The sequence below is a fragment of the Gymnogyps californianus genome, chromosome 6 (assembly GCF_018139145.2).
Source record: "Gymnogyps californianus isolate 813 chromosome 6, ASM1813914v2, whole genome shotgun sequence".
Taxonomy (NCBI): domain Eukaryota; kingdom Metazoa; phylum Chordata; class Aves; order Accipitriformes; family Cathartidae; genus Gymnogyps; species Gymnogyps californianus.
Window position 1 is genome coordinate 31,176,147 of NC_059476.1, and position 433,808 is coordinate 31,609,954.

The 433,808-nt window shown below is 39.4% G+C and overlaps 10 protein-coding genes and 1 long non-coding RNA gene across 14 annotated transcripts; 3 read left to right on the top strand and 8 right to left on the bottom strand.

Annotated features, from left to right (window-relative positions):
• Positions 1-10,033: 10,033 nt before the first annotated feature.
• GPRIN2 (G protein regulated inducer of neurite outgrowth 2) lies at positions 10,034-12,136 on the bottom strand. The gene has a single exon (XM_050899384.1). The coding sequence runs from the start codon at positions 12,134-12,136 to the stop codon at positions 10,331-10,333; it is 1,806 nt and encodes a 601-aa protein (XP_050755341.1). The 3' UTR covers positions 10,034-10,330.
• A 32,309-nt stretch (positions 12,137-44,445) lies between these two features.
• On the top strand, positions 44,446-57,637 carry LOC127017676 (synaptotagmin-15-like). Its single transcript, XM_050898895.1, has 8 exons — positions 44,446-44,519; positions 48,002-48,200; positions 48,894-49,036; positions 49,557-49,852; positions 50,676-50,846; positions 51,360-51,480; positions 54,133-54,312; positions 55,628-57,637. Exons 1-8 carry the CDS (start codon positions 44,513-44,515, stop codon positions 55,762-55,764), a joined length of 1,254 nt encoding a protein of 417 aa, XP_050754852.1. The 5' UTR covers positions 44,446-44,512; the 3' UTR covers positions 55,765-57,637.
• A 3,042-nt stretch (positions 57,638-60,679) lies between these two features.
• Positions 60,680-79,766, bottom strand: SHLD2 (shieldin complex subunit 2). Of its 3 annotated transcripts, XR_007766632.1 has the most exons (9): positions 78,085-79,766; positions 76,697-76,804; positions 75,666-75,860; positions 73,104-73,238; positions 68,310-68,516; positions 67,178-67,412; positions 62,200-62,315; positions 61,238-61,564; positions 60,680-61,108 (listed from the first exon to the last, which is right to left on the bottom strand). XR_007766632.1 is itself a non-coding variant. In XM_050898866.1 (8 exons), the coding sequence occupies exons 1-8, from the start codon at positions 79,604-79,606 to the stop codon at positions 61,392-61,394; spliced, it is 2,691 nt and encodes an 896-aa protein (XP_050754823.1). In that variant the 5' UTR covers positions 79,607-79,766; the 3' UTR covers positions 60,680-61,391. The 3 variants fall into 3 exon arrangements, 2 of the variants coding, with proteins under 2 accessions (XP_050754823.1, XP_050754824.1); XM_050898866.1 differs by having other exon boundaries at positions 60,680-61,564; XM_050898867.1 differs by lacking the exon at positions 60,680-61,108 and having other exon boundaries at positions 61,492-61,564; positions 62,204-62,315.
• Positions 79,767-80,285: 519 nt separating this feature from the next.
• On the bottom strand, positions 80,286-105,726 carry LOC127017661 (uncharacterized). The gene is made up of 4 exons (XR_007766633.1): positions 104,051-105,726; positions 103,790-103,938; positions 82,232-82,342; positions 80,286-81,652 (listed from the first exon to the last, which is right to left on the bottom strand). It is a non-coding gene; the product is annotated as an uncharacterized LOC127017661 (long non-coding RNA).
• Positions 105,727-106,536: 810 nt separating this feature from the next.
• GLUD1 (glutamate dehydrogenase 1) lies at positions 106,537-137,554 on the top strand. The gene is given in 14 exon segments (XM_050898827.1): positions 106,537-106,657; positions 106,660-107,004; positions 119,063-119,143; positions 119,986-120,041; positions 120,909-120,972; positions 122,645-122,739; positions 127,256-127,435; positions 129,213-129,350; positions 130,444-130,581; positions 130,707-130,787; positions 131,671-131,794; positions 133,077-133,168; positions 135,491-135,553; positions 136,198-137,554. Coding segments are annotated over 14 exon segments (1,662 nt in total). The 5' UTR covers positions 106,537-106,572; the 3' UTR covers positions 136,318-137,554.
• A 3,023-nt stretch (positions 137,555-140,577) lies between these two features.
• On the bottom strand, positions 140,578-144,091 carry LOC127018012 (adipogenesis regulatory factor-like). The gene is made up of 3 exons (XM_050899356.1): positions 143,880-144,091; positions 140,913-140,975; positions 140,578-140,758 (listed from the first exon to the last, which is right to left on the bottom strand). The coding sequence occupies exons 1-3, from the start codon at positions 143,947-143,949 to the stop codon at positions 140,661-140,663; spliced, it is 231 nt and encodes a 76-aa protein (XP_050755313.1). The 5' UTR covers positions 143,950-144,091; the 3' UTR covers positions 140,578-140,660.
• Positions 144,092-151,662: 7,571 nt separating this feature from the next.
• Positions 151,663-155,329, bottom strand: LOC127018079 (adipogenesis regulatory factor-like). The gene is made up of 3 exons (XM_050899428.1): positions 155,269-155,329; positions 153,533-153,595; positions 151,663-152,215 (listed from the first exon to the last, which is right to left on the bottom strand). Exons 1-3 carry the CDS (start codon positions 155,327-155,329, stop codon positions 152,109-152,111), a joined length of 231 nt encoding a protein of 76 aa, XP_050755385.1. The 3' UTR covers positions 151,663-152,108.
• Positions 155,330-163,352: 8,023 nt separating this feature from the next.
• On the bottom strand, positions 163,353-180,049 carry SNCG (synuclein gamma). The gene is made up of 5 exons (XM_050899295.1): positions 179,746-180,049; positions 174,647-174,688; positions 173,666-173,793; positions 164,899-164,985; positions 163,353-163,711 (listed from the first exon to the last, which is right to left on the bottom strand). Exons 1-5 carry the CDS (start codon positions 179,864-179,866, stop codon positions 163,691-163,693), a joined length of 399 nt encoding a protein of 132 aa, XP_050755252.1. The 5' UTR covers positions 179,867-180,049; the 3' UTR covers positions 163,353-163,690.
• A 7,806-nt stretch (positions 180,050-187,855) lies between these two features.
• MMRN2 (multimerin 2) lies at positions 187,856-209,491 on the top strand. The gene is made up of 7 exons (XM_050899385.1): positions 187,856-188,139; positions 200,642-200,764; positions 202,018-202,124; positions 203,564-203,632; positions 204,899-205,072; positions 206,157-208,067; positions 208,994-209,491. The coding sequence occupies exons 1-7, from the start codon at positions 187,856-187,858 to the stop codon at positions 209,380-209,382; spliced, it is 3,057 nt and encodes a 1,018-aa protein (XP_050755342.1). The 3' UTR covers positions 209,383-209,491.
• A 4,887-nt stretch (positions 209,492-214,378) lies between these two features.
• Positions 214,379-296,695, bottom strand: BMPR1A (bone morphogenetic protein receptor type 1A). Its single transcript, XM_050898687.1, has 13 exons — positions 296,643-296,695; positions 256,491-256,612; positions 239,821-240,028; positions 229,500-229,662; positions 227,493-227,595; positions 225,915-226,014; positions 224,628-224,727; positions 223,560-223,704; positions 222,567-222,759; positions 221,880-222,177; positions 220,909-221,084; positions 220,003-220,133; positions 214,379-218,962 (listed from the first exon to the last, which is right to left on the bottom strand). Exons 3-13 carry the CDS (start codon positions 239,885-239,887, stop codon positions 218,837-218,839), a joined length of 1,602 nt encoding a protein of 533 aa, XP_050754644.1. The 5' UTR covers positions 239,888-240,028; positions 256,491-256,612; positions 296,643-296,695; the 3' UTR covers positions 214,379-218,836.
• Positions 296,696-310,381: 13,686 nt separating this feature from the next.
• On the bottom strand, positions 310,382-430,005 carry LDB3 (LIM domain binding 3). Of its 2 annotated transcripts, XM_050899395.1 has the most exons (17): positions 429,905-430,005; positions 396,228-396,379; positions 381,446-381,521; positions 368,777-368,799; positions 365,061-365,264; positions 358,403-358,572; positions 357,388-357,424; positions 342,539-342,574; positions 336,082-336,246; positions 334,319-334,426; positions 328,496-328,543; positions 325,650-325,777; positions 319,049-319,349; positions 317,646-317,826; positions 315,277-315,397; positions 313,706-313,821; positions 310,382-311,672 (listed from the first exon to the last, which is right to left on the bottom strand). In XM_050899395.1, exons 1-17 carry the CDS (start codon positions 429,995-429,997, stop codon positions 311,583-311,585), a joined length of 2,049 nt encoding a protein of 682 aa, XP_050755352.1. In that variant the 5' UTR covers positions 429,998-430,005; the 3' UTR covers positions 310,382-311,582. The 2 variants fall into 2 exon arrangements, with proteins under 2 accessions (XP_050755352.1, XP_050755353.1); XM_050899396.1 differs by lacking the exons at positions 310,382-311,672; positions 313,706-313,821; positions 315,277-315,397; ... (5 more) ...; positions 336,082-336,246; positions 342,539-342,574 and adding an exon at positions 352,528-353,491.
• Between the last annotated feature and the right edge of the window lie 3,803 nt (positions 430,006-433,808).

The following is a 433,808-nucleotide window of genomic DNA, read 5'->3' on the forward strand; positions in this document are numbered from 1 at the left end:
TTAACTTCTGTTTAACGTCCCATAATGTAATTTCCCTGTTCTGTGCAACTCTACCGCACAGTTAAGCAGCACATTGCTGCCTTCTTTTAAAAGGGAAATAAAGAAGTGCAGCGCACTGACAGTGGCGCAGCAAGCACGGCACAGCTGGAGGTGAAGCCAGATGCCAAGGCAGACTAACAAGCTGACAGTGGCTCCTCTCAGAGACAGCAACGGTCCCAAAGCAGAGTATGAAATTACAGAAGAGTCATCATTGTAGGGGTCAGGGAAATTCCCGCAGCTCCCAGAGGAATCGCCAGTTGCTTCAAGCTCTGCCACTGGAAGCAGGCTATTTTCTCTTTGTCCCTGCCAGCCCAGGTGCGTGGCCCTCCCTCCCATGTATCCTCTCTGACGTCCGTCCTTGGTCCCCTTCCAGGCAGGCCATGACCTGGCACTCGGTCCCACAGCTGCGCACCAGATCCATCCCCAGCCTTCCCCCTGCGCTCGTCCTGCCCGTGGCTGGAGACCGACCTCGCAGCCACCAACCCACCCAAGGAGCCAAGTGGGGCAGCAGTCAGTTGTGCTTAAGTCCAAGGCTTTTCTTCCCTGCAGGGGATTTTCAAAACTCTCTGCGCTGTATTTACTCGCCTTGAATCTTTGCTTTTTGTGCCGAGCTACCTCAATGCCAGAGATAAACTAAATATTTTTGAACTCCCACACAAACGGTTTCATATATAGACTGTAAACAGATGTCTTAATAACCTTTTTCTGCACCTCACACTTGGCCTTTTTCCTTCCTCTAGTTCAAGGATTTCTCATTTCTGCAAACTTTTTTTAATTACTGTCTGTTCATCTATCCCACATATAGTCTATCCCACTTCACATGAAACAGAACTACAGACTACACCTAACTCCACGTGCATCTTTCATTTAAAGAGATTTAGAAAGGTTTAAGAAAGGTTTTCTGTAGCTTCTCCAGAAGTCTAATGGAAGGCAGAACTTACTTCTGGAAGCAATGGGCTGCAGTGAGAACCCAGCGTTTGTGAATAAGGGACCTGCCACAGACATGAACAAATCTCTTACTTGTGGTGGTCCAAACCTGTCAATGGAAAAAATAACAACAGAAGTTTTAACCAAAGAAGTGTCATCCCTGAGTAGAGGGACAGAGAAAACAAACGGATTATCTTGTGATGACAGAAGTTATTTCTCTTGTGCAATAGGGGTTACTAGCAATTGTAGAGGGAAACTAGCAATTGTAGAGGGAAATACCTTTATTTATGTACTACTACATCATATATGCAATGAAGGTATGAGGACTCCATACCCTATGCACAGACATGTTGGCAAGCACATACCCACACATTCAGACGTTTGTCAACACAGCATCTTTTGTGTGATAGATGCCTAGGCAAGTAGGGTTTCCTGAGGGTCCCACACATTCTCTAAAACAAAACCTGGGTATGGCCATTTTAATCCTCACCCATTTTTTTCTGCCTTTTTTTGTTACTCATTTTTCCCTCCTGAAGCCCTCCAAAGCTTCAGCTGGTAGACACATCTCAAACACCAACCACTTCATATACACATATCCTTTTGCAGAAACAGGAGATTCTCTGATGGCCAGAAATTAAATGTCTTCCCACCTATCAAGGGGAAAGCACACTCAGTTCAGGTATGATGGACAGGTACTGCAACTCATACGTGCTTTACAAACAAGAGGAATGTCCATGTATGTTTTGTGGGTTACAATAGGCTTGACCACATCTTCAATGACAGCAGGAATGGCCCAATAGCTACGCAAAAATGTGCCACAGTGTTATTTGTCAGCAAGTATGTTACTGACTTCATCAGCAACCTCTTCCAAGACAGTGATGTTCATGTCACTGAAAAGTTATCATAAAGGCTGTGCGTACCTGTAATGAGACTTGCCAAGGCCAGGAGTGTGGCTTCGCTTCAGTGCCTGATATAATTCTCCCTGTGGTGTTTGGCTGAAAACACCCTCTGCCACAGTTTGCTGGCTAGTCTACAATACACCGGGAAATACATTCAATAAGCAAAGTCACATCCCAACAGTGGTTCATTGATCCTAGGCTCGGTGGCTCCTACAACTTGAAATATTGAGGAAGGAGATAAATATTAAACAAATCTTTAGTCATGTTCCGCATATACCACACAGTCATTTTTTGAATAACTGCCTGGCACACTTGGGATGTTAAAAATGCTGTAAATTTAAGAAATCAGAACATCAATGGAAAAGTTTCCCATGCAAGTGTAGAGCTCACTGTTAAAATTTCAGAGACCTATCGTTTCCCAACGAGCTGGGTTTTGTGGTTGAAACCCCCATGCCTCTCAGCCTGCAAGTGACTGGCTTGTGGGACAGGGCAGCTGCTTTGCGTTTGGCTGCTTGGAGGATAGCTCAAATGCAGGCTAATGGAGAGCAGTTAGTGTTCAACAACTGGGCATGAAACTAAGTTTGAGTTGGTTTCAAGACATTATCTGTGAAAAACTATTTATTCCCAGGGACTCACTTTGCATTTTAATTAGAAAACAAACAAACAAACAAACAGCACTTGATCCTGCACAATGTATTTCTCTAGATCGTTCGTTACCTCCTGCTTGTTACGGCAGGGTTCAGCAGATGAGCTTAGCTTAACTAACTAGGCGAGGTTATAGTTAATCATCTTCAGCAAAAGACAGGTGGCCTCTGCGATGCTAGAAAGGCGGGAAAGTGATATGGGAAAGAGCTGGTGTCTGGCACAGGGTAGGAACGTCCGAATTTAATATCCCCAATAGAGAGGTACTTTATTTCGTATGAAGGCATATAATACCAGATATTCTATTTTTCTATGAGAGAAATAACAAAAAACTTAAATAAGAACCTAATGAGGAGAAAATGCGTGGGGAAGGCGCAGACCTGGTGACCCAAGTGGGGCGCTGGCCCCACCACAAACACCTGTATTCGAACACGAGGGAAGGGCCTCCAGGGAGGCGAAAGCAGAGGAGATGCATGTCCCCGCTTTCTGCAGCCCCAGGCAAGGTCTCTGCATCAGCGCTCAGGCGCAGCACCAAAGGGCTCATGCTAGGAGGGAGGCATGTACGCAGCGTGTAATTTCAAACAATTTTAACTAACCTAACACCGTTTTTACAAAGCTTCAACCTACTTCAGAAAACTTGTTCTAGCACAAATATAGATTCAGCCTGTAGTGAAAGAGCTGTGTGATTTTGGTCACTAAACATTGTAAACTTTTTTCCCCCCCATATATATATACACACACGCATATTCCAGTCAAAATCAGAGCAGGAAAGGACTCTCAGTGCAGACTTAAAGCACAAGGGCTGTTTTATCTGACAACTATGCTATGTTACAGCTCTAGGGATTGCTCTCATTTAAGCGAAGTGGGTTGTTGAACAACAGGTATCACACAATCAAAACAAGTCTCTTCTGCTTTCTCAGTAACACTTGTGTCATCTTTTTCCAAGATCCTTTTTAAGAAAGCAGCTACAGCAGCATGGCACTACATTAACCCCTAATTCTACTGTTAGAGTGAGGTTGATGCTGAAAAAAGCATGAAATTTAGCAAACAGATCACTATGAAAACAAGGAAGAAATTACAACATAACCCCTCACACCATGAATTCAAAGCAACGTACAGAGAATCCAACTTTAGGAAAGCCTAAGGCAATGGCATTTGTAGGGTTTTCCAGATGACGTGAATACAAGACAGCATTTAATTTACCTACGTGCAGGAATTTCTGCTCAGTCCCAATCTGGGGTGAAGCAGTTTGCACTTCAGCCAGCGCCAGAGGCAAAGTAAGCAAATTATCTACAACCATTGCAAAGAGCAATCAGAGAAGAAGAAAGGACTGACTTTTTATGCATGTGTCATTACTGAGGGTGTTGTGTCTGTGGCAGGGGAAGGACCAGAAATGCCAGCTCCTGCCATTGCTGTCAGGGCAGTACAGTGCAGATCAGATAGTTTTGTGTGCTTCATGCACTGCGAAGAGCTGCCCGTCAGCAGTTGTGCGCTGGAAAGCACAAGCAAAAGGGTGTTTCAGCAAGGTTCACCGCGCAGGGAGCTGTGACCTCATCGCTGCTTTACAGTAAAAATTGTAGGAGGTGAGCAGGGACCAGAAAATGCAGGGGAGAAAGAGTGGGTCTGTAGTGCCAGGCTGCGTGCCAGCCGCTGAGCGCCGGGTGGAGCTAGGAGATGTAATCCTGGCCAGCAGCAGTTCACGGAAGCTCTTGACCCAGATTCCTTATGTTACACTACCTTTAACACCGTGGGGGACAAAATCTCTCCTTCATTACACCGCTGAGCCACCTGCGACACCGTTGTTGCTGGAGTTGTCTTTCCTGCCCGTAGGCGAGCAGGAGGCGGCTGGAACAGGATGGAGGTCTGCAGTGTCATTTCCTTGCTTGTGTTTCCCCCCTTTGTTTTCTAAGCTTCCTTCACATGTTGTCTGAGTCGCGTAGCCCATAGTATATTGAAAGGCTGATAATAAGATAGATGACATCTGTTTAGGTCACATATTAGATAGGATTAATGCTTCTGAAGACTTACAAGCTACAGCTTAGTACTCTGCTATCTGAACACATTGGCCCTTGTACATGTGATGGCTGTCAGCTCAAGACCCAGCACTTCTACAGCTTGAGAAAGATGGAAGCCGGACATCCAAGTGACCATGGCAAAGGATATGCACCATTCCCTTCACTGATGCAGACCGCCAGTAAAAGCCACAAGCGGCCGTGTGCTTAGTCTTGTGAAGGAGCTCCAGGAGGAAGAAACGATGCTGCAGCACTGGTTTTGCCTGGGGTAGGGGTGCTGCCCCACAGAAAATGGATACACTCATTCCAGCTTGCAGAGGTAAAAAAGGAGCACACCCATTTTTATACTGGGCAGAATTTTTGGCTGCAAGTTTCTTTTTGAGCGAGAAAAGGAACAAAATTCTCAGTAACCCACACGTCACTCACAAAACTTACCTGTCTCTTCCCCTTTATAAACCACGTGGCTCTGTAGAGCTACCCCCTGTAGAAGGGCAGGGGAGTGGGATGCCCCGGACTATAACATCAGCAGAAAGCACCACGGCTCCCTCCCTCAGCAGGCACGCAGTACGTGCAGACACAAGCAGCCCAGGGCTCCAGGCACAGGCTCACAGGCATTAGATGCTCCTTATTTGCAGAGGGTCAGCTGGATCTTGTGACCTGTGTAAATAACAAGGCTTTGGAACGAAGCTCAATAGGCACATTGTGTTCTTCATTTCAGATCCATAGTTCTGAATGGAGGGAAAAGAAATAAAACTTAGAAATAAAAACTCACTTCACTCTTAGAGTCCTAAAGTCCCCTGAAAGGGAAAGACGCAAGTGACTGACACAGCAAGTCCCACCAAGTTTTTTAACTGGTGGTGTAGGAGTTTATTATTTATTTCCAACTCATAAACCCACATGCTGCCTCTTTCTCTCTTGCCAATTAACAGTATTACTTAGCGCTAATAGACTGGTTTCATTTTCAAGGGGCTTAAGACGACAAATTAATCACCTCAACATGTCTGAAAGGAACAGATGGTAATGGGGTATTAACATTGCAATTTCACAGTTGGAAAAGCTCCTGAGAGAGGGGGCTATAGCAGCATCTGCAGGGCACCTGGCCCCGCTCCCTGTTTGGAGCCAGGGTTCCTGGGAATTGTCTCCGCTCCGAGATTCTGCTTTATCCCAACCTCACCACACATTACCTTTCATAAGCAAAGCTACACAGTTTTTCTTATTCCATCTTTAACAGGGAGTAACATCCTTCCAGGAGGCCTCTTACCTCAGCATGTCTCCAGACAGGTCGTTACTGCTTTGGATTTAAAAGACTAAATGTCTATCCAATAATGCAATTAGTCCAGCTTGCCATCATTTCTTACTGGCTATAAGCAGAGAAGTGATCAGGAAGAAATACATTCCCCTGTCCGTACAGTTGAGATGCTTTTTTTCCCCTGAAACATCTTTGGTTACATCTGGGTACAGAACAGCTGATTGCATTTTCCTCCCTCCTCACTCCTGTCTCAGAGGACCATGGGCACGGAGCCGTGTCGCTCTGTGCGGCCTTTTGGCTCAGCTGTACAACACACAATTTCTTAAGCTACATCTAGAAGGAAGATAAGCTTACTCTAGAGCAGGGGTTCCTACAGCAAAACTTGTGGATGCAGGGTGAGATCTGTGGCCATCCTTAGCAGAACCAGCTCAGGATCCAGGCTGTAGCAACTACAAGGTCTCTTCCAGCAGCATGAGGCCAAAGGCAAGTGGTCTGCAAACACCATAGATTGAACCGGGGGTAAGAGAGAGCCCACAGCAGCCCTGTCACGGGGCTGCCAGCTTCGGAGAGCCCCTCAGCTGCACACCCCCATCCCTGCTGCTGTCTCCTCATCGCCCTGGGGGCAGCAGGAATCACTGGGAAATTTGTTATGGGGGCACCCTTGTTACTGGGCCCAAAGTGAATTTGGTTAGGTGGCCCTCCCACCTGATCCCCAGCCATTAAGCAACCTGTCACAAACACACAACTCTAGAAAGCTGTTTCTCAGAACAAATTGTCATTTTCAGGAGAAGACCAAACAAATAAATACAATGATTTTAAAACTAACTCATATAACATTGCCTAAGGAACTTTTTAGTTGTTTGTTTTTTTTTTTTAAAGAATGGACTTAACTATGGAAGGTTTTTATTTAAAACATTGAGAGAATATCCTCTATTTCAGTATTTAACCCTACAGTCAAAGATTATCTCAAATTACAACTGTGCAATGATAAAAAAGTCAGTCAGTGTCAAATGTGTGACAGGTTTTGGCCTCTCCTCCAGGAATGGTAACACTAAATATGGTGATACATCTCCTTTGTTACTAGAGCAAGATAATAATTCAGAGTGAAATGAATTATTATAACTCTTTTTCAGAGCTATTTCGTCAGCGTACTGATACTAGTATCAGTTCCCTTCAGTCTGTGCTTAACCACTGACCTAAGCATCTCAGCCCATTATCAATCCCATAGCCATCAAGTACCATATACAGTTCAATCCTTCTAGAGGCATTAGTTAGTGTCTAGGGATGACATAACATATTCAAAATACTGCAATTACCAGGTGGCTGTTCCCATATTCTGAAGGAAAGAAGGAGCACTGAGGCAAAAGGGTTAAGCTCCTAGTGTGCCAGTGCAGCCCTCACTGAGGATTTGTGCGAAAGGCAAGGCCAATTTGATCAGCTGTAAATGGTACTTGAGCATTCAGGCTGGGGAGCAGAGGCAACATGATGCAGTGCAAACTGGTTTTCAAAAGGGCTCAAGAAAATAATACACCCTGATCTCACCCCAGCTTGACAAGCATCTGTGTTCAGCACTGACCCGCTCAGTTATAAATCTAGTGTAACTTTTCCTTCTACTTTATTTATATCTAAAAGTAGACTGTAATGGATTTTGATTTTCCTAAGTTAGAAAACATTAAAAAACAGAGATAGAGTTCTCACATCTACAAGAGTAACACTTGAACAGAGCACTAATATGAAGAATACTTAATACACAACCTGACTGCATTTAAATTAAAAAAAAAAAAATTGAACCCACATGCAAAGTGAATCCAAATTCCCTTTTTTTTTTTTTTAAGAGGCATCCATCATACAAGTGAAACAACTTATTTTATCCATGTAGCTAATATTCAGATGAGTATTTGTTTGTTTGGTTGTTTTTTTTCCCAGAACTCCATTAATATACCTTGCATTTTAATCCTTTCCAAAAGAATAGGAAATCCTCAAACACAAACACTGTTTTTGTTACCAACAGCGACTCCAATTAGTATCCTAAAGACTCTCAATGCCTGTAATGAGCGAGTATCTGTTTTTCTTGATTAGCAAATCATTGGTGTCCTTTCTCCTTGCTTGTCATTTATTTTTATCATCCAGGAATGATCATCAGTGTTTGGTACTGTAATAGCAGATCCATACCAATGCATAAACCATAGGTAATTCACACCAGAGCCCTATGAAATCTAAGAGTTGTTCCAGCTTTTATAGTATACAACAGCCAAAGCACTCAAGGGACTTTGTGATATTGTTCCAGTCCCTTCTGCAAACTATCTGTTTCTGACCAGTTTGATACTGGTCCTATTTTATCATCTTCCTAGAGTTGGGGGCTTTATTGTGGAGGGATGCTTGAGATGGCGGGGGTGGGAAGGAGAATCGAGATTATTCCACATGTCAAATAGCTTAAAAGTATGGATTATGATGGTCACAGGAGCAAGGTACACTTGCTATTTTAAAGCTTTAGTTTGACTGTTCAAATCTTTAATTCTCCTGTACACCTGAGGACAAGCTAGCAGACAAAACAAGGTTTTATGCCATTATAGTGCTTAAAATTCTCCAAGTGTAATATTTGAAGAAAGGAAGAAATCAATGTTTGGTACTGCTTATGATAGTCTGGACCATAAAATAAGCCTGTATAGAAACTGTTTAGCTAAACGCTAAATAACAGCGGCAGTGACTTTTTTTAGTTACTCATTACTTCTAGTAAAGCTTTAATAAAAGCAACTTTAACATCTAGGATCATTATCAAAACTTGGATGTTCACAGCTATAGAGGCATCCTGAGTAAGGCGTCATATTCCAGTGTTTTCAGACTTGGTTTGTATAAAACTCATTTTGATTTCAGACTTTAATGAGGCCAAAGTCCCAGGGCCTGAATGAAGCCTCCTGAACTCAAAGTGAGTTCCACAGGGGCCAGCTCTGTTTAACTCCACTTTGTCCAGGAATGAAAATTTGATCTTGAACTACTCTACATTATTAAGTTAATGCATCACAGCACATTCCAGCTAGCAGGTCCTATATTTAAGGATTTTCTAGATGAAATTTGAAAGCTGTCCTAAGCACCAGGGGCTCCTGTTCATATACAAATGTCAGGTGAATATTATGTAGACAGCCTGCTAACTTACTGGAATAAAAGCCAAACCAAAACAAAAGCACAACCACACACATTTAAAGAAAGAATGGATAATTCCACAGCAGTAAGTTCTCTGCAAATTTTCCTTTGAGACAGAAATGAATGTTCCTCCTCTCTCTTCATCAAAAAATATTGCACATTCCTAGTTTCATGAAGAATCTTAGACATTGACCAAAGGCCACATATGACTCTGGAAATAATAGTCTCAGCTTCCTTGACAAACTTTTCACTTCAAACAGGCCCTGCACTACAGCTGCATTACAGTATCATAAAAGGTTTCTCGCTGGGAAATTGTTTGCAAAGTTGTTTTGGGGAGAAAAGACATCTTTAAGCTGCCCATATGACCAAGGCACTCGGAACAAATAACCTTAGAGCTGTACTTTGGTGAAGACACAAAGTCTCACTTTCAGGAGATGCCTGACGTCAGACCAGACAGGGAACACAAGATGAGCAAAGGTTACATGCAAACTGTTGCCTGTGGTTTATGCAACAACAAAATAACCACTGTTCAGGATAGATGCACATAAAAAGATCTCACTGGAAATCACTTTTAATATAAGCAAAACAAAACTCCTTATGATTTGTTGGGTATGGTAGTGTGACAGACTAATCTGAACAGCTTTTGTTTCATGTCTCTAAAACAAGCATTCAGTAAGTAATTCACATTACATGAGTCATCTTTGGTAATACTGTACATTTGTGTCAATCACTTGGTAAACATCAGTTCTGGATATTTAGAGTGTAATTCATCATAACTACAAACTAATTTGAAAGTTGCAGAAGCATCCTCCAACTGTACATCAGCTTGCAGAGGGAAGAGTTCGGACTAGCAATACTGAAATTACTTCACAGAGTTATGTAGCAAAAGTTACAATTCTTTGTCATATAGCATTACACTAGTTTGTCATTTTGTCTACAGTTAAAGTGGGCTTATAGTCAGCATTATTATAAATTAACAGCAAAATAGCTCCCAAAACAATTTAAGGGAGTAGGATTGAAAGCTAAGAACTTTGATTAAAGCATCATTTTCTAACTTTGTTTTCTAACCCTAAATTATTAAAATACAGAAAAAATTCATCATTATTTTAAAAAGATGCATCATTTAGAAAAGAAGTCTCAATCCTTACAATATGATTTAAAACTAACATAGAAGAATAAAACAGTGCTACATTAAATACAGTCAAGAGCATTCAGATGGCGTGATGTAGGTACAACCTTACGTCTTCTGTTGTATGGCCCAACCACGGGTTTTTCCGTGCTTTGATGTGTATTTGATGGTCACTGAACTTTTCCCACTTATCTGGAAGTGGATTGTCCACACGTACTGTGTTAACACTTAAGACTCAGCATTTATTTAAAATTTAAAAGCAGCACAGCTGTCCTGCATCCTACAGCTGTGCTCACTCCACTGCAGTACTGGAACGAGCACAACAGCTTGGATATCTCAGGGAATGCATCATTGTTCTGAATGGCCTTTTTTTCCCCATTTTATCAGAAGATGGCTCCTCATTACTTTTCCCAGCCAGCTGAGCAGGCTCTGTCTGGAATTGTTCTATTTGAATCTCGAGATGTTTTTGAATGGCTAACCCAAGGACTTCTGGATCCACAGACGCCCCATACACTTCCCATGTCATTCCTTCATCATCCCATCTCACTTCACGTACTGGAGATTTGGGGGCGTCCAAGTCTTGCTCCAGGTTCACCTCTGGGAACACATGCGAGTGGCCTTCTGCTGCAGCTGCTGGGCTTGTTGCCACAGATTTGCATTCCATGGTTGGAAGAGTTTGTACCTCAGCATCTCTACGCTCAAGAGCTGGTTTCAGTCCTTTGGTTAAATCATTCATAGAGGTCATAGTCCACATATCCTTAGTTGTCATTACCATGTCTGCACCTTGCTGGCTACTAAAGGCAACACAGGCAGCCTTTGTTTCTGGAGGAGCTCTCTCGCGCTGAGCACAGTGTTGAGCATGTTGCAGTTTTTCGCCAGGAATGCTGCAGCACTTCAGGACTCTCTTGGCATCCAGGCCTGATTCACTTACTGAAGACACCAGCTTAGGATATGTCAGAATGTCTGAAGTAGAAAAGGAATGAAAACAGCCAGGTGCTGCCTGCTCTTTTCCCGACTCACTAACTGAGCATACCAACTGCGGAACAAGTTGTATAGACGGTATGGGCAAAGAATGGCAGTAGGCAGCAATGGTGGCATCTACCTTCATACAAGAGTCCTGCCTTATATTACAGGGCCCTGCAGAATTGTTATGAACTGTCATCACCATGGGGGAGTACGCAGAGTTTGGAATATTTCTGTAAGTCAGACCACCATGAATAATCTCAGTGGCTTGACTGAACATTGTCCTGTTTGAGAAACCATTTCCAGGCATGTGGGGTCCTAGAACAGCAGTGTGAAATGTTCCAGGATCTGTGTAGACAGTAGTGTTACGTGGAATACCACCGCTGTCAAAGCTGTTTGTGGGCACTTTTTGGTCTCTAGGTAGAACTGGAAGATGAGTCACAAGGTTTTGATAGTGAGATGTATTTTCATTTGTTTCTGATCCATATCTCTGTGTTTGGAAAGACATCCTAGCCACTGGTGGACCATGACTGCAGCCAGAAGAGCTTAGGCTGGAGTGAGTAGCACTGGTTTCTATGTGAGTGACATAACTCTGCTGTTTGCAACTGCAAGTTAGGTCTGAGTGGCTTCTCTGAAGGGCAGTTCCTGGTTCTTCCATTTTACACATGCTTTGCTGGTGGACAATGCAGGCTGAAGAAACATTCTCAACAGTGCTGCTCTTTACACACATCTTAGTATCCCCCACTTCCCAGGATGCTGGGGACTGTTCAGCGATAAGAAAATGGTTTGTAGTCTTAGTTCTGCTCTGTGAATTGTCATTGGCTGACTGGTCGCTTATGGTTTGGACCACTGATCCAAGTCCCATCATCCCAGGCTGCGAGAAGGACAATCCAAGACTTGGCACACTCCTTGCATCGCTCTCGTTTCCCAGGGTATGGCAGATGGTGCTGCTATGGCTTTTTTTCAGCTCCTGTTTGTTGCTTTGCCCTTCCTCTAAACTTGATTGCCCAGTACAGGCCAGACTTGAGGAGCTCTTTGACAGTGGGTGACTGTTGACATTCAAGAGACCATGACAAGTAGAACTCAGTGAATCCTGGTAGGAATGAGTGTGGAGCTGGTGGCTGTCAGCTGACATGGCAAAAAAAGAGAGATCTGCAAGAAATGGTGGAGAAGAAAAAGAAGCAATTTAAGAAGGAAATATATGCACTGGAAACTATAATCTCTATTGACCTTCTGCCTGGGCTTCTTGCTTTTCACAGTTCACAAATACTTTTTAAAAAGCATTATACTGTAGTGTCTGTGTACTCAGACTAGCCAGTTTCCATTTTCAGTTTCCACAAAGGGCTTTTCCCTGAATTAGATTCGGGATTTATTGAAATTCTGTTTTTTTCCATTTCATAAAACACAAAGGGAAAAAAGTTCTTCTTAGTTTCTACCTTTTAACAATAACAATTTCAACATTGCCAAGTATCATCTCCCCTCAACTTACCGGAGCCATTTTTGGGACATCCAGAGATGTCATATAACTTAAGCAAAGACACAAGTATTTTTAAACAAGATAGCTTTTTGCCATGGTATTCACTAAGCCAACGATGTTAACTGTATTGTCAAAACAAAAAACTGTTCAGTTTTAAGTCTCTTGACATTGTCATTTCAGAATTTTTCCAGTCACTGCTGGAGCTTTCAAACATTAACAAAGCCTTAACAACTGAACAAGTTCTCTCTTTTCCCCCTACCCTTCCTAACAAGCTTCTTCGGATTTCGTTTCACAAGAAGGTCACTATTTTGGTCAACTGTTTTCCCAGAGTCCGCACAGGTGTACAGTAGATGTGGTCGAAACTGTTTTGACTACCTGTGGCAGAGGAGACATGACAGGAAACCCAAGGAAATGAGCTCTGCCAGGCCTGTGTGGAGGCAGTGCCAGTGCTCCCAGAACAAATAATGCTGGGCAGCACGGGGCGAAGATACCCAGCTGGCCCATGACAGGGTCAGTGGGCTTTCTAGCTTGTGCTTACCACTGGCACGATAGGAAGTGGCAGCAAAGAGAGATCCAGTGAAAGGTGGGAGGTGAAACTCCCCTAGGAACCACTGAGCTGTATGGAAAGCCTGCATCTCAGCACAGAGGCTGTTAAGGGTACACGCTTCAGTGCGTGGTTTGCGCTTCTTGTGCCAATCACCTTTGGGAATCCACAAGTTCATGCTGGCTGTGGAAGGTACGTACTCACTGCACCATAGGCAGGGTAAAAACAAACCAAGACAATCTTTAACCAAAGTACTGTGGTGGTTCTGTCCTTTTTTTAGTGCACTCAGTCACTTCTATTGTTAGAAAACACTTGTTTTTACTGGTTGGTATAGTATCCTATATGTTGTTAACATTTATGTTAGCACTTCCACATCTAAGAGAAGTTGTAATTGAAGATTTTGAATCTAACCAGATTTAGTGATCCATTTTTGTTGATTGAATCAGATCTTCCACTGATTGACTACACACATTCCCTTGGTGTCACAGAGGTCTTGCAACATTTGTTTAACTAAGCTATTTTAATATGCTCGTATATCTGTATCTATCTACACACATACATATAAATATATCTCTTTCCTAAAAGAACCCATTCTGTTGAACAGAAAGATCTAGAGCGTTTATTCATTGCTTCCAGGTCAAGTACTACTGGATATTTTGTTGTGCAGAAGTATAGTGGAAGCTACAAGTTGTCATTTTAGAGAATTTTCCCTCAGATGCACTCTATACACTCTGCCTCCCTAGCAGGACTCCTACAGAAACCTTCCCAATTTCTTGTGAACTGTATCACTGAAATAAAAATAAATGTGTGGAACAAGAAAGGTACATACATGCATACACGTGGTGGACAAAAGCACTCTGTAAATGTAACAGGAAAGTTCTCTCATAACACCAAGAGACCAGTGGCTGCAAGGGCTCACATTCAAACCTCTCAGTGAGAAGCTTTTAACATGTGATCCTTTTAATATGATATTTACAGGCTCAGAGAGTCATCTACCAACATAACTGATAAAGAGCACGCCTTTCGCTCCATCCATAAACCAAGAGCTCTACTGCTGATCCAGACAGCTATCAGTGCTTACGCTTGTAATTCCATTTGCGTTGTTAACTTTGGCAAGCTAATAGTTCAGGTTGCAATTTTCCCATCACCTGAAATCCACTTGCATTAGCTGTTTTCCATAATGAAATTAAATTGAGCAAGACTACATTAAACAATAACAATATTTGCAATCACTTCTTTGAGAAGCTTCTCATTGTGGGCTGCGTAGTAGGGACTTGCGATTGGCAGCAATACCCTCTAGCATTAGGGTTCGCTCAAATTTGGACTGTATGCAGGAAAAAAGGCAGCTTCCCCTCCTTCATACGTGCTTGTTCAGTTAGAAGTTAAACTCATTACAGACTCCACCCGCACCATGCCTGCTCTGTGCGCCACGCAGCCTCTCTGGCCTGTGGGACTCCACAGGCTGGTGGCATCTAAGGACAACACAAAAGCATCTTTTCTTCCAGGAACGGAATTTCAGATTCCTGGGTTAGACTGCTGAGTGCAGCTGCAGTCAAAAGCAACCACTGCTTGCCAGGCTGGCCATCAATGTATTTCTGCATGTTTTTCAAAAGCCCTCACAAAATCTCACTCAACACTTAGAAGAGAAGCGAGAACTGGGAAAGTGACAGTTTTAAAACACTTCACTCATCTCCTCCAGCATGTTATCTATCCTGCAGCCACTTACACATATGGGTATAGTCTGCCACATAGAGTTCAAAGGAGTCAATAGGATTAAACACCAGAGCATAGCTGTCTGCAAGGTGAAGACCTTACATTTAATCTCTTTAGAAGATAACACCTGCAAAGGCTGTCACACACACACTGGGATGAAACAACATTTACTAATGGAAATCCTTGGTCACAAATATTGAGTCTTAGGTGAAAAGAAGCTTCAAACATAACCTGTTACAGATGATATAAGGCTGTGCAAACTTTGAAGAGCTCTCTCACAAAGTTTACAAGGTTCAAATATGTATATATATATACACACACATACAGATACCAAGAACTCTATTGTCTTTCTTTATGCAGCATTGCTGCAGAAACTTCTGTAACTGGAAGAAGTCATGCAATTTGAGATTGATTCATCCCCTGAATGTGAAGAAACACATTCAGATGAATGAAACAGTCCAAATATATTGACATCACTGAAAACAACAGCCAGTGTGATGTTTGCAATGAAACCTTCAAAGAGAACTCTGAAGAGATTTATGTTTGCCCTACCCACATAGACTCCAACTGCAGCTGAAATCAAGAGCAAACATGGGCCAATGCTACATATATTACACAGGTACAAATACATATATAACATTATAACCAGCAACTATCAACAGCATCTGAACATCTTTGCTCAGATAGACCCGTGTTCCATGTTAGCACAATTGTAACAATTATCCTATGACTTTTGGACCTTAAAAACAATGGGAACAACTACCAGTTAAGTAAAACAGCATCTCACCTGATACTTTAGGACATAGTTAAGGATGGGGAAAAAAAAAACAGTAAAAAAGAGAACAAAGCCCCATTGAAACAAGATGAATCAGCTTCCTTTAGAATAATGCACTTTGCTATCGTGTTGAAATCCAAAGTTACGTTTTCCCAGACAGCCTGAACGCTTCCCCATTTACAGGCCACCTATTGCTTTCCCCCTCCATTCCCTGCTCCTTTTCCCCACTCTGGAAAGACCTATGAGCTCTTACACAACCAGCACGTTTTGCCCACCTGGCAGAGGCAGGGCCCTGAGCCCGACTTGCCCACGTGGAGCTCTGCACGGCGGGTGACGGCTGCAGAACAAATCAATGTCTGGTAGACACGGCCTTTCCTCACCTCTGCTGCTGCCAAATGTTGCCACAGCATTTCACAGTAGCATAAGTGAGCATGCAGGTGTGCCACAAACTACATCAGGTTGCTGACCCTGATTTTTATTTTATTTTTTTTTTCCCCCCCAAACTGGCTTAGCTCTTACTAGATCAAATCATCAATCCTGCCACACCAATCACTAACGTCAGCACAGGGAGGAAACAGAAGACCACTCCCCTCTGCAGAAACACAAACTTACTGGTGGCATAAACCCAGAGCAAACCTGCACAAGCGGTGCCCTTCCTCCTAAGACTTTGGAAATGGCACGTAATCCCATACCCACCTTCCCAAACTCTACATTTCACATGTGCAATGCTGGCACTGATTCCCCAGGGTACACAAAAATTCTTACTTGTACATATACATCCCTACAGAAGAGTCACAGCACTGCATGTACACACACTAGAGGTGCTGTACTTCCTACATGAGCTCATGCAGACTGCATCCAGCTGATGACTCCTGAGAAGGGGCAGGAAGCAGAAGTATCTGGATGGTTATACCAACACGTATACCAGGGAGGGGCTGGGGGCAGGTACCGAGAATGGTGTGACAAACTTTTTAAAAACACAACCAAAAAAACCCCCAAACCCAAAACATGGAACCTCTCTAAATTCAGTGTCATGCAATGCCATTGTATTTTGTGAATCAGCTAATCAGGAATGGATTAACCATGTGAAACATGGATATAAACACAGCTGACTTAGTGGGTACTTAGCGACCTGAAACAACTTTTTTGCGCATGTTGGGCGGAGAAGACCACTTTGCTTAACTTTGCTTTTTAAAAAGTAAATACATAATTTATAGGAAAGTAATTTTATTCAAAAATACCTATTGTAGATTCTGAGTTGACCTGAGAGATTTTCGTTTGGAAATTCAAAGGAAATCTGCACCTGAATACACAAAGAAGAAAGCATGAACTTTGAGGCAGATACCTTGCTATGAATATATAGAAAATTGTTAGACAAGCAGAGAAAGGATTAAGATAGAAATGGAATTAACATCCACTATTTTTGGCTTAGCTTCAGATAGCTTATGAGGGGATCTAGGCCGCTTTCACTAATTCCACTGAACTACTTTAAAGTAACAAATGTGTATTTTGCTATGACTTATGATTAAAGTTGCGACCTATTTAATGCACTAGTAAATTTAATCTCAGAATATTAAATACGATGTAAGTTATCAATTGAAAGACATTCACTGGTAAATTAACTATGACTCCAAAATTCTTCAGTATTTTTGTATTCCATGCATGTACTTTTAATTAAAATTTTGACAACAAACACAAGTGGATATAAAGTGGAATAATTCCTTACAATCATGTCAATATATAGAGCAAGCTTTCATGTAATATAATAATACCACATGATATTTCAGTATGATCATGTTTAGCTCCTGCATTCTGTATTTGCTAGTGATTGCTTTCTTCCTGCATTGGCAGGCTTCAAAAGAGTGATATGATAAACAAGACATCCACAAAACAAATCATAGTTTTCCTAACGAGGAGAGTAACATGGGATATTAACATAGGATGATGTGTTAATAACAAAAGAAATCCAGCCGTGCTTGCATTTCCTCCAACAAGCAAAGAAAGAAACTACAAAATGCCATAAAAGTAACACAGCTGCTGGATCCTTTATCCCAGGAAAGGACTTTTTATTTTGAGTACTGTCTCAAGCAAAAATCTGCACCAGAACTTAGCAAGTTACATGACATTGACTATGCTCTTTCATAAGTACTCTGTTACTACAGTAACACACTGTGATGCAGTATGAATCACCTAACACATTAAACAATACAAGTTAGTTGCAGAATTTGGAAAGAGACAGAGAGAAATTTCATTTAAAATTTAATACTATTTACTAGAAAAATACATGCAATGCCAGAGACTTATTTCTCTAAGTTTTCCACAGTTTATTTTTGCTTTATATAACTGTGATGGTCAACCCACAAATCAGCAAGACTTGTAATAGTGACCGCAGGCTCTTTCACCCTTCTTCACTTTGCTGATCATACAGTCAAAAAAAAAAATTTTTTTTTCTTCATATATTTCATTTTATGCTTTCAAAACCAGCATCTGACTGCAAAATAAGTGATAAAATCAGAGCCAGTTTCAGAGGTGAGAGCATTAATATGCAAGTGTGGAATTTGGAAGAGTTAGGTGATTTGATCCATGCCAAAATTTTTGGATGATAACTGTTAATTTCGGGTACTGACCAGGACCCTCCATGGCAAGCACTAGCACTAGCACTTTTTGAGATGACATGCAACGTTAGGGGGTTGCAAGGTCTTTGCCCAGAATTTGCTCCTTCATTTGCATCATTCTGGCCCCCCTGTGCATCAGCACTTGGTAACCTGTACAATAATCAGCTTCATAAGACAAACACAGAATTCCTGCAATAGCACTAAACTCCAAGACAAACACATGTATGTTTTATACAAGGAGAACAGTGTGATTTTAATTAACTTATGAGATTTACTTGAATAGAAGGCTGCTATATGTAGGTTCTTAACTCTATTTAATCTTATTACAAACACCATGGTTATAAATTTGAAGAGGCAAGAGCCGTTTATAGTTAAAATGACAGAACTTCAGTTACAACCTAAGGGGCAGCTGTGACTTAGCCATAAACACTGCTGACACCTGCCTGGGACACAAGACAGCACACAGAGAAATAACTAAATTTCTGCCTGAACAGCCAAGTTACCTTGGGTACCAGAAGCAATGCAGCATATTCACGCTGTGTTCTCTTCAGGCCTGGTATTTTAAGCAATGTGTCTTCCTTATTGGCATCTACAACTGAATTTCTAAGACAGATGTTTACCATGGTAAAATGACATAAAAAGGAACATCATCTAAGATGACATTAATTTCTTTTAGAGCTGTACTCATTTTAAAGAGGCTCATACTACCAAAATTAAAAAAATAGAGTATGGTCATGTCTAAAAATTTGTCCCTGCTTGCCCACATTGAGAATTACCGGTAACTTGCACAAGATAAGAAAGATCTGTTTTGCACTTACTTACACAAAGATTGACAGCTAGTATTATAAGACCTGATGGCCTCTCCCTAACTACACTCCCCTGAAAGAAATAGTCCATTAACAGTAATTGCTAACATCTACTGTTGGGTGGGGGGAGTCAAACCACTTGAAAGGCATTGGCAGAACAGGATTAGCCATGGTTAAAAGCTTAGAGATTCAAGTGTCTGGGATTAGGGTTTTTTTGGTGTTTTTAAGTGTTATTTTATTTTGGTGAGGTATAAGGGAAAGGAAGAAATAGAGGAGTTACAATAGGGGAAAAGGTATCACTCATCAGGGAACTTCAAGGAATTTCTCTCAATTCTGTAAATACAGCTATATCAATGCACCTAGATTAATATAGAATCAGGCTGAGACCCCAATTACTTAACCTTTAAACCATCATCTTCCTTTAGGCTTTCCTTTTTGGAATAGCATTATAAATTAACTATGCCTTGTTCAGTTCAATCTGCTAATGCCCTCTTGTAAATATTTTGGATCATCTTATATTTCCAAGTATCAGACAGATCTACAGGACAGACTGATCTGGGCATCTACAAATACTATCAGATGCACACAACAGACAAGTGCATACTGTGTATGTGAATGAATGGGATTATTTTTCAGTTCTGCACCACTAGAAGCACCGGTGACAGTGGTGCATGTCACCAGGACCATAATTCAGTTGTAGGAAGACGAGTACATTTGACAGGCTAGAAAATATGAGAGCAGAAGTGTTATCACACTCAGTGCGCAGCACAGCAAAAGCATAGATCGTGTGTGTTTTACGTACATATAGGCTGACTATTCACAGCTTTTCTTTCATTTCTGTTAATTATCACTTTGTCTATCAGGCTTTTCTGAAAGACTTTGTCTTTTCCCCATCTGAAGCTGAGCACACTTGACAGACATCTCTCTGCATTGACTGACAAGATGAAAAGAAGAGAGTCCCCTTTTTACTGAGTATTAATGAACCTCAGCTATCTCCTTACTGAGGACCCAAGCAGAGACCTCTTCCCCCAAACGCTGAAGTTATCATGGTGTGGTGGGTTGACCCTGGCTGGATGCCAGGTGCCCACCAAAGCCGCTCTGTCACTCCCCTCCTCAACTGGACAGGGGAGAGAAAATATAATGAAAGGCTCATGGGTTGAGATAAGGACAGGGAGAGATCACTCAGCAATTACCGTCACGGGCAAAACAGACTCGACTTGGGGGGGGGAATTATTACCAGTCAAATCAGAGTAGGATAATGAGAAATAAAACCAAATCTTAAAAACACCTTCCCCCCACCACTCCCTTCTTCCCGGGCTTAACTTTACTCTTGAATTCTCTACCTCCTCCCCCTGAGCAGCACAGGGGGATGGGGAATGGGGGTTTCGGTCAGTTCATCACATGTTGTTTCTGCCGCTCCTTCCTCCTCAGGGGGAGGACTCCTCATACTCTTCCCCTGCTCCAGCGTGGGGTCCCTCCCACGGGAGACAGTCCTCCATGAACTTCTCCAGCGTGAGTCCTTCCCACGGGCTGCAGTTCTTCATGAACTGCTCCAGCATGGGTCCCTTCCATGGGGTGCAGTCCTTCAGGAACAGACTGCTCCAGCCTGGGTCCCCCGTGGGGTCACAAGCCCTGCCAGCAAACCTGCTCCAGTGTGGGCTCCTCTCTCCATGGGTCCACAGGTCCTGCCAGGAGCCTGCTCCAGCACGGGCTTCCCACGGGGTCACAGCCTCCTTCGGGCATCCACCTGCTCCAGCGTGGGGTCCTCCACGGGCTGCAGGTGGATATCTGCTCCACCGTGGACCTCCATGGGCTGCAGGGGGACAGCCTGCCTCACCATGGTCTTCCCCATGGGCTGCAGGGGAATCTCTGCTCCGGCACCTGGAGCACCTCCTCCCCCTCCTTCTTCCCTGACCTTGGTGTCTGCAGAGTTGTTCCTCTCACATATTCTCACTCCTCTCTCCGGCTGCAATTGCTGCTGCGCAGTAACTTCTTCCCTTTCTTAAATGTGTTATCCCAGAGGCACTACCACCATCACTGATGGGCTCGGCCTTGGCCAGCAGCGGGTCCATCTTGGAGCCGGCTGGCATTGGCTCTGTCGGACATAGGGGAAGCTTCTAGCAGCTTCTCACAGAAGCCACCCCTGTAGCCCCTCCGCTACCAAAACCTTGCCACGCAAACCTAATACACATGGGTAGCCTGGTTACCAGTGACCTCACCAGGGAATAATAAAATAGTTGCCATGTGAGAAAGTGAATAGATTCAAACATTGGCTGATACATTCACCTCAAGGCAGAATGACAAGGCCATTCTGTCCACAATTATCCCAACAGCATAAGAAAATTAATGAGCATTCACTTTTAAGAAACAGCAGGGGCAGCCCACAGCCCTGGTAGAGTCTGAGCCAGGAAAGAATTGCTAGGAACTCTAAATTCTAAAATGGAAAAGGCTAAAATAAGAGTGCCATGAGAGAAGAGCCTGAGAAGGACAAGCCAAAGGAGACTATTTTAATGACAACTTTAATTGAATTCCCAAGAAGAAGAATTCACATGGGGCTGTAAATAAATTATTGGGAAACCAGAGAGGGGTGCACTCTATCACAAGGGAGGCATGTGTTGTGGTGGTGTCAGGACTACATCCCATGATGCACTGTACAACTACGTGTCCTCTTTGCCACCTTTCTTTATTTAATCATCTGTCCCAGAAACAACTTCAAAGATCTCTTAGGATTTTGATCTTTTTTTAGAAGAAATCTATAAGCAAAACATTACTCCCACTATGTCTCCATGTACACATAGACCTACCTCAGTGTACAAGCTGCCCTACAATATACCCGATAGAGCTAAAATATGAGATATTGTACAGTCATATTTGATGCTCACTGTTAGTATTTGACAGCTCACTTCTTTAAAGCTTGTCTCTTCAGCCAGAAGACTTTTTCATTACAAATGAAATATGCTGATATGGTCATGTAATCAGCTGTTTTCAGCAGCTGGGGCTTTAAAAAAAAAACCACCACCCATCAAATATTATGACAGCAGGCAACACTGACCTAGGATCATGCTTACAGTGAACAGTGTGTGCCTACAGAAGTGATACATTAATATAATTGCCTTTCTGGTTTAAGCAGAACAGAATTATGCAAAATGAAACTGTTAATTCAGCTGCCAGGTTTATGCTGTTCAGAATTGCTGGCTACTGATATCCACTGGTAGTACAGAAGTCCTGTGAGAAAAACATTTCATAATTTCTTTAGGAATTAATCTTCAATGCACAAAATTTACAGTGATCTATCTACATTTGGATTTATTTCAGAGACAGACGCTAGTGAACCTTTTCCTCTTCACAGCAGAGGATCAAATCCTATTCCCCCACATGTACCAGTTTGGAGGGGACAGGGTCAGCCTGGTATTGAACAACTCATCCTCCTCAGAGCTCCCTTTTTGGGTCCATTCTTCAGTCCTGAACAGAGTACCCCCAAAGCAAACCCACTGATCTGGAACTCTGCAAAAACATGGCCATAGCTTACTCAGCAAGCCTCTACCCATCAGAGGCCCAAGCCTGCAAACTGTGTGAATCACAGTTGCCTGTGAAGCATCACGAACTTAAAAATTGTACAGAAAACCAAAAGCCCGCTTACAGCCTGCTTCCAATCTCACAGCAAGGGAGCACAGCTACAGATTAATGCAATCTTCACAAGAGGCCAGCAGTTTGCACATCCAACAAAGTCCACCCAAACTGGCTAAGTGATTAAAATACCTACTTGCAAATTCATGTGTTTTAGTAGAAAATATTCAAATCATCATTTTTGCTGTTTGCTTGAAAGCTTAATAGCAGCAGTTAGAGGGAAGATATGAACTCAGCTTGGCTTAGCTTCCCTGCCGTATGGATATCCTAGCTTTATCTTCAGGATTCAGCACTGTAGGTAGTTACTTTTGAACATGAGGGCAATGAGATACTCCACCTTAACAAGTGAACGTGCATCTGACACCTAAAGCTCTGTCGCACAATCTGTGCACGTCGATGGACTCGCGTGTGCTCTGTGCTGACTGGAAGGAGGTAGCCAAAAGCGCAGAGCTAAGCCTCTGTCTAACATGCCCAGCCTCCCAGAAAAACTCACTCACTTGGGCCCAGTGTTATGCCGACAGAGATCAAAGCTTTATAACTAGTTATGGTAGCAGACAAAGCAAGCTCAAATCTGCCTAAAAAATACTGACTAGATATACCCGCTAGTACAGCGGCTTTTCATATTCACATATCATCCTTAATAGAAGGATGGCAATTCCTATAGCGGCATCAAACAGGAATAACGGTGACATAAACAAAAGTAGCAGTGATGTGAAGCTCTCCAAACATCTCTGTTAGGATAAAGGAAGACAATATTTACGGACTGAAAGATGCCCCACCAAAACAATCAAAGATGGTTCATTCTTCTTCTACATGTAATAGTTAAATCTCTTTCCTGCCTAAAAAAACCTGGCAACTTATCTAGCAAGACCTAGTAATTTACCCTCATTTCTTGCTCCCTCATTTTGCCCTGTGATTGAGCACAAAACCCCCTTTAATTCTTTATTTAAATGACAGTGTTTATGAACTGTAGAGACAGTTCAAAACATTGGAGAAAAGAAAGATTCAAAACGGCAATGCATCTACCTCCAGAAGTTGCTCTCAGCAGTGGTAGGGAAAAGACTGACTTCTAGACTGTAGACTGACAGAAAACTGACTTCTGGATTATAAAAAACTATTGCTCAGTAATTAGAAAGAGGAAACAATTGCCTTCTAATTCTGTCTGTGCTCACTGACATACTGTATGACCTTGAGTAAATCATTCACTTTGTGACTCAGTTTACTCATCTGTGACTCAGGGATTAGATGCAGAAGCCCCTGATGTAGGTATGTAAAGGCTTAATTAATGATTGCAGAGCACTCTGAAATCCCAAAATGAAAGATATTAAATATAAGACATTGAGAAGAATGTATTCTGGCCCTTCTTTTGTAATATTTGGTTTGAAAGAAATAAATAGAGCATGTCTACGTGAAATTCTTGTTGCACTTGCAGAAAACTCATCTTACTGGTAAAGTTCAGACCCTATCCATGCCTCAGAAGCATCTGTTTAAAGCACTCCCTCCTCCAGCTTCCCAGCATCAAGTGAGGATGAGTAATCTTAAGTATTTCAAATATATAAAACCAGTATTAAGAGAATTTCTCAAATTAGGTGTCTTATGTATATATTGTATATATAATATGCATGCTAATAACATGCATATTATATATCCATGGTATATTAAGTAGCAATGATTTATTATAAATAGATTCATTATACTTTTATAAGCAGAGCTGCCACAACTGCAGACCATGTTGTCCTGCAGTGTTGCCTTCACTTACAAGCTTTTATGTACTATGATGAATTTCTTATGAAAATCTCTCTGGCAGAGAGATTCTGTGACAAATTTAAGTCTTTGGTCACACTGCAAGCTGTCTTTTATATATCTTTAAGCTGGAAAAGAACTGGCAATCTCTATCCAGAGGGATAAGTGGTGCTACACACATATAGTCAAGTGAGTATTGAAAAGGACTAAAAAGACTATCTAATCATGTTTCATGTTGCTAAAAGTTCCCATTGTCCAACTGTAGTATAAGCTAGCTTTGAAACTATATAAACAAAGAATATCGGAGGAACTAGGAAGAATAAGTTTCCTTTTCAAACTTGATATTTCATCATAAATAACAGTTATTATGTCAAAGTGTGGTGTCTGTCTCTCAAAAAAGCAACTGTTGGAATTACTCTGTGGTCTAATCAGACCTATGGGGGAAACGATTATCTACAGTTTTCAGAAAACATCTGAAAGGGATGTAAGGGAGCATCTCTCTACTCTCTCAGCACTGAGAGAAGAAAAACATTAGAGCTTGGCTAGAGGAGAGCCCATGCTCACAAGATGCTATTCCAAAGTTTGTTTGACACCAGAGACCTTAAGGAGAGAAAAACCAAGACACAGTAAAGCAGCAGACTAAAGCTTGCAAATGCTTTGTTAAATCCGAGTATGTGAAGAACTTCCTCAAGAACTTATGTTTACACCCTGCTCTATGTAAACAAGCAAGTTCCCCCTCCTCTTGGTTAATCTCAACCACAAAATGAACTGCAGAAGTCTCTACTTCCTTATGAACATTTAATAATGTCAGAAACACAAAATATTGAGGTATAAATTCAGAACAACTCAAGAGCTGCAAGACAATGCAGGTTCCTGTCATCACCAGGGTAGAGGAAGATCCCACCTGTACGACATGGACAGCTAGAGGATAACTCTTTAGGCATCTGCTGTTAACTGCTAGCAACAAGATACTGATTATAAAGAATTACGTCTCTGTTACAGGAATTCTTTGCTTTTCAAACATTGGTTTGACCATATTCAAGACCCAAGTGGACAAAACCCTAAGAAATCTGATCTGATCTCATAGCTGTCTCTGCTTTGAGCAGGAGGTTGGAATAGATGAGTTCCCAAGGTCTCTTCCAAACTGAATGATTCAATGATTTTTTTTTTTTAATTGTTTTCATAATTTTGTGCTTTTATCTGTCATTGCCAATGAGAAGTTTTCATATAGCTTCTCATCCTGAGCCTCAAAAGAAGCTGGAATGCGCAACCATTTTGCAATATTAAATAATTTGTTTAATCGATTAGTGGAACCTGCACCTTTTACTGAAAAAAGGTAAAACAGGAATGACTTTAAGGGAACCACAAAAGTGATCCCTGTATTCTACAAGCCAAGTGATACATATGAAGGAGGCAGTGAACTCCAAAAGTTTCTTTCTGATCTGTTAGCACCTTTCTTGTTACTAAATCAACAAAAGCACTCCACCCCTTCCACAGTTTAGAGGCCATTGAGAATCAAATAAAACTGCTAAAACAAGATGTATCTTTTTTCTTGACAATGTTTCAAGACGTACTTGTCCACCCTGTTCAGTCATAAACACTGAACTTTCCCAGCAGATTCTTTATAGAAAGCAACAAAATAATTTTAGAAGTCTAAAAAAATCCACTTTGGAAGAGTTAGGGTGGCTTTGTGCATTCATCATCTCTCCAATTTCCATGTCAGGTTTGCTTAGTTTGAGCTGAAAACAAAGTGGGATCTTTCAATTCAGCTCAGATGAACTGGGTTCTGTCAGTCTTATGCACTGTTAACTAGAGTAAAGCTCTGCAAGTCAAATGAAGGTATTACAACTGCTCAATCCCATTAACCTTCATTTGCACACTCACGTGTGCCCTTGCTAAAGTTTAATTAGCAAATATTCTGCAGATGGAGAAATACTCCTGCTCCTTTCTCCGTTTTGTATTAAATCCACACTGCGCAAGAGTTAAGCCATAATTTTGGAAGACATACTACTTTAAAGATGCACACAGGGACAGGCCAGTTTAAAGGTGATCTTTCTTACGATGCTTTTTTGGTGCAGAATGACGCTTGGATATAACTCATGTGCTTAATGCTCACACTCAACACCACGCTAGCAAAGACCTGGCTGATGTCAACTTCATTTAGTTAGCCTGTCCCTATTCCCATGCTCTGAGTACATATACCTAAGCAGCCCCAAAGTGATTTTTTGTGGTTCCTGTTGCTAAAGATGATTTCTCCGAGTGGAACTTTATTCTGAAGAACTTTAACAGCTTTTGTAAAGGGAAGAGACCACCTTCTTCCCCACCATCCACTAAGGAATCGGAGGATACTCATAAAGGACAGTCCTTAATGTACATATGAACTATCAGCTGCATAGCTTTAGATTAATTCAATAGTTACAATGGATCCATAAGAAATATCACATCAAATGATCTTAACCAGAGAATGGCTCATTTAGTATCTCTCAGTTCACTGCCTTCTCATTGTATCCCTCATGCAGATATTCCTGACCACTGTACTCCAACATTTATTTTCATTCTCCCCCTCTTTTTGCTTTTACAGAAAAGATCTCTCTCTCACCACTGAAACACCTCCCACCCTCTCCCCAAGGAAAAAAAAGACTACTAAGAGTTTGGGTGATTCAGATCTTCCAGAATTTTAATAGCCCAAAGAGAAGTGTTTTCACATATGATACTGTATATGCATACAGCTTTACAGTTTATACCAGTTAAAAAATTCTTATTACTGTACAATGAAACTGCAAGAATTAACCAAAAGGCCAGTGCCCACAAACCCTATGGTGCTGCTCACAGTCACGGGAAATGGGAAGGAGGGGGAAGGGGGGGAAAAAAAAAAGTGCAAGGCGACAAGGAAAGTAAAGTGTAACATCATTTGCAGCCTATGATTCATGCTATACTGTTGTTCTTGGGCCAGAATTGTTTGGGACTACACGCAATGAAATATCACATACATCTGCCAAAGATACTTCCTAAAAGAAACAAAAGTTTGTAAGAGAATTGCCCAATGAGTTGAGGGTCACTTGCAACAATAAAACTATGGGATACGATAACAAAAATAAGATTTTTAATTTTTCTGATTCATTGAAAAAAATACTTACAGAAAACAGAAAATGAATAAATCCCATTAACAGCTCTCTGTCTAGTTCCTTAGCCTTTGAAAGTAGCTTTCCTAGGCTGCATTCTCCTGCAAATTGTGTAACAGTTTGCAATATCCAAATACAAGGGAGCAGTCAAGTACGCTCCATCCTCATTTAAAACATTAACTATAGGGGAAAGGAATGGAGAATTCAGCCTCTTTAATCTCCAGAAGAGTTGCTGAAGAAGGCAGAGGATTTTGCTGCTGTTCTGCACAGAGCTAGCCAGCCTGCAGACATGTGTAACATTATCTCACTGGTACAGCAAATACCTCTGCTCATCTGAAGTGTTTTAAAGCTACCTCCAATTTACCCTTTGTCATTGCCCTTAACAGAAATAAAATTAAACTTCAGAAGTATAATGATCATCAATAACAATTTTCGTCTGTTCCACCCTCCCTCACACACTCTTATTTTTCAAGTGTATTTTGAATATGTATAGTTTACAGTGGAAGCAAAAATGTGGATTTGGTATGGCTATCTAATGTGGAATTATCACATTTGGTATTATAACCAGCTCAGACATCACAAAGCTATATGCAGTTTACTGCTCTTGTTGTTTATGCAGCCCTAGATAATTGTCAGATAAACTAAACTGCAATTGCAGCTCTCTCTAGAGTACAGTTAAGATAAAATGTCTGGATGGTAAAAATCAACAAAACCCTATAATCAGAGAAGAGTGTTTTACAGAGTAACTGAGCCACGACATGAAAACGTGAAGCCTTCATCTAATCCACCCTCATAAATGAAACCTTCCCCAAGCCTAATTCTTTTACACAAAGAGTCCATGCAGAGGTCTTTGAACTCGGATCTTACTGCAATCTAGGTCCTGCAAACATTCAGACAGATGCTTAACCTTAAACATGCAAACAACTATTTGCAAGCTTTAATCAATGTCTTGGTGCAAGGAAGTCACCAATATTTTTGTATCAATGATTACTTTGAAGCATGAGTCACTGGACAAGAGGTAGATTTTGATCTTTATATGGTCCATCTTATTTATGCATAAGATCAACATCTTCCAAAATATATTTATCCAATGGTTATCTTTCCAGTCACCTTTCAGGATTAGAGTTCTCTAAACAGAAATAACTGCTTGCTCTCCTCCTCCCTTTTAAACCTCTTCCCCTAAAATCCAGAAGTGCATCAGCACAAATTCTTACTTTTAATCATAGGAGGTTATAAACTATAACACGCGCACAAAACACTCTTCTACTGCGGTTTCTGATTTAAAACATTTACTCTAGTGACAATAAAAAGCCAAACCAAATCAAATCTTTGACTTTGGAAAAGACATGTTTTGGTTTAAGAGAAAATTTTATCTGTCATTCTAAATAGTGATTGATCATTTATCTAGGAAAGAACAGTATAAAACAAAGCCAATATGCAGAAGGCACTGAAATATTCCTCAGTTTTTCTCTAGGGTTGGATATTAACTTCTTGGGAATTTCAAAAACATGTGGTACACATGGTGGAAAAAAAAAAGGGAAACTATTCTCTGGCAGATTAGTACTAAAAGGTAACAATTTAAAGCAATACAATTTACTTTTTTTTTTTAGTGTCAAAAACCCAACATACACACAAAAGATAATCAAAAAGCATCTTCATAAACTTGCAGATGTGCAGAGGAATAAGATGAATGGGATTATGGAGGTTTTCTCCCCAAAGAAACAATGACAAGTATATTCTAGAAACACTTGCTAAAAGACAAATACATACGCATCTAAGTGAAAGACACCAGCACAAAAAAACCACCTTCTGCAGAAGTACATTAAATTCAATTAAAGCTCAGAGCCATAGTTGCCACCATTTTAGTAAAAGAGAAAACTGCAATTTCCTGGGCTTTTCAGTCCAGCTATCAACCCCCTGCTGCCAACACAGCACTTACAGAAGCCTGGGTCTGCCTCTGTACAGCTCCTCTCCCTTCCCCTCATCTGCTTTGTTACTGTCAAAGACCTGCTGGCAAAACGGAGAGGACTCAGTGTCCTTACAGGAGACGAGAGAACAGGCAATACATGACTTCCGTGGTCCTTACCTTCCCCCTACTCAGAGATTGCACATCCAGCTTCCCTGTCCAAGTTACTTGGAGGGTATTTAAAATAGATGCTCAGAAATCTGAGGAGAACGAAAGCCAAAAGAGTTCAGATTTCCGTTAGAAACTGGGCTCCTTGATCCGCCTGATGCTGTTGACACTAAGGTAAGCATATGATAAGGGAAAGGAGGAGGGATTGTTAGAGAGCATCAAAGGCAGGAGCCTGGGAGATGGGGTTTCCCCTGCCTAGGCGTGACGCCCCTTCCTGCCTCCCCCCTTGGCTGGAGAGGAAATAAAATGGAGCCTAGGAGGGAGGGAGAGAGATAATCCTGCGGCTTCATCTGATTAGAGAAACTGGGCCTGTGCAGAGCCGGCAATGCCGCCAGAGAAGCACAGGGAGGGGAGGCAAAGAGGGGCAGGAAGAGGAGGAGCAGAGGAGGAGGAATAGAAATCATAAGGGAAAAAGGAAAATTATAAAAGGTATACAAAGGAACTGGCGCCTGGGCCAAGCCACCCTGGATGCGTTCAGTTTCTATCCTCAGGTAAATGTGAAATCACCAGTAGGAAACACGCATTGCTTCTGGTAATCTGGAGTGATCAAAAAAAAAAAACCAAACCAACCCCAGTCAAACCCAAAACCCAGAATGCATCAGCTGTATAGGCATGGACTGGGAACAAGGACGTCCCAATAGATTGAAGAGAGTGAGATTGTTTGTGCTGAGTAGGGAGAAATGGAAAAAGCAGTATGCTACAGATAGTTATCTGGTTTGTCACAGACAGGACACAATATATTCTATTGCGTCATTTTCCAGAACCTGTTTCTGCTTACTAAAACAAATCTTAGTTGAACCAAAATGACTTTAAAAAAGCACGTATCGGCACACACATCAGGGTGCTTGCAGCTGCGGCCTCGGTTGCCCTCCCACAAGTCCCATGCCCTGGCAGCTACACTCCCAGTCATGCCCTCCCTCCCGCGCCTGGCGCAGGCACTTCTGGGCTCAGGGCTGCCCACCCACACACGGCCACCTGCACCACCGTGCTACTGCGCCCCATGGGGGACCCCCAACTTGCAGGAGGCTGTGGCCAGTCTGGCCCTCACCGCACGCAGGTGTGAGGGCAGCACCATGCCCTTGCACTCAGCCTGACACAGGGGCTCACCCAAGGGCACTGGCAGGGTCCCGAGAGTGCTGCTGCTGAGCATCCCCTGTCCCATCCTCCTCCAGCAGGGAAACCCTGCCTTGAGGACACAGGCATCCAGGTCCCTCCAAGCTGCCAGGTGTGACCCATGGTGCGCTGGGGAACGTCAAGGACAGATGTGGCCAGCGGAGTCTTGTCCCCATCCATGGTGGCCCATTTCTGTAAAGAATCTCCTGTTTCACTCACCTTTATCAGCTGCTACACTTGGTCCTTTCCCAAGCACCACTCCTTGTCTCAGCCACTTTTTCTGTCACCACTGCGAGCCACTTTTATTTCTTTCTGGCCTATTCTCCTCCATTTAAAGCTTCACACAAGGCAGGCTAGTTGGATCTCTGATGGGGCAAGGAGAAGGATGCCAAAACATCAGAAAATAACCCTTTCAAGTCCTCTTTCTTTCTGTTCAGGAAGGAGTTAATACCTTTCCTATAACACTTATAGCACATTCTCATGTTGCTCCTAAGTCTTCAACCCAGTACCCTCCCATCACGCCTAGCTCAGCTGGGAGAGGGGGACCAAGACCCCCCTCCCGATGCTTTTAGGAACACAAGATTGCTCCCTGAGTCTTCAAAATGGGCTGCAAAACCAGTCATTTTCCATGTGCTTCCAGGCTTTGTTCCTAAGACACACCCCCCCCCCCCCCCCCACTCACTGAGTGATTACTCCCTCGGGCTACAGGTCAGGAAGCATTTCAGGGGTTAACAGCCATGCACGGGTCAGCAGCAGCTTTCCGGCTGCTTTATTTTACTTGCCATGTTCATTACAGCAATGAAGCAGAGTAGGCACTTGAAGTCAGCTGTTTGTGCTGACCTTGTGCATCCTTCCTGCAAGGCCGGAAACAGAAGTTTCTTGAACCTGTCCCTTCCAGAGCATTCTTATCAGTGTTCCTGGCGGCCCAGGATCATGCCCAGGCGACTCTCCCCCCAGTGGTATAGGACTGCAACGGTGCTGCAGGGAGAGGACAACTCTACAGCATTTTGCTTCCTTTCTTATTCCAGCAAAAGACCTTTGGCTGACATGATGAGACACACCCCTGGCACTCGTACCTATTCCAACACTGTTCCATGAGTGCCAGTGGCCAGCTGCAGAACAACTCAGTGTTTGACCCTTCCAGTCAAATGCATCTTCCAAACTTGTCCCAAGTTGTCCAAATGATGTCCCAAGAACATATAAAGGATACAATGTGAAGATAATATTGCATTTCTCTTTTTTTTTTAAACCCTCTACAGGAGGAAGTTGCATATCTCTCTTGTCCTGGATTTGGTATGTCCAGCAAGGTTGACTATTTCCATCAAAATGTGCTTACTGAAACACACTGGTGACCAACTTTTACCTCAACAGGTTACACATCTGGGCATCCATAACGATGTGATTGGCATACAACTTTTTCATTTTACATTTAATGAGAAAAGGTGTAAAGATGTCTCAAATTCAAATTTGGAGCATTTATTCCATATCTTTCTTTAACAAAGTTGACAGTTAAAGGAAACTGAGAAGTCAATAGCCCACAGATACATTAGGCTAAATCCAGGCAATATTGATTAATTTCTTTTGGGAAGAAGGGAAACACTGTTTTTCAACAGGATTTTTGCAGAACAGTTCTGCCACTGTTGCTCAGCCTGACTAGCATTCGTGTTTCCCCGAGAACTCCACCCAGGGTTTAAACATGTGAGAATGTGTTTAATTTCATGAAATTAAAGTCCTACGCCCAGCCATGGAAAAGAGCTTTCAAAATTACTGTTTACTGATTTGGGTGCTTGAAGATCAGAAGAAAGCAAGCCACAAGCCCCATGACTTTGAGTCACCTCATGTAAGGAAAGGCAGTTAGCTCTACTTGCCTGCTGAAGAAGGGCACCACTGGGCAGAGCTGTCAGACCCACAGGCCAGTTTTTGTCACCCCAGTCCCCATCCAGGCAATCAGGGCTTCCACATTCAAGACAGAAGCAGCCCAGTCCTAGCCCAGAAGCCCTTTGTCTAACCTAAAATTCACTAACCACACTTTGGCCAGCTACTTCTCTTCAGAAGAGCGTATGGGGTGGGAAAACGATCCTGATCTCTTGGTTCTGCCATACGAGACCTAAAAACTTGTACTGAAGCCCTCCTCTCATCCCTTCCCGTTTATAACCCTACAGCCTTTTCTTGCCCTGCCTGGACTGCTGTCATTTGTAGTAACTTTTTCATGCCAGGTGGGGCGATTTGGACCTGCCCAGACTGCGGTTGCTGAACTCCTCCATCAGCCTTGAACCTCCTGAGCTCTGCTGCTGGCAGAGCTGCTCCTTGAGGAGGCAGGTTCAAGTGCCCCCGGTGGGAGAGTGCCCTGCTGGAAGTGCCTTTCTGAGCTGACTCACAAAAACGCTGCTTGCAATTTGTGCATATATCTCTGTCTGGGGGCTCTGTATGCAAAGCCTGGAAGGCTGATATTTGCTGTCTGTTGATTCAAAGCCACTTAAGCCAGTGAACCTGCACCTGCCACCAGGCTGATTTTAGCTTAATGCATTTCTGAAATATGTTCTAGTCTACAACAATAATGCAGCCCTCCAGGAACAATATGCTGTCTTGTGGGTAACACTGCTCGTTTGCCTGAATGTCATCTGCCACAGTCAATTTGGATCAGGTCTTGGATATCTCCGTTGTGAAGTATTTTTGAGTGTTTCTGAACAGTAACAGCACTTTAGCGCAGTCTGAGAGAGCCTTCAAGATAATAACTAATGCACCATAGCCACGCTTAACTTTTACTATGCCTATAACCAGTCAGAAGCTCTCCACTCTAGATACTGCTAGCCCCTTATTGAAATCAGCATTCTGTATGCAGTGCCAGGTTTTCAGTTTTTGTTTATGCTTGGATACCCAAAATAATTCCACTCATTCCAGTATAGGAACTAGCATAGCAAGTGTTTTCACACACGCTTGAGGCAAGTGAAATGCATCTGAGACTGTCTGAAAACATAAAACTGACCATCACCTTCCATTTGACATAAGAAGCACAATTATTTCTAACATAGAATTTTAAAAAGGAAGCAATTCTGTCAGATAAGCCATATCACAAAAACTTCAAATTAAAAATTTAGATAAACATGCAACAGCTGTAATTCAAAGATAATTTACAGATAGAATCCATTTGATCACATTAATGTTCTACTTAAGAAAGCAATACCATTTATATATAAATGCTTAACTTATTAAAAATATCTGCAGCTCTAGACCATCTTCTTCTGGATGAGCTCTTCTCAAATTCTCAGACTTCCCAGTACTGACTAAGAACTAGACCCAGAAAGTAGTGTTTAGGTATCTATGTCCAAATAGTCCTCGGAATCACGACCTACCTCTATTGCCGTTTCCCCAAAGTGTAAACCAGTCTGTGTTATTTCTGCATTCCTTGCCCTTCTCCTGCCACTCATCAGACTCCACAGTGAAAACCTGACACTGCAGGGTTAGATGAGCACTAGCGCTAAGGCAGAGTGTGAATACATGGGGGGTGCGGGGGTAAAACCACACCAACTTTGACTGGCCTTGACTACTGTAGAACAGTCTGCTTGGGCTAGTGTGCATGAATACTTTTAGCCTGCATAAAGCCACACTTGGCATTAGTTGATCCACTGAGATCCACTGAGAATCAGGGAAAAAGTGAGAATGAACATGACAACCTTTTCTAGTGATTAGTCAATATGGGGACAGGAGACTGGGGTCCAGTCTCTATTCTAAATGGTTTATTCATTTAATCCAAAGAGCATTTTGTGTTACAAAAACTGAGACTGAACCCTTCCCCTAGAGATCATTATTGCCTGAGTTGCACCAGAATGCATATGATAGCCTAATAAAAAGCCACTGTTAACGAGCAGTAACAGCCCTACTCTTTAAGGACTCCACTATTATATATTGAAGATAGATAGATCAATAGAAAAAAGCCATTTTTATACATCTAATTAAGGATATGCCAGGTTGGGGGGGCTGTATATCTATTCTTAGAAAAGAATAGCTGTCAGACATTTAGAGTGTTTATATCTAGTGAGCAGCATGATGACTTCAGCTTCTTCTGCCTGGGAGAAGATAACTGCTGGTTAGACAGCCCAATTATAGCAAGTATGGTCTATGAATAAGACTCTATTCTGCAATTTTATTTTTCTGTAAAAAGGAAGATGATTTGTGTGGGTTTATCTCATCTGTTGTTTTCATAAAGTCATTATGAAATCTGCCAGGTCATCTACATTCATCCTTCTTGGGAATAATGCTGTAACACTACCGACATGACTTTTTTCAAGGAGCAACATAGATGTAGTAGTCGTCTTTGTGGGATTAATCGTTTTGAAAGCTGCCAGGCTTTTTAGTACTGTGAAAACTGTGGTGGTTTTGAGCCATGTCATCTCCTTTCTTTTTCATCTTGGATTTAAGAGCAGCTTTCTCAACAAAGCAGACCAGTTCTTTTGCCATTATTTTGCCTTGGCAGTTTGCAAGGCAGCCTGCTGATACAAGCAATCTGATATATTTCAAAGACTTAGCAAATCTCTACACAGTACTATTTTTTTGTTTGGTTATCAAATGAATAGAACAACAGCTGATTATGGAGAATGCAAACAAGATCCCTCTTTTAAGCATGTTTTGTTATAAACCAAAGATTCCATGACTTGAAACCTTAAATCTCATCTTAAATCAAGGGACTATCACATGGGCACTCTGCTCTCACTTCTCCTTTTCCCAGATCTCACTTCCTCCCATGCACAACCACCACCAGAATGTCTCCTCTATTCTCTACAGTTGCTTAATATCCAGTAGCAAAAAGCAATAAATAATTGTACAAAAAATAACCCTTCAAGCCAGTTTTGGGGTAGCTTTAAGCTGCCTTTCATGCAATAAGGGCTTTGGCCTTTTTGAGAATTCAATCACATGTTTAGCTTCGCTCTGCATTTCATTGCTAGTCTTCCATCTGTTCTGTTACTCTCAACTGGAAAGGAGGCAAGCCAGCACCACATAAGCCAGCAGGGCTCCCAGGGCCTGCTCCCAGAAAAAAACCAGTACAAAACACTGCACTCTGAGAAGTCACTGATAATTCTGTCCTATGTAACTTGTTCACCAAGACACTCTTGCAAATCTCTTCAAAAACACATTCATGTATATACTAAACCTCTTTAGTTTACTTTTGCAAATGGTGTGATTCAAAAAACCGATTTGGTCTTTGGACAACAAATAGAAACAAAAGTATCGGAGTCTTTTCTAGATCTTATCTGATGCCCAGGGCTGAGCGCTATGAACAAAGCCTGCTGTAGAGACAGTTAGCTCTACTGTCAAGCATCAAGCATCTAAATAAAGACTTGAACTTTGATACCTCAGTTCCCAGATGTAAAATGAGGAAATGGTATCAGCGAGAAGCTGGGGAAAGCACCAAGGAAAACACTGTACAAGAGGAAAGTACTGCAGCCTGGGAGCATAATTTCTGACCCTGATGCACTTTGAAAAAACATAGCTCTGCAGCTCCAAGAAAGGCTTTCTTTTCCCATATGGCCTGGAATATTCCCAAACAATTTAGACCACAGTCATCATAATGTAGATGTCCATTGGCCCCATGGCCTGTGGATTGACTCCAGCCCACTCAACACTCCTAATCCAGCCTCCCTTTCCCTGGACAATATGCTTGGGCAGCATATCCATCCCCATTTCTGCCCCATGCAGCAGGAGCCTCCTATACTGGTCTCCCTGACTTCTCTCAGATGAGCTGAGAGGCTCGTCCAGGATATTCTGGGGAAGGAGTATGATGGAAGGAAGAGAGATGGAGGACAGGGGCTTCAGGAAAGTTGGGGGAATCTGAATGTTTGAATCTAGTCCCTGTGGCTGCCTATATCGGACCACTCTCATAAGAGGCATGACCCTTGGTTAAATGAAACAGAGACAAAATTATTATGCAACCAATATACCAGGGTGACATTCTAAATTAGACACAAGCTGAGAGTAACAGCACTGAATATTAAATAAGGCTTGCACAAATAAGACCTATAAAGTAGTACACACAGATTTCAGAGCAGCCCCACAGCAAGGGAATAATGCTATTTCAAGCGTATCCAGTGCCAGAGGCAGTCCAGCGAGAGGGACTGTAAGCCCTAGGCTAGCTCTGCCTGCAATAATCGGCAGAGTTGACTCTGTGACAGATTGAAATGCAGTAACAGTGTTTATGCAACTAAATCTTGTTCTAATCTATTAGTTTATGTAACCTTTGCTCATGGACATACTGACTCATAGGTCTCGGGAATCTGAAGAAAATCTCCTCTTTTAACTCTCTCCCATCCTTCAACCCCTGGTTGCCAAATAAAGAAATAGATTGTCAGAGATCTTGTTCATTTCTCTTTGAGGAAAAATTACATTAGTAGGGGGAAAAAAAAGTATCAACTGAAGTCCTAAAAATCAGTGTACTTGTCCATACATACAACCAAAGTTATACAGTAAGAATAGCTGGCTAATGGTAGGCAGGTGTCCTTCAGGTTAGCATTTCCAACCACAGAATGTTCCATTTGAGCCCCAGGCTGGGAAAGGGACAGAAATTGCTTACTTAGCTCCTAGGGAAAAAAAATACTGCTTTCTAGCATTGAGACGTTACTTTTCTGAGTAAAACAAGGCAACAATATCTGTGGGAATGACACTGATTCTTCTTAGCTTGAAAGACGTACTTTCATCCTTCTCGTATTTCTTGCATTTCCTAGAACATTTTCACACATATTTTAAGTGAGGAGCTAACAACAGGAACAGCGGGTGGCATTCTTGCTGCAGCAGTCATAGTTCTAGCGGTTACTACATGAAGCGTGCTCACATCAGCTTATTTTGGCCTTTCCTGGCTAGGCTCTAACCTAGATTTGTGAAAGGATTTGAGTTAAGATGAACCCTTTTTGGTTTTTTGGGATTGTGGGGTTTTTTGTTCTGTTTTTTGCTGCCAATTGAATAGTTCACATAGCTGCTGCAATGTCGCCCATGTGACACTTGTTATCTACACTATACCTGATCTCATTTCTAACCCTTTGTATTGAGGATTCATGCCCAGGCCAAAGCCAATCGATATCACTTGGAATTAAATGTATTTGGATCCAAATCCCATTGCATTAGGTGTATTTAGGAGAGGTCATTATGTATTTTTGAAGCATACTAGACACTATCAGTACTAGACAAATATTCTGTAAATGGATCAGGTATTCCTTAGTATTAGCTGCAAAAGCAGTATAAGAACAGGCACAGTGCTTTTTTCTGCTAAGTCCCTTTACATATTAGGATGGTCTCCTAGCAGATCCTGCGACCCTATTGAACCATTTATTCTGGCAGAGCCAGAAGCTGGGTCCAGGTAACGGCAGTCCCATTCTAGCTCTGCCCTGTGCAGCGGTTTGCAAAGGAAAGCCAGCAGTGGGAGCCCAAAGATGGCACCCGCCCTGCCATCTCCCTGCCGCTTTGCAAAGAGAAAGGGATCACTTATGCAGATGAAATAAGGACTTAATTATACGAAAAGTTTATTCTTTCTTCCCCTACACTCAGGATTTTTTAAATTTTTTTCTTACGTCCTTGACCCTCAAGATCTCACTACAGTCTTGCCCAGGCTTTTGGGTACCTTTTTTTTAAAAAAAAAAAAACCACAAAAATGTACAGGATGACATCTGTAAATCTGTTGTTGCTACACGTGGAGCAGTTTTAGGTGCATGTGCCTGCAGAAACAACCATATAAAGCAAACAGATCTTCAGCTTTCAGTATCTCATTCCAGTTGTACATGCTCCCAAAAACAAACATCAAATTTTGCTCTCAGTTAAAAGTTTGCATCCCATAAAGCTGTATCAATTAGGGCTATATTACATATGGTATAATTGCTATGCCATATATATGATTTTGTGCTTTCTTGCACTTCACCCAAATCTTAAGATGCATTCCTGTCTACAGATTCATCTGCCTGCTCAGCAATCCCTCCCCATTTGTCTTAGAGTACTCATACCTTATTTACATTATGTCTGGCCTAAATCCATTATCTGTTCCAGAGGGAGTGAGAGTTAGGAAATACTGCCTAAAATAAAAGTTAGTCTTGTCTTAGAGCACTATTTGTTGTTCATCACTACAGCTGTGTGAACAGTTCATTTTGCATGTGTACATAAGTAATCTTGCAAGGCCTTGTCAAAGTTACAAAGTTTAGATTACTATTACCAAGGCTAGGTGGTGTACAAAACCAGAACAAAAAGCCAGATATTGGCCCCAAAAAGCTTTAAAGCCATGCAAGCCAGAGCTTCGCAAGTAATTTCTTCTGCAAAAATCTCTACAGGCCTTGTGCACATCATCTGTAAACTTAGAGCTTATTAATAGAAGTCATTTTAAAGGAACATTTTGTACTGTTTTTTCTTAAAACAGCAACAGCTGCTAACTTTCTTAATGCAATTTACACTATCAAAAAAACCCTACAACTGTGAGAACATGTTCCAGTAAAAGCAGACTTCTGAAATTCCTATTGTAAAACACAGGAAGGAAAAGTCAATTGAAGGGAATGAAAGTTCACATTTTCTGCATTCTGTTTCATACAGCAAAAAAAAAAAGTCACCTTTAAGAGAACTTTTTGATTTGCTCTATCGATTCACACCAAAGCCCAACTTTGGACAGGAGGTGGTGCTATAGCTTACATAAATTTTATTATTAGGCAACACCAACAGTTAAAGCATACTAGAAGCAAAAGGAAAAGGTACAAAAAGGGAAACATTCTGAGTTCTGTAGAAGTGCTGATATGCAGACTTTACGTATGTATACTTTCGTATCAGTAGGTATACTATAACACTGCTGAAAAGATTTGTAAGAAGGCCCTAAAGAGAAAGCAAATGCATTGTGTGTTCATGTCGGTCAGGGACTTGAAACACCTAGCAGAAGATGAGTATCAAAGCATGGGAAAAAAAAAAAAAAAAATCTGTCTTGCACAGCATGCTCTGTGTAAGCTGTAGCGGTTTTTCATGTGCCCAAGGCTCCACTGACCAGTTCTGTGCCAGAAGGAAACTGATGGGACAGGTACTCTCAGGTGGAAGGTTTGCGCAGGTCCAGAAAGCATTCTGCCTGCCTCTCCCTGAAGAATATCAAGGTTAGCTGCAGTGTCAGGGGCTTACTGGGCTAGGATGAAAACCAAAGCAGGAACCCCAACCCCTTAACTAGGTTAATGCTATCTCCCCCCCCCCCCCCCCCCTTTCTTCTTTTGCTGTCTTTCTCCCTAGGCCCTTCTAGAGGCACCAAACATGGCAGCTTTTGAAGATTTTTTCCTGTTGTCCATGTTGGCCCTGTCTCTATCCCCATTTCATACCTGTAATTTTACTGGGAGAGCTTTTCTGGATTGTAGCCTGAAACACTCAGAGTTAGCGTGCTTAAAGGCAACTACTGTCAACAGCAAAGCTGAGAGAAAACAATTCTGGCAGACTCATTCCCTTCTGGATGCACTTACTCTCCCATTCCCATCTTTTCTTTTGAAAGGAAACTAACAAATGACTCCCAGAATGAATCCAAAGGATATTTTATGACAGAGTAGATCTTTCTTTCACATTTTCTTTTCTGAGACAGTCAATTATCCATAGCCTGCTAAAGCTAAGAACTAGATGTTAGTCCAAGGCCAACAGTAGATTGTGGGAGAAATTCTTATCTCAGTTACACAAGGGTGAATCTGGAGGAACTCCAGTTATTAAACAATCTATAAAATAAGGATAACAATAACTATTATTTCACAAAGCTTTTGTGATGGTTAACTACCAGTAATTAATGCTGGTGCAGAAATCAGGAGCCTGGGAATGAAAGGCACTATAGAAATTGTAAGTATTCATTATTTCTGCCATTCACAATTATACTTCTCAGTGTGATCTATTTGTTGTAGTTAGGGTGCCCATCAATGCTCCCTGCAGACCCTAATCTATTATGTCCCTGACTGATTCACCAGCCTCAATAAAATCAGTCATATTTTAATTGGAAAAAAAAGTCTACCTCTTTCTAAATGCCATTCTAGCTGAAGGTACCACCAATGTGAAAGTCAAAATTCACAAATACAAGGAAGTGGGTGCGAAGGCAGAACAACTTGAACACATTTCACTTAAAATGCCTGGATTTAAAGATCATTCTAGGGCTGCCAAATGGGATTAAAATTAAAAAAAAAAAAAAAAAAAAAAAGAGATGAAATTTTAAAAAATCCTTTCATTGAAAGGGATCTGTTGTAACTGTATGATTATTAATAAATTACAGTAGGGATTAGACTTTAGAGGGAAACTGTCAACTGACATGCTAGAATTACTTATCATTAGAAGGATCTACTGATGCTTGTGATTCTACACCTGTATCTTCTTTAAGTATTTCTCTATCCTCTGTCATGGGATGTTCCTACAAACAGCATGAAGTAATTACATGCAGTCAACTTGATTTTAAACAGAATAGTATAAAAGGTGCCGAGCAAATATTTCACAAAGATATCCAATTTAAAAAATACTTACATTTCAATTTCACCCACTCTAGTGGAAATTATAAGAATATCATTGATAAATGATGCAAACGTGTTACTTAAGTTGGTGTCTCACCAGCAATGTGACAACACTGTTTTTAAATTAACACAGTTTAGAAAACTGTTTTGTGACAGAATATTCTTTAGCTTGAGTGTTCTGACTTTTTAAATCAATTCCTTAAGAGACTATAAACCATTTCCAACTTCTCTTTCTACTTTTCAGAGGGTTTAAGAGCAACATTACAGCAGATTTTCAGGCTTACCTTTTCTACACATCTCTCCCAGTGGCCACATCTGCCTTTTCAGCATCAGTTTCAGCTTTGCCAAAGCAAGAAGAAAGCCTCCACCTAAGCAGCCATAAAAATGGTATCATCATTTCAGCATTCAAAACAAGACTAACTAACTACCACTGAAGCAAGGAAATCACCTATAAGCAAAGTGCTGTCAGACATACACAGTAAAAACTACAGTATTTGGTATCTCCCCAAATGATAAGCTACGCAGTTTCATGAGAATGTATATTTTCAAAAACATGAGAGGAATGTGCCACCAGAGTTAGAAAAACAGAACACGGAGGAAAACGTACTTAAGAAATATGTATTACTATTTGGAGGCCTGACTCCTTACTTTTGTTGCTAATACTACAAAAATCATTAAAAAGTAGGGAGAATGCAGCATCCTTTACCCTGTATTCTAAACTAGGATGTCTTGGTGATTATCCTTAAGTATAGTAAATATAATTCTGTAGTTACAGACGGAATTTATGGACTTTTAAAGGCCAAGGTTTTACTGTAAGAAGCGAGACCTGAATATGCACACTGAAAAATGTATACATTATGTTACAAAAAATGCACCAGAAACTTAGAATATTTATAGTACAATATCTAGTTCCACAAAACATTAGACTCTCAGCTTGCTCTCAGCTGTTCCAGAGATAAACTTTCTCTGAGAAAACAAAATTATTTTTCAAATCCAGCAGGTGAGAAACACAACTGAATAAATATTCACAGCATCAACTGAGAAGCAGAGAGTGTGCATCAATCCTGGTCAAGGCTGGAATGTGCCGGATATGTATTTGTTAAGGCAATACTATATACTTGAAATGAACAGACTTGTTAAAATGTCCAAACTTTGGCAGGCAGTCTCTTAGGACATTTCCAGAATTCTCTCTGATACAATAGTGAAGTTACAGTATTTGAATGTGGGCAGATCAGCATTATCTTACACATGAACTTAGAGCCGGGCTTTTAAAACAATGAAAGAAATCATACCAGCTTCCGGCTGGAAGCCATCAGGACCATAATCAGACACACAGTGGATGCAGAGAAACATCCTTCATCTGTTGCTCCTGGGCTCTCCTATACTACATGCTGGAAGCAGACACATTCAGACATGTGGCAAGCAATATTTATATGTTTGGTTTATATTAATTAATTTTAGTTCCTTCAAGTGTAGTAATGTATAGGATGAAACAGGGAACCTGTAAAGAATTAGGGCTAGGAAGGAGGTTAGTAATCAGAGATAAAGGAGGGTATAATTGTGTTCCTCACGTCCTGTATTTATTTTGATTTCCAACTGGTCCAAGAACTCAGCACAGAAAGACTAGAGAACAGGAAGTTTGTGGTGCAGCACAGAATCAAAATTAAAGCTCCCTGCTTAGCAACTTTACCATTAATTCCTTCCACAGGAACTTGGAGAGAGTGAGATCTGCTCCTCCAAGCTCACCCCATCCCATCCACTGAGTCGCTGAAACAAGAGCTTAATCAGCAGATGGTTATTGCTTCCCAGATGTACACACTTCACAACCCTCTACACAAGCAGCACAGTTTGTATGGGAGACAGTGCATCTGGCTAGGATCATTTTAACTGTTCAGTAGCGTTCTGTAAAGCAGTCAGATGTTTAAAGCAACTTTACCACTCCTCACACAGACTTAAAAGTGAGCTCAAGCGAGAACGCTGTAATAGAAAGCAGACAGTTGTTGGTCTTGCCATACAACTCAAAACTTTCAGTTGTCTCAAACTTGCTTATAGACATTATCCCGACAAATGCAAAACTGCTGAGCAAAAAAATCTACGCTTCAATATTACTACTAATTCAATGTAGAAATAAGAATAGCAAAAGCATTGCCTATGCAATATTTATTTAATAGCTAACTATGTTAAAAGTGCAAAACTGAAATATATGGAGCTTTTTCTTTTTAGAGTAAAAATGATCTAAATACTTTCTTACTTATGGAGGACTCAAAAATTAATAGAAAAAGCAAAACCAAACAACATCCACAGCAGGACATTTTAAATGCAATTAAAAGAATTCTGAGATTCCACAGAAACAGAGAATATTTCCTTAGAATCCTACTGGTTTAATTCCTACTCATTTCTTTGGCTTTTAGATTAAATGGCACTATGCAAATACCTGCAATAGTTGTGAACAGAACAAGCATGTATAATACAAACAGTTGTTAAATTTAAGGTATAGATTCTTGTCATACCGGCTGAGAAAGAAGCAAACATTAGCAGGCAAGATGAAGTGAAGGTGAATAATTTTGTTTCTGAACTATGCACGAGTAATTTTGTTAGTTAAGATCTGTTTGGTTATATTTATTACACACACAGAGATTAAAGATCATGACATTTGTAAATACAAATAGGAAAAGCTGTAATTGCAATTGTCTAAGTAGACTTTCTCTGTTCCTTTGTGCGTATGCATTTTTTTAAAAGTTTGAAACAAGTGCATGCTAATTTCTTGCCCACTCGAGTTTTCAGAATTAAGCTACTAATATCAAAGTCTTTTTCTGAGCATAATTGTAGTTTCCGAAGTTATCTCACATAGCCAATGTCGCACAGGTTTTTTGAGGGCTGACAGACGATTTACCTAGCACAACGGCTGCTCCTGTGCATATTTGCGTACCTCCCTCCCCAGCCATGGCAGCTGAAGAGCTATTGAAAATCGGTGATGGCTGTCCCCCCCAACCCGCACTCCTGGGGCTGACAGCGTAGGCTGGCTCGGCACGACGAGCCTAGGTAGGGTTGGAACTTCTTCGAGTATGTCCCTTCCCGATTTTCTGACCGGAACCAGAGATGTCTCTATTTTAACTGGTGTTTCCAGTCTCCCCCGTGTGCGACCCGTGAGGCGGCGGGGGCGGGCCGGGGAAGGGCTGCCCCAGGGCGCTGCCGGCCCTTAAATAGCGGGGACCAGCGGCTGGCACATCGCCGGCAACCCCGCACCCGGAGCGGGGGAGCGGGTAGCCGCCGCCTGCGAGCGAGCGAGCGGGGCGGGCTCGGCCCGGCGCTGCCGGCGGGCCCGGGAGGAGATGGCACCGAGGCCGTGACTGCAGGAGCCCGAGCGCCCATGCCCGGTGAGTGCCGGGGGAGGGGGGGGGGGGCAGCCCCGCTGCGGCTCTGCCGGGGCCGGGCGCGGGCAGGAGGGAGGGGAGGGCTCTGCTCCGCCCGCACCCCCCCTTCGCCGCCAGCCCCCCGGGCCGGGCACCTGCCGGGCCGCTAGCTTTTGCCCCCCTCGGAAAACACGCAGCCGCCCCCGCCGTGCGCAGCCTTGCCCTGCCGAGCCGGACCCCTCCCCGCCGCCGCGCCAGCACTTCGGGAAAGTTTGGGTTAGAAGTGAACTCCAACCTGCCGCTGAACTTAAAGGGCTGTAAACCCGTCCGACCTTCTTCTGGAGCTGCTAAGGAAACAGCAGCCGGTAACCTGCAGGTCTGTCAGGCACCCCCGATCTTTATTCCATGCCCGGAGCGCTTTGCTGTCAGAGGACAACTTGGCTCAGTGAGACAGACACAGCAAGTGCAAAGAGTTTACCCCCCACCCCAATTAATTCGGTTTATACTGTACATATGCTTATACTGTAAACGTTAATAAATCTGAGTATTTATATAGGGATTAAACCTTGTGATGGAGAATTGGCTGGTCACAACTCCAAAAGGCTTACTGCAAAGTTTAAGAAAAACTATACTGAAAGCATAGTGTCATCAGACGCTAAGCAAAAAGGGATCCAATCCTAAAGACGACAGATGATGACCATCAACGTTTCTCTGTCTTAGGATAAACCTGGTACCTATTAACAGTGGACAGTCCCCCAGCACAGGCCACTTGGAGATGAAGGGGTCCAACAGATCTCTTCCATCTCCCGCTCCCATGATCCTGTACCACAGCAGAACACAATACATCAGTTTCTCATGATGACAGGCAGTTATTTAAAAAGACACATATTTTCTCCCTGCACACAATGGATTCAACTAATTTCAATGGTTGATTTTGTGCCTAGTGCTACATTGTGCCCTAAGCTACTGGTTCTCTTGCTGATCTAATCAGGTAAGATGAACTAAAAGTGAGCCAAATTCTCCTTACTCTCATTAAATCATAGGTAGCTTTACTGAAATGGGTAAAACTACCTTGTATCTACCACTGTGTAAAAATAAAAAAGCAGAATTTGAGCCAATGGCAGTGGGTGGGTCATAAATACTTAACATCATTCTGCAGTGAACAAATTCAGTACATTAAACTCATTAACAAAGAGACTGGAAACTCATTCTCTTATTCCAAAATCAATGCACAGCTGCTGTACTATATAGTGCATCACAGCACACCTCAGCTTACTGTCCTTAATGGTAAATGGTGGTAACTGGTTATGGGGGAACACAGGACTGCTGCTGACAGCATTAAAGACTTGGGAATGGAGAGGACAAGTTAAACAGACAAAGTCCTGTTGAGCTTGCTTGAAATGTTTACCTTTAAGATACCCATGTCAGTAAAACCACCAGCCATATAGACATTTGTGTTGTTGATAGTACACCTGTATGAAGTGAACCATTAATTTCTATTATGTTCATGGGCATTGAACTAAAGCATTTTTTCTGCATCTGACCCTCTAAGCTGTAATAAAATGGCAATCTGACTGAAGACATACTCGAGCATGCTCTACAAAACTAAGAGGAACACACACACAGAATTTCCATGCTCAGGACTGCATTTGTTACGCGTTTCCTCATGCTGTGCATTCTTAAGAAAGAAAACTAAGTTACCAGTGTAGTACAACCAGACTTGTCTCCGTATTAATATTAACCCATACCAAATAGGTACTTGTTTCCTGTTCCTCAGAATAAGTCTTGTACTAATACTATTGTACTAATAGCCTGGCTAAATGCTGAAACGTATTCAGCCCACCTACCGATTGCAAGGACAGTGAAGTGCCTGTTGCTGTGGTATAGCCATGAGCAGGGTAGTTGCTCCATGGTGCTGGGAGACATGAGGGATTATATGACTCATGGCGAAGCAGCCAGCCAATTCCTGCAGAGAGCTAAGGCAACACACCTGGAGGGGAGCTGCAAAAGTAAGTTGGCTCCTATGACTGTACCAAATGCAGGAAAATGAGATAGGATCAGATTAAAGGCCTTTAAGGCACTATGGCCAGGTTAATTTTATAGCACAAGGTATTTACATAAGTGTTCTTTAGCTGAAGGACATTTCATATCATTTACTGCAACATGGCAACTGTGAAAAAGATCAGTAATACATGTAATTGCAACTCACTTCCTATACTCTTTATAGCTCTAATCAATAACTAAACCATATCAAATTAGTTTTGAATTCTCATTCAAAACTACTACCAGTGTTGACTGATTATTTTGTGCTTGTATTGTCTTTATTTACTTGTACCATCGTATAGAGGTGGCTAACTGCAAGGTATCTACCAAGCACAGACAGATAAAAAGAAGAAAGGAATAAAGCATAACCACAGTTATCTCTACCTAAAAGCAGAGAAGAGGAAAAAAAGTCAGTACCAGTTGTGAGAGAACACCAGGTCACTTTGTTGCTTCAATTTCAGGGGAGACCCTGAGAACTGGCAGTACACAGTACGCAGCTGATCCTGAGCTGCCTCCCGTGGCTGCAGAGTGGAAGATAATTCTGCAGTTTGGGCTCCTTTTCAGACAGAGGATATTCTGGTAGGATCAATTATCAGTTGAGACCTAGTCATGTCTCAGTGCACCAGTACTAGTTTAGTGGTAGGCCGAGACAGGCTGGGTATAAGGTACAGTGCCAAAGTGGTCTTTCCAGCCTTTTACTCTAGCATACTCAGCAAACATGAGAAAACAATGAACTGAGCCCATTATCAATTGTCTACCCTTGGTCTAGTGAGAAATTCTCACAACAGAATTCCTCATATTCATATTAAAGACATTTATTAAGTTTTATTAGTGTGGAAAAAACAAAACTCAAATTATACAAGATTTGGTTTTATCTGAAGTAATCAAGATGCAGGAAACAGTGTTTAACGGATACTTAAGTTTGACTTTACAGATCAGGAAACACATGCATCCTTAGAAGGAAAACAACCCAGAGCTTTGCTTTGTTCCTTGTGCCAGAATCTAGTCTCAATTCAACACAGAAGAATAGTTGGAAGAACAAACCAAACCAAAATAATGGTACCTTTTGTATTAGGTGCTCCTGGGTTTTCTTTTTCTTCTGTTATGAAAGCTCTAGGACTTCTGCCACGCTAAGGTAAATGCTGATGCTAATGTAAAATAAGAGCCCAAATAACTCCTTGGGTTTTAGGTTTTTTTCCCTGTCTATAGTCTCTTACATTGCAGTCATTGCCAGCATATCTGACCATTTTCTAATCTCTCACTGCTGATGTCATACATCTTCAGGTGTTGCATCATGCTATAACCAAAGACAAAAATGTGCATGTGAGCGGAACGTTTCATTTAAAAATCATTTTGGAATGTAAATCAAATAAATTTGTCAGATTTAATACTCCTGTCTACCCCCAAAACGTACATAACTTTGATCCTCCTATGATGCTTTATGTGCTTTTATGTTTGAACAGAACATGCAGTTGCTGTTGCTGGAGGTATAACAGGAGGGATCCTTTTATTTGTTCTCATTGGAATAACTGCATACCTGCTCTGGAAGAAATTTTGCTGCCTCCTTTCTTATGAAAAGCTCACCAGTCCTATCAAAGTGACAAATGCAAGTGCCATTTTTCAGGATCAGTCAACTTCCGCAATTCAACTAAAAAGCACAAGGTACATATTTTTGTTTTGTTTTTAAAGCACACACTGTTGGTAATTTATTTCAACTTGTAAAATCTCAAATGAGGGGGTGATCTAAATATATGCATGTACAGAAATAAATGAGACCCCTAAATTATATGAAAACAGTCACGTTCTGTTTTGTTCCTTTATGAAAATGATACTTTAACCATAAATGCAATGATTATCTCTGATTTATGTAAAAGAGATAATACATTCAAGTGTAATTGTTGCATGGATAGCTCTATCTGTTACCTAGACAAATTTGGCCTATGTTCCAGAGTAATTCCTGGTGGTCTCGTAATGAAGCATCCGAGAACCAAACAATAGGACTTCAGTTCAGAAAGGAGACTCTTAGAAAGTTAGTTACTGCAGGGGTTTGGGGCTCTAAAACAAGCAGCTGCAGTTAATTCTTCCTTTCCTTTGAAAGACCAATTCTAAAGGAGAGGAAAGGGAAGAAGTGCGGGATCTGTCTGAAGAATTAAGATCTGATGTCCCTCGCTGGACCTTTAGGCATTATACAAATAAAATCAATTACAAAACAATGGGTATTTATCTTTTCTACCTATGCATCTCCTTCGAATTTTTATGAAATTGTAAGATAAGAACAGTAAACTTATTACTGTTAACAAGTTTGGTTTCCATATTTAAACCAGAAGAGTCAGTAGCTGTTGTTGTCTCGAGCAGATCCAGAAGCATTCCATTTATCATTCCACCAACACTGCACGGGCGAGACTGGATTAACCTGACGAACGAAGAACACGTTCAGGAAGGCAGCGACCCCTACGCGATTCCTCAGTCCGGGCCACGGTCATCATTTCATTCTTTGGGTATGGCATTGCAAAAACAGGACTCTTTTTAAGGGTACTCTTTTAAAGGGTAACTTTATTATGAAGCATGTTTATTGGGGGCATACCAGACAGTGTTACACAGTACAAGCCCTAAACACTGTATGTATATATGTTTTTTATATATACAGGAACTGCTGTGGGACCTTGTGCACATGGCAGACAAAGCAATCTCTCCTTCTCTGTTTTGTAAAGGCACGACATGAGTGTAACTCAGGAAGTGTCTGATTGTTGTCCCCAGAGTGACCAGTTGCAGATTGCAACAACAAATACCTAAAACTATCGAGGTACAGTCACAGGAATAAGAGAAAGAAAAGAAGAGTGGTGCAGCCTACAACTACTCCAAATTTGAGGGAAAAGGAATTAAAATACCAAGTTTATGCAAAAATGGATTGTTAATAAAGAGATTAATGTGATTTCCCCTAATACAGCAGTGGTTATAAAAATGCCTGTGACAGTCTTGAGACTAATCTGAGGGTGCTTGTTTTTTTATCTCATGAAGCTGGAGCTTATGTTGTAGGGATCATTAACCCAGAGCTGTACAAGTGTCCTGAAGACAAAAGTGAGACGGATTTTCCTGAAGGCAACATTGGCCGCCTCTGGTTCTCCATAGAATATGAGCAAGAGTCAGAAAGGCTCCTTGTCTCCTTGATCAAAGTCAGAAAGCTGCAGCTTCCTGCTGATTCCTGTAGTCCGTTTGTGAAAATCTACTTGCTGCCTGACGAAAGAAGCTACTTGCAGTCCAAAACAAAACGCAAAACCCTTAACCCACAGTTTGATGAAAACTTCATTTTTCAGGTACTTTTCCCTTTGATGAACCAGATTTTTGTTTGCAAATATTGACTTGTCAAACTACAGTACATGTTTTGTGAAAATTAATTTTCTACAAACTTCTACCAAGATACAAGTCTTTTCCACTGGAGATAGGACTTATTAGTGGGGCTTCTGGAGATCCTGGGCTACTGAAGTCTGTGGCTCCAGAACTGATCTTACTTGTGGTCTGCACCAAAGTTGAGGATTCCAGAACTCGCCCTGGGAATGATGAAAACTCCAGTTTGAACTATGGCTGAGCAGTTCAGCCCAGCAGCTCTACAAGTCCAGAAGCAACCAATACTGAACTAATGCTTTCATTGCTTTTAGTTTCTTTGCTGTGGAAGTAGGCTAGAAACTAGAACCTGTGAGATGTCTGGTGTGATATTTGTATAGTGCTGTAAAGCTAGGAGCTTGGCTGCCTACGCCAAGAGGCTTTCAGCAGGTGTCACAAGACAAAAGCTTTAAAACCAAAAACGTTTGTGTTTCAGACAACTGAAAAATGAATGTTTGCAGATTTCTAAACATTTGTGCCTGGAAGCAAATGCATCATATAACACTAGATCTGTATGAGCTGAAAAACCGCCAGCTAACTTCACATTTTTCAAATGAAATTCTATTTTAGCTTGGATCTTTAGACTTCTGCATAGCTAAAACTTCAGGCAAATTAAGAAAGTGGACTTCAAATAATTAAGGAAATCTCTACCTACCTTTAACACACTTTGAAAAATTCTTCCTTTGAAGTCATGCTAGAGTAGAAAAGTGTCAGATGTTTTATAATTATTAATATATTCTTCCTTTTCCTCTACAGGTTTCCAGTAAAACGTTGCTCCAAAGGACTCTGAAGTTTTTGGTTTATCATGTCGATAAACAGAAGCGGCATCATCTCCTAGGCCAAGTTATCTTCCCACTGAAAAATGCAACATTAACTGATGACAACAAACTAGTCATATGGAGAGATCTGGAGAAAGAAAACTTGGAGGTATGTGATACCAGGCTGCTTGGCATTGTGGAATTTCTGTCATCTTACAAGTATTGGAGGGGTACAGCTGAAGTAGAAGGATGTTGTATCGAATACATCAAGTGCAAAAGTATTTGATAAACATTTGGAATCAAAATTCCCATCTTACCGACCTGCAGATCCGTAGCTGTTGTATAGGGATTATCCAACTGCTCAGAACAGTCACATGAGTTAGGAGATAGTTACATAAGAAAGCACCTTCTATTATTTGCTTCTGTTTTGAATTAGTAAGAGCAGAAAAAAGCAGAAGAGGCAAGGAAATAGGCATCACCTGGAAGAGAGAGTAATTCAAAGGTTCAGGCAGGCTGATTAATTGGTTCTATCAAATGTCACAACAGCATAAAGCTATTAAAATTCACTCACATGCCTTAGTGTGGCAGAAACCACTAGTATGAACAACTTTTTTTCCCCTCATTTGTCTGTGTGAAGAGAGTTTTTCCGATATATTTGACAAGCGTTCTTCTGCTTCCAAAGCCTCCTTCAGAGTATGGTGATATCCAGTTCTCCCTCAGCTACAATGACTACCTGGGCCGCCTCACTGTAGTGGTTCTGAGGGCAAGGGGATTAAAGCTCCATGAGGAGAGCTATGCTGTCAGTAAGTGTCATTTCCTCTCTGCTATCAGCTCCAGAATTCCTGTTTTAATTTGCTCCTTCCTCATCTGTCCACCCAGGCTTGTGCTGAGTGACTTTGAAAAGAACAAATAAACATCCAGTGATTTAATTTGAGTGGAAAAAAGCCATACTTTGTTACTGGGGTAATTAGATTTTGATAGCTCAGTTCTGCTATGTTGTGGTTTTGTTTCATAATAAATGGTTTGTCTCACGTCATCAGTAGCAATTTTTTTTCCTGCTTTAATATAGCGAGCAACATCCCTCTGTGGCACTCCAATCCAGAGAAGGTAGCATTTCAGGGGATATTGACATTAACAGAGTTGCCTCAAGGCAAAAGCCCAGAGGTAACAGCTACAGGACAACTGCTGACGCTGAACAGCTGTCCTGGGGAGAACTGAACTGGGAAAAAATTCCCATTTTAGGTCAGCCTGGCCGTTGTTCAAAGGACCATGGCACGAAGTCACAATTTCTCTCCCTTACTGCAGGGGGAGTTTTCCTGGTACATCATGCTCATGTGTCCTTGGCCTCAGAGACGTTGAGTGTAGAGATTATCTCAAAATGCTGTTGAAGATCTAAACACTCAAAGCAAAAATAGATGGAAGAACCAAACTTCTGTTTGAATCTGTAGTGATTTTTTTTGAAGGGCTTTGAAACCAAACAATATAAACGCAAAATACACCCAGCAGTTAAAAAGAAAAGAGGTTTAGTTCTCTATATACACACATCAACTATGAAGTTTTTTTGAGGTTTCAGTGGGCTGTTACCAGGATGTTTAACTTTAGAAATGATGCCCTCTAAATGAGTAAATCTACATTCATAATGTTAAAGACAGATTTGCTCTGTTTAGGGTAAAACTCATAAATGAAGAAATGCACAGTAAAATAACGAGAATATAGAGGTTTCCAACAAGCAGAATCATCCCCTGTGCACTTGCTGAAAGATAAATATATTACAGAACATAGTAGTTTTAGAAAACAAATAACTAAGATAAGGATGGCCAGAAAAAATATGACTGGTTCGTGGCAGATGAAAAAAGTGGCATCACAAACTAAGAGAAAGTGTTCTAATTTTGTATCATTTCAGTAGCTTTACAAGAGATGAAGAACACACTTCTTAATACATCATGTCTCTGCCTGCAGGTTGTTGTGAAGTTCTGTAGCACGGAGAGCCAGAAGTCTGTGTTTCTTTCTACAAATCTAACATTAATCTGCCATGTTATTTTAGTGCTGGTATACTTGAGGTTATCATAAGCAAGAGTCATGGGCACGCTCTGGAGGGAAGAGCTGCCAGAAGGCGATTCTCCAGAATATATTACTAAGAAAAAAAAGGAAGATTAAATAAATTGGGTGTTATTTCCTTTGATAATGCCCTTCAAGTATGATTTAGGGTCCACAGATTCTCTGGTAAATCCTAAAGAAACTGGAATAAAAAGGTTTCTATATTAACAGGGCTTCGTGCAACACTAATCTTTGATGGAAGATATGCAGTATAGGACAGTAAGGAGACATTTACTTTTAGATTCAAATTACTGAATTAAATGTATTAAGAAGTAGTAAGTAATGAAAAGTCAGACTTTGTCAGCTTACATAGTAACACTTTCCACATATAGCACTCAGGTAGCAGCTCTGTCATAAAAAATCTGGTCTGGTAATCCTGCACCCTCTGAAACAGTGATGAGAGTCTACTGGATCTGTGGAAATAAGAAGGAGACATTAGGAGGCCACCAACGCTGTCTCAGTCCTGACGTTTCTAATAATTTTTGCTATACCGATGAACCTTAATGAACTGAATAGCAGGGAGTAATAAACACAGTAGCAGCATGGAATCTGTTACTGCTTCACTGGAAAAGAACAAATCTTTAGCCATCAATTAAGAAGAAATTTCTACATGCTTGTCACTAAATTTTGTAGAAGGGTAGGGAAGAATGGAAAATTTCAGGCTGCTTTGGATCTCATTGTCAAAGATCTACTGAGTAAGACCACAATGCAATACAGGTCCCCTTCAGGAAGCAAAGCAAATTTTTTTTGTTGTTCTTGTTCCCACACTGACACACAATTTTTGTAATATCTTCTAGAAGAAAGAGAAGAGATCATTGACCTTTTCCTCAAATTTTCTACAGAATCCCTTACCACAGGGCTAGAAGTCATTAGTAAAACCTTTTGTTTAAGGATTCTTCTTTGACTAGGAGAATCTGTTCCCCTGAAACATATCCTATCCAAGCGCAGGCTGCAGCTCTACAACATGGCTCCTCCCTCATGGCCTCCCTTGTGTTGGATCAAATGATCATGTTGATCAAATACATGAAATTAACTACTGACCCAACAAACTAAGCCTTCAAAAAAGTCTCCATCAGATGAAGGGAAGGTACAGGAATATAAGATCAAGGATGCAGGGTAAGAATATGACTGCTCCTTTTAACAGCTCTTAAATTGGAAAGCGCACTGCAAAACTGCACCCTAAGTACTTTGCGTACTCCCTTCTTAATGTTACGCATTGCCATGCTGCCATGTATGTTTCATGAATCGTTCATGATCTAATTTTATACTTAATGTTCGCTCCTGAAAGCAAGAAATTCTTTAAGCCTTCTCCCAACTGCCTCTGATGTATTTTCTTCTTGAATTTCTTTTTCTCCAAGGTGTGTATGTCAAAGTCTCACTAATGAACCATAATAAATTCATCAAAAGTAAAAAGACAGCAGCTGTTCTGGGATCTCCCAATCCAGTGTATAATGAAACCTTCCGTTTCAAGGCAGATCAGACAGAGCTGGATACAGCAAGCCTGAGTCTATCTGTGCTCCAGAGTATCAAGGGAGAAAGTAAGCTATATAAATTATTACAGTTAAGATGTCTTAAATCTCTCGCATATTGCAGAGATACTTAAAACTGGGAGGAACTAATTCCTTTTCAGCAGTAATCATAAAACATATAAAAGGTTTGGGGTATTTCACAGGCTGTTTCTTTAAAAAGCAGAACAACTTATATGCAGTAAGTGTATGTCTCTATTTCAGAGGCTAAAGATAAATTTAAGACATGAGTAAAATAACTGTAGGCTAGTCACTGTCAGTACAAAGTGCTGTACTTTTGTTTCATTCTGGTATCCTACGAAAACAAGCTTATGCAATTACGTTCTGTGAACACCTGTGTGTATAATCACCAACCTCCAAAATCTTGAAGCCATTCACTGTTCCTAACCAAATCTGAAAGAGGAATAGGAATTTTAATTATCACAGCAGTTCAAGCAGTGAGGAAGAAGAAAGACTACAAACATATCCATTCCCTGGCAGAAAACCTGGTGCTTGAGGTCACCTCTTGCTAATTGTCAGAGAATACATTAAGGAGTTCTGCTTAGAGAAGCAAATCAGAATTCAATATTTGCACTGCTCACAAGAAAAACATCTTCCCTGCAGTGCAAATATGATCTCAATAATGAAACATTAATACCTTCATTTGGATTCATATGCTCCTAAAAAAAATTCCTTTAGGTGAGATTTTGGGCAGGTGCTTTGGTTTTGAGGATTGACAAGAACTAGGATTAGTACTCGAGTCTTTCATCATTTTCACTTGCGGACAGATAAACGCTTTACAAACATTCTGAAGTTCATGTAAGGCAGGTTCGAATTATTTTCCCCATCCACAGCTGAAAAGTTCAGGCATGAAGAAACAATCTGCTCACTGGCAGCGGGTGGTCAGTGGCAACCCACATATTGCGACTCCCAGCTGTCTCAGTAACTAAATGTATTCTTTCCCAAGCTAGAGCATCATATGAATCCGACTAAGGTTGCTGATGCCCAAAACTAGGGCACGCTTCCACAGTACACTTGAGGTAGAGGGGCTGGGCAGAAACAGATCTGTGTACCTTAAACTGATTCTAGTTTAGAGTGCAGCCAATAGGGTAGGCCTGAACTGACTAAATACCCACTTACTGCAGTACCTTGTAATGGTGAATCTTAGCATGTAGAAACTACGGAACTTGAAATCAAGAGTGAATTCCTTGATGAAAATTTTTGTTTAAAAATAACTTTCAGAACATGCATTACTTGAAGAAATACAAGTTAATATTCTAATTTAGGTAAGGATTTCAGAGAAGGTCTCACAGGTGTTAATCACTAACTGCTTTCTTTTCTTCCCCAGAAACACATCTGCTAGGACGTGTAGTAGTTGGGCCTTTCATGTACACCCGCGGCAAAGAACTAGAACACTGGAATGAAATGATCAGCAAGCCCAAGGAGTTGGTTAAACGATGGCATGCTCTCTGCCACAGCATGTAAACAGCACAGTTAAAAAAAAAACCAACCTTAAAATGGAAAACCTCTTACTATCTTTCATAATCTAATGATAAAGGGTACAAAATCTTTGACCATTTTACACTCCTAAGTAGACAAGAATAGAACAAGTAAATTCTTTCCTTGCCCAAATGCAAAGAGAAGACTTGGTCCCTGGTAGGCTGGATCTCTATCTTTCCTCTCTTCAAAGTATATTTCCAATTTAATTAATATGCAGCAGAGTAAACAAAACAGGAAGACAATCATGATCTCCCAGTATTAGTTATTTTGACTAGTAAATTCCAATTCTTGGTCATGAATTCTGAGCACAAATGATCATCCGTCATGTGGATAGAACCCAAAATGACCTAAGAATTGTCAGTGATGATACCAGGCCTAACTGTCTGCTGCATTGCATCGCCACGGACAGAGTAGCTTCACCAAAAGGGATGGAAGCCCAGTAAGCATGCCAAAAGAGACAAAGCCCAAAAGATGTTGACTGACTACTAAATTTACAATTTATTTAAAATAGCAGCATTATATTTCAAACCTCTTTTGAATAGGAATGGTGGAAAGCACCGAGTGTTTTTTGATCAAAAACCTAGAAGCACCTGTTCACGTCCCTCAGCACAGTGTATTTCTTGCAGTAATTCAGTTAGATGTTTTCAGCTGACCCCAATGTACACCACTTTATGTTGACACCAAGGGAGAAGCATAAAACAAGTCCTGAAGTTACAAATAATTGGAGGCTTGCAGGAGTACTGGAGTACTCTAAGTAATACAAGGGACCTGTCCTGTCCTTATATTTTTCTCCCTAAACACGTCTCTGCTGGAGACAGAGCACTGATTACAAGAACCTTGGGTTTGACCTAGTATGACCATTCTTACGTTGGAAATCCAATTAGCTTAAGCTCCCAAGACATATGTCTGTTTTAGTGGTAGAGTTTTCTTCGTTAAGTAAATTACTGTTCTGTAAAATAATTCAGAGCAATTATTTTTAATCAAAATAAAATAAAATAGGAAATTCTTCTCTTCTTGATTGTTCACTGGGGACCTGAACTCTGTACCTTTCACGCCATACAGTCATAAACCAGACACACAGACTATTGCAGCAAAACATTTTGTACAATTATGTTCTAAGAGAACCATAATCTCTGCAGCTGAAATAAAGCCAACTTCCTTTCAAACAGGATACAATATTAATTGATTCAATGTATTAAAAAAATGAGGCTTCTCTAGAGAGATGAGAACAGTTTCCATTTTGATAATATTGTTACTATCTAAAGGAAACATTAATGAGAATATATCTGAGAGGAATTGTAAGATAATAGACTCCACTTCACCTGATCCCCCATTTGAAATGTTACATGGTACCCTCAGTCCGTCTTGCTAACTGCACCACTGGATATAAGATAAGCCTAGACTCATTACATTTAATTGAATTTTACAAAATGTTCAGCCCTTGTTATATCTGTTAAATGAGTAATGCCAGCACCCCCAACCCCAAAGAGCTATTTTCAAATTTTACTCCTACAAAACCACTGAAAACCAATCTAATAGGCAACATGGTCGATTTGGGAAGGAAAACTATATATAAACTCTATGATAACTATATTACTATGATAAAGCAATTTAACCAAATACATTATGTCCCTCTATGATTTAAATCACGCCAATAAACATTAAAGATCTTAAAAGTAAACTGTTAAGAATGTTTCAGACAGTTTGGTTTACTAGCTTGTGCAGGAAGATGCATGTAACGTACAATGTCTAGTAACATAAATACCTCTAAAATGGGAAGTCAGTCACCTGTCTGACTTGATGTACAGTATGGTCCAAGTAATAAAACAATGCATTGTACTATTGTGGTCTCTGTTCTTCACGCTTCTTATACATTAAAGTACCAACAGTTCCAGTTTGTGTGTTCAATAGTTCCAGCTAAAATAATGAAGAAAGATTTAAACGCACTTACCAATGTACTTGACTTTGCTCAAGGTCATCCAAGTGAAGTAAATGAGAACGGTCCTTTTTGACTCTTCCTGAACAAGAGAGTTATTTAATAATGTTTCTTGCTTTACGGGAATAAGGAGTTACAATACCGTGTTATCAATTGTCACATAATACAGCAATTTTTTTACCTACTGCCTTTTAGAGATCATCCATCTGGTCTTGTGCTTGAGACTTATATTGAGATGAAGGAGGAGGAATGATTACAAGACCTCTCAGTGCCTAACAGTGCTTCTTTTCCTCTAAAAAAATTTAAAATTTTACCAAGATGCACAGCACAGAAAACCCCCATCCAAGAAATACAGAAGAAATAGATACAAGATCATATAAAATGTGACACCTTCCTCAATACTTCCCATTACTATTGACAAATACAGGAATTTCTAAAGCTCTGCAATACATCTAGCATGTAACTTAATGAAAGTACAACCCCATCAAATGACAGTGAGCAGCAATTTACCACCATTTTAGAACAGACATGTATAATGGTTACATTCTTGTTCTAGAGAACAGGATCTCGGAGAAGAAGCCCTACCACTACTCAAACAGAGTATTTATTTATATTTGCTTGTGGATCACTCTCTACCTTACCTTTTCTCCCAATTAAAATTATACCTATACTAGTCTAATGATCACTGCCAGGTATACTACTCTATCCTTCCTCTAAGTGAGGAAATAAGAGACCAGATGGATTTATTTGATAATTGCTTGCTCCTAATATAACAGGACATTCTAAAAGCAGCAGTGTGATGAAACTGAAAGGGAGCAAGATGCATTACAGGTGATAAAGGATCAGAAAGCTCCTTCAGAGGAAATCTCTATGCCAGATGGAGGCACAGAAAGTGAAATGGCTTCCTGTTTGAAAGGCAGGGAGAAAAGTCTGAAGTAGTAAACACAAGGCAGCAGGACCTAGAAATTTTACACAGAATTACTAAAGTGAAGATAGGAACCAAAGAAACTATAGAACTATAGTAAATTTATTAAAGTTAACATTGAACTATGGTGTCATGTTTATAACTTGGATTTCAAGAAGGAATACTGTTAAACAAGAGTCAGAGTGGTGATCTGAAAAATCATGAGAAATGAATGAGGCAGTTGGGTCCAAGTCAGCTGGAGAGACCTAACCACAGTACGTAGAACTTGGTGGTTAGCCACACACAGCTCACCAATCCAGATGGCATGACTTCTGCCCAAAGTTATCAAATCATCCTAATGAGACCACATGTTGACAGGATGTAAAACAATCTTTAGGATTTCTCTAATGTAGTCGATGTCTGGTTTTCAAGGGTCTTACTAAACTCAAAATGCTCCTGGAATGTTTTCACTCATACAGGATCAGCATTGGTGCTAATACCTCATTTAAATCCAAACACTGAAATTGCTCTTCCCTTCAACAGTTTTCCCTGGCATTAAGAAATTCACATTCTAGAACCAGACACTACTGAGTAAAGCATAGTTAGAATAACGTATAAAAGGCACAGCTGCTTAGGACTTTCCCCAAGGTGATGGGTTAGAACAATGTCATCCTGTTTTTGCCAAGTCACATGAAACTAAAGATAAAAAGCGCTTTTACAGTGAGGTGAAATTCAATCATTGCAAGTCTCTTGAATTCTCCTTTTACAAAGCTGTGATGTTCCATATGATCATTAGCACAATTTATTAACAGTAGCAAAAGTAAGTTTTCATTCTTGATCATCAGATGATGACACTACAATTAGTCTCTTCTGTGACTGGTTCCTCCCTTGCCCTAGGCTCGACATCGTGGAAGTTATCATTCCTCTACAGAGACTCTGCAGTGTTTCCTTTGTATAAGGGGCTACCTAGTTTCTTCTGGAGATTTTGTCCTGCCATTTGCACAGCAGTGGTGCTAGTGTTGAGCATAGTTTTTGCTGTCACGGTGCTGTCTGTCTTATACTAGTCTCAGGTATCTTGGCACAGCAGGCAATTGATTTTGCTGGCATAAGATCAGCATTTCTATGCTTGCTGACAAAACTGTCAGAGACTATTTCAAAGACAGACAAAAATACTGGGGAATTATTTTATCACAAGATGGCTAGGGCTTAAACCAGAAGACTAAGTTTGCTATGAGAAGCAGAGCTGCACAAACTTCTTTGATCAATAGAATCTGACCAGATTGGTCAGTACTCAAGTAGTTAAACACAGAAGATAAGTGACCTTGTGAAACTTCAGCTGAGAATTCATTTCTTCAAAGTCATCCAATAATCCTCAGGATTCTCTCTTGCTGCCAGACTGATCAGAAACATTACTACCTTCCCTTTATCGGTAGACAAGAAAACACGTGGCTTACACATAGCTCTAATCAACATCATTAAAAACCCAACAGCCCCAAACTGGTTTCACATGAGATACAACAGAATCCAAACTAGCACCAAGAAACATGGTTATTCAATTGTAAGTAGCCACTTCCAAGAAACAGCACATGAAAGCTGTTCAACAGTCATATTACTTGCATTATAATACATTTGACAACTTGATTTATCAAATTCAGTTTTGAGAACAGTTCTGTGTTTGAAGCCTGACAATAGCTTAAACAGTGTATGTGGAAACGGATTTCCTAAATGAGAACAGTGCAGGTAAAGATCTGCAAGGATCTAGCCAGACAGCAAATATGATTCATGCCCTACAGCTTCTACCAGCCTCTGTAAGAGGCACAATTTATATCAGAGAAAGATATTTACATCAGAGAAAAATACTGATCTATATATTTAATCGCTTTCGCAGAGTAATAGTTATGAGATTGTTACTTCATGAAGTCAGGTGCAGTCATCATTTGCTCAGTCTTTTACTGATAAAAATCACTATCAGAATACACTAAGAATTAAATTAATTTCTATATCTGATCAAGTTGGGAGAAAATTTTGCAGACCATACTGACCAGACCAACTGATAAAATTGGCATACGGTGATTAAGTTTATTTGCCAGCTTATGCCGGATAAATACTACAACAATAAATATTACAACAATAAAATCATTTAAAGGGTCCATGAAAGAGTGAGCCAGTTAAACAGTTTAAAACCTCTTAATTAAATTGGTGCAGTAACTTCTAGATACACAAAATTAGGTTCAGTGAGACAGTTCTGTTTTACAAGAGAAAACAATGGCAGCAAAATTGCTGAGGGTAAATGGCAGAAATTCTACAGTTAAAAGAAGGAAAGCAACCACAACAGCAAAGCAAGCAAAGACATAACCAAGTTACAGATAGTGTATAGGATAAGACAAACAAAAATCTTATAACTAAAATAATATTACTGAATTGTGGCTGTCTTCATCTAATCTGCCATATCTGAGAAAAACTCAGTCTCTCAATACTAGTGAACTTTTCTGTGGAGAAAAGGAAAAGAGATACCCAGTAAGAGTTTATTAAGATAAAAATATATGTATAAAAATACACTTTATGACAATTTATCGGTATTACAGCAGCAGTATATACTATTAGCAGATATTCCATACCAGTCCTTTTGGGGTTTTTTGTATAAGTTAAAAACAAAATCCTTTCTTGTATTTTTAAAGAGATGCGCTTCCTCGAGCTAATTCATTTTTCTTCTGTTTGCCATCTGTGTGTTCCTGTGGTCTCTGTTACTCAGTTATTACAGAGGTCAATGCTTCAAAGATCAGGATGAAAATTTAGCAGATAGAAATCCTTTTGCAAAGGATAGCTGTTTTCATCTAGCACAAAATGGCTCCTAATTTCCAACAAATAGGATGCTTCCGTATCTGCTAGCAGCAAATGACACAGATCTGCTACTATTGTGCTGTACGTTATATCTGAAGAGGGCACTGCAAAAGACAGAACAAGCCAATTTACTCTTTATTTTCACAATAGCATGTAACATTCAAGTTCCACCTCCATGAAAGCTACACTGAATTACTGGAAGCGTAGCTCAACATCTGAATAGAAAATTAGCTTTTGTTTTTAATAATTTTTTAAAAACAATGTGCTAAGACTGTTTCTCATTAAACTAACACCTGTGAATCATGTAAAACACCTCTCAAGAAGTCAAACAGGATGTATCAAGGGAAGCCTGTCTGATACACCGCTCGGTTATTTACATCATGAAAGCATGTCAGCTATTTCTAAAAACTGCTAAGAGATTCTATTTTGCACATAAGGAATGCATTTAGTTACTGAATACTTATTCATACTTATTATATGAATATATAACATACAATAAATGTTCATGCCATCTCACCTCTTGTTGTTGCTACCTCAACTCTGAACTTCTGAGTTTGTTGGACAGCAACTGACGTGTTCTCTTTGAAGCTGTTTTTTTTCTAAGTCTCATACAATATGAGCAATCATCATATTTCCAGAACAATCTCATCCCAATTCTAAATGGTCAGTAATTAAAAATTTTGCTTCCATTGTGAACTTTGCTGCTTGTTTCTATCACAAGTAATTCATGAAACAGTACCTACTAATCTGTTCAGCCAGTCTGCAGGAATATTGAGGAAGATTTTTTCCATCAACTCAGACACCACATGAACATAAATTTCATATCCTCCATCTTCTACTGTCATCAAAGCAGGTCTAGAACAGAAAACAAAAGACTCTTGAAAGTTAGCTGCTATGGGTTTTTTTGATTGAAGCAAAATTTCTGAATGAAAGTAATACAATGTAATATCCTTCAACATAACAGCAAGAACTAGAAAAACTAGAAAATCTCTATGCACCATCTCTGTCAAATCTGTAGAGTTGGAATGAATTTGAGATATATATACTGAATTTACTACTTAATGTTAAAATAATTTCTAAAGCTATCAAGTAAGCCTTATTTTCAGACAACTGCAGAAAACAATGCTTTAGCAGTGGTCTTTTCCTGGAAGACAATGAGAACTGCACTGTTATTAAATTAGTGTTATGTCATTTATGGCTTTGAACTTTATATATTTAAAGTATAAATGTTAATATGTAAGTATATGTACCTACAAATATACAAGGGGTACATAAAGATTTGAAATGCAAAGTAGGGAGACAAGCTTAGGTGTATCACTTGGAGTTGTATCATCTGTATCAATATCACCTAATATTGTCTGTCTTAATACAACACTTCATAGCCACTACATAATACCAAGATAGTATCTCTTGTACTATAACAAATACCAAATGGTTTCACATGCTGCTAAACAAGTAAGAATCCCTCCTCTTCCTGGAAACCATTTTCTACATAGGATGTGGTCAATAGTATTCCTATTAGGTCTGAAATGAACCTGGTTAGGGACTGCTGTCCCACAAGCACTGGTCTTTCCAAATTTTGCTGTTTCAGATGATTCAAAAGTGATATTGGATGACAAGCAACCGGTAAGAAGTGATCCTTTTTTTAGTACAGGTATTCCCTATATTTCAAGTGTTTGTCTTCTTTCCAACCTGTCATCATTGATGCCACACCTTTTTTATTGTTCCCCCAAAAAAGTTGCTTTGATTTTTGCTATGCTTCTATGAGATACCACCTTAGTGGTCCTCTATAGTGATGTTCAACAAGTAGTTTCTGCTTGCTTTCAAGCTTCTGAGTGATTTTACTAAGCCTAATCGCTTATACAGCTGATGCAGCTTCTACCCAACATATGCTCTTTGACTGCCCTGAGACTATTTACAATTTGACCTGCAACATTTGCACCACCACAATCCTCATACTTCTTAGGAAATCTGCACTGCTCTGATCAAAGCGGGATGCAATGCTCGTATCCTGACCATCCCACAGAACAAACTAAAATAGTAAACATCAGGAAATATCACAATAATGTAAATCCTCGTTATAGCAATATTGGAACAGCACCAAAACAGTGTATGTTAAATAAAGTAATAAAATAAGGCACAACCACCTTCAGTGCAGAACTTTTCATTGGGAGATGCTCCCAACAGGATAAAATGCGCTCACGGCAGAGATGGCAGAAATGAAAGAAGGGCAGTCACTTCAAGAGACTAGCAGAGCTGCACTGTCAAATAGGACAGTCAGCCAGTACTTCAGTATATTGACAATTGGAGAGTGTTATTAATAGATTAATTCAGTTAGCATGATGCAGAATATACTGAACAGCACTAATTTGAATGCCTGTGAGGCACAAAGGCAAATGACTGCAAATATGCCACTTTCCCAGTAGGCAAATCATTTGACTTGCCATCTGTTAATCTAAAAGCTACTGCTAAATTTCATAATCTTAAGTGAAGTGATCAAAAGAGATAAGAGAACTCCATGTCTGATTATCTGTGGGATTATTTCAAATCTGTTGGTTTAAACAGAAACCAAGGCCCAGACCATTTGTAGTCATTAAAGACTGCTGGCTCCCTTCATGAGAGAAAGCTTAACAACAGTACACTTATATGTTCAGCTTCCCAAATAATTGTGGGCAATTGCTATTTTATCTCTGAAGAAATGTATTTTGGTTTAGACAATTTATGCTGAAGCACTTGAAAATTATTATGACTTCCAGAAATACTAAATTAACATTTTGGAAACAGTATAATTAACTTAAATAGGTTTGCAGAGAAATGTACTAAGGGATGTTGCAAAATTTAAAGCTTTCAAAACCACAGGCAAATGTGGTCTATAGATGTAACTGACAAACCAAGCGATGCACTAGGAAAGATTAATTTTGCTTCATTCCTGGTTATTATATGCTGACTACCTGTTTCTCAGTTCATACTCTGTTCTCAAGGTCATCTAAGTCTTCTTTCAGATAATCTTATTTACTTCAACAAGAGTGAGCTGTCATGGTGAGAAAGGAAATTCAACACAGCCTTCAAAACAGAGCCTAGCACTGTTAATTTTCTTTCACTAGGGTGACAGAAAATGCAATTTTGTGATTAACTTAATTCCTTCAGTATTGCTGTTTTTAATATGGTGAATTTAAATCATTGTAAAACAGTTAGAAACATATTTAAGGATACAACTAAATTTCACTAAAGGCATACATAATTCCACTAAAATATTCCTTAGAGGCTACTGAGTAAATAGTCTTTAGTAGCTATATACAAAGCTGGTGAAGCGTGCCAGTGAAATGGCCTTTTCCACTAGTACAGAAGGGTTAGATTCAATCCCCACTGAGCGTAAGTACCTAGGAATCTCTTATCTCATTACTGCTACTGTTAAAATGTTCATCTTTTTAAGTGACAAACACTCATTGGTATAGACTGAAAAATGAATTATCTGAAGAGAATGTTACCATCATACCAAATTCCAGGGAAAAGACGCTAGGAAGCTGAAAGTTTGGGCAAAAACAGATACAAGAAACAAGGACCTATATCTGAAGCCTAGGAGGTGAGCTCTGAAATATAAAATATTTTTCCTTGTCTTAGTTTTCATGATTTCTTCTAGCTTGATATTCATATTGTTCTAGCTCAAAAAGAATATGGAAATATGTACACACATTATATGACAGCACTTATGTAAAGTATAAGTTTCTAGGATCTTCTGCCTCATTATTACTGCTACTGTTAAAGAGTTCAGTGTTCTGGGTATCTAACTTAGAAAAAAAGAAAGCTATCTAAGCATATACACGTACATCTATCTTAAGCTTCTGTCTTCAGCATCTGAAGGAAAAGATGAGCTTCGTTACAATCACAGCAGATTAACAAAACTGGGCTCCTACATTTCAAAGGAAAAAGATGATAGGGGACGGCTTCACTGACCTACAGTATTGAAATCCGAGATTTTAAGGCTCTGTAAGTCTCTTAAATACCAAGATCCTGTCATAATATCTATTTTCCTATCATAGTGTCTATTTCATGTCTTAAATATTCACACTTTTAAAATAAAAAAATTTCTATGTTAGGTTAATAAGTTACTACATTCCCTAAATCACAAAGAAGCAAATCAAATTACAGACTAATCCTATGTTTTAAGAAGTCTGCAGCGTTTAGTATTATTACATTTACTCATAGTAAGTAGAAACCAATATGCAGATTTTACTTCCAAGGAGATGCTGGTAGCTATCGCATTGCTAGAAATAGAGCATACTGAACTTACTACCTCCTTATATTGAGGGATTAAAAACAATCTGAGATAAGGCGACATGAATTAGCAAACTACAGAAAAAAAAAAATCTAATTTTCTACTAGTTGTGCATACAGTTTTATAAACAAGACTAACACTAACCACTGACATATCAAGCTGTTGAGTAGCACAATAATGCTAGGACAGCATATTTAGTTAATAAGTTCATTTCATTTTAACAAGATATTTCTTTAGCAAGAGAGATTTTTCTCCTGTTAAGATGTAAATGTACTAAGTTATTCTACAGTACAGAATTTGGAAATACTACCAAGGAGATGCATTGTTACTGAACTAATCGGAGCAAAATTTCAGTGCAAAAATTGTTGACAGACTTTTCTTTGAAAAGTTGTGCATTTAAGTTCCACATCAAGATGTGTTCACATGCTGAGAATACAAACATTGGAAATCTTTATAATTTTTCTATCACCTTTTGTGCAAGAGAGTAAATTGAAGTCCTTCAGGACCACATGAGAGGTCATAAGATTATGAGAGAGGGGGAACCTTTTCAGTTAAGAAAAAACTCTTTGCACTTAATCCTTCCTCACAGGAAAATAAATAGCATATAAACTTAAAGATGCATGACTATTTTGCATAGAGGAAAAAGACTAAGTCACTACCTTGTTAGACAAATGGGATGCTAGTATTTAAATCAAAGCCAAGTGAGAAACTATTGAGTATGCAATGATTCATTAAACTCACTATGAAATATTTTAGAAAGAATTTTTATAGAAAATTTACATATTCTAGAATTATTACATCTATGATTGTCTCAATTAACCTTTTCTACCTACATGTCTTTCAAGTCACTATGATACTTACATTTCAAAAGCCCAAGATAAATTAAGAATTGAACAATTAGTTAATAATGTTCCTACATCAGCTAAATCTGTTTAGTTTATTTTCTCTAAGTGAATGTGCATATACATCTTGTCTCACAGTGCCATCTGCTGATAACTTAGTATCTCTGCTCTCTGAGAGTGTTTATTGAAAACATTTGCTAATATTATTTCTGCAAGGCTAAAATTGATTAATCAGTTTAAAAATATGGTTGTGCATTCACACAATTTCAAACTTAGGCCAAAACAAGACGCTCAAGAAGTTTTCCTTTGGTCCTCAAGCTTCTACTCAGCTTACTCACACAGTACTGGGTAAACCTTGTTACTGTATGACGTAGTATTTAAAGAAATTAAAAAGTTAGATTTAAACAAAGAATATCACCTATAAATAATAGCAATATAATACAGCAATTCAAGAACAGCTCCCCAAAAATTCATTAGAAAAACAGGAATTGCTAACCACACCTTAAATATAGAATTTTCTATATGGGGGAACTTAAAATGGAGAAAGTTGTAGTTTACCTCCCTAATAGTACACATTATTTTACTTTTACTTTATTTACCTGTAGAATGTTTTTACTTTGTTGTATGGCAAACATCTAATACATTGCTTGTAGATCATGTTCTCATCTGCCTGTAGTTCCAAACCACATTTAGCACAACCTGAATACGTAATCATCGGCAGAGAAGCCAAAACACACTCCAGTGAAGTGTCAGCACGGAAGGCGAGTTGCTTGTAATGACCAGTTGAAATTGTAAACTTCAGTTCTAAGACATGGGCTTTCACTTGAATCACTCCTACAAAAACAATAATTTCAATCAATTTTGCATTCAGTTTTGTTTATAACTGAAAGCAAAAGCAAGGGTTACAGCTGATTAAAAACCAAAATCATTATCAATAAAACTTTCTGAATTTTTTTTTCCTTTAGTAGCACATGCTCATATTTTTAGAGATGATTTATGCAGTGAAAAATCATTGTGGTTAAATATTATTTAAAAATGTGTAAAAATACTACATTTTCAGGTACTGTTGTGGTAGATGCCACTACAGAAGAGCCTGAATAATAGATCAAGAGATTAGAATTGTGCATATAATTTCCAATTGCTTTTATTCCACGCTAATTCAGAGACACTGAAAAGCATAGTTTTAACAACTTAGCTTTCCACTATTTATACATAAACTAGAGTTAAATGCTGCAATACCAACTTTATTTAGTTACTTCTTGACGTTTAACACCAACCTTAGAAATCTTCTAGGTTTATCTGGGAGGAGGTGACTGTTTGCGTAAAACGCATTCTTTGTTCTTTTGTAAGAAGTTTTCAATAGCAGTAGCTATTTTACTCTTGCTTTAGAGATTTCCAATTTTGGAGAAATACTATTTGACAAACTTTCAGTGATTAATCACATCATTACTAGACTGGTTGGCGTGGACAACAAAAGGCAGCATTTCTCCCTGTGTTCCAAAGCTATCTTTGTATGGTAACATATACCACACCTGTCTCACCTCTGGGCGCACTGAATGAAGGCTGCATTCACAGTTCGGCTGGGTACTGAGCAGCAGCCTCCAGAATAAATTCAGACTCCCAGAACTACGCTAACTTAAAAAAGTATTTTTACTTGATCAACAGAGCATCTATTTTGCCTAGTTATGCACTGCACAACAGACATTACAGAGCTATGGATAATAACTTTACCTGAGCGTTTTTCCTCCAAATGTGCTGAGAGCTTTGTCATCTGCATGAGGGACGTTTTGCTTTTCTGAAACTTTTCTTTAAATTCAATTGCCCTTTTGTCATCATGAAACAAGCACTCACAGGATGACCATGGAGTTGTGTGCAGTTCAAAGTCACCCGAGACAGAACTATGTTGGACCAGAAGGTATTTAAAGTCCCAAATGTGATCTAAAGAACAAAAAAGCAAACAGAAGAATTTACTTTCTATACCTTGGTTAATTTATAGAAAGCCAAGGTCACTTACAAGATTGAGAAACAAATCAGCAAGACATTCTCATATGCTCAGCTCTAGCAACTTTATTTCAAGCCTGATGACATGCAGGGTTTTTCCTTTCCTTTCCCTATAAACTTTGCATGAGTCCTCCTGTAACAGAATGATGCTTTCATTTCACTTGTACTAAATTCAGCTTTCAAGACAACTCAACTTTTTGAAAAAGAAACCAGTTCTGAAATTTCTTGTCAGCTCTAATAAGGAAAAGTTGGCAGTGCCTAGAAGAAAAAAAACCCTTCATGTTATTAATCAACTTCCATCTTTAATACGTCCCTGTTATCTTCTATCTCCATAATGCTCTGATTTAAAAATATTAATTCATTTTCCTTCTTCCAATTGACTCTGTAATAACAAAAAATACTTAAAAAATGGAGATTACAGAAGAGTAATACATCTTGGGTGGCCCTTCACTTTGTTATAAGAATCTAGTATTCACCTACTAATCAAGTCTGATAACCATTTAGGCTGTTATTTTTTCCTGTGTTTGCTCAAGCTGAAAGTTGTAGCAAAACAATAATTTTTGGAAATAAGGTTAGAAAAATACAGATTCTTTAAAATGTATTCAAGTGTCTGTATAAGCATTTTATTAGCATGTTTTAGTATTTTCATATTTTGGATTAGTTTGATTTTTGGTGGTAACTTGCTAAAATTGCAAGCTCCTGAAAAGTCTGCTGTCAGATGCAGTGTTTTACAGTAAAATACTCCAAAAAAACTTCTCCTCTGAGCATCAGTCTAGTTTCATGACCCTCATATCTGACTAGAGATCTTGAAGCCCCCTAGAACTGAGTATGCTCCAGTCCAAAGCAAGATTCAGGCAGTAACACTACAGCAACAGAGGGAAAATCTAAACAGGAGGAAACAAACAGGCACTTGGCAAGAGGGAATATATGGAAGTAGAGGACGTAGTCTAACTAGGGTCCAAGATTTGGTTGATACCTGAATTTAACCTATTATTCAGATCTTCAACATTCCCCTGTTGATTAGAAAACTGACCACAAAACATGAGTAAACTATAAGTAATAAAGTTTACAGAAGTGTATTTAATGAAATAAATCTTTCTTTTTTGGTAATCTAAACCAGATGAGCGTAAAGCATGAATTGAATGTCTGATGACTGTATACTGAAAGCTTAGATGTTTTTTAGCAAGAGATGAAAAATAAATTTAACTTTTACTGGCACCAATTTTTAAATGCTCTAGAACTGTATAGTCTTATGTACTTTAAGTATGAAGACAGTTTAAAAATTACAAGTCTCCATACCTTCCTCTACAAGACTATGAGGTTTCTAATCTGCTAGTACAACCAGTACACACATACCACAGCTGTGCTATGACTCCTAGCAAGGATGGACATCATGCTCTTCCTGTAACCTACTCACACTATTTAGCTGTTGTGTTGTGTATGCTTTAGTATCATGTGAATTTATCTTTTGGCTATCTTACTGGGATCAAATGTTCATGGTTTGTCTGTGATTAAGTATTTGAACAGTTGAGAAATCACTCTTGAATTTTAGATGATCATTAAATCATTAAAATGCCAACTGCTAGATGCACAGAACACTAGCTGAAGAATAAGACACAAGCTTTACATCAAGTACAAACACTTAATACTAGAGATCTACATCCTATATTTTTCTGCTTTAAGCATCAGAGAATGATATATTATTGTGTTTTAGAAATTACCTTTGGTATCTTCTTTTTGCAGCTACAAAAAATTTTTAAATGCTATATTTTGAAAAGTGTAATATTCTACCATACTTAATTCTGTAAGGTTTCTAAGCATCTAACAAACAGTATATACCTGCTCACACTGCAGTATGCATAAAAATAAGAGCCATGTAGGTATTATGTAGTAAAGTTAATTGGTTAATGCTTAAATTGGACCATCTTCTTCAAGTAGTTTAAGAGGCAGGTCTTGCAGTTAAATGATTTCTAGGAGTAGAGATTACTTATAAATTGAAGTGGAACTGGCAGAATTCAGAGTGTCTACATTTAATAGGTAAAGATTCACTATGAGGTTGTTTAACCCTTCTGGGCTTTATTTTGTGCTATATGAAAACTGGCTTTTTAGGCAGACATATTGAGCACTTCAAGTTTCTGTGCTGCTGTACTGGACAGGCTGGAACTCCAATGTGAACTCGAGTCGAAGGGACTGTGACCTGTGGATGAGTCCATGCAGGAGCAGGATACCCCGAAGCATCTGTGGCCATGAATAAGTCCACACCAGAGCAGGTACATCTCCAAGCATCTGTGGCCATGGTTATGTCTGTGCCCGTGGTTATGTCTGTGCTGCCACATGTGTACCTCTGAAGGGATTGTGGCCCAAGGGTAAGTCCACACTGGAGAACGTACACCTCAGAGTATCTGTGGCTGTGGCTAAGTCCATGCTGCAGCAGGTACACCTTGAAGCATCAGTGGCTGTGCATGAGGTCATGCCGGAGCACCTCAAAGCGCGTGGCCATGGATAAGCTCACGACAGAGCAGGTACACCCCTGCTCTATGACTGCAGCCATAGGTAAGGCCACGTTGAAGCAGGTTTACTTCTGAAGGGACTGTGGCTGTGGGTAAGGCCACAGTGGAGCAGGTATATCTCTGAAGGCATTGTGGCCCATGGAGAAGGCCATGCTGGAACAGATGCACCTCAAAGCAACTGTGGCTGTGGATAAGTCTATGCCGCAGCAGGTATACCCCTGAAGAGACTGTGGCTCATAGATAAGGCTCCACTTGGAGCAGGTACACCCCTAAGGGACTGCAGTCTGTGGATAAATCCAAGCCAGAGCAGGGGCAAGGGGAGGAGTTCACTGCAATGATAAACCCGATGGTCTGGTCCAAAGGGATCAGGGTGGAGATTGTAATGGAAATACCTTTAAATTGTTGTAACCCATGATTTGAGTTGCATGTTATGGGAATTGCTATAGCAGGAACCACCCGAACCCAATGGAGGACAAGCCTTACAAGAAGCAGTGCAAGTGCAGCAGTGACCTGACCTGAGCTGGCTTTGGTGCCCAATAACTCCACGCAACACACCACCTCTCCTGTCCTGAGTGACCACCATAACAGATGGACCCCAAAGTCATGGACTAAATGAACAAAATGGGCATTTTACAGACATTTCACAGGGGTGGTCCATAGACTAAGGGAATGATATCTATTATATCAAAGGATGGGAAGGGGGGGGGTGGGTGATGAGAATGTATTGGATAGTGCGAGACCTGAGCATGACATAAGTGGTATGGAATAAGGGGTGGAGAATGCGCTGGTTTTGGCTGAAGTAGAGTTAATTTTCTTCACAGTAGCTAGTATGGGGCTATGTTTTGGATTTGTGCTGGAAACAGTGTTGATAACACAGGGATGTTTTCGTTATTGCTGAGCAGTGCTTACACAGAGTCAAGGCCTTTGCTGCTCCTCACCCCACCCCACCAGCGAGGAGGCTGGGGGTGCACAAGAAGCTGGGAGGGGACGCAGCCGGGACAGCTGACCCCAGCTGACCAAAGGGGTATTCCATACCATATGACCTCATGCCTAGCATATAAAGCTGGGGGAAGAAGGAAGGGGGGGGACATTCAGAGTGATGACATTTTTCTTCCCAAGTGACCGTTACACATGGTGGAGCCCTGCTTTGCTGGAGATGGCTGCACACCTGCCTGCCGATGGGAAGCAGTGAATGAATTCCTTGTTCTGCTTTGCTTGCACGTGTGGCTTTTGCTTTACCTATTGAACTGTCTTTATCTCAACCCACGAGTTTTCTCACTTTTACTCTTCCGATTCTCTCCCCCATCCCACTGGGGGGGAGTGAGCGAGCAGCTGTGTGGTGCTCAGTTGCTGGCTGGGGTTAAACCATGACAAGCATTTACTTCTTAAGTGTATCCATTGATCAGAAATACAAACTCTTAAGTTATCAATTTAACAAAAACCTAGTTTCACTTATTTTAAAAGAACAAAGCCAGGAATAAAACAGAATTCGGTACTAGCCACTGCTAAAACACAGGCTATGTAATTCTTGCAAGAGATGCTTTTAATCAGTTACAGCTAGACTTGATATCAAGACCATTAGGATATAAAACCTGACACTGTAGTAAGGTGGAAAGCAGAGAATGAAAATCAGAAGTAGAAAGAAAACCCCAGCAATCCATGCTAAACCAGATGATAAAGAAGACTCGGCAAAACTGATAACATAATTAACACCCAAGGGTGTTGGTTTTTTTTTTATAGTTACAGAACTAGGCACCAGTGCATCTTGTATCTAGAATAAGTTTCTAAATACTCATGCTTTCTCAGTCTTCTAAAATGAGTGCATTCCAATTCTGTTGCTGATGGCACTGCTTCTAAACAGAGGAGACATGTTAAAATTGGTATCAAATACGTTACCCTTCCAAGGGGAGTATTTAAAGCTTGAATGGAAAAATGTTACCAGCTGAGCATTTTAAAGATATTAATAGCATCACAAAAATCCTTTTACAGCTACCTATAGGTACAAGGACTTTACCTTTTTTCCTTTGAAGTTGAGGGCACCAGGCAGCCCCTGCTCCCCACAGCACCATCCTATAGTGTTGATCTCTGTTCTGTTCTACTGTTAGAATAATTTTTCTTTGGTTGCCACCTCTGTAGCTATACACAGATTCTGAAAAAGTTTGAAATTATATGACTTCTACAGTAAAAAGCATATAAACACACAAAACCCACATGCCTCAAGATTAAGATGAAATCATACTGCTATCATATTTTACGGTGCAATTATAAGCAAACAAGAATACACCTACAATTTCTTCAGGACAGAATGAAAGCAATCCGACTTCTTCAGCAACATGAATCTAGTTTGAAGGAATGCATGAAGTATATTAGTTTACCTTTGTTTTAATTTATATTAAATATTACCTTTACCTAATTTACCTAAATACTCAGCAACTGGACACCTCCCTTTGAAACAGCAGGTATCTGAGCATCTTTCGGCTCCCACTCATCCTGACTTGTATAAGTGGAAAGAAATTGTACTCAATCTCTCAGCAACAGACTGTCATAATTGGAAGTTTAAGTTCCTGTAACTTCTGTAGAATACACTGAAAGAAACATTTCTCTAGAAGTTCACATAAAAAAACTATAGTCATATACAAGCACACTATGAGGATTAGTAACAGTACATATAAATTGAAACAATTAAGATCTCTACAGCACTCTTACCCAGGATACTGCCTGTAAGTTTCAGTTCCACACTAAAACTACTATATTTTTCATAAACAAATAATTTTTGAACAAGAACTCTTGCTTTAAACATCTAACAGTTCTGAGATTTATGTACAATAATAAATTATGAAGATTTCTATCTTCAAAATTCTCCATTTATAATGAATAAACATGATATTGACTGTGGGTAAAAATTTGACTCTTACTAATACAAGACGATAGTGCAATATGATCAAATTTATGTGCAAACCTTGAAGTCAAGCACTGAGAAACAGTGGTACTGTAAAGAAAAGATAATTAGAACAGTTATGCAGGGAAAAGAGAGGAAGACTCCTTTTCCAGGTGGGAACAGTGGTCTTTAACTGCCCAAAGCATGTTAAAAAACCATGGCAAGACACTGCATGAAATACTGAGAATGCCCCAAGATAATTTGGTTTTGTTCATTTCAGAAGGTGGAGAAGATGCTAGGAAACAGCTGTAAGGCCTGATTATGAAGAAATGGAAACAAATTAGCAATTAACATGGCAAATTGCTTCAGCAAAAGGAATCCTGAAATAACTGCATTCCCTATTAGAAGAAAAAGGAATGTGTGACAGAAGAATAAACTCAAAAAATCAGTACATGGACTGCTGACCATGATTCTTTGGGGGGAGGAGTCTTTACAATAAAAATATACAGGAAACTCAGATTTCCAAAACAAATTATATTAATGAGGTAGTTCTCTGTTGTGCCTATGCGGAAGAAATAGGAGTATCACAGTAAGACACCTTAGTAGTTTCACACTGTGCATTTTCCAGTGTTGAAAATCCAAAAGAACTTGTATAAAAAGGCACACAAGTAAGGATTATTATAAAGAAATATTGCACGTATTTAAGAAACCAGGAATGCTTAGCTTTAAAAATCTATTCTAAGTAGGAAAAAATAGAAAGAAATAAACAAGAAATGTTCCAAATAAAACATTAGAAAAGAGAAACACAGTTCCATTATAAAGTAAGAAAGGCAAGCAAATCCTAAAACATTAGATTAAAAGAATCAGTAACTTCTCTCATTCTGAAAAATACATGATTTATAGTGCAATCAAATTTCCCTTAAATGACAGGATGCTTACATGGAAGCTAGCTGGCAGGTGAGCTTTGAATTAGTAAAGCTTGACTGTCTCACATGACATTTTCATAAACCAGCCCCCTTTCTCAAGCAGTGGTCTACAGCAAGAACGTACCTCTCTAATTTCAAGAGCCATTAAAAAACATATTTATGTTCCTCCACCGTAACTGCAGTATCTCCCTTTTTTCAGCACTCCTGCTATAGACACTTATCTTCCCTGCAAGGGATTTCGAGCCCACACTCCTCATACCTAAGATATTCCTGCTGCCATTCCACCTCCCAACACTATACTTCGTACCTGCATTTCTCTTCAATCCTCCATCTTATTGAGTATCAGGTACCACACTACTTGGAGCTGTGGAGATGCTCAAGCCATCTCACTGACACATTAGTAGCCACAGTCTGGTAAGTGCTCATTTCTTAGTGAAAACACACCAATGCCTCAGTGCGTGGGGACACTGATCATTAGTGCCCACTACCTGCATGCTTCTCCCACGGATGTGTATGCTATTGATCAGCGCTAGTGTGCAGTAACCTCCTTTCAGGAGCTGACTACAGTCATTATTTCCTTCCTGTCTCTAACTCCATTTCTCTAACTGCTATGCCCCCCATGAGTGGATCATTACAAAGGTTTTACTTGTGACTCCTATGTCAAACACTGGTGTATGGAATAGGAAACAACCAGAATTGCCTTGCAAAATTACTATTTAAGTTTTACCTATTGTTGAAGCTTTGGAAGTTGAAGTCCAGTGCATGAACTTACCTGTTAATACGACAATGTTGATAATTTTCAAGATTGAGTGAACCAATGTATTTGGCTGGAGCTGGTCTAGCTGCATATACTGAACACTATCCAGTCTCTGAACTTGTCTTCGTGGAATGTCTCCAAAGTGCGGAAATTCTGATGATATGTACGCCAATAAGCCATGGAGAACACCACCATCCACTATAGGATAAACTTAGATGAAAAAACAAAGTTAAAGGGACATGCTTTTTTTTTTTTTTTAAGCTTAGAAGTATAAAATTTATCGGTTGGTACATATTTACACTGACAAAACCAAAACCATTTCACAATTCTAAGGCAAGAAATTCTTGAGATGTATAACACTTGGTCCAAAAATCAAACCGTACTTCATCTGCCTCCTTTTGATAACATCCCAAAGTTAAGCTAAATACAGTATTTTAAATTCCACCAAAAATAGGAAAGAAATCTCATATCATAGCTTAGTAAGAACAGCCGTTCTTGATCATTTACCCCAGAACCTGCCTTAAATAGCTGGCAATAATAGACATCAGTAAGAACAATGCAAGTTCATGGTGATACTTCCGCTGTATTTTCCCCTTAGTCTCCAACCCTCCATGGCTCAGGTATCTTTAAAGACTTTGTGCTTAATAGCCTGCAATGAATTACTTTCCCTGAATGGATCTACTTACTCTATAAGCCTCTAAAATTTTTGCAAAAAGTTTAATCCTCATGACATGTCAGACATCTTATGGTTGAGTCCTGGGATAACTGCTGTTTCTTAAACTAAGCACAAAGAATTCAGTTTTTCAGAGTTCAGAGTCTTGAATGGTAACCACCCAACATTACCATACACTCCACGTGCCTATCTGATGTCATCGTGTCTACATCTTGTCCACAGGTGTTCCTGTCATACATTCCTATAGTATTTTGTACCTCTCAGTTGCTCACATTTGCATTTTATCCTGTGTATGAGGCATTGCCAACAAAATGGAATACTTTAAATAGCTGTATTACTGTGATTTTTGTGGAAACATGCACTATAACCTTACATTCTTCTGGATTGAGAGCTGAGCAGTTCCCCAGATTCAGTAACTGACTGGTAAACGTAGATTGCAGCATGATTTCTCCACACCAAAGATTCTCATACATTATTACATCTGCAAGAAAAAAGCAACCTTATCAACTCATGTATCAAAAATATTGAAGTGTATCATACTTTTCTTGACCATAGAACCATCACACATACAGGTGTGAAAGACAGTTTGAAAGAGATCACTTGGAAACAAAATGATTTTTTTTAATCTACCAACACCATTTACAATGAGTTAATCAAGTTCTCAGTAGTTTGATGTAATTCTTCAATTCATATAAAATATTCAATAGCCTCATAGCAGGTACTGTATAAATGAAGTGGGTGACTGTATTGGGTAAATTATTACTGTGCAACATTTCAGAATGAGTAAAGTACTAGGCTTACCCGGAAACACTTTTGACGTATTTTGAGATAAGAATATCTAAGCAGAAAAGAAAAAGCCCAACTTATCTTCAATCTCTTAAAAATATCTACCTTTGCACCTCCCTATAAGCACTTAAAGAACTCTTAACAAGGAGAAATAGGCATCTTAAACTGTAGAAGTAGTCAAACAATTTTATGTTGTGTAATTTTTTGCATATTGCAAAATGTAAATGGCTAGATCGCTATCAAGTTCTGGTCAACGCCAGCCCCAAATTAAGTGCAATATTGTTTTTCTAGTACTGCATTCTCTTACACATGATGTGTTCTCTTAAAAAGAGAAGGTTTTGCTCCTGCTAGGTATTAAATAGTACAAAGGATTTATCAGAAGGAATCTTCATTATTGGCTGACGTTATGAAAAAGGTGAACTGCAAACAGCATTTTATATTTCTGCAGTCTATGTCAGTTACTAGTTTACAACATGATCCATCTCAAGATGCTACTGCTAAGCTACAAAGTTCTTCACAGGAGGAAAAGTATTTCTCATCCTGAGACTGAACATAACATCACAATTTTCTGGTCCATCCGCTGGTCCAACAGTGGAGAATTACAAAAAGTCTATAAATCAAATAACTAGCACATCTGGCTTGCAGTAGCGCTTGTACCTTTCAGGAACAACTGTTTTAAAACACTGACAGGTTACAGAATACACCTGATACCTACGGCACTGCTTAGTGTCAATGCACTGCTGTGTCTCAGACCAAAGACTATACATAAGAGATGGGCAAACTTCTACGGGACAGTCAATGTTCCACTGGCAGAATAACTGAGAATTCAAAGTGATGTTGAGCGATGTAAGTGATGTAAGAAAGACACTTACAAATGCTTAGCCATAGTTTCAAGTTACTGGTTACATATTGCTCTACTTTAAACAGGTATTTTAAAGATCCACATTTTAAAAAGGCAAATAAAGGAATTCTCACCTATAAGCAGTACAATATCCCCAGGAAACACAGTGAGTGACCAAAATGCAGCACCACGCCACAACACCACCTTTCTTTCAATTTCTGACTGGTCAATAACTACAATTGTTGCTACAGGAACTTTACATGAAGATTTTGGTTTACTCTTCACCTGTATTTCTTTGATATGACAAGGATGTACTACTGTGACCAAAACATTGTACTTTTTATTTTTGCAGCAGCAATTCTTAAGTGGTGATAGTTTCTTTTGAAGTTTCTTGAACTCTGCCATCCTCTCTTGATCCACTCTCATCCCAGGACCAACTGGAGAAGAATTCAGTTTAGCTCTCTTTGATTTCAGCTGTCTTTTAAATACTGAGTGAAAAATATGAAAGGAATCTTCACATTTGCGGGCGCTTTCAGAAGAGCTCTTATGACAACTGTCTACTTGAGAGCACAATATTCCTGAGCTCAATGGTTCAATATGGATTTCATCTACAAATTGCTCAGCAGGAACATTAAGTTCTTGAGACTTCTCTGTATTTTCCTGAGCATTTTCTTCTTGTTTTGTAGCTTCAAAGCAAACATTTTTCCCATCACCCTCAGAGCTGAAAAGTTCAAGGGAACTTGTATACGTTTCCTTATATTCATTTTCAGCCATGTTAAGACATGTTCCAACATCAGAATCAAATTGGAAGTGACCATAGTGCCTTTCTTCAGATTTTTTGCCTGCTTCTGTTTCTGATAGTTTTATGATTCTTTTCTGCATCTCATTCCAATCCTGTGCAAAAACAGCCATCTGACTTGAAGTCATTATACTACGAAATTCAGTATCTGTTGACACTGCAAAGTCTGGACAATCACTTGGTTCTCTTTTTGGTTTTGACTCTTGATTTTGGGGGAAAAACATATCCAGATATTGACTTAGATGTTCATGGTGATCACTTCTACAATCTGATTGAACACCTTGTCCCACAGACCTTAGATGTATGGTAATCTGCTTAGTACTAGCAACCAAATCAGAAATGTCAGAGCTGTTAACTTCTAAATGACTGGCTTTTCTTTCAGTGAGGTCTGAACAACAGCCATGTGATTGTTTATCTTGTCTAGCTGATTCTGCAAATTTTTGCGGAAGGTGTTGATCGGCAGCCTGATTCACATTTGCATGTGTGCATCTATCTTTAGATACTTGGCAATCAGAATAAATTAAACTTTCAGTCTTTTTAGGTGTGCTGGTACAAGTTACTGCCACAGGTATAAGAGATGTCAAATATTCTTCTGTGACCATTAATCTCCCCTGTTCAGACTGCTGAGAGCTGTCATCATTTGTAGGAACTGCTGTGACTATCGAGCTTTCTGCCTGAAACACTAAGTGGTCAGCACCTTTGACTTTTTCAGAAAAAAGACTATGTGTATCACACAAACAGCGGAGTTCTCTCCATTTTTCAGCAGCAGGTGCTGAACTACTTTGCTCTGACACCTCCAGCAGGCTTGGAATACTGGGTGCTCCCACAAAAATATGAATTTGAGGTCTTTTTGACATTTTTGATTGCTGTGTAAGTTTGACTTTAAACAGTGTGATTTATGCAATTAGCACACTAAATACTAGTAAAAGCAAAAAATTACATTTGGCCTTTTCTTAACAATTTAAAATGCCTAAAATTCAAAGGAGTATTTAATAATTTAACTGGTAAAACCACTACTTTACTACTTAAAGCCTATAAAATTAAATGTACAAAAAAATGGAAGTTATTTATTGTGTCAAACTTGCATAGAAAAATAAATTTACATAGGGCTTAATTTCTGATTCTGATACTTGGAAAAACATAGCAGATGCACAATTATAATGAAGTTCAATTTAAGTTTAATTATTGAGCAGACTTATCTTCATTTATTATTGCTAATTAAACAGTCAAATGTGAATTCACTATTCAGTACTTCATTTTAATTCATGTGAAATAAATGCCTGTAAGAAACTTTCACAGCATGGTTAGGAGATAATTTCATCTCCCAGAAAATTACAATTTCAACTAAATGATTAAAAATACTAGAGCTATTTAAAATTAGTTTCAAAGTTTGCTAGAAATGCAATATTTTACATGCTGTTTTAGCATGAAAATACTGTATTAAGTGATTATTTTATGAAATTAAAGGTTTCAGGATATTACCGATAAGTTATAATTATTTAATAAGCACTAAGAGGTCAGTGAAACTTGAGCAGATGATTTAGAATTTGCTTTAATTCATTTATATAGTATCATACTACCCAAGAAGTTACTAGCTTTTCTAGCTAATTAAAAATAAGCCCACCTTACACAGCACAAAACAAAAGACCCTTTATTTTTTTTAAATTTCTGCTACACTATAATTTTAAAATACTCAGCTACAGCTACAAGTGTTCATTAAAATGCAGACACCTAGCTACATGTTTTGGGAGTGTTGCGAATAGAAGTTGCTGCAATAGGCAATTCTGCAGAGATAGGAAACAGAACACCAGAAATGAAATTCAGGAGCTAATCCAGCTGCAAATAGAAGGAAAAGAGCATTGAAACAGATACAGTATTGAAAAAGATTTACATTTTTCATTTAGCTCTTACTAAATTAGCCATTTTCCTAACAACCCACTAGGGGTCGATAAATCTGCACATTCATAAAGCTCAGTAACATGGAAAAACTATAAACATCCTGGAACAGTGATCTCTGGTATATTATAGGTGTAACTGGAAAAAACAATATACAACCACTAAAATTAGATATATCATGTCATAATACAAAGAGGCTGCAAAACACAGTAGCTGGTATCGCTCAGTTTTATGCTCATTGCAAAACAAATAATACTGAAAAGATTGGAGTATCCAAACTTCTGCAGTTTTACATTTAAATTTAGGCTCATAAGAATGCAACTTTTAAGGGACAATTCCCATACTTGTGAAAGTTTTAAATTATATAATTAAAGAATGGTAATACACAAATAACCAAAAAGACAGAATTTACGGTTCAACACTAAAATAATGGATCAGGTAAGAAGGGAAAGACAAAGCAAAGTGATAGTGAGGTCGAATCCCTAAAGAAGTGATGTTAAGTTTTGTAGATAAAAGGCTGCCCAATACATGATGTAAAAACAACCTCAGTAACAGATCCCCTATGACAAACAGAAAATGTTACCACTACTTAAATGACCTTTAAAAGTGTAGCCTAACTGATGAGATTAAATAATCTCTTCCATTTCAAAATGTGTAAGTCTACTGGTAGCTTTTTTCATTTGTTACTACCTTGGTTACAACCGTTACAGATGAGTAGCTTTCTTAATTAGGTACTCTATACTATAACAAAATAAATGTCTCTTAATAAGGAGGTTCAAGTGAATAAAAGGTTCAAATGAATTACCAAAGATTTCTTCCACATATGTGCTATAGTACAAAAGAGGTTGAACAGCAGAATTCTGACACAAGTCCATGCCATTTCTAAAGAACTTGCATACCATGCAGAGATTAATGAAATAATCAGTCATTTCCAAACTGGGCTTTGGTAGAGTGAGAAGCTCGTTCACTTCAATCTTCACCTTCTTCTACAAGGGCTGAACACCGACCTGTCACAGGTATAACATACCATCTTATTACAGTCTATCTTGTTGCAAAAATTCTCAAGCATTTGTGCATCAAGCTTCAGGGAGACAGAAATCTTAATTTAAGTGAACTAAAATATGTCCAGGACAAAATAATGTGCTTACCTGCTTTCTATACCCTCAGAGTAAGCTTATAACAAACAGTTCTTCTAAGTTTTCTTACAAGGAAAAACTGTGATTCAACTACACTGTAAATGAGTCCACTGAATACTTCAGTTCTTGATGAGTTCTGAGGACACTGGAAGGGCAATTTGGTTGCTAAATAGATGAGATCATTAGAACAGTACATTTAGAGGCCAGCTTACAACCTGGAGTGGCAAGACCTTTCAGAGATTTTGTATTCATAGAAAAGTTGGTGCTTAAGATGCCATAAAGTACTCAAAATTAAAAAGCTGTCAAGTGTCCTAGATTACTTCACATAAATATAATGCAGGGCTTCACATACAGTATTAGAGCAAATTTTTGCACTTTATAGCTTAAAACCAGAAAACAGTAACAAAGGAAAGCTTTTAGATAATTACATATTTCATAGGCTAAACATACCTTTTCAATACTTGAAGTTCATGATAAAAGTAAGTTTAAGATCCTAGAAATGCAGTTTTATTTCACTCCACTTCCAGAGATATCCTGTATCATATTTGAAATGTATTCTTCCTATAATCAGGGTTGAACAATGAATTAGTCAGTTAACACTTGAAGGAAAAATACCACTGAAGAATCATACTCAAGCATGGGGGTTTTTGTTTGTACTTCTGCCTACTCCTCATATTAAAACTAGCTTTGTTTTTAATTCCCAAGCGCTACTATATTATTTGTAATGGAAAGCTTTACCCATCTATGAAAACAACAAAATGTAAATCTAAATGCATCCCAATAACCCCAAACTTTCTTCTCAGTATACATACACAAACTCTTTATGCAGAGTCTGAATTAGACAAAGCTGTTATCTTGGCATACTTGTGGTCTTCATAAAATCTGTTTAGTACTTTTATTTTTATCCTTGAGGTTCAACTGGATGAATTCTTCTTACATTAAGATAAGATCCTTGTGGCAAAACAAGAGTTTTAGATTTAAATAAGAAAAAATAGAAGAAATGGGGAGATAAAGATTACAGCAGAGTTATGTTTAACGATTTTCATTTGTTATGGATTAAATAGTTTTGTGGTTTGCTTTAAGTAGTTTTGCGGTTTGCTTTAAGTAGTTTTGCTTGCACTACAATATTAACTAGTATGTGTGTAAGGATTAGAATATAGCAAAAAAGCAGTTATATCTCTCTCTCTCTGGTTAAAGAAAGTAAGGGTACGTTGCAGCATGAGAAGATTAACGAAAGAACAAACTATTAAAAAATAAAGGAACAAATAACTGGAAGGTTTATGAAGATGAGGTTAGGAACAGGGAAGGCTGCATTCCAGAGTCTCAATGTAAGCCACTCTTGGATCAGAAATGCATCCCACTAGCCCTCATCTTCTATGAAGAAGTAAACTACCTATTTGGACATGTATTGAAATATTATAAATAGGAAAGAAAAAGACAACTACTGTGCCCTTCCACCTTTTTTTCCTTGAGGATTTTATTTTTTGGACCTGGAAGATCTTGGTATAGTCTCACAGTATACTCTAAAAAAAGCTAATTCCTCTTGCAACTGCAGTATTTTGGACTCAAGTTACAGTAGGCATGACACTGCCAAATGTAACTGAAAAATTTCTGCGTTTTCTTCCAGAATGACTCATCTTTTTACATCTAAATTTATAAACATACATTAAGATCTGTGACTAATATTAAGGAGTACTTTGAAAATACTTTTTTTAGACAACTACTTGAGTATTTGCTTTTATAAGCACACCTTATACCTAGGTAGCATTGACATGACAAAAATGTATGAATAATAAATGGTGACTTATTTACTACAGTACTAAAACCCCATGAATGACAAAAATCTGTGAGCTACTGATCACAAAGTGAACACTGCCAAGATCTACTACTGTATACATATAGGGACAATTGATGTCATTAAGCAACTGAATTTCCCTGAAATAGATTAAATTGAATTTACAATAGTATGACAGCTATGCCAACTTCTAGTACAAAAATGAGTTTAGTAAAGATGTGAGCCTCTACACAAACGTGTTCTGAATAAATACCTGGTATATAAGAACACAGCTGAAACAGTATTGCATACAAAACATGTGAAATCATATTAATAGCACCAATTAAGATGCCAACAATACTTTAACAGGAAAACACTTTTCAAAACAAAAATAACTTCCATACCTTGGTAAACTTCAGAAGTTTGGTTCAGAAGAAACAAGAAGTTATATAGTATTTTATCAGCCTCTCATTTTAACTATCACTTCTCTTTTGGTTTTTGTCATGTTTAAAGATTAATAGGAGTTATACATAAATTCAGAATGTTTTCCTTAACTTCCCAGTTCCATAACTTCTCTAAACTTAGAGTTTTCTTTCCTGATTCATATTTTGCAGTGCAAGTATATTATATCAAAGCAATTGAATTTTGATGTCATTTAATTAATTTTTGCAACTAAAATATCACTTATATTTTCAAAACCTAAAATTTCAATTTTTCTTAAGATATTTAGAGCTTAGGAATGGTAAGTGACCTCTGCCTAATTCCTAGTTCACCTAATGAGTCCACTATCAAATGACCTACTTTGGCAATTTCCAAGCAACTTTTCAGGTCAAAGATACCAAAATCCAGTACCAGGAATCATCAGTACTTATAATCATTTAAGTCTGTGAATCAGAAAAAAAATTAAAGTTTGGGTAAATTCTCTGTATGCAAAATTGTTTAAAGAATCTTTGCTATGCTTCTTTAGAACAGTACTATTACTTATTTAATGAGTTTTGTTAGTGAAGTTCTGTGCCTTGTTTTAAAGAAAAAGTCTGAAAGAACAACTCTTATTACAGATCTTCAAAAACGAGCAAAAAATATCAAGCATATTAGCAAAATGCCACTGCCACAGAACAAATCCATTTTTATACTGCATTTAAATTACCTGTGGGTAGACAGGGGGTTAACTACACCAAAGACAACAGGAGCTAAAGCTCATAAAGATATAACTGCAACCTGAATGCACATATCCATTGTACCTGTTAATTATTACACCATTTCTTAATTTGTGGAAAGGTGCTCTATTCATAATAGCCAATGAAAGCCTAGCTTTTTATCTCTGAAATGGTCAGAGTCTGATTGACGGGTCAATGATCTATTAAAAAACAGTAACTACATCAGCAAGTTTTACATTCGCAAGACACTGCAACTAAAGTTTAATATACCTATTACAAGAAATACGCTATGTACCATAAAGTATTTCCCCTGACCTAAACAGTAAGACAGGAATTCTAAATTTAAAGGTTTTTAAAATTAACAACCACGTCATTAACAGTTTGTTAATCTCTAGTGATTTGCTACACATAGGACAAAATTAAAAATAGCTTTAAAAATCCTCTTCCAATAGTTAAATACTCTAGGAACATTGTGTGATGCTACATACAAGGCCTTAAATTACCCCTAAAATACCTTAGAAGTATTCATTACTTTTATTCCATATTTCACTATTCATTAATAGTATCCACTCACCATGATAATCACTTAAGCCTTATGCCAAGGTATTCTAAAGAGGGTGACACAGCTTCAGCTTCCTATCACTCCTGAATATTAATGGAAGGAAGATGCCTAAATCCCTGTTTTTAAAAGTTACATCCAAATATAGTTTCATCAAGTCTTTACTTAAGCCCTATACACTGAAAGTAAACCACACTAACTCCACCTCTGGGTAACAGTTTCTTTATGTCTGTTATACACTACAGCTTCAAGGTATAAATAAAATTACAGAAATAACAGACAGCAATGCATCAGAAGACAAAGGATTAGAGCAATATAATGCAAAAGTGTAACTTCATTTCCCCTCTGGAATTCTCATACAACCCCAACACTGAAGTTTTTTGGGGTAAAAACAGTATATGCTTTTAACTTGCAGCTTTGATTTGGTACAGCTTGATGATGAACATCCTAACCTGTAAGTAGTTAATAACTTGATTCTTAAAATACGCAAAAGCAATGATATTGTCCTTTACCTGCTGAAAAGCTGGCCCTGTAGATAACAAATACATAAAGTAGGATATTTTTTAAATTCTAAATTTTAACTTCTACTACGAGCTTTCCCCTCTCTCATTTGCACACTTGATTTTACATTTCACCTATCTGTAGTATAAACAAAATTAAAGGACTGTTTCACTGACCTTACAACAGAAGAAACTGAGTTATTAATAGCCATCTTCAGAGTATTTACTTTCAGTTCAATTCAAGCTGTAGGGTTGTTTGGTTGGTTTGGTTTTTTTTTTTTATGACAGTTCATTCCATATAATGCTGGAGTAGAAAATCTACTAAGACACTTGCCAACCAAAGGAAAAATAGAAATAAACCTCTGGGTGCAGAATTCTGATTACACCACAGGAAACTCTTCTGGCACTTTTACCATGCTGCTCAAATCCTCCTCCAAAATTCAACTTTGTCCTTTTAAAAGTCAGGTACTGTAGCTGTACAATAACCTTGAAAAACTGAAGAAACAGCAAGCAGTGTAGTAACAGCTTCATACACTTAGAATCTGAAACAACACTGGGACAAAGTGATGAACACATTACATGTTTGCTTGCAACTTGTGCAAGAAAAGAGAAGGATGATCTTTATGCCAACAACTCATGCTGGCACTGCAAGTGAATCAATATACCAGCAACAGCACCTATCCACTGAATCAGTAAGAAGCTTGGCCCAAATATATGTATGTATTAAGAGGAACCCAATGGACAATAAAAACCTGCCAGAAGAAATCAAGCTAAGCAACTTGTAGCTGAAGCAATCTTATACTCTACATAAAAGTGAGGCATGTATCATATGGGCTTAAAAGAAGATTATACCTTTAAGTGAATGGCAGCTCAAGGAGATTTAAGTAGATTGCTTTAGACTAGGCTAGTGGGACCTAACAAGAAGTCAAGAGAACACACATGTGGGAGAAAGTACATGTACATGTGGGGAAATGGATAGGACAGGTAATTACAGGTCTTATTTTTGTCATCCTTTCTTTGGTGATGGTAACAATCATCAAATACCTTTTGCCTAAATTTTAATACAAGGTTTCAGGCAAAGACTGCAGTCCTACCTATAACTGACCTGTTTAACCAAATGTAATTTTACTCCAAGATTGTTATTTGGCTCACATAATAAACTAATCTTTATGGAATACTGTGCACAGAGGCAGCTATCGACCAGACACAGTGGTATAGCAAGAATCCTCCTAGTCAATATCTAAATTTATGAAAGTCACAAGCTTTCATTTGCTTACAGCAGTACCTGTAATAATTAGTATCAAGTTACCTCTAAATGCTATCTGAATATAGATTATTATTGACCATAATTTCTTTTAGTACTTATTATTTATATTAAATAGCAGCAATACTAATCTATTCAGTATTTAGTTCTTGTCACTGGCTATTACCAGAGGACAACACCACCATTTGGCCTCAAGACAGGTACAGCTGGTTTACAAATACATAAAAGCTGTATTCAGCAATATATAGCCATAAAACAACATGTATCCAAACTTTCCTCCTTATCTGCAGCTTTCTGCAACAAAACACTTTTTTGAATATGAAACACCTATGATTTAGGCACTGCAATAGAAGCCTTCCTAAATACTCCTGCAGCATAAGTAGGGAGATCGGTAATTTAAACCAAAATCAGTGTTTTGAGAAGTTCCATACAGTCTAACACTTTTAAAATGTTAAATCAAAATACTGAATAAAAGGCCAGAAACACTAAGTTGTTCTTCATAACTATTACTGAACTATTAAAATAAATAAGGCAAGCAATCAAATGGCATCGCTAATATTTAATGTGTACCTACTTGTCTGCAGGATCAAGGCCTGTGGTTTCTACAGTTGTGCTCTAAAAGGAAAATAGTTTCCTTGATCTGAAATAAGGACATTTCTTCCATAAATACAAGCTTGGATCATATGGAGGCATCTACTTAGCAGGTGCATCAGCCATTTTACTTTAAAAGGATTATTTTTTGGAACCAAAAGATGCAAAAATCTGAACACTGATAATACATTTTCAATTCAGCCACTGAGATGGTCTTCATTGTGTTTGAAAACTAGAGTAAAGGTAGAGGCTTTTGTGATTAACTGGATAATTCTTTCCTCACTGCCTTTGTGACTTGCGAGATCTCCTTTTAAGTAAATGCTATTTATTGATTTTTGTTTTGCAATACATAAAACCACATAATTAAGGAGATATGAACATACAGCGGCTGTTACAAACAAAAGAAGTTAAAAGTCCTGAAGAACAGTGACCTTTTGTGTAGGAAAGAAAGATAAAGGTAAAAGGTCAAAGATACACAAAGTGCTGTGCATGTTTTGTTGAAGAACACTCATTCCCCAAACCCTTGTTTAAGAACTACTTAAACAACTAAACTGCTATACCTTCTGTCAAGATACTTCTTCCAGATATTTCGGCATATTCAAAAAACTCACAATATTAGAGTGACATCATCACAGCTTTTTTTAGAAAAATGGTTAAGCCTGCAGAAAATTATCCACAGGTATCATTACCAATGAAAATCTATTTTAGGACTTAAATCTTCTGATAAACTGAGGCTGATAAAACAATACAGGACCTAAGATGAAAGTGAGGCAATTGGTCAAAGAAACATAATCTTAACAGCCCTATTTCCATCAGATTAACTGCTTGTAGATTTGATTTATTAGGATCAGAAGATGAAAGAAACCAAGATATCAGGCTAGCATCAGCTTTTATTTTCTTCTTGTAAAAGTCCTTTCTGTTTTCTTAAACTGAATTTTTTGACCAATCAGGAAAACAGAACTTTTTTCTAAACTGAGAAACAATTCACTGGGCTTTGATTTAAGGGATTTCTGCAAAATCTATTTCTAGAACAGCAAATACCTTTCAGCTTGACTTAGTAATACAAATGCCAGAACATCACTATGATATTGTGCAACAGGCATTATAATATTAATCAAGTACATCCTCCTGCATAAATCCAGTGTATTTCTCAAAAAAAATTTCTTATTTAGGCTCAAATCATGTGAGCTGGTATTTCACGTTATGAAAGTTATTAGAATCCATCTTCCACAACAATTACATACATCACTGGGATTAACTGGTTATAGCACAGATAGCCACAATCAAAGGCTGCTCCTTTCTCAGTTGCAGTTGCTTTAGTGGCTTGGGAAAGACAATTTACTCTCCCATATTTTATGTGGCTTCCACGCTATGGCAGAAAAAAATTATTTAAAATACAAAACCAGCACTATTATTTTCTCACCTTCACAAAAGCCTCACTCAAAAAAGATGAAGTTTTCTAACAAAAAACTGGATGCTGACTGCACATTCATAGACAAAAATGGGATATCATCAATGTTTTGGACAACAGCTGTAGGTAAGACTGTGTTGTGCTTTCGTACTGTGGAAGACAGGGTGTTGAAAAGGTATCGTTCTTAAGTCTGCTTAGGTGGGACAAATCAGTAATCTACTAGCATTAGTAAAATGCCTTTCACTCTCCACCACAAGTGGATATGTTAGCAGTAGACTTTAACAAAAGCTGCACTTCCTCTTGCATTTAAGGCAAGTGGGGTATTTTTTCATTCATCAGCATCACTAAACAATTCAAGTTAGACGTCTTAACTAAAAAAACCAGCCACCCACTCAAAGAAGTCATACTAGGAGCACACAAGTCATCACTAGATCAAGATATCCTCCAAGGCTGTGCAAAACTAGAAACTACACAAGCAGCTCCAGAGGAAGCCAGATGGAAGACAAGACCTCTTTAGACCAATAGCTCAATCAGGACTTCATTTACCTCCTCACTGTTTATGCAGGATCTCTCCAGAAGAGCAAATATTTAACCTTCCTGTAAACAGAAAAAACAGCAAGTATTTTTTGACAGGCCTGAACCTATGGCACCAGACCTCTTCTATTCTTTCCCCACACTGAGCCACATTCTGCACATTTTACCTGTTTCTGTAGTATGCAACTACATCCTTCATGTGGTATTATTAGTGTATTTTTGTGAGGTTCAAAGTAACTGGTAATCTGATATACTAAATAGCTGGCTTCACACAAAATTTCTATAAATCTAAAGTCTCAAAAGGAAAGTTCATAACACATGCTTCTGATGTGAGCATTGTATTTTAAATAAACCCCTTGACCCCAGATGTTAACTACATGACAGTACTGACTTTTATATCCAAATCCCTAGTATTTCTGTTCTTGAAAATGCAAAGCAGTTTCCAGGTTATTTCAGGATCTTCCTATTGCAGACACTACACACACACCCCAAGAATACACTTCAGCCTTAACAACTGAAAAAGATATGCTCTTCTGTCTAGAAGTTGAGAGGTTTAAGATTTTTTCAGAGAAAAGGCTCCCTTAAGGAAATACCACCTTCAGACTTGGGCCAAGCTGGCTCCATACAGTAGTGAATAGCACCACAAAGATCACAGATGGTTCACTGCACACACTTGTTCCTTATTGTGGCTACAGAAGCAACATACCAACCAACTTCTTTATAGAACTGTATGAATGTCAGCCAAACAAATGCTCTTTCACAGATATTATGGCTAAGGAGTAAAGTTGTTAATTTACTAGCGCACTGCAGAAAAGTCAAGATAAACATTTCAGAGTATTTCAAGTTAGTGAAAACTACAGTGAAGCTTCTGGAAACAGAAAGAAAGTTTTAAGTCCTTTAGCATTTACCTAGCAAAAAATTAAGATATGATACATAAAGGAAAGTAGCATTACCTTTTTAATATATAAGCCTTTACATTTCAATGGTTTAGATGTTAGTTTAGCAAACTGGTTAAGCTTTAACAGAGAACAGGTGACACTGAGTAACTATCAACACAGCTGACTGAGCCAAAGGTGCCTTTTAGATGCAAATTTCCCTATTTCAAAGAGGTAACTCACAGACTTTAAGGCAGCAATGGACTTAGATTAGTTATTCAAAATAATTTGATTGATTACACTTCAAAAAAAACTGTAGATCACAATTTCTATCCTACTATGCCCATAAAAGTTAAATGAAATCATCACAATTGAACAGAGTCTGTGAATAAAATGCTCGAAACATTGATTTATATGACCCATACATCTATCTACCCTTTTCCATGGTAATTCAACTGTCTGAAAACACCTCAAGCAAAATCAAAAAACTCAAGGTATGGTGTTACAAATCATCTTGGGTCTCCCTCTACTGTTGTAAGTCATAGTGCATAGCAGCATAACCAATGATAAAAACCTTCTTGTACCTATGTTCTCAGTAAAGATCCATCATTTTCTTCACCATTTTTACGTTAGAGGCAATACCTCAATTATTTTCTGTACCATGCTAATGTGACTATTGCTGTGTACCTTCACTCAGTTGGTTTAATTCAATAACTTTTACAAATTATTTTATTACTTGCAGTACTACGTAGTCCTCATTTTAGAGGTGTATTACACTAAGGGGTTGAGACCAGCCCTGTCTGCCTGACTCACAGCTAATTTGAAAAGTCTTCAACATCATTTATTTCCCCCTCACCCTTTTAATACTTGGGAATATTCTGCCCACTCTAACTCTTCCATCATGTGCTTTGGGAGAAAGTCCAGTCAAGTATATGCAGACTTAACATGTTCACACACACCAGCAACCCACTTAGAGGAAAGCACCTTTCTTCAGAGAGAAGCTTGTACGCTAGATGATCAATCTTACCACTAAACTATGTTGACAAAATCAACAGCACAAAAATGTTAAGGAACCATGAAATTTTAAGTTGAGTAACTTTCGAATCTCCTGAAGTATGAAGAGTTAAGGATGGAAACTAAAGAGTTCTATCTATTTATCCATTTGTCTTCATGCAGAAGCTGCTCCAAGCTGAAGTAAAAATATAAATTGCCTCCAAGTATAATTCAATATAATGAGGAAAGACTAGATTTAACAAATGCTCAGCTCAGTTTACTTAATCCTTTGTGTACTGGAACTGTAATCCTGTTTGCAGATACATTTTTTTTCTGTCTGCCAAATGTTGCAAGTTCTATACTTGATCTTTACTAGGACAGAAACAATATGGCTGACAGCGTACACAAGGCCAATGTGGCTACTAGTGTACTTTTTATCCACACAACCATGTGAGCTGCTATACAAAGCTAAAATCACAGTAGTCTTCAGAAAAATATTTTTAAAACACTAGTAGGAAGTTTTCATATAGAACAGAAATGGCAGTATCAATGTTAGAAATTTATCTTTTTAAGAGTTCTGTTTAATGCCCCAATACACAAATGAGTTTGGTACCAAAGTAGCTCTGAATAGTCTTTTGTAACCTGCCCTTATTCTTTGTCAACTGACATACTTTTACAGAAAGACAGTTACAACTATGTATGACTCATGGTACTTCAGCTTCATGTGCACACAGGTGAATTTTACCTTCTGTAAAGACCTGAAAGAGGAAAATGAGAGGTAAAATAAACCATGATTACTGCAGGGAGCTGAAGAAATACAGGGAACTTGCTATCCGTTCCATATCAAACTATTCTACGTATTTAGCTAATGATTTGAGTAACTCCAGATTTTACTTGCTTGCATTAGGAAGCACATGGAATATAAATAATCAGCTATTGTAGTATTAAGCGTGTAACAGGTAATGAGTAAATACACATTGATTTTGTCCTTCCCATAAATTTCACATTAAGACCTGTTTATACGAGCTTACTTGAAAAGATTTTAAAATTAGCAGATAAAGCAGAAAAAACAAAAAGCCATTACATTAAACATGTGACCTATTACCTTTCTCCAGAGATTAGTAACCTTTACAACTGACGAGAAAGGAATTCGAAAAGCAGTAGTTTGTTCTGAGTTACCTGACATCTCATTGCAAGAACTATACTAATGTTTACACTATATATATAAAGCTTTATCTTGCAGCTAAAACTGATATACCATCCAAATTAATGGCGGTTTAGGAGCCATGAGCTCGTAACAACAAACATTAAATGAAGTATGGCAACATTTCTTGGTAACCATTACGAAACACTGGAGCAGAAGAAAAATCTGAGATAAGTAAAAACACATAAAAACAAACTGCTAAGCTATCACATTTGTCAGCACAATGCTAAAGCAACAAACGGAGATTCAGTTTATGGTACGGAAATCAGGTTAAAAAATAACTGAAGGCATCTTCCCCAAAATAAAGACAATATTCATTCATTAAATACAAGGTATTCAGTGACAAGTGAGAACCAAAATATTAACATGTTAACTAAAAGCTTTTCTCAACAAGAACTTGTATGACATTACAATATATTATACAATGTATTACGAACTGCAGCTGCCAACAGGAAAACCACGCAGAAAACTGAATAGTCAGATCACAGTGAGAAAAAATCAGTAAGTGACAGGGTATGGATGGAAGGCTTTAATCTTCACAAAATAAGCAAGTGCAAGTACTTGATTTGATGAAGCTGGGAAGAAAACCATCCAAAGCAGTGTCCACTTAAATTGTATTCCTCGTTAAAAAAAGGCAAATATAGAAGGAAGAGGTAACATCATAATGTATAAAAGAATTAAGAACTACACAATATGATTACACAGTTCTCAATTCTTTTATACATTATGGTGTTACTTGATGCTCCTTTCTCAGTTTGGCAAACAAACAAGTTTTACTCTACCAGCTCTCAAGGAAGTTAAAATTCTAATCCCAAATGGGAACCAGCTGTCAAGTCCCTTTACCTACGCCTATCCCTTTAACTTGGGAAACCCAGTGTTCAGAATACAAGTACTTACATTTTAAATCCAGGTAATTTTTAAGTCTGAAGCCCTGATCTTGAAAGCTACTCTATGCAGATACCATTCTCCAAGTACCCCTGAAATGACACCCTGTTTAGTGGGCATCCCAGATTTAATCTGGGCATGTAAAAATGGAGAGAGGGAGGCTGTCCATCAGTAGGATCCTCCACTGCTGAGCAATGCAAAGCCACTTGTACTGTACTGCTGTATAGAATGGTGGTGTTATGCAAAGTTTTTCGCTCCCCAATCAGAGCCCAGCTTCTTAAGACTGTAAACATCATAAAATGAAAGACCATAAAAAAATGTCTTGATTCAAACTTATCTTTCAAAAAGAGAAAATCTCACTCTTGCAGGCAACATTAGTATCTTAGAAAGGGGTGGGGAAACCTTATTGAGACTTTGAAAGAATAGGTTTTGACCTATTCAACTGCTCATCTTGTATGAATCAAAACACAGTTAAGCGGGGACTGAAGCTGCTCCCATTTAAAAGTTATCTAGGGTTTTCCACATTACATTAGATTTCCAGCCTTGTTCCAGGCTCCATGATAGAAATTTGCCACCACGCTTCATACTAATAACAGTACTCATGGTAATTCAAGAGTAGTCTAATTGCATTATCCTAAGAAGGAAATAGTGACTTCTCAGGTCAAGAACTAGATGTCAAGAGCAGCACTACTGGAAGAAAGCTTGTCATTGATCTTCAGGATTAGTAGTGCTTTACAAGCATTGATGCAATAAGAGGTTTGATCTTGTCCTGATTTCGGCTGGGATAGAGTTAACTCTCTTCTTAGTAGCTGGTACAGTGCTGTGTTTTGGATTTAGTGTGAGAATAATGTTGATAACATGCTGATGTTTTAGTTGTTGCTAAGTAGCGCTTATTCTAAGCCAAGGACTTTTCAGTTTCCCATGCTCTGCCAGCAAGGAGGTGTGCAAGAAGCTGGGAGGGAGCACGGCCGGGGCAGCTGACCCGAACTAGCCAAAGGGATATTCCATACCATGGAACGTCATGCCCAGTATATAAACAGGGGGGAGTTGGCCGGGAGGCGCGGATCGGGAACTAACTGGGCATTGGTCAGCGGGTGGTGAGCAATTGCATTGTGCATCACTTGTTTCTCCTTCCCCCCCCCCTTGCTTTTTTTGTTGTATTTCTTTTCATTACTATTATATTTCATTATTACTATTGTTAGTATCATACTTTACTTTAGTTATTAAACTGTTCTTATCTCAACCCACGAGTTTTACTTTTTTTTTTTCTTTCCTTACCCCACTGGGAGGGGGGAGGGGGAAGCAGCTGCGTGGTGCTTAGTTGCTGACTGCGGTTAAACCACGACAGATCTTAACTGATTATCCTAGTGTAGGAATGAAAGCCTCATGCCTGAGAAGTCAGAGCTCTGCCCACTGGGGTTACATTGCTGTACACAAGAAGACTGGGGAATAGCTAAACTGCAATGTCTGTACTCCCAACAGGTCAAACGGAATTAGCAGTCCATGCAGTTAAAGGTCTGATAAAGTCACCTTGGTCCATCTCATCTCCAGATTTTATATTATCTTATGATCTATGATGGGAAAACAAAATAGAAAAAGCAAGCGCAAAGCTCAAGGAATTACACTGCTTCAAAGAAGCTGATCTGACATTCTCAGCAAAAAGGCACAATCATACCTACACTGGCACATTCCCAAAGAACTCATGCCAATTCCAGTATCTATTCCCTTTGTTTGTTGAGTAATTTCACCTTACTTGGCTTTTTAGAAAGTTTTATAACCAAATATAGTCACAGGTCAAGTTATATTACCTTCTCTTCACCTGTCATCATCCAACTTGCTGGATGAAGACTTGCCAAAAAACTGATTTTCAGACACGTTAAGCACATGGTGTGGAAATAATTGAAATAAAATCTGCTGGAAAAACACATATGTAATGTATTTGACAATCACTCCTTTTATCCAAACTGACACATTAAAGTAGGTTATGGAGGCAGCTATAGAGAGTATTTGTTATTCCAAGAGAACTTCTGCTTATTTCTCTAACACTAATTTCTATGGATTCTTTTAATCCAACAGAACCTGGAAAATCCGACATAACTTACATTTTTCATTAACCTCAACATAAAGTGAATGAACTGTAGTTCCATTAGAGCTCACTGTTTCTGTTCCTAACAAGGAAAACAACTGAGTAAATTTAGTATGCTCTGATAAAGGATAAACACTCAAGACAAGAAGTATTTTACTTATCACTTAGAAAACAATCTAAGACTTTCCTGTATTTCTTGAGAAAACCTAAGTTTGACAGGAAAGAAAAACTGTATCAGTTTATTAGAAAAGCAAATTCCATGAGTTTCTCATTGAGAATAAATACTGTTCATGCTCTGCAATTTCTGGCTTATATTCATGCAGATATTAGGACCATACAAGTTTGCATAATCAGCTCAGTTGCAAGTGATATTTAATGTATTTGTCCTCCCGATACCTTTAAGAAGTAGGGAATAAATTATCATCTGTTTTTCTTATGGGAACTGAGGCTAGGAAAGATTAAGTAATTCACTTTGGCTCACACAGTAAACTGAAACAAGTGGAGAACTCACTCTGTGTGAATCTTTCATACTTCAAACATTGCACTATCATTCCTCAATGCATAATCCTTTGCCTTTTTGATAAGTCACAAAACTATCCTTTTCATCTCAACTTTTCAGCTTACCTATTGAGATTTTAACATTCATCATCTCTAGTTATCCCATTTCTATATCTGTGATTTTTCTCTCTTCTTGCAATATAAAATTTATTGTCCTCCTCAGTCAAATGCTTTTATTCCCTACTTGAGGCCTCAGGTGCTGACTTACACTAGTATAAAATAATCAAATGATTCAAAGTTGGCATTAACACAGGGCACCTGGTGTCACTTTTTTTTGTTTAGTTCTTGAACCTCATACACTATTTGAAAGAGGTTTTCTCTTACCTTATGTATTGTGCAGAACCTACACACACAACTAAGCCTTAATTTTCAAAACATTAAGAATTATTTTAATATTTAAGTCCTGAGGCAGTGCTCTATATTCTGATTCTCTGCTCTGGAAGAAAAAAGGTGATGGGAGTACAATGTTTTGCCAAATAAGAGATCTTTTTTCTTTTAGTTAACAGGCCCATTAATTTCTTTGACTTAAAATAACCTTCAGTGAATTAGCCATGTAATAAACAAGAATAAATTAAACCTAAAACTAAATAACACTAATGGACTTGCACTACAAATATGGGTTCACTGGTAGGTGAGGCGTAAAGTATAGAGGGGGAACAGAACAGTGAAGGAGACTGGCTTCTTTTTCCTTCCTTCTCCTCTGTTACCTTCATGAGGTATTTGTCATGTGAGGAAGAAGCTCAATTTCTGCTTATACAGCGCAATGTTACATTTATTTATGTAACTGCCACAGTGCTAATGTAGATTATAAACCTGAGATGAACATAGAGCATACACTCTGTTCAAGAAAGCTGATGTCTAATGACAATTGAACAATCTAAAAACGTACATTATTTAGATTAATTTAGTAAAGGAAAACTAACTGGCAAAGACAAACACCAGCTTATCTGAAAAACTGATAAGACAAAACAAAAGAAACACAGATAAGCTCTTACAAATTCCATGACGATTTTAACTGATTGAGTCAGAGGACAGCAATATAATACTCCTTCTGAAATCAGAAAATCTGTTACCAATGATGTGCAGAGGCTCTACCTTACAAGTATTTCAAAATAAGCTTACCTTCAACCTACTGACTTTCAAAAGAAAAAACAGAAGAGATAAAGTAGAACAGATGAATTTGGCATTACCTTGCCAACATTGACAAGATTAGACAATGAATAATAATCAAGAAAAACTTAAACAGCACAAAATCTTCAGCTTGTTAATTAAAATAAATGTTTATCTAAATCAGATTCTACAGCAGTGCTGGGGGTTTATGGCAGCAATTCCAAACTGTTCTCACATCAACTGCCAATAACCCTTGGATGCTGCTCACATCTCTGGACACCACTGGGCCCATCCCACCCTTGCTCCTTAAGGTGCCCACTGCTCCCACACCAGCACCAAGTAACAATGACAGCAACAATGCCTCCAGAAGATATTCCAGGATACACAGACTTTTGTCTGTGCAGGTTTTGCCACAAGTCCATGAGCTGGCACTTATGTCTGGCACTGCATGGCTATACACTTAACACGATTGCCGTATGGGCATCTCAACACCATATATAACGTGTGATTTTAATGAACTCCAGCATTTCCACAGAAGGACGTTATTAATAAACCAAGTCATTTAACTAGAAGGCAGATATTTTTCTAGTCCTTCTGGTCTAACTTTTTTTAAATACAGTGTTTTCAAAAATTGTTCAAATGTGCTCAAGATGGGACAATTTAATTAAAACAGAAGTATTTCTTATTCTGACCTATTTTCCCATTCTGAGATTCCTCTGGATTGAGCTATGTAACAGTGTCTTTTTGCACTACATCTCTACATCCAGTGGGTACCATGAACAATCTTGAGGTCTGTGAAAGATGACTAAGAAAAGATATCACACACACATTTTCTAGCATTAAGCATAATCAGTGATTTTTTTAATTTTTTTTTTTTTTGGAAATCCATGAGTTGAAAAATACCAGCCAATGTACTCCTGGACTTTTCTGATGAACAACGCCAATTTCAATTGTACCAACAAACCTGAGAGGCAATTCTTAATTCCTTTGGAACTGGGCTTCATCCACCAACATCCTTCACAAAGGATTAAGCATTCAAACGTATTTTCACAATATGGATTTCCATAACCAGTCTTCCAAAGTGAAAGATGACAAAGTTGACTTTGTTAACAGAAATGCAAACAAAAGCATTCCAGGAGACCAGGATTCTCTAGTTTGTAAGAGCTTTAATGTTTGTTATTTAAACAATATGCACTTTATGTCAACAACTTCTGATTGTCAATTGAGTATTAAAGCAAGAAAAAACTGGTTTGCAGTCTCTGATGCTGTGATTCCAGGCTGTTAAGATTTCAGGTATAGTTTTCAGTCAGACAGCCAAGGCCACCAAGAGTTGCAAAAAACCAATTTCAATTGTAAATACTACTTTCAAACAATTCTAGTTCACTCCTGGCAACCCATACATTCTGCCATCTGTTGTTTGCTGTGTTGACTAAAATAGAGACCAATTCTCTAAAAAATAGTATAATTTCCAGAAAATAAACTGACTAAAGTACTTTCGATCCTAACCCTATTTAAGAGAACAAAGCTCGCATGCTCACAGTGCATCTGTGAAGGTTTTTATGCCTGTATACCTGTCAGCTTTCCCATAACTAGCTTTTTACATCAGCTAATCTCAAACACATTTAACAGTTAGATAGGAATCTCCAATATATTGGATTTGGTAACTGTATCATCTCCTCTTTTCTCTTTTAAACTAGAAGTGAGGAAAAACCAAGCAAAAGCTAAAGATTATTCCACAAAGACACAAAACAGCTGCTTTAGCAGATTCTCACCAATACAGGAACTGAGAAAGGAAAAGCCTTCATATTGACCTGCAAAAGCCTCTATCACTTCATGACGGGCCATGATGACTGAAAGGTCACTGAAATCAGATTAATTTGTTACCGACTTCAGTAAGCTTCGGATCAGATCTGCAAGCTCCAGAGAAAGTTACTTTTTGTCCCACCCATCTGAAAACTAGAAGTGAAATTACAGGAAATAAATGTTATAAAAAGCATATTTTATATTTCTCAGTTATATTATGTGGAAATGCCTATTAGTAATATATTGACAGCACCAGTACCAAAAAATGGCACAGAAAATTTCTGCATATCTACAGACTATCTAAACAAGAGATGAGGACATTTATCTCCTGTATACATGAAGAGCTTTTTATATCTCTTCTGTCACGGAGCTGAAGTAACCAGTTGGCAACCTCAGTCATCATGCACAGCAGCAATATAAACAGATGGAGACAGACGGTCTTTAAAGCTGATAAACATAAGCACCACCACTTTTCATGGCAATCAAAACTGTATTTACTCATGAGGCAGTTATCAGAATTTATTCAATATTTTCTGACTTCTGCAGCAGAATTATTAACATTTTTAAAAGCTCAGGAAACTGCCCTCTGACACTCTGAAATGTTGGTAGATTAGTCCACTTACTGAGGGTTTTTCAAGTACCTTTCACTGAGAGAATTAGGAATCCCTGTCAAACTTACATTCTGGAAAACAGCCTATACAATTCTATTGCCAGAACTGTAAAATAAGAACAGTATCTTGTTGCAGAAGGTCTGGAAAAGTAAAAAAATCTTATGATTGCTTAAATAATAAATTTAATCATTATTTTGCTCAGCTACTGATTATTTTTGTAGCAGTGCCTCAAGTATAGAAAACAAGACTCTCACTTTACGCTAGCATTTCCTAAAGAAAGTCCTTACCAGGCTAAACCTACCAACTTCCTGCTTGTACACTTATTAGTTTCAGTCCCTACTTTTACAGTGCTACAGACGGGCAAAAAAGTTACTATTTATATATGAACAAGATGTTAGTGGCTTATACTTCAATTTAACAATCATGAAAATGCTTAATTTTAATGCAAAAATAATATATAAAAATAATGTTAAATAATCAGACGACAGGTACCTAAGCATCTCACTAATAACATGAAGTATTGGAAGCTTTAAAGTCTTTATCTCAACCAGAAATAATCCGTATACCTCTTCTCCAACTCTGCAGCATTACAGAAAGCATATCTCAGATTTGGAGCATGCGCAAATCTAACTTCTGCAGCCTGCCTGGAAAACCACCAAATTCAGGTTCTTTTGTATCAAGGCAAAGGGAGCAAATAAAGAAAACCTGCCAGTCTGCTCTCCAGCTTTGGTATGGCTGAACACAGCCGAAGCTATTTATAAAGGAAAGAAAAATTCTCTCTCAGACCTCAGTTAAGGGATTCATAGGTTTTTACCAGAATTTTAAATTGAGCTGGCTCCTCCTTAGTCTCCAAACCAATAGATCTAAGTATTGATACCTTATGCTGCCGGTGAAATGCCTTTTTGTCAGCTTTAGTCTCCAGCTGGTTGTAAAGAGATGACTGAAATGAAGATATCTAGTCAAGTGTTCATTTTGTAGAACTGCTTACATAGACAGGTCACAATTTAAAGTAATCTTCTGGGATTCACCTAATTCATGTGTTGCCTGTAATAGCACCTAACATAGCCAGCCCTCTAGCAACATGTAAACCTAGACAACTGCGCCACACTTCTCATTTCATCCCTGTTATATCATGTACTGGCTTGGCATAAAAAGGGAAGAATATAACCAAGAAGTGTGGCACTTAGATTCAGATCTAAGTGATAAATAGAGTATAACAACTTAGTCACAAATTTGAAATGAAAATTCGGCTCAAATTACATTAATCATTCCTTAGATTCTTTAAACTATAGTGTATTTATTTTATAAAAATATACATATTTAAAAGATCACATGCTTTATCAACATTTCCCCCCATTATTCTGAAGACTCAATGCTGGTACAACATTTTCCTGCAGATAAAGAAACAGCCAACTCCTCTGTACTTTCACATCCCATGCCAGAAATAATTATACATGAAGTTTTACTTCAAAGCATTGTGAAGGTGGAAAATACAATCCATAAAACTTGAGAATATCTTGAGCTAAAGACCTGCAAAAGAATTAGATTGCTATTTGATAGTATTTTAACATACTTTGCCACAATATGCAGGCAGCTCCAATCCAGTAGGATTACTGTAAAGTCCTACATACTTGCTGCCTACCTGCATACCCTCTATTTAACAGAGACATGCACAGGATTTCAACCGAGACGAATATGAATAGGACTACAGTTAGTATTCCTGACAGATTCATACTCTCCCATTCTCCCAGTAACTATTATTCAACCACCCACAGATCTGTTAACTCAGAGGCTGAACAGTTTTTTCTTTAGCAACAGTTTGGGATAAGACAATAACCCCAGTGCTCACCTATTTAGTTAGGCTACCAAGGTCTACATAAAGCAATACAGCATAACACTAAAGTCCAAGAAAAATAAGCTTTTTTTTGCAACTTCTGGTGAAATGAGGAAGGGAAACATAGTTACTCATGTAGGCAATTCAAAGAGGAACAAGAACTTGCTTCAACTTGTATAATATTCTAAGTTATCACACTGGGCTAGAACCTCAGTTTTACAACTTGCTACATTATTTCTCGAATCACTAGAAAAAAATGTCTTCATATGTAAGTGTTACCAGTATTTAGACTTTATCTCAATCAATTATTTAAGCAAAGGGTAAGAACTGCCAAATGCTTCATGTGATATGGCTGACAGCTTAAAACGAAGCTTGCTGAAACAACTGTAATTCCATTTGCAGAGTATTTCAAAATCCATTTCTGTTCCCAGAAGAAAGTTGGTTTACCACAAAGGCATTACTTCTCTGCCCACTTGTCCTGGTTTCAGCTGGGATAGAGTTAATTTTCTTCTTAGTAGCTGGTACAGTGCTGTGTTTTGGATTTAGTGTGAGAATAATGTTGATAACATGCTGATGTTTTAGTTGTTGCTAAGTAGCGCTTATCCCAAGTTCAGGATTTTTCAGTTTCCCATGCTCTGCCAGCAAGCAGGTGTGCAAGAAGCTGGGAGGGAGCATGGCCAGGACAGCTGACCCGAACTAGCCAAAGGGATATTCCATACCATAGAATGTCATGCCCAGTATATAAACGGAGGGGAGCTGGCCAGGAGGGGCAGATCGCTGCTCAGGCATCCGTCAGTGGGTGGTGAGCAATTGCATTGTGCATCACCTTGTTTCTTCCCCTCCCCCCCCCCCCCCCTTTTTTGTTATATTCCTTTTCATTACAATTATTTCATTATTATTATTGTTAGTATTATATTTTACTTTAGTTATTAAACTGTTCTTATCTCAACCCACAAGTTTTACCTTTTTTCCCCCCGATTGTCCTCCCCATACCACTGGGAGTGGAGGGGGGAGTGAAGGAGCAGCTGTGTGGTGCTTAGCTGCTGGCTGGGGTTAAACCACGACACCACTGCACGGATCAGCTTTCCTCCTGAGCATGTTGTCTAATGGATGTTCAGACTCCGAAGTCTCTGAACTGGAGGCAATCCCAGGGTTACCCTGGATTCAAAGGGGCTTAGCCAGACAAGGGGCAGAGTTATTCAGAGCCCTGTGGGGACCCCTAATTTCCAGCTTCTCTGCTCTCTCTCACCTACTTTGGTGAGCTGGTAAGGAGACTGGGATGCAAACTGGGGATAGCTATCCCAGCTTCTGAGAGAATTCAGTACCAGTACATCCTCCGAACATTTTACCCAAATCGACAAACTTTGACAGAGAACACTAAGCTGAACCTAACAGACCTTTTAATTTTAATAAAAATATATTTTCCATTTATGATACCACTATTAATGATGTCAGACATCGGAAAAAGATCATCCTAGTCACCTACATATTCTCAAATAGCTAATACTTCAAATATCATGGATTAAAGCAGAAAGTACTGGATTCCTGTCTTGGATCACTTTTTTCAATAAAACTTTAAAATTTCACACATAATAAATTTGACTCCACTTGCTATGAAACTGATAATTTACACCTTAAAATAAATTTGACTCCACTTGCTATGAAATTGATAATTTACACCTTAAAATTGTGGATTGCTTCAAGAAGGCACAATACAGTGTTTCTTATTGTTCTTATATATAATAAAAAAATCTGTTAAAAAAAATATAAAGATGTTTTAGAAGAAGCTTAGGAAATTAAATCAACTTGTTTGTCTCCCTCACCTATACTTCACAGATTTTAAGTAAAAACTTATACCTATCATGCACACACAGTTGAATATGACCTTGTTGCAAAGTCCATGAATCCTACAGACAGTTCCTACCACACAGGTATTAAGTTTTCTCTATGTATCTCTCTCTTCAGATGCAGGCCTAAGACCAACTTTCAATATGAAACTAACAAAAAGTTAGTGAAACTTCTGGTTGTGAAGACAAAAAGTTGCCTTTGAATCCATCCAAGAGATTTTTTTTTTTTACTGATGCTACTCAAATGTGAATCTTCTGATGGCACCCCATATGCTATACAGGAACAAAGAAGATACAGTTAATCTTTTATTATTGCAATTACCATTTTCATACCTGCTAGAACTCATTCTAAAGCATGTGAATTCTAATCTCCTCTGACAAACAGATTTTGCTTCAACTGCTCACCACTTACCACATAAGAATACTGGAATGGGGCATAGGACTCCGGTTCTTACTCTTCTTGAATACCCTCAGGCAGTGTGGTTACTCTTGCCTCCAGAAGGGATTTGGAGCAAACAAAATGTGGTAGGGTCCTGCTGAGATTGGTAAAGTGCCTGTAAACTGTACACACGATTTCATTCATAAAAACATGCAAGCAAAAATCCCTAGTTATCTTTTCTTTTACAATATCTAAAGATTAAGAAATTTAACATACTGATTTAGTTATTCTTACCATTCAGCACACAGCTTGTTGAATATTTTGCTGAAATCCAGTCTTGTTTAGAAAAGAGGACAGCTACAGTGCTGCCATTACTCCAAATACAATTGTGTGACTGAACCCATGGAGAGATCCACTTTGTTCTCACACTGTCATGTCCCATACTCAGTCTCAAATACATTCACAAAGGTGTACTGCAAACATAGCCTGATACTGCAAGCAGCTGATAATTGAGTAAAGCTCATAAACGAGATGCCACAGCTGAAGGCAGGATAGGAGCTAAGCATGTTAACCTCACTTTGATCTAAGTCTACACACTTGAGCAAACTGGTTAATCGTATTTTTCATTTGACCTTTGTGTCTGTGAAATAGTATTCTAAATAACCTACAGGACCAGATGAAAATAATTTAGCTGATAAGGACTAATTGCCACAATACATTTCACCACCTTCTTTCCTACACATTTACAAAAGGTAAGAGCTTGTACAGAAGTTGAGCTTTAGCTAATGAGAACCTGGAGATGATGGAAATCAAATAGTAGCTCAAAACTGATACAGCCACTGAGAAGACTGCAATTCTGTGAACTGAAAATGAACACCACAACAGAAGTTGTCTATGAACCACCTACAGCATGGCCAGAAAAACATAAATCAGTAAGTTTGCTTCTGAAGCCCTGTGGGAACATCCATATAACAAACTGGCCTAAGAACAAGCTCCTTTCTTGCTTTTGTTTCCATATCACTCGCTATCAAGGATCTTTGTTCTCTAGACTACAGTTATAAACCATCCTCATTACAGATAAAAGGCAACCATTCTCCTTATTACTGGTCCTTACAACTTCTCCGGGAATCTCAGGAGAGAGAAACAACATGAAATCAACATAAAATTTGAATATCAGTTGCCTGAAAAGTTTATGTTTATTGAAAGAGTCTGTGACTAAGCTTCCTGCTGACAAATACACACACAAGTTATAATACTTTCCCACAAGCCTTGCGGCACAGCCCCTGGATGTCCACATTAGTTAGAGAGATTCCCATAGAGATAAACCAACTTCCTGGTTATTCCTGCCCTAACGGCATTGGTCTCCCACATTCCTAAACAGAAAAAAACCCCTGTATTTTCCAATTAGCAGCCCAATCCTACAGAAAGTGAACAAATCGCTTATTTCTTCTAAAACGAACCTGGTAAAAATGCTGCAACACACTGTCTCCCATGCCCTGAAAGCAGACCTCACACAGTTTAAAACAACTTTCTTTTAGAGATGTACTCAAAAGTCTGAGCTACATAACAAACAACTCCCTTTAATAGACCAAGACCATGTAAAAGGCGGCATGCTACCAATATAATGCCCGAGTAGACGAAGCAGCTGTGTTAGCAGTTTGACTTGAAGCCTCTGTTCCCTCTTGACAGGGTAGTCACTTAAACACATGTGCATAAGCTGGGTTTTCCTAACAGGCTCCCTTCAAAAGGCATCTTCGCACGAACTGTACTCTCCCTCAAGAATTTTGTACACTGCACTGTGTGGAAGTACCCTCACTTGTATTTGTACTCGCGCTAAAAGAGACCACGTTTTCTACTCGGCTAAAGGGCAGCACCCAGCAGCCAGCACAGGCCTCCACCACCCAGAGCACTCCAGTATCCCTGCTCGGAGCAGAGCAGGGGAGGCGGCGTTGGAAGCCGGCTAGAGGCCCACGCTTGTGCTTTAGTGAAGGCTACTTGCCCCGGGTTCTTCACCAGCAACGGCGCTTTCCCACCGCAGGGCAAGGGAGCGGAGCACAAGCTGACGAGCACCTCGCCAGCGAGGGACGGCGGAGCCCCAGCAGACCCCAGCCCTCCACCCGGCAGCGGCCGTTAACGGTCACCCGGCGGGAGAGGCGGCCCGCAACCGCGCGCGTGAGGCGCAAGGGCGCAGGAACCCGCAGCTCCGCAAGAGGAAAGGGAAGCGATCCGGGCGGGAAGCGGCGGCGAGGCGGGGCCGCGCGGTACACGCCTGCCTGCCTGCCTGCCTGCCTCTTCCCGCCGCCGACCTACCGAAGCCCGTGTGGGAGCGGCCGGGAGCGCCCGCGCCCTCGCCCTCCTCCTCCTCCGCCCTCGCCCTCAAGCCCCACGCGCAGGGCCCCAACCGCCCGGAGCTCTGGGCAGCAGCAGCCTCGTAAAGAGGGGGGCCGCGGGTCGGGTGGGGTGGGGCCGCGCAGCGCCCCCAGCGCGCATGCTCGCCACACCCCCTCCGTCCCGCCCATAGCGAGACTCCCGCGCGCCGCGCCCCCTTCCCCTCCGCGAATCCCGCCGGGGGCGGGGCGGAGGGGAAGGGGGCGCAGGCGCAGTCGGGAGGCGCGGCGTGTTCCTGTCGTCCCCCCGCGCCCCCCCCCCCCCGCGCCCCCTCTGCCCCCCGCCCCCCTCCCCCACCCCGAGGCCGTTTAAAGGCGGCGGCGGCGGCGCCCCGCGCCTGTTGTGGCAGCAGCGCCGCGCCGCGATCCGCCACCGCCGTCCCGCTCCTCGCGTCTGCGCGCGTAGCGGAAGCGCCGGCGGCCGCCGCCATGTACCGCTACTTGGGGGAGCTGCTGGCGTCCCGCCTGGCCGCCGGCTCGGTGCTGGCGGGCGCGGAGCCGGGCGGGCCGGCAGCGGCAGCCGGGGGGCAGCGGCGGCGGCGGCATGGGGTGGGGGCCGGTGCCCGCGGCGGCACTACTGCGAGGCGGCGAAGAAGGAGGACGACCCCAACTTCTTCAAGATGGTGGAGGGGTTCTTCGACCGCGGCGCCAGCATCGTGGAGGACAAGCTGGTGGAGGGGCTGCGCACCCGCGAGAGCATGGAGGACCGGCGCCACCGCGTCCGCGGCATCCTCCGCATCATCAAGCCCTGCAACCATGTGCTCAGCGTCTCCTTCCCCATCAAGCGCGACAACGGCGAGTGGGAGGTGATCGAGGGCTACCGGGCGCAGCACAGCCAGCACCGCACCCCCTGCAAGGGAGGTGAGACCCGCTGCCCCCCCCGCCCCCCACCCGGTGCCCGGGCCCGCGGAGGGCCGTGCGGCCGGGCCCGCAGCGCCCCTACCCTGCCCTGCCCTTCCCCTGCCCAGCAGTCACTCTCCCGCCGCGGGGCGGGCGCTGCCCGCGCCCTGCTCCCTGAGGTACCGGGCAGGGGAAGACGCTTGGCTCCCCGCTGCCCGCCCGGCCAGCAGCCGTTAACAGCCGTTCCGGCGAGGACAGGCAGCAGCCGCCCTCTGTCACCTGCGGTATCTGACATCTGACGGGAAGGCAGGGGCAGAGCAGTTCTTACGCAGCCCTTCAGTGATCTGCTGCCCGGGCTCCCCAGGAGTGACCTCCTGGTTAGCCTAGGTGCGAGGTCTCACGGCAGCCGGTTGCGTGGCCTTCGCTGCAGACACCGCTGGTCTGGCGGCATCAGGCGAGGCGAAGGGTGCGAGGGCAGCCCGTGTAGTTACTCGGTGTGACTCAAACCTCGGTAGTGTTTATTGGAAAACATGTGGAAACTCCATGCTTGAAGTGTCTGCTCTTGGGCCGGGAGCTGGAGAAGCCATCCATTTACACGCTGCCTGCTGCGTTTGCGAAACCCGAGTGCTCGCGCAGAAAACGTCAGTAGAGAAAAATAACAAGTTTTCCCAGTTAACTGGCTGGATACACAGGAAGACCCAAAAGTGATTTTTCTAGGGAAGCTGACTTGGCATAGGTGAGGCCAACGGCATGCCTGTGCAAAGGGACCAGGAGGGTGAATCCCACTGGAGCTGAGCAGAGCTGAGCTCATGTGGGATCAGCTCTGATCTCAGAGGAATTAAACTCCCTTTTAGTCCAGGGTAGATGGCGTTTCCTTGAAAAACAAATACAGATGTCCTTCAGCATAACTTATTCAGGAGCTCTGATCTTTGTGGACAGTTAAGTATTGGAGAACATTTCAGGACTGTGTCTCAAACCAGAGCTTCTATAGTCTGTAAATACATTTCTTTTTCTTCAGTGTAGACCAGCTTTATGGTAAATAATGATGGTTGCAGAAAGCAAGGTTTTCTCTGTGATTTCTTACCAATGAAGACCTCTGACTTCGAGAATAGAGTAGGAAGGGTGTTCTTAGGTAAATGTGTTCCTGATAATCAGTTCAGCTGGTGTGTATATATGACATGGGGATTTTTCTCTTTGCAGCACAAATAGTCTGTCCTGTTAATGTGGTTTCTAACTTTTCAAAATCAAACATGTGGTGAGTGTCCTGCAACATGCTTAATTCTTACCCAAAAGAGGCTAACTCAACTTCTGGTGATGACTTGGAACAAGAGTTACCGGCAACAGACTTAGTTGTAGCTGAAGTTGGGTATGGCTGAAGCTTACTCTGTGTGTAGCTACTGTTTCTCTGCCATTGCTATAATTTCCTTTAAAACACCAATGGTTATTACACTGCTGTTTTCTCACTGCTTAGGTTGGGTTACCTTTTGCTGCTGCTTACAAAAAGTCCTTTTCTGTACAGCCTGTTACTCGTAAGATCCCCCGCTTGCATAACAAAATACAGATCAGTGGCAAATGAAGTAACAAGATAGTATTTAATGTATGATGACTTCTAATATTTCACATTAGTATTGCTCAGAACTGAAGGAATTAATGTTTTCACAGCAAAGAATTATAAAATACTCTGCATATGAACAAAAAACACCAATTGGGTGATTGATTACCTTCTGTTCTGATACCTACATTTCTAAATCCTCAACAGAGTTTCTTGATTTACAGTAGCATTTGTTATGCCTGTCTGCACTGACATTGGGGCAAACATTGGAGCATCTGTGGAAAGTTAACAACTTTACATTTCAAGGCAGTTGGAAATGACAGCTAAAGAAAATACGAAGTCTCAGTAGTTTGTCCTTTTCTTCATGTGCCACTCCCCCCGCCTCCGTGGATTTAGGGAAGGAATTGCAAATGATATTTCCTTTCCATTCTTTTCAGCATCGTGATCATAAATGGATTTCACCTTCTAATGCTCTCTAGGAATTTGCTCACTATCAGATGACAGATCTGGCTTTGCAGTAAACTTAAATGGGATGCATGACAAGTGTAGATTGACTGCTTGAAACCTGCTATGAAAAAAAAGGTGGGAGGAGGTAGAACATTTTACTTAAACTGCAAAGAAAAGGAGTAGTAAAGATTTATGCATTTATGGTACATTTGATCTACTCGGAAGGCACCAACAACTTCAGCTTTTAAAAGTGCTTTTGGAACTAGAATCCTGGTAGATTCCACAGGAAAAAAAACCACAAAGCCCAGTGAAATACTACTCAAACTCCATAATAGTATGAAATGGGAAAACTTGCTGAAGTGAGTGTCCCACACACTGTGGAGCCCAGAGTCCGATGCAAGTAATTCACACGAGCAAGAAACAGCAAGGGACATAAGGCCATCTTTTAAAAGAAAGGGTGAGTTGGCATCTGGAAGGCCTGCAGAGCAGTAGGAAGAACACAGCTTCCAGATCTTTTCAGATGCAGAATTGTGAACTTTAACTTTGCACTTACTGAAAAGTAAAGTTCAATAAAATAAGGTTCCCTATACTAATTTTTTTTTTTAAGGATGTGTATTTGGTGCTAAGAAAGCGTTTAGTTACTGCTAGGTAGTCGCTAGCAAGTAGGGATGCTTTGTCATCTCTGTCATTCTTTTAAGGAGCATTGTACTTTAAAAGCTCATCTCTTGTATTTCTTGAGGTTTACAGAAGCTGAAGGATAAGAGGTGCTGTTTAGAGAATATTAAATACTGTTCTGTGTGCAGATTAGAGAAATGATCAAAGTGCACTTTAAGATTCAAGTATGGAATGCAGGAAAAAATGTTTTTAGGTCTTTTAAAGGCTGTCTTCCTTTAATTTTGTTCCTCATTTCTTTTTGTACGTCCATACCAAAATACGTCATTAGTGATTGTATGTTACTTCTATATACCTTTTTGTTTATAAAGTCATTTACAGATCTAACCATGAACTAATGAAGAATTTGTACTGTAAATCAAATGTAAAGTCCTGATTTAAATGCTCTAAACCTGGAGACAGCTGAATTACTTGAGGAAACAGACTAAATAAACATTTGAATTATCTGCACTTTAGCAGCACCTTCTGTTTCTACTAAATGTTTGTAGCTTAACATTATAGCAGTTAGATTATGTTCCTTCTGTCACAGACGTCATCTTCAATTTCTTTGCCTGCTCATTCTCTTCTAGGGTGAAACCTCAACCCCTGCTTGGTAGTCCAGCCCAAATCTGGAAAGTGCCAGACTTCTTAATGCAAGGTTGATCTTTACAAAGCAAGTTTAAAACTCACATGTGCATGCAGATAGTACCTGCCGGTAGAAACGCAGCAATTCCTTGACTAGTAGCCCTTCTGTACCTCCTTCACTGCTGGCTTCTCTGTTGCCTGCAAGTAGAAATAACTCAGTGGAGTGAATGCCGGAAGAAGCCTGCTTTGAAAATAAGGTTCCTGAGTGGATGGATAGCTATGGCCTGATACAGAAATGGAACAGCAGACCGCATGGGTTGGGCTGGATGAGGGCAAATTCAAGATCAGTCTTACATTTTTTGCATAGGCAAACTTCTACAGCTTGGTGGGAAAGTTGACTGTCATACTTCTATTCAAGAAGTACAATGCTCTTAATACCCTAGCTCTAACAATCTAAAGCATAGTTAGTAAAACCAAGAAGTTATTTAATGGCTTATCCTATTCTCCTCTCTCCCCCCAAAACAGGTGTAAAAGCACAAGTTAACTTGGTTGTGTTAGACACAGTTGTCACTACACAGTAGTGCAGGTGATTTCTTCATTGGGTCAAGAGAAGTGCTTTTCAGGAAAACTGGCACTAGGTACTGAAACATGCTTTCTTTTCAGTTTATAACTTGTGGGGTTTTTCCACCTCATTGAGAGAACCTAGAAATAACATTTCTTGTTGCATCTTGTCGTGCTTACCTGTTTAATTGTTGTAGAAATTAATCCTTAATTCTACTTTGGGGGTTGCAAACCTTTGCAACTCGAGAAGGTGGTGATTCTTTTCCTTTTGGTGTGCTTCTCTTCTGTGCTTTAGGAATCTTTACAGAACAGTAATGAATATACCCATTTAAGTGGTAGGCCTTGCAGTATGTCCAGCACGCAAGTCCAGGTTTCAAAGACTCCATTTTCTGCAATGTAACTGGTTGCTGGAAAAGAAAATTTAGTTAGATGCCTCCTCATCCCATTGAGAACATGGAGATAAGCAGTTTTCTTGTGTGTTGGAACTCAAGTTGCTTACGATCCAAACTTAGTATTTATACGACTGGACTGATGCTGCGTGGTAGCTGAAGTAATGCTGTGGGTCAGATCACTCTTTCCTTTGCTTATGTGGTGAGTTGCGTGCTAGTGGCCAGTACTAACAGGAAACCACAGCTGCTCTTGTTCACTGCACTGACAGCTGCCTAAAAAACTAAAACAAACCAAATAGGGTACAGGAAATGAGATGGCTGAATACAAATGACTTTGTTGAAAAGCACTCTGGCAGCTCCTACTTAAAATAATGAATCTTTGTAAATAATGTTATCAGGTTCTATGAAAGGTGTAAAACTGGTTAAACTGCTTTTCATGTGGTTGCTGATGGCTGTTTTCATTAATAGGTCAGTTTCAGAAAATAGAATAAGCTTGTTGCGTTCCTACCTGCTTAGTAGTATGGGAATGATTCCATGTTTGTTAAGCAGCATTTACTGCAGGGATAAAGCTATTAAGTGGTTTTAAAACTTTTTAAAGCCGTTTCATGTTAACCGACTGTCCAACAGGTCTGTTATCAATGAAACCAAATTAATCAGAGCTGGGAAACAGCCTAACCTTTTGTTTATGCTCACCCAAATTGCCTTAACCAAGTCTCAACTGCTTCCTCAGTTCAGAAAGGCTTTAAAACCATCTTTAGTTCCAGACTAGATTTAGTCTAACTTTCACTTACATAGGAATTTTGAAAAACTTTGTCATACGTTACTTCGAAGTTCACTATCTGTATATAAAGACAGATGATTCTTACTTTATTTGCTCAGTTGACTTGGAGGTGAATGAATCTGATTTCCTGTGTGGTGCTGCCTTGGCTGGTTAGTGGAAGGAGCTATCTGCACTACAAAACTTTCCTATCTTCTGGTTTTGGCTGCTTTTCTTCTGCCTATCGGGATTTATCCTTCTCACTTGACTTATGAGTTCATGTTAATGAGTTTCGTACCGCATAAGGTGACATATATTCATGCTACCCTTGCCGCAGTTTTCCAGTTGCAGAGGTCTAAGGCTGATGGTAATCTCGGTGCCCAGTCACCAAATAGCCTCTGTTGTACACATCATCTTGTCTAAAACAGTATGCATTCATCATGATGGTAACCTTACTTGCAAAAGAAAAAGCTTTACATGCAAGAGTTGGACCAGTACAACCCTATGTGCTGTCTTGGCTATCGTGACATTTTTTATTCCCCTTTGTAAGTGGGGGAAGTAAGAAGTAGTGCTATAAGGTATCTTCACTTCAGCAGAGCTCTCTTTATCCTGGGGTTGTATTGGTGGCTTTGCGTTTTTAAGTCATGCATGCATGAAAGTTCTGAGGTCGTGTCTTTGGCCCAGGGGTCTTTGAGGGTAAGACATGGAAATGTACCCTAGGGACCATGCAACAGATGGAACTATAACATAGACCGTCTGTAACCTGAAATAAAGCATAGAAACTGATCTAACTTCAAAGGAATGAGAGTTCTACAGCAAAAAAGGTAGTTAGCCTAACTGCGATAACAACACTTGCAGTGTTATAGCTAAAGCTTATGAGTGCCTTATTTTCAGAGGTTTCTGTCCTCTTATTGTAGCTTACCTAACTTTACAATTGGTACAACAGTGGATATATATTTAAATTGCAAATTGAAAAAAAAAAAAGGACAAGGAATGGGTGCCCTGCGCTTTTGCTGTCCTTTAATAAACTAGTTGCAGTTCTCAGTAAACTCTATCAGTTTTGTGTTTTCACCTCTGATACTCTTGTAGGAGGCTATGCCTTGTTCTTCTGGCTATGAATCTTTTCAGTCTCAGCTTTTTCATATAATCAGCTCATACCGTTTGTGCAGTAGCCAGCTTTGTCCTTGATCTTAAATAGTTGTTTTGCCTTGCTACTGTTGGCTCCTTGTCTATTTATAGAGAGATCATACCTCTCTCAGCATTGGGCTTTCTGGATAAACATGTGTTGGAGGGGGTGAGGAGGGGAATCTCTTGTGTGATAGTCTCCCTCCTGTTCTCTGGGTCATCCTAGCAGGTATTCTTTGTTGCATGAATTGCAACAGCTCCATCTTGTTAGGAAATAAACTCTTAGGAAGAGCATGGAATTTGCCTGCTTCATGTCGGCACTGGGGTGGCTTATTGTTTTGTGGCTCCTATGGCATTTGGACTAGCCAGGGCCAACTTGTGTGTTATTTCCGCCCTCTGCACACACCCATGCACATGGTATTAATATCTACTTGGAAATAGTGTTACTGCATCTCTCTGTATCAGTCCTTGTTACTACAGTGTTGAGTGCAATTTAATGAGCAACCTAATCCTTTAGGTAGGGTTGAGGTAGTTCTATAGGTGAGACACTACTTCATAGCCATATTCTAAGTGCATAAATTCAGGTAATATGTGCTTGCCTGGTGGTATACTAAATTTGCCGTATTTATATTTAAAACACAAGGTCTTACTGATGTACCACATTATTTTTTAATAGAGAATATTCTTGGCTTTTCTCTGCATGGAATGAAATAAATGTATATGTGTATATGTTTAAGTATATTTCAAGCATAAGTGCAGCTTATTAAAAGTATACAAGAAGTGGTATACTGAAGTATTCTGTCTGGTTGAGTACCTTATGGTCACTGAATAGATACTTGTGGTTAAATCAGAATGGTGGGATGTGTCCATAGGGGAATCTCTTTCCTGCCCCAGGTTATAGCTGGCTAATGCTGTGTGGGAAGAGATAAATATTTTTATCTCCTCTCTTGGCAGTTAGTGAATTGAATTTAGGAATGAGTAGTTCTTGTTGCTGATTGGTGTACGATGTTCTTGTTTTCCAGCGCTGAATTACTCATCTTGCTTTGTTAGGTTTGTCTGGAATTTCTTCGTCTTCAATAATTACAAATTTGTCATTGTGCTGTTTACCGCACTTTCCAAATGGTTAAATAAGGCTAAGCAGTTTCATTCTAGGGAAGGCTGAATTGTTTTTCTGGATTTTGAAAAAGGTACTTGTTCTGAAAGAGCCTAAGAATTGCTTGGAAGGTCTGTTCCTACTGTGTTAGGTGTCAATGATTACACAGAGTTTGATAGTAGTATAATCACAGTCTCACTTGTTTACTTCCCAAACTTCGTCTAAATGAAAATGTCATACATAATCCGGAGTTTAAACATTAAGGAACTAAGGCATTGCAATAAATGCTGGAGCTGATTTATGGATTCTGTTTCAGGATTTTACTGAATAGTTTGAACAAGGTGGGCATCTTTACTGAAGCTCCTTTAGACTCTTGATGTAATGTCAGCCTTTGGACAGGGTCAGGCAAGCTGTTAACCCACAGACCGACTGCAGAATCCAGTGTTGCTAACTCGGACATTAATATGGCTGTAGACAGTCCTAAAAACTTTCAAAGGAGATGATGAAATCTGTTTTGCTGAGTGCCGTATGGATAGTGTAGGATAGCTGCTGCCCTGGAACACTTGTTCTGATGAACAAGCATTTTGCAAATAGAGGTGAGCAGAACAAATGCACTATCTTAACAAGAATTGTCATCTGTAAAGGACCCAAATTAGTTTCAAAGTTCAAAAGATGACCACAACTAGAAGAAAACACCAAAGTCAAAGCAGGACAAAAACCTTGGTTAGATATTAATGATTCAGGCTGAGATGCAAATCTGTTGCAGGTTCTGGGGAACTTGAGAGACTTGCTAAGATTTGCAAGATATTTAGTGCAGGAGGAGTAGTTTACCAAGTGTTTTGCTCTGAACTGTTACTATGGCAACTGTTTAGTTTTGAGACTTGTCTTTGAATACTTCATGCTCATTAGTGGTGAGGTCATATATAGATACTACCATTTAAGATCACTGCACTAGAAGATCAGGAAATAATTACACTAACTTCCCTAAATGTAGATTTTTAGGCATACTAGAAAGGCAGTAATCATCTTGAAAAGTTGGTGGTTCTGTACACCATGGTTTCTAAGGAAGCATAATAAACACACTGAACATCACAGAACATACTGAAATCTGTACAACATAAAATCTATTAGGATGTATAGCCAGTTTTCTTTGAAATCAAGATCTTTGTTACGTGCCTGTTAGTACACTCCTTACTACAAACCTGCTGATTAAAATGGTAACTGACTGCTATTATTATAGAGTCCAAAATACAGTCTTACTGATAATTACTGCTTTGACATTTATTTAAAAAATACTGTGTTTCAAGTGCTTTGCTACCTCCATTTGGAAAAGTGAAAATTAATCCATAGCATCTGTCTAAGAAGCTAGGCTTAAATCATGAGCAAATTTTACTTTGGCCAAAACAATTGGTAGGCTCAGTGCAAGAGGTAGCTGGGTGAAGTAGAATATCTCTAAAATGCAGATCATAAAAAAGAAGTTTTAAAAGCATAGACACTGCAATGTGATGATAAAGCCTTCTCTTTACACTGACCACTAATGAAACAAAATTAAAATGAAAACACTTCCTCATATAGAAGGTCTTGTGCATAGAAAAAGAAAGTCTCTCTTAGCATACTGTTTAACTTCTTGGGGTGTGGCAAGGAAAGAGAATTCTCAACTAGAACAAGAATTTGTATGTTTTCCAGTGAAAAGTATTTTCCATGGCGGTGAGTCATACTGTAACTTGAGGCTTTCTTCAAACTATTTTTTGTAGCTAGTTTTCTGTAAAAGTCACAAGTTTCCAGAGACTTACTGCGTGGGACTTGCCAGGGTTTAAAAAAATTATAATCTTGCTGTGTAGCAGTGACTTTCATTTGCTTATGTATTAAGAATCTTTAAAAAAAAACCAACCCAGTATTTTATCTCTGTATATGGTCCATTTTTAGACTCGGGCTATTGAATGCATAGTAACACTGCCAAAAGAGCGATACAAATGCATGGCAATACTCTCCTCCTGCCAGATTAGGAAGCTGTCAAACTAAATTTCAGTGATGTCCAAACAGAATAGAAATTAAGTCTTTTGTCTTTGTGCATCCCCTTGCAGATGGATTGTACAGCATTCTCAGATGCCTGCTTCTCATCAGTCCTAACAGCTTAGCACAAATAACTTCCCTGTCAAGAGGTGGGCCTCCTGTAGAGTAATTACAATTCCTGGAAAACACTAACTGGCCAAATTGTGAAAAGGAATGAAACGTTAGCGCATCTTAAATGTTACTCACTCGTGCCACAGAAGGGAAAAATTGTCACACCTGTCAGGGAACCTGGAATCCACACCCTGAGCTTTGCCTGACACTGATGAAAGTTATTAGCAGGTAAACTGGAGCAAAGTGGCTAGTGAAGTCAACGCAACTCTCAGAATTGACTAGTCTCCCACTTATGAAGATAAAGCCAGCAGACAAGCCATTTCAATTAAAGCTGTTTAAAAGGCTAGAAAAGAAGCTAAATCTTGCTCAAAAATGTGAAGTTGTCCAGAAAAGGACAGTTTCAGCCTCAAGTCTAAAAGTTTCCCCTATTCTTGTATATGTACATGGATGACAAATAGACATCTCAGCTGAAAGCCTTTCAGTACTTTGTTAGTCTTGGGGCTTTTTCCCTATTACCCTTGGTATGAAAGTTTAGTGTTTATTACAGTAAAGTTTATGGTAACCCTTGACTGTAATACAAGGAAACTGGAGATGTAACTGTTTTGTATATGTTTGAGTCTTCTAGTTAAACTGCTGCTTGTTCACCTTTTCAGATCCCATCTTCCATATGATGCGCAGAAGAGGCTGCTCTCGCCTTTTGTATTTTGCTTCCCTGTTAAAACTGTACAAAGTAACTATCCTTAACTATTTAGTCCCCCTCCTGCTTTCCATATATCAATAAACAACATTTTGTTTGCCTGCAGGAGTATAGTTATAGCAAAACTGCTTTGTGTATGCAACTTGAAGTTGGAATAAATATATGGGTTGAATAAATACACAGTGATCTAGTTCAGCTGGGAGTGGAGGAGCAGAGTTCATTTCTGCCCAGCATAGACTGTGGCTTCAGACTTGGCTGGCTCGAGCAATGCTCAAATGAGACCTGTCCCCAGAGTCACCTGCTCAACCAAGAGGGAACGATGTCCCCAGGCAGGACAGTCAGTGCTGTAGGTGGTGTTTGTTCTTGCTCAGGGCTTGACAGAAGGATAACCACTCCTCTGAAGGATCAGAGTAAGATGTGTTAAAAAAACCATATACGTTGTAACTTTGACTGGTCTGTTGGGATCTGATAGATTCCACTTAAATTTCAAATATTACTTCCTGTGAGAAGGTTCTTTGAAAGCCCAGACGTTAACACCTTCCAGCTACCTAAGTCAGAAACTAGTTAGTTTGGTTTTGGAGACCACCCTCCCCCCATATACACACTAAATTTAAATTCTGTTCTGCAAAGGCATGGTACTTTCTTTTACTGATTGAACTCACATAAGAAAACAGCACTTGGCCCTCAGCTTTATTTGAGCAGCACTCAGTTCCTTTGAAACTGGGATTGTTTCCAGAGCATTCAGGAATGGCTTTCATAGCAGCACAGTGCTTTAGTTTGGATAATGTGTGCTGGTCTTTTTTCACTCCTGAGGACCTGAATATGGTCTTCTCTTTACATAATAGGAAATTTGTGATGCCTTGTCCTAGCATCTAAAGGACACTCTGTGCCTGCTACAAACCACCGTGCTACTTGGCACAACCTACAGCCAAGTATTTGGGGAGTAGAGGTGGGGATAATAAATTCTTCATGGCTCTGTTATATGCTTAGTGATGTAGGAGAAGCTTGGATAGAAGCTAACGTATAGCTGTAGGGTTTTTTTTGCTGTGGCCACGTGACTTTGGGCACTGTGTTGACCTTAAATGTCATGTTTAGGCTTCTGTAGTTCTGTATATGTGTCTTGTCAGTTTGGTTAAATATTTTCTACTCTGCAACTACCTCCAGAATACATGAATTATAACTTTGAGTTCAATCAATTTATTGGACAGCTGCAACCCATTTTTTAGAAGACTGGTAAGAGTCAGGCAGGTGACAGATCTCCCTACCTTTGTGTAATCATTTTCCACTCAGTTTTGAACAGCCTTGAAGGCTGGGATCACCTATTTTTCATCCGAGCTGCTATCAGACCACAGCAATTTGAATTTGCATCTGGACCATGTGTCAGCACACACTTGCAGTTCTGCTGCATGACTCAGAGCAGGGAATGCAGGTGTGAGCTGGCTTCCATGCAGGTGCGGGATGGGTGGCCTGGTCACACAAGCTTGCTGGGGTAGAGTTATTCCATCACTATGTTTTGAACAAATTTGAATCAGCGGAGTGGCTTGCTGCTTTCTGTTATGTGGCTGTGCCTAACAGCCAGAGCCCCGAAGCTATGCGTGGTTTTGTTGGACCACAGCCAATGTATTGTAAGGCTCATAACTTAACAGGAGCTTGCATTACTCTAGCAAAGATCTTGACTATAACCTGTACTGATAAGTTATGTTCAGGAAAAAAGTTCGTCTTGTATATACAATGAATGAAGTCCAAAGCTAACAATCTTATGGAATGCTGATGAGCTTTATCAGCCTCTTGAAAACTCTACTCCTAGTTACCTGTCAGCTTGGCTCATCTTCCTCCCAAGGAATATTCACTTTTGTTCCAAGGTTGAGTGCTGCTGTTAAACTACTTAGTAGAGAATTACTGAAGACTTGAATTTCTGCTAAGTAAAAGATATTTAAGTAGGAGAATGGGGAATTGTTCTTTAAGTCTTAAAGCAAATAAGTTGATAAATTACATACTTGCATGTTGTAGATGGCTGGTGTAGAATTAACCTTCACAATTTATAAATATGTATGAAGTTGTTCAGTGAATTCCTTTTTTTCTCATGTGTCTTTTGCAGGTATTCGTTATAGTTTGGATGTTAGTGTGGATGAAGTGAAAGCCTTAGCATCTCTAATGACATACAAATGTGCTGTGGTTGGTAAGTGATAATTTTTCAAGCAAGGATACAATCTTTAATTTCAATCAGTACTGTTGTAATTTACAGAAAAAACATCTAAAGGATTAAATTAAGTTTTAGACATTAATCTCTGACTAAAATCTGTAGCAAGATCGGAAAAATATATAGTGACTGAAATAATAATACATATTCCCTCTGCTGTTACTGTAGATACTCGAATAAAGTTGCATTTTCATTTGAAAAGTTCAAATTCTGCTAGCTACCCCCTCCTGTAAAAGTACTGCATCTTGAACTCAAATCAAAGTATGAAAAACTTGGATTAGGAGGGGGCTAATTTTAGGGGGAATGGAGGGAGGCTGTAAAGGATTCAGGCAGGGGAGCTGTGGAGAGAGAAGGATAAAATTCCTTTATGGGTTATAAAGAAGTATAATTCATACATGGCTGCTAAATTGTAGGGGAGTTTGGAGATAATCTGCACATTATGTGTAAGAAAACAAAATACTTTCTTAATGTATATAGAGACACTTCACTTAGGACTTCCAAAGTCAAATTTTTGAGCTAAACCAGTAAAACATAAACTGTAAAACTTATTGCTTCTACAGGTGCCAAGTACAAGAGCTTGAAGCATAGAGAATTTAAATAATGAACTTTTGAGTTTCAAAGACCATTTTCAAGCTGCCCTTGAAAGGTTTCCCATTTTTATAGGAGTACCTAGATCAGGTTATAGCTTATGCTTGTGAAGCCCTAAATGTGGCAAAACCAAATTCACTGCTAAAATCAAAGATATAATTACTCACACATATTACTCGTGTTCTGCCTTTATTGTTGAAAAAGTAAAATGATTTTCCTTTGCATTCTTGTAGATGTGCCATTTGGTGGGGCAAAGGCTGGTGTCAAGATCAATCCCAAGAACTACACAGTAAGCTTAATCATAGATAAAAATTCGGTTATCTGCAGTACTGAAGCCAGCCAGTTAAAAAAACTCTTCTAAGGGCATTATTGACCACTTAAAACTTTCTGCCACTTCTGCCTCTGTAAAGGCTGAATTTAGCTTGTGCATGCAATAGGTAGGAAAAGAATTTTTAAAAGGTCTGTGTTTCAGAGGTGGAATACTTCAATTATTTAATTTATTACTTTTTTTCTTAAAGTCAGGAGACTACAAATAATTTAGAACCTGAAACTTTAAGTTGATACTGTTAATAAAGGCTGAAATTAAATTACTCTTAGAAAAAAGTTAATGTTTTTGTTTACTTGACAAATAGTTTTATGCTCCATTAAACCTTTCTATGCAGTGTTCCAGTGTGAATAATAACTAACTTGGCTTATAAAAGGTTTACTGCAGGCTTGCCTTCTTGCCCTAATTAAAATAACTCATACAGAAAGGAATACTAGAATACGTAACAGGTATTCTGAGCTTGAAACTCCTGTAAAGATTTGTGTGAAGTCGTTCAACTATGTTGATTACACAACCGGCAGTTCAGCTATTGCTGTTGCTGGTTATAAATCTCTCACATAGGATATCAGATTTGTTTGCTGGAAGTCTCTACTACAAGCACAGGTGGTTCTTCCTGTGCCACACTCCCGACTTGTCGTGGATCAGAATGTACGGAAAGAAAGCCGAATGTTTCCTTGTGCTGCCTGAATACCAAGGGTCTGTTAGGGATTGGCATATAAATTATATAAATATATGAATCATCCTTTCTTCTAAAAGAAAAGGGCATAAGTTCTAGCAGATATTCATAAACACTAATGATTTCCTGTGATATTTATTGCATTTTCTCTATAGGACAATGAATTGGAAAAGATCACAAGAAGATTTACCATGGAGCTGGCAAAAAAGGGCTTTATTGGTATGTTGTGCAATTTTACTATTAAAATTTAGGAATCTGATTTATTGTGCATTGGCAGTGTCCACTAGATAGTATCCTTAAATAACTGTATTTTTGAGAGCTGTAAATAATTTGGGTATAGAACTTTCAGCAAAGAGCCACAAAGAATTGAGTCATTGCGTGTTAGTGCATTTTAAAGGGAACTGTGTCTTAACTTTTTTCTGGTGGCTGTTCTGCTATGAAAAGCCACAAAAGCTGAGCTCACAGGATCCAAAATGAATCACATTTCTCTTAGAGGTAGATATTGTGACCAAGTTTGTTGCAATTTTAATCTCTAATATCAAACTCTTCACTGTTGCTGTTTCCTGTAGTCTCAGTTGAGGCTTTTGGCAGATATCTGAGGAAACAGAGGAAGGAAATAGAAGAACCACCCCAGAGAAAGTTGATGGCTTCACCCATGGCAACCACAGGCTGCAAGAGAAGCATAGGCAAGAAGCATAGGTGCTTGTTGTAACAGAACCTCAGCTTCTGTAATGTTAGTAGGTGTTTCATTCAGAGTCTCAACCCTGAGTTGTTCTGATAGCTGGCTGTCTGGAGTTGCTATCTGGAGGTCTCCTCTGGAGAAAGCTGTATGTTACTAGCTCGACTTGTAATTAAATGGAGGATCTTTACCTGGAGGAGGTTCTTATTCAAGTGAATAATAAGGCATGTAATTAGTTAAAGGTCTGTCATGTATTCCTGACGTCTAACTGCCCCAGGAATGTATATCCATTTATCTGCATTTTCTTGCTTTCCAGCCAGAGTGTTTGTCATCTGCTCTTCCAGCCAGAGTGTTTCTCATCTAAATTAAGCTTCTCTGTAAAAACACTTATTGATGTTACATGTGACTAGGGTAATACTATACACTATGCCAGCTGTAGTGATTGTTAGTTCAGTGACAATCAAAATGGTTTGATTAAATTTGTCTTCCTTTTTGGCTCTATAGTTGGTGCTGTGCAGCTTTCACAAACCTTTTAAAAATACTTAGAAAAAAAATTGGTAGAGGCGTAGTTGTGTTTAAAATCTTACTGAGCAAGTCCCTCTGATCTTAAGTAGGTTGGGTAAATGCTATCTTTAGTTCTCTAGAAAAAACAGACAAAATTTGTTTTTATTACAACAGATGTGTGAAAGTTCTTTCAAAGGTTTGTTTCATCAAGAAAGATGTAATGTCTCTTTCTTGAAGTGAGCGGTAAAATCAAATGCATGTGCTACAGTGCAATGACTAGGAACAGCCTATCTTCAATTTTTAAACTCACCCAGGAACAAAAAGGAAATTCTAATGCAAAAAACTCAACGTCGTCATATATAGAAATGATACCTAGATAGCGCCCTTCCTGTTGTTACAGCAATAATCTTCAAAAAAAAAAAAGCTTTTGATGCATTATCTTACTCTGACTTTATTGACAAACTGACCTTCATTTTCCTGATTGGCTTGTGTGAAAGGTTTGAGGTTTTGACAGTATTGTACAAATGCATGATATGGCACCTAAAACTGAATTGAATCCAGAAGAATCTGTTGCCTGCATAATAAACTGAGGATTAAACAGGAAAACAGTTCTTCTCTGCCAAGGCCTGCACAGTTCCCAAGGGAATAATGGTTGAAGATAACTATTCATGTTTGATCCTTAAAAGCTGTTTTCACTGTTGCCAACAGGACCTGGTGTTGATGTGCCTGCTCCTGATATGAGCACAGGGGAGAGGGAGATGTCCTGGATTGCCGACACCTATGCCAGTACCATAGGACACTATGTAAGTTTTGGGCAGAGGCTTTGAAGTAGAAAAGCTTTCTTGGTCTTTGCAGAAATCCTTTTATCTAGAAATTTATTACCATGCCGCTTAATCATATAATTTTATTTAATATATTCTTGCAAACTGTAACAACTTAATTGGTGTGAGGTTTTTAGGGTACAGTTAAGGAAAAATAGCTTTAAGGTTAATGTTTTTATACTAGGCTTAAATTAAGTTTGTCTGATACAATACTGATTGCAACTGTTCAGCAAAAAGAAAATACACTGTTTTTAAAGGTCTCATACTTAGTCTAAAATTGATTTGTATTTCTACCATTTCCCCCTGTTTTTCATTAGTACTATTATTACTAATTTAAAGTTGTTAAACACTTAGTTCATAATAGTTGGTATAGTCTTAAAGTCCTGAAATCTTTCCTGTTCAGACTGCTGAATTTACAAGTGTTATTAAATAAATGCTCATGTTTTTGTGCATTCAAGAGACCATGTAAATTAAGTTCGCACTATTGGTATAACCTGTAAAAGCATTAAATTTCTCTGTGATCCCCTAAAAGTAACAAGTAATCACTGTAGACTTCAGCAAATTCTCCAAAATGTAAAGCAAAGGCACACTGATAGAATTTATTGCTCAGAAGGCAATTAAAAAATTGAAGTTTTTAAAAAATAGTTTTTAATTATAGCGCTTAATTTGGCCTTTGTCCTTATATTGCTGGGGTTATTTGTACCTGTTTTGACTGTACCAAAAACATGACTGTTGACCAAACACCTTTGTTGTATACTTTTGACAGGTTGGATGAAAGAAAAATGCATTATGGACAACTTATTTCTTAAGGCTCTATTGTCTATGCTACCCAAACTTTCTAGCTTCTCTTTCAGATGTTGTTTCTGCTACTCCAGCAGGTCATACTTTGCTAAGGAGTCTTTCCATAGCTTCATATTAGTGTGTTAATATGCTAAGCTATTGCATATTTGCCTATCCCAGCTCCTTTTGAATTGAAAAGACTTTCTTTTCACTTTCTGCAGTCCCTTCCAACAGTTCCTCAGAAAATACAGCAGGGTGTACGCCCCCAGTAATAAGGCATTAGAGCCACCCAACATGTATTTCTCTCTGGCATGTCTGTTCAAGATGTGCCTGGCCTTCCTGAGACAGTCTCTTGGCAGAGTACTTGTCTTGTGCTGTCTGATGCCTTTAACAATAGGAGGATGGGGTGGTACAGGTTATTCTAGATCTGAAATACAGTCTGAGATATCTTATGGGGTGAAAAAAAGGAATGCTTGAGGAATAGGCTATGGTGTGCTGATTAGTTGAGTTAAACCACTTTTACAGAGCTGTCTGTTAGATAGGGATATCACTATAAAACATTACTTGCTTTTTGTTATTCACATATGTAAATATTTTATTTAAAACTTTAAACCTGATAAAAGACCCAAAATTATGACTTCAAAAAGACTTCAACATGCAGAGTGGCAACTTGCTCCCTCAGTCATAACTTAAAGTTCCAACATTTAAGAAAACTACTGCCTCAAAGCATTTTAAGTTTAACATTTAACTCATTGCACTAAGATGCGTATTTCACTGTGATACAACAGCATTGTTATATTATGACTGACACAGAAGGCTCACAGCACATGACCTGCTTTAAGATTTGCTGTATTTGTTAATAGTTCGCATACAGTTTTATAGAGAAGCTTCAGTTTTTTTAATAGGTGGAAAACTAAACACTGATACAGGAGAAGATTTTTAAATGGCTGAATTTCTTATTCTTTCCACTTTGTCATCTCAGCTTGTTGTGTAGTCCTACACATACACATGCTTCAGTGACAAAAGAAAACAAACCGACAACTACTGAGGATAAAAAATACAATTTGAATTATGCTACAACAGCTTCTTTTATTCCTGGAGTCTCTCTGCATGGCAGTATCTTATTCTTGAAGAATTAAAAAACCAGAGGATTTAGGTACATTTTTCTGAAAAGTTAATTGAAGAATTGTAATAAGGAAAAAAATTAAATCAGTTTACTTAATTTTGTTGAGTTGCTTGTTTGTACATGGAAGAGAGAATGGTAGCCATAGCGGAACTTACAAGCTATTGTGGAGAATGACCAGGTATAGAGAAGGAAGGTGAGAACTCTGACAAGGCTGTAAAAAGTGGAATAATGTATCAAAACTAGTTTGTAGAGGAAGATGTTTCAGATAATTATCTCACTGAGACACCAAGAACAAAAATAAAGGTGATTAAGGAATACCAAATATATAGAAGTGACCATGGGAGAAGGAGGGAAGGGAACTAAGAGCAGAAAATGACCATTGAACAAAGGCGAAACTAACCATAATTCAGAAAACAGATGGAAGCTATGCGAGGGACTACCTTCAGTTGAGTGGAAAGATAAATCTTTGGTGAGAGGGATCTGAGAAATCTACAGACCTGATGAGTCAGTGTGGCTGAACACAGATGTGTTCAGGGAGCTTGAAGCGGAAAGGAGAAGTCAAATAACAGATATAAACATAGGGGAAGTCTGCTCGAAAACTAACATACAGAGCCAGGAAGCCGGAGAGACAAGGAGAATATTATTGCAGCGTGGAAAGAGGTTAAGAAACGAGCAAAAGTTCAGTGTCTGAACTTTGCCAGCTAAGCTCATAGACTATTAGTACTAATGTAGAAGTCTTTAATGCTAGCCATAAGCCATTTTACAAGCTTCTCATTAAAAGCCATGGTCTTTCTTTTTGGCCCAAGATGCGTTAAACATTTTTTTAATTGACTTAAAACCAAAGTTTTCAGGACTTTGACATTGACTGTGGTTTGTATATGTGAGTTTAAGAAGACCCGGACCTGCCCTCACCTCATGCTCTGTTTTCTTGCCAAACCATGCAAGTCTTTAACTACCATGTTAACTGTTCCAGAAAATCCATCTTAAATTACTGGATCACTGAATTATATATGGCTAAAGTTTTTGATTAAATTCATCCTTTCCACTCTTCTGTACTTCCTGACACATCCAACTGACCTTTGGGACATGTGAAGGGACTTCAATAAATACATTACGTATGGTGGGAGGCTGTATTTCTTCAAGTATTTGTAAAACATACTTCCTCCTTTGTGAATGCATGAAGGCTAAAATGTAGTTTCAATCTGAAACAGAATGAAAACCTAAAAATTCATCAAAACGCCAGGACAAGTTGTTCCTAGCAAAACACCACCACAGATCTTGTTTACAGGTGATGTGCCACCAGAGGGAGCATACAGCTTAATGAGAGCAATGCAGCTATATTTTGGGAAACTGAAATAGGAATTTTGTGGCAAGCCCAGCCTTGCTTTTATTGTTTTTAAAGAGAGGTTATCGTTGGCTTTATATGTTAACTCACTATCGTATTCAAACAATAAATAGTTTTCATTTCCATTATGGCTCTAGTCATCTCCTGCTGTTCTGCCTCCACTTACTTTTGTCTGCTCCTTTCCTTCCTCTCACCAAGCATCTTGCACTCACGCCACAGGCATGCAAATGCATTTGGCAGAAGTGATGGAGAGGAGGGAGCCTCCCAGTGAATATGCGGCTGATGGAATAGAAACCCATCCGGCTGCTGGCAGACTCATTTCAGTGGATTCCCTTTCATCTCTACTCTTTCACTTGTGTTGGAGGCCAAGCCACTGCGTGACTGTGCTCGTAGGGTGTGGGAGCATGGGAACCAGTGGTGACAGAAGAGGGAGGCCCATACAGTGTCTAGTTTGGAAGAAGTTTTTTCAAGTTATTAATTTCAATTTGAAAAATTAACTCTGATTTTAAATAGTCTATTTTATCTTGGCTAGCTGTCTAGCATATGGAAAATTTAATTTTATTGCCACTAAATTAAGGATAGAGGCTTGATTGTATATATTGCTTTTCTGAATAAAAGTAGTAAATACTTATCTAACTTTTCCCATATGACCTTCGTACTGTAGATTTTCCTCTGAGATCAAACATCCCTGTATTCTGACAACAGGAAGGTATTAGGCCTGTGTTGTCATTTCAGAATAACTGAATTTGGTATAAAGGAACACTAAACGCTGTTTAAAGATGATTGAAAACCAGTCCAAGGATATGTCTGAGCCCTTTAGAAGATTTAAATGTCAGGAATAATGATGGAGATTATGGCTGTAATAGGAGCTAATTTTGAGAAACGTATCCCTCAAAGCTTTTTGATTTGTCAAAGGTCTGCTCGTTGCTAACAGTGCAACATAGATGTCACCTCAATTAACTAACCACAGACTGAAGTTAACATATACACCTAAATACAACAAAAAATTACAGAGCATATCCAATATTGCATTATGCAACTTTCCTGATATCTACTAGGGTACTTCTGAGAAGGTGTTCACACAAAGTGAGGAAGGAAATCATCTTTCAAACTTAACGTATATAAACTATATCTTGTTCTGACTCTTACGATTCCTGTTTTCCCTTATCTCTGAAGTGTACAAAACTTCTTGTTGCAGCTGTTCTTTGATTAATTCCATAGCTCACAAGTCCTTCACTGTTTTACAGGATATTAATGCACACGCGTGTGTAACTGGTAAACCCATCAGCCAGGGTGGGATCCATGGACGTATATCTGCAACTGGTCGTGGTCTCTTCCATGGAATTGAAAATTTCATCAATGAAGCATCATATATGAGTATATTAGGAATGACTCCTGGATTTGGGGATAAAACATTTGCTGTTCAGGTAACTTTTTTCCTTCAACTGTAGGGAAAAAGTAGTAAACAAACTTCCACTAGAGCTGCTTTTAAAAAGGGCTGTAGCAATAAATCCTGTTAGGGTTTTACGACTTCCAAGTTAACCTTTACTCTCAAACTTTAGAAGCACTTTTCAAGCAACATAGGTGCCCTCTCTTTATTTTGGACTGTGTTTCAAAAACTGAACTTTCAATTGCACTCTACAGGCACAAAGCCAAATCTCCAGTCTTTGTAAACGTAGGCTGCAAAGAACAAAGTGAAATACTATTACAGGAGTTCTTTAAACTAAGGCATTGCACACTTTTCAATAAGCTGTGACACTGTTTCTGCCTACACAAAATTTGTTGCACTGTTTTGTAATAAAAAATTTTAGGGAGAGAAGGAATTGGAGGTTATGTTCTTGTTCCACTATGGAATGAGCAATTGGAAAAGTAGAAACCAATATCTTATCCTAAATTTGTAAGGTTGAACGTACGTTTTTGGTGTTTGTAAGACTTCAGGATTTATGTAGTTGAATTTTGAAGGTGTTTGGTATTCAGTGATATGCGTTATAATTTTTAAAATTTCGAAGAAATAACTTGTTCTGTTCAGCTTTGAACAGTATGTTAAATGGAGGATTTGAGGGATTGGTTTGTTTTGTTGTTTTCAGTACCAATGCACTGGTTGTTAGAAATAGCAGAGTAATTGTAACCTCCAAGTTGTCCTCTAGTTAACCAGTGGGCTGAAACAAACATCTCTGCCCTGCACGGACCCAGCAGCACACTCATCTCCCTGCACTTTGGCATTTTCATGCCTGGCAGAGGGCTAACCAACAGGCACTTAAGCATAACTTAGACTGAAAACATGGCCATAAGAATAGCTGAAGATTTTTCTAGGAAAACGAGGATACAGCATTGCAAAGAGACCTAATGCATGACAAACTGTTGTATCGAAGTTTGCTTCTAATATATAAACAAAAATCCTAAATATAATTGGAGCTATGTTATACAGGAATTTAATATTCATCTTTTTTCCAGCATAAAATCTTACTACAAACTTTTGACCTGGATCGTGTGACCTTTTGGTCTGCCATGTGTGTTCCTTTATTTCCAGAATGTTGAATAATGGCCTGGAATTAGGTTTTCTACACCTGTAAGGATGTGAAACTTGCTAAAGAAATGCAAGATTATCTAAATCTAAATTTAGGCAATCTGTTTTGTACAGGACCACTTCAGAAATGTGTTAGAAATTACATAGCTTCCTACTAGTTTGTATGTTTTAATGTGAAGAATTAATGATATTCTTGTTTAATGCTTTCCATTGTGGGATGGTTTTACACTTGTAAGCTTTCCTTACCCAAACTAAATGAGAATGTTTCTTGGCCTGCAAATGTCAGTCAAACTTTTGAATAGTCATACAAAAATCCATGAATCCCTCTAAGACAGTGCCAGTTATAAAATAGATACACATAATGTTCCTATGTTGATAAATATCATAGTTTTGACACTTTCGTAGTAGCATTAACACCTCTCTTCTGTATTTCCAGTATAAAAAACTTAACACAACTGTACATTGCTGGCTACAATGCGTAATTTCTACAATGGTATTCAGACTAGAATAGAATGTATGTAGATTTCTTCTGTCTTTCCTCTGCACATCATCTAATGCCAAGATATGCCAATAGGTGAAGAACTATTTAAAACTATTCAAAGCTATATAAGCCTTAGCAGTAATCATCATTTTAGCTGAAGGGTTAACTACTTTTCCCTTTCTCTTTCCACCTTCAGGGATTCGGTAACGTGGGCTTGCATTCTATGAGATACTTGCATCGTTTTGGAGCAAAATGTGTTGCTGTTGGAGAGTTTAATGGTTCTATCTGGAATCCTGATGGGATTGACCCAAAGGAACTAGAAGATTACAAATTGGTATGAAACTTAGCTGAGCAGAAAGAGTTTCATTTTTGTCAGCTTTGCAAGTACATAGGATGACTGTAGACTAGTGTTAATTTCTGATATTTAAATCATGCTGCTATTAGTACTTACAAAATGGCTTAGGAATGTTGATTCTTCTGGCTTTCTCCTTATCCCCAATATGAATGCAGGTGGTACTTTTTTTACCCTTTGACTTGACTCACAGAAAAATGGCAAGGGCTTGCATGTGTGCAGGCTAATTACTTTGGTTTCAGAATTGGAGTTCATGATTATTTTGCCTTTCTTATGACTAAACTAGGAAGGATGTCTCAAGGAACCAGGGTAAGGAGGTTCCTGAAGGATTCCTGACTGAGAATCACAAGCATATGGACATTTAAGACTTCAAAGTGCACTTTTTCTGCTTCTTACCTATTGGATGTTTCAGAAAAAATGAAAGCCTGTCTGGCAATGTAACTTGAATGTGTAGTTTATAATGAAAACTGGATATGGTCTTTTTATTTCTGTTTCTAAGTGAAGCAGACTTGAGGGGCCAGTTCACAGGCACTAAAATACGATCTTCTACTTAGAGTTTCTAAGGGGCTTATTTGATGTGTCTTCGTTTACATAGGGAGTATTTGAATGTCTTTATCGCCCCCTTTCTCAAAAGAAAGAAAAGATTCTGTCACTAAACAAAAGCTATCATTGTAGTACTGAATGTTACAATGGTACTTCTGAATCTTATGTGATGCAGCTTATCCTGTGTGTAGCAGACTGGTGGGTCATCTCAGTTGTTTGAAAACTATTGCATTTGTCATGTATTTTAAGAGTTGAGAGGGACTTTTTTTTTTTAATACTCCAGAGCCCAAATGGTTATCAGTGTCTTTGGCCAGAGAGCAGTTATGCATCAATCATGGGAACTTTGACTGTTGTCCAAGCTTTGTAGCTTGCTTTTTGTGCCTAATCTAAGTAAAGATAGGAATTATGTTATATGCTGTCTTTCTAGTACTGTTGCTTCTCCCTTCTTTCTTTTTTGAAAGTTAGAAGAAGGGAAGGAAGTCCTACAAGTACACACACACTAAAAACACCCTGGTTTGTGTTCTTCAAACAGCAACATGGGACAATCATGGGCTTCCCTAAAGCACAGACACTGGAGGGCAGTATTCTGGAAACAGACTGTGACATTCTGATCCCTGCTGCTAGCGAGAAGCAGTTGACTAAGGCCAACGCTCACAAGGTTAAAGCAAAAGTAAGTTGGAGAGTTCAAATGTAAATGAAAAATAGAGAGGGCCTGTTGAAATACTAGTATTCAATAATTAGCATGGACAAAACCAAACATATATCTCTGAGTTACTCTGCTGTGATTCCTTTCAGATTATTGCTGAAGGTGCCAATGGGCCTACGACTCCTGAAGCTGACAAAATCTTCTTGGAGCGGAATATCATGGTTATCCCTGTAAGGTTCTATTATGACCTTTGATTTTCATTAGAAGGGTAATATTTCTGTGAATTGTAGCAAGACGTTATTTATTGAAGGTTTTTATTAATAACCATTCATTCTCTTAGAGTGGTTTTTAACAACTGATGTCTAGGAAATGGGTGTCAATATTGCTTAAGATTGGTAATAATTACTTAAAGATCTCACCGCAACTGTAAATGACCAAAGATAACTATTACATGAAGGCTACGTATTCGGAAGAGAGAACAATCCACAATTAGTTCTTGAATCTGTAGTTTTGCATTTTGGAGTATTAGCTGACATTTGTGCAACTAAATAGTCCACTAAGCAAAGGAAGAAGGCAAAGTAAATACACTGGCCGATTTGTTTGTAAACATTATGTCTCTGGGTGATGCTCTGACAGAACTGTGTATTGTAGATTGTATAGAGTAAATGTTGCCTATAGTGATAACTTGAAAGAATAAGACCTATCCAGGTAAAATGATGATCTTTTCCCAGAGAAAGGGTGTCCTGATCAAGTGATATTGCTAGAAAGAGTGGCTGATCTTCAGCCTTTACTCACTGAGAGTGAAGTGAATGAATAAAGAATGCCCTAATTTTGTTGATTAAAAACTTGTGCTAAAATAAAAGAAAGTAGTCAGTCAAGCACACCTGAACTTCACGTGTTCTAAAGTCAAGTCCTCTTTTAAATCAGTAGAAGTAATCCCTGGACCGCAGAAGAGAATAAGTGTTGTCATGTAAGAGTAATAACTGGATTGTCTTCCGTACTGCAGTTTAAACTAGGACTTTGTACATACTATGTCTGCTTGCTTTCGCTTAATACAATAGAGCTGTTTTTGTCACATGGTCACAGTTCGAGACATTTACTATTTCTGTGCAGGATCTTTACCTGAATGCTGGTGGTGTAACAGTATCCTATTTTGAATGGCTGAAAAACTTGAACCACGTCAGTTATGGCCGCTTGACTTTTAAATATGAAAGGGATTCAAACTACCACTTGCTCAGTAAGTGCTCAGTTCCCCTTTCGCTCACTGTTTAATTAATAGATTAGACTAGCAAACGCCAAACGTGGGAGAAATGAATACAGAACTATTTTAAATTCACTGCAATTTCTCACAAGTCTATTATTGCTGCATACGGAAGAGTAGGAAAGATTTGATCGGTTAACTGACTTGCAACTCTAATGACTTAAGTTAAATGCATACTTTTTTCAGTTATCTTTTAATTCATAAAGTGATGCTTTCCTCAGTTTTGTGAAAATACTGAACTCAAATCACTTATGTGAAATATTTATTACTCCTTAATAAACATCTTTCAGCTGTGCAGTTGGTATTTGAGAAATTTTCAAAGTTTGAGTGGGTAACATTGTTCTGCACATACAACAATAGAGGTTTTCTATAAAGGGCAATAATATAATTGGTACAGGCACTGCAAAAATCTGCTTATGGCCTACAGCTCCACTTAAGGTCATTCTGTGCTTCCCAGTTTCTGGGCCAGAATACCAATGACGTGGACAGAGGAAGCTTAACGGAGAAGAACTGCAGAATATTGCTCCATTTTAAACAATATTCTGTAGAAAACGTGAGAACCTTGGGACATCAGACTTGACAAAACATACATCTGAATACTTTTTAATATAACCTTTTCTCATAAATGATACCTTTCAAGGTGTTTCTAAAGTGGTTGAGGGTAACGGCAATTCTAATTTAAATCCCTTTCTTAACTTCAAGATTGTGTCATCTGAAATGCTCTGTGGTGTTGTTTAGGAAACCATACTAAATAAATTTCAAGAATTAAGATGAAATAAATATCAATTCAAAATACCAAAGCACTTCTCACGTCCTAAGGAAAAAACTAAAATTCCAGGTGGGCTTTTTTCTTAGCAAGTAGTGTGTATGCAAAGTGCAATAGGAGATAATTGATTGCTTTAACTTCAAGAAATATTTTATCTAATGCTATCTATCAAGTTAGGAAAGTTAATCCAGATTGCTCTATCGGCTTTATAACGTTAGCAAAGTGGGATCAGTAAATCCACAGTTGCTTGCCATGTGACTGTACTATAGCAATATTACTACTAATATTGGAGGCATTCACCTATAAAACCAGAAAAATCAACATCTTTCCCTTTTCTTAGCAAACAAAAATAAGATGACTCCCTTTTCCCTTAGTCCCTATAGTCTGCATTTCGTGCCATTGAATGCTGAAAGTCCTGAGGTCAGCTCCTTTGTTAGGGAGCGCATTCATTTCCTTGTCAGTTACCTTGCCTCTGCTTTTTTTTCTTTCTAGTGTCTGTCCAGGAAAGCTTGGAAAGAAAATTTGGGAAACATGGTGGGACTATTCCAGTTGTGCCTACAGCAGAATTTCAAGATAGGATATCGGTAAGTAGTTGCTGCTAGTTTTTTTACTGTTACTGTAGCTGTATTCTGATATTATAACTGCAATCTAAATTTTACCATTGTAGCTATCATGGAGATTTTTGTCCCAAGCAAGGCATTAGTACATAGCCTGATGGCCAAACAAATAAAGCAAGCAAATGATCTGAACTGCTTAGGAATACTGGAAGTAAGCTATTTTTTCTTTCTTTTACTTAAGCCCATACAAAATATCTCCAATATTGTTAAAAAGCTACAGTTTTAGTACAGATACATTTTGAATTTGTAACTAGTGTTAGAATTGGATGTTGCTGTTCATATACTGGAGTTTTTTAGAGCAACAGACTATCTCCATTGTTTAGACAAACCATGTGAGTTGGGTTTTTTGTACCGGGGAGGGTGCAGGGAATGATTCTTTTTGCAGGCCAGTAAGGAAAACTTAAAAACCTGTGTTTTTTCTTGATGCTTTTGTTTGCTATGAAATACTTGATATTTCTGCTGGCTACCCTGATAAATACATAGATTCCATGATTTCTTTGAACCCTAGCTGTCAAAGTCTATGAAGCTTTTGTGGTGGGAAATACTGCCTCAAACATTACCAGAATTTGTTTTGGAGATCTTGTTGATATAGTTTGCCTAGATTTCCAAATAACTTTTAACAAGATCCCACACCACAGACAGTTTGATACGCTGTTTCTGTAACTCCAGGATAATATAGACAGGAGCTGGGTGAAAAATTGTAGAATGTTCCTCTAAGACTGAATTAATGGACAAAGAAATGTCAGGTAAAATTTATTGTTATCTAATGTGTAGCAATACATGGTGGGGCAATTTTCATATAAAATGATGGGTTGTGAGCTCATCCATTTGCATTCACACAGAAGATCTGGAGGTAATGACAAAATATAAGCTTAGAAATCCATAGCAATAAAAAAGCAAATCCAGCATTAGAAATTGTTCTGAAGTGAAAAGAATAAGACTGACTAATGATGCCACAATATAAATCCAGAGTGTGTCTGCCCTCTGAATACTGCATGCAGGTTAGTTCTCTGTATCTTCAAACATTGTAGATGTGGAAAAAGTTCAGAGCAAGATCACAAGAATAATCAAAGATACAGAAGCTTCTCATACATGGAACAATGAACTAACCTGGGTGCTATTTGCCTGAACTAGTCCTGGGGTGGAGACAGTAATCTATAGAATGAGTGATATGAAAATGGATGGGTAAGGATAGATTGTTCGCTGGAAGGAATGGTGAAAGAGAACGAGATGCGTTCAAACAAAAGCAGCGGAGTGAGGCACAGAATGAAGAACGGGGGATGGTTCCTAGCACAGCAGACAGTTAAGATGTGCAATACTCTGCCAAAGGATGTGTGGAAGCTAAAAGGGTCAGTCAGTTTGTTTTTTTAAACACAAGTTCAGGAGGAGATGGGACAAATGATTGGGGGAAAAACTCCACTGCGTTGTGAAAAACATTAAACCATGCTTTCTCAGGAAGAAATCAGGGGAAGTGCATGTAAACTTGGACCACTATCAGATGATAGAAATAGACTTTAGCTGGATCCAGTATGACGCTAGCATTTTCATAAATGTTAGGCTAAATGAATAGCATGGTAGATAGGTTCTGTGGCTTAAAGCGATTGCTGTGATCTCTTAAACACAAGCCATAGAAACCGGCCTAGTAATTTCTACATCCAGCCCAAATTGGTATTTGAGGGAAAGCATGTATTTTGTGAAGCCAGGTCTCAAATTATTAATAAACTACAGCAATCGGGATGATGGAACATTGAAGCTGATACTCAGTCATCCTAATTCAGGCTATCTTCAATTATTTATTGTTCTGTGTATTTAAATTCTAATGGGAACAAAGTTATTCTGGAGTTGCTGAGGGCTAATACAATGTTAAGTATATGAATTGGGGATCCGTGCCCTTCCTAAAACCTGCCTGTCTTCAAAACAATTGTAAGTAGCTTCTATAGGTTATTGACTCTTGGGAGCTTTTTTTGTTTAACGTTTACTGTGTGTTCTGAAGGCTGAAAACAGTAGTTACAACATCAATAAAAAAAGCTAGCATCATGCATCTAGAAGCTAGGCATATAAAAGACTTCAGTGCTTACGTCTGAGGTTTTAGAATTGAATTGACCGTAATTAGCTCTTCAAGTAACACAGTAAAGGCTGTTTGTTTAGATTCTTACACCAGACATTAGAAGAAAATGAGCGAGCAAGCTTCAGTGATTATGGGAATCCAACATGTCATTGTCCCTAATACACGACTAGTACCTTTTTGTGTTCTGGATTGAACCCTGATTTTATTCCCTGTTGTTGCAGGGTGCGTCTGAGAAAGACATTGTCCACTCTGGGTTGGCTTATACAATGGAGCGTTCTGCCCGGGTAAATATTGCATTAGTAAATATACTTATAGGAAAAAGAACTTACGTGACTTTGCGACAGTTTTTGAATGGGTTGTACAGAATTTCTTTGTAATTAAAGGAGTAGATAAACAGTTCATGATGATGGAAGTCACTGTGACTATGAAGTATTTCTGCTCTGTGCTGGGATGGCCAACTTTAACTGGGTATAGTAAACATTAGAGACTAATACGTGAAATCCGGAAGTATTTGCTAGTAGAAGCTGTAGTAATGAGAAACTTTTTAGTTGTCCTCTTGTACCTGGCTAATCTGGGACACATACCTAAGAGTGCTTTACTTCACCATCAGCAGTTGCATCCCTCTATGCAGTATTTTTGATTAGTGGGGCAAAGACTACTTGAAACATCTTGTCTCCCCCTGTATCTGAGTACACATGGATCCAAGACCTGAAAAGGGGCAACGTAGTAATCTGGGAAAGATTTTCTTCCCTTTCAGATCTCAGTTGTAGGGAGAATCAAGAAATTTTAGAATTGATCCAGAAAGGATCGGAGCTCTGATACCAATCTAGCGGCTCCTTCTACTCCTAACTTGGATCCTCCAAGCAAAATCTAGTTTAGTTCCTATGGAAAAACTTGCAGAAATCACATATAACCTTTTCTGTTTCAGCAAATCATGCGTACTGCCATGAAGTACAACCTGGGTCTGGACCTGAGAACAGCTGCCTATGTCAATGCAATTGAGAAAGTCTTCAAAGTGTACAATGAGGCTGGCCTGACCTTTACATAAATAGGCCGTAACCGCTCCTTATTGTATCCCATCCCTCTTGCTGTTAATGTACCCTCTTCTTGAGAAAGCTTATCACAAGTTTACATGTAACCACAAAATTTTCTTTTCTTCTGACATTATAGTGGATTCTATTCTCAATTAGTTTCAGTCCAAACTAGTCTTTTTTACAATAAAAATCCATGGATTAGGAAATTGTATACAAGTATGTATCTGAAGATAACAGTTCATCTGCACTTGTGGGGGCCATTCTGGGTATTTCGCCTACAAAACAAAATGGTACATTTTATGTATGAAAGAGTGGTCTTGCCACCTGAGCCACTTCTCAGACTTCAGATCAGATGCTGTACTAGATGAGCACTTAGCTCATTATTACTTCATGCACTTTTGTTCAATAATATAATTTTGGCTTCGGCACTTTCAGTAAGGCCTTGTATGATCAATGCTGTGGCATTGTCAAAGGAAGAATGGGCCTCCAGCAGGGATTAACTTTGATAGGAGTCTAATTTTTATTTGTAGTAAAGCTTCAGGCCTGTTTCTCTTTAGGCAATGTTTTTTCTTTAACTGTGCTGCTGTTATAGGACTGCCTCTTATTGCTTGTTCAAGCTAGCTTGGCTATCACCATGAAGTATGTAGAGGCGGCAGACTAATATTTTTATAAGTTGAAACTATCGAGCAACTCTAGTTATGTTTTTAATCAAGTATCTACATAACTATTCTGACTATAGGTTGTTTCCTTTTTTTAAAAAAAGGGATAGCCTGAATTTGGTAAGCAATCATACTTAGGTTTTTTGGAATTCTTTTTCAGTCTTTTCCTTTCAGAGGCTTTCTGAAAATTAGATACTGCCTCAGTGAACAACTAAAGTGAAACTGAACCCAGAAATCATTGGCCAAACTACCGAGGAGCTAGAATGCTGCTATAAACTTAATCCACTGTCTTAACACACACAGCCTTTTTTTTTTGTCATCAGGAGGTCTTGAAAGTTTTGAACATAGAGTACAACAAAATGGACCTCAACACAATATTGGGTCAAGCACAGTTTTTAAAGTGTAAGGCTTTTGTCCTGTGGAGTCCCCTTGAAGTGCCAGATGTTATTTATGTAATGAATATGAATGTTTTTTTTAAAGACAACTAGTCCCTCCCAGAAACTCATGCTTTTTTTCTAACTACTTTGTAACTGCATGACATAACCTGGAGAGAAGAGCAGTTATTAAAAAAAGTTGACCTTTCCAAACCTACTATGCTGGTGTATTACTGTTTTCTATTTTATACAATAGGTTTCTGTAGTTACAATCAATCTGTGAATCTTCACAGCACACTTGTTTATTCATTACCTGCCTGCTGATAAGATACTGTCTCTGAGTTATCCTAAGGGACTCACTAATACACATCTCTGTGTCTTGAACTTGCCTGTCAGCGAGACTTTTGAAGTTGGATATATTTGGTAAGTCATTTCAGGTCTTTACTGTGTCCTCTCAAATTTGTGTGAATAACTATTCTAGTAGTTAGTATGGGCAATAAACATGTGTGATGCATTTAATTAGTCGCTTACTCCATCATATATGCTGATACCTAGAGTTATAAAAGTACTACAGATAACCTAAGTCAGTGTGTATATATACTGGCATTTATTTTTTAAAAAATGAGAACCCTTGGAGCATGAAAGAATTACTGTGATCAAGGTGTGGATCTCTAAACATGGGATCTGTATCTTGGATCATATTTTTTAGTGCAGTTTTTATGTAAATATTAGATAGTAAAACAAAACTAAGATTTTAACAATTCAACTCTAGCAAATTGTAACCTACTTCCACCAAAACTTGGAGGCTAAAAACTCACAAATAAATAGTTGTATTACTGACAAGAGAAAGAATCTTAAAAGCCAAGTTGCATTATCTGGCAGCAAAGTTGTTGAAAGCAAAATGCAGTAGCAGTGAAGAGACTTTGCTAATTTACTGTTTTTTTCCCTCCCTTCCCCCTTCATTTCCTCTCCAGCTAGTAAAGCACCTCTAGCTTGGCTGTGCAAACTTGAAAAATGGGACCCTTTCAGTGCTGGAGCATATAGAAAGCTGGCATAGATAGCTGACTAGAATATCTTCTACCTGCTACCCACTTTGAAGGGAAAAAAAAAAAAAAGGCCAAAAGCTGCACAATGCCTGAATTCCACAATTCATTAGCATCTTATATGCTTGTACGCCCACAGATTAACACTTCTTTTCCCAGGACATCTTGAAAGAAAGCAGACCTACCACCTGGCGTGATTTTACGAAACCCAGAGATGAGCCCTTAAGGTTGACTGGATTTCTCCTCAGCCAACTTGATTGCAATAGTTACTGACCTCTTGTTAACAGTCAGTGTTGGAGACCCACAAGACATGAATCCGAGCATATCCAAGGGCTGGTGTAAGAGGAACTTGGGGTACTTTTGATCAAAGAGTTGAGATTCTTGAGGAGACTGATGCTTGGAGTCTAACTTAAGATTACAGCACATCAGCTAATTTGCCCTTTGCTTGTAGCTAAACACAAGAACCGAACGGTATCAGTGAATCCAGACTTCTTGTGGTAGCCTACTGTGAAATGTTCTTGTACATTAAGTCTACATGGGTGCTGAGCAATGTTGAGTTCCTTCCTAATGTGATCAGACAGTTAAGAAAAAAATAAAATTGCACGTTTCTTATCAGATTTTGTAGCACATACCTCTCGACCTCGCAACAGCAACAGAGAGAAGAAAGTGGTAAAATTTCACACAGTTGCCTTGAGTTAACGTGGCTTTAGAGGCTTGGGTGCAAAGCAGCTCTAGCCTTTTCCTAGCCACAGCTGAAGAAAGCAATCACTCTCTGGGGTGTACATTATAAATATTGTGGGTTTTTCACTACAGCTGTAACTTCAATCAGGTGTTAGACCAAACCTCTTGGGGAATGCTCCCCTCATTACATATACATACCCCCCCCCCACAAGTTTTATCTTCCAGCTAACAGCACTGTCACTGTTTATATTCAACTTACATGCCAGCAGACATTCACCAAGAAACTTGCTAGGATGTTTGGCAGGGAGCCAGTCAGTACCTGAAGTTAGATTTCAAACTGCTCTGAACCACGGTTACTACCTAGAGCAAAACACATCCTTACCATAGCAGGTGTTTGTAATCTCTCATGCAGTATTAAGTGCTGATTACGTAGACAGCTTGTGTTGAATAGTGTCTCAGTAAGTACTCTGAAGCTGCAAGTGAATTTCATAAGGATAACTACAGTGTTCAGGGTTACATGCTGCCTGCAAACTTACTAAGTGCAAAATATCTGTTATACAGAGGGGCAAGTAGAACAATCATTTTTTTTTATCCCAGCAAAGAACTCAGTACTATGCCTGTTTTCATTGATGACAACTGTCACCATCAGGAGGAAGTGTCAGAGCAATGGTAGTTTTTGCTGTGATTTCAACATGCCAAGTAAGTGATCTCTAAATTACTCTGTTAGTAATTGGTGAGTCTGTAGTATCAGATTCTAAGATCTCATTCTAAGCTTACGTGCACACAGGGTGTTTTTGTTGTTCCGTTTTGGGTTTGTTGTTTTTTAACAGCCCAGACTTGCTCAGTTCTCATTCTTTCAGCTCCTGCTTGATTACTGTCCATTTGTGTGTTTGACAGGAGCCCTGCAAATGTGGTAAATGACTCCATTGCCATGCTGTGTGCTGTATTACTCATCAATGCTTTGCTCTGCAGAGCTGTTGAAGTTGTACCAGTGATCCAGCTCAGGCAGTGTTAAGCTTGCCACTAACTGCTCAGTGCTCTGCCGGCAGTAACGCATCGTTCTGCTGTTAGCATTAGAGTATCACAGTGCTGTTGTACAGTGGTTACACATACCTTACACTTGAGTCTTCATCAGCACAGTAGCTAATTGCAATTTTACAGATAAGACCAGAAGTACGAGCAGAGTCACAGAAGCACACAGGTGCTTACCTTGTCTTGAAATGGCTGTTGGGTGCTCAGCTTGTAACTTTCACACACACGATCATGACTTAAGCTCAGTGACAAAGTGGGAGAGACCAACTCTCAAGTCCTTGACTTTACATTGTGCCCACTCTGAGCCATCCCTTACCTCAAAAAAAAAAAAAAAGATGTTTGTCTGCATTAATAGCATAGCACAGCTTTAGCTGTCTGCTCTATGAAGTAATCCAGTCTTTCTAAACCAGTGATTTTAAGTGGGTTGGTTTTTTTTTTTAAATATGTGTAACCAAAGGATTCCTAAGGAATACATGCAAGCCAGGTAGAGTATAAGTTTTTCTTTATTTAAGAGTACATGTGGTAGAAACTTGTTTACAAAAATTTCAGTGGTGGTACATTTTTATCTTCATTGTCCAAAGCCTTTGCCCCATGAAGTTGCTTGATTCGCTACATCTTTTACAGCTTTTTCACTCGTTTCAGCAACTTTGTAGACTTCATCAAGAGCTTTTAAAACAGAAAAACGAAGGTAACTGTAGCATCACTGCAATACCATCCCCTTTCCCACCAGGTGTGGGACAAGGAGCAAGGCAGGGTTAGAGGACCTATCTGGGATTCCACTGACATGACATTGTTCAAATAAACGGAAACATTACTGTACCTTTCTGACCAGCATCCTTAGCCTGTTCCACTACTTGCTGCACAGTCTGGCCCACTGTATTTACTGGAATTAAGAGAAAAAGAAGTGTCAATTAAGCGGTCTTTACCCTTCATCTAAATTCAGTAATCACATTTTAGAAGGGTTCCCTAAACGTTTCAGGGCTAGAATATGAAAAATTATTGCATAAGGATGGGCACTCTGATCTAGTGAGAAAGATGCTGTTAGGACTTTGGCTGTAGTTCCCCATGTTATCCATGTGTCTTGGTACAGATGAAGATTATGGACCTTACATGGTGTGTCACCTACAGTGTGAGGAAGCAAAGCCTAGTAGAGAATCAAATCGGGTGCAATGAAACCTTTTACTGAGCCTGGCTAGGATCTGCAGAGAGCAGGCTTGGGCAGTTTGGTTGGTAAAGATTCTCTCACCAACTGCATAAAGCTTGATGCTCGCTGTCTGAAGCAGCATGCTGTAAGAGCAGCACATCAAAATTTAGTGATTAGTTTAATACTTTCCCTTATAGCTAGAGAAAATTTTATTCTAAGAGACCAGACTAGTTTTAAAGGCATGGAAATGTTCAATAGAGGAGACTTACTGAGACATGAAGAGCAGAAGGTATTGTCTTAAAGTGGAGGAACTGCAGCCCAGAAAATAGTGATACATATTTGGATGATAGGCCTCCAATAGCTACGGTCAGGGAAGTCTTGCTCACGGGAGGCAAATAAAAGTTTGTGGCAAATGGCCTTCAGTTGGACCTGTATTTGTTTTATTCCCCCTGGCTTCAAATACTACCTTTTAAAAAACATGGATGTATTCTGTACAACAGACACTGAAGGAGGGGCTGACTGAGCAAGCCAGATTCCTCATGGACATTGCATGAGGGAGAAGTGCTGAGGTGAGAAAGGACATTTAAGTGGACTGGGAGCATTTAAAACTTTAAAGGTCTCCAAGCTTGGATTGAATGGCTCTTCAACAGTAGTTGTTTCATTGTCTTGTAAAAACCAGCGGCCTATTTCACCTTGGGTTTGTAGGACACTTTCTATTGCTTAAAAGACGTGCTAATTATCATCATGCATCATCTTTTGCTGCAGTTTCCTAATATGAATGATGTTCACTGTTCATAAGGTGCGGTTAAGGAAAATGCTTCCCGTAGCAATCTTAGGTCACAGCTGAGTTCGTGGCTCCTTTCAGGAACCATGGGGTAGGTGCTAATTTTAGATACTTGCAAAGCCTGGTTGTGCCACTCTGCACTTAGCAATGGCTCATGGGACTGTGCCTTCAGGGCACATGCAGGCACAACACAAGTAGTCCAGAGACAAGGTAATTAAGCATTGCAGAACTACCATTTGGACAGTCTTGTTTTAGTTAAAAAACTGGCATAAAATCCCCCTTTATTTTCATTTAAATGGGGATTTAGAGGGTACCTCTATAATACTTCCAGGAGTTAGTGAGGTACTGACAATGATGCGACGCGAATTCAGCGTCACATGCTGTGTATTTACTGCCCATCATCAAGGTATGTGCTGATGGTGCAGAAGTAAGTGGCCAAAGTCAGGCCAGTGCCTGGGACCTCCCATTGTTGTTCCAGGATCCAGCTCCAGCTGGAAGAGCCATGCTGCAGCGCAGGACTTGCTGGGAAGCATGCAGGGTTCAGGCAAAGGGCTTCAGACTGCTGGTATCTGAAGAACTGGTTCAGCTTCGAGTGCTTGGGACAGAAGGGGAAGGACTGCTGCTACTATTTAGAAACTTTGCTCTTAGAGTTTGTTGACTCCTAAACACTTAGTTCAATTGGCTGAACACTGAGATTACTACTCAGCTCCTTCAAGATGACAAATACTATTTCTAAAACATCCATATCAGTCTTCCAGCATAGGAAACAATAGATATTTCCTTAATGTTAAAAAAGTTAGGAACATCAAAAAACCTCTGCAAAATATGCGTTTCTAGGGCTGCTGTACAGCAAGAGCAGAAAGAAATCTTCATTTGAAAACAAAAATTGATGGTTACCCTCCAGTTGCCCACATCCTGGTGTTTGTTTCATGCTTCAGCATAAAAAGAGTTGATTTAAGCTTAAACGCAAATTCTTTTGAAAAGGGGGCAGTGGGTGTGGGATTACACATCTTTCATCTTCCTAGCAAACTGAACCAAGAATAGACAGTAAATAAGTAGCAGGCTTTCCACTTGCTTTTTTGGGCACATAACCTGCAAGCATTATTTCTACTGCATTTGAAGTCACAGACAAAACATCTGGTTTCGAGAGTTTACCTAAATGTCATGTAAAGAAATATGAAACAGTCTCCACTGCTCACATATTATACTAAGCACAAACATTTCAGGAGTCACACCAGTGCGGATCTCTGTGTTAAAGCTTCACTAGCAATGGCTAACCTAAGTGGCACGTTATTTAAATTCAGGGCCAATTCAGCAAGCCTCTCTGCAGGAGTAAACTTGACTCAGGTGCCCTGAGCCCCTGCAACTGCATTTGTGCTTTCGGTGGGGTCAGCGGCTGCAGTCACCACAGGGCTGGAGCACTGACTGCAGAGCAGAGTTGACTTAACTGCACATATTTGTGCAGCACCAAGCAAATCAAAGACCTCAGAGGTTCTGGAAACTAATCCACTACACTACTACAAAACTCGTATTTATCATGGCTGTTCACGTTAGGAAACAAAGCCCTAAATAAGCAGCCTCGCCTCCCCACTGTCCTTTCTTCAGTGCATCATCTAGACACCCACACAGTAAAAGCCAGAGAGGAAGAAGTGGGAAATCAGCAGTTAATATTGGTCCTTCATTTACTATAGTGTCGGAGGGTTTGGAGATTACAGGACCTACTGACCACACCCTTGAGGACAGCATCTATAGAGTTCATGCCCAAGAGTCAGATTGGGTCCCAGCTGCAGGGGTGGGAGCAGGGCACATACTTTAACACCCAAGGCAAAGGAGGAGGGAAAGCAGTGATTTGTATTTACCTGCCGCCTGTGCAGTGCTTTCAGCTTGTTGCGTGGCTTCCTCAGCAAGCTTCTTCCCAATCCCGAACATGGCTGTGCTCAGTCCTCTCTCTCCCCGCAGAGAATGGGTGAGTGAATCCCTAAATTTGATTCTGTTACAATGTTCGGCAAAGTGCAGCTTTTTATACACAAATCAGGACTCCTCCCAGTAGTTACAGGGCAAATGCAAACTGGAACAGGGAAAAGCCATGAGCCCTTGTTGGGTGATTAATATACAAGGCATAAAAGGGTGAAGAGACATTAGCGTTTATTATGTTTTCCTCCCTAGAGAGAGGGCGTGGATTCATCGCAGAATTTTTCCATAGCCCAGGAATGAAAGCTTTGTTTTTCCATATTGAGGAGCTGGTAAACAGCATGCATGCCACAGCTGTCCCAACTAAAGGCTCCCGAGCCAGTGCCGCAGGGGGAGATACAGGCAGGCACAGCCCATCATGAACCAGGCAGAAAAACATTGCATCGCAAAACACTCAGCTGAAGAATTGCTTAAATCAACTTTGGCATTTCAAAACCTTACATAGAAAAGTATCCAGTTTCAGATTATTCTTGCCCACTTTTTTTTTCTCCCCAGTGGGACTTAAAATTCATGGTTATAAAAAGAAATGGGAGGAGCTAACCCTGCTTTTTATAGTATCTGATGAAATCTTTATTGTGTTAGATGAAGCTAATAACTTTGTGGTGTGTCATAATTAATATTTTAACCCCTTGTTTCCAATGCCTGGCTGAGGAGAGTGAAGAGAGAAAGTTTGTGTCCTTCCCCTCTGTCCCCACAGCAAACACCCGCAGGGCCCAGCGCAGCCTCCAGGGCCTTGGGCATCAGGCAAGGGCCGGCGGGGTGCAGCCCCGCAGCCTCTGCCTGCCCTTACCAGGGGCCAGGCAGCACCGAGCTGCGACACCAGGCTCACACCACCTGCCCCGAGCGACAAAAAGCCGAGCTGCCGCCTTGTTCCCCGAGCTGGAGCCAGCAGGGTGGGACGCGGCACGGGGCCAGCCCACGTGCAGCACCGCAGGACGGCGGGAGGCAGGCTGCCAAGCACGCAGCCCCCACGCCATCCGGGTTCCTCTCACAGGACACCATATAGGCCAGCCAGCCAGGAGCTGCTCTCACCCCAAACGACTAGGCTTATTTTTTTCTGGGATCACCTGCTTTCTAGCAGAACTACCTTTGCGCCCTTTCACACCGTGGACAGGAGCTTTCAGTCTGTTGATCAAATAATTGTTGCTGAAAAGGGAGGAAAAAGTGTAACCTGCCTCAGAACAAGGGATTTATTCATCAAACTGATCTTCTGCCTACAGTTACCACCACAGCAGGCTCTAGGAATGCCTCTCTTGGTCCCAGGCATGTCACTTCATGAACAACAGTTCCTCTACAATGTCCCTTCCAACATTACAGCAAAAGTTCTGTTTTCTTCCAACCATTGCAGTTTCTTACTGGCCACAAAGTCCTACTTTATGTCAATTAAATATATCATGTGGAGGGTTTTCTGGGGGTGAGGAGGGGCTTTTCCGCATCATTGTATCTTCTGACAACAGGGAAGGGATTACTCACCATATCTTAAAGCAAATTCTGCCGGAATATGCTCACAAAAAACAGAAGGAAAGTAACAATTTTGGTTTTAAATTAATGTTTTCCTTGATGTCAAGTCAAGGGGCATTGACAAAGTTCAGAACTGACCTACGACGCAGAAAAAAACTCTGAAATATTTCAGATAACTCAGAGCAGCATTTGACCCATGGAAATTCATTGCACAGCAGCCAAGCAGTAAAATGCACCCATTGTTCCCTGTAACATCCTCAAATACCCACGGCTGGCCTTGCTTGCAGGAAACAGCAATTTCCTAGTCCTGCTCTGGTGCTGCTCCAGTTACTGATGGGGAGAGATGGGTGAAGACAGTGAGACTCAGAGTCAGCAATAGGCTTGTGTATTTGGCGAGGTGACTGTTTACATTGTCACGAGACATGAGAAATAGCCCTCTTCATCCTATCCTAATTGCAAAGTGAAGGACAGTTCCTTCTCTCCCATGCTCCGGTACTGCAAATACAACTATTTTTTTAAAAAGCCACATTGTCACTAGCTCATGAGCAACTTCCATGAGAGCAGATTAGTACAGCACCAGCACTGATGCTTTGACTTCCCAATGAACATTAGTGTAGAAATAAAATTACAAAACCAATCCTAATTATACTACACAGACGCACTGCAGGTACATATTGAATTGTAACACTAGAGAGAACATACCATTGCAACACTCCTTACAAATAGGTGAAGGTGATGTTTGCCTCACAGAAGTAAAAACATACAGCATTAAAACACACCACAGTTTTCAAATATAAAAAGGACTGATTTTCTGTTACTACATATAGACTAAAACCATAGAAGACCAGAGAAGAGGTGCAGTTCTCTGCAGGCACCAGGATTTTCATCACATATGCATTTAAACTGACATTAGATTGCACTCGGTGCCATACCTTTTGCCATCCATCATCACAGCAGCACGTGTCTCAGTAACTGCATTTACTAAGTTCACATAAGCACAGGCAGTGCAGGTGCATAGCACTGCATCTTTCTATAATGCAAGCCTCCCCTCTGCACCGTTGCCACTACTGTTCCTCTCCTCGGCTCCCTCAGCCACCCCTGGCACAGTGACACATCCCGCTGAACTTTGCTTGTTAGTGCACAGGGGCTAATGAGAGCAGGGCCGCAGCTCCCGCCGCCTCCGCAGGGCTTATCTCCGTGCACCGACACGGCCCCCCCGCACCTCACTGCCCTCTCTGTGCCCAGCTGATCACGCAGCCAAAGCCCAGGACTGCTACTCAGAGGGAGCAATGCCAGGACAACTTGCAGAAAACACGGATTAAAGCTGCCAAGGCACAAGCACGTACGCTTCGAAGCTCAGCCACCAGCCAGCATGAGCAAACACACAGAGCTTAAAAGCACAGACAAAACTCAGCATCCTTTGCCATGAGCGCAGGCTGCAGGATGCTCATACCCCAGCCCAGCTGAACACCACTGTCTGCCAGCACCGACCACCGGGAACTAGCTCAGCCTCTCCCACAGGGTCACGTTGCACCCCACCGCCACACAGCCACAGCACCCGGGGGGGCAGAAATCACAGTGCTGGGAGCAAAGCCACAGCAACCGCGCCACCAACACCCCTCCTCCCTCAAAGCGCACAGCCACCTCGCACAGCCCCAGTCCTACCTGCCCACCACATCCATAGCCAGGAGCTCCCTCAGGCCCCCTCCCACAGCCCCTTTATAGCCTCCCCAGCTCCCACCCAGGCCCAGCTGAGCAGCCCCAGCCCAGGTGTGGGCAGGTTTCGGGGAAGGGCCCCTCCACCCCAGTCCAGCCCTGCCTGCAGCAGGGCCCTTATTTGCCAAACCTGGCAGGGTTTCAAGTGAAGGGGCAATCTATGCAATTGGTAGGAGATTAATTTAAAACATGAAAGGTCGGTCATCTTTGTCCCATGGGCAGCAAACCCCAGTGAACCTGCTGCCGCCACGGGCTCTGGGAGCAGACAGTGCTGGCAGCTCCAAAAAGGAGCTGGACAACATCAATGACAACAGATCCATTCATAACCAGAGACTCCAGGGAGCAGCCAGGATATACCCTCCAACATCATTAATCCAGCAGTCGTGGTTGCTTGGGAGTATGAGGGAAATGGTGCAGAGAGTGGCCCAGCTTGCTGAGGCTCCCCAAGTCACCTGTCCTATGGCTGCCATTTGCTGCTGCTGCTGCTGCTGCTGCTCTTTGGGAAGGAGAGAAGCTGAGGGGGGTTGCCTGATGTTTTTTCAGGTCATGGCAAAATGGCATAACACAGGCAAAGCATGCAGCCTTCACAGCAGCTTCACCCCCAGTACGTATCAGTGGCATATGGAGAATAGCATCCAACCCAGCAACAGCTTATGCATCTTTAGGTTTCTTGGTCTTATGTGCAGGAAGGCGAGTTTGTTTTCACAGATGTGCTGCCCCATTTCGTGGCAAGCAGTTTCTCCACAAAGGAGCGAGCTGTTCCTGCACTCACACTCCATGAGCCCCAGCACCGCCTCGTCTGTGGCTCCTTGCTGGCACCCATCAGCCTCCCGTAGCAGCCACCCATGTCCCGCCTGTGTCCTGTCCATGTCCCATCCTTGTCCTGCTGCTCAGCCCCTGGTCCCCCAGCTGTGGCTGTGCCAGGAAAGCCTGCTGCAGCAGCCCCCCAGCCCCATGGGGGCTGCCCCTGGGGGGCCAAGGGGGACCTGTGGGGTCTGGGGCAGGGACACGGGGTATGCCACAGGGGTAAGTAAGAACCTGATTAACTGCAAAAGGGTGATTTGGGAAAAGAAGAAGTAAAAAGCCAGAGGGTTAGTCCTAAAGGACAAAGGAGACTGTAGGTCATAAATGCTGCCTCAGTTAGACACGGGAAACAAAATGGCAGCTAAGCAACAAGGTGTGAGAGTGGGACACCGGGGGAAACTGAGGCAGGGTGAGTTGATGCTGGCAGGCCCTGGGGGGCTGCTCAAGCCAAGGCCAACAGAAGAGCAGTAAGAAGGGCTTTCTTAATATTTACCACAGCATGCCTCTCTGCACAAGCAGCAGGTCAGCCTGCTGTGCTCAATAGTTGTGCTCTGTGCTGTCCAGCTTTTACATAGGCTCTGCTTTCCCAGCTTTTAAAATCAACCACGAGGGCTAGAAATGCTCAAAGGGTGCTCGCGGGTGCCTGAGCTAGGTCTCAAAAAGAAAGGAAAAAAAACCCCAGAACTGTTACTAAATAGGAAGAAGGAGCTACGCATAAAAAGAGTTTCTTTGCATGAAATTCCTGGGAATTTCCTATCTGAAGGCAAAAGAGAAACTAAACAAGCATCACGTACGTGTGTGTGTGTGTGTGTGTGTGTGCGCACGCACACGTGTGTACCGCCGCGGTACCGGCAGCGGCTGAGGGGCTGACACAAAGCAGGAGAAGCATTTATTAAGGTTAGGCTTATTAGCAAAGTGAAAACGGCTCATGCAAGTCTCTTTTGAGGCTGTCGGCCCCGGGGGCGCAGAGCCCAGCCCGGCCCGGAGCCCGGCGGCGCTGCGCAGGGACGCGGGCTGCGCCCCCCCCGCGGCCGGGGCTGGGAACTGCGCGGGAACCTGGTACGGGGCACCGGGGCGGGGGAGCGGCGGCGGGGATTTACAGAAAAGTCACCTTTGCATTTTGCCACCTGACGGGAAACTACGGCCGCAAAGACAGGTTTCAGAAAGCTCGGGTTCTCGATAACCCTTAGACCATTAATCAAAGCATCCACCTGAGATGAGGATTCACGTTTTCTTGGGCAAAGGAAGGAGCTGAAGGTGGATTTCAAGCAGTCTGGTAAAATCCGTGCCCCCTGTGCCCCTGCCTTGCTGAGCTGCGAAGGGGAGATGGGGCGGCTGCTTGCCCCGTCAGCCACCCTGGGAAGGTCTCTGGGGCGTTGGAGTGGGGCACGGGGCAGGTGGTGCTCGTGCTGGGCAGCCCGGCCAGGCCAGCACATGAATCCCCTTTGCTCAGCATTTCATGGCTCAGGCAGCTGTGGGCACACCCAGAAGCAAATTTTAGGAAATTTGAGAACTCAGGTGTTGGATAACTTCACATGTCTAGGGCCGATGGCACACGAGCTGGTAGGAGCTTTAAGGATGTCTGTTTTGCTTTTACACAACATCTGGAGCCTTCAGGTGGGATGGGAAGGCACGGTCCTGGGTTGGGACACGGCTCCCTGTGTGATGCACAAGGGAGAGAGAGCCCCAAATACTTTAAGGCCCAAGAGCACTGTGACTAAGGCAGTGACTTTATTTGTGGAGCAAAGTGCTGAAGTTTAGACCTAGAAACACTTGCCAGCAAGTGACTCAGACTCACGGGTGCCTGTGGCACAGCATCCACCCTCAGGACAAAAGAGATGTGAAATACTCTGATCAGGCTCCTGGGATCGGTGCTGAAGCAGCAAGGGCATCCCTGCGCTGGGGACCAGGAGTCAGGAGCTGCCTCTGGGTGCTCCTTGGCCAGATGGAGAAAGGTGCTTCTCTCTTGACTCGGTGGATGACCTCCAGCGATCCCTCCAGCCAGGCAGACCAGTCCCTACCCTGCCTGTGCTGCTGCCAACACTGGGCCGGAGCAGAGGGCAGTGACAACTGATGTGGTTACACTGAAGACATCACCTGTGACTGGAATAAGGGAACATAAAAAACGCACACCAGGAGTCAGGACTGCGTTCCTCATGCACAAAGCACCAGGAATAGCATCAGCCATGTAAGGGGATAACAGGATTTACTGGTGAAAAAACCCACAACTGTTCAATTTTTTTTGTAATGTGAACTAAGAAGTGGTTTGCAGGAAAAAAACAGGTGTGATGGAGAGTGGTGTACGGACTGCTATCACCCACAAACGCGACGCTGGCGTCTGAAATGCCAAGCCTAAGAGCTCATTCTCTGAAGATTTCACCATCGGGGAGGTAACCATGGAAAGTACTAAATAATTAAGTACTATTGAGGGTTGCCCAGTAACTGAGAGTGCAATAGTCTAATGCTTTTTCTGTGAGCTTGTACGTGGGTAAATATTTGGGCTTTCAAAGCTTTAAATGACAGTGGACATTGCATAGGGACACTCTGTGCAAAGCCCTGGACTATGTTTACTCACAGATGGTCTATTACTTATAGGGCCCTCTAAAGGCTTTTCAGTCCATGCAGTCCTTGTGCAGGTTGCAGATGAGGGTGGTCTTTGGGTTCAGCGGTGAGTCAGTCTCTCCGAGGACTGCATTCGCAAAGACCGGCTTCCACAAGCTCTTGATCAACAGGTGTGAGACAGAGGTATCTCCAACTGGCCTGGATTGCCCTGTTTCATTACAGCCAGATGTTTTTGGTCATGCTTTGGTTTTCTTTTGTAAGGCCCAGATTAGATTTTTACTGAAATCAGGCTGGTAAGGCTTCAAACCAGGAGAAAAAAAAAAAAAAGAAAAAGAAAAAAAAGGAAAAAAAAAGAAAGAAAAGAAGGGAAATATTGCCTAGCAATGAGAACACCCAGAGGTCAAGGTAAGAGCACTTACTGTGAATAAGCGGGTATTAGTGCCTTCTGTTGACAGAGGCAGCACTAAGTGGGCACCTTGTCTGGCGGCAGCAGCCTCTGATTGCCCAGCAAGCAGCAATCTAAAATAAATATTTCCATCTCCTAGGCAAGAAGCTTGCCCACATGCCTCTCTCGCACCGGCTCCGTCCCTGAGCACCACCACCTCTGTGAGCGGGTAGCTGCTGTGCAGCATGTCCGGGGCTGCCTTGAAGCGCCGCGCAGACACTGCAGCTCAGGCGTGATTGAAGAGATGAGCCGAGCACCCCGTGGTGCTGTCTCTCACGTCAGTGCCACAAGTGTGCATTGGGATAAAGCGTCCATTTTTTGTCCCCACGAGATTTAACAGCAGATGTGTTGTGGATAATGGTAACAAGAAATTTAGATGGGCAACAGACACGTAAGTGAAAGGACGAGGGGGTGGACACCACAACTCCCGTTCACTCGCAGAGACCATGGTGCTCCTCTGTGGTGCGGGGCTGTTCGTTTCCATGTCTGCCTGCCAACTTGCAAAATGATTCAGTACTCATCTCCCTTACAGGATGGTCACTGACCTCACTGGGCTTTGAATCGAAGCGCAAAAGAGATTTGCGAGACATTGCGCGATCCTTCACCGAAAGCCCAATAAAATAACGAGAGTACATAACAAGGTGATATATTTCTGGGTGGTGGAAATCTTACAATACCTTTTATTTATCTTAATCTGAAAATACAGCAGATGGGAACAAACAAACAACTGACGTGAAATATAACCCCAGCTTAACTTCTGATTACTGGAAGGAAACTCAGTTTCATCACACGAATGTTCTGGTGTCCTGGAGTATGAATGCTTTCACTGGTTTTGTAAATACGCTCAGCAACTGTGGCAATAATCATTGCACTGTTGTAAGAGGAGGGCAATAGCATTGCTGAAGCCTTAAGAGCCGTTTTGAAGATTGTGAACAGATGTTACAAGATGTGCTAAAAGATGGTTTTTTCCTATATGAAGGATGAGGGGGGCCTTTTGCCTTAAAATTTTGTATTTGGAGAGAAAGAAATTATCCCGATCTCGAACAGCTTTTTTTTTCTACACAAAGGAGTAGGGAATTGCAGACTAAAGAGAGATTTTTACATGCAATACTGTTTGTTTAAATTAGCATCATTTCTTAAGTCCACATTTTTTCCCAAGGCCAGACATTGCTTCTGCAGCTTGTCCGGTTGCTTTTTCTACCCCATCTTGCACTGTCTTGGAAGCCTTGTCAATAGCTGCAAGAGAGAGAAAAAGATAACCAAAAAGCTTGAAAAATTTAATATTTATGATGGAAGGGGGAAGTGTGAAAATTATTAGATTATAAAAACATAGGGATATATCTTTTTTTAAAAAAAAGGTTTCTCTGCGGATGATTATAGTTGGGTTTGGCAGGATGCATTTAGGATGGGCTGCAAAATAGGAGGGCTCACTCGGAGGTTTTGGGTGCTGAGCTGAAGCAGTATGAGATGAATGATGGGACAAAGCTGGAACAGATCGATTTTGGTCTAAGTGTAGCCTGGCTGATGGAGAAGGGTGCTTTGGGCTGAGAAGTGCTGTGAATACTGGGATGTTTGGGAAAGACAACCTTATCAAGTGATAGGGAAGGTGACGGATGCTTTCCCCTCTATTCCCTTCTCAGCTGTGTATCTGAGGGACCGCTGACGAGGGCTGTGCTCAGTCGGGGGCTGCGGGTGCAGGGTCACTCCTGTGCAGGGCCCGACGTCAGCTGGGGCGGGAAACTGCAGCAGGGTCTCACCAGGAGGGAGGAGACCCTCACAAACGGGGCACAGCCTCTCCCTCTTCTCTGGGATCTTGGCTGTATTTTGGCAATATGGCTGCCTCCCCATCTAACGTCAACAAGTGCCCAAGTCCTGCCTTCTCATCAAATCATGGAGCTGTAGAAGGTATCTGCTCTGAGGAGATATTGCCAACACGTTTTGGCTTTCATTAAAGGTTTTGGACCCTGAAGTTGCTAATTCTCCCCTCGTTCTTAGAAAATTATTAAAATTGAGTGAGAAATGAGCTTAGTTTTTAGTTTAACTTGTTCCCAGTCCCCAGAAATGAGATGCCAACACTTTCCTGACGGCACCTTTCCCTCTGCGGGATCATTAATGTTTGACCCCGGCTGCTGCCTCGGCAGGCGCTGGGGATCGGCGCGGGGCTGGACCTGGATGGACCCCTGCCCTCCGGGCTGGGGAAGCAAGACGTATCACAGGGTTACTTAATCCTCAAGAAAGAAAAGCAAAGTTTTGTCCACGCTGTTGCCACAAGTTTTCCATAAAGGAAGCCAAAATCTGAGTGTCGTGCATGGGACTTGGTGGCCGGGGAGGAGTCAGCTATCATGGTACATCTGCCAGTAAACGTATGGAGTTACTAAGGAACAGATCCTGAAATCCTGTCCCACGAGATTTGTAAGAAGCCAAAAATTGTTACTGAAATCAAGGGCTTTCAGGCTGAGAGCGCCCGTGGGACAGAGGGGAATGAGCCCTGCCCGCTGCTGGCTTGTGTTGAGCTGCTCCATTGCTCCTTGATTTGAACGTCATTTCTCCTACCTTTCTGGCTTGCATCTGTAATCTGGTTGACTGCGTCCTGAGTAGCCTGTCCCAATGCGTTTGCTGCAATTAAGGACAAAAAAAAAATCATTTCCAGATGTTCACATTTATGCTTATAGGAATTCCCTATATCAATTGGCTTCTCTGCACGTCCACAGAAGGTTATGCCCCTGGCAAGAGATAAGGCTGGTACGGAGCAGGCTGAGGCTGTGTGCTACGCTCGTGGGCACCCTGGGAACTATGTGTGTTGCCAGAGCAGTTTGCTATGAGATTAGCGTTCACCTAGCACCTACGGTCAGCTGAGCAAATTGATGGCAGATAAGAAGATAAAATAAAAAGGAGATAAAGAAGCAAAGATTAGCCGTGAGTTTGAATGATGACATTTAGCTGCAAGTTGCTTATTTTACACTACACTTGCTTTTATTGATTTTTCTAGCTTATTCTGCTTGGAGAAGTTTGGCTCTCTAGCATGCATTTTCTTTGCAGGCCGCTTGGGAGTAGTGCCTTTTCCAAAATGGAAGCAAACACATTAAACAGAGCAGGAAAGGAAAAGAGAGATTTTACAAACAAGATATAAATAGAAGGAGAAGAGGAGCAGAAGCTAGAAATATAATGGATCAACTCCAGAATGTAAAGCATTAAAAAAGTGAGATGCCCTGTAATTGTAAGATGTCTGATAGTTTATGAAAGAGCAATAGCCATCCTATCACGTTTGCTAGAAGAAGTAGTGACCCCTCAAAGGCATGAATATATTCAGGATGCAGCAAGGACTATTTTGTTTTTCAGAAAGGCGTACTATCATGTTTCTGGGTCTACTACATATTTGTTCCCAGGTGTATGGAAACTTATTGTAACTCCAAAGAAATCAGTGAAGTTACTCACATATTTCAGCTATACAACAAAGCGTTTGCAGGATCAGAATCCAGGACTGATACAAATTATACCCTGCTAGGAATGAGCTGCACACATGCACTGTAAGGAATATACTATAAAATGCTAACATAAGCTATACACATATTGACATTTTTCATTTAAAGGAAAAGCTATTATACTTTGCATTGAAAAATTGGTTTCCAATGCACGGTGCTAATAATAATACAGCGCTTGGCCCTACAACATAGGAAGAGCTATGACAGAAATGTGTGCACAGATTGTTTTTAAGCGCTGCGAAGTCTGGTGATCGCTGCTGGAGAAGAATACAGCAGAAACATACTTGTACTACTTAGTACAAACAGTCCACTGCAATCAATATAGTTATTACCAGAAGACTTTGATAGTCAGGCTAAGTAGCAAACATTAATCAAAAGTTAACTCCAACTTCTTAAAAGGAGAGCAATTTAAAAACCTCTGCGGAGCATGAGAAAAGACCACCCTGAGCAAAGTAAATGCTAGATTAAAAAAAGGTTATTATTACCAAAACAGGCTTCACTGCTCTAAAAACACTAAGTTTAAAGATCTGTTTGGGGAGCGATAAGGGTTGGACGATGCTCAGCAGCTGCTGAGGGAGCTGCGGGTGGGTGGAGGTGGCTGCCCATGCCGAGCCGAGAGCTGTGGCCAGCCTCAGGCCTTCTCCAGGCGATGGCCAAAACTTGGGCCCCAGGAACAGAAAGAAAAGGCGAAGCTGTGTCCTGCTAGCACCGATGAAGCTAGTAGTGTAACTTCAGATTGTGGTTTCTGTAAGCGAAAGCAGCCGCTAAGTCCCCCACAACTAAACAAGGATATTTAGTCTTTCTTACCAGCATCTTTTGCTGCACCTTCAGCCTGTTCCTTCAGTCCCTGGAAGTTTTTACCCGACATTGCGGCTTCTGACACCTGTTAACGCTCCTCTGCTTCAATAAAATCAAGCGCCTGGCGATGTATAGCACACCATGTGAGGGGTGTCCTGACCTGTCCTGGTTTTATACGTGTGCCAGGAGACCTGCTGATGCTTTTGGAGGTGATTGGTACAATGGGTGGAGTTTGAATATGAGGAATGAGAACTGAAAATACACACAGAAAAGCCATTTATTTGCCCTCCCCAATGAGAGGGTGTGCCCATGTAGAGATTTCTGCTTCATCGCACTGTCTTTGTTTATAAGTTTGGGTTTTTTTTAAATCAAAACCACAAAAAAAAAAAACCTGTTCCACCACCATAGACAGAGAAAACCACTGAACTGAGCTTTGTAAAAAGTGCTGGAAAACTACTGAAGTAGCAGTGCCTGGGCATGGCCAACTTTCGTCCCCGCCGGGCTGGCTTCTTTCTCTTTCCTTCATCCCCTGAGCTGAACCTCCTGAAAACAGAAAACAGCCCAAACTTCATTCATTTTTTAGCAGTTTTAATCACAATCCCTTTTTCTTGTCAGGTGGGATACTGTTAGACGGTGAGAGTTGTAATTTACCTGCATTTTTATAAGAAACTGCAAATCTGGTCATCTTCCCAGTTTCCTGCTCAAGTTGGATTGCAAAAGCCCAGTATCACTGAAAGTCTTGCCTGGGTTAGGCAGGTAACCCATGTCATTGCTAGCAGTTCTCAGGGGAAGGGAAGAAAAGAAGCCAAATTAGCAAAACCACCTTTTCCTAGCGTGGCTTTGTATTATGGGTTTTGTTAGTACAGAAATAATGTTTAAAATCATTTCCTTACCTAGCATCACTACATTAATAAAAGTTTCTGGCTTTAACCTCTGGCATTTCACAGGTTTCCACTAGCCTTTAGAATTTATGTTTTCTGCCACCAATCCCCAGTACAAAGAAACTTTGTACAAATAAACTCTTGGCAGAGTTGGGGGGCCAAAGGGCTCGCTGGCTTTGTGGGGCTTGGATTCCTCATTGCCATTTTCCAGCGTACAAAGCACCTCGGTTCAGATGTTCACACTCATACCCATATTCATCTTCCTGACGAAAGCTTTTTTGTTGAGAAATGGGCATGAGAACAAGATGCTGCGGATAAACTAGGGTGGGAAGAGACAAGTGCTCATAAGTTTAGTACTTCATTAGTACCCAAGTGAGGAAGAGCAGCAGAAAACAAGGTTAAATGCATTCCTCTGCCGCTCCTATTCAGCCTGTCATTTCAGAGAGCTCTTTTCAACTTTTGCACCACTGGCACCGCTCATTCATTATTTCAAACAGCAATTCTCTTTCCCCCTCGACAGGTCAATTAGCATTTTATTTACATATTCACATTAGGTATCTTTTTCAATTCCTTGCTGATTTCTTTTTCAGAACGATTTTCTTACTTGGATTTGCGAAAACTCAGATAAAAGACATCCAATATTCTGGGGCTCTGGCATTTTTTGGACAAAACCACTAACATAGACCTATTTATCTTTCTTGCCCAAACCCGAGAACCTAGCAACAGCAAAACCATAAAAAATAGGCAGATTTCAGCTGTTCTCAGCTCCCTTAGCCAGATCGCTGCCGCCTCGATTAACTTCGTGCAGAGTGTTTGTGAGAGCAAGGAAGAGGCTCTCCAGCACCCACCAGGCAGCTTGCCACGGCTTAAGAGAGGACGTACCCAGGCTCCAGCAGCAATACCTTCCAGCTGCCCTCCCAGCTCTTTTCTACTGCTGGATTTTCAGCTCAAGGGCCCCGCTGACGCTGGCTGGGGCAGTCTGCCTGAAAGGGAGAACAGGAGTTTGGGAGAACATTTAAAACTGAGGCACACTTACACCAAACATTAAACATGCACCACATTATAGCAATATTTTAGAGACTCCTTAGCAATTCAGGTAAATAGTGTTCTCTAATTCTGCTCTGATGGCCACCTTGATTACTCCAGCTCCAACTATTATTCTTCCAAGTGGAAATCTTTGTTTGTCCCTTTGGACTCAATACGGGTGTCTGATCTGAGCTACTGCTTGCTTTACCTCCTGCTCAAAACATTAAGTAGCACAAATCTGTGAGTAAAGCCTGCACCACTGTCAGCATAGCAGCATGACTCCTCATTTAATGTAATCTTATCCTTATCATTAATATAATTTCCCTGATTCCAAGGGAAAAAAAGCAAAGAAAACAAATTACACTTGCCCGGCAAACTGACATAGCATGATCATTATAATGCAGCCCAGAGTAGAGGCAAAAGGGACCTTTGGTATAGTACATATTTGTCCCATATGATTGGACATCTGTGCATCAGGTGGCTCGCAGAGCTACAAAACCACATCAGAAAATTAATGGAATGTATTGCATCATCTGTATTCACTTTGTGAGTTAACATTACTTTTTCAAAGCTAACATGAAGCATTTTGAACTAGTGTTGGATATAGATTAGAGCGTTCAGAAATAAAAAGGATGATTGACCTGAGCAAAAATGAGAATTTGAATGTCATCTGCTCAGGAATTTACACCAATTTATCCCTGAGTTTTCATTTTGTTCTGTGTTGAATATTGAGACTACTAATGTAGATTGGGTCTACTTCTGGATTTTGTAAAGAAGTATCTAAAGTATTTAACCTTCTCTTGGTCTCTAAAGGGAATAATATCACAAGAGAAACTGTTGAAAGCTTTTCCTGAGATGCACTATTTAAGGAATAGTAAAAGTAAAATAGTAACTTATTTCTAATTATAGATCAATGAACTAAATGAACTAACCATACGGCTTTAAATTCATTCCTGTCCTGGTCCAAGCTATAGGTTATCTGATTTACATTTCACTGTGTATGTCTCCCGATACCAGGTGTAAGTGTGCGCACAGGCGTTTGTGATGGGCTTCCCTGGGCCTCTTATAAGTGTCATGGGAAGTGTTTGAGCTCATGAAGAGCCGGATGGCCGGGCACCCACCACCTGGGCACTGGCCTTTCCCGTGACTTCAGCTGGAGTTCAGGGCGCTTGTGGCTGCCCTGGGACACCCGTGGCTACATTTTCAAGAAAGTCAGCTTTCAAATGTGTGGTCTTCTGAAATGCTGTGTCTCCGGATTGGTAGGAGTTAAGCTATCCTGAACGTCTGGGTGAAAAAATGAGCTTTTGCAAGAACTGTTCCTCCTCATGAATCCCAGTCTTTGCTTTGACACTTTTGTATGCTTTTGGTAGTCTGTCACTCTTGTCAGAGAAGATCTAACCATCATGTGATGGACCTGGCTGGCAAGTATTGTGGGATTGTTCATTTCGCCATTGTCAGTTCTCAACCATGTTCTCTCATGACAAGAAAGAATAGGGGTGGGGCAGGATATTATAAAGTATCTTGAAAGCTAAATGCCAAAACACTACAGCCTGTGTGCTCCTTGCCTCCTGATGTCTCCACAGTATTAACCCAAAGCTCCAGCCTCTAAGTACATTTACAGTTTCTACTCCTGTTCCTCCCATGCATTACCTCTTTCCAAATGGGTTTCCTGGTCTTTGGTTACATCATTCGGTGCATCCTAAGGTCAACTCAAACCGCCTACAGGTGGAAAGTTAGTTTGGACTTTTGCTCCATTCAGCCCTCGGTATCCGCTGAGACTGCAGACTGTGCAGGCAGAGCCACATGCCGAGGTGCCTGCGGAATTTCAGGCTATTCCACAAGTTCCTCCACCTGGCAATGCCAGGGCGCGTCGCTGACGCTGCTTGGCCAGAATTGAGATGTGAAAAGTGTCACGAGCCCCAGCAGCACTATCTGCTCACCTCCGGTGGGTAACTTGTCTCATCGACACGCTTCTCCCGTGCCTGGTTCCTCAAGCTTTTCCTCCATATTCTGCTCCTTCTCAGTCTGTTGCCTTTGACAAGCAGTAGATTATTTTTTTGCAGGGGAAAAAAACCCCAAACTGATCCCTTAATTGCTAGGAGGGCTCCATGAGCCACAGCTCGCTCTGGAGCTAGTTTACAACCCTAAACATGCAGCCCAAATAGCTGTGAGTTAAATCTAAGGCACTGCAGGGAAATTAGAAATTGTTCTGGTTTCCTTTCCTTTCACGCCTCTTCTATGGCACTTTTGAGCAGTCTCATGTATCAGTAACAGGAACCCTTCTGTTTTTATTACCTGATGAAGATGAGACGTAATCGATCAGAGCTAGAGCTCATGTTTTACACATGAAAATGGGCAAACGGGGTTAATTAGATGAGATCAAAATAAGGCCAGTATATATGGATTTCTTTACCTTCTGGTCTCTGAATCTTCAGGCAACGTCTAGGTGAAGTGTCCAGTTTCTGCCATCTTCTGGAGCACTGAAGACTAAAACCATGCTTAAATACTGGGATTTTTGTGGAGTCTCATGATATCCTGCAGCTTGAGTATTAGGGGAAGGAATTGTCTGGTCTTTAAATAATAAGAGTGAAAAAGATGAGAAAGGCTTGACCACCACCTTAAGAATTGGCACAGGGCTAGGCAAAGAAATAACTGGTCTTATCCCAGGGGTGGCTAGGAAAGCCGAGGATGTGAGCTGGGATGTAAGCTGAGGGTGAGGACTACGGGAGGGCTGTGGATCTGTTTCTAGACGCATTGAGAGGAAGGAGCGCCATGGCTCTGCCCTCCCGGTGCACAGCCATGCTGCCCACCCCACCTGGGGCTCAGTGGGAGAGGAAAGGTGGGGAAGCAGAGCTACAGAGCTTGCTTCCCTCCCACGCAGGAATCCACGCAAAAAAGTAGTGCCAAAGCTGGAAAGAGAAACTTCGTGCTGTTAACTGAGCTGTGCAAAGTTGCGCAGGCAGGTTTTGTCTGACGTTCAGAAAGCTAAATTTTAATCTCAGTTTTTTCTGATATGCTATTAACAGTATGGAGTATCTTCATGTGGGGTTTCAATGCACTTATGAGACAAAATAATTTATGTTTCAATACAGAAAAAAGTGTCAAAGTGGGGAGAATGTATAGTTATATATGTTTTATGGACAAAAGTATTAAAAAAACAGCCCTTCAGTTTTTAATCAGGTACTCTTTCAGTTTAGTTTTAGGACATGCATTATGCAGACACAAAAATAGGACTTTCAGATGAAGTGGTATTTTAGGAAGTGTATTATTACCTGATTCGCATTTAAATTAGTGGAATGCATGTTGAGATATTCTGGAGAGAGCCACTGCTTTCTCTTCTGCATCCCAGACAAACATCTTTGAAAAATCAGGCCCCGCATGCCCTTTAGCCCTTGGCTAAAATGTAATTGTGGGAGGAGCTGTCAAAGGCTATGAACTGTATCAGAACAAATCACTTAATAAAGCTTAACTGCAGTTTTATATGGTAAATAAGTTTTGCTGTTACAAGGGGAATGAAAAACATTTTTCAGCATTTTGTTGGTCACTTGTTGGTAAAGTAGAGGCAACACTTGGCAGCGGCTGTTCCTGGCTTGTTGGATCACCACAGAGGTCTGAGCGCGAGCACCCGGAGTCATGTCATCGGGGACAGACTGTGGCCCTGCCGCGCTGGGCACCGAGTGCTGTCTCATCACAGTGGGATTAAATTAACAGCTTGTACGAGACTGGTATCACACATACAAGGTCCACTTAAATAATTCACAGGGTGAGATGTGTAAAAGAAACTCTTGATCATCCAGACCATGACCTGCCTGCAAAAAATTATTTTCCTAGCGTTTGCCTCCATCAGCTTTTAGCTGGGGCAGGGGGATTCCCGGCATTTCCCTTGCGAAAGCACCTTCTGCCATGGGATGTTTTCTGATGCATCCTTCTATTTTTACAGTTTCCTTCCATCACCTGTCGTTATACTTGTCTGAACACTTATTAGAAGTACAGACTTCTTTTCCATGCAATGAACCAAACAGACATACAGCAAAGTTTAATTGAATATTTAACAGATAATCTTTCGGCTCTTTTATGACAGACCCTTCTACTTCAGGAGAAACAAGTGTTCACCTTTCTTACCTCTGATAAAGGCCGCTCAGCTGGCAACTCTGCCCTCCCCGGCTGGGTAGCAGCCGGTCTGGGGAAGCGAGGGAAGGAAACTGAGGCTCACCGAGGCGTTGCATGGACACAGCACTACCCTGTTCCCGCTCACTGACGCAGGATGCTCACGTGGGAGGAAACTACATGTCCTGATCTCTGTCTTTAAGGCTTGTGATTGCCTTGTGCAAGATGCATAGAATCCTCTGAGCTGTGACCACAATGGGACTAGACCAGACCTAGGCAGGGGCTACAGCAGGGAAGTGCTGAACCCTGGTCCAGCCCGGGCATGAAACAGTGCTCAGTGATGCGAGAAGCAGGCGAGCGCAGAGGCAGATCTTTAGGAAACATTCAGACACTTTCGGTGCCCATAGTCAAGCAGTGTTTAGGCTCACAGTTCTAGATATAGGTGTGTAAATACCAGTTAAATCCTTCCCTTCCCACAGGGAAGAAGATGCTGTAGCCCAGCATATCGATGTGGAGTGCTGCAAGCCTCTCTCCTAAGCAGCTACGCAGCTCAGTACCACAGAGCAGTGTGCCTGCACTCTTAGCTCAGCAATTGTAATTCTCTCCTGGTTTAAGTCCTTTTGAACCAGGGGCAAAGCCTGCTCAAGAGACGGGCATTTGGGAAGCAGTTTACTCCTTGCTTTGAGTTACAGCCTGGCCCAGCTGATACCTGCTCCTGCCTCCCACACGTGCTGTAGCTAGCGAAGGTGCTCACCTCCTCTTTCCCCCTGCCTGGCAGAACTTTTTTTTTGTATCCCCATAAAGCAAAGCTTTGGAGCAGAGGGATTTTTCCCTGCCTCTCTCTAGCGAGCACTAAGAATAGGCTCCAGCCTCCTGCTGCTGGGCATGAGTATTGTGGCCCTTTATGCCCCCTTACCTTGGCCTCAACTTCAGTTATTCTGTTTAATTGGCAAGTTCTGCAGATGTTTTGCAGGACAGCAGAAAAGAGTATGCACATATTGGATATCACTTCCTTTGAAGGACCTTGTTATCTCTGCTAGGGCTCTTTTGTTCCTTTTCCTTGTTGAGATCAAACATCCATTCTGGATGGAAGTCCTGTGGTCTCTGCAAGGCAAAGATTTACGTGTATTGTTAATGCGTGAGAGAGGCTGATATCACACTTGCTAGTCCTTCCATGCTACAGCAAGTCTCTCCTGTAATACCTTCTGTAGTCATCACTATTATGCACCTTAACGAAGATCAGCGGTCTGATTCCAAAGCAGCCTAAATCTCTACAGTTTACACTGGCTTCTCATGGATTTGTGGGTGCTCTGCCTGTAGGTGAATAAAAGACCCCATTTTTAGATCCATACTTACTGATATGCTTTAAACTCATCCTTCATTATTTACAGCAATGAGCTTGTAGCAACATTTTCCTGTTCTTTACACTTGTGAACGCGAAAGGTCTCTACTGCTGTCACTCAGCAGCTTATCTGCAGACTGACTGACTGCTGTAACCAACACCAGTCCCAGTGTTTGCGTTGCACCAGTAATTCTCCTTTGGCACCTGCTACCAGACTCACACATTTCACAGCGATCCTGCCTGCCCCTGCCAGCAGTAATGCAGTTCTGATCTAACAGGTCAGTGCCCATCATGTTTCTTTAACTACCTTCTAGCTGTTCGTTACACCCAGATGTCAGGATAGAGTTTTCAAGCTCTGGTGTAAGCAGAATAAACAGCAAAGAACAAACGTTAACTGAGCTCAATGTGACTTTCACGTTCCTTTGAAAAGCTTCCTTTTTTTCCAATTCCATCCTCCCCCGCACTCCCTCTCAAACAGAGGAGTACTTAAAAAGTGAAATCTCTATTTTTAAGCCCTGAAATGTTTATTTTTCAGACAGAAAGCTGACCTACCTACGCTACTGACTTCAGAAATACAATTTTTCATTATTCCCCATCTTTTACCTCACTTTCTAAGGCCCTTACAGTCCTGAGATCCTTGTATTTTAATACCACACTTTTACAGGAAGAGTTCCTCAGTTTGAAAGGATCAACGTCTAAAAAGTGCAAATAAAACTGACAAAACAAAAAACTTGTTCAAACACTTTTTTATTAGTTAAAAAAAAAATATTTCCACAATACCTAGAGATCCCAAGTGCCAGTGCAGATGGACGTGAGACACAGATCAGTGAGTCCGACCAAAGCACACAAAGCGAGGAGGTCGGGAAGCCACGAGGGAGGTGGGGAGGGAGACACACACCCCGGTACACACCCGCACTTTACTTACAATCAGAGGACTCTGGCTTACATATATTGCACGATTGGTTTATGAGGCAAGTGAAAGACTACAGAGCTGAATGTAGTTAGTCTATGGAGAGCGGGATTTCCGTGTATGCTCTTGGAATGCTCTCTTTTGAGCTAGAAGTACCTCAGTTGATTAATTGCCTTCATTTTCACCCTGTGAGAGAAGACAGACAGGAAAGCAATTAAATATTTCCAGTGAAAACATAAATAAATAAAATTAGGAAAAAAAATCAGTGCTGGTAGTCATCACATAAAAACCCATAAACAGCGACAAAACAATGAGGACCATATGTAGTGCAGAAAATAAATGAATTATCCATTCCTTCTGGGAACCAGACACATTCCTGCTGTAACTCAGACCTCTGGGGCAAACGAGAGTGTGATTTTGCATGTGGTGGAAGTTGAGCTAACGCGGGGCCGGGCTGCTGCCGGCTGGAGCGTCCTGCTTTCTGCTGCCGGGTCTGCCTCCCGCCCCGACACGCAGCCTGACATTAGCACTTGTGCAGCCATGAAGTCAGTCGGATTAGCAGGGCTCATTTTTGGGACCGGCACCAGGAGGGCGATGGCTGGCGGAGGGTGCTAGGTGCAAAGCTGACACTTTTGGGAGCTTCAGGCACCGTGAAAACAGTCTGAGCTTCAGAGAGGCTGAAAACTGGGGAGTTTGGGTGCATGCAGTACTGCAGGGCTTTTGGAGTGGGCAGCCAAAGGCCTTAGGACTGAAATCGTAAAGGAAATACCACGTGAGAAGCGTTTGTCCCTTTAAAGCGTCCATGTTGGACAATAAGAGGTTATCCTCCCTTGCTCAAGAGCTGAAATTGGCCCAGAGACTGACATTTGACCCAAGGCTTCAAAAGGACATTGCGGGTAGATCAAAAATTAAAAGTACTAATTTAAATATAGAAAAATCTATAGAAAAATCTAACTTGTTATCTAAAAATCTATAGAAAAATCTAACTTGTTATCTAAAGCATGGCTGCAACCAGGAAAAAGCTATTCCATGTGGTGATAAAACCACAGGAAAGCATTAACTATTATATGCGCATTTACACCCCAAAATCAGCCCAAACCAGGCAGCAGTTTACAAACTGTCCAATCCGTCACTCATGGCAAATTCTTGGTCCCAAAAAAGGAAGTGGCAAAAGCGAGAACCGATGAGCTCAGGTTTTTGTCAAATAACTCATGAAGGTGGGAATACTGATGGGCTCCACGCGCGGCAGATCTATAACCACAGAAAGCAAAGGGGAGATTTTCCCGGGGAAGGCCAGTAGCCCAGAAGAAGCCCACATGCGGTCCTGAGAGCCCGGGGATCGCGGGGAAGTCAGGGCCGTGGCATCACCTTACCTCTCCGCCGCCGCCTGTGCTTGCTGCCGGGGCCCCCTCTCCTGCCACTCCCGGCTGCTCGGGCGGCTGCGGCACAGCCACGTCCTCCTGCCAAGTCACAAGCGAGACGTTTGTCCTTACTGCCACATGCACAGTCATCGCCCTAACCTTAGACAGACTATTTGAGCAGACTGTGTGAAATGGGTTTGAGCATTACACACGCGAATAAAATACCGGGTTTAATAGATGGCAAATATAGCTCGAAATCCATTTTTTTTGTGCAGCTTGTTAGAGCAGATGTCTATGAAAAAGCATTTCAATTTCTTACAGCCTGGTTTAGGCTCTTTTTCATGCAGAAGATCAGTTCTTTTTCTGAAGTTTTCTTTCCCATCACTGAGACCAGAGTTTTGACTCCTTCAGTGTGAAGACATTTGGGAGGAACAAATAAATTTACCTAGAGTAAGATAGATTATGCCTAGCCTTTTCCCACATTATCTTACTCACCTTAAGCACTCATTGCATAGACTAATAATTTCAGATATAGCAGTATTATGGGGGCATTAATGTCATGCCTCAGATAAAATGTCATTATCAAAGGATAAGCTTTTCTTTGTGTTTGAAGTCCAAGCATTTTCATAAGCATTTTGGGCTCTTTTAGCTACTTGCCCACATCTTTCAGCTACCTTCCTATTCAAAGAAGATGACAAAAGATTATATTACCGGGCAATTACATGAAATGTGATTTAGCCACATGGGAAGAGAAGACAAAAATCCTGACCATACTGGATGTGCACAGGGGATGGACAGAAAGGAGAAATGTGCCTTTGTGGAATCAGTCAGTAAGAGCAGGAGGAAGCAGAAACAGCAGGACCTCCGTAGTCCAGCCCCAAATCACCGCGGAACTCTACTAAAATTACAAAGCTTCTCTGTTCTATTTGAGCACACATGCCCAGCGGTATCCCTGAATTTTTACTCTCTTTCTCACACAAAATCAGGGCCACCATAGAAGGAACCTGAAACACATATACTATGTAAAGGGAAAGTCAATTTTGCATGGAAGGGAGATATATCATTTGAATTTCAATATTTTGGAAACACAAGGCCACCGCTTTCCCTGGTGCCACTGTTGATGCAGTGCAAATCAAACGTCCCTGTCAAACCTACTGTAAACAGAACTTTATGCTCCGTGTGTTTTGGGGGACTCCACTCTTCATTTTCACGTGTGTCCTTATTTTCCTGTCCAGTCACAACTGTTCTCATCAGTAGGAGAACATCCCTGCTGCTTTTGGGACTGAATTAGGGACAAAGAGGTGATGTGAAATAAAAAGTAAAAAATAGACATATTTCACAGAGTTACATAGGTAGATCCCATGAAAATTTAAGCTGGAAATTGGACTTCAGATCCATTTTTGGCAGGAAGGGGAGCTGGGAGATGGAAGCACCGCGGCCTGGTTGTCCTGCCATAGGCTTCCTGCTCTCCACGCAAGCTACCGTAAGAGATCAATCCACCAAAGAAAGAAAATGGCCAAGATATGAGCCACAGCCCAGTACTGATGTCTGTCGCAGCTCCAGGCATTCCCTTCACCTCCCTGCCGAGAGTCAATTAGTTTGTTTACAGAGTGAGCCATGCACTGGGGGTGTCTTCAGGTGAAAAGCACAGTGTGACTTTCTTTTTCCTAAGAAACATGCCCTTAATTTGCATCGCGTTGTTGGCTGAAATGATTCTTGCTAGTATCAGCCTGATCTGTGTTAAGTAAGCCCGGGTAACCTAATGACATCAAACAGTGCACATCACGGAGACCAATTTCTGGTCTCCAGTTCCCGGCGCAGCAGGGACGCGAGGCTGCTGGGGAGAGGCCAGTGCTCTGATGGAGCCGCTTAGCCACAGCCTTTCCAAAACGAGTGAACTCTCCTGTTGTCAGCAAACAGGGCTCACTACTCTGAATTTATGGAGGCTGATCCGGCTTCAGGATCCAGTCTGTGGCTTTAAAACACTTTACATGCATATAGGGCCATATAAAAAGCACTACACCTTATAACTCAACAGTGCACATTAGGTGAAAGCAGGTAAATAGCCTCAAATTGTATTTTGAAGCTTTACAAGCAGTTTTTTGGACTGTTAGGTGGAAAGAAAAGAAACCTGCAATGCAAGCCACTGACAATAGCTGCAACAGCAGGCGCTTCGTGGGTTTTTTGCATGTGGGGTTACCAGCTGCCATGTGAAATCGTGAAGGTGAATCACAGATGACTGCCTAAGGCACTGAGCTGCATTGGGAAAACTGGGGTACAGCTCATAGGAACACAAGGACAAGTGCAGTGCCCCCCATCTTTCTACAGGGCATGACCACCTACTCTTCCTGTGGGCAGGGAGCTCAGCTCTGGTAGATGTAGAAACAGTCACGGAAAAGGGCATCCCCTCCTCAGGACACTGCATCCGAGAGCGATGGGTGGGCTGAAGAATCCCTGTTCAGCTATTGTGCTGCTTCTTATATCCCTTAAATCGTGCTCCCTGCCAAGACTCTGCTCTAGAAGGATAGAAGTGACTCATCCATCTATTTTTAGAAAGGGAAGCAACCATGTTTCTGGAGAGTGTTTCTAAACTGTGGTGGAGGAACCAGCACAATCGCAGGATGAAGAGTTGTCAGGCCGTGTTAGGGACATCGCCTCACAGCCTTTTTCTCACGCGCTTCCCGCCCTGCCCAGAATAGTGAGCATGAGATGAGGAAGGGCTGCATTCTTCAGCTGGGTGTTAGCTGGCTGGGGATTTCAGTGACTAGTTAGGAAAACAATAAACAGAGGAGGACCATGTGATGTAAGGGTCTTCACTTTGGATGCAGAGCCAGAAATTCCTGGGTACCAATCCCAGGTATAACACTGACTCACAGCGTGATGCTGGGCAAGAAAGCAAGGGTGAAAATCCAGCTTCTCTGGAGGACAGCAAGAACTTTGCCATTCCTTTCAGTGTGCATCTCCTCATTAAAAGGGATAAAATGTTCTAAGGGAAAGGCATGTTGCAACCATGAAGTAATTAGTAACGCTCCTCCTGCTCTTAAACGGCAAGCAGGTTCCCCCCCCCTCAGAAATTACGTATTGTCTTAAAATGTATTTAAAATGAAAAAAATTGATTTAGTTTGTTATGGGCTGTTTTCTTCTATTTTTGGGGGGGGGGGGTGTTGAATCTTTTTGGCTGGAGAAGAGAGAAAAACAAAGTAGCTTAACATAATAGTTAAGTGAAATACAAGACCTTAGAATTCATTACAGGAATACTATACAAGTTTTTAAATATTTTTATATATATATATACACTATATATATAGAATATATACACTATAGAAGATTTATATATATAAAATACCATATTTCACTAAGGTTATGAAACATAGTTACATGTTCAGATTTCACTAATGAAAAACTCAACAAATTAGGACCTGTCATTTATAAAAATAGTCCTGCGCAATGTTAAGAGGTCTTAAATAGAATGTACTATAGCCTTCTGGGTTCAGATATTTCAATATGTTTTTTAAAAACAGATTTTAAAAGTCCACAGATCTTGCAAAAAAAATTAATTACAATTTGATTCTTCAGCTTTCTCTATTTCACAGGTTGTATGAAATTTCCTTTTTCAGCTCAGTGACTGTGTTGTATGTTCCGCTGGCTGAGGCCATACATGAAAAGGAATTTATATTTTTATCCTTATTATGTTATAGGCCAGTGGGGTTTTTTTGCCATCCTCAGAAATTCTGAGATAAACAACCTTAGCAGGATTATCTTCCTTACCTAACAGAGAAAGCATGCAGAGTCTAAAAGTTGGATGCTAGAACATTACTCATCAAAAACTCAACAAATTCAGTGGCAAGTAAGATTTCATTTTTTATTATTATTATTTTAAGGCTGTAAAACCAGAGAGGTTCACTGGCAACCTAATCTGCTACAAATTTAACAGCCTACAAAAGGACATCAATTGCATAAGGCGGAGAAAAGTTCAGCCTCCTGTAGTGCTCTTGACCTTGGGCGTTGGAGCAAAAGCAATGCTACTTGGCAGTATCCCCACACCACTCCCTTGTAAACCCTCAGGCAACCTGACAGGTCCTATGGACGGGCTGTCCAGGTTGGGTTTCGGGCTGAATGTGCTCAGGGTGATGCTGACAGCTCTGACTAAGAGGTCAACCCTTAGTCAGGGTTAGTCAGTCACTTAGTGGGTGAGTGTACCCACCGACAGGACAGACAGACGGGCACGCAGGATTCCTGTCTTACCCTGCCAATCCAGGTGGACTCTTGGGGTAGCTTTGTTTTCTTTCAGCTCACAGCCAGACTCTCTTAGGGTCCTCTAGGGCTGCTTATACAAACAATACATATTTAATAATGTTTACGTTATTATCCTACAGGATTACTGGGGCACAGCCTTCAGCCATGAAGCACACACAGACTCTTGGAGACTTTAAGGCTTCACCAGTGCCGCTAACTCAGCTATTCTGCATGTGAAAAATGTACGCCTGGATGCACTAATGAAACTGAGAGGGAAGCACAGAAAAAGTGCCTGTAGACAGAGTACCCCACTCCACGCTGCTTTTACAGTCTCCCTGCTCCATGGGATGCTGAAGGATACCACCAGGACACATCACTGCATCAGTGAAGCTTGAATAAAAAGGATGAAGCTTGAATACAAAGGGGAAGAGTTTTGACTATTTATTCTACTTAATTGTAAGGTAGTTTGGCTGTTGATTTCCCTGCTCCTCCTGCTTAGCAGCTCTGCCCTTGGTAGCCTCTCAGATGCCCTTGGTTGCTCTCTCCTAGTGGCACTCGCCCTGCCCAAACTAACTTAAACAGGGAGGTCATTCATCAGTTTCTGCTTCTAATTCCTTCAGTGCGACTGTCTTAGCGTTGGTGGCGTCGCAGGGTTTAAGGGATCAGAATTAAGGCCACGAACGTCAACCGCTCGTATTCAAAATGTGCAGTTGTTACGAAAGCGATAAGCCCCAGTACGGGTGCGGTACACATGTGCTAGATGAAGCGCAGAGAGAAACGATGTGATCCAACGAATGCGCCCAGCAGTTGCACGTAACTGACAACTGCTCAAATAATTAATGGAGTGAAATAAAAAAAAGATCAAACCCAATTCAAAATGACAGAGCCATGAACTGACAACTAAACCATACAAAAACTGACAGGGCAAACAGATCTAAAGGGAACATCTAGGTGGAGGGTGTAGGGAAGCATCAGCTACTGGGGAAATTCCTCCAGTCCCCGAGGGACATTTTGTGAGTGTGTGTGTGCGCGTGCGTACGTACGTGCGCTTGTTCCCAACCACGTGGTGTCTGCAATGCAGCAAGCTTTGTGCTGTGTCATGCAGACGAAGAATTAATCCTCTTCTAAGACAGGGATATTCAGTGGGTGGTTATCTCACTGAAATCCCTTAATGTGCACCCCAGGGACTGGGATGGGTGCAGAGCCACAGAAAAAACACATGACTGATGGGCTCGTTCCTTTGCATATCAGAAAAATTACGGAGGGTTTATGATCTTTTAACTTACGTATTTTTTAGTTAATGCTTTAAAAACTCCTCCAAATCAGTCAATACTTTCTTGTACTAAGTTAGCAGTGACCAGGCCAGTGCCAAAGCCCTACTAGGCGATGCCAACACTACTTGAGGTTGCTCTTATCTGGTGCTTGGCACCCCTCCATAGGCGTAGTGTTTCTTCGGCCCTGTTTCCTTCTGTCTGGCTCCGAGTGCTCCCATCGAGGACAGCAAGGAGCAGCGGGCTGCCAACTGCCCACGTGTGTCCACATTTCAGTGCCTGCCATGTTCTGTGAAGGGCTGAATTCTTCCCCATGGCCAAAGGCGCCATCTGATACACCTGCAGAGCTCAACCACCCCACGGCTGCTGCCCTGAGCAAAACTTAATCCAGAATCCTTAGAGTTCCCCACTCCTTGCTAGTATGTGCCTGCCACTGATCCCAGCTGTCAAATGCACAGATTAAATGTCAACAAGCTCTCCGTAATTGATATTAATACTGGGAATGCTGAGCTGGGGACACACCTCCTAGGCCACTCGACTCCCCAGATTCAAGTCATCCTGTAGCACTGCCCAGTGCCATGCATCCACACAGATCCCCGGGCGCTTTGAACAACTCCTCTATAAAGTCAGCAGGGAACAACACTGGAGATAGTTTAAAACAGAAAGAAGATGTTATCAACTGCTCTTTGCAATTAGAAGGGAGGATGGGATGGAGCACGAACAAGTCTCAGGACTGGATGTAACAGCGCTCTCAAACTTCAGGGGCTGAAACGCTTGTGTATAATTCTAGGATTGCAAGATTATAACAGTAGGTATTTATTTTTTAAACATCTAACTGCTATACCTTATCACTCTTCTTAGTGTATCTCCAGTGGGCGTCTCACATGCATTATAGTGCCCGCTGCTGCTCTTGGCAGCCGCTGGCTGTATTTCCATTAGCAAATTGTGCAGCACAATAGGAGCAGATCTGGAGAGAAAACAGCTGGTGCCAAGAGCCCAGCACAACCCCGCAGCTCCCTCCCTCCGGAGCAGCTCTGGCTCCATGGCAATTAACCATTAGCAGTTAGGATGCACTCGGTGTGCACATGGAGCTCAATCTTCTGTGTCATTGCTATCCAAAAGGTATCTAGCAGATGCAACAGAAGTATGGTGAGTGAGGATGACTACAAGATTTGCACTCCTAATCTAAGCTGAACTAAACCAGTAGAGTAGATGACTCCTCTCCTTCACAGAAACAAACATTTTTCCTGAATTTCTTTCTCCTGTGACTTCTTTTGCCTTGCTTTTCTCCTCCCATTCTCATTCTTCTGCCCACCTCTGCTATTTGGCACGACACCATGATACTGTATCCAAAGCAGTTTCCTGGCTCCCTCATTTAGTCTACCCTTTGGCATGTGACACATCCCACTTTTTTATTTCTTGATCAATCCTCATTTTAACTCTAAGCAGGCAGACATCAATGGAAGATGCCAGAATGACAGTTCGGATGCTTAATGCTTTCACCCCCTGGAAAACTCACAGCTTTTGTATATTGCCTGCAGTCTGCATAACCCAGAACCATTACTAGGGTGAAGGAATCGCTGATTTTCTAAGGGACTACCTGCACAAGGATGGAAACAAATAACGTCAACTGGTTTGAGCTCTGGAATTAACACCTGTAAGTTGTAGCTCGTCAGTCTTTGAGGGGGGGCTCTCACTTAGGACGAAAGGGGAAGAGGATTGCTGCTGCTCAGTCCTTGCCAGAAGGGGAGACAGTTCCGTATGTATCTGCAGGACGGATTCCTACTGTCAGCAAATTCCTAGGTCTCCTGGGTCAATCACCCTGCGACCGGTCAGTCAAAAGGTAGGAGGGGGTAGTCTGGCCCCACAGAATTAGGAATCACTGTTTGCACTCCTGCAACCTAACTGCTGTTCCCTGTGGGAATAGAGATTAATCTTATCTCAAGGACTTAGCAGAACTTCTGTATCTGCCCTTTTCACATGCTTTCAGGAGGACATTTTGCATCACTCGTAGCTGCCGTTCTCTTTTGTTAGGTTATTCTCTCAGGATTTATTTGGTGTGTATAAGTTTTGTTTCACATCACAATGTGTTTATGTGCAGGTCAGGAAATTCATCAGCCAACTGTCTGAACAATTAAAACAATTTTGGCCAGCCTCGTTGTGCTTTGATTCTGGGTTTGGGTTTGTTGTGACTCATCTAGCTCATGTCACTATCAACACCATTGACCACAGCTCTCTGAAGAGGGGAAACGCAGCCGGGCGTACCAAAGAGCTGCCAAATATTGGCCTCATGTACCGTACAAATGGTTGCTGTTTGTTACCACCCGGTGAAAGCATCTTCTCTAATGATCAACTTTGCCTTCATCTAGGGAGCTGTTCTGCTCCTTCACATGCCCCTTAATCCCCTCACTTGAAGCAACCCACTTTGTCAAATTAGGCTGGAGGACAGAAGACGCCTTGTCCGAATCTGGCTTAACCCGTGCACAATTTGGGTCACGCGGCCTTTACCAACAAGCGTTTGGTTGTTGTCACAATGAGCGCAAAGCAGAGCAGGAGGGTCAGGCTCTCTGCCGGGACCGGGCTTTGCCTGAATTGCTGCTGCCCTCTGCTGCCTGCGGAGCGGCCGGGGCCGGGGCCGGGGCCGGGGCCGGGGCCAAGGCTGCGGGGTGCGCGGGCACCGGCCAGGTGGGAGGGCAAGCGCTGGGCTCCCGCTCCTTCACACCCCGCACATCCCAGAGCTCTGACTCCGGCCAGACGCTCGCTGCAGCCTGGCCGCATTTCTACTCAAGTCCCTGGGAAAAATGCTGTGCTGCTTTCATAAGAAAACGGGGAGCTGGACTCTTGCCAGCAGTGCCCACTGACGGGACAAGAGGCAACGGGCACAAATCGATTAGCGTGTCCATCTGAGCACAAGAAAACACTACTTTTTCCTGTGAGGGTGGTCAAACACTGGCACAGGTTGCCCAGGGATATTGTGGAATATCCATCTGTGGAGATATTCAAAACCCAACTGGACACGGTCCTGGGCAACCTGCTCTCATTGACCCTAAGGGGGTTGGACTAGATGATCTCAAGTGGCCCCTCCCAAACTAAATGATTCTGTGATTATATTAGGCATTATACAGTAATATTAAGCATTATATAAAAGCAGATATTGCTGAAAACCTCTCATTGAATAGGTAAAACTATCAACTGTAAATGTTTGCAGATGTTTTAAGCGTAATCCAAAGATGACTCTTCTGTCCTGCAAATCACCGAAGAAACAAACATACCTTTTTTACAACTCCTGTAGTGGCCACGATGGCCTCTGCTCCTTCTACAGTCTTGTTTGCCATTGTGTTCACGCTGGCCACTACAGCTTCTCCCACCACATTGGCCTGCTCTTTGGTCTTCTCAGCAACTGGGATTTCAACAAAAGCAGAAAGTCAACAATCTAGGCACTGCCAAATTCACTGGGACAATAAAACGATTGCATCGAGGTAAGAGATCAGCTCTGGCACAGTCCTTATTTGGATTTTTTATATGAGATCACATCTGAATTTAGATCATGTACGTAAGAGTTTTGTCTGACTCAAAATGCTGCTCAGAGAGCAGCACTGCAGCCTGTCAGTCTTTGTAGGCAACTGGAGAATGAAAAATTCGCTGTAAGATACTAACAGACAATTGTGCAAACAAGGGATTTTGCATTGCCGACTGCATATGACCTCTCTGGGTACCTTCTGTTTGATTTAATACACCTGGGTAGAAAGAAGTAATCGTCATGAAATTCTCCAGGCAAAGGATCATTCATCTCTCTTCAAGGCAGTCCATACAGCTGCCCTGCCTTGGAGCTTGGGATACCTCGAAGGATCCCTTAGGGTCCCTGACTCTGTGACTGCCTGACAGGAGTCTCCCAAACACCAGTTTTGGCCTGACAGGATCTGATGCAAGTAAATCCTCTCTGCATGCTGGGTAGCATTCTTGACATTGTGAAATGTCTAAATTGCTGTGAATCATCTGAGTTTGCCAAGTAACATTTGTTAGATCTTTTTGACCTGCTCTACTGATTAAATATTTTCTCCCATCCACGTGCGCTGCAAATGTCAGACCCTGAACCATCGCTCCTGGCAAGCATCCTCCATTCATCAAATGGAAGGTCACGCAGATCAGTGGTGTCCCCCAGAGACCTTCCATTTGGCAGGAGCGACAGCCTTATCAAGAGGTCCAGCAACACATCACAGATTTCCGCATCTCTCTCAGGGCTGTGCTCTTACCTGAGGTCACACTTTGCACTACGCCTTCCTTGGTTTTGGTACCTGTGAAAGGAAACACACGGTCCATCAGTGCTACCTGGCAAAGAACGCCCTGGTTTCTGGACACAGACAGCTTTCTGTTCCTATGAGGTGCAGTGGGGAGCCGTGGTGCTGCCGGCACCTCCTGGTAAGACACAAGCCATTTGCAGAGCTGGCAGAAGGGACCAGCTTCCTTCCCCAATAAAGTCAATGAGCACCTTTGTGTCGGGATTCGGATAGCTTCAACCACGAATTGTCTGGAGATGCCTAGACCTGAAAAATCTTGAATATACCATTCTGAAGTATGAAAAATTGTCCCTGGAATATTTCCAAAATGAAAAGAACAGTCGAGTGGAGGTAAATCAATGTTAAACTACTTGTAAAAATGAATGTGTATTAAGTCACCTGGTAAAAATCTCACCTACTTCAGTCTTTCAAGACAAGGAGTCACATCTGTGACTCTCCCCTGCCTTTCAGCAGGATACATGGCTGCAGTGGTCATTTAAAGCTTCATTCTATACCTCTAATAAAGACTCTGGAGAAACTTGAGGCTGAATTTACAGAACAACCACCCACCTACTACATACCTACTCACTAGATTCCCATTTCAGTGCCTCAGCCTAGGCTGTAAGTGCCTGCTCGCAGCAATACACAGAATACAGATGTTTTTATCTCAAATTATGAAAGTACACCATATGTATGTTTACATTGTAATTTATCTCGCTGTTCTCAAGGCAGAAAAGCTAACAGGATGTGAAGGCATTCAGTTTGCAACACAAGTAGCCCTTAAGGAATAATTAATCTCTGCAATTTTCCTCCAAGCTTGAAGTGACCTGCTATACATCCCTTCTATTTGTATACTGCAGCACATATGTTAAATCATATGGTAGATGGGCAGCCTCCACAGTAACTAGATGCTTTTTCACATTACAAAAATAAAGGATCAAATTTATCTCTGTTGGAAGTTAAATAAACACATGCCAAAAGGTTCCACTGGTCCCACTTCACTGTATTTCGTAAATCACCTGCATCTATACAGGCTCTTTTCAAGTTTCCCGTACTGATACAACAAAAATATTTTTATGGCCAACTGTCAAAATGACAGAAATAGAGAGCCAGGCAGATCTTTAACTCCAGAGGTACTGGAGCATCCATGGGTGTGGTGGGAGAAACCAGCTACAAACCCCATCTCATTCTCATTAACAGCCTGAAAAGCCAAACAGGTGCAGCGCCCTGATAACAAGAGGTCCAGCTCAGCTCTGTTCTGCCTGATACATGTTATGTATTATTGAATGTAATTCTCAATTGTTGATTTATTTTGGTGGTTGTAATCGTTGCCCGGGGCAGAACAAAGCTGTTCTACTACAATATGCCCTCAGCATTTCACTCCACCCTCCTGAACTGTGTTCAAACTGAAGAGATGAAATCCTTGTACTTTATACTTGTTAACGCTGTAAACTGCAATCCTAAGGATGCATATGATACGTGTGCACTGCTGTAAACTGGATTTAATAATGATGCCCAGGATATACAAACATGTACAGAAGCACAGCAGAGAGCAGAGCAGATGCAAGTCTCAAGCCATGAATGTGAGCTCCTGAACGGGCCAAATGCACACAGTTCAATTCAGACGCCATCCTGCTTCAGTTTCCCTCCCAGTGCCATTCTAATAAAAGACTGCCACAATATTGATTTGACATACAAGGTCTTCTCACATCAGACACAGATGTTCAAGCTTAGCCATTCTTCGCTGTTTTTTGGTCAAAGAGCAGTTGTTAGGTAAGCAAAGTATATAATTTGCTGTACCAGCCTTGCATACGTTTCTGTTTTGCAGTAAACATGCTTAGTGAGACAAGAGCTGTACTTCTGTGTATTTTTTTACCAGACTTTTGATTTAAGATGACTCTCTGGGCTCTATTCTTTTGCAGGGGGAGGGGAGTGGGTGGGTGCCATATTTTCTGATGGAAAATAATTCCAGACAGGAGGGATGCAGGTAGAAGAAAAACACCCGAGCCCATTTCACGCCAGAAGCAATGGCATCGGGAAGTGCCACCGCTGCAGCCTGGGGAGAGCTTGCCTCATCCTCCTAACCCAGTCTCCTGGCCACACCCAGTGACTCAGGCCCAGCAGCCTTTATGCACCACATGAAACCTGACCTTCCGGCCCTATACCCTTGCCAGCAACCCGTATCTGTTGAATCAGAAGGCAATCACCTGATGCTCGATCTCCTTTCACTCGTTAGTCCTTGCCTGCAGCTTGTGTACACAGAATTAAAAGTTCATGCATCCTGCCTCTTCTGAGTGCCGTGAGTCATCTGCAAGAGCTTTGGTATCGCAAGGGTGCGACCAAGGTGGCGGAGCACTGTGCAGTGGGAAAAGGTTTATAGTAGAAAAGGATATTATGACGTGCTGTAAGTCCTGCTGGAGTTCATGCCGGAGTCACTTCATTTAAGTGGAGCTTGGTGCGTTGGGGCTTTCTGCGACACGCATGGTCGAAAGCTGTTCTGGAAAACTGGAAGTGCATTCTTTGTTGACGCTTCCTGAATTATGGTATTAAACAGTACTAATGACCTTATACTCAATACTGTGATGCAGCTTTGCATTAACTTCATTAATTAATTTCAGCATCACTTATCCTCCTATTTAAACCAAATAAAAAAAGACAGCCCATTGAATCAACTGCTGGATACACGGTAACTGTGCAAAGATCCGCTGCCACTTCGGTATACCCAGAGACTGTTACAATTTGGAAAGCAGACTGTGCTTTTACTGAGTGCAGAGGTGGCCCACGCTACAGGATTTCTCTCTCTTTTCGTGCACCCTCTTTTCTACCCTACACGTTCAGCAAGCCACGCGGCGGGGCAGGAGCACCCCACGCTCAAATGGCAGCGTCTCTAACCAGCCCAGCTGTGAACCGCATTGCAGTGTTAGCACAGGAGGGAGGCATCTCCGGCTCTGGCACGGGTTGTGGGAACTGAACCTGTGTGGCTCAGAGGGGAGGGACGAGGTGGCCGCAGAGCCCTGATGACACCGTCCGCTCCAGGCGGATGCCTCTGACTGAGCATTATTTTTTTTCTCCTGGGGCAGCAGCAAGTGACTCACCAGATGAGGTGGTCGTGCCCAGACATCTGGAATCCTCCTTGGAGAGTCAGCAATGAGTTAACACAAACCTGAATAAAAGTCAGGGATCCACTTTGTCCATCCTAGGTTTTTTCCTCCCTTTCCTGATGTTCTGAAAAGACCCTCAAGCGTTTACACAAGTATTATTTTCTCCTAGCATCCAAAAATTCAGGTTGCGTCACATAATGCTCTAGACCAAGCTGCTGGGATAGGGCTCTGCAAAAGAAGGAGCAGGGAAGGAACAGTTCAGGTCTCTGATTAACCCTTCATGTGCCACAGAGTGAGAAAAGGCAGCATGAACAACATACTAATCATTCCAGTTTTAATAGATATACCTGGCCTCCATCTGGCCTTTACTTTTCCTGCCTGTGAAAGACCGAATTTTCCCCAAAGGGCTGAGCATTCCCCAGCGTGCAACAGGAACTGAATCAGCCCCAAGGCAAAGCACTATCCAGTGCAGGACAGGGCAGCAATTGCCGGTATACCAACAAACCAAAACAAAAAAAATAAAAGGAGAAAGCACTTAATCTTCACCTTGATCCTTATTTGATCCTCATTCAGAGATTTAGGTTTTAAGAGGGCTTTTAGAAAACTTTATTGAAAAGGTTAGAATCTCATGAGCAGAGTCTGTACCTCATGGCTGTGCAAAAATGAAAACAGGTCACAATATGGAGACGTACAACATGACTGAACAGAGATGGGAGGAATTATGTGTAAAAATTCAGAATAACCCTTTCTGACACCACTCAAACCAGGAAGCAGCTGGAGCAGTAGCGATGCCACAGTTTGACACCTAGATGTGATGTTACTGTATGCTGTTTCAGTTACGGTGGCTAGTTTAATTGTTTACAGGGATGCTGTTTACCTTTTTTTCTTGCGAGTCAGCTGCAAATTGAAACGTGAACTGTTACGTATGTTCATTTACAGCATGCCAATAGTTGAGTATTTAAAATTTCAGGATGAAGACATGACCAGATCTGCCACACATAAAACTCGTATTTCATTTGTAATGTACAAATATGTATCTGTAGCTATTGTCAATAGAGCTGTTTTAAATATAGTAGCTATGTACAGCTGTGGATGTTGATAGCAGGAAGAGCCTGCATGTAAACGTTCCTACTAAAAAAACCCCTCTCTCCCACATCTAGCAAACGTAAAAAGCTGTGCGAGGTGCAGTTATCAGCAGTGAGGTAATCAGTCTTGGCAACCTAAGACTTTGTAGATTTTATAGTATCTGGAATATCTGACCATCCAGCCACATAATTGCATGTGCTAGATAGTGGAGATAGCAGGTTTCAAGGGTGACCTTGAAAGGGGAGGTTTCTGAAGCAGCACATTAACTGTGAGAGAGGTCTCTAGGCAGGACATCAGACATGCTGTTTTCCAGATCCTATCCTTTGGGCAAAATGAATTTGGGCGTCTCTTGTAAAGCAAGATTAATGTGTGCACAGGGAATGAAACAGGTCGGTGAACAAGAGAGGGATTTCAGGATAAAACAGTATGTTTGTGGGGAAACAGATGCATCCTGCAATCCCCACTTAATACCGCTGCTGGCTCCTCTCAGGGACCTCCTCAGCATGTCTCTCGCAGCACGGAGGTGAGGTGGAGACCAGCAGTGCTCAGATGCTTGGAGAGTGAGTGACTCACCCTGCAAACAATCAGTGTTAGTCGTAACAGAAACCTTCCACCTGGGCATCTGCTCCTTAGCATTGCATTCGTTCTGCCTCCCCTGAAGTGCTGGCTGTTTCTATGTCTAATTTACAGTTGGGGAAACTGAGGCACGGGGAGGATGTGGCACCCCAGGCTTACACAGTGACTGTGTGACAGAGCTGAGGAGGTTATCCAGATCTCCTGCCGTTCACTCTTAAGCTTTAGCCACAATATAATTTCCCCAGACTTTCTCAGAGACAATCTATGCAGCAGTTCATGCTCAAACGTAGATTGAAAATAGTTCTCTCTTACCTACATACATCACCCCTTCTTTAGTCTTCTCTGCAGCCTCTGTCACTCCCTGCTTGGTCTTTTCTGCAGCAGCCACCACACCTTCTTTAGCAATGGAGAAACCTTTCTTAAAGACATCCATTCTTGTTGCTTGCTAGGGTATTACCTGGACGATCTGAGTGAGGGACAGCAGCAAAAAGCACCTCAAGACCGGGACTGCAATACGCAGCCTTACCCTCGGCGGATGCTCAGTTTCTCTGCCAGTCTCTGCCTTTGCTCTTACTCCTCCGCTGGATGAAGGCAGTGTGGCAAACCTCACAGCCTCTGCTGGCTCTTATTGATGAAGTGCGCTGCAGTGTAGCCAATGCCTGTAAACAGCTGATACTGAAATATTAATGATATGGATCTGCTTGGGAAGATTTAAGAAGGGAGGGGGAGAGGAGGAGGATGACATCGGTAGGCAAGGGACTGTCTGGAATATTTCCAGACAGAAAAAGCTTTTAAAATATACTGCAATGCTCTCACTCAAGGATGCTCTCATGTGAAGAGGGAGACTTTTTATCTGAAGAGCTGAGTTCCTGAAAGGGCATCTCCCCGAGGCTGCAGCAGGAGGCAAGCACAAGCTCTCCTGGGTTTCCAGAGGGTGGAGAGCACGTAAAGCTGGTAGCATTTGTAGCAAACAAACAGGGTCAGGTTTCTTGGTCTGGCAGTTACCAGAACCCACCCTGCACAAAATGGTAACAAGAACATTATTTCTACTAAATACTGACAGAAAAAGGGAACCAGCTAAAGCTTGGTGCTCAGGTGAAGGGAGCTAGAAGTCCTACTTGCCATGTTTGTCAAGTCTGAAGGCATTTAGTATAAATTATGTTTTTTGTTCGGCCGCACATCCCGTTACAACGGTTCATTTCTGAAAAATCAGATGCCTGTTGGGGGAAATCCTGTTTCCTATTTGTTTCTCTGAGTTGCTGTAGACAGAGCTCCACTCTGCCACTGCCGAGTGAGACGTTTTACACCGACACCTTCACTCATGTCGGAGGTCTGTGCTACAGAGCACAGCAGGGATAGAAAAATCATCCAGCAGCGAACTGATTGGGGAAACCTTACAGTTTGCATAGAGAATCCATTCAGCCTCAAGGCCTTGCTAGGAAAAAATACCAAAACTTATGATCATTAATCACAGTTGGATATCCTAATGTGTTTAACGTTAAACTCAGGCTAAATTGTTTTCTGAAGTAGATGCTGAGTGGCCCAAATCAGCTATTGTCCCACTAGCAAACTGAAATTCAGTGCAAGCACCCATGAAAGTAATTGCTGGTGCAACAAGGTGATTATTTACATATATTTTTTTTAATAGTGCCATATGTGAAAGTACGGAAGTCATGGAGCAGCGGCTCTGAGCACAAACCCTGACCAGCTTTGGCTGCTTTTCCTCACCAGGCAAACAGAATAAGAGATTCAGAGGTTTAACTACGTTATGGGAGGGCAGCACACCGTAACGTCACAAAGTGTAGTGGTCTGTAAGCCACTGATGCCACAAGTTACCAGACTGGAAGTGTCAGATAGGGAATGACTACACAGAAAAAAAAAAAGAAGTCTGAATAAAAGATGGCATGTCTGTACATACATGCAGATGTGTACACAAACATAGTTCTTACTGTGGAACTAAGAATTACTTTCTTAGTTTTTGGGAGTGGTTTTTTTACTCCATACTGAAACAACTGAAAAACTGTTGATCTGGAAAATAACATACAGATTTCTTAATCTTTTTCTCACAAATAAATCGCTTTACTTATAAATGAAGAACAAATTTCCATTTGAATGTACAGGAGCCAAATCTCTCGCAGACTAATAACTTCATCAATTATTAATTAAAAAAAGTGCAAGATTCAGAGGGAGGCCATGACAACATACCAACTATCATAAGAGCTCTCATTGTTCTAGACTGTTGCAGCAAGGAGTGAAAAGAGGTTTTTCTTACCATCTTTCAGAATTTCCTTGAGGTGGCTGATTGACCACTGCCCAAAGTGCACAGCTGGTGCCTGTTTCTGCTCCTAGGCTATTCTGAAATTGAGGATACCTCCGCCTTATTGTGCCATACAACCAGTGGTTTAACCTAGCTGCTCTTTGAGTCAGTTGCAAGACTCCCATTGATTTCATCAGGCACAGGGCAGGAGCCTTGTTTTTACTATATTTGGTAAAAACTGAATTCACCATCTTTGGGAATTGCTACAGGGCCCATTTACTTTTTCACTACGCTTTTAAAGACCATTAAAGCACAGCACAGAGCTTCCCAGGGTTATGGGGTTTTACTGGTATTTTCAGGAGAACGCCTAGGCTGATAAGGCTGTGTGAGAAGTGTATTTTGATTTTGTTAAGCTATTGTTCTATCATTGTGATTTGTACAATTGAATTCTACGTATTTTGCTATTGCTATAGAAGGTAACAAATACATGAAATATCAAGCCATCCTGGGATATGAAACATGAATCATCACCAGATTGAATTAGCCGGTACTTGAGTGGGATACTCCTTTCCGGCCTTCTCCTCTCCCGATGACCTTCAGAAAGAGCTCACGAGGCATTTAAATGCCGTTGGATCCCTCCCAAGGCAGCAGGCAGTTTGCACAGGCATTGTTTTACCTTGAAATCCTTTTAGGAAAGCTCTGGACTCAAGACAACGTCGTAGGTGATCTATATAGGGCAAGCATCAATAGCAGCTCCTGAATGTTTGCCAACCCATGGCAACTGTGGTACCCTATTTCTGTTCTAAGCAGAGAATTCAGTCCCAATTTGTTGCCAATCCTGCCTCAGGTGAGCCTAACAACAGGAGTTAACGTAAGCAACCTTGGCTTTAAGATTTTGCTAGGATCTCAACTTTGTGCCTGATAAGTTTTTCCCTTGTATTAGAAAACATAATCAGCAGCTAAAGAGAAGCTCCTCCAGCGGGCAATTCAGAGAACCCAAGTTCCTATCTCACCTGGCAGCAACCTCTTTTTCTCTGTTATCTACCTTGGGACACTGGGGAGAAGTCAGTTAAGCTAGACATTGTTCCCATTTTTTTCTATTGAGTTTAATTCATATCACTTTGTAAACAAATTCGTATCTCACAAACGTTTAGCTGATCTGCGTAATACCAAAAGAAAGCCTTGTCTTGACTTGTGCAATGACAAACCATCCAACCGTTGTTCATTTAAAGTCTGAATTCTGGCTGCTCAGGCTCGTCCATCGAGTCTCTTGCTGCATAACACCGTCGTTTCTTGAGAATCTCCGAAAGGTGCAGTTCCCCACCTCCCACGTGCCTAAACCTCTCTCTGGGTGTTGGTGGCTAGTATCTGGAAGCAGGCCCGTGCAATGCCTGCCAGTAATTCTGAACTAACTCAAGTCTACCTATTCCCAAAGCACAGACGCAAAGGAAAGAAAAGAATGCAAAGCAGAAATCAAGATTCCCTGTCCTCTACTGTATTTTTCTTTGTGTCTGCAACAGATTAAAACAGGATTTTACTTCATTTGTGTCTCTTCCCTCTTTAATTTTCCCAGTTGCAAGTTACTCCGCACACGAAGCCTTAACCTTGTCCTTTAACGATGAACTTATGCTGGACACTAACAGCTGACAAAGGCATCTTGCTGGATGAAAGGAGCGGGATTTGGTCATATTCTATTGAAGTATTTAAATGGTGTATGACGTTATTTGAAAGACAGGTAAGGAAAGGAAAGACAGACTGCTTTTGTGGCTGGTAAATATCCTTTGTTTGGGAAGTTTTTGTATGGAGAATAATATTAACATTAACAGGACCAAACCTTGCTCTATATAAACAGAAATCCTCCCCCTCTCTCTCCCCCCCCCCCCCATTTATGAAAACTTCAAAACGCAGAAGGCAGAACTGTCTCAGATCAGTCATTTTCATGCTGTAACGAAAACAAGCAGTTCTGTCTGACATCCTCTTGGCAAACAGTTTAGGACTTGAATCCCTGCATGTACGTTTGCATAGTTAATGAGCAATTTCCTCTGCCAGGGAATGAATAGCGTGAAGGCTGATGGACGAGCCATTTTTAAGGCACACATACAGCGAGCAGAGTGCTGCCAGTACAGCAGTCTTTTGTGACTGATCTCTGCCGTTGAATACCATTGATAGCTTTTGAGCAAGCCAATAAAAATATAGTCAATGAGAATTCATCTTCTTCCTCTGAAGGACAGACCACTGGAAGGAATCGCTTCCTAGCCCAGCAGCCCACCTCCTGATACTCCTCTCCCCCTGCTCCCCTTCCCCGAGCTGCTGCACACGCACGTGCGCGCATTGGCAGCAGGCAGGGAATGAGACAGCGTTTTCCAGATCTAAAAACCAATGCCTAATGAGAAGTTATTCCCTTGCTGTGCAGCTATCAACAAAACTGTCCTATTCATCTTCCCAGACATAAAATCCTTTCAGTTATTCAGTCTGCTTCGGAGATTTGGAGCTGGGATATATGAATCGAAAGCAACACATGCTTATTAAAATAATTCCATCTTTTCTTGGCTTTTTAAACATTTTTCCAAGGCTTTTTTTTACTTTTAAATACACAGATTCTGAATTTAAGTCTACAATTAAGAGCATTATGGAGTAGGCAGTGAATCTGGGAAGATAAAAAAGAAACAAACAAAAAAATCTGAATCTATTAATTGAAAATATAACTTCTAAGGCTCCTTCTCCCAAGAGACACTGACTGGAATAGCCAGCGCGTTTGCTTTCCAAGTACGTACAAGCCATTTATCAAGCGTATTGTTTGGCACCGTTTACTGTGTGGTCACCCACCTCCTATCCAACCGTAGCTGCAGGGCTCTGTCTCTAAACAAACAGAAAGGGGCCAAGATGAGATTTTACATTTTACGCAGATTATCCAGAAGATGGTGCTGGTATTTGACAACTTGATTATGGAATTGCAAACGGGACATTGAATTCTCGGGGCAGGCAACATTGGAGGGGGTTAAGAGCTGTGTTTAATGGAAATGGTTATAATTACCAGACAAGGCAAGAGTAGTCCTGGCAGTTATCTGCAAGATCCCAGGGCATACCTATGAATCTGGTGTAACTGGCAATATCAACTCTTTCAAGACTAGTTTCAAGTCTGAAGACTAGTTTGAATAGTTTGAAGAAGTATTTCTCAGAAATACTTCGGGAAAAAGTATTTTCATGAATAAGGGCACAGGGAAAAAAAGCCACTAATGACTGGGGACCAAGAGTGGAGGAACAGTATCTGTCACCTGTCAAATTTAGTTGCCAAAATAAAGAGCAAGTGGGGTGGGGTTTTTTGGCTTGCTGTTCTGAGAACTGCTAGAAACTTCTGAGAAGTGTCAGGGCAGCTCCAAACATCTCCACACCACTATTATCGTGTCACTTACTGATAGGGTTTCAAGTATACTTTTGGAGTAACACCTATTTCCAAATCATTTCCCAAACTATGTTTTAAATTTTATTTCTCTCACCCGTTTCTTCCATTCCAGCAGTGCTACCCAGCTCCGTAAGGTACACCAACCCTAAACTAGGCAACTGAAAGTGAATAGATATCTACTGATGTTAGTTGGTGCACAGTTGCCTTTCTCATCTAGAAGGTACCTCCTAGAAGAGACTGACCTCAGAAAGCAATGAGGAAATTGTTACAGGAAATAACCTTATATGTCTGTTTTCCCTGGTTCCATGCTGAGGCACCAGCTCAAAAAAAGAGACAAAGTTGTGGTGTATCTTGTTCCTAAATAGGTACACTTCTCATACCTGTTCCTCTACAGATGTTACAGCAAGAAAACTTACAGCTCAGTCTGCCAATAAATCTAATGTTATGAACCAACAGTATAACCCGAATATGTTATTCAGACACCCCAAATCAGAACACCTACTAGAAGAAACCTTAACTAGTGTTTAGTAAGGAAGGTCCTTTGAATAATTCACGCCTTCCATGTGTTCACGGCAGCATGCTATGCTATGCCCATCACAAGGAAAGAGATGTCAGTCCCCGGTACACTCAATATTTTAACATCTTTCATAACTGCTACCAAAGAGTCACGCTAAATTATTAACTTGCAAATGGCTGAGCAACCTGTGCCTCCCGATTGCCGCACTCATAGGCGGCACCGCTACAAAGGCACAGAGAATGGGTTCTTGCACCTGAAGGAGCAGCAGGTATTCTGAGCCAGGAGGACAGCAGAAGAACATTGCCCCACCACTTGGGAGGTATCACATCCATGAAGAATGAAGATTTAATGGATGAGTTAAGAGTAAGTGGAAAGGTATATACTGAAAGACAAGTCCAAAGGGTTTGGAAGTAGGTCACAAGTGGGACGACTTCAATATCTGTAGCACAAAATCACTTTTCTGCAAGCCACGATCACACAGCAGTTAAGGTTATAAGCCTGTTGTTTGTTTTGTCTCATGTTTGTTTCAGTTCCTTCCCGATAATGGGTCTTATTAAGTAAACAAACATAACGCTTAGGTCACATCCAGTTACTTATAAGAAAGGCACATTTGTATGTGAAACGTGGCACAAAATATTCACACATTGACATGTATTATAGTGGGATGCACACAATTCTGAAATAAAAGCAGCAGGAAGGAACAGAGGGAAGTTGCTTATTTCTTTCAGTCTTCAGTCCAGAACCTGTGATTTCATCTCCCTGGAGAAGTGATTACAACAGCAAGAGCAGGTTTTGCCCTTAAAATTATCACAGTCTCTCTCTACCTTGCCCCACGTGCCACTGTCACTGCCCTAGTGCTTAATTGCTCTTACACAGCGGTGTCTGTCACAGGTCAGTAAGGGCTTTTCTGCATTTTTCTAGGTTCTCCCATTAAGCATAAAAGAGGGGCAGTCAGAAAGAGAGGGGTGCAGATCCAACCAGTGGTAAGGAGATGCACATTCACAGCCTTTAATAACAAGGCCTTCCAAAATTCTAGAGAGATTTTATCCTCTATTTTTCAGCTGGCATTGGAATGACTCCAGAAAAGCTTTACGTTTAATGCTCTGCAGGATGTACTGAACTTTGGGCTGTGCATTTCATCATTCAAACTGAAACATGATCTAGCAGCCCTCCACCAGCATTCCCACCTGTTTTGTCAGTGGAGCACCATTCTCCCTCATTTTATTCTTAAAAATGCCAGAGCGCATCACCCTGCAAGACAGTGAGAAAAGAAATACAGTTTATGATAACAAAACTAAAAGCAGCACCATCAAGTAAAGCAAAACCAGTAAGAAAACTACATCCAACCTCCACAGCCTTTTTTTTATTTATTATTAGGATGTGGTGACGGAGGTAGCTCTTTACAGCAGTTCTTGACAAGCTGTTTGTTTTTTTTTTTTTACACTAATTAAAAACGCACAAAAAAATCAGGTGTGAGATCCAGAGATGACAACCCAAACAGAAATTCTTAAAAATGCTCAATAATCCTGACCTCTCTGAAGGACTACTTTGTGAAAATCTTCCACTTTGATGGGAACAGAGTAGGATTCACAGAGCTACTTTGTGAAGGCCACACAAAAATGGATGTTTGCAAGCTCTTTTTTGCTGTGCATTTACTCTGAATCCCTTAATGCCCATAATTTGTTGTACATACCATGAATATTCTGCTGCTAAAGCCAGGGTATTGCAGCCTTTAAGTTGTAGAAAAAAACCCATGTGCAGACACTGGAGCAAGCAGGTCTGTGGCATTTTCTGGCACCATAACAAGAGTCTGTTACACCACTCAATATTTTCTCTCCTTTCTTTTCTCTTCCTTTCCTTTAAGCTAACATCCTTTTCCTGTGCCTGAGGGAGAAGGCAGTTGATAAAAGCCGAGTTCCTGTTCACAGATAAGTTTAGAAGGCAGCCAAGCTCAGAAGTTCCTTGAAAAAGCTATATTCCTACCACCTTTTTTTTCCCCTTCTGTCAGAGACGTTTGAGCCCCACACAGGAACCAGACTCACATTGTTCAACAGCCACGGACATTTCCACAGTAGCTGGGAGGGTCGAAAGCTTTTTCCGCTCTTTGTTACAATTTTTTTTTTTTCCCTTCCTTCTTCCAACTTTCCAGTTAAAGAATATTGCCAGGGCATTCCTGAATTAATCCAGGCTGAGCTTCAGAGAAGAGAACAAGAGACAGGTGTAACTGGGTGGGAAAAAACCCACGATGCTAGTGAAGCTTTTGCTCATCTGTAATACAATAGGATTGGCAAAGCTGGTCAAACACTCAGACCATCACGGATATCATGATGGTTCAGTGCACAGCTCAAAGCCGCAAATTTATAAGACCTCTGCATACCCCCAGAGGACTGCTCTGTCACACAAGGAAGAAGGTTACTGGGAGGTAGAAGGGCTTAGGGAAGATACTCAAGATTACCCTTCAAGTGTGATCTCCTCACATCAGGAAGAGAGAGAGGATTTTGAAGCCGCGAGCCCACAGTCCCGAAATGGGTAAGTACCCCAATGTGTCTATCTTACACGTAATGATAGTGCAATCCTGTCTGATCCCTTTCTATCGTGTTGATAAAGGACCATTCTCAACAGAAGTTTCTCATTAAAATATATAAGATTTTAGGGATCAATCTATATCCTAACAGGAGGGGCTTAAATGTTTTAACTACAGAAACAGAAAGCTGAATTGCTTGTGGAGGATGAAATCACAGACGGGACCAGCTCTGTGCCTAGTCTGAGATGGCAGAATGGGCTTAGGCGTCTGGACACACCTGGCAGATGCGAAGCCTTCCAGTTCTGCTGTAGCACCATAAAACAAAACGCTATTTCTAGCAAAGCAGAACTAGAGGAAATTCATTTACTGACTTTTTCTCATCACAAACCAATGCTGATTATTTTTGCTGATCATGGCAACCTTTGCCCATCATCAGAATGTGCCTGGCTGCAGACTTGGCCCTTGGAAATGGAAAGAGAATGGCAGGATGTTAGCAAAATAAAAATAGCGAGGAGTAAATATAACAAAGTAAGGAATAATAAATAAGCATGAAAAAGACTACGAATTCAACCCCCCCAAAAGGTTTTCATGACAGTGAGATGCTTTTCATGGTAATCTATAGCAGAAGAGCAGCCATCCTGAGTGGAAAAGGCATGCACTTCACTAGAAAGATTTCCAAACACTATGATTTTTGTAGGTTTTACAGAGCACGTAAGTAGGTCTCTAAATGTTTAAAATAGATGAAAACCAAGCAGGACAGTGAATGAATCTTTTATAGTCCTGATGGATGGGTACTGCAGAGGCCTGTTTGGGAGAGCTTAAACAGCAGCACAGTGAGTGCTGTTCACAGCTCAGTGCTTTAGGATGCCCTGGTATTTTTCCCTTTAAATGCTCTTGAGGAAAGGAAAAAAGGGAGATGGAAAGAGACTATAAAACCTTGCTCATGTCATGTTTCCCTTTCATGCAAACTGAAGTACGCAATCTTGTTTCTAGTCTCATCTACATGTAAAATTAAGGCCTCCCTTCTGCATGTAGCATGGTGAGTGTATTAAAACCCTGTTGTCCTTCATACTACATCTTCCCACAAATCCGTACCTCCCATCATTAACCTTAAGTAATTTTCTAAAGCCTGTAAGTGTTGACTTCCAGTTTCCTGATGGGTAGTGTTGCGATAACAACATGCCCTGTTAATTCACCAGCTCCTGGTTAATGCATTTCAGACACTGTCAGAGGAAGGAAGACAAAGCCTAAGTGGTACTCTGGACTTCCATGTTATACTGCAAGGTGGCAATCCTTTGATCGCTGGTTGAAATGATGAAAGCATTCTGAAAACCATAAGTACTATGAAAATTCAACGGTGTAAAAAGGTGCATATATAAGTCAGCAAGATGCTGTAATATACTGTCCTAATAGGGATTTCTTCCTTTGCTATGTAACTTTGTTCAGCACCAGCTATTACTTATCCTAATCTCCCAAGAAGAGAAATACTTCCTCCTTTTATGGAAATAGTTTATGGATTTTGAGTCAAATCATAACGTTCTTCCCAATTATAAAGCTGTGTTGATGACTACAGGCAATCAAAATCCAGCCTGGCAGTAGCTTTAAGGTATTTGTTCTTTTGCTAGGGCTGTCACATTTATAGTGCACACAAGCCCAGGAAGCTGGTACGTCTTACAAAAGAAATTTGAGACTTTGAGAGGAGTTATGTCCAAAAGTAAGGAGAGAGAGTGTGAATAAGAAGGGACAGCACGGCTCCCCTTGTAACTGCACTCCAAATTTTAAAAGTCATTGCAAACGGTTGAAGCAATGTACCTTCAGAGCCTGAAGTCCTCAAGCGCATGTCAGGTGCTCATGGCTGGAGTACCCTGCTATGCATAGACAAGAAGTTGTCATAAATCTGGTATTTCCTCCCTACGAGTGTGACACATGCCCTGGAAAAAACATCAAGGAACTGGGCTTACATCTCTAAAGGGAAGAGCAAGAAAAGCATCAGGAATTATGAGATATAGGGAGATAAAGACATGCCATAAAAAAGCCTGGAGTGGTAGAGAATAATTTTCTACCAGAACTATGTCCCACTTCTAGTTTGCTTTTGAAATAAGAAAATACTTCATTTTCAGAACTAGGAAACAAACAAACAAACAAAATTTATGGTATCTTTGTCTCTGAGACAAAGTTTTGACTCTCATCATTTTCTAACAAAAATGATGCTTTTTTCCCCAACATCCTGCTATTTTCCCTATGTATTAGGAACAGTGGTTGTTACAAAATATTCTTAGATTTTTAAAAAATTTAGAGTATTATTTTTCTTATTGCAGTTATTTGAATAATTGAGACGATCATGACTAATATGTCCAAAGTAATTAATCAGACAGAATCCTCTGGTTTCTGTTTCAACATGTAAGGTGAAATGACTCATCAGATCCCAGTCAAATGCTTGGATATGTTACTTTACTAATTAATTCCTCTCGGAATAACAAAATTAGTCTAATAAGAGTTTTAAAATAAGAAAATCAGTAAGAAGTCACTGGCCTTCAGATGATTTTTTTTTAAAAAAGAAAATGTGTGGTTAATAATCCTCGTTTCAACTATTCTTTAGAGGAAGAACTAGGTAATGGTTTAGTATCCCAGCTGTTGCTTGTATCTGAGCGAACAGGAGAAGCTCTGCACATTCAAAGTGGACAAGTGTTTGTACATGTTACTTACAAAATCAAAACTATCAAAAAAGGCCGATTTTCCAAAGGAAATCACCTTTTTTTTCCCTTTTCTCCCTAGCTGCTGTGCCTCACATGAGCTGATTGGTTTGACTTTAGATACTTTATTCTATGGCTGAGGTAAATGGATCCATGTGTACCCAAACTTTCAGCAGAATTAAAAAGGGAAATGAAAGCACAAGTATATGAAGAGATCTGTACTGTGAAATTGCTGGACTATATCAGCATTTGTTTTAGCAATGGAAGATGAAGAGTAAGAACAGTAAAAACAGGTTCTGGATTTCATAAATACTCAATGCACAATACCCAAAACATAATAAATAAATTTTCACTGTTCATTTCCCATATAAAACAGACGCCTAAAGCAGAACTTCATAGGAATGCTCTGGGGTTACTGGTGGCTTTCCTATGTGTGGATACAGGCAGCTAAAATGAGGCTTGAAAAGCCTCCTGGGACATGACCAGACATGTGGAAGTTCTAAAAGCGACCCAGTAAACATCAAATAAGAGCTTGCATTAGCTTTGCATTAGCTCATCACCTACTCTAATACTTACCACTAGGTGTAACCAATTCAACTGTCTGATCAAGTCATATTGAAAGGGATAATAAATACGTCAAAGAGATAATACACCACTATTGCTATCCTGACAATTGCTATGTGGATGACACACCTGATAGCTTGTGAAAACTCCTCCTAAACTGACAAGCCACCTTGGAGATTTTTCTTTCTTTAGAGCCGCTTCCATCAAATACTCGGTAACGACACAAGCCTGAGCAAGGCATGGTGCTGAGCTGACCTCAGGGGAGCTGAAGGAGAGGGCCACGTAAGCATACAGCTGCGTGCCCTCCAGTAGGCCATACAATTTAGACCTGCGCAGACAGAACTGGACACACATGTCCTTCTCCACACGGCTGTATGGGGGCCAGGAACAGGGTGACCCAGCCTTTGAAAGGAAAGGTTCCCTGGCCCTGGGAAGAACACGCCATCTTCTCTATACCCTTGCCATGAACTTACCTCTGTTGATCAGAGATCCACAGAAAGACCTCTACTGCAATTACATTCAGAAGGACTTGTTTTCTTTCCCTACAAACAGATTATTTCTCAAATCAAGCAATGCACTGAAGCACCATTAGTGGAGCACTGCAGCCCGAGGCTCCTATCTTGTCTCAGCACTGAGCAGAATCGCCACCAGCTGGCTTTAATCTAATCCACGTGCCCGCAACACCAAGAACAGTCAGACTGATAACTCAGATTTCATGCACTTAGCGTTCGTATTTCATTAAAAAAAAAGATAAATGAAGCATCTAAAAGGTGCAATCCCATCACATGCTAGCTCTGACAGCAAAGCCCAAAGCTGCCTGTTCCCTCAGTTGGCCTGACCTATCTGTCAAGTAACACTGTAAACCAGATCACTTAAGCATTCAAGGTTAAAAATAATCTTAGGAAAAAGCAGAGGTTATTTTTAACTTTCCCCCTCAGTAACCACACTGACAGAGTTGGTCCCCAAATGGATGGCTCACCCAGGAAGGAAGAAATGGACTGTGGTGATGAAATGGGAAGGAGCAGAGCAACTAAAACTGGTTTCCCCTCAGAAACCTCAGAAGTTCCTCACAGAACTTCTCTTGTCTTTCCAAAAGTGTAATCATTGCCAAGTAGCCCCTGTTTTGGATTTGCCCTACAGTTGGGTAGATGGTTGAGTTTTCCTTCTTTTTCTTTAATCCACACACAGTCAGCCTGTCATCTATTGGGATTCTTCTTACAATTACAACATGTCTGAAAAAAAATGAAAAAACAAAACCAAAAAAATCCCCAAACCCCACCACCTGAACTATAAAAAGGAAAGGCAGAAATCTTCAGCATAAGTAAATCCTTAACTGCATCAACATATTTCAAGGTTTGGACATATGATTCTGTGAAGTCACCCTTGATTAGAGGAAGGCTTTCTGATGTCAGCCAGGTGCGTTGTTATCTCACCGAAACACACACCTCTTCCTCTAAGTCAGCACTGAGACAACCACAAAGAAGTAGGCCTCGTTTTGTGACTACCCAGGGTGTCAAAATACAGAACAACTATCCTCTGAAGTGTAGACAAGCAGAGAAAACCCAAATCAGTGTTATTCTAAGCAAAGGCAGAACAATGCTCAATCCTAATAGCTTAATTTTTTGTCCGCTTTTACAGGAAAACATCCATTGATTTAACTAAGACCAGTTTCACACTGACTCATCTATTTCTTCAAAACTAGACAGGGACTTTCTTCGGAGGCTTATGGGATACTGAAATTTCCCAAGAAAGGGGCATAGAACATATGCTTAAAATAAAACAGGTTTGGATGAAATGCAGCTAAAAGTGATCTTCAGCCCCTGACATCCTGCAAACTAGTGGAATGGCCATTGAGTGCTCAACAATAGCTTTCGCAGTGCCAAGTTCATTAACAGAAGCAATGGTTTCCTATCAAAGTTAGGCACTTGGCTCCTTTCAGGACTTTAGGAAATTCTCCAATATTTGGCTCTTGTTGAGCTGCACAGCTGCAGGTGGAATGGCTCCCCATTAGCATGTTTGATGCAAATGACGCAGCTTCGTTGCATGCAATACAGGAGTTATTGAACCCTCTGTGCCCAAAGGATTGTTTTATTTCACAGCTCATCACTGCAAGCTGCAGTAATTCATTCTTTCAGCAGATAGCAAGGGATCTCTTGTTTCAGCATAGCCACAGAACCGCCATCAGTACTATTACCACATGGATCTGATGCCTTCCTACTTGTGCAGGCCAGCGCCCCTTGAACGAGCGATCGGTGGCCAACCCTGAACAAAATTACGCTCATGCCCAAAACTCGATCAAGGCAAACCTTGGCGCACACTGTCTGCACCCTGAGTGCATGCCGTCTGGGCAGCTTGTCTTCCCACGCAGTTTTGACTCGCTGGCATCAGCACAGCTGTGCTAGTAGGTGGCCACTGGCTGCGATTTCTGCTTCAAGACAAGGTCTGACAAAGGAGTGAGCGTGCTATACTAGGGGTGAACTTAAGTCTGCAGGAATCAAAAGATGAAATCCAAGTGTAAGCTGCCCTCTGAATGGGTTGTAGAGCTTCTGTTGTGGGGAGGATAATGTAAATGAGGTAACGGCTGCGGATGCTTTGTGAAGAGGAAAAACCTCTTGCATTTATTTCTCTGAAGTAGCTTGTACAACAGTTGGATTTGGCTCAAAACCAGCTCCCAGCCAAGCCTGCTTTCTCTTGAGCTCCTTCTCCCAGTGAGGCTCCAGGTTCAGGACTGGATTTGCTCAGAAAGCCTTCACTGCACTAAGTTTTTAGGACATTCTGCAGGACAAGTCCCAACTGATAACAGACTAACTGGCACTACTGTTGGAATAAAAGTGGCCTTCAACCAGCATTACTCAGGGCTCTGGAAGACTTCCAGCACTGTATGGAAATCCACGTTTGCAACTACCACTGCCACTCTTGTCAGCCCAACTTGTCAAGGTAAACCACAAATCAAACAGTCTGCTTAAACCCTAGTGAAAACCAGTGTGGTTTGTGGGATGAATCACAGGAAGATCCCAGACCCTGCCTGAGAGGCAGCTCTACTCATCCTAAGGGAAAGACAGAGAAATATGAGAGTTTCTGCTGTCTGATGGTAATACAGGGCTGCTGGCTGCTCAGGAAGAGCTGGAGAATTCACTGATAGACCACCAGCGATCACTTGCTGTCTGCTAATTAAAAACCCAGCGGCACACCGGGTTCCCTCGGAGAGCCAGCACCTTTTTCAACAGCTGAACACCTGCTGCATTCCATAACGAATAAAAAGATATGTCTGTCCTAAACCTGACGTGCATAGTCCTAGTTTAGATTCATTTAAATGTGGTCTTTTACCTCGGTTTTATTGAGGCTACTTTTTCTTGTCAGTGAGAATTTCGCACTGAGGGAAAAACCAAACAGATTATTCCATAGCTAAAGCCTCATTCTTTTTTTCCTGCTTCAACTGCTATAAATCAGGAGTTATTCTGTACAAGTCAACGGAAAATCGCTTGTTTAAATTAGAAGAACACAGTCCTCTATTGTCAGCTTGTAGCACATTTAAGCAGCAATAATTGCTTATCTGGTGCCTTTTGTGCTGTATAGAAAAGGAAAGCGTTATGGACCTGAGAAGTTTTGCGCTCTGTCAGTGGTAGACACAGGAATGTCTGGACAGGAGTTTTCAAAGTAATTACAGAAACTGGCTTCCTTGAGAATAAAAACCTGAGGAAACTGATGTGAAGGACAACTCAGTTGTACTAGTACAGCCAAAGGAATAACAAAACTTATGGAAAAACAACATCCTGATGTCCTGAAGCTTTTGTTCAGGCAAAAATTCCACTGACCTAGGAAGTGTCTGAAATTACACATTGCAGTGCCAATCATGAGAACATGTAAATGAGAAAAATAAAGCTTGTAAGTACCTAGCTGAGCTGGGAGGCATTACTCACACTCACTATCAGGCTGCAATTGTCGGTGTAGCAGTGTATGAAAAAAGAGACTAACCCATATTCATCCGAGTAGAGTGATAATTACTGCAGACCAGCCAGCTTGCTTTAGCTCCTGGTTCTGTGGACTTTATTTTGTTTGCTATGATATAAGGTGGCCCAGCCAAATCCTAGAATCAGAGAGAGAACTGCCTGCATTTTGCTATGTTTCAGTAAAAGCAGAAATATTATCCAACATAAGAAAAAAAATCATTTTAAGATCAGTTTTTAGTTTAAAGACCGTAAAGGTTCAAATAAAAGGAGCTTGAGCTAACCTAAATTTCCTCAATCTTATTTAAATACAGAATGCTTCGTCATCAGATGTATTTAACCTCAGACAGAAGAATACACTTGCCTGAAAATAAGGCAAAAGCGGATAGATGCACGTGAAGATTCTGTTCAATAAGGAGATTGGAATAAAGCCTAGGAAAAAAATCACCTAGTCTAGCAAAGGAAATTATTCAGATATTTTTTTCCTGGTTTAAAAAAAGGATTAATTTGCTTGGAATGTCAAACAGGAAAAGCAACTGAACAAATGAAACATCTGTAGCCCTGAATTTGCTAGGGTTCCCTCAAGCGTTGCTCTAACTTGCAGTATTGTGATAAACTTCACCATTCACCAGACTGGAGAGAAAGCTCTTCTGCTCTCCTCACATGAGCAACTTCTTTTTACTCCTCTCTCTCCTTGGCAGCAGAAGCTTGAATCAAAAGGAAACTGTATTAAAGAGAATAAAAGCAGAGGGTGTTAAGTCGGTTATATATTCAGTGAATGAAGCAAACATAATCACAAAGAGGGGAAAAAACACAGAAGCAGAACACAAAGCTGCTGTGTTCCAGAAACCAGCTGAATAAAGAAAGTGCGATTTGTGAAAGAACAGCTCTTTGAAACTTCATAACCTGATGCAGAGCCCACTGGTGCCAGCAGAAGAACTCCTGCTCGCCTCACTGAACTTTAGACCAAGCTTTTCTCAGTCTTTACGTTGTTCCACTTAACATTAAAGAATGACATATTTTCCCTCAAGGTTAATACAGTTAAGGAGTATTTTTAGTTACAGATAGCAAAGTTTCCTTAAAGGAAGCATTTGACAAGATGTGCAAAAAATACTGCAATAAAGGTTTCATCTTTGGGCACATGTATCTATATTGCAGCTCATTACAGATGGGAAAGACAGGCCTTATTTACTTATTTGATGAAAGAATAAATTTTGATAAGCTTCATGGAACTTGAAACCACTAAAAGTTTTTGTGATTAAAACCAAAACGTGATATTATGTAGCCCTTCAGCTCCACAAATAAGCTTTTAAGATCAAGTGAGAGAGAACTAGTGAGCAGACACTAAAGAAAAATGGACATCAAGGAATGTGACCACCGTTAAAGGAAGTTTTTATTGAGAGTCTATCAAATTCCCCCTTTTTCATGCTATTCATTCTGCATAATGCTAATAACTGTCCAAAGCGGGCATCGAGTTAGGATCAACCATTGATTCAATTTCTGATACAACATAACCCCTTTCTACAAGTGGGAAGCCCACCAGATACCTCCAACACATTAACAGGCTTTGAAAAGGAATCCTCATATTTTCTATTAAATGTGTGTGCACATTTACATGTGCGATATAGCAAAAGTACTCAGTCACATGATGCCACATTCTTGCTCACACACGTGTTGATGCATGTAAACATTTGGTTTAGATTTGTATGGCTTACATGACTCAAAGGACTTGTTTGGGAGCTGTGTATGGTGGGAAAAACAAATCAGCCCAGATGATGATTCATGAGGCGTGGATTGTTTTCATTAGAAAAGAACAAAACACTAAAGCCAAAGAATCCTATTTTAAAAGGAGGTTACCACACTGAGTGCAGACTCCTGCCTGGACCTGGCAGGCATCCTGCGGGCAGACCCAAGGTACTGTACCTAGCAACGATGCCATCGAGCTCCAGCAGCAGTGCCCGGTCACTTTATTTCCCCAGAAAAAAAGCAGAGAGGATTTGAGGGGGGAAAAGCCACTCCCAGCTATGGCTTGCCAGGCATGTGAGAGACGACAGCCTAAATACAAGCACAAATCAGATCTCTGTTTCAGAGTTATTCATCTTACACCAACCACTGAAAAGCAGTGCAGCCTTATGCACGCCTTGGAGGCAGATGTCAGCCAGAGCATGTGTGTTGGTCTGCTGGCTTTAACTGAATCGCCTGGTGACACAAGCAGAGCATTTGGCTCTTCAAGAGTAATGATTTAATAAAAACTTGAGGATTTGTCTTCTGGTTCAGTCCCATAGGAAACAAGACTCCCTTTGGTAATAGGCAAAAAAATTCCCCCAGTCACTTGCAAAGGCCTTAAAACTACAGCTCATCAAAACAGCTCTTTTAGCTTGAAAACAACAAAAGGCTGCAGCAGCCTGCTTTCCTGTTCAGCTTTCCCAGCGCCGCAGGCTTTGCCAGATTCCTGCCCCTGCTTCTAAGAGATGAAAAGTTTTGCTTGCCTGAGTGTTCGCTGCAATTGCAATCACATTTTCCTTAAGAAACAGGGGAGCAAAAAAGGCTGTCTACGTCCTGGCAAGCCTGATGAACTGTTCCCAGCTAGCGCAGGCTGTCTGCCCTTTCCTCCTGATGTTTCCAGCTTCCCTGCAGCTTCCTCCCCTTCTCCTGGCCGCCCGGCCGCTGTGGCCGCAGCTTCTGCTTTTGTGCGGGACTCAATTCCCCATTGTTTCTGCAACTCTCTCAAAGGGGCAAACTTTTTCCATATATGCTGATTATCAGAGATTTGGTTCCTGTGTTCCCATTTTAAAACATACTGCCTAAAGTTTAGCTGTTCTTTATCAGACACAGCTCTCTTTCCACCCCCCCCCCAACGCTCTACTCCATTATAACACAAGCTCTGACAAACTCGCAGACTACCTCCTGATGTCTCCAAAGACCCCAGCTGACATGATCAGTACTGTATAAGGTCTGATATTACTTTTGTTCTGAGAAACTAGTGTTGATTTCTTACAGGAAAGGAATTTAGTAGTAAGCATAATGGCATAAAATATGATTTCTAATTTTTCTCCAGGCTTCATTTAAGCAGATATGCCGCATATATTGACACCAGCAAGCTCTAAGGCTCATAGTAATGGCTGCAAAGATACTGGATGCTGTTCTACTGGAGGTAGAACAGCAGACCCCTAGAGATGCCAGACAGAGGGGGAAAAACCCAAATCATGTGAAAATAGCACTCCTCAGATTTACTCTTGGGCATTCAAATTTTCCAGTGACAAACTTTCGAGTACTGAATTGCCAGCGGCAGTATCAGGAAGAACAATGTTAAAAAAACCCAAAACATAATGACCAGATCTTGCCATCACTAATATACCTGTCACATGGACATCTAACATAACAGAGTAGCTCAGTTTTTGAGATTCAAGTGGTCTTCAACCAGGACAGCTAATTTCATGGCAATTAGAGAGCTGTTTCCTCTGCAGGTGCTTTACCATGATGAAGGCCTCAAACCCCTTTTGCAACTGATTTCATGCCAATCTTCCCATCTGGAAAACAAGACTGTGATTTTAACTGTGGAGTCCGGTGTTTTGGTTCAGAATAGTTAACAGCCCCAACCCAACGAGCGTCATGGGATGTTTGGAGGAGCCACAGGTTCTGCTGCAAAGGGAAGAACTGGATTTCATGGGTCACTGGGGAAGACGGAGCCCTTTGCAGCCCGCCTGATGCCCAGGTGGCATGGGCTGTGGAAGCTCACTGCTTCAGAGCCTAAACCACAGAGGCTGAGCTGCCAGAGTCGGTGTGCTGCTGTAAGCCTCTCATCCCTCAAAAAACACATCTTCATTTGAAGAAGGGAACTAAATCCAATCCCTGCTTCCATTTCCCAGGACAGGAACCAGTCAGGTTAACTGTGTTAACCTGGCAGCCTGTTTGGACCTGTCTATATAGAGACACTCTGGAAAACTAAGATGAATTAGCCGTAACAGTGAGGGTGGTATATATTTTTTCATTTCTCTCTCCCCACGGCTCAACCCCACCTTTTCCCTAAGGAAGAGGATTAGCACGTTTTAATATCAGTATGTTGTTAAGTGGTATATTGCAACTTCCTAAAGGCCCTGTGTGCACATAGATTTAGAAATAATCATTGTAGGAGCTCTCCTACAATAGACAGGACACGTAGCTAAACTTGTGTGAAACACAAGGCCCCAGACTGTCTTTCAGACAGGTCGTCTGTAAAATGCAATTGCTGGTTCAGTGACTCTTCCTCTGAAGGTTCTGCAGCCAGAGTTAAATAGTGAGACAGCAGGGACCCCTTGCCTCCCTATAGATTCTTTGTCCGAAGCTGTCACATCCCTTTTCTACTCATCACTATCCACAGAGAATGGTAGGATCCCTTGGTGTTTAACTGGTGAACTTCTGTAAACACATTATCTGAAATAATGTGTTGAATACATGCTTAGTTTATGAACGATAATTGAAATTACTAATTAATCAGATGCTAATCATAATTTTTTTTTCGTTTCCCATTATAGTTATTACTCCTCACTTCCTGTCACTTCTGATCTTGGATTTTAACCATCAAACTTCAACCAACAGTACACTTTCATGTCTTGACTTCAAACTCTTGAAAAGGAAGAGGCTCACCCACAGTCTGGGATTAATAGATGCCTATATAATTCTGACTTGGAAAATTTACCAGACTAGTAAAACTCACTTGTCCTTGCTAGAAGCATAAAACTAAACCCCAAGAAAACAATCCTCATTTTTCCAATATTATTTTCCTGCAGGTGATGGGAGAAATTATTTCAAAGCTAGTCTAATTAATAAAATCCAATCAGTCACTATATTATCTTGAAGAAGTAATACTTGGGAAGATATTGATTATTAATGGAGTTTATGTCAGATTAAGTTTTCAGAAGCAGTCTGCCTCAACCTGATGAGTCAGTCATTAGGCATCTGAAATGGCAACATGCCGAGAAAGGCAATTGGACATTTAAAGTGACATTAACCTGCAGGTTATCATGGGTTGGAAATTTCTCCTGCTAAATGAAAGGACTGGAAATGGAACTAATGCATCAAAGTTCAGACAATCAACCCTTTTGTAACAAACTCAGATAAACATTCCAAATGAAAACAAATGAACTGGGAGTGGAGGGAGAAGCTAGCAAGCATTTTCCACTTTCCTCATCATCCAGCTGACAAAAAAAAAAAAAAAAAAAAAAAAAAAAGCCTTCTGCATTTCACTCTTCCTTGGCACTGTTACAAGCAAAGACTTAAAAAGACCTACTTCAAATTCCTTTCCCATGTCTGTCTTCCACTAGGAACTGGTGTTCCTTCATGCAGTCCCGGCTGGTAACATACATAGAAGCTTGCATGAAGGAGAAGTACATTGTCAACTCCCAACAGCCCTGTCTAAATGGAGCACCAGACTGCCAGAAGATCATGTAAGTATCCTAAATAAAACCACTGATGAAAACAGAATTTTCTCTGAAGTATCTAAATGACATTTTCAAAAGTATTTAGTGACACATTTTAAAAAGAATTAAAGCATCAACTCAGTTTAATACCAAAGTGATGTAGGGTCTGATTTACGTACCTTAGGTGATCAGGCATTTAAGTAACCTGGGAGAACAACTGCCTTTCCAAGCCATCAAGTACAGGACTACAAGGTGATTAAGTGATTTTTCAAATCTTCCCACATGTTTATTCTGAAAAAAAAAACCAGACACCATACCTTTTCCATGATTTTCAGGTCATAATACACACGTATAACTTAAAAAAATCTCTGTCTGAGGCCATCAGTGAGAACATTTACATGGCAGGAGTTAGAGATGTGCAACTGCCCAAGTGCTTAATCTTCTTTCAGAAGGACTGGCTGCCCAAAGAGTATTGGTGAAAGCCAGTAGTGTACCTTAAAGTACCAGGACTGATACATTTTTAAAGTTGGGAGACATTGATTCACAACACACTTTTGAAGTGAAATAATATTTAATACTCACCTACATGTTTTCACATCTATGTAGTTACTTGATTACAAAAATGTTTTTGTTATTTGTTAATATAATTAATTTCTCTTTCTCTGAACAAAGTTTCATGATTATTTCTAGTGGAATCTTTAACAAATTTCTATCTTCCTTGGTACCAGTGACATTTTGGAATATTTGTTTAAAAATAAAGCTTTCAACTTTCTCTATAATTCATCGGAATATTACAGAAGTTCAAGCTCAGTCCAAACTTGATTGCAAAGGACTCTATTACAATAAATATTACAGTTGCCTTTCTGATAGTTACATAAACTTGCCATCTGTGACATTTCTCAGACTTGCGTCAGACCAGTGCCAACATGTTTGGAAAAAAATCTCTACCGAAGAACAGTGAAGCGTGAGGCAGACCACTGGAGCCCTGCTCACCGAACAGTAGTTATATTCTGTCTGCATGTAAGAATGTGCACACACCTCCTGTTGTAGACAGTAATCCTAAAAAGCAATCTTATGTGGGGGAAAAAAATTGCTGTGGACTGCCTAAATGTTTTACTAAGCAGCAGTGATACAGTTTACGACAAATTTCTTAACTGCATTCTGCATTAGTCATCTAGGATATGCTTGGCGCCAGACTGCTGGTAGAGCCAGCGAATTTACCCTGAGTGATGCCAGCTGACAATAACTTGCAATCTAATGCCCAGACCCTTACTCCCCAGGTACAGGACAGCTGTGAAGCCAGTCTATCAAATGAAACAGAAGGTTTTGAAGTCTTTGCAGTGGAAATGCTGCCCTGGATTTATTGGCAAGGACTGTGAACAGCGTGGTAAGGAAAGCTAGAGAACAAGCGTGAGAATTAAAGACTAAATGCCAGTCACAGTGGCAAGAAATAAGTTTGCGTATTTGTTTTTCCTTCTTTTGAGAATCAATGCCTTATTTTCTTTGGTCTGCTATGCCCCAAATCGCTGATACCTTGAAACAAGGAGCAGTTGTAATCAGCTGCAATTAGTAGCTAATAGCATTAGCTACTTATTCTTCTGTTAGTAGCACCTTTGTAATCTTTACACACGGAGAAAGATATTCATTTGCTGGGGGGACCTGTCAGATGTACAAGTCCATCTAGGAATGCCTAATTCCAGGTAGAAACTGGTGACATCAGAAAGCAGCACGAGTATGTGAAATGCCCCTACGGTCAGTTTAGAGGATGAAGTCATCTGGCTAGGGAAATCACAACGTATCCAAGTTCAAACAAGGTAGGCAGTGTTCGCTCTCCAGCCTGCATTGCTGCCTCCTCTCTGCTTACCCTGGCTGCACGGATACCGGCTCCTAGAGCAGGGAGCAGCTCTACAACACAAGAACAAAGCCCAGGCTGTTACCTCCATGGAAGCTCTAGCAATAGTCTTTACATACAATAAACAGCTACAACTCTTTGCACTGTGGAATAATGATGTGTGCAGCTGCTAAGTAAAAGAGAGGGGAGACAGTGTGGTTTAAATACTGGAGTGCTCCACGGCATTGGCAGGATTTAGCAAATAATACTCCAAAAGCAGAAAGAGAATTTTAATGGATAAAAGGTAATTCCCTCTAGCAATTAAGGCAACCATAATAAAAAAGGCAAACATCTGTGTGAAAATTTTCACACAATCTATGTCTAACTCACCTACAGACTCCACAGCTAAAATGGGAGTGCCTGTTTTTCTCTCTGGAGGTTTAGCTTTTCTTCACAGATAGCTTTTATTCATAGATTTATCCCCAGGTGATGTCCCAGCCCGACCTTCATTTATAATGTTGGAAAGATATTACCAAATGCAGTGCTTCTACTTTAGTCTCTCCCTTCATTACACTCATAGACCAAAACCAGCTGCTCCATCTTTATCTCCTCATTTGTACAGCATCACTCACTGTAGCTGGCGCCACATGTTCAGGTAACTGTGGAACAAGGAAGAGCAATTTGCAGATCTTTTGATAGGACCCCCAGGAAAAAAAAAAAGCATCTATTTGCAATAGACTTATTTCTTAGGAGCAATAACTCAGCACGAGTTAAAAAACCCCACCCTACTGCATAGCATTATCATTTATGCAATGTTGTGCTGTACTGCAAAGTAAATTCTCCAGACAAGATTCTTTCCCTAAGTAACCTGCAATGCAGAAACCTGTCTCCACACCAGTTACACTACACATGAAATTGCTCTGCGTTGCCTTGCTAAACTGTAGTAGTTTCTGAATCTAGAACTGTTTCACAGATGTATTACATCTCAATTGCAGATCCCAATTTTATTCTGGTGCCAGGAAATCAAACTGAAGGACGGGAAGAAGAGGAGTTCTCAAACCACAGTATGTGCTTCAAGTTATTTTGCTTGTCATTCTTTTACCTCTCAATCACTGATCAGAAAAAAAGATGTATTTTTTAGCTGCAATTTTAACATGATAAGCTATGGACAATATCTCTAGTGAAAGCGTTATTTGGGAAAGCTTTTACACAACTACATTTATTGGCATAAATGAGGGCTTTTGCAGTAACACTACATGAATGCTCTAGACAAAGCATCCAAAAGTTTCAAAGTTTTATGCTGGTAGGTCATCAGCCATACCTAGTGAGAATGCCAGCTGGTACAGTGCGTTAAAGCTTTCAATAGCATGGATGTTTAACCCTTTGCTCTGCTAAGTGGATTCACAGGAAAGCACACCATGCTCAGAAGTCTACCAGAAGAACAACCTATTCAAAATGCTATTTTAGAGCAGCTACCCAGTAGCTTTGAGATTATTATTATGAGGTACTGTAGATTCGTATCTCAGGCACTCTATCCTACCAATCTAAGTATCCAAGAAGGACCTTTCCTTACCCTCTGGGAAATGGTGTGGCTTGCAGTGCTATTAAGTATCTTCTAACAATTGGCTTTAGGGTAGTATTGCAGCTCTGAAAGAGAGTCTTCTTTACATTATGCTCTCAGCACTGAATGAATAAGCAGTTGCTTTACATGACTGAAGTTTATAAAACATTAGATTTAAAGGTCAAAGGTAACCCTGGAGGGTAAGAGGCCCCCAGGATGGCACAGTTGGGATATACCAGTTTCTGCAACTCTCAGTGTACACTTTGCAATCCACAGCTCAAATTAGCAGGTATTTATTTAGAATAACATGAGTTAAAGGGCCCCTCAGTGAGAGTCAGCTATGACACTTACACCCTATGCTTCTGATTCCTTAGTGGAACACCTCAATTGCTCTTTCATCCTCTCCTTTTATTCTGGGTTGTTAAACCTTGCTATCCTTTCAGTTAATGGCTTGAAAGGAGTTTTTATTCCAGAACATTTTTATGGCATAGGGAGATGTTAAATGAAGAGCATTTTACTGCCATCATGGCTAGTGTGGCTGAAGTTCTTCTGTTAATATTTAAACATATTAGGTTTTCATCACTGTTGAAAAAAATCTTTGCAAAGAAACCACGAGTTAAGGTGCTATAAATCAACAAACCCCCTAAATGTCAGTGCAAAATTTTCAGAGCAGAAAGTACGCAGGTGTTCTCAGAGGTCTTGTAGGAATACCCGCCACCTGGTCGCTGCACTCCGTTGCATGACTTTGTTTTTTTAATCTTGTGATTAGTGTCAACATCAGTGGATTCAAGAGAAATGTTGGAAGTCATTCAAAATCATGAGGCTATACTGGATGATCTTCAAAGCGATATTCATCAAGCAGTCAGCAACTTAGGTGACTTACAGAGAATATTTGAAAACAACGGTACAAGCATGGTGTTAGAAGTGAACCAGAGCAATTCAGGTGAGAGGTCTGACGCAGAATTATCAGCCTGCCAACAGGCTCTGTAAAACCACGCAGATCAGAAGGAAAACTTGAGAACAAAAATACCCTGATATTCCTTGGTCTGCTGGTTGCTTCTAAAGAGAGAAAAAATGGGTGCAATCCCAATACAAATGAATGAACCAAATTCAAGAGTCACTTGAAATGGGAAATGAGATGAAAGGCAGATTCCTTCAGAATATGCCTTAGCCACAGAATAAAGAGGTTGCTTATACTTAAAATTTGTTAGCTTACTATTCTGCTTCTATGGCTTCTTCTCTTCTATGAGGATGCAGAGTTTAGATTTAGTTTTTGTTCTTTTTTCATACTCATGCTGTATACTCTGATGTGTGGAATATCAGACTGGTGTATGTAAAAAATGTAACATTCAACCGTTCTCTGGAACATTATTCCTGCTGTATATAGGAGTAGGAAAAAAAGACCTACCGAATTCAACCTACTAATGCGAGCCATTGGCTCACAGAAACATTTTCTAATGATATACACTATTGTCCTCAGTGAACTTCAAGGCACTCAAGTTTGAACATTAAAGTTAGAAATCAAGCCTTAGTATAATTCACACCTAGTACAGATACTTCACAGATTTTTCAAGTTATTCAGTCATGGCCTGGAATATTCAGCTGTCAAAATGTTGTGTAACTTTGTGAAGTAGAAGGTGCATTGTAGAAAGCATCAGAAAAAGAACAACATTATGAGACAGTCAAATAAGCAAGAGCCCACCAGCTAAGAACTGTTGTGAAAATGGGCAGTTAGGGCCCCTTGTCCAGGGGTTTCAAAATGCAGTATTTTTATGACTTAAATGGGGCAGTCAATACATATGTAAGTTATTGTCTGCAGACTCAAAGACACCATGTGCTTCACAGTAACCCTGATTTAAAATTAGGTTATTTTTGCAATTGTCAAAATTTAGCATGTGATCAGATTTTGGGGACTAAGATGGCAGTTACTATAGAAACATACTTGAGTTACCCTGGCCAGATTAAGATGTGTACCAAAAGCAGAATTTAAATTTAGTTAAATTAATTTTTTTAAACTGTGTTAATAGATCTACAGGAAAGGCTTCTGCAGCAAGTTTTGTTTCCGCATGTGGAGAATTTTCTAAGGAAACATTTTAACCCAATGTGGGCAAGCTTCAACAGAAGCTTACAGAACCTCTCGAACATGGTAAAAAACCTGTCCCATGACGTGGAAGCCAACAAGAAAAGCATAGAAAGATTCCAAGAGAGCACTGTGCCCAAGAAGGAATTCCAGGAGCTGGGAACTAAGTTTGAATCAAAAGTCCAAGAAAACGTAGCGAAAGTTGATCAGGTGAAAAGAGATATAGAGAACCAATTGCAAAAGCAGCAGGCTAGTATTCACTATAATCTCACCATGATTAAGGCAGACACCGACACAAAGCTCAAGAAGTTTCATAAGATACAGCAATCCCATTTCTTAGCTTTGAACAACAGCATAGCAAACATGAAACAAGAGCAAAACAATCTTGAAAATAAATTCGAGACTTTGAAAAAAAATTTATCAGAACTCTCCTCACATCATGGTCCCAAAGACGAAAATACCCAGCTAACCATCAGACAAATAAATGACATTCTGGCAGGGCATGCAAAGCAGCTCAAAGAACTTTACATGGAGTCAGATGTGGCCTTTCAGAATATTGCAGTTTTAGAGAGGTGGTTTAAGGAGTTAAAAAAAAATATCTCAAAGTATCGGCCAGAAGATCTTACAATAACTTTAATGGAGAAATCACTTATTATGGAAGAAAACAAAGCAGCAATGGAAAGGCAGATATCAGAGCTCAACTATACTCTCTCAAATCTTCGGGAAAACTATTCAGATCTGTTGAGGTACATGGAGGAATGTAATTGCCAGAGAATATCTTCTGACACTGACGTACTGGACGAAGATTTGAAGAATATCACTTATTCCCTTGAAGGCACCCAATCAAACTTCAAGGATATGAAGCACTTAGAGTCAGTTTTCAGAGATCTCTTGAGGAATGAAATTGAAGAGCTCTCCTCAGCTTTTCCATCTATCCATCAGTCCCTCAATCTCCGTCAAGAAGAAAACAGACAGCTTCAGTCACAAGTTATGGCTTTTTCAGAAGACATAGGCTTCTTGAAGAAGAAAGATGAAGAAATTCATCGACACATCAAGTATCTCAACAGTTCTTTCGTCTCTCTTTTGGAAGATGCCATGCGGCATGAGGTAGCACTGGAGGCTTTACTGGGAGAAGAATTTATGGAAGTCTTGTTTGAAGAAGATCCTAGTATCCCAATATCATCAGTATTTCAGCTGCAAGAATCTCTCAGACATATCTCAGATAAACTCCAAGAACAAAATGTGACTTTAGAATCTCTTATAAAGGGATTTCATCTCTCGGAGAGAGGTCAACAGAAAAATCATGATGCTCATACACCTCCTAGGCATCCCAAAGAAGAAACGCAAACATCCTCTACTCTACATGAAGTTAGTAGTCAACGCAGCATCGTAGAACATATGGAACCTAACTATGAGGCTGCCAAAGACGACTCCTTGGATAGCTCAGCTTATAACGATATCATGACTCTGAAGAATGATATCAAACACCTGAGCCTGGCAATCAAGAGGCAAGAATCCAGAAGTGACACAAACCTCTGCTGCAATCATACTATAGCACATGTAATTGAGCCACTCAACATTTCTGTGGAAATTCTCTCAGCAGATTTAGCAACCATCAAGCAGAAGCTGGAGGAACATCTGCTGATTTTTAAAAAGCTATTTGGAAGCAATGAAGAATTAGTTGCCTCAAATGTAAGTCTGGATGTTACAAAGATTCAGTCAATGCTGACCAGAAAAGTGAGAAGGCAACAGAAAGGTCAAGACAAGCAAAGAGACAAGAAAAAGCCTGAGAAGCACAGAGAAAATATGCAAATGACAAGTGGAAGAAATACAGCGCACACAGAACTTTTGGAAAAAGGTGGGTTCTTTTCTTTTACTTGCTCATGTGCAGGTCTAGCTTCTTTCTGGGCGCTGCTGTAAGTTCCATAGGCACAGCATATTAGTTCTAAGACCTGTCAGATATCTTGTGGGATGCTGGAGGGAGAAATTCTGACATTATTTACATCCTCCCCCTCCATCAAAATAAGCAGTTTGAGTGAGAACCAAGTTGATACACTGCTGCACTTTGTTTGAGGCCAATAAAATTACACCTATTATAGCCGCTGGGAAATTGGCCTTGAACTAATTCACAACTTTAGATGTTTAGAACACAAATTTTGTTTGTAGACACTCGTGTTAATGCAGTAGCAGTTTTCTCTTTTGAAGCTGATGGGGAGTGCAAGCCTTCCTGGTCTTGCTTCTTTTTCCTCTGTTATTTGAGTCTGGACGGAGCATACTCAAAGCACTTCAGAGACAAGTTTTCAGCTTATACTTCACTGTGACTGGCCAGCTCCCTTTCCCTGTGAACATGTGGCCATAAGCACCTGGGAATTACAACCACCACAGCTTTAGCATTCCTTTTTATGATGATTGTAGCCCTTGTTATGGACACGTAAGATAGAGCAAAAATCAGCCCCTTTAGGTATCTGTGCTGCAAAACTGTAGTTAAGACTGAATAAGCAGAGAATGTATTTCAAACTAATTTATTTTTAGGACAGCAAAAAAGTGCTACTTTTTTTTTTTCCCTGGGTGGTCTCAGCTTATACTTTTCCAAGAGTAGTGGTTCACATATTTCCAGGGAACCATTTGATCTAATCCCAGGCACATACCCATTTCAAGCATTTAGCTCTACAAAGGAGCACACAGAAATCAGGCCTGACAGGGCTTCACCCTATCTCCCACCCCGATGATCCTGGGGAGAGAAGAGCGCTCACTGCTAAAATCCTGTTCCTCTTTCTTTTTCAGACTCACTGGTGGCATTCCATGTGGGATTCTCAGAAGGAAAGGATAAAGAAAAAACTCTGAGGTTTAATGAAACTTACCTCAATTATGGAAACAGCTATTTCCCTGAACATGGCTACTTTAAAGCACCGCATAAAGGTGTCTACCTATTTGTCATCTCTGTGGAGTTTAGTTCAGGACCGGCATTAGGACAACTCTCCTTTAGCCGTGGGTACAAAAGAACTCTCTCAAGTAGTCAGAGGAAAACACCAAATGGCAACACCATGACTACTTTTGCTATGGCAGAAATGGAGAAGGGGGAGAAAGTATGCTTTGAATTGCTGCAGGGCTCTGTAGTGAAACGGAGTCCACCTGGGACAACAATGGGTGGATTCCTAATATTTAAAACTTGAATAGTGATTTTGTTTTATTGATATCTTTCCATAGATGCAATGGATCAATTCACTATTGCTTCATCTGTGATGTAGTCAATCCTACTGCATGTGTTTAAACATAGCACTACCCTAGATTTGTCTTCATGCTTCTTTTCTGGAAGTGTTTGGCTTTTGATTAGTTGCTTATGAGCAGCAATGGGATTTTCTTTCAAGTGATAAGCTAAGGGTTTGGACTCCAAATGTATCACAGCACACACATTCCCAAATCCTTCCACTGTGAGAATTGCACCTAATCAGAAAAAATGTTTTGTGGGACTTTCTTCACTTGTAACACAAATAATTTCTCCTTTACCCTGGCAAAAGGGTATCCTCCCATGGCAAATACCGCCACCACTGGCAAGGAAAAGATTTTAGGAAGGACTGTATACATCAACTCTCATATTCTGTGAATAGTAGCTTAAAACCAAGAAGCCAGGACAATTTTACCTTTTAGTTCTCTGTGGACCACAGGCAGTCACAGACTGTCTTGGAAACTTCCGCAACTCACTCCAATTCAATGTTTCAGTCTGTGCACAACACGAACACTAAAAGAGATCGATGAAACCCAGTAAGATGCTCCCTATACTAGTATTTTTAAGCTAGGATCTTAGAAATGGCCCGGTCTTTTTGCTGCTGGGCGTGTGTTGTATTTCAACTACACTGCAAAAATTTAATAGTAATATGACATTGTTAAGATGAATTACATCTACATTTAGACATTAGGAAATTTTCAACAATATTCAAAAAATATTGGTGAAAATGCAGTTTATTTCTAAAGATAATCCTGAACGATATTATGACTTCAGCATTTAATAAATAGTTTAAAACCAAGCAAGCAAGCAAATAAAACTAACAGCAAAAAGACAAGCTCATTGGTCTGCTGTCATTGCTGAATATAAATTTATAATTAGAGTAAACCAAAGAGTAGAATTTCTGAACTGTGGAGTTTTTTTGAATTTCCAAAATCTCAAGATGACCACACCTGGTCATGTCCTAAACTTTTCTTCTGTCAAATAAAATATCCCAAAGGCTTTCATTTTAAAGAAGTTCAATTACTGTGATATTTTTCCTTGTCTATCCTAATGCCTTACAAAACAATATTAAAACAATTAAATTTGCCAAAATGAAATGCATTTAGAAATTCCCAATATTTTTTATGAAAGAGGTAAATTCTTATTATGTATTTTATGCCCTTTTAAGGTAGCATTTTCTAACAGAAATCTATCCTGCTGTTAAGGGGTTTTCACCCCACTTGCTTGTATTCTAAGCAGCACTAAACTACAAAATTATGAAAAAAACACATCAGTACCAATACACATTGCACTTAAGACAATTTCTCAAGCAGACAGTATGTATCTTTTAAAATAAAGCTACAAAGCAGTTTCAGCTGACTTGCTGAGAAGATGGTTATTCTCCATCCTCAAAAATCCAACAAAGCGAATGACTAAAAATGATCTCCCATCTACTCCTAGCCAATGCTGATTTTCACACGAGATTAATGGGCCAAGTCTCCCCATTTATTTAGCATGGAGCCACATCTTGCACTGCCCTGCGGCAGGCAGCACAAAGTGCCCGCAAGCTCAGTGTCATCTTCTGTCCCACAGATTGCTCAAATATCTGAGGGAAGGAAGAGAAGAAAAATTTGAAGAGGTGAAATGTCAAAAAGAAAGAAAAGCATCAAATTGTAAGATTGGGTTCTTTCAGTACACAGCTACTATACTGGAGTAACCCAGATGTTTTTACCAGTGGTCCTCCAGTTATGGGCTTTTGTGGTGGCAGTGTTCTGCAGGGCCAAGCCAAGTGTGCTGTCTAGGTCAGGGTAGCTCAAGAAACACCCCGTCTCCAGTGCACACCAATTCCGCAGCTACCAGCTAAGTTCCACAATTACAGACAGGGGATATATATATTTAAAAACACTTTGCTTGTTTTAAAAGCTTTGACAGAAAGCTTCAACAGGAATGAAAACCATACAGCTACTTGGAAAAGGACATGGTAGGTAGTAGATAGTACAGCAGTTCATCCAGACAGGACTTTTAAAGGTTTGGTATCCTCGTGCTTACCAGAGTTTACTTTTGTTGAAGAGTAAGCCAGGCAAGTTCTGAGATCATCAACTCCAGAGTGAACACAATGTTAATATAAAGATGTTTTCTTCTTCAAATATGTGCTTAAGTTAGCCACCTGCATATACAAAGAAGAAATACTTGACTGGAAGACTCTCATTTTTAGACTATGAAGCAAAAAATTAACGAAAGATAATGGGTTAAAACATTCTATTGGCTGCATAAGCCAGGAAGCCTGACTTACTTCTCAAGCGACAAGATGATTAAGCTACCGGGTTGTGGTTGTGGCTTTTTTAAATGAATACATCAGCTTTTTAATAAACTTCCATCTAAACCACCTCTCAAACACAAGCAATCTATCTGACTACTGGTATAAATTTCTTTAAAATCCCCACAAACACTTGTTTTGTTGTTTGCAGCTTTTTGGGGGGTGGGTTTGTTGGGTTTTTTTGTAATATTAACACAGCCACATCGCCATGACCTGCATTTTTAGGCAACAGACTAGAGGAAACCATGTTAATGAAGAGAGAGCAGACTCCAGATTAGGACCTAGAGGAAAGAAAAGTTTGCCACAAAAACGGCAAGAGGACAAGGATGATTAGTTGACAATTTAAAACACAGCTATTGGTTGGCTCAGTGGATTAAGAATAGGGGATATTCAAACATGAAAAACAAACTGAAGCTGACCATAGGCATTAGGAAGAGAGAGTTGTCTGTAAGAGTAGGTAAGTTGCAGTTTCTCTCAGAGCAGACCAACCAGACTAGCATGCCTGATGGCAGTTTCAGCCAAGCACCAATAGGCACAGAAACATGTATACTCACTCCAACACACAGATATATATATCGTCAATCTGAGCCTCACATTTACAAAAAAAGCTTCCAACTTCTCTTAGTACATCCCAAAAATCTGCCAGAAAACATTGCCAATAGTTCAGTTTTCTGGATTTCCAGATCAAACCACTAAGCTTTATAAAAAGATAAAAAAAGCTGTGCATCTTAATGCCTTCACATAATTATTTTGTTACTGAAACTTTTACTGCTTTATGAATGTCAGTATCTTATAGTACATTTTAAAATTAAAGTCTCCTAATGTTTTTTTCTTTTCCGTTACTAAGATTATCTCCTTATTTTACTTGAAATGCAAGTACCCATTGTATAGAAACAATTTTACTTTCTATAGATCCATCAATGCCTGAATTCTGCAGATTCATCTGAACTCATTTCAGATATCCACATCACGCCAGTCTCTGAAGTCCATGGTGGTCACCCCTCACGAACCAGATTCGTGAGGTGGTCAGCCCACAGTAGTGGTCCTCTCATGACTCAGACTGACAGCTGGGATTGACTTAATACATTAACATCAGTGAGAAAGACTGAAGTGGTATTTTGGGGAGAGGTGAAGATAAAGCTGAAGAAGGGATTAATGAAATTTATGGAATTAAATCTGATCCTTCCTGAAATTAGTGATGCTTCATCAATTTATTTAGAAGGTTGTGATTGAATTCACCAACTACTCAATATGATTTTTGGCTTGCACACAAAATATACATGCAGGGTTTTTAGACATGTCACTGGATATAGCTGTTTCAGTTCTTAGATACTGATGCAAGCTCATCAGTAACAAACTTTTATATAGAAGTCAAAAATAATCATACATAAATGGTAACATTTTGATATTTATTATTAGCAGGCAGTAGAACTTTTCACTTACTAAAACCCCGCAATTTTTTTCAAAAAGATCTTCCTATCTTTAGGATACAGCACCATCCTGTGGTCATTTCAAGAAGCAACACTGGGGGGCAGGGAAAAGTGCTTGTCAAAACAGACTGGTGCAAAAAGTTTCAGTTACCCACAGTCTTTTCATTATGTCCTCCTATAACGCCAATATAAAAAACCCAGTTGTCAATCCAACCATGATCAGTGTAATCAGTGAAGATATTCCACAAACTACAGAATAGCCACAACCACAAGAAAAAGTTTACTTTGCCAAGACACTAACTGTAAGGAGACCACATCTTTGTGCACTATAATTTCCTGGTATTATGTATTAAGGAAAAAGAGGTTTGAAGCTACATACGCTCTAGTCTTCCACTGTACTTTCCATAACTCTATTGCAAGAGTTTAACACTTGACTTCACAGGGAAAAAAAAGTGTTATAATTATAATATACTGGTAACAGTTTATATGATGCTCAGATATCAAAACTTTCTAGCTACTGTAAAAAACTATCTTTAAAGCTAAGATTATTCCTGATTAAAGGCAAAAAGAGAATAGAAATTGATCTTACTTCTGCCTGCCTGCAAACTAAAAGTGAACTCTACGGAGAGCAGTAGCCGATACATTTTTGCAATGAGAAAATAAATTCTGAGATTTTATAGAATTGTGTACTCACAGATGAGATATCCCCTTGATTGGTCTTCATTTGCGTGAATCATAAAAACCAGAGTGAATTTAGCAGGCTATACAGAAGTACCTGCATAATTTTGTAACCAACAGCACATAAGTATATTAGCTCCAATCTCTTAATTTGGATATCACTACACAAGAATGTTGTACGCACAGGGAACAAAAAACAACTACAGAATCCCCCATCCCTTTATTTTTTCTCCTCTTACTTGATCAGCTTTGAGGCAAATTTATATGGATAAAACCAACACGTACTGAACTTGAATAATTCTTTTATCTGAATGTATGCAATTTTGACTTGCTTCTGGCTTTGCTGTAAGACAGGGATAAAAATCAGGAGAAGGAAACATTGGTTTTACTGTTGTACCCAAATTTAGTCCAAGGAATACAGGGCCTGAACTTACAGAGCACCAAATAATTCTGAACGCCACTGAACAATAAAAGTGATCATTAACAACTTATTCAACGACTCTGGGGAAAAAAAAAAAACCATAAACGAGGTATTAAAAAGTAGGGAATTATTTAGTTACAGTATTATGATTTCCAAGTCATTACATTTTTAAGGCAAAATCTTATAGTAACAAAACACATTACTAATGTGTACTAAAATAAGGTTATTTACTTAAAAATGATACATTGGACATAATCTGTGTACAGAACAAGCAATTCATGGTAAACTCAATAAGGCACCTTCTAAAGCAGATGCTGTACAAAATACATTAGTGTGTTACATTTTTAAAGGAGTATTCTACACTTCTGGCATATAACACACACAAGAGTGTGACCATTTGTCTTGTTCCACTCTTCTTTCATATTTTATTTACATCTTCTCTAGGTTAACTACAATGTTATTTATTCTTCTTGTATACAATATAGTACATTTCTTTTTGGGCATGGCATGTCAGAGCACAAATGTCACTACATGATGTGGGCTTCTATAATTGCATTCAACGGTAAAATACTACAAAGCAACAATTACATGAGATTTGTTAAAAAATTAGATGTAATGTGCACTCCACTTCTGCTATACCAACCAAGGCTAATACACCATGGCTCCATAAAGCACTGTATTGTGCAACATTGCCAGTCATTTTTAGACATCACTCCTTTTGGAATAAAGATTGTGGGCACAGGATAAAGACTTGACTTCAGGGGCACTGTCAGAAGAATGAGGAAGTGCTAAATCATTCTAATATTTGACAGAAGATGAGCATGTAACTTCCCTTTAAAAATATCTGCAATAGTGAAAGAATGCTTTTTAACTTAGTATCTTTGCTTTTCAAACATTTTAGACCGTTAAAATACAGTCTGTGAAGACAGAGTAGGTGAAATGTATCCAAATGATTTGTTTTATAAACACATTCAAATGGTCATTTAGATCAAGATCTAAAATTTGATTCTAGACTACTATGGAGGTAACTTAACCAGGAACACAAAAACTTTCCTTTCAGCTGCTGAAATAGTAAGAATTACGTGACTCAAATTATTTTCCACCTAATTGAAATCACTTTTGATTTTTATATTAAAAAAAAAAACACCACCCAAACCCACCACATTTGCCAGTTTTGGGGGATTTTTTTTTTTTTTTTGGATGACAAATGCTTAAAATTTTGAGCAACAAAATGAGATTAATCACACTCCAACAGAAGAATCCTATTACCCTCACTGACCTTACAGGCTTGTGAACTCTACAGTATTGCATAAAGCAACAACTTAGCTTAAGAGTCTGCACTAAGTATGCTTAATTACGTAAAAATTAATGGGCTAGTTTTGAGTGAAGTTTTTTTTTTCCAAATGATTGTTAAAATATCAGTATAGACATACTTAGGCTCCAAACAGTGAATGACTTTGCATGGAATGTAGGTGTGTGCTCAAGTCCTTTATGCAACCAGATCCTTTAGCGATAACATTTTTTGGAATATCAGGGAATCAAGGAATGCTGAAGACCTAGCAGCTCCTGTTCAGGACAATGAAAACCGCATATGCATGGTATGACTGAGCATGAACCTAGTAAGTGAAGTACTGAAAAATTAAGGTTAAGCTTAAGGCGGAAAGATTTTTTTTCTCTTAAAGATCATCTTTGCAGCAGTCAGCTCACTACTTCTGCGTTAAAGTAAATGTGTAAATCAATTTAGGTCTTAAGATGTCTACCAAAGATCACCATCCTATTGCCTTGCAAATGCCTAAACAATGGAGAAGAAAATAAGTGAATAATTACAAATTATCAAAATTCACACTTCCAGCAGTGGCTTCCTGAAGACTTGGGAAAAATGAATTAAAAAATTCACAAAACAAGTTTACAGCTAATAATGCCACAGAAGTGGCAACTTCTAAAAGAAATAAAAAAAATATTCTAAATAAGAGTGGGTTAATTTAAATAGACCTCCAATGCTCTGAAAGTTTAAGCTAGCAGGGTACCTACATAAACATTTTTCCTTCTTATTGATAAAAATCCTACAGAAGGAAGGAAAAAAAAAGCTTATCCCTTACTTTTTTTGGCTCATACCAAATATTTTCCAACTACCTGTGCAAAAATTATGCGCGAAGACATGATTAACAATTTCAAACTCATCATATATTTCTTGGCAATGGACGGAGAAACGTTTTTTTAAAAAGCCCTTTATCATGAGGATTGTGGCACAATATCATATATCTCTTGCTGTTTTCAAATAAGTTAAAACCATAGTTGACACACCTCTGAACTTCTCAGCTAGAATACATATTAATACTTAAAGGCATTACTGAACAAAAGTAATGACTTTATTTTTTTTTAAAAAAGAAGTGTCCCTCGAAATAGCTAGTTTTCTATAAAATATGTAGAACTGTTAAATAAAGTCTGTACATCACAATAGAAAATAAAAATACTGCAATCTTTTGCCTGACCATTTACATTATGTGAACTAGAGAATTAAAACAAAAAAATAACACGTTAGAAGGTTGTAATTGTTCACAATCACATTAGTTCTGCATTACATTGTTTTCTATCAGTTGTATTTTCAAGGGAAATTTAAACACATATCAAAACAATCTCCATGTACATATTTTAAGACAACAAATAATCTGGCATAAATCAATCTGAAGTTTTAACATTTTTTCATCAATTTTAATATTATTCCTAACTTTTTTCTTCAAATCTCAACTATGGCATATGCGTGTGTGTGTGCATGTATCTAATTGTACACATGTACCTAGGATTAGGTGGTTTTTTTTTTTACTAAAGCACAAAACACAACGTATAAATAACTTCCCTTTTTAAAGTTATCTAGAACAAGATTTACAGTACAAAGTTATAGGCACTTAAATTATCAAACAGGTTCAATGGTTCCAATACTGCGTGTTCCATTCTTCAGATGATTCACGCATTTGAAGCTTCAACTTGAGTTATGGTATTATTTTCTAACTTCAAAGTAGAAGTGCCAAAGGAGTTATAAATCAATAATTCTACCTTACAGTAACCTCATGGAGGGGTTCTGGCTTTTAACCAACTTGTCTGGATCAGTGAAGAAAAGGAGGGAACTATAGTTTCCTGTGCATGCCAAATAGTTGGCACAGTAAGACCAAATTTTGCAATTATGTTAACTTTATCTTCATGAATTATCTTTCAATGCCATTCCTCCCAAATGTGCTTAACTAGAACTTAAAAGACCCACTGATTTACCCCATCTCAAATCTTGAACTTTGTAACTGTCCACTAAGTGGCCCACAAACGTGGCCGCCTGTGTTTACATCAGGGCAACCCAGCTCAAAATCTTCTGCACGTTGTGGATCTTACCTTCAACAGTTCACATATTCAGTTCTCCTGGTCTTGACCTTTACTGTATTCTCTAATTTTCTGAGTGCCCGACCTGTGCTTCCTGCCTTCCCTCTTTTGTGTCTGTAAATTAGACTTTTTCTCAAGCCTTTCAAAACTTATCTTCTGCCTAGTTTTGTCAAATGATGAAAAAGCATGCTCCTACAGCTGACTGATTCCCTCCTGTACAGAAATGTCATGTTCAGAGCATGACAGGCACCTACCAGTGAGTCCCAATAAAGTAGAAACGCAAAACATATCATCAATGGTCTTTCTGTTAAGATGTAAAGTATTCTACAGCAAAAACGCTGGTTGCATGTGGCATTGTGAAAAATATGCCAAATTTCATAGCCATCCAATTAAGGAGCCCACTAGATTTGTAAGTGAGATGACCAAGGCAGTCTATACCTCTAAGAGAGATTGTTTCAAGCTCTTTACAGACTTAGGTAGGCATTCCTTAATTTATTAATGGTTCACATTTTTACAGTTCTCCTTGTAACCAAAACAAGAATAAAGTTAAAATTGAGATTTTGGAAGATAACTTAATGTCAAGGAGTAAATTCTGTAGCAAATCTCTGATTGTGGAGCCACAAAATGCATGGAGCCCTGACCATAAAACTTTGTTCATTTAAATGGTTTCTTATCTATTCCAAATGACAACAAAATAATCCTGGCACACACATAAAGGCATAAGGAACTGTTAAACTGAGTAGTATCACAAACAGATTCATAAGCTACAGGCTGTTTCACAAAAACTTGGTATGGATTGACTTGGTTTTACCAGGCAGAAGGCAAAAAAAAAAAGCTTATATTCTCCATCTCTGTTGAATCCATATAGCTTGTTAGGCTTTCACAGAAAGCACTGTAATCTGAACATTCAATTCAGTACCCAGAGTTTTACTGGAGACTCACTAAGTATGACTGAAGTCTCAATGCAGCTCAAACAAAAACAAAATGTGTATTTTATCAAGGCTGTCCATATATGTAGCATGTAGTGTATAGAGGCTCTCAGTATCACAGTCCATGAAGTACTGAAAGATTTGATTAGCAGCCTGTAGAAGTGTGCTGAGAAAATATACTGAATCTCAGTTATTTCCTCTTTCCACATAGGTCTCACCCATGTCTGAGTGAAAAGATCTAGGAGTCCAGCTTTGCTCTCCAATGTCAATTTACTATGTCAAATCTTTACATCTTGTGATTCCACCATCTTGGCAAGTGTCTTCTTGATCCTTAAGGCAGTCAGCCTTGAGGCAGGATTATGAGCCCAGCATTCAGACATTAATTTCAATATTGCTCTTAAACACTGTAAAATAAAAAGACAAAGGAACAGTATTGTAACAACTGACAGACGTGAGGTGTATAAATTTGGTTCGCTGTCAAGCCCAAATTATAGAACTCTTAAGTTCAAATGTGCAACTTCTACATTTTCTGCAAAATTGCTGATAGAGAACTATTATAAACAGATCAACTAAAAAAAAAAACCACCACCACGTCCCAATCCTTCTTCTATTACAGTAGCTGGAACTAACTGAAGTGTTTCTTTAGTTTCACAAAGATGCATTACCAGAACTTATAATTACAACTCAAGAACAGCAATACAAAAATGGTAGCAATAAGCAGAAAAATCTCCATATATGTGGCAGAAAAACTGTAGAGAACTTTTTCACTGAAAATGAAGATGTGACAAAAGTTCTTTCAGCAGTCAAAAAATAATATGGAAACAACAGGGAGTTCCTAAAAGAAATCAAGGATTTGGAGAAGAAAGGATATGGCATATCTAGCTTGCTATGTGAAATAGTTAAGGCTTATTTACTGTGTTCAAGCTGTGGCCCTTTAAAAACACATTTAAATTTAATATTTTAGTTACATCATGGCTTGCCCCAGAATGTACCAGTAAAAAAGAAAAAAAAGAAAAAAAAAAGAGGAAATCTACAAACACAAAGAAATTGCTTCATATTCCGTGAAATACCTTATGCCACAAAGCAATATGCTATATACATTAAGACTAATAAAACCACTTAAAAACTCATTTAAGTTTTAGCTCCAGTCAAAACTCTGAAAAATATTCCACTATCTAAAAAGATCTCAGTTAGAGCAGTGTTCATACACTTGGATGCTGCTTAAGGGTATCTTCCCCTCAGATCACTGAAAAGACACATAAAAAACACAGTATTTTGAGTTGTTTTCAAACATATCTTTCTCCTATTGTTGCTGTGAGGTTTTCAAAATATCAGAATGTCTGAATGTAGTCCCTATTTTACAAAGTTTTAATATTTATTAAACTAAAATACCCTTCCATATTAATGAACAAACTGAACTAATTTTTCCTTTCAGCATACTCACTTCATCACTATTCCATCTATTCGATACTACTGGGCGTAGGCGTTTGACACACACCACTTCTCTCATGTCCTCATAGGATGGATCATTTGGCACCATGTCATAATATGGCAACTGATACTCTTCAACAATACCTGGAGATAATTGTGAAAGATCAAGAACCATTAAAAAAAAAAAAAAAAAATCTATATATCTACTCTCAGATTTCCTTAGCCAGGAGCAAAAATGAACTCAATTTTGTGCCAAGGCAAACCCACCACACTGTTATACTGTGATAAAAATCCAAAAATTTCACTGTAACAATCAGACATTTACCAGAAAAGCTCCAACATTATGAATAACAAGTTTAATAGCTACAATAATTCCTTGCAGTCCCTTTGACTTTGATACCCAATGTAAAATCTGACATCTTCTAATCCACTACATGCTACAAAGAAACAGGGAGAAAGCATAAGACAGAAGAAGAGAATACAAATAAAGCTCCATAAGGTCACAAAAGAAGAATGAAAGAAAAGGAAGGACGAGTCACAAAAATATGTGTAAGGAGAAAACTGAATGACACCAGAAATCCAAGAAAGTATAACAAAAGAATAGTATCTTATCAATTACATTTTAAAAGTTTTATTAACAGCACAGGGGTGAAATACATCTGCATCCCACTATTTCTCCTAGACCAGGCACTCTGCTTTTTGAGCAAGGAAAAAAAAAAAGCCTGAGATGCTTAATTGTAACAATCAAAAAGGTTCAGTTCAGTGATTTTCAAGCTGTACTCTAGACAGGCTGTTACTACTGCTTTTAAAGAACATAAGCCTGTTGATATAGCAGGCTTGTTATATTATTTCCTGGAGAAGCATCGTTAAAGTCAGACGAGGGCCTGGCAGATTTTATACAGAATATTTAAAAGTATACCTCCTGTGACGCAGCGCCGAGCCATTTCCCAAATGATCAGCCCGAAACTGTAGATGTCAGCCATGATGTACGGTTGGAAATGGTTTTTATTCAGGCTTTCATCTAGGACCTCTGGAGCCATGTAACGTTTTGTTCCCACTCTAGTATTCAAGGGAACATCAACCTCGTTTGTGTCACTATATGAAAATATTAGGAAGTTAGTGAATTGTAGACTATTACAAGACATGGTATGAAATCCTGTACGATGCAATCACTACACTGCAAAGCTCCCATTTACAAATTAAATTCTTTCTTTTATTTCTCTCTCAATACTACACTTATAATACATTGCAACTCCCTGAAAAAGATTATCTAGAAAAATGACAGTGAGTATGAAAGTTGACAGTTTACTGCTTCTTTTGCAAGACGTTGAAAACACATATGAAAAAACTGAATTAAAAACCACTATAAAGATGAGTATATTTGGTAGCAAGTCAGAAAATTATTTGCAAAGGCTTATGCTTTCTTTCAGGCTCTACTGTAGCAAAAGACTATTCTTTGGCTCCATTGAACTTAAAAAAAAATAAGCAAAAAGTATTCAATAATTCTATTATAGTATTACTTCTTCAATTAAGTTTCAACTCCCTTTACACTGTTGAAATTTTCTGAGATAATTTATAATGAAACTACATGATAGCAATTACTATGAAAGGCCAGTTTTGAATAATGAATGAATTAGTCTCCTCTTCCTTTCCTCTACAAAACTATTTTTATTTTCCACAAGAAGAGTCTTTTCATTGTTCTCTAAACAACCTATTTTCATCTTGATGCTTACCAGCATTCAAAGGAAGAACAGCATTTTACTCTCAAAACTGAAAAAACCTGAAAATATGCAACCAAATGATTCCATCTTCCTTTTAAATTGGATATCTGGTGCATTAAAAAAAAAAAATTATATAAGTTTTCCCATTACAGAGGATTTGTTCATATACCTGTTAAACTTGACTGCAAGACCCAAGTCAGCAATGCAGCAGGTTCCATTTTTCTTTATCAAGATGTTTTTGCTCTTCAGGTCCCTGTGTGCAATAGCAGGCTTGCCTTGTGTCCCATAAATTTCTGTGTGTAGATGGCACAGACCACATGCAGCAGAATACGCCAGTTTGAGGAGAGCCCTGTTGTCTAGCGTAGTGCATTTCAGAAAATCATACAATGATCCATTTTCATGATAATCTGTAATCAAGTAAAGCTGTGTCCAGGAGCCAGTGCCTTTAATATCTGCAGCTATGAAACCTATAAAATATATAAACAAAGTTACAATTTATTTGTACATAAATTTTTTATGCAACAGATATAGTAAGAATTCCTAAAGCTATATTGTCTTGGACTGTATCAAAAGATACCTGTTCCCCTTATGAAAACTAACAATGTAAAAGCTCAGATTTCAACTATACACGAGGTCGCCATTCCAGTCTTCCAGCAAAGAGATTGCAGACACGTTTCCAACCAAGAGCAGCAAGATTCTACCCTTTCAATAACATTTTATTAGCATACATTAAGGGACACGCATCTGGTTATACCATCAAAGCCGCCATATACCCCTCAAGCCACCCACTAAGAACTCCTCCTCCTTCACCCTCACACAAGCCCTCCAGTAGCCAAACAATGCGCTGCTTCCTTACCAAGGATGTTTTCGTGACGCATTAAAACAGTTTGGTAAATCTCTGTTTCTCGGAACCAACTGGCTTCTTCTGTGGTGAAAAACACTTTCACCGCGACTTTTTCACCCCTCCATTTGCCCATCCACACTTCACCATATCGTCCTTTTCCAACTTGCCTCACCATCTGAATTTGTTTGGCAATAGTGCGCTGAACCTAGGGAAGAAAAAAAAAAATTAAAAACAAACAAAAACACCCCACCCCCCAAAAAAAAACCCCAAAACCAAACCAAAACAAAACGAGGGGAAGGTGGAGGAGGGATACCCCGTGACTAACCAGAAGTACCTGGACAAGCTGTTTCTCAAGCTTGGATTGCTTTGAACTTTGATCCCATTGTAAAATTTGTTCTATATTATTTTCCACTATTCCCATTTCAAACTCATTATTGCTGCCTCCAAGGAAGAATTGTATAACAAATACAAAAAGATTAAATCAGCTCAACTTCTTATTTAATTCAGATGCATTCTCTTGCATTCTATTTGTTTCTATTTTATAAATAATTACAGTCATCTGTCTCACTGGATAATTTTTATGCAAGTATTATATAGGATGGTGAATCAAAAATTATGAACAACTATCAGCCAACAAAAAGCAAATCTATTTTATCGGACAGTGGACACTAAGAAAATAAGTATCTTTGAGTTCGCTCAATTCGATACTTCCATTATCTATTCATTGCATTTTTATCTTAATGTCTGTAGGCTCTAATTTTTCTTTAAATTTTGCTGATGCCAACAGATTTCCTAACATATAATCTAATTTTGCACTTCATTTTAGTTAATTATGTGAAGATGGGCTTTCGTACATGTTTGTACTGTATCTTTCACAGTAATTGCATATAAAATAATTAACAGACTGTATGGATAAACTGCTTTGTTCTAGGCATTAGGTACAAACCAAACTTTGTATTTGATGGAGAGAAGTTCAGTGAAGAAAAATCTTAGTTTATGATTTACCAACAAAGGTAGTCCTGATCCACTCCCAGAACTCTGGGACTGGTCAATAAGGTCTTTTAATGACTCCCCAGCAGGAATAAATGCTTCATCTTGTTCCAGGTCACGATTATAACAGTGCCTCTTTGCCATCGACTTACAGTAATGCCTGCAAAAGCAACAGAAGTTAAGCTGAACTCCAAAACACTCTTCAAAATACGTAGTAAATTGAGCTAGGAAAAAAGCTGTTTAAATGCATGAGTTTTCTTAAAAGAAAAAAAATAATCATCAGATTTTACTGTACCTTTTTTTTTCCCAGAAATGTAACTTACATAGTTTTTTAATATTAAGAAGTTGTTGTAATGCATGTAGAGGCACGTTAGTTTATTATGAGTCAGGTGGAAAACCAGCATTTTTAATACTCAACTCACAGCCAGTGTTACTAGCATAACACCGCTGGTTTTGGTTTAAACTAAGAGACTGAACCTTGAACCATGGCAGATGAGGCTGACATGTGCACATTTCTGCTGAAACTGCTAGAAGAATGATCACCTCCAGCACAGGGCTGGAGCCGACAGAAGCAGGCATAGTCTCTTAAACTGCACCTGCGTGAACTGCCATAGTGCAGCTGGTTAATTATTTAGTTTTGAAACACAGCGGAAAAAGGAAAAGTTATAAAACACATCCTTGTCGCTTTAGGTTTGCAAAAGCACTTTACAAGGGTAAATCTCAGAAGTAGATGGAATTTAACTATCAAAAGTGACTGAAGATCCAAAACCATAAAAAGCATTAAGATATTCCTGTTTACTGGATGCTACAGCATCAGAGTTATATGTAGCTTAGAAAACTGTAAACACTTGGTAGCCAGAAAAAAGGATCAAATTCACTTAAATTCCATGCTGTGAACATTTCATTTTACCTAGCAATGCAAACCGCTATCCACAGAAATGTGAAACTAGATTACAACAGTTTCACTTCCAATCTATTTTTGTCAGAAATACATATGATTAACTGAGTACATTTACAAAATATCTGTACTGTTTACACTCATTTGGGAAATTAAAAACGTTGTTAATAAAGTGCTTTCCTTACTTGTAACAAAAGCAGCTAAATAAGATGATCATGACAATTATGCAGACTGCCATAGAAATCAACACTGCCATCCAACGAATGCTGCCGTCAAAAAGTCCATCTATTTAAACAATAAAAAAAAAAAAGGGAAAGTTTCCAAACTCTATTAATTAAACATCTACTGTAAACAGTTTATTTAGGTATATTTTCATATACTGTGTATACGAATGTGCACAAACTGAAACACAGGAGATTTTGTCTGAACATCAGGAAATACTTCTTTACTGTGAGGGTGATCAAGCACTGGCACAGGTTGCCCAAGGAGGCTGTGGAGTCTCCCTCCTTGGAGATATTCAAAAGCTGTCTGGACATGGTCCTGTGTAACCAGCTCTAGGTGGTCCTGCTTGAGCAGGGGGGTTGGACCAGATGATCTCCAGAGGTCCTGTCCAACCCTCAACCAGTCTATCATTCTGTGACAGTATGTGGAGCCACTTGCAAAACATCAGAAAGAAGCAAGGCAGCTGATGCATATAACATACCAGTTCATATGAAATTACACAAAATCTATAGTGTTTTAGTATCAAAGTAAGTATTTACACCAGAAAAGCAGAGATATTTTCATTTGGATGACCCCCCCACACACACACAAAAAAAAAAAGGATTTAACTTGAGATTTTGGAGTTGTTGGTTTTGGTTGACTCTTGTTAGTTTTGGTTGACTCTTGTTAGTTTGTTCTTAGAAATAGAAATGAAGGATTTACAGCAGTAAGGTTCTGAGAAGGTATTAAGCAACAGTTAAACCAGTACGACTTGTCTAGCAATGAATGAGTAAGCGCATCAAAATAAACTATTTTCACTGGGAACAAAAGAAAGAAGAGAATGAATTTACAGTAGATAACAGTTAACAATTTCAGAATACTTTTTTTTAAGATACATTCATCATGGCAAAAGCACAACAGAGATTGAGAAAACCATTTTAAAAAGAAGAGAGAACAGGCTGTGGAAACACAATAAAAACAGATCAAAAGATCACATGCAGATCAAGATATGAGCAAACTGAGTAAGAGAATAAAAATACCATGAGTGACTGACGGAGGAAAACATTAACTTGGAAGTGGCAGAAAAGGAAAACTGGAAATAGAGTATGAAGTGTAGTACAGAGCTTCATATCACAATTACTTAGTAAGGAAAAAACAGATCTGTGCAATACTGTAATTACGTTTTCTCCTTATTTTTATCTGTTGATCAGGAAGAACAGAATTCACATAGCATTTATTAGTAGCAGTGTGAACATCTAGAAGCTGTTTACCTGTACTATCAAGTGGTGGTAATGTGGGTTGTAAATCCTGATTGCAGAAATCAGTCCGACAGCACTCAATTGTTCGACGTAATTGTGCTTTAGGTGAGTCCTGTTGAAGGAGAATTGAATAAACATTCAGATTTTGAAGCGATCAGCTAGGATGGGGATAGGTCATGCTATGGATACAACACAGCGCAGACAAAAGGTTAAGCTATTTTATTTAAAAAAACAGTTCAACCTCACCATTTAATGTATGAGACAACTTCCCAGTGGCAGACAGGCATCATCTAATCTCTTTGGGTGCATATGTTCTATGTTCACGTTTTTATATTTTTTGTGGAACTTTATTTGGTGCATAGAAATAGATGGTTCCTACTTAAGCTGCTATTTCATAAATTGCAAAATTTTTAACCTTGGTCAAAAGCAGTTAATCGTATGTGAAATAAATACTGCTCTTAATACAAAAAACCCCAATCCCTTTAGAAGTTTTTCCTCTTGCACTCATCATAGCAGCACTGTTTGCTTTAAAAACATCTTCAGAACACCATATAAAAGATGGAGAGGCATGAAAATTAATCTGAAAGACACTAATATAAATACAAGAACAATTTCAGGAGGTCATCATGACACCTCAGGTCTAATTTGCAGTAACCCTAAACGTTCACAGCTGTAACTGAAGTCACCACTGCTTCCAAAAAGCAGTGCTACTGACAGCTACATTATATAGAAACTCAAGTCCTAGAGATTTAAAATTGAGTATCCAAAACAGTGATAGTGGGGTGGGGGGAGAAGGGGAAGCAACCCAGCTGGTGATTACCTCTGAAAACTTTGTTTAATGTAAGCAATGTGACAAACAAAACAAAACAAAAAACCAAAACAAAAAAAAGAGGCAAAATCCAGTCTTCCAAGGCAATATTCATTTGCCCAGCTAACGCTATATCCTTGTCTTCTAAACAAATCCTTGCTTTATTAACTGTGTTTTCAGCAGTCTGCTCAATTATACCCCTTTAAATCAAAAGCAAGTTATATTCATGCAATTAACGATACATAACTCTTCTAGAAAGGCAAAAAAAAGTTATACATTGGACATGAAAACATACACATTTGATAAACTGTGCGTACATGATCATGAAACTTTAAGGGAGCTCTTGTGTAATCTGTGAAGACAACTCCTTATGATTATGCTCTTCTGTCAAATGAACTGAATAAAGCAAGAAATTCCAAATTAAAACAATCAAGAAATTCTGCATTAAAACATAAACTACTCAGATCAATTAGGTTGACTAGAAAGTTGTCTCTTCACCTGAGGAGGCTGATGTCCTCTTCATTTTGTCAGTGGCTTACAGATACTTGCAAAGAACTCCAACAAGCTAGGATTCTATTCCAATCTTTGCTCAAACACCATTAAGTGTCCTTTCTGCCACCACTCACCCACGACTGTTCAGTCCCATTCTCCTCAGTGGTAAACGGCAACATGCAAAATTCTACGATTGCAGTTGTAAACTACAGACATTTAAACTGCTTATACAGTTTCCCTACATAATCTCCATGGAGATCTTAAATTTTAATGATATCTCATTTTTTTACCTTGCACTGGAAGTCTGAACCTTCATACTTCATGCAGCCAGAAGCAAGCGTGGGTTCTCCATGCTCATCTTCCTCAATGATAGCAAAGCAATGCCCGTTAGTTCTGGAATAAACATATCATTTGTGCTTTACCAGCATATTTGTTGTTTAATATAAAGCATTAGTTGACCACGAACCCATTAAGAATACTACAATGGCAATATCTAGAAAAATTCTTCTTTAACACAGTGGTTACCGTACAGTTTGAGAACAAAAGACCCCCGCAGTATTTTCAAATAGAACACTGCAGGGATGTTTTCTCCCGAATATTCTGTCTTCTACTTCCTCACCCCCCTTCAAGATTGCTCGTATTCAACCACACACGCGCAGTTGTTTAGAAACAACGGAGGGGGTGGAAAAGCAGAGATCTAACTAAAAAGGCTTACTGACTACAATTTTGTAGCAAAAAAAATCATTTGTGTCTGTTCTTCAAACTGCAATGATAAACTCTCGAAGAGATGTCCTAGTATGTGAAAGGTGGCTATTTCAAGGTCAAAAGCTCAGCTACACTTTTCCCACATAAGCTCTCTCAAATATTCAGCCTCTAGGGCAAAACAAACAACCAAACCCCCAAATCCACTTTCTGAAGTTGATAGTAACAAATTAATTACATTCTTTCAAAAAAAAGGCACTTCAATTCCCCACTGTCTCTTTACACAAGTGCTTTCATTTCTACACTACATGAAAATGTCAACAATATTTGTAAGGAATCCCAAACCAATTCGCAATGGTAGGTCTGTGCTTTCAATACCTGTAAAACTAAGATTTTATTAAATAAATCAAAATTCATTCATTCCCTCAACACAGATACTAAGGAAAACAAATCCAGAAATACTTTTGTTTGCCAAAAATTTATTTAAATGAATGTAAAGAAATGCAGACTTGGGAAGCATAATACCGTAAAATACCCTGCACATGAACACTGCGTAAGTGTTATTAACTAACAGCTTTATTATCAGAATAACGATCTATACAGCCATTAGTTCAGAGGCAAAAAATTAATAAGGCCTATACTGACTGCATACACTAGAGGGCGATAAAAAGCAAAAAAATGAAAGACAAAATACTGGCTTATAACTGAACATTTTCTAGCTGCAAAACTATGTTTGTAAAATACTACCTGTGTTTACATTTAAAAAGATAGTAGTGTTTAATCCACCTCCTTGGGTTCCACAAAAACTGCTTTATCTGCCAAGTGACAGCTTTAGAGAGGCTTATGTGTTTACACAATACACTAATATTATGTGTTGAAGTGAAGACTCAAATTACAGTAGCAAGTAATATGTTTTCTATTATGTATCTTTATATTAATTTTTAAGGCAGAAAACAGAAGGGCCTTAAACATGGAACTGCAAATGAAGAGAAAAAGGAAAAACAAGGACATTTCACGAGATAAAAAAACATCTTAAGTAAGCACATAATGAGTGCATGAGTCTGCTAAGATTCTTACGCCTATCAAAGTTAAAACTACCCTCCTGTCCCTATATGTTCAGAGGCTTTTCTTTTTTCTCCTGCCTTTCCTTCATATTCTAAAAGTAATGAACATGTAAACAAGAAGAATTCTCAGTAAATGGCTATGTTGGTAACATCACCTTTTGACTACTATGTGAAGAAATATTAGACTAAGCAAGCAGGTGGTCATATCAGAAGGTTTAGATTTGGGTCATTTAATACTCACCCAGTTATAAAACGCTACAAGTTACTTAAAACCTCAGTCCTTCAAAGCAGGTGCTGGGGGCAAAATGACCAGTTACAAATGGTTCTAAGGTATGGTGAAAGCAGTATTGTTTATATACAGATGACTGGGGGTTTTAGTGCTCAGCTCTCCACAGAACCAGTGACTTTCTAATCAGTTATGCTCAAATCACCTGACAGAACCTCAGTCAGCACTCTAGAGATAGTTTGCTCTCTCACAAGCAAAAATGAGCCTCTTCAAAGAGCCTCTTCTATCCTGTATGCAATACTTACATGCATGTGTTATTAATAGCATCATCTGGACAGTGTCCTGAGCAGTAGCACTTAAGAAAAGGTAAGGTGTCCTCTGGAGCGAGTGTTACTCCATTTGCTTGTTTCTTTTGGTCAGGATTTGTCTTCATTCCTGTGCCATGAAGCATGCTGTCTAGATTTTGACCTGGACATGTTAAAAAAAACCCAAAGAAAATATTTTTGCATCTCTCTGATAACTGTTCAAGAGCTTCACAGGCAAAACACAACAATAGAATAATTATATTAACAAATAATTGAACATAGAAGACATAAGAACCTCCTCTCCCAAGATTATGGCAGAAATTTGAGTTAATAATTTTATTCCAGAAACACCTAGCTCAAATATTTTGTATCTTAACAGCAGATCTTCCAACCATAATCAATATAAACAGAAAGAGGATATTTTCCCTTTTTGAGGTGTGGCAGAAAAGTAGTGATGTAACTGGTAAGAATTTTCTGAAGAAAGCCTTTTTCATTCATGTGTTTAGAAAACCAAAATGCTGACCGCTTGATAACCACAACAGTATAATTTTATGCATGACTGAACGTACTTAATATGCAATTTTCTAATTTTCTGAACTGAAGTAATTTTTTTATGGATTCACAGTCTCATAGAAGAGCAGTAATAACTCCAAAATCTCTTGGGTTTTTTGATCTCTGTATGCATTAGTACTTCAAAACAGAGCTAAAGTAAATCTTGTTTGCAAATTAAATTTCAGTAAATGACATGAACATCCACACAAACGAGCTTTCACAGAATAAAAATAGGGCTAAATTACGTTCCAAGTAGCCCTCAATTTCTCAACAGTAGAAGAGTTGAGCATCATTTGTTCTAGTTCATATTATTGAAGTACTTTTGTGAATGTAGGCATTCAGAAGAAAAATTCCATCTGTTATCTTCTTAGCAAAGAACACCCAGAAAAAAAATTTAGGAACATTATCTGCCTCATTTGGAATATGCTTTGTGACTACTACATGAGATGAGAACATCTTCATCCATCTCCTCCAGCTCTATCAAGCATAATTTTACCAACAGAATCTCTCTTTCTATCTGTCACCTAACAGTATTCTTGGCTCTAAGTCCTCAAGGTGTGAACCAAACAAAGCTAGAAGGGTTGTGAACAGACCATCACCTGCACTGACACAATTTACAGCAAGTCTCTGTGGGAGGCTCAGTGTGCAACGTAAGAGAATAGCCAGTTAGGACTGATACAAGCTTTTACAAATTCAGTAACAATTAAAAAAGTGGAGGTACTTCAGTACCTCTCAAACAGATTTTAGTCACAATAAAAATTTCAATTTATCTAAGAATAAAAAAAATATTTTGACCAGGAAACTCACGGTCTCTTTTAATATATTCTGGTGGTTTCCTGCCAAACCCACCAAACACTAGCTGTAATGAGAACATTACTCATGTTGTACCTTGCTTGAAAGATGTGCAGAAAAACTTGATTAAAACCCTGTGCAGATACCACCCTCTGTATTACTCTATTGTAACATCCACTGTATCATTCAACCAAAGGTGCGATTGTTTGTGAAATTTCATCTTATTGTTCTGAAAAAAGCAGACTTGCAGATTTCCTTATCTGATTAATACAGCACACCCAGTGCATTGTCCCGATTCAGCAGTTTCCCTGAAAGTAATGAAACTGTGCCTTTTTCAGATACAACTAAGAGTATATCCTAAGAAAGTACAGCACCATTTACCTAAACCCTCAGATCACTTACCCACGTTTTATTTAAAATGTAGTTTTCAAACAGTACTTCAGTAATGCCTGAGTTAAATATTCCCGATACGTACAGACTGTTACAAAAAAGGTCCAGTGCTAGAATAACACAGAGTTTACCTGTGCAATAGGTATTTCCGATTTAACCAAAAGGAATTTTGCACGTATGAAATAGCAGCTCCTCCATCTGTCCTCTCTCTCTTTCTACAGATTCCTTCCCAGCATAAACTGAAAGCTCATTTTAATACCGTGCTACAGATGTTACACAACATTCTGTATTCACATTTAAGAGATCCTTACCTGCTCAGAGAACAGGTAATTCTACTTAATATTTAAAGGAAAAGCCACTGCATATGTACAAATATTGTCTTTCCTTCTAATTTTATTGAACTACTAAGGTATCTTTCCTAATTAATGTTATAAAAATCCCTTTATCTTCAGGGACATTCCACATGTTAAAAAGTCTGAATACTTTATGATCTATGTCTCACAGCCACTCACCCATCTTCCTACCCTAAGCACTGAATGCAGCATTTTTTCTATTTTTTAGAAGAGAAATCAAGGAACGCTTAAAGCATGGCTTCTCCTTGCTCAGAAGAGAAAGAACAAAATTTGTATGCAGGTCTGGGATCTTTTAAAGCAGTATTATTCTTTGTAAACTAACACTGAAGCATGACTACAGGTATACCAACCTTTTATACTAAAACTGAGGTGAAATACATTTTTCCTCTTAATTTATTATAATGGATTGTATAACAAGATTTATGAAGAACACATACCAAATAAAACCCAAAATAGATAACTGTATTTTCAAAGAACCAGCATCTTTGTCTTTTGTACAGTTTATATAGGCAAAGATTTTTATTCAAAGCAAAACCAGACTACAATTTCATTATCTTTGTAATGTGAAACAATACTCCATGGTAGCCTGTTTTCATCTTACAGGTAATATCTGAATTGCACAAAGAAGGGGGGGGGGGGGGGGGGGGCGGGAAATCACTTCACTCTTGCATTTTTACTTTCTAAGACTGTAAAGAGAATTCTTATTAAACAGGAGTTCAACTGAGTATCCAGGGAAGGAAGAAAAAGGAAAATATTGAGACTGCTTGGGATCACTTCAGAAGAAAGTTTTTAATAGCCCCTGTCTAGATATTATCCCTAACTGTATCCTTCACTGCAGTACTACAATTCATCCTCATCATTTCAAGAAAGATTAGTGTCTATCTTAAAGATGCTAGGTATGGGGAAGGGAGTTGAATGTGGAAATTGACTTGGCTTCCATTCACCTGAGATGTTAAGAGGGCAGATCAAGATCCGAATGGGGTCACAGGATGTTTCATTGCTGTTTTTCCTTGTTAATACATACTGGGTAAAAGAACAAGCGTGAATGAAGGATATGCCTTCGACATCTTGCTTCAGGAACCACCTGACTTTCTTGCACCAGTGCTCTCATTATCCCAACCCTCAGAGCTCCACCTCTCAAACATTCACACTGCTTTATCTTCCTTCTGGGAGCAGGACAGAGAAAGGGAGGATCATGTTTTAGGCATCTTGTGACACTACACTACTTGATGATGTAATTAATGGCTTCTTTTCCATGACACATGCAGTTGTCAGCTCTGCGGTACAGCTAAGAAACACACATACACAAATCTTACACAACCTTCAAAGTTATAAGTGCTATGCATTAATACACACAGCTTCAAAAGAAAAAAGTTTGCACTGAAAAACAGTACCCAGAGATTTCAGGCACAGCAAAGTTTCTTTCTCCATTATTTTCTACCCTCTACCTGTAAACTGCACAGGGCTGGTCAAGCTCCTGGACCAGTTTCAGCCTGTTTGTCCAGCCTTGAGAATGATAGCATCATATACCTTTAAACATACAAACTGCTCTATAATGTGTATTTTACCACATTTCAGAAACTTACAACATTCAATGAAATATCAGAGTGATGGTGAGCTGGAACATTCTCCTCTTCTCACGTAACCACAGCATAAGACAATAAAGAGAAACAAGCTGATGGGACTTCAAGTTCCCAGCTTGTCATTTGCCCTGCCCCATCATAACATTGTCTCATACATACTGCATTAATTTTATATTTCTAGAAGTGTGAACAACTGCTACAGATAAGATGACATTTAAATGGCTTTCTGTTTAAAATTAAACTTTTCTTAATAAAAAAGAACAACGCCTGCCAATGTATCATATCCAGCCCTTGATCGAAAATATAAATTATTCAAAGGACTACTTCTTCCAATAATAGAAAATAAGTTAGACTATAAAATGTATTTTAAAGAAGCACAGTATATTAAAACTCCCACTAGGTTAGAAATGTAAGTCTACTTGAAAGCATGGCTTCAAATACTAATATTAATATGGATAATCTGTAAAAGGTACTGTGCATGACAGTGAAGTGTTATTAACCACTAAAAACTTAGCTAACGTGGTTGCAACTCAATGCCAGGATACATATATAATTTCATTAAGTCTTCTGATCAAAGAAAAGATTTGTGTAACCCATAAAAAACCAGCTCTATTAAGAAACGGAGAGACAGAGAGCCGTAAGTAAAAGACAAATACAAAAGCCAAATTATGCCTGTAATTTCTTACTTAACTGTATCCCCTCTACCTCCACAAATAAAGTTGCAATGCTAGAACTAGCAGCCTACAGCATTCAAGTTGTTCAATAGCTTTCTGGAGTCATAATATAGATGTTCCACATAAAAACATTTTTATTCCAGGGTACAGTATCCTTAAAAGGGATTTAGCCTAGCAGAACTACAGTGCTATCAGCATTTCTTTGCAGCTATTCTGATCCAAGCTTGTAAACCCCAATAAATTCAGTATCTAAATAAAAAGAACCTTTGTCAGAAGACCACCTTCACCTGCCTTCCTGCTGGTGCTAAAGCTGTTCGCTGGGGCTAGCTGACACTCAGGGCTTGCCCACATTGGGCTCTTTTCATAAAAGATGAAAGTCGTACCAAAGCTCTTTATGTCAGATACGCCTTCCTTATGAAAAAGAAATACCTTGAAATTTTTATGTGGTAGTTTTACATTACTTTTTCTTGCTTTAGGATGCAGATACTACAAAATCATCCACTCCAACAAGGACATTTCACCTTTCTGCCTATCACATGATTTAACATGTACTGCTATGTGAATTAAACCTCAGTACAACTGATACAGCTTGAGTAAAATACTAGTACTTTTTCTTAAAACACAAAATAATCTAAAAATCAGAAAAAAGAATTTTTGAGTGCAAAGAAAGTATCTTAAATGCTTCTATGAGCTCTGTGTTGGGCATTTTAACCATAATTCTCCCTATACTGCTTTTTTATGTATCAAGGCTGTGATCTCCAAAGACCAGGCATGTTAGAGGTAGCTCCATCTAGCAGAACTGGTTCCTAAAAATCACAGCACATTCCCAGACTACTTGTTTAAAATCTCTCTCTATCACCCTCCAGCTCTCCCAGGAGCTACACCAGTGCTCAACACAGAGAGGCAGTCCCCCTACCCTCCCAACCAGCAATCCCCAGCCTCTGCTCCCACTTCCCTTCCCCAAAAAAGTCACTTCTGAAAAAGACTACTCTCTGTTCTTATGTATTCAATACAAAAGCCAGAGACAAGAAAATTTTATGTGTATTTTTCTTTAAAAAAAAAGTACACTGCATTCTAATTTAACGGAGTATTAAAGAATAAAGTTACTTAAAACTAAATGTGAAATTATAGTGAAAAATATATAACCTTTTAATAATCCATTAAAATAACTTTAATCAGACAAATATTTTAACAATACATGTTTGCTGCCCATGTTTTAAAGACAGATGCAGGCATTAATTGAGGAAATCACTGATAAACAGAACTACACTGTCCTCAAGCAATGAATCAGCTTCTGACAACTCTAAGTTCCTTCTGTAGGTTTTAGAATATTTCCTTTACTTCAGAGTAGTTTATATGTTTAAATTCAGTAACTATTTCACCTGAAATTCAGAAAGTGCATAAAAGTAAAAAAAAATTAATATCCTTTTCTATATAAAATTTTTGAATAAAAGTAAGTATGACAGTGAAATCAAATCTCAACAGATTTTTTTCAGTTCACTAACGGACAATGCCAACTTCAATAAGTCCATTTTAATATTTAATATTAAAACTAATTATTTTAAAATTTAACTTTTTAATAAACCTTTCTTCATACATATTGAATGCTATTAATACATTTTTAGTCAACTAATTTACAACGATTAAAATACTGGTCTTCTGCGGTGTCTCTGAAGAACACATAAAGGTGTGATGAACCACATATCTAACATTACATCACATAATAAACTGACAGTAACAAAGTACGAAATTTAGGAGAACATGTTTAAGTATACGTTAAGTTCTTTAACTACTCTGTTACGTATACTGATTAGTTATGCTCATCAATATATTATAAAAACAAAGAAAGAACTCTATGCACAAGTAAAACTGGTTCTCTGAACCAAAAATCTGCACTAGTGGAAGACAAAAGCATATTTACCACAGTCCTCAACTGCAACTGAAGCTGATAACCTCTTGCCTTACATGAGCGAAAGTAGGTGGATGAAGATGCAGAGCAAATCACGGGTCTAAAGATATTGCGAAAGCCTTCCACAGCGAGAAAGGAAATACAAAAACTTTTCTCTTGAAAAGGTTGCTATTGAATCTAGCCATCTGCTACCCAGGCTTATCTTTGATCATTTCTTAACATAAGTGAAAAAGTCCCATAAGCTATAAAGTAGATATAATCCAAAGGGTAACCACTGTGTCCCCCTGCTCCGTAGTACTGACCTGAGAAACAGCAGCTGTTCACCAATAATGTCATGGAATTGCCTCTGTTTTCTGCTGTTGTTGTAAGAATATTTTCACATTAATCAACACATGTAGCCACTTGTTTTTTAAAGTTACCTATTAAGGAATCTGGTGTGTATATATATATGCATGTATACAGACACACTTGCTATTATCATTCTCTCAGGTCTTGGTAAGCCCCGAAATTCCTACCATTTTGAAGAAGCCTCCAAAACAAGTGAGGGAGCAAGCCATTAAGCTGGGTGCCAGTCACTGAAAGTACACATGCTGAGTGTTTCTACTTTCTCTGCTTTTCCCTCCCCTTTCTGTAAATTACACGAATTCTCTTCAATTCCTTATAATGTGTCCTTCTCCACCTCTATCGGCTCCTTTATGGTGCATTTTTGTAACATCCTGCATATATTTTCCTTGTTGAAACTATTTCTTCCTCTTTCAATTTCCACTTTTTAGACTTTTCACTTTAGATTTCCTCTTTCCTATAAAAATGTGAAATATTTGATGGCTATCAACTTTATTCTTTCCTTCTCTCCCCCAAGCACAACTCCTCCATGAATCTAGGGACAAGCAGAGAGACTTGACTGTTTTTCTACTCACCACCCCTAGAAACCAAGCATATTTCATATGTTTGAAGACAAGCCCTTAGGCAACTTGCATCAAAGAACCAACAACATTTCAGCAAGCTCTGCTTTCCCATGGCTTTCAGAACTCGCTCAGTATTGATTTGAAAGTCAGAAATATTCCTAAGACAAGGCAATTCCTTCTTTAGAAGCTGAAAAAAAATTTTACACAGTCTTTAAACTTAATTTAGCTATATTATTTATTAGAAGTTATTTATTGAAGCATTATTAATAACTGTGATCACAGAAGGAGTTAATGTAATTTAATTTTAAGTCACTATAAGACCTGTATATTTGTATTATGATTTCTATTTGTATCTAGAGAGAAAAAAATTTGTTCCTTCAGTTGCTATTGCCTTTGAGTAAAATGCTGAATATTGACTAATGCAAAGGGGTAACCATGACTTCAGTAAAAAAACCAAAGCATATCACTCCCAACCTCTTCAAGGGAAGAAGCTGGTATCTTCTGCAAGAAGCAGCAAAACTGCTTGAATACTAGTAGAACAAGCTCCACTGCAAAATGCTATGTCTGAGAGTATTTTAGAGTGGAAGAGACCTCTAGAAGTCACCTGATACCACCACCTGGTCAAAGCAGAACCAACTTCTAAGTTAGACCAGGTTGTTCAGAGTCACTCTGGTAAAGTTTTGACTATCTCTAAGGATGGATATTGCACAACCTCTCCAGGCAGCCTGTTCTAATGCTTAACCACATTCACAGTGAAAATTTCTTTCCTAATTTCTCACCAAAATTTCCTTTATTGCGATTTGTGCCCATTACCAATCTAATCACCTTACAGCTACCTGTAAATATTTGTAAATCTGTACTATAAACTTCAACTATACCCAAACTAGGCTATTCCTGTCTAAATAGACTGAGCTATTTCTTGCCAATTAAAAATTATATGTCCACAACAGGACGAGGGACTGGTCTTGAGAATTTTGCTCTCCCAACTTAACTAATGTAACAAAGATGTAAGAATCCTGGATTTATGTTTGGTTTTTTGCTTTCAACCTTGAAATCTTTGCTGCAATGGCAAAGCTTCAAACTAAGACCCATGCTCTTCCCCACTCCTGAAATACATGTGTGCATGCATACACACACACAGAGTGAATTAAGCCAAAAATCAACACTTAAAGCACATACCTAGAAGTTAGGAGACACTATTCTGAGCCCCTGCAGGCTAAAAAGATGAAAGTGCTCAAATAACTTGGCAATTATACAGGAAGACTTGTCCAGTTTTGGAAGAAAAGTGTTTACAATTCTGTAGGCTGTACTCAACGATACAGAAGGCTTCACTGTGCTCATGGTAGCCTCCTGGACTGAACCCCACAAGAAACTCGAAAGGAAGAATGTCAGTTTTAAATACCTTTAACAAAGTGCAATTCTGCACAGATCCAGAGAGAGGACTTCTGTTCCATAAAAGCTTAGCTGTGAATGTGTGTGTGGGATGGTACTTGAAAGAGCTTAAAGATGATCCTCCTTGCACTGAGGCACTATTCATTTAATTCGGGTCTTAGTGTAGTTGACAGCTCATCCCTGGTCAATTCCAGGTAAATATCTTCAGTGTCACTTATATTTACTGCTTAATAAAGGTTTGGGTTATGTTTAAGGGTACAGTCTTGTGCTCTGCCTAAAGTGCTTGCCCCCACCCAGGTTAGAAGCTGTAGCAGTTCCCAAACACACCTTCGCACTTGGTTACAAGAGGATAAATACCAGCACATGGGAAGAGGCAGGATCAAGTGGCTTCGAAGGGGCAGGCCCACTACACATTTGATGCAAGTCTGCTCTTAAAATCAGTTGTCAAGCTATGTATCAAGCACCGTCCCAATAAAGACAGCTCTGCTAAATCCTTTAATCTAATATCGCAGGTACACACCAGAAACAGAACATAAAGACTGTCATTTGGGTACTTACCAGGCTTCTTCCTCTCCCCATTTTAATGGGTTCATTGGAATTGTTATTCTTGACAGTAAATAGCTCAAAGAACATCTCAAAAATAAAATCAAGCACTAAGCAGTAATTGATGTAAGTATGGAAAGAGAATATAAAACCTTCTATATTCAAGTACTAAAATAGCAGTACCAAATTAGTCTTAGACGTCTATTTCCCTCAGAACATATGGAAAGCTCTGTGTACTCAACTCAAACATGTGAGAGGTGCACAGCTGGGAGAACAAGAAATCTTACACAGAGACCAACTATAGATGTACATGCTTGATGGACATGCAGAACGCTACTGTTCATGTCCCAAACATGAGAATGTAACATCACTAACAGCTCAGATACCATTCTGCTATTCTGACACTTCTCTGAACTACAAGCAATTACAGAATCAGATCTGCCAGGTACAGTTGCTAATAAGGAGTAAGAAAATAATAATAAAATGGATTTTCCCACAAACTAGTCATAATCTTTATATTTAAGCTTCAATTCCTGATAGAGCATGAGACAGCCACATTGGTCAGTTCCCAATACTCTTCTTTTTAATTCAACCCAATTTGACAGGGGAGTTAAAGTGCTAACGGTAACTGGATTTCCCGAAGTTTTTGGTAACTGGTGGCTGGAAGGACAACAGATGTACAAAGAAGCATCTTCACTAACTGAAAACCAGGCAATTGTGAACATCCCATAGCCTCACCTTGGCCCGTTGAGTAGGCATTACAAGTTTATTTAGATTAGTTACGCCACACTATCTCTTGGCTCCTGGGAGCATCAGAAGGCACGGGGAACTGCACACTGCAATTTCTTCAGTGGGTCAAGTTTAAAGGGATCAAAGATGCACACATATAGGAAACAAATTCAGAAAGTCAAAGCTTCAATTCTGCTGCTCATATAACTTTCTCCACTGTGTACTATGCATTTCTGGTATTGTCTCTATTTAAGCATTTGCTAAAATAGACCTAATCTATAATCTATACTACAACAACACATGACCACTATAAGGTCCTTCTTTTTAGGGAAGTGTCTATATGGCATGTCAGGCAGATAAGCCACCTGCCTGCAAAAGAACAAGAACAACAAAAAAAACCCAAACCCCAAACAAAAAAAACCCTGTCCCAACCACTGGAATACATACAATGCAGTTACAGATGAAAAATATAAACTTATTTCAACCAGTACATATTTACCTTGAACATGGAGAATGATAAGCAGATAGGCTCCAAGTAATTGCTCATAAACTCTCAATCGAGTCATTGTTCACTTTTAATCCTTCCTGTGCAAGGCAACTGGCCCTTCTGCTTGACAAATGTTAAGCTTAGTCTGTTCGGTGAAGCCTAATACAAGATTTGGTGCTTGACTGCAAAGATGCTTTTGTAGCTTTTCCAACTTTGTCTCCTGAAAGATACAGTAAAACAAAGTGTTAAGAAACTCCTTGCATTTCTGAAACAAGAAAAAACCCTCATCTCACTGATCGTAACCATGTGGCTGCAAATGATAATTAAAAATGCATATGTTTATTAAGATTAATAACTGAAAACACTAGCCATATTTACTATCCAACTGAATAGCAGGGTTCTTCTGAAATACATATTTTTGGTAACAATCCACAGAAATGTTTTTACATTCCTATAAAAAATATTAGATATGTTAACTCACTAGTCACAGCCATGTATTTTAGACTCACATATAGCTATCATAGGTAGTATTCAACAGATTAACACATAAAAGTGAATTTGTTTGAAAACTATTTTCTTCACAGAAATTAAAATTTATACTTATTATTTTTCTTAAAAATGAAACTCATTGGTGACTTCCCATAATATTGCAGGAAAAAAGCAACACCATGTTGAGCCACCAGTTCAAAAATGCCTGCAGAGAAGCTTTATCGCAATAAAACCCCAGTCTCTCTGCTGGATGAAAGCTAAATTTGTATTAAAATAGTTAGTTTAGTTACCTAATTTACTTACAACGTTACTTTTGTCTTCTAGAATAGTACTACGTCTTTAAAAAAAAAAAGCACAATCTCATTTAATATTTGAATGAAGAAATTAATTTCTCACTTAGCATCAACTATATCCCAGTCCCTCTTCCTGTAGACTACTACGTTATATAGTGTTTTCTGGAGAAAAGAAAGTTAGCTCAGTTCACAACACCAACGAACATTTATTATTAATCTCTGTTAACTCCAATTCAAACTCCTGATATCCTCCTGGATTCCCAAGTTTTGTGCAAATTAATCCCTCCTGAAAAATCATGCTACTATATGCACATGCCATTTGCTCAAAAAATAAAACATCATTCTACTCAGCTATGCATTCATCCACTGGATAAGACAGCCAAACTGAATAAGAAGTTACTTTTTCAGACTGCAGTAGTTGTGGTCATGTTCTGCTTAACGAACTTTCTACAGCGATTCACAAGGGAAGCATAATTGGGCCTCAAAGAACTAAAAAGCAGCTCGAACACCTAAATAGTTAATCGCAACAAAAGCGACATTGCACAAAGACGAACAGAGGACTGATTTTGCCTTTCCTCGGCCTCTTGTTTCGGTGGGCTTGACCCCCCTGACCCCTGTCAGCCTGGCGCTGCTCATGAATGCCAAAACTGGCGTTCGCTCAGGGATGGGCTGCAATTACTGTTGGTGGCCACTTCCACCATCAATAACTCAATCTGTCTGTCGGTGAGACCCAAGAACTTTTCATTTTAATTAGTGCTTCGGAGGCATTTAACATGGAGGCAAATTAGCAGCCGAGCCGGGAGGTGTCCGTCACTTCCAATTTCGGTGAGGCCGGGGCAGGCCGCCCCGACCCTTGGCCTACTTTTCACACATCTCTGACTTCTCCCTAATGAAGCGACAAAGCGCCTCCGTGCCAGAGGAAGCCAGGGGCGAGCGCCGGGCCGGGATGCTCCCCGAACACCGCAGCAGCCCCGGCGTTTGCCATGATTACTGCCAGGTTACGGCAGGATGGACTCGGAATGACGTGCTTTGCGGACATCCTAAGCACTAGTAACTTCAAAATAAATTTCCTGGTGAGGCAGAGGTAAAAGCAGTATGGTAACAAAAATAATCATGTTCTTTAGTGCTTCCTAATCACAAGAAACAGGACGAATTCTGACAGCTGACAGGGAACATCCTTCTAGCTATATAAACATCAGGCCAGCAACATAACTCTAAGTATTATTGCTTTATTCCGTGTTTCAACTGCAATGAACTTCAATCCTCAATAAAACACGTGGAAGACGAAAACTGCCAACAGCTTGTATGTAGTAAAACAACAAAGGCTGTATTTACAGTATTATTTTTGCAGTCCATCAAGGGAAAAAACCCACTAATAGTCTGTTTAAAGTATATTTAAAAATAATTTCTGTCTCTCTTCTTCATGCAATTTTCAGTAAGGACTACATATTCTCACTCTTCCACATTTCAAGAGTAGGAGTGTTTTAAACTTTCAGAAAATTGGTGATCTCGCTCCCCAGTTCAGTAAGGTAAGAGAGCACACTGGCACAGGAACTTCAGATGCAACGTGTACTTACCACTGTACTACACACTACGTTATCAAAAAACCAAGAAGAAATGGGGAAAAAAAGAACATTTTAATGCACCTCACTTCCAATTGCATGGTGATTTTTGTTCAGCGAGACAACCTAAGGTAGTTTTCAAAATTGTTGTCCAAGCCTATTCAAGAATATAACGCTCTCCACTTAGAACCAGTATTTTGTACCCGAATCTTCCTTTCATCAATATTTCTCTTTTCACAGATATATATGTATTAAAATGTAAATATGTCTAAAAAATGTATATAAAAACGTGTTCTCAGTGTCATTTTATTACAAGTTCTGTTATAATTCCCCATTTAAAAATCATTCTAACTTGAGAATGCTTATCAGCATTTAAAAGAATACCTCAAAAAATGGAAAGTAAAACCCAGCAGGGCTGCAATTCCCTTCTCTTCCCCTGAAACGCACATATGATGCCTGAATACTATTTACCTGAGTTATCTTTCTGTTGCTGCTACTGTCAGTGTCAAGTTCGCCCTTAGCCAGGAAAGCCCCGCAGCTGGCTGCAAGGCTTAGGCAGACAAGCACCGATGATCCTTGCTGCACTCACAGCACTAACGGTAACGTTTCACCATTGGGCAGGTGAGCTTAGGCACTGATGAAAAACTAGCGATTTACAATAAAACGTCCCAATATGAACTACGTGAACTGCAGTGTGGACACATGTCCTATTCTACCGCCCACATTACAGAAGCAACAAAGCTGTATCAAAACCATAACGTGGACGGGTTGAGGAAGTTTTTTCAGTCACCACAGGAAAATTCAGCAGGGCTTTCCTGCCACAGCTATCAGATGAGATTTCAGGCATTTTTTACCCATCCTTTGAAGTGTTCTTCCTTTTTCTCATGTAAGTTTCCGAGCTAAACAAACTAATACAATTAGTTCTCTAATAGCCTATGCTGCTCTTTTGCAGAAAGGGAAACTGTTTGAAAACATTTCATTCTTAAAATCACCTGGCACTCCAATATAGCTATGTAGTTTAACAGCTTAGAAAAAACAGTTTTGAAAAAACAGACTAGTTGTTCTAGTGCTTCTAACAAATGCCACACTCCAAAACGACGTAGTTACAACCTTTGTATGTGAATATCTTTCACTAAAACCAAAACAAACCACCACAACAAAAAATACATTTGACAAAACTGAAGAGGCCGCAGTGACACCTTTTCTGAGCCATTTCTGTATTCCCATTAAAGAGGAAGACTGGCAGCCCTGCTAAGGCACACTATCTAAAAGTGAGCAACAGCTGGAATTTCTCCAAAACGTGCCTGATACTAACAGTGTAGAGTGACACAACTAAATGACTACTTCAAATGTGTTAAAGCACCAATTAACACCTGGAATGCTACTCTGTCAACGGAGTGATGCTGAAGAAATTCAAACCCATAAGCCAGTCAGTTGATTTCAAAGTCCTCAATCTGTCTTTTTTTATTTTCTATTGTAGCCATGAAGAAGTGTTCAACCATCATCTGTTAAAAAGTAATTTATTCATCAATCGTAATGCCCAATTTGTCTACAGTATAATTTATTACCCCCCCTAAAAATAGTTTATTGAAGAAAGTGCTTTTGTTATTAAACTGTGTGGGGTTTTTTCTGAACTGGAATTCAGCTGTGAATTCATGGCACTATCATGGCAGTCTAGCCCTACACTCCGTATGACTCCAAATATATGAAGCTAAAGTGTGCAAGATTGTCATATGGTTCAAAATGATTCTGAAAGCAGGGAGTTCAGTGGTAGCTGTTCTTTAGATGTGGCTCTGTAATATTTTTAACAGCATGATCCCCAAACCAAATGAGCTGCGCTGTCCCAAATTTCAATATAGAATGATAGTGCTGAACGTAACAACAAAGACAGTATTGTAAAAGGGGAACACATGAAAAAAGAAACGTCAGTCTCAGACTTCACAAGAATTTGAACATTAAATCCATTTCAACAGACAAGATGTTTCAAAACATTTGCAGCAGTACATACAATACCGAGTAAATGTATTTGCCAAAGCAAAAGTAAAAAACGTTAAATGTTTCTCCTATGTGTAACGGGGGCAAGAAGTGACTTAGGTAACCATAAGCATATTACCTCAATCACATGTACAGTTTTGAACACAACTTTGAGGTGGAACAGAATGCCAGAGATAAACTGGACTGTCAGTCTAAGCCAGTATGCAACAACAACTTTTCTATTAGAACTTAAAAAAATCTGATACAGTGCCACAAAGAAATATATTAATTTGGATGAAGGAAAGAGGAATTGTAAGAACAGTAAAGAATTCACTACAGGACAGACGACAAGTAGTTTCAAGAACAGAGATTACTAGTGTAGTTCAAATGACATTCAAGGACCTTGATTCTCGAATCAGCTTGATTCAAGAATACTTACCCTTTTCATTAATGAACTAAGCACAAAAAGCAAAACTTTGATAAACCTTGCTGACAAACATGAATTGTCAATTCAGTTGAGTGTTGTTTTTATGCAGGAATATTTGGATCACATGAAGAACTGAAGTAACAGAAATGGAATGAAATACAACAGCATGAAATTGGGAAAGTTATGCATATTGGGAACTCTGAAGAATTTCTGCTTCACATAGACTGGAGTTCATGCATAGGAGATAGCTATGTCCAAGGACTCAAGCACACTAAACAATTACAGAACGTCAGAGACATCCATATGATGTTGCTGGGAGAAAGAGACAAACACAACTCCAGGATTTCCTAGGGAAATTTCCCAGGGGAAATGGTAAAACATGGACAGCACAGAGACAACATGATTAATAAATTCAATATATGCCTAGAAGGACTGATAATACTATCTGGAGAGCAGGAAAGCCCTATGAATGGAGACAAAAAGAAAATAAAAATATTAATACAGTGAAAGTTGTCAGGGAAATGATTACTCTTTGAAACTGTAACATAGGAATAAACACAAGGAAAGAAGGACAGCTATTCAACCTGAAGAAAATTACTGGTTCAACAACAACTAGGTATGGATTAGCCATTAAAATTTATTTAGATCAGAAATTAGAAGACAATTCCTAACCACTGGTTAGGAGGTTCTAGGGCAGATTTTCAAACTAAATAGAGTCCAAAAACTTAATTAGTCTTTAGTTTACAAAGGCCACCATCTCATGTAGCTGCAGGTGACAGGACAGGAGCAGACTCTGATCCAGGACAGCCCTTACAACTCCATTTTGTTATTCATAATACAAAAAGAGCCATAGTTAACTTTAGATTATTCATAGTCAAATAGTCAAATTTAACCAATTCCATAACAAGAAGAAAGTTTAAATAAAAGTGTCAGATTCTGTACTGTGTAATTCTGTCAAATACTTGCACAAGCCTACTTTTTAAACATGTTTCTATTATTTTATTTCAAGGCATGCCTACACAAATTGTAGAAAAGTGTCATACTGAAACAGCTGAACTAGCTATGCTAAGTGCTGTAAATATGCTAAGTTAAACACGCAGGTAAATATACCACCAAAATCTATGAAGAAATCATACAGTTGATGGAGAAGACAGCTGGCTATTGCAAGCTAGTTGGTTGCACGGCCATCAACAAAACCTATTTCAAATAAGGCCCTATTTGTTTAGGCACTAATCTGTGCAAGCTCACAAAAATAATTCCATTAAACTCCAGATTGCATTAGAATTATATAGCACTATTAGTGACTGCACAAATTTAAAAGCCAAAAGGTTGTATAAATTATGTCAATGTTCTTTCTTCCTCTACAAACTGCTACAAAATCTGAAATGTTAAATGAAGCATGCTTGTGTGTGTATTATACACTTCTCAAAAGACTGAAATGAAAAACATATCGGAGTTCTATTTGTAGGACATTTATAACCACGTTTATAATGCATGTACTGCAATGGTGGGTTTGTTCACTCAAAAAACACGAGCCCCTAACAACTGCTTTCTGCAGCAAGAGAGTTCACAGCCTTAGAAAAAGACTTATTTTTGAGCAGGCGGAAGAAAAGTCACCAAAATCCACCTTGGATACTCTAACAGAAATCTTATGAAAGGAAGATTTCACACTGCTTGCAAATATCAAATGTGTGTACGTTACTACAGAATTTAGAAGCCAAACTACTAAATTATGATATATCTGTCTGTTTCATAAACAAAGTTGTTAACCATGAAGAAATTAAAGCCTAGCTGCTTTTTACCATGCCCAGCACAATTAGGTAATTGGGGACGCCACTCACTGGACTCCTGAATGCCCATCTTACTTTTACTCTGGAATCCAATTAACAAACTGCTACAAAGTTTCTGCCATTAACAGTAATGAAATTCAGTAAAATTATTTTCCCAGTGCCATCAGGTATTCAGACATATCCTAGTGTGTTACAAACATGACACATTCTCGTATTTGAGCATATTCAAATAGGATTTTGCTACACAATTTTTACTCATCTTGACCCATTTCCACTCTTTCAACTCCATCACTTTGGTGATTAGCTGGCTGAGAGCTTCTGCCCTTAAGACAACTGGCAAACGAACACCCATGCTCCTTCTACCATAAATGACATCAACTTCTGCTATTCTACCCAGAAGCTATCATTCTTAAATGTTTTTATTATGCATTTATCATTTTTGCTAGTTCCTTACTGTCAGACCAGTCAATGTGAACAAGGAGAAAAGTCTCCACATGTAATACATTCCATCTTTAACAAATCCAAGCTAGGAATGTAACTTAAACCTTTTAAATTTTGTCCGCAAAAAAATCACTCAAAGAAAGCCTTTTGTTCACTAAACATAAACAGCAAGAGAAAAAGTCATTAAAATTGTTACAAATTTCACATGTCACTATTGAAAATATTATGGTCATACTATACCATCTACAAGACCTATCACACATTTTGGCTCTAAATTACAGTTATTTTATACAAACAATACACCTAGGCTGAAGAAGGGAAAAAGCTGGGCGTCAATCCTGAATATATATTTGCTCACTTTTTTTAAAGTGAACAATGGACCCTAAAATTAGGACCAGTGCCTTTAAAAGTACAAATGCTTTCACAGGAAGGGTGTCTAAAGTGCAACATCCCTTTCAGCACTATAAAGACTAATGACTGTTTTCACAACCTTACAGTAGTTTTTTCATAATTTAAGGACAATTGTTCATTAATCTATGTCAAAAAAATCCCCAAACCAAAGAACTGACAGGGTGAGCTTTTATTATACTTAGATCCCATGGTCTTAGCTTGTTTCTGTTAGACCTATAACCTTTGCCCAATCTAGAAACAGAAATTTACAACTACTTTTTGTCTCCAAAGCAAAGGTGATTATGCAAATTCTGGGACTCATGAAGAGTTCCCCAGAAACTGGGTTTTTGTTTGGTGGTTACAGAGCATATTTTTCATTTCATGGTGCCTAAGTAAAACAGCCTGTCTTTTTCTGGTTACTGAATTTAATCAACAACAAAGCATGCTATACAAACGCATGCTTTTTCCCCGATGTCACTGACAGGGGTTTCTCCTACAAGAGAAGGAGCAAGGAATAGAAAACCAAAAATCCCCCAACGCCGTCCTTAGGCCAGCCTGCAGCTCCAGCTTCCAGCACACTTTCCAATCTGAACATTTTGCCCACATGAGGGTAGTGTAAGCTAATTTTTGAGTACAGGCACGTTGCTAAAATCTACATCTCTCATGCAGAATACTGTTTAGAAAAAGTGGTTGCTATTTAAAAAACAGATCACTTGAATTTCAATTTTGGTACAAAGAAGAAAATAGCAGCAACAAAGCTAAGACAACTCAATAGGGTTTTGGGGGGGTTGGGTTTTTTGACATGAGAAATAGACTGCAACTACTTCTCTCTCCCTTCCCCTCACTTCCACCCTTAATTCTTGTTTTCTAGGTAGTGAGGTTTTTCCAAGTCTTATGGCTAGCTGCCAGCTCCATAAAGTAAGCCGGAGCTCTCCCCTCTGCTCTGGCCCCTCCCCTGCGCAGCCCTAGGCGCCCTGCCTGACATGCTTTTCAAGGCGTGCTAGACTGCAGAGCAGACTTTCTGGCTCCACTTCCATTGTTTGCACGGCTGCTTTGCTCCTTATCCAGAGCGTGGATTAGCATAAGAATACTGTCTTCCCCCTCTGCAAGCCAGCTCCCCTCTAGAAGACCTGTACCCCTTAAGAATAAACACGGGGTTGGGTTTCTCTTTTTCAGATCCTCTCTTTAAATCGTCTTTTGCGATTCAAGACTTGTAAAACCCCCCAAAATAAATACAATGCTAAACAAGCAAGGCTGACAAGGCTCAGAAATACCCGATTGCATAGATTAGTAATTACCAAGGTCAAGAGAGTCAACTTGATAATCCTATTCACGGAGCCTTCACTCCTCGCACACTGCGGGTATGATTTTAGCTACTAAACGATATACTTTCCAAACAGAACAGAGAGTAAGTTCTAGGAAAGAGTAACAGAAAGGAGACCTTAATCCCCCTTTCCTTTTTTTTTTAATTTACCCCTGGAAGACAGAGTTTCAAATTATTGAGGACAGAAAGCATTACTTATCAACACAACTCCCAGCCAAAAATACAAACCAATCCCCTCCAAACTGCTAGTAGCGATGCCTTAAACATGGCAATCGCTGCCGCCTACTTATATAACTGCAAATCCTTTCCCTCTGCTATCTGCCCAGGACACTATGGTGTTCCTTGCAAAGCAAGTGACATGTGATCTAGTATTAAAAAAGGCCAACAGAAGAGCATTTCACAAGAAGCAAACTGCTTGCCCTCAAAACACTTAAAACTGTCAAGATGGACATACGTTTTTGTTCTGCTACCCAGAAGACAGCTGCTGTCCAAATTAATTCATACATCATTTTGTGAACAAGATAAAAACACACTTGCAAATGTTATTTCATAAATACGCCACACAATTTTTAAATCATCAAATTCAGCACTCATTGCAACGGGCAAGAGAAAAGCTTTCTTTAACAGTATTTGCTCAATACATACAAACAGCAGAGACAAGACTGGCAAGTTCAACATCATCACGATTTGCTAATACAAAACGCTGCTTGGCAAGGTAAGCCTTAATCCTCATTTTCCTCACCTGCTTGCCATGCCCATAGAAGCACCGTACTCTGCTGATAGGAGAAACTCTCAGTCTAGCTGTTCTCACAAATCCCTGTAAATAACACACGGATATTCTCAAAGGAGCGGTCTCCATCAGTCTTCCCAAGAGGCCATTTAATAGCTGGATAGGCCAAATAAATGAAAGAGTAGACACTGCTCCTTTACATGCCTCTAAAACACGGATGTGGCAGGGGGAAGTTATTCTTTAAAGTGTTCTTACTACAGAAACAAAATTTTAGATATGTACTTTGCAAATTACATTTAACTGTTAAATTTGTTCTTCGTGTTAAGTTATATTGCCCTTCTAACTTTAAATTGCTGAAACGCACCCTTTCAACTCTCTTATAATTCTTTTGAATTATATGAATAGTCAGCTAACAGCTCTTCTGTCATCTGTGAGCCTCAACACTCGCCCTAGAAACTCATGTTGGGATATTTTTACGAGGTTACAAGCTCCAGACACAAAACACGAGGAGGTTACCACTTCCACAGCAAGGGCAAGAGAATTGAGCAAGTATTGTCAGCGGCAAGTCTAGCATAGCCTAAACCAGAATCAATGGCAGTTTAAATTAATATGCCGGGCTCTGAACAGCTGTGGCCGATGAGCTGGTGCTTGCTTGATACTGCCACAGAGCCACTGACCTCCAGCAAAAGAGCAAGGTGGACAGCTGGGGGTAGTAACCTCACAAGCCGTCTCACTACTAACTCCCAGAACTTGCAAGGAGAACCCTGATACATACAAGTAGGTAAACAAAGCTTCAATAAGCCCAAGCGGAAAAGAAGGGGGGGGAGGGGAACAAAAGGAAAAAAAAAAGGAAAAAGAAGAAAAAGAATAAAACCCCAAATCCATCGGCAAGCAAATATCTTGTAATTACAACATTCATTATCTTACATAGAACCTGCAAAGTATTTGGTTATTCTCAATATCATAGAGTGATAAACACTTATGTATAAAGCATGACATGCTCATGCACAGTTATTTCACAAATACTGGAGATATTAAATTAGATGGCTATATTAAGAAAGTGCTTCCACAGTACAAATAATCTAAAATTAGTTCTACGCTGCATTCAGTTTCTACTTTCAACTGCAATACTTCACAATTAAAAATAAAGTATGTAAGAAAGTATTATTGCTCTGGGAAAAGTTTCCAGGACTCTAGATGTATGTGTCTGAGCTTATCTTACCCTGTTAGTATTCTGCAAGTTTTGCTGAGATGAAAATACATTTTAATGCAAACCAGAGTTAAACTCTAAGTGCATTGTAGATCCGCTTGGTTAAATAACTACAGAAACAACATGGCATGCACATGCACACAAACTACTCCTCTTCAGTTTAAACAATGTACTTTCACCAAATATAGCTTCAAAGACATTTCTAAATCCAAACACAGTAATCTTTCAATAAGTAGAGTTCAAAGGTAATGTTTATACTTCAATAGTTATAGTCCCCTATTTCCCTGCACTGAAGTGCTAAAGCAATACTGTTTATTTTTTTCACACAAAATTCAAAACCAAACATACACACAAGAAACATGACTAGAAAGCTCAATGAGGTTAAAATATTTAAATTTAGTAGTTTTATTAGTAGTATCTCTCCCATTAGTATTCAAGCAGTTACACCACCACTTAGTACAAAAAGGTTACTGTAAATACACTAAGAAAGAAAAGTTTTTCAACAGCTGTTGCACAGTAGAGCTAAGAATAGCAAAACAACATGTAAGGTAGCAGTTTGTTTGGTTTTGTTTGTTTTTAGATTAAATGAAACTTCACATTCAGCTAATAAAATCATATGACTAACCAATTCATGATTATTTACTTCCTAATTATTCAGATTACTTTTCACCATAGGTTTTTTTAACAAAGAAAAATTTCAGAACAGAACATTTAAGTTTTAAAAGATTCAAATTATTACTCAAGATCCTGAGATTCCTGTACTGTGTTGTAAGAACATACATATTTTAAGGACATGATAAAAGTATGCCTTCTTTACGTGGACTTGGCTATGGTACACATTTAATTTTTTAAAGGATATTACATATCTGGATTAGAAATAAGAAAACCAGCAAGTTTCTATTACACTGTTTTTCATGGAGATTAAGGATATTACGCAAGGACCTTTATCTAAATCAATCTTAGATTTTGGTAAGTTAACAAGTAGCTGTTTATTATTTTAAAATACATTTTAACTGGCACCCTAGATTTATTTCCATACAATTCCATATCAACTACACCATTTCAGAAGGACTTCACCTAACATTTCATGAAACTTATCATAGCATCATAACCTTGGAACCTCTGGAGAAGGGCATTCTTGACTTTTAAACCTAGCTGAGGGGAACCTAGTCCATAACTGACTTCTTAAGACTGCTTCAAAATAGTACCATCAGAAAGAAATGTTTATCTGCTTGGTTTTGCCTCAAGGAAAAAAAAAAGCAATTCTTGAAATGAAAACAAAAACAATCCCTGTATTAATGTTTAGTAGATAACCACATCTTACCATTCTTAATCTAAACATTAAGTCAACAAATAAGCAAAAAAGAAAATCTGGTATGTTTCTAATTACATATCCATGTTACAATAATCTGACTGTAAAATACATTCCTATCAATACAAACATCTTCAAACTGTACTGTGAATGCATTTCCTGTCTACTTTTCTCACCGTAAGTTCTTGAATTAGTTCTCTATCCTACTGCATAAAATTCCCATCCTCAGATACAGAAATGAGATACAAAATTTAGCCTCCTCTTACTACATAGGAACTTGCCCAGATTTCTTTGAGATATGTTACCCACTACACTTTCAACAGGAGCTTCTGAGCCGGACAGAGCCAACATAAAAACTGTAAAATGAAGGGATTCTTGGACAGCTTAACTCAACCTTCCTGAACTTGACAATCTTGGCCTAGCAATAGGGCAGGCTCTTGTTTTATGCTGAGCCTGAGATGGTCACACTACTGGAACAACCTGGGCTAAGCCAGGCTAAATGGAAGTAAGGAAAGCACTGTTAGGAGGATACTGGTCAAAGGACCAGCAAAACGTGTGACAGCACGCCGCAGAACAGAGCCGCTCCGGAGTGGAATCACTGGTACTTCCTGTTTTGATCAACTGATTCAAAAGACAACACGGACTTCTGGTTACTCCACTCCCGGAAAATGCTTTGAGCACACTGACCTGCATTTCCCATTTGTGGTTTGAGCCTGAAGTGGCTCAGCATGTTTGTTACGGAATTAACTCCTAGCAAATAGTTTGCCACCAAGGAAATTCAGTGGCAGCTAACCCAACCCTTACAGAATAATTGCTTCCTAACTGAACAGAGATCTTACACAGTCTTGATGGTTACTGAACGAACAAGCTCCATCACATGAGAAGAGATGGTTCTACCACCACTGATTTGGGAGGAGACAGAAAGATGACAACTCTGCAGACATACAGCCACTAGAAGCTGAAAAGTAGGAAGTTACTCCTAATCTGTCAACTAAAGTTATTGGTTCAGTAGTTGTACATTAGAGGTCTTTCATCTTCTAGTTGATGCCTTGCTGCAGGCAAGTCAAACTAAGGAAGTATTTTACATTTAAGGGGTGGGGTGGGGAAGGAGTCATCCAAGTCCAGTTTTCAATACCCCAAAGAAAACAAAGTAATCATACAACCAAAATCTTTATGTTAAACAAAGAGACGACATGATACAGGAGACCAGTTGCAGAAGGTAGTTAAGCATATATAGCCATACTGATTAGGTGTAATATACTAAGCTGTATTTCTCCAGTTACATCACACTAGAAACAGTAAAGACTTGCACAAATTCACAGTTGCAATTAAGAGAGACATTTTCCCTACTAAGTAAGATGTAAGAAAATTTTACACTGTCTCAAAAAAATAGAGTAGAACTAGCAAAAGTACAATGAAGGGCTGTATTACAGAGAGATGCCATATTAAAGAAAGGTTAAAATAAACCTTCTTGAGAATTGTAGAGAGATGTATGATACTCTCCATTGAACCTTAACATGGAGGAGATAACCAGAGAGATTTAATCACAATTTCTCTCTGTACACCACCTAGGAACTAACAAATTATCAGGCAGCAGTTTTAGATGCAAACAAAATGCATCTTTTGTATATAACAAACATTTAAAACTAAAGCACTCACTTTCACAGGGTCTTGTGAGTGTCAAAGTCATAAATAGACTCAAAAAATACACCTGAAAGCAGGTCAGGCTATGAAATACACCACCACCGATCTCTCACTCAGGAAGTACATAAAACATCTGAGCAACACCTGGGATGATGTACTCTGTCCACATCCAGTATTTATAGTTTTTCCCTCTTTTGGCCTTGGTAACATTTTTTGTCTTTTGTCTTTGTGACCTTGCTGTTGAAATTCAAGTATAAAGGTATGAAAACAGGAGGCAGAACATATATAGGAACACAAATGATTAGCAAAATGACTTGTTTTTATTTGGTTCTGATAAACTCCCTTCTTCTTGCCATTTGTGTGCTTGTTGACTTACAAGCCCATAATCCTTAGTAAAAACAGGGCAAGCTGTGCCAAGAGAGGGAAATTTTGTGGTGGTGTTGCCATTTTATTTTTTGCCAGATCAGCTACTTACATACAGGGAAAGCATAAAACAACCTCCCTCCCCCAACTGTTGCTAATACTATTACTACTTACAAAAACAGTGGACAAGAATGGAAAAAAGGTAACTTGTGAAGGTGGTTGGGGGTGTCGGGGTGTTGGGTTTGTTTTGGTTTTCCCTTTTATAAAAGAATATTGCATCCAGAGTTTTCAACCCAACCGTACATGCTTATGCCCTGCCATTTGACACCAGAAAGCTTTTGTCCAGTCGTATCAGCAAAATAAGAAGTATCAGCAAAAAAAGCCCTTCTCTTTTTCCCTTTGTGTAACAGAAGGGCATCCGCCCATTTTTCGGTTCATTTCAACTCAGGATAGCATCTGAAAGACACTTAAGAGGGAAATACAGATGGTATCTCAAAGACATACTAATTAGCATTTACTGGTACTCTATTCAGAGAGCTCACCTATACATGGCGTCTCCAAGCATTACTCTTCCCTCAAGTCTCTTATATGAAAGGAAAGAGATTTTTCATTAATAAAGTTTAACAGCACTACTTCTGTAAATACTGCATCAGCTCTAAATGCTTTGGGAGTGGGATCATTGAGAACAGAGGGCAGAGTGATGAAAAAACTGGTTTATGATGACCCTTCTCTACCCAGATTATCCTTTCACTTTAGCACATTGATCGCTCTAGTAAATGGCTGATGTGGTTAGTGTCCACGGCAGACCATCTTGGTTAATGAAGCTATTTAATGCTACAAATAGCTCTTAAAATACACAGTCTTCTATTAGTATGCACATGTTCCCCAAACACTTAATCTCAATTTTGAAATTTGCTACTAAGAAGAGAGTTAACTCTGTCCCAGCCGAAACCAGGACATAATTACAAGCCTGAGAATAGAAACTGTTCTTTCTGGTAGACAAAAGAGTGATTTTTCAAGACAGTGCCTCATCTGCAGAATCCTCTATTGATAAACAATTTGAGAACTGTTATTTACTGTTCAGCTGTCTCATTGGAGGAGAAATGATCTGCTCCCCTCCCTCAGGGAGAAAAAGGGAGGAAATTACTTCTTGGTTTTGTATCAGTGCGAAGTCCATCATTTTCAGCACCAGCTCCAAGTCCTTTACTTTTTAGTAGTACACAAGTAATGTTAAATCTATGCTAGCTGTTGCCTTGTTTGCAAGATGCATGGTACAACTGGCCTTTGAATTATCCAACATCTTTTTAGGAATATGTGACTGAATGAGAAGAAAATAGTACTTGCCTGTCTTCTTGTCTTGTCAGGCATAAAATAACCTAAGTAAAATAGGAAGGTGAAAGAAGCTAACATACATCATCAAGACATGTGTTCAGCATGTAGACCAGATTATGATCTTCCTCACCTGAAGTAGTGTAGATTGACTACAAATTTTTCACTTGTCAACACGAGTTCCAACTTTATAGCTTTGTCAATTTGCTTATGGTGTACAGAAAGTTACAGGTTTTGAGCAATAAGTCAGCTAAAGATAAAATATGGGTTAACTGAATTCAATGCTGATCTTTCCCTTGGAGCTGCTTCTCTAAAATTTGACCTCCAAAAGACGATACATGCTTCTCTGTCAGACAAATGTATGAATGCCAAATGTATGTTAAGATTCCTTGGCTGAGCTCCATAAGCAAAAGAGGCACAGTTGTGTTGTAAGTAAAATTTCTGTTTTCTTGAAAAGAGGTTCAACATTTTTTTGTAACAGTGGCCAAAATCTGCAAGATAACATAATCTGAGATGCAAACTTCCATGGAGAACGAGCAAATGACAACTGGTGAAACCAGCTAGTGAAAGTCTCCGAAGCTGTCCCACCTGTTATAGAGACCCCATTTCTAACCCAAATGGGAAAAAGTGAGAAGGGCCAACAGCACCACAGCTTAAAAACCACTGTATGTGGGCACTGCCTCAGCTCCAGTTAAGCAGAACTGGAACAGTGAGAAGCTAGATGTAGGAGGGCCAGTGCTCACTATCTGTTTTTTAAACAGATTTAATGTTGCAGAAGAGAATTCTGAAATAAGTCAGAAATCTGACATTTCAGGATTATTCTACTTAGCCTCTTAGTTACATAAAGGGAAAAAAGCTTTAGACACCACAAAGCAGCAAACTATGAACCAAACGCCCCCATCACTCATAATCAATTACAGGAATGCCTTTAAGATATCAAGGCAGTGGAATTTAGTATGAAAAAAAAAACCCATAACTTTTTATTAATAGCAGTAATAATTAAAAAACAGTGTAATAATATTTTGTACCAATCAAACACTGTGCCAGAAGACAAGATGCCCAACAGGCATGTCACTTAGTTGTGTTACCAGTCTTCAACTAAAGCATTAGTAATAACCATGACCAGACAGATTACACCAAATAAAATTTGTCTGATATGGTAACTTTTTTCCAGTGTATCTTTCTACAACAGATGTCTCTGTAGTTGAGGATGTTTTGTCTTTTTTCATAACAAACATGGACAGAGAGTAGATCAAACAGCTGTTTCAGTATGGTATTAAAGACTGTCACTAGCATAAAAAAAGAAGGCTCAGAAATTTTTATAAGAAAGATATGGTGGCTGCTTATCAGATGCTTTTTACCCCTGAAATACTTGAAATAAAATTTTGCATGCATTAACCTTACCTCAGAATTAGGAAACTGAATGAAACTGTATTGTACTTCAAGCTTCCTCCAGACTGTTTTCATCTGTACTTCCACTTCATTAGTTCAAAGGTGATATTATGGAAATGCATATTTCTATTAGTCTGTAAAACAGGAAGGGAATTTGACTTAAGAGATATTCGAAGAAATTGTATTCATAGTTTATAGTACATAATGTGAATTGCACATTGCAGATACTGGTATCTGGAATTACGGAAGCCACCTGCTATTATGAACTGCTCCTAGCTAGAAAAAACTTCTTAGACTCCTGCATTTCTAATAGTTGCACGGTTGCAGTATATTTGTAAAATACTGACACTAAAAAGCATTTAAAATTCATTTTATTTGTATCATTAAATTATTCACTCACTTTTAAAAAAAAAACTAAAAAAGATTTTATCCTTTAGTTTAAATACAGGTTTGTCTTAGATGAACGGTGATGTCAGGGAGGAAGGGTGTTAAAAATCTCTGTAGTTAGTTTTCCTATGAAAATAAGCCTTTCTAATCTCTCCCAATAACTCTTGGATGCACCTGGTCTATACCAGTCAGATTTGCAAGCCTCCAGATACCAGGTTTCTCCAATTTATTTATTTTTTTTTTAAAACAGGTAGCAGACTAGAGGAAGGACACATTGTTGGCGACACCAGTGGAAAAACCAAACAAACAATGCACAAGTCAATCTTTATTAAACACGGGAGAACCTGTAAGACTGCAGCTTCACAACACAAATCCACTGGTGTCACCCCGTTAGTTCCAGCACACAAGGAACTGCAATACACTGAGAAATAATCAATAGGTTTATTGTAGCTGCACACACGCATGATTACTCCTGTGAAGAAAAAGCAAGCCAAGAACTTGGAAAAAAGTACTGGCAATAGGGTGGGTTTGATTTTTTTTTGTCTGTATTTTAGAACTGGCGTACATCCAAGCATTAGAGGAAAGCATGGCACAGGCTCTTGCCCAGCACTCTTAACGATTGTGAGCAAGCCTGACTTGCGTCAAGTCCCAAAGTCTTCAAATGCATTGTAGATAGCTAAATTGGGCTTATCAGCTTAGAATCAACTTAGATTCCATCTTGAGCATATGCCACCTATTGCCAATTCTTCCCATTTTATCACTGTGTCACAATTTTTGAATGTTTCCATCATCCAAAGCTTTCAAAAAGATCATACAAGAATTTTATCATTTAGAAGTCCCAATCTTATGACCGCAAACATAACCTTGAAAGTAACACAAAGGCTCAAACACCAGTAATCCAGCTATACTGTTAAAAAACATAAAACCAATCCTACATTGTAGAGATTTAATGACTTATTTTTGAATGCCAAGGCCAACAGTACTGGGAATAGGGATGGACAAATCATGTGCCTGCATGATTTCCAGCAGAGGAAGAGTTTCAGCATCCGCTTTCCTTCTCTTTTCCTTTCTAAACACCATAAAGATCTTTACCATTACAAGAAGGTCAGAATACTTCTGTCCCCATGTCAATTTATAAGCACTGCTCCTCACACACTGAGGTTTAATAGTCTTGGTAATAAATAATAAATTTGTGTAAAATGGTAACCTGAAACCATCCTGAATATCAAATAGCACCAGTTCTTAAAGACAACTGTCTCCACTGAGCAGACAGGCTGACACTTGACTTTCTTCCATGGTAAAACTGAAAAAACATTCTTGCCATGCAGAAGTGTTTGTGGAGATTGTTTTCGCTTTTTTAAAGTAAGCTTGTAAAGAATCTGAAAAATATATCCTTTTTTTTCTCTCTATAATCAAGGAACTTGAGTTCATATTCTGTTGGACTCCAAAAGAAACAACTATAAACAGAAAAAGGTTGGTGTGCTTTCTGTTTTTACAACACCTCCAATCCCCTTGTATCTAGTATCTGATTTATACAAAGGCCACTTTGTATTATTTAAAGATGCTGCTTTACAAGAGTAAAGACATCTCTGAACAATGCTGGTATTGTTTTGTTTTTAAAATGATGTCCTCTTGATATTTTTTCCAAACTCCCAAATGATGAAATTCTTAAAAACTGTTAATTTCTGTAAGCATTCATTGCATTTCCTGATCCCACTCCTATGTATCAGATATCCAAGCTCTCTTACCAAACAAAATTATTTTAGTGAACTTCCTGATCTGCACGGCTCTAGGTATGTCTACATTAGCATTTCAATTCAGATCAGGACTGCACTTTTGAAGTCAATCTCCCAAACAGCCCTATTTTCCTTGCTTTGCTTTACATTGCAAAGCAGTCTCCAAGTACATGAACCAGATTTCTTTTGAATAAAACTAGATCAGAGAATGAGCTTCAGGTGTGCACTGTACACGCTCCAACCACTAACAGGAATTCAGCCACAGAATCAGACGAGGATCAGCTTGAAATAAAACCCTCACAACCTGTATAGCGTGGATGCCAGGTTCTCAGCACCTGACAGATCTGATCCTATTACACCACACTGCTTGGTAATGCGGACACAGCCTCTTTTATGACTTACTGAATTTTTGTGTCAGTTCCAAATTCATCTCTCCCTTTTTTAAAAGAGGAGCTACAAAACCTCTGTCAGAGATGGGACTGAAGTTAATGATTATTAATTTATGCGAGTGACCTCACTGTGTTACTATTTCTTCAATTTCTTCATCAGCATGCGATGCTACTTAAGAACATACTTAATTTTATAAAAAACAATTGAGTTAAATATTTATTTTATACAGTTATCCAAAATGCTTAATTATTAATGGATTAGTTTTTCAAAACGTTTAGTGTCATTCTTGATGGCATCTTCCAGAGAAGCGCTATCAAGAACAAAGTAAAACTATCGAAGAAATTATTCGCACGCCACCTTCATTTTATTAGAACTTGGTCTACTACAATGACTACAAGAAGCACAAACCAGTTCAAAAGTACAGAGCCTCACAGTGCTTGTCACTAGTTACATATTCAATCCACATTTATCTGAGAATTCTTCTGTGTTAAGATTAAATTCAGGATCTTCATATACTATTAACTCAGAAATATAAGCACCCAATCTGGAAAAAGAAAAATCTGAACTACATTAATACACTAATTACTTAGTTAACCCAGAGAACTGTAAATTTTCTGCCACTGGCAGGTCCCAAGGAACAGTCACAATATCTAAGCTGAGCTGATTTAAGCCTCATTCTGCGTCTGGGGGGGCGGGAAGGGCTACCCTGCTAGCGCAGGGCAGAGGGCAGGAACCAACAGCCATGAGCAGGACAGACAGACAGGAGAGACTTGCAGTGGGCAAAGCTCAAGTTGAAATGACTCACCTCAAGGAAGAAGCCATACTCAGGCTGTGGATTCCTTTTTCTTGACTTACCACTTATCTCTAGATCCTGCTTCCCTTCTCAATAGCTCCAGTTCCTCCAGCTCCAGGGCCACATCCAACTTATTCCCTCACCCATCTCCTCTTTTGAAGAGAAAAACTTTCCTGGCACTCGACTCTCCCTGCACTCTGCTCCTCCAGTTCATTCCCCCTTTGCCCCAGCCGCCTCACAAGTTTTCAGCTCAATTACTTTATTTATCTTAAATTATCTCTTCCTCCTGAAAGCACCTTGTTCCTTGTTACAGTTGGGGAAATATGCCAAAATTTAAAAATTGCCCTTTATTTTGAATTAAAAAAAAAAAAAGGCAACTTTCAGTACTTCAGTGTGAATTAAGAGATTTTACAGCAGAATAAGACACCAGAGGTAGATGAAGGGCATTCCTGATGTGGCTATAAACATCCAGTACCCTGACAAATCTATAGCTGAATAAGCACTGCAGTTTTTAGCCCAGAAACAGACAGGAAAGGTTGGCACGTGGGAAGTCTGCAATTGCAGGAAGACAGGATACTCAGAAGGGCTTTACCTTTAAATGAAAATTGACTTATCATAGTTTTTAGAAACAGATGGTGCAAATGGCAAATCTTTGTGCTATTAGACATCCGTAACTCAGGTGTGCATTTTAAATACAAAATTATATGTATTTAAGGAACATAAGTTTGGAAAGTAACTTTAATTAAAGTAACATAACAGTTAAAGTAATTCAATTGCAAATTAAGTCCATGATCATACAAGGACTCATTGGTACAGACTATGGGTTAAATACTCCATTTACTCTGGCTTCCAGTTACTTCTTTCTTGCTCTTTTACTTCCTCCAGCCACCAGCGCTTCACTTCTGCAGGGTTAGCTGTTCAGCTAATCATACCTTTACCCCAATTCATGAAACAGAACTTGTTTTAAAGTTCCTGTAAATTCAGATCACGTCACAGACACGGGCTAGGGTGATAACAGACAAACAGTTAAATCAGAAAAAAACCCCAGGGGCAATAACCTTCAGCATTTGAGATCTGGGGTAAGAGCAAAGGGGAGAAAGAGAAGAGCAGGTGGTGCTAGCAACATGTCTCTGTATGCAGTGTCAGAGAGTTCATGGCCAGCTGATGGCTCTGTTAACCATAGATGGGAGAGGTTTCAGAAGCAGAAATTATTCATTTTCAGGTAAACTATAGTCCTAAACAAAAGGCTTTTTGTTAGAAATCTATGCACAAAGAAAATACACTGCAGGCCCAGACGCCAGCCTAGAAGATGCTTCAGTTAACAGTCTCATGACTGCCACTAGAAAATTTAGCCAGAGTTGCCGTAAGCTAGAAAGAGTCTGAAAAATAATGAGTGTACTGCTTTTAGAAGTCTACTGTAGCTGTGAAATTTGAGTGGAATTTTAAAGGGAAAGCAGCCATACCAAATTTCCAAATCCTACTTCAAAGTTCATGTCCAAGGATATGAACTTCTTAAGGAAAACCTTTTCAAGAAATTTACATGTGAGAAAACCCCCGCAGCACGCTGGGAAAAGCAAACATCATACCGCCTGTGGCACATTTGGGGCTTGGTGGTTTTGTCTGTGGAGCAGTGAAGGTATATGAGCAAGAACATCTCGTTGAACAAACAGCCCTTCCAAATTCAATGGGACCGTTATATGAAATAAAATGAATTGGCTGAACAAGCATATTGCTTTCCAGCCTCTGGACACCAAGTTTTCCAGGTAGCAAGATGGGAAATAAGAGCCTGAAATATGGTTCATGCATATTTATCCAATCCTTGAGGCAAGCTAGTTCAAAATCATTCAAAATCACTTAAGTAAAAATATACCTACATGAAAGCTAATTTTAAAAAATCAATTTTATGCCTGCATTAACTTGAGTTTTAACAAACAATCACCAAGTTATTCTTGCAAGGTATTAAAAATGCAAGGAATAATACAACATTCCAGCACTTCATGTCATACTATTCTTCACATCTGTATTACAGTGGTTTGGTCTTTCTATAAATCTAGTCAAGACTCTCAAATGAGTTCAGGATACCACTGATCTTTCCAGCAATTCCAGGCTGTTCTTGGAAAGGCTAGGTTTTGTTGTCTTTATTGATTACTGCATGGATCCTTTATGGCAGAAAAAATTTGTAATCATTTGTGGGGAGGTTTACAGAACTTCGGAAATACTACCTTGGAATAGTTTGACAAAAACAAGGTATCACATATAAATAATACAGACTTAAACATCAACTGGTCAATTTAAGTACTAATCTAAGCTGGCTGGTTGTTTGTGCAGGCAGGTAGAATAACAAGTGCTGCTGCCACTAATGCAAAATCTCTTGATTAACCTTTCATTTCCAGTCTGACAGAAAATACAGGACAAACTTGTACAATTGAAAAAAAAAAATACAACTGCTTTTAAGTCAGGTCTCCCTCTTTTTAGGAAAAATTTCTTCTCTATCAGAGGCATGCAACTTCCTTCTTACCGAGACAGAATTTTTATTTATTTCATGAACATTATTAGTCGGAAGTTATATCAATCAACTAGGCCTAGCACATCAACATAATTTTTTTGCAGAACAAACAGCTGCTCTTCCAGGTCCTTAAAGAACTTGTCTACTTGGGAGGTATCAGAGGACTCTTCACATGTCACATCATTTGGTCCCCTTACATAGGAGGAGAGAATCTGCACCGTAGAGCAACCTGAGCTTTTTCTTCTGAGGCCTTACAACCATGCAAGCTCACACAGACAGAAGACACCCTGAACAAGTAATATCTGAAGGACAGACACACTGCTTCACAGCCAGGCACTCTCCCTGCCCTTGTTAAACATTTCTGTTTTCATCATCTGAGTTTCCTGCCAAGATATAAGACAAAGTGTTCTACACGATCAAGCTCCTGAAAAATCGTTGCCCCGGGGCATATCTAGAAGTATTAGAACACAAATAAATTCCTGACTGTGCAGTACCAGACAGATAGACAAGATGCATTTTCCAGAATGACATGAATCTGCATAAATCACAATGCACCATACTCTCCACAGCATCTAGTGACACAAGGAATTCATTATCAGGGCCATGAGAATCCAGACATAAACCTCCTTAGACCGATAATGAAAGTCTGCCTCGGCAGTAGAGCCAGAAGATTCCACCAGGCTTTTACTTTGTCCTGGCAGATGTAATTTCCTAGAGTAGAAAGAATTTAAGCCTCCTGATTTCTTAGAGGATATCTTGAATATTTTATTTTGGCATACCTAGCTACATCATCTGGAGTCATCTGAAGGACTCCACAGCCTGCTGTGCTGTGAGAGCAGGCTCTGCGCTCCCAGTGAAGCTGCAGTATTCCTCTCAGTCATCTTAAATGTTCATCATCCAATGAGCCAGTAGAAGCTGAAACATCAGCTGACTCTCCATACTTTGGGGCTAAAAGGCATCTGACAACAGCTCGCTGTTAAAACAAAAGTGGTTATATAGTAGGCCACCCTCAAAGGCAATCCCATCAGCCTGCAGCACTGGTGACGCATCAAAGCCAGACAGTTCATTCAACGTGGACAGGTCAAGTCAGAATCTGACTCGCCAAGCTTTTTCAAAAACCACTCGGCTAAAGCCTTTGCTGTGCAACTCCATCTTTCATCATATCCCACAGCTCCCCAAGTACCCAAAACAGTTCTCTAACAAGTACTTTTGCTTTTCAAGAGAGATCTAAAACTCAACTGTTTTACCTCAACTTTGGAGGTACCCAACCCAAAGCTCCTCCATCCACAATCTGAACTTCCTCTCAGGATACTGAAGACAGACTGGCCCCACGATTAACAGTCTTCTGCTGCATTTGACATCCCTGGAAACGTAAGGATAGTTGTGATACCATGGACTTCACAAGCCTTCCCGAGTTTCAAAAATTTATCAAAAAATACCTAGGCTCCATGCTGTTTAGCCATCAGGCAAATTTCATAGTCAACTTTCCCAGCATGCTTCAAACCCTCACTGGGTCCTACTCGCCACCTGGCTAATAGGTTGCCTTGCGTGAATGGAAGCAACAATAAAATTTGATCACTTGGCACACAGACCCAGAGGCGCGCATTCTTATCATAATACTGATCCTGGGAATGTTGCCCAGACTTCAATTTCTCTCTGAGAAAAGAACCAATGAAATCTAGCTCCTGCCTGTGCCGCAGGACGTATGAGACCACATTTTGATAGGTGATCCTCTTTTCCCTCCCCCTAAGATTCCTACAAAAGGTCAAATATTTCTTCAATTTGTCTTTTTACAGAGTAATTCAAATGGTGAGAAATATTTTCAGGAACCCTTTGTTTAAAAAAAAAAAAAAAGTTCTGCCACAACTTTAAAATCCCGTGGTCTTGGGCACTATCAAAATGCTATAGAGCAAACAAGATTCCAAAACTGCACTAATGTTCTACCACACTGACTCATACCTCTGCATCCATGTGTAGGATTAATGCTTGGTTTCTTTCATTTTTAAATTGAACCATAGTGTGGCGAGTTGACCCTGGCTGGATGCCAGGTGCCCACCAAAGCCGCTCTATCACTCCCCTCCTCAACTGGACAGGGGAGAGAAAATATAACAAAAGGCTCGTGGGTCGAGATAAGGACAGGGAGAGATCACTCAGCAATTACCATCACGGGCAAAACAGACTGGACTTGGGGAAAAAAAAGTTAATTTATTACCAGTCAAATCAGAGTAGGATAATGACAAATAAAACCGAATCTTAAAAACATCTTCTCCCCACCCTCTCCCCACCCCTCCCTTCTTCCCAGCCTTAACTTTACTCCTGAATTCTCTATCGCCTTCCCTGCCAGTGGCACAGGGGGACGGGGAATGGAGGTTGCAGTCAGTTTATCACACGTTGTTTCTGCCGCTCCTTCCTCCTCAGGGGGAGGAGGACTCACACTCTTCCCCTGCTCCAGAGTGGGGTCCCTCCCACGGGAGACAGTCCTCCATGAACTTCTCCAACATGAGCCCTTCCCACAGGCTGCAGTTCTTCATGAACTGCTCCAGCGTGGGTCCCTTCCATGGGGCGCAGTCCTTCAGGAACAGACTGCTCCAGCCTGGGTCCCCCACGGGGTCACAAGCCCTGCCAGCAAACCTGCTCCAGCGTGGGCTCCTCTCTCCATGGGTCCACAGGTCCTGCCAGGAGCCTGCTCCAGCACGGGCTTCCCACGGGGTCACAGCGTCCTTTGGGCAGCCACCTGCTCCAGCATGGGGTCCTCCAGGGGCTGCAGGTGGATATCTGCTCCACTGTGGACCTCCATGGGCTGCAGGGGGACAGCCTGCCTCACCTTGGTCTTCACCACGGGCTGCAGGGGTATCTCTGCTCTGGCGCCTGGAGCACCTCCTCCTCCACCTTCTTCACTGACCTTGGTGTCTGCAGAGTTGTTGCTCTCACATCTTCTCACTCCTCTCTCTGGCTGCAGTTGCTGCTGCGCAGTAACTTCTTCCCTTTCTTAAATGTGTTATCCCAGAGGTGCTACCACAGTCGCTGATGGGCTCGGCCTTGGCCAGCGGCGGGTCCGTCTTGGAGCTGGCTGGCATTGGCTCTATCGGACATAGGGGAAGCTTCTAGCAGCTTCTCACAGAAGCCACCCCTGTAGCCTCCCCACTACCAAAACCTTGCCACGCAAACCCAATACCCATAGCCATGCAGAATGATATTAAACACAGCTTGTGGGGTTGATAACTTCTGACAAGGAACACAGGTGACAGGAACACATAGTTGGGAATGAGAAACCCCTTCCAAGGAGATCACTGCCTTCAGCAAACCATTAAGTCAGAGCCATCATCTCAACAGCTCTGAACACATGGAAGCATGACACCATCTTTAAGGAAATCAGGAGACACCTCAGACATGACCTCCCTCTCCAAATGGTTAAAGGCCTTCAGCATGAGCAGACTTACCAGGTATATAAGTTTTCCTACAGAAAATGATGTGGACTACACTCTAACATTCAAGAGAGTAAAATAACACTCCTGGGGGAACCAACGCAACATGTGCTGGAGCTCAAAAAATTACTTTTTCAGTCAGATATGAGAATACAAACATATCTAGACATTTTTGGCAGTTTAAACAGACTTTAAGTACTAAGAGTTAACTTACTTACATTACTTAATGTTCTTCTAAAAAATCATAAAAACACTTCTTTATTAGCTCAAAAGTGTTCCTCCCCAAAAGCAAAATAAACACCTATGTCTCTGTCATAACTTGGTCTTTCACAACAGAACACTCAAAGTATGAATGCCTTCCCCTATTGGATCTGACAGACAGAAAACAGTTGAAGGTCAGTCATCATGCATTTCAGTTGTCACCAATGAGAACTATTTAAAAAGAATATGCAAACCTTAAGGTCCAGAAGTTAGCAGCTGGCAAAGAGACAGAGTTGAACATTTATTTTTTTTCCCCTGGAGCTATAAGAATGCACATATTCTATTAAATGGCCTGTACTGAAACCAAAATCCTATTGGCACTAGAGGCACAAAAGCACAGAGTTCTTGCCTCGTTCAATAAAATCTGTTTAAGTTCTGCTAAAACATACAAACCTTAAAATTTGCATTTGTTTCCACCATTGTAAAGTAAAATGAAAGAATCAGTCGACTATCATTCAATCTTAAAAGCGGCAGTGACCACAAAAGCAACGGAAGTACATTTAGATGAAATTCATGCAGTGTGCATCATATCAAGAACAGAGAGAAGAGCATTCGTACTTCTACACTAAACCCTAAATTTAGGCTCCTATTGATGTAATCCCTGGTGATAAAAAAACCGCAATGCATATTTTATTTTCTATAACTGATTAGTCATACTTTCATCAACACTAGAATTTTATTAAAATCTATTGCAAAGTGTTTTCCCTCAGACTAGTTATGACTTATCAATACTGCTTTGGGAAAAACTGACTACAATAAGGATGCTCAAATAGGAAGCAGATGGGGCGGCTTAGAATGCTGCAAAAGATCTGTGCATCCTTTGGAGATTCCAGCTGTTGACAATCATCTATATAAGGATAGTTTGGTTCCCAGTAGGCCCATCCATATTCCCCAGAACACAACCTCATTTCTGTGAAATAGTGATAGGACATTTGGAGAATAACCAAACTTCCAAAAAAAGTCTTTACAGGAGAGACAACCAAGCACAGGAGCCTTTTGCAGACAACAGCTTTTAGCTAAAGATAAAAGACACTACATCCAGTCTCCTGCTCTCTTTAAAATCACTAACTATACAATACTGTATAACAAAACAAAAAGAAAGGCATATAAGAATATTTGAAATTATTCTAGACCACTTCAGAATTCATTGGTCCAAGAGCAGTATCTAAAATTTAGGTATTTTCATGGTCTATACATTAGATCCTTTTGGATAAAACTTCAGAAAGTCATAATCTGATATTCTTCTAATGCACTATGTTCCACATGGTTATCTAAAGGGATGTTCTAGCCTTCCACAATTAACTGATGTTACAGAAACAACTGTGAGTCTTTGGCAGAGAAGATACAGAACTAGAAGTTTTACCCTTTTTCGTAATTCCATAGTACAAAAGCCCCCTTCTATATATAAGGAAAAGTGAAAGAGTGCTTTATAATCCAGAAAACCATATGAAATTACCTTGGTAGCATCTGACTGTATCTGGTCTCAAGTGGACTGAACCTTCCTTCATCTGTTTAAAAAACCAGGGCAGTACTCTTCCTGATACAATAAGACTGATTTGTTACTCAGACAAGCTTTAGTCCCATCCACAGAATGGGAAACACAAGTTGTCTTTTTTTGCAAAAGAGGTTACACATTAAAAAAATACATATAACAACTCAAAAGAAAGCTATAATTATGGAATCAGAAGTCTTTTATTAAGAAGTTTGCACTAGGGACTTATTCCTGCCTACTTGGTCCCTGAAATTTCTTCAAACATTGTTATTTCAGAAAAAATGAATTAGGGGAATTAGAAGAAAAATCCCAAGTAATAAAACAAACTGGATACTGCTAAAGTATCCTTTTACTCATTAGGATCTTAGAAGATATGACCATAAAAAGAATTTCCGTCCTTACCACTTGTGTGATGATACAGAACTCGATTTGCAAGTCTAAACTCAGGCTACCATGGCCTCAACTTCTGCTCCAGCTGAGGTGAACAGGATAGAATAAGGCAATGATGCATCATGTAGGAAGTAATACACATGGGTAATTCAGTGTAGAGACTAAGCTGCTCAAAAATCCTCAGCTATTTCAACTATTAAGTCTAACAATTATACATTCAGAACGCTGGAATGTTATACTGCCTGTAGTTCTTTGGCCACCAAATCACGGACCCTTTCAACTTGACCTAAGATTCCTAATGACAGATTTGTGAAAAACACCTACATACAGAATAGACCCGAAGGGCACAGACAAACACAGGGCATGAAAACTCAACACCAAGTTCTTGGACATGCTGTATAGTTATCTAAATATCTAATCTGGCCTCTCGCATTTCCTACCAATTTATACATTCAGAAGTAACGGCAAAGAATTGCAGTTCATCTCATCTCAAATTCTCTTCTCCAAATGCAACAGGGCTACTGGTGCCCTCATCACGGATCTGAAAGAAAACTAAGGGGTTTTTTGTTTGTTTGTTGGTGTTTTTGGTTTTTTTTTTTTTTAGAAAACCCACAATGAAAAAAAATTGTGGTAAATACTGGTGACAGGCCACTTACAAAGAACAATACAGATCTCTTCTGATTAACTGCCTGGGAACAAGTTCATTCCATACAGTAAAACCACCTTCTATGAACAAATACTGTAAAAGATGGGCTGCATCCTGAAAAAAAGGACTTTAAAAAGAATGGCTAAATTAAATCCATAGCTTCTTCAGCCAGGGAGAGGTTTTTGTCAACAAAGCTCTACAGGCACCAGAGGTGTGCTACCACCCGAGCTAAAAAGCACCCATCTGCTTAAGCCTGCTGAGAACTCCGACACACCTGGTATTCTGCACATACCTTTAACCACTCTGACAATGCTGATGTATGTTAATAAACTCAACTGACAGACGCTTTCCTTCAGACACATTTTAATATACTAATATAGAAGTTAAAGCATCATCCTACAAGTTGTGGATGAACAGGGTGTTCCAAGATAGATGTGATGAATACAAGTGATCATTCTCTGCTGCACTTGTTAAAGACATGTCGCTTTACAGAGATGTGTGCAAGGCTTATGAAAGAAGGGGCAAAAGGGATAAAACAGGCATAAATTGTTTTTTAGCCAATTAAGCATACCTGGGGTGGGAGAAGGCTCCTGACACATGACCACATGTTTTAATACACGCTTTATAGCAAAATACACTCCAAACAAGAAGTTATTTTATTCTTGAGAGGTAGAGAAAGTAGGTTAGACTTCACTCTGTGTTCCAGAGTGGCATAAAGAATAATATAAAAGCTTTTCCACAACATTGAAATAGACCATCAGGGAAATATGTACATTTGTGATAGGTACCTTGTTCAATAACTTTTTTGAAAGTTTCATGTTTATTTTAGTTCTGGTTTCCTTTTGCCCTGAAGTCCATGAACAGAGAACAATCTCAAGTAAAATTCCTCAAACCTGAAAACAACACACACACCTCTGCTCAGACTAACCAAGCAGAGCTCCCCATGTACAGGACCACTTTGAATTTAGTGGAGACAAAGTTCCATTGCACGGAGCATGGACCATCACAGCAACATCTTTTATCTTTCCAGCACTGTCCCATTTGTTGCTAATTAATAATATTTAAACTTAAAAAAAAAAAAAAAACCCAAACTTTGAAAAAAGATGGAAGTAGAGCTATTTCAGATGTATACATTATTACACCCTGTAACGTATATCTTTTAACAAAAAGCTAAAATAAATTTTACAGATACACTTGAAATTATTAATTACCCTAAGTAATTGCTGCTCCATTATTATTTTCTGGGATATGCAAGAGAAAGGAAAGCAGAGCATCTTTGCATGTTCCCTTAACTTAGGTATTTCATTTCCTACCCAAATAAGTGAATAAAATTCTTATTTTAATCAAGGAAAATGCAAAAAGGAGTTCAAATATACAGGTAACCTCTGTCCCTCTCTACACTGAGAATCATCTGGATTCTATTAAACTGTCAAGCAAGTACCAGGGCTAATAGAGAAATAAAAGAATCAGCAAAATGTTTAACATTGGTATCTTCTTTATAGGCTATGCTAAGGCTCTATATGAACCTCAGCTGATTTAACACTTCGGATGCATGAAATCTATTTTATAAAATTACGCAGGCAAAACTGCAGCTAAGTATTTTTACCTACTATCCTAGTCTATAAGCAGCTGCCTCCTCCTCCTCCTCAGCAACTTACAGAACTATTTATAAAACAGCAATCAATACTGAAATTTAGGGGAAGGCAACACAGACTTCCATATAAGGTTGTCAGACTACCTTATCTCATATGTTTCTGTGTTTTAATCTTCTATAACACAGAATACAGACTATACATAGCACTACTCAAAGATTCAGCGAGAAAAGGCCCAACTGCAAATTAATACCTCTTGGGCTCTAAAAAAAAATTCAGCTTCATCTAGCTGTACGCTCAAGTGACAAACTTGCATATGACTCACAAGCCTCACCAACAGGAGCATTCCTTGGAATACTTTCATACTTTAAATAGATAATAACAACGCAACTGAAGCGTCAGTCTTCAGGTAGGCCTTTTCAGCATAACATCATTCCCACCGAACCAGAAAGCCACTGAATTTCCTTACTCCTTGCAGAAACAAATTTCAGCCCACTAATGACTTAGTGGAACTTCAGCATTCCCTGTTTGACAAGAATGCAAGACACTTGTGAGTGCTGATAGATTTCAACACTGGATATTTTCCAAGAGTATTCATTGAAAATAAGAAAGAATCCCAGTTCAGGGTAGCAGCTTCCTTATTGAGGTGAAGAAAGGTGAAAGCCTGTCCAAGAGCAAATTGAAAGTAAACAACAGAAAAAAGTCAGTTTTTCCTGAAGCTTTTTATAAAGGATTGGTTATTTACATTTTGCCTCTATTTTCTTTTTACAACAAGGTACATCAATTAAAACTCCCATTTGTATATCATATAATTAAACAAGGTTATAAAAGGAAGAGATATATACACTCTATCATGACCACTTTTGCTTGTTCAAATCTGAAATGCAATTGTTGGAACAAACAATTGTGGGAAAAATGTACAGGTTATGGATTTAGAATTTATAAGATTACATGTCTTACAAAGCCAAGAAGGAACAAGTTTGATATTCCAATGTTTTTAAAATGTAAAAGAACATGAAGAAATGTTATTTGTGTAGCCCCTTCCTTATAAGCCACAGAATGTTAGGAAGGATGAAACAACCTTCCACCTTTTTATAATTAGCTTTGAAAATGACTAAAATTGACACAGAATTATGTAGCCATGCAGCAGCAGGCTCCATTTATAGGAGTATCTTTCACATGGCCCCATAGAAGTACACAGCTTTTCCTATCAGCCCTACCAACTCAACCGAGGGTCAAAAACGGGTTACTTGCTTGGGATTGGATTAACAGTGGAAGATTCTGCAAAAGGAAATATGTACCCCAGATATGCCCCTGCATTTACTTCAAGTGATTTATTGAAGTACACACGACTGCAAGTCAGGAAACAGCTTTCAAGCACACAAGGAAGATTAGAAAGCCTGACTTGGTTCTGCTGGCTCTAGAAGAGTCACAAGATAAAACTATAAAAGTTACTAAAGCGAACAGAAATAAATGAGTATGTTTAAACAGAAGTTCTGCTGAATAGAAGCAATACTCACACATTCCTTCTCACATTAGTATATTCTCAAAACTAAAATAGAACAAATATTTGAGTATATTTAAACAGAACCACACAACAACACAACTCAGTAACAAGCTTACAGCTCTTTATATTTAAAAAGAAAACAAAACTTGAAAGATCTAAGCAATGCAACTAAATCTTGATCAAAGAAGCATGCAATCATATTCTGGCAGTCACTAGAGCAGATGCCTGCCATTAGTGTAATATAAGCATCTCCGTAACCTAACTCATCCTTATTTATTAAGAAAAGGAGTAATTGGGGTAAGAACAAAAAAGTTTGAAGTTACAGGAAACCCAGGAAAGGGTGAGCTCAAGTTGCTGTAATATATTTTGCTTGTGCAAATATGTCCGGAAGTCAGGTGAGACCCAGAAATTCTTCAGTTCTTTAAAATACAGGATGTCTGTCTCTAATAAACCAGAATGTTATATGATAATTAGTGATCTGATTAAATGAGTTTTAGACCGTCAAATCGCCAAACCCCCCGGTAGATCAGACTACGTGGGTCTTGACCTTTCCTAAAATCGCAGAAGGGAATGGGGAACATAAGGAGGAAACAACGATGACATGGGACACAGATATGCATGACCCAAAACAAAAACTCCTAATAGTGTCCTTGAACAGGACTGTTAACTCTTGCCAAAGCTTACAAAGGCATAAAATGGCCTCAGGTTATTTTGTGTTTCCTGAGCCAACTTGGGAGGGAGAGGGGGCAATCCCCTAATACATATTCTTCAAGATACAGCTCAAAAAGCTTAAAGATTCAAGCATTCAAGAATTCTTCTGATGAATGAAGAGCTTGTGGGCTTTCCTTGTCTACACGTTCACTCAGGGGTAAGGTTTATCTCTCTGTCAACAGAACCTAATGCGCTGCAATTTGTACAATGACAGTATCAGTTCTTCTATGCACAGTCCAGCAAACTGGTTTGGGGGAGGTGGGGTCTTCTTGCCGGGAAGGGGGGGGGGGGAATGTTTTCTTTTGTTAAATAAGCTGAGACCTGCTTGTAGTTCATCCCTGTTAAAAGTAGCAAAATATTTATAAGTTATCTCAAGAGGAACATTCTTAGATACTGAAAAATAGCAGCAGTTCGGATACATAATTCTTATCACACTACTTGTAACTTGATCCTAGAACTGACAAACTGGAAAGCAGCTTCAGAACCCTATTACCTGCCTCACAGGGAAAAAAAAAAAAAAAAAGAAAAATAAAAGACACCTAATCATTTGAAAACTGCATGATCAAGATGCTCTTAAAGATACAGGATACGTTACGCCGAATACAGGAAAAACACTAGCAGGATGAAGCAATACCCTTCTGTTCGAGTTGATAGATGAGACTTTCAAAGGTATATCAATAGGAGGAGGAACAACAAGATTTCACCCTCCATCAGCTTCAAAGGTCATAACAAAGAAAAGTTGATCAGCAATGTATATAGGAAGGTGTCTTAAATAATTAAATAACTGAAAATATTTATACTTTGAATGGGATGAAGAGGAGGGAGACTTTTTAGGATAATGAAAGAGGTAAGGAGAAGATGTGGAGAAAGAACAGCTTTGTTTTAGCGACTGCTCCTCTCTAGACAGAAGTTAAAATACTCCAGAATTCAATCTAGCTGTACAGCGAGGGAAGTAGTCACCCCAAAGCTCCGCAGCCCTGCCATGCTGCTTCAGGAGCACTGACTCTATGGAGCAGCATCTGAAAAAGCAAATTGTCTACTGCACGTGAAGTAATGACAAACAACTTTTCCATTATTGCACAGTAATAGTACATTATTTTTCTACAGGTCTTTCAGCACCTGGATTACTTTCAAAAGTATTTTCTACATTTTAAAAAAATAATAATTTTAGACTTTTACAATTCTTCCACTCTTTAGTCAACTGCTCTTTCTTTCATGTGGTTGTGAATGTTAGAAGTTTCCACAGCTTAAGCTCTAACTTTAGATATAAAGTTGGATGTATTTTGATGAGCTTACAAGGGCTTCTTTTTGCTTAAAAGCATGACAGGATACAACACTAAACAAACAGAAAAGCCCATTTAATACTTTAGACTGCTCTGATATTACGTTTTTAGGACTAATAATTGTGTGAAACGCCAATTATACAGCACCACCAGGATACGCAGCTACCACTGAAAAGGAGATAAAGAGCTTTCCAAGCCACTGTCAGCAACAGTGAAACTAAAATAGTTTATGGAGAATCTAGGAACTATTGAAATCATGATTTCTGCTACTGCAGTACTATGAAACACCACAGAACTATTATAATGGGAAGTTGCCTATAATCTGGTCTTTATTGCATTTATCTTATCTTTATTTTATCCTCCTTAAACAGGCTTCCTCTGATGCTATTCAGTTTATGTGCTACTGAAAAATAATCAAAAAAGCCACTTTTTATATAAGAAAATTTTCAAATACAGCTGTTACAAAGAATATATCAGGGGAGGAACAATTTTCACTTCTTTCATTAGCTAATCCTCTTCAAGAGCACTTCTACTTTCTGACAGTAATGATATTTAAATTGATCATTCAAATTTAAATGATACACACAAAAAAAAAGAAAACCAAAGGACAAGGAAGAAAGCCCAAAATTCCAAGGAATTCCAAGGAAATGGACTGCTTTTTAAGTCCCGAGTTAATGCAAGAGCAAAACACAACAAAACAAAAAATACCCCACCTAATGAAAACAGTTGTATTTGCCTGACATTTTCTTGATTTTTTTTTGATAAAACTACAGCCATATTTGAGAAAGCTTTCCAGTTCACAGATCCATTCTATTTCTTATTGATGTTGCAATAAATTTTAATTAAAAACAGTAACAAAAAGGAAAACATCAAATGCACAGTTTTAAATAAAAGCCAAAAAAGATACTAAATGCTTATATTTCCACCTTCTCATGATGTTTGGGGGGAAAAAAAACAGGCTATAGAAAAGAATTAACAGTTGCACAATTGCTATCAACACACAATGTAAACAAATAAAGGAATATGGGGACAAACTTTTTAGCGGGGTCTGTTGCGACAGGACAAGGGCTAATGGTTTTAAACTAAAAGAGGGTAGATTCAGACTAGATATAAGGAAGAAATTTTTTACGAGGGTGGTGAAACACTGGAACCGGTTGCCCAGAGAGGTGGTAGATGCCCCATCCCTGGAAAGATTCAAGGTCAGGTTGGATGGCGCTCTGAGCAACCCGATCTAGTTGAAGATGTCCCTGCTCATTGCAGGGGTGGTGGACTAGATGAGCTTTAAAGGTCCCTTCCAACCCAAACTATTCTATGATTCTATGAATATTCTGGCTTTGGGCTTAACTCATACACACCATCTTACAAGTAAACATGACTTGCAAGCTAACACTGGTCCTTTGAAGTTATCTTCATACATTTATATATGTGCAGTATAGAAATTGTCAAACAGTCATAATTGAAAGAATTAGTAACAAGAGGATAGGCTAAGAGATCTTACTTAACACCAGTACACAGTTGATATTTGGAAAATATACAAAGAACAGGTGAAAAAGATTCTTGCCTTTAGTATTTGGGGAATTTTCTCTAGTTTAGTAATCTACCTTAAGGTTTCTGGTCCTCCACCAAGTTCCAACATGTCTTCTTTAACAATTTGATTAAAAATTTAAAATAAAAAGGATTCTGTGGAGTTGAGTGATAACATTCACATCTGATAACATAGCCAAGAAAAATCCAACTGGAAAAAGAATGTAATGATTTACTTGTGCAAGACTTGCAGATAGCCAGAACACCAATTCAAAACCTGTCAGAGTTTATTACATATTATTACAGAAATGATACCATTGTCCTTTCTTGAGTTTGAAAACCTGACGTGCATAAACTTATGCTGAAAAAATCTGCTGTCAGTTTTCAATTATATCTATATAAAAATAATTGCTTACAGACCAACAGTTCAACCTATAGCCATTTCATATCCTACCTCACAAAAGGAAGGAAGAAAACTACTGTTAGTTCACTTCGAAGTAAACTGCCCCCTTCTAAGTCCTACAATAGGATTTTAACATTTGCAGAAAAATCATGGGACTCACAAGAAGTACGTTAAGAGTTACTCCTTTCCTGGCAAATTGTTTCTCATGCTTGTGAACCACTGCCAAATCTAACACTGACAGAAGAAACACTTCAGAACTTCAACATTTTTTAAAGTCTTTCCATTGTTTCAAATATGCTTTTAGAAACAAACAACATTTAACATCCAACGTATTATGTTATCTTTCCCAGGTCACAAACACCCATAATTTTAAAAAACGTAAGCAGTAACTGCTGTAGCACAAGACTATGTACAGTTACTTTTGCTAATACAGATGCTAAGATTTAAAATAAAATAGGAGCCCAAATCTATTTGGACAACTAAGTGGTCAGACTTAAAAAAAATGCTAGGCATCCACCCAATAGCTCCCACTGACAAAATATTCAGATTGAGATTTTCAGATAGCCTGTAGCACTAAACCATTTGGCAGCTCTCTTGCCTCCGTTCTCTGTATAAAGACAGACTTAAATCAGGGAATAGAAGACTACCACAAATGGGGATAAACAGAAAATATAGTCTACATAGTTCTTCATGCCCCAACCTAGACCTTTAGAAAGCTAGAACTCAGGCCATCTGAAATAAACAAACGTTAGTTACAAGTAACTAATTTTAGAAGTGAATTGAAAAAAAAAATTTCTGTGAAGTCTTCTTCTAAAGAAAGATTTACTAGAAAAGCCCATCAATCTGACCCTAAAAAAAGGGCCATCACTCAGTGCCACATCTATGAGCTGAGTTCTTCCCTCAACTGTGAAACAAAAGGAAGATGGTGGTACACTTGCAAACCATACACTGAAGTTCCAGTTTTCATTTTAACCCCCTGATATACAATACAAATCAAATTTAACCACTGCAGCCAGATAAACTAACGTGGCTGGTGTTGAACAAGATCAAGCAATTTTTGCTCCTGTTCTCCATTCACTAACTCAGTCAAGTAAAATGATGCCAATTAAAAAGGACCAACCAAGCAACCCATTAGACTGGGTTAGAAATCAGGTGAGAGACAAACTGTCAGAGCTCTGGAGGAAGACAAGGTGACCACTTCACACAAACCGGCAACCCCACACATCCAAGTTGCTGTCAGATAGAACCATCAACTCACAGAGGTTGGAAGAGCCCTCTAGAAAAGTCACTTAGTCCAACCTCCTGCCCAACACAAAGCCAAACTCAAAGTTAGATTAAGTTGCTGAGGACTTTGTCCAGTAACATCTTGAACACATCCAAGAATGGCAGTTCTGCAGCCTCTCTCAGCAACATGCCCCAGTACCTCACCATTCTAATTATTATTTTTTTTTTTAATCCAGTACAAAATTACCTTGCTGTAACTTGTAACCACTAATTTATCATCCTTTCAACATGCACTCCTGGGAAGACTCTAGCTCCACCTTCTCCAAAACACCCATCGGGTAGCTGAAGACAACAAACAGATCATTCCTCAGCCTTCTGGAGGCTGAACAAACACACCTGGCACTTGGCAGCCCTCTGCTGCAGGCCACGCCATTGCATCAGTCTCTCTTTTGTACTGGGGGACCCAGACCTGGAAGACCGAGCCTGCAGCCTGCTGGCTATTTCTGTTCTAATTCAGCAGAACAGTGAGCCAAAACCAAAAGGCTTAGTCTTGATCGCACTATTCTCCCCCCAGTTGCAGACCAGAGCTAGTACCCCATGTAACCAAAGGATGAGGTTCCTCAAATGATGGCTTTGGTATCGGGGTTTTTTTGTTTGTTTGCTTTGTTTTGGTTTTGGTTTTTGATAGGTTGGATTTCTGACAGATCAGGACAATGAAATGACTTAACCTGGTCATCATAATTGCTACATGGAATATAACAAAAGAAGTGAAAGGCGCAGAACCACCCATTATCTCACTGCCCTATCAGATAGGTGAACAAATAACTGAGAGAGTTTTACAGCGAAAGCAACACTAGAAACATACAGCATATCCTCCATTTGCAAGGCTGTTAGCTCAAATACCATGTTATTTTAGTGCCAAAATAATTTTGTTGCTTGCCACGGCAGATTAAGGGAAGTGTTTTTATGAAGATCTATGCAAACATTTTGCAAGGTAAGCATGCGTGGGCAGAAGCAACATAATTCAGATATGTTCATTGCTAACTTACAGAGTGACTGCAGCAGCTACACTATTTCAACTAAGGCCGAAGTTGGATGTTGGTGATACAATTTTACCCAGAGCTCTGCATCTATTAATTTACCGTGGATCTCAGCACAGGGGCTTCACCATGACAGTTAGACTGCTTGAAGTTTCTGAACTGGCACAAGTACCTAAGTAAAATACATTATATGTGCATTTATAGTCCTTTTCTCACTTCTAGGCATTATTACACACACCGAGATCTCAGTTTGAAAATGATGAAGCTATCTGAACTGCACTGAAATCCATTACAGATGTACACATTGGAACAGAAACAAAAAGGTGGAGTTTTTTTGTATCAGTTACCTTTATATATTCTCAACAGCAGCTGCATCCACTGCATACTGCTTTTTGGGAATAATCGTATTTTTTAACCAACACTACACACATTTTGAAATATAGCATGGGACACAGTACGTTGAGAAAACTCTGAGAAGAATTTGACTAAACAGCACATGAGGTGATCAAGTGATTTATTTTTACTATATATAGTCTTACTAAGAAAATAAGATACAGCGTCCATTTTCATTTTTGCTCTTAAGGTCAAATTTTATTGGGTAAACCTTAGGGTAAACTCAATCTTCCCAAAAAGTTTATGTTCAAATTTTAAACTTGTGGAGTGGACAGTAACCAGTTGAGACTAGATTTCTCGTGTTCAGGCTGAGGAGAAGAAAAACTCTCCAACCCGTATCAGAGACACTTCTGCTGGGAGAGGTAGAAGACACAAAAGACTCCCTGCACTGAAACAGAAAGAATCAGTTAGATCCCTTTGGTTTGGGGGAGCTCAGGGATGAAGCAGCAGCAACTCTCAGAAAGAATTTTCATCAGAACAAGATACTCTCTGCGAGTGCTTCATTCTAACTAAAACAACCGCAGAATTTTGACACAGGACTCCCCATTTCAGTGGGTGATTGCTTTTATTTGTGGGAGGAGAGAGGGGAATAAAAGGAATTCCTTTGACAAGAGAGCTGCATTGCTAACCACAACCAGGATCATTTTACCTCTTTTGCTACAAAGAGCTTACATGCCATGAAGAAAAATCCCATGATCTAACAGCTTCATATTATTTTACAAATAATACAACTCCAACCAGTTGCTAGAGAAGATATTTTTGCAGTTCGCTTCGTGCATTTCACAGCACTTGATACACCGTGTTCATCATTTAGGCTCCAATAAATGTGGTATCTCATGCCCTTGCTGAGCCTTCCCATGAACAAAGCTGTACTTAGCTCTTGAAGGAAATCTAGAGTCATTATTTATCTCACTTTTGCGATATCATTCAGAAGGTAGAGGGGAAAAAAGTCAACAGTTACGGACACCTGATTGGCAGAATGATTTACAAACTGAATTAAAAGGGGGTGGGGGAGGAACACACCAAAAACCACAACACAACATGGTCAGTTTCAAATTAAGATTTCCTCCTTAGTTTCTTTTACCTGAAAATATTTATGCAGCCTCAGAGAAGTACACAAGACGTGTTAATGACCCTACAGGAAGAGTAGATATAAGCTGACATTGCTGTATCTTTGCACTGTGGAATATTTATTGTAGTTGTTACAGAGCATTCTGTTCCAAAGTCAACTTGAAACTTTAAATACAAACACAGTTCTATTATAAAAAGCCTTAATAATATTCTCCTGCAGTTTTGTTTTTTTTTTTTTAATGGTGAAAGCTTTAAAAAGTGTGCACTAAGTACACAACCATTGTTCTGCCAAGGAACAACTGAGTACTGCTGCAGTGCAAACATTAAATGGAAATTATATGATCTTTAAAACACATTACTTCAATTTGCTATTTTGTATCCATGGGAAGAGATGGGAAAACAAGCGAAATACACAAACCTAATCTCCATGAAAAAAGTAAATATTTACCTAGAATTTACATAATACTGTAAATTTACAAAATACTGTAAATAGGTAGCAACTTGAAAAATGAGAAGGCAATAAATGCATCAGATAATTAACTTTCTAGCTCTCAAAGAAATATTTTAAGCACCATAATCTGTTTCCAGAAAGTCCTTACAAACACTGTTACAGCTAAGCAAAATTAAACAGAGCCACGAGGATTTCTGGTATCTAAAAATACTTCAAAACCACGTTCTTTCCTAATAAGTTCTTATGCTTACTCGGAGCCAACCCAAACCCCCGAAATCCTGGAAAATGAAAAGACACTAGACGAGTCGGTGTCTGTCCCACATCTAGAGTGCCTGCAACGGTAAGAAGGGCCCCAAAACGGCGCGGCGGCAAAAGGAGCTCGAGGAGGAGAGCTGCGCTCCCTTTCCCAGGCCCCTTTAAAGAGACCCTCCGCGGGTCTCGCCCCGCCGAGCGGGGCAGCGGCAGGGGCAGGGCCAGCGGGGACGGGGACGGGCCCGGCCCGGCGCGCAGCGGCGGCGCTGGAATGCGGAGCCAGTAACCCGATCTCCTCCCGCCCCGCAGCATTTAGAAAGTCATTTAACCTCTTAAAATGGCATCTCGGCGCTGCCTAGCAGGCGATAGAGCTGCTCGCGTCCTCTCCTGAAATAGGAAAGAAAACCATTTACTTTTTGTTGAATGTTTCTTCCCTGAGGTAAGGCGGAGGAGCCGCGCCCCCGCGCACTTGGAGCTGTCAGTTACAGCCGCGGTGCCCCATTGTTTCCCCGTCACACCGGCGCGCTGCCAGCCACCAGCAACCCGGCTCTGGCAACAACTGCTTCTCAGTTAAGCCACGAACGTCTCATTTGTTCAGTTCATCTCCACCCTGACTCAAAATTCACCTGACTTTCACTAACCTTAGAAAGGAATCGATCTTACTCACAAGCAAGGAGTTGGTAAGAATAGCTCTTCTTCATCTAAAAAGCCTTGCGTCTCAGAACCAAAACATCCATGTACATCAAATAAGACCGAATTTCATCCAGAACGCCACTTCATAAACCCAAATAAAAGGGACGACTTTGTTATGAATACACTTAATTTTTCAAACTATACGCGTATTTAGGATATGATGACACTACAACATCTAAGTTTTCAGGTCAATTACATACAAGCACAGAAATAACAATAAACACAATAAAGTTACCCCTCAAAAGAACAGATGAGCTGATCTTACACAAACTGTCTCCATCTATTTTCTCTAAAAGATAATATTTCTGTAGCACGAAAAAAGGCTGTTGCAATTTGGAATAAGTACGTGTTTTGCTCTAAACAAAATAGCCAAGATTTTTACCATTCTGAACATACTGAAATTACTAACATACCATTATCCTATTAGACAAGAGACAAAGTCTTGAAAAAAATAAGTTATCAATCATTCTAGTGATAGCACAGTGTAAAAAGAGAGAAAGAATAACCTGAAAAACTTTTTTCCAGCAGTAGTAACGTTACTCATTAAACACACTACCAAATGTTATTCTATCAGGAACAGAAAAAAAGCCCTCAAGGTATGTCGGGAGGGTGCAAGTCTTCAGGGCATCAGCGTGGCAATGAGGAGCTTGTATGATTTCCATAGGAGGTGGTTTATACTTTTGTTGGCTTAACTAAATATGACACTGCAAAACACTGGTAAGGGTGGCAATTCTTCTGCAACTCTACTAAGAGGAGACCTTTGGCCAGTGTACACTGTACCTGTAGAATCGCTCTGTTCATGTAAAAAACATCTCACCAGCAACAAAGGCTGCCAGAAACTCTCAACTGTCATCAAGTTTTGGGCCTAGATTTTTAAATATATTTAAGAAGTCAAAACCAGAAATTCAGAGCTGAGGGATCTTTAGATACAGGATCCTTCACTCACACAGTTTCTCCTGTATTGGTTCCCAACTACAAAATAGGAACAAATTCTAAATGTTAAGAAAAGTTGAACTGAAGCAGTGTTTTCATGCTAAAACTCCAGAATCTGGTGAGGAATGTCAAATACCACTATGATGGGGGCTTCCAAAAGACTTTAAATCTGGGGAAAAAACCCAAACCAGAGTAGGCAGGATGATTAAAATAATCACCCTTATCAATATACTAATACGTTTACAAAAAACTCCACTATGAACATTTCTTAACCTTGGTTATTGCAGCTCAAGGATCAGAAGCACTAACAGCTGGCTACTTTACCCTTATATTCTAGGCAAAGTAAATGCAGGGTTGGGTTTTTTTGTGTTATGTATCAGAACAAAAATCCTACTCAGATGCCTTTGTTACTTACAGAATATGAGCACTTTAAACAAATATTTTTATTTACTGCAAATATTGACTTATATTTGCAAGGCCTCTTGTTATTTTACAGAAGGCAAAATACAGTCATTTTGCTTGTATGCATCATATATGATACATTTTGTCTTTCAGATTATGCAAAACTCTAAATCTTTTACATCTTTCCCTGAAGGAACCTCTCTTACTGTTACTCATCTAAGGAATTTATTTCTGGATCATTTATTTGCGATTTATAATGTGTATCGGATAACCAAAATTCAAAGTAGGATCACAATTTCTAACTGACAGTATTTTCTGTTTTACTCAGCATTTCTCTATTAACCTCAAGGTAACAGAAAATGCCCCAAATATTCTAACAAATCATCAGTTATTTTTCTTTCAAAATATGTTTAATAATGCTTACTCGGTAGGAATAAAATTTATTCAAATTGTTGGTTAGAAGTGGAAGAGCAAGTATGTTTACACATTAAAACTGAAGCTCAAAACATAACATGATTACCTGACAGCTATTAAATGGCTTGCAAGAAGTTATTAGTGCTGATTCTCCTTCAGAAGGCCTATATAACAGTTCCACCCTTAGCAATCTCCCTGTAGTTGTACTTTGTTGTGTCTTTTTTTAACATAAACTTCCCCCTCACTCCCACAGGTTGTGTTTTGTTCTTAAGACCTATTATTGGGATATTTCACACAAGCACTATATATAAAGAAAATTAAGACAGCCCTAAAAATACAAAGTAATCCTGAAGGCTTCAACAGGGGTCAAACCCACTGTGCTAAAATAAAAGCATATATACATATTTTACTCAGGATTCTCTGCTAATGCACTGTTGTCCAAAAGAGCAGACAGAAAACATGACTGTGATGTTTTACGAGGACAGTTACAAATGCCTTTAGTACTTCAGTTCGGCACAAGTTTCGTGCCAGCAAAGATTACAACCAGTCACTGGAGAGGGGGGTGGTGGGGGGAAAAAAAAAAAAGCAAACAACAAAAAAACCAAACCAAAACCAGCCAAAAAACCCAACAACCCTAAACTCACATCGCCAATGGAAATTAAGTGTAACAAATGAAAAGCAGTGTCAGGAAATATACCTGCTTATAACAATTTTAATTTTTTCACAATTGCAATGTTCATTGAAAGCTACAGACCACATATCACAAAAATACATATATGGTGAAGCGATTACCTGCAGAAGAGACACAAAATAGATTACATAAAGTACTGTTAAAAAGGAGTATTGAAATGGAAAACGTCCTCTAACTTCTTTTAACTGTACTACTCTTGGCTGCATGAGCAATACAGAGCTGAGCAGGTGTCATTCTAAATGAACCGTCCTTTTGAACACACTTCATCTCATGTGAGGAATGTGACTGTGAACATTACTGTTTTACCAAGTGCCACTTTAGACACCGATCTCTAACACAACTGTGCAGAAGCTGTCCCACTGAGCTATAACTGAACTCTGTGAGTCTAGCCAAATGAAGCTATGCCTATGTGTTACCGCTTTCAAGAGCAGAGAAGCAATCTTCTGAAAGATGTATCACAATTACTGTTGTAAATAAAGTTATTTTTAAAAGTATACTTTTAGAAACTTGCATTCTAAATTAAAATTAAAAACTCAACAGTATTGGCAAATTTGTTTGCATGAGGATAAAATATTTCCTAATATACCTTCCAAAGGCACAAGTTCTGGATGATAATGATTCCCGCCGAAGAGAAAATTCAGCGCAGAAGAGTAGCATTCGGCAAATCCAGCGTTTTCAAAAACAAGTGAATTTGCAACAAAGAGTTTATACAGAATCAGTTTTCTATTACAATATAATGGGTTCAGTAGGCAGAGGAGTGTGGACTGTATACATACTAATATATAAACATGTGGCTGTATCGGTACTCCTATGACCTTGTCAGACATTTCAACACTGTATTTTTAGATTATTCTCTCATACCAACTGCACTGTTAAGATGGCATTTAATTCCATTATGTCCATTGTCAAAAAGCTAGTCTTCTGCTTCAACTGCAGCAGTTCTTTGAAAAATACATTTTAAAAGACTGTATTTAGTTCTCAAATATATTTCCCCATTCATAGCCATGAGCCAGCTTTGTGTAATACATAGAAAGGAGCATCCACATTTCACTTGCTAGATGCTATGTCACTTTAAGCTCCTTTGGACCGACTCTGTAAAACTCCTTGGATTTGGGAATAGCATACATGTTGTTATATCTGTCCCTGCTATATAAAGATTTCATTGTGCCTTCTCTCTGTTCTACTAAGGCCTAGGCTACATGAGGAAAACAGAAGAAAAAAAACCACTTAGCTGAATCGATCCATTCTGCCCTGGCAGTGATGCCAAACAAACACCTATGGTATTGCTGGTTCTTATACCTCAAGTGATTCTTTCACCTCAAATTTTCCTCTTCGTTCGGGGGGGGAAGGGGGGGAAAGTCATGACACATCAAACAGATTGCACTACGAGCAACAGACCTAGGAAGGCCTGGTTTCCTACAGATTTATGTTCTATTTTGGTCTATATCTTTTCTCAACGTAATTGCCCCAGCTCTCTCCCTGTATCCTGTATGATTTCACTCTCCCTGTCCTTTGCAATATATCCATTTCCCCACTCACGCGCATATCCCTCTAACCACAGTTCTCTCTTCCTTTCCCTCCCACGTCCTCTGGTGCCAAACAACATGTCTCACTGGCTGGACAGTATGTGCATATTGACTTCCCCCTTATCAGGCATAACAAGTTTACTGAACACTTCTGATCATAACATCCTTCACCTCTGGGGACATTAACACAGCTCAAGACCTTTGAAATCGAAACAGTGTGACATCCACTCCATAATCTTGCCAGACTTCTAATCTTCAAGCCTGCTGATACATGCAGCTTGTCTTTGAAGTTCTAGGTATTAGGAATTTGCCAAAATCCAAAACTTTACATACTACATCAGACAGAAACACTTAAAGCTACATAACAAAGGACACAACTGCAAAAGCAGAACAGCAAAGAGGAACGTGGGGATGGGAAAGTAAAGCTTCTGCTCAACCCATTTTTGGTTTGGGAAGGGGAGATATACTCAATATACACTAAGAAGTTACATGGGATCACTATTATTCAAGCTAATGAAAAAAAGTGTTCCAAAATGGGTAACACTCCCGAATGGCAACCTTACCCACAAGCACACTACACTACAACTAAGCTGTGTCTGGAAGGGGCACTCTTGTTCTGTATGCCAACACTGGCACTTGGTCTGCCCCCACAACCGCAGCTAGACTGGCAAGAAGTGAAGCCTATTAAAAAAAAAAAAAAAAAAGCAAAAGCAAAAAAAGGTAATTGGCTTTCAGCCAGTTTAAATTCCTACAGCATCAGGAGTGCCAGCCAGTGCTGCTGTAAAGGAAAAGGCAAGGACGCACAAGGGTGGCGTTACCAGGGAGTAGAACTGGCCCTTCGAGTGTACCTGGCTGCTAGGCTTGCTTATCTGTAGTACAGAACTGCCCTCTTCATCTGCTAGTTAGTTATTCATCTAGCAGATTTTCATTGCAGACATCAATGGAAGTCTACCTGGCTGCACTGCTCCAGTTCTTAGGAAACTGTATTATCAGTCTTCCCACACTAAGCAAAATAAAGTACCTGAACAGAAAATGTTCAAGATAAGGTAGACACTGAAAGCATGTTACTTCATGTTTGATGGCAATATCGTTAAACCAAACCCAACGAATGTGTCAATGAAGGCAGCTAGATGCCAGTGCAATATTAAAAAAAGCTGTAGGCGTTACAGACACTACTGAATGTAACAGCAGAGGAGCCGACGTGCCTGGGTGCGTGTGGGTGTGATAAAAGGCATGTGAATTAGCCTACTGTACTGTAGCAGATGTCTAGCCCAGCACTCTGTGACACCGCCTGCTATCAGACCAGTTGGGAAAGAAGCAATAACAGAGTCCTGCCTTGCTCCATCCAGAAGCCTGTGTAGTTCCTGACCTACAACTGGTGCTATTGCCATCAACAGACACATCCTTCAACAAATCTGTGTGACTGCAAACCTGCACAGTACTTTCATCCCCAGCCACATATTCTGGCAGCGACTCTTCAGCTAAAGTATTCACTGTGAGGAAGGAAAGAAACACCACATTTTACTGTGCTTGTAACCTGCCATTCCCTTATACTGTGGAGAGAAAAAAAAAAATAGTGGTGAAAAATTATTCCCTATCAGTTTCTTAATTTCATTTAAGGTTTGACAGACTACCATCACCGTTTCCCTCTCCGCTGTTTCTCTTTCCCTGACTCAAGAAGCCCAAGTCTATTTAGTACTGCATCCCATTTGTACTGCTGGGGGAAGAAAAAAACCAAACCAAACCAAAAAAATTACCTTCTAGTTTTAATGGGATTGTTGAAACTGTGTTACCAGAACTACAAAACATGCATGTCCATATATAATGAATGTGTACAGCTGCGTAATCACATTTTTAAAAAACTTATAATTAGTCTATAGAATGCTGCTTCAAAATTGGCTTAAATTTATTTTAGACTGTGCTGATTGTAAGAAGGGAAGTGCTGCCCCTCCTCTCCCCTTACTCATATGGTATCACAGTGAGCTGGAACTACTGAAAATCCAGGGGTTTTTATAGGGTTAGTTTTCAGCCAGATTAGCAAACAAATCCAACCCTCCACCTGGCTACAATTACACAAATACAAAAATGACAGTGGAAACACACAGCCAAAGGGAAGAAAGAGAGAAAAAGAAAAGTTTTAAACACCATAAGCAGATAGGTGCAATCCAAAGTTGGAGCTTCACAGCAAAGAGCTGTTTGGAAAGCCATCCAAGATCTCCCCAAGTGTTAATACCTAATTTGGAGCCTATTACTGGTTTTCCTCTGTCTGAATTAAATTACATTGCACTTACTGTACTTCATCTGATATTTTATCATCCAGGCATTCAGTACTGCTACAGCCAGTTTACAACACCTGTATCAGCTACACGTTCCACCACCTCACCATCCACTCCCCTTTCCACATTACTTCCAAACACACAGAACAGAACAGGCCTTGTCACTTGCTCCCAGCAAGGCTGTTAGCACCTCTCTGCCATAGGCGTACCTGCCGATTTCTTCCTGGGAGCCCAGAACTGGCAGGGCCTTCCAGATGTGTCTCACCAGTGCCGAGCTGAAGGGCATCATCACCTGCCTCAACCTGCCCACAACACTCTCCCTACCACAGCCCAGGAGGCTGCTGGCTTTCTTTGCCACAAAGGTGCGTTTGCTGGCTCATGTTCAACTTGTTGTCCAGTATGACCCCCAGGTCCTGTTCTGCAAAGCTGCTTTCCAGGCAGTCAGTTCCCAGTCTGTACCAGTACATGGAGTTACTCCTCCCCAGGTGTAGGGCTTTGAATTTCCCTTTGTTGAGCTTCATGAGGTTCCTCTCTGCTCACTTCTCCAGTCCATCCAGGTCCCTCTGAGCAGCTGCACAACCACCTGGCCTATCAAACACTCCTCCCAGTTCTGTATCGCCTACAAACTTGCTGCGGGCGTGCTCTGTCTCATCATCCAGGTCATTTATGAAGATGTTGCACCGTACTGGAACCCAGCATCAACTCCTGGGGCACACTGCTAGTGACTGGTCTCCAGCTGGGCTTCATGCTGCTGATCACAATTCTTTGAATGTGGTAGCTCATCCAGTTTTCAGTCTATCTCACTGTCCATTTGTCTAGTCTGTACTTCCATCAGTTTGTTCATGAGGATGTTACAAGAGACACTGTCAAAAGCCTTACGGAAGTCAAGATAAACAGTATCCACTGCTCTCCACTCATTCACTGAGCTAGTCGTTTTATCGCAGAAGGCTATCAGACACCCACCAACATCACCCGTGCTGACTTGCTGCTAATCCTGACCCATAAGCTCTCAACTGACTCCTCATCCACTCAAAAGGCAGAGCTCCACGAGCTCCCACAGCGCTCTCACAAAAAAACCCACAACACCCTGCAGCCCTCGCCATCCCAGCCTGTCCTTCCTGGAGAGCCCATAACCAGTCCTTGCAGCACTCCAGCCGTGTCAGCTGTCCTACCACATCTCTGATCTCAACAAGACTGTAGCCATGCAACTGCATGCAGACTTCTGATTTCTCCCGTTTGTGCCCAGTCTTTTCCACAATGTATGGCAAACAAGAGTGAAATCCAAATAAATAAAGTATTAAACTTAGTCTACGGAGGGAAACTTTGTATTGGCTATGCTTTAATAGCCTGTAACCTCATTTCACACTATGATAAAGTCACAGACACTGGAGGGAAAAATCAATAGTGACAATGGAATGGCAACTACTTGCAGAAAGGAAACGTACAGATAGACATGGAAAGAGGTCCTATGCAGTTACATACAGTGAAAGGAGATACACAGTTCTGTCGCTCCTACCCCCAGGTAATAAAACATGTTAGAGGAGGGCTCTGGTGAAGGACGAGTCCCACCTCGCCCTCCCCGCTGCACTCCAGGGCTCAAACCCAGCAAGCCTTTCTCACCACGCCGCTGCTCCTCTGCCCACACTCCCTGTTACCTGAGCCCACCCACTACCCTGCCCCAAGCTCCATTTCTGCTCTTTCAAATCCTCAGGAGACCCTACCATCTCTATTTGCAGCACACCCACAGCTTCTCTTCTCACTGAAAGTAACCTGAAGGAGAATTATTTCACCTAAATTTTCACACTAAATCCAAAACACAGCACTGCACCAGCTACTAAGAAGAAAATTAACTCTATCCCAGCTGAAACCAGGACAGCGGTGTAGTTCCACAGTTGTCTGCTGCAGACTGTCTTGCACTCTCCTCTGGAGCAATACCGCTGGCCATTGTTGGGAGCAAAACACTTGAGGCAGGTTTCTTCATTTGTAACATTCTTTTCTCACTAATGCACCCTCAATTCATATATTTTTATTCAGTTATTTTTCCTGTAACCAACCTCACCTCTGAAATTAAGTCAGCAGAAATTAAAAGATACTCATAAAGAACCACCAAGAAAGAAAGTCACTGAATTTCATTGCAGTGAACAACCGTACACGCTACAGATGCTTAAGGACAAAGAAAGAAATTCTTACATCAGCTCACCAACTCTTCCCTCCACCTCTATTCTCCCCCCACCCCAGGTTCCTAAAACTATTACCAAAAGTATTACAGAGATGTAAATATTATACAACAGCATTTGAAACTTTGAGAAAAAGTTGACTAATGCCATTTCTGCAGCAGAGCCTCTGGCTAAGGAATGCACAGCTGCCGAGCAGATGTATAATTTCAGCATTTAGATTCCTTTATTTCAAGGGTGATTTTTTTTACTAGATGTTTTCAGATTTTCTATTTCCATCTGGTTTTTGACCTCCCTCAGTTTAGTCCCCTCCTTTCTGTTTTAGTTCATTATGCCAAAATAATTTTCTAAATTAGAAACATCTCTACATTTAAAAACTTGTGAATTTGAAGAGAGGTGGGGGAGTGAAGCAGGGCCAGGGGCGGAACAAAAACAGACAGTTCAACAGAGGCTTGGGTTTGAATAAAAACTGTCCTGTCTGGGTCGGGTTTTATTTCGCAGTTCCTGGTTTAACCCAAATTGGCGAGTCTCTAACTGCATTCCTTCCATGAAATTTTAAGAGCAGGAAACTGAAGAATATCAGCTATATGGGAATGTTCCTACACTTCACCAGAGCCTTCTGCCCTAACTTCTGAGTAGGACAAGGTTCCAGGTTTTGATTCTTTCTTTTTAGACTTGTATTAATTATAGTTGTAAGCGTAAAAAAAAAAAAAAAACAACTCACCATGTACTAAGAGAGCTTTACAAAACATATAAAGATTAGTATAAACCAGTATCAGTGGTTGTCAACCTAAATCAATTCAGTAAAGAATCGATTACTGCAGAAGTAGTAAAAAAAAAAAAATTTAAATGGAGTTAGGATTGTTCAAAGTAGAAGACTAGGGCATGCAATACTGTCTGTCTTAAACTTCGGTCCACACTATGAGTTTTAAAGAATTATCACTGGTAGGATTACTGGTTCAGCTCAGCAAACGTGACAGATAGGCTGCAAATCCTATCAAATTTTTATTTTAACTTTAAGCTCACAATAATAATTTGCCTGGGTGAGGAAGGGCACAATCTTCAATCCTAATGAATGGCATACACTTCAGAATACTCCTACAGAAAATTTTCTATAGGATATTTTCACAAAAAAGATCAAACACTTGTGAACTAGAAAATACAGAAGATAAAATTAGAAAAATACAACAATACATAAAAACAAGAAAGCACTTTTTCATTCTGTGAGATTTATTGTTTGCTTTGTCTCCAAGAGAGGAGACGTCCAAAACAAGTCTTAAAAAATACTTTAAAGCAATACAAATAAAATTCCTAATAAAACTTCCCATATCCTCTATCATCAGGGACATTTCTGCTTAACACTCAGTACCACTGCTGAATTTTTGATTATTGCTAAAATCCCTTCAATAATCTGAATAGGAGACTGTCCATGTTTTGGGTGTTGAGTCTAAGAATGGCTGCACCTCATTAGCTGGCAGTGCCTTCCTGTGCCCTGTCCCAATGTCGTCCTGTAATTAACTCTCAGTTGTCCAAACCAGTGTCTGACAACTGCAAGGCTTGTCCCTCGGACAACACAGAGAAGGGTACAGGAGGGTTTCTGAAATGTTCTCCAAGGCATTCTATAAAAGATGAATTTCTCTTCCACAAAGGATACGCAGCAAGGAGGAGCATGTTTTACACAGCTTTCTGGTTTTCTCATTCACATTTCCAGTCACTGATGTTCACTCTGTTGTCTTCCAATAAGCCACTCTTGTTCTCATACTACTCTCCAAGTTCTTTCCTTCCCAAGCACAGGGGACAAGGGGATGATACAGTATTTCCTATTTCCAGTATCCATTCTTCCTGCTGAACAATTCCTCACAACTTAGCTGTTCATCCTTCCTTTTCAAACCCTCTATACCCCTGCACAACAACATGGGACAGTGCCTATGCCTCCGCCTCACCACTGCGCTGTGAATTTCCAACTGAACAAAGAACAGGAAAAAGAATGATTAATTTAGAAAATTATATGTGAGCTTATTCACCACTTCTATATCCCTAAAGTTCTGACTCCAAGCACATAATGTACTCATTTGCACACCAAATCTTTCACGAGCAGAATATTAATTCTCTGCAGAAGCGAAATCTCTGATGACTTCAGTCCTCCAGAAGTCATTTGGGCTCTGCCCACTGATTTCCAGTCAAGTTTGGGATCAGGCTCTCACAGAGGAAGTGTGAAGGCCTATGAACTTTTTTAGGTTTTTTCCAAATAAAGTTGTTAATAATTAACACTATAAAGACAAGAGAAAAGCAAATTTAGACCATCTCAACAGCTGCAGCAGTGAAAAGGAAATTGCTTCCATGAACCAGGTCTGTATCCTGGTACGTATCTTCTGAGACTTTCTTTGATATTTCTCCGACTTATCCCTGCTACATCTGCTCATATTTTTATCAGCCAAAACACAGCAAGATTGACAGTTTTCTCTAAGACGGTGAACTGAGGGAATACAGACACAAAGAACTGCTAGTTACTTCCACGTTTTATGCTAATAAAGTTGACTGAAGCCATGATGTAAAGCAATTATCTGAGGAGACATTGAGAAAATTTAAGTGATTTCAAATTTTTGTAAAAAGCACTGCTGCTGTTATAACATATGATGCAAATTAAGCTACAGTACTGCAGAGCTGACTTAGTAATACTGATTTTTTTCCCCTTTTAACACACAGCCAACTCATCACATACTAAAATTACATTTAAACCTACTATATTTTCCTCTGTATTTTGGGAAATTCTATTTTGGGGAAAAAATGAGCATCAGAGCATTCAGCCACATGTTGCAGGTATGCACCCTATGAACTACTACTTCACTGAATGTGTCTTATCAGAATCTTTTAAAACATTTAAATAAAGTTCATACCCTTCACGCTACTCAGAACACTTTTTCTCCCCAATGAACACAACCACCAGTGAATTTGGTACAGGTAGCAGACTCGGCTGATGACTCGCAGGAAGAGCTCCATCAAGCCAATCGCTTTCACTGTAACAATAGATGTCACTGCACAAATTCTGAGGTGGTAATACACCGGACTTTAAATAAGGCTTTGCTGTTGCTTCTCCTTTCATCATACATACACAATCTATGAATATTATCACAATCATGAACTACAGTTTATTTTCCTACTTTAATACTTATTTTGAATTTCATTAACCAGACCATCATAAAACAGTAAACCTAACTGAAACGTACAGGATTCAAATGAAATGGGAAGGCAACTACAAGACATCCACTAGAAAAATGGCAAGAAATAAAACAATCTGGATTATAAATCCGAAACAGAATGACCATATTTTTCATACCGTTTGTGTACAGCTGAAACAACGGGGTCATAACCAGAAACTCATGCGTCTTATCACTATCACAACATGAATGAAGTTCTCAGTCTTCTGAATATATCAAATATATGACAACTTAAAATGCTTCAGTGTCATAAACCTACTACAATGAATTTCAAAATACATATTGAAGATATATTGAAGACTAGTAGAACAGTTGCTTTGTTTTGCTTCTGGGGCAGAGTGGGCATAAAATATGCCTAATGCACTCTGTAAACACACCCGGTGAGGCACTGGGAAGCCAATTCACAACGAAGACCATTCTGGCAAGTTGGCAGCTTGTCCCCTAGTTGACTGCCTGGTCAACGGTGGGCCAGCTACTTGTTTGTATCAAACTAAACCTCTTGAGGATTACATACCCAGAGTACAAAGTACTGAGCAGATCTTTCTGGACTGAATCCCTCACAAAATAGCTATTCCACATATCTTCTCAATAAGAGCATTCAGAACACTAAAATGATGGTTTCTGTACAGTGAAGACAAATGAGGTGACTATTTCAATTTTTTGCCCGATTTCAAGGATCACCTATTCCAGTCTCTGTATTATTTTTAAAGGACACAATATAGTAGGTTAAATTTTACATTTGTTTTCAGTTTTAAACATTTTTCAGAATAAGTAAAACTACTTCATGTCTGAGAGTATCAAACCATCAACAGACTTCACAGCAACTTTTAAGGGATTGCAAGAAAACCAGGCAGAAAGAAATTCCCTGCTTTTCCTTTAAAGCACTAACCATCGTGGAAGGCACGGAAGACATCATCGCAACTGGGGACCATCAGCACGAGTGTGGTGGGGCGACTGCAGAGGGTTCTGCAGATCTTGTCCAAGAAAGGACACTAAATCAGCAGCAGCAAAAGGAAAAGTTTGCTGTCAGGCCACCGAGCACATGCGCTCTGCGCCCATCCTCAAGTCCCGCATTTTGGGAATATTAGCAAGTGAAACAAGGCTCGAAGTACTCCATCTGCACCCACATACAACAACTCTCACGTGATATATCTTTCAATTACTGAGTTCCTTCTGTCATTTATTTACAGATGACAGTAAGGTAGAAGAAGAAAATCCCAGGCACCGAAAATATGCCCTCTTTTTACTGAGGAACCAAGAAATACCAGACGCTTTCCCAGACATCCAGATAGAAAGGACAGATCTTCAACTGATGCTTGACATAAGCAAGGGAGAAACATACACATTTGTAACAATTCCCTGCCATGTACTGTCTGGTTTCATTCATCCATCTATGCTTTTCAGCAATTTACCAAAGACGTTACTGCAGCTCGATGTGTCAGACCTTTACCTGCTCTTGGAAAGAGATACTGTCCTCATCGTAAAAGTTACCAGCCACGATAAACAAAAAAGAAAAGGAGGGGTGCTTTTTTTCTTTGGTTTGTTTGCTTTTAAGGGCTTTGGAGAAGGCGGGTTCGTTTCTCTTGGAAAGTCTGGCTATACCAAAATTAGTGCAAGCACTAGTATCTGTTCTTCAATCCCTTCTGTGAAGGGGATGTACTCAGATCCTCCTATCCACACATTTGTGCCCCACTATGCCTTGGAAAGCTGTAGAGTTCTTAGTTACACTGACTGGCGCACAATTTAAGAGAGATTCCGTTAATTCAAAGTTATGTAATATCACTATTTTCAAAACACTTTTTTCTTTTAAAGTATGAAGATAGCCTGCACTGATTTCTCATTATAAAAATATAATTTAGTGAGTATTTAGCAAGTCCTTCCCTACATTTTTTTGAATATTACATAGCCCCAGAATCTGTATACTGCTTCTTGGAGAACAAATAAAACATTACCAACATTCCTAATTTTAAAACCAAGAAAAAAGTAATAAGATAACAAATAAATTTAAAAAAAAAAAAAAGGCAATTTATCCATCAATTGCTTGCCTTTCAGGACTCTGGGAAGTAGACAAATCTATCTATTGCTTCTTCAAAATCCTTTTCTCTTTGCAATGCAATACTCCATGACATTTCATACAACAGTAATGGTCTTCTATGGCAAACACACGTCGATTTTGAAAGAAGTTAGCAGACGTCGTTTACTGCACATCTGAACAAGCACCATATTCAATCCCAAATGTGATCAACATTTCGTTAGCCCTGACTTGGGCTAGTTCAACAAATACACCAACTACTATAAAGAATAAAGCTAATTACTTTGGTTACATCACTTACACTTTAGATCCTCAATTCCTGAATGCTGGTATCCAGAAAAAGCACATATATCGTTTACACACACTACCATACTCAGTATTTTTAATTCTCATAACAAAGCACACAATTCTCACTGCGAGGATCTTGCAGAGCGGTGTCAAAAACATTAGGATTTGGGTCCCACACATTGACTTTAAGAAACTCCATGCTCCAGCTACATACTGTTTCAGTACACACGTATTTCATCAGTGAATTCCAAGTAACATGCTATTTCAGGCTTGCAATTTACCAACGGCTTCTCTAATTTGAACAGGGGCTGGACCAGGTAACATCCAGAGGTCCCTTTCAAATCTAAATTACTTCACAATTTAAAAAAAAAAAAAAAAAAAAAAAGAAAAAAAAGAAAAGATTCAGACCCAGCCACATATATTCATTGTCCCTAGAACAGAGCAGCCAGCGGGACATACTAAGGACTGGCAGCTGAATCTTGCAGCTGTGCAAGAAGATCCTCCACAAAATTTCAGACTAGAACTCAAAGCCTACCAGGTTGCATGTCTCTATAAAAATACATATAAAATACACACACACTCACATAACAAACGGAACATGGTGAATAACCTAAGAAAAAGTTACAAAAGGAACAAAAGTGTAAGAACAAAGGACAAATACATTGCCAGCAAGAATTTTATCCAGACTGCTACAAACGCCACAACATGGGGGTATTTCTGGCTATGGACTGGATAAAGTATCCGAATATAAATTGCTCTCATGTTAATTTTTGTATTCCAGGACTAGGTTCTCCTACAAATCAGGCACCTTTTTCAATCCAGCAGTCTTCCTCGTCTACAAAAGGAGCTTCTCTATTCCTACAGATAACAGACCTGAACAATCCCTAGGTCACTAACTTGATAAAAGAACTCAAAATTAATTACCTGTCCACAGAGAACAAAAAATGTAAATTAGAACCGCAATCAATTTACACTGGGAAGAATCATCATACAACTTTCGACACAAAGTGACAGGCAACTGCTGAATGGAAATACCACAACTTACTACCATTCCCTGCTGCTGAATTCACTCTTAATTTTACCAAAATCAGAGGGTGGTTGATTGAAGGGTAGTAAAGAGCCATTCATGTTTTTAAACCCTCTTCAATAGATTTTGTAAGCAGTTATGAAAACATCGTACTTAACCGGTACTCAGTAGTACAATCTTTTACTACTAAGGTAGGTGCAATAATCTGGGTTTATTTTTTCTTCAGACAGTTACTCTTTCACATCGCCAAGCGGCAAGAGACTTGGAAAGCCGGCGCACAGCTTTGTTTAAAGCTCGCACAAAAGGAAGACGAAGCACCTTATTCCTCGCACCCTTCGCACGACAGGCGCTGCCGCTCACTCCGGCTGGGGCCGCTCGGCACCGAGCCCGGGATTACAACACCAGGGGCGCAGACGCAGGGGGGAGGGAGCGCACGGCGAGAGAACGCAACGCGGGCTGCCAGGCGGCCCGGCCCCGCCAGCGCCGTGCCGGCGGCCCCCGTGCCCACGCAGGAAACCGCCGGCCCCGAGGAGCCCCTGCGCCGGCGCGACGTGGGCCGCGGCCCGACCCCCCGCCAGCGGGCCCGGGCCGGGCCGGGGAGCGGCGGGGCGGCGCCCCCAGCGCCGCGGCGGGGCAGGGCGGCGCGGGGAGCCGCGGCGGGCGCTCCCCGGCCCCCGGAGGAGAAAGACCGGGGCGGGAGAACCGCCGCCAGACGGGGAAGCCGCAGTGGGTGTCCGCGTTCGACGGCGCTGCCCGGGGCCGGGCCGCGGAGAGCGAACCCGGGGGCGGGAGGGGGCGCAGAGACCCGGCCGGGCACCACCGGGGGCGGGACGCCCGACGGCGGGGAGAGACAGCGCCCAGGAGCACCCCGCGCCCCCCGGCCGGGCGAGGGAAGGGTGCGGCGGCGCAGCGCGGCGCTGCCCGGAGCGCGCCGACGCTCCTCAGCCGCACGCACGCACGGCCGGGCCCTCCGCGGCGCGGCCCGGCCCGGCCCGGCGCGGCCCCGCACTCACCGGCGGTGGGGGCTCCTCATCCTCCGCGGCGGGAGGGAAGGCGAAGGGGGAGGGGGCCCGCTCCCCGCCGCGCTCCGCAGGCCGTTCCCGGGGCCCCGACGGCTCCGGTGAGACGGGGGGGCGAAGGCGGGTGCGTGTCGGGCGGGGGAGGGCGAGGGCGGGACGGCGCGGCCCGGACTCGGCGCAGGCTCCGTCCCGGCAGGCGCTCCCGGCGCGGCGCGGCGCGGCCCGTCCCTGCGGCGCGCGGGCGGGGCGGGGCGGGAAGGAGCCGGATTCCAATCACTGCAGCCGGCGGCTCCGGCCGCGCGCACGGCGGGGGTTGAGGGGAGGCGGGAGCGCGCGCGGCCGCGCGCGCACGCAGCAGCAACGGCCGCCGGCGGGCGTCCTCGCGCGGCCCCCTCGGAGGTGCCGGGCGCGCTCCCTCCCCCCCCCCCCCCCCCCGCGGCGGGGAGCGCGCGCGGCGGCCGTTGGCGCAGGGGCGGCCGCCCCTCAGAGCGGCCGGGCGGGGGCTGCGCCCGGGCCCCCCGGCGGCGCCCGCCTCCTACGCCCTTCGATCAACACGTGCCGTGGGCGGGAGGGCTGGCGGGGCACCCCGGGAAAAAGTTGGCCGGGAGGAACTAGCCGGGCCTGCTTTTCCTCCCCCGTAGTCCCTCCTCGGGCGGGAGCGCAGGCCGCAGCCAGCCGCCGCCTGAGCGAGCTTGTCGCTAGGCTCCCTGCCCCGCTCGGGCACCCGCCCACCGCTCCCAGCCCCGGGACGGAGACGTTGTCTTACCCCGCCGCCGAGAAGGGCTTTCCCAGTGAAGAGGGTGGGGGAGCTCCTCTAGGAAAGGCCGGGAAGGTGTGAGGGCAAAAAGTGGCCAAGTAGGTGTCATGGAGGCACTGCTGGCCGAGAAGAGGGATCGAGACGTGAGAAGCCGCTAAGGCTGGATATGGCTGCGGGGCCGGGAAGCTCCATCCAGAAGCTGGTGGAGTTGGTGCCATGGAAAATGGACAAGCTGCCAGGATTCACAGAGTAGGTGGGGTGGAGGATTACCGTAGCAGTTTTGATGCGAATTAAAGGGGGCCTGTGTGCGAGCTGGGGTGGGCAACGAGCAGGCAATGGTGGCAGCAGCACAGGGAAAAATGAGGGCCTCAAATGGGCCTTTTAGCTTTGTGGAAAAATAGTTCTGAAAAGGTTGACATCGCAGTGCCGTATGAGGGATAGAGTTCCATTGCAAAGGACAGAATTGTTTGTCTGCTTTTTTCCACTTCCTGTATCTCTAAATAAATAAGCCCAGTTAGTTAGATTGGAATGCATTATAACTTCTGTAATGAGCTGCTTTGCTCACTGATAAGGTTGCTGAAGGCCATGATTTGCATTGCATTTCCAAGCTCCTCATCGTTAGGACAAATTAGCGAAGTAATAATTTGTCTGTCTGTCTGTCTTCAAGTGAGGTCTCCCAGCAGCAGTGCAGAAGGAGCTTTAATGACAGTATGTCGTATGACAAGGAGATCGCACAGTTCCCACCTGGGCTGCTGTTTTTAATCCTTCACTCAACAAAGTGGCAGCAGTTGTGTTGTTGACGTGGTCTTGCCTTTCACTTGCCCTGTCACTTGCTTATTCTGCGTCAAGAACTTTGTACACAAAGCCAGCTATAGGAGGAAATGAAGATCATATGGATCATACAAACCTACTCGGTTTCCCTTTGCTGCAGACCAAAACACCCTTTAGGCCTTCAGGACACACCAGCAATTGCTAGTGTCAAGATGCCTGCCCAGAGAAACTATTTCTAGAGAATAACCAATTGGGAAGCAATCTCACTTATCGGTGCCAAATAGCCACGTGTGCATATATCGCGGGAAACATGGGCTTGCTTATTGTGTTGACCTCTCCACAGTCTAGCTCCATTTTTGTGTGCTAGCATCAGATAGGACTTGTAAATGTTGTGTACTCCACTCCAGAGCTGTCACCTCTGAATGTAAGACAAGAGCACTGGCTCTGCAATATCGTTCACATGCATTATACCCACGGATTGTTAGGCGAGCGCTTAGCTTGCATACTATCCTATATAGCAAAACAAAAGAGGAAGTATAATTTCAAACCTATGTCAACTTCACAGACTCCTTTAAAATGTAGGCAGTTAAAGGCACACCTAGTAAGTGTAGGTGGCCAGATGATACTACGGTGATAAGCATTTAAAAATACAGGTCTTGTCCTACTAGACTTTTAGAAAATTTTTTCCGATGACCATCATCCAGAAAAATCTGTCAGTGTCCAAAACAAAGACAGCCTGCAAGAAAGACAAAATCACAGCTTTCATGCCAAGCAATACAGAACTTGTATGCCTATGTTTATAATTTCAAAGGAAAATATGAGTCTGCTGTTCTTCCACTCTACTATCAGATTATAGCAACAGAATAGACACTCAATATGGAAGAAGAATGCAACATGCCTGTGTGTGCTCCCAACCAGAATCAAAGCTGTTAGAGCTAGCATCTCTTTAAGTAATAATCTGTGTGGTAATACAGTCGTGTGCTTCTCAGATGTTGGATATTGATTTAAATCCAGTATGCATGAATTTAGCAAAAGCCACTGGCCTTAACATTTATTTGATCCCTTGTGTGAAATGGATCAACTATTTTCATCCAATTCCTGGTGAGTAAATTTGCACGTCACAGAAATTGCCGTCTCAGCTAGGACTTTTCAAGGCACTCGGGCACGGAAGATACCACAAGTGATAGTCCCTGTCAGGTCAGAAGTAGTGTTGCTGAGGATGAAGTTTGCATTGCCATGACCAATATGCCTATTCTCTGCGTAAATGAGCACTGTGTAAATACTCCTTAATCACAGAATAAAGTCAGTAAAAGTAAACTACGTTATAATAATATTAGGGCTGCAGGAGACAGAACTGAATCTTTATCTAAAATGATGAATCATAACAACCTTAAAAAGTATTTAGATTGTGATGGATGTCTGATGAAACATCACATGGAAAGTACCGTGTCTTTCGAAAGAGTGCAGTACTTACAATTTGTTTCCAATTTCATACAGGTATAAACTGTCATTTTTGAAACATACGGATTTACAACAAAAGTATGAAAACAATGTGAGTAGACTAAAATTCCTTATTTACAATCATACGGCGGTCTGTGTGTGAGAAGGGGATTGTTGACCAATCCTGACACCTGAGATGTTCGACCTGATCATGGAACAGTTTTCTTTATGTGCTGCCTGAAGAACCCAATTGTATTTCCCCAAATGAAAGTAACTGTGGAAATTTAACCTAAGATTTTTGTCAAGTAAACCGGGAAGAATCAAACCTGATTTGTTTTGCTTTGTTTACCTCGCAGGATAGGTAGAGATACCTATTTAAACCAGAAGATGAACACTTCAGGTGATAGGCACTCAGAAAGACACGGGGTTCCAGTGAGCTAGCTATCAGTAACAGACACCTCACCTGGTGAAGATTTTAGGAATCTGCAAAAACTCAGACACATCAGGTTTTGGTAACATGAAGTATTTATTTTGTTAATCGAGCAACACTCAAAGACACTGTAGTCTGAAAATAAACATATGTTCATTCGACATTTGGCCAGGATGGGATGTGAAAGTCTAACATGAAATATAAAAGAAGCAGTTCAAGACTGACTGTCATGATGAAGAGAGCTGTATTTGAAAAAAAATTAAATCATGTATTGGATAGTCTTCCAGCTGCTTTCTTTGTCATTTCCTCTCCAGGAATTTCTTATTAGTTCTTGGAATCACTTGGGAACTGCAAATCTTAGATATCAAAAGATCTTTAAGAACAAAGAGGTATATGTAGGGAGAAGGTCATCCATGTGATAGGACTTTATCTTTTAGATCCTCCTTCCCTTCAGTCTCTGGAATTCATATGTCTTAAATCTGTGGTCCAACTATATTTTTGAAAACTGTTTGCAATTAGATCAGTACTTCTCTGTTACTGTTACCAAAATAAATATTCCATGTTACATATTAAAAGAATATTACCCTTCAGCCAGGGACACAATTTTTTCACTTAAAATGACGTGAATTTGGCTTTGTCTTTTTTCAGAATTATTTTAGTTGAAAGCACATTCTTTTGATTATAAATTTATTCAGCTGTTTGTTACTTAGAAATGTCATGGATTTTATTAAGTGTTTTAAATGTAAGCAAAATTAATTCAATAAGGCAGAATCAAATCTGTGAAGAAAGGTGGTTTTTAAAAATTTCTGCCAGTGAAGCACTCATAGTAAAAAGGCAAAAGTATTCATCAGCACTGCAAGCCCTGGCCAACCTTCAGTCCAACAAGCGTGATGTGGAACTGAGCACAGTGCAGCACTGGAGAGCACTGCGGAGATACTCCAAAGAGTAACGCCTCAATGTGCAGAGCACAGGCACAAGGAAACAGGAAACTGTTCCCACAGCTTCAGCACTTGGTGTGTTTCGGGGTCACTTCTGGGCTTCTGCAGACTGGATTCTTCTTTAGCCTTGTGCAGGTGGACAGGGAGGAAGGAGCAGATAATGGTTATACCTGTCACGTGCCTTAGGCAGCTGCTGCAGGATGTGAACTGATTCCTTACTGATCTGTGTAGTAGGGAACTCAGTTGCATCTTGCAAAGGGGTCTAGTGATGGGAGCACTTTACCTGATGTTACACGTGCTCTAGGAGACATTTTGCCTGTCAAGAACCAAACTTCCTATTGCTTTTTCTGTTTCCTCTTCCTATGCCTAGTTGAGCTGTGTGTTTCAGTTTTTATGGATTCCGAGGTACAAAACCCATATTGCAGACTTTTCACCAGGCCATAATAAACCCTGAGACAACTCTCCTTATAAATACAAAGAAACATTTCAAATTATTTTGTTTTTCTTAAAGCCCATGTTGGGTAGTAAGAACATTAAAAGTCTTACACAGAAAAAGAAAATATTTGTAGGCTCAGCAGAGGCGTCTTGTTTGGAGAATTAGTAATATGTTTTCCCCTAGATGCATGCAAATAAAATCCTGAAAGTCTTCATTTGCTCTGAGAAGATTAAGTATTTAGAGTGAGACTCTAGTGCTGATTTTAAAATTTATATTCTGAATTAACTATCAGTCTGCAGTGTCGAATGATCTACAAGGAAGTTTTAATTATTAGCTTCTCTCTGAGAATGAGTATATCTAAGATATGTTTGCGTTCCTCCACCTTTTATTATAAGAGGTATTTGTTAGTTTCTTTTACAAGTTTGAATAATCCTTAGATCCAAAACCACATTGTATTAACATTTCTCCTACTGATGCTGAGGCTTCATGCCCTCAAGCCTTGGAACAAAAAATTCACTTCTTGATAACGATCCTTTTCAGCAACAGAAACTGAACCAATGCTGAAAGAGGAAATGTTTTTTAAACCCACTGTTAAGCAAGAAGAATTCTTTTCAATACAGAAAATTTCTGTCATGGTGTGAATAACAGCTTTGTCCTCAAGAGGCGTGGATTCAAGTGGATGTGTTTCTGGCAGCTATAGTGGGAAGTGTAGAGATCTACAAAGATGGACGTTTATGAGACTGAAAATGCTGTGTTTTTCCACGCTTGTTAGAGTGAAACAGATCTGAATCCTATACAAAACAAATGAACCAAATAATTTCAATTAATCAAATCCTTATTTTTTTCTCAGTCTAAACATATCTGTAACCATGAATGCATTGCTTAAATAAGAACAAACACAGCAAAATACTCTCGTTCTCCTCTTTTTTCATATTCTAGCAAAACCAAAATAATATAGGTCTACTAAATTAATAATAAGAAAAGGATATGCTTGTATTTCAGTCACAGCAGTCAGCTAATATGTCTGAAAATATGTAATGAAGTTAAAGGCATAGCAATAAAGCTTTTCTCCCTTTGTAAGATACTTGAATATGTACTGGAACTGGAACAAGTTAAAGAAACACATACAACTAAAAGCAAATCCTGACAAATAGTCTATAACTTCCTTTGCTTCCAATGAGAAATTGGCCTGTGTCTGCAAATCTCCGTATTTGGCAGCTATACCTAATTCAGTTTAAACTCCCACTGGCATCAGCAAAAAATTACCTGATTAGAGATGCAGGATTGGATCTAAGATAATAGCATATTAAAATTCCACTATAAATTCAAAAGCTACTAATGGAAATTAAATCCCCAAAATATAAAATGTTCAAAGCAGTTGAAGAGCTTTCAGCATACATACTCAAAATGCTAAACAATAGTAGCTATTGCATGTGTGACCATCAGGAAACACAGCTGTGCTTCTTTGTGTTACAATTAATTACTTCCGTTGTATATAAAATTGAAAGTATTGGTACTCTGGGGCGGAAAAAGGATATCCTGATACACTGCTCCTGTTTCCTTACCAAGGCCTATTACCGAATGTTTCACCATTAATTCAGTTACAATGAATTATCCTGCGATGAATAAATAAAGGGTAGATTGGGTGGTTAATTGTTACGCTAAAAGCTACTTTTTCTTTGCATTTTCACTCTCCTACATTTTTATCTCATTTTACTACTTTCACATGTATCCTCTTTGATAGCAATTGTTCACTTTTAAGTAGTTGCACTTAATAATGAAAGTCTAAAACAAATATTTACTTAACTATCCTTTGACTTAAAGATTGTTCTATTAATTTTTTTTATGTTACGAGACCAGAGAAAGCAGAAAACTTTGTCACTGTCCTTTAAAGGAATGAGTAAAATCTTCTCAGCTTAAGTATTTGTGGCCAGGTTCTCTGAAGCTGGCACACAGAGATGTAATTTATACCTTTCTTCTGTGCCAGTGAATTTCCCTAAGCTCGAGGGGGATGAGGATTCTTACCCAGAGTTAGGGAGGAGTAGTAACAGCCCAGCATTTCTCTGTTATGCATTCTTTAATTTTTTTGGTGAGAGTTGCACAGGAGCAAAAACTGTTTGAGGTTGTACTAAATAGTGCAAATCTGGACCCTAAGGATATACGCTGCCCCCAGACTTTAATGTCTACTTTTTAATGACACTGACCCTTTCTTTTTAGAGAACTTCTGAACAGAGAGCAGCTTCTGTGACTGCTTAGGAAATCAATGAAGTCTCCAACAACCACCAGCCACGTAAGTCCATAAAAGGTTAATGTTTTTGCTACTAAGGTTATGTATTTGCTACTAAGAATTTAATCTCTCAGGATGCTCCTCCTAACCGTGGTTTTGTGCATAGGTGTAATTAACACCACCAGACTGTTTCCAATCCATTATAAGATGCGTAACACAAAGCTGAGTAAGTAACATGGGGCAAACGTGGAGTCCTTCAATGTGAGCACAAATAAACTCTGCCAACTGAACTGAAATCTTTGCAAGTTTGAATTCAGTCTAGTAGGTGTCACAACGAAGTAACAGAAGAATGGCAACTCAGAAAAGCTCCCATTCCAGAAACTGGTTTACATAATACAGATGGCAGAAAATCATCATCCACATAAAATACAGCCCTATTCTCCTGCTGCTGCAGCAGCTGGCACTGGGAATACAGTCTCAAAGGATAACTATGCTCTGTCATTATTTCATAACAACACAGTTTAGATTCAGGTATGCTAAATTCAATGCGATAGCTAGAACCTGAATCTCTCTGGCTAGCACTGTCACATTTCTTGCAAGGATTTTTTGTCCAGAAGTATGTGCAGTGTAGCACAGATGCTGTGTAGCATAGATGCAGTAAAGCAGAAACTTCCCATTAGTATCATATATATTGTGTATCCACAATAAACCTCAGTAAATCTGGTATTTCCAGGATGCAGTGGGCTGACTGAATACACTCACACTAGCAGCACAGCACATTATATTACTTCTTACCCCACATTGTTACGCAGCTTACAAGCACATGTAACTAACTCTGGTCAGGCTGCCACATGTGTAGAAATCATAGGGAAATTTATGATGTCCTCAGAATCAGTACAGGGAAAAATTTCCAGAAGAAAAAGAAAATGGGTCAGGGAACATGCAGGCCTACCAGTGGCACTGGGTACTGCAGAAGAACCCAATTGTTCTTGGTTGTGAAATAATATATTTGGTCTTTGTTTATAATGCACAAATAAAATTTTTATTCCTGAATTCATATTTTTCATATGAAGCCAGATTTTGCAAAGTACGCCCTTCTTTCTGCTCCCACATCTCCTATGCTATCAGAAGTCTAGAGATGTTACCTCATGAAGCACAAATAGCTAACTGATAACAAAAACTAGATCTCTAGATGCACTCAGTTTAATGCATTATTATTATACTATGTATAGTAAAAGGACTATATGACAACAATTTAGGCTCAAATACTGCAGGTATGAAACACATCCACTTAAAGGAAATCAGAGCCTCAGTTTTGAGTGTTTTAATCCACATACATGTTCCATACATGCATATAGGAATGCTTGCATTCATCAACATTAAGATTTCTTTAAATCAAACTAAACCTTGATCCCAACATTATTTTCCAGTCTATGTACGATTAGATCTTAAAATAATTAACATCCTGTAAATCATTCTTTTGTTCTGAAATGAGATCCTTAATTATGGCTATAGATATTTATTAAGCTTCCTAAAAATCCAAACCATCCTCTTTAATGCACCATAAGAATAAAACATTCTAGAAGAACAGCAAGTTTCCTAGCTTTCTTGTAGCAAGCAGTATTCACTCCACAAGGACTGGAAGGACCACCACCTTTATTCAATTCAAAGTTGTATTTTTATCTATAGCTTCTAATTAAAAGAAAAATAAATCATTAATTCAGTTTCAGAAAGGCCTCAACTCTTTTTCAGTAACACTACACATAGTAAAACTAAGTGGAAGCAGAAGAATTTCCATAACATCTTTGTCATTAATGAAAATAATCTGAATTCTAAAGTAGTAAGATTAGAAAATACTTTTGTAGTAGAGGCAGATTTATTAATGATACTTTATGCATACGAATTTATTATTTCCTAACAGTTAAAATCTCAAAACTTTTAAAGGAAAACCATGTTTTGTTCAAAAGTTTAGCTTAATTTGAAAAAAATGCATTCTGCTTGTCCTTATTACACAGAAAAGTCTTGTGACTCAGTCTGACAGTCCTTATTAGTACAACACACATTTGTTACTGTTTTCTTTTGATGTAATCTTCCTAAGAGGAGGAGGAACTGTATTTTTAACAGCTATCCAAGGGCATGTTTTATAGGCATACAGCACAGAATTTATGCCTGAATATAATCTGAATCTCATCCATAACTCTCTGATTTGGCTGGGAGAACAAAGCATTTCATTGTGTATTCAATAATGGTTTCAGCAATCTTATTCACACATTCTTTCCTTTCTTAATCAACAGAAACTGTCTGAATTTAAGATTCGTGATTGGCGGGGGGGAACAATGCCAAAGCCTATAGTTTTGAAATCACCGTTTTCTTCAGAGCAAATCATAATCTGTCTTCTATTAAGAATCTCTTAATGCAACACTTGTCGAGCTATTTTGCACCATGTCCTTTTCTAATGAACTTTGCTCTGTTCACTTTTTGCACCCTGTTAGCTGGCACAGTGCTATGCTTGTGCCTCTATTGCTTCCACTTCCAACAGCTGAACTCTCCAGAGATCACAGTGCACAGTTTAGGAACCAGTGTCTTGTGCAAAGGTTAAAGGTCAGAACAGACAATCGGAAAACCAGCAGTTTTGAACTGACAGAAAATTGCGTATGTTCTGTTGATTCTTTTGAATTGTGTTTTTCCTTATGCACATTGTAAATAAAAATTAGGGCTGTAAAATAATATCAAAGTGCACAAAGTTGTGATTCCTGATGCTGTACTTTGTAATGCCATCTAAAGCCAAGTCTGTCCATTTATCATCTAACTTCTTAATTAGGTTTAATGTAATTAGTCGTATCTTGAAAAATCCTGCATTCCTGAGGGGTGTGCATTAGGATTGCACAAAATGGCTGTTTTTATAAACCACACTGTTATATGAAGATATCCTTTCATTTGGAAGCATTTCTTGGCACTAGAGCTCAATGAGGACAGTCAAAACATTTTGTATATTATTTAAAGTCACTTCTGCTAAGAAATGGAAGAACACCCACCTGAACATATGCAATCAAACTTTGTTCTCAGATGCATCGATGTAACCTAAGACAGAATTTACCCATTCCTTATAAAGTTACTATAAACAGTGTTTGTTGACACAATAAGGTCTGTGACTATACAAGTCTTGCTAAGTTACAACATGTACTGTTAGTACACTACATCTTTTAAGCATACTAACATTTGTTTGTTTAAAACAGCATTATTTGGTTAATAAAACATTCAAGACGGATATACAATAAAGTTGAAACCAATGCTTTTAATTTTTATTTTCAGGTCTGAAGTAGAGAGTACAAGCTTGTGTATGCTTTCTTATCAGTATTACATGGCTGAAAGCTGTCAGCTGTTCAGATGCCATATTAATAAATATGCCCAAATCATAAAGCTTTAACTGTATTTGCACATTGCTTTTATTACTAGACTTTTATTCATGTTGGCACAGATAATCCATGCAAGGTAGTTACTCACACCTCATAAACCACACTACATTCTGTTTCTGAAATAACTAGGAACTTCAGAAAAGATATATTTCTAAAAGCAAGGGCACTTGTGGCATCAAGTCAACATGTCAATATATTATAAAACCTAGACTTCTAATATGATCACTGCAGGCAAGAAATCACTCAGTTTCAAATTCTGATGTTTATAAATACTAAACAAATTAATATCTGCTACCAGGAGACAAGTATTGCAAATAAACATTAGCGTGTCCAGCATTAGACACTAATGAGTGTGTTCAGTGCTGTGGACATTCACATTATTAAAAACATAAATACAAATAATCTTTAACAAAACATTTCACCCAAAGTACTGACCACTGAAGGACCGAAGTAAAATATTTTTCCTTGTTTTGAATTGATTTTTGAAATGTGTAATGTGTAAATCCAATATAGTAAAAAATAACTTCTAAAAAAAGAAGTCATAAGAGTGTTTTTTTTTCCAGATAATAAAAGCAGTCTTCTTTGGAAACATTTAATTTACCCTGTTCTGCAAAAAGAACAGAAAAAGAGAAAAAGCATTAAGATCATGCTTGAAGCTGTTGACTGAAAAGTTATTGAACACTTTTTAATTAGATAAAAGACTGGTCTTTTTATTTGATCATTCAGAGGTACAGTATCTTTGTTCTATTATGTAAAACCCCACGTTAATTAGAATGAAAAGAAATATTTAGAGGAACTTAGGACTTGTCCCAGGCATCTATTACAAGACATAAAACATAAACAAGTACACATTATTCATTTTGCATATTTTTGTACAGCATTTATGTTCAGTGATAGTTGAAAGGCCCTATTCTGAATTATATATATCTCTCTCTATGCATCTTTCCCCCCTCCATATCACAAAGGTGACATGTGGCAGAAGAGTATCAGCAGTTATGTGGTATTCTACCCCTGTGAAAGTTAAAATACTACATTATTATTCACAAATTTCTGGTTCAGATATGTGCAAAAATTATATCTTAATATAGATATCAAGGGCGGGTAAGTGGATTCCCTATTTTTGGACCACATTATGAAGCAGCACAAGTCAAAACAGGAAATTTATTACATGATAATCCTCAGGGTATCTCTGTTCTTCATTCAGAGATATCACTGTACCTCATATAGTGATATGTAAACTAGCTTTAATCTCACTTGCTCAGACACCAGCTGGAGTCAGGGCATGTGTTACAGTGCAGGTTATCTGCCCAAGGAAATTTTCAGGACTCTCTCAAGTTAGTACGGCTCCCACTGAAAAGGAAGTTTTCAGGACTCTCTCAAGCTAGTATGGCTCCCACTGAAGTCCGTGCTGCTGCATTTTCACTGTTGCCACTCCACAAGCTAGCTCAGCTATGCTTACATACATTACATTCACCTTTCTGCAGTACTGACTTCAAATTTACTAGATTGGATCCCGTATCCCCCTTGCTCACCCCTTCTATACATATTCATACTCTCTCTCTGGACTATTGTGAGCTACTTGTACCCCAATTTCTTGCTTTAAGCCCTTTCCCTGACTGTAGTGAGTCATCCTCGCTATTCCCCCCTTCCCCCCGCTGCCCCACCCCAACTATCTAACAAGTCAACAGTGAAACTGGCCTTACTGAGCTATTCCCCCTCCCCTCCAACCCCAGCTTTAGTAAGGGCTTCCCGTCTCCTCACCGCCTCATCTTTTCACACGCAACCGGAGGCCCCCAGAGCCCCTACGTTCTGGCTGCCGCAGGTGCCCTCCCTTCTCTGATCCAAGCCTCCCTTCCCCTGCCCACACCGAGACCCCTGTCTCCCACACCCCTGTCTAGCCCAGCAACTCGCAGGCTGACCTGGGCCACTTCAGCTGGCAATCTGGGCTCCCCTGTGAACGTGAAGAAGAGACAGCCCCAGCCATGCTGCCTACCACCATCTCCTTGCAGACTGTACCCCTGCCTAAGCTGCAGCCCTCCATCTCTGGCCATCTCCTAAAATGCTTTATCCTTCACACTGCCAGTGAAGAGGGAGGTTTTAGGGACATTGACGGGGAAGGTGGAGAGTGAGACACACATATACACACATGCAGATTAGAGGCGAAAGACCTCATTAAATTCTCCTGAGGCATCACAAGCCCTAGCATTTTGTGTACTCCCAAGGAGTCTGACTCCCTGTTTTGATGTTGACAGTAAGAGACTAGTCCCAGTCAGTGGGTAACACAGAAATCTGCCTTAAGAGGATCTTTAATGCAATCTTAGTATATAATATGCTGATATGAATTCTCTTAAATAACAGAGAATAAACACCATTTTGTTGAATGACATTCAAAAATTAAAAGGAAATCTAGAATTGTTTCACTGTTATGAAAAGGTACTTAATGAAGTCAAATATGAGTGAAAAAATATTTAACTTCCATGATTACAATTTATTCCTCTAGAGAATATTATGAGCCAGATCTTTGGATTTTGTAATCAATGCAACCATATTCACACCAGCCCAGCACTGACTGAAAACAGAAAATTTGTTTGCTATAGAAAAAAAAAGGCTTTGCATATAATGTACTAGTGTTTTAGAATAATTCATGCATACAAAAATCTGACGCTGTAGCACTCAGATCACTGCTAAGATCACTGAGAACTAAGATACCTACTGAAGAAATACAGGTCATACATGTCAAAACTGCCACAGGCAGTTCAGGTTGTTATTTTTGTCCAAGATGCGGACTGCCTGCAGCTAACAACTCTCATATTAGAACTCCAAATTTCTTTTATTCCTCCCCCAAGCTTTGGATAGTTTTTCATCCCTGAAAAGACACACCAATTTTCTTAAAATGGGCATTACCCATAGGAGGGAAAAGGCAGACAATGCTATGTAATTTCTCGTTACTCAAAACACAAGGTAAAATAGGGTGCAGATGGCACCAGAATGTGGCCCACAGAATGCATCCTCAGCCCCAGAAATACTAATTCAAAACTGTCAGTACTGCAAGCTGTCAACACACACATCATAATTCTCAATTAAACAAATTAAAAAAACTTGAATAGTGATCAGACTTTCCATTTTAACTATTTTCTATCAGACAGAACTGCTGTCTCCAATACAAAAGTCATTGATATTTAAAATTAAAAATTCAAAAGTCTTATCAGTACTACAAGTATTGCTCTTTTGAAAAAAAAAAAGTTTTATAAATAACTGTTTGAACAACTTGAGAGTTGTTCTTAAAATATTAGAAAAGATGACTGTATGGTTATCCTAATTGTCGGAGCCTATCTACTGTTTTACGATGGCAAATACTACTACAATTCAGGATGTGTTGCATTTAAACAAACAAAAGTAATAAAGAGTATGTGCCTGTGGTGTTATGCTGCCTTATGAATTTTTAATCAATGTTAATTTACTATAGGGAAAAAAAAAAAAAAGATGCCCTTTTCCTAAGCATGTGGGATAGAGCAGGGAACTTTTGCAAGCTATTTCCCACTTCCTAGCTGTGCTAGGAATGTGTGTCTTCTCTGTTCATCAATGTGAAGGTCCAGATGTAGATTCCGACCTCCCACTGATATCAATGGGAATTAGAAACGAAAGCAACTTTGAGTATTTTTTTTCTACAAGAGGAAAGGAAAACTGGTTTCTAATTAAAAGCTGGCCTTTCCAGCCAGCTCTATTCCATTCAATGTAAGAGCAATTTGGAGAAAGCCAGTTGTCCTTTTCCATTATGATTTGAAAATGAACTAATCTACTGTGCATATAAAAGCCAAGTGCACTAGCAAGGTTGACCCAACATGCTTTTCTCAATCTTACTGCGTTATGGAAGGCATTATTCTGTTTCCCTTTTATTTTCAAACTAAGTTACGGATTGTCTTCTAGGCTTCCCAGCTACATATGGATTCAAGGCAGACTTCTTATTTGGAAAGAATCTAAAATATTTGATGCTATGAGGTAGCACCACAACATAATGGAATCGCACTCACTTTTCATAGAGGAAACTCTAATCTATTTATTTCCCTTTGAAAGCTATGGCCTTTAGTTCTACAGATTATTGTACATGTGGCACTTACTCATTCTTGTTATGAAAGAAAATTACTTATTACAAAAGGTCTTTTCCAGTTGTTCTTAAACACTAGTGTGTGGTCTAAGCAGTAAAACTGCTGTGGGTAGTTCATTTGAAACTGTATTTGCGCATTACTTTTAATATTACAGTTTTTAGTTAATTTCAATATTTCCCCCAACTGTTGCTCTAATAATGGACTAGTTCATTTGTTTTTACTGTTCATTCGGTAGGTTTTTGTATGAACCTTGCAAAAACATGTTCTGCATTTATGAAAGAGGTTAAAGTTAAACTTCAGAAGCATCAACTTCCTAGCTTTTACCAAGAGAAATGCTAGCCATGGTTATCAACTTTATAATTGCCCAGTTAGTCATCTGTTTTCCCCAGCATTACAGACTACCAACTCTTCTTTTAAACATTGATGGCATGGGCATGCTTCTTGCACAGTGGCTTATCCTTCTTGGAGTAGAATGGCTGACCTTCCAAATTCACATGGCATACCTAGAATTAATAATAAATACAATCAGGAATCAGAGAGAGAGAGAGAGAGAGAGAGAGAGAGAGATGATTATCAATTTCAACTGTATTTCTCTTCTGCCCACACATTTCTTTGGCAGAAGGGCATCTGATTTCCTGGATCAAAGCGTATGCCTTAGTAGTTTTCCTACTCCATGTTGAGGTTAGGCTCTAGTTTGCATCAGCTCTCCTCTCTGTACTTTCCTGCTACTGCTACCCACTAAGTTTACTAGTTTCCATTAAAATCAAGTCTGGGTACATGATCCCCTAGGCAGCTTCGGCATGTCCCAGCAGTGCTTGTGTAGACCGTCAAAGGATAGCGGCACACTCGAGCACATGCAGCTAGCTCAGACTTTATGACCTAGATTCTGATCCTTTAACGTATGATTTTACAAAAGCTGTCGTTAGGTGCCATGGTCCCAGGGGTACCATCCTGCCATGGTACCATTAGATACTTATTCCTATTATTACTTTGTCTTGGTATGGGTGGTTATGTGATCAAGGAGTGAGTCATTCAGACAGCTGGTATCCTTGAAAACTAGTTACTTATTCTTAACAGGTTATTCTTCAACCCATAGAGTTCTCTGCCTGGCTGCGTAAGTGCCGGTGTTGACATAACAAAGCATGTGAGAATGCATGGCCGAGGCAGGGCAGCCCAGGTTTAGATCAGCTTAAACTGCCCTGGAATTGTACAGATATCTAGACAGGGTAGTGCAACACCACTTGCAAGGTCAGAGTTGACCAGAACCACTGAAGGAAGTCAGCACATCAGAATCTAGGAATAAGAATAAACGTTGTCCCTAATGCTTATGGCAGGCTTAAGACCAGTGAGTGATTAAATCAGTGATGTGCTACTGCAAGTGGAAGGAAAATCATGTGAAAGGATATGAGGATAGCATATTAGAAATTAAGAGTCATATGTTTATTTGCATTTGACTTAACCCACTGAAAGAAATAAAGTTAGTTCCTAACAAAAAACGCTGTGAGAACTGCATTAACAAACTGTTACCTCCACAGAAAATCGGGTTGCTAATTTAAATAAATAGATGAGAATGCAGTTAAATGAACAAGCAAAAAAGAACATGAAATATTCAGAGAAAGTGTCTTTTATAAGTGACTAATAGGCATTAGTTTGTGAAGGAAACTCACTGTCTTAATATTCCTTTGTATGTTAGAATTTCAAAAAGACTTCAATTTTCACAGGACACTTTTGTGTCACTCACTTCCACGTACCCTTGAAAGACCAGTAGCTAGTTTAGCTTTAGATATTTATAAACATTTCTATGATTTCTACTCTTCAACCTAAATTTTAGAGTTCAGCAAACATTAGAAATTGTCACTGTCGGTTTTGGTGTGACCAACGTACTATTTTTAGCTAATTAGAGGTTCTAGATATTATGACCTTAGGAATAATATGTTGTAGAGTAGCACAGCTGTATTAGAACCATATGAAAAGTAGTGTTTATCGTATGGATTTTACTACTTTGTATGCAGAGTGTGGGAATATGGCCACACTATATAGCTATATGCACACCACAGATTGATGAGTTTGACCAACTTCTATGCTAATTACTATTCATTCTCTCTAAACAGACTCCTTTTTGCAAGTTTCAACAAGTATTCTGCGTGGAAGTACAAACTGCACTGCTTTGTAAGTAAGATTATGGCTATACTGTTCAGTATGGTGTTAATTTATTTTAAATCCTGCTTTATCTTTATTTGGTAAACATTAGAAAGAATAACAGCAATAGTAGTATATATTACTGTACGTACTCTCTAAAACTGGATGTTTTATTAGAAAGCAGTCACTTGTGATGGTCAAATTTAATAATTCTAGTACAAGTTTATGGAGAAGAAGAGAAATGGCTCCCATCCTTCTCCATCTGCAAGTAAAAAATGAAATTCAATCCCTCTGCATCCTTAGGCATATGTTAGTCATGCCTGCTTTCAGGTCTTCTGATGTTATTTCACAATTTATGAGTATAAAGAAATGAGACAGTATTTGGTATAGAACCTACAGCACAAATGAAGCAGGTGTCATGCCAAGTGTGTCCAAGAGCTTCAATGAATTTATCTCCAGCTTCAACAGGAAAATCACAGCCATGGCATTTTGTGCTGAACAAAGCAATATAATCTAAAATAAAACAAAAAGCAAACTTAGAACAAACTCTTAACGTAATTGTATTAAATCCAAGAGAAATAGAAAGTTTCCAGAGGATGAATTTTTGGATTGTTTTTGCTCAGTTTCCTACTACATTCACTGAAACACTCACATTGAAATTTGCTTCTTTTCTTTCATTATTTAAATACAAACTCAGTGCAAAACCCCACGTCAGCACAACAGTTGTCGTCACAAATATAGAAAACAAACAAAAAATTCATGAAATTTGAAGTTATGTTTCTCACATTAGTTTTAAATTAGCTTTAATGTATGTGGAAGCTATTCATAAGGACAAATATGGTCTTACAAAACGCAATCTAATGGCCAGTGAGTGTTACCTTAAGGGTGGTATATAAGCATAGTTTAAATTTCCAGGACTGGATTTATGTTCTCTCTGCATTAAGAGAGAATATTATGGAAACCCCATACTGGCTGGTTAATACATCTTTACTTTGAATATCAAGTGCAATTTGGAAAGACTTGACATTGAAAAAGATCAGCAGAAATTCTAAAGGTATATGGAATTCATGAGAGTCATTAGAGGTTATGGCAAAACCTCCAATTTTAAAGGGTAGGTGCCAAGTCAGTCATGCTGTATGGTTTTCATTCTTCACTAAGAGTTACTCGGATTTGTAAAATTTGATTTGTGCGCCCATACGGAAGGAATCTCTAGAGAGAAGTAGGCCAGAAGCTCATTAAATGGACAAGGCAGGGCTTACAGAGGGAATACCACTTAAACCTTAACCTGCTTCCTGACCATGTCAGGCAACTCATTTGCATGGCAAGCACCATTTATTAAACAATATTACCCTTTCCATAGTTTGGGAAAACATGGCCTTTTCCTTTCTTAGTTGGCAAGAAGCAGTTCATTTGTTGCAGTACTCAGAAAACAAAATCTGCACTACCGCATGTTGCGCATCTGAGCAGAGCTATCTTTTCATATATGTTGGTTGATCAGTCTTAGGGTGAGGTAGCAGTATAAGAGGTCATAATTCAAGCAACTTAGTAGAGAGAATGTGGGCAGCAACCCACACATACTGTATAGAGCACTACCAGAACCCTAAAAGAAGAATTTTTCACCTCATAACGTGTAGATTTCTAGTCAGCAGAATCTACCAGGGAAGGGAGGGGGACAGGGAAAAAAGTGTAGGGAGAGAAATGGAAGTTAAGTATCATAATACGTAAGGGAGAGAAATGAGGTAAGGCATGCTGGGACACAGAGGCAAAAGACCAGTGCTCTGCTAGTCTATCATATAAAGTGGAGAAAAACACAGAGAGGGAAACACTTGTATATGCGGAGTGTGGAAACAAAATCCATGCTGGATGGGTAACTGCTTTTATTTTGTTCATCAGCTGCTTTATTCTTATGTTGCTTCCATACAACATGAAGCACATGATTACTGAGCAGAACTGTCCAGTTTGCCATACCTTTCTCACAGTAAGGTTCCCCATCCTCCATGTGAAAGAGGCTATTCCCAAACGGCATCTTACAAGCAGCACAGACAAAGCAACTTGTGTGCCAAGTCTGTCTTAGGGCATGCATCACTTCCTGTAAAACAAAAAAACAAACAAAAATCTTCAGCGGAATAGCATGCCCTGCAACTACCTACTGGAGAACAAACACAATGCAGAGATGCTCTAAATTTTTCCCTTCTGTATCAGCCAATTCCCCTCCTCAAAAGAAAGAAGTGTGACAGAAATTGGGCTCCTTTGGAAAGAAAGAGGAAACAGGACTGCAAACTTTCTAGAACAATGTATTTGCCAAAATGAAACAACATAGTTCAGCCAGCTGTTTGTATCAACATGCCCAGTCGCTGTTGCAGGAGAGATTCTGCACAAAGATTCTGATTATTTTCTTGTTTGTTTTGACACAACTAGTATGAACTCTTCAATGCAAGAGTATGATTTGTTAAATAAATTTTAAAACGTAATTTTCTCTCTAAGACCAAGAAATGCATGCAGGGGATAAGTGATTTAAGTCTGATGTTTCAAAGCAACTTAGATTATGTACTAATTTCTTTAAGCTTCTCACAAGAACGCTTCACAAACTAATGTGAAAATCTAAAAAAAAATTTTAAAAAATAGGTTCTTAGATTTTAACTTCTGTGAGTAGTGAAAATGAGTCTGCGTGTCTGTTCCTAGACCATGTGTTCATCACAAAAACCCAAATTCTGTGCAACTGATGTTCTCTTGAACTGAGTATCCAGATTTTATCAGCTTCTTTCTTCTATCCAGTATGGAGCAATCTCTATTACTGCTTCATTCTTATCATGTTATACAGAAGTCCTCCAAGTCCAAAAGCTGCTGTACTGAGCTCTGATGCATGGTTACCTGCTAATTTGTCAATCTTACTTGTGCCCAAGATGATGTTCGACAGTTCGTCTCTGTCAAACAGTCCGGATTTCAAAGGGCCAGCTGCGTAACTGGTGTAAATTAATTTAACATTGTTAACTTCAGTGAGACAGCATTGATTTACACCAGCTGAGAATCTAGATCCTATTTTATGTTGCTTCCGATTATATATGTAGACTCTGATTCTCTTTTAAAGGTTATTTCTAATCTCCATTGACTATGACAATAGGGATTGAAGTCCTCTTCCATGCTTTCAATTCAGTGAGTAGGCAAAATAGTCTAATTTATGTTTGCCATATATCTCATTAGAGAATCACCATTTGAGATTCATTAACTTCTGTTACTGTTTGCAAAACAACCATCACTGATAAATAGGTTTGGATCCATTTATGAACCTCACTGAGCTAAGAAGCAAAAAACAGATTGAGAAATCTTATTAATATAAATAGAGGCAGCTGGCATCTTTTCTATTTTCCTGATGAAAATCCATAATGGGGAACTGATTTGTGCCAGCATTAATTAGGTAAGTTAAGTCAGTACTCTGCTGTAAAATTACTCCTACTGCCGCAGTAGCAAACAAGACTTGGTTGGAGCCAGAGCTTCACCATGGATGTCTGATGCTGCCATCCCTAATTGGCAATTGCAGAGAAAAGCATCTAGTCTGTCAGTGCCAACATTTAGACAGATGTCAAAAGGTGACAGCTAAGCAGTGAAAAACCAGTGTGGTACTCCTTGCTTCCTCATTTAAGAGGATCGTGTCATACATTCACTATAAATGCATGCATAAATACACTGCTAAAATTATCTTACGGCATTCCAACCTCATCGCCATCTAAGGTATATGCAGAGCAAATTTACTTGTACCTAAGCACGAGTACATTAAGACAAAAGTGGCATCAATTTTTGCCTTTCTGGAATTCAGGTCTTTGTATTTATTCTGTATTTTCTTAACTACAAGAAGTCAGCAGAATTCCTCTTGGCAGCTGTGCTGCTAGCTGCCAGTGATGTGCAGCAAGAGCAATGGGCTCTTCCCAAGATCACTGACTTCTCCATTGAAATTTAGACTAAGTCCTGTACAAGAAAAAAAAACCCCCAGTTCAAGTCTCTTACTATGAATACAAGGAAAAGATAGACAAAAGTAACATCGTGTGTATCGGATAGCAAAGAACTATCCAGAAAGTGTTACTTATTTTACACTCAGTGAGATGGTAATTGGATTACGTATTCTGTCTATGAGTTGAATAAGGTACAGGAATAGCCAAGATTTTGGACAGGTAAAAATTATTATAAAATAATGTGTTTCTCATTCTGAAATAATCAAGAGGCTGGGAAATTATTATTAAAAAGGGGGAAATAATCAAATACATTCATTGCTTACAGTCTAAACTATTTCACTATTTCGGTGAACCACGCAGTTGGAGAAAGGGTTAAGCTTGTTCTCTTACCCCCATGATCTTAGTGTGGCATCTGGCACAGGTTGGTGCAAAGAACTGTTCATAACAGCGCTCACAGTACACGCTATTCTGCTCTTCCACAAAGCACATATCAGCCAAGGATTTCTTGCAGTAAGCGCAATTGAATTCTTCTGGGTGCCAAGAGCGACCCATGGCTACCAGGAAAGGACCCCTACAAACAACGGTAATTATCTTATTTGTATTGCAAAAAGATTGAATGATCCTGATTACAAACCTACTTTGTTAGACACCGCATACATATATAACGAGCATTCTACTTGAACCGTGAAGGTACATATTAAAATAAGATCCAGAAGCCTGACCAGAAATGGTCTTTTTCAAGATCATTACTCAAACACTTTGCCAATTGGTTAAAATATTTCATTATTGTTTAGTCATATACATTGGATTTACAGACAACTGTTGGAAAAATCATCAATTGTTTTCATATCTGCATAGCTATAAGTGGTCTTTGTAAACAGCTGCAAAGACAACAGGAATAGGCCAGGGGTTGTAACACAGAAGATAATGCTACTATTTGAAAGCATGAAAAAGCAGGCAAATTTCCAAACCTACACACCCCCACCTCACAATAGCTCCTAAAGTCTCCTGCCTTCTTTTCATCTGAGCGAGCACTGCGTGCGGCATGTTCTAGAAATGTCAGACTATCAGATGACAACTTGCTGTTTGATTATATGGAAGACACATTAAATTCGCTTTGGTGATTTACTCTTGATTGTAATTAGATATAGTGATTATTACTGGAGTCTTTCCATTTCAGAATATATAAAGGGCAATAATCAGCAGTTCCACATCACCAAACTAGCTCCTTTTAGTGGGGGAGACTGTCATTAAACATGGATTACTTAAAGTTGGTTAGCAGTCCACAGGGTAACAATGGGCACTGGTCCAGCAGAGCGAATTGGGAGAGAAGGGAGAGGCATGCTATGAATCACTGGTAATAGAGTGTAGGCATTATCTTTCTCCAGACACAAAAGCAACAATTACATTTGGCTGCTGTTCCAAAATGATGTCTTGTTCCTTTTCTCTCCACAATCCTCCTCCCCACCCCCCCAACTCTCCCAATGAAGTTGTACGTACCTCCTTCAAGGGGTACCTGAGGACCAGAAACTTGTTTAAAAAACAAACAGTGATTTGCCACAGCATCCAAGAAACAAACAATTAGCATGTATAACTTTGCAGTGATAAAAAGTGAACCACACAATAGCAAAATGAGCTCTGGAAATGTTAAATTAATGAAGCAGACAACAGACATCCCTGCTGGGTAATTTAACTGTGTCTTAGGCTCTGGTACTGTATATTAATGTACAATAACCAGTCTCTCTGATTTTTTTTTTCCTGCTTCATCCCTCTTCAAAACCTCATGACCTTACCGAATTATGCTGTTACAGTGCCCACAGAGAGGAGTTCGGCTGCTGGCTGGAAAACGCTCAGCCCTCTGAACTGTTCCCCGGGCTATTGCAGGAGCCCGGGAAGAAGTTGAAGCTGGAGACGGGTAAGCAGAAGTTGAGGCAGGAGATGGTACTGGAGCACCCCTTGGTAGGATGTGCTTTGTGACAGTGGTGGTGGTTTTTCCAGGTGCAAATTTCTGGGAAAAGGATTCATCTGTTACCCAGGGAGGGCGACTTGCAGGCTCAGTGTTGGCAGGGGTGTAGGAATGAACTGGTGCTGGTGCTGTTTGAAGTATCCCAAAAGAAACCAAGAAGTGTATTAAAGTCTTTTCTTCTGATGGCACAACAGCAACACTTACCAAAGGGTACTCCAAGACACACAAAAAATAAAAGCTTCAGATGACACTTAATTATGGTCTGTCCCATTATTGCTCATTAATTCTGGACTGAAGCCAAGGATATCAGCACAATCACTGACTTTTAATCCACACGCATTACAGAAGTCATTGCCTACTGGCTTTTACAGATTTTATGGAGACCATTTTCAAGGGCACCTCTTCATTTTCTAGCAGGGATGGATATGACAATTCTGTGACGATTTCAAAGACTGCCATATAATCTGTTTAAGACAGGTTAAAAATAGAAAGGCCAGATCATGTAATAAAGCTTTAGATGGAATTCCCCATAATTTCAATAAGAAGTTATGCTTAAATTTTGATCTCATTATATTCATTAAAATGCAGCGTTTGCCACAGATGTTACTGTTATCTATCATTTGTAGGTTTTACTTCTAGGTTTCTGAAGAAAAACAGGCTCACACAGGGAACACAGAGATAGAGAGCACTGGAAGCAATATTGAGGGAGCCAATTCAGCTCACATGACCAGCAAGACAAAGCCAACAGCACTTAGAGGAAGGCCAGACTTGCGGTTATGACTGATCTCAGTTCAGTTCTTGGCTCTGCTACAGACTTCCTGTATAACTTCGAGCAAAGCATAGTATCTCTGTGCCTCAGTTCCCATGTATAAAATAGAAAAATTATACTTCCTTTCTTCCACCCTTTGACTTTCACATAAAATCTTCAGTGCGACTGCCTCTGTGTTTGTATGCACCAGGCTCTAATCTTGGGTGGAGCTTTATCACATAAAAATAAGCAGAAGCTAGAGCCTGCACATACCGACAAGTTTTCCCATTGCCCTGCTCTTTTCAGAACGTCAGATCTCGCATTGTGTAGGACTGAAGTCACTGCCCAAGAAACTGCCTCGCTTTGCCAAGTACACGAGCACTAAAAGCTGTTTTTCCTTTGCAAGGAAAACAAAGTGAATGATTGTTGGTTTGTGTGAGGAGGAACAGAAGCTTGGAGAGTTGAAGTGTTTTGCCCAAACGAGAGAGCACAGATTTGGGAACAGAAGTCAGTTCTCCTGCAGTCTAGGCCAACTCTCTGTGTAGTAGATCCCAGTGCCAATAAAATGATGACCGAATACAACATTTACAGTTTTAAGGGGCTTGCAGGTAGAAAGGTATGTCAACCAAGAAGAGGGTTCCAAATGTAACATGGATATTTCTGGATAATTAAGTGGTGAGAAGATTATGTTCTACTTAACACTCCTCCCTCAGCCCACACTCTGCCACACAGAATAACATACACTGATTATTGGCAATTGCAGGTGCTTAAATTGCATATATATCAATCCACTGTGATCACCCTAGTGATCTCTGATTTTCTTCTTTTTATTGAGTTCGAAGTTAAAGCTAATGAGTCTTCTTGATAGAACTTTCTTATGCTACAGCATCAACAAAGTTTCTGCCTCGTAAAACTGTATCCCACCTTAGCTTGAGGCTTCTTTTTTTTTTTTTTTTTTTTTTTTTTACTTGGGAATGGTAAACAGTGTTTAAAGATTTCAGAACAGAGAGTTTATATGCAATCTCTTTAAATCCTGAGGCTGTTGCTATTTGTGTATTACGGTATTAAGCTAGGCAAAATTAGAAGGCAATATTTCATCTCTAATTGGTGAGTTCAAAAGGCTCCCACCTATGAGGCTCTTTAATTAAATAAGGTGACTTCTAGCTCACTCAGTTTTGTGAAAGGATTCTCCCTCCCCCAAGAGCCAATTCTTGTTCATGCAAAGTACAGCAGTGTATCCCACAGAGGGACTAACAAAATGGTCACATATTCAAATCCAGAGTTCCAGAAGCGAAGAACAAATGCAGTCCAGGTACCATTTTTAGGATGTCTTTTTCTACGATTGTCTTTAGTAAATTCAGCTTACAACCTCTTAGTTTTTCACTTTTTCTTCCGTAATCTCACAACGTCGGTGTTTTATTTTTCAAGTTTGTTTATTCCAACCAATAAAGACAGCATATGATTTATCTGGGTTCAGATTAATCTAGACTTCTTTGAAGGATAAACACCGGGGAAGGGTCTTTGTCTTTCATTCTCTCTACCTTCTATTTCTTTTTACTCTATCTATCTTTTCTACTTGCTGCGGTAAAATAAAGCAGCAAAATATTTTTTTTTTCCATTTGCTGAAAGAATATACCAGGGGAATTTCTGCAAAATGACAAATGCTGGGTGTTCGCAACTGCTCTGAGTTCTCTTTTCAGCCATTATCATTTAATTTTACAGGCTGGATTTATTACATATTTTGCCCCTGTGAACAGGCTGGAATTACTATTGATTTAAAATAGTGTCATTGCAATGTATTAGAAAGGTTTCACTAACTTTGAGATTTTAGCTATAGTTATTAAGAGGGAATTATTATCTTATAGCTATATCCCTAAGCTTATATGAACAACTCTCTTGTAGTAGTAACTACTGCCATACAAATTCACCTTGCATGTTTATGTATTCCAAAGTCTTCCAACATAGATGCAGCAGATAAAGGTGCTGTTTGCTGGTAAAAAGTACTAAGATTCAGTATATCAGAGAATAGATTCTCAAAATATCAGTATTGTATGAGCTGACCCTTAACTGTTCAAAAATGAATACTTTAAATAATTTAGTAACCCAGTCTCTATCACCTTGTTTCTCTCAGCCCTCAGACTCTCTTAGAGTAGGAGAGAAAGAATAGGACTATTGTTATCCCGAGAGAATGGCAGGAGAAGAGGTCTCTCTTAACAGCCATAGGAACAAGCCAATTCCTTGTTTCTGGGGAATTTGGAATTCTCCCCATCAGCTCTTCATTTATGGTCAATAGATATTTTCCCTCCAGAAAAAAAGGCGTGTTACCAAAGATTCATTTAGTAAAGTAAAGATTCATATAGTCTCAAATGCTTTAGTCTTACATACTAGCTTGCATTGTGAAAACAATTCCCCTTTTTTTTTCTTTGTTAGTAGAACACATAATTGTTATTCTTAATAATAATTTTCCAGTAACAAATGTAATTCATAATCACAACTGATTTGGCATTCTACACTTAGCAGCTGCATCCTTGAAGCCCAAAACATTCCTATATACTGTTCCAGTATATAGTAGATGACAGACGAAGCAACAAGTCCTTTATAAGAAGACTATTCTTACTCAGAAGAATTTAAAATGAAAGATGGCACGTAACCTGCTGTTTTAGTATTGAAGGTGCTTAGGATTCAGTAAAAAGTTCATTGAGATCTGTGGATATCTTTCTACCAATTTCTAAAAGAGCAGATCAGGCCTTTACACTTGAGCACTTTTACAAACATGAGTAGTCCTATTTGGACTTACGGATTTAAAAGGAAAGATCTGCTTTCTTAGTTTCAGGTATCATGTTACTTCGTAGTATAAACCTGGCATGTGAGTTGCTTGGAATATATGAAAGCACTAGTCTAGTCTGGGAAAGCCTGCAAGAAAGGAATACACAAGTATTTTCTGCCATCTAGTGGACCTTGTTCAGAGAAGAACTCTACGCTCCTTTTAAAAACAGGTTATGAAATTTACGGGACAGAGAAGGGAAAAGATTTTGGCGTTCACAGTCTTCCCTATAGGAAGAAAACAAAGATTTTTAGCAGCAGAAAATTCCCACCAGAGTTAGGTTAGTCAAAGTAGTACCCTTTCTTCGCTTTAAAGTGTAGACTTACTGGTTACGCCCGTCCGAGCCAGATACTCAACAACGCAGTTTCATTTTGAGATTGGTTTCAGTGTAAACAAGATTTAGCCCCATTATTTTTTTCAATTTTTCAGTCTTGTAAACCGTCTTAGCGATTGATTCAGGTTTCTGGATATTGCATATATGAGGCTGTTGGTGGGTGTTTCAGTCTGGAAGTTGCTGGCCCACATGTTTAAGGGAAACAAGTCATCTCATTCCCATTAACACTGATGGCTAGCATAAAGACATTCCTCTTCTAAATTCTACATTGCAAATCCTTATAGTATCTCCACTATTTTGGCCTTTTCACACAGTGGATTTACAAAAATAGAAGTCTAAGGAATTATTTGCTAAAGTGAGAGCGCAAAGTCTGAGGTTGCACTTAGATTGGAAGAAAAGATGTATTTTGTGATCTTATATGTCATAATTTGAGAACAGCTGGTCCTCTCAGATTGAGATTGCATTTTACACTGCAGGACAGAATTCGTATGCATTGACAAAGTTGGGTGAGGACGTTTTCTAACTGTCTTGATGGTTCGTTTCAAAGTACTATTGATCTTTCCCATCTGCGACAGGAAATGCCGTTTCCTCCATTTCTTCCCAAGTGACAATTTCCCATTTGCTCAGGACTGCAACTGCAACTGTCTCTAGGGCCAGCTCGTGTTCCAAAACCAGTATGAAGTGCTACTACATCAAATATATAAAACTTTAAAAAGGTACCAAAACAAAACCCAAACATCTTCAATAAAACCTCTGTCTGTAATCTCTTTTGTACCTGAGTCACTTTGGGGTTCAATTACAAAGGTATTTTAGAATCCTTTATAGGATATTTCAAACTCCTAAACAATACAGGGAGACTTACTGTTTCTTTCTTTGCCACCTTTAATGCTATTTGAATTTTATCTTTGTAATATATCCCATTAGATATTATTCTGAATTTTCTCCTGTCCTCTGGAGTACATTATATCCTTGCAGTGCCTGCAAAATAAGAATTTTCCACACGCGGGCAGACTATATATACAGTTGTAATAAGTTTGTTGTATACATAGTGACACAGAACATAGTTTCCATACTGTGTATTTTAAGCCTTTATTGGGAGGCAATGGGGCTCAAAACCAGCAATATAAGGAATTGCAAAGATGCCCATCACAGGAGAAAACAAAAGCATTGCCTCTTATTCCGAGTCTAATTCAACAACCAGCTTTAACAGATACAGCTACTAATTGGATATAGCTACAGATTTATTTCTGTGGCAGGTTTGTATATTGAGAACTGGAGTTTATAATTCCCCCAAATGAGCATGGGGCTTAGTATCAGTCAGTGCATTTAGGAGATATTTTGACTTGCCACAGTTTGCTCTGTTCTGCATTATGGAAATAAATCCTCTGTCTTTATCCTTCCTTCTTTTGCAAGACAAATATAATAACATTTGCCTTCAGTGAGAACATGGTATATGCTGACACACTTAACCAAAAGCAAATGAGGAGAAGCTGAAACCTTTATTTACTCTGAGACCCTTTAAATAGCTCATGATAGCTCTGAACTGGCTTTTTCCACCTTTATATCTCTAATATTAAGATCATCAATTGATCTGTCTGTCTGCTTTATGTTTAAGTAAAATTTCTGCATTGGTTTCATTTCAGTAGATCCAGAGATAGAGCGTTATAGAAGACAGATTTTAAGACTGTTAGAATTCTTGGCCTTTTCATATTTACTTGACTGTCACGATATAAATCAACTTTTTAATTCTCTTGCTAAGATCAGAACAAGCTTAATTTGAAACAGAACTGCATTTAGACTTATATTGCTGCCTCATTTAATTTGTTCATTTTGAAGGTTCACATTTTGGTCATCAATGGTTTTAGAAGTTCACTCCATTTGTAACACATTAATACAAAGGGAATTTAAATAACATCAAGGAGCATATTTTCCGCATGAATGAATAATCAAATATATTCCTTCAGTAACTGGATCTGTGGGAAATGGAAGCATAGCATTATGAAGTACTTCAATAGGTCATTCTTTATTTCAAATATAAGCCTGAGTTTGAGAAGTTCAATATATGGCCTTATCCATTTTGCAAATATATCCTACTCAAGCTACCTTCACTTATTTTATCGCCTTCCTGAGTCGTGCATTCTTAAGGTATTTTATCAATTCTGAAGTGTCATTGGGCTCCTAATTGGGCGCACTGGGTTATTTTCCAAATGTATTTCTTTTGAAAAATCAGGCTACACATTTTTTATTACAGATTTTTCCCTTGCTTTTATTCTTCCTCCATTTGTTCCACATTTTCACTCCAAAGCAGAATACCAATACAACATAATCCTCAATCTTCAGATAATCTGAAGCAAAACTAGCAACTAGCAGCCATTTGGTTCCACGTATATAAATATTTCCTGATATGTGTGTGTCCTATTGCAAAATGCGCATTCTTTGCATTTTCTTGCATTTTCTTTTCCTAAAAGAAATGCACGTGCATTTCTTTTCTGAATCCTTTCAATACTTTGAAGACACCTTACCTGGCTGGTAGACAGAGGGCTTTATGCTGGCAGTAGTAACAACTCTGTGTTTTGAAGTAGCAGAAGCAGCAGGACTTTCACCGTAGCTTCCAGAAACTGGCATTGGTGTATATGACTGGCTTGTGTTTCTAAAAGCAAAATGAAGGTATGAGCAACTTTATAAACAGCAAAAGTTACTGATGATAAAATAACAGATCTGGCAGCTTCCAAAGCACTCCGAGAGGAACTGTCCTTGAGAGCTACAGAGAGAATACTGTGAGATTCATTAGTCTTTATCATTGCTAAGAATGATAAATTCTTTTTTGGAAAGAAAAAAATTAGCTGAATAAGGATTTTAAATGATGCCAAGTTGCTCTTGTTGTCACAGAAAATAGCTTACTGAAGGAACATGACAAATTTATTAAAGGAACTCTTAGTTTAACAAGGGATCAGACTTCAGGAACATACATACAAAGTTTGGGTTTTCTGTCCCTCTGCAAACAAACAGGCCTGTTCTTGTCTAAGATAAATCAATGAGGGATATCTTGTTGACTTAAAAAGACACTGGCTCAGCACAATTACTACTACTACAAATACTAACTACTGTTTATAAGCATTGTACTCTTTTCAAAAAGATTGTAGTGACCTTTAAAAAACATTTCTGAAACTAACTCTTTTCCCTATTTAGACTGAAACCACAATTTACATTAATTTTTCTAAAGTTCAGATTCAGGTAACCTAAAAGCACGATATGCAATATTATGATGCAATTTCTGCATTCCTAGATTAAAAACATTTGCTCAGGATTTCAAACATCAATAAGAAATAGTTTTTCTCTATTTTATGGCTCAGATGGTGATTTTCAGTTTGATTATAATAACACATTGAAATATATGCCTCTTCTATTTGTCTGTTACTTAGGATGATTCTATTTGCAGTGACTTTGCTTCAGAGACCACTAAAAGAGCATTACAAACAAAGCAAGCAAGAGAGAATAAAGAAGTACAAGGAAGGGAAGCAACAGATACCAAGATGCGTGCAGTAATAAAAACCATTCACTATTGAACATCATTCTTACTCACCCTGAAAACATAGTTTTACTTTCTTTTTCCCTTCAATGTCACTATCTGTATGAAACAGATCCCTATCCATTTGTGCTGACAGTTTAGGAGTTATTTCCGTAGTGGCTTTGTCTATAGGAAAACATTTGTCAGCATAAGAAAAGAAGCGTCCAGCTTTGCCAGACCATTGGTCCATCTTGACTTACACTTTCTTTAACAGTGGAAATAGATGCCATCTGGAGAGAACACGTTATAATTTTTACATATGGCAAACCCAGCAAATTCCTTCCAGTACAGGTAAAAAACATTCTGGCAAATGTAAACTTTTGATTTTTAATTTTGAACAAAATAAACCTATCCTCACAACATAGCTTTTTGCTACTCTGACAGTGCTTGTACTATAGATCTAATTAGCATAGCATTGCTGCCTCAGGCTAAATTATTTTGTCTATTTAGTTAGACCTAGAAACACAGCTATTGCTATAATGACTATAGCTAATTATTTCGGTACCTGGTCTAGGGCTTATGGGTGGATTTGGCTACACTATACCATGAGTGAACAGGACTCTCCAAGATAAACTATTTTAGTGGGTTTGTATTCACTGTAAATTCCGTTGTGAACTGTGCTGTGATTTTGTAACCACCAAAGCTGTTCTAAGCACAGTAAGACTTTTTACGTTCCATTCTTACCATCTATTTCCTGTTGATACCTCCTCATCTGTACTGCATAAGAACGCACTGTACTCGGGGTCACTGGATAGAGGATCATTGCTCCCACCGTAGCACAGACAGGAAGATGTACACTTCAGGTACACTGGCTTCACATACAGCTTTCAAAATGCCTTTAGCTAAACACACACTAACAAAAGACTTTTCCTTGTTTTAAATTCTACTATTCAAGGTAAACTAGACAGAAAACCAGTAAAACATACTTACCTTTACAGGATCAGTGATTGATATTTACAATGTGGATTAAAAGATTTTAAATCATGTGTCATACAGCCTTAATCTGAAAATGGCATACACTCATACTCCCAGATGTGCAGGTCCATTGGTAGAAAGACTCATTTGAAGCTCTTTTAATGCGCAATATGCATAAGAAGTTCTGAGCCAGATTAGTGATACTTAGACTGTCATGAAGAAAAATGGTTATTCAAAATTCAAGTGTTTCCCAAAGTTAACAGCATGGTAAAATCATGCCACTAGATTTCCTTGGATGTTCAGGGAAATGAAGTTGAAAAAAACAAAAGCAACACCCCCTCCCCGCCCCCCATATTCATAGTACCAAAATCATGGCAAAATTAAAAGAAGTCAACTACTGAACTCTTTTACAAGTGTATGATGCATATTAAATACAGTAAGATAAAAAGGCTTCTCAAAGAGAAATAAAGTGTTACACTACATCATTAAGGGTTTTAGTGAAGTTAAAAGATTTATCAGAATTTCTGCTGAAGAAAAGGAAATAGCATGTGATTAAAAGAAAGAAAGAAAGAAAGAAAGAAAGAAAGAAAGAAAGAAAAGAATAAAAAGATGTCCTAAGGATCAAAGATGCTTTAATGGAACAGGAAGCAATGGCATCTTGAAAAGCAGTGAAAGCACCCTTACTGAATTTATCTGTAGCAGCCAATGGCATGTGACAGGCAGCAAATTAAATACTGGCTCTGAAAATTATTAGTTGTCAGAAAGAGTAAATATTTCTAAGCAGATCATTTTTATGTTAACACTTCACTAGATGCCTACTAGCAGCAATAAACTGGTTTGTTAAGTGCTTTTAAGGTAGAGTAGCTGCACAAAACATTTTTATACCTCTTCTTTGACTGGTAGCTGATGGAGGTGGAAGAATGCCGGTTGAAACTAAAAGAGACAAAAGTTGTATTTGAAAAAAATATACCAAGAAAATTGGGATATCTTGTCCTACAGTGAATTTCCTTATGAATAAGAAGTGCTCTTAAGTGCTAAAGTAAACAACATGTACATATTTATAATCATCTAAGATCAGTATTACGTTACATTTTGCTTATCTTATTTAAGCTAGGAATCATAGTGAAACCTGAATAATGGTAACATAAATAAGTGAGCCGAGTATATTGCTCCATAAGTCACTCTCATCCAGTTTTGCTCATTCTTTAGTTGTGGAATTCCAATTCAACCACTGGACTGTTTGCTTTGACATTCACCATTTATTTGTATTAGCACAGAAAAATAAGTATGACTTTCTTTTTGTCAGTGTCATAAGCTTAAGTTGCATCAAATCTTAAAAGCAAGCCTTGAATGAACCGAAGGCCAAAGATCAGCTAAGTCTCCTAGCTTATGAGGCAACTAGGACAACCCCACAGAAAGGACAGGCTGGAAGTAGTTGAAGCAACAACATCAAGACGTTACGTTCAACTTTTCCCTTGCAGTACCTACCATTCTACTGTTCATTTACTAAACAGAGTCTTAGGTAAACAGGTAGATTTTTTTTTTCTTGGGGAAACAGCATCATTTCAGAACATAAATGATTCATTTATGTAGATATAGAAAGTACTTTAAAAGCCTGCACAATGTATGATCTGAGAAACAAGAGGATTCAGAATGAACACAGCTCCTGACTAAACGCGGAGCAGTGCAGGGCTACATGGCGTCAATCACATCCCACAGGAGCACAGCCCACATTTGCCAGAATTACCAGAAGCCTATCATATGCCAGTTATTCTCCTAGCTTCTGGAGAAGAGTTTTTCTTTGCTTTACCACAGACACAGTGCTTGGATTAAAATCCTCGGATCACAGAAGCTACACCTTCCTTTTAGAACCATAATCGTAACTCTTTCCATTGTTTCTCCTGGTTTTGTATTCCCAGAGCGCTGTCTCACTGGTTGCCCTGCTTTTCCCCTCCAGATGGAATAACCAATTGCATAAAGAGCTTCGCAGCTTATTTAAAACACTCCTGCTATGCTTTCTTCTTTGTAAGTAAGATCGTAAGTGACAAAGTAAGGTAACACTGCAGATTTAAAAGTAAGAGTAACACGATCAGTTAAGGATTAATGACTTCAAACATTCCTCTTTAGGAACATTATAAAGATTTTACTCATGTTAGGTGTTATGCATATGGCCTTGCTCACAAAAGCAAAATCACTATAGAACTGGATCTACCAAAGTTTGAAATCAAATTTAAATAGTTAAGGACATTGATCAAGAAATCCTCCTGCATTTTCTCGGTGGACCTTTTTAAGGTATCGAGAAGGTAAAAAACCCCAACAAACACTGGAACAATGGTGGTAAAATCTCAGCCTCATTCTACCTGAGCATGTTTTACAGGATGGGGATACCATTGTAACTAAGGTCATCCATATTTTATTTTGAACTAGAATTACATGAAATGCTGCAATGCTCCAATGGTATATGCCAAGCTGAAACTGGATTTTTAAGTCTGTATTTTGGCATGCTAATACATTGCTTGATTTCTAAATGAAAATTTGGATTATAAATTAATTTAGAAGCCAGTTTTAGACCCTTATGTTTGAATACACTAGCTATAATACATGACAGTTTTTAAAACAAACATGGAAGTAGTGCACAAAGATAAAGAACCCATTTCAGCTGCAACACAGCCCTCCAAAATCAACGAACCAACCAACCAGAGTTTGCTCCTTGTACCTGATTATCAGGGAACCAATTTTTTACAGGTCCTACAAGTTTCTGATTTGCCTTTATGTCCCGAGGCTTGCTGAATTACTGAACTTCCAAGAGAGGTATTAGCTAAGACAATAACATTTGCCCGCTGATAACAGCTTGAAGTGTATGTCGGCATGATACCCGTGTCATCCATTGGCAAGTAAGATTTTAGGGCAGTAGCGTATAAAGCTGATGATATGCTGTAGATCTTATATCTTTGACTTAAGTATTTGCCAGGTACGAGCAATAGGTTTTAGTAGTCTGATTAAAGCATTGCTTTCTGAAATGGACAGTTGTTTTTCATAGATTCAAAGAATCTTTCAGGCTGGAAGAGACCTCAGGAGGTGTCTCATCTAACCTCCTGCTCAAAGCAAGGCCAGCTCTGAGGTCAGACCAGATGCTCAGTGCTTTATCCAATGGTGTCTTGAAAACCTTCAAGACTGGAGACGCACAGCCTCCCCGGACAACCTGCTTCCTTTGAAAGGGGCAGGAAAGGGTAAAATGGTCCACGCCAATCTAATGCAGGAGATAAAAGACATTTGATTTGGAAGTAAATTTTAATATCTCAAGGTGATCTTTTTATCCTCATTACTCATTAAAATTGTGATTCACACTGATTAGTCCATATTGATACATAACTACAAATGAATTTATAGTTTCAAGGCCTCACACTGCTTCCCTTCTCCCTGTTAAAGGAATGCGAAATTAAAGTGAAATGGATAAAGGCTCAGTCAAAAAATAGTATTATATTAGCTCTAAGATCGCCATGCAAGTAGTGTCAGCAAATAATGGCTATCTTTATACTAATTTATTAGCTGTTTATATGTAAATTATACATAATTGTTGCTTAACTGTCATTTCCAAGACAGCAATGAAAATGTAGCTCTTTTATGGAAGAGTAGATTTATCCCAAAAGATAACAAAAGATATCTGCATCTAATTCTTAGACCAAAAGCTATGCCAGCAGTTGTCAATCTGTCCCAGGTAACTGTTGTACTCTATTCCTGACCAACATAGCTACCATACTTCAATGTGAAGAGCGCCTATTCTGGGATTCAGAAGGTCTATCCATAGTTCTGTGATTAATACAAATTCATTATGAGCTTCTTAAATGTATAGCCTTCAGTTAAAAAAAAGTATGCATGCATTAACCGTTTTGTGAAAACATGCCTTCTTCCTACTTGGGCAGCCTTATTTTAAGGATTTTCTATGATGATAAACTGTCTGTCTCTGAAAGGTTTCTAGAGATCTACCACTTTTATAACTCTGATTTAAAAGCTCATGATGCTATGATTCACATATTCATAAGGATTTCCAAAGTTTTTAGATGACTCTGAGTACAGTCTTATAACTCAATAGTCCAATTTTAGCATGGCCTTCCTGACTAGCAGCATTCTCAGTGTTCAAATCTATGTCTGTCTTCACCTAGTCAGACAGCTTCACAGAATAATAAAAACAAAATCCAAAGGAAGTTTTATTTCTGAAATAAAGTCATTTCTTAAAACTGGAAAATTTGTAGTTTTGACATTTTAAAAGTGTGATGTGTTCTTTAGCCCTCCCCTTATATCCTCCTATTCCAGATACTCAGAAATTGTCAATGAGTAAAATTTTTTTTCACTCAAGTGTAAGAATGACTTTCTAATCTTGGATGGGCAATAAAATAAATCTGATTAAGATTTTTACCAGTGGAGTCCTAAAAGTGATATATGCAATGCATCTGTGATTTTATCTTTCTGCATTCCTCCAAAATTGTTCATTAAATGAAAGTCTTTCATTATGTGATTGTTTTTCTTGAAGGGGAAAAACTAGGGCCTTTTGTGAGATCAATGCTAATCTCAATGAAATATGCATATATTGCAGAAATAAAAAGTATTACGTGCAGTACTACTACAACATGCAGGCTTCAGAGACCTATTATTATGTACAGTTCTCACTGAAGCTAGTGGAATACCAAGGAAATCTCTTATGCAGGTATGTAAAAATATACCTCTCATAGCAAGATTCATATAGGTCCTAAGATATAGGCTGATGAAACATGAATAGATGTCCTCTGTCTGGTCAGAGCAGTCACCAAGGCTTCAATTTAATTTCATGTTCTGACCAATGGATACATTTCAGTCCTCAACTGAGAGAAACACTAAAACTGAGTCTTTTCTGTAGCTCAGAAGAAATAAATAGGTTTTGCATGCCAGCGTTTAATCAAGCTCAAATATGCACAGTTATCGTTGCTTAGGAAGCAAGGGACTTTGCCTGGTTATAAGAGGCTTTTAACTGTCTCCTACAACAACTATGTAGGAGTCTCTTCTCCCAGAGATGTGTGATCATTCCAACTGACTAAGAGATTTGTTAGTAAAACAAACAGTGGATGAAATAGTACAGGTGACATTTAAGAACCTAATCATACCACAGGACTGAACGAAAAAGCAGTGTAGTAATTACTTCTGAAATGCACTGAGTACTCTCCCAAGTAACAAGCGATAGGACAAGAAGAAATGGCCTCAAGTTGCGCCAGATGAGGTTTAGATTGGATATTAGGAAAAATTTCTTCACCGAAACAGTTGTCAAGCATCAGAACAGGCTGCTCAGGGAACTGGTTGAGTCACCATCCCTGGAGGTATTTAAAAGATGTGTACATGTGGTGCTTAGGGACGTGGATTTAATGGTGGATTTGGCAGTGCTAGGTGAACGGTTGGACCCGATGATCTTAAAAGGTCTTTTCCAACCTAAACGATTCTATGATTCTCACAATGTGAGAATTAGGTCCTCTTAAGGTATTTTGTGATGGATACCCACAAATAATTAATTCCTTAAGTAACTCATCACTTTGGAATTTTCAAAGTTCATACATAAAACTAGATGTCAAGGGCAGTAAACACCCTTGCATCTGTTCTTACCTTCTATTCTTGGTAACATTCTGGTGACATTCACCAACTTCATAGTTTAATTGAAACTAGAGTTACAATTAGTGTACTTCCACTCAAATAAATAGAATTACATCAGCAATTAATTTTATTTCTTATGTTTTATCAGCTTCATACAGGAATTACATCTCCTATGTAATTCCCATGGCTGTAAATAGCCATGTTCATGTCCTAAAACTCAGAACTCTTCTGATCTTCTGTTCTGTGGCTATTTCATTTTTGCATTGGTTTCAGTGACGTGAAGCCAACAGAAATGCTTTCAAGTATGTACCTATGCATAGCACTTAACTGCTGTTTTCGATGATACTCTTGAGAAAGATCATTATACTTCTTAATGTGTAGCCTTCAAACTTGTGTGCTTTGTTCATTTCAAACATTACCTTTGGGTGATTCCTAACTACCTTTTTATATCAAGATAAGAGAGACATGGATAATTATAATCTCAAATGTATTGCTGATTCAGTTTTTCATTATTTCTGAAGATTGTGTTCAAATAATGAATCTTAAAATCTACCGCTTTCTTCTGTTAGTCTTGACAAAGTGTTAGTGAAAGCAATGAAAAGGCTTAGCAGTGAGGCAGTACAGCAGCATTCTCTCTTTCTAGTGATAGATGCTACCTTTCCCTATCAGTGGTCTTTCATTAGTCATGATTAAGAGCATAATAAAAGAAAGCCTGCAATTCCTGCGATCCTGTGTTTTCACCGGGGTGGGGGGGGGGGGGGGGTGTGTGTGTGTCTGTCATTCTCACCCAGTGTCACTAGACAAATATTTTCATTTTAAGATGGCAAAAACAGCACAAACCAACCAACTGAAATATCTTTGTTCCAAAAGGATCTTTTGGTCACATATCCTAAATCTAAAACTTAGGTGTTTCCTAGCTCAGTTTTAACGTGAAAGATAAGCAAGAAGGCTCTTCCTTTAAACACATCATGCTTTTCAGTAGACTCTGCTAAGCCAATCTCTTAAGAAGCTGAAAACGTTAAATTGGAGAGAGTAATACAGAATAAAACCAAATTAAGTTAAAAGAAGAAGAGGAGAACTTTACAGATATACCTAGACTGAGATGAGATAGCAGACGAAATAGTGGAAGCTGCTAATGACATGTTCTTGGACCCATGGAAAGGCTTAGGCTGTGAAAGAGAGCTGGGGGCTGCAAGCACTCTGCAGAAGACACAGTAAAAGCATGAAAGCATGTACAAAATAATTTAACAGGGACAAAAATAGTGACATCAGAATCAAGCCTTGTTGGAGTTCAGATACAGGAGGACTGCTGCATAGTTACCAGGAACAGGTTTTCTGTAGCATACATCTGCAGACTTACAGAATAGCACAACCAAGCACATTCCTACAGAACACAAGACAAAATGCACACATTATGTAAAAATCGTAAAACCAGAGTCTATAGATAACTAAGAAAGACAATATTTCAGGACAGGACTTTTGTCAACGATACATGTTTTTATCTGCAACATCTGAAGATGTTTGAGTCTGAATTCAAGCTAAACTTTTTAATATGCAAGCAGTACCAGACAAAAGATTCTCCTATTTAAAACACAAGTCATTGGCATGATTAGTTTAGTAGAGGCATTTATTTTTGAAGCATATATTAGATAATCCATTTTCTTCATATTACAGTTTCAACTGTGGGATAAAAATTACTTAAACCGTATCGTTATTTCATGTGAAAGTGCCTTACAGCACAGTTCTGAATTACAGAATAATACCTTAGTCAAACCTCCTTTGCTGGCTGGATAATTGATTTTCTTGCACTGGAATAAAAACACTGGAGTCCAGTAGGTCACGGTTAGGTAAAAACTGACTAAAGTGAGAAACTAAGTAGTTGGTATACATAAATAATTTAAGTCAAATAGCAAAAAATTAAACAAGCAGTAGAACCAAGAGAACATTTCCAATTCCATGTACACAAATCTAAGATATGACAGACTACATCTCGGGTCTCAATTATTTAAAGTAGTTTATATTACTGGAAGCGTGTTTCTCCTTGGATTTTTAAAGCATGCTAAAATATACATCTTTTAGGAATATTCATGGAGCAAAAAACAAAGATAAAAGAATAATATGCACCAAAGGAATTCACTCTTACTATCTCCAAAATTACTATAACGTGACAGTGGTATAAATCCCACGTGTTTCTTCACAGACTGACAGCTTTTAATATACAACTGTAACTCCTACTGTACTACAAGTGTTATAAATGCATACCTCCTTGAAACTCACTTTAGCTCTATAGCTACATCTCATTAGAGAAAAGAGAGCAGATAAATCTAATAGAAATTAATTGACTTAATACCTTACAGAGCAAGTCACTCATCAAATGTGTGGTTTTACTGACATATTGCTCATTGTCCACCATGTTTTACTGACAGCTGCTATGATATGGTAAGCTCAATCACGTGAGTAAATGACATTTTCTCATTTTCTGTTTCATGTCATACTGCAGAAACACTGGTAAAAGAACCTTCATTCAACCACTGTAACTATTATGAGGAGTTGTTTTGGTTTTATTACAAGTGGTCAAAAACCATTTCTAGTTTTAACCCTAGACTTGCTTTCTAAAAATGTAAGCTGTATTGCAGACTTAAAGCTACATTTTTTAGGGCAGTTTTATTTTGCAAATTCTTTGCAAACACGAACAACATATACTTCAAAATAAGAAAACACACCAAAATATATAAGAGCATATAAAATAGGTTACAGCTTTTACATACTACATTCTTAAATTAAGAACGTGTATGCAGCATTTCCAGAGCCATACAGGGGCGTATCTGTGAAAGGACAAAGCAATGAAGCATTACCTTTGGAAGGAGGATGAGAAAGACTCCTGCACTACTGAGGTGGTTGCTGGTGGTGTCATCAGACTGGCTGTATTTTGAGCGGCAGTAGCAGGCTGATGTGCTGAAGCATGTGGTGCAGGAGCAGAGGCAGAACTGGTAGACACTGGAGCATGCTCAACAGGGGTACTAATTAGAGTTAAATTAAATAAAACAAGAAGCATCTTAAGAAGGTGCGTATTTAAATGTAGAGCATAAAACCTACTATGTTTGAACCTGAAGCTGCAAACATAGTAGCAGGCTGTGTTACTGAGGGAAAAGCACAATTATGCAAAGAAAAAAAAAGACATTTGTTAGGCCTTTTTGGATGTGCAGTTAAGACTAATGCAGTTTTGGTCCTGCTTGACTGAAATTCATCCCAGGTGTTATACAGCACTTAAGTCCTGCTCCCACTGAAGCCAGTGGTAGGAAACATGGTATGCAATACTTAAATGGTTGCAAAGAGCCTGTGACAAACTCTTTGAGCTCAGATAAATTGCACCTAATATTTACTCCTGGAGCTGAAGTTTATGTTAGGAGTAAACTTTTTAATTAGATGAAGAAAAGCAATTTAAGGGATATTATCATAGTCCTGTATCAGCAGGTTTCCTGCAAGTTCTCATAGTCTAGAAATCCAGTCAGCACAGTTTTGTGTTGGGTTTAATCAGTTTTGTGCAATACAGGTAGTGGAAAGATGTTTAAAAGGAGACCATTCATCTCTGACCTAAACTCACCTTACATGACACTGGCCAACCCATCAAATAATAAGATGCCTTTTTACACATAGAACAGTATCCAAAATACAAAGGGAAGATGTAGCATAAAATTTTACTACACCAGTTTTAAAACCACTTGGGTGATGAGTACGAGCTGTTATCCTTGTGGCCCTCGTGCTATTGTGGCCCAGATAACATGGAGCAGAGAAATATTAATGTTTAATTAATTTTCTCTTTATTTGATTGCAAAATAGATTAATTGAAATGAATAATAACAGTAATAATCTAGCCTCGTATCTTGTGGCCATTTTAGTAACCTACTGAACTACTAGTGTCTTTCATCACCTGCTAGCAGAGCACCCAGTGCTCATTAACATATTTCAGCCTTGCAGCCTCACTCACATTTGGAGAGTATGACTCATCTCTTGCAGACAAATGGGGCAAAGTTATCTATTAGGCAGCTTTGCAAGACAGTTTAGTCAAAGCCATCCACTGCTAAGAAATGAACCAATCTTTTGGGAGGTTCAGTTTATTGTCTTCCACTAGCTCTTACATCAAATGAGAGAAAAAAAAAGAAAAAAAAAAAATCATTAAGTGGACTTAACAGGATTCAAGTTCTTTGCTGACTGTTTCGATGAACTCAGTATCAACAAAAGAATAATAATATGTACATTCATTATTCACTTGTCAATAAACCTAACAAAAATCACTAGGTCATTTAAAATTAAAAGGGGGGAAAAAAGGGAGAAACAAGAGAAGACAAAAGCTTAATTTTGTGTTTAGGCAGATCTTACTGTGGATTTTCTTAATTATTATCCACAGAACAAATAAGCCACTGAAAAACAACTAATTGCAATTTGATTTTTCAGATTATTATACTATTTTGGGGCACAAAATTCAGTGACAATATAAGCATATGTCCCCCAGGCATAAGGGACATTTTTCTTGATGCCATATTATTGTGCTGTAGATTAATTTTCTTTAGTAGTTACCCTAATACATCTATTTCTTTTTAAAGCAGGGCATTACTGTACACGACATAGTTGTCTTGTCCACAAGCAGCGGTATAAGAATAGATATATTTTTACTTCTTTTGACCTAACTCATAAGTATATTGCCACATCTCTGGGTTCTTACAAATGACTCCTATCAGGGTGATGGAATTCAGCAATTCTCTTGTGCAATGTACAAAGAATGCCCAAAATATTCTTTCCTGAGCACAGTAAGTATCAAATAACAAAAGAAAGCTTACATTTCCATGACTGTTTTCCAGCCAAACCTTAGCCCTCAAACATACTTTCTCTCAGCTTTTTTTCCTATGCAAATTTGCCACTGTGCAAATATTTTCTCTGTCTTTCAGCCATTCTATCTAATATTTTCTTTTGCTTCTCTCAGAAGCACTGATTCAACAAGTTATACTCCTCAGGACCTAGAATGAGTGCTCGGTACTTCAGAATGCATAATATCCCTTGCTCTTCAAGGGACTGTCCCATTTCCCCCTGTCCTCGTCCTCCTCCTCTTCTCCGCCTTCTTGTAGGGTTGAGTAGTCTAATTGATGGTGTCTTATTTCAGCTGAGTATTTTACTGTTCGATTAGCTGAAACGGAAGTGTGGTTGTTATGCCCACCAATTTCAAAGTTGAATGCAACCCACAACAAAAGCAGAAAATCAGTATTTTCTCCCTTATGAGTTTCATCTGCAATTATATACATAACAAGTGAGCTCCTGAAAATACTCATCCTGTTTGCAATTCTGGTTTTCAAATCATTACACCACAAGTTTCGCAACAGTTTTGCAAAAGTTCATCCATCATAATACGCATTTGAAATTCAGATCAGTTCTCCCATCTTGATGCATTTGCATTATGATGCAAATTCTTCCGCTTAGCTAATACAGTATCAGTTACATAGACTATGTAGCAGAGTAGCTGTATATAATACATCACAGCTATGGATCACGGGCTAGTCTGGTACTGAGTTTTAATACTCGCAGGATTTTTTTTGCCCTGTGCAGCAGTGGGTACTGGAATTGTCACATTAAAAGGTGTCGAGTCTAAATTTAGTACTTACATATCTTCGATTTGGCAAACAGGAAAGGACTGAAACTATACTGCACATAAAAATGGAACTTAAGATATGTCCTAAAACCAAATACAAACTAGGATTTCACCTATTTTGTCTTTCTATTATTTTCACTGACGTGAAAGGGAATTTGCTACAGATTTCAAAAGAATCAAGACTTCATACCTTGAATAGAAGAAAACAGTGAAGTTACTTAATTGTTGTAATGATCTCCAAAATGTTAACCAAAACACATACTCAGTGATATATATTTAAAAGAAAGAAAAAAAAAAGATAAGAACATGTGTGGACATGGACCTGTGTGGAGACAGATTTGAACTGGACAAAGACATATAAATAAAATAAATGCAAATATACTGGAACACCTTATAAAATTTAAAAGAAACACAAACAAATTTTATCTTGCATGCTGTTTATAATAGTTCTTTTTATGTGATTAAAATGTTAGAGGCTTGATCATCTTCCTGCAGGGTAGAATATATTAAATTAACGGAACAAGGAATTGGAATAAATATAAACGAAGTAGATGTAACCTTAAAAATCAGGGTGATCTGGTTACATAAATTATATGCAGTTGGTAACTAATTCTCTACTCAGTTTTATAGAAAGAACTCAGACTAACTTGAATGTTTTTAGTTTAACCACTATAAATTTTAAATTATTAGATATTCAAATAAAATAATTTTTTTTTTCCTCAAGATTGCCTCCTTTCTAGATTTTCAATCTGATTTTTTTTTTTCCAGTTCTTCAGGTGCAGAAGAATTTTAAGAACTGATAAATGTGAATGCTGCTTTATAAAATAGATCATCTATTATAACAGCTTCATTATTACATATGTTAGAGTTTTTTCTTTTTTTTTTTTTAATACCATCATTCTGTACACTTTTATTCTTTACAGTATTTTGTATTTTAAGGAAAATCAAAGGAAATTATGTTCTCAAACATCTCCATATTTGTGGTAACAAATAAACATAAAATGCACAACGTGAGTAAGTTACGTGGATGAAAACAAACACACATATCTCTTCTTAGCTGATTTTCACTCATGAAAAGGAACACAGATCAGTAGAGGTTAAGAGGATAAAAATGGTTAACAACCATAATGAGAAAACACAGCAACAAACGCACTCTAACATTTAAAAAAATAAGTGCAGATACACTTCTTCCTCTCAGTAAAGTCCTGAGTTCTGAGACTTTCTGTCCAAATAATAATCGAGTGGATTATTAAAGCAGTACTTAAGTCTCCTTTATGTAATGCATGAAGTTCTCTTTGTTTCAAATCCTCCAACAGATCTCTTGTAAAGAATTGAAAATATAGGGAACAAAAACAAATAGGCAAAAATTATCTCCTGTTGTAACATTTCTAGAAAATGTGCTGGAGAAGGCATTTAGAAAGACATAACGTGGACAAGTTTTGCATTTCAATATGGGAATGTTTGTAGAAATACAGTGAATAGTATCAGCTGCTGTTTCTCTGCAGAAGGTGCTTAATGACTGTTGTCTCTATATTGTAGGTGCGATCCTTAAGAGTGCCACTTAAAACGTAAAACCCACATGAACTGGAAGTTGCTGGAATTTGCAGAACTTAGACATCTGCCTTTTAGGCGATGGGCATTTCCGTCTGAAGGAGTTAGAGGTTGTTATTACCAAACCATTCCAAAGCTCCAAACCGGGTCAGTTATGCAGTTACACGTCACAGTGTACCTTTGATTACTGGATGAAGTAAGAGGGACTTTCCGGCCAGTAGTGATGAAACCGGCCTCCCTCTGACTTGGACCCGCTCCAAGCCTCACAGACCCCTTGGAGGCCACTGGCTTAGCACTGTCAGTGTTGGCATCCATGGTGCCTGATTTAGGAGGATGCCAAATACTTGAGGTCACATACTGTGGCGCATGTGTAGTAGCTGTAGGCCTGGGTAACAAAGATTACAAGGGGATTTGTAAATGAGGTATTTATTATCACATCACCAATTTCTTAGGTAATAGTAGGTATTTGACAGAATTCCAGCCACAGAAGCAGCTGGTGGTTTAATAGAAAAAAGTTTGTTTGATTTTTTAGTTTTCAGAGATACATGTTCTTACTGTCTACCATACTAAATAAAGCAGCATTTTAGAATGCTGATACCTGGCCCTTTAAGACAGCAGTTATTATTTATATGGAGTAAAGCCTTCAGGATTTAAAAAAAACCCCAAAAAAACCACAACAGAAGTGCTGAACCTCATAACTGAAAATTCAAGTTAAGTCTAGGTTTAATAATGAAGGCTTTATTTTTCTGCCTTTTCTTTTTCTGGGAAGAAGACTTATACCCGTAAATATCCAGTGTCCTCTCTTTGTATCCCCAAATTTCTTATACTATAGGAGATCGTCATGATATTGCAGATGAAGTCATGACAAATCTTGATAGTTTATTAGTTTTAAGGCTTTAAGAATTAAAAAAAGGTACCTTGTGTTAAATCTGGAAACCATATTGCTAGGAATATCAAAATAAGACACATAGCAGAGCTGTGATGATAATGGAGGTGGAGAAAAGCTATGGTATGACAAACAATGCAAAATTAAGGCAATGTAGTATGACACTAACACCAGTCATACATCAGAAATTGTTCCTGGTAAAATAAAATAATAATAAAAAAAGAGATTTCAGTGGAGCAGCTGCATAGTCCTGTGGATGATTTTACACAAATGAAACTGCTAGTGAAATGCTAACATGTGTTACTTGTTTTTTCAATTTAATTTATATACAGTTGTTATACAGGAATCAAGGGGTTTATTTCATTCTTTTGACATAATTAATTTAAAAATAAAAATAAATTTCCCCTACAGTTCCAAGTGCCAGTTGCCATTGCTTGTGTCATTAGTAATGATAATGCTTGCACTTGGATTTTAATTCAATGCAACCTTTGTTCAAATGTGAGCAGTCTCATGAAAAACAAAAATAAAAAGTGGTTGCACATTGTTTAGGCGGGAATCAACAAGACACAGGAAGGCAGTGAGACAGAATTCTTTTCGTGACAAACTAATAAGAGGCGTTTCTTCGCTCCATTAAACAATTGGTCAGATTCACTCAAGAAGTACCTGAGTTTCAGTACTTGTATGTTTTAGTATATGAACTAATAGAAAACAATACATTTCTATATGTAACTGCAAAATGTGCTGAGATTCTTTGGGAGAAGAAAACTTTTGAAATGAAAGAACTTACAGAGATACTGTTTTGAACCTCATAACCCATCGAGGATCAATCAAGATACGCAAGAATCTGATATATAAGTGTTCTTAAAATACCAAAAAGATAATCTTATTTAGATTTTAAAAACATCTTGAACAATCTAGACAAAGTTTAAAATGGAAATTGTTCTTAAAACTCCACCACAAACTGACAATACTCCATTTCAAGAACATTTGATAAAAGCTTCTTACTTTTCAGGCTTATAAGTTCTGAGAAACATGATCGCCGCCTGCCCCATCTCACAGAGCTTTTTGAATTCTACATTAGAAAGAAATGCCTAACAAGCCCACTTAGTTGAAACCTCTACAGTCATCATCTGCTCAGTGTACAAATTCCATGTTTTTGAGGTCAGAACGATATGGGGAAAGTGGAGGTAAACTCTGAATAGGAGGTAAGCCAAACACACACAGCAAACATTACCTGTTTCCTGATGCTGCAGCAACATTTTCCTTGTCTCTGCGAAAGGAGGGGATAGAGTATGAATAAAGTAAATGCAATTGCCAGTGGTGGCAAAAAAAAGCCAGGGAGAAAGAAGATGGGTTGAGGAGAAATGTTTGGTTGCAAAAAGCATCCTAGAGTGGTTGCTCATAAATATAGTTGTGCGAAACCTCTTCAGCTCTCCAAGTGAAACCCACCAAGTATGCAAGTTTACTGTATGCTTCTTCTCAGTTGCAAACAACTTTGTTTCAATATTAAAGTAAAATGAAGGAAAATTAACAGTTACAAATTAGACATTATATGTATGTATATAATTTCAGGTATAGTTTTGACTTTAATAAGTTCCCTCTTAAAAGAAAATTTCAAGAATATTCCAGTGGAACACATTCTGATGCCAACTCCAAGTGGTACAAGTAATCAGACTTGGGCAGTCCTCAAGGATCCAATATTTTGAAGCGATAAGCAGCTAAATGGTTAACAAAGACTCATACAAGATGGATTATATATGTCTGGCATCACTTAAAAATTCTCTGTCCTACCCAAGTAAGTACTAGTTTTCTCAATCTAAGTTGGATTAGAAACATGTGAAATCATTCCTTCATTGAGGTGAGGAGTGAGTAAGCCTCAACTTCAGTGACAGAGAATTAGGCTGTTATTCGGTAAACACACATACACGCTTACAAAAATAACTGATCAGTTTAAGTTCAAGCAATTGTGTATCTGTAAGAAGTTAGGACAGAGGTATTTTCATAAAGAATAGAATCCTTTAGCCTTAGACTCCTAAGTTCGAAATCCAATTAAATAATTGAGATAGTCTCGATATTTAGCAATTTAGTGGGTGGTTGCGTCCTTTCCTATTTAAGGAATTGTGCTGGAATTTCAACACGTTTAAAGTTGAAATATGCCAAATGAGAGCATTTTTCTTAACTGAAAATTAAAATTAAAAAACGCAAAGCAAATGCCCTCATTTACCCAACTGAACCTTCCTGCTGAAAAGTCCTTTGAAAAAAAGGAATACATGTATTTATTTATGTGGATTTGTTGGGCTCCAATCATTATCTTACATTGTGTTTGGAAAGCTATTCTTAATATTTTCCACATAATTAGTAGTATTTTATATATTTCTCTCTGTGTTTATGTATGTACACATACATATATACGTATGGTCACATACTCTTTCCTTAGTTTAGCTCCAATAAAGTTATAAAACCCAGTCCATTTTACATCAGCAAAGGTTTGGGCATAGGTGTTCTCTACCAACTTTTAAAACCGCTAACTAAAATGTCACCCATAAAATATGTGAACTGAAGCCAGATTTTCAAACCCAGAAGTAGATCTGAAACGACCCTCAGATGCGGCTGTCTGATTAAGAATGTGATTATGGTCAGAATGGAAGAACCTGTCTTGAAAGTAAATACCCCAATAAGATCAATTGGTTCACCACTCTAAAGCAATGAGAAACCAAACACTATCTTTACGGTAACCAAGCCGTGAGTTCACTGGAACGTCAGGTATAGGAAAGCCAGGATGAAACAAGGTAGAGGAGGATGGATTAGAAACTGTGCGTGTGGGGGGGGGAAGTGTTAGCGTAGCAAGAGCCATCATCATGCGAGAATGTTAAAAAACACAGTCACAGCCTGAAAAGAATAAAGCATTGTTTATTTCCAGTGTTACCAAATATTCTATGAGAAATTACAGTCAAGACCAAAAGGCAGGCAGTTGGGGTCAGGCAGAAGCAGCGTTAGGCCTCTGTTGTTACTATTAATCTGATCCAAGCTCTTCTGCTCCACTAGCTGTGGCTATACTAAGGAATGCAGAAAAGTGTCACTTGACTTTGAGGTTAGGATTTCACGAAAGCTTTTTCCATGAGTGTACAAGTACAGGATAACGTTGAGTGACGATGGCAGGGGAGTTGTGAAGATTAAAAAGAGAGAGAGAGAAGTATAGTAAATATACTTCCACAGAATAAAGCAAAGGAAAAGGCAGAGAGTAAAAGCAAAGATGAGCTCAAAGGCACACAATACTTCTTCATGGTTTTGCTTCCAGAAACTATTTCTCTTCCCAGTCAACAGGAGTAATTCCTGTTTGGCTAACAGTGAGAAAGGCTCAAGATCTGATGTGTCTCTTATTGGCCATACTTGCATTTTGAGGAACAGACTATTGGATTTCCAGCCTTTACAATCAATCATTTTCTGCTAACTAAACGCAGAATTAATTTTCCTTTTGAGTCAAATACATCCCTGGGGCAGGCTCAGTGAAGTCGATACCTTCACAACATGAAAGAATTTGGCTCAGAATGTTATGAGCAGTTTGTGTCTCTGTGGCTACACAGGCTGCTCAAATAACTGACAGCAGTGGATAGTAGTTTTGAGCTATCTGGGAGAGATTTAATATTAATGGTTTTTTTGTCTGCAGCCCTTTTAGTCCCCAGCTGAAATGGCTTTTGATAGAAGGGCCTTAGTCAATGACTGTTTTGAGAGAACAGTGCGACTCCCACAGATTTTATTAAATATTGGACATGTATCTCAAACAAGATTTATTTATGCAATATACTGTCTTCCCAATTACACAGTATATTATACAATGGAAATTATGAAATGTTTCCTTCTCATAAAAACATGCTACATGATATGGTCATAAAGACAGAGTGAATGAAATGCTAGAAATAGAGCCTTTCCCTCCCACACACTAGCAAGAATTATAATAGTTTGAGTAACGAAATGTAAAATTCATTTGTGAGCCAAGCTTGTGTGTGCTATTGGATCCTAAAAAGAGCCTGAAGAAACTTCAGAGAGTTTCCAATAAATGAGTCTGTTGAATCTGAACTGTATGTACTGGACATTGGAATACTTCCCCATTCTATCTTATTTTTGGAAACCAAATGTAAAAGATTCCCAAACAAACATGTACATGTAACAGGTGACCTGAGGTGTGGAGCTCATGCATCTACCTTCTCCTTAGAGAAAAACAGATCTAGACTCTCTCTTGAATAGCTCCTCTCTGTTCCATTAAAATGTTGTAGAGACAGAATCATTTAATCTGTAATGAAGATCTGACGACATAAGGAACATTAGGCATCCTGAGAGACCACATGGTCCTTCAACCCTTCTCTGTCTTTCAGTAGTGAAGCAATAAGTGAATACTATAGTTGATTTTTTTCTCCATATTCTCATGGAGCAAGACTATTTTTCTCATTTTACAAACGAGGAACTAAAACTTAACAGAATTGCTCATGGTCAAAAAGAAGGTCCACGGCAGGGCAAAGAACTGAAATAAGCTCTCCTGAATCCCAACTGAGTATCTGAAATATCAGCTCACCCTCTTTAATATGAGATTATGGATTTTTTAATAAATATTACTATTCAGTTTATCAGTATTTTCCTGTATTGATCATCCAATGATCTTCTATAGAACCTGACAGATATATACTGGCCTTTTTTCAAAGAGGAAATAGTTATTAAGACTTACAGATTATTAGGGTCTATATCTATTGAAATTTAAAATTCTGTTTTTCTAGTAGTATATTGTGGATTTGCAGGACTTGTCCTTATTAGATTTACAATAGCTTTCATCCTAACATGTACTTATATTTACATAAACATATTTGTCTACAAATAAAATTTCCTTTTACGAAGTAGAAGTCACAAAATAATTTAAAAAAAAAACCTCTTATAGGGTGTCTGGGAGTAAAGTTGTGTGAAAGGTATTTCATAATTGCCTTCCAAACATTTTTGTCTCAAAGGCACGAGATACTGACACCGTTGGAAACTGGACACTGAGCTAGATTAACTGCTGTTCTGATCCACTGAGGCTATTTCTACCTTTCTGTGTTTGCAGCTGAGAATTTTTCCATGGTCAGATGAATATAAAACTATCGTTTGTCTTTTTTTCCCCCCAAGCTATATTTTTGTTATCTTAACAAAGACACCATAAGACACACAAAGAAATCACAGGCAGTTAACTGGAGAGGACAGAAGACAACTATCATGCCGGCTGAGTTAAAACTTTAGCTTGGGATCAGAAAAAAAGGGGTAGAAGAGCTAGTCTCTCTTTTTCAGCCACTGTAGTTAAGAATGTGAGCAGCCCACGCCAAAACGATTGCAATATATCCTACTAGTATGTCTGCTTTCCAAAACAGGGAAATAGATTTCTCCCAGAAGGCATCCTGGTTTGTGCAGACAGTGCCACAGAATAGGAAAAGCATTATCATATATTCAGTGGAAGAAAAAACAACCAGCAACTCATTCTCAACAAGTAGTATGGAACTCAATCAAAGCAGCTCACTAAAATCAAAGCAAATACCTCCTATGGATGCATTTTAGTGGCATCTACTGGTATGCTGTTATATTTAACAGTCAAATAATAAATGCAACTGGAAATACAGCAGCATCGGTGTTGGTGAAAGTGCAGATAACTCTTTTCCAAGATTTACATAGTGATATTTGGCATGCAAGTATATGTACTCCAATTTATCTTATTGGTAAACATATAACTTTAATAAGAACAAAGACTGCAAAGTTCTGAGTTTGTGGAGCAATTAGAGCTGGGATCTATTTCAGAGAATTATTCCCTATCTTGGCCTTAAGTGTGCAAGTGGATTTATCTGAATGGTTCCCTCTAGCTTTTTATAGCCCCACTGGTAAAGTGCAGGTATCTGCCACCAGGCCCCTGAACAAGGCTTTCAGTTTGTATTTGTGACCGTTATCGACAAAACCAATGCACAACAAGTTTAGGTATTGTACACCAGGAAATTATTCCCCTTTCACTGAAGTGTTCTTTCTCATCGTGACTTCACTTTTCTCCAGGGAAGCCGAGAGAAGAACAAGAACCCATAGATCTCAATTTCAGCTGGTAGTTTTTTAGACTTACTTTTTAATTTGTGCACATTGACGATAAGAAAATTCATACTTTCTCTACATGGTATTATCCTAAGTTTGAAGCTGCATCTGAAATATACTAATGCGTCTTTTCTATTCAGCTCCTGAACCAAATAAGTAAGCGGTATGAATTAGAGCAGTTGTCATTCTTTCAGAATGCGGATTATATTTTATTTCATAAATTCTCTTCAGGATTTTCTTACCTTCCCTCTCTCTCATTTGTAATCATGTAACATTCTGGGTCAACTACAACAAATGCTTACGTGGAAATGAACTATTAGGAAGTTATTAGTATTTAGGGTAATTTTGCTGACATTAATGCAATTTAGAAGCAGAATAAAAGGAAGCAGTGCCAGTGCTATTCTATCAGCCAGTTCTCCAGCTCACCCTAAACAAAGCTCTGTGAGCCAGTCTGATGATCCACAGACCACAACTGAGTACCTCTGGGTTAGACGTGCTTGTTGGAAAGCCTGCTACATGCAAGAATTGCTTTTTCCTTGTTGGACTGAAGGCAAAGCAAGGGAGCAGTCAGAGGGAAAGGTAGCATTGTGCACTGGTACCTTGGTTAGCCATCTACATCAGCGGAAGGATGCATATGAGAATCTTAGGTGGCACAGTAGGAATGAAAGTGGCGGTAATTTCTGCCCATGCAAAAGTTAAGAGCGGGACAGGAACATGCAGAAGACTGAGATGGTAAAGACGAGATGTTAAATATAGGTCAGTACACCCCCCCACCCCCCCCATTGAATCTTGAGCTTTAACAAGCTCTGTTAGCTTATGCATTACTTTCTCTATGAACTGTTTTGAGAAAAGCTTCATGGTATTTGCTGATTTCATTTGGAGGTCTCTTTCAATTTTAAGTGAGTACATTTGAGTGGATACACCATACCTTACGGTCACCATCTTTGATCAATTGGTTCTACAGAGAACTGGCTTGAAAACAAGGAATTTATGATCTCTAAACTCATTTTTCCCACAGAACTTCCAGGAGTATTTTGGGGAAGAAAGACATTATATTTGATCAATTTTCCCTTCTGGTTTCACTCAGAATTCAATAGAGACAATTGAGTTATTTCACTATTCCTACGTTTTTGTCACTCTTTAGGTGCTAAAAGGTAGGTGGGGATCAGAATCTATTAAACTGATGTGCTTATTATTCTTTATTGCAGTTATGTTCCTTAAATGAGAAAGCTACCTACAGAAGTCTGCTTTATTTCATGGGCTGTTGTGGAAAAATAAGGTATATCTTTCAAAAGGATTTTGGTAATCTGATTAGCATATAGATTGGAACTTTTGGGCAATTGGGCAGGTCAGCAATGCTAATCATTGGAAATTCTGGCAGACAAAGGAAGGGGATCAAGGTGCCTTAGCTTGTCTTGGTGCTGTCAGATGGCTTTGATAAGCAGCAGTAGAACAAAGAATGTTATTGTGCTTGAGAGCAAATTTTAGTCAATTCATTTTCATGTATATTGCACAAAGCTGTTGATTAAAGGCTAACTGATTAAAGAAAGTCATTATCTGGTACCACCATGTACCATACCAAAAATTCTACCTTTTCAACTTTGCAAACTAAAATTTGTGCAAGTATCCATGTATTTTCTGATACAGGTAACGATAATCCCAGTCACTGAAACTCATGGTAGACACTGCTAAAGAAGCCACAAAATCAACTTAGTCCCTGTGGGAACCTGAGTGCACAAGTGAAAAACTGGTGTCACCTCTTCTGCCCCTGAAGAAGGCTTCAGACAGCTCTGTGATATGCATGAGTTGGACTTCTCAAAAGTGATAAAGTAGTCCCTAAAATACTTGTTCCTTGCTACTGAAGATATACTCCACACAGTTGTGCATAATGAGAGAAAAAACACGATGAAGAGAAAGTGACCTCTGTATTTACTACATAGCAAAAACTTAACTCTCCTTCCCATGCAGGCAGGTGTGAAAAGAGGGAGGCAAGGGAAGGAGCCACAGAACCTTTCTCCTTTTGTAATTTTTTCATGCATGAAAGGAAGAGAGGTCAAGTTCTCATGCCTGCTTTCCTAAAGTCACACTCTAGCCACGTCCCATCAGCACACACTGCATGCAGTCAGTATTCCTTCTGCAAACTAAGCACCCTAGGAGGTGAGGAGGAGACCATTTGAGTAGAAGGCAAGGCAGCAGTATTCAGGAAACGGGTTAGTTTAGATCAAACAGTCTTATACCACAGCAGAAAATGAGCATTTCCCTGTGTCATAACCAGACAAGCAGATTTACCTGGAAGGCCTTTTGGTTTTGATTTCCTACTGGCATCAGCTTTGCTGTGTCTTCATTAAATGCTTATAACACTATGCTTTACTGGCAATATTGGGAAGGGCAGGGGGTTAATATCACTACCCACATCCTGCGTTTTACTTTATTTTTGGCACAGAGGCTATTTAGAAGACAGTATTGTCACCAACCATTGTCCTCTGCTCAGCAGAACAGTCACAGTTCAAAATATATTCAGCATGGGACAGATATACCTGCCTATCATCAGTGCTATTTTAAAGAATTACATGACTCATCGAGTCTTCAATCAGGAACCTATTTTAAGCCTCCCTGTCATTAATTGAGACTAATTTTCCTAGGCAAAATAGCAGACTTCTGCAAATGGTCAAGAAACACTGCAAGATGGGGTTGGTCAATCAGGAGAAACACACAGCGAGATAAGCCTGGACATATTAAAAATAGGGCCGAAACAGGCCAGACTTGACCTTTTGCTAGATCAAAACTACTGGTTTCTTAAAGCTGTTAATGATTTCTTATCAGGCCTAAGTCCGTTACAGTGTCTAGCAATGAGATGTAGTAGAATGACAAATCCAGCCCAATTTCTCCACCTTACAGAAAAAGTCTGCCTCCTACTCAGGAGGCAAAAACAAGGCCTCTTAATAGTTATATAAAGAAAGATCTGTAACATTCATTTTCTGGGCTTGAAGATTGCGATGACAACATAAAGGCAGATTTTTGAGAAGTAAGAGTTAAGGAATTACTAGTCTAAATATAAACAAGAAACTAGATAGAAAAATCTGACTGGCAGTTTAATTAACAAAGCCCATCACTTGGGAGATTTTTTGAGGAGGACTGGACTAAGCAGTAGAAATATGCTGTAGTAAACAATCTTGCCTTAGGGATTAATGACAGCACCTTCACAAAAGGTCTTTATCATTGCAAAAGTTCCAAAAATTACCAACTATTGAAGAATTTTTCTATTACTTTTTTTCTGTAATTACATAAAGAATTGAAATTCTACAAGCTTGGAGAGTATTTAGATTCTATTTTGTAACCTCCAGGAAAAAGGATTACAACTATTTCTCTATCTGATTTCATGGTTTATATGCACTGACTTTTTATCATTAAATCCACTGAAGCAGAGCTAATGGGAAGGGGTTCCTTAATTACATCCACATTAATTTCATATCTGATCAAACTATGCTTTTCTGATTATTAAAAAATACCTTTAAAAATAACGTTACATGTGAACATTGAGATATAATCTAGACATTTTCTTTTCCATTATAGTACATGCACTAGGACTATTTGAAACAAATAATATCTGTATTATGTTCATAAAACATTAAGGATACACAACTCCTATTTAAGTGAAAACACTGTATTACTACTTAGTCAGAAAACCATTTAGTTTGGTTGAAAATTAGAACTGGAAGATTTTTTTACTTAGGTACAGTTGATGTTTATGAAAAAAAGTTAATTGCATATTGATATTTTAAATTCTATCAAAATTTCCCATATATAAATAAAATTCACCCACTCTGAACCAAAGTTTGATCTTAGCAACATTCCGGAAAAGTTAAAATGTTGCTCTTATTTCATGCAGTTATGCTGATTTTCCACAGGCACTGATAAGATGGTACGATCAGAATCTGTTTGTGTTCCCATAAGGAAAATATAAATGAACGTTGTGTATTACATGGCATGCTTACTGAATTGCTATGGTACTTATCTAAGAAAAGTGAAATGCATTTTAAAAGGAACTAGTGCTCATGTACTCTTAAATAATAAAAAAAAAAAAGGCGTTTTTTGAGTAAGTATGATAGCAAGATTTTTTTTCTTTTAAACACTCCAGTGTTTTGTTGATTCATGCAAAATCCTCCATGAATGGTAGCTTTTGCTTCCTTCTATAACACAGAAAAACAATGGGAGTCTGAATGAACTTTGTTCTTGTATGGATGGCTGATATCAATTCCAGATGCTTGGAAGCAGCAAAAAGTGTAGGAGTTTCAATCTAATCTCATGCACTAATCTCTTTGATCAGAATTACTGCTGCCAGATAAAGGTACCTAATTTGCAGTTTATAGAAATTAATGAAAAAAAAAAAAATATTGAGCGCTGTAGGCAGGGCTGCAACAGAGTCAACCTTCCATTGCAGAGACCAGTGTGTTATCACCAGAAACTTGTGCTTCAATCAGTGCTAAGGACTCCTAATGCAGATTGTTGAGGGCTAACATCAACTGTTTCTATGGAAACCACAACCAGTTTAATTTAGTTACATTTTTTGTTTCATTTAATGATCAGAGCATAAACTAGAAAGGGAAGTGACATTGCTCTTTGTGTACTTCAAACAGAAAATAGAAATATTTCTATAGAAATAGAAATATTTGGGGGCCTTTGGTATAGGTTTGCCATATCTTGACTGACACAGCTTAAAAGCAAAGCATGTTGAAACAAAATATCCCGTTCTAAGCACCAGCAATGTCTTGAGTGCCTTCGCCATGGGCACAAATTCATAATTATTGCCAGAGAATGCATATTATTCAAATGGAGATGCTAAATGATATTATCAATAGGTTGTCATCTAACATCTATGAATTACGCTTTGTTTTCATTCACATCTAATACAATATTTGTTCATTTCTGTTGTTGTTCTTTCAACTGCTTTGTCAGGTTTATTCTAATTCAGATAACTTAAAGGTCAGTACGAATTATAGGTAATAGGGGAAAGCTTTTTGACCAAATTTTCTATTGTGGAAAGAGAAGTTCTCCTTCTTTCAATAATCAGTTGAGGCAGTTATTGTTTTAAAACAGAATAAAGTACTGTGTAAAACAGGCACAAAATTATTTTAGTTTTAAAACCTTTTATTTCAGATAAAGCATGCTGCTATATACAGAAAAAAATGTGGGTCAAAGCAAGAGCAATACAGAATGGGCAACATATTCCTTAAAACTTACATATTCCTTAAAACTTACAAGATGCTTTTAAAAACTTCAGTGCACCAGTAGTACTATATATTCTTCTCACTCCTAAATCACCTCTAGCAAAATGTCATTTCCTCACAGATCCTGAGCAACCACAGCTATCTCTAGCTTTCATATAATGACAAATTCAGGTTTCTAACAGAAAACTTACAGCAATGGTTTCAGCAAATGACTTCTACTAGTATGATATATTGAAGAAATAGAACTTCACATTGCTAATATCTTATTTCAAACGGCATCATTCAACTATGCACACTAAGTATGTTGTACATTTAGCAAAGTCTAGGCCAGGCTCAGTCAGTTTTCCTTTTCATCTTTCTTTCTCTTACTTAATTATCTTTACAGCAGTAAAACTCAGTAAAAGTCTCATTCCTCTTCCTCCTAAAGAAATACTGTCAATAACTTCCCTCTCATTTTCTTCTAGAATTAAAGTCAAGAGAGCACAATAGTGATGTTTTCCTGTATACTGAAGTTACTTTTGATATAGTAAAGGACAAAAGCTAATCTACTTTATAGTGAAGAACATGAACCGGGTTGTATCATTATTTTTACTTTTGGCGACGGTGAATGGATAACAGGCTAACAACAGAAATCTACAGAAGACAGGCACTCGGAGAAAGGCCCTAGCAGTCTTTCCTGTGTGTGTGACACTCTTAGGCTCTAACTCAGGACAGCAGTTAATTTTTTACTGTAATTCTCTGTCTCATGTATTTGCCTGCTAAATGTGGGCTTTTAACTTTTAACATTAAGGATTTGCGCTGATAGGCCGTGATGCCAGTTGCGCAATTTGGCAAAGCGTGGGCTGTTACGTTCCGTTTCAAACCTTTCCCTGTGGCATGAAGAAAGAGAGGGAGAGAGAGAAAGACAGAGACAGAAAGAGAGACACACACACAGAGAAGAAAGAAAGGAGGGAGAAAGAAAGGGGTTAGGGACCATGGCTATCACTCCCCTGCCTTATAACTAGGGCAATGGCAATTTATTTGGATTTTTTCCTCAGCTTTCAAATCAGCGCAAAGAAGGCTGGGTGATCCTTTTTGGACCATGTATGAAAGGTTTTGCAGTTGTTCATTTCTGAGAAGTAACTTGATATAACTTCGTATTCTTTGACTTGTGCTTGGTATTACAGGGCTGCTTTTGCTAGAAATGCAGTGTAATCCCATTGTTTTCCTGCCAGCAGATTCTCTCGGCTTCCCCCCAACTGAGCAGTCAGTGAAAGTTAACTCCATACAAGAGCAAAATTAATGCAAGTGTTTTCCATTCTGTAATACCTAGGTCAGCCTAAATATATATCCTGCTGTCCTTCCTGTAAGGACCATCAGCCACAGGTTTCAGCAGTACTTTTCTATAGCTTTTCTTAGCATAAGTGAGTATAAGTGTTGACATTTGCATAAATATTTCTGGTCATTTGTGTCAGAAAGCAGAATAACATGGGATTTTCAAAGCACAGTCCTGTGAAGTATTGGCCACCTCCTGTGAACACCCCTAGCTACCTTTGACTGCAGACTGGGGCGCTCGAGCAAGTTGTAAGCAATGTTCAGCACCTGTCAGGATTGAGTCTTTTCTAGATGTTCTACAGTTTAAATTCAGGTTTTGTAAATAAAAAGGGGAAGGAGGAGGATGTGGATGAAAGCACAGTCAAGGAGAAGTATATCAAACAGAATGGAAAATAAAATGTTCTTGTTATTTGCAAAACGTGTTTGTTTCATTGCAAACAAGGTAATTTCCCCCTCATTATTTACACCCAAATGCAAGACAATTGTGTTAATGCAGCAGAACTTGAGAGTGAAACCAGCCAAACAGAAATTAACAGACTGGGCTGGTCTTACTCCTCAGGCTGAAGAAAGCACAAAACAATAAACAGAGTAAATGCCAACAAATTCACTGATATTTCTAAATCTTCTGTTCCTAATAACAGAGTGTCATGCACGTAACACTCCTAAAGGGGTCTTGATGTATGACTTCTCAAACTATCTTTTACGCTTTTAAGTAATTAAAAGATATAAAGTATTCCTAGCTGAAATGATGAAACGTCATGATGGCATTTTTTCAAGTTACATTGGAGCATACTAGCTACAGTGGGTCTTACCTGAAATTTAAGAATTCCCTTACTGCTTTAAAGATATACCCCTCCATTCAAGGAAAAGGTATTCAGAAACATCTGTTTGGCTTGAAATGGATACCATCTTTCCGGAAAATATTCCGTAACAATCATCACAACAGCAATGGAAAGTTTTCATAGCAAGTCATAATCCTATGCGTGCCTTCAAAATAGCAGTAGCATGAGCAATGGACAGTCATGCAATGCGCTCATTAATATTAACTGAAAGGAATACTCTGCCACCTGAAAATTCCCAAGCTTTATGGGTTCTGTTCAGAGCATATGTCATGAAGTTAGAAGCAGCAATCTAGAAGTGACTGTTTTTATGTAAAACAGTTCTGCCAAAACTAAGCTATGTGTCTTCCCCCCCCCCCCGTTTTTTTTTTTTCCCCAAGTGTTTGGAAGAAACCTGATCACCAGTTCATGCAGTTCTTGCTGACTACACTGAAGAGCTGACACAAAAAGACAAGAGAAAGCATCAGAGAGAGATCGCTCACAGCATGCCCCGAGACCAAAATTCCCCACGCTGTGAAATCTCTGGCAGTTTAAGTTTTGGAACGTGAAGGATTTTTCCAGAATGCCAGCACAGCAGGGGATTAATGCAACACTGAATCTGGCAAGACTCAGGTTCCACAGTTCCATGGAAACCTTTTGCTTTTGGGAGCCCAGGAAGCCTTGCAGGTGATCCCAAACTGTGAGCATGGAGAAAGGTGTGGTTGTACAGGCTGTCTGGAGTAGATACTGAAAAGGAGTTTCTACTCCATTATTGTGCTGGAAGAGTGGAGTTAAAGTATGGGTTCTGTGCATCTGACATAGGTCCTTCCATCCCGTATAAAATCAAAAGTGGCAGGGGCCTTGCCAAAAGATTAAACAGAAGGGGTCCAACAGGCCCAAAAGAGTAGCACATGATGGATGCAGGCATAACCAAGGCTGTTGCTACCAAATCTGCAGTGGAGTGTGTGAAACGTTTGAGGTAGGTACCAAGCCACCAAGATGGGGCAAGCACCATCACTTAGGTAGGAAGGAGACCCCATTTCATTCCTTGCACCAGAGCTTGTGCCAATTGCACTGTACCCATATAACTGCCTAGTATATGTTCCCTTCTGCCTCTGCTACCAATGAATGCCCTTAAACCTCTTCAGGTCATAACAGCTGTGCCCAAATACACTCGTAGCCATAACTGTCCTTGTGAAAAAAAGGATAACACAGTGATACCTCAAAACTGCAGAAAAAGTGCAAAGCACAGTGGATAGAGTCATGTACTTTAAGTTACACTGAATAGAATGTGCAATTTACACGTTGATGTGTTACTAGATAATTATTTGCCACATATCTGATACCATGCTAAGTTTCCAATATCTACTATTTTCCAAAGCCACAGACTACAGCTAGAAAGATTATTTCTTTGAAACAACATATTACTCTCAGATGTGCACGGGGGACTGTTAAGTTCAGCACAATGCTTTAAATCCCATCATAATAAGGATTTGGATGTGTGCTATTACATCAAAACAGATAATGCACAATACATTTAATAAGAATTAAGCTTGCACATTTGAGGGAAGAAATAAATCCCTGAGGGATGTAATGTCAAGCCTGATGTTCAGGCACCTGGCCATGAACTTTGGTGACCTGCAGTGGAAGGTTTATAGCAAACATAAACTGAAAGTATACTTGTATTTTCACAGGGAAGATGACATATCTTTCTCACTGATTCAACATTTGTAACTCACATTAAAAGCTCAGAACCCTTATAGAAGCCACATGGCAGTAAAAAAAAAAAAAAAAAAAAGAAAAAGAAGAGAAAGTGGATTGAGTATCAAACACGTCACAAACCCAGCCAGTGGCTTAAAGCAGCTGACGTGATATAGGGATTTGAAGTATGCAAACAGAAAATCAGGCTTGCATGCAGGATGCTCTGATTAAACTGCAGTTTTTAAGCTCAACATAAAAATCTCTAATAAATCTATTTCCTGGCTATGCAGGACAACATAAGACGATGATAAAGCTTTAATTCCTTATTATATCTCTGAACATATCCACTTTTTCAGTGTTTTTGGTGGAGCATATGAAACAAATACATTTATCCACTAGCAAAAGCAGTCCTGTGCTTCCATATTCTACAAATTTGGGTTATAGTTATTCCAAACAAAACATAAGCAAATGATTATGGATGGAAACAAGTTCTTTGCTGTATCATTTCAAGAGAATCAAATGTCAATCACAGGGTCATCCAAATAAATTGCTCCCACATTTCAGTGCTATCATAACATTATGTATTTCATCCAGTTACACAATCAAGTAGTTACACAGGGCTTGGTCTTAGGAACTCATTGCATTCACACCCCCAGTAAAGTACGCGAAAGTTGCATGTGCAGAGAGCTTTCAGATTTGAACACACACTGCAGGAACTTTGCACTGTCTTTCCTAAAAACATGCTCATTTGTTATCCTTTTCATTCAAATGCCTCTCACTGATAGCATTTTAATTTTAGTGATTTTTAAGTAAATGTATTAGAATATTTTAAGACAAAAAGATAATAATGTACATTCATTTTAATACTGTTTTAAAACATTATTTGGTTATCAGTAAGGAGAAAGCCATATTTTTCACAGGGAGTTGCCTACCTTGACCTCCTCAGGGCTTCTTCATCTGGATCTTGCACTGCAGGCAAAAAAATGTTTCAATTAAAAAAGAAAGGAAGGAATTGGCTTTATGATGAAATTGTAAGAAGTTCTTTAGAAACGTATTAAAAGCCTATCTAAAGGTGCCTTCATGCTGACTTTGCCACAGTGGATTTTGTAAGAACAGCATGAAGAAGAACAGTTCCCTAGAGCTAGGAAGAAGGACGTTAGTAGGAAAGTAACTATTACAACTACTTTCTCATTCATTTATTAGCAATGTTTCACAGCTGTAGGCAATGATTCTACAGAGAGGGCCTGCTGTTTTGTAGGAAAGCATGAGAGGCAGCAGCAGATTCATATGAGGAGGAAATACTAAGTATTTCCCCCGGATGTGGGAAAGGTCCCTGAACTTCCTTCTCTCTAGATCAGAAACAAGCTCTGAGGTTGGTACCAGGTGGTCAGAAAAACATTTCCATAGGCAACAAGCAACAAAGTTCAAGCTCCCATGACATTCATAGCAGATCTAGGTTTAGATAACAGGGCTGATAGAACCATAGGTTCAATACAGTGATCCATGATTTTTTTTGACCTCTGGAAGTCACTTCTTCAAAAGACTGTTACAAGAGACATAAGTTGTTTATCTTTTTTTCTAATGAATGGACAGCTTTTTATGTCTAGGCTGCTGGAAAAGGAAAGATTACACTGCAGAGATTTGATTTGTAAGTAAGAACAACTATGGGGTCCCAAAGGCTCTTTTACTGTATAGTCTGTTATACTTTTATGGTGAGACCCCTGGCAGATCAAAGAATTTTCTTCATAAAGCATAAGGTGAGATTGAACACTTGGATTTCCTAGTTCCCTCAAGTTACATCCAGGGTTCTCTGATCTGTCCCTCACTGACAATGACTACAAGCTGGACATGAGTCTTCCTTGAGTATCAGTTGCTAATACTAGGGTAAGAAAATAAAAACATGAATCTAAAATCAGGACGAGGGGGATGTTTTGTTATTCGACTTACTGTACTCCGTTCCAGTCATCTGGGCAAGGATGCGGAAAGACCTAGACTGCAGGTTGGCAGAACGGCGACTCCAGTCTTCGGTTTCATCTTCAGGCTTGTTCTGAGTTTTAAGCACAGCCTGATACACAGGAGAGGCACTGTCTACGTGAGTATCTTTAATAGGAAGGGTACTGCAATTCAGAAAACATAGATCAATTTTATATGACTTAAGAATGTTACGGCTCATTCTATCTTTGAAACAGCCTGTTATCATTCTAATCAGCATATTCAAAACAGTGTGAAAATGCTTGGAAATATCTGTTCATGATTCCTCAGCCAATGCAGCCACAAGCTTACGGTGGTTAGAATAATGTGTGGTGATAAAGGAGAGTATGCCAGGCAAAAACATTTATTTTTCTGAGCATTCTTGTCCCATATTATTTCTTATAAAAACGGCTTCGTGTTGATACTGGTTTATGTTATGTCTTATTACAGTTTTGGGCCACTGTATTTTAAGGTTGCAATTAGAAATTAAAAATGTATTTCATTATAAAAATAATGTGATAGGCTTTTACAGCTTTTTCTAGAGATGATTATTCTTTGCCAAACTCTGAATTAAACTTCCAGCTGCCATAACTCTGGATTCATTGTCTACTAAACATGTGAAGCATAAGAAGTCTAGACTTGTACTCAAGACTTGCATACATATTTTGTATCTGAAGTCTTTAACAGCAGAATGTATCTCAGAATGTTACGACATCTCTGATCACCTTACAAAGTGACATATCCAGGAAGAAACTTCCAATTTTGCACACCTAAAGTCAAAGCTATGAAGCTCTGTAGCACAAGTGAGGTAACCTCTCTTTGATTTATGATGCAAGCTAGAAACAGACTTAGTAACTTAATAGCTTTTTTCTCCCTGCGAAAATAACTTCTGCATAGCATACAGTTAAAATTAAATACTAACAGAGCTGCAGAAATATACACTGAGGGGATGATGTGTGCTTGGAGTAACTTGGCTCCATGACTTCTCTAAATACAAGGTCTATTTTTGAAGCAAGTGATTTATTGTAACAGCTTTAACATGCTATTCCATATAGAGCTTTGCAAGCAGCATGCTCAACTTCATGAAAATTGAGAAATGGCTCTGTTAAAAGTTAAGGGCCATTTGGTCCAACTAAGTCACTGCCATAAAGTTCCAGGAGCAGTCACCTGCTATAAAAGTTGCTTCCTTGGTTCAGGCTCAAAGTTAGTGTTCTCTGAGATACCATGGTGCAGAGGAAATCTACAGAGGAGCCTGAGAGGAATCATGAAAAAGCCAAGCAGCATGTCTGATATCCTACATACAGCAATAACATACACTGTAAAAATAAAAAATTAAGTGCCTTAAATATCAGTATTTTCCAGCTGACACACTCCTCTTCTTCAACACTGAATAATATATGCTGTTTTAATGGATTTGCACCTAACAACAGCATGGGATGTGTTCTTCAAGTAAGACTGCAAGGGACTCGGAAACGTGGTGTGTGCTTATATATGCTACGGACCCAAAAGCACCCCACCTCTTTAGGATTTTTTTTTTATTAGAGGAGTGTTTATATTCCTTATAACCCCCAGTATATGCAAACTTCTCACTTTCTGGAGGACCCAGCAGGGTACAAAAGCCAGTTATTTTTCTTTTATATGTTTCAGCACAATCACCTACGTGATGGAGCATAGCTTAGAAAAAACCCTGACTCTTTAGTTTAAGCTCTGCCACAAAACATAAAAGTTACGTAAAAAAGTCTCTCAGCGTGGAAGATGCCCTGTAGGAGGAAGCGGCATTTTCCAGCTCCTTTTTTAGCTCATGTTTCCTAGACCGCTATCTTTAAAATATCTGAACACTAGCAGGTATGGAAAGCTTAATGTGGACTTGTTTGTTTTGGGAAGGGTGTGCCATCAGTGGCTTCCACTACTGTTGCTCCTGTGTGCACCAGTGGACAAATTAGCACCATATCCTTCTTCAGATGGAAGATGGGAGAGAGAGCAGTAGTCTTCCTCTTCTGGCCCTTCACACACGGCAGAAGGGCTTGCTGAGGCAGGGAAGTAAGTGCAGATGCGAGTTCTGCCTTCTGCTGACTTCATGCAGAAATAGTCTTTATATGGGAAAGAGATACCCTGTAATACCAAAAGTCAGTCAGCAACCCCCTCGTGACCGTTCTGCTGCCACTTCTCACTCTTGGCTACGCTGAAAAGTTCTGTCACTGTCAAGGGTCCAGTTAAAGCTCCCCCAAAGTTGACCCAGTTTTCAAGTTCCCAGAGGCACTTCAGGCCTATGTCTTAGTACTGACGAAGGACACGGTACTCTGCCCTGTATTACTGTCGTAGGCGACTGCCTGGTTTTGGCCAACAGTTAACTTTATATCCCCAGACTTACTTTTTAATCCTGCTGAAGCTTAAAAAACTGCTGTACGTGATAGCAAATTTCACAGCTGCAGACTGTTGTAGAGTGGATAATAAACCACTGGATAGATAGTACTGCTGATTTCAACCACAGACTACTGTGGCAACAGCGGGGTGCAAGTCATGGACAGTTCAAATTCCTTTGTTTAAATCCTCTAGCTAAAATGCTTTGTTCTTATAGTATGACCAATATACAAAAAAGCAGTTTAAAAGTGTACGTACAGATATGCCATTAGCTCGAACGTAGTTAAAAAACGCCGGAGGCTGGACCACAGATTTCACAGTAGCAATGTGTGGCATTAATATGACATAGTAATATCCTTATGGTAGATGATTAAGGCAGGAAATGGAGCTTGGTGAATTAACCTTCCCTAGCAGGGTGAAACACGCTCCTATAAATTGAACTAAATTAATGCAATACATTGGACTATTTCCAACTCTGTCTTTAATGCAACAGGCCTTTTTTTAAAATCATAATTATATTGTAGGTGAGTAATTAGGACATATGAGCCACTCAGCATGGAAGTGTAAAATAGAGCGCATCGCTGATTATCAGCATTTCATAAACCTAAATGTGACAGTTGATTCTTACAGACAGCCTAAAGATGCACATAACCATGTTAATACCTCTGTTACACCTCTTCTTAATCTAATTTTTTTCCATCTGGGTGTGTATGTGCAGAAATATCATGCATCTTTAAGCATATTACTTTAAATTGATGTTACTGAAAAAAAATTCTTCCCAAATGGGTTAGAGCTTTTGAGGGTTTTTCATATTATAGCCTAAGGTATTTTAGTAGGATTCAATAAAAAATTGTCCCCCTTTTTCACATCATCATACAAGTCACACATTATTAACGTTAAAACAAGCTTTAAAGACAGTCAAACCTCTTTGAATAAGTAGCAATGCGATTTTTTTTTCTTGGAGTTCATTATAAACCATGGTTTACCATGTGAATCACTCCCTGGAGTCATTATTCAGATTTAAGAAGTAGATAATAAGTAAAAACTTAGGAACACTGCAGTGTTCTACCCCTGATGTAGACATACAACAAAATATTGTGACTTTGGATATTAGACTGATTCCAACTATTAAAAAAAAGCTCGAAGAGGTAAAAAAACCACAACCCCACAAACAAACAGTTCATGCAGACTGGTAAATTATCCAGCCAAGTTGACTTATTGTAGAGGATAAACAAGACTTCAGTTTGTACAATCACATTATTGATTCTGCTGCTAGAACTGTTAGATCTTAATCCTGATAAAGTTGTTGGATTTATGTCTACTTACATGACTTGTGAATTTGGCTAAAACTGCATAGTGGAATTTAGAAGAGGTTTGACAGAAGTGTACTTGAAATGTACTGACCACGTGATTTTACTGCAACCAACTCTTGGTTCTTGGTATAGCAAAATCAATTAAAACAAAGCAACATAGAGTGAGAAAAGATATAAAGTGAGGGCATTCAAATTTTTCTACCTCTAAGTTCCAGCATGAGGTCTGAATAACTGCAGTATAAATAATTTACACGCTTTCCTTTGTGTTTTCCATGGTGATCCAGTACGTGTGGGTTATTTTCTAAGTAAGTGACATGATCCTGATTCTGATCTCACTGACTTAAGTTAAAACATCACTGATTTCAAATGGTCAAACTAGAAAATGAATTCTTATCTTAAGCCTGTCTATTCTTCATCACTGATAAAAGAAGTAAGTGGTGTTTCCAGCTATTGTCTGCCAAAAAGAACAGAAGCCCTTTAGATCTGCAGTCTGAGTATGCTTACCATCTTACCTACACCTTGTGGCTTCAGGGCTTATCTTCAACATAAAATGAAAAGGCCAAAGAAGAGTAATTAAGTGCCAAGACCAAACTATAGGCAGAGGATTGAGACAAAATGAATCGGTACACAATTTGGTCTGCTTTCATACAACAAACTTCTCATACAAATATTTCTGCATTAAGCATAATCTTATCTCAGACTTGATCAACTAAGCAAAGTAAAGAACATTCTCAGTTTCTACTGCAAATTACAGTTCAGAATATCACAGAGGTCAAAGCAACACCTTAGGGAAATGAGTTACAGGTTTAATCAAATGAGTATCAGTCAATGGGTAGGCCGTTGTTATATCAGCACAAACCTTGCCTTTATATCTAGATTAAAAATGCTGTTAATTGTAATAAAAATATCTACTGAGAAAATTGCTTAGTCACTAAATGTTACAAGTTTAAAAAAAAGAAGTTACAAAACAGGCTGTAGCTCACAGCACAGTAGATTTAGAGTCCCCTGCACCTGACTGCACATAGGAATAGAAACATAGTTTCTTCTGGGGCCAGGTGAATGTTAGGCTTAGGAGTCACATTCCAAAACAAAGGAAAAGCTTAAACGATAGTTTATATAGTGGATCTTGCAGAAAAACTTTTTTTGCAACATTACAGGGGAGAACATAGTCATGGAGTTGTCTGCAAAGAATAATGTTCCACTAGAACTGTCTGATACAAAAGGATTAATGGAAATAATAATCTAATTTCAAAAACACCCATGTGATAGGTGGATTCCCTGTTCAAAACGAGAAAAAAAGTTAGAACAGAGCTTTTGCTAGTGGCGTTTAACGCAGCTCTTGCTGCTACTGGTGCAACGACTCAACTGTCCATCAAAATCCATTTTTTATTTTTTATCTATGTATCCATTCATTCGGCTCTTTTCAAGATATATGTATATACTAATATAATTCATTACCACCTTATGATTTATGATTCAAGCCTCTCCAATTATTCAGATTCCTTACTTCACAATTCTACATGTAAAGACAAATCCCTAAACCCCTGGAAAGTGTGCTGATCTGCCAGTTCTAGTTGCACTCTTTGGACTTCTCTCGCCCTATCTGGGATTTTCTAGAAAGGGCATTTCCCTCTCCCCGCAACACAGTGTGTTTTGATCTCTTCCACAGGTGGGAAAAGATGATGATGTTTTCCAGTCCAGCAGAGCCACTCCTGTGATTGGAACTGCATCTGAGAGATTCTTTTAATGTGCTGTTCATAAAATGAAAAGGATCCATGTGCTCCGCAGTGAAACTTTATAATCATCTGATCATTTAAACAGGTAAAAATTTTAAACATTACTATTTGCATTATATACTGTTACAGCATTTAGTAGAAAATGCCAATATATCACAAAATGTCTCATATAATCCATGCCTGTGAAAGATTCGAACCATTATAAAGAACACAGATAGAATGAACTTCTTTCATTGTACTTTGCTAACTGGAAATATGAGTCTACTTACACCTGTGGAGATTCACTCAGTCATGGTCAAAACCAACTAAAGGTATTGTTTGGGATCCATCATTAGGGAGAGTTGTGATGAACAACAGAATAATATTGGTGCAAAAAATCAGGGGGAAAAAAAAAAGAATTAAAAAAAAGAGAAAAGAAATGGCCAGTAAAAGGGAGCACAAGCAAATACATAAAACATCTACATTTTGAATAAGCCTGCAGCTAACATATTGAAAAGAAACTATGTTAAAGTGTGTTGCTACACCTATATTTTGGTGTCGCATGAAAAGAAGGTAAGTTCTATTTTGGGTAGAAAGATACCCAATAAGAGAGAAACCTGGCTACATTCATCGCAGATGTAATTTCAGTTAAGTCATAACAATTGTGGATAAGTCTATCAGATAAGATTACTAGAAACATGCACTGGAAAAGCAGAATTATTAAAGATCAATGGATTTTGCCATAGTCCAAAGGATATGCGTAAGACACATGTACAGTATGTAAACTAGGGATAGGGATAATGCAGCACAACACTCCATTCTGAAGAATAAAACAGTAGCCAGTACTAAATAAGTATTTTGCATTCTTCACGTATCAATTATAATTCTGCCCCCCCTTTCCCATTCTTTCGGAGTTATGCATATAATACAGTAGTTATTACAAAGCACAGTCATCATAAATGAAAAGCCATCCAATGTCATATACAGAGCACTAGATATATTTTTGTGGGGTTTACCAGTTCTAGGAAGAATACCAAAAAAGAAATGTTACATTTTCTAACTATCCATCCTTTTAACTTCAAAACGATGAAGTGCTTTCAAACACTATCTAGGATTGATTTGTATTTTCCTCGTGTAAGACACTCCAGAAAAAAGAGCCCAGGAAGAGCTGCTGTGTCATGCACGTAGGGACTGTTAGATGTACCATGCAGAGAAAGAGCATTCCACACACGGAAATAACCTTACCTAGCAAATTCTCCACCCTGGGCTTGTGCCTGGCCTGCAATTGCATCCATGATAGCATCTTGGGAATACATGCTGATCGGGGTGTTATACTGGGCGTGAATTATAGTAGCCTTGCCGCCTAGGCCCTTCACCTCAATGGGTTTGTGTGTAGACAGGGCAGAGTCCTTCAGGATATTGGGGTTGAAACGCTCCGTGAACTCCGTGCTGGGTTATGCAAGAGTGAGGTTCAACAGGGAAGGGAGGGGAAGAAAGGAGAAAGGCGTGACAGTTAAGTAAGAGAAAAAGCACCAACAGAGGAGTGTGCATGTCTGGTCAGGGCATCTCACCACAAAAGCTTCTGGTCAGAGGATAAGAGACAACATAAGTAACAAGTAACAGTTAAAAGCTGGCTGCGCTAACGGATGACATTTTTGTGTTGCCTCACAGATGTATAAAGAGAAAAAAAGGTCAAACAGTTATCATTGTATAAAAAATCATGACAAATCCCTACGTATTTATGTGATACTTACATATATTAAAATCCTATTCTTACATGCATATATACATATAAGTGTATACAAACATATACACGCATGCGCGTATATATATGCATGACCATGGACGTACATACAGACTGCAGAGAATTCCCAGTTTATTCACTGCATCCATTCATTCTTTCACAAGGGTCTTACAAAGTGCTAGGAAGTGCAATGGGGTGAACAGATGTCAGGTCCTCTATTATTTAGAAGGTTCCAGTACTTTCTGTCTGGATTATTAATCACAGTGAAATTTAGTACTTGCGCCTTTTAATCTCCAAAGCTTTCCTCACAAAGACTAAATTAATCTTCCCCAAATCTCTGTACAGCCAGCAATAAGCGTTGCTATAGCATGATAAATGCTCAGTCTCAGATCAAAGTATCCTACACTGCAATCAATGGGACAACTGCAGTTGGAACAGTAGCCGCCATATTTTCCAGTGGCTTCGTTTATGAGGAAGGATTTTTATTTGAGCAATTGAGCCGCGAGCAAGTTAACTGAAGCTCCCATTGCAACAGAACGAGTCCATTTAATGTCAGACTTCAGCTAAAGAGCACCTGGCTTCCTTGTAGTGCCTAGCTGTACATTGTTCTCATTCTAGAGTGAGGACTGAGTAATGCCTGGAGTTTCAACGAGCAAGCTAAACCTCAGCTGTCAGTCACTGAAGTAGCTGCTCTTTTCTAACCTATGGGAGATCAGATGGAGCTCTAGTCTGCTGTTCCTGTCCTGCCAGCAGCAGGAGGATACCAGCAGTATGGATTCTGTACGCTCACCGAACTGGGCAAAACTGAGAATTCTGTCCTTTGGGAAATAACAGATATTTCACAAAGGTTTCATTTTGAACTGAGCCCAAAAGCTAGAAATGGATATATCTCCTCCAAAAAAGAAATTCTGAAAAATGTAATCCCGTTTGACTGGAACAATTTTCCTTTTCAGTTTAAAACCATTACACCGTAAGTTTATCAGCTAATATTAAGTCACTGAATTTTTTCATGTGACTGAACAACAGCTTCTCTGCTTGGTGAGGGACTGATAGTGTGCCTGTCTGCTGTGGGTTGGCCACAGAGGGTGTTTGAGTGTTAAATTCAAACCCTCAACCCAGCATGGAGGAAAAAAGGAAAATCAAGTAAAGCTGGCAGTCATCTGACTTCATCTTCCAGAGATTATCAAAGGTGGTGTGCCACCTCTGAACCCAGCCAGGGGATTCCACTGTGTTTTCAGCCTTTTGTTTGGTGGGATGCCCTGACTGAAGATGGGCAGTAAGAGAGATACAGTCACACATCATTCAAAATACTTGCTATAACATTAACAGCCACATGCTCAAGGAACAGACACACAAATATGCACATGCTGTATTACAGCCATAGCCTTTAATTACACACATCAACATTATACGGGAGGGAACCGGGAAGCTGCATTATGCATTCAAAAAGTGAAAATCATCTTCTTACGAAGACATTTTCACATTTAAAACGTCTCGCCATTAACTATTCATCAACTACGACAATATTATTATTGCAATACTGACATCATCTGTTGAAGGGTGATGTGCAGAGAGGTGCAGGTTGTTATACTCTTGACTTTGCAGCATGCACATGCCTTACTTTAACAATGGTATCTCTTTTCTTTGTAATACCCTAAACGCTCACATGATAATTAGGAACACACAGGTCCTCGAGATCTTGAATTTAGTGTCCTCTTTCCCCCACACTGTTACATGTATTGAACAGATTCTAAACCCAAGATCTGAGAAGACTGTGTGAATGAAAAGACAGAGGTTAAATATACCACTTTTAAAGAATAAAGTTCAAAGCAATTGGTTTCCACAATCAATTACAAAAATAAAAGCTAGTAATCTTAGAACAGCCTAAACTTCCCTAACGGTAGCAGCAGTAGTGATTTAGGCTTTCACTTGTGATATTTGAACAGTTTCAGTGACGTCTTTCAAGAGGTTTTAGTCACATTACAGATACCAAGGCAAAACTTTCACTGAAGTTGAGAGGATTCCCATAAAAATAACAGAAAAGGGTACAGATTTGCAGCTGCAGAGTTTTCTTGATAACTCTGGAAGTAAACAGAAGATATTAGTGCTTGTAAGGGGTGCTGTGCTCTAGGACAAAGTGGCAGAGTTAAGACCCTAGAGACAGCTGGAGCACCTCTGCAAAATGAATGGGATTTTTCTACAAAGCTGGGAAAGGATCAGGAAAAATAAATCCCAAAGCAAGTAAGATTAAAAACACCCCGATAATGTGACTTCTGCTTTCCAAGACAATTGTAGCAGAATAATTATTGATGTAAATTGGCTAGAGTTTCATCACTCCAAAGGAGTTACATCATTTGCATGACATCACACCCACACCTCATTAAAATCAGCAGAGAATGCCAGATGAGTGTAAATTATACGCGTTAAATATTATTTCAACTTTATGTATTCTACTACTTCTTACCTTCTCTTGTCAGTTTAAGTTTGACATTTAACTAATATAATTATTTTATGCTGAATTTAACCCAATCTCTTCAGCAATTTCTGGACAACATTCAGTTCAGAGACAGACAGCGGGAATTTAGAGACAATCCTCTGCCCTTAGAAAACTAAAGATCAAAGCTGAGGACTCTGTGAACTTCCCTAAATAAAGCAGATCAATCCCATTTTCAAATCAATAGGTGCTTCTTGTTTGGGCAATATGTTCACTAAGGTAAATTACTTTTTAGATCTTTTCCATATCAGTATCTCAGACCGACCTAAATAGGAATTTCAGTGGAGTAGGACTTTGGAAATTAATTTAATGCTGAGGCTAAGAATACATCACTAAAAATACACCAAAAAAGGCTCAGATAAGGCTCTCCAAATCCTGAAGGCATGAAGACTACTTAAAGAGTTAGGAGGAATTACACCCGGACTGTAGAGACAAAAACATCTGAAAGCATTTACAAGAACTGAGCAAGCTCAGATGCTAACTCCATTTGCAGCATTAGAACATCACCAAGAAATGCCGAACATGTGGTGTGCTTAGAAGGGACCACCGCTGGACACCAGTGGCAGCCCATGACGCTTGCCATACCAATAAGATTTTTTTAAAAGTACTTCCACTTGCAAGCAGACACAGCAGGAACACAAGGGATCATGCTACCCCAGAAAACAAATCTTCACACATACAGCGTAACACAAATACTTGGCACTATATAGAAGCGATACTAACTTGGCAGTGGTGTTGGTTATGACCTAAAAGAAGAGAAAGAGAACAAACAACATCAAAACCAACCAAACAGAAAAAGTCAATAGCTTTCAGAGTGCAAAGGGCAAAAGGTATTTACAAAAGCTTACTAAAGCTTTTTTCAGACCATCTACAAATAAGAACAAAAAGTAAATATATGCCTGAAAACCCCAACAGGACTAAGAAAGGAAAAAATGTAGGGATTATAGTTGATCCACTAGGACTTAGTAGGGTACCATGGCATTTTGGCTGACCCTGGAACATGACTTTATTGCTCTCCCTAAAGTACTATTATCAAAGCGTATGGGGGGAGGGAAGAAAGAAGCATTTGCAGAGTATATTCTCATCTGAAAATAGCAAATGAGTGGTAGAGATTATATTCTTCTCTCAGACACTAAATATTCAGGGATGAAGTCTGTTCTCCTCAGGCCGCCCTCAGAGTTGGTAGTGCAAGACTGATTTTTTGGTCTTTTACATGCTGGAGAATATCCAAAGCATATATTGGTACATGTTTTAAATCTAAAACTAAGGAAAATGCCTTTGTATTTAACAAACTATTGGCCTAAATCTGACTGTATCTACATTATGCCAACAGTGGTGTAAGCCAATTAATTTCAGAATAGTCATTCCTAATTTATTCCGTGTGAAATGAAGCAAGTCCATGCATTATGTGTTTTTTTGGATATCCGTATCAGGATATTTTATTCCATCTGGTATGTACACAGTATGAAAAAACATATGTTCATGCTACATCCTGCTTCGCTGCATAAACAAGAAGTGACAGTGGCTTGCACAGTAATCCCAAAGAAACACAATGCAAAACTCAATGTGGGCCTTACGTGGGCCAAAGCTGGGAGCAATGAACAGATAGTGTGCTCAGACTGTAGTATTACATTATTTGCTAATAACTCTTCCTGTTGATTGCACGAATAGCATTAATGGGCTATGACATTTATTTTAACTCAGTTCTTTCAAAGCTTAGAATGCCCGTATTTTGCTCTTATATTCTTGGGTGAAGAGTAATTAATCATATTTTGCGCAAAATAAAACGGAAGAGAGTCCAGGATCAGTTAATAAACATTTCTTCTTATTTAGCTGCACAGAATGCTGTTGACAGAACTGGGCACGGAACCTTCCAACGTTCTGCTGTAACATTTCTGGATCTGGGATTGATACAAAATACTGGACAGCAATGTTATACCGTTGGAGTGACATTCAAAGTGGATTTGTCTCCTTCTGCTTTTGCCTTGCGGAACCTTTGATATTACTGCTTCTTTTTACATACAGTCCTTTCGCATTGGCTCATCCAGGTGCCTTTTTCATGATCAAAAACACTCTAATGAGCCAAAGCTGCAGTAAAGGCTTTGCACTTCTGCATTTCCATGGAAAAGCAATCACAGATCCCCTTCTGCAGTTACTGTTCTTCAGATCCTCAGATTTGAGAATATTCTTCTAACTTTATAAACCCTACATTAAGCCAAATATATCAGTCTGTTACAGGAACCAATAGAGATATATTAGGAACAAGCTGTAGCCTGTAAGCACAGCAGTGATCCTATATCCATTTTAGGTATGTGCAGGACAGCTGGGCACTCATTTACAACGAAACATAGTGTAATAGTATCATTTTCTGAAGTGGACTCTGATGCCTGCTGCAATCTTCTAATCTAGACCTCTGCCTTACACATAAAATAATATTTTAAAGGCAGAACTACCGTCCCTAAAATACACCTTAATTACAGGAACCACTTGTTTGCATATAAAAATATATTCCAAGATAAAAATCATTATGTGCACACATAAGAACAGCTCACCAGCCACATGTCTCAGTAAAGATTTTTTGGATGTGAAGAGGCTACTATAGCTTCCTTCAAAAAGAGTAAAGCTTTACTTCTCCTTATGGTTAGTATGTGATGAGAAAATTCTCTCCAGTTCAGAGCCACACATAATTTTAGCTTAATTCTAAATACGGACATGTATGAAACACCCAACTTGCTGCTCACAGAGGTCACACAGTAGGAAGCTCGTAACCCAAGCCACCTGGCACGTACTTGTGGGACAGGTATTTACTGCCCTTGACCTACAATGTGAAAAATAACTTACACTGGAATGAAAAAGAACCACATGTTACAAGCTATGACTCACTCTTCATATTTATTAATACTCCCCTTTCCAGAGCTTTCAGCACATCAAGTTCCACACTCTTAACAGGCCACCTCTATTTTTCACCCTGGGCCAGGGTGATAAAGCTTTAACGTAGAAGTGTATCAGAGAAACAGATGCTTTGTTATTCTTCACAGATCAAGGAAATAATCTCAAAATTAATTTTAGCTTTCTGATAGGATTTTCCAAAGGGTTTAGCTAAACCTCTAACAGCAATTCACACAATTAAGTTTCAATGATTTGGTGAAAAGGACACCAAACTGAAATATGAAATATACCCAAACCTGAATTTTCTTATAGCTTTTACCATACTGCTAAGTGCATGTTCATGAATGCATAATAAATTCACAGTTTTGGAGCACCAAAATTTCACTCTTTATGCAGCCTCTCATGTTGTACTATATGATAAGAATGTCCACAACAAAGTCCAGAGCTGATTTTGCAGCGCTTTCCTTGTGCACTCTTTCACATATATCCGCAATGAGATCAAGAGTATCATGGATGATACCAAGTCCCAAGGTAGTTACAGGTTCCATGTTACTCTCCACAGAGCAGTAGGAAAGATGTCTCTCACTTCATGGGTAACACTCAAGTGGGAGTGGGAACGACAGGATTATTGAACTCTGACTTTTCTCTGCATGTAGAGAGAGATGTACAATCCTATAAATCTCAGAGGAATTACCTGAAAAGACACATGTACTTGGTAGCTCTGGGCTCTTTCATCTTTTCAGATTGTTCCTGGGCTGCAGGATAAAGGCTGAATTTTTTTAACAGAACATTTAGATGATTTCTCTTATATTTTCTTATTTGTTCATCAGTGCTACAGATATTGCAGGCAGATAGACAGCAATTCCCTTAAATTTTGTTCAAATGAAAAAAAAAATCTCAGAGTTGTTCTAAGGTAGAACCTTGCTTTGTAATTCAGTGTGCTGCCACAGGCGTGCACTAACGTGTACATATAAAGGAGGCATAAAACATAGAAAAGCAGCAGAGTGATGACAGTGAAGTGTTTTCTGCAGATACTCCTTTTTCGCACCCCAACAATCACTGTCATATTATGTAGTCCTATCGCAATGCCCTCTGGAATCAATAGGCTGGTTGACATGGACTTCGGTGAGTGATGGATGCAGCTGTGTTGTAATTTTGATAACAAAGAAACAGTCGGAATGCTGAGCCGTCCAAAATACGGCCCCTTCACCCTCACCCTTGTGGATGTTAAGGAGGGTTGTGGAGACAGTGGGAGAAAGATAGTGAGATATACTCCCAGGAAACTCTGCATATTGAAAAAAGACAAGGATTAGTTTTCCTCAAGAAAACTGTAAATTAAGAGAGAAGCATTCTAAGGTTTATTTTGCTGATCTTGCTCACTAACTGAAGTTATTTTCTTTTAAACACTAACTGCCTTTCTTAATTATCCAGTATGAGAAGGGAGGATAGGATTTTTTCAGATAAGTTAATTAGGATTGTTAATGCCGGATGCTCAAGAGAGTTACAATGAATCATCTAAACCGCTTGAATCATCTAGAACATGTATATATGCTCTTTTATAAGGATAAAATATCCTTACTTTGCTACAACTTAAACCCCTTGGTTTTACTCTTGCAAAGAGCTTCTACAATGGGATATAAAGTACTTGAAAATATGCATTTGCTATCAGACCTTGAGTGGATTGTCTGAATTTTCTGTTTTTCCTCATATAGCCAAGTCCCTAGTGTCGAGAGTACACTATTTCCCGTATTCATAATAAGAAATTTATCTTAATTTTAAATAAACACAAATAAACAAATTAGAGATTTGTTTGGAAATTAATACATGAAGGCAGAAAAATTAGGAAAACCTGTTTCTCATTGTTTTTTCTCATGTATCGTAGTCCAAGCTCCTCACTTCACAAAACTACTAATAAAACAGTTGATCTGCAATACGGTAACACCGAAAACCTTGACAGCATGGGATCAAACTATCTAGGTAGTATCTAGAGATCATTCCTTGTTACATACAAGTTAAGAGCGGAGCTAACGGATGTGAGACAGACAATGTTCAAACCAGCAGATTCAAAATATTGCAATTTTGACTCATTTTGCATAGGAAAGGCAATACATTAAGGCAGGAATTATAGAGGGACACTCCAGTAGACTAGCATGTCAGATTTGCTGGTCAAAGCAATTTCTCTTTAGGAAAGTACCAAAGATCAGATCTGTTCCATAGCAGCTTCTATAATGGCCGACAGTGATATTTGGTTCTATGAGACTACATGCATTAGTTTAACTTGCTACATGCCAGAACCCTGAGATGATCACAGTTACTTCAGCCATAGCGTTCCTCCTCATGCTCTGGTGACTATTGCCAATCCATATTGCAATTCAGATACCAAAGACCAAGAGTTATTCTGTAATGGTACTGTGTACATGTTTTGGGGGGTACTGGGAAATTTAATCGTTGTTCCAGACCTTAATCGTGATTACCAGACAAATGCACAATAGGGTAGGTACTATTACATTCATTTTTCAGCAAATTCATTACTTATTGAAATATTAAATATTTTATCATGTTACCTACCCTCTAGGAAGTCCACCTTCCGAAGCCCTTCGGTTGAGACTTAATTTATGCATCTCAGCCATTTCCCTTAGAGTCTCTGCTGAGTAAAGGCCAATAGGGTTGTTATACTGCCTTGCAGGGCTCAGCTGGTGTATAGGACTATTGCCATCAGTCAACACAGGGCTTAGTTTTGGACCTAGATTACTCTTTGCAGGTGAAATGTCAGGAGTCACAGACTGAGAGGACATGGAAGATCTAACTGTGGTAGTCTTTAAGTAGGAAGAGCTATTTGAAAAGCTGATCTCTTGCTTGTTGAGGTAGCCTGAAAACGTTCCATTGGTTGCTAAAATACTACCCATAGGCCCGGTCGCCGTGTTAGTTAGAGGACTGAAGGTTGTTCTGTTGCCATTGATTTCCCAAGCAGGTTCCTGTAGTAGCAAACATGCAGGCCAAGAAAAGAAAAAAAAGAAAAGAGCAATCATAGAACACATGCAAAAATAACATATCTGCCATTACTGCTTTCTAAACATATTGATAAACTTGCAATAAATAGATTGGGGCAAAGCATCCAACCTTTCAGGGAAGATTTTCAACAAAGAAACGCATTGTTTCAAAATAAGGGAAGCAAAACATACTCAGGCATTTTTTTACTGGGTTTTAGTTGAAATCAACAAATAAAGCTTAACATTAAAAGAGCATTTGCTACTAGTCAACCTCATAGCAATAATTTTATATAAAGACAACACTGTTCATTAATTTCTAGGATAATTAAGAAATCTTAAAAAAATGTCTTGAGGTCAGACTCATTTGAGATAATATACGAACATAAAAGTCAATGCCATTATTATAAAAACATAATGATTCTAAACCACGCCATTCTGTTTTGCATGAGTACACTTCAAGTTATTGAAGCCCACACACTGCGTTGCTTTCATAGGCTCTGGTTCATGCTAATTAGGCCATGCAGCATGGTTAGCAGATAGACCAACAGGACTGGAGAACAGGTACTGCTCAACAGATAGGATGCTTCTATTCGGATCATTTCTGCATAATTTCCACTTGAAGGAACGTGTGCGTGAGTATGTAGATGATGAGCGTATGACCCTACAGTCATGTCCCAGATAATATTCCTAACTAGGACAGCAGGATGTATTGTCTTAGTTGAAGTCACAGGAATCTCTCCTACAATAGTTATACCCATAGAAGTCTGTGATGGTGCTCAAATTAGAAACATTCTACCAAAACCTCATCCTGGAAAAATGCAGTACTGTGTTTCAGTTTCATAAATGATTTGCTATTAATGCAGCTTAGTGAAACCAAAATAAAAGGTAATATCAAGAAAGAAAAATACTGCTTTTTCAGCAACACAATGCAAGAAATAACTTGTTGCATGAGTTCTGAGGAAGTTTCGTGTAAAACTTCTGTGCTCGCGTTGCCTAAAACACCCTATCACTGCTTCAAGCTCATTCTGGTGCAACACCATCTAAATCCCTAGCACTGGAGGGTACTCAGCACTTTGCGGGAAGCACAGAGCACCCTTAGGGTTAAACTGCCTCATCTCCTTCCAGCTACTGGCAGCGTGTAGTGACCACGGCTCTATACTTTCTGGAAGTCTGCCTACCTGTAGTATGGACAATTTTATCAGAGAGGAATACAAACTTCATTTTCAAGTGAGCATTTTATACCTTTACTCTCAGTTTTCTTATTCTTTAACTTCTAAAGGCTCAGTGACCGGAACATGAATAGCAAGATTCTAATAATGGTTATTTTTAACATCTCTTTAATGTTTGCCTTTTGAACCTAGCATCCTGAGTGCTGCAACTCATTAGCACATGTTTTAAAATATTGAATTATATAGTTTCAAAAGCTATTTTATTCTTCACTTTTGTTTGTCTGTAATTATGTGCTTCGGATAAAAAAAAAAAAAAATCTATAGCTGAGGTACCCAACAAACTATTTGAATGCTTTGCAATTTACAGATTTCTCTAGAGCCATAATATCAATTTGTAGTTTATCTCAGAAGCCCTTGGCTCCAGCCTAACTTGGGCTACATTGCTTTTGCCACAGGAGAAGGATCACTTCAACCTCTTCCTCTGGACCTAGATATGCTGCAGCCATAACTGGTACCCAGATGCCGTGATGCTCACAGTTAAGAGGCCCACCAGTAATGCTGGCAGCATGCTGCAGTCCAGCTCTGGGGGACAGGGACAGGCGGGTGACATTATCCTGAAGAAGGGATGGAGCCCACAATCTGCCCTCAGTGAAAGCCAGTGCAAGAGCAGGTGGTGGCCTGCAGCGCCATTTTGCCTTGTTTGGGCTGGCACTGCTTCAACTGCCATCTTTAACATCTTACATGCATCTCTAGCATATAAGCCTTGCATGAAACGTAGGTCTGAGAATAATTTGGCCTCTGATTTTCTACTTTTGCTAGTATTGGTTATCATTAATGTCATTTACTGATTTTGATACTAAGGTTCACTAGAAAGATAAATATTTTATATTCTCCTCTTGGATTTTCCTATATTGCGTATTTAAGTTTAGGGAAATTACATTTGAAAAATCAAGATAATATGGCCTGATTAATTAAAATTAACTGCAAAAAAACCCCTAAAGGTCTAAGGATATAATTAATCATAACATTAAATATATTTAAGACATTTTGAATCAAAAATGTAAGGCAGAAAAATGAACTGAGAACATTTTTCTTAGTAATAAACAGGAAGAGATTATAGCTGGCATTAATAGCTGCCTGAGGCTGTAGAAATAGATAATCCTAAAAGCATTTTTCAGACTATGCCTTTTTAAATAAATACATTTGAATTACATACTTCAGTCATTATACCCTGACATCGAAAACAGCAAACAAACAACCTCTAAGTGGCCTACTGCAAGCTTTCAAGTATCATTAAACAAACAAAACCAGGGATTCTCCCTAAAAATGTGTCGTAAAAGAGGCACAAACGCACAAAGCCACATTCATAAATTAAGTCACCACTTGTGCAAATGAGTTTTACGTGCTAGCAGAGAGGGACAAAACAAATATTTAAAAAAAAATACAGAGGCAATAAAGAAGAAAAAGGATATGCCAGAGTTGTATTTGTTTGTTACCCTGAAAACTCTGTGGCTTTTATCTAAGTTAAGTGTGGGTTTCCGTTTTAAACTCCATAATAAAAGGACATGCAAGGAGATCTGATTATAAAGTATCAGTTTCAACTGCTAATGAGAGAAGTGCCAGATATTTCCTTAATCCTAATGCATTTTCATAGTTTTGGTGTTACTGGACCCTAGCAGTAGGCAAAGGGAAAATTACAGGACTGCCATAAAAAGTGATGGTTGATGATTTTGCTCACCTTTATGACATGAATGGAGTTTTGGTTTCACTCCTCAAACAATTTCTAGCTGGAATACCAGCATGCTGGTAACTCAACACTACAATTCCTAGGAACCCAGCAGTACCAGGTTAGCATTCTCCATTTTGAGTTACTATTGATGGTAGTTTTAAGGTAGTTGTTTTCCCTGTGTTCGGGGGGAAAGGGACGGAACAGGAAGTGTCTAAGAGAGCAGCTGTATAACTTCTTCCAAAGAATTACTGCCCAATAATCAGCTTATTTAGCTCTTTCTTTTTGTGATTGACAAAGAACTCTCATTCAGTTTATTCCCAGTAGGATATTTTAGAATTTTTTTCCTCCAGTTCAGTGGCAAGAACAGATCAATGCAGCATTTCTGAAACCATTTCTGAATGTGAAGGTCAGATTTCTAATACTGAGCAGCACACGGCTTTTAGCATTACATCACATGAAATGCAGCCAACAGTAACAAACGTTCCCCTGTTTCCCATCTCTCTCATTCCATTCTGTTTCAGTCTCTGTGGCTGGAAAAGCAAGCTAACAGTTCAAACTATGCAAGTCTGATGCTACCCTTCAGCCGACCAGAAGAGGAGGCTCTGACACTGAGCAATGGGCTTCTTCCCTCGAGAAAGATGCCGTGATCCTGCAGCAATCCCTTACTACGAGGGGAAAACTGCGTTTTAATTTCCCAGTGTAATGTCAGTGAATGAGCTTAAAACTGACAAATGTAGAGGAGTCTCAAACATTTGGGAATAGAAGGAAGCTATGAATCAGCTCAATTTCCATTCTGAAACATTATTATTCTTTTCTTTATAAATATTCAATTTCTATGAAAGGCAAACGTTGCTTCTTATGTGTCAGAGAAGTGAGAAACAAATTTATATTGGAAGACACAATACCAGTTTTTCAGGTCCTCTTCCTTTGACAGCCCATGTTCTATTTCTCTATTGCTATGACCGTACAGTCTTTATTCACCTTTTGCACTTCTGGGAGAACAATTTTAATGCTATACTAATGAATTTGACCTCCCAACATGCCCAAGAAGCAGTTGTTGCTTTAAACTTTTTATAGAAAGAAGGAAATGGAGGCACCATGGCATTAAATGACTCTGCTCAAAGACATCCAACAAATAGCTTTTGGTTCAGCCAGCTCTTCCATCCTATGCTTTACTTAAAAAGTCAGTCATCTCTTCATCTATTTTCTCTTAGCCACATAGGTTCCTAAATTTGGCAGGAAACAAATCATAAGCATTACGAGATCCTCGCTGGGACTCTGAAATAAGTGTGTTCAGTACTGTTTCATAAACAGGACAACACATAGTCATATTATTAAAATTAAAGAGGCTGTCTTAATACTCTTATGCAAGGGGACAAATGTTAAAGCTATGCTTAGCCTTAAAGCTTCAGCTTGAACATTTTGAACCACACTAAGCTGAATCTTCACCTGTGTTGTGCCCCCCCCCCGCCCCGAAAAGCTGCAGGAACTCACTGACTGATGATGGCCTAGTTTCAATCCTTGGACTCATGCTTACTCTTCTTGTTATTTGAATGCTTTCAGCATTAGTTATGCCCCTTCTTCCAGCTATGCCACACCGGTGCCGAAGACTTGACTAAATCTTTTGACTAAATCAAAAAGATTTGACTAAACTAAATGAAAATTGTTTCAAGTTTGAGATTAATGTCAGATAAGGAAATAGTGAAACTGCAAATCAGTCAAACTTTTATTTCCAATAATAGCCCTACAGCTCAGTTGATGCCATACTTATGGTTGCAGAATCTGTATCATCCATAACATTGATCAGCTCAAGAACGTGAGGAGAGAATGCATGTTACTTGTGGAACGCAGGAAAATTTCTATCATGGTGAAAAACTCCGGGGTTTTTCTACCTTCCTTACATCTTTGTAAAAGAATGTATGCTTATTTTTCTAAAACACAAAAAACCATGACCATAGCAGTCAAAGAAGAAATACATGCTTGAAAATTAGTGGAAGCTGCAATCAGATCAGCAATAAAATACAAGAGAATTTATGGTTTAAACTAGACACTGAACTTGCACATGCAGATTTTTTAGCTAACATTGCCATGCCTTAACCTTGACTCAGAGAAAGGTGAGAAAAACTTCTCTCGATGTTTGAGGACAACACTGTCGTGACTGTCTTGTAATGTAGTTTTTTGCTGGTTTTTGAAATGCAATTGAATTCATTTCATGTGAACCAGAGTCTAAACACTGTCAAGCAGTGATGTGGAGGTGACAGCTTCTGCCTATGTGTCACGGATTTCTTCATTTCTACAGTGATACTGTTACTAGAAATAATAAAGGGACAAGCAAAGAAATCTTGATTTTTGAAGTATATTTACTGTAACATATCTTATTGCAACATCCCCATACCACTGTTTGTATCAGTAAAGACTTTTTATTCTGGATTTTGAGACTTCTCCAATGGTTCAATGCCTTCACTCCCTTCCAAACCACCCTCAGAGAAGAATTTTTCTTCAGTTAAAAACTACTGTTGTCTACTAGTGTATACTAGTGACACAAACGTCACTCCTCTTGACCTGCAAAGGGCCCCCCACTCCAGCACTCTACTGCTACCTCTTCCCCCGGGCCAAAGACCCTACACCTAAGACGACCTTTCTGAATACTGCTAGATACCCTGTTTCCCACCATACCTTCTCCTAGATACCACCCTTTTCCTCCAGAAAGGTTCCAGTAAATCTCTTTTCCAGCTGCAAGTACTGCCTGTAGCCCATTCAGAATAGGCTGCCTCCAACAGCTCCCATAAAGCTTTCCTAAGCACCGATGCGCAGAATACTCAAGTGTGAGACAACATGCTCCTGAAAAAGGGTTGAGTCCTTTGATCCTGATCTCTCTCTGAAGGGTTAAAATAGGAAATGTAAAGTGACTTTATAGCTTTCATGCCAAAGGCACTTCCAGGACCTTTAAAAAAACCCTACAGTGCGTGGAGTTAAGTTTTGTATAGGGTAAATAGTTAAGGGAGAGAAATGTTTTGTGTGGTAAACAGGTTTGAATACCTATGGCAGTAATTTTAAAATTGACACTTGCCAGGGAGGAAATGCACCTAATACAGAGTCATGAAAATCTGATGTATAAAAGCTTTTATGTGCCTGTGGTGGAAGTAGGCAAATTTGTCATACCTGCACAGGTGCTGTTGAGGGTCCCAAAAGATAGTTGTCAGTCTTGTGTTGGTGAATAACTCTGAAGAGAGATGTCTACTTGCTGCCTTGAAAACTAACAGCATTCTGTGTAGTTCTTGAGGGAAAATAAGTACTCTCTCCCCCTTCCTGTCCCTATTACTTTGCTGGTGCTGTCGAACACCAGTCTAACTAAAAGAATGATCCATTGCTTTTGTTCTAGGAATTTCACAGTACTGTTTGGTGACTCTTCCAGTAACTTTCTCCAAGATAACTTTTATAAAATCATGATATAAGCAGAAATAACTCTGAGCAAGATAAATTCTTAATTTCATCTTCCCGTGCCAAAAAGTTTACAAGATCTGGAGTGAAATAACATTATTTCTGTCTCAACTAATAAATGGCCAGACAGGTTCATTTCAAATTTGAGAAAATAAAATTGAATCAAATTATTCTCCCCAAGTGCATTCTCTTCTGTTAGTTTGAACATACTTGCAGCGGTTACAAGGATGATGTTACCTTCTGAGCTCTGAATTTGGAAAGCATGATGTTTACAAAAATTACTTAAAATTGATCTATGGAAGTCAGAACTGCCAAAACCAGTAGAACATCACCTGATTCCCCATGTATTTTGATCTTCAGTGTTTCTTATTTATACTACATGCTCGGGATGAAACTGGCACTCACAGAAGGGGTAAAATTGCAGCAATGGAGATTTTACCTCCTCTCCTTTTATCTAACTAAATGCGTCAGCAATACAAATGTCCTACCCAGTGCTTGAGCCTAAGGATATATACCACCTTTCAGGTATCCTTGCTCCTCAGTGCCTCCAAAGATACACATGATGAGTTGCCAGGTACAGTCAATAAATGCCATTTATTCTAATATGAACATTTGTTTTATGGAAGATGACGAGCTTTGACAACAGAAGCCAAGCCATCCATTTCCTCTGCCACTTGCTGTTATTCATTTAAGTTGACTTATCCTCTTTATTTTTTATTCTCATGTCTTTTGAATAATGTGACAAGAATGCAGTATGACACAAGCTTTCAAATGCCCTAGTGTCCTCTTTCCAAATCAGTGTCTTTTCAGTTGTAGTCAGGATTTGGATACACTGAGGCACAGTCTAATGGTTTTTCCCAAAGAATCTACAAAAGCAAATGTATGTTTTGAGAAGCTTTGGTAGCCTCTTGCAGCCTAGATGAAAACAAACTGCTCAGAATGGGTCAGACCAGATCACATCAGAGGATAGCTGGATGCTTTGGTTCTGCTAATCAGAAATCAGCAAAATACAGATCACTAATACATTGCATTGTGGCAGTTTTGCTGCCTGTGCATTCATTCAGTGTTTACTTATTTGGGGTGGGCAAAAGCTTTTTCCTGTAGTAGGTAACTACCTTCACCGCGGCAGGTAAAAATGGTATTAACTTTGGCTGAGGAGAAATGTGTCACATACCTTCTGGTGGGGAATTACAGCCCTGGGAGAGTCAATTTTGGGCGCTGTGGTTGAAACTGGCACTGGACGTTTAGATCTGGGGACCAAAAAAAAAGAAAAAAGAAAAAAAGATTAGCAATCCGGACTCCTGTTTTTCAGCTGTAATTTCATGCAAAAATGCTGCTTCATTAGGAGTGAAAGCTAAGCATAGCCTAGACTTTTTCTAGTGATCATCATGCTTTTTCTACATCCTCATTTACAAACGTCTTAAATGTGAGAAAAAGTTTGATATAGTTTCTCTGAACGATGAAAAGCCACCAGTTACAGAAGCAGCCTCTGACTTGGGAGATCATCCATTTTCCAGTACCTTGTGACAAACTGCACTTTCATAGATGACAATCAGCCACAACTAGATAAATTCAGGTTTGGGCAGCACTCTAGAAAAAGGGACTTAGAAGTGTCTTAAAATGCACAGACTAAACTTTGGTACTGAGGCATCTCAAGATCAACTCCTCAGAAGGGTATTATTTAATAGCTTAAACTGTATAGCAACTGCCATAATTTAAAACTCTCTGCAGGAAGAAACATGGGCTTCATTTCAGACAATTTAGTTTCAAAAGGAGCAGATCACTACTGAATTAACCACACTCCGCTCCAAATGCCTGCCTTTCACCTGTATTTGACAAATACACATACATGATAATTTAAAAAAACAAAAATAAGCCCCACTAAAATGCTTTCAAAATACACAGTTCGCCCTTTCATTGGAATATAACAAAGAAAGCACAGTGACAAATGCTAACTGAAGCACTCTAGGATGCTCAGGTAAGTGAAGATGCATTTGTGGGAGGTGTTGGAGAACCTGCAGAGCACTGAACATCCCCCTGAAATCTTTCCAGTACACATGGGATCACCAGAGAAAATGAAATGGAAAATGTAAAAATAGTCAAAAGAATCAGAATTATACAAGTAATATCCTATTGCCAACCTACAGATCGGGATTATGCCTGGAATTCTCATCTTTAAAAAGTACATTTCAAAATTAGGACAGGTACAAAAAATGAAATAAAAATACTTAAAAGCATACAAATCAAGTAGAAGTGACTAAGACATTCGGAATTGTTTGCTTTAGACAGGAGATGAATAAGGGAAGACATTACAGAGGTTTAGAAAATAATGAATGGTAGGAAAAGTAAAGTTAAGTAAGTACATTAAGTAAAATTGAAAAGACAACACATATAAAATTGATAAAGGCAAACATTTTTTCCTAGAGTACTTGATTAACCTGAGGTGAAACTCATTGTTACAAGACATCATTGAGACTATGAGAACAGCAGGATATCAGAAAGGATTAGATATTTATATTTACAACAAAAACCCCAACAGCTGCTTTAGATTGGGTAAAAGTAAGTAGCCATACAGATTCTCATTTTTCATGGCAAAACTTAAAAGACTGACAGTGGAAGATCTTCTGTGTTAGGTTCATTGTTTCTTTACTGAGGGCTGTGTTGCACTTTCCTCTGAAATACTTACCAGTGGCATCTATCAGAGACAGAAAGCTGAGCTAGACAAAAACTGGGCTCATCCATAGTGGCAATCCCTGCACTAATACCTAGCTTCACATTGAGCTGTGTATTTAGCTTTAGCTGCCACACATAAAATATTTCCATAAGCAGGAGTAAACAAACAAAAAAATCCTAGGAAAAAGGAGTAATCCTTTACAGGAACTGGAAGATTTCCATATAGAAGATAGGGAAATTATGCTACTTTGAGAGCTCAAAACAAAGACGATGTAATAGATGCCTACCTCACAACGAGATACCATGAAAATGAACACAATTTGACGAGACAATGAAAACTGGCACTTTGTTAAACAATAGGTGATTAACCTGTGAAATTCACTGACAAAGCATTCCTGAAACAAGAGGCTAGAAAATTGTAAAAGGCACTAACGTTGATACTCACAGTTGGAATATATCGCAATATACTCCCTAAGACATAATTATCTGAGAAATATATTCCTTAAAGTTCTAAGAACAAGAGCTAATCACTAACTGCCTAGAACAAACTTTCCCCAGGCGAGTTACTAACTGATCTTCCCTCAGGAGTGAGTGCTGTACCCTCCCTCCAACCATTTTAGCTTAAAAAGAGAAACAATAAATCATATTCATGAGACATGCACATGTATCATGAAAGACAGCAAAAAAGAGAAGGGAAAGAAAAAAAAAAAAAAATCAGCTGCAGCCCAGAACACAGTCAGAGTTGCTGAAAATTGACTGTGACAATTTATGAACAGACAAAGATTTAGGGGGAGATTGTGATCCTCCTTCCATTGGTGTCATTTCTTGGTACACCCAGTTATTTCTGTGAAGTTACGTGGGGGGACCTGGGCATACTCAAGACCACAGCCAGGCAGAGCAGACACTAAGTGTCCCCTCTGCTCTGCTCACTGATCATGAATTTTAGTGCTGAAGTTGCTCAGCACTGTAAACATTGTTTGTCACGTACAGAGGTATAGCAAACAACCATGTACTGCATGCTTGATGCATAACTGGAAAATATTTGTATTGCAGCAAAGGAATTTATTTACCAGACTACTCCATCACTTCTGTTGTTTATTGTATGTCTATTTTTCCTCACTCATTACCTGACCGCAGAAGATGATGTTAAAAAGCTGTATTTCTTCCACATTACTGATAAGCTACATCTGTCATTCACAGTGCTATCCAACCAGAATTTCTATTTCACACTGACTTTGAGGTTTCAAGATGTTACTTTAAAACAATGAGGTTCCTACATAACTCTGCCCTGGATTTTTATAGCTTTCATATTTAAAAATAGAATGATGAGGCTTGCTAGATTTAGCAGAAGCTTGTACCAGAGAAAAGGGCAGAAGAGGTGAAGTCAATTTGTGGAATGAAAGTGTATGCACATACAGAATAAAGTGATTGTTTACATAAGAGCCATTACTCCTCTGGGAAAAACATCTGCAAGTTCAGGACATTTTTTTTCCTCCCTCTTTTGCTAGATGAATGAAATCCTGCAGCAACACAAGTTTGCGTTTCAAGTGATGACAGTGCTGTTGTAAATGTGTGTGTCCAGGTTTACATTTTAATCCACTGATTGCAAAATTATTTTATTCCAAACACTCAGGGAGTGTACTTGCTTAGCGAGGCTATGAGGAGGATGAAAGTCCAAATTTCACAAATTACTCTGATAATTTTAGATTTGATGTTGAAATGTTCCATCAAGATTGTTTTTCTGAAGCAATTAATTTGATTTCAACTTTTAGACATTTTCTTCTATATTTTCAAAGTTAAAAATGGAAACGAAAACCTCATTTCAAAATGAAAACTCAAACAGTTTTAATGATGACCAAATACCTCATTCGGGTATTTTTAAAATTCTCCTCCTTTCCACAGATACACCTCCCCTGTCCCTCAATACTGGTTCTCTTCCTTAATGAAGTTCAAAAACAAGATGGAGGTAGTTTTGCAAAGCAGTTCAGTTTTGATAGCACTGCTGATACAGCTGTCAAAATTTCTACTTGTTCCCACCTACCTAAATATATCTTTAATTGAAGAGCACTTGACTTCAATCCTGGTATCTCTGCACTCACAACAAAGGTTCATTAGGAGTCAACTGCATTAAGAGAAGCTGCCTGCCTAAGGAAGGGCTGCAAAAGAGTTCTGTAATGCACTACCAGTATCACCCATGTCCTCAGGGGAGCACAATACCGGACTTGCAGAGAGGTGACATGATCTAAGAGATAATAGCTCTTTTTCATCTTCATGGGGCTTTTTTATATTTCATATCTTCACCAGTCAGTGTCTATCTTCTCTTTTCTAATTCTCAGGACAGCTAAAATCAACATTTCTTTTCTTACAGTAACCTTTTGCTTTCACTTTATTACACATGAGCACTTATTTATACCTTGTTGAGTATCTTAATAATTGTATCTTAATATTTCAACCACTAGAAAATGAAAAGGGGTCAAGTGCATGGAAAGGTAATAAAACAGATTAGATTAGGGTTAGAAATGCTTAGAAAATATTTTACATACTTTACTTATCACCTCATTGAAATGGAGTCATTCTGGAGTGGACCGAGTAAGCACATAGCAGGATGCAAAACAACACAGCATGTAGAATTGGGCTTCTGGTATATAACTGTTTTAATGCAATAATATCCTGACAATTTGGCACGGGTGGGGGGGAAAAGACATAAAAGGGACAGACTAAATATTACTTATGGTTATCAATTTAAGGTGTCCATTTAGTAAGTGCTAAGATCAGTAATGTGTCAGTTAAATCTTCAGCTAAACAGTGAATTAAGTAGCCAAACAGAAGCTTCTTCTTGTTTGTAAGTCTGGCACAGAAAATCTTGAGTCTCATGATACCATGGTTTAATTCTCTAAGCCCTGCCTGGGACATCAGCAAACAGTCTTAGTGACTCCAGTGAGAATCACAAAGACAACCCCCTGAACATTTCACAGTACTTCAAATATAACTGCGATCGCTTTGGGGCTAGGATGAGACCTACTTTCTCTCTCTCAGGATATCATCTGTGCCTGCAATAAAATTGAAAAGTATTTCCATCAGCAGTTTTGCTCTCTCTATATCAATGGCGAATGCAAATATTAGCATTTGGCTGGATGACTGATTTGTTAATTATTTCCCTGCATTGTGCTGCACTTGGATTGCAAGACAGGCAATTATGCTTTCCAGACCCCATGTTCATACCCACAGCAATATACAGACAAAAACTTCCTACGCATAAATGGCACCAATCTAAAGGGAAGCTGCTATCAAAAAAAAAAAACCATGAAAGAGAATTTGTTTGGAAGTATGTAATACCCATTTGCCCTTAGAAGGGATCTGAGTCAGGGGCAGCTGCAAACATTATGGGATAGAAAGGGAAAGGAAAATGGAAGAAGCCTTGGAGATTTTTGTGAAAGGAAGGAAAGGAAGAGAACTGGAGACAGTATGCATAAAGTTGAGATTTTTGAAAAGGAATATGTATTAAAAAATGTTGGAGAAGCAAATTCTACTCTCCTGGTCTCTCTTTGACCCTTTCTACTTCTGTGGCATCTGCACAGTGCCTGTTGTGTCTTCTCAACTCTTCCCCTCCCTCCTGCTACGCAAAATCCCTTCTTTCTTGAACTGCCCCACATATCTGCCCTCCAACCTGTTCCCTCCTGAGTGGAGCAACTGGCTACCAATGCCTCCATCTCCTCTTAGTTGACTCAGTACCAACCCTAAAATTCCTCCACCCCAGCAGCTCCTATGGGTGAATGGGGAGGCTCTGCCAGTATCCCTGCAGCTCTGCGCTATGTGTGACAGTTCTCCAAAGAGTACCAAGTATGGGTGCTGAACACATGCCTGGCGCTCACCCAACACACATAGCAAGCTCTATACTTAACCTCCATGGAGCATGGACACCTTTTTTTCAGGCAGGTTATTTTTCTTGCTGTTTTCTTCTTCCTGTGTTTGCACTATTTTTAAACCATTTCCAAACCTTTCCCCTCCTTATCACTACCGAAAACTCAGGTAACCCATAAAGAAATGTGGGTTCATCCCCAGGAAATTTCATCCACTTATAGAACTTGTTTATGCTGTCATGGATTGAATTTGTATGTAGAGGTATATTACCATCAAAACTGATGAAAAAATACATTAATTTATATCAAATCCATAACTTTGTTTCTAAGTAATAATAAGTAGATCATAAGAATTTGAAAATAAGCTTGCTTTAATGCTGAATTACCAAATAGATCACCCTAAAGAGCCAGCTCCAGAATCAGGGAATCACAGCCGAACTTCGAAGATATGATGATTCACAAGAGAAAAATATAAAGCTTTGTAACTGCCTTCTGTTCATACAGAGGAGTTCAAATATTGTCCAAATCCAAACAGATTTCTAATACTATGCAGATGAAGTCTATTTTCCCCCTTGCCACTCAACATTTTCTAAAAGCAAAAGCCTAACTCAGGATACTTTGAGCACCCTGACCACAAATTACTTTCTTTAGTTTCCTGAAGCTGTTAATGAAGCATATTTACTTAGCTGATTTTCCTGTAATTTCTCTTACTTGGGATATGGACCTCAGAGTGTGCCACATGGCTTTTGGAGCATTTCTAATTGACATATATGAGAGAGAAAAATTAGTGAACATGGATAATTAGATCTTAACTACAGTCTGCCTCATTTAGCCCTTCACTTTTTCTGTTTCCAGTGAGCTTCAATGAGCTTTCCATTAATGCCTGTATCTGAGAGACTTTGACTAGAAACATAACTCCATGTCTTAAGACTGCTAAGTCAAGAAAGCTGGCCAGGACTTGTGAAAAGAATTTGTTTCCTTTTGAGGTACTCAAGTACTGTTTGAAGTTGTCACTACAGTCATGGAGAAACACCACAGGGCCAGCCTGTACCCAGTGCTCCGTGTTGCCATGCTGCAACAGGCACCAGCCAGGGAGAGCACAGACACGAAGAGGTGGCCAACCCCTGAAGATGCTTGAAAGCCAGGCAAAACAGACCTTGGTGTATCTCTGCTCTAGCTGTAAGAAACAATGGGGCCACCAATGACTAAGATTTTGTGAAAAAAAGCATGAGGCCTGACAGCTTTTATAGTGGCTGGTGGGCAAGAAACACCACAGTAAAAAGCATCCAAAGGAAGCTACAAACCTCACAGGCACAAATAACGCATTACAAGATTGATCTAGTAAAGCCGTAGTATTTTACCTGATTGAACGATTCCTCATTCCACTTCTTAAAAATACTATATCATCCATTCCAATTAGCTTCAAGTGTGTAATTTACATTTTGACATGATCATGCTTAAGATAATCAATAAGAAAAGGTCCCAGCCCTAGTACATTGTGACCTTCCTGTCTACCGTAACATTTTGCAGAATGCAACCAGTAACTGTTTGTCTGAAAGATTATAACTGTCATGTGTATTTAGTAAGCTGTGTCAGCCCATTGACTCTGGTGAGATGTGCCTGTGATACCCATCTTGACCTTTCCATGGTGAGTGCAATATAATATGTGAAAGGATTCACATGGAGATTATCTTTAGCTCATGCAGAGAATATTTCTCAAACAAATAAAACTATGATTTTTAACCTCACCTCTAAGTGGGTATTTGGGGGAAAAAAAAAAAAAAAAGTGATGTGCACTCTGAGAACAGTTCTAATCCCTAAGCAGAATCTTGTTGTAATGAAAACTTCATTGCCCTTTAAAGCCTAGGCATATATCCACAGTTTCCAGGCTCTTTTCTAAAACTAACAAGGACACTTTATGCAGTGAGTGTAAATAGCAGTCCACTCAATTAAACTGCTCATGTAAGGAATATGTTTATTGCAGTGACTGACATTGATATTTTATTTCATTTTCCATGGAAAAAGCTCCTCGTTAATTTTAACAGCATTAAATGTTACTACTCAAAGACAGTAACTCACAGCCCTGTCCAAATGCTAGCCTGACATCTATTAACAAATCCTTCTGTCCTCTCATACCTGTGTACAGAGACAACTGGGCATGCAATGGGATTCTCCTCTATTTCACAAGTGAGGGAGGACCACCTCTCTCAGCTCACAGTAATACATGGTAGCTTCCTTAATCCACTAGTAGGATATGTCTTTTTTAACACTTTGAGCACGCAGCATCATCAGATGTTTGAGGAGGAAACCTTGGCTATTGGAGGCAGATGGCTCTCGAAAGTTCTAGTCACATGTCTAAGCAAAATAAACTAAGTAGTATCACATGTCACATCCACCATTAGTGTTCCTCTCCTTTTCCTACTGATCTGCTTAAAATTTTGAATTTATACACATTGTGATTCAGTAAAGCACATAAGCAGCTGTTTGACTACTCTGCTTTTCTTATCTTTCCAAATACAGATTTTGTAATACCTCTCCTGAGTACCGGTACATGCAGTTACCTACAGACTAAGGTGCTCACTGAGTGAATTGTGGAGGGCTCCAACACAGACTGTCCACGTGGTCACAGATCTCAGTACTTGGTCCAATCTGGATCATAATTATTCCAGTGAACATCACATGGAATATCTAACATTGGACCAGTTTTGAATTTATTTCTTTCTGATATTTAGCCAGTATTTTCTTAATTTAACCTTTAAATCCTGCTGAGAATCATATTGATATATTTAAACGTTATTTCTGTAGAACTCAAGGGAATGGATTAAAGGACAGAGCTTCAAAGTTATTTTTTTCTTTTTATACTCTTATTTGATTCTTTAAAGTGTCATCTAATTTCAGGCTATATTTCTATGGCAATATGAACATATTTGTACTTGAAAATATTATAAGAGTCCATCCTCTCTAGTGAAATGTTATCAAATGCAAATGGCTCATCTTTGTCAACACTTAAGCCTGAGTTGTTAAATACTGTGTTCTGACAGGAGGTGGGCATTCATATCCTTAATCCAGTCTGACATGGTCACAACCATCTCACTTCTGCATCCAGTAGTTCAGAGATCCTTACTGGAGTCTTGATGTGGTCCTTGTTCCCTAAACTTTTAAGGGCTGCTATGCTAGCTATTGAGTCCCAGGTGGGACTCCTGAGTGTAAAAGTGTTGCTGCAGCCTCATCCAAGGAGCAGTCATTTGGTACTGGGCATTCAGTTTCCATAGTTTTAAGATTGCAGTCAGAAAGGTGGGAACAACCAGGAAAAACTTAGTCACTCCAAGAATGGATTTCAGGAGATATATTCACAATGCTGAACACAAACACTAGGAAATTATCACTACCATTAGTGTTCCTTTCACAAAAAGTCAGTCACATTCATATGGGCTCAGATTCTACCTCTAGTTTGTATGCAATCCCTGAATGAAAACATCATTAGTCTGATGAATGTAATGGAATCATTCAAAGAAGGGAAAAAAATTCCAAATCCCTATTTTCATTTTCTGTTTGCTTTTACTAATCATCTCCTACAATGCTTTTAGGAAATGTTTCTACAGAATAGTCTGAGTACCACTATTTCAGACTGTGCTTTCATCAATATTGTTTATATAGTTTTAATTTACTCTTAAACTGGGATAGATACCCTCTTCTAATTCTTCTGAGCATAAACACAGCCTAAATCTGGTTCTGATTTAAAACATGCCCATCAGCAGACCTAAAACATGCACAGAATTGGTTACTATTCACAGCTTCAGACAAAAGAAAGCAGTTTACAATAACCACTGAATTCCCCTTGCTTGCAGTTTGCTGTCACCACATGCTTTATTTATAGTGGGCCTGAAATAAATACTGCAGGATCAGCCATCTTTTGGTGCTGCACAAAAAAGGAAAGCTATTAAATATTTACCATAAGTCTCGCATAGCTTTGCCTCTGACACTTTCCCTTTCACTAGAGAAAAGGATTATTTAGCTCATGATTTTCCAGAAAAAGACAGGCAATTGTGACTGTCTGGAAGTGAACGGTAGCATCACTGGCATGCCCTGGGAGGGGGAGGTTGTGTGAACGCGCACCAGGCACAGAAAGTCTGCACCTCCCCTGCTCCTCTCCAGCAGCACAGGGTGATGCCAAGGCAGGAGTCTTAGAGTGTCATAGGAATGTTTGTGCCAGCAGAATGAGGTGCACTCATGTTACAGCACTTTCCAAAACTAAGCCAGGACATTTGGTGAATCCTTTCCAAGGAGGCTGATCAGATTCCTTGAGTTAAGATCAAATGAATGTTGTGGATGCTCCAGTGAAACGCGTTGACAAATAATACTGCACTCTTGTGCATTGCATTTGTGGTGAATTTAAAAACGCAAGCCATTTGTATGAAACAAAAATAGATTTTGCATGCATTTCGTTTTTCACCTGTGAACTGAATGCTGTAGGACAATAAGTTCATGGCCTAGTATCTGTGGGACAGCCAGCCAGTTAAAGATGAACTTCGACTGGCCCAGAACTAAAATGCCTGGGGGCAGCTGTGTAGCTCAGGTAACTGATTAGGAACCGATACTGAAAAATGACTGAGAACTAAACTCCAGGGGGTCACAAAAAGATTAAAAGCAAAGCAATGTCTTTTTCCACCACAACCCAGGTCATTATAGGGTATGATCATAGCCTTCCATAGCATTGTCTAGCAGAACTAGCACCAATCCCTGCCTCAGTACATCTAGAGTAATGTAGGTTCCTAAGGAATGAGCTGCATCTATATAAGTATCTAATGTTTTAGAATATCAGCCTTGTTTGCCTGAATAGTATCATGCCTCATGGAGTTCTACTGGGTAATAGTGCACAGTGCCAAAGAAATTTTTTTCCTTCTCCCCTCGCTGCTGCTCTTTTCTTTAGCAAGAGAGAATTCACCTCCTAGATGTATTTTGTCTTCTACACTGAAGGAAGCAGAGCTCGTCTGGAGGGTCCCATACCTTTCCACACCACTGGATCACAGGTCTCTTTCTCCAGGAACGGTCCAATACTTCAACTCCCTGCCACTTGCCTGTCTGCATCCTTTAACTTCCCAAAAGCAGCACAGGGAGGCACGCTGCAGGCTCTGGAGAACTAGGCAGCCAGACTTTGAAAATGAGCAGTCAGAAAATGCAGCGTTTCACTCAAGCCAGTAACAAGACAAGTTCTGGCTGCCTGATCAAACCTCTGGCCTAGCTGGTGAGACCTCCGTCCTAATTTTGTGGTTTCATGTGAAAACATAGCATGGGTGAGGTGATAAGAACAAATTTAACAGGGATTTTAGGGAAAGAAGCTGTCCGAAAAAAACCTTGACATCCACAAATTCCTGAACCCATAATGGGATATCTACGCGACTGAAACGTGGAGAATTCCACTCAGGCCAGCACTGCACACTAATCACTCATTGAAGAGCTATGTTAGTGTACCTTGAGCAGCGCAGACTGATGGTACTTGAAGAAAAACCAAGTTTGTATAGCCAGAGAAGTGCAGACTCTCATTGTTTAGGCAGGGAAGTATCAATGGGCATTCTTAATGCTTCCCTTCTGCTGCGTTTGATGTCTTGCAATTTGATGTCCTGCACAAGTGCTGACACCATGTACAGCTTTTCTTGACAGCCAAATAAAAAATAACCAGTTCCCCACCCTGAAAAAGAAACCCCACAGGGAACTTAAGTGTGATAATAAAAGTGAGTAGCAGCAAACACTGTCTGAACTGTCAGGTTATAAACAATGCTCATGAAACCTTCATGGCCAGGATCAATGAAAGGAAAGGCCATCGCTCTTGAGAGCCAAGAGCCATTAGAAAAATAAAAAGCTTTCTGTCTCAGAGCATTTATGTCGAGATTTCACGTTCCACTGCTTCTTCCATGGCCTTATAGACTACACAAGCAAGTTCACTTCTCCTTCCAGTGCTGCAACAGCGAAACCAAGCCACAGATTGCCTCATAAGGCATTCCGTGACCTTGAAACGTATTCTGTAGAGCCATGTGACTACTTCATATAAATGTCCAAGATCACCAAAATTTAGGGTTTAAGTTTTCCCATCACAACAGTGAATTTCCTAATGCACATATATGCCTTTTTCATTTGAAAGGGTTTCCAAACTTTTATGCAAATTAGATAACTGAGTGTACCCGTCTCTATGATCTTTATGGAAACTAGCTTTGTTTTTCCATAGTAGCAGAACACTCCACTGCAGTTTCATTGCTGCAAGCCATGTCTAAAAAAGTAAAAGTGATCTCTTAGCACAGTCATTTTCCTGACAACCAAGTCCCAGGAGATTTTGCCTTTCTCCCGTTTTGTTCTTATTTGGTTAAAAATTACTATCACTAGTGACTGCTCCCATATTTTTCATGTTAACTATTCTTCTTCTCACCAATACAATCTTGTAAAATTACTTTTGTTGAAAAAAGTATATTTCATCGTAAATTTGGGGCAGGTAACTAAACTGTCACAATCTTTTTGTACTTAGGTAAATTAACCCATTTGTGCCTAGGAAAAATGATTTTTCAAAGTGAGATTAATCTAACTTCCCAAATATTGTGGAGATACCTTTTGTTCAAGACATTGGGATACTGGATCTTTAATAGGGTTCTATGCATATGTCAGTTTGCTGAGATCACATGCTGATAGGGTTTAGCTTGTATAAATACTGAATTGCACAAAGGGAAAGCCAGCTTAATGCCTCTGAGCACAACTTTCTGAATAGCCCCTAATCATCTAAGAAACAACCCTCTATTAAAAGAAATAATTGATTTTCAGTCTTTGTCATTTATTTTTCCCATATAACTCTAGTGAGGCTGAATGGGTCACTGATGCGAACTAATAGCTCACATCAAAATGCAACTGTCATACTGAAGAGGAGATTCTATGAATTGTATAAGTTTAGAGCAAAAGCATCATCTGTGAAAGTTCTCACTTGCTAACAAAGAAGCTGTCTGACCTATTTGTCCTTAATAGTATTTCATATCACTTTATGCCATTTTTCTTCTTTTCAAAATGGATCTTAACTCATCTACATCTATTATCTATGCAAGCATATTTCAGTCTGTGGAACCCTCCATTACTGCTTACTTTGGCTCTTCATTATCCACATAAGTTGATTATCTGAATCACATACTATTGTTTTGGAACCAAGAGACAAGGCAAGCCTTAAAAAAATAAAAGAAACAATAAATAGAGCAAGAAAGCAATAAATAATGATACTTCCACTAGAATTATGTGGACAAAGAATAATGTATATCACAATAAATAAAGCTTTAGCAGTCTGAAAATACTTTAAGAAAAACTAACAATTACTTCAATCATTAAACAATAAACAAGCTGTCCTGGATGCTGTAAAACACTTTTTTTTTTTTTTTAAATGATGTGGCCACTAGAGTTGCTGGTGTTGTAATTTGGAGGTCAGCAAGTACAAAAGCACAACAATTACTCACATGAAATATCCCTGCCAACACTTGATCAAAATTACTCTTTTAAGTGACTTGCATCTGTGATATGTATTAGGATAACCTGTTTTTGTTAGTCACAGATTTGGGAACCCTTCCTCTGTGTGGAAGAAGAGGTGATGGTTTGTAGTTTTAAATGCCAGGCCATAGAGGCAGCCACTGGACCACTTTTCAGGTCCAATATTCAGGAAAACTAACTCCAAATGTGGAACAAGCCAAAGCACAATAAGAAACATTTTCTCTCAATGTAAAAACACAAGGATCCAATAGAAAAGCAGACAGAAGTTCTAAAATAAATTATCAGAAAGGATTTTCCCTAACTTTCAAATACAAAATAATCCAGAACAATGTAAATCTTTTTAAAAAAGATATCATACATATTTTCATAATATCACTAGCATTCACTAGAATGGAGCAAAAAGAAGCTGGAGTGGGCCATAGGATGAGAATTCAACTACATGCATCAAGATAGTGCCGCACCTTCCCTCAACAACTTCAGAAGACCATTTTCTTCTGGCTTCTGGTATAAAGCCCGTGTCAGTACATTTAGGATTAGGCTCCTGGTCTCTCTTTAATTTTGGCTGAAAATCTTGCCTAAGCACACTACAGGCACATACGCACATCATACAAGGTGGCAGAAATTATTCCATGCATCTTCCTACCTCCCTTGCATTCCTTGAAACAGCTAGACCACACCCTTTGAGAATAATCTCAAAGATTTTTATTTCAGAAAATCTGGAACATCTGAAAATCTGAAGAGCTTTAATTTAAACTCTTTTCCAGGAAATATAAGTCTACCCAGTGTTCCCACAGAAGCTAACAAATACGTTGCAATTTTGTTAGCATCCTTCTACTTTGTGTACTTATTTTATACATTATCTGGAACACCCACTTAAAGACAAACTTGAGAGTTACAAAGCCACGTGGGAAATTCAGCCATACATTTTGCTTTAGAGTACCCTGCTCTGTCTTGGAAACCTCAGCTAAAGATTTCTTTCCCTTAGGTGTTAGTCTGTTCCTGATACTGCTTAGCTCTACTGCACATCCATGTATGAGATTTTCTCGTATATTCTCAGAAATTGTACTTCCACATTACAACCTGCTTTCTGTACCAGTCTTTGCCTAGCCTACGTAAAAATTATCTTCTCCACAACACAATATAAATAGCAGTTACTTTGCTTTATATAATTATGGAGCTTTAAATATTAATGCAACTACTACAGAAAATCTCTGTGCAAGGTTATCTGACTTGAGAACAAGTTTCCTTGGAAGCAACATTAACCAGGAAAAGTTAAGAGACGTGTTTTGTGAAGAGATTCTGCCTTCTCAATGGAAAGACAACTTTTATCACATCTCTATGAGAAAGTCTGCCCTCTCCATGTTCTACTGACTTCCTTTCCTGCACTCAGGCTACACCTTTCTTATTCTGCCAGATGCAGAGAGGCCACTTTCAAACTCACAGGTGCCAGACCATTAACACAAGTTCTCAGCCTGCTGTGATTATTCACCCTGTGAATGACAGGTTCCTCCCATGCACTCATAACACTTGTTACGATGGTTGTTTCTAGAATAGTTGTTCATAAGTTAACCAAACAAAACTGTGTGTTGTCCACATGGGAATAAGCAAAAGAAACATCACTGTTGGATTTATTTTTTAACAGAAGCTTGAATGGATATGGGATTACACCTGTATTCAATAGGCTAAATTCAACACAGATGATACACTCAACATATCAACCATACTGATTTCTTTAAGAATCCATGCTGATTTCTACAAGAATCAGAGCAGATTGTGGCTTTCTATCTCATATCTGTGCCATGAACACTTCAAATAAATCTAACAGACAGAGATAGAACACTTATATCCCTTAGCCACAAGTTTCGTAGTATGCCCTTAGGAATGCAAAGACTTTAACTTATATCAACATACTTCTGAAGAGTGAGGCTCAAGTTGTGGCTGGCTGACTTGATCTTGTTCTGGGCCTCTAAGTGGGTCATACTGTCAGTGTTGACTCCATCAATGGCTACCACAAGGTCCCCTTGGTTCATCTGTGACTGTGCTGCCTTGCTGCCAGGGGTGATCTGTGTGGGAAAAGAAAAAAAAAAAGCCATATTAGGATAAGTCATTCTGTACACAAAGCACTTACAGAGAACTCACCCAGAATTATAATGAGGAATAGATACAGCAATAAATACAGTAACAGATACAACACTAGCTGTATCTATTATTGTATGGGTGGAACAACAAAATTTATGGAAATTAAACAAACTCAAAAGTTAACTCACATTTATGCAAAGGTCCAGGACAACATCTACTTGTCATTACTTCCATTTTGAGAGGTTAAGCCCAAGGTAGTGGTTCCCTTACCACATATTATCTCCTCCTCAAGGGGATAATTATCACTATTTATATTGCAGTAGTATATAGAGACATTACTCAGAAGCGGAAAACTAATGAACCACTATCTACTGCATGATTTTATTGTATTTTTCCTCCTAAAACCCATTTTTCCCAAATTAATTCATTATATTGAGCAGACAGAAAATGAATGTGTGTGAGGGGCCTTGGACATGCTTTGCTTCTTTTATAGCGAGCTTTATAGGAAATCATTCTGCTTAACCTTACCCACATACAACTATAGCTCCATTAACAAGACAGATTACTACATACCTGAGACGACCTCATCAACCTGTTGGACCTGACACTCCAAAGACAGACCAACACTTTTAGAAATAAGAAGCCACAATGCTTCAACTACAAACGCAACTACTGAGACAAAAGTTCAGGAATTCTGGTTGTTCACTACGGCATCACATTTTGTTAGCTCCAGATGCCTTGTGAACTGCATCTTCTCCGAATGGATGGTATCCTGACCTCAATTTTACACAGCCCTCTCAGCTTGCATCTAGATGACATTGATACAGTACAGCTACTTAGGAAACTTGACTCCATTAGGGAACGCCAACTAAACCAGAAGAGCCTTTACATACCATCAGCCAGACAAATTTTAGTGAGCACATCAGAGTTGTCCTCTGCTTTCAGCACTCAGTACTTAAAGAATACGGACATAAGCTATAGGTCTTTGCTCTTATTTTTAGGTACTCGTTTCCTTACATTCCTCACTTTAAGAAAACCCAAGGATAATCTAAAATACTACAAACAAAGGCTGCAGTCAAAAACTCTGTTCCTTCAGCACAGTGAACATAAGAGAAAGATGTGTCTGATTATCAGCCAAAATTCCCCTGTGAATTCAGCCAGGCTGAAACTGTGAAGTTAAATTCCTAAGGAAACCAAAACCCAATGCAAATCCAAACACTTTTCCTCATCAAGTGTGAAGTGAAATTCCTTAACCTGCCTTCCCTAATATGGCCTCAAAACACTTAAGAATAGGTACATACTGAAAACAAGAAAGTCCTTCCAAAACTATTCCCTAGACTGCTTGTTTGTGCTCTTCCACTGGCAAAGACAATGAAGAAAAAAAGAAAAAAAACCCCTTTCTTAACACCCCATTAAAGGCGCTCAGTATTGAGGCTGGCAGTCTAATTGACAGCATAGTCTGACAATGGGAGTTGTGCACTTACTAGAACACAAGCTCTAGTATGAGGGCGCTAGAACACAGTGCCCTGAATACTCAGACACTCTACTTAAAAACGGAGATTACTTTGGAATTAGGCACTGTAAATAACATCCCAGAACTAATCTGACTGCAAGAGACAGCTTTCTATACCTTTTCATTAGAGATAAGAGCAGTAAGAGTTCTGTTTTTTGAGTGAAGGACAGTCACAGACAGAATGTTCTCATGCAAAGTACAGTTGACTGATAATGGCAGTGCCATTCCCTGATGTATTCTTCTGGTGTTAAGGAACTGAGGGGTGGGGGAAATACTTCGTGATAATTTCAATGATGGAGTTTTATTCTGCTGTCTAATGCACCCTCATAGAAAGAGATTAGTAGAAACAAGAGATTCATATTACAAGCACAGTTTTCCTAACCTATTACACAAACATTAGCTTCTATGCATTTCATTGACTTGCGTTGCGTGAAGTACACAGAATCCAGAAGCCTATAAAGAATATGGATTATTTGCATACCCACATATACTTGTAAAGTTACTGAAAGACCCTTCCCTGCTCAGTCCCCCAAATATGTCAAGAAACAGAATCTGCAATAAAATAAGAGCTCAGGAAAAGGCAAAATGTGAACAAAAGCCAAACTCAGATAAATCAGTCAGTAAGACTTGAATTCATCAAGTAGAACACTTGAGTCTCTCAATTTATCCTTTTTCTCTATTAACATAAACTGTTTGCCTGTAGGTAGACACAAAGGCTTGAGCCTTCTTGATGAAGATTTTTTAATAAATAATCTTCACACATTACTTTTCTAATATGTCACTTTTTTACCTCCTCATGAAACATGCAAGTTCTTGCCACAAAACATTAACCATGTGATGCTGATACTTCCAGTCTCCAGACAGCTGGTTCTAAATGCTGGGAACTCCACCTTCTGCTCATCAAGGACAGAGACTAGTTTTTGAACATCAACCCAGTTACTGAAAGTCAACTGTCTGCCCTAATTTGGGAATTCTTACTTAACACATACATCTCTCCTTCCACTCCCCAGTGATGCTTCAAACAAAATAAGCCTTGAGAAGCAGAGCTTCCACAGAAAGGATAAAGTAGTCTAGATCTGGGACTAGTTTAATATAGCTGTAACATACTGACTTCCCTCTCAGTTTCTCTGATTTCTGCTTTTTGCAGCCCCAAATTTAAATGTTATATCTTAAAATAAAGCTACAGCAGGTAACTACAACTGTCCTAGAATTAGAGTCAAATTTAGAGGGAGGGGATGGTTATAACTAGTGACCTGATTTCACTTACTCTAGTGGGATATTTTCTCCCTAACACTTTTAGAAAACACTACCTAAATGAAAAATATATTTATCAGAGGAATCTATTGAACAAAAAGTCCTAGGTAAATTTGAATTTGTGATTTATATGAATTTCTAACTATGGCCAATGCAACACACTTTCTGAGGCAAAGAGCTACAGGAGAACCATACTGTGAAAGATAAGGAAACAGCCTCAATCATGGCTTACCAGCCAGTGTTCCTTTATTTGAAAAGGAAATGAAAGGGATTTGTAGTCATCTCTTCAGCTAAGTAAAATGGTGACAAATTCTGGGCTGGTTTCCTTCATACAGCTCTACCTTTCCAATTCCCATTTCAGGGGCCAGCACTCCATTGGTGTCACTTTACCTCTAAAATTCAGCTTATCCTAGCTTCATAGACAGTAAGACTCCCAAGTATAGAAGATGGATCTAGTTTATCTTATCTGTAATTCAGAACCATAATAAGTATCAGGAAAGAATTACTTCTTCCCCTAGTCTTCCTACTGGCTAAGAGCATGCTATGTAGATTATTTCGTTCTGTAGAACTTTACATAGAAGGCATTATTAAAGTCTGGATGTATAATCTGTATAAATCATTCAAATCAAAGTACAAAATTATACCTATTTAGAAGCTAACAAGCTTCTCTGTGGGACTTTCAAGTGAACCCACAGCGTGCATCTACAGCAGACATTGAGAATAGTCAGTAATTGTTGGGGACAAAATACCAGTGTATAGATGGAGATATAGGGAAGCCAGATCTGAAGTGTCAAGGCACATTCAAGACTATCTTGTTCCCATTTTTAAAGATCCAGCAGAAAGGAATGGAATGCAAAGTGTTTATCTGTTGGTATTTTCCTTTGAAAATTCATCCCTGATCTACTAAAAATTTACTAAATATAATCACAAACAGAGAAGGTCTCACTGTGTCTTTGTGAAATCTTTAGGGATAATTTTCTATTTAAAAAGGTTTTTAAAAAACTTTTTTTAAATGAAGGGTGAATGTTAATTAACCCTTGGAATTAGACTGCAAATCCAGATCTGTCTACACAGTAAGTTCTAGTTTGCTCTCATCTCAGCCTCTCTTCTATTAAGAGAAATAACAAAAGTAGAGAAATATAGTACTGTCTAGGCCAAATCTGCATTTTTTCAATTTGACCACCAATTTTTTTTTTTTTTTTTAGAAAAACATCGCTGGGCAAGATCTAGACAGAACTATCTCAGAAAACCTTTGTAATAGTCTTAAATCACTTGCTCTGGATTACAACATAGCTTTCAGATGCTAGGTGTTGCAAATACCTTTATTTAAGGCTACAGTGAGATGTTCACCAGAGATTCAAGGTATAGCCATTTCTGTCAGTTGATTTACAAAATCCAATCCAGGGTACCACTGACAGATCTAATTTTAATAGTATTTCTTCAGCGCCTCAAGCCCAAGCACAGCCTTCATCTCAAAAAGCCAAGCATCTTTCACCTCTCTCAGAAAAGCAGAGGAACACTTGCTGCTTCAGAGATGTGAATTTTCAGCCCTCACAAATTTCCTACAAGGCAGACATCTGACTTCCAATATCCCCAGCTTAAAGCAAGCGGGCAGGCTGGAAGTATCACATGTTGCTTTCAATGCACCACAGAGAATTCTTACTACGTTCTGTTGTGAGCAGATCTGTATACTGGGTGAATATATAGTACGACAGTGACAGCTGTGCCCTAAAAAATAAGTCTGCACTGGGTTCAGAGTAAATGCTACTTAGCAGGAGCTCTGGGAGACAGTGTACAAAGTGCAGCTGCTGCACCACCTTGAGAACAGCACGTGTTCCCATCCAAGCCCCCTCAGCTACACTCCAAAGGGGGAGAGATAGGGATCAGGCAGCATTTGAGTGGCTGAGTGTTAAAATACTAACAAGAATGCTTGTATAAACAGATGGATGGACACAGCTTTCCCACCCCAAGGAACTCTTAATTTACAAGGCAGACAAAAATACATAGGGAGGCCTATACAACTGAGAAGGTGTTAATATGGTAGCTTGCAGCATTAGCCAGGGCCTCTTCTTTTTCCAGGACTTGAGCTATGCCTGACCCCTTCCTGACCCCAACCCTAAAATCAACAAGTTATATTTTCTGCTTCTCATTTAAGAACAACATTTCAGAGAATCAAGTATTCACTAGCACTAGAAATATGCTAAAGCACTGGGAATGAATACTCTCTCCTCTTCAGGATCTCTGGAATAGAAGAAAATATTAAAAGAAAATGTTCCCTTCCATAGTCAGAAGAGCTAGAAATCAGAGACAGGACATAAGCTATCAGTTACCAGAGACTATAATATACTCATACAAGAAAAGGAATGGACAGACACTAAGGATCACAAGAAAATATAATGTTTCCTTTATGGAGAAAACAGCATTTAAATCTCCCTCTGTTAAATTTTGGAAGTGGGTTTTTGTATAGATGCTTCCAACAAACCTTCATAGGCTTTCCAAGCACTGAGGCTCACAATGCCTGAGAGCGGCAACAAAACTTCCTCGTTTTACACATAGGAGCACAACCTACTGAAAGGAGGAGAGACATGCTTTGAAATCCCACTGCAGAACAGTTACACTGAACTGGTGAATGCCCATATGAATCCAAGTAGTTATCTCTGAATTGGAAACATCGGTTCCTCTCCCATTGTGAACAAGTTAATTGAGGAAATTTATATTATTGTTCGCTAAATGAGTCACTTCCCATCCCTGTCCCCACAATAAACATGTAACAGCTCCAAAGGGAAAACCATGAGTTTTCTTCGAAAATAGAAGACAATTCTGGACAAGAAAAAAACAGCAAAGAAAAGGAATAAAACCCACTGGGGTAAGTCATCAGGCAGAAATTCACCATTTCATTCAACGCATTGCCAGAAGGCATAAAACAGGAGCAAAGAAAGAAACAGCCTAGATAACCTACACCACAGAGCAAACATCCCACTGTCTTTGATGATGGCTTTTATACCTTTCAGTGTCAGATTGGAGAGCTGAGCAAGACTGATTAAACATAGAGGACTGCAGGAAACTGGAAATGAAAGTACTTGCACATATCACTAACCAAACCTAAAGAAAATTCCCTTTTGCAGCTACCATTTTCCTGAAGAATATGTCCCATTGTTTTCAATTTATGACCAGGCTTTACTTTTTTTTTTTCCTTTCTGTTTTTTTGTTTTTAATGAGACAGCAAAACCTGCCTTAAATGAACATTCGTGGCATCTGCAAAATATGCCACTGACACCTTGAAGAGCTTCCATTTATATTAAACAGAGCTGAGCTGGCAAGCTGCAGAGACACTCTGAAGTGGCCTCTCAGGCTATGCTTCATCTGTAGTTAGGAAGGGAGATTACAGTACATGTGAGAACACCCAAAATAGCTTTAATCTACCTCTCTTGGGTACCAGGAGCCACGATGCCACTACAGCACAGAGATTTTGTGGGACAGCCAGTCAAGCACTTACAATTCAGGACACCCTGTCCTGAAATCTGTACTGCAAGAGCAGAAGGGCTATTGGCACTTGAGCTATCCAGCTTACCTCAGTCTCGGGTATGCCAGGCCACACTGGAATGATACCACCTCAGTTAACACCAGAAATTTTCCTTCTACTTAACACCTTTACAAGGCTGCTGCTCATGCACAATATATAGGCTCTTCAAGGAAGAAGACAGACAGCTAGCCCTTCTTGCCAAGCTAAATAGATCCAGGTGATGAAAATAAGCCAAATGTAAAAGATTTTCAGCTGGGAAATGAAAGGAAGCATATAGGCAATACTTAGGGGATTGCCCTAGGCAAGGCTTTTGGGGGGATTTTTTGAGAGTGAGTGTGAATGCTCCTGTCCCTGGTTGGAAGGAAGATCATTCCATTCCCTGCCTCAACTCCACATTATCTGGTTGAAAAATTTTCAATCCTTTGTTAAAAAATAAAAAAAGGAAATATTTTGGAGTTTGCAGCTTAGCTTGTTAGAAGCATGACTCGTCCATGTACACCAACTATACAGATGATAGTCAAAATGTGGATGTGGCTTTTTAATAGGATGTGTTGGCATAGCTAGAAGACTATGCAGCTCTCTAAATCTTGTATGGTATGACTAATAATAATCTCTCTTCTCCCAATCTTCTTCTAAAAATAGCTGTTAGATCTATTCAGTCTATTCTCAGTTAGCATCACGTACTGTGCCAAGATAGTGTGTGCTATGTATCTTGCAGAAATGAAATGGAAGCAGAGAGGTGAGTCATATAATAGTAAACGTTGATTGTTTTATTATGACAACAGTTTTTAAGGAACAACAAAGTTCTTCTTTGGTATCGGAGAGTTTAATAACCTTAATGCAAATCAAAACAGAGAATATAACTGAGGTACTGATCCTTAGTATTCTGGTAGCCCCATGTGTGTGAGCAGTTCTGTTGACTTCCACAGGACAACTCCCTGCAGCAAAGTTACACTCAGCTTGTAAGCGCTTGCAGGATCAGAACTGCCAAGTTTCTTCAAAGGTTCCCCTTCCTCTTCCCTACTTCTCTTTTTCAAATTTTAATTCATTTTAAGGCAGTTTTATAAGGTGGGATGTTTCTTTGTGTTTCAAGTAGACAGATCTCAGTTATCAATATGGCCTTTCACATTTTCACAGCTATTGGCTTCTTGAATTCTACATTCTGTACAGTTTTTTGACCTCTTCATACAAACATAATTTTTCTCGTCTCCCCCTACAAGCATTAGCAATAAACTGAGGCGTTTATGTCTTTTGCTATTGGCCACTATGGTAAGATTTTCTTTTTTTCAAGTTCATTCTGCTTAATGCATTTCATTGTATATAACTAAGACCGCAATGCTTTGTAACTTTGAAGGGCTTTTGATTGGTTCAGCACCAATAAGGCCTGACTAAAAGGGCATTTGAGACAATACGGAGAGTTTTAGTTTGGCAGTTAGTGGCCTGCAGCCACTTCTGATATTAAGCAACTTAAAATAGCTTTGACTAAGCCCTGAGGTTCCAGCACAGATTTGACTGATGTATAAGTGACTCTTCTGCTCCTGTGTGTTTGTAAATTAGGGTACTTATTACATTGATGCAGGCTTACATTTAACTGTTCTTTAAATGTGCATTTGTTTATTGAGTTCTTTTTGTTTCTGGGCACCAGAATACCAGGGGAGTAATTCTTCTTCTGATCACTAAAACACGAGCTGCCAGTTTGACACAGCAAATAGCAGTCCTGCCGCTAAACCAGAAGTACGTAGTATTCAACACCATGCTTTGCCTACAGACGCTAGAATAGTGTAATACACACAGAAAGAAGTGAAATGAAGCACTCTGTATGAAAGAAGATGAAATGTAGCACATGTCCACAGTGACAGAGATGTTGAATCAGAACTAAACTTGCTGGAACTACACTCGGTATCATGCCATTACTTTCGCATCTAAGGTTTTAAGAGGCCACATTGCCCAACGTGACTCTGTTTGAATTGGATGGCCCAGCATTAACCATCCACCATATAGGATCAATTACTCATTAAACACGCTCCTTATCCACAAGTTTTGTACTTTTATAACTGTTTTGTACCTGTAGCGTTCATCCATGCTCTGTGAGAGAAGAAACAAAAGCGCAGGCTTCAAACTTCAGAGAGTGAAGAATTCCTTTCAAGATCCAAGTGAATAAAAAAGAACAGAAGCAAAGTTCCCCTGAGAAAGTGCAATGCAAGTTTCTTCTGTAATATACTGTGTCATGTTTAGTGCATAACATTACATCCTGCCAGGTATCCCAGCAGGATCCTTTGAAATTTAAAGATGTAGCGGGTAAAATACAATCTTGACACATTTAACAGGTATATAAACTGCTGGATGTTTCGGCAAGCAAGGGAAGTTGTAGGGACTGAGGATGTTTCTTTCACCTGTTAAAATGTAATAGCTTAAGCTTTGTTTTCCTAGCTTTTCAGTCGAACACAGAGATGCCACTTCCCTTGTGAAGCCACAGGAACCACATTTGTTTATCAGGAAATAATTTGAACATATTGATATAATCTCAAATCTAAAAGGGAAAACTTGTTATGTTGAAGATTGTGAAGACTGACAAAATAATAATTAAAGGCAACACAATCTGAATTTTAAAAAGGGAAGCATCTTGTTTTACTGCTTCTTTATCTTGACTGAGGAGGGATGTGGCTATTGCTGAGGACAAGGATTGAACTTTACTTATAGTGTGACGATGCCAATGCTGGTTTTGGGTGTTTTAACCCATTAAAGTGGTGGGTACAGCAATCTTCAAAAATTTCCCACTTAAAGCTTGCAGAGTATAATAACCCCCCCCAGATTTTATTTGACAAAGTACAAGCCAGTGACATATATGGTTTTCTCAAGGTAACAGCATCCCTCTAAGTGAATTTTACATCCATCAGCTTTATAATCCTCTATTGCATAAATGCAGCTGAGTACCTTCCCACACATCCCACAGTGGCTTCAGGGCACATAGCAGTATTAAGCTGAAAAGTGTTCAAAATGTGTTTTTTTGTCTTTTTTCTAGATACTAGAGTATTTTCCATAACTCTACAATAACAAATTTTTATGTGACTTGAGAATGGCTTCCCGTTTACAGACAAAATGAAATAATAGAAATGAAATGTTTTAACATACTGGTACTGTCTGTAGCTGAAGGGTATTTCAGACTCAAAATAAAAAAAAAAATCAAATGAGTAAGATGGAAGAAGTATCATTTATTGAGAAAGATACAGTGATTTTTGTACAACTACTAATGCAACATGGGTAGATTCAGTGACCATAACAGTTTACCTACTTGACTTCTCTCCCCTACGAACCATCAAGCTTGTGATGAAACAGGAGGTCAAGTAAACCCTGACAGAGTGGCTCCTACATTAATCTAGGGCTCCCAAGCTTGTTTAATTTCTGGTCAGAGAGAATTCAGATCAGCTGGGTGTGCTATACACAAAGGTAACGTAGACCAATAGTCTTCTTTCCCCACAGAGTACTGCTTCATCAGCTCCCCTTCCCAACCTGCACCATTTCCTAGGGAGAATCTGAAGTAAAAACCTTTTACAAAACATTACACAAGAGACAAAGATACTATGTTCTGAAAATTTACAGAAAGTCTTCATTAAACATCAATATTGTTTATGAGCCAACACATCCTGAAAGGTACAGCTGAAAATACTGCTAAGTTAAGAAAATACATCAAGAAGGGTGCACTGAAATAAGGTTTTAACAAGAATGTCCCATAAATTTCAGAAGCCATAAGCTGATTTAGAAGCAGATTATTTAGAAAGAGCTTTAAGAAATGAATGACCTCAGCTAGTTAATATTAATTTGCCTATGGTGAATGGCTCTTCATTTGAACTGACCTGTGTTTGAAGATCCAAACAATGTCCCTCACCTTCATCACACCATGTCTTCTATTTTTATGCCCAAGTTTTGGGCTGAAACTTGACTCAAAAATTCCCAACCACTACAAGGAAAGCTGTTCTTGGGGAATTTCCATTCAAGATAAAGGCAGGAGTCTGTGATCTCATGATTCCTAATTCAGCAGAGTGCATAGTTCAAGCAGCCTCAATTATCTTCGGATAAACTACTGGGGTTTTATTTTTTTTGCAGAGGGAAAGTTATTTATTCAAACTCCCAGTCCCTCTAGAGTTCTCTAAAATGGTAAAGCATGTTTACTTGACCATCCTACTTAACAGCATATTCCCAATACTCAGTTAGAAAAACAGAACTACTTCCACGATAGGAAAACCAGAAACTTTTTGACATTCACAGAAGAACTTATTTAGTTATTGTTGTGACAAGGATGACATTTGGACCTCTCGCCAGCAGTAATACGAGGTGTATTACCTACTTTGTCAACATTCATCCACCAGCCTTTTAGGTGCTCGGAGCAGCACTCCCTTGTGGACAAGCTGATCTGTTGTCTCTGATTACAGGTTTCAAATTCCCTGAGGAGTTACCCAGCACATGTGTGTGTGGAGGGGGATTTCAATGTGCAAAGACTATGACCAGTAACTGGCACTTGAAAGAAGGTATTAAGGCAGGAAGAGAAGCCTGATCAGTATTTCCTATCCAGCTGACATGCTACTGTGGACAGCCTTTCACCTTCTGAGCTGCTCACCCTGGTGATCAACAGGTGAGGGTTAGAGAGATTTCAGTTTGCATCAGGAATGCTAAGAAAGATGCATCCCATCTTAATAAATTCTTCAACTTTATTTTGTACTACATTCCAGAGCGTCCAATGAAAAATCTCCATTGTTTTAATTACAGGCAGCAAAGTAGGCAACCATCAATTTTGAATGAACACTTTCTGTCTAACCAAAAGGCCCCTGCAAAACACAGCTTGCAGCTTTGCCTCTGATATAGTGATACTTTTACCTGTTAACCTGGGGAGCAATGTTTCTGCCAATTCCTTTTTGGGTACTCTGCTTCTCTCCTGTTTTATCTCATCCAGATTTAGTGTTCACCATTTACTGGTGTGAGCAGCACCAAGCTAAGGCAGCATTATTCTTCCAGAGCACGCAGGTTTTAATAGAGTGTTTCAGGTAGGGCCTTGAAGCATGCTGTCTACATGCTGCTCCTCCAACTCTCACTCCTTTGTACATTCCTATTCTTTCAGGTAGTTAATTATACTTGGAAGGAAAGTAACAGTGAATCATAGAGATTTCTACCAGTTTGGTAGCGTGATCAGTGGTTTAGGAGCTTAGGGTAGATTTTAAAAAATGGCTTACACATTTGTATCTAATAAATGTTCTTAGGTAACAAAGGTTAGGTGCATAAATTATGCGTGAAAATCATCATTAGCCTGCTTTGTATATTTAGCTAGGCTTTATCTAGATGAAAGTAGTTCTGATTCTTAGTTTAAGATATTCATTCATCCTTGATTCAGAGCACAGCTCCTTATGGATCATCAAGCCATGTAACTTACGCATAGCTTGGGCATAACAGAATTATTCTGCAGGGTGCTTCACTTCCATTTCAAAGCTGTACTTCTATCTTTCATTCCTTCCTTGATAACTGCAGACATTTTTCTCAGCAGCACTGGAAGCAGAGGTTGTAATGAGCTGCACACCTAGCCACAATGAGTTTCAAAATTCTGCATGTCCAAATTAGGAATTTTCCTCTCGTGGTCCAGGGTAAATACACTAATTATGATAATCTGATTGCATATTTTGTTATGGAATAAATGTTCACAGGACAGCTATTTAAGTCCATGGAAGGAATGCAATCAAGTTCAGAATTTGGCTTAACAGGGTTTTCCTTGGCTGTGTTAGACACTGTAACTTCTGCAGTGGAGCACGTCAAAATAATTGGTTTGGAAGAGGCAGCAGGAAAGTTGTTGTTTGACCAAGAAAGAATTTCAGAAAGTCTAAGGTGGTCTGCCTTTCTGTGCCCAGTTTGTCTTTTTTCCTTCATCTGGCACCAAATGAATTGCTACACAATGAATTGTGTAGATGACAAAATATGACAGTTACTTTAATAGGGATTCCTGCTGCTAGTAAAACTGTTATTTGCCTGATACAAATGAGGAATGAAAGGAACATGCAGAAAAAAGTTAACCCTCCACTTTGATCTCAAATGAGGACTTAGCTAAACTGCAGGACAATGAGCTTCAGCACTCTATTTTGTCATCAAGCAAGTATCTGAATGGCTAAATTAAAGCGACATTTTGCACTGCATAAAGCAAAAATGTCTTTAAAGAAGATTGATGTATTCCCTAATACCAACATGCAAATCTCAGATCCAGTCAGAATTATGACTGAAGGAATTATGAAAGTTCTGTTCTAGGCAGTTATATTTACAGTAATATTTTTCAGAACTGTACACCCACGTGCAAACAAAATCTGTAGGCATTCTGGAGTTTTAATATGTTGTCAGAGTTTGATCCTGGCCAAGTTTCTCTAAACCCTCTTAAATCAGGAGATTACTTAGTGGATGACTGGCTCCCACCCTCCCTAGTTTTTATTTTTCACCTGTTTCCTTTTTTAATATCCTTCCTTCTCTCACAGCATCTTGTTCAATAACATTGCTTAATCTCATGAATCATGTTTGCAGAGAAAATATTTAAAAACTGTCAGCGATGGAACTTTGATGTGCTCCACATCAAGACTATGCCAACTGCAATGGCAGCAGAAAACATTTCTCAAAGTGAATATGCATCTATTTAACAACAGGAGGCTTTTACTTCAGATACCAAGAAGCGGAAATAAATGAAAATTAAGAACGCTTGGATGGTTATTGGGCAGCTGGGGAGATTCCTAGGGCAGAGAGAAGTGCCAAATGGATCTGTATTAGTAATCTCTCTTTATCCTAGGATGGGTCTTCTATTTATAGAATTATACAGCTCTTCAAGGGACTGTAAGATTACATATGTATATGATATGGGAGCAACATATGCATTTTACATGTAACTGCCTAATAAAGTCCAAAGATGCTCCCAAACTTTTACTAGACATGTTTTAAATAGTACCACAGATTATGTCCATCTGGCTCTCTCAGCTGGTGACAGGCATTTTCTTCTGAATGGCCTTCCCCTCTGCCTTTTTGTATCATTTCCAGGACCGAAGGAAATTCACCCTCTACCTTCTGCTTCCATTTCCTGTGTATCTCCTACATAAAATCCTTAGAAAAGAGCTCCTTCACAATTCCAGATCATACCAATGAGTCTTCTGGGTCATATCCAGTCCAGCATACATTCAAGTAAAAGTCATTTCTATTCCACACAGTGACATTAACCTCCTATTCTATATCTAGAAAGCAACAATTTCATAATGATGCTATTCAACAGCTATCCGAAGTTAGAACTAGAGACTCCTATTATTTGGTCTTAACATTGAGTCACTACTGGAAACAACATTTTACCAGCAAAATTTTATTATCAAATTGGAGAGAATTCCAAGGCTGCAGAGGGAAATATTAAGCATAAACAGTAGCTGATATTAAAGCTATATGCGTCAACCACACAGAGAAAATGTAAATGTAAGCTTAGATTAACCTAGCTATCTGTCTTCTCTCATGAAGAGACACACCAGAAATTTGAGGAAATTCTCTGGTTTTAAACAGTGAGGCTTTGACATCTCTCTTCCACATATATACGGGGCCTAGCATAACAGGGCCCAGACCTTCCCTGGCCCTGTACCTCAGGGTAACACAAGTATTACAAACAAAGAATCAACGCATTTCACAGCGTGACAAACAAGACATCAAGCAGTATTTTGGGCAAACGATACAAAAGACTGGTATAAAGTAATCATCCAAATATTAAAATGAGTTTCTAATAAAAATACAAATAGAAAAAAGGAGAAACTGAGACATAAGAAAAAGAGAAAACTTATTTTACAAGATTCTGGCTATGTCAGAGAAGAACAGGACACTGTCTTCTCTCTCTACTTCAAAACATCTAACATCATCTCATCTAATTCTGCTGCTCTGTGTAAGTACCACAGACAAACAGAATTGACGTGAAAGCATGGATTTCAAGCTCTATGGTACTCTGCCCTGTAGTCTAGGCAATAATTCTAGCATCTGTTGCAGCCTCTGTGAAGAGATTTGCAGTGATAGTGCAGAGGTAAAAGCTCCACAGACAATAAGGTATCGGTCACGTCTCTTTGGAGGCCCCTTATCCTTTTTTATCATGCATGACCCTGTAAGAATGTGCAATGCGATAGTCCAGAGGGAAAAAGCACTAGGCTATCAAGCTGAGCTTTTGCTGGCTGCAACTCAGATATGACACAAAGTCATGCCCATCTTATGTAAAGACTGATAAGAAGGCCGTGTGCTGTTTATGCTGTATCAGTGTGTAATTAGAAAGTCTTGTGCTTGTATTAGTAGGTACACTGATAATCAGCCCTCAGAAAAAAAAAAATAGAATGGAAAACTGAAAGTCTGAATATCAAAAGTGGTTAAATCCTTCTAAAGAAGGAAGGACAAAGAACAGAACTGCTCTAAGATTAACAGCTTTTGAAACAGCATGATTACAAGTACCTTCCCCAAATAAGGTGTGAATCAAGCTGCCATGGAAGTTAACAAGTCAAGAAGTCTCATGCAGGAAATGAATTCCATTGTGCATATTCCTCCTGTGACCCCAGCCTGTTTGCTTGGAGGACCAGAGAACTTCTGTCTCTTGGGATTTTATTTTTCTGTCCTGTCTGCCAACACATTAGAAATAAAGCTTTAGCACAGCAAAAATATTATGGTCTCAATTCCCCATTACTTAGCACAAAGTTATTCTCTTCAGAGCAAATGCAAGTATTTCAGTTTCTCTGTTAACTACTTTGGAGCACTATAAATGACTGCATAGCTGCCTGGCAATGGAAAATCAGAGTTTGCATTTTCACCTCAGGCAAAATATCAATGATTTCTTCTCAAATAACATTTGGAAAACATACCTTTAATTTACAATAGAGTTCTAAAAGCTCTTCTATTCCCTCTACAGTTTTATGTTAATGTTTTTTGGTTTTATGAGTATGGAAGTAAAACTAAGGATTGCAGGCAGCCTGTGTCCCCATTTTCTTCTGTCCTGAAGAGCAACCTCCCTGCTCTTCTTATCAAAAGTAACAACTTGTAAGTCCATCTCACCTTTACATTTGAGAACCTCTCTCTAATAACTATGGCTAGGGCCACAGCAAACTCACTTCACAGAAGAGAAAGCTGGCAGGCCTCACACATAACTTGCCATCATGCAAAGTCAACATGTAACACACCTTCCTCTTTGTACCAGACAGTCCTTTTCTGCTCCAGTATGCGAACACTCAAAGCACACAATCTTTGCAATCTTTTGAATGACATATAAGCCTAAATCACAGAAATTAAAGTTTGAAGATGCCTGTGTTGGCAGAATGCAGACAAAAAGCCCATGTTAGTGCCAGAAAGTCAGGAGAATGGTCCACAGGATCAAAAGGATCCATCTACATTAATCTGTAGTTCACTTAAGCAACTCCTTGTCATGACAAACCTATGAAGCATGGAGATCCATTAAAAAAAAAAAAAAAAAAGATACGTACAGTGGATTTAGGAGAGATTGGATTTCAGAGTTGTACACTTATCTCAGTGGGAAGAAAGGATGATTACAGAAACTTCTGAGGTAAACATGAGTTACTACTAAGAAAGAAACTTTTTTTTCCCCTTAAAACATCTTTTGTTTCCCTTTCTAGCTTTATGTAATAGCTATAACAATCAACCGGGAAACCTCATCCATGTGTAGACAGTGCACGCTCTCAAATCCAGTCATAATATGAAACATGTCAAAGAGGTTGAGGGATCTGTATGTTTTTGCATAAGCTATAGACGAAGTACTTGTCAGTCCACAGCACAGGTATTTCCCTAGTGGACAGTAATATTATAATACATCATGTTGTTTACCCATCATTTGAGCTGTGTTGATATTAGTAAAGGAAAAAAGCTTAATCTATTTTTGTTATAAACTTGTACTTTAAGTTATGATAGTATTTTCAGTATTTAGTAATACATACTGATGTTTCCAAAGCCTGACTTAAGAGTATGCAGTGCAACGGCACTTGCTAATATATTGACTGTCTTAGGCTTTTTTTTAAAAAGTGGAGTTTATTTGTAACAGAAATTGTTTTGCCTTGTTAAAAATGAAAGTACTCCTATTCTATATGAGGCCTGTACTTACATACATGGCCCTGTTTAATGAAGGGCACTAATAAAAATTATTACAAGTACTAAATGCCAATTAATTCTCCCTTATGAGTTATGATAAATGATTATTTTAGGGTGAAGCTATATATTTTCCAAAGGGTCTTTATCACAGCTATGTTGACAGGACTTTAAGTATGGTGGTATGCTTAGTACTACCCTAAAGTAGCTGAAGTATGTGCCACAGCAGGTGCCACAAGTAGAACATAGATTTGCTTTGACATTAGAACATAGGGTATTGAGCGAGTGCAGGATTGTTTGATGGATTTAAAAGGAGCATATGTTGTGAATGGTTTGGAAAAGCAGAGCCTTCAGGGTATAGCATTAGAGTCAAAGCTAACTGAATTTGAAGAAATCCTGCCTTGTCATGGCAATAATTGCTTGTACTTTATAATCATCAGTGTATCTATCATTAAAGAAACATTTTGTCACCTCTAAGGGAAAAGCTCACTGAAGTGTAACCTCTTGGTGAAAGTAAGGGCAAAGTATTAAAACATGTTGTTTGAAATTTAAGGGATACATTTCTGCAACAGAACTGTAAAAATTATATTTGCATCTATTTTACAAAATGTAAAACATAGTTTACATTTATTTCACATTCTTGATAATGCCCTCTTTGTAAAAACTTTATCTTGAATTTTTGCACCAACTCCCAGTGTCACAGGACGTTGGTAATCAATCTAATCCTAGTCCTTCAGGCACAAAGTGGCATAGAAGACAACAGCTTTTACCAATCAAAGGATCTCTCTGCATCTATGACATTATATGTCTCCAACCTAGACTGAGCAATTCACTCTAACAAAGTAGGGGATGAAAAGCCCCCCATTAGCCACAGCTACACCTCCCTGCTGACACACATACACTTCTTGCATCCATAAGCATGCATATGCTCCTCCACTTTTCACAATGATTTGGAAACAGTCAATGTGGTTGTGATCTGTGCAATAAAGTTTCTGCTACAAGAAATTTTTTGCAGCTTCTAGTAGTTTTGGCCTTTGCAATGTCATTCTACAAAGATGTTGATTATTCCTTTCCTAATACCTGAGCAATGGTACAACAGTTACCTAGTTTTCATTTTCACAAATTACTACTGACTTTTCTTGATCCATCTGCAAAATCCATTTATTGCTTTGTATATGAATTAAGGTCATGGATAACTTGTAAAAATGAAGGGAAATATCTAACCAGTCTGCTTGAGAGTCAGTTTATAGACTTGAGGTATGCCAAAACTGTAGCTAAAATTAAAGATCTGTGAAAAATAATGGAATCATCCCAAATGCCACTAGGAAAGCATCCTAAGCAGCGTATACATTTCCTAGATTAACCCTAAAATATATACACAGCTAGAAAACCTCAACTTCATCTCTGATTAAAAAACTAGAGCTAGATTCTCAGATATTAGAAAAAATACCACATTCTGTGGTGTTCAGTCTCCTTAATGGAGTTATGCTGGTTTATACCAGCTAAAAACATTACTCTTATCTTAGTGAGTGTAGCATTTCTCTTACAGAAGGAATTTTAACTTTATGTTAAATGGTATTTTTTCCACTCTCCTTTTATACACAAATGATTAAGAACAGCAGCATTATCCTTCAACTCATAAGGCTCCCTTGACAAATATATTTCCCCTGTAACTTCATAGAACTAGTGGAATTATACCAGGAATAAATCTGTTCCAGTATCTTCAGTTACTCTATTTGGAAACCAGTCATTTGCCTGACCTTCAGTGCAATGCTAAAAACAGAGTTTGTCTGTCATCAAGAGCCAGTGAGATTTCAGATAAAACAGAAGTCATGGCTCCTGCAATGAAATTCCAGGAGTGTCCATCAAAAGCTTGCCAACAATAGCATCTCACTCAGTCAATACTTTCATACTTTGATAAAACTAGGGGGGGAAAAAAAAAAGAAAAAAAAAGGAGATTTGACATTTGGAATTGGGCATGTCACAGAGACTTAGTAGTCAGTTCGAAGTATGTGAAACCAAAATAATTCTTTAATTATATTGTACCTAAACTTTCATGACTTGAATAGCTTTGGTTCTTTAAAGGCCCAATCATTTCTCACACTATTGAGAATTTACTTTTGGTTTTTGGTTGATTGTTTTCGGGTTTTTTTTTTGTTTGTTTGTTTTTTTACCACTACTGGGGAACATTCCTTCTTGCTACCAACACCAGAACGTATTTAAAATAACATATAGATCAACACAAAATAAATCATCTTTATTCTAAACCCCAATGTAAATATTGTGAGCAAGCACTGAAGTGGAAGCAGGACTATTTATTCTCCAAGCTTCCAACTTCCTTGTTTAAATTAAAATAGATTAATCTTGCGTTCATTAGAATAGGAGGATTGTTATAGAAGGATAGCTGCCAGGCAAGACTTCAAACTTCTTCCTTATGGTCCTATGCCAGTACGTAGGCTTACAGTGCTCTCCTTTCAGACTTGACCCTGGCATTTCTCTTGACATTACTCAATCCAAACTTAAACCTCAATATACTATCCCAGTCCTAGCAGGCTATTGCCAAATGCTTTGATAGTGAAAGATGAGGATAGCAAAGACTACCAGTCATTTCCACATGCATCTTAGATATCCATTAGTATATACATAGCTTGCTAACAACCTCACTATCTTCAGAATATATGCTTACATTTCCAGTATTCGTGCAGTTTGTCCAGTCTTGTAGTTACTTCTTACATGGGTTTCTCCTTAGAGGATAGAAACAGCTGTGTTTATGGTAAGATTAAGGATAAGAGTGGGTTGGAGTGAAGCTAGCAAAAAGGATACCACATCATCTTTAACATGGTGTTCTCATATCACAAAATGGACAATGTATATTTTAATCAAAAAATAAAGACCTGTCCTAGTCTCTCTCACTAGTCTTTGCAATGAAAATTAGCCATAAAAACCAGAAGATTAAGGTGTCAGGGGTAAGAATAGAAAGCAAAAAGACAATAAATTTCAAGACAATGTCAGGCATTGCAGGAAGTGAAAGCCATATTTCAAAGTTAAGCAGAGGTTAAAATTCATACTATCAATTTTTAAGCGCAGCTTATCGGCAGCTCTCCTTAAACATGAGGCCATGGCACTCTCTCTGCTATGTTATCTAATTAAATTGAGAATTGTCACAGTGCAACCTATTTGCAATACAAAGTGATACAAGTCACCAGAGGAAGAGAGGAAAGTGTCAAGAGGCACAGTCAAACCAATGGCTATTTGTCCTTGGTGTCACAGTAGTGCCCGCAAGTTTAGCCAGAGATGCTGAGCCTGTTGGACAGGTTCTGCAAATTCATCCAAGAAGAAAACATCCACAGCCATCAAAACTGTTGTCTAACTAGGCAAGGCATGCAAAAAGATTAGCAAAAAGAAACAAAGCACTACAGCTGGGAGAAAAATCCAAGTCTCCATGTTCTTGCATACTAAAGGAACGAAACTGGACAAAAAGTAAAAAGATACTATCAAAACAGCCTAGATTTTTATTTATTCTGGTAGCAAAGTAAGATAAACTGCACAAAATGTACATCATGGTGTGATAAATGACAGAGAAAGGATATATATATATATTTTTTTTTATATATATATATATCTATATATCTATCAAGAGTACCTGTTCATCAAAGGCATACAAAAAAAAGGGCAGGAGAGATTTTTCTATAGGCTGTTTGCATCCAAAGATAAATACACAGGTCACAGGCAGTATACATTCAGGAGGGAAAACAGGGAGAACACTTCTTGCGTACCAACCAAAAATGTAAAACAAAGCTCAACTAAAAATGTACCAAGGACATTGCAAGTCACTGCCGCCTTCATCTATTCTCAGGATCTGGTATCTTTCTAAACAAATGTGCTTTTACTTGATTTCATATTTCTTTTTTTTTTTTTTAAACAGAAATAAACATAGAGATTTGGAGCTTTTAATATTATGGCTTTACTCAATAAATATGTGAAAATATTCAAATAAATATTAAGAAACAATTATATGTTTCAACTTCACCTCTTTGAGGTGGTCACCATCAGCTCTTGTAGGGTGTTAGAATTTAGCCAGAAAAATACTTTTCTCTTATGACACACTGAGAAAACTAATTTTTACTGAGTATCACATTAATATAATTGTAGCAATTGTGGGAAGATAGGAACAGCTTCGGAAGACGGCGTGCACCCTCTTCTTTTTTCAGAGAGACTTTGGCAATTTGGGGGCTTTTCTTGCTAGTTCCTGATCCAAATTTTGTTATTGTAAAATTGTGTTGTCTGCAGTGGAAAAAGATAGTATTTTGGAGAGTATTTTCTACACATCTCTCTTTATAGCATTTGTATACCCCAGGACAGTCTCACACTAGTGTGGATGTATGGGCTAGAGAGCCACTACTCAGACAGTAGCCAAGGGCAGCTATTTTAGGGGAAAATTAAAACTAAGGACTTCTGACATCCAGGCCAGAACATTCACTGTGGATGTTCTAAAATTAAATGCCAACAAGGAAAGTTTCTTCCTAAACTCTTTATCTACACATGGAACAAAGAGGCTTAACAATCAACTACACGGCAAGAGCTCTTCCTTGGCCTCCTAAGCTTGGAGATGCATTCAATACAGGGACCCAATCCAATTTCTGCAAAACCAGAAGGAGGTGGTTTTGGTGGATCCAGAGGAGGAGGATCAAGACTTAATGTAGACAAAAAAGTAGTATTGTTTACAAGTCCTCTTAGCGATGTTTTCCTCAGATATGACTAATCAAATGTCCAGTTAATAAGGCAAATAATTGTAAGTGTTAAATTATATTAAAACTACTCCTTTGTGCTGTTTCCTGGCCTATAAAGAGTTTTAATAAAACAAAAGAGTTACAGACCAAATTAAGTAATTGAGCTAAACACTCAGAGTGGGAAGAAAAAAAGACATCTACCCATATCATCAAATGGCACGAAACTCAGATCTAGCTTTGAATTCCTTCCCCATGGGAAGGATCAGCATCTCACACTGTACTTATAAAATATAATACTGTACAAGAGAGTGTCCTGCCTCCTTTCCAGGTTGTCTTTAGGACACATGAACTCCAGGGAATCGTGGGTGGAATGTATAAAAGATCTTATTGCAGCTGCTTGTACTGCACCTGTTCAAGGGATAAATAAAGCAGCTAAGTTCTAGTTTTGGTTTCATTCGCTGCCAGTCCCTTGATGTGCAAAGAAATGATATACCACCTCCTCAACTTGTCAATCATACTGCAAATATGTCTTCAATATTGTGGAAGTGATGATCACTTTTTTTTTTTGGCCAGGAATGTTCCCACAAGCTGGGATAACCTCTATGACAAGTCACACACACTAGGAAAAAAAAACCCACTTCATATTCTTCCAGACAGCAGCCCTGTTCATGTAAATTATCAATCCTTAGACTTCTTCCCATTCTTACTAGGAAAGGAATTAGAACTGCGTCTAGATGAAACTGATCTGAAATTAAAACTGAATTAATTCACAAATTCTCTAGAGCTTACAGAAGGTTTATTCTGCTTTGTTCCCCCCCCCACTTTATTCACCTCTGACTCCCAAAGCTAGAAACATGTTATCATATTGTATAAAAGAAGAAATACTAGATCTGTGCAAGTTGAAGATTCAGAGCTTTTTGATGTGAGTCATTGGGGTCTCTCCATTGCCATTTAGGACACCCATGCACATCTCCACAGGGCACATTTTCCACAAAAGCTTGTTGTTTCTGTTACTCTGCAGGGCAGATCTTTTTTAAACTCTTTTGCTCACTTGCCTATTTCTTTAGGTCACAAGAATGTTTTCTAGAAATTCAATCAAGTAAATGATGTTAGCCTCAGAAGACACAACACGGGATTAGAAAAGATGCACACATTCCTGTGTTTTGCCATGAAGAACTTAGGGAAATGCTCACAACCACGATCTGCTTTTTTTTTTTTTTTTTTTTTTTAAAGAAGATTAATGTGTCCTACTATCTATGCTCAGCATATTTTCTTCAGAGAAAAAGTTGGCGATTACAGTCTAAAATGACATTTTGCAGGGTGAGGAAGCAAAGCTCTGCAGAAACTTAAGCACAGAAATGTAGGAAAAGGGAATTGCTGATGAGCAGGAGAAAAACGTTGTTTTGTGGGCCATAGGATGTGTGGTTGTAAAGGCAGGAAAGTCTATTCCAGGAATTCTCAGTGGAGATATACTCTATTCTCAACATAGAAATCATATCGCTATTAGTTGCAGCTTGGGTTCCCCAATACAGGGTAAAGAAGACTATTTAATACAGCAATGCATGTAATCAGAGAAACAGGAAACCCCACAGCTACACACAGAGCAGTTGTGAACCTCCATACGGTACCCCGTTTAGCCAGCTCCTTCCTATACCCTCACATCCTGCATATTCTTTCTCTTTCCCTTCACTGTTCTATAAGAAATTATAATACCTTGTGGAAGGGCCTGTAACTTTCACTTTCCAAATGCAGCCTTCATCCCTGCTCCTCCACTCACAGTACACTTAATCTGAACATCATCGAAAGCTGGGAGCAAAGAAAGGATAGCAGACTCCGATGATGGAGAATGTGTGGGGTAGAGCAAGGAAAGGCAGGCAGGGGAGGAAGCCCACATCAGCATCCCAGGCATACGGAAGGAGGAGACAGCAGAGTACCATCCCACATGGAGCAAGGATGATTGCCAAAATCCAGCGTTAGGGGTCTCCCACATGACCACAGACCACAGCAACATCAGTACTTGTCCTTGCAGCCAACTGCTACAACTAAGGCATACGGTTCTCAAGTGTGGGATAGTTCCTCCCTCAAAAGAGAGGATAGTTTTGCTATGCCTCAGGGATGAAACAGCCAAACAATTCTGGAACCCTAATAATCTGTTCACTCGTTCCATCAGGGGCTTACCTCCAACAGCCTGGTACCCACAACTCCGCGCACTCATCCTGAACTACTGACAACTATATGTCAACACAGAATATATTTTAATTTTAGAAATGTTACACTGAAAAGAAACAATACCGGGCAGTAGGCAATTAAACTGAGAAGAGATCGCTGTTCAAATAGGTTTGGTTTGTTGTTGTTCAAACAAACGATGACACCTACAGACTTTTGACCACTTCTTGTCATGAAGAAAGCAAAGCAGACGCATAGAGAGATCCTCATCCACCCCACCCCATGCAGTTGACAAAAGGATTTAATCTTGAATAATTCATTAGATAATTTAAGTAAACAAGTGAGATAAGAATCTTCTAGACAGGAAAGCAATTCTGAGAGTAGGTCAGGAGGGTACTTGTATTTTGCAACTCCTGTCAAAAAATTAGCAGAAAGACTATCCATTTACTTCCCAGAGTAGTTAATCTTAACCAACTCTGATGAAAGAAGATCTCGTTTTGGCTGCCTATTTCTTTTTTAAACACCTGCCATAGTACCAACTGCCCTTGGCCATTTTTGAACCAGCTATGACTAGGTAAGAAGAGAATGCTGACATTCTCAAATAGAGCAGGACAGTCCCAGTGACCCCCAGGATCAAGAAAAGGCAGCCCAAATTCACCCTAATACCAGAGCATTCTGATTTGGCACTATATACCAGAATCTGGGGTTACATGTAGTATTTTTGGAGTTTTGGATACCATGTCCCATTCCAGAAGCTTGAGGTAAATGTAGCATTTGTTCCAATTCAAAATAGCTTCCTAAGTTACAGGATGCTTTAAATATAGTATGAGAGTCCCACAGAGGCTTCTGAAGAGTGTGCATGGCACCCTAACCAGGTATAATAAGTACTACAATGCCTTACAGTTATTTTTCTTCATGCCACAAAGACTAATTGTCACTAATGCTGGCCTTAAACTGAAGAGCCATAAATTGTTTAAAGTAAGTGTGTGCCCTTAAGCCTGTTACCTTTAATGAGAATAAGAGTTTATGTCTGTATTAACAAGTATGGCTACCCAAGAGCAGCAAGTAAGGGAGCCAAAATAGCCCAGCAGCTGGAATTTGGAGTCTGAGCAAGGGAAAGGAGGGGTTACGGTGCGAGCATATGAAAGGCTGTGTTTCTCCTAATCCTCAGCTGCCATTGCTACAAATCAAGTGTATTTGGAAGGATTTTGGGGAAAGGTTAAAACCTATTTATGCACAGTGTCCAGGCAATGAACACCTGTGGCATAGATGATCACAATACCAGCTACGCATGTGGGAGGTGCAGAAAGTAACTCTACCCTTGCCACGGGATTTGCAGGCCTTTAAGACATTTGACCCATTACATCTTCCTAAAAGGAGAGCAAGATCTCATTGACTTTTTGGAAAAATGGCTGCTAGCCACTACTAACAAAAAGAGGAGTCACCTTGTATGAAGAACATTCAAGATGTCATCTGGAGCCATTTGTAAACTGGAAACAAATTATTTTCAGGGTACCTAATTCCAAAAACACAGAGTGCTTACACTCAAAGTCAATGGGTGAAAAAAGTTCTTTCTTCCCCCTACAAATAAGAGCTGGGTGCTCTTGTTCCTGAAAATATCTCAGAACAGCACAGAAACAGCTTCACATTTGGGGGAAAAAAAATTACACTCTTCATGGATTTGAAAATGAAAGTTTTCAGAACGGTTCCCAAAGGATACCCAACAGTAGGGCTGGACTAAGCTTCAGGGCCAGCTTCATACGATCAAGCTTTTATTTCATTTACGACCTTAAGTTATGATAGCAGCTAAGTAAAATACATCTTTTTTTTCCCCCCTCATCATCTATGCAGCACATTTTGACAGGTGATACCTGTTACCTTTTTTCCAATATGATATTATGGGTCAACACAATGTGACTAAACAGCACACTTGTTGACATCCTTGTTCTCACTCCATACAGGCAAGAATGAAACTTTTTATGAAATGCCATTTATTAAGTATCATAGCATTCTTTTATCACATTAGGATTTAAGAATTTAGATAATTGTAACAAAAAGCCTATTCTGAGATTTTGTTCTCAGGTAACTTTTTTATTAAGGCTTTAATTACACTAGTACAGAAGAAACAGCCCTTTAACATGCTGTATATAAGCCATCCTTTTTCAATTAGCATTTTTCGTTTCAAAGCATACCATAGCTGACATTGCCAGACAATGTTTGAAATTCATTTCTCTCCTCAAGACTTGCAAGTATTGATTTTTATCATGTTCAGCAAAAATTTCCATCCTCCCTCTCCCCTTCTCATGATCTTTCAATGGGGATTAATAACTTACCTGCACGTTGAGCATCTGGCTATTCCTGCAACAAAACCCAGTGAAAAAAGAAGAGTAGTATCACATATTATATTGGACACTATTTAACACTATATTATGCATAAAATGGCGGCATCTCAGGTACCTATGTGCAGAAACTTCTAGTTACACACAAATCAGCTGCATCAAATTGTGTTCTCAGCTAGCTCTAGTCCACTATGAATGCTAGATTATAGTGAAGACCATTGCATTTTGTACACCATTTTGATACTTTCACAGTGCTACTAAAGGTTTGTGTTGTTTTTTTTAAATATCCACATTTTATAGAGTTATAAAATAACATTGCTTTATGCTACTAATTAGACAACAAGAGTGACCAGATGGTAACTGCTGGTGCTGGTATGGAAAGTTAATGCTAACGTATCTGCATTTCCCTCTTTGTGTTCCACTGGCTGGACAACGTTTTGCAATAATGTATTCAGAATGGAGCTAATGACAGGATTATCTGCTGTGTTATGAAGACAGCCATTTACAGAGTTCAGACATCTGACACTAATAAAAAGTTCTACCTGAAAAAAGCTTATTGTACATTTTAATTATGAAGCGCTAACTGTTCAGCAGCTTTAAATTAATAATTTCAGGGTTACCTCCTGCTGTGTTTACTAGTTCTAGAGTATCTGCAAAATTATTAACTTTAATAATAATAAAGTAAATCTGAGGACTTCCTGAAATACTACATGAACTATATTGTCAAATAAATAAACTCTAGGTCAAAGGTTCAGCAATTTGTCAGACCAGAATATCCAGTTGCCAGGGACCATTGTTAAATGTTAAAACAAGAAAAAAAAAAGGAACATAACTCATTTGAGTTGCGGATCTGTTTCCTTAGGTTAAGAAACCTCCTCCTCCTCAAAGACACAATAACTATGGTTATCCCCACTCGTGAACTTCTCAGTCTCTCACCAATCTTGGGCCCAAATTTCTCAGTTAACACTATGCCTCCTGTTCAAGGGAAAGGTTATGTTCCCCTCCCTTTTGCAGGAAAGAAAGCTGCAAAGTCACTGTGGAGTGTTTTTTGGTATGAGTAGTAAGCTAGCACCAATGAATACTGATTGTATTGGTAATTGCATAGATGCCGTTCAGCCCAGTTATTTCACACATTGAGCTCTTTTCACGGATAATGCCACACGAGCATTGATGACTCAGATACAATCACACCCCAAAGAGAAAAGCTGGACTTGGCAGGTGAAATAAAGAAAGGGCTTCAAACCCATGGGTTATGTATTGTGTCAGAATAGTCAGAGCAGCAGGTTTGATGATGTAACATCATTTAAGCCAGTACCTCAGCTATTACAGGCCATTATTCATGCTAATCTGGCCTTCATTCTAGCAAGGCTAAATGTTTCTCCTGAAATTCAAAACATGGATAGAATTGAGAAACAGAACCTTAAATAGAGCTGTGCATGATGTCTGCACATTATCTGTGCAGAGTACATAATACTCCTTATATACCCCAGCCTTCAGCAGTGAGCTTAGTATTTAGTGATTACTTTAATCACACAGATAAGAGGGGCTGCCTTTCAGTTCCAAGCACATACTTGATTTAAAGGAGAAATCATTTGACCAAGAGCTGTAGTTAGCTTCATATCCTTCCTGAAAGTTATTTGGTCAGGTATAGTACATGCATTCAAATCATATTGCATTATGATGCTAAGATTTAAATAAAAATTATAATAAAAGGACTCTTCCCCCCAAAATCCTGAGTTTAAAGATACAACAACATTTTTCAGAATGTTTTCTGCACGGAAAGAAAACAAAAGCTTCTTATTTATATCATGTTTTTTTAACCAGAAGGGAAAAAATAGTACATCTGGTGCTGGAACTGCTTTGTATTACAAAAATTGGGTATTTGTTGAAATCAAACCTTCTCTTAAAAGTGTTAGTGGCTCAGGTGAAACATCCATTGGGATTACTCCTCAGACCTGATATGGTATTTTTGGTCAAGACAAGGAATGTTGTCTACCTCAGAATAACTAATGCCTTACCTTTTAGAGCACCTGCATAGCCAAGTTTAAACCTCTGTTCTGCTTTATTCAGAGCAGAGACTTGAATCGAGTCCCCAGTATCCAGGGATTTTTTGATCACCAAGTGCCAGAACCCGTCTCTTTCTCTGGTCCAATAAATACTATTTATTTAAACAGAAAGCAACTAGAGAATTTGCTCCCTCCCTCCTTGTCCAACATACACATGCCACTTGTGTTTGAGAGACGCAATCATATCATACAAATGCCCTATATACTGAACTGTCATTTATAGTGTAGATGCTGACTACTGGAACATCTCAAACAAACAATACCAAATCAGGAGGTTTAGGAGTTACTTGTAGGGTTCAGGCTCACAGAAATACAATCATTTCTGATAACTGTGGCTGTAAACATACCAGAATTGGCTTGCAAATTAGTTTGAAAGCAAAGATACCGTCTAAAGTAACTAGCGTTCTCTCATGATACTGACACATTTGTACATATAACAAATGACTGCACGTAACAAAATTCAGAATGCTATAACTTTGGATGGGGTGACTCTGTTGCTCAAGAAGTGATCTACAAATTAAGCAGATTATCCCAAAGAAATGCTGATGCCCACAGAATAGTTTTTTATCAAAAACAGATAGGAAAGTTTTGGAGTGTTCTAAAAAGTCGGCCTGGAAGTATTTCATTTTTCTCTCACAAGGAACTATTTTGAGTTAAATTGTACAAGACTGGAAGAATGTGAAACCACTCATGCATAAGAAATTACTACAGTTTATCTAGACATAAGACAGTCATTACATTAAATGGCTCACCCCCCCTCTCAGAAGTTGACTCAGTCATTTGAGTTTTGGGGGAAAAAGGAAACATCTCTACTGAATAGTAGTTAAAAAGGAAGGCTTTTAGAGGACACAAGACTTACCTGTTAGTTTTGCAGAATATCAACTATTATAAATACTAATCTACGTCTTTTAGTATTGTGAAGGACTTCACATTTGGAGATAAAAAAACCTCTTGAAGTTGCAGTTGTAGCTGTAGGACAACTACTCAGCAGTTTGATTCACCAGAGATGAATGCTTAACAGGTGATGTGGAATCAGCATTTCAAGTGAACTTGTTAAATTCCTTCAGTTCAGTCAATACAGGTAAACTGCACTCTTCTGATTACAATTTATGTACAGCACCACATGGCCATCCAAATCACAGTTGCAGAATGCATAGTGCCTGACTCAGATAATCTGAGGTTTCCCTGCATTCAAGAATAGAAGAAAAAAAGCAGAGGGACTCCCTTCACTCATCACTTGCCTGTTGTAAGGCACTGATACTCCATATGCAACAGGCCCACAAGAAATGAATACTCTCACACAGCTCCTCTAAAGGAAACACAGTCACAGCGAGAGGTTGACATGTATGCTAGGGAGCAGAGGACGGACAGGAAGTAATCAGGAAAAGATGCCGATAAAAGAGCCCAACAAATGTGAGAAAAGCCTTCCTGCTCCTCCAGAGACATGGACTGCGAAATGCTAGAATAGGGGTTTTTTTCACCCCAAAAGAGCTGTTTCAGGCTGCTTGTATCAGAATAAGTATACAGATCAGCTAATTTCATTTTTTTCCTATTAGCGTTTGCCATTTCCCATCACTGCACTTACATCATCACCAGATTTCAACTTCTTCCTCACTTAATAAAGCCAAAATAGTTCTCCAATACTTTTTTGTTTAAACACTGTCTCCTTCAGCTTCAGGTGCTGGCTTTTGATTTGGAACCCAGGCAACTTTAAAAAAATTCTCTATTAGGAAATACAAAACTCTATGGATAATCACAGAGTGAATATACCAGTCATGAGTTACTACACTGTTCTGGATAATATTTCAATATCTCAGATTATGATAATTCTTGCATACCTTTCAGCTCCTTGCATCACCTGCAAGCCAGTCTGCCTCACTAGAAAAGCTTGCTGTTCAGCAATACTCATTCAGAAATACATGAAGAGGGTCTGCTATTGCGTCCATCTGTGTACAATCGTACCATCTTAGGTAACATGGCAACACAGTGCTTAGATAATTCACTATGCCTAAAAGCCTTCTTACAGAGGATTAGGTCTGTACAACTAATGAATTCTGCTTGCTTCCAGACAGTTCATGCAAGCAGTAGGATAAAATAACCTGCTTTGCTGCCCACGTCAGTTTGGAAAGACCAGATCTATGCATATGATCACGCCACCGGTGACAGCTCTTACCATTGCCAACAACCTGCAAGTCTCATTCATTTCAGTAGGACTGACAGATGCTCAGCTTTACTAAGAGTCTGTCAATACTGTTTTCCTACCTCTGCTACCATGACATCTCATGACAGAATTTGTTCTAGAGGGTAGGATGGTCTGCAGGGTGGGGACTGGAAAAATATTTTTTAAATCTTTCCAGATTATTTTCTAATGTCATTGTTAAAGGAGTGTGAAAGCTGCAGAGTGACCTTAACTCTTCTCCACTTGTTTTTGTCTCCTCTTTTCCTGTCCCCACCCCCCTATGTTAGTCCGGCACTTATTTTTAGATAAAGAATAGATAAGCAGAACAATCCATTTCAGGGGAACACATCTTCACCTGTCACCCAGCTGACTGACTGTGACTCCTGTGTCTCATGCTGTTAACTATGCAGCAGTGAGCTGATCACCTGGACCTACCTGAAGGGAAGAAAATACAGTGTCTCAGGCAGCATTTTAAAGGTCCTTTAAAACTGAATGGATGTGCCAGACAGCTCTGAGTGATTCCCTTCCTTGTCCACTGTTTTAAGAGCATTTTCCTGAACAGAAGCATTAGCAATGCCACAATCTTGCACTGTGCTTTTATCAGTAGGCTTCAAAGAACTTCAGACTTTCTCCCCTGCTTCTCAGGCGAAGTGCAAGCTGCGTGGGAATTGTATGGGGCTGACTGACAGAGTGCAGGTCAACAAACAGCTAAGCCACAGCTCTAGTTCCTAAGTCCAGGGTGCCCACTTTATGTCTAGGTGTGGGCTAGCTTCATACTGGCACAATACTAGCTTCCCCTTTCAGGAAGGTCCTTGGAAACATGCAGGCATAAGACTATAGATGGGATGAACAACCCTGGTGTGGTAGACTGTTGCTGTCATCTTCCTCAGGAGCTCAGAGGCAACTCTCTCATGGCATGACTTGCGGCATGACAGAAGAGCATAGAGCCTCTGTGAAAAAGGATGAATCTTTTTGTTTTCTGTAACTCACCCACAGACAGTCCTATTGCTTGGAGGCAGTTATAATATAATGAGCATGTCCGCACGTAAACCCTATCTGCCTGCATAGAGGGATACTACGCATATGTACGCAAAAGGTCCATGACACATCTGGTATTAAAAGCAATTATAAGACCCTTTATGTTGAAGCGTTTGGGTTTTAGGACTCATCTTGCACACAGAAAGTCTAATACCAGCTCAGGGCAGCTGTGGATCAAAACCAGTCCATAGGTAAGTGTACGGCATCCACTGGCAACATTTAGAGCTGTGTGCCCTTCCCAAGAAGGGGATTTTCCTCACAGTTATCTTCCCTCCCCCACTCCCCCCCCCAAGAATATCTTGAGAATTTAAGTACAACTTTCCTTTTCCCCCATGGTAAGATTGCAATTATGGCTAAGTTCACAGCTCAACTCACTTATGACTGCAAATTGCTGATTAAGAGGAATATCTGATCTGTTTGGAGATATATTTATGTGACAGATGCTAAAGAAAAAATAGACTTGAAGAATATTATCATCAAAAGCCATGTATTACACTGTGTACCAATTAAAAAATATCACAACCAGCAGGCATTCCTACTCCAGCTCCCCCTGAAAGAGGCTACGTTCATTTCTGCATGCCTGCTTTTCCCTGCTAAGGCAGGCTACAAAATCCAATCCCATCCCAAAGCAATGCTCCCAACTAAAAACTGGGCCTCACTGGGAAAGAGCTTAAAACATTTAACAGTGCTTTCTGACACTTCTACTGCTGGAAATGCAGCCAGCTGTGTGAAGAGGTAATTCCTCCACACCTCTGGGAATCCAGCCATTGCAGTTTCACTCCTGCTCATCATATGCTCTCAAAAGCCCCATGAGAATCATACAGCCTTTGGGCATAGCGAGTATACTTTAAGAGATTGTAATCCAAGACAATGGGTTCTTTGGGAAACAACTGGTTTTTCATTTCCGATTGTGTCATATACAGTGCAAGTGCCGCAGCCACAGACCTTGACTGACAGCCTCTAGGTACGACTGAACTACTTAAAAAAAAAAAAAATCACCACCATACAGTGCAGGCTGCAAAGTGTCATGAAAATGCCTACAGAAATGTGTTGGCACCTCTCTGTACTTACCTTGGGTGGGATAAGGAAAGAAATACCAAAACTATTTACCATAGTGAAATTAGTATAAATTTATGAAGTGAGTTTCTTTTTGTGGGCAGGGGGTTTTTTTGGTTGTTTTTTGCTTGTTTGTTTTTAATAACACTGACACAACAGCCTTCTTTGCAGTTACTATGCTGCTTCTGCAAAAGACGTTATGGAAAGTTCCTCTCATTATCATAGGACTTAGTATTAAGGTGAATGCAGCTCTGTCTTCAGAGAAAGGAATATTGTGCATAAGAATAAGGGAGATCAAATAATACAGAGCTTTACAGTATGAATATGAAATAGCATAGTCAAGATTTCAGAAGCTCACTGATGACTTTGAATCATGATTGTTGCAGGGATATCAATTTGGTACCCACAACTCAGACTGTATTTTTTCATTATTAAAAAAAGTTTTCAAAGTAGTGTAGGTGGCTTTTTTTGCAGTGGAGCAGACCTTTTGTTTGCATTCTATTTGTTTGTCTGATTAAATCATTCTGGTATTCCTTTTAAACACCGTTATGTAAGTAACCTCTCTTGTCATTGCACTGCAAAATAAGCCTTCTGTAGGTGATTTGTGGAGGAACCAAGACATCTCTAAAGATCTGAACATTCTGGAACAGATTTGAGACTGTCTGAAAGAAAAAAGGAAAAAAAAAAAAAAAAAAAGGAGGAGGGAGCTGCAAGAGGTAGTAGAAAGCAGAGTTCCCAAACCAGAAGTTACACAGAACTACCTAGTTTGATAAGAGAAGGGCAGGTAAGGGAAACGCTGACAAATTTCCTGAAAACCATCCAATGTTAAAAACTTTTAAGAAACTGAGCTAATTCAAGTAATAAGAGCACTCCACTGCAACACCTTAAAATATTGCTCTTGGCGGGGGGGAAGATGGCTAGGAAATAAATGGACTAATCTGTAATCGACAAATACACCAGGTAATTAATTATTAAATCACATGCTGTTTGTCAGCTGCAAATGGAAGGCTTCTGCATAATTTAAGACTGTATTTTAAGCATTATTGAGTCTTCTGCTTGACATGTCTAATTTTCATCCAATTATTGCTCCGCCCCAAAAGAGGGGACATGTATCCCTGTCTTTGTCCAGTTTTAACACCTAGACTTCACATATTTACAAACATTTTCTAGAAACATAATTTTATATTCCCATTCACAGTTGTTCTACTCCCTTCCCCCCAAATAGACAGCACCAGTGAGGCCCCCATCAGCAAAAAAAGAGACAACACTACAAAATAGAACTGGAAGCTTATTTAAAAGAAACAGTATCATCATTCTTTAAAATATACTAACCAGAACTGTCTTCCTGAGGCATCATCAATGCCAGGTTGTACCTTGAACTGGTATATTTAAAGTCCACATTATATTCTCTTTATTCAGACCTAGCTGCAAAGATCCTCTATTTTGCTAGGCCAGGTCAGAGTGTACATATGACTAGTTCACTGCTATTTTCCAACCTAAACAAGCTCAACGAGGTTTTTTTGCTCACTTACTCTAGAGATGGTCAAGGGCATGTTGAAGTCCTTGCCCCCTTGCAGTCGGAAACCCCATGGTCCGGGTCCATTCAGAGTCACGCTGTAAGCCATTTTGTACCTCTTTCACAAGGCAACAACAAGGCACTGCAGAACAGAAGGATGGGGTAGACAGAGAAAGCGTAAAAAAACAGAATGAGAAAAGGGAAGAGTTCTATATAACGAAAGCAATTCTCTTTCTGCCTTGCCTGTTCAGTCGTGCTCTGATACCACCTAAGAATAGATGGGAGCTATAATGCAGATGCTGATATCCCAGCTGAGTAGGGCCCATAAAAGGTTTGTAACCAGACACCTACTATGCAAAGACTTCATGACTCAGAGGTCTAATATAGCCCCCAGGGAAGGGGACAGATCTTTCTAGGCTTCTCAAGCCCCTCTTCATGCTCAGTTTCTTTATAGGTAAAACACATTTTGTAATAAAACAAGCAAACAAAATCCCATGCTAAAATCCCAAACACCCAAATCTCTTTACTAACCTGTTAACAACTACACAGACATTTGTAACTTCTGCTTCAGAACATATGTTTATTGCATCGTGATATATAATGTGCTACAAACAATTTCTTTTTACATAGATCTTTCCGTATGTAGCAGGAAAGACACCAAAAAAGAGTGTTTACCTTCTTTTGCACTGATTTGTTAAACTGAAAAAAGTATATACTACATGCATTTAGCATCACAAAAAACCCCCACAACTTCATGTTTGGCTCTTGGTTCCATAGCCCTTGCTTTCTCAAGGGAAAATTAAAATTTATTCTCTTTGAATGCAGAAAGAGGTATTATGGGTTATTTCTAATCAGCATTTAATTTCTGTAGCAAAAGCATAGTTTCACCACATACCTGTCATTATTTCGATACAAGTCTTCTAAAGGCATGACACTTAAGCGGAAGGCTAAGAATACAAACAGCTAGCTAACCACTTCCTTAATTCATTCCTTGATTTTTTCATAGTTTATATTCCAGTTGTTAGGTGTTCCATAAAACTTTATAACCCTTGCTCAGTAACACTGGATGGCATTTCTGCCTTAGAGTAGGAATAGCTAAAATAGAGAGAACAAGAGGGAAGGGGAGAAGCTGTTGGCAGAACTACAGATGTGAACAAAAAGCTTCTGCTCTCAGGGTAAAGCTATAAACATTAAATAAGGCTCAGCCCTTTCAAGTCATTAATATGCGCAGGACCTCCAGCACCACTCTCCTGTATCCCCACAGCATCCCTGCCTTTACTCTCCGGTTAGAAAGAAATTCCCATTACGTTAAGGTGAAAAAAAACCAGCGTGGGTTCTACTCTGATAATCAAAAATACAACCAAAACCACATAATGCACTAGAGTGACGTAGCGCCGTTTGAACGTTGATAATGGGTCACTCTGCCCATACATCTACCTTAAAACGTGATAGAAAAAACGATAGTGAAATTGCAGAGAGCAAACACTACCAGGGCCTCAGTCTTTATCTGAGGAGCTGGTCAATAATTTTTCAAAACCATGAGGCAATAAGTGTTTGTTTAGTATTCACAGTGGCTGAAAAGCCATTTGTACAAAGGAGTAATTAAGCTCCGCATAGACGCTAGACTAAACCATATAACTGTATTTTTTTAGTCAGAGGTCCAAATTAAACCACAGCAATTCACATGGATTTGAATGAAAATTACACTAAGCCAGTAGAACTGGCCCAAACCAAAAGCAAAGCAAATAGCAAGACACAGCTTGAAAAGAAAACGGGTTTCTGATGCCTCACAAATACCTCTAGGGCACATTTACATTAACACCATTTGTAACCTACCCTGTATGAGTCCAGAACCAGTGATGTTTGGATGATGACTTTGAAGGGATACAAAACTGATTTGTTGCACTTCAAATGGCAGAGTTTTCAGGCCTGCCAGTTTATCTAGTAGCTCTCTTTCTAAACACTAGTACTGGATTTATTATTTTTTTTTAAAGGTCACAGGCACACACAAAAGATTGAAGGTAAATTCTCATTGCACTATTCCTTTCCTTTTCCTAGGAATTCACTGCTGTTTTTAGTGCCCTTTCTTGGCTCCATTTCAAGGGTTCAGGAGAATGGAATAAAACCAGGAGTAAGATAAACATAGCAAGTCATTGCTTCACTAGTAAAGACAGTATCACAGAAAAAAGTATTAGAAGAGAGGTTATGTTTTTATGGACTGTGAATTCTGTGCACGTTACCTTCCTATACGGAAATCTTCAGTCATTTGTGTAAAAAAAAAAAAAAAAAAAAAAAAAGAGGGGGGAAAAAGCAAAACCCAGAACAGACTAAAACTGCACAGCAAGCTGAGCAGGGCTAAGCATTAAGAAACAGAGATGCTGTTTAATCAAACACTATGTGCTTCTATCCTACTTTCACACGTGTAACATGCCATTTGCTTATCAGTTTAGGACATCTGAAAGGATCTGTGAGATCCTTCAGGCTGGGTGGTGTGCTAGGAAACTGGAGTGGTAATCTCATTAGGGGCACTGTCATTTGAATGAAATGTTAAACTGAGGTCACTTGTTCCTACTCCTTTGGTTTCTGTCTGTGTCTGCGTGAACGTTCAGCATAGCTTGCCACTTTTACAAGTGTAGAGGATATGCCAGTGTCCTGGCCAATATTCCCCTTCAACATAACAGGACCACAGTTCTTTCATGTGCCTGCACTATCACTACCAGGTGCATTTTGGAGTAAAAATATTCCACAGTTTTCTTTCTCCAGGCCTCTCTCAGTCCTTTCCCTCCTGTGTTTGTTTCCCCTCTGCCTGCCTGGAGAAAGCTCTGTGCCTAATAATGAAGCGCAAACAGTAAAGAAGCTCATGCTGTTAGTCACAGCTTCATTTGCTGGGGACACTCTTAGCATAGGTCTCACTTGTCTTCTACAGACTTTTAATACAATCACCCTCTAAATAAGAAAGCTGGTGATCCACCCAGATGACTATTTCAACCCTGCCCTGTTTTCAAAGGTGAGAGACACAGGTGTTCTCACCATGTCAAACATCTAGACCAAACCCAGGAACTGGATTGGCACAGCAGGTACAGTGCCATCACGGCTACCAGCACAAACCTCAGCAAAACCTTCTGGGAAACCTGAGGATGAAATAAACTGTGTGTACACAACAGACAATCCCCTTGTTTTCAGAAGCTTGTGATGTTTAGATTAGGTTTTAGTTGCTTTACACAACTGCCTGTTAGACTGTTCCAAAAAAATCATTTTTTGTTTGCTCAAATAACAGTATTTTGTTTCTCTTGATGTGCCTTCTTCCCTACATTCTCCAGCTATGTCAAAATCTGTGACTTGCTTACAGTTCCCTCCCTTCAGACAGAAGTTATGCTGAGTCAGATGAGGTCACTGGTGTAAGGAGTGACATTCAAAGAAAAAAAACATATTCCAGGAGCAGGGTGACATTTTCTCTACAGATATCAAAACAGAGAATTGTCCAGAGCTCACCAGGTCCCCCCTAGAGCTGCCCCCAGCTGACTGATGGGAACAGTTGTGAGGAAGCTGGATGGGTACCAGGCTCTGCAGGCCCTACAGCAGAGGAGGGTGCTGCTACCTCCAGCAAACGCCTCGGAGCCTGAGCAGAGTCGTCCTTCCACAACTACATCAGAGATGTTACACTAGCGGAAACAATTCACATATGCTAGGCGACCACGTTGTATTACAGTGAACTGACTTTAGGGAAGCTACAACTGCATGCTTGGAAGTGCATAGCCATTAAGTGAATGAAATAAAAACCACTAGTGTCAATGCTAAATTAAGGTGGAAGGAAATAAGTAATGGAAATTCCAATTGTTCAAGTTGCTACTACTTCATTAAGCTGGCCACATTACTCATCGGTTATATTTTAGGTGCAGTGGTAGATGTGCTCACAGAAG

Excerpts from the sequence above, each read along its gene's own strand:
- GPRIN2 (XM_050899384.1), bottom strand. The coding sequence starts at position 12,136 with ATGTCAGCTGACAGCCACCAGCTCCACACTCATTCCTACCAGGATTCA.
- LOC127017676 (XM_050898895.1), top strand. Across the intron at positions 49,037-49,556 it reads GTCATCATTTCATTCTTTGG|CTGGAGCTTATGTTGTAGGG; the intron begins GTATGGCATTGC and ends TATCTCATGAAG. Across the intron at positions 54,313-55,627 it reads CCAGAGTATCAAGGGAGAAA|AAACACATCTGCTAGGACGT; the intron begins GTAAGCTATATA and ends TTTCTTCCCCAG.
- SHLD2 (XM_050898866.1), bottom strand. The coding sequence starts at position 79,606 with ATGTCAAAAAGACCTCAAATTCATATTTTTGTGGGAGCACCCAGTATT. Across the intron at positions 76,805-78,084 it reads GGATATTGTACTGCTTATAG|ATGTAATAATGTATGAGAAT; the intron begins GTGAGAATTCCT and ends TTTTTCTTGCAG. Across the intron at positions 61,565-62,199 it reads CTGGCTGAACAGATTAGTAG|TGCCCTCTTCAGATATAACG; the intron begins GTACTGTTTCAT and ends TGTCTTTTGCAG.
- LOC127018012 (XM_050899356.1), bottom strand. The coding sequence starts at position 143,949 with ATGTTCGGGATTGGGAAGAAGCTTGCTGAGGAAGCCACGCAACAAGCT. Across the intron at positions 140,976-143,879 it reads AAGCACTGCACAGGCGGCAG|TAAATACAGTGGGCCAGACT; the intron begins GTAAATACAAAT and ends TCTTAATTCCAG. Across the intron at positions 140,759-140,912 it reads TAAGGATGCTGGTCAGAAAG|CTCTTGATGAAGTCTACAAA; the intron begins GTACAGTAATGT and ends CTGTTTTAAAAG.
- LOC127018079 (XM_050899428.1), bottom strand. The coding sequence starts at position 155,329 with ATGTCGGGTAAAAACTTCCAGGGACTGAAGGAACAGGCTGAAGGTGCA. Across the intron at positions 153,596-155,268 it reads AGGTGCAGCAAAAGATGCTG|CAAACGCATTGGGACAGGCT; the intron begins GTAAGAAAGACT and ends CCTTAATTGCAG. Across the intron at positions 152,216-153,532 it reads TACAGATGCAAGCCAGAAAG|CTATTGACAAGGCTTCCAAG; the intron begins GTAGGAGAAATG and ends TCTCTCTTGCAG.
- SNCG (XM_050899295.1), bottom strand. The coding sequence starts at position 179,866 with ATGGATGTCTTTAAGAAAGGTTTCTCCATTGCTAAAGAAGGTGTGGTG. Across the intron at positions 164,986-173,665 it reads CTACAGGAGTTGTAAAAAAG|GAGGACGTGGCTGTGCCGCA; the intron begins GTATGTTTGTTT and ends GTGACTTGGCAG. Across the intron at positions 163,712-164,898 it reads GCACAGGCGGCGGCGGAGAG|GGTGAAAATGAAGGCAATTA; the intron begins GTAAGGTGATGC and ends CTTCTCTCACAG.
- MMRN2 (XM_050899385.1), top strand. The coding sequence starts at position 187,856 with ATGCTAGTGAAGCTTTTGCTCATCTGTAATACAATAGGATTGGCAAAG. Across the intron at positions 188,140-200,641 it reads AGCCCACAGTCCCGAAATGG|GAACTGGTGTTCCTTCATGC; the intron begins GTAAGTACCCCA and ends GTCTTCCACTAG. Across the intron at positions 208,068-208,993 it reads CACAGAACTTTTGGAAAAAG|ACTCACTGGTGGCATTCCAT; the intron begins GTGGGTTCTTTT and ends TTTCTTTTTCAG.
- BMPR1A (XM_050898687.1), bottom strand. The coding sequence starts at position 239,887 with ATGACTCGATTGAGAGTTTATGAGCAATTACTTGGAGCCTATCTGCTT. Across the intron at positions 229,663-239,820 it reads TATCATTCTCCATGTTCAAG|GTCAAAATCTAGACAGCATG; the intron begins GTAAATATGTAC and ends TAACATGTCCAG. Across the intron at positions 222,178-222,566 it reads GCGTCACGAAAACATCCTTG|GTTTCATAGCTGCAGATATT; the intron begins GTAAGGAAGCAG and ends TATATTTTATAG.
- LDB3 (XM_050899395.1), bottom strand. The coding sequence starts at position 429,997 with ATGGCTTACAGCGTGACTCTGAATGGACCCGGACCATGGGGTTTCCGA. Across the intron at positions 336,247-342,538 it reads GCTGCAGCATCAGGAAACAG|TACCCCTGTTGAGCATGCTC; the intron begins GTAATGTTTGCT and ends AACTCTAATTAG. Across the intron at positions 334,427-336,081 it reads TTCTCATCCTCCTTCCAAAG|AGTGCTTGCAGCCCCCAGCT; the intron begins GTAATGCTTCAT and ends TGTCTTCTGCAG.